This window comes from Homo sapiens, chromosome 5 (assembly GCF_000001405.40).
Source record: "Homo sapiens chromosome 5, GRCh38.p14 Primary Assembly".
NCBI lineage: Eukaryota > Metazoa > Chordata > Mammalia > Primates > Hominidae > Homo > Homo sapiens.
In genome coordinates, this window is record NC_000005.10 from 6,431,876 (window position 1) to 7,006,937 (window position 575,062).

General features: G+C 44.4%; 4 protein-coding genes, 9 long non-coding RNA genes, 1 other non-coding gene and 1 pseudogene across 30 annotated transcripts, besides 35 other annotated features; 10 read left to right on the forward strand and 5 right to left on the reverse strand.

Moving 5' to 3' along the window:
• Window positions 16,947-17,016: a silencer, noted in NCBI's record as "silent region_15896". NCBI's record gives its function as "represses an Ori minimal core promoter by ATAC-STARR-seq in GM12878 lymphoblastoid cells {active_cell/tissue: GM12878}" and the evidence as "EXISTENCE:reporter gene assay evidence [ECO:0000049][PMID:35858748]".
• Window positions 16,984-64,848, forward strand: UBE2QL1 (ubiquitin conjugating enzyme E2 QL1). Its single transcript, NM_001145161.3, has 2 exons — window positions 16,984-17,372; window positions 59,343-64,848. Exons 1-2 carry the CDS (start codon window positions 17,019-17,021, stop codon window positions 59,472-59,474), a joined length of 486 nt encoding a protein of 161 aa, NP_001138633.1. The 5' UTR covers window positions 16,984-17,018; the 3' UTR covers window positions 59,475-64,848.
• On the forward strand, window positions 17,462-40,021 carry LOC105374639 (uncharacterized). Its single transcript, XR_007058679.1, has 2 exons — window positions 17,462-25,690; window positions 25,802-40,021. It is a non-coding gene; the product is annotated as an uncharacterized LOC105374639 (long non-coding RNA).
• Window positions 48,805-48,854: an enhancer, noted in NCBI's record as "active region_22331". NCBI's record gives its function as "activates an Ori minimal core promoter by ATAC-STARR-seq in GM12878 lymphoblastoid cells {active_cell/tissue: GM12878}" and the evidence as "EXISTENCE:reporter gene assay evidence [ECO:0000049][PMID:35858748]".
• Window positions 52,009-52,328: an enhancer, noted in NCBI's record as "active region_22332". NCBI's record gives its function as "activates an Ori minimal core promoter by ATAC-STARR-seq in GM12878 lymphoblastoid cells {active_cell/tissue: GM12878}" and the evidence as "EXISTENCE:reporter gene assay evidence [ECO:0000049][PMID:35858748]".
• Window positions 52,349-52,438: an enhancer, noted in NCBI's record as "active region_22333". NCBI's record gives its function as "activates an Ori minimal core promoter by ATAC-STARR-seq in GM12878 lymphoblastoid cells {active_cell/tissue: GM12878}" and the evidence as "EXISTENCE:reporter gene assay evidence [ECO:0000049][PMID:35858748]".
• Window positions 61,138-61,237: a silencer, noted in NCBI's record as "silent region_15897". NCBI's record gives its function as "represses an Ori minimal core promoter by ATAC-STARR-seq in GM12878 lymphoblastoid cells {active_cell/tissue: GM12878}" and the evidence as "EXISTENCE:reporter gene assay evidence [ECO:0000049][PMID:35858748]".
• Window positions 75,008-75,217: an enhancer, noted in NCBI's record as "active region_22334". NCBI's record gives its function as "activates an Ori minimal core promoter by ATAC-STARR-seq in GM12878 lymphoblastoid cells {active_cell/tissue: GM12878}" and the evidence as "EXISTENCE:reporter gene assay evidence [ECO:0000049][PMID:35858748]".
• Window positions 150,261-156,625, forward strand: LINC01018 (long intergenic non-protein coding RNA 1018). 2 transcript variants are annotated; one of them, NR_024423.2, is made up of 5 exons: window positions 150,261-150,391; window positions 150,545-150,726; window positions 151,728-151,926; window positions 153,899-154,152; window positions 154,353-156,625. It is a non-coding gene; the product is annotated as a long intergenic non-protein coding RNA 1018 (long non-coding RNA). The 2 variants fall into 2 exon arrangements; NR_024424.2 differs by lacking the exons at window positions 150,261-150,391; window positions 150,545-150,726 and having other exon boundaries at window positions 151,401-151,926.
• Window positions 151,343-151,392: a silencer, noted in NCBI's record as "silent region_15898". NCBI's record gives its function as "represses an Ori minimal core promoter by ATAC-STARR-seq in GM12878 lymphoblastoid cells {active_cell/tissue: GM12878}" and the evidence as "EXISTENCE:reporter gene assay evidence [ECO:0000049][PMID:35858748]".
• Window positions 151,440-151,601: a silencer, noted in NCBI's record as "fragment chr5:6583428-6583589 (GRCh37/hg19 assembly coordinates)". NCBI's record gives its function as "represses an EF-1alpha promoter that drives an FKBP-Casp9 reporter gene in an ReSE screen in K562 erythroleukemia cells {active_cell/tissue: K562}" and the evidence as "EXISTENCE:reporter gene assay evidence [ECO:0000049][PMID:32094911]".
• On the reverse strand, window positions 167,364-201,169 carry NSUN2 (NOP2/Sun RNA methyltransferase 2). Of its 3 annotated transcripts, NM_017755.6 has the most exons (19): window positions 201,009-201,169; window positions 200,724-200,881; window positions 199,998-200,102; window positions 193,689-193,794; window positions 191,339-191,410; window positions 190,141-190,225; window positions 188,231-188,423; window positions 186,075-186,149; window positions 184,852-184,982; window positions 179,850-179,923; window positions 179,080-179,210; window positions 177,951-178,047; window positions 175,325-175,509; window positions 174,945-175,037; window positions 173,398-173,533; window positions 172,730-172,810; window positions 172,263-172,401; window positions 170,586-170,625; window positions 167,364-168,357 (listed from the first exon to the last, which is right to left on the reverse strand). In NM_017755.6, exons 1-19 carry the CDS (start codon window positions 201,102-201,104, stop codon window positions 168,051-168,053), a joined length of 2,304 nt encoding a protein of 767 aa, NP_060225.4. In that variant the 5' UTR covers window positions 201,105-201,169; the 3' UTR covers window positions 167,364-168,050. The 3 variants fall into 3 exon arrangements, 2 of the variants coding, with proteins under 2 accessions (NP_060225.4, NP_001180384.1); NR_037947.2 differs by lacking the exon at window positions 190,141-190,225; NM_001193455.2 differs by lacking the exon at window positions 199,998-200,102.
• Window positions 201,265-201,776: an enhancer, noted in NCBI's record as "H3K27ac hESC enhancer chr5:6633253-6633764 (GRCh37/hg19 assembly coordinates)". NCBI's record gives its function as "activates a minimal SCP1, AML or CMV promoter by ChIP-STARR-seq in naive and primed H9 embryonic stem cells {active_cell/tissue: H9 hESC(naive and primed)}" and the evidence as "EXISTENCE:reporter gene assay evidence [ECO:0000049][PMID:30033119]".
• Window positions 201,265-201,801: a biological region, named in NCBI's record as "H3K27ac hESC enhancer GRCh37_chr5:6633253-6633764".
• Window positions 201,412-201,801: a silencer, noted in NCBI's record as "silent region_15899". NCBI's record gives its function as "represses an Ori minimal core promoter by ATAC-STARR-seq in GM12878 lymphoblastoid cells {active_cell/tissue: GM12878}" and the evidence as "EXISTENCE:reporter gene assay evidence [ECO:0000049][PMID:35858748]".
• SRD5A1 (steroid 5 alpha-reductase 1) lies at window positions 201,565-242,511 on the forward strand. 4 transcript variants are annotated; one of them, NR_136739.2, is made up of 6 exons: window positions 201,565-201,994; window positions 219,967-220,133; window positions 221,572-221,761; window positions 224,203-224,304; window positions 230,941-231,091; window positions 236,327-242,511. NR_136739.2 is itself a non-coding variant. In NM_001324323.2 (6 exons), the coding sequence occupies exons 2-6, from the start codon at window positions 213,361-213,363 to the stop codon at window positions 236,391-236,393; spliced, it is 561 nt and encodes a 186-aa protein (NP_001311252.1). In that variant the 5' UTR covers window positions 201,565-201,994; window positions 212,933-213,360; the 3' UTR covers window positions 236,394-242,511. The 4 variants fall into 4 exon arrangements, 3 of the variants coding, with proteins under 3 accessions (NP_001311252.1, NP_001038.1, NP_001311251.1); NM_001324323.2 differs by lacking the exon at window positions 221,572-221,761 and adding an exon at window positions 212,933-213,434; NM_001047.4 differs by lacking the exon at window positions 221,572-221,761.
• Window positions 201,777-202,288: an enhancer, noted in NCBI's record as "H3K27ac hESC enhancer chr5:6633765-6634276 (GRCh37/hg19 assembly coordinates)". NCBI's record gives its function as "activates a minimal SCP1, AML or CMV promoter by ChIP-STARR-seq in naive and primed H9 embryonic stem cells {active_cell/tissue: H9 hESC(naive and primed)}" and the evidence as "EXISTENCE:reporter gene assay evidence [ECO:0000049][PMID:30033119]".
• Window positions 216,963-217,656: an enhancer, noted in NCBI's record as "H3K27ac-H3K4me1 hESC enhancer chr5:6648951-6649644 (GRCh37/hg19 assembly coordinates)". NCBI's record gives its function as "activates a minimal SCP1, AML or CMV promoter by ChIP-STARR-seq in naive H9 embryonic stem cells {active_cell/tissue: H9 hESC(naive)}" and the evidence as "EXISTENCE:reporter gene assay evidence [ECO:0000049][PMID:30033119]".
• Window positions 217,657-218,348: an enhancer, noted in NCBI's record as "H3K27ac-H3K4me1 hESC enhancer chr5:6649645-6650336 (GRCh37/hg19 assembly coordinates)". NCBI's record gives its function as "activates a minimal SCP1, AML or CMV promoter by ChIP-STARR-seq in naive H9 embryonic stem cells {active_cell/tissue: H9 hESC(naive)}" and the evidence as "EXISTENCE:reporter gene assay evidence [ECO:0000049][PMID:30033119]".
• Window positions 228,524-228,753: an enhancer, noted in NCBI's record as "active region_22335". NCBI's record gives its function as "activates an Ori minimal core promoter by ATAC-STARR-seq in GM12878 lymphoblastoid cells {active_cell/tissue: GM12878}" and the evidence as "EXISTENCE:reporter gene assay evidence [ECO:0000049][PMID:35858748]".
• Window positions 242,512-250,940: 8,429 nt separating the features above from the next.
• Window positions 250,941-252,578, reverse strand: LOC124900934 (uncharacterized). Its single transcript, XR_007058680.1, has 2 exons — window positions 252,266-252,578; window positions 250,941-251,792 (listed from the first exon to the last, which is right to left on the reverse strand). It is a non-coding gene; the product is annotated as an uncharacterized LOC124900934 (long non-coding RNA).
• Window positions 252,579-254,449: 1,871 nt separating this feature from the next.
• On the reverse strand, window positions 254,450-275,836 carry LINC02102 (long intergenic non-protein coding RNA 2102). The gene is made up of 3 exons (NR_103771.1): window positions 273,233-275,836; window positions 270,683-270,834; window positions 254,450-255,057 (listed from the first exon to the last, which is right to left on the reverse strand). It is a non-coding gene; the product is annotated as a long intergenic non-protein coding RNA 2102 (long non-coding RNA).
• Window positions 280,646-280,705: an enhancer, noted in NCBI's record as "active region_22336". NCBI's record gives its function as "activates an Ori minimal core promoter by ATAC-STARR-seq in GM12878 lymphoblastoid cells {active_cell/tissue: GM12878}" and the evidence as "EXISTENCE:reporter gene assay evidence [ECO:0000049][PMID:35858748]".
• Window positions 280,876-281,315: a silencer, noted in NCBI's record as "silent region_15900". NCBI's record gives its function as "represses an Ori minimal core promoter by ATAC-STARR-seq in GM12878 lymphoblastoid cells {active_cell/tissue: GM12878}" and the evidence as "EXISTENCE:reporter gene assay evidence [ECO:0000049][PMID:35858748]".
• Window positions 281,426-281,795: a silencer, noted in NCBI's record as "silent region_15901". NCBI's record gives its function as "represses an Ori minimal core promoter by ATAC-STARR-seq in GM12878 lymphoblastoid cells {active_cell/tissue: GM12878}" and the evidence as "EXISTENCE:reporter gene assay evidence [ECO:0000049][PMID:35858748]".
• Window positions 281,557-325,169, forward strand: TENT4A (terminal nucleotidyltransferase 4A). 8 transcript variants are annotated; one of them, XM_047416667.1, is made up of 14 exons: window positions 282,874-283,244; window positions 305,510-305,564; window positions 305,688-305,758; window positions 306,808-306,854; window positions 307,857-307,977; window positions 310,615-310,722; window positions 311,837-311,965; window positions 314,339-314,552; window positions 316,589-316,715; window positions 317,682-317,782; window positions 318,456-318,628; window positions 319,164-319,322; window positions 320,998-321,162; window positions 322,876-325,169. In XM_047416667.1, exons 3-14 carry the CDS (start codon window positions 305,696-305,698, stop codon window positions 323,068-323,070), a joined length of 1,602 nt encoding a protein of 533 aa, XP_047272623.1. In that variant the 5' UTR covers window positions 282,874-283,244; window positions 305,510-305,564; window positions 305,688-305,695; the 3' UTR covers window positions 323,071-325,169. The 8 variants fall into 8 exon arrangements, with proteins under 8 accessions (NP_008930.2, NP_001165276.2, XP_047272623.1 ...); NM_006999.6 differs by lacking the exons at window positions 282,874-283,244; window positions 305,510-305,564 and adding an exon at window positions 281,557-282,824 and having other exon boundaries at window positions 305,635-305,758; NM_001171805.3 differs by lacking the exons at window positions 282,874-283,244; window positions 305,510-305,564 and adding an exon at window positions 281,557-282,824 and having other exon boundaries at window positions 305,635-305,758; window positions 322,879-325,169.
• Window positions 282,096-282,165: a silencer, noted in NCBI's record as "silent region_15902". NCBI's record gives its function as "represses an Ori minimal core promoter by ATAC-STARR-seq in GM12878 lymphoblastoid cells {active_cell/tissue: GM12878}" and the evidence as "EXISTENCE:reporter gene assay evidence [ECO:0000049][PMID:35858748]".
• Window positions 282,536-282,925: a silencer, noted in NCBI's record as "silent region_15903". NCBI's record gives its function as "represses an Ori minimal core promoter by ATAC-STARR-seq in GM12878 lymphoblastoid cells {active_cell/tissue: GM12878}" and the evidence as "EXISTENCE:reporter gene assay evidence [ECO:0000049][PMID:35858748]".
• Window positions 283,923-283,972: an enhancer, noted in NCBI's record as "active region_22337". NCBI's record gives its function as "activates an Ori minimal core promoter by ATAC-STARR-seq in GM12878 lymphoblastoid cells {active_cell/tissue: GM12878}" and the evidence as "EXISTENCE:reporter gene assay evidence [ECO:0000049][PMID:35858748]".
• Window positions 284,273-284,332: an enhancer, noted in NCBI's record as "active region_22338". NCBI's record gives its function as "activates an Ori minimal core promoter by ATAC-STARR-seq in GM12878 lymphoblastoid cells {active_cell/tissue: GM12878}" and the evidence as "EXISTENCE:reporter gene assay evidence [ECO:0000049][PMID:35858748]".
• Window positions 289,805-289,854: an enhancer, noted in NCBI's record as "active region_22339". NCBI's record gives its function as "activates an Ori minimal core promoter by ATAC-STARR-seq in GM12878 lymphoblastoid cells {active_cell/tissue: GM12878}" and the evidence as "EXISTENCE:reporter gene assay evidence [ECO:0000049][PMID:35858748]".
• Window positions 294,237-295,039: an enhancer, noted in NCBI's record as "H3K27ac-H3K4me1 hESC enhancer chr5:6726225-6727027 (GRCh37/hg19 assembly coordinates)". NCBI's record gives its function as "activates a minimal SCP1, AML or CMV promoter by ChIP-STARR-seq in primed H9 embryonic stem cells {active_cell/tissue: H9 hESC(primed)}" and the evidence as "EXISTENCE:reporter gene assay evidence [ECO:0000049][PMID:30033119]".
• Window positions 304,881-305,050: an enhancer, noted in NCBI's record as "active region_22340". NCBI's record gives its function as "activates an Ori minimal core promoter by ATAC-STARR-seq in GM12878 lymphoblastoid cells {active_cell/tissue: GM12878}" and the evidence as "EXISTENCE:reporter gene assay evidence [ECO:0000049][PMID:35858748]".
• Window positions 305,231-305,370: an enhancer, noted in NCBI's record as "active region_22341". NCBI's record gives its function as "activates an Ori minimal core promoter by ATAC-STARR-seq in GM12878 lymphoblastoid cells {active_cell/tissue: GM12878}" and the evidence as "EXISTENCE:reporter gene assay evidence [ECO:0000049][PMID:35858748]".
• Window positions 305,411-305,750: an enhancer, noted in NCBI's record as "active region_22342". NCBI's record gives its function as "activates an Ori minimal core promoter by ATAC-STARR-seq in GM12878 lymphoblastoid cells {active_cell/tissue: GM12878}" and the evidence as "EXISTENCE:reporter gene assay evidence [ECO:0000049][PMID:35858748]".
• Window positions 325,170-326,059: 890 nt separating the features above from the next.
• On the forward strand, window positions 326,060-333,186 carry LOC107986401 (uncharacterized). The gene is made up of 2 exons (XR_007058681.1): window positions 326,060-327,184; window positions 329,345-333,186. It is a non-coding gene; the product is annotated as an uncharacterized LOC107986401 (long non-coding RNA).
• Window positions 333,841-334,135: an enhancer, noted in NCBI's record as "tiled region #14782; HepG2 Activating non-DNase unmatched - State 12:CtcfO". NCBI's record gives its function as "activates a minimal TATA promoter and a strong SV40 promoter by Sharpr-MPRA in HepG2 cells {active_cell/tissue: HepG2}" and the evidence as "EXISTENCE:reporter gene assay evidence [ECO:0000049][PMID:27701403]".
• LOC102724943 (splicing factor 3A subunit 2) lies at window positions 334,437-347,322 on the forward strand. The gene is made up of 5 exons (XR_007059141.1): window positions 334,437-334,488; window positions 336,812-336,948; window positions 341,584-344,154; window positions 345,175-345,283; window positions 345,459-347,322. It is a non-coding gene; the product is annotated as a splicing factor 3A subunit 2 (long non-coding RNA).
• Window positions 338,451-338,950: an enhancer, noted in NCBI's record as "H3K4me1 hESC enhancer chr5:6770439-6770938 (GRCh37/hg19 assembly coordinates)". NCBI's record gives its function as "activates a minimal SCP1, AML or CMV promoter by ChIP-STARR-seq in naive H9 embryonic stem cells {active_cell/tissue: H9 hESC(naive)}" and the evidence as "EXISTENCE:reporter gene assay evidence [ECO:0000049][PMID:30033119]".
• Window positions 340,415-341,614: an enhancer, noted in NCBI's record as "MED14-independent group 3 enhancer chr5:6772403-6773602 (GRCh37/hg19 assembly coordinates)". NCBI's record gives its function as "activates an origin of replication core promoter dependent on BRD2, BRD4, P300/CBP and CDK7 cofactors, and independent of MED14, by STARR-seq in HCT116 cells {active_cell/tissue: HCT116}" and the evidence as "EXISTENCE:reporter gene assay evidence [ECO:0000049][PMID:35650434]".
• A 16,682-nt stretch (window positions 347,323-364,004) lies between the features above and the next one.
• On the forward strand, window positions 364,005-394,853 carry LINC02236 (long intergenic non-protein coding RNA 2236). Its single transcript, NR_146281.1, has 2 exons — window positions 364,005-364,470; window positions 394,768-394,853. It is a non-coding gene; the product is annotated as a long intergenic non-protein coding RNA 2236 (long non-coding RNA).
• Window positions 371,892-372,392: an enhancer, noted in NCBI's record as "H3K27ac hESC enhancer chr5:6803880-6804380 (GRCh37/hg19 assembly coordinates)". NCBI's record gives its function as "activates a minimal SCP1, AML or CMV promoter by ChIP-STARR-seq in naive H9 embryonic stem cells {active_cell/tissue: H9 hESC(naive)}" and the evidence as "EXISTENCE:reporter gene assay evidence [ECO:0000049][PMID:30033119]".
• Window positions 391,257-391,841: an enhancer, noted in NCBI's record as "H3K4me1 hESC enhancer chr5:6823245-6823829 (GRCh37/hg19 assembly coordinates)". NCBI's record gives its function as "activates a minimal SCP1, AML or CMV promoter by ChIP-STARR-seq in naive H9 embryonic stem cells {active_cell/tissue: H9 hESC(naive)}" and the evidence as "EXISTENCE:reporter gene assay evidence [ECO:0000049][PMID:30033119]".
• Window positions 394,854-395,977: 1,124 nt separating the features above from the next.
• Window positions 395,978-396,046, reverse strand: MIR4278 (microRNA 4278). The gene has a single exon (NR_036242.1). It is a non-coding gene; the product is annotated as a microRNA 4278 (primary transcript).
• Window positions 396,106-396,255: an enhancer, noted in NCBI's record as "active region_22343". NCBI's record gives its function as "activates an Ori minimal core promoter by ATAC-STARR-seq in GM12878 lymphoblastoid cells {active_cell/tissue: GM12878}" and the evidence as "EXISTENCE:reporter gene assay evidence [ECO:0000049][PMID:35858748]".
• LOC105374641 (uncharacterized) lies at window positions 397,888-403,859 on the forward strand. Its single transcript, XR_925740.3, has 3 exons — window positions 397,888-397,935; window positions 400,347-400,423; window positions 401,116-403,859. It is a non-coding gene; the product is annotated as an uncharacterized LOC105374641 (long non-coding RNA).
• Window positions 398,453-398,954: an enhancer, noted in NCBI's record as "H3K4me1 hESC enhancer chr5:6830441-6830942 (GRCh37/hg19 assembly coordinates)". NCBI's record gives its function as "activates a minimal SCP1, AML or CMV promoter by ChIP-STARR-seq in naive H9 embryonic stem cells {active_cell/tissue: H9 hESC(naive)}" and the evidence as "EXISTENCE:reporter gene assay evidence [ECO:0000049][PMID:30033119]".
• Window positions 403,860-414,845: 10,986 nt separating the features above from the next.
• Window positions 414,846-456,245, forward strand: LOC105374642 (uncharacterized). Of its 4 annotated transcripts, NR_188253.1 has the most exons (4): window positions 436,672-436,758; window positions 438,583-438,746; window positions 438,868-438,983; window positions 454,551-456,245. It is a non-coding gene; the product is annotated as an uncharacterized LOC105374642 (long non-coding RNA). The 4 variants fall into 4 exon arrangements; NR_188250.1 differs by lacking the exons at window positions 436,672-436,758; window positions 438,583-438,746 and adding an exon at window positions 414,846-415,129; NR_188252.1 differs by lacking the exon at window positions 438,583-438,746.
• RN7SKP79 (RN7SK pseudogene 79) lies at window positions 416,349-416,587 on the reverse strand (annotated as a pseudogene).
• Window positions 533,980-535,179: an enhancer, noted in NCBI's record as "BRD4-independent group 4 enhancer chr5:6965968-6967167 (GRCh37/hg19 assembly coordinates)". NCBI's record gives its function as "activates an origin of replication core promoter dependent on BRD2, P300/CBP, MED14 and CDK7 cofactors, and independent of BRD4, by STARR-seq in HCT116 cells {active_cell/tissue: HCT116}" and the evidence as "EXISTENCE:reporter gene assay evidence [ECO:0000049][PMID:35650434]".

The following is a 575,062-nucleotide window of genomic DNA, read 5'->3' on the forward strand; positions in this document are numbered from 1 at the left end:
TGAAAGTCCAAGTCAAGACATTGGCAGGGTTGGCTTTTTCTGAGGCCTCTCTCCTTAGTGTCCTCCTATGTCCTCCTAATTACCTCTTATGATAAGGACACCAGTCACACTGGGTTAGAGTCCACCCCAATGACCTTGTTTAACCTCAATTACTTCTTTAAAGGCCCTATCTCCAAGTGCAGTCACCTTCTGAAGCACTGGAGGTTAGGGCGTCAATATATGAATTTAGAGGAGGCACAATTTAGCCCTGAACAGGGGACATTCTGTGTGTGTGTCTTGGGGGGACACAGCATTTTCATTACCCCCAGCCCACGCTCATTTAAACCCAGTTGAATGATCCAAATAATCCCACACTCCTGGGAGACCACAGATAACTGAGGAAGGGGAGGCAAGGGCGTCTCAGGGACAAGAGAGGCTCTTGACTGGTGGCACGAGAGTGACCATGTCCCAGATCAGAGCACATAAGTGGTCCGGGGACAAGCAAAACCAAATGTGGGGAGCCCTGCAGGAGGGAGGGACACTGGGGAGCACAGAGCAGCCTTGCCAGTGGGTCCCACCCTCATCTCATGCAGCCAGGAGCTGGCTTCGGGGTTAGGAGTCAACAGCTAGTTCAGCACGCACCCTTGACGAGAGTGACATGAGTGATATCGATCAAAAAGGACCTGACTCTCAGCTTACTCGAGTAGCTCCTCCACCTCTCGAAACCCTTTAGAAAATATATATATCTTTGCAAATGCTCTGCCCTGCAAGAAAACCTTCTATATTCTAAATTCCTCTAGCTGAAAACCAAAGGGCTGTTTACATAATGAGTTCGAAAATAAAAGGAAAATATTAGAAGGCATTCCTCATGAATTCTGATAAGGATATTATCCTGTTCAGAGGCATCCTAATTATAAAACTACACAATAAACCTCAATTCTAACAGAGTTATTCTTCTCTATCGGGCAGATGGTAATTGCTTTTAAAATATATATATGTACAACTTGTGTCTTATCTGTTTTGAGAAAGTAATATCTATCTTTTTAAATTGCCTAATTTTTTATTCTGCAGAGGCTAACTCTGAATAAATCTCTCTTCAAAAAAATTGCCAGCCTAGGCAAAAAAGCAGCACTTAAAAAATAGAATATTTTCTCAGAAAAGATGAGATTGCAAAGTGATAAGACTCAGAGAGAAGTATTATAAGCTTTTCTGTAGCTACTTGTGAATGCAAGGCGCAAAATAAAGTTTTCTGCCTGTTCTGCCCACACATGCCCACAGGGTGGGTTAGGACTGGGTGAGCTCCAGGCTGGCTCACACCCCAGTGGGCAAGGAGCGGGCAGGCTCCGAACGGTTTAGGAATAACTGAGGGTGATGACTCCTGAAGTTGTACTAGGTCCACTCCCTTTCTTTAAAAGATGGCTTCATCTCGAGTGTTCCAGTCATAGCCCAGAATACCGCTTTCCTGCCTAGCAAAGCTTTCGATGAAACAAATATTTTGTGGTGTGTGGAGGGAGAGAAGGTTCTATTTTATCAGTAGAAGATGATATACAGTAGAATTTTAACACTGCAAATCAAAGCCTATTCGAAAGAAGTGAAATCAATTTAGCTTTTTTTTTTTTTTCAGATGGAGTCTAGCTCTGTCGCCCAGGCTGGAGTGCAGTGGTACCATCTTGGCTCACTGCAACCTCTGCCTCCAGGGTTCAAGCAATTCTCCTGCCTCAGCCTCCTGAGTAGCTGGGATTACAGGCATGCGCCATGATGCCTGGCTAATTTTTGTATTTTTAGTAGAGTTGGGGTTTCACCATGTTGGCCAGGCTGGTCACAAACTCCTGACCTCAAGTGATCCACCTGCCTTGGCCTCCCAAAATGATGGGATTACAGGCATGAGCCACTGTGCCCGGCCCAATTTAGCATTTTCTAAAAAATGAAATACTAGAATACCCTAGACTGGATTAGATAGGAGAAATGAGAAAATATCCCAGTGCTATGCACATAGGAAGGGTAAATAACGTGTAAAACTTGAACTCTTTCAGGGTCAAAGAGCAGTTACTCTGTCGTTCACTCACCCATCACCCACCCTCTTGACAGAAAGGGTTAATGCTGCCCTGGTGGTATTTTATGCTAAGAGAGAACACACAGGGAAGATCTGGAGTGTGACTCACATGAGCAAGTGTGACATCCCAGGGAGGACCGGGAAGCTCTATGGGATGGGAGGACCATGATCAGATGGTAAAACCACAGTATCTCTCCTTGGGTACCCAGAGAGCAACAAACAGGCCAATCTAGTTGCTTGTTGTCTCATGAGCTGATTTCAATAAAGATGCAACCAGAGACAAAGAGGAAAGGAACGTCACAGTATCAGCGTGCACTGAAGCAGACCACCTTTTCCAATGTGAAAATGGGACGTTTTAGACATTTTCAAAAACAGTTGATTTACTTCTAGTAAAGTACTATAGATTTTTCTCGTGATTGTGCCTGTGTGTGTGAAAGCCCACCCACATATCTCATGCGTCCAAAACACATACACTTTTTGCAGAAATAGTTATAATTAAAATGTACGTTTTAAACGAAAGACAAAGTGAAACACAAATACGGGTATAGAGGTATAAGGACAACTCAGACCAAAAATATCACTGACCCTAAAATAAATATCTAGAGTCCCTAATCAGCAGTGCCTACCATCCCCTATATCTAGCTTTCTTTCAGCTAAATTAATACTCTTGCAACTCGGAATGGTATCAGATCCTAAAGCCATGATGGGATGGGAAGAGCACACTCCTTAGTTATTACTCTGCATTCCATTGAAATCGCTATCATGTTTGAAACATTCAGTTTTTCCTATCTTTTTTTTCCTAGTAAGTAACCTAAATTAAGCTAAAATATCATTTATTCTTTTCTAACTGCAGCCTGTTCCTTGCATTTGAAAGAAGTCTGTGCCAGGGCTCTCCTGTGGATGAATGTATCTCACACGCTAATGATGAAACCCTTCCCTGAGCCCCGCATCAGGGATTCTGAGCTCAGGGCAGATGCGTCGTCGTCACGGTCTTTGCTGCAGTCACGACTCCTTCCACCTTGGGGACCAATCAGTGGTGGTTTCTCTTCCACGTATTGCCTCACTGTCTGTGCAGTCACATCTCTCAAAGCAACGTGGGACTTTGCCAGAGCCAGCTGCCTGAAATGTTCTTCCTCCTTATCTGTAGCACCTGGATCCGCACGAGAAAAGCTGCACAAATACGTTTCTGGAAAGGCGGTATCACCAACGGAGATTGCTTTGATTAGGGCACAAGCTTTTCCATCTAAATATCTATCCATTTCTGGACTAATTTATTTATGCACATATTCTATCATTCAGTAAGAATGAATTCAGAAATCTATGCACTGAGAGAGACTACATTTATCTCATATCTCTCTTGAAGACATTCATTATATATTTCTCTCTCTCTCTCTCTCTCTCTCTCTCTCTTTCATTCTTTTAACTTTGTTTCCTCGGGTGTTAATTCTTTGCTTAAGTTTGCTTTTCGTCAAACGTTTGATTGAGAATGAGGTACACACTTCCAGAAGGAAGGAATTCGTACTTGTCATCAAGGTGACCAGCTCCCAGCTCATCCTGTGGGGTCCCTGGCTGCATCCAGCTTTTGTCCTGAGCCTGGGTGCTTCTCCCAATGCTGCCTCCTGCTGGCACAGCCAGGTTCACCGTCATGAGGATCTGCGGTCCGTGCTCTGCTCTTCATTCCTGCTTCCTCTGCAACAGCTCCAAGCTCTGTGGCAGGACACACCTGCTGTGGATATTCTGGGCTACCCTGTCTGCCCATCTGCTTCTATCTACCATCGTCTTTCAGGGATTTCTCCCAATTCCAGGTCCACTGGTGGTTCTTCTCATTTTCTAAGTTTTACAGGCGGGAGTGTAAAATGGTAAAGCCAGCTTAGAAAAGAGTTGGGGAGTTTCTTATAGATTTAAACATATACTTAGCCTTTGATGCAATAAGTCCACTCCTTGGCATTTACCCAAAGCAGATGAAAATAAGGGTCTACAAAGACTTGCACACAAGTGTTCATTGTTCATCTGCACAATGGTCAGAACCAAAGCAACCCAAATGCTTTCCAAAAGGAGGATGGATAAACAGATGGTGGAATATCCATACAATAAATACTACTGGCCAATAAAAACAAACTACTGACCTATGCAACAGCATGGGCCAATCTCACCATGAGATTATATGTGGATTAATGGAGGCCAGATATAAGAGTACGTACTTTATCATTCCATTCATGCAAAGTTCAGAGATAAGCAAAACTAGTTTTTGATGAGACAAATCAAAACAGAGGGTGCCTCTGGTGGAGGGGTGGGGTGAGCATGACCAGAAAGGAACATGGGGGAACTTTCTAGAGTGATGGAAATATCCCATGTCTTAATTGGGGTAAGTTACATGGGTAAGAACCATTTTTTAAAACCCACTGAGTTGTACAACTAAGATGTGTGCACTTCACTGTATGTAAATTAATTCTCTATTTAAATAGTTTTTAAAATCAGATACTATCTTTTTTTCTTTTTGAGATGGAGTCTCACTCTGTTGCCCATGCTGGAGTGCCCAGTGGTGCAATCTCAATTCACTGCAACCTCCACCTACCGTGTTCAAGCAATTCTCTTGCCTCAGCCTCCCAAGTAACTGAGACTACAGGTGCACGCCAACATGCCTTGTTAATTTTTTGTATTTTTAGTAGAGATGGGGTTTCATCATGTTGTCCAGGCTGGTCTCGAACTCCTGGCCTCAAGTGATCTGCCTGCCTTGGCCTCCCAAAGTGCTGGGATTGCAGGCGTGAGCCACTGCACCCAGCCTAATTATATTTTTCTAGGTTGACATGGGAGCAAGAAGGCATTTACTGTCATAAACTGCTGGCAAAAAGATTCAAAAGATTTCATTACATTCTAATGCTTTAAAAATGCTTACTATAAATATAATACATGTTCTCAATTTCGACTAATTATACTATTTCACTCACCACCCCACAGCCATGTCAGGAAACAGAATTGACTTTTTCTTTCTCAGAATACTATATTTGGACCTATATTTAGACCTAATATTTAAGGTAGCATTGAATACAGACGCTACCTTGACATGCAATATCAGCTGTCATTTTACACTTCCACACAACCAGAAAGTAACTGCCTTTGCCTCAAGCAAAGATGAAAGGGACAGGAAAAATTAGATTATTATCTCTGGAAATCTCTTTAGGACCAAGCAGTTTCTTCTTCAGAAAGGAATGCATGACTCATTTCATCACTCAAGAATTCCTTCAACTGCCAGAGAAAATCTATACTCCATAATTACAAAAGCCATCTCAGGTTCCTTCTCTGCTGCAAAAGCTAAGTACAGTATAGGCCAAGAGGAATCGTTCAGAGATTTTCACAAAGACGGTTCCAGGCAGTCTACAAACCCACTGTGTTGGATTTGAACACTGGACATTTGGAGGTCAAAATTCACAAACGAGTTATGATGTTACGCCAGCTTCTGGCAGTTGCTGCCATGACCATGGAGGTGAAGCCACTGTGGATTTGAGCAGTCCATGTTGACAACACCTCTGCAGCCATGCTAATATCAAAGCAGCACAGCTCCAGGGGTAAGCTCATGCTCCGAAGCCTTAGGCTAATGCCCCATTTCTTCTTCTGTTCCTTAAACATTTCCTCATCTTTATAACCAATTATCTGAATTAAATGTTTTCTATTAGCTGAGCATGGTGGCTTGAGGCTGTAGTTCCAGCTATTCAGGAGGCTGAGACAGGAGGATTGCTTGAGCCCAGGCTGTAGTGAGCTATGATGGTGCCACTGCACTCCAGTCTGGGCAAGAAAGCAAGACCCTGTCTCTCTCTCTCTCTTTTTTTTTTTTTTTAATTTTCAAATTAAAAAGAGTGAGAACAGGTGAAACTCACTCTGTTGCCCAGGATGGAGTGCAATGGCATGATCTTGGCTCACTGCAACTTCTGCCTCCCAGGTTCAAGCAATTCTCCTGCCTCAGCCTCCCGAGTAGCTGAGATTACAGGCATGTGCCACCACGCCCGGCTAATTTTTGTACTTTTTTTAAGTAGAGATGGGGTTTCACCATGTTGGCCATGCTGGTCTCAAACTCCTGACCTCACATGATCCACCCGCCTCAGCCTCCCAAAGTGCTGGGATTATAGGCATGAGCCACTGTGCCCAGCCGACCCTGTCTCTTAAAAACAACAACAACAACCACAAAAACAACCCTTCCGTTGAAACACTTAGCATATTAACTTAGGGCTCTGTGCCAGAAGTGGGTTTAAAGATTGAGTTATTAATCGACTTTGACCCTGAACTCAGTAATGGTGTTGGAGTCAGTGGAAAATGGGAAAAACAGTAGTGAGTGTAAAGTCATAGCATGATAATTCCACAATTATCACCAGCTGTGGTTGCCTGAGGCAAAGCACATAGGGAAAGGAAAGCTCTAGGGGAGCAAGTTGCTACTGAACTTGACCATTATGGAAGCAAGGATGATAAGAAGGGGAAAGCGGGGATTGGGCTGCTTCTGAGTGCCATGGAAAGGACAAGCTCCAAGGTTGAAAACCTCACCAAGAGTCAGAGAAACAATTTTTGTTTGCCAATTTTAAAAAAATTATATATTTTTAAAAGGCACAAGGGAAGAACAGCTGTAATTGTTGATGTATGGAAGTCATCTTGCAACCATAAGAGAGCCAATAAATAATTAGAAAGAGTCAGAACAGGTGAAAAACACCATGAAAGCCCTAAAAGATTACCAAAGCTCTTCTAGCTGAAGGACTGATACTGCTGAAAATCAGTCCAAAAATTTGGCTGTTGAGGTTGCAGAATTACAAAATGCATTGAATTCGCAGTCATGCCAACCCTCCAATGTGAGAGTCAGAACACAGACTGGAAATAAATCAGACCCTGAAAACTGAAATGAGTCCATTTGGGTTGACTCAGAAACCTTTGAGAACCTACACCCCTCACACCCTTTGCCTCCCTCACCCATAGAAGTCATTTCTCTTGGCCTGGCTGGGAGACTGGACTCCCTTTGCCTGAAGCCCTCATACTGCTCTCACCTAGAAGCTGCCTTGCAAGGGAACACTGGTTCTCCTCAACACTCACCCAATACCTCTCATGCCCAGCAAACCAGAGCCCAGCACACCCTAAGGGGACAAAGGCCATGTCTAACCCAAGAGAAAATAGCTTATACCCCCAAAGAATTGCAAGATGGTGTTAATTTATACGGGCAGGAACCTGTGTGCCAGTCAGAAGGGCAGAGTGGAAGATTACCCAGGTTCAGGCTAGAGGAAAAGCCTAATAAAGATCACATACATCCATGCAGAATCTGAAATCCTTGATTTTATAGTTTCACTCTCCAGAATTGAGCTGTTGTGATCCACTTAGGAAAGTGCATGTAGTAAAGACTCCTAACTGGTCCCCAGTGTCCATATGTCCCTGTTTGTTTCTAGTGGTTCTAATCTGGACGCACACTATCTAGCTGAAGACTACATTTCCTGGGCCCCTTGGAACTACTGTGCAATGGGATATGAGTAAAGGTGGTGTGTGTAACTTCCAGGTCATTCAGTTACAGTCACTTCCAGATTCTGGAAAAGGCAGCAGCTGGAGCCACCATGGAAGCCATGAGTTAACTGCATGTCATATACCATAGAAGAGAAGCTTCTGACTTGATCCTCCGGATGGCTTTCTGTTAAAGGACCAGTGTTCTAACTAATACAAGGTGTATTATTTTAAAATATAAATGCTCCTAGGGAACTACATGTTAAATTTTTATGTGAATTAGTTTCACCAAATTACTTTGCCCCAGACTCCTTGAAGTTAAGTCAAAGACAGCAAGGTATTTGAAATGCCAAACCCCGCCCCCTGCACTTAGAGCAGACATTCTTCATCGATGACCACACTCTCCTCTAAGCCAACACCAATCCTTAACACAGTGCTTCTCTACTGGCAGCTTCCACTAATTGACCCAATTTGGTGAAGAGATAAAATCTACTTACCATCCTGAGTTAGGTCTGTATGGAAAACAGCAAAATGGGATGGTCACTGAAGTGAAGACTTTGAGACAATAAGAGGAGCAGGAGGGTCCATGAGTTAGGGAACACTGAACAGTAAATAACAACAACAAAAATGTCTGGAGTGTGCACTCTGTGTCAGCCACTATTCTTAGCAAGGGCAGTCTAAACTGGCTTACAGGTGTGTAAGTCAGAGTCCTTGCTTACCAACAACAGAGTTCAACCCAGCTCAACCAAAAGGAATGTAGAGATGTCTCCTGAAGAATCTCTAGGAGGGTCAGGAATTTAACTAGGAAGCTACACAGCCTAGAATGACACTCACATAATCTGAGTGGTATAATTAAGATTATACCACTGAACCACCCCAGGGAAGACACCACCTTTAGCCAGGTACAAGCACTCTAGACAGAACCAGCAACCCTGGCTCGAAAGTCCCATGGGGACCTTAGCTGCTGCTGTCTCTGGAAGCTGGCTGGCTCCCCACCTACTCACAAGAAGGATCTCTCCTTGGGCTTCCCTCTTCCAGACTACACATCTGTTCTGGGGTGTCTGATGGGCTGAGACCAGGTCACACGCCTGTGCCTAGCTGCAAGGGAGTCTGAGAAAGCAAGTTTCTGGCTTCAAGGAAGCAAGGATTACGATAAGCTGTGTTGGTTACCTATTGCTGTATTGCAAATTACCCCAAAATATAATGGCCTAAATCAGCAGTATATTTTTTAAATTTTTTTAACTTTTATTTTAGGTTCAGAGGAACATGTTCAGGTTTGTTATCTAGGTAAACTTGTGTCACAGGGATTTGTTGTACGGATTATTTCATCATCCAGGTACTAAGCTGTATCAGTCCATTTACATGCTGCTGATAAAGACATACCCAAGACTGGGGAGAAAAAGAGGTTTAATTGGACTTATGGCTGGGGACCTCCCACATGGCTGGGGAGGTCTCAGAATCATTGTGGGAGGTGAAAGGCACTTCTTATGTGGTGCCAGCAAGAGAAAAATTAGGAAGAAGCAAAAGCAGAAACCCCTGATAAACCCATCAGATCTTGTGAGACTTAATCACTATCACAAGAACAGCACAGAAAAGACTGACCCCCATGATTCAATTATCTCCCCCTGGGTTCCTCCCACAACATGTGGGAATTCTGAGAGGTACAATTCAAGTTGAGATTTGGCTGGGGAAACAGCCAAACCATATCATAAGCCTAGCACCCCATAGCTATTTTTTCTGTTCCTCTCCCTCCTCCCACCCTCCACCCTCCAATAGACCCCGGTGTCTGTTGTTCCCTTCTTTGTGTCCATCTGTTCTCACCATTTAGCTCCCACCCAAAAGTGAGAACATGCGGTATTTGGTTTTCTGTTCCTGTGTTAGTTTGCTCAGGATAATGGCCTCCAGCTCCATCCATGTTCCTGCAAAGGACATGACCTCATTCTTTGTTATGGCTTCATAGTATTCCTTGGTGTATATGTACATTTTCTTTATGCAATCTGTCATAGATGGGCATCTTAGGTTGATTCTATGTCTTTGCTATTGTGAATAGTGCTGCAATGAACATTTGCATGCATGTGTCTTTATGGTAGAATTATTTATATTCCTCTGGATATATACCCAGTAATGGGATTGCTGGGTTGAATGGTAGTTCTGTTTTTAGCTCTCTGAGGAATCACCATACTGCTTTCCACAATGGTTGAACTAATTTACACTCCCACCAATAGTGTATGTGTTCCTTTTTCTTCACAACCTAGCCAACATGTTATTTTTTTGACTTTTTAATAATAGCCATTCTGATTGGTGTGAGATGTTGTCTGATTGTGGTTTTGATTTGCAGTTCACTAATGATCAGTGACGTTGAGCTTCTCATATGGCTGTTGGCTGCATCTATATCTCTTTTGAAAAGTGTTTGTTCATGTCCTTTGCCCACTTTTTAATGGGGTTGTTTTTCTCTTGTAGATTTGTTTAAGTTCCTTATAGATGCTGAATATTAGACCTTTGTCAGATACATAGTTTGCATATATTTTCTCCCATTCTGTAGGTTGTCTATTTACTCTGTTGATAGTTCCTTTGTTCTGCAGAAGTTCTTAATTTTCCTATGACCAGAATGGCATTGCCTAGGTTATGTTCCAAGGTTTTTATAGTTTTTGGGTTTTACATTTAAGTCTTTAAGACATCTTGAGTTAACTTTCATATATGCTGTAAGAAAAGTGTTCAGTTTCAATCTTCTGCACGTGGCTAGCCTGTTATCCCAGCACCATTTATTAAATAGGGAGTCATTTCCCCATTGCTTGTTTTTGTCAGCTTTGTTGAAGATCCTATGGCCATAGGTGTACAGCCTTATGTCTGGACTCTTTGTTCTGTTCCATTGGTCTATGTATCAGTTTTTTGTACCAGTACCATACTCTAGCCCTGTAGTATAGTTTGAAGTCAGGTAATGTGATACTACTACTGTTGTTCATTTTGCTTAGGATTGCCTTGGCTATTCAGGCTCTTTTTTGGTTCCGTATGAATTTTAAAATAATTTTTTTTAGTTCTGTAAAGAATGTCATTGGTAGTTTGATAGGAATAGCATTGAATCTGTAAATTGCTTTGAGCAGTACGACCATTTTAATGATACTGGTTCTTCCTATCCATGAACATGGGATGTTTCTTCATTTGTGTTATCTCTGGTTTCTCTGAGCAGCATTTTGTAATTCTAATTGTAGAGATCTTTCACTTCCTGGTTAGCTGTATTCCTAGGCATTTCATTCTTTTTGTGGTAATTGTGAATGGGATTGCATTCCTGATTTGGCTCTTGGCTTGATGGTGGTTGGTGTATAGGAATATTAGTGATTTTTGTACATTGATTTTGTATCCTGAAACTTTGCTGAAGTTGTTTAATCAGCTGAAGGAGTTTTGGGCCAAGACTATGGGGTTTTCTAGATATAGAATCATGTCATCTGCAAACAGGGATAGTTTGACTTCCTCTCTTCCTATTTGTGTGCTCTTTATTTCTTTCTCTTGCCTGATCTAAATCTGCAATATTCTCTTTGATCTCTCACAGTATCTCTGACAGTATCTGTAGGTGAGGAATTCAGTCAGGGCACAGTGAGAATGAATTGCTTCTGCTCTATAATGACTGGAACCTCAGCTGTACGACTCAAAGACTGGGGTCCAGAATCATCTGAAGACCCACTTACTCACGTGTCTGGCAGGTGCTGCTGGCTGTCTGCAAAGACCTCAACTGGGCTGATGGCTGGAAAACCCACACATGCAGCCACTCCATGTGGCTTGGGCTTCCTCTCACCATGGCGTCTGGGTCTCCCTGGAAACATCCTGAGAGAAAGCTGAGGAAAGCAGTGTCCTACAATGACCTAGTCTTGGAAGTCACATGGCTTTCATGTGTCCCCACACTGTCAAAGCAGTCTGAGCCACTGCTCAGATTCAATGCCACAGAACATAGAGCCCAGCCTTCCATGAGAGGAGTGCAATCAAAGTCAGCTTGGCCATCTTTGGAAAATACAATCTGTCTTAGGAGAGAAATTCTGCAAGCACAGGAAGGGTGTGCCAACGGTGCCAGAGGACGACAAGCATGACAGAAGTCCTCGCCACCCATGTCAGGTAGCAGCACTTGCCTGACCTCCTGCCCTGCCACCCCTTCCCCTTTTCGAGCCCTCTTCACCTTCCTCTCTTCCTTCCCTTCTGCCCTTCCCCCTACAGAGGCCCAGCAGCCTGTGCACTGTGGCACCATGAGAATAGCCTTGGACAAGGTATCAGGACCAGGGACCCAGCTTCCTCTCTCACAGCCTCCTATGTGACTCTGGGCAAGACTCACTGCTGGGACCTCAGACGTCTGTGCTGTGAAATAAATATTGGGTTGGGTTTTCAATTCAACAACAAAAATGTGTGTGCGCCCATTGTGTGTCTTGAGCAAATGCAGAGGTGAGCCTGAGGCATTCCTTGACATCCCCAAGCTCTTTCCTTCAGCATCTGGAGCCATTTGCTGTAGAGTGATTAGAGAATGAGAAAGGTGTCCTCCTAGCGCCCCAGCTGCAGGAGGCTAGGATCTCTTCATTGCTGTCTCTACAGCAAACTGCATGCAGTGAGTGCTCTTGAGCAGTGGCTACAAGCTCTGTCTGGAGCCAAAGCTGGGTCTGAATTCGGGCTCCACTGACTGTTCACTGCATTATTTTGAGCCAGTTGCTTAACTTCTCCCTGCTTCAGTTTACTTATCTATAAAGTAAGGATAAGCACGGTACCTACTTAATAGGGCTGTCACAAAGATTTAATGGTTGCATACATTTGTAGTGCTTGGGATGGCGCTCAAGATATGTAAGTGCCATTTAAGTGCCAGCTTGGTGATGGGAAGTGAATGGCAAAAAAGGACACATGACCTGTAACATCACATACCCACGCTATGCTCCCTTGCAGTGAATTATTTTAGCAGAAAGTGTTTTTTTAATTTTGGCAGTGATCTTAACACCTTAGTTCAGGAGAGTAAACAACCTGTACACATTTAGGGTGGGTATTTTGAGGCAATGTCTTGGTGACTTTAGGAGACTGGGGCTCATGAGGAAATAGGACCAACTGAAAAACTGGGAGGCAGTTTTTGAGATAGGTAATAAATGGGCAAACCACAGCTCTTCATGTCTTCATAGAAGCTGCAGCTGGAGACAGCGGCACCTGGGACCACTGGGTGAATGTTCATGGAGGAGTCATTGGCAGATAGGACTTATTCTCAGATGATGGGCCTCTTGTGATGACCAGCATCCCTCTCTCCCTTCCTTTCTTCCCTTCATGCTAGACTGGTGCAGGCTGTCTGCAGATTCCCTAACCACTCCCCTTCCCCACCCCTCAGTGGCTTGGGCTTCCTCTCAACATGGTGTCTGGCTGTCTGCAGATTCCCTAACCACTCCCCTTCCCCACCCCTCAGTACTCAACAACATAGCAGGAGCTACATACCCACAGTTGTCCTTAGAAATTATTTTATGTAACTATGATAAATGCCCTTAATTCAACTGTCTCAATATTATAAGTCTAATCTTCAATAAAATGACAACATTCGGTAATAATTTTTTTTTCATTTTTACTGGTACACATTCCATTTTAGAATATTTGAAAATCAAAATGGAATAACTAAAACACAATGTAACCTCTACACACTGCTGGGCTGGGTAAATATCTGTTCATGCCAGGGGTAAAGCAGAACTTTCTAGAATCTTCTGAGATGGAAGAAGGAGGGGGGTTTACAAACCACACAGCCCCTTCTGCCCACCCCTGACCTGACCATCCTGTCACTGAAGGAAATGTTTGGATCCATGGGCTGGAGAACTGAGGAAGGACGAAATTGAGATGTTCTACCTGTACTAACATGATAATAGTGATAACATCATTCAAAATTTCTCCTTCTAGTCTTTTTTCCTGTGCATAGTTATATGTAGTTGTAGCTGCCATGTGGATATAATTTTGCACTCTACTTTCTCACTTAAAATTATTATGTAGATCATGAATATTTCCATTTTGCGATATAATCTTGATAACTGTAACATTCTTGCTGCAAAATATATTCTAAGTGGATTCAGTGTGATTTACTTAACACTTTCCCTCCTATTGTAAATTTAGGTTGTTTCCAATCTTTAACTAACCTTTAGCTCCAGCCTTTTTAAGAGTTGATCCAAGGTGCTCTAAGTGTGAGGGACAGGAACAAGAGAGGTGATGACCATCTCCATGCCAGCCTGTTCTGGCTTGGCCTCTTGTCTCAGCAAAAGTTTCTTTTCTTTTCTTTTCTTTTCTTTTCTTTTCTTTTCTTTTTTTTTTTTTTTTTTTGAGACAGGATCTTGCTCTGTCACCCAGGCTGGAGTGCAGTGGCCCAATCTCAGCTCGATGCAGCCTCCACCTCCTGGGTTCAGAATCCTCCTGGCAGGATTCTCCTGCCTCAGCCTCCCAAGTAGCTGGGATTACAGGTGTGTACCACCACACTTGGGTAATTTTTGTATTTCTAGTAGAGATGGGGTTTCACCATGTTGGCCAGGCTGGTCTCAAACTCCTGACCTCAAGTGATCTGCCCACCTTGGCCTCCCGAAGTGCTAGGATTACAGGCGTGAGCCCAGACCCAGCATCAGTATTAATTGTGATCCTTCCACTTACAAAAAAAAAATCTACAACCAGACAGTAAGGTATTTGATCTCCCTAGCAATAACTCCATTCAGAAACAGAGGCCTCACAGAAAGCTGCATGCAATTTCAGCTAAACCACTCCCAAACCACATCTGATGACGTGTGTCCTTCAAGTGGGATCAGTTGCTGTCACTGCTACAAAGAGTTTCTGAAGCCTCGGCCCAGGTCAGTGGGTTCTGAAATCCGGACAATCACGCCCAGGAGACGTTTTCTCACCTCCCAGGGCAGGACAGAGACCGCAACTGAGTCTGAGACCCAGCAATGCAGCCGGCGTGGGGCATCAGGTAGAGAAGCACGGAGCTGGCACAGGGGGTCCCCGCTGGGTGTGGACCCCAGCTGGGCCTCCCAGCACGTGGTTGAGCTGGGGAAGCTGCTGGGCCTCCCTGAGACTCCGTTTCTACACCAGTGAAAGGGGTCAGATGAAATCTGAGAGGGCCTCTGTGGAAGTTAAATCAAACATGTAGAGCCTGCCGACCTGCCCGGTCCCTCATGTTAGATGAGCTCCCAGGACTTTACAGACAGACACTGTCATCCTTCTCGCCTTATCTTAAAAATACATACATACATATAAAAACAAACAAAAAACACAAACAAACAAACAGACAAAACAGCTGGATAGAGCAAGGTCTCAAAACAAAACAAAATCAACCATGAAACCAGGGCAAATAGGCCCTCCCGTCGCAGCTGAGATTCCCACTGCCAGGGCACCCACCTGAGAGCACAGGCCCCCAGCCCTCTGCAGACGCACTCGTCTGCCGGTCGCCTCTCGGGGACCCAGGCGTGCAGGCACCCCTACTCTTTTAGCTCACGCTGTCAACTGGCTCTCCCGCAGACAACCCCAAATCACCCGACCCCAAACCTTTCAGGCCTGAAACTGTTTCCACAGTGGCCAGAAGAGTTATTTTTCAGTGAAAATTTCTAATAACTTAGAAAAGGTAAAAATGGTAAAAGAAGTTAAAAACAAGAAGTCACCATGACGGCACCCAGAGTGAAAGGCTTTCCTGGAGAACTCGGACGCTCCTCAAGTTCAAAGCCAAACCACCAGCAGCAGCGGCAGCAAGGTTTACAATCCTAAACCATGCAGGCTTCCGGCGTAATCTCTCCTGTACTTCGCCACCACTACAGCCTCACCGCTGGACAGCTCGGCCGCACACACACACCACACACACCACACACATCACACACTCACAGACACACCACACACTCACACACTCACACACACACCACACATCACACACTCACAGACACACCACACACTCACACACTCACCACACACCGCACACACACACACACACACACCACACACCGTACACACACCACACACCACACACACACTCACACACTCACACACACCACACACCGCACACACACACCACACACCACACACACTCACACACCACACACCACACACACTCACACACCACACACCACACACACTCACACACCACACACCACACACACTCACACACCACACACATCACACACAGACACACCACACACACACTGCACACACACACCACACACCACACACATCACACACACACCACAAACATTACACTCATACCACACACATCACACACACATCACACACACCGCACACACGCACACACTACACACATTCCCACACACTCATACACCACACACACCCTCACACACACACCACAAACACACCACACACACACCACATCAGTCACACACCACACACACACAAACACCACACACACGCACACACTACACACACACCACACACTCATACACCACGCTCACACACCCCCACACACACCACACATATCATGCATTCACACACCACACACAAGCACACACATGCACACACACTACACACACACCACACACTCATACACCACACACACGACACATACCACACACACCACACATTCACACACTACACACTCATACACTATGCTCACATACACCATGCAAACACCACACACACCACACACCACACTCAGACACCACACATTCACACAAAGCACACACACCACGCTCACACACAACACACCACACACACCACACACTACACACAATTACACACACTACTCACACACACCACACACACACCACACACACACACCACACACATCACCCTCACACCACACACAAAACACCCTCACACACTCACACATCACTCTCACACACACCATACACACATTACATACACAGCACACACACACCACACCCTCACACCACATCCCAGTCACACACCACACACTCACACACTAACACCACATACACGCACACACATATCACACACTCATACACCACGCTCACACACCCCACACACACACCACACATATCACACATTCACACATCACACAAGCACACACATGCACACACACCACACACTCATACACCATACTCACACCCCACACACACCACACACACATCACACATTCACACACGACACACTCATACACTATGCTCACACACACCATGCAAACACCACACACTACACACACTACACTCACACACACACCACACCACACTCACACCATACATACATACACACCACACACCACACTCACACATCACATGCACACACACCACGCTCGCACACACACACCACACAGTGGCAGCAGCAGCAGCACCCCGGGGGCGCGGGCGACGCCAGCCCGGGACCCGGCAAGGGAAAGGGCAAGCGCGCGGCGGAGCTGGCCCCGCGCGACAAGGCGCCGGCGGCTGCGGCGGCGGCGGCGGCGGCTGCGGCGGGGGCCGGGGGCCCCCGCGAGAGGGCAGCGGGCGCCAGGGCGGGGCCGGGCCCGGCGGTGGCGGCGGCGGCGGGCGGCAGCCTGGTCCCCGCGGCGCGCCAGCAACACTGCACGCAGGTGCGCAGCCGGCGGCTCATGAAGGAGCTGCAGGACATCGCGCGCCTTAGCGACCGCTTCATCTCCGTGGAGCTGGTGGACGAGAGCCTGTTCGACTGGAACGTGAAGCTGCACCAGGTGGACAAGGACTCGGTGCTGTGGCAGGACATGAAGGAGACCAACACCGAGTTCATCCTGCTCAACCTCACCTTCCCCGACAACTTCCCCTTCTCGCCGCCCTTCATGCGGGTGCTCAGCCCGCGCCTGGAGAACGGCTACGTGCTGGACGGCGGCGCCATCTGCATGGAGCTGCTCACGCCGCGCGGCTGGTCCAGCGCCTACACCGTGGAGGCCGTCATGCGCCAGTTCGCAGCCAGCCTGGTCAAGGGCCAGGTAAGGCGAGCGCGCCGGGGCTGGGGGCGCGGGGCCGAGATCGGGTCTGCAGCGCCGCCGGGCGCCCGGGCCCCGTGGTGAGGGCCAGCGCCGGCCCCTCCGGCCATCTCGCTCCCTGCTCTGACTACACCAGCGCCCCACGGGGATGCTCCGAGCGCCTCCACCTCTTTTCCCTGAGCGTTTTCTTCCTGCCCCTGCTTTCCGTCCCGTCTCTCCCGTCCCCGTCTGGTCTCAGTCTCTGCCCGTCTCTCTGGTATCGGTCTCTGCCGTCTCTCTGGTCTCTCTAGCTTGCTCATTCTCTCCTCATCCCTTCATAGTTCTCTTCCATCCCTCTTCCTTAGCCTCCCTCTCCCATACCCTCCTCTCCCTTTCCTCCTGGACTCTTTCTCCTCTCACCCCTTTCTCTGTCCCCCCATCTATTCCCACCCCCGTTCCTTTTTCATTTTTTCCTTCTCCACCCTCCCTGGCTCCCCTACTCTTCTTTCCCCTCCGTCTCACCTTTTCTCGCCCCTCTCTTGTCTGCTCCTCAATCTCCTGTCCCTATAATCTCTATGAAGGTGAGAACTTTTTCTGGACCTCAGGATTTAAGTGTCCAACCTAGCTGATCTCCCACCTCCCCAACCCCCCCCACACACACACACACAAGGCTCCTCCGCAGGGGACTCGGGTGGGAGATCTGCAGGTGGGTGCCGTGGGGAGGGACAGCTGCCTGCTTGTAAATCCGCCCCCTGCCTTCTTCTGGGCTGCCTCTCCTGGAAAGGTGGAAATTTTGCTCTTGGGAACTCACTCTAGAGAGGCGGCGGTGTGGTTTGGGCATTCCCTTAAGAGACAAGACCAGACCCCCCCCCCCCACGGCAATGCCTGTTTTCCCCTCAGAGCACCCCCTTCCTTCCCCGAACCCCTTAGGACCACCACCTCTGGGGTAGACGTTCCAGGTCTTGGTCTCTTTCAGACCTGCTTCTTTTTCTTCATCCCCTTACCTCACTGCCCCAAGCAGTTAAATCCTTTATCAGGGCTAAAGATTTTAACGAAATACGAAACGAAGGGCCAAACAGTTCTCCTGAGCCTTCTCACCTATTGCATCAGATGGCAGCTTTACGCAAAGAAACCCCAAAGTACTTGAGAGCAGGGTGAGTGCGTGATGGTGTTATCTGCTCGAATTATATGCTGTCGACTGCGGTTGAGTTCTCTGGTGTTTTCCTGAATCAATATTAAGCATTACTTAAGAAAATTACATTGCTGTGTGGGCATCTTTTAGATTTATGAAAAAATCATCGTTTTCTTTAAAAGACCCCAAATGACCTCGGCTTGATCTTTCTACAGGCGGCCTATCAGAAGCCATCACTTCTTCCCTGCCTGGCACTTTCACTGCAGGCTCTTTCACACTAATCAAATAATGCTTGTTCTGCCAATTTCACTAAAGCTGGAACCCCTGGGATTCCAAACAAATAGCATCCTAACTCCAGCAGAGAAGGTCAGGTAATTCCTGACCCATCCTGCCAGTCCTTCTTTTCTAAGGTTTAGGTTCCACACATTTCCCGAGTTAGAAATAGCATAGGTGTAACAACTCTAGAAAAACATCTTCAGCTGAGGGAGGCTTAGTGCTTTAATATCAGAGGTTTATTTTCCATCCTGCAGTTACATGTTGAGTCTGATGAAAGGTTCATGTGATAGAATGCAAGCATGGGGGGTAGGGGATCTCAGTTTTATTTTTCAAACAGGATTTATACAAATGAAGTGGAAGAATTCTTTGCAGAAATGCCTTGGTTATTTGCTTCTTGAATCATTGCTAATCAGAATTCTTTGGAACAGTCTGTTATTGTTTTTCATTCTTCGCAATGAAGATGACATTGGGGATCAGGGGAAGAGGAATGTGTATTCCCTTCTGGGATCACAGAGTCCTAACATTTTAGACTTGGAAGAGATCTTAGAGATGAACTGGACCACTGCCTATATTTTGAAAGATGCGAGAAAACAAAGGTTTGAAATGAGAAATGGGGATTTTTTTTTTTAAGAGAGAGAGGGACCTCAGGAAATTAAATGTTTCCTATTTCTACATTAATGCTGTGTATAATAATAATTCCTTTGGTGCCCATATGCCAAGCGGCAATATAGCAATGGGCAATATATAAAATACACGGGTCCTTGTAAGTATATTTTCTTTTCTCTGTATTTAAAATTGAGATTCTAACATACAGTTTGCAAGTGAGAGATTTCTTTATTGAAAGTAATTATCAACTTTTTCATTTCTTACTTTGATAAAATCCTAACTGAACCCATTGCCCTCCACCTAGCATGTCATGTTATGTTGTCTATTCCACATCTAAATAGAGGCAAAATCTCAGCACTTTTTAAAGTGCAAGTTCAATTTCTTTGCATTTTTTCATGCTGCTTCCAACATACAGCTGTCTAAGAGAGGGTAATGTGTGGCATACATAAAATATTCAAAATGCAATGAAAGAAAGGAAGAAATGAATAGTCATTAATGTTTTAGGATTCTGTGCACAAAAGGATTCTGATGGTGTTTCAGGTAACCTGAGGTTGATTGTCTCTTTATGTACTTTTGCAAATTCACTACCTACTGGTTGTTCAGAGCACATATGGTAGTTACCAAATTATTTCCTCAGTTAGAGGTAATATGCTTTGGGAAAGCAATCAAAATACCTGATTAGGTATTCAAGGAGAACTGGGACAGCTACCAAACCGATAATTACTTTAAAAGGGAGAGTCGTTATATTCTAGTTATGTTCTGATACTTCTCGGGATTTCTTTTTTAGGATGCATTTTCATAAGCTGCAGAGTTAGAAAAGGCTGGTTTGCTTCTTTTATAGAGGAAAACATTCACTGCTCAGCTGAACTTTGTGAATTGAGGATACGCTGTTTCTATACTTCTAGAGAAATTGTAAAACAATTTTAAGAGTTTTGTGTGTAACATAAAAATATCTGCTTAACAGTTTTGTGTACAATAAAAAGCTTAGGTTTATCACATCATATGATAAATTCAGTCATTTCGTGAGGCTTTTAAGAGACTCTCTGGCCTGTGTTACCAAAATCTCTTGCATGTTGCTGTCTGAATTCTGGTTGTCTTAAATTAAATTAATATATAAATTTCCTCTATGATATATTCTATGTAGAAATAATGATATACATATCTTCCCCCTTTGTCTATTACTAAACCCTCTTTTGACTAGAGGCATTTTTAGGTAACTCTTAGTTTTTTATAATTGGATTTTAAAACTCTGTACTTTTAGAATGAACTGGTGAAAATGTTAAAAGTATACTTTTAGATAATTATTTGCATCCTTTATTAGTTACTGAACCAAAAGAATACAACCCACAGCTCCAGTGTAAGATTTTTGCCTTTCAAAAGCTGGAAGATGTTGGTTTTGAAATGAAAGTAGCCTGTAATCCCAGCACAGTGCTTGCACCTAGTAGGTAGCTTAACCTACAAAAACTGCATTTTCGGACTCTGTAAACCTAGACAAAGTAGCATCAGCATTGGGGAATGCTGGCCATGAAGAGTGCCAGAGTTTACTGGCTTCCACTCCAGGCTTGGAGCGTGGGACGATGGCGTGACTGGCCAGGGACCTTGTTCTGTCAGTTGTGTGTGCAGCAGCAGGGTCCCCAAAAGCTGCTTGATGGTGCACTGACTCAGAGCCCTGCTTTCACTGTGGCTCACCTCCTGAGTGTCCCCTTTTTAGTTAATTAGGCATCGCCAGGGGCAGGGAACCAAATGGCAATTGAGTGACAATTCCTCACTCCTCTCCTGGCCCCTCAGAGCCAACCATACAATTCGGCATGCACACAGTGTTGGTAATAATAACTGCAGCAGCAGCAGCAGCAGGAAGCATTTCCTACTTGCTTGTGCCAAACTCTGGGCCAGCAGAGAACATAGGATGTTTGAGGATGTTTGAATCTCCCTGGTTCTGCTCTTTTGATGGTCGTTGTACAGGTGAGGAAACTGTAGTTTCACAGAGTCAGGTGGAGTTTATACAGCCACATGCTCTCATAACAGCTCATGAGTGGCAAGGCTCTGAAATTTCATCAGCATGAGTAAAAGCTGTTGGAAATGGCAGTCGGGCCAGGTGCCATCCAAGCACCTTGCTGTTTCCAGGCAGTCGTTTATTAACTGTGACCATTGTGATAATCCTTTCTATCCACAGAGAAGAGCTGCTCAGCCAGCCATCCGCAAAAGATTCACAGAACATCAGGACTAAAGCATCCTTGAGTCTTAACTGTTTGAATTTAAAATTGGAAAGCAATTTCAGGACAAGTTCTGTTTGCCTGACAGTTTCTGGATGTTTTTTAATAAAGGAAACTTGTCTAAGTGTAAGGAAACAGTAAAGGGCTCTGCAGCTCAGCTTTGTGAAATGATATGCAGTGATGTCACTAAAATCCACCTTAGGTCTGAGAGGGGGCCACACCATGGTGTCACTGGGAAGCACAAGTGCACACACATGTGCACACACACACACACACACACACAGAGACATACATAAAGCCCATCTTCCAAAATACTAGGCCTAGAAATAGCACTTTACTTATGACTGTAAAACCAGCAGTCTCATCAGAAAGAGTGACAAAGATGAACAGCCTGTTGGGCTCCTAAAATCTGTGGGCTTCTAACCGGCTATAACACAGAGATTTTTTTTGAGACAGGGTCCCCTCTATCACCCAGGCTGGAGTGCAGTGGCATGATCATTGTTCACTGTAATCTTTAATTCCTGGGCTCAAGCAATCCTCCCATCTCAGCCTCCCAAGTAGTTGGGACTACAGGTGCACACCACTTTGCCCAGCTAATTTTGTTTATTTTTTGTAGAGATAGGGGTCTCACTATGTTGCCCAGCTGGTCTCAAATTCCTGGGCTCAAGCAGTCCTCCCACCTCGGCCTCCCAGAGTATTGGGATTACAGGTGTGAGCCACCTCACCCAGCCATACAACACACAAAATGTTTAAAGGCCCTGTATTAGGTTGCTGGGGCTGCCATAACAGAGGACCTGGAAGTCCAAGATCAAGGTGTCAGCAGGGCTCATTTCTCCTGAGTCCTGCCTGCTTGGCTTGTAGATGCTGTGTCCTCCCTGTGTCCTCACATGACCTTCCTTCTGTGTGTGTCTGTGTCCTAATCTCCTCTTCGTGTAAGAACACAGTCAGATTGGATTAGGGCCCATCCTCCTGACCTGACTTTAACTTAATTACCTCTTAAAAACCCTGTCTCCAAATAAGGTCACCCTCTGAGGTGCTGTGGGTTAGGGGTTCACCATGTACCTTGGTGAAGGGAGGAGAAACAATTCAGCCCATAACACAACCAAACAGGCATTTCTTAACCAGTTGCTCATCTTGTTTCTGCAACTGCTGTGCTAGTTTGAAAAGCAGTAGATGAAGCCACACGGAGGGAGGCACTGGATGGAGAATGTTGCCCGCAGCTTTGAGCAGAGAGATGGCTGCACACCCGGAGGGAAGCTAGAACAACCTAGAGCAAAAATAGTGACTGGCAGGGGTGGGTAACGCCATCTGATTCGTCCAGGGAGACGTGGATTTTTGGTAGCGTGCTTATGAGTCACTGTGTTGTGTCCTGCACTGTGTACAGGGCACGGAGATTATTGCCACCACCGATGACTGTGCAGCTTGAGGTATCGATACACTGGACTGTTCAGAGGAAAAAATAGCTACTTGTTCTTCTATCAAGTAGGGCAGGCAGGAGGACACAGGCAGGACTGCATCCTAAAAATAGCCCCACACCCGCTTGGAGAGCTCCAGCAGCTCAGCCCGGGGTGCATGGGGCAGCTCCTGGTAGAAGCTACTTTTACTTCACCATGAGACTTTGAGAATCTGAACTTGCAGGAAGAGGGTTGTAGTGTATTTTTGTATACTTTTCTGATTTCCCTTAAGCGATGGGGGAGATTGGGTTTTCTCTGTAAGGACAGTGTAGGTTCATGGCTGTTTCTTAGTGGAATGTGCCCATGTGGACACTAAGCTGAAGTCTGAATGAAGGCCTGACACCCACAACCTGGTCAGTGTCTCCCTTCTCATCGTCAGGAAGAGACTCGTCCACACCCAGGTTTAGAAGGAAGGCAGCCTCACTAGTACCATGTCAGAGGCAGATAAGACACCAGCAGAAATGGCTTTTATAGTTCAGGAAACAAAACAGACACTTGTGGCAGGGATTTTGAGCCCCACTTTGGAGCTCCTAGAATCAGAGGTTGTTGCTGCCCTAGATGTGTTGATGTAGTCGGGAGGGGAGAGGACGGCTGGCCACAAGTGTTAGTCCTTTCTTCTCTGCCAGTGGTTCCCAACCCTGGCAGCACATTAGATGCCCTGAGGAGTGTGCAGATTATTTCAGTACCAGGGCTGTCCCCTCAAAGACTCAGACTTTGTGGTCTAGGATCAGGCCCTGACAGAGGCTGGTCCAAAGAGCTCCTCATGATTCTAATGGGCAGCCCGGGTTGGAAAAGCTGCCTGACGCTGGCCATGGTCCACCTCCTCCCTCCCCACCCATCTGGCAGACACAGCCTCACCCACCAGTAACCACAGCCCAGAGCTTCAGAAGTGGTGATAATTAATCCCCCCAACCTCCCCACCCCACCTGGCTCACACTCCCTGTCCTAGGTCAACCCTGACTCAGCGCCTTCAAAGCCCGACTTCTGTAGAGATGCCATCCTAAAGCCAGCCTTCCTCCCTGGACTGCTTATGTAGACTACGAGGGAGTGTAAACCCTGAAAAAGAAAATGTAGGGATGATTCCCTCCACCCTCGATGAGACGCAGCTGCGGAGGGTGGTGTGAGCAGACCCTCCAGAGCCGTGGCTGACAAATTAATACAGCACGGGAATCGAGTGCCTCCCGTCATGCAGGAACTTCCTAGGCATCATTGGGGGATCAGATACACATCAAGTGCCTGCCACAGGGAACGTACCCTCTAATGGGGAGAAGACAAAACCCTTCACATTTGCTTTTGACCTGCCAAGTGGCTTCACAAGTATCTTTTTGTTAATATTTAGGAAATATCCATGGATCTGACAATAGACAGTGGCCTGGGTATATAGTGGGGACATGGGCACAGTGGGGTCCTGGGATCAGCAGGGTCTTCAGAAATTCCAAGTGATGTTCTTAGAGGAAACACTCTACTTAAGGGTGATTGAGACTCGACATTAACATGGGGCATTAGTCACTCAGTGTTTTTTGGAATACGGTTTCATTGCTGATAAATGGAAAGGCCAGGCATGCCCCCACACTGACCAAGAAGTTGTAGTAATGGCAGAAATGTTTCCAGTAATGTCTACACTTTCCTACTCAGTAAGTCGGCAAGCTAAGCTAAGGTTTAATTGTTCAGTTATTTTCTCATTGTTACACACATCATTCATTCATTCACTGAGCACTGTAGTGACGTTGCCCTTGGCATTCCCATGACGACCCTTCCCCATTCTGCGTAACGTCTGCGACCCTCCCCTGGTCCTCTCCCTGGCCTGCTAATCCCACAAGGCTGGGAGGAAACCAGCTGAGTGGGAGGACCAAGGACACCGGACTGGGAGAGCAGATTTGGGACCAATCAGGTGGCAGAGGATTGTGAGATGAGGGCAGGTGTGTCTGCAGAAGCCAGAAGAAGCTGCCCGACCTTGCCCCTTACCTGGCCAGCAGGGCTGGGCATGGTCAGGGAGCCACACTCACCGAGCCTCTTCTATTCCTATTCTTCAGTGCTAGGCTCTCCTCTCCCGCTCTCTTCCTCTCCAGCCCTGTGCTCCTGCCTCGTGGGTGCCTGTCCTCTGCTTGGATTCCTGCAGTGCCCCCATCCAGTCTCTCTGTCCCTGTCCATCCTCCCTGATGCCACCTGCATGGCTCCTCTAAAATGCAGACCTAGCTTTATCACATCTGGTTATGAACCTTATGAAATAGAGCTCAAGTTTCCCAGCACTGTACAGCCATGATGGCATTCCTGCATCCGCCACAGCCCCCACTGAGGCTCCTCTTCCACCAGCCCCTTCTGCCTGGAAGCCCCTCTTGCCCATCTTCACCAGGTGAGTCCCTGGCCATCCTTAAAAACCCTGCCCAGATGCCCCAACTTCTCTGCAAACAGCTCCTCAACCACTCCTTCAATAAAAGCGATGACTTCCTCCTCTGAACTGCAGAGGAGGAAGCTCGGCATTGTTTAGAAAAAGTTCATTTCTGTGCTTATCCTGCCAGTTTACATAATTACAACTGTATTGCCCCTTCTCTTTGCTAAATGTCCAACACTTTGTTTGTGCCAAATAGATGTTTGCCACAAGATCTGTTTCCCTGAGCAGACTCCCCATCCTCTTCATTTTGCCCCTTCTTGCGATGCAACGTAAGTGCTTACTGTGGGTCAGCTGCTGTGCAGAATGCTTAATGTGAATGATTTGATTAAATCCTTGTAGCAGCCTAAGAGGTAGGTGCTGTTGTTATTCCCATTTTACAGAGGAAGAAACTGAGGCTTGCTGAGGTTGAATCATGCACAGAGCTGAGCTGCCACCAGGCAACCAGTCCAGTGCCAGAGCCACCTGGTCCTGAGGAGGTGTCTAGTTGGCAAGTACCACGTGTAGCATTATTGTTCCTCATGGCACATATGGATGTTAGGAATGCCTCTGCAGTTCCATGGTGCATGGTTTTCCTACAATACTCAGAATCAATCCACGAGAGGACGGATGGTGCATCCATCAAGTCTGACACATGGTACGGAATTATCAGCAACGTTGGACAAATATATTGGCCCAGATTCATCATAAGCTCCTTGTATTGATTGAGCAAAATCGATGAATGTGTTAATTGCTTCAAACCGTAGGAGAAAGATAATTATTACAGCTTTATTTATTTTGTATATGAAAGGGAAAGGCATTTTAGAGATTCTGAAAATAACTCAAGAAAGAAGTGCTTTTTGAACATAATTGTTACATTGGTAAAATCACTCAGATTGAAGGAATGTCTACCTTAAAATAATTTCTCTAAAATAAATACTAATTCTTCATCACAGTATTTGGCAGGCATTCTCGAGGTGTTTGACTGAGTTCTTTGATGAAGGAGCTAAGGAAATACTGTCTGGTAAAGGATCAGTTACACGTAAAGTTGAATTGTCCTCAGCTCACTTGGAAATTGAAGGGAAAATTTCCAGAAAAATATTTGAAGGGTAATTCTCATTTTTTGATCTTGAAGATCAGACATTTGCAAATATCAGAATATGGAGTTACAGAACTTATTACATTTTGGTTCTAATAAAAAGCTGTGATTAATATTTTATGAATTTGGACATTTTGTGCACAAAATTATTAAACCAATTATTTTTGCCTTACGGATCAATATGTATGTATTAGGGTGATTACTTAGTGTCAGATTGGGTGCCCATATTGCTTCCCGTAAGATGTCTGTCAGGAATTGGATATAACTATACCAAGTAAAGATCAATTGCTGCTAGGATTAATTTGTGCTGGAGTCCCTCATGATTAGTGACATATGCTACTCAACTCTGCTTCTCAGCCAAGGAAAAATAAAAATACCATAGTGGAAACTTCACCAGAATTGAGTGAGTTACAAGCTTAAATTAACTGTAACTAGTTGAGTATTAGAAGCCTTTAAAATGTAACTTTTTAAGAGTCATCAAAATACTAAATGAATCATAATGTATTTAACCTGGCTTTGTGCAAGGAGGCTGTTCTTTATCAGAGCCCTCTCCTGCAGCGCACATGTGCCTGCGTCTGACAGCACCTCTCGGGTGGGAGCCTTCCTCCTCCAGGTTGGGTGGGAGAGAAGAGCACAGCAAAGCCAGGGGCCTTGTCCACAGTAGCGGGTTAGGATCCTCCAGGGGAAGTGCCTTCATCCAATGTGAACAATGCCTAAAACTAATGCAGGAGAGCTGCAGAGACTGGTGGCTGTGACCCCACCCCTCCAGAGCCCTGCTGACTTCCTTTGATCTCTTTCATAATGTACCCTATGAAACATCATTATCTTAGAGAACTCATACAAGACTGCTACTCTAACTATAAAGATAAAAATTTCACAACACTTAAAGGACATTACCGTAAGTCACAAATAAAACTGATCTAATAAAAAGTGAGTTGGAACTGAATTGAATTAAAGTGCTTATTTTATTAGTAATTTCATTTAAGAGGGTATCCTGGCATCTGCCTTTTCATAAGAGAGATAGAGGGCTCTTGGTTATTCTTGATGATCGGTCAAAGAGAAACAGGTGACCAACCACAGGAGTCCCTTCCTGCTGCCCCAAACCCCTCGAAGCCACCTGGAGGACTGCATGGCCTCGAGGTGTCTGGGGACACCTGCAGACTCCTCCCCAGAATAACGTCTTTCGTTGCACAAAACAAAATGCATAGGATTTCAAAGGAAGCCAATTATATTTAAATACAGTTATCAGAACATGTTTTTAAAACATGATGAACTAAAATAAATTAAAAAGCACTTTATTAACACATTAAATATTAAGATCTAGAGGCAGGTCTAACACTCTCCTAATCTGACAATAATGAATATCAATGACATTTCAAAATATCTACAACAATATCACAACTGTAATGCGATTTTAAAACATTTGCCTATTGGTGACAAAGCCAAGGCATTGCTAATACTGCTGTGGTTTCTTTCAATCCTAATTATAGGAAGTGCTGAATTGCAGTTCAAAGTTAGTGAAAATGGAGACATTTTTCCCATCCAAATATATATACCCGGAGGAGTGCATGGGCCCCAGGTTAAGAACTCGAGGTAGTGTGTGGCTCTAGGTGGTGATGGCTGTCTTGCGAAAGATCCTAAACCTTATTCTGCAGCTCAGGGCCAGAGCAACTGGGATCAAGATTTAGGAGCCCAACAGGTGTCTCAGTTCTCTGGTGTTATTGGTGGGTGGGGCTGGGATAAAGCTGGAGATCTGCAGGCAGAGGCAAGGCTCCAGCGCCTTACCCCTTCTGAGTGTGGCTCACTCCTGGGCAGGCACCCACCTCCCTGAGCATCAGATGCCTCCCCTAAAGGCAAGGAGCATAAACCCAACTGCTCACATGAATCATGAGGATCAAAGGAAATGATGACACGTGTTCCTTGCATAGGTAAGGTGATCAATAGATGTTCCTGCTTCTAAAGAAGAAGGAGATTTATTGAATTAAATGCACAGAAATGTATGGCCAAGACACAGCAGCCTCCAATGCACACAGATATCTGCTTTCATAATGATGAGTGTTTCATGGCAATATTCACCTCCAGGTGCCTCGGGTGTTTCCGTCCATGACTGTGTTTTTACAGAGATTCACAGGAAACTCAGAAGAGCCTCCTTTTTGCCCTCATAAATCTACTGCTGTGGACGCTTGCTGTTGCCTTTGCTGACATGCCATCATCAAATGATTTTGCACCATCAGGGGCTGATTTATGGGATTATGTTATTGTTCCAGCACAGATTGATATCTGGGTTTTTTCACCTCTTTAACTTTGGTATCATAAGAATTCCATTACATTGGTAGCATCTTTAAATTAGCTTGATTTCTTTTGCTGGCGTTCAGTTAGAAAATTATGTAGAAGAATATTCTTATTTAAAACATTTACCTCTGTGCTCCCTAAATGCACATCAAAAGTCCTTGTTAGCCATTAAATGTTGTTGATATTCATTCTTTGTTACAGAATGCAATGCCCACTTGAAAACTTCTTGGCTACCATTTTGTTTCAAGGTGAAAAACCGGTTCATAAATCAAATTTTAAAATTTGTAAAAAGCTGTGGACCCCAGCAATTATCACAAGTCACACAGAATGAACATCAACTGTTTCAGTACAACTGAAAGAGAATTTCCCTGTAGTCAATTACATGGATCCTTTCTAATATTAATACTTTTACGAAAGATCCTTTCTTTAGTAGAATTTAAGAGAAACCTAGCTGAAATATTCGACCTGCAGGACTAGCCAAGTTTCTCAGAAACACCTGTGATATGACATATGGTCTTACTGCAATTGGAGGCTATTCAACAGTGGAATACCAATGCCTGCTTCACATTCTCTTAACTGGTCAGTCAACTGAGGCCTTGAGCATTGACCCAAAATCTAGGGTGAGGCTTTCTGCATTTGGGAAGAGACTGACCAGCTATCTCTAGGGTTCTCCCCCAATCTGAAGACTTAAGTGGGTAGACTCTGCATTCTCATGGGACAGAGTGTGGGATACAGCTAACTGATCCTCCAGGATTTCTACGCTGTTTTTATTGTATTCCCAGTGATTTTCCCATAGTTTAGAAATATTGAAATGTCCTCATCTGAGATGATTATAGGCAGAAAGCATCCTCCTATCCCCAGTGTTTTTCAGCACCCACCACCCCCCCCCGCCGGCATATCATTCTAGGAAGGAATATTATCCTTTATGTGGAAATGGAGCCTGCAATGATATCTAAATCAGTTCCTGGGCCTGGGTGGTGTTGCCATAACTACTGATCTAGGTTTGTAATATCAGCAAATAGAAACAGACCTGCCCTACAGTGCTCAGACCATTTGTTCATATTTATTTATGTCTCCTTTTTGCTCCTGTTAAACACATTATTTAGCTGTCACGTAATCTTTTAGTGAGATGATTCCGATCACCCTATCCTGAGAAAAATCTTAAAGGCCCTCCATCCCCACCTTGGCTCCAGTCACACACCGTTTAGAGGTCTCAGGTTCCCACTGGTTTCCCAGCTCCACCGAATGTCCCATTTGGATAAGCCGCAGGCTCTCAGCCCTCGGCGTCCCCAGCTTTGTTGGAAAGGTGAACACAGCAGGCTTTGCAGCAGCTGTTGGTCAGCACTTGACCTTATTGGCCATGATGAAGGCCAGTAGGCTGGACAAGCCCAAGCGAGGGTGATGGTCGTTTAACCTCTACAGGCCTTTCAGACCACCCCATGCTGTCTCTGTGGCCAGAAGATGCTCCGAGACTTCAGAACTGGGTCTTGGTCAGGACTCGACCAGAAAAGACAATCTCAACCTAGGACTCAAGACCCAGATGTGGGAGGAGGCGTATGAAAAAAGCAGCCAATGGGCTACCCTGAGAGTCAGGGACCTGGTATCAAGAAAGGAGGGGGATCTGCCGGCAGCTGCAGGGCCACCATTGAGGGTAAGGGCAAGAGCAAGGCAAGGCCCCCACCCCAGATTTGCATTCAGCTTTCCAGTGGACGGGGCATGCAAGCTTTCCCAGAAGCCCAGGCAACAGAGGGATCCTGGACTGAGGAGTGAGGCCAGTTCCTGTGTTCTCATGCTCCCGAGGGTGGCATGGCTGAAGCAGACCAGTGCTCCTCAAGGAGCTGCCAGGGCCCAGCTCCTCCTGCTCCTGCTTAGTGAGAATTGCCCGGGGGCATCTTCCCTGTGCTGCCTCATGTGGAAGCATCATCAAGGAGGAGTTGTCAAGTGCCAGGTATGAGAGGCCACTAACTGCCGGGCTTGACAGAACGACCTATTGGAGGGCTCAAGGAAGAAAAAGGCCACCCTCACTCAGCGTGCACTTAGGGCAGAATAAGCCTCACCCAAAATCCCTGTGGGACTTTCCCCATAGAATTCTATGGAAACTTCCATACATCACCATTAGATTAAGTTGCCCAGGGAGATTGAGGGAAATATAAGATTTCTGCTGCAGGAAAAGGAATCTGACATTTCCGGCTTCTGAACCAAGCGTGAAAGGCTGATTTGTAATTTGTTTGGTCTTAACAAAAATAATAGTGTGCAATTAACTAAGGCGTCAAGCACAGTTGGAGTGAACGATAAACGGAAGGCAGCATTTTCCATAAGTAAAAGCTTTCAGAGTGTGCATCTCTAAATCATCCACTTCTTCGCTACTGACTCTTTTCCTTTCTTTTGATGTTGTTATTTTCTTGACATAATTACAGCAAAGATTGGTACATTGCACCCAATCTTAATTGTATCTCCCTTCAGTCTCATTTATTTCATTGTTACCTGCTATTCCTTTAAATTAGTAAGTCATGATGTTTACAGATTGGTAGTATTCTTAAAAATATTTCAAATTGTGCTAGAAGGTTTCACCCTGAAATGGGGTGAGTACATTCTTTTATTTATTCTAGAGCTTGCAAACATATTTTAAGTGTATAATACAGTGATCCTAAAGAAAGGCTGGGGAAAGAATTTGAGTTTGGAGGATAGCAGTGAAAAGAGGGTCACATGAACAGGTGAAGAGGAGGCTGGCGTGTCCTTGGTGCAGGGCCTTGGGTAAGGAAGGTGCTAAGTAAGGAACAGGGTGGTGGCCTCACTTTTCTGCGTGGTGCAGACTGCAAACGCCCTTGATTTTTTGATCACCACCCCCTCCCCACATTCTGTGAGCAGCAGGACCGGGAGCGAGACCGTGGTCCGAAGTTCTCCCGAAACCCAGGTAGGCTTTGTATTTGTGCTGTTATTATTATTATTATTATTATTATTATTATTATTATTATTATTTTTGATGCGGAGTCTTGCTCTGTCGCCCAGGCTGGAGTGCAGTGGCGCGATCTCGGCTCACTGCAAGCTCCGCCTCCCGGGTTCACGCCGTTCTCCTGCCTCAGCCTCCCGAGTAGCTGGGACTACAGGCGCCCGCCACCATGCCTGGCTAATTTTTTGTATTTTTAGTAGAGACGGGGTTTCACCATGTTAGCCAAGATGATGTCGATCTCCTGACCTCATGATCCACCCGCCTCGGCCTCCCAGAGTGCTGGGATTACAGGCATGAGCCACCGCGCCCAGCCTGTGCTGTTATTTTGCACCAAATTTTTGTTTCAGATTATTCTAAGAGATTTTTTTTTTAATTTGAGACAGAGTTTCACTCTTTTTGCCCAGGCTGGAGTGCAATGGCGTGATCTCAGCTCACTGCATCCTCTGCCTCCCGGGTTCAAGTGATTCTCCTGTCTTCTAAGGGCTTTTTTAAAAACACAAACACAAATATTGAGAATTACGTAATTAAGTAGAATTGGGAAACAGGCCTAGCAAACAAGGTCAGTTGTAAACCAAGACCTCAGTGATGCTTTTGAGCTGTTGAGTGATGTTTTGAGCTACATTTGGCACCTGCTAACCACTCAGAGAAAATTATCTTCCCAATACATGAGTGTTTTAGGTCCTGCAGTAGGAACAATGAAACTACAAAAGATTTACAATCCCATATCAAAAAACAATTCCAAATTCAAGATGACAAGATGTCTCACAAGTCGAAAAGGAACGGGAAATAGCTCCCAGTGCATTCCCATAGAATCATAGCACATACCTTGTGGTTTTGTTTGTTCCTGTGTCTGATTAGGTTCTGAAGGTCTTTATCAGAAGTAGCTGATTTCCCTGCCTTGTAGTTGAGGGTTCTTGGCCCCTGCTAGCTGCACTTCTTAATTAGAGGAACTTGAACAGTTTCTGGAGGTTGGAAAGAAAAAACAAGGAGATGACTTACGGCGCTCAGAGCCAGTAACATGCTGGCAGCCAGCAGGCCTGAAAGGGGCAGCAGGGAGGGCCGTGTCTGCCTTCTCTGGGCTTCAATGGTGGGTGACACCGGGTGCCTCAGGTCACCCTCAGTAGAATTTTAAATGCCTTAATGACGTTTCAAAAATAGAGATTCATTTGGACTTAGAGTGCAGCTAATTTCTGCTCCGGGTATTTTAACCTCTTGCAGTCAACAGCATTCGTAGCTCTGCAGGGCCATCTGTGCTGGTCCCTTGATAAGAAGCTACAATTCAATGGATTACCAATAGCACCCTCATGTATGACTACAGAGGCACTGTCGCCAGGCTCAGGCACTTTTTAACTATAACTAGCATTTTAGTTTTTATTCTTTTTTTTTTTTTTTGAGACTGAGTCTCACTCTGCCAACCAGACTGGAGTGCAGTGCACAATCTCGGCTCATTGCAACCTCTGCCTCCTGGCTTTAAGCAATTTTCAAGCCTCAGCCTCCCGAGTATCTGGGACCACAGGTGTGCGCCACCATGCATGGCTAATTTTTGTATTTTTAGTAGAGATGGGGTTTCACCACATTGGCCAGGCTGGTCTCAAACTTTTGACCTCAGGTGATCTACCATCCTTAGCCTCCCAAAGTGCTGGGATAACAAGCATGAGCCACCACGCACAGTCAGCATTTTAGTTTTCTTAGACCTTTAAAAGCAACAACAAATATTTAGAATTACATAATTAAGCAGAGTTAGGAAACAGAGCTGGAAAACATTTAGTTTTCTTAAACTTTGTCTTAATGGATTGCAGAGCCAAGTGAAGTGGCAGACAGTAATGAGGCTGAGTCTAAATAGAAGTGAATATTTTAATTTCATAACAGAAAACTGGGAGATGAGCAAAAAGTAATTTTCTCCAAGACCCAATCTCAGGATCCAGTGGTTCTCAACCTCGGTTTCCACTCCCCAGTGCCTGGGGGTGGAGGGCGCTTTGCACCTCGTTTCAACAGGGACTCTTGGGGGGGCTCTGGGATGCTTCGGGTGCCCCTCTCCGCCCCCAGCAATTCAGACACAGCTGCTCTGTGTCCTGGAAAGGAAAGAGCCCTCCGGGATGACCCCTCGCTCACTTCCTGCGTGGGAATCGCTGCTGGAAATGGACCCTGATGGTCTAGGCTTCCGGAGGCCAGCTCCAGGGCGCAGCAGAAGAGCTGCTGCCTCACCTTAAACCTGCCTCCGTGAGGACGGAACCTGGACTCCTCGCCATTTCTGCATTTCCACGTTTGCTTTTTACCCCGCGCAAAGCGTTTCCACTTTCTCCTCTCAGTGTATTTGCTCCCTTCCTTCCCCCGACACCAGCCTGTCTCCCTCTGCTGCCCAGGGGCCCCAGGCGACCTCCCTCCCCTCACACTCCCCTTGCACCCTCTATCCTCCCTTCCTGCCCCTCCCTCTTCCTTCCCTCTGCCCCTGCCACCCTCCCAGGGCCCTGAGCAGTGCGGGGAGGCATGGAGAGGCTGAGGCCTCCCCACTGACTCGGCAGCCACGGCGATGCAGCGCCCAGCGTCTTCACGGTGGAACTAGCCACTTCTTCCCCTCCCTGTTTCCTCTTCCAAAAACTGGAACCAGGGTCACCTCCAGTCCTTGTCAGCACCAGGCAGCCATCATGGGGAGCGAACTGCTCAGCACTCAGGAAGTGTGAGCTGCTCACGAGCCCCTCACACCCCAAGGCCAGGTGTCCTGTTGGAGTCCCCCCAACCCATCTGCCTCCTCCCACAGCCTCTCCCCTTCCCCACCTGAGAGCAGGCCACCTGCAGCTGGCTGTGGCCCGTGGGCCTCCTGGGGGGCTGTGTCCTGTCTCCCAATCTGGGGCTGGACGCTCCCCCAGGTGGGGCTGGGCAGTGTGGCCCCTGGCGGGCAGCAACATGGGGCCTGCCGGACCAGCCCAGCCCTGCGCCTAGTAAGCGCTCAGCACCTATCGGAGAATGAGGTTGAGTTGATGTCCTTCAGGCACTGCTAGATCATGAACCATCAGAGAAAGACGAAGGGTGTGGAGTGCACCTTAACTGCAGTGTCAGGAAAGTGGACATTTTTAGCCACAAAGCCAGGGCCGTCAAAAGGCTTTCTGGTGATGCTGACTGCCAAAGGCATGTCACTCCGGCCCTACATACATCATGTGAATTATCTTTCTCTAAACACTGAATTTATTGGTCAGAGTGTTTTAGTACGTGAGAATAAGCTTTATGGGGTTTTGTTTGTAATCACGTGCCCTTGAAATGTCATCATACCATTCGCCAGAAAACACACCAGCAGGACGTTTGAGAGAGGTTTGTATTTTGAGTCAAGAGGCACTAAATGGAGGAGGCTGCTCACTGTTCTGGGCCTGGGACTGTCACCCGGCACATGAGGCTTTGCTGTTTATTTTGTTAAGTAACTTAATGTTAGGGGTGTCATTTAAATAACTTCTCTGTAAACATCTTTTCTTTTATTTCATTGTAGTCCTTCCCTGATTGAAGATTTCTATGCTACTGTGTAAATTCATTCTCTTCCCACAATCTCTCTGTCTCTCTCTGCCTCCCTCCCTCCCTGCTCTCTCTCCCTCCCTCTCCTCCCCTTTCCTCCTTCCATTCAGCTGTGACTTTTATTCTTGGAGCCTGCATTATCCTACATTATTTGAGAGCTGCTAAAACAAAGTCCCCACAGGCTGGGGGCTTCAACGACAGAAATGCATTCTCTCGCAGACTTCCTGGAGAGGGGAAGTCTGAGATCCAGGTGTGGGCAGGGCTGGATCCCGAGGCTGCTGCTTGGCTTGTAGACATCATCTTCTCCCTGGGTCCTCACAGGATCTGTCTCCTCTACGTGTGTCTGAATTTCCTCTTCCTAGAGGGACACCAGTCCTATTGGATTAGGCCCCAACCTGATTACCTCATTTTAAGGTAATTATCTCTATAAAGATTTCTATTTCCAAATACAGTCTCGTTCTGAGGTGCTGAGGGCTGGGACTTCAGCATAGGAATTTGAGAGGACACAGCTCAGCCCACAGGAGAGCCTTGCTTTCCAAGCACGTATGAGTTTGTTCATTTGTCTTCTTTCCTGCAGCTTTTGCCTCTCAGATGTCCTCCTGTTTGTCTTTGCCGGGGGTCTCTGCCCTGCGGGCCCCACCGCCCCAGCCTCTCCACCCGCGCCCCCCAGACTGTGTTCCTTCCCATCCCCCTTTGTTCCTGCAGCATCGACACATTCCTCCTCACAAACTTTAGGTTTTGCAGGTTTATCTGTTTTTCTTAGCTGTCCCAGAATTTTTTCTTTCTTCCTTTTTCAGATCACTGTATCGCCTTTATCTCTTACGCCTGACTTTTCCCTCCGCCTTCAGGATTCTTCCTGCCTTGTCTGCTGGGCCTCTCTCCTTGCTCTCATCCAGATCAATGAACAGGGACTCGATCCATCTTCTTTGGCACTTTTCCCATTTCCCTGTGATCCCTGGATGACACTATTTTTTGTCTCACTTTACCTTTCACCGTCTCTATAAACCTCCCCCGTCCCTGTTCTCATGCTGCTCCTCTGCATGTGTCCAAGGTTAACAGTGTTCCTTTCTCTCCTTCCTTTCCAGCCACTGCTGTCTTGAAAATGCCTTGTCCTGGTTGAGCGAGCCCCCTGCCCTGTTCCCTCGCTCTGGTTTGGAGCATCGCCTCACCACTGCTAACTGCTCAGGGAAGCCGGTCATCCTCCCTGGAGCTGGAGCAGGGGCGCGGGGTGGGTGAAGGGATGCTCCTGCTGTGTGCACTGGCCTGAGGACAGAGAAAGAGGGCAACCGGCAAAGTGAGAGTGTGGAGGGGTGGAGTCAGGCAGGCAGTGCAGACACTCAGGCGGGACAACAGACACGGGCTGACTGGTGGATCCTTATTTCAAACAGCCGCCTGGAGCATCAGTGAAACTTGAAGGTGGCTCTCCAGTGAGGAGCTGAGGCTGAAATGATCATGGGGAATCTTTTCATTCCATTGGATTTGATGCTGATGTACCAAGTTGATGCTTTTTCTTAATCACCATTTTCATCATTTTAAATGTTTTACCAAATTTAGATGGAAGATGCTTTCTGAAAGCCTTCAATTCTACTTCTTAGGAGAATTTTACTCAGTTAACTTATAGTTACTTCCGGAAATGATTATTAGTTGTTAATTTTATTGATCAAATTGTTTGAAACAAGCACCTACCAGAGTGCTTGTTTGGGGGATACACCAGACCAGTCACAAGGCGCATCAGAGAACAGTTATGTTCCATCATGTGCACTTTACGTGCATTCTTGTTTTACTCAGAAGTAGACAAATTCATTAAAATATCCTCAATTATCACCACCGGTCTGCCACAAGACTTGAGAAGAGGGTAGAATGGCCTTCTTCATGATTCCTGCAGAGGCTGACAGACTTGTGCGTGCAACCAGCCCGCCGCCTCTGCATCTCTTCACGTTCTTCTTGTTTGGTCAGCCTCCTGTCTCTTGCCTCCTTGGAATCTTGAACTCTGCAAGAGCAGGGCCGACTTGGTTTCCTCCACCAGCATTGATGGAGGGCAGCAAATCTGCCTGAGCTTTGGCTGCGTCTTCTCCAGATCAATTGTTATCTTCATGTGTCCAGATGCACAGCTGGGCAGGTAACACAAAGCATCATTTCCATGCTCAGGCACCCAGGCCAATCCATTCCAGATGCTTCATGAGTTGAGGGATTTTCCATAAACTTCAGAGATGTCAGAGTCCACCAAAATATTATAAGGCTGGGTTCTTTATATATATGTATATGAACATAATCTATATTTTATATATTTATATCTAAATATTCTAATCTATACATATTTATATAATCTAAGGCTTATATATATAAGCTATGGTGTTGAGCTACAGTGTTCATATTATATATATATTTTTTATATATATGTAATTATGTATATCTATATCCTTAGATTATACATATATATAATCTAAGTGTGTGTGTGTGTGTGTATATATATACACACACACACTAAGGCTCTTTGTAAAATGAAAATGTATGTTTAAAGTAGTTATATAAATTTTTTTATTCAAACAGTATACACTTATATGTTTACATTTCAATTTCAGGATGACACCCCTGACTTTCACAATGTCATAATTTAAATGATCTATAGGGACTTTTTTCTTCCTCTAAGTGCTCTTAACCCAAAAAAGCCAATTAAATGGAGAACAATATAAATAGATTTTCTCTGTTGCTGCCAACTTTGATCTGCCCTCATGACGATAACAATTTATTAGAGAAGGAGATGGCTCTAATTTGGTTCAGTTTAACAAATGTTACTCCGTTGGAATCAGACACCCCTCTGTGATGAGAGTGAACACAGAGGACATTCGGTGATGGTGCCGGGCGGGACCCTGCAATGGTCTGTGGCGATTATAAGACAACAGCGATGCCGGGGCCGCAGTGTTCAGAGCCCAGTGGCGGCTCTGTTGTGTGGACCAACACTGAACGCAGAGCTCCTCTAAAGGCTCATGGTTATTTAGAGAGCAGAACATGGTGTGATGACTTTGACCTCTAAATGAAGGATGGACCCCTGGAAGCCTGGTGCTCCCCAGAGGGCTTGTGCCTTTGTGCACCTCCAGGTGATCCATGTGTGTCCAGGCCTGCAACTAGCCAATTATATAATGCTATGATTGCTCTTACTATTACTATTATCATTTTACAGTGCTTTGGTATTTCATGAAGAGGCCAGGAAAAGCGTGGATTACGTGACTGTGTGCAGAATTATAATGGTATATGTTATGTTGTCTAACCTGTAAAACTCTTAAGAATTTTTTTCTGATTATAGAAAATAGTACATGCTAAGGTAGAGAATGAAAAGTTTCATGATTCCACCTGTTAGAGATACTGGCTGTTTTTCTGCACCCGTGAACACACACACATGCACACACACGTGTGCACACACACACTTCCACAGGCATACATGATTTTTTCAGCAGTGGGCCCATGCTGTTCAGGATAGTCTGAGGTGTGCACATCTTTTCTCATAAGGTCCCTGGACATATTCCTGGTCAACTAAGTCTTCAAAAGGCTGCTGAGCCCCCAAGGGTGCAGGCTGATGTGGACGTCTGAGCCAGCCCTGTCGGGTGACAGTTAGGAGGCCTCCAGTTCTTCCCTCCCTAAACAACCCACGGGGACTGTCCTGTGTATCATGTTTGCTCCTTGTACCCTAATTACCATAGGGAAACTCCCAGAAGTGGGGTACTGGATCAAAGGGTGGGAACACCCTCCATATTGATTGGATACAGTGCTGCCAAATTGCCCTTCAGAAAGGTTACCCCAGGTTACAGTCCCATCAGCAGCAGGAGGCTGGAAACCTCCCAGGCCTCTCCAACCCTGATGATTTCACTACTTCCCGATCTCACTGGCATAGCATATCTCATCTTTTTTGGCTTACATATTTTCTATTTTATTCAGGTGTAGCATCTTTCATACAGTTGGGTTTTTGTATTTTGGTAGGGATGGATTTAGGGAATGGGTTTTGGCCACTTGACTTTCTCATTTTGCCCTTGGTCCATTTTTCGTTTGATTGTTATTTATCTTATTATCTTTAGGAATTTTTTGTCAAGTGGATTCCCAGCCCTCAGCATTGGTTATCTCCTGCAGCATAGCCCATTATCCTAAAACTCAGTGTCTTGAAGACACCAACATGTCTTCTCTCCTAGTTTCTGTAGTTGAGGAATCTGAGTGCTGCATGCCTGGGTGCCTCTGGCTCTGGGTCTGTCATAGAGCTGCAGGGGAACTGCAGGCCAGGGCTGCTGTCTCATCTGGAGGTCTGACTGGGGAGGATTGGTTCCCATGAGCACTCATGTGCTGGCAGCAGGATGCAGTCCCTGGGTGGTGTTGGCTGAAGGCCTCAGTTCCTTGCCTATGGGCCTCTCCATGGGGCAGCTCACAGCATGGCAGCTGGCCTCCCTCATAGGGAGCTAGGGAGAGAGAGAGAGGTTACCCAGGATCAAAGCTGCAGTCTTTTGTGGCTTACTCTCAGAAGTGACTTTCCATCACTCCGCCATCCTCTGTGCAATAGAAGCAAGCTCAGGTCCCTCGCACTCAGGGGTAGGAGGTCAAACAGGGAGTGAACGCCAGGAATCGGAAATCCTTTTGGGACAGCTTAAGGGCTGCCTGATACAGGAGCATAATATTAGCTGATTCCGTAGGTAGGATCTTGTTTTCATTGTATGTTCAAATCAGTTATGGATGTATATATAAACTATCACATTTTTACACATGCATAATAAATTCTGGCATACACGTTCATGTAAACCACATTTGTATTGTGACTTTCACTTTTTGTCTCAGGTGTAGGGAGAGGTTAATGATATCCCACCAGTCCATCCATGCAAGGCCCATGGGAGCCCATTCTGTTTCTAGCAGATATTATTAGATACACTTCATCCTGTCAGGTGTGTCATGTCATTCCGTGCATATGTGTGTTTCATCAGCCCAACCAGTGCTGTCCTCTGTGCCTTGCTCTGAATCTTAGTTATTTCACCCAGAACTTGGGCTGGTGGGCCGGCTGTGTCACTGTGTGTGTGTCTGGCCCATTGCTTTTCACACCTGCATATTTTTCCAAGATGTGAATTGATCACATTTTGCTCATCCACTCCCCTGGGGATGCCAGCAATCTCCCACCTCCCTGTGGTCACAGGAATATGGCTACTCACCTGCAAGTGGATCTTCTGGGCTTGATACCCAGCTGTGAGCTCACAAGAGCACGAGCCTCGGTATGTGGATTGTCTCGAGGTATTGCCAGAAACTTCCAGAATGCCTTTGACATTCTGGAAGCGGCCGATCGACACACTTCCCCGCAAACACCTGGCATCGTCCTCCCCTCTGTTTTGCCCCTTGACAGGACCCTAGAGGCATCTAACTGCTGCTTTCCTTGTGCTTTCCTGATGACTGGGATCTGGACATCACGCTGCATACTTGTCAGCCATTCAGGTCTCTTCTTTAGACATCTGCTGATCTTCTTTCCCTTCCCTGCATTGTGTCCGGGTTGTCTAGCTTTTTCTTCTCAATTTTCAGAAAATTTTTCTTTTTCCAGGTATTAATTTTTTGTGCAAGTGTTAGACATCACAAATATTTTCTCCCCAAATTTTCTTTATCTTCTTCTCTTTCTCATCTTTTATTGAGGAAAAAAAGCCCTCCCTAATTTTGAACAAGTTACATTATGATCGAGGCTGTTTGGGAAGACCATTTCCTCACCGTCCCATCACGAGGCATCCTCCTGAGCCTCCTCCCACTGGCTTTAGAGCTTTTCCTTTCACATTTTGGATTTCATCCATCTTGAGCCCTTCTCCATGTGAGCTGCCAGGTAGACACCCAGCTTCCTTTCTCTGCAGTAAACACTTTTCTTGGCCCCATTGTCTGAACCACCTGGTCTTTTCCCACGGCTTTCTGCTGCCATTGTTATCCCATGACAGTCCCATGTAAATACAATTCTCTCTTCTGCTCAGTTCCCCAATTTTCCTGCTCCTGTACAAATATTACACTGCCTTTAGGAATGCGGCCTCCTAGTCCAACAGCCAACAGACTACAACCCCCTCTGCTCTTCCTTTTCAAAATCATCTTAGCTTTTTGTGGACCTTGTAATTTTTCAATTATTTGTCAAGAAATTTACTCTGATCAGTGAACTCTCATTTCCACACAAGAGCGTACCCTGAAATCTCAGCAGTTTAATACAGGAAACATATATTCTGGCACAGAGTCTAATACAGGCCAGTGTCTGCTCTCTATCTGGAGCACACAGCCTCCAAATTCACAGCAGCAGTGGGTGACAGCAGGGTGAGGGGAGCATGTCAGCATCAGCGCCCGACTGTCTCCACCCGGAACACACACGCCTCCTTCTGCTCACCACCCACTGGCCAGAACTGGCCACATGGCCCCATCTGACTGCAAGGGAGGCAGAAATGTAAGGACCCACATGGCTATTTGTGGAGCATTAACGCTCTCTAACAAATTCAGTTCCTCAAAAATAGCTGAGCCTTTAGGATTTTCTATGTAGGCAATTCTAGCATCTACAAATAATGAGGTCAACAGAAAGTCACATCCCAGTGACGCAGAAAACCTCAGTACCGTAAGAGCCAGGCAAACAAAGCCAGCACAAAACTTATTTTTGCTGCTTCAAATATGGAGATTGAAGAAGCTTGATTTTTTGTTACCTTTGAATCTTACCACAAGCCAATGTAAATATCACAATAACAAAGCCAGGAAAATTAATCTGTAAAATTGTTCTTATGCCATTTAAAATGTCACCAAATATACCTGGGATTAACTTTTCCATTACTAGGAAAAGGGCAGTTTTGATGACTTACTTCTTAGCTCCCTTTAACATCTGATTTAGTGCCTTCCACAGTAGGCCCTCAAAAAATTATTGGCTGCAAACATAACATATTGCATACGGTCTTTTCAGTAAAATTGAAAGATTTTACTTTGAAAGTCCAGTTTCCTGAAAACATTTACCTTCTAAAAGATACTTATTGGGAAGCTGAGATCAGAATTTGAGTGCTGGCAGAAGCTTTAAGCCTGTAGGGCTAAAATGATGTTGCCTGTGCACGTGGTGTGTAGTGTACAGCCTGAGGGCTGGTACACCACGGTCTATGCCTGCATGTGGATCTTCCAGCATGGAGCACCCGTGCTTAGGAGGTTAACAACCAGGAGTACGTGCATGGCATTGGAGTGGGGCATGCTATAGCCGGAGAAGGTTGGGAAGTCCTGGCTTAGGAGACGTTATTGAAAAATTCCCAGAGCCAGCAGGGTGCTGATATTTCTTGCCAATGCTCAGACATCACAGGGCTCCAACTCCAGTGCCGGGATGAGGCTTGGGTTGGTGAGGCACTGCCTCTTCCTGCCTCTACTTCCACAGAGAAGTTACTTGCTCCTTCATTCTTCATCAATCATTTGAAAAATCCCAAGTGCATCTCCCTCCTGGGTGAGAATTAGATGACATAATGTGTAAAATACTGCGTGGGACACATTTTGGAAAATGGTAACATGCATACCATCCTTTCTTTGGAATTCTAACTGTGGCATGCGGGGGCCTTCAGACTCATAGTGATAACCCCACAGGCTTCGTCGTTCATTCCTCAGTAAATAAGCTTGAGCACCTGAGAGGGGCAGTGAGCACTTTAGTACTGGAATAATGCGTGGTGGGGCATCACCTGGAGGTTCCATCCTCACACGTGGTGAGAAGGGGCTTTGAGCACAGTCTCCAGAACCCAACTGGAGTCCCACCAGGTCACATCCCACCTCCAGCACCTGACAGCTGCATGGCATTGTGCAGTTTACATCTGTGCTTCCGTTTCTCCGTCTTGAGGAGAGGCTGGAGCAGTCTTTCCCCGATGATGACTGAGCATGTGTGTGCATGTGAAGTCCTTGTGGCAGTGACTGGCGCAGCTTTCCCTATATTCTATCATAAGATAAACAGTGAAGATTTCAAGTGACGCTTGTAAAAATCACCGATTGAATTATTTTCTTTAGCTATTATGATTCTTAATCAAAAAGCCGAGATTGTATTGCAATGCCCTTATACAAATAAAAGAATTAAAATCAGAACATCTCCCAAAGTAATGACCTAAAAGTAATAATAGCCATCCTAGTTGCTTATAGAAAATCTCTTGTTAATTTTATTAGGTCAATCAAAAGCAGTCCTTTAGTTTTCTAAGCTTTTCAACCAGAGACTAGGAATTTGAACTTAGAATCAACTTCCTCTCTTGATTACATTCTTAAGACTCTTTTACGATAATAGAACACGGCATTTTCCACAGAGATCCCGAATTTGCTTTGTCTACACTGACTAAGCTATCTTATGCCGTATCTTTGTCCCCTATTTCCTTGCAAACATAAAGTGTGTGCTGGGTTTCATTTACATCACCTGTATAACACCAGCCAGTCTGGAAAGGTGGAATGATACTGTATGGCCCTGAAATGGCTTCGGTCCATTCCTTTTATCCAGTATTTGTAGCACACTGCTGGGTGGAGTCTCACTGAGAGCTCTTAATTTAACAAGAAACCAGTGTGAGCCAAGGGAAGGGGTAGGAAGGCAGGGCCCGGGGGAAGTGTGAGCATGGGGGGTGGGGTGGGTGGTGCTGGAGGAGGCAGGGTCATTGTAAAGGGAGCATTAGACTTCAGCCTTGAAGCCGAAGCTCTGCCAGGTGCTGGAAGGGAACTGGCCCTCCAGCCTGCAGCTGGAGAGGACCCCGCCCACAAGAGACAAGCCCTGCCCCTGTGGAGCAAGCTGGAGAACCAGCTAGAGCAATGATGTGCTGGGCAGAAACGCACAGGCTCTCCAGGGCCTGGCCCCTGCTGATAGGTGCTGGATTTAACCCCAAGACCTGTCGGAAAGAATGCTTTATGAAATACACTTATTTTTTAAAGTATATTAGGATAACTTGTGATAAGTTCATCACACCCACTGAAATGGCTCAGAACACTTTCAGGACTTCAAAATCAGGGTGGGGTATGCCTGCTTAGTCATGGATGAGTATCTGGAAAGCTCAGGGAGCTTTCCAGTGGCACTGGGGCTCCCTTATTCCTAGGAGGCGGGGCCTGAGCAGGGAGGGGGTGGGGTCCCGATGTTTGTGCAGAGGAGACACCTCTGCTGCCTCTGCAGAGCCTGCACCTCAGCAGCACCTCAGGAGCAGCCAAGGCATAAAGCAGTCAACGCGGTGCCCTCAGGGCAAATGCACCAAGCATGGTTCCAGCTTATTTTGAGGTGTTTGGTTGTTAAAAGTTTTTCAGCACTTAAAGGTCTAATTTTCCCACGGGTGAAAACATCCCATTTTAAGAATGTGTTTGGAGTTTGCCCTCTGGGTCACGGGGCTGCTGGGTCAGGGTTGCTGCAGGAAGAAGCTTTGCCAGGGCTGTGCTGTCCTGACTCAATGAGACAATGACCTCAAAACGGAAACACCTGGGGGGCTCGGTTAAAGAGCCACATGCGGCACCCCTCAGGTGTACACTATTTTACCTGCTCCTAAGCTTACTATATAATATTTGTGAACTGCTGCAGAAAGCAAAGCACACTCTGCGAATGCATGGCAGGTTTGGGGCAGTACCTTTTGGTTCCTTTCATTGCCTGGAGTGACCTTTGGTCGTATCACATGAGAGATGCCCACTTGCTAATTAATGGGTTTCTTCACAGGAAAATGTAGTTGAGATTTGTAAAAACAAACGGCGTTGTCTTCACTGGACACTAGCTGCCACCAATAATGATTTGCCATTCACAAGGACAGGAGTGGCCCCCTCTTGGCATAGAGAGAGTGGAAACATCCCCTTCCCCTTGGAAACCAGACCCAAACTCCAGGGACCCCGAAATTCCCACCTTCACCCCATCCTCCCCAGGATGGCCCACATGGAAGCCCACAGACCACCAGCCCACACCAGTGCTGGAGGTCCACAGTCACATGAGGGTGCCCTGGGGAGGGACAGGGGCAGGAAGTAGGACCCTCTACACACCCCCATGCCTACACCAGCGCCCACACTCTCAGGGCCAGTGATCACCATGACACTGTCTCAAACAGCCCACCTTGTGTGCTTCTCCATCCTGACCTCCACGTGCCCCCCAGGCCTCACTGGGCCTCACAAACTGACCTTTGGCCTGGCCGTGACCTCCTCCCAGTCACCCTGCCACCATTGCAGACCAAGTCGCCATTTTAGTCATGCCAAAGATTCTTGGTGAATTGCACACGGAGCACAACTCCTTGCACTGAAGGTCAGCCTGCTGAGGACAGGTGTGCGTGGAGGTCAGCCTGCTGAGGACAGGTGTGCCCGGAGGTCAGCCTGCTGACAGGTGCGCCCGGAGATCAGCCTGCTGAGGATAGGTGTGCCCGGAGGCCCTACAACCACCACCCCCACCACCAAAACCCAAGGCTGGACCTGGTGACATTCCAGACTTTAAGGAAATGGTTGACTAGAAGTCAGTGGGGCTTTGTTCAAAATAAAGAGGTTAAAAGAGAGACCATTTAGGCAGAAAGTTGATGAGCTGGATCTTACAACATCCACATGGAGACAGCAGCTGCTGGCCTGGTGGAAGTGTCCAGCAGGACGCGGGTGTGTGGAACTGGCATTTGGGTGGCAGGGAGAGGCTGCAGGCGGGAATTTCAAGAGTTCCCCCATGTGGCACGTGTAAGCCAAAGACCAAGTGGGCTGTTGACCAAATCTGGGTGGTTCTTTGGAAACAAATTGCATATGCAAGGCTGTTCCAGGAGGTTTCATCCATATCCCATATCGCACAAGTTGCAGCTTCACTCAGTGCCTCAAGAAAGCAAGCCAGACAAAAGACAGACCTGGTGTCTCCCCAGAAACCACCCTCCTAGAATAAAGTCAAATACCTGCTTGGCAGGTATTGGGGATCTCTAGGGGCATAAATTAAATCTCACATCTTTATGAGCACAATTCCTTCTTTTAAAAATCAGAAAAGTAACAAAGTAGGTGAAGTAAATAATCCATGTAGAGTCTTATTATTGCTGTGCTTTATTGCAAAAACAGACTATTTGAGAAAGTAACCTATCTTTTATAGAGTTTGTGCCCAGATCATATTTTCACACGGAAATTTTACCTGAAAATATATCTGAAGACTTCCAGTGGTTCCAAAATCTCATTTACTTTATTTTTTGACATTGCTGAATTTCCTTCTGCATTGTGAAACTCTAGTGCTGAGCATGCTGTATGACATGAGCTTTCTCTGTCATTGTAAGTAACATGGCTTGGAAAGAGACCACAGCCGTGAACTGCCACCATCAAGCGCAAAGCCTCCCTGAAGCCACCTCAGCAGTGAAAGCACCAGGCGCCATTTACCTGGGTTGTCTGTGAAAATCACGCGTTCCTTCTTGATGCAATATTTCTAGAACAACTAAGTTTGGGCTTTTTGGTCAAAGTCGTGAAGCTCCTGCTAGCAGGGCAGACAGCGAATGGTGGCTGCCTCTGTTTTGACAAATTCATTCCCAGGCTCTGATTCCTGTCACATTTCCTAGTGACATTCTTGGTCTCTTTCGGTTTTTTTTTTTTTGGACTTTAACAGCATCGCCGTACCTACTATCTGTGCTGAGAGAACTGTTCCGCAGCAAGGCTGGGCCATAGCAGTTGTGAAATGAAGTGTCCTGATCACCCAATGGCACGGGTGATCAAAGCCACAGCAGACCACAGGCAAGGGCTTAGGGCTGCAGGTGGATGATCTCCTGCGCACGTGGGAGAGTGATCCTAGGACGTGCAGATGCATTCTGTCAGGAAACAGGCAAAAGGCAGGAGACATGGAGAGTGGGTGCCCATCGGTGCATCTGATCTCCCTGGCACCCCTCCACTCCCCTCTGCTTCCTTCCTGCTCAGGGGCTTCATCCTTCCTAGGAGTGAGGAAGGCCAGGCCTCATGACAGAGCTGCCTGCCCTGGGGGCGTCCCTTCTATCGTGTGCAGCATCAGGAGTCTGTTGGATCCCCAGTGCCTCATCCTGAAATCAGGGAGGCGTGGCAGGGTGGAGGCAGCCGTGGGCATCTAGGGACACACAGCACGGGAGGCCACAGAGCTGAGTGAGCAGAGTCCCACCTGCCGGAACAAGAGGGCGAAAGTGAGAATTAAGCCACCGAGAATGGGTGGGCTGAGATAGCGATGGGGCCCTGGATTCTCTTCCTGTTCAGTATGTGTTCCAAGAAGAAGGAAAAACATGGAACGCTGAGGAAGACCAACTGTGCAGGGAAAAGAGCTGGCCGGATTGTGATCTAAGAGGTCAAGTTGGGTAGGAGAACACCATTGTTTCTTGCAGGTCACTCACTGAGCGTAGGAGCAGACAGAGCTGACTTCAACTTAGGGGCGACTTCAGTAAGAAAGTGGGGGGTCTCTGGGGCTAGTCAGGGAAATGTGTGCCTTAATGGAGCCAAGTCCAAGGAGTAAAATGTTGAAGCAAATGAAGAGGTGCTGATGTCTGTATCCTCCGGTGAGTCTGTCCATCATAAAAAGGGCAGAGGCTGTGCTCATTAAGACTTTCCAGAATCCTCTGTGAAGACAGCTGGAATGATCTCACAAGGAGAAAACACAGACCGGGGGTCTCCTTTGTGCTGAGTAAGTGTTTCGGCCTTGAGAGTGGAGTGCAGCATCCTGGGTGCGGCCCAAGAAAAGCAGCTTCCTTTTGCATTCTGGTCCTGGCCAAAATGACAAACACAGACTGCCCCCATCATCTCGGGACAGAGACTCACCAGGGAGGTCACCCACCCTGTTCACCACGTCAGGCAGGTAGCGTGTGCCGAGGCCCCCACATGTGCTGCAAAGACCAGAATGTACGTAGTAAAGGTAGACTCAGGGCCCTGATCATCTCGGGGCTTACATAAACCATGTGGCAAATGACAGGATGGCTGGCCAGGAGCTCCCTGTTGAGATGACATTGAGAGAGACACAGGTAATTGGTGGCCAAGGAGCATCCAGTGCCAGGGGGCACAGCCAGGCGGGTCACTTTTTTCGTTTGTGTTTGTTTGTTTGTTTGAGTGAATGGTCAGTATCTTGTTTGCCTTCTCTTACATCTGTGACCCTTCCGCACGTTTCTGAGAGCTGGCCTGGCCTTGGGGTTCAGAGTGTGGCCTCCAAAGCCAGGAATTCCTGCACTGGGATCCTGGCCCTTGGCCACTTCCTAGCTGAGTGACTCCAAGCACCTTATTGATCTGTGTGTCTCCATTTTCTCGTCTGTAAAATAGACCTGATGACAGCAGACCCCACCTGCTGGAGTGTCTCAGTATGGTTCAGTGAGAGTGTTTGCCCCATCTTGAGAACAGGGCCTGGCTCAGACAGCCCTCGACACAGTCGACACAGCCACCACGATGTCACTAATGAGCGTATCTGTCACTTACCTGTCTTAAAGTGCACATTAATGAAACCCACTGGGATCCGGCTGCCTATGCAAAAGTATAAGTATTAGTGGGATCTCCAAAAAATAACCTTGAGAGGATTATCTCATATCATTACATTTTTAGCAAAAAGTTCCTTTTTCTGCGCTTGCTTCCTCCAAGAAAGTACCATCTGTTTCAAAACAGTTCAGTAATTGCTAGTACTTTCTTTAAAATGTAGAGGCAAGTGCTGCTTCTGTTTTGTAAGCGCCCATGAACTGTGCCTTTGGTGCTGCCAGAGCTGGAGGATTTTGTATAGTATTAAGTAGAGTGGCTTCGCTTTAATTCCTTATGAGTATCACCAAAGTATACACGAAACCGATGCTGGCTTTGTCATCCTGAGAGGTTTCACAGTTTTAAGAAAGAGTTTCTGAGTGCCGGCATTTCCTAATACCCTGCTTGACGTCTGTGGGGTGGCAAGCATTTCATAAACCTCTGGGGGTTACAGGTTGCTCTCTTTGGACTTGTTCATGGCTAAGCTACACTTTTTTAAAGAACCAGATTTTTCTTAATGTGTAAAGAGTGCTAAAAAATAAGGTCAATAGGAGTTTTTAAGGTTTTGATAGTATTATAAACCAAGTAACCATCACACATCTCAGATGACTGTTTTTCAAGAGTTGGCCCGGAGCGTGCTTCTCGGGCCATTTCACCTGTGCACGCTTCGTTGTGGCTGCACCTGCCCTAATTCCCCGTTTCTAGATTTCCTGCTTCTCCTCTTGACTGTCCCCAGCCAAACACACCCATCCTCCCAGGACCCCACAGCCTGCTCCTAAGACAGCGTCTCTCTCTGCAGGCCTGGCCCCGGGTCACTTGGCATGGTGGCCCACCACCTCCATCCCATCTCGCCTTGCACGCCAGGTGCTCATTATCCCCATGCAGGAGGTGAGGGCGGGTAGTGACATGGGTGCAGCGGCTAGGTGCAGGGAGGGTGACCTGCTCACGGGCCTATGGCTAGAGAGCAGAGAGGGGGCACGCTCCCCTCCCCGCACACCTCTCCCTGCAGAACCACATCATTTAGGTTCCCTGGTGTGAGCTCCCACCACTATACCCAGCAGCCTCCTGCCTGGATTTCTGTGCACACCTCAAAGCCAGCCAACCCAAACAGAACTCAGTATCTTATCCTAGAAACCTGTTCCTCCTGGGTCAGAAGCCTGGAGTGGCTCGGGCCTCCCACTGATCCTTCCCCCAGCCTTGCCCACATGACCTTAGTTGGACTCACTGAGTGGCCTCTGCCAGGCCCTCGCCATCTTCTCTGGACCATGACAATAACCTAACTGGACAACACCCCAAAACTGACCGCCATACCACCTCCCAAATGACCATCCACAAGGAAAACATGGCCCAATGTGCGCCCACCTGCAGAATGGGTGCAAGTGCTGAGGTACAGGTGAAAGGCCTCTCTGTCAGCTTTATGCCTGCCGTGGGCAGAGTTATGTCCTCCCCAAAATAGTTGAAGTCCTACCCCCTGTGGCTGTGAATGTGACCTTATTTGAAAATAGGGCCTTTGCAGAAGTCATTGAGTTGAGAGGAGGTCTTGCTGGGTTAGGGTGGTCCCTAATCCAATGACTGGTGTCACTGTAAGAAGAGGGAGATTTGGATACAGAGACAGATTCACAGAGAACACCGTATGGCAATGGAGGCAGAGATTAGAGCGCTGTGCCAACAGGCTGAGGCACACAAGGGTGCTGGCAGCCCCTGAGCGCTGGAACAGAGTCCTGGAGCAGACCCTCCCCTGGGCCCTCATCTCCATGTCAGACTTCTGGCCACCTGAACTGTGAGAGAGCATATTTCTGTTGTTTCAAGCCCCCAGTTGGAGTGCTGTGTTCCAGCAGGCCCAAGAAACTAAGGCACCTCCCATCCCTGCCTCGCCCACCTCCACCCCCCAGCAAGCTCTGACTCCCGGAAGCCTCAGGATGCTCACTGCCCACCCTCACGTGGCGTCTGCTCCTGCTGCCCCCTCTCCTGCTTTCTGGTTGGATCATTGCCACTTGTCTTTTGCGTTCAGCTCCTGAACCACCTTCCCCTGGAAGTTTCCTCCACTCGTCTGGGCCCCCAGCCCCTTTAGGTACCCCCTCCTGCACTCCCACAGTCCACTCTAGAGCACGGCTTCTCCACAGGGCTATTCAGCCCCCTAGGGAGTGCTTGGCAATAGGCAGAGACATTTTTGGTTGCCACCACTCGGGAGAGGGGTACTAATGGCATTCAGAGAATGGAGGCCAGGAGGCTGCTGAACAGCCTCAGTGCACACGGCTGGGAACGACCCAGGGAGGCTGCTCAACACTCTGCGGTGCACATGGTCAGGAATGACCCAGGGAAGCTGCTGAACACCCTTAGTGCACAGGAGCGCCCAAGCTGGGGATGATCCAGCTCCAGCGTCAGCAGGGCCCAAGCAGAGGCACTCTCATCTAGAGGACACCTGCTCCTGCAGAGATGCCAGATGTTTTCATCTTGTCTCCCAGCTCCAAGTGGGAAAACTGCACATCCGTGGTTGCGCACCACCCACCACGCCAGCAAGGCCTCCCTGCTGCGAGTCCAACACACTCTGATCAGACCAATGCTCTTGTCAGCACCCAAAGAAGAAAAGACATGCTTACTGTATTCTGTACACTCTCTTCCACGTCTTGATAGGCTCAAACACGCCTTTAAAAATGAGAGCCCTGGCCAGGTGCGGTGGCTCATGCCTGTAATCCCAGCACTTTGGGAGGCCGAGGCGGGTGGATCACTCAAGGTCAGGAGTTCAAGACTCACCTGGCCAACATGGTGAAACCCCGTCTCTACTGAAAATACAAAAAAAATTAACAGGGCGTGGTGGTGCAGGCCTGTAATCCCAGCTACTTGGGAGGCTGAAGCAGGAGAATCACTTGGACCTGGGAGGCGGAGGTTGCAGTGAGCCAAGATCGTGCCACTGCACTCCAGCCTGGGTGACAGAGTGAGACTCTGTCTAAAATAAGAAAAAAAAAAAAATGAGGAGCCCACAGATGTGATGCACGGCAGGTGTGTTTGGAGTGAAGGATCGTGTTCCCTGCATGTCAGCAGGGCGCAGCCAGCCTTCTTCCTGAGGACACCGCATCACCTGCTGGGACTCTGCTCGCCTCTCCTGGACACGCACAGCCCTTCCGTCCCAGTTCCAGGCCTGGAAACATTCTCGCTAGAGAGAGAAATTTTACTGTAATAAGAATGGGTTTCCCAGTGCATTTTTTCTGCAGAAACTACATATCTCTATCAAAGTGGGAGCAGGGCCATGGAGGAGAGTCGTCATTTCCACTAAAGCCACGCCAAGGGCTGGTTCCCTTGTGGCTGATCCCTGTGTGGCTGGTCCATGTAGCCATGTGGCCCCTCGTGCCCCACCACCCAATGCACTGTCCTCTATGCCCTCAGATCTGGTGGGATGTTCTAGTCATCTACTTTGTGAAGCCACTTCTCTGGTCGCCTGTATGTGTTTGGCTTGGGCGTGAGTCAACAGGTCTCTGGGGCAAACAGTGCATTCTGAAAGTGTAACCGAAAGATCAGGTTTATGGCTTCTGAGGTGACTATTTTGAGTTGGTACTTTCCAGAAACCATTCAACACATTTTTTAGCTACCAGATCTGGGAACTAAATCACAGCTAGTCATGGGGGATGCATATGAATGAGTCTGCTGTTGGTGTCTGAACGATGAAAGGAACCCCAAGCCATATTGGGCACAAACTTTGAGTGAAACCCAACAGGGAGCGCAGAAGCCTGAGTGGCCCATGTTGGCGTCGGAGGGGCAGCGAGCAGGGAGGGCTGGTCTGCATACTCCAAGTCCTGGTTTCCTGGAGGAAGTCGCCCAGCCTGTGTGGCTGCCTCCAGCCCTTTCCCTGAGGATTCTGGGCCCCTCCTCAGGCCCTGGCCCTGAGGCTGCCTGTCTTTGGTCTTGCCCCTCATGGCACCCTCAGGCCACACGCATGCTCTTCTGCGGTGCCTCTGCCTTCAGTCTCGGGAGTCCTTGATTCGAACCCAGCTCTTCTATAGCCCTTGGCAAGTCAGTTAATGGAAGCCCAGTTTCCTACTCGTTGCAAAGGTTGCCCAGGTCAACATTTAATGAGATGAGATGTGAAAACAGCCAGGCAGCAGTCGCACATCAGAGTCGAGCTGAGCACGGAGCAGTCACCGTGGCACTTGCGGACGGTGTGGGGACTCAGCAGTCTCCCGGGTTGCACTTCAGACAAAACCTCAACATGACCTCACTGGCGGCTCATCAGCTCCAACAGCATGTTCCCACCCTGTCTTTCTCCCCCTCCCCTGTTTCTGCTCTCCCAGCCCTCTCTGCTTGTTCCCTCCCTGCACTGGTTAGTGCTGGGTCGGGTTCTGACAGATTCGGAACCCACCAGGCTGAAGCTCTCCCTGTGCAAAGGGACCACCCATTAAACTGGCTCATGTGGCCTGGGGCTCCCTCCACTCAGCCAAGAGCCTTCCCTCAGGTTACTGTGGGCTCTAGTCAGCAGCCATTCCACAGCAGGGAGGCTCACATCGGTCCCTGCAGTTTGAATGTAACCACCATAGCCACCTGCATGTGCACACATGGACACACATGCTCACATGTGACACGATACATGTGTATAAGTACCCACAAACACACAAATGAACACACGTGCACACATACACAAATGCATATGTATGTACATGCATTACTCGTGCACATGCTCACATATGCACACACACACCCCCAGGCTCACAATAAGGGCTATATTCACCTTCTCTGGATCCTTCTGTTTCCTGTCTCATCCGACTAGATCCAGCTGAAGTCCCCTGCTTGTCAGTGGCTTCAGTGTCATTGATCTGATTTGGGAATGTGTTTCTTAGAAGAGTCTGATCTGTTGTAGAGTCTCATTTGTCCTTTAGAAACTTACAAGTTGATTTTTTTCTAGGATTTGCTTTGAACATTAAACCTTAAGAGAAAGGTGAAATCCCCAATGTCTTTCCAAAGCGGACCTCCTTTGAAAGATGCTTGTAAGCATTGGTTTTCCTCAAGCCAAGAGCCTAGTGAGCTTTAATTTTTGCCCCCAGATAGAAGTTTTAGGGGAAACCTAAAATGAGTCTTGCACACGTTTACAACCCATGTCAGGGAGCTTAAGGTTACGAGTGCTTTTAGACTGACAATTACTCCTTCAAAGACTTGAAAAACAAGTAGCAGCTCTGTAATTTTGGCTCAGGAAATGAGTGCAGGAAACTCAAAACTTTACGTAAGCAGTCTGAAAATTTTAACTATTTTTAGAGGGCAAAAGTCTGTAATTCATAGGCAAATGAAACACAAAAATACCAAGAAAGTATGTTTGCAAAGAAAAGGAATGAGAGAAAAAGCTAATCAAGTAAGTATAGAATTAATGTATTAATGTCAACCTGTTAAGACAGACATAATTCAAAAGGCTAAGAAATTAGCTATGTAAATGCAATATACTGAATTTGCCTGTGGACATTTTTGTGACTGAATACGTCATAAAATCTACATGAAAAGACAGAAATATGGTGTATTCTTTCAAGAGAACAGAATGAAACTATCTTTACCAAAGGAGAAGATCTTCCGTGATAGCTGAAAAAATAAGAAGCCCCATTTATTGTGTTCACCCTGTGCCTGGCATTGGGCAAAGCATCTTTTATGTTTTAACATATTAAATTCTTATAGAATCCAATGCCACATAATACTATTATAATGCTTATTTTACATATGAGAAAATCGACATTCAGAGAGGTTAAGTGATTCACCCAAGGTCACACAGCCAGGAAGTATTGGAGCTGGGATTTGAAGCCAGGTCTACTGAATTATGCAACTCCTTCCCCACCAAATACACACACAAGCACACACACACACAAGCACACACACACACAAACACACACACACACTTAAATTCCATGCCCAAGCCTCCCCCTCCCCCAAGCATAGTGAGCCATTTCACACCTTCAATTTGGGACCCCTTGTCCTCTCCCACCACAGCCTGGTAAACACCTGCCCACCTATGTCTCAAGGCTTAGCTTACGTTATTGTCAACAGAAATCTTTCTGAACACACAAATCACTGCCACCACCCCTCTTCTCTCTCCTTTCTTTCTCTCTTCCCCAGTGTAGAATCCGTCATACTGTCTGGGTTATAAGTTCCATAAGGAGCAGAATTATTTTCCTTAGAAAGCTCTGAAGTCCCGGTCACCAGCACAGTTCCTGACACAGGGAAGACCTGCAGCAATCGTCTGCTGAATGAATAAAGAATGAATTGACTCTTCCTGCCTCTGGCTCTTTTAGTTCTACACACCAGTTGTTCTCAATCAGGAGTGGTTTTGCTCCTGTGGGGACGTTTAACAATGTCTGGAAACAATTTCTGTCATTACTCATGGGGTGCCACTAGCATCTAGTGGGTAAAGGTCAAGGATGCTGCTAACTTCCTTCCATGCAGGTATAGCCCCTACAGCAAAGAATTACCTGGCCCAAGATGCCAACAATACCAAGAGTGAGAGACCCTGCCTGCTCCACACCCTCTGTCCCAACAGCTGCAACATGCCTGGTTATCCGCCCACAGTGGACTCTAAGCCCTAAAGGCAGAGACCTGGCATCACTTTGTCTTGTTTGACCCAGCACCTAACACATTGAATGAATGCATAAATGAATGAATGAGAAGCATTAGACAATTAAGGAAGATGCAGACGTGCCAGGCTGAAATTCAATTACATGGGGGCCGAACTGGGGAGTTAAGTTTGGGGCCACTTGTCATCTTATTAGCTGTGTTGAAATGTTTTCATGCTGCATCATTGCTATTGGCCCTCAAAAGGCCATAAGGGAAAAAAAGAATCAAATCAAAATACCACCTACTGGTTTTGTTTGACAGATGCAGCCCTGGAGAATTGTATTCTCATTAACACTGTTCGACTTCTGTATTACAATGAGACTTTTAAGGTGGTGATGGCAAAATCCTGTAGTTGTTCATAAATATACACTTAACCATGTGTGGCTCAGGAAAGAGAGGAAGTGTTGCTGTAAACTCTGAGTGATAACACAAAGCTGTTGTAGTGGATGAGTGAAGAGTCACATCTATGCCTTTTAACATTAAGAACAAGTAGAGATATTTTAGAAGAAATGAGAGTTATTCAAAGGAAATATCTCAGACTAGATTCTTTGATTATTAGTTAAATAGAAACAGACAAGGGAGAAAGGTAAATGTTATGAGAATAAGAAAAACGCTGTTAATTGTATGAAGTTCAAAGTCCTCAGTATTTTCAAATGCATTATCTTACTGGATGTTCGTCATGATGTGTGACATGGGTATCGTCTGCACTTGATTCCCAGAAGTTCACATTTCAAGAGACTGTATCCTGGAAGGATGAATGGCAATTCCCAAAGACCTGCAGCAAGCAGGGAACACGGGATGGAGGGGTCCCCCCTCTTCTTGGTGCAGTGGGCACAGCAAGGGCATGTCAGAAAAACGGCTCTGTGACCCTGGCAGAGCCAGGAAATAAAGGGGGAATGCAGGGAGTGGCTTCCAAGTCCAGCATTTCACTGTGTCGTATTTAAACAGCCAGTCAGAAGATGAACCTATGAAAAAAAAACTGTTAATTGTAAACGTGGGTGTAAGAGACAGGAGATGCGATGAGAGCTCCTTATCACAGTGTAGTGCAATAAATGCGCTGAGCCTCTGACTGGCTCATAACGGGCTCTGTCTCCCAGCTGTGGAATTGACTAAGCACTAGGGCTTTCTGTTCATAATTCTTCCAGGGAAGAAAAGGCAACAAAGAGTGGTCTGTTCCTCTGGGGTTTTGTTTGTTGTTTCTTGTAACAATTGAGACTTTCACAAAGAATAGGCAAAGTGTGGGTTCATGCCAAAAACCACAGAATAGTCCAGGATGACTGTGAGCCTCTATTGGTCTAGCTACCTTTAGTTCAGGATTTTCAAATAATACCATAGATTTTCAGTATTGTGGAGAAAAAGGATACAGATGGTTAAAATATGCATTTTCGCCAAAAAAAAAAAAAAATCAACCCTTGATATTTGCTGTCACTTGATGTAGAAATTGATGCTGGCCGGGCACACTGGCTAACGCCTATAATCCTAACACTGAGAAATCAAGGTAGGAGGATTGCTTGAGCCCAGGAGTTCGAGACCAGCCTGGGCAACAAAACGATACCCTGTCTCTATAAAAAAAATTTTTTTAACTGGCTGTATGTGGTGATGCATGCCTGTAGCACCAACTACCTGGGAGGCTGAGGCAGGAGGATCTCTTGAGCCCAGGAGATCAAGGTTGCACTGAGCTATAATTGTACCACTGCACTCCAGTCTGGATGGATGACAGAGTGAGACTCTGTCTCAAGAAAAAAAAAAAGAAGAAATTGATGCTAACATCCTCGCAAAGATGTGAAAGATGTGTTTTCATATGTTTAATAAGATAACTTTGGACTTTGATCTCAGCCCACAATTATGATGATTATGAATATATTAGCTCTGAGTGGTCTCTTTTTATCAAGCATAATTACATCGCATAAGCAAATATGCTTGAAGTTATAAAACTCAAAATAGGAGTCAATCCTAGTGAGGCATGGGGATGTTGCTAGCAGTCAATAAATGGCCATTTCCTGTCATCTTTTCCTCCGATCTTCCTTCATCCTTTTAGCAACTCTTCCTATGTGAGTTATACAGCGTTTTCAAAAAGGTGTGCATCGTGGCACATGCCTGTAATCCCAGCACTTTGGGAGGCTGAGGTGGAAGGATCACTTGAGACCAGGAGTCCAAGACCAGCCTGGGCAATATAGTGAGACCCCATCTCTATAAAAAATAAAAAATTAGATAAATGTGGTGGCTCACACCTGTAGTCCTAGGTACTCAGAAGGCTGAGGCAGGAGGATTGTTTGAGCCCAGGAGTTTGAGGTTGCTGTGAGCTACGATCGCGCCACTGCACTCCAGCCTGGATGACAGAGCAAGATCCTGTCTGTAAAAAAAAAAAAGAAAAAGAAAAATTTTTTAAAAAAGGAAAAGGTTCTGCTGCCCCCAGTGACAGATGCACAAGTGAAACCAGAGGGATATCCAGAGCAGGCAGAGTTTGGTAACCCTGGACTCCTGACTCCTCAACTATGGATTGGCCTGTGTGTCCACTGTTGAAAAGACAATTATTGAAAAGGAAGCCTAGGTAGGCTCCGAATACAAGCATATGAAATGGCCTCTTCCACTCCACGTTTCAGGTGGTTGGGCACCGTCTGCCCAGTAGATTTAGAGGCCATTGCAGCTGCCTTCCCACTGGAGTTGTCAGTGAGTTATCAGAGAGCCAGGATCAGGTGGATCGTGCTTGCTGGTGGCCACACAGACCCATATGGCTTCTGCCCTCTATGGCTGTCCAAGGCACCTGGCTGCTGTGTGTTGTAGGAGCTGCTGGTGGGGAGGCCTGGTCCCCATTCACATCCCAGTACGTGCCCACAGTTGTGCTGTAGCACCAGTGCCCCGAATTGGAAGTGCAGAGGGTCTGTTCAGAGAGAAATTCTGTTCGCGAAGGTTCCTGAACAGCAGGCGATGGTTGGTAATTATGCGCCTGCCAGTACATAAAGCTCAGCCAGTTCTTTCCAGGCATTTCTGCCCCATCTGCAAAACATGTACATGGGATGCCCAAGGAGAGGAGCAGATCTTCCAGGAGAGCCTGGGGGAGGTTAAGTGGAAGGAAATGTGCCTCAGAGGCTAAGGGAACGTTTCAGTTGATCCACCATTAAGAGGCTTAATGAAGAGTAATTGAGGCTGGAAGTGTGAGAGCTGCCACAGGTCCAACTGAGGCCAGCATCACCCCGACTCCTGGTTGTCTTCCATCTGCTCCTCCCCTCTGATGCCAGATATTCCACATTTGCCAGGGCTTCCCAAGATATTGTCACATGGGCAGTGTTGCCTGGTTTCTTCTTCTGCATAGTCCAGAGCCGTCTTGTGCCGTCATAAGATGGGTCAGTCCCTTTTGACCACTGCAGAGACAAGTGCTCTGTCCTTGGGAGCAGAACACGCCTGGTCACTGTGAGGGAGCGTGGCCCTCTTCACTGGCCCCACCCCCTCCCGGGATCGTGTGACAAAGCACCTGCCCTGACCTCTACCCTCTCTTGGACCTCGAGGATGGGTCTCTTCTTCCATGAAAATGTCCACCGTCACCTCACAAAATGGTGCTGAAGTGACATGAATTCCAATAAATTCACTAATGGCTCTGGAACTTGAATTTTAAAAAATAGAGTTTTAAATATTAGTAGAAATATACAAATATACACATCTCTCTATAAATATATTTATCTTCCCTGTTATCACAGAGGAATTTGAAGTGATAATTAAAGGCATTCTTTTGAGGGAGGGAAAGGAAGTTCGAACAGTATATTGCCTCAGGGAGAGAATGCTTGGCTGTGAATTGATGCCCTTTTGGTAAGGCCGTCCCCTCCTGCGTGTCTCAGGAACTGGGGCAGAGATTTCTCTGCAGCACTGTGGAATGAGCAAGTTCAGATTCAGCCAGTGCTGTGTGGGGGTTTGTAAAGACAGCACCCCCCTCCCCTAAAAGGCTGCCAGCCCCAGGCTGCCCTATCTGTTTGGTGCCAGAGCTGAATTGTTCTGCATCTGGGCAGTGAGGCTGCCCCCACCCTGCTGGTGGCCAGTGCATTGCATTGATTCAGACATCAGAAATCCCCACGACTCTGTGTGTTTTTAATAAAGATGGTAGGAAACAGAATTCCCAGTGACGTTCTAACCTGGTTTTTCTTCTCATCTCACGCAGGGACGGATCTGTAGAAAAGCTGGCAAATCAAAAAAGTCCTTCAGTCGCAAGGAAGCTGAAGCTACCTTTAAGAGTTTGGTGAAGACGCATGAAAAATATGGTTGGGTCACCCCGCCCGTGTCCGACGGCTGATGTCTGCCACGTGCAGTAGACGCTCGAGCGCCTGTCCACACACACACCAGTACCCTGACATCTCCTCAATGCTGTGCATCCTCCACCCGTTTTTACTCCAGCCAGAACTGCATCCTGAATGCCCAGGAGACGTTTAAGTTATTTATGAAAAGATGTGTGTACAGAGAGGAAGAGGGAGCAAATGCCGTTCGGATTATGTTTCGATTATAAATGAATGATCACCTCGAAGTCACTTTAGAACACATGTTGAGATGGTGACATTTCCCAGCCTGCCTGCCCCTCTGCCCACCCCGGTCACATTGCCCTGAGCTTCTTTCCATGACAGCAGCTCCGACGAGCCGGCAGGAAACTCAATGCCCCTGCTGGCTCCATTTCCATGTAAATGGCGCCGTTCATATTTCACAGGGACGCCGTGCATCTCCGCCGTGCGTCCCCGGCACGTGTTTGCTGTGCTCTGTATCTCTGTTTTTCTTCCTGGAAGGTCAACATAACTTGAAAATGTGTCTTTCTGTGGCCCATGGTCCGCTGTGATGACATTTAGACCTCATTTGTGCTATGACCTTTGGCTCATGAAAACACAAATTTAACATTGCCAGGTTCTAGTGATTTAAAACCACAACTGCCCACTTGGTGAAAACGTGCTCTCGATGCTGATTTGTGGTGTGCTGCTGTCCACAGATAAACCAGTGCCATTAGATGGAAGGCAGAGGATACTGCGACCACCCCTGGCAGACGGTGGCGTAGACACCAGGTGCGCCCTCTGGGGCTCAGAGCAACGGATGGTCAGCTGCGAACAGTCTCGTCCGATGTTAGGAAATGGTCCTACGGCCGCGCCTTTGTGTTCCTGTCTTCTCTCCACCACCAAAAGCAAAAGATGATTTCCCATTCACTGCAGTCATCTGACTCATTTTAATATCTGTGCTAGTGACAATGAATGTCAGAACTGCCAAAGGATACCAAGTGATCATACGATGATTTGCATGATCGGGTCTATTTCACCCAATAGTCACTTGTGTGTCCCCCGAAATTGGGATGGGTGAGCACCCTTGCTGTGGTGTAAACTTCCTGTTATTTAATCTCCCCCACGGTTTCATTTTTCTCTTCTGTTAATACTTAGAACTTTCTAAGAAACTCCATGAAATGAGGAAATACTGTTTCTAATAATATGAGGAAAGAAGTAAAAATGTTCATTCCAAGTGGCAAGTCTTATTGGACACATTTTAAATAAAATCATGCATACCTGATACACTGCCTCAAGGATCCAGTCATTGTGGGCTATCCTTCCATTTAAAATATTTCAGATATTCTTAAATTTTTTAAATATTGCAAATACTACAACATGTAATTCCAGAGCAGCGTTCTAAGTCAGGTACCAGAAATGAGTCTTAGGAACCCATAGTCTTTGCAAAAATTCAGTAGATTGAAATAGTCCCCAGAAGCAGCCAAGGAGCTGAAGGGATGATTCGATCAAGTTCAGATGTTGCCAATTGTATCTTACTGCTGTGAAGGAGGAAAAGTCTTCCGGGATAATGTATTCAATTCTTCAGGCAGTTTTGTCTACTTGGGGACCTGCCCATTGGTTCAAGGTTTTCAGAGATCCAAGAGGCCTTGCCTCAAAGAACAAGGATTGGCGCCTTTCAGCAGGGCTGCCCATTCACCAAACTTATTGTTACTTTTGTTTTTCTTTACCACTTTCTTATTTGCCCCCAAGTGCACACAGGCAGCTCTGCCAGACCAAAATGACAGTGTATTAAGAATGCAGGGCCTGCTCAGCTTCCCTGTGAGTCATAATAGTCGTGAAACTTGATGACAGTGAACTTACGATGTTCATTCATCCAACCCTCTATGGTGGCATTCTCCATCCTGGAAACCTGACATTTGGCTGACGGTCTTTGGACCCTGGAGCTAGTGGTCATCATGGAATTACACTGTGGAGATGAAAGACCTAGGACAGAAACATCTTGCTAGGGAAAGCACCTGAGTTTATTCCTTTCTAAATATTTTCCTCTTCTAATGAAAACTAAAAGCAGCTTTACTTTAGGGGGAAAAATATATCCAAAGGCAGGTCATTTCAGTAGTGTTTATTAGCTGATTGAAAAACAGGTTCACGGTGCTCTCTGAGAACTGCACCAAGGGGTGCAGCCAAGAGACTGGTCTGACCCCGGGTTGGGCTGGGTGGCAGCCGGCGACAGAGCAGAGAGACACTCAGCTCAGTGTCGCTCCTTCCATACACTCAGAGTTTGATTTTTCTTGCATGGCATTTCCATTAGGTTTGTTAGAAACTTATAGAAGAAATCAATTCTTTAGTGAACGAAATACCATTTTTCACTCAATTGGTAAGAATTTTTCATTTTAAAAGCAGTAGGAAGTGATGTAAAACTCTACCATTGCTTGGACTGTTAGGAGTGCGGACTCCCTTTCTGGTAGACTCCCTTCGTAGGCAAGCACGGTGGTGCCCAGCCATGGAGGCACCCTTAGGACACTGAGCACAGGCCTGGCTGCCTGTGCCTTGGCCACAGCCTCCTTCCACCCCACTGAAGTGGACACCTGCCTCTGGAGCCCAGGGTGAGAAGGAGAGGCCTGAAGCCTGGGGCCACGTTCCCACACAAGCCAAGGAACCTATTCCTCTTTGGACAGACAGCGAGGGAATAATCAGACAGTGGGTGCAAATGTTCATGTCCCGATAGCTCCACACACCCATGTATCTGTGGGAACTCAAACCAAGCCAGAGCCCACAGAGCCAAACAAACAGAAAATCACAAACCCATCTGTCCTCTTCTCAATGCAGAACTCCTTCCCGTCCAATAATTTTCCTGAACCAATCACCCTTGTTATTGGGTATCTTCTCCACTGCTGGGTAAGGCCTGCACATGGTCTGTCTGTAACTTTCTAGAAGACTGAGAACTGCTTATGCCTTAGGGAGTTCTATGTGAGCAGCAAGGTTATTCCCCCTAGTTACACACACACGCACATGTGCCAATACTCCTGCAAAGACTTGCTGTTTCTAAAATCCACTACTCAGAAAAACCAGGGTGTCGGCTTAAAGTTTTCAGCTCCATCTATCAAAATTTGACCTTTTTTTAAGAGAAAAATATGTAGATGAGTGAAAAAGACCTAGGATTGAAAGACAAAAAGCCATGTGTCCATGTAACCCTGGCCAGTCACTCCACCTGCCTGAGCCTTGGTTTCCTCAGCTGTGAGCTCCTACCAGGTCAGTGTGGGAATTGGCCAAAATGACGCAGCAGAAGTGCTTTGGAGACTAAAGATTGTCAACGAAATGTAAGTGTCATTTTCGTAGTATTAGGACGTTTACATTACAGCAGGCTTTAATTAGAACCCACTTAGATATCGACTCAGAATGATCAATTACAGTGGTTAAAATACACATACCTGGTAATCATATACTTGCTTTCTGTCCCCAGTTCTTACATTAAGTCAACCAACTGACCCAAAAATCAACCAATAACTAACTGGCCATCTCTCCACTCACTCAGCATTCTCCTCTTAAATGCAGGGCATGCAGAAGATTAAGGTACAGCCCCTTCCCTGGATAGGAACTCAAAAGATAGGAATAGCGCACAGGCACCAGCACCAAGCAAGGCAAGTGCCAAATTGCACTGCAGAAATTAAAGACATGTGCAAGTCCAGAGATTTTCTGACTGAAAACCAGAAAGATTTCATGGAGTAAATCAGGTTTGAGCCATGGCTGGGCAAAGGGAAGGAGAAGGGCAGGTGTAGCAGGTGTAGAAATGGGAGGGGCTGAGGGCACCTTGAAAGGGAGCGTGGACTCTGTCCTCACTGGCCCTGAACGGGAGAACTGGAGTCCCCTTGCCACCTCTCACCTGCAGAGTCCCTATTCATGGAGCTGATTTCAGGAAGCAGGACACGGTCCCACCTGACAGCCTAGCCTGGCGTGTGGAGCTTGCCCTGTGTGTAGCAATTATATTTCAGTGTACCCATCCAATAGCATGCGAAATTTTAATGGAATTTGCTTTCTAAAGGGGCAGAGCTTACTTCCTGACTGTAGTGAGGGTAGAGCCACTGAATCTGGAAGACCACTTAGCCTAATTTTACACCCTCTGCAGTGAAGGAGGCGAGCCCAGAGACTTTGAGGGGCTTGTCCACAGTAGGACAGGAGCCACAAGGCCACTGCCTTACTGTGGCTTTCTGATCCTTTATGTTGCTTCATGAGACTATTAGGCAATTCATGTGGCCCTCACCAAACACACACTCTTCACCCCATCATTGAATCAGTACAGTTGCAAGTCTTCCAAGCCAGCTGAGAAACACCCACAGGATCCATTCTGTGCCCAAAGCAAATTGGAGCAAAGGGCAGAAATTCCCTCCAACTGTTTTGGGAAGCTTCTGTAAGGGGCTTGGAGCTCAGCCTATGGGACTGTAGTCAGAACTTTGTAATTTTTTTCTCCAAAGACAGTGAAATCATGTACAGCTCTGTTCTTAGTTTTCTGCTAGGTTCTACTTATCCTTCTAATTTTTGCAGCCTCTAGTTCCCATAGTATTAAATATCATTTTTAAGCCCAGGGCCTGTCTGATCCACAGAATGTGGTCAATAATCTGGAAAGGCAAACAAACTCTGTTGACATTCGGGAAAGCAATAAGTAATGTTAGTTTGGTTCCAGAAGAAACACGGGAGCAAAGTGTGCTGGCCAAACAGCAACAATCAAAGCAGAGGGGAGCAAGATTTTCTTTCAAGGTCATGATAAGGCTAGACAAATAGAGTGCAATGAGGGGGTCAGGTGCGAGGCCGTCCTCCCAGGTCAGTAAGGCCGCATGGAGGGATAAAGAGATCCCTGCACTGCCCCCAACCGCCAATTCACCCTGTGTCTCTCGCAGAATTAAAGCCAGGAGGTGGCTTTCTCTTTCCTTCTACTGGTGGTAAATTAAGTGACTGTCCTACTTTGTAGACATGCAATCGTTTTGTACCTCTAGACCTTGGGCAGTCACTGGTGATGACACTAATTGAACTAACACAGAAACTGCTGTCACCTGATGTGCTTGGTTTCATTCCTGCCTGCCTTCTCTACAACGTGACTTCATTTCATGAATGTGGTTGCCATTATGACAGTGCTAGGATGCTGATCTGTACACCATGAGTGACTGCGAACTTTCAGACTCTCACCGCAATTCATGGGGAGACTTTGGTGTATCCTGTTTCCAGAGTTGTCCTCTTCTGTGATCCTCAAAAGAAGAGAAAAAAACGCATGTGGCATAAATCAACAGGAAAGAAATGTTTACCACTGGAAGATGGTGAGTGCATGAGTCAAATAATCTAGAGGCACTGCCCTAATGAGAAAAAAAAAACAATGATTCTAGAAAATAAAACTTTAAAACCAATAAACGTCTTTACACGGAATGCTTGCTGTGTCCTCGCATGGTCTGTGTTCAGTAATTCTCAGGATTTATCTGGGTCTCCACATGTGTTCTCCCCACGGGCCATGGTGAGTGACTTTCTGTCACTTGGCACCCTCTGATCTTGTGTCCCTTGACTCATTCGTGGTTTGCCAAATGAAAACCTTGAAGTATATCATGCGTATTCTCCACAAAAATCAATGAAATGTAACTGAACCAAATCTAATTAATCTAATCAGTGTGATTTAGATTTCTCCTTCAGCTGCCATTTGCATTATAAAGATGCTTAAACATTATTGACAAAGATTTCCATTAAAGTTTCTCAATATAAGTGAAATAGTGTGCTTAGCACAAAACTGTAGCCTAAACTACTACTGAACTATAGAGCTATTTCTTTGGAGAACTTACAGAGTAACAATTCTGGAAAATGACAATTTTCAAGTGCCCTAAGCACAATTTATCGAAGAGGTACTTCAGCTCACTTTTCATACTAACATGTATGTTGGTATTCAGTTTTTGTTTTAAGCTGTTTACCCGAGGAATTTCTCAGCCCTAGTCAATATTCAAGATCATTTTCTAATCAAGAGAGTATTTTTTAAAATCTCAAAATGTGGCTATTTTAGTACTGAACAGGGCTGGGCTGTTGATCAGATCAGAAAACCACGCCTCTTATCACATGTAGATAAGGCACTCAGCCTTACACCCAGACACTTGGCTTGCACCTTCCAAACTGAAATTCTGCAGTGCATGTCTACTGCTGAGGGCTGTAGTGACAAGACAGGAAATGTGTGGGAAGCAAGAGCCCAGGGCCTGATGTGTAACTAGAACTCAGTACATTATTGTACAAATAACAGTGAGATTGATTTGACACAGTCAAGTTGACCACTTGAGTTGGCTGTTGGGATCCACTTTCAGGCTGTTCATTTCATCCAGGTGAATTTGCATCCTTTCCTTTGGGTGAAAGCATGAAAGATACACCGTCAATAGGGCATTGACTCTGAACTTGTGGGGTGATGGAGATGGAAGTGTGCCAAATCACAAACTCTCCCCAGAGTGCATCCAGCCTCAGCTGTGTCAGAGAGTTATAGGCAGTGGTCTGGGTGATCTGTGTCCAGGGACGTATTTTTCTTAAGGCCAAAGTAAAAGGCCCAGCAGGATTGAACAGAGCCCTGGCCTTTCACGTTGACAATTCAAGGTGTGTTCTGTGTCAGTAGGATAGGTGCAGGGCAGAGCTATATAAAATTCATGCTCTCCAGCTCTTCTTTGCCACTTAGGTGTTTGTCTTAAGAGAGGTCTTGATATGGTTTGGCTCTGTGTCCCCACCTAAATCTCTCTTGAATTATAATAATCCCGACATGTCAAGGGCAGGACCTGGTGGAGATAATGGAATCATGGAGGCAGTTTCCCCCATGCTGTTCTCATGATAATGAGTGAGTTCTTATGAGATCTGATGGTTTTAAAAGGGGCTTCTCCCTTCATTTGGCACTCATTCTCTCTCCTGCCACCCTATGAAGAGATGCCTTCCACCATGATTGTAAGTTTCCTGAGGCCTCCCCAGACATGTGGAACTGTGAGTCAATTAATCCTCTTTTCTTTATAAATTACCCAATCTTGGGTATTTCCTCATAGCAGCATGAGAATGGACTATTGCAGGTCTATTTCCATGCCAGAATAAATGTTATTGGAAACAAGTTATTTTTATTTAAACAAGGGGAAATGATAGAGATATTAAAGTAGACATACATACAAACCGCTTGACAAAATGAAGTTGAAATAGTTCAAGTTTCGTTTGTTCAACCTTCGAGTGTCGGGATTATGTATAACTGTACAGCAGTGAGCCAGGATACCAGCAACAAGGTCAGGATACGGTGAGTTTTGAAAGTACAATTTTTTTTAAACCCATTACAGATTATTTTTTGAGTCATTAAAGGTTTTCATATAATAATTTTGAAGGTAAAATCCAATGGAATAATTATAAGCAGCATGAATAAACTTTCCCATAGGAAAACATCCTTTTTTTCTTTTCCTACATTTGCAAAGTTTTTAATTTCTCAAAGACCTTTTAGAACTATCTTCTCATTTCATCTCTAGGCAACACTGAGAAGCAGATTTAGTAGGCAATAGTGTGCAGCTTATAGATCAGAAGCAGGCATTAAGTATAATTGATTTTTCTAATCTGATTTTACTTAAATATGGTCAATTACTTTCCTGTGTCACTACAACATTACATTAAGTCAATACTAAAACAACTTTTAAGTCTCTAACTCCAAGGATGTTTCTAGCTACAACTTTGCAGTTGTATCATTTAAACCTCTTTTAAATGCTTCCCATAATTTTGCATTAGATCGTGTTCCTCGCCTTTACCAAATGCTGTGTATATTCCCACACATGTGCTTGGTTTCATTCCTGCCTGCCTTCTCTACAATGTGACTTCATTTCATGAATGTGGTTGCCATTACGACAATGCTAGGATGCTGATCTGTATACCTTGAGTCACTGCGAACTTTCAGACTCTCACTGCAATTCATGGGGAGTTTTAAACCCCCATTAATTACATAAACTTGATTTATGTAATCTTATTCTCATTGTTTCAAGGGTTTTCTTCTCACTTTACTCTAGTTTCTACATGTTATGGTGTTGCTTTTCCATAAAACATGCCAATTTCCAAAACAGCATACAGTTCCTTATAACACTGCCTCCTTTGTTCTCCTCCTTTTCTGTGCTCCTGATTCTCCTGGGGGGCCTCCTTTCTTGCCTGCCGGGGATCTTGTGTCCCTGTCTGATGTCCTCAGAGCCCTGGACCTCATGGCATCCAAGGTTCAGACCTTCTCATATTCAAATGGGAATAGAAGCTGCTTTTGGTAAGTGATATTTTGGAGCTTGTTAAAATTTACTCTAGAAAGATAGCATCAAAAATTAAAGCAAAGCATATGACTTATAATTTTCGTGCCAATTATTTACTTAATAAATAAATGGAAAGGGCCTCAGGGATTCTTAGGATCAACTCCGTGATTTAATTTGGTTCTGTCTGCCCTAGGCTCAGTCCTCAGCTCAGAGCCTGTTCAAACACACTTCCATGCCTTCACGTAGAGGGGTTTAAAACTAGCCTAGTCCAATGACTTCTTAGAGTGAAAGGATTCTTTATGAGAAGGGAAGTATAACCCAGAGACCCCATTTTCTGAAAGATTGTTTTAAGGCACAGGAAGTTAAATTCAGAGTCTGGGGGCTTCATCGTAGTGTATTACGATGCTGGGACCAGACACGGGGGCCTTGAGACTTCAGTCATGCTGCCTGAGAAATATAAAGTGTATCTGCCCACACATGCATAGGATGAATCCAGGAGTGCGGCACTGCCTTGGAACATGGAGAAAGAAAATAGAAGAAACCAACCCTGGCAGTGTCTTGATTAGGACTTCTGACCTCAAGAACCATGAGAATAAATTTCTGGGTTTGTTTTTTTGTTTGTTTGTTTTTTGTTTTTTAATTTGAGATGGAGTCTCACTCTGTTGCCTGGCTGGAGTGCAGTGGCGCGATCTCAGCTCACTGCAGGCTCCGCCTCCCAGGTTCAAGTGATTCTTCTGCCTCAGCCTCCCAAGTAGCTGGGACTACAGGCACATGCCACCACACCCCGCTAATTTTTTTGTATTTTTAGGAAAGATGGGGTTTCACCATGTTGGCCAGGATGGTGACTCAGCCTCCCAAAGTGCTGGGATTACAGGCATGAGCCACTGTGCCCGGCCAAATTTCTGTTGTTTTAAGCCACCAGATTTGTGTTAATTTGTTAATGCAGCCCTAGGAAAAGAATATAGGTAGAGATAGATGGATATAGATGTAGATATAGAAATAGATACATACATACCTCCCAAGTTTATACTCTTATGAATGATCCCCCCAAAAGAGAAAAGAATTTCTTCAATTGGGTAAGATTTACTCACTTCAGGCTATATTAGGGCACATAATTTTGTAATCTAACAATGGAGGACACATAGTTGTTTAAAATCTGATTTTGTTAATCAGCCACCCAAATTAGAACCACTAGCAACTATATACGGGTCACAGCAATAGTGTAGGTCATTGTCAGTGGGCCAGAGGATTCCTTACAAAATACAACACACCATTTCAAAAACACCACTGAAACCCACATCTTTTCAAATAATGTCAATTCCCACATAAGTTCTAAGCACTAACCTCCAGGGGTGCCAACGTCCCACCCCTCATAGTGAAGGAATACCAATAATGGTCAAGAGAAGAAGTGGATTATTTTGGGGCCAGGTTGCTATAGTGTGAAGCTTTGCAGGTAGGGGACAAATAGATTAAAAGCATGGGCTTCTGAATGAGAGTTTTCTGTTGACTCAGTTTCCTGGAAGTTTCCAGCTCATTTGGTTGTCACTTTGGATTTCTCCCTCTTTTTGAACTTACTTTAATTTAGTCTTCTCCCATAGGGCTGGTGAAGTGCAAAGGACTTGGGTGGAAAATGTCAGACAGAAACCAAGTGGAATGCAGAGGATGGACGGATGAGTGATTGGGTGGATGGGTTGGATGAACTGATGAATGAATGGATAGATGGATGGATGGACTGGGTGACTGGATGGATGGATGGATGGATGGATGGATGGATGGATGGATGGATGGATATACAGATGATCAGATAAATGGATGGATAGATAAATGGATGGATGGATGGATGGATGGATGGGTGGATGGATGGATGGGTGGATGGATGGATGGATGGATATACAGATGATCAGATAAATGGATGGATAGATAAATGGATGGATGGATGGATGGATGGATGGATGGATGGATGGATGGATGGATGGAAAAATGGTTGGATGTAATGAATGGATAGATGTTGGATGGATGGATAGATAAATGAATAAATAGATTAGATAGTGGATGGTGAATGATTCAGGCCTGCCCTATGGCCCTTACATGGAAATATTTTCTCCCTTGACATTTTTTCTAGGCAAGGTTGTTTCTCCCATAGGGGCTTAGGTTAGACTATGGGGACCCAGGAAAGGAGCCTAAAGAAGCAGTTCATTCTGCTTCTTAGCACCAAAGGCCAGAGGCACACAAAGAGTTCTCCTTCTTTACAGAAGACACAGTTCCCCGCAATCCACCACCAGCGCTCAGCGTTCCTCTGAGCCCAGTGGGGCAAAGCTCAGGCCAGGAACACAGCTTTTACCTGCCAGAGTGTCCACCAGGCAGATATCGCCCTCAGGTGTCCAGGTGGTCTAGATCAGAATTTAGGCTCGAGTCCCATCCACCACATGTTAATCACGCAGGACCTCACAGATAAGAGTGTAAGTAAGAAATCCTCAGGCATATGGAAAGTTTGCTCCTCGTTTCCTGCCATGTCAAAATAACAAATGCAAAGCAGAAATTGCTAGATAATATACTTCTATGCCCATTAATTCACTATGTTTTATTTATATTTATTCTTGTTCTTTTGGTAAGACCTTCAATGCATCCTTAGTGTCTATTATAACAGAGTTTGGAATTTTTATTTTTTATGCTGCTTCTACTGCCTTTCAGACATAATTCACGAGCACAGAGAATAATATCCTGTACTATGTCCCAGGGAATTGCTCCCTAAGTCCCTAAGATCCTGGACAGAAGGCAGCAAGTTAAAACTCGATGTTTTTCCTGGCTTTTTCCAAACTATCCGCCTTCAGAGAAGCCTTTCAGAGGCCTTTGGCACTTGGCAGTCTGAAGTGGTCCTGTCCCTGTAGGATGCTCTGGACTGTATGTGCAAGTGTGTGGGAGGTTGTGGGCTGGATTCATTACCTTTATTCCCAATCCTCATCAGGCCAGGGCTAAATGAAACACAGAGTCATGCATGTTTCATGGGAAATGGGTGGCGTCTGGCCTCTGTTGCCCTCTGTATCAAAGCATCCTGCAGGGAAAGGACCACTTCAGACAGGGCTGCAGGTCATGGAGCGGCCGGGCATTGGGATTGGGAGCCCCTGCCAGACACTAGACTCAGAGCTGGACACCCATGGTCCCATTTACATTCATCTGATGTCATGTTAGTGTCAGCATTTGAGGGAATGTTAGTGTTCACAGTTCAGGGAAAAGAGACACCAAAGAGCTGAAGCGACCCCCCCACAGCCACACTCTGATGAGCAGAATCGAGTATAGAATAAATTCCGCAGGATTCCTCCTTCGTAGGTGGCAGATTATTGGATTCACTGAAAGCCATCCCTTTGAGTTTCTATCTTTCTGAAAATTCAAGTGCCAAGGCCTTAGTGCTGTCAATACTTTGTCCCACTGGGAGGAAAGAGCAAAGGTCCCAGCAGTGCATGGGTGCTGGGCTTCAGGTGAGGAAGGAAAGGAGCTAGGAAGAAATCAGAAGCTTGCAAAGAAGAGCAAGGAAAAAAGTCCCTGCAGGTAAGCCAGTCACACTTGGAGGTGACCTCCCCAATGAGTCACAACCACATCATCCCCTGCCCTGAAGTGGGGAAACCAATAGAATACGGCAAAGGGAATGGGATATCACCCCATGATTATGTTACATTATATGGCAAAGATGAAGAGGTTTTTGAAGATGTAATTAAGGGCCCTAATCAGTTGAGTTCCAGTTATTGAAAGGGAGATTAACTTGGGTGGATCTGACCTAATCAGCTGAGCCCTTAAATGCGAGCCTAGGCTATCTCTGAAAAGAAAGATCCTCCTGAAGGCCTTGAAATAAGATGCCAAATTGTGAGGGGGCTACAGGGGAGGGCACTGTACGTGCCTCTTGGAGCTAAAAGTGGCCCCTGCTGACAGCCCACAGTAGACAGGGACCTCGGTCCTTCTGCTGCAAGGGTCTAAATTCTGCTAACAACCTCCTAAGCCTGGAAGACCCCCAACACCCAGAAAGAGACATAGCCCAGCCAACTCCTCGACTGCAAATTTGTGAGGCCTTGCATAAGGGACCAAGCTAGGCCATGTGCCTGGACTCTCAACCTATGCAAATTGGGAGATAATAAATAGATGGGTTTTTTAAAACAATTGGGTGGTTTTTTGTTTGAATATTATTATTATTTCAATGGTTTTTGGGGAGCAGGTGGCGCTTGGTTACAAGGATAAGTTCTTTAGTGGTGATTTCTGAGATTTTGGTGCACCCATCACCCGAGCAGTGTACACTGTACCCAATGTGTAGTCTTTTATCCCTCACCCCCTCCCCCACACTTTCCCCCAAGTCCCCAGAGTCCATTATGTCATTCTTATGCCTTTAGGTCCTTACAGCTTAGCTTCCACTTAAAAGTGAGAACATAGAATATTTGGCTTTCCATTCCTGAGTTACTTCACTCAGAATAATGGTCTCCAACTCCACCCAGGTTGATAATGAATAGACGTTTTTTTCAATTGCTAAATTCATAGTAATTTATTATGCAGCCACTAATGTACCTGGCAAAGCTCACATTTTTGCCCTGGTCTGCCCCTACCCTGAGACATTAAGCTCAGCAATGAAAAGGTGGCTCTGGTAGAGTTCAGAGGGCTTGTCCTTGTCCAGCTATTTAGACGTGGTTACCAGTGTGCCCTTGGGCATTTTATTTATGTCCTGGGCTATCATAACAGATGGTCACAAACTGGGTCAATGAAAACAACAGAAATTTATTCTTTCTCAGTTCCAGAGGCCAGAAGTCCAAGATCACAGTGTTGGCTGGGCCATGCTCCCTCCAAAAGCTCTAGGTGAAGACCCTCCCTTGCCTCCTCCAGTGTCTGGTGGCCCCGGGCGCTCCCTGGCTTGTGGCTGCCTCACTCTAGTCTCTACCTCCATCTTCACGTGGCCTTCTCCTCTCCTAGCCTCTTCTGTCTGTGTCAAATCTCCCTCTGCCTTCCTCTTATAAGGGCACTTGTCATGGGATTCAATGGCAGCTGAATTGAATTCAGGGCCCCCCCAGATAGACCAGGATGATCTCATCTCAAGATCTTTTATTAAATTACACCTACAAAAACCCATTTCCCAAATAGGAGAAAAGGTTTCAGGGTTTAGGACGTGGACATATCTTTTTGAGGGCAACTTCTCAACCCACTCCAGCATCATTGTCAACATGGAAATCGGCACGAACACCTGCATCCCTGGTCCACCTGCAGCTGGCTTCAGAGGAAGCCCCTCCCTCCTCTGTGAGCTGCAGAGCCCCACCACTCACACTGCTCCACGATCATGGCACTGCCACACCAGAGCCCACTCAGCTCCATCTTTCCTGTGCTGGGTGGGGGCAGGGCCTGGCCCAATTGAGCAGGTCAGTGCACCCGAGGCCAAGGCCAGTGACAGGAGGGACACATGGTCTTGGTCCTTCTGCTTCTCCAGTGGAGACGTTGTCTAGGGAGAAAAGAGGAGGCAAGGCACTTGTGGTTCTCTTTGGTCTTAGGGTCCACAAAGGACATCATCAGAACAGCTCATTTCATTAGGAAACCCCAAGCTGGCTCCTTCAGGAGAGTGAATCACCAGCTGCCAAAGTGTACCTTTTTGCTTTAATTGGATTTTCCTCTATTGACTCTGCTTTAAGTAATGAAAACCTGCAGTTAAATGTTTGCTGAGTCACCAGCTGACCACCCCAGTCCTGCCATTTGGTTCTGCAGATGTTCCCTGCAGTCCTGACTCATCAGCCCTCGTTGCCTGTGCCCCTCCTGGCTGGGAACAGACGTCTTCAGGGGCAATTCAAGCATGAGGAGAAAGAACAGAAAAAAAGATCAATCTTTCTAGGAAAGGAAGGGGCCAGTCATTATAATTTCATCACCAATAACCACGAGAAACATTGCTGCTTTCTGAAAAACAAACTTCCCTCATTGCCCCCTTCAACACACATATGGGGCCTGCATCAACGCTAAATAGCACCTGCTTGTTCCCAGCCGCCTGCCAGAGTTCAGCCCAGTGCATAGCCCTGGTAGAGCTGTCTTGTGCAGAATGGATTCTGTAAGACTTGGTGCAGGGTTAAACAGAAACAGGGAACATTTTAACAAGAGAGAAATTAGAAATAGGGACCAAGAGAAGAGGGCAACAGAGGCCAGACATTGCCCCTTTCCCATGGCCAGCAGCCTCTGGACCGCATGTGCAACTGCATGGGAGGTTCTGGGCCAGGTTCATTACCTTTCTCTCCAAAGCTCATCAGGCCAGGACTAAATGAAACACAGAGTCATGTGTGAAATAATCAGACTGCTGCGTTGGATCAGATTGTCTCTCCGGGATAGCCGGGGCCAGCAATTTCTGTTGGAATGGATGGTCCTAGAGACAGCCCTTCGCAGGAATCCAGGGCAGGGGTGAAAGCTTCTGGTGCTGCCCTTGGGTGCAGAGGGTTCATGCCCAGGCAGACCTGCTGGCAAGACCTGCCTGCGGGAAGACATGTGCCTTCCCATCCCAAGCCACCAACAGAAGACTGTCATTTCCCAACCACAAACAGAACACAAGCCTGCCACATGAGCAAGACCTGAGCAAAAATATCAGTCCAGAGTGTGCCCTATAATTTACTTTCCCTCTCATTTTCTTCTTTCTTTCTAAAGCTCCCTTTTGCTTCCCCCATCATTCTGAACATGGGGTGGAAGTGCGGGACACATCCATAAAAGGTTCCCGTCCTGCTTGGGGTCGCCTGGTCTGAGGCTGCACTGATTCCACTGAGGCCTGCCAGGGAGGGGCCCTTGGAACAAAGATTCCTTGGGAGGAAGCAGGGCTGCGTGGGCCGGCAAGTGACAGAATTCACACAGAATGGCCCAAATTGCCCACTTGAGCTTCCTCGAATTCTATTTCTGTGGATTCTTTTTTTTCCCCATTTTAGTAGGGAAAAACACTTTATATTTCCTGTACATTTTTACTTAAAAGGAATCAAAGGTAAAGGGAGCAGTGAGAAAGCAGAAATGAAAAGGAAATCTGTGGTCAGGAGGCTCCAAGAGACTGTGTGAGTTGAAGGGGGCCATCTAAGATATTTAAGGGGCTGCCGCAATGTCAGGCGGACCATAGAGCGGGAGGGATGGGGGATCACCTGACTCTACCCCGGGGCTGGCATGGGTGAGAGGAGGGGGCAAGAGAAGAAAGGAGGCGGGTTGTTCTGAGCTCATCAGCCGCCTCTGCGGCGGCCCCGTGTGTGCACCCTGCAGCACGTGGGCCTCGAAGGACGTGCAAGTTAACCCAGTTAGGTCTCCTGAAAGTCCCTTAGCACTGACTCGGGGCCAGCCTGGGGACCACAGGTCACGCACCCCTTTCATCAGACAGGAGTTTTCAGGCCAGGTGCCCTTCTCCGGTGACCAAAGAGCAGAATTCTCAGTGGTGAGGACGCATCTGCACAGCCCAGCCCAGCCCAGGCCAGCAGACCATAAAAGGCCCAAGACCTGCCACAGGTGAGACCAGCAGGGGTGAGAAAAACATAGGCCTGGCCCGGTGCGACTGGCAGACTCATGGCCTCTGAGGACATCCTAGCAGACGTCTTCCCCAGGACCTGTGCCTATGTCACCTCCAGTGGCAAAGCGGACTTTGCAGGGGTGATGAAGTGAAGGCTTTGCAGGGGTTGCCCTGCATTGTCCAGGTGGGCCCAGTGTCAGCCCAAGGGTCCTATCAGAGCAGAGAAAGAGGGTCAGAGTCAGAGGAGACGTCACGACAGAAGGCAGGAGTTGGAGTGATGTGAGGAAGAAGCCAGGAGTCATGGTACACAGTAGCCTTTAGAAGAACCAGATTCTCCCCTGGAGCCCCCACACGGAGCCGGCCCTGCTGACAGCTTGACTTTGGGATTTCTGACTTCCTACATGGTAAGACAACAAGTGTGTGTGCTTTCAGCCACTATGTTTGTGGTGTTTTGTGATGGTAGTGACAGGAAACCAACACACCTGAGCCTCGAGGTGAGCTACCTGAGCTGCAGGTCTGATGTAGTTTGGATGCCCCCTCCAACTCTCATATTGAATTGTAACCTCCAGTGTTGAAGGAGGGGCCTGGTGGGAGGGGTTTGGGTCATGGCGGGCAGATCCCTGGTGGCTTGGTGCCGTCCTGATGACAGTGAGTGAGTTCTCAAGAGAGCCAGCTGTTGGGAAGGGTGGCACCAACTCTCCCTTGCTCCCACTCTGTCATGTAACGTGCAAGCTTCCCCTTCTGCCATGATCGGAAGCTTCCTGAGGCCTCCCCAGAGGCAGATGCCAGCACTATGCTTCCTGTACAGCCTGCAGAATCGTGAGCCAATTAAACCTCTTTTCTTATAAATTATCCAGTCTCCAGTATTTCTTATAGCAATGTGAGAGCAGCCTGACCCAAGGTCCCTGCAGGTGACCTTGGGGCCTCGACACTCACAGGACATTGAAAATCCCAGGGCCGGGCTGTTCCCATGCTTATCACATCGGACTGTCATCCAGCCAGGGCCACAGGGAGTGGGGCTCTGAAGGTGAGAATGATTCCGGGGGTTTAACGAAGAAACTTTGACAAGGGTGGCTGGGGGCGTAGGGTCCCCAGGGGACAGTACGGTCACCTGAGTCTAGAAGCACCTGACCTGTGAGCACCCCAGGCCTAAAGAATAAGGGGAGAGCATGCCCCCCAACCCCGGAAGGGTAGAGAGAGCTACCTTGGGGGTCAGTGACCTCTGTTCGAGGTGCCCCAGCACCTGATGAACTCTGGGGACAAAATAAACGAAGCCCCCATGTTCCCTGGTAGAAGTTGCAGCTCCTGGGAGAGAGAAGTCCCAGTGAAGGAAAGAGACGCACAGACAAGGGCAGATTCGCATGAGCTCTGTGAGCCGGGGAGCAGCTCGGGGGCCTCGGCTCCTGTAGAAGCAAGTGCGGTTGGGGAGCAGCTTCTGACCTTTGGGTTGCCATGGCCAGGTCAGGGAGTATCCCAGGCAGCAGAGCAGCTTCAGCAAAGGTGACAGAGGCAAGAAATGGCAGGAATGGTTGGAGGAACAGAGGGGTGCACAGCCAGCGATGGGCACGTTAAGCCAGACAAGCACAGGGAAGGCTGAGCTGCATTTCTAGAGCAACGAGAGGCCATAGCACAGGAATGGCCATCTTTGATTGTCCCCAGTGCCCAAAGCAGAAAGGCCCAAGACAGGGAGGCCATTCATTACAGACATCCAGTAGAGAGAGGCCAGCCATACATCTGGGCAGCAATGGCCATGGGTGTGGGGGAGGGGAGATACTGAGACTTGTGGCAGCACCTGGTGACAGCGTGCTCCTCGGGGGTGGTGAGCGGCATGAGGAGTCCAGGCTGATTGCTGGGGCTTCACTCTGAGACATGTACATGGCAACACTCCCAAATCATGTTCAGCCACGTCTCCCATCACAGCATCTGGTCCTTGTGTCCGCCCCCAGCACCTCAGGCTCAACGGTCCCCAAGGGACTCGCCATCCACCTGAACATGTGTGCGCTCATTTTGCCTTCCTCTGTGAAGGTCACCACAACCCACTCTCCACCCATGCTGGAGTCCTCGTCGCTCCCATACACACAGCCGACACCCACTCAGTCTCGGCCTTTGATCCTGGACCAGGACCCAAGGCTGGGCACCGCCTTCTCCACCACCTCCCTGGTTGGATTGCTGCCTGGACCTGGCTGGCCTTCGTGGCCCTGCTCTGCCCTGGAATGCCTGTTCTCCCTGTGAGAACCAGAAAGGCCTGTGAAGAGCCACTTTGGTCTGGTCTAGAAATCACTGACCATCCCTAACACCCACAGAATACTCTCAGCTCTGGAGACAAAGTGGCCCGTTCCAACCCAGGGCGGTCATGCCAGGCCTCTCTAGAACACCCTTGAGTGTCCCCCTTCACTAACTGCAAAGCCACAGCCTCCGGGTGACCCCCAAGTACAGGCTTCCCGTTCTCCGTTTCTACTGGGACCCCTCTCCTGCTCCTCCCCGGTCCTTGGAGTGTACCAGCCATTGCTCTCTGCCTCGGGGATTTTGCCTTCTCCTGCCTGAGGTGCTCCTTCCTCAATACTTGCTAGCTGGCCTTTGCCTGAAAGCCTTGGATTGACACTTGCCTTCACCGTGGGGCCCATTCCCAGCTACTCTGTCTGTGATGGTGACCTCCTCCACCCCATCCCAGCTCCCGGACCCCCTTGCCCTGCCCTGAATTTTGCTGGGCCTTACCTGCCATGTTTCAACATTTAAAAAAAAAAATAGAGAAAGAGATGAATCTCTGGATTAAAGGTTTTATTTGGAATAATATGCAAGAAGTAGGATTGCACTCTGGGGCATACATGCAGAGCAGAATGGCCTCCAGCATGTTCAAAGAATACAGGGAAAGGTTAGGGTGTCCTGGAGAAACAGGAGGTTATGCAAGTTTTTTTGTTTTTTTGTTTTTTTTTTTTGAGACGGAGTCTCGCTCTGTCGCCCAGGCTGGAGTGCAGTGGCGCGATCGCGGCTCACTGCAAGCTCCGCCTCCCGGGTTCACGCCATTCTCCTGCCTCAGCCTCCGGAGTAGCTGGGACTACAGGAACCCGCCACCACGCCCGGCTAATTTTTTGTTTAGTAGAGGTGGGGTTTCACCGTGTTAGCCAGGATAGTCTCGATCTCCTGACCTTATGCAAGTTATTTTAAAAGAAAGTTCAATGGCACTGGCAGCATTTTACAACAGCTGGTGAGTGTTCACTGGCAAATGTCAGTAGCTGCTAGATACAACTTCTAATCTTGGAATTAGAGTTAGGCACCTGTAGTTTTGCACTGGGTTTGTGAGACAGTGTATTGGGCAACTGTTTATGAGTAAGCAGCTAGCTGTGCTGTGTGACTTATCTAGTAAGCTGTGGTTTGGAAAAAGTTCTTGTGATAGTTCCTATTATCAGGCAAATAGTGCATGAGAGCCCCTCCTGTATTAGTCTGTCCTCACACTGCTATAAAGGAATACCTGAGACTGGGTGACTTACAAAGAAAAGAGGTTTAATTAAACCTCTTTGGCTCACATTTCTGCAGGCTGTACAGGAAGCATAGTGGCTTCTGTTTCTGGGGAGGCCTCAGGAAGCTTACAATCATGGTGGAAGGGACAGAGGAAGCAGGAACATCTTACACGGCTGGAGCAGGATCAAGAGAGAGTTGGGGGAGGTGCTACACACGTTTAAACAACCAGATCTCACAAGAACTCACTAGCTCAATGACAACATCTCAAGAAGGATGGTGTTAAACCATGAGAAACTGTCCCCATGATCCAATCACCTCCCATCAGGCCCTACCTCCAAAACCAGGGATTACAATCCAACATGAGATTTAGTGGGGACACAAATCCAAACCATATCACCCCCGTTCTTACCCTCCCCAGCTCCATTTGCCAGGGTTTGACACAAGTGATTCCATTTTGAGTCTTACAACTTTTACATTTCCCCGTTTTGATGAAGATCTTTCTCTGAAAGTATTGCAGATCAACTATTCTGTGGTTAGGTTTTGATTGTCCTGCTGTGCCAGGACAGACCTGTCCTTGGTTGCTGGTCTGGTCCTATGTCAGGGGAAGTGATTGGCAAAGAGGAGTTAGTGTCAAAATCCTCTTAGCCACATTTGAGCAACCAAGGAGGTCTGGAGAATGCGGCTGTCAGGCTAAGTCTACCTGGAGTCCACTGTTAAGTTTCATGTTGTCAGTTCCGTAAGTGTTAGTTATCATTTGAAGTGCTGGGCCAGCATTACTATTTTTGGAGTGTCATTCCTGCAGAGATTGGACAGACAACAGGTACAATGTTTAAAGGAAATAATTCAGAGTAAATTGAATTATGCGTAACTCAATTATGTTCCAGCATAATTATTATTTATTATGCAGGAGCATAAAAAATTGAGTTTATGGCCAGGTGCAGTGGCTCACACCTATAATCCCAGCACTTTGGGAGGCCAAGGCAGGCGGATCACCTGAGATCAGGAGTTCGAGACCAGCCTGGCCAATGTGGTGAAACCCCATCTCTACTAAAAATACAAAAATTAGCTGGGTGTGGTGGTGGGTGCCCATAATCCCAGCCTCTAGGCAGACTGAGGCCAGAGAATCGCTTGAACCCGAAAGGCAGAGGTTGCAGTGAACTGAGATCGCGCCACTGCACTCCAGCCTGGGTGACAAGAGTGAAAATCTGGCTGGGCACGGTGGCTCACACCTGTAATGCCAGCACTTTGGGAGGCCGAGGCGGGCAGATCACGAGGTCAGGAGATCGAGACCATCCTGGCTAACACAGTGAAACCCCATCTCTGCTAAAAATACAAAAAAAATTAGCGGGCGTGGTGGGTGCCTGTAGTCCCAGCTACTTGGGAGGCTGAGGCAGGAGAATGGTGTAAACCTGGGAGGCGGAGCTTGCAGTGAGCTGAGATCGCGCCACTGCACTCCTGCCTGGGCGACAGAGTGAGACTCCATCTCAAAAAAAAAAAAAAAAAGAGTGGAAATCTGTCTCAAAAAAAAAAAAAATCCAGTATATTCAATGGCTTTGGACCAAGAGCCCAAGCTCAAGCCTATGGGCAACAACTAAACTAATCAAAAGGCCAGGGGGGAACTGGGCAAGGCCTGTTGTAGCCTTTGAGTAGCATTCCATGACTTGGCTGAATTAAAGCAGAGTGCCAACTCTACAAAAGGGACCACTAGCACAATTTGAACAAAGAGCTGTGTTAAGGATGTTGTTAAAGTTACCCACTAGATGGACTAAAGGAATTTTTAGGTCAAGTTCTGTCAAGTTACCCATAGCAGTTACTAACTGTGAAATTTTACCTTCGGCATAATCCTGACAAGCAACAAAGGTAAGAGTGTAGGAGTCTCATTATAATATGGAGGCTTGCTCTGATGTCTTGGGAAAAGCTGTCTACAGCGTGAAGTTGGCAAATTGTTGTGCAAATGTCTCTGATTATGGCACTGGGCAGTTTGGTGAACTCTCTGTACGGTCCAAACATCAGGCACAAGATTTGTCCCTTGAAGTGCATTCAGTTTCAGCCTATAGGGCCTCAGGAAGACAACAGTTCTTGTTCTTTTTCTTAGTGGGAGGGTTGTAACCAGATATTGAGGAGAACTCGAATTCAGGATCTAGTACAGCCTACAGGTAGATAACAAGAACTCAAAAACAATTCACAGAGCTGCAGTCCAATGGCAGGTGATATTATAGTCATTCTGATATATTTGCCAAAGATAATTGGAGTAAGAATAATTTGCTTGTAAAATAAATTTAGTTTCATCAGATTTGGCCTGATTATTTACAAAAGTGTAGCAAGAATAGTGATTTAATCTTGGCTTGAACTTTTTTTCTTTTTTGAGGCTAGAGAGCCTCAAGGCAAACTTTGGATTTTATCTATAATGCCTATATGCAATTTTAAACATGACATGTTACTAAAATCTTGGTAATACAATTGACATTTCTAGATGCATCTTGTTATAAAGAAAACAGATTTGTATGAACTTATGCAAATAGCTATATCATCATAAATTAAAAATTCACAAATAGTTTTTGAATTTTGAAGGATCAAGTTGGAAGAAAAAAAAATGTTTTCACCTTCATTTATAATGCTAGACTTCACCAAATTGCTGTGAACTATGGGTAACTTAAAACAGAAAGTTGTATTTAGTCTGGAAAGCAAAACATTTAAGAATCAACAATGTTTCAAATAAAGAACCAACAACATTTCAAACAAATATCAAAAAAATCATAATTTTTATCAGTTATTCAATCTCACATAATTTTGTTCTGCTTAATCTTGATTAGAAGTTTCATGAATCCATCAGTTTTTCATTTGAGTTTTTAAAAGTTTTATAGTCCACTGATCTTAAAAGTTATTAGAAGCCTGTATTTAAGAGCACTCAGTAGAGTCTTTTTTTATTAACCTGATTGCAGATGCCTTTAGAGAAAAATCTACCTGTAGATGACAATAACTTACAATGATAATAATTAAAATTGGATAAAGTTCAGCAATCGACAAGGAAATTCAGTTATTTCTATTGCATTTTAAGATAACAACCAGAATCATAATTGACAGCATCACATCAGAACTATTAGACTTTTATAAATGTCATATAATGTTTAAATATTCACATCAATAACATATCCACTTAAATATAAGTTTTAAAAGATCTAGTATCACTTTATTATTTGGCAGTGCTTTTTACATAATCTAAAATATCAAATAAGCCTAACGAGAAATACATCCTTTGAGGCTTTTAAGGAAACCAACTGAAAAATCCCAAAGTCAATTTTAGGTTAAAAAGACTTTAATTATAATCTGATTTTGAGAAATTTGTCAAAGATGTTAAAAGGCTTAAAATATTTAATTAAAATAGAATCACTTGTCATTGAGAAATAATAGTCACTTATTTACCCAGAATGATATTTAAAAGATGTCAAAAGCAAATGCAAAAAGTTACATAGTTGAGAGGAAAAAATCTTAGACCTGAATTAGAGATGACTTCATTTTCCCAAGTAATCAAAAACCTAATAAAGATGGCACAAAGCACACGAAACTGCCTTACAACACACTATCTCTGTTTCTTAGGCTGTTTATCTAAAAGGTAGAAACAAAACAAAACACATCTCCTACAATATGACTGCTTCTTTTTATTGGAAGCCTGTTTGGATAACCTGGAAGTCAAACCTGATGAAAAAAGTACTTGAATTCAATCAGGTAATGGAATAGTAGGCATCTAAGGTTGTTCGTGTACACCAATATTATAGAAGAATCATATAATCAAGAGAACCAATACCTGAGCAGGGGAATGCATGGCTTCCAGAAAAACTAAAAGAATGTGAGACTGCCCGGTTACATACAGCAATTTAGGCACCACGAGAAAATCTAAGAGTACAGAATCAAGTTCTATAAAAGAAAACATTGTTCTCTTAGGCCTTAGCGAAGCACTCTCAGCATCAAACCGCAACAGCAGTCAGATCTGGAGTGGTAAAAGCTATAGCAAAAGAAGAAAAATTTGAGGGAGAAAGTCACCGCTTTAGTTAAGCAAAAAGATGTGCCTTTTTAAGGAGAGAAGGAAGAGGAGTGGAAGGCAATGATGCATGACCCACAGATTGCATGTAGTGACATGGGTAAGAAGCCAGACCCTTGAGATCCTGAATCAGAAACACTTTAAGAGGAAGACTCTACACTGAGAAATAAAATCATCATTTTAAATGAAGAAGACAGCACTTCCAACTTGAAATTAGATAGAAACTGTAAAACAGGAAAAAGCTGTAGTTCAGAAGATGGCTGGAAATTTAAAGAAACCAATTTCAAAATTGAAATCAAAACCCTTTACGATGCTTTGTTTTGTTTTTTCATAAGAGCAAATCAACATCTTAAGAAAACCCTGCTCCAAACATACAGGACAGACTCCAGGCCTTTATCAGTGTGCCCTGACATCAGTGCTCAATTCTCAGAAAACCTTGTAAACGATTCCCTTCTGATCCCAGCCAGCCTGGTCACACATGAAACTCCAGCTCCCTGTGCCAGGCCCATTCTTCACAAACTCTGCATGAGCTGCTCAACCCTTTCAGCATTCTCCTAAGCCCCCAGTCTTGGTCCTATGTTTCCCCCTTTTTATATATTGAAACATTCAGTTATTTTACCTTAGGACAAAAATTATCTTTATTCCCTTTGTCGCTGAGACCACACAACATTCTTTCCCATACAAAAATTATTTTGTGTATATTTTGCATACAGAATATACATCTATTACATATATTAATTTGAAGTTTTAATTTTTAGTAACCTTAAGTTTTAGTAAAAACCCAGAAAGTAACTTTGAACTATTATATCCTGTGGATATATTAACAGCTCATGACTATATGTTTTATAATCTCGGCTGGGCGCGGTGGCTCACACCTATAATCCCAGCACTTTGGGAGGCCAAGGCAGGCGGATCACCTGAGATCAGGAGTTCGAGACCAGCCTGGCCAATGTGGTGAAACCCCATCTCTACTAAAAATACAAAAATTAGCTGGGTGTGGTGGTGGGTGCCCATAATCCCAGCCTCTAGGCAGACTGAGGCCGGAGAATCGCTTGAACCCGAAAGGCAGAGGTTGCAGTGAACTGAGGTTGCGCCACTGCACTCCAGCCTGGGTGACAAGAGCGAGACTCTGTCTAAAAAAAAAAAAAAAAAAAAAAAATATATATATATATATATATATATATATATATATATATATAAAATCTATAAAAACATTTTTATAGAACAACTTCTGAATGTGGAGGAAGACACATTTATTTACTAATAGACCCAAATGTCTTTTGTCTTTTTATACAATTTAGGAAACCAAAAGTAAGTAAACTTGAATCTCTGTTTAACAATTCATGTTTCAGTATTTTATTTAGAAATGACCCAGCTATAGAACACATGGACACAGGGAGGGGAACAACACACACTGGGGCCTGAAGGGTGGAGGAGGTACGGCGGGAGGGAGAGCATCAGGATAAATAGCTAATGCATGCTGGGCTTAATACCTAGGTGACAGGTTGATAGATGCAGCAAACCACCATGGCACATGTTTACCTATGTAACAAATCTGCACAGCCTGCACACGTATCCAGGAACTTAAAAAAAAAGAAAAAAAGAAACGACTCAGTTATTTTATGAGTCTCTATTATTTAATTCAACGTAACATATCTAAGATTTCAAATTCCATGAAAAGTTTAACTATAAACATTTATTCCATTTATATTCACTTTATTTTTAACAATTGTACCTAGATTACTTATGCAAACTGAGATGTTAGACAGAGCTAGTTATTATTTCAAATTATTTTCCTGTCAAAGAAAAACCCTAAAAGTTAAAGTATTGTCTTTAATATACAGGAAACAATGGACATGGCATTGCACTCTTTTCTGTACTTTTGTTCTTAGGTCAAACACGTACTTTTATGATTTTAAATCATTTAACAGAGACAAATATAACCTTTGGCCAAGAAACCCAGGACCCCCCCCCCGCCAACAAAAACAATAATGTGTACTAACAATTCTGAAGGTATCTTCATTTTCATTTTGTCAACCAATTTAAAGTCAGCCTATTTATCAAAGATAATTAAGTCAGATGACCTAAAAGGAATTTAGGATAATTACTATATTTGTGATCAATTATTTTATGTAAGTGCTTGTTTTTTTCTTTAAGCCAATTGAGTTATTTTACACATTTTGGTAGAAAAATATCATATTAGCATATAAACATTTTTAAAATTATATAAACATATAGACAAAGATCTTACAGTTTTAATTTAAGAAATTTTGTCATGAATAAAACATAGTAATATAAAGTCATTAGTTTATAAAAAGAGAATTGAATTCTAAATATATGTCTGACAAAATGGAACAAGGCTAAACTCGGAGGTTTTTCATTTGCCCCGATAGCTAATCTTATGAAGGCTCTGAACCAAATTATGTGAGGAGGCTTAAAAGATAAAACTTACTCTAACAAGGTCTGTGCGGTATTTCCTTCGCTTTAATTCCTGGTCCTTGAAGATAAGAGTGTTGTTTTTCCTTCTAGTTCAGGGAGTTTGTCTTTTACATGGGAATTGCATCTTTTGCTTTTAAGAAACAGCATGAAGGTCAAATGATTCTTTTTTGTACCTGCTGTTTTTCAAGTGTTGTTACTTATATAGTCAGTATGCCAGAATAGCTGAGGAGTTTTGGAAAATAGATTTTAGCTTGAGGAGGAGGCGTGGGAAGGTGGGCAAGGCTCCCAAGGGGAGACAGCCCAGCTGGCTTTGAGACAGTGTTTTGCAGGAAGGCAGTCCTTGAGTCCTGGGTGCAGCTTGAAGCTTTGAGTTACCCACTGAGATGCCCATCCTATCTGGACTATCTGATTTTAAGTCAGAGTCTTTTCGTATAGTTCTAAGAAAAACAAACCGTTTGAATGACCTCCATAATGTTTGAACGTGTCACCAGCTAGAGTCCCAGAAGAAGGGAACTATCTTAGCCTGCCTTTGAACTTTAAGAGCCCATACTTTAAACCAATGTATCGAGGCAAGTCAGCACTAAGGCCAAGCACATAAAAGCAAAATATCAGGCGTGCAAAATGAAACCAAAGAATAAGGTATGTGCTCACTGGGAAGGACGACAAAGCCTTCTTTAACAGGAGGGAAAGTCCCTCATAAATCAGGAGAAGAAAAGGCCCTTGTATCAGTCCATTTTTATGCTGCTGAAAAAGACATACCTTAGACTGGGCGATTTACAAACGAAAGAGGTTTAATTGGACTCACAGTTCCACATGGCTGGGGAGGCCTCACAATCATGGCAGAAGGGAAGGAGGAGCAAATCGCATCTACATACATGGCAGAAGGCAAAAAAAAAGAAAGAAAGAGAGTTTGTGCAGGGGAACTCCTCTTTTTAAAACCATCAGATCTCATGAGACTTATTCACTATCAACAGAACAGCATGGGAAAGACTTGTTCCCATGATTCAATTGCCTCTCACCAGGTCCCTCCCACAACACGTGGGAATTCAAGATGAGATTTGGGTGGGGACACAGCCAAACCATATCACCCCTCTTAATAGGAGACCTCAGCAGCAGGAGGGGAAAAGACCCCTCACAAACAAAACCCAAATAAAACCAAAGAACTCAACTGAAACAAAAATGAGAGCTCAACTCAAGAAAGAGTCATGGTACCGGGGGAGGAAGCAACCCCTGGAAGCCAGGGGCAGGGACACTCAAGGAGCCCCAGAGTGGGCACCCCATGCAATCCTTCCAGGGGCGTTGATCTCTCCAAGGTGAGTCAGCTTCAAACCCCACTTCTGACAACAGGTTATGTCAACATAAAAAAAAAGAGAGCTGAATCTCTAAATAAGAAGGTTTAATTTGGAATAATATACAAGAAGTAGGATTACAATCTGGGACATCCATACAGACCAGGGTGACCTCTGGTGGGTACAGAGAACAAAGGAAAAGTTAGAGTTGATAGGGGAAAGAGGAGTTGCCCCATGTCGTTTTGAAAGAAAGTTCACTGGGGCTGGCAGTGACTTGCAAGAGCTGGTGCGTGCCAACGGGCAAATGTGAGCGGTTGCTGGGTGTGACTTGCAATCTTGGAGCTAGGGTTAGGTCCTTGTCATTTTGTATGGGGCTTGTGTGACAATGTGCCAGGCGAGTGTTCTTGTGTGAGCAGGGGGCTGTCCTGGTGCTGCTGGCTGCCCTGGTGCTGCTGGCTGCCCTCGTGTGACTCCTTAGTGAGCTCCAGTTTGGGAAAATTTCTTGTGAGAGCTCTCATTATCAGGCAAATGGTACGTGAGAACCCCCGCTGCTTCCCTGGCACTATTTGTCAGAGGTTGACACAAGTGACTCCATTTTGAATCTGACAACTTTCACAGTGTGCACTCCTTGTGTATTAAACTGGAATTTATGGCTCTCTATGTGTGGTGAAGATCTGTGCACAGGTGCACCCAACTGCCTAGGCACCACCTGGCATGGAGGAACCTCCCATCTCTCACTGCCTCCCCCCGTTTCACCTGTTCTCTGCCCACCAGAGTGGACTTCATTCTGTTCCTGGCCTGGGGCAAGGCTAGATCAGCCCCACACAGGCCACCATGACCCTTCCAGGTTGGGTTGATCCTGCCCATTCTATGCTTCTCCACACCTGCCCCTCCTCCTGGCACCCCGACTGGGTCATAGCCCTCACCACCCTGTTGTAAAGTCCAGTTTCCTGGTTGTAGGGTGCTCAATAAGCATCTGTTACAAGAACAAGTGGAGGAGAGTGAACAAATCCCCGGGGATTCTGATGAGGCCTCAGAGAGGGCTGGACCTGTGGAAGCCCAGAAAAAAAAAAGTCCTGAATGATTGAATCATGTCTCTGCAGGGTCACATTTCCTATCTCAGGCAGGTTGCCAAATTTAACAATTAAAAATACAGACTGCCCAGTCAAAGCTGAATTTCAGATAAACAGCGAGTGATTTTTTAGTGTAAGTATGTCCCAAATGTGGTATGGGACATTCTTACACTAAAATGTTGATTGTTTTTATCTGAAATTCAAACTTAACTGCACATCCTATGTCTATTTCAACTGTACACTAAAGCATCCTGTACCCCAGGGCATCCTGTACCCCAGGGCATCCTGTACGCTAGAGCATTCTATACCCCAGAACATCCTCTACCCGGAGCATCGTGTACCCCAGAGTATCCTGTACCCCGGGGCATCCTGTACCCTGGAGCATCCTGTACCCAAGGCATCCTGTATCCCAGAACATCCTGTACCCCGGAGCATCCTCTACCCAGAGCATCCTGTATCCCAGAACATCCTGTACCCCAGAGCATCCTCTACCCAGAGCATCCTGTACCCCAGAGCATCCTATACCCTGGAACATCCTGTACCCTGGAGCATCCTGGAGCATCCCAAGCAGAGGGAAGACTCCTTGGGAGGCACTGTGGCAGCATGAAATTTCCTGACTCAGAGGCTGAGCACAAGCCCCACTGTGGCAGGGAGGCCTGGCTCTCTCCCCAGCTGGTTTCTCTCCATATCCCGCTCAGCATGCACTGCCCATCAGACAGCAGAGGCTCAAGCTTCCCAGCCAGGGAGGAAACAAGGAGCTGCCTCCCCAGGGACAGGAGGTACAGGCATGATGAAGGGTGGCACGGGAAGGACCCCTGAAGGGTCATAGGTTGACCATAGGCAGGCAGTGAGCAGCTTCTCCCCCTGCCTCCAGACCTGGATCGAGCCCGCCCCTTTCCAGTCCAGTCCTGCTCAGCCCCTTAAGAACTTTGCAAGTCCCTGTCCTTCATTTAAAAATACCTCAGCTGATGCCAGCACCTCTTTGAGAAGGCGTGGTGAGGACTCAGCAAATGAGGTGCTCTCCCAAGTTGGAGCATCTGCGAGGCCTCCAGCCCCAGCCCTGGAAGTCAGCAGAGATGGACCATGGAGCCGTCTGCCATGTCTGGGGAGTAGAGCAAGGTGAACTGGCCACCAGAGACTGAGCTTCTTCCTGCTCAGGGCAAACATGAGCCCCATCTGTGTGGGCAGAGGCACCCACAGACCTGAGCCCCTTCCTATGCCCCAAATGGTCTGGCCCCAGCTCTGAGGGCCTCAGAGCAGGAACTGCATGTTGCAGTGGAGGAGAGCCAGAGGGTGTGGCTCCCAAGCAGCCCATACCCATTCCACAATCAGGAGGAATGGGAGAGGCCATCCCAGAAAATGACAGGTGAGCAAATACCGACTCAATTTCCAACATGGATAGTTCCAGAAACAGCAATTCTATGAAACCTAGATCTGTGACTGTTGATAATTACTTGCCAAAGTCCAGCATGGCTGTTCACTTACATGTTAGGGCAAAAGATCCTCTCCTCGGGGGTGTGAGTGTGTGGTGAGGGAGCTCCGGGGCAGATCATGGTGCATCTTGGTTCTGGGGCAAACTTGTGAAGCCCCTGCCTATGTCCCATGGGTAGGAAGATGGAATATGAGCTGGGCAATAGCATTGTCCAGTGGATTCAAAACCACTGGATGGCCATGCCTGTGAGTGTGGGTTACTGGTCTGAGGTCAACCTAGAGTCCTTCAGTGGCTCCAAATCCTATTCCATTCAAGATATTCATCCCTCCTGATGCCAGGGGGATACCTGGCTGCCTCCAGGGGTGGATGGAATGAATGATCTTAGAATAACCTCCATAAGTATTCCAATCAGACCTTGGCTGATAGCTTGGGTGAAGCTATGGATGGGCTTCTCATGAGGTTTGCAGACAATCTGTGTTTAGAGGGAGGCAAACACCACATATTGCAGAATGAAGGTTCAGAGACCAAATTTGCCAGGTGCAAATGTTGGGCCAAAACAAGCAAGGTGAAGTTTAAACAACATAAACATAAACTCCTGCATCCTGATTACACAAATAGAAGTTAAGCGGCCTTTTCTATAATTCAGGGAAGATGCAGCTCTGGGATCAGAGAGTGACAAGCTGCTGCCAAAGCTAACACAGACACCTGTCGTGTAGGTCAGGGTGGCGCAGCCGCAGGTACTGTTGCTGGCATTTGCTACTGGGACCACATGAAGTGAACTGATTTTAATTCCTGGTCCATGTTTCTCTGCTGTAATATCCAGGGAGTTATTCTGAAAACCCGCTGCTCCAGTGCACCTAGAAAGGCTGGAAACCCTCTTCTCCAAAGCCTGGAAAGGCTCCAAAGCATCTAGAAAGGCCTATTGTTTAAATGTGTGATTAGGCTCACAAAAAGATAAGGAAAAACCTCAAAAGAAGAAGAAGACTAGATCCCAAATCCAGAGAAGCATGGTGGCGCTGAGGCCCGAGGCTGACCCTGGGCTTGAGGTGGTTCCTGTACCCTGGCGTTGTCCATCTGTAGGGATCTGTGGGGACAGGAGACAAGTTCGTGGTGAGATGCCTCCCCTACAGCCCACACACCCCAAGGACTCACCTCCAGATACAGGGGAGTGAGGGAAACGGTTCAGATGGATGTAGGTGTGAGACATGCTGGGAACAGCAGGGACGTCTGTAAGGAGGGAAAGCAGAGTCCGCAGGGCAGAAACAGAGAGGCTGAGCCAGGCTCAGAGGACTCCCAGCAGAGGCAGTCACGCAGGCCAGCAGGGGTGGCTCTGGAACCCCCGAGCAAGTTGTGGCAGCAAAGAATTCGGGATCTGAGGGGTTTCAGTTGTAGGTCTGAGGTCTGTACTGACAAGGGGCAGGATGCCAGCTCAGCAGTAGTGGGGAGGTGAAGACCTCACAGGGGATAGGGGATAGGGATGGGACAAAAGAGGGAGGTCTCTCAGATACAAGACCCATTTACAGAGTCTCGGCTCATCCAAAGAATATGAGGGGAGGGGGCTTTGTGCTCACAGATGATTGGGTTAGGGGAAAGATGATTAATCACAGGCTGTGGACGCATTTTCGAGGCAGGAGCCAAGCCTTATGGCAAGATAACGAAGGGGACGGCAAGGGCTGCTCTGTGGGGGTGCACGGGCTGGGCCCGCAGCACACCACCTGTTCACTAGGTCTGGGCAGCAATTAGACCTGCACCCAGCAGGGCCCACAAGGTCAGAACAGGGACTGTGAAGATCAAACGGAAGCGCAGGAGGGTGTTCGAGCCTTCGGGCAGGGCTTGTGCTTCCCCCAAAATCAGTGCAGGTTTGCCGGTGGCTTTCAACCAGAAAGCACTAAGGAACGCTGTGTTCGTCTGCTGGGCTGCATGACAGAGTACCTCGGGCCGGGCAGCGCACCCAACAGACAGTTATTTTTCCAGAGATGGAGGCTGGAGGTCCCAGAACAAGGTGGCAGCAGGGGCGTGTCTGGTGAGGGCTCTTTCTGGCTTGCAGACAGCCTCCTTCTCCCTGTGTCCTCACATGGCAGAGAGGGAGACAGAGAGAGAGAGCTCTGATGTCTCTTCCATCTACAAGGACCCCAGCCCTACTGCACCTGGGACCCACCCTATTACCTCCCTATGAAGGCCAACTCTCTGCCTACAGTCACACTGGGGGTTGGGGCCTTAGTACATGAATTTGGGAGGATGCATGCAGTCCACACAGGCTGAGGCAGGGATGGGAGGTCGGGGTGAACTTGGGAGTGTTTGAAACTGAAGGAAATAAAGTATGGCCAGGGAACCGCCTTCCAGCATTCCAGCGGGTCCCTCTCAGGGCAGCACTTCCTGGCCCTCAGGCTGTGGGTGGCCCCAAGTTAGACGTTTGGCTCAGCCTGCTCTAGACAGCGCTGGTGGCTGCACCCACAAACCTGTGGGCAGGACTCTGACCCTCACGCTGGCCCGGGTGGGGGCGCCTCCCGTGCCCTTGGCTCAGCTGCTGCCCCATGGAAGCTGCTCCTGACACCCTTGCTACATGACCCTGTGGATTTGCCCTCGTCCCCTTCGCAGAAGGGGAACCAGAGAAAGCATTTCCACCAGGCTTTTGAAGTGAGATTCGGGTGGGGGGGTTTGAGTTTTCTTTTGCTTTTATTAGTGTCTGGTGCTTTTTTTACCCTCTTTTCTCCATTTCAAATTGTATTTTTATTCTAATAAAATATGTATAACATAAAATGTGCTATGGTAACCATTGCGAAGTATACAGCTCAGGGGGACCAAGCACAGTCACGCTGTTGCGTGGCCATCAGCTCCATCCAGCTCCAGAACATGTTTCATCTTCCCAGACTTCCCATTCCACTTCCTGTCTCTAAGATCGTGACTCCTCTGGGGACCTCACAGGAGTGGAATCACAGCCTTTGCCCTTTTGTGACTGGCTTATTTCACTTAGCACAATGTCTTCGAAGTTCACCCCCTGTACCATGTGTCTGTATTTTCTTCTTTTTTAAGAATGGATAATATTCTCATGTGAGGATGGACCACATCTTGTTTATCCATTCATCTGGCGATGAGCACTGTGATGGTTTTTCTCTCCTGAGCACATGAGGATGCCTGAGCCTGGCTGGTCCTCCTGCCCTTCTCAGGGAGACGGATGGCGTGTTCCATCTTTGCTCTCTGCTACATTGTGCATTTGGGCGCAGAGACAAATTCAGAAAGGCTTCTAATTATGCAAGGAATCGAGGTCTCATCTCCTCAGCACACTTGTTTACAGCACTGAGCCCTCCTCTCCCTCTCCCTCCGCCACACACTGGGGCTTTGTCCCCTCTGGAACAGACACTGGTCAACAGCCTGGTGTCATCCCACAGACCTCCTGTGTGTGGACCAAAGGTCCTCAACATTTAGGGATGGTCCCCTCACAGGGGGTCGGCCCTCTGTGTCTGAACGTGGCCAAGCCACGACCCCTGATGGAAAGTTACAAGGAGCGGTGGCTCACGCCTGTAGTCCCAGCACTTTGGGAGGCTGAGGTGGGTGGATCATGAGGTCAGGAGATCGAGACCATCCTGGCTAACAAGGTGAAACCCCGTCTCTACTAAAAATACAAAAAATTAGCCGGGCGCGGTGGCTGGCGCCTGTAGTCCCAGCTACTCGGGATGCTGAGGCAGGAGAATGGCGTGAACCTGGGAAGCGGAGCTTGCGGTGAGCCGAGATTGCGCCACTGCAGTCCGCAGTCCGGCCTGGGCGACAGAGCAAGACTCCGTCTCAAAAAAAAAAAAAAAAAAAAAAAAAGAAAGTTACAAGGAGGCCAGTGTGAGGAAGAATTTTCTACAGAACGGAGCTCTGGGAGAAGGAAGAAATCACCCTGCGGAAGAAGTGAGTTCCCCATCACAGTGGGTATCCAACGGCTGAACGCCCATGAGTGAGGAGTGTTGAAGAGGTCTCTGGATTTAAGGGTAGGAGGCATGACAGAGTCTATGTCCTTTCCAACTCCAGCATCCTCATGGCCTCGATACCCCAGACAGAGTGAAGACTATGAGGCCCCAAGTCCTCAAGAGGGAGAGGGGCTGCTGCCTGCAAGGGAGAAGGATAGAGCCAAGGAAGCAAGCCCAGGGGCCCCTGGGAGACACTGGGCGAGATTCCAGGGGGCAGGGTCTATTCCCAGAAACGAGATGGATTGGAACGGCCACAGGAGAAAGGCAATGGGATCGGTCACCTTTGCAGCATTTGTTGTTAATGGACAGAGGTGCTGCCCCTCCTGGCTCAGCCTTGTCTGCAAGACCAAGTGGGTGCAGGCGCTGGCCTGGTTGCTGGGAGGCACGGGGCAGGAGAAGCTGTGCCCCTCTCTCCACAGGGTTGGAGCTAGAGCTAATGAAGTCTAGCTCTGTGGCCTGCCATGCTTGGCCAGGTGTCCCTGCAGAGAAGGGAAGCTCTACTCAGTCCAGACAAGGCCACAGTGTCAACAAGGGGACGATGTGGATAAATCAGCACAATCTTGTGACTATGGCTATTGGTGGGAATAACTAACAAACTAACAATGATGATGACTGTTAACGGTCAAGTGGAGGCAGATGTAAATTTTAGTCTAACAAACAAGAAAGTAAGACCAAGTCATTTCTTTATTTTCTTTAAATCCATTCAATTCTAACTTCAGTCCCCCATCTGCCATCAGGCAGGAAACTGAATCTCAGCCAGGCATCAGGGAGGCCCCAGAGTCCTCCCTTAGTGACCTGCCCTGGTCACTGTGGGGACGCCGACTGTCCAGCCCAATGGACCCTTAAGGAGTTCAGCAACTCTGCTGCCCCCCGATGGGAACTCCAGAAGCCCTGCCTGGGGACTGGTCCTTCTGAGGGCTCAAAGTTCTTCCCTCTGCAGCCAGGCCATCCCCCCAGGGATCCCCAAGTCCCCTCCACACCTGGAACCTACCTCTGAACATCCAGCAAACTTCCACCCTTGGTTTCTAGTTTTCTCAAATACAGGGAGGGAAGTTTCTTACAAATGGCTTCCGCTTTTGACCATGTAATATAACTCACACTCACCTCACCCGAAGAAACAAGGAACATAAAAACCGGGTCACCCCATGAAATAGCGGGTGGGGGGAAACCAGAGAGAAGACACTAAATCACGTGCCTGAATAAGCGCATCTCTCACGAGCACCCCACAGCAGCTGGCCAGGGGCAGGTACTGTCGGAGCCTCACCACGCCCAGCCTTTACAGCAGCTCCTTGGGGAAGGAGCGATTACGATCCCATTTCAGAAATGAGGAAAGTAAGGTAAGGACATGCTAAGGGACTCGCCAGCAGGGAATGTGACATCAGAAACCCCATCCAAGCAGCAGAGGTCCAGGGAGAAAGGCTGCCCCCTTGTGATGGCTAATTTTATGTGTCCACCTGTCTGGATATGGCCCCAGTCATTTGGCCAGACACTAGTCTGGATGTTGCTACGAAGTCTTTTATTTCTTTTAAGATATGATTAACAATTACATCAGAAGACTTTGAATAAAGCCAATGACACTCCATAATTTGGGTGGGTCTTACCCAGTCAAAGGCCTTAAAAGCAAAGACCGAGATTTCCCGAAGAAGAAGGGATTCTGTTGAAGACAGCAACATGGACACCCTGACTCAGTTTCCAGATCACTGTGAGACTCAGACCCAAGACAACAACACCAACTCCTCCCTAATTTCCAGCCTGTTGATTCTGTTTCTTTGAAGAACTCCAACTATAATACATCCCCATCTCTATGTGGACAGTGTGGCGAGATTTCCCGAAGTAGAAGGGATTCTGTTGAAGACAGCAACATGGACACCCTGACTCAGTTTCCAGATCACTGTGAGACTCAGACCCAAGACAACAACACCAACTCCTCCCTAATTTCCAGCCTATTGATTCTGTTTCTTTGAAGAACTCCAACTATAATACATCCCCATCTCTATGTGGACAGTGTGGCGAGATTTCCCAGGGAACTCCAGACTTCTGGTCAGAGAATTCAGGACCCCATCTGGCACCAGCTACACCATCAGCCTCCGCCCCTTGCCACCTCTACTGCCACTTGCTTTCCCTGATAGCATTTATTTACTTGGGGTTCACGTGAACCTTGATCTCAAAACATCCCTCTTAGCAGAGAAGTTCCAATGATGCACGAGTATGTGTATGTTGATTTGAGTCCTATTTATTTTTCTTTCAAAATATTGAAAAGGTTTTTCTCTCTAAATGTCTGTCTACTGACAAGTTTTGATCTGTCTTCATTGTTCTGTAATTGCCGCTGAGATGTGGTATTCAGTGTGATGAAAATCCCCATTGCATTCCTCTAATTGAAGGTTTTAAGGAAAGAAACATGTTCAAGACAACGGGCATCCATACTCAAGATTAGGCGTCACCACCCAGGCCAGCGAGCCAGGTAGGGACAGTGTGCGGACATGGGTATGTCGGCTACAAACAAGCGTCCCCAATCAGTTGGGTCACTCTGTGCAGAAAGGCAGCCAAGCCATTTACCTGGACCCAAATAGTCAAAGAGAGGTTTTACATCACACACCGGGGCCTGTTGTGGGGTGGGGGGAGTGGGGAGGGATAGTATTAGGAGATATACCTAATGTTAAATGACGAGTTAATGGGTGCAGCACACCAACATGGCACATGTATATATATATGTAACTAACCTGCACATTGTGCACATGTACCCTAAAACTTAAAGTATAATAAAAAAAAAAAAGAAGAAAATAAAATAAAGTAGAGGCCATACCCTTCTGCTCTTAAAAAAAAAAAAAAAAAAATTACAACCCACCGAGTTAGCTGCAGGTAGTCATTACGCTAAGATAGAAAACTAAAAAACTAGAAAAAATTGTTTTTTACTTTACCAACAACAAAAGGACATAGCTGAAATCTTAGGGAGATGTACTTTCCCCAAAAGCTTCATTTTGACAAGAATCATGCATTCATGAGACCTCAGAACACTCTGGATCCCGATCCACTATTAGGATTTGCATTTTAGGGCAGATTTGTTTTTATAGACTTGAACATGTTGGATCTTTCGGGCCTTTTGAATTTTATAATCTTCTCTTATGCGGCGAGAGGAGTCAGTGTAGACAGGGGGTTAAGTAAGAAGGAATCTGGAATAGACTTGTGGTTAATCAGGTCACCAGGGGCAGAAAGGGCCAGTCAGGGCCAGGTGGCTGAGCCAGACAAGATCAGGTTCCTTGGACCCTTCAGGAAAGGACTCTCGGCCCAGTCACCTTGAACTGTGCTGGGTGAGCCATGGAAGGCGGGTTTGTTTATTACAGGAGCTCTGAGACCCTCTCATTAGGGACTGTGTACTAAGAATCCCCTGGCGAGCAGGAATGCTGGAGTAAATATTGTGGGAGGCATTTGCCAAACTCAAGCAACAACAGTGAGCGTCAGAGAAGGAGCCAGCATTTACCCTTGGGGAGCAGGTGCCAGCCAGCAGCTGTGGGTCTCCCTGCAGGCAGGATGGCTGAGCCAGCTGTGGTCTGGCCCTGATGCTCACTGGGTAGGGAAGGGATAGCAGCAGTCTCTGAATACGCAGAACCTCCGGGGCCTTCATGGAAATTGTCTGGGTGCTTTGAGTGGGAACCATGTCGCACCTTTTCTTGAAAGGTAAATTGAGTCAGGCCATCTGAATAAGTTTTCCCGCAAAAGTCAGCCCCTCTTTCTAGGGCTCCAGAGTCCCACAGACCTCCTTTTGCGTTCAGCACCTTCCAAGTTGGTATCACAAGCACATGAGCCACAACCAAGCTAAGCACAAGCCCCAGAGCACCGAGAAGATGCCTGCCTAGAACACGGATGCAGTGAGAGTGCCTGCTAATGGGCTCAAGGTCCCGGCATGAACAGCCAGAATCAGAGGGGCTATAAAGGAGTCGGCTGGGCATCCCCCACCCTGGGAAAGAGGGCCTCGGCATCCTTCCCTCCTCAGACAGCCCAGCGAGTCTCACCCTCAGCTTCCCGGGCCAGGGACCTGCTGCAGGCCATCACTGGCTCACCGAACACGCAGAGGAAGCACCGAGCACCCACATCTGTGCCCACCTCTAGGCTCTGAGCGCCCACCCCAAACACCACCCTTTATCTCCTCACTCCCCCTTCCTTCCCATGGACCATGGTCCCCATCCTCATGGCAATCTCTGCCCTGATCTTCACCCCTTCCAGGTACCCTCTCCCCAGGCCCCTTCAGGCGACACTCACTTCCCACCCACCTGGACTCAGGAACTGTCAGCTCTGCTCCTGGCAGCACCTCTAAGCCTTTGCCTCCTCCCTGCTGTGCCAGTGCCCATCACTTCCCTAAAACTTCCTTCCCATTTGGGATTTTTGCTAGAAAAATAAGTGTGGACACCTGGCCAGGGGCTGCCTGATGAACAGTAGCAGCTGGTGTTGCTGGCTGGCACCCACCCCGTCTCTCTGTCTGGGGAGGCTGCTCTGCTCTCTGTGTTCTCTCCCCTGTGCCTCCCACCACACCACCCACTCCCCTGCTCCTCCTGGTTCCCTTCTTGCCTGCTAGTTGTAACTGATTACCATCTTACGTTGCAACTTATACTCCTGGGTGATCTCACTCATTGTATGTCTCTACCTATTACTTCAGTGTAATCTCTACCCCAGGCCTATTCCTTAATTCCCAGGTCCCCATTTCCAATAGCCTGAGTGTTCTCTGACCCAAACCAAGCTCAGTACATTCCCTGATGTACTTCTCTCCCCACCTCCAGCTCTGTCAGTGCAGTACTCAAGCATAAAACTTGGGTGGCATCTGAACCTCTCTCTTTTCCTCACACCTCCTGCACCAACTACTCATCAATACTTGCATCTTGTGCCACCAGCATGGATCAACCAATAGTCTTAATCTCCCTTCCTTAAGTGTGTTAGGATTTGGTTCAGCTACCTATAACAAAAAACCTCCAAACCACAGAAATTAAAACATAAAAATACATTATGATCTCACATAAAGTCACCTCAGATGGTTAGGCTCTGGAAGAAGTCCTGACTTAGTCTCTGGCATTAAAAGTCGGGAGCCTCCACATCAGAGGTTTATTTGGGAGACAGGTATAGTGACCCCATGGATGCCAGGGCCCAGGATACTTCTATCTAGCTCCTTCCTGTTCCCAGTACATTGCCTTATCGTCCAAAGCAGCTGCTGAAGCTCCAGCCATTACATCTTCATTCCAGACAACAGGAAAGAGGATGGGAGGATGAAGGTTATGCCTCTGTCTTTTGAAGATAGTTCCTAGACACTTCACACAACATTTCAGCTTATGTCTTATTGGCCAAAAGCTGACTCCAAAAGAGGTAGAACCATTTTTCATTTATTTATGCCTCAAACAAAACTGGGGTCTGTTACTGTGAAAGAAGAGGAGAATAGACATAGGGAAGCAACCAGCCATTGTGGCCACACCACAGCATTTTCCCCAACTGAGCACCAAGATGAAGTACAGTCATCCCTCGGTATCCATGGGGAATTGGTTCCAGAACCACCCCCAACCCCTAAAGATACCAAAATCCAAGGATGCTCAAGTGTCATATAAAATGGCATAGGCTGAGTGCAGTGACTCACACCTGTAATCCCAGCACTTTGGGAAGCCGAGGTGGGAGGATCACTTGAGCTCAGGAGTATGAGACCATGAGCAAACATGGCAAAACCCCATCTCTACAAACAACACAAAAATCAGCCAGGCATGGTGGTGTATGTCTGTGGTCCCAGCTACTCAGGAGGCTGAGGTGGGAAGATAGCTTGAGCCCAGAGGCGGATGTTGCAGTGAGCCAAGATCATACCATTGCACTCCAGCCTAGGTGACAGAGCAAGACGCTGACTCAAAAATAAAATGGCATAGTATTTGATATAACCTATGCACATCCTCCCTCATGTTTTAAATCATCTCTAGATTATTTATAATATCTAATACAATGAAAATAGCTGTATTGGGTATTTTTTTCTTTTTTTCCTTTTTTTCCTTACATTAAATACATCAGTAAATCAGCAGTCACATTCTGTTACCACGATTGTTATGTTAGGAGAGGAAGAAATGTAAATGCTTTCTTAGAAACAAAACAAAAAGAAAAAAACCAGAACACTGTGCCCCTGCCTCCACTGCCTTAAAAAAACTGGCCAGAAGAGAAAAATGAGCTGGGAAATTTAAAAAAACTAACATCCCCAAGCCCAGCAGAGCTCAAAGGAAGGCAGAAGATCTGGTAGGAAGTAGAGGGAAGGTAGCCGATTGCCCAGAAGCTAAGGCTAGATCCTGTTCCTATAGGGGTGGGATGGGGGAGAAGCCTGGATAAGTGGTTTCCGAGCCCCAAGACAATGAAACACCTTCACTCCTGCTCCATGGGGCAAAGCTTGACAGAGAAAGAACTTCATTTCTAAGAGACTTTAGAAAGCCATCCCAGTTCTTCCACTTGTAAAAAGGATGCACTAAGTGCTCTGGGGGGGCTAGAGGCTTCTCGGAAAGGCAGGGAGAAATGTGTGTGTTTCAGGGCCATGGGAACTAAGGCTGCCACTGGAAAAGGAAGGGAACTGAGGCCTAAGTGGAAGAACCTAAGCTGGGCCCTTCAGAATCTCAGCTTCATAGATTTCTCAGCTGTTATGGAATAGAAGGCAGTCTGCAAGCCAAAAGGGCAGAAAGGTTCTAATCCTAGGTCACCGTGACTCTCCTTCTCCTTGTCCTTCTCCTCCTCCTCCTCCTTGTCTTTCTCCTTCTCCTTCTCCTTCTCCTCCTCCTCCTTCCTTCCTTCCTTCCTCTCTCTCTCTCTCTCTCTCTCTCTCTCTCTCTCTCTCTCTCTCTCTCTCTTTCTTTACCAAAACTCTGGGCTGGAACAAGGAACTTAAAGTTCTCTTTTGCCTTGATGGCCTCCCACAGACATCTTAAAACACGTGATAAGGGACATGAAGAAAGGCTAGAGATTTAGAAAGGACCAGTGTCCTCTGATAATGAGCCAGTTGTAAGGTACCTTCAGTGCCAGTCATTCCATGTCCACAGAAACAGGTGGTGTGATATGAAGGTGCCCCAAGGAGGCCTCTGTGGTACTTGCCCCTGGTGGTACATGGATTAAACCGTTGGTTGCATGGTGGGGAGGGGTAGGGATTAAGGATGGAGGGACTAAATTCAAGATATTAACAAAGGAGGAAAGAAGCAGGGCCTGATAGGAGAGAGAAGACAGAACAGACTATACAGTGGGAATAAACATCATACCTATTTACAGGGAAGTAGAAAAGTCATGGTAATGGATATCAAATTGGATGTGAAACCCGGGACAGGATAGAAAACTCCTCCCTTTTGCCCGACCTCCTTTTTAATCCCCAGCTTGGCCTATGCTATCCTGAGACACTCCCCAGTTACCCAGTTAAATCTCCAGGAAAGGCAAACCTATACTCCATAGCTAGGTTGGCAAGAATATCAGTTAAGAATTGGAGTTGGAGGACGCTAACAGTGGAGATTGGACTTGAGTAGCTGCCACTGGTGTTTTTATCTATAACGTCTCCAAAAACCTTATATTAACCTCAGATTCCACTGAATTAAAAAGAAGGTGGGAGGGCAGGTAAATCCATCAAAACTCCCGTAAAACAAGTACCCCAGCTGAACTACCATCAGTTAAAGTGCAAACTGCAGGGGCATATGGTAGCCGGGCCTGAGGCCATCTAAAGGCCAGAGGGGAAAAATGCATATGTATAAATCAGAGGATGAGTATCAGAAACTGGTCTCTCCCCCAGTTAGATCACAGCAGAGCCAACGATGCAGGCAACCGATTCTTTGGAGGACTCTGGGGTCCAATCCCCACAATAGGGGAAATGATATTTAAGAGGCTGAGTGAGGGGAAACTGGGCCTTGGAAGAGTTCCAGAGATGCAGATGACACTGCACCTCCACATCTGCCCAGTTAGCTAACAAGACACCTCCTGCCTGGTGCCTGGGAGTTTGCCTCCCCATTCTCACCTCTACCTAGGAACACCCTCCGCAAGGCCAACTCATGGATACTGCAGTGTTTTCAAACATAAGAAACTCCAACCAAATACAAACAAAAAGGAAACGTTTCCTTACTCCCTCCTGCTCTGAGCTTTATTCTCCCCCAGGGCCCTTAATGTAAACGAACTGGAAACCTCCTTCCTCAGCTCCTGGGTTCACCACCTTCTGCATCCTGGGGACAGGAGAAAACAGGATCGAGAACAGGGGTCGACCAAAAACCGATTGACCAAGAAGGGACAGGAGGCAGAAGTGTTTTCTGAAAACATGGGGAGGAACAGTAGGGAGGAGGAGAAAAGAGAAGTAAATCACTGTCTCGTACCTAGAATACAAAATGAAGAAAGTTGGTTTTGGAAGGTAAGTCCTGGGGAAGTTGACCCCCAAGCCCCAGAGTAGGGGCTAGGAGGCCAGTGGCAACAGCTGCCTGGTGTTTCTTGCTGAAGCGTCATGAAGTGCCATGGGCTGGGCGTGGTGGCTCACGCCTGTAATCCCAGCACTTTGGGAGGCCAAGGCAGGCAGATCACCTGAGGTCAGGAGTTCGAGACCAGCCTGACCAACATGGAGAAACCCCGTCTCTACTAAAAATACAAAATTAGCTGGGAGTGGTGGCTCATGACTGTAATCCCAGCTTCTGGGGAGGCTGAGGCAGGAGAATCACTTGAACCCAGGAGGTGGAGGTTGCTGTGAGCCGAGATTGCGCCATTGCACTCCAGCCTGGGCAACAAGAGTGAAATTCTATCTCAAAAAAAAAAAAAAGAAGAAGAAGTATCATGACAGAGGCATCAGGAGGCAGCCCGTGGGAGCCAGGGCTCAGTGTGCTGTTAAAACAGGTTGCAGTAAAGAAGATAGCCAAAACCCACCAAAACCAAGATGGCAATAAAAGTGACCTCTGTTCATCCTCACTGCTCATTATACACTAGTTATCATACATTAGCATGTTAAGAGACACTCCCACCAGTACCATGACAGCTTACAAATACCATGGCAATGCCCGGAAGTTTCTCTATATGGTCTAAAAAGGAGAGAAACCCTCATTTCCAGGAATTGCCCACACCTTCCCCAGGAAACTCTTGAATAATGCACCCCTTGTTTAGCATATAATCAAGAAGCAACTATAAGTATGATTAGTTGAGCAGCCTGCACCTCTGCTCTCCCTATGCAGTAGCCACTTTTATTCATTTACTTTCTTAATAAACTTCCTTTCACTTTACTCTTTACCCACCAAATTCTTTCTTGCAAGAGGTCCAAGAACCTTCTTGGGGTCGGGATTGGGAACCCTTTCCAGTAACAATTGTAGACCTTAATCACACCTACAGAATTCCTTTAGAGCAACACCTACATGAGGCTTGACTGAATAACTGGGGATTGGAGCCTCCCAGGTTGACAGAGAAGACTGCACCATCACAGGTGCCTACTCCATGTTCTACCCGTCTGCTTGGAGCCGACTCTCACCCGCGTAAAGAATGCTGCCATGAACACCTTCATGCAGGTCACCTTAAGAACGTCGGTGAGAGTCTCTTCAGGATTCATTTGTAGGAGCAGACCTGCTGTGGCATAGCTATGTGTATCCCTAATGTCACTAATTCTGACGGATTGCTCTAAAGAATGACTACACTAGTCTATACTTCCGTTCCCCACCCTTCACTCCCACCCCCACCCCCACCCTGGAGAAAGTTCTATCCCTAGATACAAGTGACATTATCCAACTTGAAAACGTTTTCAAGCCTAATGGTATAAAGTGAGAGTTTTAATGGGTGTAAAGTGACAGTGTCTTTCAATGTGCAAATTCTTTAATTACTAGTGGATTTAAACAACTCTCTCTTTTTGCAAGTCTTTGATGTTTCTTCTGCTGTAAATTGCCTCTTTGCATACTTTGCTCATTTCTCTAGTGGAGTTTTTGCCCTTTCCTTGTTAATTTCAATGTTTCCTTTTATGGTCTACTTATTTTTCACTCAATGGTTTTAGACATTACACATATCTTCTCCCAGGCAGCATTGAACAAAAATCTTTATCATGGTAATACTAAATTCGTCAATAGTTTTTTCAGTTATGGCATTTTGGGATTTACAGGTCTTTCTCCACCTCTGTATTACAAAGACATCACTTACATTATCTTCTATTACTTTAAGGAGGCACCACCTTTGTTGTATATTCTATTCCCGTGTGAGATTCTCAGGATCTCTCTTTCTGAGCTCTGTCCTATGTTACCTTGGCTGTTTTTTCTTTCAAAAATACCATATTGTTTCTATTACTACATCTTTACAGGCTGTCCTTATACCTAATAAGACAAGTCCCCTTTCCCACTCCTTTCTTAGTTTTGTTAGATTCAGACAAATTTTATAATAAGTTTATCAAGTTCCTCAAAAAAAATTCAATTATTGGATGTCTCACTTAATTTAAGAACTGTCTTCTTTAAAATATTGTCATCCCAGCTTGGAGAGGGATTATTTTCTATTTATTCATATCAACTTCTAGTATCTAACATATCTGTCACTAAAGTTTTAAATGTTCCCCATAGAAGTTTCATATACTCTTAAATGATTTCTAGATACTTTATATTTTGTTTTTCTAGCTGGTTATTTCTGTTGTACAAAAACACTGGATTCTTTTTAACTGATCAGGTATCCATCAGCATTGGTAAGTTTTCTCTTTACTGTAATCATTGGTTGATTCTATTGGTTTTTCTTGGAAGATGATTGAATAGCTTGCAAATATTGATCTTGTATTAAAATTATTCATGTATCTAACTCCTTGGAAAGACAGAATCCATGCTTGACCCATCTTTTAACACCATAGTAGCAAGCAAAGTGCAAAGAAGTTCAATCAATATTTATCGAATGCATAAGTGAATGATGGGCCATCAGAAGAATGTGTTCAACCTATCTGAGGTCACTAAGGAAGTGAAAAATTCTATCACATTGATTTTTGAAGTTAGGTTGAGCAAAAAACAAACACGGCTGTTGACTCTCTCATGAGTGGTTGGATCTGATACAGGGCCCCTTCCCTTGGGTACTTATTATCAAAGAGAAACCACAGTTGTATCAACAGACTTAAAGACAGTATGGACAAGGGATAAAGGACAAATGATAAAACACAAGAAATTCAATAGTGCAAGGTAGCTCAGCACTGAGCTGTCCAGTCCTCACCAGCCACGGCCAAGAGCCCTGTAAACAGTGCCTCAGCCCTCCACCTCCACATCCTGCCTCCATCCAAGGCCCCTGTCCTGGCTGTGGTTGAGGTTTTTGATGCCATCATTCCCCATTCCACAGCCCTGACCAGGGACTTTCTATTGGATATGCTTCTACTCAACAATCTGCCTGGTATTCTTATCTGTCCCTTCTACCCACAAACACCACCTTGCTAAATGCCTTTAGATCTCACGAGGTTCAGGTTCAGCCCTGCCTCTGGTTGTGGGTGACCCTAAGAGCCCCTTGGTCCTTTGAGGATCCTGTCAATAAGTCTTTGCCACGTAGGACCCATAGAGCTAAGAAGGCAACCAAGATGGTACTGGGTCAGGCCAATCCAAGGCAGGGCTAGGACCCTTGTCTTCTTTCGAGTCCACAGGCTGGGAGCAGAAATTTGTTCCATTCCTCCCTGGACCTGCTGTTTTCCCTGGTAATCAGAAGAAATGATTTCTCCTCCAAAGAATCTAGAGAGGGCTGGTCTGTGGGCTCCCTACAAATGCAGGCCTCAACAACCTCAGAAGCTGGCATGCCCTTGTGCCTTACTCCCCAAGAAGTCTCCTAATCCAGGCTGTGACCTAGCCTGTTGGCCTGCCACAGAGACCTCCAATGCAGCTGCTAATAGCTCAGATTGTCACTTGTTGCCCAGAGTCATCAACCCAGGGCCACAGAAGGGGCCCCTGCAGGGAACTCAGGACCCAGATTTCTTGTCTCCCATCTCCAATACCCCATACCTCTGTGTCAACATCACTCATGTTGAGGCTCAAGGATCCACTAAAGGTGGGATTCTCCTTTCTCTGGGCTATTCCAAACTTGGACTTTCACCACAAGCAGACATTTTACCAAGAGGCAAAAACCAGCTAAATGGTCTTCACTGGACCTTGTTCCTACAGAATACCATGTCTAGCAACACCTGATTATGACCTGCTCCACTCCTGCCCTTTGTGCAAGGGTGCAGACCCTCAGTCTTTAAATAGTCCAGGGCCTCTAAGTGTGGTCACTCAGTCTCTGGGGCAAAGAACTGTTCTCTTCCCTGTACAGGTTCCATGACCTGATCACCAGGTGACCATTCTGAGGCATTCTGCTGTATTTTACTGCTCTCCTCAGGAAAAAGATATAGGCCAGAGCTGACAGCCACTCTCAGCTCTCTAACCCCCCAATTTCGGCTTACTGAGGATGTACAGTCACCACCAGAGTCACCAAAGAACAATTTTTTCTGCTGTCCTTTCATAGAAAAAATAAAAAATTAGCAGACCTAATTTCAAGGCAGAGCAGATTCTCATTAGAAGTGTGCAGATATGAGATGTGAGGCCGGGCACAGTGGCTCATGCCTGTAATCCCAGCACTTTGGGAGGCCAAGGATCATTTGAGGTCAGGAGTTTGAGACCAGCCTGGCCAACATGGTGAAACCCTGTCTCAACTAAAAATACAAAAATTAGCTGGGCTGTAGTGGCACGGACCTGTAATCCCAGCTACTCAGGAAGCTGAGGCAGGAGAATCGCTTGAGCTTGGGAGGTGGAGGTTGCAGTGAGCCAAGATCACGCCATTGCACTCCAGTCTGGGTGACACAGTGAGACCCTGCCTCAAAAAAAAAAAAAAAAAAAAAAAAAGAAGTGTGCACATGTGAAATGTCCTCTTCCCTCTGCAATGTGTATCATTTATCATCTTCTAGTGATGGATTCGCAGGTTCTCAAAGAACTCTGCTCGGGAACAATAGAAAATAGCAATAACCTATACACACAAGATAAAAGTCACCAAAAGCTCTCCCTTCAACAACAAAAAAAGAAAATTGATTCCTCCCTCATCCCAGACACTCACAGCGTTACCCACCAGGAAGGGAAGGATGCTGTGTTTGGCTTTCAGGGTGACCATTTAGCTTTTCTACAGCACAGCTCCCAAACCACCCCCATCATACACAATGCCTCTCATATCCTATGACCTCTTCCTGCTGGACAGGTCTGCAGCTCCTTGTAGTGTGTGAGGGTTAATTTTATGTGTCAACTTTACTGGGCCACACAGTGCCCAGATATTTGGTCAAATTTTATTCTGGGTGTGCCTATGAGGGTGCTTTGAAATGAGATTGATATTTAAATCAATAAACTGAGTAAAGTGGATTGCCCTCCCTAATGTGGTGAGCTTCATCCAATCCACTGAAGGCCAGAATAGAATATAAGGGCTGATTCTTCCTCGAGTAGGAGAGAATTTTTCCTGCCTGATGATCTTCAAACTGGGGTGACAGTTTTTTCTTGCTTTTGGACTCTGAGCCCAGCTTGCTAACGGCAGATCGTTACATATATATAAGCTCTATGTGTATACACACACATATGCCCCTACATTTGACCCTTGAAAAACATGGGTTTGAACTGCATGGGTTCACTTATACTCAGATTTTCTTCTACTTCTGCCACCCCTGAGACAGTAAGACTAATCGTTCTCTTTCTCCTTCTTAGCCTACTCAATGTGAAGACAATGAGGATGAAGACCTTTATAATGATCCACTTCCACTTAATGAGTAGTAAATGTATCTTGTGTTCCTTATGATTTTCTTAGTAAAATTTTCTCTAGCTTACTTTATTGTAAGAATACAATATATAACACATATCTCATACAAAATATGTGTTAACTATGTTATCAGTAAGGCTTCAGGTCAAAAATATGTTACTAGTAGTTAAGTTTTTTGGGAGTCAAAAGTTTTGGAAGGTCAACAGTTATAAACAGATCTTCAACTTCTCAGAGTTTGACTCCCCTAACCCCCACATTGTACACACACACAGACATATACACATATGTATATATTTTTCATTGGTTCTGATTCTGTTTCTCTGGAGAACCCTAATAAAGAGCATTGGGAATCTCTTCATTACATGGCTTCAGAAAAGCTCAGTCTGGGTCATGGCCTGCAGAGTGCCAGTGAGCTCACAGCAGCCTCTGAGAATGCCAGGTGGGAAGCCAAAACATGTGTATTCTCATCCAGCTCTACCACCTACTCCCTCTTAATGGGTGATCACCTTTCTGGGCCTCACTGTGCCATCACTAATAGGAAAGAGTGAGAGAAATAATCCCTCATGTCCTTTCATTTCCAGCATTTTATCTAAGTGTCATGAAGGCTGAACCCTGATCTGTCATGTCCACTGCCTACTGTCTGGCTGGCACAATGTCTGGACACAGTAGGTGCCCAGCGAGAAGTTGTTAAATGAATGGAGGGAGGAATATTTGGATGGATGATTGGATAAAGAGATGGATTGATGGATAGATGGATGAAGGGATGGATGGTTGGATGGTTAGATAAAGGGATGGATGGATGGATGGATGGATGGATGGATGGATGAATGGATGGATGGATAGATGCTTGGTTGGATGGATGATGGATAGATGAATGGTTGGATGGATGTTTGGGTGGATGGATGATGCATGGATGGATGGATGGATGGATGGATGGATGGATAGATGGATGGATGGTTGGATGGATGATGGATGGATAGATGGATGGATGCTTGGGTGGGTGGGTGGATGGATGGATTGATGGGTGGGTGGATGGATGGATGAGTGGCTCAATGAAGCTGATTACTCTGTACCCTTGTTCTTTTATTTGTTCTCATTATACTCTAGTGTTTCAAATCAATGCACTGTGATCCCCAGTAGATCTAGTTGGTACCTGTCGATAAGAGTAGAGATTGTCAGGCACATGTGCTGCTATATACTTGTACAAGTGCCTGAGTTTATAGTATAGAGTGAGGATGGGGAAGTGGTGAACAGAGACTGGACATGGGCCATGTTCCATTCACAGTTCTAAGCAAGTGAGCACAGAATTTGAAACTTTTTGGTGTAGACCTTCTTCTGAGCCAGTCTAGCTAGGAACAGACTTCTCAGCAGCTGAGTTTTCCTAGGACTTCCCTGGTTCTCCTGCCTATCAGAAGTTAGTCCTGAGGGATCCCAGTCTTGGACTTCACCAGTAGCAGAAATACTGGTCAGGGCCAGCCTTAGATTTATCCTGGTCTACGAGCACATGAGCTCACTTATGGCAACCCTTTGTTCTCCAGCATTATTATAGGATGTGTTGATCCACAAAGGTGGTTTTCCAGTCCACAAAAATCTTATAAAGTTTGAACAAAACTTTAAGCGTTTTAGCCATTTTTGATAAAAGCACTGAAATATGGGTGCACATTACCATACTTCTGAGTAAAGAATTCTGCCTTAGTTATAAACACGATAGTAACTCAGTGTGAGCTTCGGGAGTGGGAGTTGTCCTAGCACTGCCCAGACCCCTCTCAGGTGATGTGCTGGTGCGCAGAGCAATTTCCTCAACATGCAGATGGCTATGAGCTTTTGAGTTCTTGGCCTACGTTAGATAATTCCAAGCTGCTGTCATCTCTTGTTGCAGCCCTAGGTCTTAAGCTACCAAGTCTGATCCATTCTGATTTTCTGCATCCAGCCTGTGGCAGCCTGGAAAAGCAGTTTGCAACATTTGTTGGAAATTTATCGAAAGTCACAGTCTTCAACAGGCTCTGAGTAAGAGTTGGAGAGACTCTTCTACATTAAAAATACCCACACAAAAAAGCATTAGCAGGTGGACACTGTGACCTCTAGTTTACTTGCTTGAGAATTTTTTTTGCACACAGCTTTGAGTTCAACACTATATTCCACAGGATCATAATCCCTGAGAGTTTAATGTTTCAGGGAGCCTGAGCTCATTCACAATATATAATCATTTGCTCATCCTACAAGTATGCACTGAGTGTTTATGTGGCAGACGCTATTCTAGGAGCTGAGAGCCCTGCAAAGACAAAGTTCCTGCATGATGGAACTTACATTTTAGCAGGAAGGACAAAAAAAAGAGTGAAACATACACAAATAAATATAACAAACAGTTTATATGACTAGGTAACAATAAGTGCTCTGAAAAACAAAACAGAGCAAGGGGGAAAAGAGAGAGGCTTGGACAGGGAAGACCTCTCTGAGAAGGCAGCATGTCAGCAGAGACTACACTAACCAAACTGATGGCAGCTCGTGCGAATGTTTGAAGGAACAGCTTTCAAGGCCAAGGGAAGAGCAAGAGCAAAGAATCCACCTTGGAAAACCCAGAGCGTGTTCTGGGACCATGAAGAAGGCCAGTGTGCTACAGCAGGATAAGTGAGGAGGACAGGGGAAGAGCATGCAGAAGGAAGGATAGCCTGGCCACGTAGGGTTTTTGGGGGTCACCTAGGGACTTGGGTCACCATTGTACAGCCACATGCAAACTGAAGGCATCAGTGTGGGTGGCTCAAGTATAAGGCCCTTGCTGGATCCAGACAAAAGATGATCGGAGCTTGGATACTGCAGCAAATGGAAGTGGAGGGAAAGTGGGATTGTGGACATACCTTGAAGAGAAAGTCAACAGGATTTGCCAGTGGAGACAAAGAAGATTCAAGGATATGAATTTCTACAAAAGTAACTTTCCTGACAAAGCAGTTTTGGGGTCCAATAAGTTAGAATCTTTACGTGGAAATGCCAGGACTGGTTTCTCAACCCTGGCCCTGCCACCATTTTGCACTGGGTAGTTCTTTGTTGTGTGAGACTCTCCTGTGCACAGGATGTTTAGCAGCTTCCCTGGCCTCTACCCATTTGCTGCTAGTAGCACATCTCCCCTCCAATTATGACAACCAAAAATGTCTCCAGACATACATTGGTGTTCATAGCAGCACTATTTGCAATAGCCAAGGGGCAGAAATAATCCAAATGCCCATCTGTGGAAAAGTGGGTAAACAAAAGCAGTCTATCCATACAATAGAATATTATTCATCCATAGAAAGGAATGAAACACCGATCCATGCTGTAATGGGGATGAAACTCGAAAATATAATGCTAAATGACAGAGGCCAGATACAGAAGTGTGGACAGTGTGTGATTCCATTTATATGAGCTATCCAAGGTGGGTAAATCATAGAGACAGAATGCACACTGGAGGTTGCCAGGAGCTAGACAGAGTGAAAATACAGAGTATCTGCTTGATGGGGATGGGTTTCCTTTTAGTCGAAAATGTTTTTGAACTAGATAAAAGTGGTGGTTGCACCAGGTGCAGTGGCTCACACCTGTAATCCCAGCACTTCGGGAGGCCGAGGCGGGCAGATCACCTGAGGTCAGGAATTCGAGACCAGCCTGGCCAACATGGTGAAACCCCGTCTTTACTAAAAGTACAAAAATTAGCCGGGCATGGTGGTAGGCACCTGTAATCCCAGCTACTCAGGAGGCTGAGGCAGGAGAATTGCTTGAACCCAAGAGGCAGAGGTTGCAGTGAGCTGAGATTGTGTCACTGCACTCCAGCCTGGACAAGAGCGAGACTCCGTCTAAAAAAAAAAGTGGTGATTGCACAGCACTGTGAATGTGCTCAACTGTGCTCAATGCCATTGAGTAGTTCACACTAAAATGGTTAATTTCGTGTTATGTGAATTAATTTCACTTCAATTAAAAATATATATATATATACCAAGCAAAATAAAAATATCTACAAAGATTGCCAAATGTTCCTGGGGAAGAAAAATTGCCCTTGGTTGGGAACCAATGGTTTAGACTCAACTATGTCCAGACAGATCCTAAACCAGAACCGTGGCCTGGAGGCCTCGGGGGGAGTCCCCTTGGGGCTGTGAGCCTCTGCGCCCCCCTTCAGAGAGAAGGGTGTGGGTCAGCTCACCCAGCCAGCTGCCCCTGTCAGGCCAGGTGATGGCGAAGCAGGGGTGATCCCAGTGGAAATGCAGGTGGCTAAAGGGGATGATGTCTTCCTGCTGAGACTCAGCAATGGTTGTTGTTCACCAAGGTAAGAAAAGATGGCCTTGGGGTTGTTAGTTTGTCTCAGCAGTCCTGACCTCACCCCTTCTCCAGCTGCATGGGGCCCCACCCCACAGAGCTCCTTCAGCCACACCTGCTCAGCACAGCAAGCTGCTCTCAGACACTCTGGGTTCCAACTGGCTCCTCTTCTGGAGGAGACACGAAGCCATTCAGAGCATTCTGGTGGTACCATCTGGCAGGCTCAGTTAAGGAAATAGGGAAGAAAAGTTTTTCCAGTTAGGGCCAAAAGAAAATGCGGCGTATGTCTTACAATTGCCCACTTTGGAAATTCCCCAGCCAGACTTGAGGGCCAGGTGCCCTGTGCAGCGGGTAAAGCAGGAATGTCCTTACCAAGAAATGCACCGTGCCCCCCAGACAGGACTACTGAAGACCCGAGATGCTGGCTGTGCCAAAGTCCTCCCTTGGTCCTTGGGCTGCTCCATGGTCCCCTCAGAGTGCATGGAGCACAGCATAGGGAGCCCCGGTTCCACAGAGGTCACAGTGGGAGGGTGTCACTGTATGCCCGGTGGCACAGGTGGGCACCCTGAGGTGGGAAGTGGGCAACCACTGAGCACCTCAGTAGGCCTGCTGATGGAGGAAGATGAGTTTGATGTAAGGAACTCGGCCGACACAACTCTGCCAAAAGGAGGATGTCATGAAGTGTGGCTCTGCCCCCACAGTCCTGGTGGGGCTCAGCAGGGAGGGTCTCCCAAGCTGAAGGTCACAAACCCAGCGCCAGCCCCCACACCATCTCACCTACTCACCCTTATTGGGGGTGATGTCAAAAGTGGCCTCTGGAAGGGCAGTCCCTCCTCACCAGCTCCCTGCACAGAGCCCCCCTCCTAGGGAGTAGGACCCTGAAATGGAAACACATCCCCAACGGCATCCTGGCTCAGGGACCTGCCCTCTGCCGTGGTTGGAAGTTGGATGCTTTCTGCTTATTCTACTTAGATCTTGTCAAAGTCACTGTGACATCTTCAAAAAGGGACAGAAGAGGGTCGGGATGAATGGGACTAAGTGTTTCCTTCAGTTTGGGCCCTGTGATGGATGGAATGTTTGTGTCTCTCCAAAGTTCACATGTGGAAGCCCTAAACACCAGCGTGATGGTACGTGGAGGTGGGCTCTTTGGGAGGTAATTAGGTTTAGATGAGGTCGTGAAGGTGGGGTCCTGATGGGGAGACCAGTGTCCTTATAAGAAAAAGCAAGAGAGCTCTTTTATCCCTCCTCTGTCTCTCTCTCTCTCCCCCACTCCATGTTTACACACACACACACGCACACACACACACACACACACACACAGAGAGCAAGGTCACATGAGGACACAGGCCATCTACAAGCCAGGAAGAGGGCCCTCACCAGAACTCGGCCATGCAAAAAAGTATTTTATCCACTCTGTAATGTATCCACTCCCTGCTCCTCAGAATGTAAAACGGTCATGGGCTCCTGGCATCCCTGGGGGTCTTGCATCCCAGAAACACCGAAAGAGCAAACGGTCCACCAGGATGGAGTTCACAGGCATCTTTAGCACCTGTTCATCCCCTTCCTGGGCCATGAAACTTCCCTCTGGTCTGGTCCCTGACCCCAACCCCAGCCCCAGCCCCGTTCCCTCCAGCGCCTTCCTGGCCTCCATTCCTGGCCCTGGTTGCCTTCATCTCATAGCCCTTCCAAATGGGCCCTCTGCCTGGGCTCTAAGTAACCAGTGGGAAATCTAAAGGGGGATGCGTTGAATTCAGGGGTGAATGACTCGTGGTTACTTCACATAACTCCCCTCTGTAGTGGGCAAATTGTGCCCCCGATAGATTTGCTGAAGCCCCAGCCCCTTTTACCAGTGGATGTGACCTATTTTAGGAAATAGGGTCTTTGTGGATGTCATCAAATTAAGGTGTCATACTGGACACGTAATCCAATGACTGGTGTCCTAGGAGGAGAGAGAGGTCTGCAGGCAGAGACAGGATGGGCAGTCACATGAAGATGGAGGTGGAGACCGGAGCCCTGCGGCCACAGCCAAGGAACACCATGGGCAGCCAGCACCCTCAGAAGCCAGAGGAAGAGGAAGGAACCCCCCCACCGTCCCCACCCTCAGAGGGAGTGCTGGCCTGCCAACACCGCCATCCCAGTTTTCTGGTGTCCAGAAATGTGAGAGAACAAATTTCTGTGGCTTCAAGTCACCCAATTTGTGGTAATTGGTTACAGCTGCCCCAGGAAACAAATCCACACTCTGTGACATCATTGGTGCGTTCATTAGAATTGTCAGTAACCGTCACCAAAGAACAAGTAACATGGGAATGGGGAAACGTTTTGGGGATGTAGAGCCTCTGGTGCCCCTGAGACCACAACCCTCATGCCACCCACACCACACCTGCACTGGCTATGTGCCGGCGTCTGGGGTCCTTTCACCCAGCCATCACCATCCCCACTGGGTCCCCTGCACAGGACTCTGTGATCCCATGAGGCCTGGTTCCTTCTCCACGAGATCAGTGCCAGCACCTTCCAGACACAACTCATCCAACTCCCTGACCTGGACTGCCTCCCTTAACTTGTCTCTACCCCTGCCCACCCCTGTCGCCAAAGGAGCTGGAATGGGTGTCCCAGCACCAGCATTGGTGCATCCTGCAGACAAGCTGGCTGGGGAGTCTACGGAGGCCAGTGTCGTGCCCCTACCCTGCTCCTGTGACCTCGGCAGCCTGCACTCTCCTGGTCCTCCTGTGGGCTCTTCAGTGCCCCTTCCCCTGAGCCTAGGACCTCCCAGGCCTCCAGCAGGACCTTTCGTCACCTCACCCTCTGCTCTGAAGCGTCATTCCCTCCTTTCTCCCATGAAAAGTTGACCATTCCCAGAAGGCATCACATTGCCCGGAGTCCTCCGTTCTCTCACACCCAGTTCCACCAGTGCGAGTGGAGTGGGCCGACTCCCCTGTACTCCTCACGGTGTAACTGAACCCAGGCTCAGCTGCTCACCACTCAAAAGCCAAAAGTCAAGAGATAAGAGTTGGCGGGAGGAAAAGCAGGTTTATTCGGAGAGCCAGAAAACCAAGATAGTGGCCGACTAGCGTCCTAAAGCACCATCGTAAGTCAGTTCAAATTTTAGGCCTTTGTAGGTTAAGGGCAGGTGGAAAAACGGGGATTGGGAACAAAAGGGAATGACAGCTGCAGACACCGGGGCACCAGGGAGAGTCAAAGCAGGTGGGGAAAGTATTTGTGCTTGATCAGGCAGCCGTGCTCCTATAAACCCTTAACAAAACATCGTTGTTTACATACTTTCCCTTTCATCCCAGAGTGAGTTTTTAGAACTCCTCGACTGCTGTTTCTGCATATGATCTCAGTGCTCTAAAATTATCCTAGCCTACATGCAGGAATGGGGGTAGAGATCCCTTAAACAAAAGTGGAGTTCGTTATGTCAGTTCTTTTGCAGTTTCACTGTGACAGCTGCCCCCGAAGACCGCTCCCCTGCCCAGGTCCTCGGAGCTCTGTGCTTTGCCCTCTTACCATTGCCATCCCCGCAGCCTGCTGTGTGAAGTGGGCTTCTGGGCCCAGCAGCAGCAGCCTTCCCTGAGAGCCTGTGGGAAATGCTGAGTCTCAGGCCCCGCCTCGGTCCGGAGAATCAGAACTTGAATTTATCACGGCCCCTGGCGGTCTCTGCACCTGCAGACCGTGCGCCACACACACTGCTTCTTCCTCCACAATTTCTGAGGACACCAGCACCCACGTCATCACCCACATCCATGCTCCTGGCAAATCCCCAAGCCAGTTAAATCCAATTTCCCCAACTCTGCTCCTACGTCTGGGTAGCTGAATATAGCTAGAAAAATAGCACTTACCACGCCAGCCTCATTCAACCTCACAGCCAGGGACATCCACTGGGCCCTGGCACTGCCCAGCACCCAACGTCATGCCTCTCCTTGCCTCAGGCTCCTGTCTCCACTGCGACTCTTCCCACTCCCAGCTGACCATCCTGCTTCTTGATTGAGAAAGAGAAAACTGACCCTGCCACAGAATTGACAACCTACTTGCATGTGTGCCCCTCCTCTGCCTTCAGTTCCCACGAAGGAGGCTGAATTCTCTGTGTGCCACTTGTGCATGGGATCCCACCTCCTCTTTTCCTCTTTTTTTTTTTTTTGGAGATGGAGTCTCATTCTGTCGCCCAGACTCCAGGCTGGAGTGTAGTGGCACAATCTCCGCTCACTGCAACCTCCGCCTCCCAGGTTCAAGCAATCCTCCCTGCTTCAGCTTCCCAAGTAGCTGGGATTACAGGCACCTGCCACCACGCCCAGCTAATTTTTGTATTTTTTAGTAAAGACCGGGTTTCACCATGTTGGCCAGGCTGGTCTTGAACTCCTGACCTCAGGTGATCCACCCACCTCGGCCTCCCAAAGTGCCACCTCCTCTTTTACACCCAGAGACTTCACCTCACAACTGAGCCTCAGCACTGGGCCATCTGAGACTCAGTGCAGGGGTGACTGAGCCCTGGGGCTGGGATGACTGAGTCCCAAACCTGCCCCTTCCCTTCCCTTTCCACTCCAGCTCCCTGCAGTGCAGACTTCACTGTATGCAGCAGCCACGAGCCCTTCTCTTCCCCACTCCAGGCCACCTGGGGCACATGGTCCTTCCAGCCCAGCTCAGCCATTTGGTCCCTGAGGAAGCTGAGCACTTTTTGGTTTGGGCCCAGGTACTTCAGAATCTGACCTCCAACTCCAATGCTTTCCCCCTAGGCACAGAGGACTCTGCTCCTTCCTCTCTTTTTTCACTTCGTGGAACCTAAATGGACTCCCCCAATACTTTCATCTCCAGCCATGAAGGCTGAGGACCATCTCTTCACTCTACAAACCTCCAGGTGGCTGCTACGTGCAGGCCCCGGTGCCTCAGTCCTTGGAGGTTGTCTTTCCTTATCTTCCCACCTGTCTACTGTAGCTACTCTGGTCTTTTCCTAAGAGCTCCTAAATTGCTTCACCCTCATTGTTTTCAGGTTCCCAACTCCAAGGCTCCCAAACTCCAGTCTGAACCACCACAGTTAGCACAGTGAGTGTTTGCACTCCCACCTCACAGATTGTGGTCTCCCTGGAGTCCTCGTTGTTGGGGGGCTTCAGGTCATTTACAAGCAACCTGGGAAGAAAAGGAAGAGGGAGGCAGGAGGAGGAAAGAAACGCCAGGCAGATCCGGTGTGAGGTACATTATGACACAGAAGCATCAGCTGAATGGCTCGGGTCAGTTTCATCTTTTCTGACCCCCGTTGACTCTAGAATCATCTGCAGCAATTTTGTTGGTTGGTAACCTGAAGTTTCATTTTTCTTCTCTAAGCTCCCTGCCCAGGCCAATGCATGTGAAGGAATTTTTGCATCTGGCTTCTCTCTTGGTTTTCACTGGTCACATTAAACATAGATGGAAGGCCGCCCACAGGCAGAGCCTAGGGCAGACACCTGCCAAATAACCACAGCTGCCGAGTCCCCACCCAAATCTCATCTTGAATTGTAGCTCCCATAATTCCCACGTGTTGTGGGAGGGACCCAGTGAGAGATAATTGAATCATGGGGGCGGTTTTCCCCATACTGTTCTCATAGTAGTGAATAAGTCTCACGAGATCTGATGGTTTTATAGGGGGTTTCCCCTTTCACTTGGCTCTCATTCTCTCTTGCCTGCTGCCATGTGAGATGTGTCTTCCTTTCCCTTTGCCATGATTGTAAGTTTCCTGAGGCCTTCCCAGCCACGTGGAACTGTGAGTCAATTAAACCTCTTTCCTTTATAAATTACCCAGTCTCAGATATGTCTTTATCATCAGTGTGAGAACAAACTAATATGCCAGCCTGGCCAGACCTCTGCTCCAAAGTGCATGAGAAGGAAACGAGAGACGAGTGAGAGCTTCTACTTTCCTGCCTCTCACAATATTTCTGTCTGTGGAAGGGGGCAGCGCCAATGAATATTGATTACTACTGAGCCTTTCCACCCCAGTAGCATCAAAGGGGATGTTAGAGAAATAAGAAGATTATATCGAAAGGAAGTTCTGTTTTCCCAGGAAGAAAAGATTTTCACTTCACTTACTGGGCTTTGTTCGTAGCTGCAGTAGGGAAGGAAAACTTGCAGTTTGGAAAATGTTGGGGGAAAATTCCCTGCATGTTCCTTTAAGAGCCTCGTTTTTAATAAAAGTATTCTCTCTTTTCTTCTGCAGCTATTCTGTAAAATGTATCATCAGAGAGGAACCTATATAACCTTCACATCACCATTTTATCAGCACTCAGCATTTTTCAAAGACCTGATGGATATAAATACTTCACAACAACTTTTTTATTGCATTCTAAGCACGAACAAGTTTCCAAAGAAATCTATGATGTCTGTGACCTCCAATGTAGCTAGAAGCGATGGGTGGAAGATGAAATGGCTTGTTCCAAGTCGTAAAGCAAGCAGCAACAAAGCTGGACTGGGGCTCCGTCCCTTCCAGGCCATTTAATCTACTGCCACTTTCAAGGTGTATTCCTGCCCAAATCTAGAAAACATCTCACACGAATGGGGAAGGCCTGAGATATGTACACTGAGCAATACTCACAGCGGAGGCGGAATGCCTTCTCCCCATCCAGCTTTCAAATGCTTGCACTCTCCCTTCAAAGCCTCGGTCTCACAATTACCTTTCAGCGGTAATTTCACAATTGTGTGTGTCCTGGCTAGGCTTGGTCTCTCTCCTCTCGCTCTGTACACCACGATTTACTTTGGAACCCATCTTAATGAAAAGGGAGGAGAATTGGAACAAGAACAGGGTGAATTCCTACAGGCAACATGCTACACCTATAGCCCAGTGGGCTTTCTCTTCCCTCTTTTTCATCTCCCAAATCAAGTCTGTCCAAAAATTTGGTGAATGCTTCCTTTGAAAGGACTGTTTAAAAACAGCCATACACTTCACCCACTTAAAGTGTACAATTCAATAGGTTTTAGTATACACAGATATGTGCAACCACAATCATTTTTAGAACATTTCATCACCTCAGGAAAGAAATTCTTTATCTTTAGCCATGCCCCCCGCCCCTCAGCCACCCCCAGACTCCTAAGCAACCACTAATCTACTTTTGGATCTATAGATTTTACTCTTCTGGACACGTCATATAAATGGAATCACACAATATTTGTCATTTTATGACTGGCTTCTTTCACTTAGCATAATGTTTTCCAGGTTTGTCCATATTGTAGCTCGTATCAGTATTTCATTTTTCAAGGCCAAATACTATGCCACTGTATAGGTAGACCACATTCTGTTTATACACTCATCAGGTGATAGACACTTGCATTCCTTCCACCCTTTAGCTATTATGAATAATGCTGCTGTAACTTGTCATATGTGCAAGTTTTTGTGCAAACATATATTTTCATTTCTCTTGGGCATATACCTAGGAGGGGAACTGCTGGGCCATATGGTAACTGTGTTGAATCCTTGAAGGAGCTACCAGATGGTTTTCTGAAATGGCTTCACCATCCTACATTCCTACCAGCAGTGTATGAAGTCCGATTTCTCCATGAAATGACTTTTTTTTTTTTTTTCGAGATGGAGTTTCACTGTTGTTGCCCAGGCTGGAGTACAGTGGCACCATCTCGGCTCACTGCAACCTTCACCTCCCAGGTTCAAGCGATTTTCCTGCCTCAGCCTCCCAAGTAACTGGGATTACAGGTGCCCACCACCACACCCGGATAATTTTTGTATTTTTAGTAGAGATGGGATTTCACCATGTTGGCCAGGCTGGTCTTGGACTCCCGATCCCAAGTCATCCACCCACCTTGGCCTCCCAAAGTGTGAAATGACTTTTAAGTATACCAAATACTCATTCCTGATGCCACTATCTAAGCCCAGGCCCTCCAACCTCATGACTGCTGTTCTGGATTTCCCCTGCAGTCCACACCAGCAGCAGAGCTGCTGTCCCACCAGCCCCACACCAACATTTGCACAACCCTTGAACAATATTCAGGGTAGAGCGACTGCTGCTACCCATGAGCCTCCATCATCCAGGCTAAGACTCAGCCACAGTCACAGCAAACATTCCCCTCCCAGCTCACCTCCTCCCAGCATGAGACTCTGCCTCTAGCCCATGCCTGAGGTCCCCATGTCATGCCCCAGGGCAAGAAATTCCCAGCCTCTCAGCAGCCTCTCATGTCTTCTCAACACCCACTCGCCAAAAGTGGCCACCATCCTTACTCTCCACGGAGCTGGGGTTTCTGGCCACTGCAGCGTGCGTTCTTTGGGCTGCTTCTTTGGCTTTTCTCTGGGCCCAGGCCCTAACTGGCTCCCTTCGATGAGTCTGCTCTCCTCACCTATCAAGGGCCGCTCCCCTCATCGTTCCAGTGCACACCATTCCACATCCATGAGGAGTCACAAAACTACTCCATCAATGACCCCTCCCCTCTAAGCTCCTACTGCACCGTTGGGCTTTTTATTACATGTCCTTAAATAGTATTGCACAAATAGGTCACAGTGCCAAGATAGTTTTTGTTCTCCTGAATATCATGGTAGCCCCCTGGGAGGTAATGATGGTGTCCTGTGGATACTTTTCCCATGTCAGGGTGACAGAAAGTGGATATAGTAATATAGTAACGTCTGCAGTGGACATTTATTGTGTTGCATTCCACTGCAATGAGCTACATGTTACAGTTGGAGCAGCTCAGCAGCTAGTGAGGCAAGCCGGTGATGATCTGGGAGACGTGCCTATATGGGAAGTATGGCGTATGGGTGTGGGAGGGGCCTGTGGTCCCAATTTCACCCTCGCATAGCATGGTGAGGACTGAGACCCAACATGACCACAGGCTTGGCCCAGGTTACACAGCAGGTGATTCATCCAAGGCTGAACAGCTGGTAGCCTCGGCTCACTGCCTATTCCCTGGCAGGATGCTCAGAACACTGTGCTGGTCTCCCCCGCCAGCCCAGGAAGTCTCCATGATCCAACCAGCTGGCACATCTTGCCCAAGCCCCACTGGCCTCCTCTGTACCAGCCAACTCACCTCCTTGTGAGTCCCCTAAATACACAAATTGTGTCCCTTCTCCACGCCTTTGCCCAGGCTGTGCCCTCTGCCTGGAGGGCCGTCCTTCCCGGCCTTGCGGATCTACTGTGCTTCTGGGCATCAGGGTCACCTCCTCCGAGAGGCTTCTGAACAGCCTGGCTGAAACGGCCGCTGTCTGGCTGACTCCCCGGGCTCTGCACGGTGTCTGGCATGATGTGATCTTTCTCTTGTGTGTTCACCTACTTCCCCCCGCCCCCGCCCCCATGCTGAAGGGAAGCCCCTCCACAGGAGCCCGGCCTCATCTGTGTCCCATAACCATCATATCCACAGCACCTCTCGCACCTGCATATAGCAGGTGTCAAATAAGTGATTCTATGAAGGAAGCCACTCGCACTCTGCCATCTGGAGACCTTCAGCACCGACAGCTGAAGGGATATGACTTCTTGGCAGGAATATTCCAGAAGTGAAGCAGAAAGAGCTTATGGGGAGCAGAGGAGTGGCTTGGGCCACGGCGCATGGTCACAAGGGCATGCCACAGTCCTACTGCTCATGACTTCACACAGATTAACTTATTCAACATGGGCAGTGACCCTCTGTAGTACTCACCTTAGTCTCCTTTTACAAATAAGGAAACTGAGGCACAGAGGGGATTGAAACGCGACTGAATCACACAGCAAGCAGGCAGTGTAGCCAGGTTCAAAGCCAGGTGGGACCCTTTGCCACGAGCCTCCTCTCTGCTGGTCTCTGCCATCTGCCTCCCTGTTTGCAAAATCAGTGAAAGCATGAAAAATAAAAAAGGCTCAGAAAGCCATCCCTGGCCTTTATTCTGATCCCAGCCAACATCATCCAATTGCACGTTCAGAACTCTGGGCCATCTTTCAGCTCTGGCCCCACAATGCGTTTTCATTTCATCGTTGGTTAAAAACAGGCATTCTGCAGTCAGCTAAAAGGAAGCCAAGGCTGAAGACACCTCTTTTGTCTGACACACTCACCTTGATGTCCGGGGAGAGTAGTGCACATGAGACTCCAGACCTGTGTCCAGGGCTGCACAGGGCAGAGTTGACCCTCTGGGATGCCAATGTGGAGCAGGTTTCTCTGGGTATCATCATTGGTCTTTGGGCATCAGCGGTTTTCATGACCTCTGATCAGTGTCACCACCCGGGGAACTTATGAGCATTCCCTGTCCCAGAGAACCCTGCTCCGTGGGCCTGGGCATCAGCATGTAAAGACTCCCTGGTGTGCAGTCAGGGTCAGAGGCCACAGGCTGGACGGGCTCTCGCGCTCCCCTAACTCCCCAGTTGCAATGTTTCTACATTTTCTATCCAGAAAAATGAACGCAATTCCCAAATAGCTGCTCTGGTCTGGCAAGGGAGAGAAGTCAATAAACGTATTCAATATTTAGCCGCCATCTCCTGTGCACAGAGCCCTGTGCCACCATGGCATGGGGACAGCGGGGAACTGGGCAGAGTGACACGGCCAGTCCCGAGCAGCCACGGGCCCTGAATACCCGCACAGCTCTCCACTGCTCCCCCGCCAGTAAATGACAGTTCGTAAATAAACATTAAGAAAAGTGTCATCCCAGAGGACTTGCCAAAAATGCAGAGAAGGCACTCATCTTCCCGAGACTCAAACCCTCCAGCACCTTTGGGCTGAGTGATGCTGTCATCCTGCGAGGGTCGAGGGTGGGAGACGGGGAGGGAAAAGAAAAGGATGAGAGCAGAAAGGAGATAAGAAGGGAGGCAGGAAGTCAGTAAGGGAGGGAATGAAGGAAACAGAGGGAGGGAGAGAGGGAGGGATCTTATGAATGTTGGTTGCACGTGGAGGCCGGTTGGCATTGGGGAGGGAGAAGGGGAGAGAAGCCAAGCTGAAAGGGAGATTTTTTGTTTTTTTTCGAGAAGGTCTCCCTCTGTCACTCAGCATGGAGTTCAGTGGCACAATCTCAGCTCGCTGCAACCTCTGCCTCCCAGATTCCAGTGATTCTCATGCCTCGGCCTCCCCAGTATGTTGGATTACAGGCATGCGCCACCACGCCTGGCTAATTGTTTGTATTTTTAGTGGAGATGAGGTTTTGCCATGTTGGTCAGGCTAGTCTTGAACTCCTGGCCTCCCAAAGTGTGAAAGGGAGATTTTGTGTACACACACACACACACACACACAGCAATAAGTATAATGTGATCACGTTTATAAATCAGTATAGAATCATACAAACCTGTGTGCACGTGTAAAAATAAGAATTCCAAGAAGGATTGAGAGAGGGAGGTAAGGAGATCAGGCCTGCTGGAAGGGTCCCCACAGGGACACGTGGCCTCACACAGCTCACGAGGAAGGACTGGGGTCTCTTTAAGGCTGAAGGAGGAGACGGCATGTCCGCCTCCCACACCAGTGAGCAGAGCAGAGTTGCACACTTAGATCTGCAGACACTCCTTGCAGCTGGGCAAGACCCACCCCGGCCCAGCCCAGCGCCTGTCCACCTCTCTGGCTGGGAAGCTCAGTGCTGTGAATGAATCAGACTATCCAGCTTCCCCAGGAGCGCTCCTCCGCTAGAAACTTGGGCGCCCACAAGTTCTGCTTCAGTTACAGATGCCCAACAGGTACCAGATGTGTTTCCCGCTTCCAGGGTGGGACCAGGGCCCCTCACCTGGCTCGTCCTAAGACACTTGGGGAGAGCTTGGCTCCTTTTCAGATCCAGGGGGTGGGAGAGGAACCCAGGAACGCCAGATCTCCTAGGGGCAGCCGGGCCACATTGCCCCACACAGAACATCAGACATGGAAAACATGAATATACAAATTTCCATGGAAGAGATTGGGCTGTACTGAAAAAAGCCCCACACAGCTTTCGGAATTGTCTTTCTCATTCTCCATTTCATTCATTTAAGTTTTATATTAATCTGGCCAGACGCGGTGGCTCACGCCTGTAATCCCAGCATTTTGGGAGGCCGAGGCGGTCGGATCATGAGGTCAGGAGATCCAGACCATCCTGGCTAACACGATGAAACCCCGTCTCTACTAAAAATACAAAAATTAGCCGGGCTTGGTGGCGGGCACCTGTAGTCCCAGCTACTCGGGAGGCTGAGGCAGGAGAATGGTGTGAACCCGTGAGGCGGAGCTTGCAGTGAGCCAAGATCGTGCTACTGCACTCTAGCCTGGGTGACGGAGCAAGACTCCGTCTCAAAAAAAAAAAAAGAAAAGTTTTGTATTAATCCTCTCTCTTTTAATTTCTTAAGGTTTGCATTGTTATTTTGCAAAATTTGTGAAAAGAATTCTAAGTATTCTTATTTTTCCTCTTTCTTCTTTAATCATGAAGGCATTAGAGATGACACATTTCCTGAAAGTGTTATTCTCTCTGACTCACTGATTTTAGCAAGAATTTTTCTCTTTTTATGGTTTCTACATAGTAATTTTCCTTTTAATTCTTTTTTGACCTAAGTGGTATCAAGAAATGTGTTTCTTATATCCAACTATCTTAAGTTATTTATCACTACCTATTTCCAGCTTCACCGGTTTATGATCAGAGACTGCAGCCTGTACGCTTTAATTTTTGGAATGTATTACAATCTTCTTTCTGGCAAAACACTGTTTTTATAAGTGTTCCTTCGACCTAGGGGGAGAAAATGTACATTGCCTTTCAGCAGATCTGTGGCTCTTTTTTACTTAATACATCAAGTTTACTAATTGCGTTCTTCAAATCCTTAGTATCCTGCTTATTTTTGGTATTAATTAGATGTAATTCTGAGAAAGGTAAATGGAAATTCCTCCCTCTCCATTGTATTTTTTCATCAGGTTCTTTCTGCATCTTTAAGCATGTTTGCTTTATGTATTTCTGCTCTACTGTTCAGTACATGCAAATACATTATTATATCATTTCATGAACTAAACCTTTTATCTTTATGTAACATTTAGTGTTTATCTTTGCATGTGTAGCACTTTTAACCTTAAATTTGATATTTTGGATTATCCATTGGTTATGAATGTTATCACTTCTGATTCCTTTCAGCTGGAATTCCCTAGTATCTTTTTGCTCATCTTTTTATCTCAAAACTTCCTCATTTTTTTTTTTTTGACAGGATCTCACTGTATCACCCATGTGGGAGTGTGGTGATGTGATCACAGCCCACCACAGCCTCAAACTCCTGGGCTCAAGCAATCCTACCACCTGGAATCACAGGTGCATGCCACCACAACCAGTTAATTTTTGTATTTTTTTGTAGAGAAGGGATTTTACCATGTTGCCCAAGCTGGCCTTAAACTCCTGAGCTCAAGCGATCCTCCTACCTTGGCATCCCAAAGTGCACAGCATGGGCCACCATGCCTGGTCAAAACTTTATCATTCTAAGTGCATTTCTTGGGTTTTGTTTTTTAACTCAATCACATAATCTGTCCTCTAATGGTACCTTTAATGGTAGAAACTGCTTCACTCTCATTAACTGTAAAGGCTAATGTTCTTGATTTCGTTACTTCAATCTTATTTTCTTAGTACTTACTTAGATTATTGTTTTCCCTGCCTGGGGAGTTTGGGGAGTGAGTCAGCACCTAGACCAGCTCCCTAAGCCTTCCAACCTGCATCTGCCATCTTCCTCTCATTCGCTGCAGGCTCTGGGTCTTGGCAAGCTGGCTGTCTAGACACTAGGGCTTTGGCCAAGATGAGCCCTTCAGAAACTGTTTTTCCAAAAGAGCTTGTGGCGTTCTTGGCAAAGATGAAAAAGAATGGCCTTTCTGCAGCACAGCTCAGAAATGCTCCGAAGAGCAATTGACATTGCAAACTCATTTCCAAGGGCTTCCCTCCAGAAGTCTTCAGAAGCTGGGTTTCCCTGGGAACCGTGCCTTGGCCTAGACAGTCCATGATGGCAACAAATTGAAGAGGTGAAACCTACCTGGCTGCCAAACTTCCTCCATGACTGGTGCTGCACAAATAGACAGGGATGTTCTCAGGGGGCATCAGCTGCATCACGGTCCTTGGGCTGAAGCTCCCAACCTACAATAGCTTGGGCAGGCATCTGGTGGCATTCATGGGGGAACATGGCAAGCCTTGTTGCTCCTCCAAGGGGCTGCTCACGATGGAGTCAGCACCTCTCCCTCCCAGCTGCAGGGGCACCGGAAACACTCACTTTTTCATAGGACACTGTGTTGCCTCCTATGAAGTTGGGTGTCCATTTGTAAGGAAGGTGAGTACATGCTGCACAGGCTTGTGGCAGTGTCTGCCCTGCCCATGAAGAGGCCCCCTCAGAAGGAGATGGGGACCCTTGATACTGCAATGGGGGCCAGGGGCACTGGGCTGCATGAGCTAAGGAGTGAATGTGGCCAGGAAGGGTGGGTGAAAAAGCAGGTGATGCTCTCATGTTGCCAGGAGAAGAAGAGCAAGAGCTCGAGGACAGGGAGAAGGATTTGTCTTCTTAGGATGGTGAGGAGTGGGCACTGTAACTTGGTGCGGGGAGGAAGCCGGGGGAAGATCCTTCAAAAGGGTTTGGGGAGGTGGAACATTGATGAGTAAAACCCTGAGGACAGTGAGGCTGTTAAGCCCACACCCCAGAAGACAGCGGGTGGCTGGGGAGGACCGAAGGTGTGGCCCACCTGCCTCCAGTTCCTGCCTGAGGAAGGGGTGAGTGCTGCAGAGTCACGTGGAGCTGGAGCCCCTTCCCGGTCTGTCCTATGCAACCTTGGCTTGGTGGGGCTTGTTCTGGGCCCTGAGGAGTCCAGCTTCAGGTCAAAACCCTACGTGTGCTCTTACAGGCCCAACCACAGGCAGTGACAAGGCTTCACCAGGAGCCTCCTGGGGGCAGCTGCCCTCTGCTTGTGGAGCTTGGTGCACAGTAAGTGCATTGCATTCTCCTGGGGTTCACTGCAACCAAGGATTCAAGCCCCCGGGGACAGATGCACTCACACACAGACCCAAATTCCAAATTCCTTGACCGAGCTCCTCCACCCAAAACCTCCTCCTAAGAGACCTCAGCTGAGGCACTTTCTCCAGGCTGACTCGGAACTTTTCCACTCCTACCCCTTCCCCTCCCTTCTTCGGATGCCAGGTCCATAAAGAGAGAGGAGTCCTTAGTGTGGGGTCCCTGGGCCGTGAGAAAATTTCCCCATCTGTGCTGGTCCCCCTGACCCTCACCTGGTGCATTTCTTGGGGGAAAAAAATGAACCCCAGGAGCCTGTGCCTGTCACAGTAAGTGCATAAAGGATTGGTGGTCACTTTCACTGTAGCTTATTGTCTTAACTGACCTCCTCAACACCCAATTGCATGACAGTCTCCTTGTTCCTACTGTCAACTAGGGGCCTCTGACCTCTCAGCAGGAGACAGGTGAAAGAGCTGGAGAGAAGGTGACTAGGAACCAGCCTCAAAAGGGGCAGGTGTGGCAGCTAACCGCCATGCCAGGCATTCAAGATGCTCAGCAGACAGAAGCAGAGGCCCCCTCACTGCCCACTTCAGAGCCACTTCCCACCTGAGACCTCATGGAAATGCTCATTCCCTGGAGTGCACTTATTTCCTTCCTTTTGTGTTCACTTCCTGTCAAGGGAGCCATGGCATGACCTCTAGGGCCAGTTTTTAAGCCCAGGCCTTAAAAAAAACAGGATTCCTTTTCCAGTACCTTGGGACCCAGCAGCCATGCTGTGAAAAAGCCCAGGCTACATGGAGAGGCCACACGGAAGTTCTCTGGACAACAGCCTCAGCTGAGGTCCTAACTAACAGCCAGCACCAGCCACCAGACGTGCAAGTGAGGAAGCCTTTGAGACGGTGCTTGCCCGTAATTATCATGTGATTGTAATCACGGAAGAGACCCCAAGCAGGGCCCAGCCAGCTGAGCTCAGTGAACTCCCTAAAGGAGGAGGAAGGGGAATAATATGAGTAAAAATAATGATAAAATTATTGTTTTGCTTTAAGTCACTAAGTTTGGAGTGATGAGATATTCAGCAATAAGAAGTGGTACAAATGGTAGACTAATAAGCATTGTTGAAACTGAAATAGAGTTCATCACTTGTCCCTCTTTGAATAAGACTACTCAGGCATTCCACTTTCATACAAATAGGTTGTACCTCTTCTTAGGAAAACCACTCTACTCTTTTATAAAAAATCACTTTGAATCTCTTTTGAGAGATACCACTAGGTATCACCAATATTGTGTGCTAGAGTGGAAAAAAGTTAGACCATTTAAAAAGTCTTTAAATTTTAAAATGTCCATTTGCAAATATGTCCTAAAGGCCACTCATAATAAATATCTAAGTGAGACTATTCACTTTGTTCATTAATACAGTATTTTCCATCAGATTCTTTCTTTGAGCAACATAAAACTGTTTGCTCAAGGACCGAATATTTGAGCATGAACAGGGTTGCTTTAATAATTAATCATTAAATAACTTCAATATAGAATGTAAGTCAGAGTGAAACATACACGAATACAAACGAACTAGGTTAATAGCATCACTGTGGAAAAGACCTCCTGATGCCGAGAAGGTTAATGTTTGCATGGCAAGAAGTCAGTCACCTCAAAAACCCTTAAAGAGGGTCAGAACGTGTCACCCAATGCCAGGGAACAGGCAAAGTGCAGCTTAATTTTATGGAAAGGAACTTCTTTGCATGTCAGCAGTCTCTTCCTCAAACGGTGAGCATTTACAGAGCAAGAGCACTGGGCCTCAACTATAACAAGTCCTTGATAATGCAATGTTCCTTCTTGTTGCCAGAAAGACAAAATTACAAGAGTTTCAAGGAAGTTGTTGACAGCTGCATGCTTTGTCTAGATTCTCTATCTAAACTTAGGAGTAGCATGGAACAAAAGATGTATTTGCTTGGGGTGGGGATCATCAAGATTGTTTAAAAGACTTACATAGCATTATATTGCAAGACCTTTAAAGCTTTTGTCATACACCCCATGAATCAAGAGTGGCTGTCAATCTTGGAAGATGTATTTTGAAAGTAAAGCCAGTTCACCAGATTAATAAACATTGCATCATTTACTGCTAAACTTCCTGACTGCTCTATTAAAATAAGGGGCTTTTTTTCTGTTTATTCTTCTTTTTTTTTTAATTGGACCTCAGATGCACAGAATTGGGTAGACATAATCCTTAATTCAGGTTATGATATCATCATTGGTTCATTATTATTCTCTTTGGTATGTGCATCTGTCTATCCGTATTATATAATGAACCCACCAGCCAACCTAAGAATGAGAACATTGCAGATATTCACACCCATTGTTCACTTAACCTCTTTACCCAGAGGCAACCACTATCTTGAATTTGGGGATTACTATTTCTTTTCTTTTTATTTAAAAAAAGCATTATGATATACATATATATGCTTAAGCATATTTTGTTTAGCTGTGCATTTTCAAAAACATATATCCTAGCCAGAGCATTTAGGCAAGAAAAGGAAATAAAAGGCATCTACATCGGAAAGAAAGAAGTAAAGTTATCTGTTTTTGCAAATGACACAATCTTATATGAAGAAAACCCTAATGACTGTGTGCACACACACACACACACACAAACTGCTAGTACTAATAAACAAATTTATTACAGAATACATAATCAACATACAAAAATCAGTTGAATGTCTATATATTTACCGTAAACTATCTGAAAAGGAAATTTAGAAAATTCCATTTACAATAGCACCAAAAAAGAATACAACACTTGAAATAAACATAACAAAGAAGGTAAAAGACTTGTACATTAGGCTGGGCACGGTGGCTCACGCCTGTAATCCCAGCAGTTTGGGAGGCCGAGACAGGCGGATCACGAGGTCAGGACATGGAGACCATCCTGGCTAACACGGTGAAAACCCATCTCTACTAAAAATACAAAAAATTAGCCAGGCGTGTTGGCGGGCACCTGTAGTCCCAGCTACTCGGGAGGCTGAGGCAGGACAATGGCATGAATCCAGGAGGCAGAGCTTGCAGTGAGCCGAGATTGCACCACTGCACTCCAGCCTGGGCAACAGAGCGAGACTCTGTCTCAAAAAAAAAAAAAAAAAAAAAACTTGCACATTGAAAACTATAAAACCCTGATGAAAGAAATTAAAGAAAAGACCAAATAAATGGGCAGGAATTTCATGTTCATGGGTTGAAAGGTTTAATATTGCTAAAACATGTATCCTACCCTAAACGATCTGCAAATTCAGTGCAACCCTGTGGACATACCAATGGTATTTTTTACAGAAATAGAAAAAAAAATTATAAATTCATTTGGAACAACAAAGGATCTTGAATAGCCAAAACAATCTTGAGAAAGAACAAAGTTGGCATCACACTTCCTAATTTCAAAATATATTACAAAGTTACAGTAGTTAAAACAGTATAGTACTGGCATAAAGACAGACATATAAATCAGTGGAACAGAGTAGAGAATCCCAAATAAACTCCACCTATACAGTCAACTGATCTTTGTCAAGAGTGTCCAAACTATACAATGGAGAAAGAATAGTCTCTTCAACAAATGTGCTGGGAAAACTGCATAACTCAATGAAGAAGAATGAAATTAAACCATTGTCTTACTCCATTAAAAAAATCAATTCAAAATGAACTTAAGACTTAAATGTAAGACATGGAATTATAAAACTCCTAGAAGAAAACAGAGGAAAATTAGCTGGGCATGGTGGCATGTGCCTGTAGTCCCAGCTACTCTAGAGGCTGAGGCAGGAGAATCGCTTGAACCTGGGAGGTGGAGGTTGCAGTGAGCTTAGATCTTGCCACTGCACTCCAGCCTGGCGACAGAATGCAGTGCTTAAAACTTTATTACATGTGTCTTGGCAATAATTTCATGGATATGACACCAAAAGCACAAGCAATGCAAGCAAAAGTAGACAAATGGGACTACATCAAACTAGAAGTTTCTGCACAGCTAAGGAAACAACAAAGTAAGAAGGCAGCCTATGGAATTGCAGAACGTATTTGTGAACAGTTATATATGATAAAGATTAACATCCAAAATATATAAGAAACTCCTTCAACTCAATAGCAAAAACACAAATAATCCAATTTAAAACTGGGCAAAGGACTTGAATAGACATTTCTCCAAAGAAGATATACAAATGGCCAAGAGGCATATGAAAAGATGCTTAATGTCATTAATCATCAGGAAAATACAAATCAAAACCAGAGTGAGATATCATCTCACACCTGTTTGAATGGCTGTTTTTTTTTTAAATGAAAGATTACAAGTGTTGATGAGAATGTGGAGAAATTTGAACCTTTTTGTACTGTTGATGGGAATGAAAAATGGTACAGCCACTATGGGAAACAGCATGGAGGTTTCTCAAAAAGTTAAAAACAGAAAAACAGAAATACCATATGAAATCCCTCAATTGAGTATGTATCCAGAAGAATTGAAATCAAGATCTCAGAGAGATATTTACATTTTCACGTTCACTGCAGCATTACTCACAATAGCCATGATGTAGAAGCAACCTAAATGTTTATCAAAAAGAAATTATATATATACACATACACACAATGGAATATTAGTCAGCCTTTTGAAAAACAAATCTTGTCATATGAGACAACATGAAAGAAACTTGATGTCTTTAAGCTAAGTGAAATAAGCCAGTCACAGAAGGACAAAAATTACATGATTCTATTTATTTGGGGTATCTAAAATAGTCAAACACATAGACGATTATAGTAGAATGGTGCTATGGTTTGAATATCCCCTCCAAAACTCATGCTGAAACTTAATATTGAGAGGTGGGGCCTTTAAAGGTAATTGGATCATGAGGGCTTGGCCCTCATGAAGGATTAACCCATTCATGAATGGATTAATGGGTTAATGAACTACCATGTGAGGGAAACTGGTAGCTTTAAAACAAGAGGAAGAAAGATCTGAGATAGCACACTCAGTCCCTCACCATGGGATTCCCTGTGCTGCCTCAGGACTCTGCAGAGCCCCCACCAGCAAGAAGCTCTTACCAGATATGATCCCTCGACCTTGGACTTCTCAGCCTCCATAACTCTGAGAAGTAAATTTTTTTCTTTATGAATTACCCAGTTTCAGGTATTCTGTTATAAGCAACAGAAAATGTTCTAAGATATATGGCAACCCCCAGGGGCTGGGGGAAGAGGGAAATGGGAAGTTGTTATTTGATGGTTATGAAGTTTGAGTTATACACGATGCCTAAATTCTAGAGATCTACAGTGTGGAATTGTGTCTATAGTTAACAACATTGTATTGTACATTTCAGAATCTGTTAAGAGGATAGATCTCATTTTAAGTGTTCTTATCGCAGTTTTTAAAACTATATAAAAGAATATCATATTATATGAGTCTTTTGAGACCTGCTTTCTCATGCAACATTATGTTACTATGATGCATCCATGTGTTGAATCTGGCTGTAGTTCATTCCTTTTCAATTCTGTATAATAGTTTATTATATGAATAGATTCAGATCTGTATGGGCCTTTGGGATGTTTCCAGGTTTTTGCTATTAAAATCAGAGCTGCTACAAGCATTCTTCTTCATAACTTACATGCATTTGCAAGCATTTGTCTTAGGTACATATACCTACAAATGGAATTGCCAGATTGCAGGGTATGCTAATATTCAAATTTACAAGATTAATTTGCAAAATGGTTGTACTAATTGAAGTTCCCACCAGTAAAGTATAAAATATACTCTTGATCCATTCTTCTCCAATACTTGGTAGTATCAGATTTCTTGGTTTTGCCAATCAAAATTTGGTATGCAATGCTATGTTAGTGTGTGACTAGAATGTCCCTGATTACTAGTGATATGTATCATCTCTTCATAGCTTATTGGCTCCCTGTATTTTTTCTTCTTTGAAATGCTTGTTCATGATTTTACCCAATTTTTTAAAATTAAATTGTCTTTTTTTAATTAATTTTTAGAAGTTTGTTTCATATAGTTTGTGTTGGTACTTTCTGCAGGAAATGTGTTTTCTTTAACTTGCAAAATTCATCAATGTTTCAGAGTTTAGGCTTTTTGTGCCTCTTTTAAGAAATATTTTCCTATCCCAGGGTCAGGAAAATAACCACCTATATTTTCCTCTAAAAATTTTGTTTTGCTTTTGATATTTCAAATTTTTATTGTATATGCTGTGAGGTAGAGATCCAGTTTACTTTTTTCTACATAAGCAATGGAAAACTAGCTTTTCCCACACCATCGACTACACAGTCTCCCCTTCAGCCAATGATCTTTCATCCCACTGATGTCATATATCAAGTAGTCCTACTCTGTGGTTCTGTTTCTGGTGTTCTATTCTGAGTCATTGCTCAGTTTCTTATCCTTGTACCAGCACCACACTGTCTTAACTACTGCAGCTTAATAAATAGGTCTTAACCTTGATAGGCAAATCCTCCTTCTCCGTATTTCATTTTTAGAAGATTGAAGGCTATTCTTATCCCTTTGATCTTCTCTACACATGTTAAAATCCAGGTTTATGAGAACCCTGTTGTGATTTTTATTGGCACTGCATTAAATCTAGAGATCTATTGGAAGAGAATTATCTTTACCATACATAAAGTTTCCCTACTCATAAGCACAGGATATATATCCATTTATTTGGTACTTCTTTAAAATATTTGTGTATACAGGTTTTCTGTGTGGGTCTTACAAATGATTTCTTAGATTTATTTCAAGACAATCTGCAGCATTTTATTCTATAATTTTTTCTATAACTTTTTTACTATTGACTTCTGTGTATTGATTTTATATCCAGCCACCTTCCTGAACATATTTTTTTTTTTTTTTTTGAGACGGAGTCTTGCTCTATCGCCCAGGTTGGAGTGCAGTGGAGCAATCTCGGCTCACTGCAAGCTCCACCTCCTGGGTTCACGCCATTCTCCTGCCTCGGCCTCCTGAGTAGCTAGGACTATAGGCGCCTGCCACCATGCCCGGCTTTTTTTGTATTTTTAGTAGAGATGGGATTTCACAGTATTAGCCAGGATAGTCTCGATTTCCTGACCTTGTTATCCGCCTGCCTCAGCCTCCCAAAGTGCTGGGATTACAGGTTTGAGCCACCGCGCCCAGCCTAAACATATTTTATTTATAATAATTTATAGAATTTTGGGTAATCTCTATAGATAATCATATCACCTGCAAATAATGACAAATTTCTCTCTTTTTCTATCATATGCTATTAATTCCTGTTCCTATATAATGTCAAAGAGAAGCATAGTAGTATAGGACATCCTTGTCTTGCTATTTTTAAACTAGGTGCTTCCAATATTTTATCATTATAATGATTCTTTTTGTATATCTTTAGATAATTCTTTATCAGGTCAGGAACATTTACTGTTAGTTACTCCTAGTTTTAAAAGAAGGTTTTTATTTCTCATTTCGAATGGGTAATTTTATCAAACGATTTTTCTATATCTACTGAGATGATTTCCTCTTTCAAAACAGTAATGATTTTTACATTTTCCAATATTAAATCATCTTTGAGTTCCTAGGCAATTTCTACATATTAATTTTCATTTTTCTACACTGTAGGGTGCAGCTTGCTATTTTGTTAGGATCCTTCCATCCATCTTCATAAGTGAGATGGGCTTACAATTTGGTTTTCTTGAACTGTCCTTGTTTAGTTTTGGTTTTAAGGTCAGACCTGGCTCATCAAATGAGGGAGGAAAATTCTCTCGAATAAACTAACTTTTCTAAATCAGCTTATTGGCCTCCTCAAACAAACCTGTTCATCCCAGTGAGCAAGATGGGAAAGAATTCAAAATGGGACAAGAGGGGCATTTTATAGTTATTAATATATACACAAGCAAGTGTTTTTTGGAGACTGAGTATGTCAGTGTTCCTCAGCTTGGACACAAATTAAAATCACTTGGGGATCTTTTATAAAAATGCTTATGAGGGACCCACCAGCTCAATTAAATTTGAATCTCAGGGGGATTGGGCCAAGCCATTGTAATTATGAAGAGCCCCCTTGAGTAAGTCTAATCTGCAGCTAGGGTTAGAAATGTTTTTCCATGTAGCAATCTCACATGCTGTCTGTCACCTTACAGTGAACCAGTCCATCAGTTTATCAACAAACAAGCATTTGCCAACTGCTGGCATATTTCCAGAAACACAACAGGCTTAATTGAATTGGTATAATACGGTTCTTTTCTCCACGTACAGGCCCACTGGGAAGAAAGAGTGACCACCTTGGTTTCAGTTAGAGAACAATCGATTAAAACAATCTTTGTGTTAACAATGATGCTGATCACAACATAAACACAGACAGTTGATAATATGCTATTGAATAAATTATGGCTCATTTATTCAATGAAACCTAGTCAACTACAAAAAGATGTTAGTAATCTAGCGTTCATGCAGATGACAAAACTGTAGGTGCTAACGTCACATTTTGTAACATATCTTGATATAGAAAAAAGTTAAATGAATAAAGAACAAATAACAGTATTAATTGCCATGTGTTAAAAAAGAAGAATTGTTCAAAGGGTACAAAGTTTTAGGCAGGAGGAATAAGTTTTAGTGATCTATTAATAATAATATATTTTATATTTCAAAATCGCTAAATGTTCTCACCACAAAAAAAAGGTAAGTATGTGAGGTGATGGATATGTTAATTAGCTTTATTTACTCCACAATCTATACATATATTTTAACATCACACTGAATCCCATAAATATATACAATTATTATTTGTCAATTTAAAATAAAATAAGAAAATACGAATTATTTCATTTTGCTTTCATTTTTTCCCAGCCTCTTTGCAATGCATTGGAATTTCTTATGCAAAAAAAATGCAAAATGTAACAAGAGAGAGTTACGTAGTGGTTTATTTTATTTAAGTCATTTTGATTATAAGAAAAATTTTGCTCCTTTTGGCTCTAGCGCAGAGGAGCAGAGGTTTTGAATGGAACTTTCACATTAAGAACTGAACAAAGTCCAGTTAGCCTAGAATTAGAACCCAGAAATTCAGGTGTAGCGCCTTCTCTGGGCTCCTCTCTTCAACAGCCTGCTCCTTCCTCAGTTTCCCTAGAAGTCTAGTTAGCTTGAGAGTGTAACTTGCCATGGAGTGGTACAGACTGTAGCCATGGCAACATGATCTTTTGAATACAGTGCCCATCCCTTTGGGCAAGTTGCTCCATCTTCCCAAGCCTTAGTTTGTCATGTGCAAATAAAGATATAATAGAACAACATCCAATATATGTTTGAGAATGATATTTCTAGCAAAGTCCCTGTTGCATCAAAAACTTTCCCCAAATGTTCACTATAAAATGTTTACGTCCTTTCTTGTTGAAGATGTGCAACCAAGCTTCAGCATGTCCATGTTATGAGGGCACAGGGAGCCCAGGATCAGGGCCCACCTGGGCATGAATGGTGCCTGTGGACTTGCAGAGTCATTCTGGGTAGAGGGCAGCATGCAATAGGATATTACCTAGCCGTAAAAAGAAAACAAATTCCAACACATGCGACAACATGAATGAACCTTGAGGACATTATGCTAAATGAAATAAGCCAATCCCACAAACAAAAAGCAAATATGGTGACTCCACTTATACAAGAGACCTAGAATAGGCAAATTCATGGAGACAGGAAGTAGAATAGCAGTGACCAGGGCTGGGCAGAGAGGGGAATGGGGAGTTATTGTTTAATAGCCTAGAGTTTCCGTTTAGGATGAGGAAAATATTTTGAAACGGTAATGATAGTGGCACAACATCATGAATGTACTTAACCCCACAGAATTGTACACTTAAAATGATTAAACAGCTCTGGGCATGGCGGCTCACGCCTGTAATCCAAGTACTTTGGGAGGCTGAGACAGGCAGGTAAGGAGGTCAGGAGGACCTGAGGTCAGGAGTTCAAGACCAGACTGGCCAACATGGCGAAACCCCATCTCTACTAAAAATACAAAAATTAGCCAGGCATGGTGGCACACGCCTGTAATCTCAGCTACTCAGGAGGCTGAGGCAGGAGAATCACGTGAACCTGGGAGGTGGAGGTTGCAGTGAGTCGAGATTGCGCCACTGCATTCCAGCCTATGGGACAGAGTGAGACTCGGTCTCAAAAAAAAAAAAAAAAAAAGATTAAACTGACAAATGTTTTATAATATATATATGTGTGTGTGTGTGTGTGTGTGTGTGTGTGTGTGTGTGTGTGTGTGTATATATATATATAACTACAATAATAAAACTAAAACAAACAAAAAATCCCACAAATTTATCATCTCATGTTGTCTGTGGAGCCTGGGACTCAGGGGCTCACCAGGCTGAAATGAAGGTTTCAGTAAACTGTTCTTGTCTGGAGGCTTCCCTGGGGAAAGATCCACCCCCCATCTTTTTGGGGTTATAGGGAATTTAGCAGGACTGAGGTCTCTGTTGTCTTTCTAGCTACCAGCCAGGGACCACTCTCAGCTTCTAAAGGCTACCCACAGGCCCCTGCCATATGGCATCTGGCAAGGGTCCCTCAGATGTGCCATCTCTTGCTCCAGGAAGGGATTGTCCCTTTTAAGGATTCACCTGATCAGGTCAGGCTTACCAGGGTAATCTTGCTTTTGATAACTCAAAGTCAACTGATTGGCAGCCTTCTCATGGGCATGATGTCCCATCACATTCTGAGGGGCTGCCTGCCACCCAGGGAAGGGGATTACCCAGGGCATACCCACCAGGGAACAGGAATCCTGAAGGCCATCTTAGAACTCTGCCCATCACACCTTCCCATGCCCATAAGATGTTTCACTGCATCTCATTTACCCGAAAGCACCCAGGTGATAACAGGTGCACACTGAGGTTCTCCACTTAGTTTGTGGAGCCTCGGGGGAAAAAAGGTTTTAGTCTGGGGTGTTGAAGGAATAAAGATGAGTCTTGACTTTTCCGAAGGGCCCTGCCTCTGTGTAACACCTGGGAAGCATCACTTGTAAGACACGCGCATTTGGAAGGGCCAGCACGAGCTGCTCCATCTCACTGGACAATGAGGTCCCTGGTGGTTTCCAATTAGGCTGAGCTCATTGGCTTAATAGTCCGGCCCCAGCTGTTGCCTGGGCTTGAAAGAAAGAAAACTGGGTCAAGCAAATGATTTCAGGCATTCAGAGCAGTTATTTCCACTAACCAGCCTGTCTGCCCTCTGGATACTGTCAGTGCTTTGAGAATGGGCTGGGTTATAGTTTCTCCACCATGGCTGCCCATCAAGACCACCCAGGGACCCACCCACCTAGACCTGTCATCTTAGGTTCTCTAAGGTGGGCCCAGGGTTTTCTCAAAGCCACTCGGGTGATTCTAATGGCCAGCCAGGGTGGAGAACCACTAGATTGGATAATCATTTGGGAAACCACTTCTCACAAGATGAAAATTAAAATACCAGTTGACTTTGTTGAAGGGGATTCAGTTTATTAGAGCAAGAAGTAGAGCCCTGCAGGGCGTGGAAATGCATTTTGGAAAGAAATGCAAATGGGGAGGAAATGGCTTGTTTCAGGACATCCAGATGCATTCTATGAGTGCGCATCGAGTACTCCCAAGTGCAGGGTGCTAAGACACAGACAGTTGTGCACAAGCTCAACAGGGGCCCTGCCTCCTGGAGCTGATAGTCCCCTGGAAATCAGACGGGAAGAAGGGGAAAGACGGGAAGGGGAAAGACGGGAGAGGGAGGGGATAATACAGTAGCAACACAATGTGTCCTTCAAGCTGCTAAGATCCTGAGCTTGTTTTTAAACTGGAGCACAGCAGAATTCAACTCTGCCTTTAGGTGAGAAAAATCACATCACATTTGTGTTAAGAGAAAACACATCCTGAAAATTTATGAATGAAATGATAGTGTCTCGTGTGTGTGTGTGTGTGTGCATCAGGGGACCAGTCTGCATAGATATAACTAGATTAGACAAAGGTTGTCACTTGTTGGAGCTGGGTGACAGCTGCATGAGGAAGGGTCATTGTGCCATTCTCCCCACTTTTGTATGATTGATATTTTCCATAAAAGAAACTTAACTAAATTAAATTAATAAATCAAGAGACAAAAGAATGACATATTCTGATGGTTAATACAGTGTCAACTTGATTGGACTGAAGGATGCAAAGTATTGATCCTGGGCGTGTCTGTGAGGGTGTTGCCAAAGGAGATTAACATTTGACTCAGTGGGCTGGGAAAGGTCGACCTACCCTTAATCTGGGTGGACACCATCTAATCAGCTGCCAGTATGGCTAGAACATAAAGCAGGCAGTAAAATATGAAAAGACTACACGGGCCTAGCCTCCCAGCCTACATCTTTCTCTCATGCCAGATGCTTCCTGCCCTCGAACATTGGACTCCAAGTTCTTCAGTTTTGGGACTCAGAATGGCTCTCCTTGCTCCTCAACTTGCAGAGGGCCTGTTGTGGGACCTTGTGATCATGTGGGTTAATACTTAATAAACTCCCCTTTATATGTGTGTGGGTGTATATATATATATATAAAGGAAACAGGGGATAGCCATGTTACAAATGCACTGAAGACCCCTGCTGATATATATATACACACACATATATATCCTATTATATATACACATATATATCCTATTATATATACACATATATATCCTATTATATATACACATATATATCCTATTATATATACACATATATATCCTATTATATATAATATATAATATATCCTATTAGTTCTGTCCCTCTAGAGAATCCTGACTAATACACATATCAATTAAAATTTTAAAGGTATATTTAAAAAAAAAAAGCTAAGAGTTCAAAGTGGAGCAGAGAACTGTTGTATGAAACCCTTAGCAATACTCAACTTTTCAAACTCTGCACATTACTACCTGGCACACGTATAAGTCTAGAAAGCAGACTTCTGCAAAACCCCATGTCGGGCTGCGAGCCCTGCCACAGCCTGTTGGCTGACGACATGGAGATTATCTGTTGTGGCGTGTGCCTCCCTTAGACACAGCACGAGTGGGGAGCAGCCTCAGGGTCCACAGGCCTGAACCCCCAGCACTGGGTACAGTGTGCAGCCCAGAGAGGGCCTGAAAAACCAATGGCTATTTACAGAGCAGAAATGAATCAACACAAGCACTCATTTTCTCCCCGTACCAAGTCCGGTCAAGCCCTTGTGGAAAACGTTTCCTGTTTGGGGATCCACATTTCCAAAGAACACATTGGACAGAGTCAAGAAGAAAGTCCTTAGCCAAGGCTAACAGCACAGGCTGGGGGAGGGGAACTGTACAGGGCCACGCTGCTTCTCCACAGCACACCCAATGGAGGACAAGTGGGTTTCTCTTCTGGAAACAGGGGATAAGCCACGTTAGGGATGCACTGAAGACCCCTGCTGAGTGACATCTTCACAGGCCCAGGCAGGTCCTGCCTGTTTTCTCACCAGCTGTCCTGAGCACACATCACAGTCCTAGGCTCACAAGGGTGAGTGGTGGAGGAAAGGAAGAGAGGGAGGAGGGAAGGAGGGAGGGAGGAGGGAAGGAGGGAGGAGAGAAGGAGGGAGGGAGGAAGGGAAAGAGGGAAGAGGGAAGGAGGGTGGGAAGGAGGGAGGGAGGAAGGGAGGAAGGAGAGAAGGAGGGAGGGAGGAAGGGAAAGAGGGAGGAGGGAAGGAGGGAGGGAGGAAGGGAAAGAGGGAGGAGGGAAGGAGGGAGGGAGGAAGGGAAAGAGGGAGGAGAGAAGGAGGGAGGGAGGAAGGGAAAGAGGGAGGAGGGAAGGAGGGAGGGAGGAAGGGAAAGAGGGAGGAGAGAAGGAGGGAGGGAGGAAGGGAGGAAGGAGAGAAGGAGGGAGGGAGGAAGGGAAAGAGGGAGGAGAGAAGGAGGGAGGGAGGAAGGGAGGAAGGAGAGAAGGAGGGAGGGAGGAAGGGAAAGAGGGAGGAGGGAAGGAGGGAGGGAGGAAGGGAAAGAGGGAGGAGGGAAGGAGGGAGGGAGGAAGGGAAAGAGGGAGGAGGGAAGGAGGGAGGGAGGAAGGGAAAGAGGGAGGAGAGAAGGAGGGAGGGAGGAAGGGAAAGAGGGAGGAGGGAAGGAGGGAGGGAGGAAGGGAAAGAGGGAGGAGAGAAGGGAGGGAAGGAGGGAGGGAGGAAGGGAAAGAGGGAGGAGGGAAGGAGGGAGGGAGGAAGGGAAAGAGGGAGGAGGGAAGGAGGGAGGGAGGAAGGGAAAGAGGGAGGAGGGAAGGAGGGTGGGAAGGAGGGAAGGAGGAAGGGAGGGAGGAGAGAAGGAAGGAAGGAAGGAAGGAAGGAAGGAGAGAGGGAGGAAAGAAGGGGAAAGACGGGAAGGAGGAAGAAAGGGAGGGAGGGAGGAAAAAGGCAGAGAAGCGGAAGGCAGAGAAGGGAGAGAGGAGAGGGAGGGAGAAAAAAAGGAAGTAGTCTGTCATTAAGGGAGGTTATGGCATATTCCATGGGAGAACTTTTATTCTTTTATTTTTGTACCTTTTTAATCTTTTTCTTTTTCTTTTTCTTTTTTTTTTTTTTTTTTAGAGACAGAGGCAGAGTCTCCCTATGTTGCTTATGCTGGTCTCGAACTCCTGAGCTCAAGAGATTATCACAGGAGACTTTTTAAAGAAAACACAAAGCTTTTTGGGATTTGGACCATTGAATTGCAATATTGAAAATGCAGTGCTCAGATCAGCGGGGAAGACCTGAGCCTTGCAGGAGGATGCCAAGACCCCAAGTTGGCAGTTCCAGGCTTCACGACTGGGTTATACACAGCGCCGGCTTCCTGGTCTCACAGGGAAACAGGTCTCGGCCTCCATCAGCCCCCATTGTGTGCAGGGCGATCCCGCACAGGAGAAGCCTGGGGTGATGGCTCTGCGGCGAGCAAGCTGGCTGGGCTGAACTACACTGCCCAAAATTCTGTCTCGTGTGGTCCTCGTGGAGCGGACAGCAAGGGATATGCTCTCCTGAGAGTTTTAGGGGAGGGAGTCAACCTCTTTGCAGCTTGTCTGCCTGGAGGGTCTGCTGCGTGAAACAGCAGCCGGATCTGCATCTGCTCCATCCTCGGCGCCCCTCCCCAGGGCCTTCGGCTCTCCCACACCCTCGGCAGGCTGTGTGAGCCCCGGGATGAAGGCGCAGCCTCTGCAGGACACCCTCTCACCGAGGTCAGGGGCAGTGAGGACGGATGCGGGTCCCAGTCCATCCTCAGGAGGTCCTGGCTTGCGGGGCCCCAGCTCATCCTGGCGGAGTCTCACCGCGTGTTTAGGGGGTTCCCTTCCTGACCGCCTCCCTGTGGGCTTTATCACCAGCCTCTCCATGGCGTAGGCTCAGTCCCTGCGGCAAATTCCTACTCATGGTCGGCTTCTCTGGTGGAAGTCTGACTGAGAGCCACTAAATCAGGGGATCCCTGGGCCTAAGCTGACGTCGGTGGCTGAGGTCCTGGGTCGCCGCACTCACCGGTCACTCCTGTGCCCCACCACGGTCTGCCAGACTCAGTTGAGTAAGTGTGGGCAGGGTCCCTGGCTCAGGGCAGGTGGCCGTCCCAGAGTCTTTTTATTTAGCGATGCTCATCGCAACCCTAGTTTGCCGCACACCGCCTCTGCTCGCAAGGGCTCCAAAGGCCTTGGAGAAGCAGCTTGGATGGCTGGTTAAGGGTGTCACGTTTCGAGACGGGCATGAAAGGAGCCGGGGTTCCCAATTCCTGACCTCCGAGCAGGTTCCTCACCCTGGGCACTGCTGCCACAGGTGCACCCTGCGCACTGGAGGACATTTAGAGGTATCCCTGGCCTTTGCCCCCCTGATACCAAGAGTACCCTCCCCCCACAAGTTGTAGCAACCAAAATGTCTCCAGACATACCCTATCCCAGGGGGCAAAATCGCCCCCGATGGAGAACCACCACCTTCGATGCGGACCAGATAAATAAAGACCGAGATACTTGAGGAGGAGGGCTGCACACTGTCCTTTTTGGGGGAAGGTCTGCCCTGCATTTCCAAGTTAAGTACTTCTTATTCTCTTGGTATTGAACGGCCCCTTCTCTCTTGAAGATCTTGATGATCCAGAAAAACTGTGTTTCACGATCCTTCTTGGCAATCACATTTTGGTCCCCACGATTGCCTTTGAGAACCGTGTGGGTCTATGGAATCTGAATGCCTGAGATAGCTGCACGTGTCTCCACCCTGGCTGGTGGGCTTCTCTGCTGGTGTCCCCAGCAGGCCCCACAGTGCCTCGTGTGGCACGTGCGATGCAGAGCGAGATGTGAGTCCACAGGATCCCTGGCGTGTCTGCTAAAACACAGGTGGTGGTGGCTGAGCCCTATCAACAGCGAGCTCTGCTTCAGTAGCCTGAGCTCCTCTCTTGTGGTTGGTCTTCATTTATTTCCATAACTCTGCACTCTGGACTGCTCTCCTCCAGCCTTGCACATGCCGGGGGCGGCCCTGGCAAGCACTGCTCTGTCCTGCCCTCCTTGCTGCTCCTCTGAAGGTCACACTATCCTTTGACCCTGTGCCCCACGTCCCCACCCTGGGGAATCCTCTCTAAGTGCTTCTGTACCTTTCTTTCCTCCCTGCTCCGTGGCTCTGCTCCCCTTTCTGCGCTTACTTGTTCTGCAGGTGGGGATGTCAGATAAGATACAGGCTGGGCATTACATTTGGATTTCAAATAATGAATACTTTTTTAGCAAAAGTGTACCCAGAATATTGCATGGGACATATTGTGCTTTAGAGCTATATTTGCACTGCCGATCTGTCAGTCACACGGAACTGGGGACCCTGTATTTGTATTTGCTAAATTTGGCAACCCCTGGCTTCCCCAGCTGAACGTTTGCCACATCCAGACTCCTCTTGTCGGCGTCTCTGGCCCAGCCTTCTCTGCGCTTCACTCACAGTTACTCCTCCCGGCGCTCCCCTGGTTTCCTCGTAGGTACGTTAAGAGCCACTGTTCACCCACAGGCCAGGGATGATGAAAGAATAGCTCCTGGCAGCAGGGCCACTATCCCCAAGATGTCAAAGGGTGAGCGGAGGGTCAGGGAGCTGCCGCAGTGCTCAGGGCTCACACGCACCATGGGCCGCCAAAGGAGGGGCTGCAAGGGAGAGCCAGCTCAAGAAGCTGGCAGGAAATGTGCACCACATCTGTGCTCTCCAAAAGCCACTGCAGCTGGAGACAGGTGTCCTGACCACTGCTTAAGGGTCCCACGGTCACATATGTCTCATGAATCAGATCCACATAGCAACATCATGTGCTTCCCTTTCCTCCTCATTCCAGATGGGGAAGCTGAGGACACACAGCCGGGCTGGACCCACGCTCTTGCCACATCATGTGGTTGGGTGCTGCCCTTGTATGGCAGACTGAGTAAATTACAGACAGCAAGTGACTCTCTCCCCTCTCCTGTCCCGAGGCATCAAGGGCTATGAGCTGAGAAGTCAGGGAGGGACCTGCTGAGAATGACTCCAAGCTGGAAAATGCTGAATGTTGTTCGGCACACCTGCCAAGGGTGTCTTTTGTGCTCAAGGAATGCTTTTGACTTGATCAGAGCCCACACTCTGTGATGACAGCTGTTAACTTGATAAAGTGCAAATACATTTGTCCAGGAGAAAAGATGACCCCAGAGGCCACACTCTTACTCTCGGTAGGCGATGGCCCAATTTTGCATGTCCGTGGCCAAGATATCCCAGCGTCTCTTTTCTGACGGACTGCATAAATCAAATGCCCATTAAACCAGCTCCACCATCCTGCTGCTCCCCTCATTGCTGAGTGAAATGAATCTTCAACGAATTGTTGGCCACACTTCACTATATTTTAAAATTATACTCAGGCCCCGTGATAGCATGCTTGTGTTTACCATGTTCTGCATACACTGCAAACCAAGCCATGTTTAAAAAAAATTATTCAGTAAAAGTCTGGCATTATGATTTATCTATAGACTAATATATGTCTTGTCCCCTAATACCAACATCGTGTCTTAAAAAAGTAGGCTGAGCGTGGTGGCTCATGCCTGTAATCCCAGCACTTTGGGAGGCCAAGGCAGGCAGATCATGAGGTCAGGAGTTCAAGATCAGCCTGGCCAGCATGGGGAAACCCTGTCTCTACTAAAAATACAAAATATTAGCCGGGCATGGTGGCAGGCGCCTGTAATCCCAGCTACTCGGGAGGCTGAGGCAGGAGAATTGCTTGAACCTGGGAGGCAAAGGTTGCAGTGAGCCGAGATTGCACCACTGTACTCCAGCCTGGGTGACAGAGCAAGATTCCATCTCAAAAAAAAGAAAAAGAAAAGAGGCTGGTCACAGTGGCTCACGCCTGTAATCTCAGCACTTTGGGAGGCCGAGGCGGGTGGATCATGAGGTCAGGAGATCGAGACCATCCTGGCTAACACGGTGAAACCCCGTCTCTACTAAAAATACAAAATAGCCGGGCGTGGTGGCGGGTGCCTGTAGTCCCAGCTACTTGGGAGGCTGAGGCAGAAGAATGGCATGAACCTGGGAGGCGGGGCTGGCAGTGAGCCGAGATCGCGCCACTGCACTCCAGCCTGGGTGACAGAGCGAGACTCCGTCTCAAAGAAAAAAAAAGAAAAAGAAAGGAAAAAAGCAAGGAAACAGCTTGTTGGAACAGGACTGAGGCAGCAGCCAGCTGGAACCCTGCCCTCTGGGAAGGCTGCCACCAGCTTTGGTGTCCTGAGCGACACCACCAGACTGACTGGGGGCATGTTTCACGTTTCAAGTCCAGTGACAGTGCCATTTCCATATCTGTAAAACCCAGAGGAGTCAGCGCTATTCTGGGGAGTAGCCATGGTGGCATGTCCTCTCAGGTAACCCTAATTTGGACGGGAAAGGAGGCATCCCACAGGAGTGTCTCCAGGGAGGACCCGATGTGAGGGGAAGCCAGGCAGTCATCTCAGGGAGAGTGCAGGGGACCTGGGCTCCGGCCTCACCTCAGCCCTCTCTCAACAGCAAAGCAGGTGGATAGGGGACCTGTAAGACCCAGCTGTGGGGGAGAGTCTTTTGCAAAATTCCTAGAAGCAAAGCCATGTTGTCCCTCAAAACCATTAGTCAAAGAGCCCAACAGTGTTCCAAGAAAGTCCTGGTTTCTCACAGATCTTAGCCACCTGACATTCAAGAGCAAAGTTTCTTCCCAAAGCCTCACCCAGTCACTCCATCCTTTCCACCCCGGCAACCTTCAAGGGCCAGCATGCCCTGCAATGTTTCTTTTTCTCTACAATCACTTCCTCCTTGAGCAAAGTTTCTTCTGATTCATGGCAACAAGAAAAGAAAAAACATTTGCCCTTCCTATATCTCTCTCCGCCTAAACGATGCCAAATGCTACACAAAGAAAAAAAAGAAAGAAAAGAAAAGAAATAAACAGGATGTGCCTTAAATTACAAGTGGATATTGAATGCTCATCAGTTTGAGAACACTCTGTGATCCAGGGTTGCAGTGGAGAAACACAGGACAGAACCCTTAAGACATGTGGCGAGAGAGAGACAGACAGAGAAACAGGGACAGGGAGGTTTGTTTAAAGGCATTGGTTTACTAGATTATCAGGGCTGGCAAGTTCAAATCCATAGGGCAGGCCATCCAGAATGCAGGCTGGAAACTCAGGCAGGAGCTGTTGCTGCCACCTTGAGGCAGAATTTCTTCTTTCTCTGGGAAACCTGTTTTGTTCATAAGGTCTTCCATTGACGAGATGAGACCCACCCACATTTTTGAGGGTAGCCTTCCTGACTTAAAACCAATTGATTGCAGATGTTAACTGCAGCTACAAAATACCTTCAAGGCAACTCCTGAATTAGTGTTTGATTAAATAAGTGGATACGAGAACTTAGCCAAGTTGACCCATGAAACTGATGATCACAAAATACAGAATTAAACTTCCAGCGTGGTGGTGCGCACCTGTAATCCCAGCTACTTGGGAGGCTGAGTGGGGAGGATTGCTTGCACTGAGGAAGTCAAGGCTGCAGTGAGCTGTGACTGCACCATGGCACTCCAGCCTGGGCAACAGAGTGAGATCCTGTCTCAAAAAATAGAAAAGGAAAAATTAACCTTCCAACTAGAGTGTGCATCATTCTCCCTGCCATTTTGGGCTGCCCAGGCAGGCGACACTGACTGGCATCTGAAGAGGCACAGGGCAATGGTGTCTGAATCATCCCCAGGCAGCAAGACACACACAGTGAGCTCTCAGCCCCTGCCCCATGGGCCCTCTGAATATGCATGGAAATAAAGGAGAACTCTGCCTTCCAAGACTCCCAAACAAAGTAAGAGACCACAGGTTTAGAGCTCAAGAGATGGTTTCACCTCTTCTCGCTCCCTGTCCAACCCCATGTATGGCTGGGAAACGGAGGCCTGAGCGGGAGTCCATGTGACTCTCCCAAGTAGCGGCGGATGCAGGACTGGCCGTCAGGCCCACATCATGTATTCTATTTGAAAATGCTGCTGTCCACATGACTACAAACCCCACGTGACTAGAGCCACTAGTTCCTCTTTACCCTGGTTCAGTTTGAAGTGACAAGGATTATTCAAATAATCCCCCAACTCCCTTCACCTCAAAAACTATCCATATCAAATCAAGAAAAATATCCATTGAACGTCTCTCATGTGTTATAGCAGGGTATTGATTTCAGAGAAGTTGGGATTTGCAGTCCTCAGGAACGATGTCTCTGTGCACAGGTGGGGTGTACAGGGGAGTGACACAAGAGCCCCCAGATCTGCTGCGCCCCACCCTTCACTGGGGAGCTGGGTACCATGAGCTGTGGAAGGTGACCCAAGTGCGGGCTGATGCCCTGCAGTCCCAGCTTTGTGACTCAGGGTGAATGCCCTTCCCCATCCATCCTCTAAAATGAACAGGGAGGGCTAATTGAGCCCTAAAATTCTGTGTGTTGGCAGATAATGACATTCTTCTGTGATTACAGAAATTTATAGTTGTTATATTTTTCTGTCCATGACATCTCTTTGGTTTTAGCCATGACTTATTTGCTGCCACATCCTCGGTATGACAGGAGATCCCCAATCACTTTATACCATCCATTACTTCCATTGTTCCTTTGGGAAAATGCTGCCTGCTTTCCAAAGCAGTTTCTAGAAATGCGTTGCACAATGCCTGTGGTGTCTGTGCCCTCATCCGTCCTTGTTGCCTGGTGAAAGAGCTTCTGTGACTGTCGGGAGGATCATCTGAGAGCTCTCTGCCACCCGTGGCTCCCCACAGCAATGGTCCTGAAGGTGCAGAGGTGTGGAAGGGCTGGAGAAAGAAAGGTCCCGAAGTTACACTGCCTCCGAGTCACCTCCATGTCACCACAGATGCCACGGTGGGGAGGTGGGGGTGACCAAAGGGAGCATTCCAAATATTTGCAAGCACACCTCATAAACCACTGCACTCACTTCCAAAGAAATCAATCCTCTTGGTAGTTCCTGCGTGTCTTGGAAGCTTTTGGAATGTTGGAACGTGTTCATTCTTCAGAGAAATGCAAATTCCAGCCAAACACAAATTTACCTCCCACCGTACGAAGGAAAGTCTCCTGAAAGTACCGGCACATGGCACAAGCAGAGATCTTGTGCAAGGGCAGGCAGCGACCATGGACAGGAGGATTGAGGGAATCACCTAAGTGGGCTGAAGCGGGGGCCATGCCTTTGGAATGCGCAGGTTCTAATGTCTCTCCAGTGGCCTCCATCCACATTTTTCTCTTCAGGACAGTGTGTTACCAGTCTACAGTCTCACTGGGCAGGCGCCACCTCCACTTTTTGTGGATGACACCTCCTGCCGGGGCTTTGCAGGGAACTCAGAGGAGCCCTGAGGCGTGTGGATAAATTTAGGCAGCTGTATTAGTCCATTTTCATGCTGCTGATAAAGATGTACCTGAAACTGGGCAATTTACAAAAGAAAGAGGTTTAATGGACTCACAGTTCCATGTGGCTGGGGAGGCCTCACAATCATGGCAGAAGGTGAAAGGCACATCTCACATGGTGGCAGACAAGAGAAGAGAATGAGAATCAAGCAAAACGGGTTTCCCCCCTATAAAACCATCAGGTCTCATGAGATTTATTCATTACCATGAGAAGAGTATGAGGGAAACCACCCCATGATTCAATTATCTCCCACTGGGTCCCTCCCACAACTCTTGGGAATTATGGGAACGACAGTTCAAGATGAGATTTGGGTGGGGACACAGCCAAACCATATGAGCAGCTCTGCTGCAAGCCAGGCCCAGGTGGCCAGAAGGTTGGTTCCTCAGGCGAGCTTGGTGAGACCCAGATGGCATTGTAGACACACAGGACATGAATTTGCCATGTACATTCAACATCCCTCTAAAAGACATGGGAACCAGTTCCACAGAGCAGGCAATTCCCTCTACCCTGGGACTCATGAGCAGAGCTCCATGGTGAGCATGGAATGGGCAGCCTCCGCTGCTGTGCACGGGCAGTCTCAGTTCCCAGCCAGAGTTTGAGGACGGGTTTCCTCACTACAAGCCACTCCTTCATCAGAGGCTGACGTGGAGAAGATCCACTCCAATTCCAGTGCAAAAGCCACCACACTTTCATTCTGACCACACAAATGTTCTCCCATAGGAGTTAACTTTACTCTTTTTAAGTGCCCTATTTATTTTTAACAAGTAATACACAGATGTGGAACAAAATTTAAAGGTATACAATGTGTTTCCCTCTAATTGCCATCCATGAGGCACTCAGTCTCCTCTCGAGAGATGAGCCCTGGATCAGGCTCCCTGCATGTCTTTCCAGAGAGATCCATGTAAAGTAGACAGACGCCAGAGATTCTGCCCATCCGCGCCTTGCTTTTCTGCATTCACCAAGATATATTAGAAACATGCATCAGCAAATACAGAGCTGCCTGACGCTTTCAGCAAGTGTGCGATGCCATTCCCTTTTGTGGATACATGGTAATTTATTCAATCAGTTCCCTATTAGCAGGTGGTTTCCCATCTTTCACTCTTGCGATGCTGTGTGATTAACTTTGCACATCTGCCTCGAACACTTACCAAAAGATATGTTGGATAAATTCCTGGAAGTACAATTCCTAAGTCAAAAGGTATGAGTGTTTTTAATTTGATAATTATTACCAGCCAGTAGGTTTAATCAATGCATACCCTCATCTGCAATATATGAAGGTACCTGGTCAATACAGCTATGGGAGAAAGCTCATGGTTCAACTTTGCACCCTCTAATGAAATGGGGCATATATCAACATGTTTATTGGCCATTAGTGTATATATATATATATAGATAGATAGATATTTTTACCTCTTTCTCTGTTGATCTTTTTCTGTTTGATTTGGAGGCACTCTTTGTTTATTAAAGAATAAATTAGTCCCTTGATTTGGGATGCCTTTCCTTTTGTTTGTTTGTTTGGTGTTTTTTTTTTTTTTTTGTCATGACTATTTTATGGGTCTTTTTTCATTCAGAAGATTTTTGTGTGGTTGATTTTATTGTTTTTTTAATGTATCTGGGTTTGGGTTCAAAATTTTAAAAGCCTTCCTCACTCCAAGACTGCAAGTCTGCTGACTTGAAATCCCCACACTTCCCCCTCTCACACACACAATGTATAAAATTTAACTCTATTGCAGTTAAACTGCTAAATACTGTCAGCCAAAATTAAGGCTATTGAGGCAGAAATAATTTGAGAAAGGTTTACTGGAAGCCAAATGTGAGGATTGTTCCAGGGTCAGAATAGTTCTATGAGAAAGTTTAGGAGCAGGGAGGGGAGGGCACTCCTTACATTGGAGTTGTCCTTTCCATTGGAGGGTACCAGGGTGTCCCAAAGAGGTTACAATCATTAGCTTCAGATTACAACACAAACACATGCTAAAGCATTCTATCTGCAAGACAACTGGCAAAACTTCATGATTCAGAGACAAATCAGGGCCTGGTGCACTGGTTCATGCTTGTAATCCCAGAGTTTTTCGAGGCTGAGGTGGGGGATCCCTTGAGGCCAGAAGTTTGAGGTTACAGTGAGCTATGATGGTGCCACTGCATTCCAACCTGGGCCACAGCTCAAAGCCCCATTTCCAAAAAATAAATAAGTAAAACAGAAATAAATCAGTGTCTTTTTTCACATTGATCTGTATGTTGACAGTTGGAGAAGGGTACGAGAAGATCTGAGGGATTCACGAGAAGACCCTTTACTCAGGGGACAGGATGCAAACCATGCATCATGAAACCTTCCCCAAGCAGGTAACTCGGAAGGCTGCCAAGTGGGACCTGTAGGCTCTCAGCACCTAGCCGTGGAATGACAGATCCAAGCTGGAAGGGATACGGACAATCCATAGGTCCCACCCGCCTCTTTCAGCAGTGAGAGAATTGAGACACCGTCGGGTGTCTCCTGAGGTCACCCAGCTAACTGGCCCCAAGAAGCACAGGCCCCAGGAAGCCCACCCTTTGTCTCCCCCAGATTCTGACCAACCCCCACATCATCTCCTTGCCTGGTTTCTCTGGGGAACCAGGAAAAGAGCTGAAGAGTAGCTTCTGCTTTATAATGTTCACATTCCATTTCTAGTTGAAATTCAGTTGATTTTTAAATAATGCATCGCCTTAGATTGTGGGTTTTGGCAGGAATTTCAAGATACAGATAAAATTCCAGAGAGTAAAAAAGAGAAACACGTTTACTGCCAATTCCTTTTGAGGGGAATAGAAAAACATATTTTTGAATAAGCTCATCCTGGGTTCAGCTTCCCCTGTGAGAAGGACACATATAACAATAAGAAATTAAGGGTTCGGGAAGGAGAGGGGCCACCCTGTGCTCACCCCCACACAGCCCTGCAGGAAAACCCAGTGAACGGTGCCCAGGTGCCTGGCTGACTCCTGGGCCGGGAGGGGACATGGAGGGACAGTGGCCATCAGGCTCTTTGTGGACACTGGGGATTAACTACTGCTCGTTCTCAGCTCACTGGTGTCCAGCCCATCAATAACCTCATCAATAACCTAACTTTGGTCAATTAGGTTGGAGTCCGAAGGTGACTGATTTGCGGCAAGGTTTTCTCTCTTCCTCTGTAAAGTGGAGTCCTTCATCATTCATCGCAAGTAGACAACTCGCTTCCTAATGCCTCTGCATTAAGGAGCCAGGCGCTGCAGCTCTTTGGTACGTGACCTCAAATAGATTCATGCGTCCTTCTGCTGACACGGTGAGTACCTCCTGGAGTCCAGGACTCAGAGCATGGACACACCCTAACTCCAGCTAGGGGAGGGCGAAGCCACCTGCACCTGGGAGGCTGGCGCTGCCTAAGCGGGTCAGGCAAGTCCTCGCCTTGGAGGGGAGAGTCCTTAGTGATTTTCCCTGGCTCTGCTCCCACCGACGAGACGGACTCAGGAGGGGCGAACGGTATGTGGGGCGGGGACGCTTTGTTCAGATGGCGTCATCAACCCCAGGTCCGTCTGGTCTTTTTTATTCACTGCATATTAAGGTGCGTGCGGCCTGTGGCTGGTCCCTGTCCTGCACACCTGTATGGCCTGGACTAGGCCTGAGCGCCTCAAGGGCCGAGCTGGGTCCTCCCCACCCGCCGGATTCCCCAGCGCCCAGGCTGTCTCCAAAGAATCCCCCCGAGAGCAGGTCCCCGCTTCTCGGGCGTCGGGGCTCGCCGCAGTCACGCTGCACACCCTCCCGGCCTAGGGCGGCGCCGGCCCGGGACTCGCGTGTCTCCCCGCGGCGCCGCGCAGGACCCGGGCCTCGGAGCCCGGCAGCATCCCCTGCTGGCCGCTGGGCTGAGGAGCCGCGGGAGGCGGGGAACGCGGGGCCGCGGGGGCTGGGCGGGCCGGAGTGCGCGGTAGAGGGGGCGGCGCGGCCGGGGTGCGCGGTAGAGGGGGCGGAGCGGCCGGGGTGCGCGGTAAAGATGGGGCGGCGCGGCCGGGGCTCGCCAGCACCAGCCCTGGAACCCCATGGGGGACCTCGACAACAGCGCCTTTGCGGCGTGGGCCCCTTTCTGCAGCTCCTCCACCCGCGCGCTGTCGGCTCCGGGACACTGGGGCTTTGAAGGGCGCCAGTTCCCAGCCGCACCTGCACGCCTAGGAGGGCGCAGGCCGCGTGTCCCTGTGGGAGGAAGGCCCCGGCAACCTGCAAAGACCTCACGTCACAGAAACTTGCGGCGTTTGCCCCCGATGCGCGCGTCAGGTGCTCCGTCCCTTCCAGGTGGCAGAGGAGAGGGAAGGGTCGCGCCTGGTGGGGGCCTGAGAGCCACCGGGCTGCGGTGCGCGAGTGTGGACACCGCCCCGCCTTCTGCGTCTACAGCCCTGGGTTCTGGGACCTTTGGAAACCGCTTTGGACGAAGCTGAGCATCTCTTTCCCCACGCTGACCTCCCCCATAGACTCCGGATGGGAGTAAATGAGGGTAAGGGTGCCGTCACCGCAGGAGGTGGATTTTCTATGCTCCACAAGGCAAAAAATCTGTTAATTTTCTGCAGTTTATGTTATTTTTTCTAAGTTTGTAGTTTCCTCTTCCAAACGTAGAATTTATATTCATAGAACTAGAATTTATATTCTTAATGCAGAATTTATACTCATAATGCTAAATACATATGCTTTTAAACTCTACCCCCTAATAAAAGCACGAGGCAGTCTCTCCCCTGAGGAATTCGACCCCGCCGCACAGCCCCCACTCCGAGGTCACATCGCAGCTGAAAATTTCAGCAGGGAGTGAGGGACTTGTCTTTCCATGATATCATTGGATGTTACCTAACACATATACATATACATCACATATGTCATATGTGATATAGTATGCCCATGATACATGACATATTGATTTGAGAATTAGTTTGACTACCCAGGGAGCCACTCCAGGGCAAGGCCTGTATTTAAGGATGTGGCCAGTATCCAGACTGTGTGTGCTGCAGGGGAGGGCTGTGGTAGACTAGAGGGAAGGACCGAGGGAGGGAAGAAGGGGAAAAGGAAGAGGCAGGGAGTTTTTCCACGAAGCTGTTTCCCTGCAGTTCCCCTTGGTTGGTGAGCCCTGGGGGGCCATGGCCGGTTCCCCGGAACATGCTCGGTCGGCTTCTTCTCTCCAGGCCCAGTCCTCTCTGTGTTCTCCCTGGAAGGGGAAGATGAGAAGATGAGCTGGGGCTTTAATTTTTTCCTAATTATCAAATCTTTAGTCCAAACCACTCTGCCCAGCCTTGGTGATGGGAAGGCCAAGGGTATGGCAACAGTGAGTGTCTCTGTTTCCAGGTTGCAGTGAGGACCTGGAAGGTCAAGAGACAAGGTAGCCCAGCACCTGGCCCTCATGGTATGCAATTTCTGCTTCGGGATGATGAAAAAAAAAAAAATCCCGGGCTCAGTTCCTTCTTGAGGTGCTGGGCTCATAGCTAACCTTGTCTTTTCCCCTCACTGCCGTCACCCAGCCTCCTGTGAACAAAGCATCACAACAGTCAGCATCACAAACCCCCATCAGCCCCGTGCAGTTGCAGTTGTGCTGGACCAGAGCCCATCAGCCTGGCCTTCGGGCTCTCCTCCACAGCGCCCCACCCAGCTGCTCAGGATGGCCATGACCATCTTCCATCTGACGCTGTGTGCTCCCTGCACCTGGCCCCAGGATGCGTGCAATGGGCTAAACTGTGTCCCTCTTGAAATGCATGTGCTGAAGTCCTAATCCTAAGTACCTCAGAATGGGAGCTTATGTGGAGGGAGGGTCTTTACCAAGTTAAATCGAGTTATCAGGGTGAGGCATCAGCCCATATGACTGGTGTCCCTACAGAAAAAGGGAAATGTGGCGACAGACACACACACACACACAAGGAGAACACAGTGTGACCATGAACATGGTCATGGACAAGCCAAGGAGAGAGGCCTGGAACCTGTCCTCCCCACACAGCCCTCAGAGATGACCAGCCCTGCCCACACCTTGACTTTGGACTTCCCACCTCCGGAACAGAGAAACAATCCATCTCGGTTGTTCAAGCCTCTAATTTGTGCTGCTTTGTGATGGCAGCCCCAGGAAACTGAAACAATTCGCTAGCAGGCAATGAAAAGGGCAGGCCCCCCAGCCCAGGCCAGCTTCAAAGTGAGTCATCTTCCCCTCTCCTTTCCTGAGAGGCAGCCACCTTCGCCTGCTGCCCCAGCACACACCAGACACCGTGCCCAAACACTGGCCAGTCCCCAAAGGGCATGAGAGAAAAGTCATCCATCCCTGAAATTCACAGGGAAGGCAACCACGTGGCACCCACTTCTCTTAGGAGCATCCTGAAAGAGGGTGCAATTAAGCCAGTTCAATTTGGAATTGCTTAAAAATGTGGATTTAAAGCAGAATGTAAAAAGGAATGATTTCCAACAGTGCTAGTGAGGTTTTATTTTTTTACTTTTTACAGCTCCTGGGAAATCCAGAAACTCTAGAGAAGCTTGTTTGCCAAACCTTGCTTTGGGCGGTGGAGACAGAATATCATGTCCCAGATCAGCGTGTGGTGACTGTGGAGGCATTTACACACAGCACACTCCAGCTCTGCCACTGGGCCGGCTGAGGTGGCTGCGGTACACGGCGCCCATCCTGAGCCCCAGGTTCCTCACATGTCAACAGCATGAAAAGTGCCTCTAAGACATCCACAGGTGTGCAGTGTTAAAGCAGGTGAGTGTCCTAGTGTAGACTTAGCGGAGTGGGGCTAGGGCTGCGGGTAGTGGGTGTTCCGCCCCCGGCTTGCTACCCAGTCCTCCCTGTCCCTCAGATCTGGCCCCAACCCTCAGGCAGACCCGTGTCTTCTCTTCCACCCCCTCCCTCCTCCTCCCTGGCACTCAGCCTTGCTCTTCTACTCTACCCTCCCTCCCCAGGCAGCGCCTCAGCTTGGTTAGCTCCCTTAAGGACTGCGGCTCCCTTAGGACAAGGCTCTGTCCCTCAGAGCACTGAGTGCGATCTCATGCTGGCATCTTAGAGACATTGTATTCACCAGGTAAGATGGATTCACATCTGCTGGGTGCACGAACACTTCCTCCTTCCTTGCCACCAGCCAGCATCACAACCAGCCTGGCCAGGCTCCCGTCCCAGCCCAGCCTAGCAGCTAACCCCAGCTCCATCCCCCAGCAAGCCCCTCTGCCTGCACCTCAGCTTCTTCATGGAAGACGAGTCAGGTCATGATGCCACCAGGGAGCGTGTTTCCATGTTGAACTGAGACACTAAGCCCTTGACAAATGTTGGCCAAGAAAAAAAAGGGGCTCCAAGAGGGGAGCTGTGGCTCAGGTAGAAGACGGTGAATGAGCATTGCCTGAATCAGAGTTAGCTACTCTGGTTACACAGGTGTCCCCGGCAGGTTGGTCAAAAGCCCTTCCCTGAGTCCCGTGATAAGTGTGGGGAGGGAGGCAAATCAAAGACCCCTACACACCTCCTGCATGGATGGCCAGAGCGCTGGTCCCACCTCCTTCCTTCCAAACTGCAACCCCGATCAGCACAGCAGAGAAGTCTCCTGTGGCAGGGACCAGTAATTCAGTGCTTCCCCTGGAGAGTCTGGGATTGCACAGAACACCAGAGGCTGGGGATTTATTTGTTCACCAACATTCATTCAACAAACACTTACTGAGGCCAACACTGGGAATGGAGACGAACTTCCCTGTCCTCATGGAGCTTGCTTTCAAAAGGGAAGGAGGCAGACAGTAAACAAAACAAGCAAGTCAATATACAGCATGATGCAGAAAAGGTGTGATGCCACCCTCTTGCCTGAGTTTATAACAAGCAGATGATGTTGTCCTAAGAATTAATTTCAGCCGGTGAAAGAGTACAGGCAAAAAACGTGGTCTCGGACTTTCCGGTGATGCTTAAGAACATAGTTGCAGTTTTTGTTCTGATTCTTTGTGCATCTCGCGCTAATGAAGGATTCTGCCATGATTGCCACCTCTGGAGACGTCACAGCCAGCACAGCCATGACCAGGGATGAACTTGGCCATTGTCCAGCAGCACCATGGGAGGACCAGCTGCTGTAAGTGAAGGTCATCATCCATCTGATTTGCTGGCTTTTTGCAACTACTGCGGTGGAAGTCTTAGAGTAGCCACCTTCTCTGTACTCAGACCTTCACTTCGCCAGATGTCAGCACAGCAGTGTCAGCAGCTTCGTCAAACACAAACACCACCACCTCTCTGGATCAGAAGCACATGGAAAGCCCACCTTGCAAGAAGACCCAGCTATTCCAAAAGTACCCATATCCCTGTAGCATCCTCTTAGCTGAATGTCTCTACTCCTTAAACTTGTACCACTTTGAAGAGTAAAAATTTAAATTCATTCATATTATCATTTTTTAGTTTTTAGTATAAGTGGAGCTGTTTATCGGCCATTTGTATGTCCTTTTCTTTTTTTTGCAAATTACTCCTTTGCCAAATTTTCTCTCAAATGACTCATCTTTTTCTTATTGATTTGCAGAAGCTATTTACATATTATGGATGTGGGGTGTCTAACATACACAGCAAATACTTTGTCCCAGTGTGTCACTTTTTAAAAAAATTCTTATAATGTCTTTCATCTTTAAAAAATTATTAAGCTATTGTGAGCTTTTATGCCTTTTCAGTTTATTTTCTTACATAGATAATTATATGAAGTGCAAATAGGGGCAGTGTTAGTCTCATCTTCCCAAGGCTGCACCTCAGATGTGGAATGTTGACAGCAACATCTGTTACCTTGTTTCTGTTTTTAGGATTTTAGCGTTAAGGCCAGGCATAATGGTTCATGCCTGTAATTCCAGCACTTTGGGAGGCCGAGGTGGGCAGATCACTTGAAGCCAGGAGTTCAAGACCAGCCTGGCCAACATGGAGAAACCCTCTCTATTTTTAAATACATTTAAAATGTTAACAATTAAAACAAAATATTTTACCGTTAGTATGATGCTTGATACAGGATTTCTGGTACATACGCCTTATCAAATTAAATAAGTTTCCTTTTACTCTTGTTTATTGTTATTTTTTAAAATAAGGAATGAATCTTGGATTTTAGTGTATCAATAATTATATTTTATTCTTTAACTTCATAATATTCCTTATAATTCCTTATGTCATATTAAAGATGTAAATTCATATATATTTTATCATACAAATGATTAATAAATGTATAAGCATGTCATTATATGAGAGTATACTTCCTTATGTTTCATGAATGCATCGTGACAGGCTCATTTTTTTAATCACTGCTCGATTTGTGCCACTGATGTTTTATGAGGCCTATTTATGTCGGCGATGGTAAGAGTGTTAGTGTTTCCTCTGTGGGTACCTTCATCTACCGTGAGTCTCCTGGATATGCTAGCATCACAGAATGGCAGGCGGAAATTTCCAGCTTTTTCTATAGAATGAGTTTAACACAGAAAATAGATCTTTCTTGAAAATGTGGTAACACTTACCTGGAAACCTCCCTGGCCTAGTGCCTCTTTTCTTGGGGCTAAAGGGTATGAAAATGGGTAGATCTCCAAATGCCTTTTCCATTTTTCTATGAATATTATTCCTACTCAGGCTTTTCTCTTCTTGGAACAATGCTGCTAACTTGTGCCTACTTGGCTATTTCTACTTCATGTATATTTTCAAATCCATTGGTGTGCAAGTGGACTTAGTATGTTCTTGCAAGCGTAAGAGTCTCCATTAGTGTAATGACCTTCTCTCTTTCTGTTTTCCTTGAGCAATTAACATATATTTGTCTTATTTTATTGGTCTTCTCAAAAGAATATGCTTTTGAGTTATTGATCACCTGTACCATGTGTTCTATCACACTATTCTGTGTTTACTCAAGCTCGTTAATTGATATTCAAATCCCTGTATTTTGTCAATTTCTGTTAGATGCTAGTATTAAAAATTTTTTATATAACCGTAGATTTGTCTATTTCTTATTATATTGGTAACAGTTTTTGCTTTACCCAATATTTTGTTCTAATGTGCTTTTTTAAGTTCTTTTTGAATTATTTAGTATTTTTTGTTTATTGTTGTAAGGTGCTTTTTTAAGTTCTTTTTGAATTATTTAGTATTTTTTGGTTATTGTTGTAAGGTGCTTGTTTAAGCTCTTTTTGAATTATTTTGTATTTGTGGTGATTGTTGTAAGGTGCTTGTTTAAGTTCTTTTTGAATTATTTTGCATTTTGGTTATTGTTGTAAGGTGCTTGTTTAAGTTCTTTTTGAATTATTTTGTATTTGTGGTGATTGTTATAAGGTGCTTAAATTCTTCTTGAATTATTTTTTATTTTTGATTATTTCTGTAAGGTGCTTTTTTAAGTTCTTTTTGAATTATTTTGTATTTTTTGGTTATTGTTGTAAGGTGCTTTTATATGTCCTTTTTGAATTATTTTGTATTTGTGGTGATTGTTGTAAGGTGCTTTTTTAAGTTCTTTTTGAATTATTTTGTATTTTTTGGTTATTGTTGTAAGGTGCTTTTATATGTCCTTTTTGAATTATTTTGTATCTGTGGTGATTGTTGTAAGGTGCTTGTTTAAGTTCTTTTTGAATTATTTGGTATTTGTGGTGGTTCTTGTAAGGTGCTTGTTTAAGTTCTTTTTGAATTATTTTGTATCTGTGGTGGTTCTTGTAAGGTGCTTGTTTAAGTTCTTTTTGAATTATTTTGTATTTGTGGTGATTGTTGTAAGGTGCTTAAGTTCTTTTTGAATTATTTTGTGTTTGTGGTGATTGTTGTATGGTGCTTGTTTAAGTTCTTTTTGAATTATTTGCTGTTTGTGGTGATTGTTGGAAGGTGCTTAAGTTCTTTTTGAATTATTTTGTGTTTGTGGTGATTGTCACAAGGTGCTTATTTAAGTTCTTTTTGAATTATTTTGTGTTTGTGGTGATTGTTGCAAGGTGCTTATTTCTTTTTGAATTATTTTGTGTTTGTGGTGATTGTTGTATGGTGCTTGTTTAAGTTCTTTCTGAATTATTTTGTATTTGTGGTGGTGGTTGTAAGGTGCTTAAGTTCTTTTTGAATTATTTTGTGTTTGTGGTGATTGTTGTAAGGTGCTTTAAGATTAAGTGCTGTCATGTGTTCTTGACAGGTTATTCCTTTTATAAATATCAAATGTAGAAAGTTTCCCTGTTCCCCTATTTTCTGTGTCTTGCCATGAACTGTGTTTTTTTGATATATTGACATACCTAATACCTATCATAATTTAAAACACACATACTCCTTGACCAATAAATACGACTCCTAGGAATTTATTCTAACGCACACACGTGTGCAATATTTGAAATGAAAGGTACAGCGTTATCATTGCAGGCTTTGTAGGTAATAACAAAGGATTGGAAGTAATCCACATATGTATTCACAGGGGTCTGGATAAACAAGGGACCCTCTGCCACTCTGGAAAGAATGACCTCCTTATGTACTGATAGGAAATGATCTGTCAGACCTGTGATTAAACAAAAACAAATCCTAGGAACAAAACATTCTGAATAGATGTCAATATTTGTGTAACACGGCTGGGCAAGGTGGCTCATGCCTATATCAGCACTTTGGGAGGCCAATGCAGGCAGATCATTTGAGGTCAGGAGTTTGAGAGCAGACTGGCCAACATGGTGAAACCCCATGTCTATGAAAAATACAAAAATTAGCTGGGTGTGGTGGTGCATACCTGTAATCCCAGTTACTGGGGAGGCTGAGGCAGGATAATCACTTGAACTTGGGAGGTGGAGGTTGCAGTGAGCCAAGATCATGCCACTGCACTCCAGCCTGGGTGACAGAGTGACAACCTGTCTCAAAAAAAAAAAATGTTTAACAGGGGAAAATCATATCTACCTATCTGCACAGAATATCTCGAGGGATGGACAGGAAACTGTTACTGCTGGCTGCCCACAGAGGATGGGGCTGGGCAAGGGGGTGGGAGGGAGCATTTCACAGAGCTGAATCTCTCAAATATTGAACTCAGTGTTTAACTATTCAAAACATAATTAAAATTAAGTATCCACACCTGCATCTTGCATTAGCATTTGCCTACGTATGTCAGTCTTATTTCCATTTTGTGAGCTGTTTTGCATTTTCTGGTTAGTATGTTTTCTTGCTATTTCTATCTTTTTTTTTTTTTTGAAACGGAGTCTCGGTCTGTCGCCCAGGCTGGAGTGTAGTGGTGCGATCTTGGCTCACTGCAAGCTCCGCCTCCTGGGTTCACGCCATTCTCCTGCCTCAGCCTCCCGAGTAGCTGGGACTACAGGCACCCGCCACCACGCCCAGCTAATGTTTTTTGTATTTTTAGTAGAGACGGGGTTTCACTGTGTTAGCCAGGATGGTCTCATCTCGATCTCCTGACCTCGTGATCCGCCTGCCTTGGCCTCCCAAAGTGCTGGGATTACAGGCGTTAGCCACCGCACCCAGCCTTCTATCCTTTTTTCTTCCTTTCTTCTCTTTCCTTAGACTGATGCAATTTTGTGACTTTTCTTTTCTAGTGATTTGGAGGTTATACTTCCTATTGCTGTCTTTCTAATCATTACTCAACCATGTGAACAGACGTATTGAAGTGGTGGAGCAGATAAGGAGGTCTTCAGGTCTGGAGCTGTCCAGGAGCTGAGACAGTCTCAGCTGGTAGCTGGGACACTCTTGGGGAGTTCCCCCAGCTGAAGAAAGTCTCCCTGCCGAAGTCATGATCTTTCCCAGGGCAGCCCACACCCCACATCTAACGGCTGGTTGATGTTGGAGGTGCGGTGTCAACTCTCACCCCAACTCTGCCACGTCATGCAGCTCCAGAGCACCCCGTGGGACCCGCTGGGGCCTGTCATGCCTGCGACACAGCCCCATGTCTCCTTCAGCCCCATCCACCCAACCCTGCTTCTTTCACTCAGCTGCAGGGAATGATCCAAACTTCCTGCACGCAAATCTCTAGCGCAGAGTGTTTCCCAGGGAAACTGGCTTCCAAAGATTGATTTGTCTAACAAGTTCTAACACACACCATAATATACAAATGGGCAGGGCCGATCGTGAAAGGTGATCAGTTTTATGAAGAGGCTTATCTGTGTGCTGGTTCTGGTAATATCCCATTAGTACATTCTCTGGACCCTTTATATTGTAGTTGTTTAAAATGGGTTGAAATTTCAGAGATCTTGATACTGGAAAATGTCATTTGTTGTAACCAAAATCCACCTGGAAAAGCATACCACAGATATTTCAATTTTAATTGTAAAGTGAAGTTGTTCTCTTGACACCAACAATTATCTTATAAATAACCTAATGACCTAATCAGAACACAAATTTGCATCAATTGCCGGGTGCTTGGATACTTGGAGTGCAGGGCCAATGTTTTCTAGTTTTTATTAGTTTTTCATAAGGTAGTTTAAAATAATCTTTGATGCTGAAGTTTGGCATTGAGGATGTGAGAGGTAGGTAGTAGAAATTCGTGTTTGACATTAAAAAGCAGTCAGTTATGCAATTCTGTGTTTCCCGCTGCAACCAGCTCCAGGGTGCCCTGACACTGACAGCTCAGCAGAAGGGCACGAGGTACCTCCTCCCCAGACCAATAAAAGGAAATTAGAACAAGAACACATGAACTATGTGATGCTCCTTGGTTCTCAGGGCTGTGATTCAGTGACTATGTTAGTTTCTGCTAGTATTGAAGATTTTGCAGCAGGCAAATATGTGAGCAAAGATGACATTTAAGTTCTATATGCTTCACCCACCTTATCTTTGGATCCCCCAGTCAAAAAGTTTTATTCACTAGCAAATAGATAAATAAATGATTATCAGTAAATGTGCTGTCTTAGCACCTCGCACCCCAACCAGCCCCCACCTTGAAACACTAGCTGTCAGGTGCCGTTCTCAGTGCACTGCACATATGTTGGGGTGATCAGACCCAACACCAGGTCGTGGGGGTGACGAAGTCTGGCAGAGTCAAAGGATTGAGAAAAAGTTTGAGAAGTAAAGTGGGGCCAGGGGACCATCGCGATCATGGAGGCTGCAAAGGCCCCGAGCTCTGGGAGCCCACGCTATTTATTGGTAATCCAACAGAGAAGGAGGTGGCCAGAATGTGGGGGTCAAAAGGGCGTGTTGCATCAAGCACATGATTTATAGCTGTGATGGTTTAGCATTTGCTCTACTTGAGATAATGGAGAGCAGGTTCTTTTAACTCAAGATACAATCGATCCTGGGAGAGCAAGGAGCAAGGAGCCAGCAAGCCTAGACACATTCCGGAGCCACAAGCCCTGGATTCTATCCAAGCCACGAGGGATTTTATGCCCTGGGCTTAGATTAGGTACGTCAGGGTAGCCTTCCACTCTTTAGCACAGAGCTTGGTGTGCCAAAGGGCACAAGGGGTTTTAGACCCTGGACCCCGGACATGTTCCAAGACTCTTTTACTTTATGTCAGACATGCAAGCCCTGCCTCGGCTTCTTCCCAACACTCAGCTTTTTCCCAACACACGTATTCACTAACTCAGGCCTCAGCACACCTTACTGGGTAGGTGCTACCATCTGCCCATTTTATAGATGAGGAAATAAAGGCCCAGAGATGATAAGAAACTTGCCCAGGGTCACATAGTCAAGAAGTAAGTGACTGTATCAGTCATCTATGGGTTTGTAACAAATTACCCCAGGATGTAGTGGCTTGAAACAATATTTAATATCTCACAACTTCTGTAGGTCACAAATGCTGGCAGGGCTTAACTGGGTCTTCTGCTTCCAAGTCTCTGTAAACTCAGATAAACTTCTAAGCCCCCTGCTGACTGAATGGACTCCTTGTGATCAAGAGGACCCCAGAAAAACCTTAAAACTAAACTCCCAGCCATAGTGGGATGTGAGGTCAGACACACCTCATTCTACCCCCTCCCTTTTGTGGTTTAGACACAACTGACCGACATTAATGTTAACACAGAGATCTTAAGACTGGCAAATAGACTCTCTGTAGCAGTAAGATACCAGATTGTAAACAGGACCCAAGGCCATGCCAGGCAAGGGTTACATCACACATCCCTAACCTTTCTTCTAACGGCCAAGGGTATTTTTCTCTAGCAACTAAACAAGCACTGGCCTCGAGATACGTTAAACAATTCCAGCTCATCCAGCTCAGAGACGTTAACCAACCGACCCCATTCCACCAGCCATAACTGCAGCTTTGACTTGAACTTACTGAAATCTCTTTGTATACTACAAAGAGCCTGTAGTACAAAGCGATTGATTCCAGTAACTTTCTCCTGACCATGAACTGGTCCTGGCTGGCTGTACACTTGGACACCTTCATGTCCTGAAAAGACCTTTTGACATATAGGGTCTAACTGTAGTACATTTAAATGTTAAGTCTCCATCCCAAAGTGAACATGGGTGGTATGTTACACGAACATTTGTCCCATACACATGTGCCAGGACCATCCTGAATATTCATAGCTCCTCCTGTCACCTGTTGAATATGCATGTTTAGCCAACCAGTTCGGCATAAAGCTCCTGTCCCAGCTTCTCTTCCTCCATGGTGTTTCTCTCTGGTCTTGGCTGGAGGCTGTGCTTCCCAGGCTGCAGGATGGCCACCTTGCAGGCTGAAACCTTTACAAGAAATAAAGTCTCCTCTGTTTTCTAAATGTATTAATTGTGGTTGATATGATACCTGATCTTGAATTGTAGCTCCCATCATTCCCATGTATTGTGGGCGGGACTTTGTGGGAGGTAATTGAATCATGGGGGTGGTGATTTCTCACACTGGTCTCATGGTAGTGAATAAGTCTTACAAGATCTGATGGTTTTATAAGTCGGAGTTCCCCTGAACAAGCTGTCTTGCCTGCCACCATGTAAGACGTGACTTTGCTCCCCATTCACCTTCCGTCATGATTGTGAGGCCTCTCCAGTCATGTGGAACTGTGGGTCAATTAAACCTCTTTCCTTTATAAATTAGCCAGTCTCAGGTATGTCTGTATTAGCAGCATGAGAACAGACTAATACAGTGCTTTTGTATTTTTAAAGTTAACATCTCTCAAGAAGTGGGTTGACTCAAGCCTCAACTAGGGCAGGATCTGTTTCCAAGCTCATGTATGGGGTTGTTGGCTGGATTAGGGTCCAAGGCAGTTGCTGGACTAAGGGCCTCAGTTCCTTGCTTTTCCAATGCTGCACTTAATTCATTGCAGTAAGGCAGGTGTGAGGACTTTACCCAGCAGGCCCAAGGCCACTCTCCCTAAAAAGGCCTGAATGCAAGACTGGCCCTTAGTTGGCCTCTGGGAACCTGGATTTTGGGAGTGTTCCCAACATCCCAACGGGTAAGAGTGGTTCAATGTGCCTAAACTGTTTATGCAAACAATACACTGAGTGCCTGCTTTCCCTGCGGGAGTCTGGAATGTTGGAGGTGCCAGACAGGTGCCCACATGACCCCTGTAAGCTCCCTGAGCACTGAGTCTTTAATGAGCTTCCCTGAAAGACAACACTTTGCATGTGTAATCACAACTCACTGGGTCAATCAAGTCTGTCCTGTTTGATTCCTCTGGGAGAGGACTCTCGGAAGCCTGCACCTGTTTTTTTCTAGATGTTACCCCATGTGCCTTTCCCTTTGCTGCAGTCACAAGCCTTTTGTGTAATACATCATAGCAGAGTAGGACTAGGTGCTGAGTCCTGGGAGTCTTCACCAAACCCACGGGTGGGTCTTGGGAACCCCGACACAGCACAAGAGTATCACCAACAAGATGGAAGTCAGAGTCTTCTGTATAATCTCATTGGAAGTTTTGCCCCATCGTCATTCTATACATCAGAAGCAAGTCACAAGGTGCAGCCCACACACACAGGAGAATGCACCAGGACATGAACCCCAGAGGCGGGGGTCAAAGGGGCTGTTGTGGAGGCACACAGGCCACCGCGGCAGAGCCAGGAGTCAAGCCCCTCACCCTCCACCCCAGGCTGTGCAGCATTCGTTGAAGTGAGCGAGAACAGAGACGTCCCAAACCCACTTCCTGAGAAGTGCTCTGGGAATGGAGTGCCATTTGCTAGGGTGAAGCGCGTGTATACACAATCCCAGACTTGCGGATGCCCATTAATAATTTTGTCCTCTGGGCTCACAGAGATACAGATATCTCTTTCGCAGCACTTATTCACTACTCACTTGTTAACTGAATAGAGCTAAGATTACCATGTTTTAATAGAGAGGGCCCCTGACTTACAATTCTCAACGCATGATTTTTTGGCTTTATGATGGTAGGAAAGCAACACATATTCAATAGAAACTGTACTTTGGATTTTGATCTCTACCTGGGCTGGTGATCTGTAGTCGATATCCTTGTGATGTGGGGCAATGGCCGAGTTGCTCCAACAGCCATACGATCACAAGGGTAAACAACCAACCCTCTGCAGGGGACTGTGTTGCCAGATGATTTTCCCAACTGTAGCATGGAAGTGTTCTGAGCATGCTGAAGGTAGTCTAGGTGTACTTAATGCACTTTGATGTAGGACATTTTCAACTAATGCTGGGCTTATCAAGACATAATCCCATCGTAAGCTGAAGAGCATCTGTATTTAAAATCTCCTTGTTAACACTGGCCAGCCCACATAGATGCCCTCCTCAGAGGCAACCAAAACTGTCAATTTCTTCTGTATCCTTCCAGTTACTTTACATAAATTCAAAAGCACATGTCTCCAAGCCTGTGTATTTTCCCCCTGTACACAATGGCAGCAGAATGCACATTCTTCTCTACACCTTGCGTTTCTTTCTTGGTGGTCACTGGACTCCAGGACACAGCGAGCTGCTTCAGCCCCTTTGCTGGCCAGTGTCCACGTGGGGGCTCTGCACCATTGGTGTCCCAGTGCCTCGTCATTGATGCTGAGGGCTTCCAGGTTTCTGCTATTAACAACATTGCATCAAATGACTCTGCAGACACATTTGACTCATCTGTGGGCCTGTGAAGTGGACTCGCTGGCTCAAAGTTGTCCTTCTTTTTAGGAAATTTATTTTATTCATCTACTCAACAGGTACGTCAAAGTTCAAAGGAAACAAAGAGTTTTCAGTAAAAAGTTTTTCTCCCATTTAAGCACCCCCACCAGAAGGCAACCACTACTCCCAACCTATGGGGCTGGCTACTTCAGAGAGGCCCTCATCAGAGACAACCCTGCTGGGTGGAAGCGAAAACTCCTTCAGCTGATGTCTTTTCTTCTGCCGTGCACTCTTCGGGAATCGGAAGACCCTTACCAAAATGCTGATTAAAGTTAGAGAAAGAAAATCCTCCATGTTAGGAGCAGTCTTCTCTTGAATGTTTCCTCAGGCTTATCCATACACCATAATAACTGTCCACCTTATTTATCAATTTTTAAGTTTTCTTCTCCCTGTGTGGTCTGTACTTGCTAGCTGCTATTCTGTTGTCTTTGACCCCTACATCCATCCAACACTGGAGGCTGCTCTGTGTCTGGTTACCCGGGGTTGCCTATTCTGACAAGGCAAGGTGCTCACAGGCAGTGCTGAGTGTGGGAGTGACTCCTCGCTTTGAGCGTCGCTACAGGGTGATAAGAGTGGGCTACTTCCCAGGAACCCTAAGGCCGCTATCTTTACGGCTTCTTTGAAGCTAGACAGTTTCCCCAGAGAAGCATCTTTCAACAATCCCCTTCTGTAGACCAAGATCTCACTGCCCTAAAAGTTCTGGGGGCTGAGGGAGGAGAAAGATGCTGAGAGCACTAAACCCATCCCCACACACCTGTGTGGCCCCCAGGTCCCCACCGTGCCCGGTGTCCCCAGTCCAGGGCCTGGACCAGCAAGTAGGATAAAGCACTGAAACTGACTGGAAACAGTTCCCACTGGCCAATGCCGGGACAATCTGAGAACCAAAATAAATGACAGTAATAATAAATAAATAACTGAATAAAACAGAATCCTTGAATCCGTACTGACAGAAAATGAATCAAGAAGCAAACAAAGGACAGAGGAGTGCTTATTCTATGTAATGAGAACTAATAATGTAGAAGTGATGAAAAATGGGGGAAAACAATTTGTAGCTGTCACAGTAAAAACTGGCTCAGGCAAATTATCAAGAAATACTAAAGCTGGCAGTTAAAAGTTTGATGAGAGAGAGGAATATAGTCTTGAAATGTCTCCTTGCACAATACTTACAAATTTTTCAGTGGAGAAACTTGGCAGACAGATACCATGTTACTAATAATAAAACAAACTTCACCACCACTATAAAGAGAAAACCCAACATCGTCAGCCTCCTGGCATGACGCAGCGAGAACACAGCACCACCTCTGTGGTCCTCCTGTCAAAAACGCACACATCACAGGGACACTTCAGACCAACCAAAACTGAAGCACATTCAGACTACCTGACCGGTACCCTGCAAGACTGTCTCAATCATAAAAGACAGACTGGGAACTGTTTCTGACGGTAGTGAACTCGAGACAAGACAGCCAAAGGCAACTGGTGTCACCCCAGACAAAATTGGACATTGTGACTGCAAAGGACATTACTGGGCCGCTGGAGCGAGCTTGCTGGTTTGAGGGTGACCTGCATCCACGTTTCTGACGCCTATGCTGCGAGCTGTAAAGAGGGCCTCTGTTTCCAGGAAACACCACAGGAGCAAGGGGGTAACGGAACACGTCTGTAACTTACTGTCAAAGGGTTCAGAAAACAATGAGTGACATGCAAGCACACCAGAGGATGCAAATGCAAATGTAGAGAAATGTTCAGTGGAGAATGTGGGCGAAAGAGAAATAGGAGCTCTTCACGCCACAGAGCTTGAAAGTATTCCACAGTGGAGACTCCAGAGACAAATCCACCAAAGGCAGTGTGTGGTCGGTGTTTGTACAGACCAACACACAAAATGAGGTAGACAGGAAGACAGCAGCCTTCACAGTAAAACCGCTTTCACTAGAGAAAATAAGGATGTATTCTAACACTGCCATTTAGCCAAAAGTAAGTTTGTTCTTTCTGCTTCCTAAGAGCAAAAACAGGAATCACACATGTATATATTTTATCAATTTTATTGAAATATTCCAAGGATCCCAACCCCATTTAAAAATAAAAATTGTAAAGCACTCCATTCAATAAAAGCACATAAGTCCCCCTCAATAATTAGTATGACAATTCACGATACAGCTCTTACTCTGGGAGAGTTTATTTTACCCTTTATTCCAAAAGGCACAAAGTCATCTGAGGCCTCAGATATTAACCCCACTGCATGTTAATGACACACCACTGAGGTGCAGCTCAATGTAATTATTAAAGCTTATAACACACTTCCCCAAGAATTTATAGATTCTTTCTATAAATAATAATTTAAAAAATACTGCACCTTAAGACCAATACAGGCTTAACAAAAGACCTGAAATTTCTGCAAGGGCAGTTTTGTTTCTTGATAGAAGTACAACTTTTGAAAGTCTATTCCCAGCAAAAGAAACACTAGACCCAGCTTGGCCAAAGAAACAAAATAAAACAAGTGATTTCTAACACGCTAAAAGAGTACATTTTCATCAGCTCCAAAGAAAGCAGTCCTGGTCATTCAGAAGGCTCCTATGATCCCACCAGTCTGCAGTCATTAGAAATATATGCTTTACAGGCCACAGGCTGCTCTGGATTTGGTTTCAGACACCAGTGACCAGAAGAAGCCAGTTTTGCGTGTGAGGGGTGTGGGCCCCCGCTGCCTTGGGCCTGCTCACCGGGGTGGATGGACCCCCGCCGGGTCACAGCCTGCTGTCACGTCTGGACTGTTGGCCTCTTCTGCATCTGGGCTGTTGGGCTCTCCTGCTCTCTGTCCCTCAGTCACGTCATTGTCTGGCTGTCCGGTGCTGGCTGCACTCTCATTTGTGAGGATAACCCCTTCCTTCTTCTTTTCTCCCAATACCTCCAGCCCCATCATCCTGAGATAATGAAGCCGTTCATTCTTGGGCACAAAAGTTCGAATGGAGGCCTTTCCCCGCCATCCGCATAAGACGATGGGACACTGCAGAGCGTCTGGATTCCTACAAGTGAAAGTGGCTTCATGTAGAACATTAAACATTCCCATAACTAAATCGAATGAGATGTAATATGCAACTGCTTAAAAAAGAAAACCACAGAAAACCCATACCCACAAAACCCCCAAAACTACTGGGAGGACATTTCATCTGGATCCGAGGGGTAGGTTTTCTCAAAGGACTTCCTTCTTCATGTCCTGAGTAAAATTCTCACCCTCGCTTTCGCCCTGCCTCTTTAAGTTCACAATGGAGTAGAGGCCCCAAATCTACAGATTTCACATACACTTTCTACATACTTCCTTCTCAAACTTAACTTACTGTCCCCGCCACCCCGTGTCACCTCACCCCACTAAATGAGAAGCGTTTCTCCACAGGCTCCCTGCAGCTCACCTCAAGTTTCCTAAGTGGACTGAAGCTCCTGAGAGGCTGGGAGACTCTGCCCTTAGCAGGGCGTCAGAGCAGGACCCAGGACCACCGGGAGACTCTGCCCTTAGCAGGGCTGCCAGAGCAGAACCCAGGACCACTCATCCTTTTGATACTCAGTGTTAGCGTGATTTCTTCTCCAGGGACCCCACATGGCAGTCTGAGCCCTGCTGGGCACACAGTGCTCATTTCCGTTCCCAGCATGCAGTGTTACCCACAGTCAAAAACATCCCTGCCTCTCTGAACATGCTCCGAGCCTCCCTACCTTCCAGGCTCCACCTGTCCAGCCAGGAGGCATCGACGCCCCAGCAGAGATGGACGCCACCATTTCCAACCTGCACACGCCCTCTCTCAACTTATCTGATTTCTTTCATACGGGACTCTGACCTAGATTTTAGGCTCCTAACGGCCGTGTTTAATCACCTTTCCATTTTTCCTAATGTAAAGCAGGGGCACAAAGGTGGTTTTAAGAAGTGAGAGGAAAATATAAGAAATTCCCAACTCCCATCTTCTTAAAAAAAAAAAACCATTATTCCTGAAGTTGACCTGTCACCTGTGTATTTCACCAAGTAGAAACAAGTGTTTAAATATGGAAAAGTGAATCCACACCTTAAAATATCCCAATATTTTCTATGTGGGCCACATGGGACTGTTATTTTAAAAACCATTTCTGAGTCTTTGTTCAAACTCTCGTTAAAAACACCCAGAAGCCATCAATCACTAGATGCTCCTGCCCGTTCACCATCCAGACACCATCCGCCTCCAGCAGGTCCCCAGGGTGCTCATGCGCTCGGCCTCGCTGACCTCTCCAGCCCATCCATCTGTTGTTCCCTCACCAAGTTCCTGCCCCTCCCACCTCAGCCCCCACCTGTCCTCTCTCCACATGGCAGCCGGACAGCCTGAACCCTGAGGACATGTGGCCCCTCGGCCTCCCTGCCAACCTCTTACCTATCCCTCCTCCTTCCCTACTTGGCTGGGCCCGCCCCGACCCCCAGCTTGCACCTGCCTCAGGATCTGCGCTTTGGTGGTTCCTTCAAGTTAGCACTGGATCCCTGGTCCAACACTAACTTCCCAAAGAAATCTGTACAGTGGTTCTACCTATTCACTCCCCCAAATCCCAGTCAGCCGTGGACCCCATTCTGTTTCCTCCTCTCAGAAATGGTGTTGCATGTCACCAAGACGGAGCTGTTGCAGGTGAGATCCGAATTCTGCCACTCGTGAGCTGAGGAGCTCTGGGCAAGCCACCTAACTTTCTGTCCCGGCTTCCTCCTCTGGCAAGTGCTGCCAAAACCAGCACCTGCTCCCCCAAGGCCCCCCACAAGGATGCAGCGTGAATACATGCAAGCAGCGTGGAGCAGTGGTCCCGTGGGGACCGTGAGTGCAAGCGTGAGCAAATCCCATGCTCCGGCCCTAGCACTCCTGATGCAGTAACATGTCAGCAACACACATGGCTGAACCAGCCATGAGGACAAAAGAACGGAACCTCACTCAACTGTCCAATCTTCACACTTACTCTGTACAAGACAGAAATTTTCATTGGTTTCTAATGCTTAAAAAATAAGTACTATGCATTTTATTCTCTGTAAGTAAAAATTCACTTAGCCTGAGCTGAGTGTTCTATGAAACAGCATCTTCATGATGACCTACAGGAATATTTTGGTTCTGAAGTTTTCACAAGGCTACTTCTGAGGAACAATCACAAAAGGCCTGAAGAAGGTTCCCACCTTCCCAAGTCACTTTCCTCACCAACGAGAACACTGTAGCTAATGACAAGGCGTGTGTGTCTAAGGGCAGGGCGTGTACTGACTTACGCAGAATCTGGTTCATACTTCAGCACGATGCTTCCCTTTGCTGGAAAAGAAACAGACACACATTTGCCAGGTTTTCCAGGTAGTGGATGCATGCGCTGAGCACATTTCTGCACCTAGTGATGTGTTAAGTATTCTGAAGAAAGAAAACAACAAATAATCTACATTCTTGGCTTCAAGGATCTAGATGGTGAAAAGAGGCCGTCTGGATACATGAACCAAGTCCAAATGACGCAGTAGGGACGATCTGGAAGAGGACCCAGGCAAAAGCCATTCAGGGACTTCAAGGGATGTCACCTGACAATCCACTCTGAGAAGCAAGGAGGCTGGGGATTAACTGCTGGTTAATTCTTCAAAATTCAAAATTAAATAAACTATAACACCAACTCCCAGAATGGCATGAAATACATAAAAATTGTCTAAAACAATACTGCAATCATCTAAGTGCAGGATTAAAAGAAAACCAGTATAAACAGGTCCTTTATCCTTTACAAGAATCTCTACTTTAAATTGTGGTTCTTGCCTGGAGACGGCAGTGGGAGACAGACTCCACAGAGCATGTTTTATATCCCAAAGGAACCACACGAGTAAGTTTTAAACGCAAGTAAGAAACGTAACTGCAAGAAGTGATTCACGTACTTTTGATCAAATTGAGCCAAAAATATTAAACAGCAAGTTATTTAAAAAAATAAACAAGAATGAAGACAACAGAAAGAAAATTAGAACAGCTTGGAGAAATGATTTTTATGCTTAGGGGAAAACGTCACTGGAGTGATCTGAAGTGGAAGTTGATGAAATATAAAAGCAGCAATATGACCAATAATCTACTCCAGCTGGCTAGCAGAAAAGTCAGAACTGCTGGCAAGACTCTTATTTTGCTCTAACACAGGTGATTAAAATCTGCATGTTAGCCAGTCTCGTGAGGCTGTGTACCTTAAAAAACAAATTTACTGGCTGGGCGCGGTGGCCCACGCCTGTAATCCCAGCACTTTGGGAGGCTGAGACAGGCAGATCACAAGGTCAGGAGATTGAGACCATCCTGGCTAACACGGTGAAACCCCGTCTCTACTAAAAATACAAAAAATTAGCTGGGCGTGGTGGCGGGTGCTTGTAGTCCCAGCTACTTGGGAGGCTGGGGCAGGAGAATGGCTGAACCTGGGAGGCGGAGCTTGCAGTGAGCCGAGATCGTGCCACTGTACTCCAGCCTGGGTGACAGAGCGAGACTCTGTCTCAAAACAAAAAAAGAAAAAAACAAATTTGCTCATGCACAGAGACCTGCTTCCACCCACCCCCGACCTGCTGACAGGCAAGTGGGTCAAGAGCTCTGGCTGGGAGGCTTGCCAGGGCTGCTCACAGGCTGACCCCTCCTCTCCCCGGACTCTCTGGCCCAGCAAGGTGAGCAAAGGCCAGCCCTGCACGCCACACAGACACACCACAGGCTGCTGGGCAGCAGCAGGGCACCACCAGAGCCTGGGGAAGTACACCAACCCCAAGATGCCTTTGACCCTTAGCATTCTGAACTGTCAATCAGGGATCTACAGAACCCTCTGGAAATTGATGTAGCCATAAATAAACTGAAAACTATGATTGATAAATATGCCCCAACGCACACCACCTGCATTTTTGCTGGCCTTATAAAGGGAATACAAGTTATGTCTCTATGCATTTCCAACTACTCACCCAGGTCCTTTGCTTGACTGTAGGTCTCACTGCTGAGTTTTCTAAAAAAGGGATTTTCCTGGGTCAACAGTATCTTAACATCTTCCATTGATACAGTAATAATTCTTGAGTTAATAAATGGATACAATGTATATATTCCCTGTGTGAATAAAGAGAATGAGAGAACAGATACCATGATGTCATTCATGAACGACAACAGCCTGCTCTCAGGGGCTATGCTCTTAGCGGCTATGGTGGTCGAGCCCTCACTATGGCCCCTCCCCTTGGACAGGTGTGGAACCCACCCCCCCCTAGGAGGGGAAACCAGCACTCTGGGAGAGCTCTATAACCTGTGAGGGTCAAGTGGCTGGTAGGTGCCAGCCAAGCCCTGAGCCACTCAGACCATCTGGCTGACCAGCAAGCCCATCTACTCCCGACTGCTTCAGTCATCTGTGGCTACTGCTGTTCAAATCCACTTCCAAAATTACCTCCTGTGCCAGCCGGAAAGCACAGTCAAACTCTTCACCGCTGTTATTTCTACACCAGACTTTGATCCCCGTGTTAATAACCTGTAAGTAAAAAAATAAGATGAAACACAGAGAGATGAAGACAGGACCATCTCCTGTAAGGATGCCGGGCCACATGGAGCAACCGTCACGGAATGGGAAAGGAGAGGAGAAGCAGAAACCCACCGAGAAACCCCGGTTAAGAACGAACTGATACTCACAACTTGTGATTACGTCGTTTGGAGGACAGTAAAGCAAATGAAAGAAGGGCCCCCAAATGGCCAAATTCTAAGGGAAGTACCTCAAAGGACAAATCCCAAGGGTCGGGGCAGCAGTACTCGCAGCCTCTACACCTTTAGTACCTTCTCTGCCCAGGAGGGCGAGCTGTGAGAACTACACCATGGCTCACCCCCCTGCGGGAATGGGGCACAGAAAAGACACAGGCCACCAGATTCAGGACTCTGGCAGGAACCATTCAGCCCTGTGTCAGTCAACAGCTCTGAAATCAAAGGGCAGGCTCAGGGACCCACAGCCAGCGCTACAGGTGGGGAGGGCAGATGTCACGGTCTGCTCCAAATGAAATCTAAGCCGCTGTGAAAAGCCACACGCATCCCGCATCACACAGCACTCAGCGTCTGTGCGGCTGGCACCTTCATCTTCTCACTGTTATTCAGCAGCACATTCCGCAACTCCTTAGAAACCATGTAGAGCTGCCTTTTCTTCCCTTCTGTAGTCCGAGTTAACAAATTCATCCTTGGGAATGAAGGATCCAAAGCATAAAATTTCCTGTACATAACAACATTGTTGTTTATCCACAATGAGTTCAAAATCTGGTAGACTGTTTCTAAACATCTTATTCTCCTCCTCCAGAATTCAATCCCCAAAACTGCAGTGTGGTTCAAGGGCACTGGGCTCTGCTCTGGACTCCAGCTTCTAAACTTCATCCACTTCCACCTGAAACCTCCACGTAACATTTATTTGGGGCACAACTCCATCAGAAACCTAAATTAACAAGTGCAGCTTCTCTCCCTCAGCCGCTACTCCAATGATAATGACCTGATAACACTACTTTTGAGACTTTTTTTTTTTTTTTGATATGGAGTCTTGCTCTGTCTTCCAAGCTGGAGTGCAGTGGCGCAGTCTCAGCTCACTGCAACCTCTGCCTCCCGGGTTGAAGCGGTTCTCCTGCCTCAGCCTGAGTAGCTGTGATTATAGGTGCACGCCACCACACCTAATTTTTTTTTGTATTTTTAGTAAAGACGGGGTTTCACCACATTGGTCAGACTGGTCTCAAACTCCTAACCTCATGATCTGCCTGCCTCAGCCTCCCCAAGTGCTGGGATGTGCCCGGCTGAGACTTATTTTTTAATAGACTTTTACAAATGTATGCAAAGGACCAGTTATTAAAAAAGACAGTAAGTGACCGCCCTGGTAAATAGATTCTAAAATTCAATGAATAAGAAACAGATGAATGTCAGACTTGTCCTAAACCCTTTTCCTCTATATTCTGTCTATGTCATCCCTAATTAGCCCTCACCCATGCTGCTCTTCATTTCTTCTACAGAAACTGAACTAGACAACCTTGGCTACTCGTCTATATACTCAATTGAGTAATTTAGGTTCAGGATCACAACTAATTTAGATTCATAATCACAGTCCAGTTTTCTTTTGTTTTTTTTGAGACGGAGTCTCGCTCTGTCGCCCAGGCTGGAGTGCAGCGGCGCGATCTCGGCTCACTGCAAGCTCCACCTCCCAGGTTCACGCCATTCTCCTGCCTCAGCCTCCAGAGTAGCTGGGACTACAGGTGCCCGCCACCACGCCCGGCTAATTTTTTTTGTATTTTTAGTAGAGACGGGGTTTCACCGTGTCAGCCAGGATGGTCTCAATCTCCTGACCTCGTGCTCCGCCCGTCTCGGCCTCCCAAAGTGCTGGGATTACAGCCGTGAGCCACCGCGCCCGGTCCAGTTTTTTTTTATCTATCATGTTCACAAAGTAAAAGTTTACTTTCTCCTTAAATTAAAAGATTGAGTAACCTCTAAAGTTTCATCCTGCTCTAATATGCAGTTAAAAAGGTTAAAAAAAAAAAAAAAGCTAGACAGAACTACATACAAAACAATGGTTACATGTGATCAGTTGTACATTTGATACTCTATAGTAAATTTCTTTAAATGAATAATTAAAAAGGCTGAATCCTTACTCAATAGGTGGAAATAATGGGTCATCTTCAGGAATAAATACAAATGGATCTTCTTTAAATCCAAATAACTTCATTTTCTTTGATGGAGGAGGACTAAAAAGGGAATCAGGATGAGACAAATCAATCTGTAATGTGTGGTAACCTTCAATACCAAAAGCACATTCTTCCTTTCTGTCAGTTCTGTGCAACATGGAACGGTTTGCGGCAGATGTTGAAACCTTCCGGCTTCCACAGAGTCCAGCCCTCACACTGCATGTGCCTGATACCACACATGTACTGCCCCCTCAAACCGACCAAGAAGTGGCTCTGGGATCCCATTTAATCCAAAAGGACTGTGAAGACACCAGCGTATTAGATCAAGACATAACCACTTTTCTTACCCACACACGCCATCTTTCTTACTGCCATTATTCTCTAAATCCTCAGTTGCATGAGCTATTTCTGTGTCACCAGTTCCTGTGAATGACGGACTTTCCAGCTTAGAGGGATCTGTGGGTTTCCCTTCTGTGAGATCTGCAGGGCTCAGCTGTGTGCTTTCTCTGGTCTCTGCAGATTTACCCTGAAGCTGTCATAAAGAACAATTTCATTGACACACAAAGAGGAGCATTCTTTGTGCTGCTACGAAAAGTTAAAAATACCACGTTCACAAAATCCATCAGTTATATTTTTCTACAGCATTATATGTAGAGAAAGACAACAGAATTTTTTTAAAGTGTCATTTTAAATCTACTTGCTATTATAAACAAAATTCATGGACAGTTTCTTTGGAGTTAAAGCTGATTCTACCTTAATCCCACAAAGAGCATATACAGCCTGTTCCTTAGCAGAGGCCTACACCACCAGCTTGTTCTCGTGTAAAAATGCTTATCGTGCATCTGCTCTGGGTAAGGCACACTGAAGGACACAAAGTGCACCAAGCACGATTTCTAAAATACCCGGCAGGGGCAAAAAGACAAGTATATAAATAACGAGAAAGGAGGGTATGAATTGTTCTTGGGCACCTGGACAAACTGCCACAGGAACTGGGAGAAAGAGAGAGTGCCCCAGGCACCAAGGAAACACCTGCCAAAGAATGAACTTCTGAATTAGGGCCATGGTATAATTTAAATTTGGCTTTGGGAATGAGCAAAATGTTTTACTTAAAGATCTTTAAAAAATACATGTCCTTTTTAACATTTTAACAGGTCACAAAATTGATAAAAGTCGTAATTCCTCAGTCCCTATGAAGTAAGTTTAAAAATTAGGATATTTCAACACAGGCAAGTTCATTTTACTCAGAGCCACAAAGCTACTGAGCAGAGAAGCCGGGAGCATCCCAGGGAACACCTTTTATTTCCATGTTAATATAATGTAAAAAAGCAAAAACCAAAACAGATGAACCCCAAGCCTGTGAGCAAGTCAGTGAGGGCACACGCCCTTCCTGTCCAACCTCAGCTTCCCCCAGAGGGGCCTTCTTGTTGAGTCCAGCTCCAAGGGCATGTTCTCCCATCTCTGTTCTACCTCAACAACCTCATTCTGGGACCTTCAAATACCAAGGTCAGTGTGAGCTTCCCTGGCCTAACTTCTAGCCAAGTGCTTACAGGCCTCAGCACCACAACAGAACACGGCATCCTGACCATGGAGACTCTACCTGCGTTCCCAGTAGGACCAACAGCAGCACAGGCCATGCTAGCACTAGATCTGTTGAACTAAGTGAATAAGAAACTGACATAGTAACAGAAAGAGAGAAGTATTCATATTATTTAAACGAGAAAATGACAATAAGTTGTTCTAAAAAGTAAGACTATACATAAGGGGCTAATTGAAAAAATGTCAAAACCTTTCTATGTAAGTATTAACACGTCAGAAACATCAATGTAAGCCCTAATGCAGGCCAACCTAAAGCACGCGTCTCTAAGACAGGCTCCTCTGTGACTGCACTGTGCTCTGCAGCTGGGCAGCCACAAGCCTGTGGTCACTGACCACTTAAAATGTGACAAGCGCAAAGTCTAAAACACAAGCTACTGAAACCTAGTATGAATGAATGCAAAGTATCTAATACTTTACAATATAATTTCTTATACTGATTCCATGAAAATAACATTCCATCAGCGTTAAGATACCTTGTGAGACTTTTAGCCTCAAAGTGAAATACTTTCTAACCTGACAGAAAAACCCTGGTGGCGGCAGAAGTGCAGTCGCCCCCTTTGCCCGTCTGAGGCTGTACGTTCCAACGTTAAACTGCACAAACCGTGCCCCAGAAAAAGGCTGGAGCTCTTTGCGGAACTGTTTCCTTTTTGTTCCTCCAAAGCTAAGCGTTTTTTGTCCTAATTTTCAAGCATGGATCTTAAAGAAATACAGACTTCCAGACTTTGATTCCAGGCCAGGTTCTTTCATCATGGAAGGCTGATTTATGAACTAATAAATAATGCTGGCGTGATACAGGTGAGACAGCACGCATTACAAAGGACTGCGTGTTAGGATGAGGGCAACACTCCTTCACCACTGTTTCCTGGCCTGCCTTGGAAAGGAACCAGCAGGCAGTTTAGATCCATAGCAAACAGGCCGGGCTGCATCTTTCTAGCCAGGTCTGGACAAGGCCGTCATCATTCCTTGCAGCCAAGGTGAACCCGGGCTGGCTTGGGGTCAGCAGAGCTCTGCTATCTGTAATTGGTGAAATGAACCACTCACAAGGAACTAGAGCACAGAAACCTGGGGCTTCCAATTGAGAGCCACAGAGCAATCTTTCATGTCTTTTCAATTTTTATTAAATAACTGGATTTACAGTGTGGCAGGAATACATTCCCCCAAACACTGACTTCTCCACTTACCTATCACCTATGAGAAATTTCTGCTTTTTGGAAAACTTGATATTTAAATGAAATTCCCCCTCATTCAGGGTCAGCTCTCCTGCTGCCCACAGCAAGAAGCTCCTCTTTCCTCTGTACTTCTACTAAACTCCGGTTAGTTTTTGTCTTAAATGTACAAGATCAAATGTTATGTCATTTTGGAAAAAGAAAAACTCACCTTTGGCTGACGTTTATTCCACGGCATTGAAGATTTTTTCACCAATACTGCCACAAAAAACCCTCCAGTATTCTGATGATGGGGTAATATCCTAAGGCTAAATATATATATATAATTCACACCTCTGAACTAATCAAAAATGCATTCTTTTACTATTAAGACAAATACCGCAAAGATGATACAAGAGAAAAATCATGTCTTCGACCCTCACTCATAGAATGGCCAATATGTAAACTTAAATTTTTTTTTTTTTTTTGAGTCAAGGTCTGGATCTGTTGCCTAGGCTGGAGTGCAGTGGTGTGATCTCAACCCACTGTAGCCTCCGCCTCCTGGGCTCAGGAGATCCTCCTGCCTCAGCCTCCCAAGGAGCTGGGACTACAGGCATGCAACACACTGCCTGGCCAGTTTTTGTATTTTTCTTTTTTTTTTTCTGTAGAGATGGGGTCTTGCCATGTCGTCCAGGCTGGTCTCAAACTTTTGAGCTCAAGTGATCCATCAGCCTTGGCCTCCCAAAGTGCTGGGGATTACAGGATTGGGCCACTGCACCTGGCCCACTTTGTAATCTTTAAAAAGTTCATGACGGCTGGGCACAGTGGCTCATGCCTGTAATCCCAGCACTTTGGGAGGCCGAGGTGGGCAGATAACCTGAGGTTGGGAGTTCAACACCAGCCTGGCCAACGTGGTGAAACCCTGTCTCTACTAATAAAAATACAAAAATTAGCCAGGCATGCACCTGTAATCCCAGCTACTTGGGAGGCTGAGGCACGAGAATTGCTTGAACCCAGGAGGCAGAGGTTGCAGTGAGCCGAGATCGAGCTACTACACTCCAGCCTGGATGACAGAGTGAGACTCTCTCTCAAAAAAAAAAAAAAAAAGTTCATGAAGTACCCTAAGCATTACCATTTAGATTCTAGCCAATTTCACTATTAATAAATGCTCAATGCCAGCAACAGGCACAAGAGCCATACTGGCTGGGAAGTTCACACACATGGGGTTGACCCTGGCATAACCCAAGCCTCACAGCAATGTCACCTGCTGCCTCCAACTCACCCCAACAAGACTCACCAGCTCACCAGGGATGGGGCTTAACCTTCCCCCCTCCCCACACCTGGAGGCCCCACCAGCTCACCATCGCTCCAGGTGCATGGCCTGCAGCTTTTCTGGGTCCTTCGGAGGGAACATGGTAGGTCGGATCTGGGTGTGTCTGCTGTGAGGAACAGCGTCCCAGTCTGTAAACCACTGCCCATCTTTCGTCATTACCTGCAGAACCACAGGGTACATTCCAGATTACTAGCACTATCCAATACCAACAAAAATCACAGGGCAGGAGTATCCATTCTCTCAAAGGTGACAAATGGTGATTCTCATTCACTCCAAAGATAGGAAGATTATTTGCCAAGACAAAACAAAACAATCTTTACAGAAAATCCCCAAATTATTAATACATAAATTCTGTTAAAAACAAAGATGAAATACATTTATTCTAAAAACCAGGACAAGCATTATAAAATAACATTTTCCATCTAGTTTTTTTCTTTTTAAACAAGCCTCAGGCTGTTTCTGGCCTAAAATTGTAATGAATTACTTCATATTGGAAACAAGGCTTGAATCCCGGCCCAATTTAAAAAAAAAAAAAAAAAGCAAAGCTACCCTTACAGGGATGAGAGTAAAAGAGTTTATTTCTGTACGTGGAGAAAAAAAAACTTTTCCACTGCCAGGAATAAACATGCCACTTGTCATGAAATGTGTCATGAAATAACACTCCGAAATTGATTCTAATTGGCATAACCAGATGTAGTATTTATTCAAGTTACTCACACGTGAATGCTTTGAAACTTGACTCTACTTCAGTGATGCTGCACCTACTCTTTAGAATGAAAGTTCTCGAGGAAAGGTTACCTTCCACTGTGTGATTCCAGGCATCCACTTCAGCCCTGGCAGTTCATTAGACACATCAGCAAGCTCCAAAGCACCTGTGCAGCAAAAGCATGGACGTCTTTTGTTTTTCAAAAAAGTATTAACACACTATGCTCAGTGAAAAAAACCAGACACAGATCACATATTATATGATTCCATGTACAGAAAATGTCCAGGGAAGGCAAACCCGTCGACAGAAAGTGGATGAGTGGCCGACGGGGTGGATGAGTGGCCGATGGGGCTCAGCTGGAATGGGGAGCAAGTGCTGTTGGGCAGGAAAGGTCTGCTAGGGTGACGGGAACGGCCTAAAGCTGGACTGTGGTAAGGCGCTGCCAACTGAGTAAACTTACTAAAAATCACTGAACCGTACACTTAAAATGAGCAAACATTAACAATATGTAAACGACAGCTCAATAAAGTTGTTCCAATGACAGGGCATTGAGGAGTCCTGCCACAGACGCGAGACTAACTCCGCAAGAAGACAACCAGAAGGCTGGGCTGCAGGACGCCTGCTCCGTCTCCCCATTCCAATGCACACCAGGGCGATGCTGCAGGTCTTCACGCAGGCATGTCTAACAAACATCCCAGAGCAATGCTGAAAATGAACTATGGGAATTTTTAAACCTCAAGTTCGTGGTCCCAGGAAGTTTCCTAAAATTGCCCATCGGGACACAGTCAGCCCAGTTTTAAAAACAATGCGATAAGAGCTGTGAAAACACACTGGCCTTAAGTGTCCATACCAGTGACACAATAAGAAGCTATAAGGTGAGGCCATTACAGGAAACCAGTGAGACCAGCTACTAGCACAGATACTGATGTGACAGCCTCTCAGCAGAGGAAAATTCAACAAATCTCCCAGAAAACATGAAAATGGGACAATTACAAAAACAAAGGAAAAGAATCTCCAAGGTGGAGGAATGGCAGTAAGAAACCTTTGAAGCAAGCATCGTACTGACTTCTGCCATCATTTCTGAATCCTCTTCCTTTTAAAAGCTAACAGTAAATGACAGTGCAGGCAAACATGCGGGCTTCTCCATCAAACACTGTCCAGGGGCTTCACAGATGAGCAGGGCAGGCAGCAGGTGTTATCTCCACACCCCAGCACCTGGGTTGGAAGCTGCCAATGCTACCCCATGTTGCCCCTTCTCCAGTAAAGTTGTTGAGCACTTTCAGGTGGGGAACGCACACCCCCTCCAGTCAAAATCACCAGCAACCACCCACTCTAAGGCTCAGCCAAGGTCTGCTCCTTCCTGCATAAAGCCATATCCATGCACACCGCCTCTGACAGAGAAAAGGGAGGAAGCATCTACAATACGGTCTGAAGCCACCCACATGCAAAAAGTTGGCTGTGACATCATACTGTACACAGGTCCATGCTGGAAACCCACCTGTCCAGTAAGAAAATGACTACAGAATAGGAGACTCACTGAATGAAGTAATTCATTTTTGACACTTGCTAACAGGAAAAACTACTATGACATATTGGAATGTTAGGTGAAAAAGCAGGGTATTTAAGATATACACAACACAATCAAAACTATTCAACACAGTGAAGACTAGAGGAAAAGTTGCAAAAAGCAATGCAGTTACTTGAAGGAAAAGAATCCATGTACTTTTTTTCTAAATATGAATGCCCTTATACTTAAAACCCACTGGCCAAACGGTGCTGGCTGTTCTTTGAAATCTCCTATGTGGAGGCAGAAGCCAGCCCCTGACCAAGAACTCCCTCCACCCCCAAGGTATCTCCCCTGGCATCTCAGAAAGCTAAAATGATTCCAAAATTTGAATAAAGAACCTGAGCATACTGTCTCCTTTCTTGTCTTGCAGTGAAGCTTGCCCTTAGAACAAAGCTCAACTGCATGCCATAGTCTAACACCTTCTGTGACCTGTGACAATGAGGAGATAAGCCTCATTTTAAAGGTAAGTATCTGAAAGCATATCATCTGCTCTATTGGTAATAAAGGTGCGATTTTGGCCTTGGTCTGCCTTGCTCCATTACCTTGTCAATTGGTTCAGAAGCTGGACAGGGAAAGAGGGTGTTATTTACTGGGCTTTCAAAAGAAAGCCTGCCAGGCCAGGCATGGTGGCTCACACCTGTAATCCCAGCACTTTGGGAGGCCGAGGTGGGAAGACTGCCTGAAGTCAGGAGTTTGAGACCAGCCTGGCCAACATGGTGAAACCCCGTCTCTACTAAAAATACAAAAATTGGCTGGGCGTGGTGGCACATGCCTGTAGTCCCAGCTACTCGGGAGGCTGAGGCAGGAGAATCACTTAACCCGGGAGATGGAGGTTGCAGTGAGCCGAGATGGCGCCACTGCACTCCAGCCTGGGCAACAGAGCGAGACTGTCTCGGAAAAAAAAAAAAAAAAAAAAAAAAAAACCCACAACACACACATATAGACAGACATAAAGCCAACTAGAGCCACAAATTTGGTGAAGTCTGAAAAGATCTGCAAGCGTTCACTCAGAAAACCAGCAGTAACATTCTAAATACAAGAAAAAGAACCAGCCAGCCAGTCTGAAAATCAGAAAGACCAATGAAAATCCACAATCAAGAAAGGTTTCAGACCGGATGAAGACGAACCCATCAGTACCCCAGGACAATCCCACATCTGCTCATCCCTCCTCACAATCCTGATCACCAGCATTCCCGTTTTCTTTTTCACCCTGCAGCTCTTCCTCACTCCCCCGTGCCTGGGTCACGCTTGCTCATTCTTAACTTTCGAACATGGTGCACTGTGTGTGAGGTTCTGTCCACTCTTCCCTTAGAGATCAGTGGGTTTTCAGGAGAATGATGGTTCCCCACTGCTGCTGGAAAGAGAGACCCATGGGAATGAGAACTAGAACTTGGATTCAACCTGCTTTCAGATGACAACCCCTCACGAAGCCACTCCTTCAAACGTTGGCACGTTCAGGAAATGGGTGAGGGTGGCAGAAGCATCCAGAGCTCCAGGCAAGTAACCCGGTCTGACAGCACAGCCAGCCCACAGAGCACACAGCATGTTCTCTGAGCGGGGACAATTTTGCGGTAATGAGACAGGCAAACAGCAAGTATCTCCAATGTGAGGAAAGAAAGCCCGGTGGACTCAGGCCAGCAAGTCCTGCCTGCAAAGAGTGACTCCAGCCACGAGTGAGGACAGGCTTGTGTGGACAAGAGCCTCTCTCACCTAAGAACTCAGGAGACCTGGCTTTTGGTCCCAGCCAAAAGCTTACAAGAGAAAAAGGAGCAAAATTAAACACCTAGAGTACTTAACTAGCCAACACAGACTTAGGAGAGTAGCAAATGCTTAAAGAATCTACAAACATTTGAAGCTAAGCAGCACAAGATGGGGCTGTGACCACTCACCCCAAGTCAAGAAAGCTGCTCACCGAGAAACCGGGGGAAGCTGTCTTTACAAAAGACAAAGAGCACCAGCCAAGAATGCAGTGAGTGCGCCCAGGAACTGGGGCCCACCCTCAAGTCTGAGTCGTAAATGGCAACTAGGCATGCAAATTAATAAATGCAGTCCATTTTCTTTCTCAGGGATCTGAAAGCAGACTGTGGCAAGGGAAACAGGAGGTGTCTGTGCTGCTCAAGCTGCCTGGAATCATGGTTTCCTAAATTCCTAGCTAATGAACACAAAAATCTGAGCAGGATTCAACAGTCCTAACAACTGACCCCAAATCACACTTGAAGGTGTAATTTCATTACAACTAAACTATTATGTGCCCCATACTCCCCCTCACACACCTTTTGGAATAAAGTATCACCAACACCATGGCAATTATGACCATGCAAGAAAACATCACCCAGAAATGACATCTTTACAGAGGTCTACATGAGCACAGGAAAATAAACACAACATTACATTCCAGCTTAAAGGACCGTGAAGGCCATCAACAACCGCAGGGCTGAGGGCACAACCCAGACCAGCCAGCCGCCAAGGGGAGCCTCACTGGAAGGACAGCAGCAGGTGGGCACTGCCCAGGAAAGGCCTCTCTCACTGACTATGCACCAACTGACTTCACACACGTGGGTGCAGGAAACATGCTAAGTTTGAAATTTCTCATTATTGGCTCTAAGGAAAATATGATGGGAAAAGTTAACATTCTGGCAAAACATAAAAGGAGAAATATTTTATATCAATACACTGTAGAAATACACTACTGTTTCAGAATATTCTGTACTATCTGTCAGTTCCTCAGTATAAAACTGTATGAGGTGACCTCACACCCATTAGGATGGCTACTAACAACAAAGAGCCCCAGATAATAAGTGTCCCTGAATGTGTAGAGAAATTGGAACCCTTGTGCACTGGGGGTAGAAATACAAAATGACGCAGCCACTGTGAAAAAAAGCATGGTGGGGTCCCCCCAAAATTAAACACAGAATTACTATATGATCATATGATCCAGCCATTCAACTTCTGAGTGTATATCCAAAGAATCGTAACCAGGATCTTGGAGAGGTATTTGTATACCATGCTCACAGCAGCATGGCTCACAACAGCCAAAAAGTGGAAGAAACCCAGATGTCCATCAACAGATGGATGGGTAAACAAAATGCGGTTTATATAAACAACAGAATAGTGTTCAGCCTTAATAAGCAATGCAATTTTGACACAGACAACAACACAAGTGAGCCTCAAGGACGCTGCAGTAAGTTAAATAAGCCAGTCACGAAAAGACAAATACAGTATGATTCCGCTTCTGTGAGGTCTAGAGTAGTCAAAGTCATACAGACAAAAAATAGAACGGTGGTGTGAGGGGCAGGGAAGAGAGAGATGGGAGCTACTGTTTAAAGGAGTTCAGAGTTTCAGTTTTGCAAGGTGAAGATTTCTGGAGATGGATGGTGGTGGTGATTAACAATGGGAATATACCTAACGGGACTGAACTGCAGGCTCAAAAATGATTAAGATGGTAAACCTCACGTTATGTGTATTGTACCATACACATATGAAAAGCCCCCTATGCTGTTAATAAAAGATCCATCAAGCGTGCTTACCTTCACTTTTTTCCAGTAAAGATGCTATGACTGCTTCATCCTCAATAGGGTTTAGTGAACACGTGGAATACACCATCCTTCCACCTTCAGCCAGCTGTTCAGCCCCGCGTGTTGCAATCCGCAGCTGTAAGCTAAGGGGAGATATCAGATGACTGCAAGGCCAAATGTATCCATGAAGTGCACATATTAGAAGCACCTCCTTATGTCACATATTCATTACAAGCTTTTATAACACAATTATACTTAAAAAAAACCTTCCAGGGATCTAAATGAAGTTAGAGTAAACTTATATAAAGTGTTTCATGTTAATAAAAAAAATGTATTATATAAATATTCTTACTGCTCTGTTAACCTTTCCCAATATGTCAACCAGCAGAGTATAAAGTTCAGTAACAACAGAATTCAATGTATTAGATGAAATTTCACTATTTAAAAAACCTCCATACTTCCTAAATATGTGGTTTTTCTATGAAAAATTGGTATCATACATTCCAGTCCTAACTCTTGTCTCTGTGTCACAAAACAGTAGACAGTATTTTATGGAGACGAGGCCTCCTGCTATAGTTGGTTGTGGTGGATGCTAATTAGTATTCTGTGGCTCAGGCACAGTACAGTCCTGCATGCAAGACCATGGCATTTGTCATGTCAAATGAAAAAAAGAATACACTGCTCTACAGACAGCATGATCAAAAGTATTTGGAAAAAGTACTTAAAAAATCCCTGTAAACAGAAAAACAATACAACACACCAAACATTAACAGACGTGATCATCGTGTTATGAGATTTCTCTTTAAGAATTTTCCAATTGTTCTTTAATGAATAGTTCCCCATCATAAAAAGCCAACCGAAAAATATTTCTAAGAGATCAAAATGTCTCTTAGCAAAACGATGATACAAAAGAACAAAAACAGAGAGAAAAGATTAGTAATGCATACATCAAGAGGTAAACGGTCATTTCATGGAAAAATACATATCTGAAGTGTTGCAAGAAATTTTTATAGAAGGCATTTTTAATAAACGTGTTATCTGAAATGTATACAATTTGCAGTTATTGCTCTTGAAAGGTTTTCAAATAACTTCTGATAAAACAGTTGAAGGTGGCCATTGACCATCCTCTGATGCTTACAGCTCTCTAATTAAAGATCGGATGCTCACTTGCATAACAATAAATCTCTGCTGATCTACTTGTCACACAGTGTTAGCAGTGATGAAGTTTTACTTACCCATGTAGCTGCAAGCTATTTAAGGTGGTCCACTTTTTCCAAACATCAATGTTTTTTCTCATAGTGCCGTCTCCACTGGAAAAAAGATATTTATGAGTGCAAAGCTCCCTACAGGTGGATGACTGCACTTTAACAGATATGTCACATACAAGCTAAGTTACAAAACAAGTGTTACAAATATCAGTTAGGAAACAATCTCCATTTTCACCAACTGCAATCTGCTTTCAGCTTTTGTTTTAGGGATTTTCTAATGTATTATAGTTTTAAATTATACTTCAATTTTCAAGCAGAAAATAATGGATTTGAACAGTAAACTCCATTCACTAAGGAGATATTAATGTGCTTCCATTTGGAAAAAACACTAGCAAGACTAATTTGCAGACCTAGGACACAGAACCTAAAATACTATTGAAAATCTCAGTTAATCAACAATGACACTTTAATCAGAATTACATGAATAATGACTAATAAGAAATTTTCCACAGTTAAGCTAATATATTAGCTAAATTTTTCCTACAATCACAGGTAAACATTTCTGACTTTCTACTTTTATTTAATGGAAGTTATTTTCATGTTTTTCAGAACCTAAAATACTATTGAAAAACTCAGTTAATCAACAATGGCATTTTAATCAGAATTATATGAATAATGACTAATAAATTTTCCATAGTAATTTCAATTAAGCTAATATAATAGCTAAATTTTTCTTACTAATAGCTAAATTTTTCTTACAATCACCGTTAAATTTCTGACTTTCTACTTTTATTTAATGGAAGTTATTTTCATGTTTTTGTTAATGGAAGCTCTTTCCATGTATATTTTATAGTAAAGACTGGATTTGTTACTTTCTGTGTCTAATTTTATCTGCCCTGTTTTCCCAGAAGGTAACGCCTGTTTTTGTTGGCTTTCTCTGTAAATGCTGATTTTCCTTGATGGTCTAGCCGCGTGTACACGAGGGACTAGGTCTGCAGGATGGAATTATCCCATGAGATGTAATCCCCACTTTGCAATGGCATTCCTGGCTGTACACTAGTTGTTTGCATGGTAGAAATCCCACCACAATTTCAGAAATTTCCCCAGCTTGCAACCTCTTGCTCATAAGGTCACTGCGTTCTCAGATCTCAGAATATGATACAAGGAACGAGTTATCTTTCTGATCAAAAAACAGGGGTAGGAAAACATGAGACCCCAAGGAATACTGAAAAATTGCAACCTAGAGGAAAAAAAAACTTTAGTTCATGATGTATTTTAAATTTTACTTTAAAGAGGGCTTTTTCCAGATTATTTTAACACTCAGCTATATTCAGAGCCACCAGCTGCAAGTTTCATACTGAGTTTTGCCATGAGCAGTAACTCTGCCACTTACTGAAACAAAATGGCATTCTTCCATAATGTGGTATCGTATCTAAAGCTTGCATTCTGTGCTAACAAGTTTTGTGGCAGCTTTTGAATTCTGGTCTTGACAAACTTATGTCATTCAGAAGTCATTATCACCTGGGATCATCATCCGTGCACCTCCTATGGGAACGGAACAGATGATGTCTTTAGTTTTGTTTCTTTCCTTTTAAAAAAACTTGTTACTCAGTTATACCATGAGTATTATTTTATATCTAAACTCTAAATATCTAAAATGTTGATGTATTATCTCAAGAAAGGTATAAAAACACAAGCAAAATGAATTTCTTAAGGGCTTGAACTCCGAAATTTCTTTCATTCAACTAAATAACATAAAATCCAATGTGATTACGTATTATTTTATGACAAAGTTTTTTATATACTGTACTCACTGGAAGAACTAATACAAAATAGTTGGGGTGCACAAATTGTTCCAAGCAATAACATCCTAAAACACACCACAATAAGAGTCTACGATTCTATTTTCCTCTTACGTATTTTCTCTGTTTTGTTTTGTTTTCTCTTTATCTTTCTGCAGGCTATTGCAACCACCCCTTTCTGTTCTTTATCCAGCATCTGCTGTGCTGCTTCTCATTAAGACGTATCTACGTGTCCATCTTTTGGTTTAGGCTCACGCTATCTTTCTCCGCACCCCAAGACTTATGTACAATTGTGTCATATTCATGCACAACTTCATTTTAGTCTCTATTTGACTTGATTTCTTTAGTGGATTTGGGCTTTTTGGCCAATAAGATAAATACCTGCAAGGGACATCACATAAAATTCGATCATAGAAGAGGATCTCTTTCCTGCCGTCCACATCTATCTGGAGCCTGGGTATGCTGGAGGCATCATGGTTGACCACCATGATGCAGGGGCTGCTCAGCCTCTTGGCTTGATGGACGAGCAGGTAGCAGCGCTTGTTGTCCACATCATTCGCAATAACAAATCCCTCTGAAGGCACAGAATTGCAGTGTCAGGTGAAATGGAGCCTAAGTGGAATCACATCCTGAAATATGCGACCTCCAAAGGTCAGCCAGTGAGAAGCAGCAATCCACCAAACTTAAGACCCACAGTCAAGGTTTTCCAGAATTACGTTAAGTGGTTCAAAAAAAGGAACCAGGTGGCTCTGGATGGATTTTATGGACACTCGAATTTTGAAAGCCTCAAAAGTCATCTATTCAACAATTATTCACTTTGTGCCAATTACCATGCCAAAAATGTCTTTTCTGTTATTAGTAACGATTAACTACAAAAAAAAAAGATGAGGAGAAAGGTGTAGAAACAACAAAATCACCTTACAAATGTTTCAAAATCCTGAACACAAGCCGGGACCCTGCTCTGACTGTGAGTCAGGCTCCTAGGGTGGGGCCCCAAGCACCTGAACACGGAAGCTCTTCCCGGGAGGCTCTGCAGGCTGGGAAGTCTACTGGGTGTACCTCTGCTCATCTCTGGTTCTTCTCACACCCCCAGCAAAAAGGCAAATATACCAACAACATGTATGATCAAAGCCACTCTTCACAACAGTATGAAATGCAAAACATCCACAATACAAAAAGGAGAACCTGCTGCTACTGGGACGCCAAGGCTCTTTACTGCCAATGTGGAGAAAACAACTAAAAACAGGGAAAAGTGAAGCAGGCTTTTTAGCCAAGGCATTATCTTTAAACAATGTAAAAAAGAGGATTTCAAAAAACAGACCTAACAAATATGCCTATTAAAACAGAACTAGAGAAGTTTGCCTGAACAAAGATAGGACGAGATGAAAGCTGACTCTAAAACATCACGATGGGTATTTGTTTCCACTTAAGAGAAAGGGGCGTGGTGTCACTATAACAGCTAACATTTCCTGAGCACCTCGCAAGCTACATACTGATTCGTCCCATTTCACATGGGATGTCTAACACTGTAAGTAACTTGCCGATTAGGATTTGAACCCAGGGAGTCTGATGGTAGCTTTTAACTACACACTACTACCCTTCATGTAAGGCAGTAAGTAATAATAATAATAATAATAGTAATAATAATGAACAAAGGTGGGGGAAAGGGGAAATTGTTACTAAAAATTCAAACAGTGAAATCTATCTTCTGTAAGTAGGCTTGATAAAGAAACACCATCTGCAGCCGGGCGTGGTGGCTCACACCTGTAATCCCAGCACTTTGGGAGGCCAAGGCGGGCGGATCACGAGGTCAGGAGATCGAGACCATCCTGGCTAACATGGTGAAACCCCGTCTCTACTAAAAATACAAAAAATTACCCGGGCATGGTGGCGGGCACCTGTAGTCCCAGCTACTCGAGAGGCTGAGGCAGGAGAATGGCGTGAACCCAGGAGGTGGAACTTGCAGTGAGCCAACATCACGCCACTGCACTCCAGCCTGGGCAACAGAGTGAGACTCCATCTCAAAAAAAAAAAAAAGAAATGCCATTCGTTTTTATAGAAAACACACATAATTCTAAAATAAAGCTCCCCCATGGTATGAGTGTGTTTGTTTGAGTACTACTGACGGTGGTAGGCAAGATGTCCAGTTCTACTTCCGGTAGACGGAAAACCCAACTGCTTGTCATAGGAGACTTTAGAGCCAAATTAGCAGGCAAAGTTAGAGTCTTTTCCTTGTCTACAATCTGCCAAAGTGGCATTCCTACCATTTTGAACACAAGTCCAATGCATACCTGGAAAGGGGACATTCATGTCGGCATGTAGCATTTCAATTAACTGTGTGGTCTTTGAGCCAGGTGCTGCACACATATCTAAGATCTATTAACAAAGCAAGAAACTGTTTCATGTTTTTAAAAAACCAAATATTCTACATTTAATTTAAAGCAATTCTAGTTTTTCAATTTCTAGTCCAAGATCTAAATATACTTCTTTACAGAGTCTATAGCATGACATAATTTACTTTTAGGGATTCTACACTGCCCCAAAATCACAGAATGATATAGGTACAGTCTCCAAAGAGGATGGGAGGAGAATGAAACTGTAAGCCAGAGAGACTAAATATAGAGATGAACAAGTAAGAATCATGAAAACATAATGCTAAGGAACAGAGCTACCTAGACTCAAATCTCAGCTCAGCCAGTTAACAGCTCCGTAACCTCAGTTCAAGTACTTCTCCTTGCTTCCTTTTCCTCATCTGGAAAAATGGAGATGGTGACAGTATCTGCCCTTAGAGGGTTGTGTGAATGATAAAGCCAACTAATTCACCTAAAAAACACAGAGCAAGGCCAGGCACAGTGGCTCACACCTGTAATCCCAGCACTTTGGAAGGCCAAGGCAGGCGGATCGCCTGAGGTCGGGAGTTCGAGACCAGCCTGACCAACATGGAGAAACCCCGTCTCTACTAAAAATACAAAATTAGCAGGGTGTGGTGGTGCGCACCTGTAATCCCGGCTACTTGGGAGACTGAGGCAGGAGAATTGCCTGAACTCAGGAGGCGGAGGTTGCAGTGAGCCAAGATCGCGCCACTGCACTCCAGCCTGGACAACAAGAGTGAAACTCCATCTCAAAAAAAAAAAAAAGAAAAGAAAAAAGAGCACAGAGTAATGCTTGCCATACAATGAGCTCTCAATACATGTTCACTATCATTTTCAACCTAATTTAGCCAATCACCATCACTGAAGACAATCCATATGGTAAACAAATCAGTAAAACTAAAGGGGAGAAAATTTTCTAAACCATAAAAATTAAGTAGGACAAAAAAGAAAAAAAAAAAAAAAAGAAACTAAGATACGTACATATCACTCTCTATCCAAAGTGAAAAGAAGAAAAAAAGGACTAATTATATTAAGAAAAAATGGTTTCATCAAAACAAACAGGCATGACACTGGTAACAAGCTGCCCGCCCCCACGTTTCTAGTTGCTATATGCTACCTTATGATGAGGCCGCACGTTGAGGAGCAGTGGTGGGATCATGCTAACAGCTTCTTGACGACTAATATTTCCCTTGAGGAAAAAAAAAAAATCAGCAACAATTAGGAAAAAAAAAAAAACCGCAGACAATTTCAATCTTTGGCATTGTTTCAAAGGCAACAGGAAAACAGCACATAATCTTATACAGAATGAGAGAACTCATACTATCACACAGAACACTAAATGAGATGGATCTGTACACTAGCGGACAAATGGTTGCTATACCATTCAAATATTAGAAATTCAGGTATAATACCAACTTCCATGAAAGAAAAGGGACTTGAAGCTTACAGAGCCCCAACTCCCCATAGCAGTAGAGCACAGAAGCTAGAGGGGCAGCTCTCAAAGACAGAAATGCTATTAAATATTTAAACAAATACCTTCAACAGACAGCATCAACTTAGGACAGAAAGTGACTGTCAAATGGTTTTTCCTTCTTGCCTAAAATTCTATTTCTTAGTCCTCCACTATTTTCAGACATAGCCCATGCCCACTTTCTATTTCTCATAACTACCTTTCAAAGAGATGAAGACATCAACCACTGCTTCCATCTTTCCATCTTTAGACCTTCAATATCTAAAATTCCTCACCACACTCCCTGCCCTCTGTCTTCTCTAGTCGGCCAGGACATCTGTTACAAGGCAGAACTATTCAGGTGCAGACAAAATCCTCCTGCCCTGCCCAGCACTAGCCTCAACCACACCTCTACTTTAATCGCCTTGAAGCTGAGGCTTCTGCTCCAACACAACCCTACAAAAGCTGGGACTTCTGGAAATGAACAGCCACCCAGGCATCCATCACTCACCTTAAACTCAGGCATGTGACTGTCAAGAGCCTTAAATACAGGCTTTTACACTGATGGCTGCTAATTTTCACCTCATGGGTTTCTGGCCAGCATGAGTCTGTGGTGATTCACTCACTAGGCACACTGATTCCAAGCTTTTGAGTTATACGTGTGATCCTGATATGCCTGCCTTCTGTATCCATCCAAGGTTTTGATTAAAGCATTAAGTAAGATGGGGACATCCCGGCAGACAGTAACCAGATTCATGACCACCCTGTGTAGATGTTTTGTGGCCAGCTTTCCATAACCCAGAGGTTATTGCCATTCATCTCAAGAGCTCTCATCACGCTGACTCCTAATCAAAAACCTATACTAGTTCCCTACAACATTTGCTACCCACCCTAAACTCCCATCTCCTCCATCTTCCAAACATGCCAAAACCTGGCTCTTCCAACCTATCCATGTGTATCACACCCCACAAACCCCACGCTCTCTTCCAAGTGCAAACCTGAGCTGTTCTCTAGCAGCTTACTGATCTCTATTTGGCCTTCCATCTAGATTGAAAGTTGAGCAAGAGAATCCTTTCGTGCACTGGTCTCAAGTACGAAATGGGGTTATGTGGCAGCACTTAGTTCCTGGTTCTTGTTACTATTCAGGAAGGAAAAGCCAGGCAGACACAAGCCCAGTTTAGTCGGTTACTTAGATGACAGAAGGCCAAAGTGAAAAAGAACCATAATCTGGTGACACACAGATTTACTAGAAGGTAGTAGTTTAGAAAATAGGAAGGACGAAACCTCTGATTTTAAATGTGAGACTAAGAATTCCAAAAAAAATACCCAAACTTTATGGGCATTCATTGAATTATTTAGTACATAAGCAAATAGCTGTTTTGCTGGGGATGCTCTGATGCTAAAGGTAAAAAGCTCAGCACCTTAACTGCACTCAAGGAATGTGGGTGGCTACGGAGAATGTGAAGACAGATGCCGTCCTGTGAGGACCAAAGCTGTGCTTAGGGGTTTTGTGGTGCTTAGGTGTTTTGTGGTTACCAAGAGCAATGTGTGGTAAGAAAAAAAAAAAACACAGTAAAAAGTAAAATCAAAAGCTTCATTTTTAGTAAAATAAATCAATTTTAAAAAACAGAACCAAAAACCTATTCCCTACCAAGATGGCCTTAAAAACATACTACTTTTTATGTACAACAGGCATCTGAAATGTGTACCTAAGAAGGAAATGAGAGTGCAGTGCTCACCCCAACCCTATAGCCATCCAAATACACAAGCAAGAGGAAACAAGAAATTAACTAGCTGGCATCGATATCCTTACTAAATTTCATGACTAGATAAACCAAACAAGGCAACGGATATACAAATAATCAGAAATCACAGGTGGTGCACACACTGCAGTTGTCTTTACTGTGTGTGATGTCCACCTACTGCTTCTAGTGACAAGAACCTAAAAACAGAACTACACTACATCTATGCATTTACAGCTTTAAGGAAACTAGCAAGTCTAAAGAAATCAACTTACAGATTCTGTTTCACTAACTAGAAACTGATGAAACTTTTCCAAGTGTGGCGATTTTCTCAAGATTTTTCGACTTAAATTTGTGTGCCAGGCAAGTTCTTCAGGATACCTGACCAAAAAGAAAGCAAAACATTTATGGATTATAAATACTAAAGTCGTCTGTTGACAACTTTGTGCTTCTATCAGTCGCATGCCAAATGAGACTTCGAATGTTGTTCTCCCTGCTCCTATTCACAATCCTCTACGGACAGTCAGCAACACTCAGAGATGTCGCTGTAGGCTTAAGGAACATGGCTCTAGCTACACCGTGGCCCAATCAGAAACAGGAGAGCCATGGGGGTTACAAGATTATGCATATTACTGTAAAATTATAATGATGAAACGCTCGAGATCAGATGAAAAAGCGGACACTCCTCTGCTCTTCACCATTATAAGGTAACAATGGTAAGGTCATCAGAAAAAAAAGATACAAGATGACTTACTTAATGTGCAGATCACACAGAATCAAAATAATGCAGTGTCAGAGTGTCCCACAAATACCTGATTAGTTTTTTAAAAAATATATTTTTCATTATTTCTAACACCAGTTCAATAATGCACTAAAATATTTTACATACCAAAAAAATCCTACCTTGGAAACCACTAATGCATTAACTTGAGCTCCTAGGCTGTTACCTATATATAACTAAGAATAAAGCATTTCCTGCCATCATATCTGTGAATATATTTGAACTTTCTATAAATGATGACATCAATGTTATTTTTATTTTTTTTATTTTTTTTAATTAGGGGAGAAATGGGGGATACTAAAAACACTGCCTTTTTTTTTTTGAGACAGTCTCACTGTCACCTAGGCTGGAGTGTAGTGGTGTAATCTCAGCTCACTGTGACTTCTGCCTCCTGGATTCAAGTAATTCTCATGCCTCAGTCAGCCACCTGAGTAGCTGGGATTACAGACGTGTATTTTCAGTAGAGATGTGGTTTTGCCGTGTTGGCCAGCTTGGTCTCGAACTCCTGGCCTCGAGTGATCCGGCCGCATCAGTCTCCCAAAGTGTTGGGATTACAGGCATGAGCCACTGTACCCCACCCAGGATGTGCTTTGAAACTTGGCCTGCACCTATACAGGCATCTGCACCGTACAAATGAGCACACTGATGTCATGCAGCACCATGCTCAATCCAATGCCAAACCAAGTGTACCACGTCACACGGCCATAAATCTTAGTGTAGTTTCAGCAATTCTCACTAAACCTGAGATGCAGTAATACACTCAATTTAACAATGCAGGCTCACAATGTTTCCATGCGTCAAATTGTAGCTAGAGTGAAAACCATGAAAATAAAACTGGAATGTCTGGAAAACACAAACACATTTGACTGCTTTTAAACTCTGATTTTTTGATGGAAACAAACTCAGGACTTAAAAGCCCGACACTGCTCAAGTCAAAATATTACAAAATATACCTGAAAAGCATTTTCTACCAAATAATGAAGACGAAACTGGCTGAATCTGTCCACGGCCACCCTCCAAAGGTCCCCAGCGCTTTGATTCTATCTCATATAGCCCAGTTCCCTCCTCGACATTTAATGTGTTCAAAAATATAAAGCCAAAAGAAAATCATATTCATAAGGCAATTTTAAAAAGAATTGTTTTAAATAATCTTTTGGACTCATTAGAGGCGAAATAGTAGGTTACATGCAAATTTGGCATTTGCTATAGTATTGGGCAAATATCTGCTGTGCCACTGTAACCTCTACTTGCAAACAGCCAAATGCCAGCTCATATAGTATCTGGTCTTCCTGAACTTGTCTGTCTCAAAGCTAGTACGATCATGTAAGTTATTGCCTTACCAAATCACTAAGACATCAATATGAACACCACATGCCATTTAGACTTATTGTAAAGAGCTGAATTTTCATTTTCAAATATAGATAAGCAGTCTAGATATACTTTGAACAAATATAGCCTTATATGTCTTTTTCGTCAAATTTCTGATAGTCAAAATGTAAACGTACTATTACAAGATTAAAATTCTACAGTATTTATAATTGTGAAGGCTGTTGATCTCATGTAAAGAAACATTTAGGAACTCTGAAATATTTAAATACAAACAGAAACTAACAGATAAATGTTTATTTCCTCTGGGTACAGAGAACAGCCTGGGCAACAAAGCGAGGCCCTGTTTCTACAAGAAATGTTTTTAAATTATGTTTCTTATACAGCTTTAGGAACAGCATCATCTTTTTATGAACCAAAAAATGTTTATTAAATCTTTGTAGATTTTAACATCAAACAAAATGAGAGGTATATTTAATTTTTAGTTACTTACTTCAAATTTAGCTTGTGTCTTTTAAGAAAAAATCCTATTTGGGCTTTTTAGAGGATAAGTTAAAAGGACCACTGTCATCTTTGCATATTAAAAATTCTCAAGTGGTAAGGACTCTGTAAATATATACAACATCTATGACAAACCATCCTCAATCTAGACATTAAAAAGCACGTAACAGGCGAGGTGCAGTGGCTCATGCCTGTAACACCAGCACTTTGGGAGACCAAGGTGGGCGGATCACTTGAGGTCAGGAGTTCAAGACTAGCCTGTCCAACATGGCAAAACCCCAACTGTACAAAAAATAGAAAAAATAGCTGGGTATGGTGATGGGGGCATGTAATCCCAGCTACCTGGGACGCTGAGGTGGGAGGATCACCTGAGCCCAGGAGGTGGAGGTTGCAGTGAGCTGAGATCATGCCACTGCACTCCAACCTGGGCAACAGAGACCTTGTCTCAAAAAAAAATATAAGTAAACAGCACATAAATAGAATGATAATAAGGTGCACTCTGAACAATTGGTTGTCAAAACAATGCTTCTATAAGAATGCTTTAGGATAATTTCTCATTGTTCTGAGTCTATGGAAAGTAAGAAAAAAATGAAACTGGCCCAAGCTATGGTCCTATACATAACTTTCCTTCTAGAAAATGTAATTTCAAAAAACGTTTTCCTAAATTATATTTCACTATGTACCAGAGGATTGGGAAGAATATTACATGATCTATTCCTGCATCTTGAGCAATACAGAAAATTACCAGAAGTCCTGGAAAGCTTCTGCTTTACTTGCTTGCTGAGAGATTTAGTACCCTAAAACTGACAGATGAATTTGAATAAATAAATGTTTAGAGAATACAGCTGCCAAGAAACTGGCATTGGCCAGGAATGGTGGCTCATGTCTGTAATCCCAGCACTTTGGGAAACCAAGGCAGGAAGATTGCTTGAGCCCTGGAATGCAAGACCAGCCTGGGCAACAAGGTGAAACTCCATCTCTACAAAAAAATAAAAAAAATTAGCCAGGCGTGGTGGCATGCACCTGTAGTCCGAGCTACTCAGGAGGCTGAGGTGGGAGGATCACTTGAGCCTAGGAGGTCAAGGCTGCAGTGAACCGTCATGACATCACTGCACTCCAGCCTGGGTGACAGAGTGAGACCCTGTCTCAAAATAAAATATAGAGAAACCATCATTGATAATGGAAAAAGCCAAATATTAGAAACCCAGATCTACAATGTTTTGTTCATACCCTTCAGCTGTGTGTTCAGAAAATTAAAGCAAACAAAAACATAGCTGGCTGTTGGCAGAGAGCAATTCACCTTCATTCTTCAACTACAGACAACCTGCAGATTCTAAGAGTTTGGTAATTACCTTGTCATATACCCAGACACATTGTTAAACAAGGTGGAAAAGCAGCTATGAAATGTTAAAAGGGCTGATCAAATCCAAGTGTAACTGTAGTTTGCAGAGAATAATAAAAAACTAGCAAGCCTTATTGACATCGTATGGTTTCTCCTAGTTTGTTGGAGCCTGCAGAAGAAAATGCCCACATGGAGGTGCCTTAAGAGCACACCTCTTCCCTATAGACACATGCTGAAACGTTCCTCCTGGACAGGAACTTCTTCATCTTAAAAGCATTTCTTATCCCGTCTCTGCGCTTCTAAACACAAGGTTTTAGAAACAAATGTTTCCAGGTGATTGTGTGAAGCAGCACATACATGCATCACTGCTAAAAATACAAACATGCCCGAGGAGAATCGTAATCCTGTCTTCTTAAAATATTTTAGATGGTTTGGCTCTGTGTTCCCACCCCAATTTCACCTTGAATTGTAATATTCCCCACGTGTCAAGGGCAGGACGAGGTGGAGATAATTAAATCCCCGGGCCGTTTCCCTCATGTTGTTCTCACAACAGTGAGTTCGTTCTCAGGGGGAGATCTGATGGTTTATTAGGGGCTTCTTCCTTTGCTCAGCACTCATTCTCTCTCCTGCCACCCTGTGCAGAGAGATCTTCCGCCATGATTTTAAGCTTCCTGAGGCCTCCCCGGCGATGTGGAAATGTGAGTCAATTAAGCCTATTTCCTTTATCTATACATTACTCAGGTATGTCCTTATAACAGTGTGAAAATGGACTACTACAGTATCAGACCTCTACTTCAAGTACAACACAATCAGTGTCGTCAATCAAATCTTCAAACCAAACGACTTGAGCAAAGTCTACAACCTAGTTACCAGGAGGAAGAAAAGCTTGATCTCGTGAAGGTTACCTCATCTCAGCAATGCCATAACTAGAGGCTGAAAAACATCTACCTTTTCCACTGATCTCACTACAGTGGACAATTAGTGACCACTAACAGCAACGTAGCACCCGTATCATTTTCCTATACTGTACCCTTCAAGCTTTTAAAAATCTAAGATGTGGCATATCTATTCTTTTTTCCCTTTTTGAGACATGGTCTCGCTCTGTGGCCCAGGCTGGAGTGCAGTGGCATGATCTTGGCTTACTGCAACCTCCACCTCCTGGGTTCAAGCGATTCTCATGCCTCAGCCTCCCTAGTGTCTGGGATTACAGGCGTGTGCCACCATGCCTGTCTAATTTTTGTATTTTTAGTAGAGATAGGGTTTCACGATGTTGGTCATATTTATTCCTATATCCCAGCAACACATTCCATGATGGTGATATTCGGTCTTGATACTGGTTGAATACTGACTTAATGTTTGGCCAGTCAGCATTCATTGTGAATGTATATGCTTATCTGTGATAGGGACAATGAAAATCCAAATAGCCAATGAAAGAAAAACAAGCAAATCTGTACCCCATGATTAATGAAAATCTGACCTTGATTTGCGAACACTAAAGGTTATCCAAAAAGGAAAGATAACACTACGTACTGGAATAGTCAAAACCTCAAAAGTTGATGCAAAACGCTTAATTTGGCAGGGCGCAGTGGCTCACGCCTGTAATCCCAGCACTTTGGGAGGCCGAGGTGGGCGGATCATGAGGTCAGGAGATGAGACCATCCTGGCTAGCAAGGTAAAAACCCGTCTCCACTAAAAATACAAAAAAATTGGCCGGGCGTGGTGGCGGGCACCTGTAGTCCCAGCTACTCGGGAGGCTGAGACAAGAGAATGGCGTGAACCAGGGAGGTGGAGCTTGCAGTGAGCCAAGATGGTGCCACTGCTCTCCAGCCTGGGCGACAGAGTGAGACTCCGTCTCCAAACAAACAAACAGACAAACAAAAAACGGCTTAATTCACCTTTTCGTGCATTACTTTTCTGAGAACTCAATACCTCAAAGTTAATAATAACGACTTTCCCACTTATGTAAGTTAACTGAAGGACTGGCGCCTCCGGAGTTCTCCAAGCATCTTTACAAGATGCTATCAGCACAAGGGATCACCTTCATACAACTGAGACTAGAACCGAGCCATGAGGAATAGGTAACCCAGAAGGCACCTCCAGGACAGGTCAAGAAAGAGGTAGCTCCCAGAGTAGTAGCACGCTTGGGTGCTGAGACTCGGAAATGCTACATTGGCTGGTGCAGTCTGTACTGCGAAGTACCAGGAGACAACCTGACAGCAGACAGTGGTAACCTGTCTGTAATGGAAAACACTAAGAGACTACCTACCAGGAGACTGTTGTCAAGCTAAGTCTGTCCTTTTTCTGAAGGCAAAGCAGCCACTCTGCAACAGTTTTGATGTGAGAAAACAAGGGCTGTAAAAGGGAGCTGGCGGAAGTGGTGACATAAAGGAAGAGGCTGGATGTACTAGGAAGAGCTGGCTGAAATCAGTGACTCATAAAGCTGCAAATCGCAAATCGCATGAAAACTTGCGTAGCAATATAATGTTGATAAAAGCACCAGGTACTAGAACATTAGGATGTTTGCAAAGTATACCCAAGCTCTTTAACAGCAAATGCAGTACCAAGAAATATAATTCAAGTGATAGAGATTAATATCCCAAATAAATATTCGGCATGAAGCACTGTGGTACCTACCAACTCAGTGGCTGTGGAACTTCAACTTTCTGACCGTCCACCTCCAGGTCCTCCAATTCCTTAAAATATTTGTTCTTTAAGCAATGGAGAATCTCTTTTGCGTGGCTATTGAAAAATAAGGAAGTTTCAAACTGATCTAAAAAACTAAGTTAATACATTGTATCTTCTTAAATTTAAGACTGCAAGTGTTTTAAAACTAAAACCAACTTTTGCATGGAGAGTAAACATTCTTTAGTCACTACTTTTACACTGTATGCCTTCAAAATTTAAGCAATCCACACTGTTTGAGCCCTAAGAGCAACACTGCATTCCTTCTCTCCTAAGCATATCCTACCGTTAAGTTTTACTTGCGACTCATTTAGAAAGATGTAACTACAAAGATGGAGGGGGGGCGCGGAGGAGGGGAGAACCAAGGGGTTTTATGCATTCTCTATAAATTCTCTTACGTTCCAAAAGGTAAGACCCTCAGCTTCCCTCCTGGAAGATTCCCCAGGAGCCGAATCTTCCTCAGATCTCATTTTCATTTCGTCTTCTAACCTTGCGCCTGCAATACCTCCGTGACCATTTCATTGGACCCTGTGCTCCCCACCTCAATGCTTCCTGAATCCAAACCGCTGAAACGCCACGGTTCTCTGGCACTGTAACACTTGTCGAAGAAAACACCGTCGCCTTTAACCTCCAGCATCCTGGCCCCAACTCCCAAAAAATCAGGCACTGCCTCCCTACCTTTTGTAACCAGTAATTCTTAAAGTGGCCGGGAGCGGCTCCCTGAGAGCGTCCATGAACTGGCCCCACTCGCCCTCGGGCACGATCTTGAGCTCCTGGTAGTAGTGCTCGAACAGCTTGTTCTCCTTGACGATCTCGGGGTAGCCTCCTTCCCAGCCCTGAGGAAGGAAAGAGACGTCTACCCCGAGGCCCAAGGAGCCGCCCCCTCGCCGCCGCCTCGCAGGCCTCGGGGTCCGGGAAGCCCAGGAGGAGCCCCTGGCCCGCCCGCCGGGTCCCGGCTCCTACCGCCTCGCCGCGCTTTCCACCACCCTCGGCGCCATCCTCCGCGTCCTCCGGCCGCTGCTGTTGCTGGAGCCGCCGACCCCGCGACCGCCGCCCCATAGCCCACGCGGCCGCGCACGCAGCACGCAGAAACCGGCCCGCCACGGCCAGAACTCTAGCCCTACACCTCCCGGGACTTCCGGCCGGAAACCAAGGCCCCACGTGTCCGGGCCTGGTCCTTTCGGGGACCTTTGGGGACCGTCCAGGAATAAGCCCAAAGCGCACAACCCGTCTTTCAGAAAAGCGGCGTGACAGGGAAAACAGCGAACAGCTCTAAGGGGAAAAAAATGCTCCAGGAAGCAGCCACAAAGGCGTCTCCGCGCGAAGCGCCCAGGTTTCCCACGCGGGCTCAAGGAGCTCCGCGGACAGCCTGAAGCCGCGCGTGCGCAGAGCGGCGCGGGGTTACTGCGGCCCCGGCGTGGGTGGGGCGCTTGCAGGTCCCTCCCCGCGCAAGTGCTCGCCCCGCCCCCGGGGCCGCACCCACAGCCCCGGCTACCCCGGAGAAGCCTGACTTGAGAACCCTTTCTGCAGAGTCCCGGCAGTGCGGGACTCCGGTAGCCGCCCCTCCGGTAGCCGCCCCTCCTGCCCCCGCGCCGCCGCCCTATATGTTGCCCGCCGCGGCCTCTGGGGCATGGAGCACGCTGCCCAGCCCTGGCGATGGCAACGGCGACGGGGGTGGCGGAGGAGCGCCTGCTGGCCGCGCTCGCCTACCTGCAGTGCGCCGTGGGCTGCGCGGTCTTCGCGCGCAATCGTCAGACGAACTCAGTGTACGGCCGCCACGCGCTGCCCAGCCACAGGCTCCGAGTGCCGGCGCGGGCCGCCTGGGTGGTGCAGGAGCTGCCCTCGCTGGCCCTGCCGCTCTACCAGTACGCCAGCGAGTCCGCCCCGCGTCTCCGCAGCGCGCCCAACTGCATCCTCCTGGCCATGTTCCTCGTCCACTACGGGCATCGGTAACGTCCCCGGCCCCCGGCCCCCTACCCTACTCCCGGCCCGGCGTCCTCTCCGACCCTCCCCTCACTGCCCGGTGCCCTCTCCCCGAAGCCTCCCCCACCCAGATGCCCTCTCCCTGCCAGATCCCCCGGGGCGTCCCCCATCTGCACGGGTGCCCTTCCCCGAGTCCCCCGGCCCCGGGAGTTTGGAAACCAGAAGGGATTCGTCTGGAAAGGGCGGGAAACAAAGGACTGGAAGGGAGTGATGGAAAAAAACATGATGAAACTGATCTGGAAAGAGCCACTCAGTGGTCCTAGGTTTGGTTTCCTTAGCCGGGCGCGGTGGCGCCTGTCTGTGATCCCAGTTACTCGGGAGTCTGAGATGGAAGAATCGCTTGAACCCGAGAGGCGGAGGTTACAGTGAGCCGAGATCTCGCCACTGCCCTCCAGCCTGGGTGACAGAGCGAGACTCTGTCTCAAAATTAAATATATAAAAATAAAGAGTTAAAAAGTAAAAATGTAAAATAAAAATGAAGACTAGATTTTGTTCCCTTAGATCACGACTGTGGGGGCGGGGGGGAGGGGGTTGGCCTAGAGTCTAATGCTGATGGTCGGTCTTGAGGGCCACTGGTTTCTACTCCTTTCTGCCGGTTCCCCTTTTGGTATCTTTGGTGATGGTGGAGCTGTTTTCTCCCAGCCAAGTGATCAGCTGCAACTGGAAACCTGCTGTCCTAAAACTGCCTAGCAGTTTCTCCTTATAGGCTTGATCACTTTCAGAGACTTTCATGTCCACCTTATGCAAGGGACCCCAGGATTGTGGGGGTGGAAAGCCAGCAACCTTAAACCTTAAACAAACGAAGTCTTAAAGATGACTTCTAAATCTTTCAAGGTTTTTGTTTTTTTGAATATTTGAAAACTGGCTGTGTCTGAAATCTTCAAGCCTTCTAATAAGTTGGGGTTCTCTCCAGGTCGTATCTTTTGGCTTTTACACAGCCAAAGCAAACGACAGGTCGAAAGTTCAAAATTAAATTTTAAACGTTTTCATTCAGGCTCTGGAAAGCTTCACAGTTAAAAAGGATGTCTCTACACCCAAGGAAGTTGAACTCACTGGCTGTGTGACTATGGGCAGTTTACCCAACCTTTCTGATTTGGGGTCCCACCTTAAAACACTCACTTCCCAGAGAGACAGGAAGAACTCAGTGTGTGTTTATAAGCCTCTCTTCTTTCTCCTGGTGTCATGCATTCCAGCGAAGAGAAAGTACACAGCTCCACTACTTGGAACCAGTGTTGTACCCAGCACAGTTTTTGGTACCTGAGTTCCCTGAAAACCAGCACCTTACCCTGTAACTGGTGCAGTCTGTGTCCTCAGTGTGCTTTGATGACTTGCACTTTAAACAAGGGCAAGTCAACATTCATCAGAGGCTTAGTGAGTACTGTGTGCCTGAAACTCTTTACCATTGCTTTATTTTTTTTTTGGAATGGGATCAACCATTGCTACAATTTGAATATTAGTCAGACTTTGCTGTTTGTATATACTTTTCCATAAATATACCAGAAGCTGTATGTCTGTTTCTTTATGGCTAAAAGCAATCTCAGGTCAGAGTATTCGGTGCTATCCTAGTCCCATCAGTCATGACCCTGGATGAGTTACTAAGCTGCCCCGCAGCAAGGTTTCCCCACCTGTAGAATGGGCATGGTGATGGAACCCCCCTGTGGGATCACATGAATTTAGAGCAAAGGCAACTCCCTAAAATGCTTGCATGGTGCTGGCGCATCTGCGTGCTCAGTACACAATACCTAGCACTATTTTGCATTGCTGTGAATGCACATCCAGACATGTACTCTGTGTGTCATTCATGTGCACTGCTGCCAGCCTCATGTGCCAGCAAAACTGTGGTGTTGGAAATCAAGGGAACACTTGACAAAGTTTTGCCTGACATCCCAAGTGGAAGCTTTTTAACTTGAGACATCATGTTTCATTGTACCTACATTCACTCAAGCAGAAAAATGAATGCAGCCTCCCAAAGGGCCAGAGTCACCTTGAATGATAGAACTTGAACAGCTCATTCATACAGAGTAGAACACGGAGGCACAGCATGCTGCTGTCTTCCCTGAGGCTGTTGGATAAGGAGCTGCTGGGATGAAAGCCCACTTCCTATACTAATAGTTTAAAAGCTGCTCCAAGAGGATTGGCTGGGTCAGGTATAGTTTTTTTTTTAAATTGCTAGGCTATTTTTTTTTTGAGTTGTACATGTTATTGTGTACATAGTCTATGTGGTTTGGGGACATTTACATTTTCCAAATAGAAAAGATAAACATTTTCCATTCTACCCAAGCAACTAATTTATTAAACAGTCACTTGATCTAAGTCATGAGCACTTGGAAGAGAACCAGAGTGGAAACAGCATTTAGCACTGAACACAAACCATCCCAGCAGCCCCTGGAAGCGTCCTGGAGCCCTTTATTTGCACAGGGCCCTGCAGAGAACGGAGAACACCACACCCGGTGAGAGGAGGCTGTGGGTACAAGGATGACTCTTATGAAAGGCAGGAGAAAAGTGAGCCTGAGGAGGCGCTGGCCAGGCAGAGCCAGTACCACCTTACACAACCTGACAGGTGTGCACACAGGCCCTGTGCTGACCTGTGAGGTTTCGCTGGAGTGAGGTTGGGCCCTGCCTTGGGGAACTAGAGCCTCTTTTGGGAGTGGCAAGGACCAGAGCCAGGTCCAGGGACTTTCCACAGTCCATGAGGCCTGAAGGCAGCAGCAGAGCTACAGCTCTTCCCAGAGCAACTGACTGTTCTGGGAACAATGAGTACAGGACAGTCAGGTCAAGGAGGGAGGAAAGGTGAAGGAAGGGATAGAGGGAATGGTGCGCTTTCATGTATTTATTCAGCAAACACTTAAGGAAGACTTACGTGCCAGTGAGGATTTCTGGACCTGGCGTTGTGCTGGGGATATAGTGACAAGACATTCCCTTTGAGTTGAGGAGTAAAAGACAGGTTATGGAGAATCTATGGGGTCTTTTGGACACAAACACCAGGGAGGGAAGGACAGGCTGCCTGGAAGGGGACAGGGCTGGGGTGGGGGGATAGCCATGACGCAGGACGAGCTGTGGTCCTGACCAGTTCCCCCAGGAGGGCAAAGGACATTTTCAGGAACATCTTTAGGGCTCACGGTAGCGACAAGGATTGCCTGCCTCCTATCTGTGCTGAAGCCTCCTTCTGATCCCAGGGCGCTTGGGTTCTTGGGTGCAGGGGCGGCAGCGTCTCACTGGGGCCCTAGTCATGTAGAGCATGGAGTGGCGTCTGGCATGGTGGCAGCCCCTGGAGGCAGGTGCCTTCCCCAGCCTCCTGGCAGGCCTCCCTAGGGCCTTCCGAAGCCTGTGCCTACTCCTATCACCTTTGCCCTCTGCTCTGTGATTACAGTGACGCCCCGCTGCATTTACCCTGTTCCCTGGCCCTCTATTTTGTCTCCCTGGGCTGGTGCTGTAACCCAGGTCCTCATCATCTGTGTTGGTTCTTGCTGGGCTTCTTCACTCTTCCCCACTGGTCTTTCTCTACCCTCGTTTGTAAATCCTGCTTTGCTAGACACAGCAAAAGTCTCCCGGAGTCAAGGGCATTAGCTCTGAACTGTGTCGGAGTCGCTGGGGGGCTTTGCAGACTGTGCCTGACCTCATGCTCTTTCTCTCCACCCACGCAGCTTTGTTCAGTATTCCCTGAACCCAGGCTGCTTTGCTCATGGATTTTCCTTCCCCACTATCAGCAGTGAATTAGTCAGGGGATTGTCTCTGCATTGCACATTCATTTAACAAATAACTCCGAGGAGCCTGAGCAGGAGGTGCCGCTTGCCACGGGAGTCCTCAGTGACTGCCTTTGTTAGGACTGGTGGCCAAATGGTGCCCAGAGTGCACAGTCAGATGCCCAGAGGCCTCCTCTTTCTGACACCTGTCCCAGGTTTGTACTCAGCCAGGTCCATGACCTTGTGGGACTTTGCTTCTGTCTTTATCTCTGACGATGGTGCCTCAAAACATTGCACCTACTTTGATTCCTTGTATCTCTCGTGTAATCCTATTAATGGGCTCCTGTGGGGAGCCTAGCCCAGCTTCACTTTTAAATGTGCGGTGGGTAATGTTAAAACACAGCAGGGAACTTTGAGGGTGAAGTGTGTTAAAAGATAAACTCAGGTGCATTAAAATTGTAGTTTTTTTAGGCTGGGCGCAGTGGCTCATGCCTGTAATCCCAGCACGCTGGGAGGCCGAGGAAGGTGGATCACACGAGGTCAGGAGATCAAGACCGTCCTGACCAACATGCTGAAACCCTGTCTCTACTAAAAATACAAAATTTAGCTGGGTGTGGTGGCGCATGCCTGTAATCCCAGCTACTTGGGAGGCTGAGGCAGGAGAATCGCTTGAACCCAGAGGTGGAGGTGCAGTCCAGCCTGGGCAACAAGCACTAAACTCCATCTTAAAAAGAAGTCATAGCGTTTTTTGGAGCAGACCAATTCATGAATCAGCACCAAACCACAAGCAGTATGAGCTCCACCTAGAAGGTGTGTGGGAAAGCCATTTTGTAAGACGTGTTTGCACAAGCAAGACAAAGGAAGCATTTGATTGGTCAGAGTGGAAAGTTCCGGAGGTTAGTGGGTGGTTTCTCCTTGGAACAATCTCTCATTAGAAGTCAATTGGCAGTTTCTGATTGCTTTAAGTTTCCTTCCACTGTTGGGTTTCCATGTGCTTATGTAAGACACAAGACACCATCTCAGCCTGATGGCCTTCTAATTAATTTGTTTTAATAAGGGCATACTGAATCCTTGGCCCTTGCCTCATAGATTGGAATAATCTGAGAAAAGAAAAACTTCTATTCAAAAGTGTAGGATGATGAAAAGTGAAATAATGATAGCCAAGCACTTATTTTAAGCATGCTTTGTTGGCAGCTGTGCAATTTGGCCATCATTTCAAAAGTCTTTTACAGAAGGAAAGGCTAGGTGAAAGGAACAGACCCAAATCTAGGAAGTGCCATAGATTTCAATGGTCTCACGTTGTTAGGGGAAAAAAGCAATAAAGTCGATCATTAAAATTAACCACTCTCAGTTTTAAACATTTAAAAATTATTAAATCCACCATGACCTAAATTACTCCCATATAACCAAATTCTCTATTTCATTGTTCCCAAACTTGGGGGTACAACATTATAGGTTGTCCTGAAAGATGACGTCCAGACGCTTTGAGAGTCAAATCATTTGCTGAATAAATGCCTTGTTGTTATAAGTAAACCAAGGGATTATTATTCCAGTTTGTTGGGAAAATATTTCAAGACATACTTCTTTAGTTCCCTGTGTGAATTAAACAGGCATAGAACTTGCTTGCAAGACGACAAAACCCAAACATCTTACTTTAAACGCTTTAAAGAATAGTCATTCCAAGTAGTTGCTTGCATTTTCATCCTCTGGAATGCATACTGTGCTATATTTTGAGTCTTTCCCCTTTGGAGCAGGTCCCATCGAGCATATGAGTATGAACAGTTATTTACCAGTTACTTGGGTTTATACTGTATGGGTAATTCTGCCCGTTTGAATAGCTGGAGAAATCACTCAAGTGCTGCTTAGGAGCAGACGTTTGAGAAGCTCAGAGTTCTCAGTGCCCTTGTGTGGGTGCCACCCCACAGCCCTCGCGGACAGTAAGAATGGACATGGAGGCAGCCCCGATGATTTTGTTCTTTTCAATAATCCATTTTTCTTCCTGGGTGCTTATAGGGCACTTTCTTTTTCCTTAGATGGATAATCTGTGTTTGCTTGTTTATTAATTTCGCCTGATTTTCTCCAAGCCTTTTTAGGAAATTGAATTTAGCCCAGGAAATTGAATTTCTCCGTGTCTCTCATTCTGTCTGTTCTGAATGTTAGGTGCCAGGACTTAAGATACTTGTCAATATTGTATGTGAACAAACTTACAGGTGAAATACATGCTTGTTGTAGAAAACTTAGAAAATAATTCAAGGAAAGAAAGAAAAGTTGCCTATAATTTCATCTTAGAGATAAAACTGACGATATTGTGGTATTATCTTTTTCCCATATCTTTCATTGCTTTTAATAAGTTTTTTTCTAAGCAGTAGAGATACACACATACACATACAACATCTTGTAACCTACTTTTAGCAGTTGGTAAGTATTTCTTCTGACTTAATAGAAACACTTAATGAAAATGACTGACAGTGAGGATTTCATATGCTTGGGCCAGACATTCCCATGTCTCAACGGGTCCTCATGGTGTGGTGGCTGGAGCACCTGGGAAAAGGGACATTGCCAGCCAGCCCTGCCTCTGTGATGTTCTCTGGCCATGTCACCATATTCCTGTGAGCTTCCACGTTCTGATCTGTAAAATAGGGATAATAGTCACAGTTTTGCAGTGTAAAAAAAGGGCATTTAGTATAGGATTAGGAATTATTAGAAACACTTTGATAAGGAACTATAAGATGCACTTTTATATTATATCTAAGCTTGTAAACTTAACCAAAAGGCAACTGCAAATCGTCCTGGCCATTAAAGCACCAAATAAATTCTGGCACATTAATACTCTCAGTTCAGCTCCATCATCAAACATGTCTCCCATTCCTGGTGGCCTCACAGACACCAAGGTTTGCAGTTTTCATGGGTTATAAAAACAACTTGATGAAAAGCAAGTCTTATTCTTTTTTTTTTTTTCAATTGAGATGGGGTCTCCCAGTGTTGCCTGGGCTGGTCTCGGAACTCCTGGGCTCAAACAGTCCTCCTTCCTTGGCCTCCCAAAGTGGTGGGATTACCACCACACCAGGCCAAAGCCTTGTTCTTTGCCTGGAAAGAAATAAGATAAAATAGGAAAATTATAACATGACAGAGAACAAAGTGTCAGATTTAATCTTACATTTACTCTGATTAATCAGCAAACAGAATCTCTGTGTAGCTTCCCAGACCTGACTGTTTTGTATTCGTTAGCTTGTAATCAGAACAGAAAACAGATATATGACACATTACTCAACATCCTTTTTAATCCAAGTGCTTCATAGTTTCTCTTAAAAATGGTTTCCATCTTAAGGGACTGTCACCTTCTTGTTCAATCCTTTATTTTCTCAAAGAGAGGGAATAGTTGTTTCCCATTGTTCCTCTATGGAAGGGTGATTTTGGGTGCGAATGGGATGGTGTAGGAGAAGGGGCTGTGAGTGCCCATGCCTGTCCTAACTGGGGTAGTCTGGGCCGCAGACTGATGTGCTGTGAGTTCCATGAGTAATTTATGTCCAGGCAGGTGCACCCACCTTCCTTGCTATCTGAAATTGGCCCCATGGCCCTAAGTAGGACCCTGTCATTTATGCCTGGGGTCCGCTGCACTCTCTCAAGTGCTGTCGTCCCTCTAGAGTCTAAACAAAGACTCAGGTAAAAGCCATGCCCAGACACCTTCTTCCCGACCCCACCCCACGCGAGTTCCAAATTGGCCACAGTCAAAGGAAAATCTTCACCGACAACAATGGATTTCCAAGGAAGTAAACTGAGTAAAGCTAAAGGGAATGGCCCGCAAGAAGAAAAGCCTTCCAGGAGATGCTGAGAGGGGCAGAGCGCTTCCTTGGAGCGGAGTGCTAGGTCCAAGTCAGAGCTCTCTAGAGGGAGGGAAGTCAGGAAGAAGATCTCACCTTCTCCTAGCAACTGGAGGCAGAGGCAGCACTCCCCTCCTCTCCCCTGTCCACCACTCTGTTGACTTCAGCGGTTTTATGACAGGCCTATAGGCATCAGGGTTACTGGTGTCCCCTTCCAGGGCAGGAATCAGAGAACACCAGAAGAGACTGGTGTCGATCTTTGTAAGGCTCGGTTTCCAGTCCTTGCAGTTCTCAGACATTCACATGAGACAAAAAAGAGGGACAAATCTTATCCTGAGGTTCTTTGTGAATGTCTTATCCAGGGCATGTGCTAGAGCAGAAGTCATTCAAAAATGCAGCTACGCAGAAGCACGTCCTCACTCCCAGAGCACAGCCAAACCTAGACCGCAGCAGCTGCAGCCATGTAGCACCAGTGCCCTGAGCAAGTTGATGTCAAGTTGATGTCTCCAAAATATAACACACTTGTGCTAATTCAGACTAATTGTCAGCAGGCTTTTCTGGAAAGAGCCAGGTAGTGCATATCTTAGGCTTTGTGGGCCAAGATACTGGGTAGGTATTTACGATGAGAGAAAACACATTTTCACAAAAGTTTCAGTGGTAAATTCAAAATATATTATCTTAGTGCATTTTTTGTAATATATGTCTAATGAGAAGAATAGAATTCTTTTCTTGGTGAGGGATAACATTTCACTTATTGGGATTCAAAGTTAGTGTTTCCTATTATCAACATCTATTGTAAATGTTCCTCTCAGTGTTGATCTGTCATGAGATTTTACGTATTTTATCTCTATAAATGGAAGCGTTGACATCAGTCCACATGTATATGATTTTAATTGAGCATGATCATCACTTGGAAGGCACTCATGGAATCCTGTTAGATTCTTCTCTTGATCTTTGCCTTTCCATATGGTATTACATTACAGATTCATATCTTCCTATGGAAGATTAGATGGCAACTCTTCCACTGCACAGCTAAATGGATTTTGAAATATGGAAATCCAGGTTCACACACTGTATTTAAACTTAGAATTTATATCCACTGCAAACTCATGTGAGCATGGAGAGCTCACTTCTTTTAATTTTAATAGCATGGAAAGTACAGAACGCAGTTTGATATGACTTGTGATTGGAACAATGGCAGTTGTCATCAAAATGACTTTAACACAGTATGAGTTTTGCACAAGTGCTGTTTTGCCTTGCAGCTTTAGGTTGAATTTATTATCAAGTCTGCAGTAAAAGCTACTTAAGCCCTTCAGAACTCAATAATGGTGGTGAGGGCAGTTCTTGCTCAGAAAAGTTTCAGTCTCAGCTCTGAGCTCAAAATAATGTGATGAAACTTTATTAAGCCATCAAACTGGTGTATTTATGTGGGACAAATCGGCATAGTCAGCTTATTTGTGACAAAAAGTTAGAGAACTGATGATAGTTGAGTCCATGAGAGGGATTGTCATTCACTGTTGACACTATGGGCTTAATCACACACAACAGATTTTCTGCAAAAGACCTGCTGATACAAGGAATAGCATGAAACACCTTACATTTTTACAAGTTTGTAAGTTTGTAATTTGTTTTTTTTTTGTCCCATACATTTTTATCACCATCATTTGCAACAGCTTAGCAGATTCCACTTTGGATTCTACTAAATTCGTGTTTTCTCAACATCTTTGAAAATATTCTCACCGGTAGTTGTTCTGCACAGACTATCTAAAGAGCCTAACCCTTCATTCACTTCAGCCTTGATGTGAACTCCTCAAATAAACAACTGAGCCATATCAGTAACATCCATAGACTCACCCAGAGCCGACAAAGACTGCTCATCATCTGCCTTGCTTTTTCTTTTTTAATTATTATTTTGAGACAGGATCTCACTCTGTCACCCAAGCTGGAGTGCAGTGGCATGATCCTCAGCTTATTGCAGCCTCCACCTCCCAGGCTCTGATGATCCTCCCACCTCAGTCTCCCAAGTAGCTGGGACTACAGGCATGTACCACCACACCCAGCTAATTTTCATATTTTTTGTAGAGAGGGGGTTTCGCCATGTTGCCCAGGCTAGTCACAGCCATCTACCTGCCTTGGCCTCCCGAAGTGCTGGGATTACAGGCATGAGCCACTGCATCTGGTCCTGCCTTGCTTAAATAGACTGTTGAGGGTGCTCCCAGTGTCCTTAACTCCTCTAGCAAGTGTTCTCCCCAAAAGGCTAATTGTGAGAAACAAGTGTGTATTCTCTGGACACGCCTCTTTGGTTGCTGCTGTTGATTAACTCACCGTTGATGCACAGCTTTCCTTGCTTCACTAACCAATGAGCCGCCCGATAACCTACTTTGGTTGCAGCCTCATTTTCCTTTGTTTTGTGAAGAAATCCTGCTGCCTTGGCCTCTGTGCCTTAAATGTTCTAGTTTTTCTGACCAGTGCTTTTCTGTGAGTTGGGAATAGGCTGGTGAGTGCAGAGTCTGATAATATTATCCTCTATTATATTCTTTTGACACAGTTCTAGTGTCATTGCCAGCTGACGTTTTTCAGGTCAGAATTCAACCCACAACTTAGAAGAAAATTGGGAGAAATGGATCAAGGTTCGCTGGATGTGATTCTGATATGCCAGAGGGAACGTCCACCACATACGCAGAATGTTTCCTGGGAGTTGCTTCTCTCACACTGCATTTGTCCATTGTTTAAATGGGTGACATCCAATGCAGAAGTGTCTTAAGCCATTTTCAATTCTGTGTATTTCAACCTTGCTAATATTTTCCCTTCCTCTTTTTCACCTTGCCTTCCTGTTATCCAGTATTGAATTTAGGATGGATTTTTTTCAGGTCCAGAGGCCCGACCTCTTATGAACTGAGTCCTTTCTATTTTAATAGACATCTTGCTAAACCAAATCCAGGCCTTACATTCCCCTTTTATGTCTTGCTCTTTTTTTCTGTATTTCCTCAAACTTAGAATTTGAACACTTTCTCACCTCTATCCTGCAGTTTGCCTAGTGGGAAATAACTTGAGGCCGTAACTCTCAGGGAAGTTTTCTCTCAACTTTCTCATACCGGTGTCCCTTTTGCTCTTTGCCGCATTGAGAATCTCCTAAGCTGACTTCAGAAGTGGGCTGCTTGCTCTTGGTACTTCTCAGCTTGGTACACTGAGGGGTAGAGTGAGAGCCACTCTGTCTTCTGCCATTAATTCTGTCCATCCGGGTCTAACACAAGGCCTCCTGTTCTGGTTGACAAATGGGCCGAGGCAGGAAGGATGTCTGATCACAAGACAAGATTGCCTCCTGTTTTTAAGGGAGCCTATGACAGTCCAAGAAGCCCACACGTACCTCTGTCAAAACCAAATTCTGCTTGTTCCACAGGAAATGTTGGTATGCAAGCACTTGCAGTGTGCCTACATCCCAAATGCCAGCCCATGGTACCCATTGTCTGCCCGGATCTGAATCATGATTCCAAGACGCAGAGAGAAATTGCTGGGATTCGTTGTTCTTATTCATTGCTTGGCAACACTGCAGCTTCCAGGAGAATACCCACCTCACTGATGACACAACATCTGAATGCACACTTACTGGCCAACACGTGCTTTGCTGTAAATCAGTATGAAGTCTTCCTAGGGGTCCTGGCCTGAATGAGATGAGAACCTTGGAGGCTGCTTTTGACTCATGTGAATGTCTTCCCCAGGAGTTAAGTGGGAGTGCTGGGGAGAGAGTGGCTTGAGGATGCACAGCCAGCATGACACTACTATTATGTGATTACTGTCGACGTTCATAACCATAACTAATGACTAATTATGACTTTACCCTGGCGCACATGGTCAGAATGGAAACAAATAACAAGCTTTACAGTTTTTCCTGCTCTATTAAGGTATAATTTACAAATAATAAAATTCACCCATTTTAAGTCTGTAATTTGGGCTGGTCGCGGTGGCTCAGGCCTGTAATCCCAACACTTTGGGAGGTAGAGGCAGGTGGATCACCTGAGGTCGGGAGTTCGAGAACAGCCTGACCAACATGGAGAAACCCCGTCTCTACTAAAAATACAAAATTAGCCGGGTGTGGTAACACATGCCTGTAATCCCAGCTACTCGGGAGGCTGAGGCAGGAGAATCGCTTCAACCCGGGAGGCGGAGGTTGCGGTGAGCCGAGATCACGCCACTGCACTCCAGCCTGGACCACAAGAGCGAAACTCCATCTCAAAAAAAAAAAAAAAAGTCTGTAGCTTGATGAATTTTGGTGATTGCATATAGTTGTGTAATCATCACCGCAAATCAAGAGGTAGAACAGCTGTATTCCTCTAAAAAACTCCCTTTGTGTCATTGTGGCCAGTCTCCACCCTGACTCTATTTTTGCCTTGTCTGGATTTCGTAAGTCTAAATTCAGTTTCACAATCTATTTTTTTTTATTTTCTTTATTATTATACTTGAAGTTCTAGGGTATATGTGCAGAACGTGCAGGTTTGTTACATAGGTATACACATGCCATGGTGGTTTGCTGCACCCATTAACCCGTGATCTGCATTAGGTATTTCTCCTAATGCTATCCTTCCCCCGATCCCCCACCCCACAACAGGCCCCAGTGTGTGATGTTCCCCTCCCTGCGTCCATGTGTTCTCATTGTTCAACTCCCACTTATGAGTGAAGACATGCAGTATTTTGTTTTCTGTTCTTGTGATAGTTTGCTGAGAATGACAGTTTCTAGCATCATCCATGTCCCTGCAAAGGATATGAACTCATCCTTTTTTATGGATGCATAGTATTCCATGGTGTATATGTGCCACATTTTCTTTATCCAGACTATCATTGATGGGCATTTGTGTTGGTTCCAAGGCTTTGCTATTGTGAACAGTACCACAATAAACATACGTGTACATGTGTCTTTATGGTAGAATGATTTATAATCCTTTGGGTATATACCCAGTAACGGGATTGCTGGGGCAAATGGTATTTCTAGTTCTAGATCCTTGAGGAATTTGGTTGGTAGGCTATTAATTACTGCCTCAATTTCAGAATTTGTTATTGGTGTATTCAGGGATTCGACTTCTTCCTGGTTTAATCTTGGGAGGGCGTATGTGTCCAGGAATTTATTTATTTATTCTAGATTTTTCTAGTTTATTTGCATAGAGGTGTTTATAGTATTCTCTGATGGTAGTTTGTATTTCTGTGGGACCGGTGGTGATATCCTCTTTATCATTTTTTATTGCATCTATTTGATTCTTCTCTCTTTTCTTCTTTATTAGTCTGGCTAGCAGTCTATCTATTTTGTTGATCTTTTCAAAAAACCAGCTCCTAGATTCATTGATTTTTTTGAAGGGTTTTTCATGTCTGTCTCTCCTTCAGTTCTGCTCTGATCTTAGTTATTTCTTATCTTCTGTTAGCTTTTGAATTTGTTTGTTCTTGCTTCTCTAGTTCTTTTAATTGTGGGTTAGGGTGTCGATTTTAGATCTTTCCTGCTTTCTCTTGCGGGCATTTAGTGCTATAAATTTCCCTCTACACACTGCTTTAAATGTGTCCCAAAGATTCTGGTATGTTGTATCTTTGTTCTTATTGGTTTTAAAGAACATCTTTATTTCTGCTTTCATTTTGTTATTTATCCAGTAGTCATTCAGGAGCAGGTTGTTCAGTTTCCATGTAGTTGTGTGGTTTTGAGTGAGTTTCTTAATCTTGAGTTCTAATTTGATTGCACTGTGATATAAGAGACTGTTTGTTATGATTTCCATTCTTTTGCATTTGTTGAGGAGTGTTTTACTTCCAACCATGTGGTCAATTTTAGAATAAGTGTGATGTGGTGCTGAGAAGAGTGTATATTCTGTTGATTTGGGGTGGAGAGTTCTGTAGATGTCTACTAGGTCCACTTGATCCAGAGCTGAGTTCAAGTCCTGGATATCCTTGTTAATTTTCTGTCTCATTGATCTGTCTAATATTGACAGTGGGGTGTTAAAGTCTCCCACTATTATTGTGTGGGAGTCTAAGTCTCTTTGTAGGTCTTTAAGAACTTGCTTTATGAATCTGGGTGCTCCTGTATTGGGTGCATATATATCTAGGATAGTTACCTCTGCTTGTTGCATTGATCTCTTTACCATTATGCCCTTCTTCGTCTCTTTTGACCTTTTTGGTTTAAAATCTGTTTTCTCAGAGACTAGGATTGCAACCCCTGCTTTTTGCTTTCCATTTGCTTGGTAAATATTCCTCTATCCCTTTATTTTGAGCCTATGTGTGTCTTTGCACGTGAGATGGGTCTCCTGAATACAGCACACCGATGGGTCTTGTCTCTTTATCCAGTTTGCCAGTCTGTGTCTTTTAATTGGGGCATTTAGCCTGTTTACATTTAAGGTTAGTATTGTTATCTGTGAATCTGATCCTTTCATTATGATGCTAGCTGGTTATTTTGCCTGTTAGTTTATGCAGTTTCTTCATAGTGTCAATGATCTTTACAATTTGGTATATTTTTGCAGTGGCTGGTACCGGTTGTTCCTTTCCATGTTTAGTGCTTCCTTCAGGAGCTCTTGTAAGGCAGTCCTGATGGTGACAAAATCTCTCAGCATTTGCTTGTCTGTAAAGGATTTTATTTCTCCTTCACTTATGAAGCTTAGTTTGGCTGGATATGAAATTCCAGATATGAAAGAAAAGAAAATTCTTTTCTTTCAGAATGTTGAATATTGGCCCCCACTCTCTTCTGGCTTGTAGGGTTTCTGCCAAGAGATCTGCTGTTAGTCTGATGGGCTTCCCTTTATGGGTAACCAGCCCTTTCTCTCTGGCTGCCCTTAACATTTTTTCCTTCATTTCAACCTTGGTGAATCTGACAATTATGTGTCTTGGGGTTGCTCTCCTCGAGGAGTATCTTTGTGGTGTTCTCTGTATTTCCTGAATTTGAATGTTGGCCTGCCTTGCTAGGTTGGGGAAGTTCTCCTGGATAATATCCTGAAGAGTGTTTTCCAACTTGGTTCCATTCTCCCCGTCACTTTCAGGTACAAGAGTCAAACGTAGATTTGGTCTTTTCACATAGTACCATATTTCTTGGAGGCTTTGTTTCTTTTCACTCTAAGTCTTCTCGCTTTATTTCATTGAGTTGATCTTCAATGACTGATATCCTTTTGCCACTTGATTGATTTGGCTATTGATACTTGTGTATGCTTCACGAAGTTCTTGTGCTGTGTTTTTCAGCTGCATCATGTCTTCACCTGTTCTTCTCTAAGCAGGTTATTCTAGTTAGCAATTCCTCTAACCTTTTTTCCAGGTTCTTATCTTCCTTGCATTGGGTTAGAACATGCTCCTTTGGCTCAGAGGAGTTTGTTATTACCCGCCTTCTGAAGCCTACTTCTGTCAATTTGTCAAACTAATTCTCTATCCAGTTTTGTTCCCTTGCTGGCAAGGAGTTGTGATCCTTTGGAGGAGAAGAGGCATTCTGGCTTTTTGAATTTTCAGCCTTTTTGCACTGGTTTTTCCCCATCTTTGTGGATTTATCTGCCTTTGGTCTTTGATGTTGGCGATATCGATACTATTTTTTTTCGGTTTGTTAGTTTTCCTTCTAACAGGCCCCTCTGCTGCAGGTCTGCCTGAGTTTGCTGGAGGTCCGCTCCAGACCCTGTTTGCCTGGGTATCACCAGTGGAGGCTGCAGAACAACAAACATTGCTGCCTGTTCCTACCTCTGGAAGCTTCATCCCAGAGGGGCACCCGCCAGATGCCAGCCAGAGCTCTCCAGTATGAGGTGTCTGTCGGCCCCTACTGGGAGGAGTCTTCCAGTGTGGATACACAGGGGGTCAGGGACCCACTTGAGGAGGTTGTCCCTTATCAGAGCTCGAACTGTGTGCTGGGAGAACCGCTGCTCTCTTCAGAGCTGTCAGGCAGAGACGTTTAAGTCTGCTGAAGCTGCGCCCAGAGCCGCCCCCTCCCCCAGGTGCTCTGTCCCAGGGAGCTGCGGTTGGCTCTGCCCAGTTCGAACTTCCTGGGGCTTTGTTTACACTATGAGGGTAAAACCGTCTACTTAAGCCTCAGCAGTGGTGGATGCCCCTCCCCCCACCAAGCTCTAGCATCCCAGGTCAACCTCAAACTGCTCTGGAGCAGCGAGAATTTCAAGCCAGTGGATCTTAGCTTTCTGGGCTCCATCGGCATGGGACCCACTGAGCCAGGCACTGGAGAGAATGGTCTGCTGGTTGCGAAGACTATGAGAAAAGCGCAGTGTCTGGGCCAGAATGCACCGTTCCTCCTGGTACAGTCTCTCATGGCTTCCCTTGGCTAGGAAAGGGAAATCCCTTGACCCCTTGCACTTCCTGGGTGAGGCGATGCCCCACCCTGCTTCGGCTCGCCCTCCGTGGGCTGCACCCACTGTCCAACCAGTCCCAGTGAGATAAGCCAGTTACCTCAGTTGGAAATGCAGGAATCACCCACCTTCTGTGTCGATCTCGCTGGGAGCTGCAAGACCGGAGCTGTTCCTATTCAGCCATCTTGCCCGCCCACCCTTCACAATCTATTAATATATAGAGAGCAGTAATATTGCCCAAAAAGGGAAAGTTAATCTTTGTGGTTAATCCTCTCCCCTGAGTCTCATTTTGCCTTTTCTAGAATTTCATAAGTCTAAATTGGATTTATTTCATTGGTAACAGTGCTATTCATGTTGTCTTTCTTTCTTCTCGGGTCAGTTTTGGTCATCTGTGTCTTTCAAGGACTTTGTCTATTTCATCAAGTTGTTAAATTTATTGGTATAAGGTTGTTCATAATAGTTCCTTATTATCTGAGTGGATCACGTGAGCCCAGGAGTTCAAGACCAGACTAGAGATCAGACATAGAGAGACCCTGTCTCTACAAAAAAAAGTTTTTAAATTAACCAGGTGTGGTGGTGTGTGCCTGAGGTCCCAGCTACTCAGGAAGCTGAGGCAGGAGGATCACTTGAGCCTAGGATGTTGAGGCTGCAGTGAGCCATGATTGCCCCACTGCACTCTAGCCTGAGTGACAGAGCAAGACCCTGTCTTGAAAAAAAAAAAAAAAGAGTTCCTTATTATCCTCTTAAGGTCTGTAGGATATGTAGTGATGTCCCCTCTTTCAATGTGTTATACACTTATATTAAAAAGAAAATTCAAACAGAGAATAACATTTTGCATTCTCTTTATAATTTTCTAATTTCTTGTCCTTTTATTTTAACTCCTTAAACCTTTAGTAAAATGCACCTAAGCCAGTGTGGTACAACAGAACGTGATCTTTCTTTTTTTTTTTTTAATTATACTTTAAGTTTTAGGGTACATGTGCACATTGTGCAGGTTAGTTACATATGTATACATGTGCCATGCTGGTGTGCTGCACCCACTAACTCGTCATCTAGCATTAGGTATATCTCCCAATGCTATCCCTCCCCCCTCCCCCCCACCCCACAACAGTCCCCAGAGTGTGATGTTCCCCTTCCTGTGTCCATGTGATCTCATTGTTCAATTCCCACCTATGAGTGAGAATATGCGGTGTTTGGTTTTTTGTTCTTGTGATAGTTTACTGAGAATGAACATGATCTTTCAATTGCCCCGATTTACATTTAAGCTCAGCCACTCACTAGCTTGTGGCCTTGAGCAACTTACTTTACCACTCTGAGTCTTAATTTTATCCTCTATCAAATGTGGATAAGAGTGCCTCTGCCTGGTTAGCTGAGCTGGGGGCAAGGAGTTGCTGGGGGAATTGGGGGTGGGGCTAGCAGGTGAAAGTGCTCAGTGAATGGAAGCCATTGCAATGGTGATGGATGATGTGATGATGTGTTCCAAATCTTATTACTTAGACTAGGACTAGTTAATGGTTTTAGGATAGTGGAAATCTTGAGAGCCTCTTGAAGCCCCTAGTTTTCTCAAATTCAGTGTATTCTGTTTTATATTGCATGTAAGTAGAATCTGGAGTTTGTACACTGTGGTAAACATGATTGAAACGTGGTAATGCTTTATTGAAAAATCTGCTTTTTGGCTGGATACAGTGGCTCACGCCTATAATCCCAACATTTTGGGACAACAAGGCAGGAAGATCACTTGAGGTCGAAGTTTGAGACCAGCCTGAGCAACAGATTGAGACTTGGTCTCTACAAAATAATAATAATAATAATAATAAGTGTGGTGGCACATGCTTGTAGTCCCAGCTACTCGAGAGGCTGGGACAGGAAGATCGCTTAAGCCCTGGAGCTCAAGGCCGCAGTGAGCCATGATCAAGCCACTGTACTGCAGCCTGGGCAACACAGCAAGAACCTGTCTCAAAAAATAAAATTAAAATCAAAATCCACTTTTAGCTTAGATATAATAAATTAGTATAAATGTTACTGAGGATGACATTTGTACAAGAAAGTAAGATTTAAAACCCAAATCATTTAAGATAGGATTACAGAAATGATTATCTTTAATTTTTTAAAAAATTGTGCCTGTTTCTTGTTTCCTAAGGTGCTTAATTTACCCATTTCTGATGCGAGGAGGAAAGCCTATGCCACTGTTGGCGTGTACAATGGCGATTATGTTCTGTACCTGTAACGGCTATTTGCAAAGCAGATACTTGAGCCATTGTGCAGTGTATGCTGATGACTGGGTAACAGATCCCCGTTTTCTAATAGGTGAGTGTCCACAGCAGTGAACTCCGCCTTGTTCACATCATTGCTTTTATATTGATGTCCCAGTGGTTTCTAATGAGAAAGTCCAAGCTTCCTGTGAGAACAAAGACAACAGAGAAAGCAGCAGCACCCCGGAGTCCCATGGGAGAGCCCAGCTGTCTCAGCACAGCTGGGGGCAGAGAGGTGACGCAGGTGCTGGGCACCTTCCCCCGCACGGGCAGGCACTGAAGCACAGGTGCCTGGTCAGGCCAAGAACCCAAAAATAGCAGTGGGCTGTAGCAGAATGAGCAGGGACTAAAGATTGAGACCCTTTGGCCACTCATTGACCACATAATCTCCTGCGGTTCCTTCCATGACATGAGGAAAACCCAGACTGGGTTAGCTTCCTACAGTGCAGCTTCTGTGATTCTATGAACTTGAATCAACTTTTAGGTCTATGAAGTTGTTGAATTTTTTTATTTGTATCAGTTAATGTGAATTAATGTACATTTTCAACCTCTAATTATAACTTTTTAAGTTCTAAGCAAAAATGAAAATAAAACAGCCATCAAAAATATTTGCAAGAGCATTAAAAATTAACACTCTGGCTGGGTGCAGTGGCTCACACTGTAATCCTAGCACTTTGGGAGGCTGAGGTGGGCAGATGACTTGAATCCAGGAGTTCAAGACCAGCCTGGGCAACATGGCGAAACTCCAGCTCTACAAAAAATACAAAAACGTAGCTGGGCATGGTGACACGCACCATGGTCCCAGCTTACTCAGAGGCACTGAGGTGGGAGGATCACCTGAGGCCAGGAGATCAAGGCTGCAGTAAGCCATGATTGTGCCACTGCGTTCCAGCCTGGGTGACAGAGTGAGACTCTGTCTCAAAAAAAAAAAAAAAAAAAACTCAGGGATCTTATATATAAGAAAGGTTCTTCTATATATTTGTTTAGTCTATCCTAGCATTTAGATATTAAACCATACTGAGGTGTTGCTTACAATGGTAGCATGCTAAAAGTCTGAAGTCAGTCTGTCAGATTTGCAAACTACCCTGCAGTGCTTCACCTTAAGCTACATAAAGTGACCTTACATTGCATTGTGCTTTTTCTCCATGTGTATTAATTTATAATCATAGAAATAAACTAACACTTGGATAGTACTTTGTTGCTGAGAGATCCCTTTCACATTTCTCAGCCATGTTTTTTGTTGGTGAATTAGAATTTTATTCCAAGGTTTCATCATACCTGAGGATCGTTACAGTGAGACACCTGTCCCTCCTCTACAAAAGGAGGGTTGGCTGAGAAGGCGTTTCAAGATCCTTTTCTAGCTCCAGAGTCTGTGCCTCCATGAAATGCTAGACTAAATTCTTTGGTACTAAACTGTTGTACACTACCCCCAAATATCTTCTTGGTTTACCTGCTTTTTGACTACTTTATTTTCTTCTGCCCTACCTGTCAAGAGGAAGAACAGGCTTTTGAGTTCCTGTGCAGATCACACGATTTATGCCTCCCCATGTTCTCTGAGGCAGAAAGGATGTCCCTAAGATGTGAAAGGTCAGAAGAGTTACACAGCTGGCCCAAGACATCTAGACGCAGTGAATGGCAGAGCGGTGATTTCCACCACCTCACCAAGCTGAGCTTCCGCAAGTGGTAACAAGGAATAAGAGGAAGGGGAATTTCTTTCTTTTTTTCTTTTTAACTAAAGATACAGATTTTAAATGTTTGCCAGAGAGTCTCATGGGACTCACCTCTATGGTGAACAACAACAGAAGAACCCTCCTGTTTAAAGTAGCTCCGCAGATGGTTCGCATCACGTAGAGGTGACTGTGAAGCTGGTCAGAGATTCCAAACACCAATCAATTGTAGACAGACCTCTTGACTTCTCTACAATTAAACAGAAGGATTTGAAAAGGAAAAAATATGCCAAGTGGAAGACAATCTAGGTTACCTTTTGTGTGTTATATTTATTGCCTAGAGTTTATTGTTTTTGTGAGGAAACAGACGTGAAATTACATAAATAAGTAATTATGCCTACTGTAGTTACCATGAAGTAATAAGCAAATAATAATAATATATTTTTTTTTTTGAGATGGAGTTTCTCTATCGCCCAGGCTGGAGTGCAGAGGTGCAATCTCGGCTCACTGCAACCTCTGCCTCCTGAGTTCAAGAGATTCTCCTGCCTCAGCCTCCCGAGTAGCTGGGACTATAGGTGCATGCCACTATGCCCAACTAATTTTTTTTATTTTTTTTAGTAAAGACAGGGTTTCATCATGTTGGCCAGACTGGTCTTGGACTCCTGACCTCAGGTGATTCACCCGCCTCAGCCTCCCAAAGTGGTGGGATTACAGGTGTGAGCCACCATGCCCAGCAAATTTCTAACAAAAGGTTTTTCAAAACAGCAAAAGTGGTTAATCTAAAATATTTTATAGAAAGATTTTAAGTTTTTTTTTTGTTTGTTTGTTTGTTTTTTCTTGAGGCAGCCTGTCATCCAGGCTGGAGTGCAGTGGCGTGATCTTGGCTCATGGCAACGTGTGCCTCCCAGGCTCAAGCAATTCTTGTGCCTCAACCTCAGAGTAGCTGGGATTACAGGCTTGCGCCATCTTACCTGGTTAATTTTTGTATTTTCAGTAGAGATGGGGTTTCACCATGTTGGCCAGGCTGGTCTTGAACCCCTGGCCTGAAGTGATCCACCCACCTTGGCCTCCCAAAGTGCTGGGATTATAGGTGTGAGCCACTATGCCCAGCCAGATTTTAAGATCTTATAAATGGAATTAAATATTTAGCTTAGATGAACACAAGTACTAGTTTTCTTCCAATCTAAGCAATAAAGGGAGCTTGTCTCCTGGAAGAAACATAAAGTAACCATGTTATTTAGACAACATGATTCCTTTCTAGAATCTCATATTGGAAGCCAAATTACCTAGGGGTGAAATACTAAAATCCCAAAAAGGTAGCAAATCAACTATAAATGTATGGATCCAATAAATGACTTACAAAACGTATTATAAAACTTGGTATGAACTGCTTTGCTTAGGAAAAAAAAATAAAAGCTGATTACAGTGGCAAAATCAGAAGGAAGAAATCTTGAAACCCTTGCTATAGACCAGAAGGTTTTCCATGTCCTTTTTCTAACTGTGAAAAAGTATTCAATGTCACTGGTGATGACTCAGATAATAATGATGCCCCACGTGTACATTGATTTAATATTGAACTGAATGCCAGCACTAAGCAGCATCTGTCTTTCCCATTTTAAAAAAGTATATCAGAACCATCAAGTTAACCTCTTTTTATCAATATTTCTTTTATAAAACACTGTTTTGGCCTTTTGCCTTTTCTTGATGGAATTAATTGATGTGATACTAACAACTCTCCTTTAAGTGATGAAAAATCCCTGCGGATTCGTAAGAATAGGAGAGAAAACTGGGGATACCGTGGGATTCTGGGGAGAACCATGCAGGCGGCCACGGGAGACTCTTGTCAAGAACCGAGGAGGAAGGACTGACCGAGCAATGCTGATTGATGAGCCTGCAGGAATTCTGCTGTGGGGGAAACATAGATGCGCATTAATTTGTTTAAATGAGGTTGTAAATAAGAGAAGACCAGAGATCTACTCCTAGGAACTGCCACCCTTCAAGGGGTGACGTACAGCCAGTGGTGACAGAGCAGCACAGGAGCATCACCCCTCCTGGTTCATGTGGTGGAGATGGCAGCATTGCCTCATGCAGATTTTGTGAGAAATAAGTGGGATGCGTCTGTCTGGTGGGCTGACTCCCTGATGCTCCCTGGAAAGGAGCCGTGTGCCCAAGTCAGATTTCTGTCCATACTTGTCATCCTGAAGATGTAGATTGTGATGAACAGGTCAAAGTATTTTGAGTACATTAGATGATGTATTTGTATTATTAGGAAAACAAAGCCCTGCTTGGCATACCTGACAACAGTCCTTAATGGTTTTTACTACCAGTTATGGCTAATATGTTACACTAACAATGGTAATCTGAAGGGTTGCAATAATACTGTTCAGTCAGGCTGGGGCTCGTAGTGAAATTTTACGGTTTATTAGCCATAATCATCTTGCAATTTTTTTCCTTTAGGTTTTGGCTTGTGGTTAACGGGCATGTTGATAAACATCCATTCAGATCATATCCTAAGGAATCTCAGAAAACCAGGAGATACTGGATACAAAATACCAAGGGGTACGTACAGAAAGTGAAGAATTTCTGTGAAAGTTGCTTGCCATGGTTCCTGGCTATTTTAGTGTTGCCAGCTCTAAGAAGTAGTAGCGTAGTAGTTATTAGCTACAAGTTTTCAGTGTAAGTCATCATTATTAATAACAAGTGCTATTGTTATTGTCTTATTAGAATAACAAAAGACCCAAATCTAGCTAACTGAACAGTTATTAAACAAAGCAGAAACTCCAGTTATATCTGTGCTTGGGAAGAGAGGATGAGGAAGAATTTATGATTGACGAGGAGTGTCTGACACTTTTGTTTCTAGCAGTATAATGGAATAGATACTTTGACCCTCCTCTGAAAACAGTTTAAAACATTGGAATATTTTGAAAATCTTCTTAAACGCATCAGTATACTATCAAGAAAGGAACTAATCATCAGAGGACAAGATCTAGGTGAATGTTGGAATCTGGAGCGTGTCTTTTGAGAATTTGTGATGAGGCGCCGACCACCATGCTGGTTTATAACCCAGATTCGCACTACTTGTATAGTATGAAAAATCTCAAGCCATAAATTAATTTCCGTGGCCTGGGGTAGTGGTGGACTCTCCTGGCCAGCAAAAGCCCAGATCCCCAAGGGGATGTGCATTCAACCTGAGTCTCAAAGAACCCAATGTGCCACGTTCCACAGAGTAAGAGGCACGGTCACAAGGTACAGAACCCACAAGGAAGTACAGCACCATGAGGGAGAGCGTAATTCAACATGAAAGATTTCAGATGTTAGAATTAATGGAAACATTATAAAGTGAGTACTTGAAATGCTTTTTAAAAGGAGTAGATTACAATTAGGAGTAAGAAGCAATGTACCATAAAAGGACTAGAAACCAATAGAGCTTCAGAAAAAATTTTTTAAAGTACATAAATCTAAAACTTTAATGGAGAAAGGGCGTGACATCACTTAGTTTGAAATTCTTCCACTTATGTTCCTAGAAACCATATGAGAATAGCAACAAAAACAAACAATGCTACAAACCTCAAATTACTTAAACTGTGACCCTGAGAACCTGGAATCAGCAAAGCCAGCTCCAGACGTGATGGTAGTGTGATAGAAGTGGCAGAGAAGAGAAAACATGACAGAGTCCTAGACAGGCTGCTGATCACCTATTCAGCCCCTGGGTGGATTGGGGAAGAATCCTCTCTTTGGTGTTGGGCTTATGAGCAAACTGCACCCTCATGGGGTCATCCCAAGGAGCCGCTTCCTCTGGCAGGTACAGTGGCTGGGAGAGCACAGTGTAAGCTGGATGGTGGCCCCCTCGCTTCCTGCCCAGCACCCTTGCATGGGGAACAGCATGATTCCAAATTAATCGGCAAGTGTTCATCCCCTGAAGGAGAGGGCCCTGTCCTGAGGAGGAGCTGCCATGAGCCAGACTAAGAAGGGACAGGGCACAGTCCTGGGGAAGGCAGAATGAAAAGGTGCAGAAGATACCAGAAGCCACAGACTGGCAGATTTGAGAAACACCACTTCCAAAAGAAAGGGCATCCCCAGAGACGGCAGGATCCCATGGGAGGGCCCTCCTGGGCCAGGCTGGTTACGGAAAGGCCTGCGGTGCCTTATACAGAGGGTCCTGTCCACTGTTCCACAGTAGTTGAGATGCCACAAAAACTTTTCAGCCCCTGTCCCTCCATTTCCTGCTCTCAGTGTCTGATCCTTGTTCTAATCCAACATATTCAAACCTGAACAACAAAAAAGGTACAATCCCCAAATCTGTGCAGTCATAACATTAGGACAGCAAAAAAGCAGCAAAACTTACCTGAGCAGAAACGTGTTTCACAAAGCAGGGGAAAATTGTAATCAAAATTCCAACATGAATTTTAAAATGTGAATGGAGGCCAAGCGTGGTGGCTGACGCCTGTAATCCCAGCATGTTGAGAGGCCGAGGTGGGCAGATCACATGAGGTCCAGAGTTCGAGACCAACCTGGCCAACATGGTAAAACCCCATCCCTACTAAAAACACAAAAATTAGCTGGGCGTGGTGGCACGTGCCTGTAATCCCAGCTACTTGGGAGGCTGAGACACGAGAATCACTTGAGTCTGGGAGGCAGAGGGTGCAGTTAGCTGAGATCATGCCACTGTATTCCAGCCTGGACGACAGAGTGAGACTCTGTCTAAAAAAAATAAAAAAAATAAAATGTGAATGGAGCAGTTGCAGAGTCTATACCCATCAGCTAAAGAACACCTGCGACGAACCCGCAATCTACAAACTTATTACCTGTCGCAGTAAAGGGAGACCTCTCCCTGTGATGTTTCCCCACAGCATGTAGCCGCCTTCCTGAAGCTAGTAATCAACCCAGCTTCCTGACGGCCTGTGGCCATCAATGGCATCTCTGTGAACAGACAGGCCAAAGGAAATGCAGAAGCTTGGCTGTAACTCTCAGGCAGCAGGAGGTGACACCAGACATCGGTGCAGATGACATGGGACACATGAGACTTAGGGAAGAAAATGCTTCTAAAATTCTTAATTTCTCCTCTCCAAGTACTAACCAGGCTCAGCCTTGCTTAGCTTCCAAGATCAGACAAGATCAAAATTCTTTATTTCTAATCATTTAAAAAAAAAAACAAACCACAGAAGCATGTTAGAAGATAGAAATGGAAAAGCAAAGAATATGAAACCTAGACTGGGTGCAGTGGCTCACACCTGTAATCCCAGCACTTTGGGAGGCTGAGGCAGGAGGATCACTTGAGGCCAGGAGTTCGAGACCAGCCTAGGCAACATAGCCAGACTCCCATCTCCACAAAAAAATTGAAAGAAAATTAGCCAGGCATGGTGGTGCACACCTGTAGTCCCAGCCACTCAGGAAGCTGAGGTGGGAGGATCACTTGAACCCAGGAGTTTGTGGCTGCAGTGAGCCTCGATCATACCACTGCACTCCAGAGGGAGACCCTGTCTCAAAAAAAAAAATCTTTTTTTTTTTTTTGAGACGGGGTCTCGCTCTGTCACCCAGGCTGGAGTGCAGTGGCGCGATCTCGGCTCACTGCAAGCTCTGCCTCTCGGGTTCACGCCATTCTCTTGCCTCAGCCCCCCGAGTAGCTGGGACTACAGGCGCCCGCCACCACGCCTGGCTAATTTTTTGTATTTTTACTAGAGATGGGGTTTCACCGTGTTAGCCAGGATGGTCTCGATCTCCTGACCTCGTGATCCGCCCACCTTGGCCTCCCAAAGTGCTGGGATTACAGGCGTGAGCCACCGTGCCCGGCCAAAAAAGATCATTCTTATTGTGAATGATGTTTTGGTGATAGCTGGAGAAGGTAGGGAAAATATATCCATCCTAGGCACATTGAAGTCCATGAAGAAGAAATCCAAAGCATTGGAACAGAATATATTTTAAAAACTAATTCAAGAAAGCTTTTGTGAAGTAAAACAAGACACAAGAGCGTCTGCCGTTTGCAGGTACGCACCCTATACCGGAGGAAGTGGACAGGAAACAGTGACGATCATCTGCACGTGCCATGAGTGGCTTGTAAGGGAAAGTTCGTTAGATTCTTCAGGGCAGCGTTCCGTGCCAGGGTCTTAGAGGCAGCAACACGAGAGGCCCAAGGAACGTGGAAGCCAAAATATTATCCTAGCTTTGGAGTCCCTCATGTAAAATCTGTCAGGTTTTGAAGACTCAGGTGTAGGGAGTCTGAGTGCTGTGCCCCATGAAGACTCCACCATGGTCGGCTTTGTGACCAGCTCCCTTCGCTGCAGACTCTTAATTTTGCAGGGCGTTTTCATGTGACACATTGATGGTTTCTAATACACAGGTGTGCCGTCTACATCCAGTGACTCCGTGAGGTCTTTCAGAAACGCTTCGCAGGACTCTGTTAATCATGGTGCCATAACTGGTTAGGGTCAAAGGAGCAAGTGACAAAATGAACAAATAAAGAGATAAAGAGAGGTGCACAGGTGTGACGTCCATAGTCAGTACATACAGGCTGAACTAGGGCTTAGGACAAGTGCTGTGGGCTGTGTGTGACAACCAGTTTGTGGTTTTGTAATGTGGCATCTGTAAGCAGCCTGTGTCTCAAGAGGACATTTTTTAGCAGATTGGCATCTGCAGGTTTTCCAGTCTAATTCCATGCTTACCAGTCCACCCATACGGTTCCACCACACCGTGTGTCCCACACCAGACACTTAAGAGAGAAGGTTCACTGAGCAGGCGGCATGCAGGAAGGCATCGTGGCCCCAGCCCTGCCCACAGGCTGTCTGCCCTTTGGGTGACTGGCATCTGCAGGGTATGGTACAAAGGTCCTTCCACGTCTGGGATTCACCTGCCCAGGGCTCTGATGAAATACAGATCATGATTAACGTAATCTTGTAGAAAGTTGAAGCAGTTACAGAAATGGGTGAATAAGAAAGTGAAAGTGACTAAGCTCCATGGCCCAGAAGGAACAGCGCTGTGAATGCTTTGGGTCCATTCTTGCAGGTGCTTCTGCAGGTGCACATGCCCACACATGGCGAATGACATTCTATTTATTGGGCATTAAGTTTGATATTTTTATGTTTTATATTGTCATTAAAAAGTTCACTTGTCAATGAATATTGATATTTGTATTAGTCTGTTTTCACTCTGCTATAAAGAACTACCTGAGACTGGGTAATTTATGAAGAGAAAATGTTTAATTGACTCACAGTTCCGCATGGCTGGGGAGGACTCAGGAAACTTACAATCATGGCAGAAGGCAAAGGGGAAGTAAAGACCTTCACATGGTGGCAGGAGAGAGAGCGAGTGAAGGGGGATCTGCCTCACTCTTTCAAACCATTACATGTCATGAGAATTCACTATCACAAGAAACCGCCTGCATGATCCAGTCACCTCCCACTGGGTCCCTTCCTTGTCCTGTGGGGATCACACTTCAAGATGAGATTGGGTGGGGACACAGAATCAAACCATATCAGTATTATTTTACAATTCTGAATTATTTCAAGCTTACAGAAAAGTAGTAGAGAGTTCATTATTGCAAACGTCTACATACCCCACCTTCCTTAAGAAAAAGAAAAGCACTGTGCTGTCTCGGGCTCAGCAAAACCATTTTCTTTCTTTTTAAAAAAATAGACCATCTCAGGCTGGGTGTCATGGCTCACACCTGTAATCCCAGCACTTTGGGAGGCCAAGAGAGGTGGGTCACCTGAGGTCAGGAATTCCACACCAGCCTAGCCAGCATAGTGAAACCCCATCCCTACTAAAAATACAAAACTCCAAAAAAAAAAAAAAAAGGTAGCCAAAAGCCCTCATGCATGCATGTAAGTTGCAGTGTGCTCAGAGATGTAGTCTCTACCCTATGCTGCAGTATTTGCTGAAATTGGTCTTATGACTTAGGGCGTAATAGGTTTGTCTTTTTTTTTTTTTTTTTTTTGAGACAGAGTCTAGGTCTGTCACCCAGGCTGGAGTGCAATGGCACGATCTCGGCTCATTGCAACCTCTGCCTCCTGGGTTCAAGCGATTCTCATGCGTCAGCCTCCCGAGTAGCTGGGACTACAGGTGTGTGCCATCACACCTGGCTGATTTTTGTATTTTCAGTATAGACAAGGTTTCACCATGTTGGCCAGGCTGGTCTCCAACTCCTGACCTCACATGATCCACCTGCCTCAGCCTCCCAAAGTTCTGGGATTAGAGGCGTGAGCCACTGCGCCCAGCCTAATTTTTTTTTAAAAAAAGCTCTGTCCTTACATGCCTTCAGAATTTTCTCAGCTCTGCAGACATAGTGTCCAGTTGGAACCTGGGGCAGATCACACCAGGCCTCTCTAAACACACTTGAGTAACCACAAAGCTACAGCCTGAGGGTGAGTCCCAAGTCCAAGGAGGGGCCTTCTGCCCTCCCTCTCTGCTGGGACCCTTCTCCCCACCCCTCATCTGGTCTTTGGAGTGTGCCAGCCATTGCTGTCTGCCTCAGGGCCTTTGCTGCATCTCTTCTCCTGCCTGGAGCACTCCTGAGAGCACCTCCAGCACCTGCCAGGCTGGCCCTCACCTGCAAGCCTTGAATCGACCCTCACCTTCCCTGTGGCCTGTTGCCAGCCACTCTGTGATAGTGACCTCCTCCACCCCATCCCAGCTCCGGGGCCCCCTCACTCTGCCCTGCCCCTCGCTACTCCTCCCCCTCCATGAGCTGTGTGCTCTCCTTGTTCATGACACTGGAGTTCATGGTTCTAGATGTGGGGAGGGTGTCTGTCCAAGTGCCTGGGCAGGGCATGGCCCATAATACGGACTCAGTGCATTTGTGAAGATGTGACGAATGAATGAATCTGTGCTTGAAAATGAATATCTTTGTCCCTCATTGCTCTAGGGTTCTATCTAGGTCCATTTTACATGGTTTACTCTGTATTCTCTGCTTGCATGATCCATCAGCAGGTGCACTGGTTTATTGGTGTCTTCCACTGTAACTGTATGTGTGTGTATTCACATAGACAGGTATTGATATACATATGTAGTTGATGATCAGAAGTTGTGATATGAATTAGTAAACCATGTAACGCTGGATATGTCTTACTGATTAACATTCTGTAAGGATAATATTTTTCCGTTCTTGAATTTATGTTCTCCAGGTAAGTATTCACTAGCATCTCTGAAGTCCGTATTTCATTTTGTAGTAAATGCACTACTTTGGTCTGTGTTTTCTTCTAGGAGGCTTATTTGAATACGTAACTGCAGCCAACTATTTTGGAGAAATCATGGAGTGGTGTGGCTATGCCCTGGCCAGCTGGTCTGTCCAAGGCGCGGCTTTTGCTTTCTTCACGTTTTGTTTTTTATCTGGTAGAGCAAAAGAGCATCATGAGTAAGTTTTAAAACACTTTTACCATTTGTAATTTGTTCTTTGACTATATTATTACCATTTTTCAGGCTAGATTTTTGAAGTGTTAATTTAAATCGCTGAATTCCAGTTTATTCTGTGCTTTGGCCAAACAAGTACAAAACCAAATAGCTGTAGAATCACCCAGCTCTAGGGAATAATCAGGTCCACATCAGCACAGTTGTTCTCTATACCACGTCCTTAGCCTCTCTGAATTGACAGTGCTGAATTCAGTGGTCAAGTTAGACACCAAGCAGGGGATTCAGGGCTCTGAATGGGAAATACTGATTAAAACAGATCCCTGACTGAGCAATAGCCAATGGCCAGCTTGCGAATGCTGCAGGTTGAGGAAGTCCTGAAGAGGTAGGTGAATCTCAGAGCCCAGCGACACTGGCAGAACTCATACACACAAGAGCTCTCCAGCTATGTGGTGGCTTAGGCCATGGCTCTGAACCTGGGGTCCTTAATGGGCTACAGAAGCTCTGCATGCCCCCTAAAATGACATCATTTTCCAGAGACCGGGTCCTTGGCTTTTATCTGATCCCCCAAAAGGCTTGCGAGCCATTTGACCAACACACTCATAAAGAAATCAAAGGGACTGGGCGCGGTGGCTCATGCCTGTAATCCCAGCACTTTGGGAGGCCAAGGCCGGTGGATCACTTGAGGTCAGGAGTTCAAGACTCACCTGGCCAACATGGTGAAATCCCGTCTCTACTAAAAATACAAAAATTAGTCAGGCGTGGTGGCGGGCGCCTGTAATCCCAGCTACTCGGGAGGCTGAGGTACGAGAATCCCTTGAACCTGGGAGGTGGAGGCTGCAGTGAGCCGATATCGCACCACTGCACTCCAGCCTGGTTGAGAGAGTGAGACTCAGTCTCAAAAAAAAAAGAAAAAAGGAAAAGAAATTGAAGGATGTCAAGGCTGAAGTGAATTTAGAGAACATCTTTCTAATCCAATGGATGAGGAAACTGAGGTTCAGGGAGCAGAGTCTGAGGCCAGCCAGGAGCCCCATCTCATTGACGGGAAGAGATCTCAGGAGCAACGTGGGATCTTTACCTGCCCTGACATTGGCGCGTGTCCCTGACAATAAATGATGGAGACTGGGCTTAGCAAGCGGCCAGCCTGGTATGCACATTTACTATGTCCCCTGAGCCACCCACTTCATCCACTCAAAACATCTAATCGAAATCTCCAATGCTGCTGATGCTACGAGGTGCAAAAATGTATAACTCTGTCCTACTTCATGGAGTTTATCATCTTTTTTGGGACTAAGGACAGAGAGAAAAAGCTAAAAGAAGAATAGATTGATATGGTATAGTGGGAAGAGTACCTAGGTGTACTTCCCAGCCTCACCACGAGTTTGCAGATGCAAAGGATGATTATTGGAGATAAGAAGAAGAAAGGTCATATCTGAAGTATCTCTTTGTCTAATTTTTTTTTTAAGACAGCATCTCACTCTGTCACCCAGGCTGGAGTGCAGTGGCACAATCTCAGCTCACTGCCACCTCTGCCTCCCAGGCTCAGGTGATCTTCCCACCTCAGCCTTCCAAGTAGCTGGGATTACAGGCATGCACCACCAGGCCTGGCTAATTTTTTATATTTTTTGTAGAGTTGTGGTCTCACTATATTGCCCAAGCTGGTCTTAAACTCCTGGACTCAAGTAATCCTCACACCTCAGCCTCCTGAAGTGCTAGGATTCGAGGCGTGAGCCAACGTGGCTGGCCTCTTTGTCTAATACTTGAAGAAGTGATAGCATAAATGTGAGCTCTAAGAGCAGCGCCCCGCATTCTTCGAGACACTCCATCGTGCCAGTGGCCTGGTATTTTCACGCATAGACAGTGAGGAGAGAGCGAGATCAGAGAGCCACGACCTACCTAAATCCCAGAGCTGCTGAGAAAAACAGAGGGGTCTGCGGAAAGTTGAGTGAGTGCCGAAGGCAGAGAGGGTTTGAGAAGGAGGCTCAATGCCAGGCATGGCAGAAAACACTGTGGGCCAGGAATGGGCCTTCTGTGCTGAGAACTGTGTCTGCCAGAAGGTCATATGAGAGTCCTAAGCCCTGGCACCTGTGAAAGCGACCTTACTGGAGAACGTTATCAGTTGAGATGAGAAGGGGAAACGTGGATAGACGTACACCAGGTGATCACACAGAGTGGGAAGGCCATGCGAAGATGGACACAGAGGCGGGGGCGATGCAGCCATGAACCCAGGAACACGTGGTGCCACCAGAGCTGGGGGAAATGGGACTGGAACCTTCCCTGAACCTTCAGAGGGAGCGTAGCCCTGCTGCCACCTTGATTTCCAACTCCTGGCATCCAGAACTGGGAGAGAATCAGTGGCCGTTATTATAAGCCACCCAGTGTGTGGTTAACTTTGTTCTAGCAGCCACAGGGAACTGATACGCCAGCCTTCCAGCCATTTAAAATTGACTGGGAAAGTAAGGGCAGGAGTATGATTGGTGAACCCCTCTGTTTTCTCCTCCGCCAGATGACTTTGTTGTCACCGGTTTGGTTGAAATACAACGTTATCTCTCTAAATATACATTCTACAATCTGACTTCCTCCCCTCTGCGCCCGCTGCTCCCAGCACTGCACCTGGCCTGGGCCTCACTTCCCGGTGAAGATGCCATCCTTTTATATTCCTAATATTTGATGTGAAGAAGTGAGTAATGGCTCATTTCTCATTAAAAGAAACAAATGAGATAACACTGACGTTTAAAAAAACACGGATCAGAGTAAGATTGAACATGGGCACACCAAGTCAGTGGCAAAGATGTTTTCTCAAATGAAATCAGGAAACAGGAAAGCCCCTCTCAGTATTTGAATATGAAACATATAGAAATGGAAAATAAATAATTCAGTTATCTAAATGAAAGTCTTTGCTAATGAAAACCCAAAGATAGTCTTTGCAGAAGAGTTCATGAGTTGAAAGAGCTCTTTGTCATTCATTTGCTGTTTAAATTGGTGTCAGTGTGAAACCAGTTTTAAGCCCTGAAGAATTAATCAATTCAGTTTTGCAGAAGTATGTTCAGAAATGTAGGACTTACAAGCTGAGAATAAAATAAAAACTCCTTTTTAAAAAATATTTTCATAAACCCAACTAATTAAGCCATCAAATAAAAGTATTCCAAAAGAAAACATGCCAAGGATCTATTCCTTGCACTCCATTTATAATGTTCTTTTTTTTTTTGAGACAGTCTCGCTCTGTCGCCCAGGCTGGAGTGCAGTGGCGCGATCTCGGCTCACTGCAAGCTCTGCCTCCCAGGTTCACGCCATTCTCCTGCCTCAGCCTCCTGAGTAGCTGGGACTACAGGTGCCCGCCACCATGCCCGGCTAATTTTTTTGTATTTTTAGTAGAGACGGGGTTTCACCGTGTCAGCCAGGATGGTCTTGATCTCCTGACCTCGTGATTTGCCCGCCTCAGCCTCCCAAAGCACTGGAATTACAGGCGTCAGCCACCGCGCCTGACTGGATTATAACGTTCTAAAAACAAAATTGTATTCAATGAAATCTTTCTATAATAATCAGTATTTAAATTCATAAATGATTGCATTGATAGTTAATGCATTGATTTCTAGGTCAGAAACAGTCAACTGTGCTGGGTTGCTAACAAATATTCTCTTAAAGGGCAAAATTTAAAGGTATTCTAAGGAGTAAGAAAAATTTAATCATTTAAAAATAAATATTTTATTTCTATATAATGGTTTCTGTGAAATACACTTAACCTCTTCAGCCAACATCCCTTCATTGTGTGAGAACACCCTGACCTCACACATGTTCTTTCTGATGTCACGGAGCCCAGCCTTGCTGCCCAGCCTGGTGGGGGGGCGCGTTTTCTCGGCATCCTGCGGCAGTCCTGTGTTTCCCATCTCCCACCTGCCCTCTCGTGTTTGCCCATTTCAGGCTCTCCTGCTGTCATGTACTCTGCCCTTGCCTTTTCGGGCCAGGGTGCCCATCTTCCCACGGGCAGTTTCTGGGAGAGAGGCGCTCACCTGCTATGTCACTGTGCGGCGGCCAGTGCCGCTGGCCCATGGGGAAGCTCTTCAGCACTTGCAAGTGCTGGATGGCCTGGATCCCAGCAGGCCTGTGAACACCTTCAGCCTCTAACCAGCGAACATGTTTGCAATGCACTTTCGCAGGTTTGACACCAGCTGTTAGGCTTGGCCACGTTGTGTGTTGGGCACTCGTGGGTCCATGCGCCACCACTGAGCCACGTAGCTGGAAAGGCTGCAGTCTCGAGGCCTCATGCCAGGGGAAGTGACGCTTGATCCGGAAGTCCTGACCGACTTCTTAGAATTGTTCTTATTACATGCCTTTTTGGGGACACAGAACATACAAAAGTAAACGTGGCCGCCCAGTATGTTCGAATTCTCTATTTGTGGATTCCGGTGTTAAACTTAACTAAGACCAGCAGGGTTTTGCCAACTCCCTCTCAGTTTCTCGTCCTCATATGTTTCTACCACATTAACAATGAGCTAATTGCTTTCTATCATGATTTTTAGTCTGTTGTTTAATCTTTCTGTGTGTGTTTATAGAAACTCCCTTTCTCCATCTTGTCAAATTATTTCTAATTTTTACTCCATGCACTTAGTTGCCACCTTTCCCAACTGGCTATTATCCCCAAAACAAATGAGCACGCCTGCATTGATACAATTTATATCAAAACGGAAAATAATGTTTGTTTCGAGCACAAGGCTGAATGGTGGACAATGCCATATTGCATTTCCCCAGATTTCACCGAATCCTTACTAAGAGCGTTCATGAGCCTCCTGGTATGCAGCTGGGTGCCCACTCTACACACCCTGGGCTAGGCCAGTAGTTCCCAACTGCAGGCTGGAGAAAACTGCTGGAGTCACCAGCAGGTATTCAGGAAGCACCTACTTGGTCCTGCCCCTCCTCCAGCCTGCATGCTTTCCCCGGGGGCTGAAAAGACAGCTCCGCAATGTGCTGATCAGTATTTTCATCAAATGTCAGTAATTTTCCTTCCAGATAGAAAGGTGAATTCTATGGGCTACTTCTTCTGAATCACACTTTATGATTAGATATATTTAATTCTTCATGATAATAGGCAAAATTAAACTATAAGTATGAAATGCCAAAGTTTTTGTTACTACATTTAAAAAACTGAGTACTCTTTTGTAATGAAAAATATTGTCACTTTTGTTAGCATTGGTTAAATGTCTAAGCGACAGAATTATTTCCTTTTTTAATTTTTTTTTCTTAGGTGGTACCTCCGGAAATTTGAAGAGTATCCAAAGTTCAGAAAAATTATAATTCCATTTTTGTTTTAAGTGCGTTTTTCATGAAATTATCTTCAACTTGAAGCTTTCCAATGGCGCTTCTCTATGGACTTTGTAAATAAGTTATATCTTTGTAATTTTCCTGCTACTTTATCATTTTCAAGATGTCCTCTAGGAATTTTTTTTCTAGTAATTTTGCAATCTACCTAATAAGTACCTAAATACGCTGAAATGGAGGTTGAATATCCTACTGTGTAACAGGTCAGAATTTCAAGCTCTGGGTAATAACTGCTGATATTTTTTCTAATTTCAAATTTACCTCTTTTGGCTATGTCTTGCCAAGTGTGTATGAGACTAGACTTTACAACTGTCTTTGATGGCATTTTCAGAACAATAAATGTCACAATCCCTTCTATAGCCCCCTACAGTGATCTCTTCAAGGTCAACTGCAGTGTTGCTTCCCTCCCCCTATAGGGCTGGAATCTGTCTAGGAGCCCTCTCTCGGAGGCCACAGAGGCTGGGGGTAGCCATTGTGCAGTCATGGCCCGGGGGAAACTTGCCAACCTTCGTGTCAGGTGCTGTGTGTAAGTGGAGAACTTGGGGATAGAGGAGGAAGCTCCTCGTGGCCCTTCCAAGGTGAGGCAAAGGCATCTGGACTTGTTCCAGCCCAGCCCACCGGGTGACATCACCGGGCAGGGAGGGGTGCTGGTGGTGGTTCATACGGAGTAAGCTGCTCTGCCTGTGTGAGTGGCTCCTGGGCCCTAAACAGGCACCTTTAGGCCATGGGTCACTCACCGTGAGCCATCAATGTGCTCTGGTCTGACATGGTTTCTCTCTGTCTTCTAGTCTAGACCTAGTTTTTTTGTTCTGTTCCCCACGTATGGATATAGTAGAGATTGTTGTCTGTGAAATTTCTCTTTTGTAGATTTTGAGTTTTCCCTTGTAGTGTAAAGAATGATCACTTTCTGTAACAATAACAAGACCACTTTTTAAGATTTATCCTGTTTGTTCTTTGTTGATTGAAACATAATAATTGTTAAAATTCTCTACAGCCTTCTTTTTCTTCCATAGCTAATCTTCCTTCTAATAGTTTTTGCTTTCTGTTTTGCTGTTGTTGCTTTGCAAAGCTTTCCCCTCATAGCCTGTACCTGTTATCAATATAAAATAATCTTCCTGTTGAATGCTTCATGACTTGAATTCTACTTTGATAAAAACATTGCCATACTGCTTTTTATCTTGATGAATTCATCTGGCATTGCTTTGCCTTATCATCTCATCTGGAGTTTTTAAATGCCATTTGTTTCAGTTGTCTTTAACAACATAATAAATAGACTTTGCCATTTAACAAGGTAGCTCAAATTCTTTTACTAATTGTTACATCGAAACATTCTTTCATCATATTTCCTGTTTTTATTTGGTTTTTTCAACTTCTTCTGTTTACTATCTACAGTGATTTGGAAAGGAGATTTCCTTTAAAACAAACAAGCTTATTGGGAATGGCTTTTATGATTTTTAAAGTAGCCTTGAGAGCTTCCAGTTAAATCTGATGAGCTGAACATACACCTTTCCTTCTCCCCTCTCTATTCTGACCCCAGTTGAAATCACCTCAAAGGAATTTAGGTGGGGGAGTGGCCCCATAAAGAGAGTGAGAGAGAGTCACCACTGCAGATGGACCACAGCACGGGTGGAGATGGGCCTGATGTGGCAGAGCAGAGAGGCCATGACAGTGCACACCCTGCGGAGACCCTGGGTCCTCACATCTGGGCTGACAGAAGGCAGAGGGAAATGAGCATCTCAAAGTGAGACCAACTAAACATGGCGCCTGCAGCAGAAAGCAGTGTCCTCTGCACCCCCACTCTCCAGGGAGAGCACAGAGAGCCCAGAAATGAGCCATGTGCCCATTGCCGGGGAAGAGAAGGTAGGCTGAGGAGGTGGCCTTTCCTAACACAAAAATTAACTAAGTGGGGAAAACCAGAGAACTAGGTGTTGGCATCCCAGGAAAAAAATAAAGTCTCCACATTTTGGCCTATAGGGATCCTGCCCCATAATGGCTGGTTACCTCCTGCCTCAAGCTGCAGGGAAGCCAGGGGGTGGCATGGCCATGGCTTCTCCCTCAGAGAGGCCTCTGTGCACGACTTCAGTCACCCAACACTGACAGAACTTGGAACCCAAAAGCCCATTTCTCTCCTTCCGTCCAGACCCTGTCTGCTGTTATCTGTAGGAAGACCACAGCCAACTGCTATCATGACCAAAGCTAAAATCCAATGAGGCAGAGAACAATAGTTGTACCCATCTCCTCCTTAGTCTCCAAGGCCAGCGGTGCATGCATTTGTGCATTCAACAACATTTGCCAAGCACTTACTGTATATCAAGCACAGCAGTGGGTGCTGAGGACGGATGGGTAGAAAAAACAGTCCTGGCCCAGGTGGAGTGACAGGTAAGAAACAAGTAAGTAGCTAAAATAATGTTAGGTAGAAAAAAATAACAAGAATAAAAGCAAGGAAAAGGGAAGGGACCCTCACTTGTGTCTGATACAGCCATAATCTTCTCTATCGGCCATTGCTGTAACCAAAGCTTAACCACCTTTCTTAAGATATTGATCAACCAGATCATTGCAAATACTGCTAATTGATTCCTTTTTATGGCTGAGTAGTATTCCATTGTATATATATATATACCACTTGTTGACTGATGGGCATTTGGGTTGGTTCCACGATTTTGCAGTTGTGAATTGTGCTGCTATAAACATGTGCGTGCAAGTATCTTTTTTTGAATAATGACTTCTTTTCCTCTGGGTAGATACCCAGTAATGGGATTGCTGGATCAAATGGTAGTTCTACTTTTAGTTCTAAGGAATTTCCACACTGTTTTCCATGGTGGCTCTAATAGTTTACATTCCCACCAGCAGTGTGGAAGTGTTCCATGATTGCCGCATGCATGCCAACATCTACTGTTTTTTGATTTTTTTGGTTATGGCCGTTCTTGCAGGAGTAAGGGGGTATCGCACTGTAGTTTTTATTTGCATTTCCCTGATCATTAGTGATGTTGAGCATTTTTTCATACTTTGTTGGCCATTTGTATATCTTCTTTTGAGAATTGTCTATTCATGTCCTTAACCCACTTTTTGATGGGATTGTTTGTTTTTTTCTTACTGATTTGTTTGAGTTTGTTGTAGATTCTGGATATTAGTCCTTTGTCTGATGTATAGATTGTGAAGATTTTCTCCCACTCTGTGCGTTGTCTGTTTACTCTGCTGACTGTTGCTTTTACCATGCAAAAGCTCTTTAGTTTAATTAAGTCCCATCTATTTATCTTTGTTTTTATTGTTGGAAACTATTATTCTAAGTTAAGTAACTCAGGAATGGAAAACCAAACAACCTATGTTCTCATTGATATGTGGGAGCTAAGCTATGAGGACACAAAGGCATAAGAATGGTACAATGGACTTTGGGGACTTGGGGGGAAGGGTAAGGGGGGGTGAGGAATAAAAGACAACATATATGGTATAGTATATACTACTCAGGAGATGGGTGCACCAGGATCTCACAAATCACCACTAAAGAATTTACTCATGTAACCAAATACCACCTGTACCCCCAATAACTTATGGGAAAAAAAGATATTCATCGACCTATTCCAGGTCCTCTCTCCACCACTGAGCCTCGTGGGGACATAAAGAGCTGCCTGCCCTCCCCTGTTCCCCTTGCCTTTTTGCAGCAGGATTCCTGAAAATGTTGACTTACAGATACGTTTTTGAGATATGAACGTTTGTTATTTCCTGGTGCTTAGGGAAGAAAATAATTGATGTTGTGAGTTGGGCGGGACTTTAGGGACTATGCTGAACAATCCACTGACCACTGCAGGCTCCCATTTATGATCTTGGGCCAACAGCCACCAGCCTCTGTTCATGCAGTCTCACTGAGGGCAGTTACTTCTTTGGAGTGGCATGCCTCTGAGCAGATAATTCCAATAATCAATGTCAAACTAGATATTGAAACAGCCCAAGTGTCCTGGTAAAGCTAGCTGTTGATACTCCTGACTGTTGCATTATTTTGTTTTTTGTTTTGTTTTGTTTTGAGACGGAGTCTTGCTCTGTCACCCAGGCTGGAGTGCAATGGTGCGATCTTGGCTCACTGCAAGCTGTGCCTCCCGGGTTCAAACAATTCTTCTGCCTCAGCCTCCCGAGTAGCTGGGATTACAGGTGCATGCCACCATGCCCAGCTAATTTTGTATTTTTAGTAGAGACAGGGTTTCACCATGTTGTCCAGGCTGGTCTTGAACTCCTGACCTCAAGTGATCCACCCACCTTGGCCTCCCAAGGTGCTGGGATTACAGGCACAAGCCACAGCTCCCGGCCCAACTGTTGCATTATTATTTGCAAATGTTGGCTATCCCTGCTGTTGTCTATATATCAATTTTGTCTACCCAACACAGCTGTAAACTTCTCAAGGTGAGGAGTGAGCCATCACTCTTTGCACCTCTTGCTGTGATTGACATGGTATACCTTAAGATATATGTTAATTCCTATGTCTTAATAAATATTGGCTTATGGAGAATTTGTTGGAGCAAGTACAGACCCTATGTTTAACTTCTTTTATTCAACAGAATTAAAAAACTAGCTAGTTCTCTCAATAAAATAATACTTTCTTTTCTTTCTTAAAATCTAGCTGATCTGGTCTAAAATACACATGTGGGAGGCGGGATTGTAGAAATATCTCAAATTAATTAGCGTCTAGCTCTTTGTAAGGTAATTGACAGTCTGAGTTAGTTGCTTCCCCCACTGCAAAGCAGCAAAATCTGCTCTCAAAGGCTTCACGTAGCCGGGAAAACTCCGTTCCCAATTCAGATCCTCTGGGGAGGGCATCAATTATTTCCTATTGTTTTTAGCACCGATTGTTCTGTCTAATTTGAAAGGATCCAAAAAAGGAAATGATACTTGGCATTAGTATCATTCTCCATCACTCTTGAAAGATATATGAAGGGAATGTTGGCGCAATCAGTCTAGAAACATATTTCTCCCATAACAATAAGCCAGTTCTTTTTGCTTTGAATCAGAAATAGCTCCATCAGGCCCATGAAGGAAAGGGAAACAAAACTGAGTGCCAAGCATATGATAACATGCTCAGCATCATATGACATTAGGGGATTGCAAATTGAAACAACAGTACCACCACACACCTATCAGAATGGCCAAAATCCAGAAGACTGACATCACCAATGCTAGTGAGAATGTGGAGCAACAGGAACTCTCATTCACGGCTGGTGGGGATGCAAAGTGGTGGAGCCACTTGGGAAGACAGTCTGGCAGATTCCTAAAAAGGTAAACATACTCTTACTAAACAATCTAGTAGATTTGCTCCTAGGTGTTTACCCAAAGGAGTTGAAAACATGTCCACACAGAAAACCTGCACATGAATGTTTATAGCAGCTTTACTCAAAATTGCCAAAAATTGGAAGCAACCAAGATGTCCTTCAATAGGTGGGCGGATAAAGAAATTGTATCCAATTCTATTTCTATGAGGAAAATCTATTCATACAATAGAATACTAGTGTCAGAGATTTTTTTTTAACAAAGAGCTATCAAGCCATGAAAAGATAAGGAAGAACTTTAATGCATATTGGTAAGTGAAAAAAGCCAGTTTGCAAAGGCTAGATACTATATGATCCCAACTGTATAACATTCTGAAAAAGGCACAACTATGGAGACAATAAAAAGAACAGAGTTTTGGATGAAGGGAGGGATGAACAGGCAGAATACAAACAAATTTTAGGGCAGTGAAACTATTATTATGATACTTTATGGATATAGAATATTATGCATTTTTCAAAACACATAGAATATACAACATGAAGAATGAATGCTAATGTAAACTCTGGATTTTTATTAATAATATTATTTAATTAAAATGATTTATTTTACTTATTTTCATTATTATCTAAAATGTTATTTAATTATTAAATTTAGATGCTACTTAATTTTTGCTTTATTATTATTATGTTAATATCATCAACTGTAACTAGTGTACAACACTAATGCAAGATGTTAATAGGGGAAATCGTGTTGGAGAGAGAGATATGTGAGAACTCTGTACTTTCTTTTCAATGTTTCTGTAAACATAAAGCTGCTCTAAAAAATTAAATCTATTAAAAAAAAAACTGAGTGGAAAAAGAGCGTTTTGCTCATTGGATGGACTTTTTGTCCTCCATGTGATGGAGTCAGCTGGCTGGGCGTAAACTTGCAGAAGGTGGGAGAAGGCTCTGCCAGCCTCGCCCCTGAGGTTTCCATCCTCCCGTGCTCTGATTCCTGGGGTTATGCTCTGTTGCCTCTGGTGAGAGGTGGTCAGTAACTCCATGAGCTGCTTCTGGTGCCTTTGTGCTAGACAGATTTTGCAAAGGCAGGTGTGTCAACCACAACCAGAGGCCAATTTCCCTGGAGTCAGATTTCAGACCACATGCTCCTCTCCTCCTCACAATGTAGTCTCCTCCCCAGGCTGAGCCCTGCCAGAGGGGAGAGTTAGGACTGGTGGGAAGGGCTTGCCCCCTTGGCTGCAGGAAGCTCAGGTGGCACCTTGGGGACAATCCTAAAAAGATGCTCTTCTTCCAGATGCCTCACATCTACCTGTCAGAAAATTGTCACACTGTTCTGATGTTTCAGAAAACTCACTTTCATCTGCTAGAAAACTGTCTAGATAAATATAAGCCTGTGATGTCTGTACCTCTGATGACGTCCCGTAGACATGGTGTCCTCCTCCACCTATTGTCGGAAGGTGGCCCATCTGACCTCGTGGTGGCCAGTTCCCTCCATCCACTAGGACAGGCAGGCCGCTGGGAAGCGTCCTTCTCCACACCCACAGGCCCTGTCCTTGGGAGCCAGGAGACATCTCAGATGACGTACAGAATCCCTTCGTGCGGGCTCATCACGAGCCCTTTGTTCCTTAGAGTAATAGCAAACAAATGTGCTGTTGTTCCTCATTTCCATGTATTTCCATCAGTTAATTGGAAATGGTTCTGCCTGAATAGGAAATTTTTCTATCTTGGGCTTCTTGAATAGAGAAGCTCTGGGGCACAATCCTAAATCTTCAGAGGACAGAGAGCCCACATGCCACCATTCCAGTACTGAATAGCAGCTTGGGTCCTGAGAATTTCCGGTACCCACATTTTAGAGACTTTTTGTCTACCAAAAGTAACAGTTTCATTCAGGACAAGAGGTTATTCAAAAATACATAATTAATGGCCTCTACTGAGGTCTTACATTGTGTAGAGAATAATGCATTGGGAAATGCTAAACTACCTAGTGAACAGCAAGTATGGGGGCAGGGAGGAGGAACAGGCTTCCCTCTTGATTAAATGAAAAATAAAATAATGATGCTTTCATTTTTATTAGACAATATGTCATATACAAAACCCCAATTTTTCTCTTACTAATAGAGAAACCCCATCTTGCTCTTGGAGAGGACTGACTCTCTAGGTCCACTCTAAGCCTGTCCTCCTTCCTATCTCAGCATTTGCTCCACCAGCTCTCATTCAGCACAGAGTCTGGGGCACTGGTGCCATGAAGATGAATACGAGAGAGATCTTAGCCTTAAGGGGCTCATGGCCTGATAAGTGCATAAACAAAAAAATAATTTTTAATACAACACGGTAGGTGCTATGATACAAATTAGGTACAATACACATGTAAGCAGAGAGGGAAATGTCTGATTCTACATGGGGGTTCCAAAGAAATCAGGTGACACTTGAGATGGTCATGGTAGAGTAGGTAATTAGGCAGATATGAGCAGGGCAGCATAGGGCCCCAAAGAACATCAGGTGACTGTCAGGTTACTGTTGGGTGATTGTTGACAGCCAGGGAGCTGGCAATAGGGAGGGGAAATTTTCCTAACAAACAGGAGACATCTTGAGCTTGTGGGCAACAACTTCCCAAGAAAAACTTAAAATGGTGAAGTTTGATCTTCCTCTGGGACATGTCTAAGCATGCACAGTAAGGGGCAAAATGGCAGCATTTGACCCGTATATGACCTTCCTCTGGGGGTGCTAGACCAGTAAGGGAAAATTGTCCTAAGACAGCATGCACATAGCTTCAACCACCAAATGACACACGTGGTCCCTCATACACTAGCAAGTCACTGTGCACTTGGCAATTAGCCAACAGCCCACCCAAAGGGAAAGATGAGGGGAGAAGATTGGGAGAAACTGGGAAATTATAAATAAGAGCCCTGAGCCAACAATCAGGCAAAGCATTCAAATGTTTTGTTGTCCGCTTCGTCCCTTCCAAGTGTACTTCACTTTGCTTCAATAAACTGTCATGTCTGCTTTACATCTACCTCTGTCTCTCGGCTGAATTCTTTCTCCCAAGACAAGGATCAAGGACGAGGGGAGCCCATCCTGACTTGCCACCAGTTAACAGTCATGGCAGAAATAATCCAGAAATAGCTCTAATTATTGCTGATCATTTAATTCTCTTCCTGGACACTCAGGAGGATCACATTTACCCTTATACCCGAGTAGAGCCATGAAACTAATTCTCACCAAGGTGGATATGTGGGCAAATGTGATGTGTGACACTTCCAAGATATCCCATGAAATGTCTCTTACATGCAGTTCTTTCTCCTCCTGTGGCAAATGTGAAGCTACATGTTGGGGACTGCAGTATCCCAAGATGCAAAGAGCCTGGATCTCTGAGTCACTCCACTGCCTGGAGAAGGATGACTCAACTGGAACATCCTCATTAGACAACAGGTGGGTGAGAAATAAACTTTTGTTAAGTCACTAAAATTTGGAGGTCGTTTGCAACAACTGGCATGATTTATTTAATACTATGGAAATTGGTGTTCTGAAGTGGGTTGCTGCAGTAACAAAAATATCTGGCCATTTTCTTAGCAGTTGAACAAGAGGTGGGGTGGAAACAGCATGCTGGGTGACTGGACATCTATGTTACATAGTGACAAGACATCTGGCAAATGGTCATGTGCAGAAACTTGGAAGGCTGACTCCATCACTATAGGCTCATGGCAGTTATTGGATAATGGAATGTTAGAAATGTGTACAAATTGGAATTTATTCTCTTTGGAAAGGCAAGAAATACAAGAAAGAGATGAGCACAGATGTAATTGGCTATTTTGAAAACAGAAAACCAAAGGTAACAAGAGGCCAGAAATTTAGGGCCTTATAGGGTTGTAAGAGGTAACTGCTTTTGGTCCCGACAGTGAAACATGAAAATAAAAAATTATTTGAGCTGACAAAGATCTAGTGAACTTTCTAAGCTAATTAAAGTAACTCAGGGCAAATATGTGAGTAAGGGTATAGACTTCCCACTCAAGCCCAGTGACATGAAAGAAGCTGCCATTCCACTGAGTGGGAGGAACACCGTGGAGAAGAGGTGGGAACCAAAGGAGATTAGAGAACAATGTCCAGGAAAGGTCTTTAAATGTGGTTACTGATGTATGAAATTGACTGGAAGCAAATAGATCAGAAGTCACTAAGATTTTGAGACAACTGCACTGCCAAAAAATACCATAACCCTGGACCAAAAAGTTCTTTGACTATTGGAGACTTAAAAAACAATCTTTGAGTACCCAGTCTTTCCTGAACAGAAAGTGACTTCCAAAAGCTGCACTGCCCCAAGCCAAACACATTGGCCAACATCTATTCTTAGGTGACTGTGGATAATAATGTGGAAAGAAGAGCCCCCAGAGGGTGAATTCTGAAGACACAAGAACAGGATCTAATCAGAATTTTCCCAGCATTAAGAACAGGGAAACATCACCATGCAACATCTACAGGACTCAAGTACAACTGTGGGCTAGAGATGGACATGAGATTTCCATTCCAAAGGGAAGAATTACACACAGTTCTGTTCTTGAACCATCACTGTCTATCGGAAAGCAGGGTGGCAGATAGCACATCACTCAGATCATAGGCGCTCAGACCAACAGGAGCAGGAGCAGTTCAGTTTCTGGTGGAGAGTCCTGAATGGCTCAGGTATCCTGGGCTCCAACTACATACCATGACTGGGTGGGCACCTCTGCTCTCTCCCTTGGGCAGAGGGGGAGCAAGTTTTATCATATGGGAAGAGAAGCAAAACAATTGGTGACCAGAATGGTGGATAACTCTGCCTTCATTAAACTGTTCATTTTCCTCCCAGGCTCCAGAAGACCACATTCCCCAATCCTGTTGCATATGGATGAAGCCATGTGATTGACTTTGAGCAATGTCATATGGGTATTACAGCTGCTGGCGCCTTGCTAGGGCAAACAGGCAGGAAGATTGGTCCTCTTTGCTTTCTCTCTTTCTTCTGGAAAGAGACACTTTTCTCCTCTGGCCTTTGGACATCAGACTCCAGGTTCTCCAGCTTTTGGACTCTGAACCTGGCACCAGCAGCCTGCTGGGAGCTCTTAGGGCTCAATGGGGACTGCACTGTCAGCCTCCCTGGTTCTGAGTCTTTGGACTTGGACTGAGCCACTGGCTTCTCTGGTTTTTCAGCTTGTAGTTGGACTATCATGGGACTTTGACTCTGTGATTATGTGAGCCAGTTCCCCCTAAAAAAAATCCCTTTTCATATATCCTGCTGGCTCTATCTCTCTGGGGGAACCCTGACTAAAATAGCCACTGAGACTTGGGAGTTATTATAGCTTCTAACATTACTTGCATGAATAGCATAGTATTGAATAATGATTGTGAGTTCACAAAGTAGACAAGGGGGAAGGAAGAAAAGTATTTCAGGTAAGAAAGGACAACAATGCTCAAACATATTTATTAGAGGGGGTTCAGGATAGTTTCTGGATGGCTGCAGGACTTGGTGATTCCAAAGGCCATGTGCAAAAGAGGAGGAAAGGACAGCAGGACCACATAATAAGGAGTCCTTATGTCCCGATGGCAAGTTGAAGATGTTATTCTGCAAGTGATATGGAAGCATGGATGTTAGGCCAGAAATACTATGACATAATGTTGTATTTAAAAATACTTCCCAGAACCCAAATGAAGAGGCATTCTAAAATACCTAACCAGTGTTCTTCAACTATGTCAAGGTCATGAAAGACAAGAAAAGAATGAGGAACTATCACAGCCTGGAGAGGACTAGGGAGACAAGACAGCTAAACAAAATGTGGGATCCTGTATCATACCCTGGGGTAGAAAAATGACATTAATGGAAAAGCTGTCAAAACTTCAATAAGATCTGCAATTTAGTTAAAAGGGCAGTACCCTTGTCGATTTCCTGATTTGATAATTGCCCTAGGGATTTATGGGAACTCTGTACTATTTTGAAACTTTTCTCTGATCATCTAAAACTATTACAAAATAAAAATAAAACAATAAAAAAATAAAATGCAAAGCATGGGATCCAACTGAAAATCTAAATAGCTATCAGGGAACTCCACCAAAAGACCCCCGGCAAGAGATGAGGAGAAGGACCTGGTAAGACGAATAGGGAGATGAAGGTGACCAAGAGGATCCTAGCCATCAAGGGACCACACAGGTTGTTAGGGCAAAGCCTCCAACTCCAGGGCACCCAGATGTCCACGCACACATAGAGGGCATGAGTCAGACTCAAGCAAGTGGCAGGGGTGACTTGACACTCAGGCTCAGAGATTGGGCTGGTGCTTCTCCCATCCTTTATGTGTTCAGTCCAGAATCATCCTTGGAGCTGAGCCATGGCTAAATCCAGAGATGGAGAGGTAAGTACTTACAGTGAGGTAAGTAGGAAAAAAGAGGCTGTCTCTGCCCACAAAAAGATTGAGATGGTCAACACTCAGAATTCTGAACACCTGGAACCTGGTTCTATGAAGCTGTCATGCGCTGGGGAGCCTGAGGGAGACAGATGCACAAGCTTGAGTACAGGACACTTTATGAGCAGCTGGAGTTTTGATCCCAAACCTGTGTGCATAGGGCCCAGCATCGTGTCGCTTTCTTTCCCTCAGCTCATCCCTGCTTCATTCATTCAGAAATTATTCACAAGCCCCCTCTGTGTCTGGGTCTGTGCTAGGTTCTGAGAATCTCAGAGTGAGCTGAGCAGACATACCTCTGTGTTGACGGATCTTGGAGTCCAAGGGGGAAGACAGTACTGTTACTGAACTACTAGGTATACAACTAAAGACCCTGCAATGCTGCCACGTATTTATTCTGTCAGTCTTTCTCCAAGCACTCTCCAAAGGACCAGTGTCCATTCAGTAGGACAAATGTGCAGTGGAGAAAAGGAAATTCTCAGAATTTGGAGAATTGCTAGATGATGGCTCTGAATTGATGCTAATTTGTGGGAATAATGATAACAGTGAGCTTCACTAGTGAAAGGGAAGGCTTATGTTGTTTAAATGATAAATGGAGTTTTTGCCTAAGCTCCACAGTGGGTCCAGTTGGCCATGGGTCCACTTTGCTGTTATTTTCCAGTGCCTGCCAAGATTAGGTGGAATACATGCCATCAGAAATGGAAAGACTACACACGTTGCTTCTCTGATGCTTGGAATAAGAGCTAGTATGGGAGGAAACAGCAGGTAGAATTCCTGGAACTTTTCCTTCCTTCTAGGACAATAAACCCAAAGTAATACCATATTCCTGAGTAGACTGCAGAGATTGGCATGACCCTCAAAGATATAAGAATGGTGGCACTGGCAGTATTTCTGCAGTAAACTTTGACCAGGTTACTCTCTTTGAGTAACTTGAAAGACTATTACGTCCCCATTTAGCTTACCTATTCAGCTTTTTCAGAAGGTATGGGCTGTGGATTACCATAAATTTAATTAGGCAGTGAATCCAAAAGCAGCTGCTCTTCCACGTTTATTGGAAAATATTATCACAGCTCCTGGTATTTGATAGGCAGCTATTGATCTGACAAATGCTTTCAATTTCTTTTCCAATTTGCAAGTACTGTATGCAAAGGGGTTTGCGCTTACCCAGCAGGGCCAACAATACACCTTCACAGTCCCGCCTCAGAGTCGTGTTCACCTTTTTTCACTCTGCCATAACCTAGGCTGTGGGGAACTTGATTACTCTGACATCCTGGAAAATGTTATACCAACCCTCTATATGGCTGGAATTATGCAGGTTGAATTCGATGATCAGGAAGGAACTTTCGATACTATATTAGCTCAGGCTGCAATAACAAAATCACACACTGGGTAGCTGACACAACTGAAATGTATTTTCTCACAGTTCTGGAGGCTGGGGGTCCAAGATCAAGGTTCCAGCAGGGTTGGTTTCTGGTGAGGTCTCTCTTCCTGGCCTGTGTATGGCACCTTCTCACTGCATCCTCACCATAGCCTTTCCTCTGTGTGCTCAGAGAAAGAGTGGGGTCTGGTGTCTTCTCCTCTTCCTGAAGGACACCAGTCCTATTAGATGAGGGCCCCACCTTCATGGCCTTGTTTAACCCTGAGGGCCTCCTTAATGCTTCCATCTGTAAATACAGTTACACTGGGTGCAGGGCTTCAATATAGGAACTTGGGCACACAGTTCCATCCATAACAGAGTTGGTGTGTGTGGTGGTGTGTGACTATATCTGTGGTGTATGTGTTTGTGTGTCACTATATGTGTGTGTATATGTGTGGTTTGTGTATGTATGTGTGTACATGTGCTGTGTATCTGTGTACCTGTGCAGTGTGTGCATCTGTATGTGTGGTGTGTATGTGGTATGTGTGTGTGGTGTGTGTGTGTGTGTGTGTATGTGTGTGTATGTGGTATGTATGTCTGTGTGGTGTATCTGTGTGGGGTGTGTGTGTATCTGTGCGTGGTGTGTGTGTATGTGCAGTGTGTATCGTGTGTGTGTGTGGGGGGTGTGTGTGTGTGTAGTCAACAAAAGCTGGCTACTACCACAGTGGGGAAATAAGCTTGTTTAACTTTCAACATGAAAAGTCCAAAATCAAGTAGCAAGTGGGTGGGAGCTACTGAAAGCCTAGAAGCCAAATTCAAGGGGTTGCTCAAATCCCTCACAGGAGCAGGGCAGCCTCAGAGGAGCAGGGGCCAAGCAGTGGAGCTACAGGGGTGCAGCTAGAGGAGTAGGGCAAGAAGGGTCAGGTTAGGGGTGGGGGTACAGGGATGGGGCTAGAGGAGTGGTGCTAGATGAGTGGGCTAGAGGATGGGGCCAGAGTGGCTGGAGCTAGAGGGGTGGGTTTGGGGTGGGGTTAGACAAGTGAGGCTAGAAGTGTGGGGTTAGAGCAGTGGGACTACAGAGGTGGAGCTAGAGCGGTGGGGCCAGAGGGGCGGGGCTAGAGGGGCGGGGCTAGAGAGGTGGAGATAGAAGGGCGGGACTAGAGGAATTGGGCTAGAGGGTCGGGGCTAGAGGGGTGACGCTAGGGCTCAGACTCCAGGACAGACAGAAGTGACGGGGATCGACAGGCTCTGGGAAGTCTCGTGCCTCGTCTGCCTCCCATGGCTGGCTCTGCTGCGCTGCTGGTGATTTGTGAAAGTGAAGATTTTACTTTGAAGTGCAAAAGCTGTTCCATTTGTTGGTCATAAAGACATTTTTAGGCAAGTAAGTAAATAATTAATGAAATGTTTTGTTTTAATTTTTTAAGAGAATGATTCTATGCCTTACATTTGTATAAAGCAGTGAAAAACAACACCCTATCCCCCCCTTAAGAACCAATTCAAATAAAATACAAATGTTTATGCAGTTCACATTTTTATTCATAATGAAAATGCTTTATTAAGTCACATGGGAATAAAACGTAGATTCTTACAGATTAGATGACTTATTCAATGAATACAAGAGCATCATTGTCAAAATAAGCCGTGCAATGTTCCTTGTCTAGGGCAAATGAAAAGTTACTGCAGAAAAGCAGGTTTCCAATTTTTTGCCCTGTTGTGTTGCACAGCGTGTCATACACTATCCAGTGTGTGCTGTGTTCAGAAGTCGACACCCAGCACTGTCTTGAATGTTATGAGTCTATATTTCAACAAATAAAACTTACTAGAAATTAAGACAAATAAATTTTATACTCTAGTCAAAACTTAGTAATTTATTCTGTAATGTACATAGTAATATAGCTTTTCTGTAACTGGCACAGAATAGCTTCACATTTCATACTTGATGTTGGTAATAAGTAATTATTTTATTTGAGATAAGTTGGTACACTGTGTTCTTTCCTTTCCTTCTACCTTTTGGACACAGAGCAGATGTCACTGGAGCTTTTGGCTTGGACTGTGGCTAGCTCCAGGCTGCCCACCTTGGGTTTGTCATTAACCCTGCACAGCGGTAAGCTTGCCTTGAGGCCTCAGTTCAGTGCACTCGATAAATGGTTATTTGCACCATATGCTGGGCACGTGTGGCCTAAGCACAGAAAGGCTCTGTGCGCTTGCGGAGAGCGGCCAGGCAGGCAGGCAGGTCCTGTGGCTCCTCATAGGTGGAGGTAGATGTGTGGGATGTGAGGTACCCACTCACAGCGGGTCTCACTTGCTTCTCTTGATTCTGCCTCGATTCACTCTCACAGAGGAGATTTATCCCCAGGTATTAGATCCCCTCTACAATAACAACAGCAGGATATTAATTTTCCCTGCAAAATGACACTATTCTGTAAAACAAGTAGTAATCAGATGTTTCATATGCATAGACAATGTAAAGTTAAATGTGATATATTAATACTGTTGTATATCAATAAGTTTCTATAAATAATCAAATCATAACATGTAGCTAAGTAACATTAATTACACATTAGTGATTTGATTTCATCTCAGATTCTTGAGACATAAGAAAAACAAAAATGACAGAAATTTCCCAATTGACTTCATTCAATTGATTGATACAGAAAGTCAACCAGATACCTCTATCAAAAAGCTTATACTTTATATGGGTGTGTTCATCTATTCCTAATGCAGGTGTTTTGATACCTGTATTATATTTTAAATATGTACATGTATCAGTCAGAGTTTTCCAGAGAGATAGAACCGATAGAATGGATAGATGGATAGATAAATATATTTATTTTAAGCATTACCTCACTGAGCTGTGGGGGCTGGCAAGTCTGGAATCTACAGGCCAGCAGGCTAGAAACCCAGGCGGGAGATGGTGCTGCCATCCTGAGGCAGAATTTCTTCTCTGGGAAACTTCAGTTTTTGCTCCTGTGACCTTCAACTGATTGGATGAGGCCCACCACATTATCCGGGGTAATCTCCTTTACTGACATCTACAGAATACCTTCACAGCAACACCTACATTAGTGTTTGACCAAACAAAGAGGCACTGTGTCCTAGCCAAGTTGACACCTAAAATTTACCATCACAGTAACCTTTACAAGTTAGCGTCCTACCCTTTTCAGAAGACTTGGAACTGGAAAATATCACGACATACACAAAAAATTACTAATTTCAATGGAGAGTAATTCATAGAAAGGGTTTAAGACCCTCCTGGTTTGAGGCCAGCCTGGCCAACATGGTGAAATGCCGTCTCTACTAAAAATACAATAATTAGCCGGGCGTGGTGGCTCGCGCTTGTAATACCAGCTACTCAGGAGGCTGAGGCAGGAGAATCACTTGAACCGGGGAGGCGGAGGTTGCAGTGAGCCGAGATTGTGCCACTGCACTCCAGCCTGGGCGACAGAGCAAGACTCCATCTCAAAAAGACCCTCTGGGGCAGGCAGAGACATAGACACTGTGCAGAGGCTGTTGCAGGTGGTCCTGGGGAAGCAGATGTGCTTCTTCCCGCAGAGCAGACAGTGTGGGATGCACAGCCGGTGCCTGCTCCACTGTGTTCAGAGCATGACTCCAGGGCCAGGTGAACCCCCAGGGCCAGGTGAACCCCACGGGTTCTTGGGTTTCCACCTGTGCCATGTGTTGGGGTGGGATAGGAGAGAAGCTAGAAGCTGACAGTTCAGATGCTCATGTTCCTGTCTCCAGGCCCCTGTGCCTGTGCTGCCCCTCCTTTCAAGGTGGATTCACTCCATCTTTGTGCATGCCACTCCTGCTGTGGGCCCTGGAGATGCGAGGATGAGGAAACTGTGGGTTCTACTCCAACAGAGCCCACAGTCTGAAGGGGGTGGCTGCCAGGAAAACCTTGACTGAGGGTGGAGGGGTGATTGTGGAGATACATTAGCCTGGAGGGAGGGCATTGGCAGCTCTGAGGTTGGCTTTCGGGGAGGAAGGAATGACCTTCCCACACTCCAGGAAAGTCAGGGAAGGCTTCTGGGAGGAGGTGACCCTTGGGCAATTTTGAGAATCCTTCAACAACTCCATAAATAAAGATCAAACCACACATGTCTCAAGGCTATTTGTGACAGTTTTGAACTGTTGCAAGTAGTCTCAGGAAAGACAAGTACTGATCCTGAAGACTTTTTCTATAGCATAGATTATAAAAACATGAATTTCTAACCCTGGCTGCTCACCCTTCTCCCCATTCTTGTGTTTCTGACGGGGTCATCAGAAATTATCTCCTGGGGTACCATAAAAACCTCTCCAAAACAAACACATTTAATATGTAGTGTGATAAAGCAGCTTAAAGTTGAGCATGTTAGAGGAAAGTCACTAAAACTCAAACAGGTAACAATGGCATTTCCCATTTCCTAAAGGGATGAAATTCCCATCGCAAGTGTGAAGCAGGTCAGATGGCTGCCATGTGTGCCTTTGAAAAATCAGTCAAGATGTGTTCAGGAACCAGAAAACTGACTAACCCAACAGGAGTATTTTTGAGTGTACATTTACTGTCTGAGCCCTTATATCTGAAGGAAATTAACTGCCTCACCACCACGCTACAGTTATTTATGGAACCACTTGCTGGGTAGGCAGTGGAAGCCCCTATTGATGGGCAACTCCTAGATGAGAAAGCCAATGAGCCAGTACCCACAAAAACAAATGTGCAATTAGAATCCAATTCATGCACGTGTGAACCTCATGGGGCACAGTGCTGGGAGGGACGGGGGGCCAAAGAAGGCCTCTCCAAGAAGGTGACATCATAGCAAAGGTGAGGCAGGGCAGGTGAGAAAGGTGGGAAGGAGCCAATCCCTCCAGGGCTTCCAGACAGGAAATAATAGCCTGGTGCTCCAGGCAGGAGGAGCCTGGCCTTCTGGAGGCATTGACAGTGCTCCAAAGTTGAGGGTGGGAGAGGAAGCCACACCAGATCAGCGGGACCACTGTAAGGGGTCTGGGTCAAGCTAGATGGAAATGAAGGGAGGACTCGGTACAGTTTTAACCCATAAGTTTTTCTTACTTTCCTGGTACATATTTGCTATTATGTTTGGCAGAGTTGGGCACCTGGAATGTTCTCTTGGTCAAGTAATTTTGATGAGAGTTCCTTTCTGTCCTCAAGGTCAGCCAGATATGCTCCCTCTTCCCATTATCCCCAACAGGTCTGCTGAACAAGTGCACTCAACTGCCTGGGTGCAAGTTTTCCCATGACATCAAATGTCTAGCTTGTGAGGGCTGCACTGTCTTGCAGGTGCTTCTATTTCTTGCTCTCAGCAGTACTGTAGCGGGGCCTGTATCTTGATAGAGGCAAGGAAACCTGCGTCCTGGGGCTCAGTGGTTCTTGACACTGGCTTTCCGGTAGGATCACCATGGACACTAGAATGTTTCTGTAAAGGCCGGGGCCCCCACTCAAACCTGCCTTTCTGGGCTGTCCTGGCCCCAACTGCCTTGTTCAGGTTTTCAGGCATCCAAAGAGAAGAGTCAAGGTCAACCAACATTTATGCCGGCAGATGATCAGATTTCTCTTAGGAGAGTAGACATTTTCTTTTCTTTCCTGTAAGTCCCGAATTATAAGCTGAAAGTTGTTCCCTGCTGCTCACACACAGCCCCTCTGAAAAGCAGAAAAACTTTCTGAGGTTTGAGCGAGGTGTTTTAACACCATGGACAGCGCCCCTGGTTCTTCGACCCGGATGCGCTTCCTAATAAAACGGCATTCCAGGTTCTAGAAAGCATTTCGGTAAAACAGGCTCAGAAACACCAGATTCAAGAGAATAACCATTATATGTGAATACATTTAAAAATAGATCACACACTCTAACAACTGAAATGTACAGAAAAGATGAAAGTGCATCCGTTAACGTTTAAATGCCCATTTCTACTGATGGCATTCATCTGCACGCTCGCACAGCGGAGCAGCTAACCTTTAGGACAGCGCCCGGGGCAGAGCCAGCTCGGAGCCAGCGCTGCACAGCTGTGAGGGGCCGGCTTTAGGCTCACACCGCCTGTATCTGAAACGCTGGGACGGGTATTTAACCCCCTGAACCTCGTTCCTCTTGCCTGTGAAATGTGGATGCTCCAGCGGGAGTTTCTGAAGATTGGCAGCTTGGCATGTAAAGGCCTTAGCAGAAAGCTGCCCTTGGTTTTAGGACCACTTAAATACCCAATCAGGTTTCCCTTCACCACTTTCATTAAAGCTTTTTAAAAAATATGATGCTTCTTCAATGGAGCTATTTCCTCCTTCTCCCCACACCCAAAATACAAACAAAAACACACCCACCCGCACACATTCGCACATGCACTCACACATTCACAAGCATTCACACACACTCATATCTATGCTCAATATCACTCACACTCAGTCACACCCACCTGCACACTCTCATACTCCCGACGCACATATTCATGCATACGTGTACACACACATTCACTCACGCACCCTCACACACGCACAGCAGGCTCAGATGAATAGGAGATGTCCCTCCAGCTCTCCCACATCTCAGGGATTACGCTCAGAGCTCCTGGCACTGACGTTTGGAAAATCTGAGAGACCTCTGCCTCTAGACCACATTATTATATTATTCATTTTATATTTCTTCTATATTTTTGAGTTTTATGTTTTTTATTAGAAAAAAACATTTTATTAGCTGGGGGAGGGGGGAGAGAGAGAGAGAGAGAGATTTAAATACTTCTCCTGACTTCAAATCTCTCACCTCTGAGATAGCTGCTGGTTTGTTTATGTAGTTATTCCCAACTGTGGTCAACTGAAAAATAGCCCCAAATATGTCATTGTCCTAATCTCTGGCACCTGTGATTGTGACCTTACATGGCAAAAGAAATTTTGCAGCTATGATTAAATTAAGGACCTCGAGATTGGGGATTACTTTGGATTTTCCAGGAGGACCCGGTGTCGTCTCAAGGGTCCTTTAAGAGGGAGGCAGGCAGGTTGGAGAGGAGAAGGCCACGTGATGCTGGACGCAGAGGACTAAGTGATGTGCTGTGAAGAGGGAGGAACAGGCCACAAGCCAAGGAATACAGGCCACACTGGAAGCTAAAAAAGGCAAGGAAAGGGACCCTCTCTTTAGAACCTTCAGAAGAAAGCAGCCCTACCAACACCTTCACTTTAGCCCAGTGAAACTCATTCTGGACTTCTGACCTCCAGAACTATAATGTAATAAATTTATGTGGTTTTAAGTCACTAAGTTTGAGGTAATTTTTTACAGCAGCAATAGAAAATTAATACACCAAATGTTCTCTATACTCTGTGTGTGTGTGTGTGTGTGTGTGTGTGTGTGTGTGTGTGTGTACTTCACTTTTTTGGCCAAATGAAATTATATAAAGTATGTATTTTTAAAAACTTGATCAGGAGGCTGAGGCAGGAGAATGGCATGAACCCGGGAGGCGGTGCTTGCAGTGAGCCAAGATCGCGCAACTGCACTCCAGCCTGGGCGACGGAGCAAGACTCCATGTAAAAAAAAAAGATTGATATCAATAATTCCTATAACATTATCTTTTTTAAAAGTTTTATGGTAATCCTTTGTATGGGTGAACATATTGTATTTAGTCTATTATCAACATATGCATACTTATTATCTTTGCATTTCCACTACTAGAAATGATCAATGAATACTCATATCCATGTCGCTTTGGCCACATATGGCTGTGTTTCTGTAGGATAGACCCTCAGCGGTAGAAGGATGTCTAGGTTTCATAGACACTGTCGAATGCACTTCACACACAAGATGCTACCCACATCTTAGCAACAATAGATAACATCAACCTTTGCCCACTTTTTTCTACTGGAAATGTTCATTTTTTTCTTATTGATTTGATATAGATCTTTATATATTAAATATATTGCTTATATGTTGGATAAGTTGCAAATATTTTCTCTCTTTGTGTTTGTCTTTTAACTTTTTCCTTTCAGCAAGAAAATGTGCTCAGTTTTTATGTCTTAGAAGTAGGAAAGGCTTTTTTAAACCCAAAAGTCTATCAGAAAAAGATTGCCTAATAAATACCCTCTTATAATTACATCTAAACTTTGTAGTTTCACTTTAAAATATCTAATCTTTAATACATCTGAAATTTGGGTGTGCATTGGGAAATAGATATACAACTTTATTTTTTTTTTCTTAAAGAAAAGCCAATCATTTGTATTTTCCTCAGGTATTTGAAATACTACCTCTTTTCATCTACTAGGATCCACAGCTATCTGGGTCTGTTTTAGTGTTCTCTGTGTGCTTATTAATTTACTATATATGAAGCCAGGCACGGTGGCTCACGACTTGGTAGGCTGAGGCAGGTGGCTCACCTAAGGTCAGGAGTTCGAGACCAGACTGTCCAACACGGTGAAACCCCATCTCTACTAAAAATACAAATTAGCTGGGCATGGTGGCACATGCCTGTAATCCCAGCTACTCAGGAGGCTAGGGTGGAGAATCGCTTGAACCTGGGAGGTGGAGGTTGCAGTGAGCTGAGATTGTGCCATTGCACTCCAGCCTGGGCGATAAGAGAAAAACTCCATCTCAATATAATCATGATGACAATAATAATAATTTACTAGATATAAGATCCTGGGAATACAACATTCTTACAGTATTTTTGGATCTCTAGAAGGTAAACTCTTCCCTAATTATTTTTTTTTATTTTTAAAACTTTTTGACTCTTTTAATACACTTATTCTATTATTTTATGTTTTTAGTTTATTTCACTTTAATTTTTAGTCAATGGAAGCAGCCAAAACAACCCATAACAGACTCTGCCAATGTGTACTGAATACTCAAGTTTTCAGCAGAATGAGTTACATGAAAATGTGCTCCTACTGGCTGAGACAAAGCAAAAGCCAGCACTGAGAAAGACAAAGTTGTAGACAAGGCTGGGAGCGAGCACAAGACTGTTAGAATACAAAGAACAAAATTATTCTCAAAAGAGAAGATTTGGAATGTAAAATAAAATAACAGTGCAATTAAATAACTGCATATGAGATGCCAGATTCTGTTAAACATGTGGAGAAGTGGCAAAGAGAAGACAATTAAAATCATTGTGGAGTATGTGTGTGTGCGTGCAGGTATACAACGGGCAATTGGGTGGATTGGGGCACTAGGTGGTAAATTTTTAAAAGCATTTAAATGTTAACTCTGAAAATTAAGGAAGACACTTATATTTAAAAATCACCAATATAACCATTTCTAGAATTAAAAGCCAAGATGTATAACTTCAAAGTAGTAGAGAATATAAAGTGCCTCCTCAACACGCAAAATAATTAATTACAAGACAAAGGTTGAAACAATAAGGAAGTGGAAGATAAATCCAAAGAACAAGATAATAGAAGCAAGCAAAAATGTATCAATAAGATTTTTAAAAAATAGATGGTACAAATATCCATGTAAGAAAGAAAACTTTCAGAAAGTTCCCTAAGACAAAGCACAAGCAAGTGGCTGGGAGCAGTGGCTCATGCCTGTAATCCCAGCATTTTGGGAGGCTGAGGCAGGAGGATTGCTTGAGTCCAGGAGTTTGAGACTGGTCTGGGTAACATGGCAAGACCCATCTCTACAAAAGCAAACAAACAAAGAAACACCACACACACACACACACACACACACACACACACACACACAGGCAAGTGCCATTTATGAGTCATGCCTACAAAAAACTGATACTAACAGGCTGGAAGTTGAAGGGACAGAGGTCTACAATTTTGTTCTTTTAATTCACGATTCTCTTGGCTAATCTTAGCATTTTGCATTTCTATATGCATTTTAGAATCAGCTTGCTAATTTCCACAATAATAATGTGGGAATTTTACTTAGGACTGCATTTAACCCATAGATCAATTTGAGGGAATTGTGGCGCCTGTAATCCCAGGTACTCAGGAGGCTGAGGCAGGAGAATCACTTGAACTCAGGAGGCAGAGGTTGCAGTGACCCGAGATCATGTCACTGAACTCCAGCCTGGGCAACAGATTGCAATATTGGGTTTTCCAATCCATGGAGATGACATATTCCTCCATTTATGTAAATATTATTTAATTTCTCTAAAGAGTTTTGCAGTTTTCAGTGTAAAAGTCCTATACATCTTTTCATAATCTATTTGTAGGTATTTTATTTTATGATATTGTAAATAATATATTTTTAAAAATCCATTTTCTACTTATTTATTGTTAGTATGCAGAAATACAATTGATTGTTTTGTGTACTGACTTTGTATTCTGTACCCTTGCTAAATTTGCTTATTGATTTGAATACTGTGTAGACTTCTTTGGATTATCTATGTACACAATTATGTTATCAGCAAATAATGAGTTTTATTTATTTCTTTATAATTCTTTTGCCTTTATTTATTCATTTTTCTTGGCTTATCCCACTGGATAGGACCTCCAATACAAGGGTGAATAGAAGTGTGATAATTGATATCTGTGTCTCATTTCCAATTTCATGAGAAAAAGTTTTCATATTTTATCATTAACAGGTTTACTTTGGTTTTTTTGCTAATTTTTAAATTAAATTACAGACGTACCATGCTATTTCTGATTTCCATTAGTTTTTTGTGTTTTCTTTTTAATCACAAATAGGTGTTAAATCTTATTTTTAAAACTTTTCTGTATCTACATAGATGATCATATATTTTTCTCCTTTTTATGTTAATGTAGAAATTACATAGATTGACTTTCAAATATTAAACCCACCTTATATTGTCATAAATTCACATTAGACCTGATGTATCATCATTTTTATATATCGCTAGATTTAGCTTATATTTTATTTAGGATTTTTGCATCGATAGTCCTAAAAGAGATTGGCCCATAATTTTCCTTTCTTGTAACATACTTGACAGATTTTGGTTCAAGGTTACACTGGCTTCAAATGTGACTTGGAAGCTGCCTCTTCTTCTTCATTCTCTGAAAGAGTTTGTGTAAGATTGATGGCTGTAGGATGTACAGTAATTTCCCTTTCTCTATTCCTGATGTTGGTTATATATAGTCTTCCTTTTTTCTTTTTCTTGATCAATTTTATTGTATGTGTGTATTCATTTTCAAAGAATGAGCATTTTTTGCTTTATTGATTATCTGTATTGTACATTTGCCTTCTATTTCATTGATTGCTGCCCTTGTTTTTTATTGCATTCTTTCTTCTATTTTTATTTATTTATTTTATATTTTTTGAGACAGAGTCTTGCACTGTCGCCTGGGCTGGAGTGCAGTGGCTTGATCTGGGCTCACTGCAATCTCCGCCCCCCAGTTTCAAGCAATTCTCGTGCCTCAGCCTCCCGAGCAGCTGGGATTACAGGCGCCCACCACCATGCCTAAGTAATTTTTTTTGTATTTTTAGTAGAGACGGGGTTTCACCATGTTGGCCAGGCTGGTCTCCAACTCCTAACCTTGTGATTCGCCCGCCTTGGACTCCCAAAGTGCTGAGATTACAGGCATGTGCCATCACGCCCAGCCTCTTCTATTTTTAAAAATTTGTTATTCTTTTTCCAGTTTCTTGAGGTTATGATAAAAACTAAGATTGACTTTTGGTCATTTTTTTTTTCATTGTAATATATGAATTTCAGGTTGTGCATTTTTATTTTAAGAATGGCTGTTTTAGTCCATTCTCACACTGCTATGAAGAAATATTTGAGACTGAGTAATTTATAAAGAAAAAAAGTTTAATTGACTCACAGTTCTGCATGGCTGGGGAGGCCTCAGGAAACTTACAATCATGGCAGAAAGCCCCTCTTCATAGGGCAGCAGGAGAGAGAAATGAGTACCAGCAGGGGAAATACCAGAAGCTTATAAAACCATCAGATCTCATGAGACTCCCTCACTATCATGAGAACAGTACGGGGGAAACCACCCCCATGATTCAATTACCTCTCACTAGGTGCTTCCCACAACACATGAGGATTGTGGGAACTACAACTCAAGAGGAGATTTGGGTGGGGACACAACCAAACCTTATCAATGGCTTAAAATCTTTGCCAGGTTTTCATATGTCATATTGTCTTTATCACTCAGTTCCAAATATTCTCTAATATTCTTTCTGATATCTTCTTTCACCCATAGGTTATTAGAACTGTATAGCTTAATTTTCAAACTAGTAGGGATTTTCCAGTTTCTTTTTTCCCAAGCTAACTTTCTGAGAAAATTATCTTCATTATTTAAATTTTTTGAAATTTTGGGAGCTTGATTTACTGACCAGCTATAATCAATTCTGGTAAATGTTTCACATGCAATTAAAAAGAATGTGTATACTATGGATTTAGAGTGCAGTATTCTATAAATGATAATTAGGCCAACCTTGCTAATTGTGTTATTCAAATTATCTGCTTTGAAATAAATGTGTTAAAATCTACCATTATGGTTGTGAATTTATTCACTTGTTCTTCATATTTTGTTAGTTTTGCTCTACATATATTTTGAAGTTCTGTTATTAGATTGATGCAGATTAAAATTTATGATATCTTCCTAGTGAACTGACCCCATTATCATTTTCAAATGTTTATCTTTAGTAACACTTCTTGCCTTAAAGTCAACTCTGTCTGATATTAGTATAAATATACTAGCTTTCTATGCCTGTAATCCCAGCACTTTGGGAGGCCAAGGTGGGTAGATCACTTGATTCCAGGAGTTCTACACCAGGATGGACAACATGGCAAAACCCCTTTTCTACGAAAAATACAAAAAATTAGTGGAGTGTAGTGGTGCATGCCTGTGGTCCAGCTACTTGAGAGGCTGAGGGTGGAGGATTGCATGAGCCTGGGAGGCAGAGGTTGTAGTGACCTGAGATTGCACCACTGCACTCCAGCCTGGATGACACAGTGAGAACTTGTCTCAAAAAAAAAAAAAAAAAAAAAAAAAAAATATATATATATATATATATATATATATATATATGTACATTTATACTAGCTTTGGTTTGGTTTTCCTGGCTTACCTTTTCTCATCATTTTACATTCAATCTTTTTGTGTCCTGATATTTAAATTATTATCTCTTGGAAGCAGCATATAGCTGGTTTTAATAGCCTCAACTGACGATCTTAAATCTTTTTCTTGGAGCATTTAGACCATTTATGTTTAACATAATTACTGATATAGTTATGTTTATATCTACCATGTTACTATTTTCTTTCTGTTTGATTCACCTGCTTTGTGTTCCTTTTTCATCCTTTCATGACTTCTTTTACATTAATCAAATATTTGTATCATTTTATTTTCCCTAAGGTAACATGCCAGCTGCTATATAAACTTGAAATCGCTGATGAAATAGACATTTTGTTGTAAAGGTGCAAATAATTCAAATGGATTTTTTAAGAACTAGAACACCAGAAAGGGCTCTTGAAAATTTAAAATTTATCAAAAATCTGTCTTCAATGTTGGGATGGCCAGATAATTCTTACAAATAATCATGATGATACCTTTAAAAACAAATGCCATGATTTAAACTACAGGAGTATCACAGAAGTGAAACTTTTAATATTACTGTATATTGTCTAGCAGTATAGTCTAGTAATAATATAGCATGCCTAAACAGATTTTATTGCTTGAATGTGAATGTGATTTAACATAAATGAACCCTCTCTATAATTCGTGAATGAATAAAAAGGTCAGGAGAGAAAGGCTAGGATATTTTGATAAATATAAAAAAGGTACTTGAGAGTATTTCTTTCTGAATTTTAAAAAGCTTCTAGAACTAGGGATAGAATATCATTTTCTTAATAACATAGTAACCCACTGGAACCAGCAACTAAAGAATATTTAATAATTAAAGAATATAATTATTTTCATTAAAATCAAGAACAACAGAAAATGCCTACTATTACTCATATGGTTCATCATTGATTTGCATTTGCATTGTCTAATGATTTTAGATAATGCAATAAGATAAGAAAAATATGAAGCTGCATACTGCAAAGTAGGAAATGATACTATCTGTCTTTACAGATGATTTGATTGTCTATCTGAAAAATCCAAGGGAATCAATTGATTAACACTACTTTAATTGATAACAAACTCTAATTGGATGGTTGGTTAGCAATCCAAGACACAGAAATCAATATTTTTCCAACATAGCAGCAATAACTTGAAAAGCTAAAAAAACTACATATTTTCATTTAAAAATATGTAAATACTAGCAATAAACTTAAAAAATGCGCAGAGTCACTGCAAAGTAATTAACGCTTTACTTCAAGACATAAAATTTTTGAATAAGACAGCATTCTTCTGGATTGGAGACGTGTATTCTTTTTTTTGAATTATAGAACCACAAAATTTACGTAATAAAATATGATTTGAAGCCTCTCTCATGCTCACGCTCATCGGCAACTTCACATACTTTTAGTTGTACATTTACATCTAAACACAAACATATAGCTTTCATAAAAATAGAATCATACTGAATATGCTATTCCCCAGGTTGCTTTCCATTCAAGAACACATTTAGGAGTTCTTTTTACGGTAGTATAGTTATATCTCATTTTTAACTCCTACATAGGATTTCATAGTATGGATATGCATGATTTATTTACATATTTCCTTTCTAATGGATTGTTTATAATCTTTTAATTTATTAAAGCTATTTACATATTATAGATATCAAACCTATGTCTATTTATTTTTTGAATTTATTTTGTGTTTTAACTTTAAATTTTTAATTTCAACAGCTTTAAGAATCCAAGTGGTTTGGGGTTACATGGATGAATTGTATAGTGGTGAAGTCTGAGATTTTATTGTACCCATCACCCAAGTAGTGTATGTTGTACCTTATAGGTAGTTTTCTATCCCTCACGCTTACCCACCCTCCCCACTTCTGAGTCTTCAACATCCACTATACCACTCTGTATGCCTTTGCATACCCATAGCTCAGCTTCCACTTATAAGTGAGAACATGTGATATTTGGTTTTCCATTCCATTCCTGAGTTACTTCACATTGGATAATGGCCTGTAGTTCAATCCAAGTTGTTGAAAAAGACATTATTTCATTTTTTTACAGCTAAGTAGTATTTCATGAGATATATATATATGGTTATATATATGATATATATGGTTATATATATGATATATATATCGTGTATATATATGGTGTATATATACATATATTTTCTATATCCATTCATTGTATGATGGGCACTTAGGTTGATTCCACATCTTTGCAATTGTGAATTGTGCTTTGATAAACATACATGTCCAGTTGTCTTTTTGATTTAATGACTTCTTTTCCTTCGGGTAGATACACAATAGAGGGATTGCTGGGTTGAATGGTAGATTTACTTTTAGTTCTTTGAGAAATCTCCAAACTGTTTTCCATAGAGAATGTGTTAATTTACATCCCCACTAGCAATGTATGAATGTTCACTTTTCATCACATCCATTCCAACATCTATTGTTTTTTGACTTTTTAATAATGGCCATTCTGGTTGGGGTAAGGTGGTATCTCACTCTAGTTTGAATTTGTATTTCCCTGATGATTAGTGATGTTGAGCATTTTTTCATATATTTGTTGGCTGCATGAATGTCTTCTTTTGAGAATTGTCTACTCATGGCACTTGTTCACTTCTTAATAAGATTATATTTTTTCTTGCTGATTTGTTTGAGTTCTTGTAGATTCTGGATATTAGTTCTTTGTCAGAGCCATACGTTGCAAATATTTTCTCCCATTGTGTAGGTTGTCTGTTTGCTTTGTTATTTCTTTTGTTGTGGAGAAGCTTTTTAGTTTAATTACATCCCATTTATTTATTTTTGTTTTTGTTGCATTTGCTTTTGGGATCTTAGTCTTAAATTCTTTGCCCAGGCCAATGTCCAGAAGAATTTTTTCTAGGTTTTCTTCTAGAATTTTTTTATGGTTTCAGGTCTTAGATTTAAGTCTTCAATCCTTTTAGAGTTAATTTTTGTATATGGTGAGAGACAGAGATCCAGCTTCATTCTTCTACATGTGGCTATCCGATTTTCCCGGCATCATTTATTGAATAGGGTGTCCTTTCACCGGTTTATGTTTTTGTGTGCTTTGTCAAAGATCAATTGATTGTAAGTATCTGGCTTTATTTATGGTTCTTTATTCTGTTCCATGGGTCTATGTATCTACTTTTATACCAATAACATGCTGTTTTGGTTACTACAGCCCTTGTTGTATAATTTGAACTCAGGTAATATGACGCCTCCAAATTTGCTCTTTTCATTTAGCATTGTTTTGGATATTCAGGCTCTTTTTTAGTTTCATGTGAATTTTAGGATTGTTTTTCTAATTCTATGAAAAATGATGTTGGTATATTAATAGGAATTGCATGGAATCTGTAGATTGCTTTGGGCGGTATGGCCATTTTCACAATATTGATTTTTCTAATCTATAAGCATGCGATGTACTTCTATTTATTTGTACCATCTATTATTTCTTTTAGCAGTATTTTGTAGTTCTCCTTGTAGACATATTTCACCTTTGTGGTTAAGTATATTCCTAGCTTTTTTGTGGTTATTGTAAAAGGAATTGAGTTCTTAATTTCATTCTCAGCTTGGTCATTGTTGTTGTATAGCATTGCTATGGATTTCCCTACACTGATTTTATAACCTGAGAGTTTACTGAGTTTATTTATGAGATCTAGGAGTCTTTAGGGTTTTCTAGGTATATAATTATATCACCAACAAACAGATAGTTTTGATTTCCTCTTTTCCAATCGGAATGTCTTTTTGTTTCTTTCTTTTGCCTGATTGCTCTGGCTAGGACTTCCTGTATTAATTCTTCTATGTATTTAGCACAAGTTGATAAATTCCATTTATAGAATCTAAAAATGTAATATAATACATTTAAATTTATAGAACTCCGTTGGGGTTTTGTTCTTGAACTTACCAAAATTGTCCTGATTTATCTAGAACAATACATTTGCTTGAATATACAAGATTTTTTCAGTAAAATAACATTTAATTTTGGAGGAGAAGTATCCTCTTACTAGATAGTAAACATCAATTTACAGTCTAATAAGCAAAACAATATTTTTTTCGTCAACAAATAAATAGACCAATCACTGGAACTCAATAGAAACTTTAGAAATGTACTCAAGTTTCTGTAAGAATTTATGATATCATAATCTCAATAACTGGAGAAATAGTATATTGGAATGCATTATCATTTAGAAAAAAATAAATTTCCTATCTTATGTCTTACACAAAATAAATTCAAAATGCATTAAAGTTTTGTTTTGCTTTTTTTCCTCTAGAGACAAGGTCTCGCTCTATTGCCCAGGCTGGAGTACAGCAGTGTGATCATAGTTCACTGCAGTCTCAAACTCCTCAAGCAATCTCCCACTTCAGCCTCTGGAACAGCTGGAACTACAAGTGCATGCCACCACATCTGGCTAATTTTTTAATTTTTATTTTGTAAAGACGCAGTCTCGCTATGTTGCCCAGGCTGGTCTTGAACTCCTGGACTCAAGTGATCCTCCTGCCTCAGCCTCCCAAAGTGCTGAGATTACAGGCATGAGCCACTGCACCTAGCCTGAATTAACGCTTTAAATGTGAAATGTAAAGGCAGATGGTGAATATATGTATTTGATTGGGTAAGGAAATTCTAAGCATGACTCACAGTCAGAAAAAGTACTCTATGAATATTTTTCCCCTTCACAGTGGTTGGTCATTATTCCTAAAATATTATACTAACCCACTGAACCACTGCTTTATGTCTCATGATCCACTAGTTGGAAATTTTTTTGTCTTCACATCTTTCTTGCATAAAAAACTTACATATTTAGAAGATTTATCCAGTAATGGGCTTTACATTTACCATAAATATCATTTTTTTCTCCCATGAAATTATAGGTCACATTTTAGACATCAGGAGACTTTCAGTCCTAAGAAGTTACAATTTGAAATTAAACTTATCTAGTTTTTAAAAACTTCTAAGCTAGCAGGATATAAATAATGTGCTAGTGTTGGCAATAACTGTTCATAGCTGTTTCAAAAATTTGAATTCTGGAAATGAATTCCCTCAGCAGCATGTTTTGTTTGCTTCAGGCATTTTGCAAATACAATACTTTCAGAACACAGCTTTCTATCTCCCCCATGAAGTAATTTGAGAACCACCTTTATGGTTTGTCATTTTATTGTTTAGACTTGAAATGGATTCATCTGTCTTACTAGTTAAGCCTTTAACTAATAATATAATTACAGCATTTATGCATGTATTTCTTATGACACTCCAATCTTCACAAACTCCTCCTTAGGAATTAGTGTAAAAGAAAGAGGTGAAATTTCTCCCATCTCCCTCCAATAGCTGTGTGCCTTCTGGCAAACACATGCTATGATCTGTGTCTCTAAAATATGCTGAGTGCTTTGTCCTGAAAAGAGTCCGCTTCTCTGGAAAAAAAAGTTAGCCAAGATCCCTCTCTAACTTTATGATGAAAAGTATCATTCCAGTTGAGAAGCACAAGTCCCATTCAAAAGGAATGGAAGTGAATTTTACAAAGATTATGTGATTGACCTGAAGAGGAAGACAAAGCAAATTGAATATATCTTCTTGTACCATACGTGACAATTTCTTTGAAGGTTTTAGGGCCATGAATATGACTTTCCTAATAAAGCAACCCTTTTCAATTTTTTTTTTTTCCTTTTGAGATAAGGTCTCACTCTGTCACCCAGGCTGGAGTGCAGTGGTGCAAACGCAGCTCACTGCAGCCTTCATCTCCCAGGCTCAGGCCATCCTCCCCAGTAGCTGGGATTACAGGTGCACACTACCGTGCCTGGCTAATTTTTAAAAATGTTTTGTAGAGACAGGGTTTTGCTATATTGCCCAGGCTGTCTCAACTTCCTGGCCTCAAGTGATCCTCCCGCTTCGGCCTCTCAAAGTGCTGGAATGAGCCACCACACCTAGCCAATCATCTTTTAATTTTTACTTAGTAACTGCTTACATTTTCAAGCAAATGTGAAAACCTAAGTCTTTTGTGCTCTACGTTGATCTCTTCCTGAATGTGGTTTGGCTCAGAGCTCAGCATGCTTGGCATTGACTCGGTTACTCCTTAAATATTTACCAGTCGTCAATACTTTTCTTGTCCTCCGCCTTACTCTTTTGCTGTTTGAAGCACTTGGAAGTGAATAATGTCTCTCTCAGTTTAGTTTGAGACTTTTGTGGAGCATTTCTGCCCTGTGATGCTGGGGATGCCTGTTGCAATGCCTGTTGCATTGCCCCTCCTGGGAAGCACAAAGGAGTGGAGAGGCAGGGGGGTGAATTCACACCACGCCAGCATGTGTTCACTGGGGGCTTCCTGTCTGCAGGCCACGGAGCTGGGTCCAGTGAAGGGCTCAGATTCCGGGGGGGTGGCAACGCTTCTGCTGGGACAAAGCCTCTAGTCCACCGGGGATGCTGAGCAAAAGGGTGAAAATTAAAAAGTGGAAGAGCTAACGTAATTCAAGGCAATAAGAAAAGCCCTATTATTCATTTTCACAATCACCACAGTAATTTTCACAATTGTTACAAATTTCTCTCTCCTACGTTCATTACTTTAAGGTTGATGCGGCCAGGAAAGCTTTACAGAGGTCTTGGTTGGATCTGGGTCTGGAAGGCTGGCACTGCGCCGGGAGAGGCAAAGGTGATGTTAGGGGAGTGTCCAGGAAACACTGCACCCTGAGGCACAGGTCAGAGACAAGGTAGCCCGAGGCTTGCACAGGGGCTATGGGCAAACCAGCTCTGGTAGCTTCCAGGCTTCAGCAAGTGGGTGAGTGGCTAAAAATCAGGCTGGTATGAAGATGAGGGTCTAGGATTAGGGAGGGTCAGCGGCTTTGTTTTTATTCAGTCAACAACTATGCATTGGACACAGCTGTCTGCCAGGCCCTTTGCTGAGCTTTTCCATACAAGAGTGGACAGAGTTGGCATCGTCACTGTCCCCAGGTACAGGCAGCTAACACAGGGACATAAGTGAGTAAACCTGCAATGAACTGACCATGTGTCAAAGGACCAGAGACACAAGAGAGGGCCTCCTCGAGGACAGCTGAGCCAGATTCCAGGGTTGACGGAAAGTTGGGGGCGGGGGGCTTGAGCGGCTCACGGACAGCTTTCCCAGACAGAGAGGGCAGTGCTCAGGCTCTGCAGCGTGGAAGCAGGCTGCAGCCGAGGGTCTGAAGGGGTTTGGGGTGGCCGGGGTAAGAGTGCCAGCAAGGTGGTGACAACACTAGAACCTAGAGGAGTAGAGAGTGGAATCATGACAAAAGGAACCCAATGGAGGTGTCCAGGCGGGGGCTGGGCCACTGACGGTAAGGTAGAGGCTGTGGAAAATGCCCCTGAATGAGAAACTGTTTGTGCAATGCACATGACAATTTGTGTCAATGGTGCATCTTTTCCGCTGTTTCCAGTCTCTAGAAACTCTTTTATTACAGAACAATTGAGAAGAACACAAAGGCAGCCTCCCTCCGAGGTGACTCACATTCTACCCGCTGCTCACTCTGTCAGTAACACTGACGTTTTTTTACACAGAATATTGAACACTTGCCCTGAAAATCTTGCCTTTGTGCCTGCTTTCAGGTACAGGAGTAACGCTGGGGCCGTGAGGGAGTCTGACCGTCAGTCCTGATTCTGGGCCCGTGACAGGAAGCGCCACGGGTCTGGGTTCCTGCCATCCATCGCTGGCCATGCACCCTGCACCCACCACACGGGAAGAACCACAGGTAGAGTCATTGAATAACTGAATATTCAACGCACAAGGAGATGTGTGTTGAAGAACCAAGAGGGAGCTGGCCACAAAGACAGGGCAAAATTTTTGACAGTGTTGAAATGTTTTTTTTCCTCTTGATTCTGGACATCCTGAAGTCACAATATCCAATGCTCTTTCAGCATTTTTATGATAAAAAGCAATCACCTTATTAGTGGCTGTGTTTAAAGCTAGCCAGACTGAGGCGGTAAACAGCACTGCATTTATTCGTGTAGGCGCTACGAACCTGAGCACCAACTGGGACCTCCATGCGTGGACTGGGCCATAGTGAGAGAGAGGCATGGGGCATAGTGCATGGGAGAGGTGTCCTTGGTCCAAGGATGAGTGAGATGGTATTAGAACCTCCCATTCCTGCTGCATCAAGACATCAAAAAAAGAAGAAAAATAGAGCCTCCCATTTATTCTCAAGTGTTCTGTCTGTCCTCTTAGTCAGAGGCTCACACATCCCACCCTCACCACGTGGCTTGCAGGGCTCCCTGGCATTGCGTTGGCCAATGGTATGGAATTTGGCATGACATTGCTATACCCAGCAGAATCTTGAGGGCAAATGTGTAGTTTCGCCATGTCTCACCTTCCTTTGCCATTGACTGAGATGGGTTGCTACTCCAGCCTGGGTGCCCAAACACGGAAGACAAGATGTGGGGTACTGCCTGGGAGGACAGCCACCACCAATGTGTGCCATGTCGTTCCTATGAAACGCTGAGGTCCTGGGGATGTCTGTTACTGCAGCATAAATGAGCAAGAGCTAACTAATAAAGAGATTAACATTTAAACATTAAAAAAACATGGAGTGGGCCAAACAAAGCACGCCCTGGGCCAGCATGCTCTTTGACACATGATGATTACTTCCCAGCTTCCAGAGAGGCGCATGGGATCTTCCGCAATGCTAGGCAGGCTGCCCCTTTCCTTTTCTTTTTCCTTTCCTTTTTCCTTTCCTTTCCTTTCCTTCCCCTCCTCCTCCCTCCCTCTCCCCTTCCCCTCTCACTCCCCTTCCCCTTCCCCCCCTCCTTCCTCCCCTCCCCGTCCCCTCTCTTTTTCCAGACAGGGCCTTATTCTGTTGCCCAGGCTGGAGTGCAGTGGCGCCATCATAACTCACCGCAGCCTTGACCTCCTGGGCCCAAATGATTCTCCCACTGCAGCCTCCTGAGCCTGGGATCATAGGCGTGCACCATCACACCTGACAATTTTTTTTTTCTTTTTTTAATAGAGACGGGGTCTTCCTATGTTGTCCAGGCTGGTCTCCAACTCCTGGGAAACATAGGAAGACCCCATCTCTATTAAAAAAAAAAAAAAAAAAAAGAAAGAAGAGGCCGGGCGCAGTGGCTCACGCCTGTAATCCCAGCACTTTGGGAGGCTGAGGTGGGCAGATTACCTGGGGTCAGGAGTTTTGAGACCAGCCTGGCCAGCATGGTGAAACCCCGTCTCTACTAAAAATACAAAAAAAATTAGTCAGGAGTGGTGGTATGCACCTGTAATCCCAGCTACTCAGGAGGCTGAGGCAGGAAAATCACTTGAACCCGGGAGGCAGGGTTGCAGTGAGCTGAGATTGCGCCACTGCACTCCAGCCTGGGTGACAGAGTGCGACTCTGTCTCAAAACAAACAAACAAACAAAAAAAATAAAAAAAGAAAAAAGTGACCCCCCATCTCAGCCTCTGTGCCTGGCCTAAGACAGGTTGCCAAGATCACTACCAGTATGCGCTGTCCTTTCTCAAGGTGTCTTCAAGGAGAAGTAAGTACACTGTGGACAGCCCCCTGGCAGTAACACATCTCCTGCAAGCCTCTTTGTGTAGGAGGATTTGTTCTCCTGGCCCCTCCTTCCAATACCAACATCTTGAACTACAATTGTAAACCAGAGTCCGGACCCAGGGTTGAGGTCCTCAAATACTCCTATGGAAGAGACCACGTTTTCCCAGCTGCATGGAGGCATTTCACAGCTAAAACCACTCTTCCAATTCAAAGAAGTAAATGAATAGACAACAGCTGTGAATAATGTCTTCTGTGTTTTTCCCTAAACATTGGTTTTGTGGTCATGTCTTCGCTGGTGTTGAAACACTTTTTCACAACCAATGATTATGTATGTGATTAAAACCTCGGAAATGGATTGCCTCGGTCATTCACTCGTTTTCAAGGATGCCACCACCATGTTTAGAATGTGGCTGTCCCATGCTTCTCCCCACCCTTGCCCCTGGCCTTTGTGCTTCTGTGCCCTTTGTGATTTTAGCCATCATCCGTGTAATGGCTAAAATTCAGAAGAAAACGGCTAAAATTCAGAAGGAAAGTAAAATTACAAGCAGCATTTTTCTCAACAAACAGCCCACTGGTGACCTCGTGAGGGCACCAGCCATCGCCTATGCCTGTCCTTCTGGTGGCACAGAATTCACTGGAAAGGTCTCGGCCAGCCAGGCTCTGTGTCCAGCCTCTGTCTGTGTCTCTAAGGGGGGCCTGCACCTCCCGGGCTGCCTGGCAGGGCCTGTGAGGCCTCACTGTCATGAGAAAAGAATCCACAGGTCTGTAAACTTGCTATTTTTAGGCCTCAGTGGACTTGCGCCAGTTTCCTGAGTGTAGTAATTACCCAGATATTTTATTGAATAGGGCCTTGAAAACTTACAACACACACCTCAAACCTACTCAGAAATTTAAAGAGGTTTAAAATGCCATGCAGCGAATTCTCAAAGACAAATGACAAGCCCACGTCTCCATCCACCTCCCCCCACACCCTCAGGCTGCTCTTACCCTGCTTCTCTGCGCTTTCCACACCCGTCCCCGCCCGGGTGAGCTCACCCCATGCAGCTCTGCTACATGCCAGCCAGGCAGGGCTTGCTCCGTGACGGCCCTTTCCAGACTGGCTTCTCTTCTAAATGCAAGCCTCTGTGTCCAACTGTCTCCTGGGGATGTACGAGGGACATCTCCAACCTAGCATTTCCTAAAGAGGGATGCTTCCTGCTCCACCCAGTGTCCCCCATCTCAGGAAATAAGACTTTCATCCATGGCTGAGGCCACCGACCCGAACGGATGCTTTGTTCACTCTTTGCCTCCCTCCCCACTAGCTCCCCATGGCTGGCTCTACTTCAAAATCCATGCTGCATCCAAATCAACGCTGCTCCCCATTCAACCCCTTACCTCCAGAATCTCCTGCGGGACTGCCATAGCCTCCTGAGCCCCTGTCCCAGTGGGTCCACTGCCCAGTACTGTTCCACACGGCATGTAATCTTCTAGAGTATGTCAATTTGACCTTGATTGCCTGACTCACCAATCTCCAAGTCTTCACCTTCTTACCATGGGGGAAGGAGAGCCTGGCCTGCGAAGAAGGCGCACAAGTCTGTGGGTGGTTTCCTTTCCGAGGCCCACGAGGTTGCACTTCCCTCTGGTTGTTAAGTGTGATGTATAGAAGATAATGACTCAAGTGCCTGGATTAGCAATTGTGGGGACTAGCAATGCCCCCAGCCTACCCTCAAAGTCCAGGCTTGAACAATAGAACAAAACAGACACCCAGAGGGTTTGGCAGGGAATAGAGAATGATTAGAGAGATAGAAAAATTAATTAGTTCATTACAGCTGGGAGCAGGAGAGCCATTCTCTTCCATTAATGGGAAAGTTGGAGCCTGAACCAAGAGCAGAAAGCATGGAGCAGAAGCCATGGACTGATTCTTCCTTCAGTTAGAGGAAGCAACAGGAGAAGCAGAAGACTGAAAGAAAACTCCAGCTTCTTCAAGAAACACGGAGAAGGAACAGTGGACGGGTAGGATGCACAGAATAGGTACACGGCGCTGGTCCCTCTTGTAAGCATCTCATGGACATGCCTGCTTTTCATCTTCACGTAATTCCAGGCATGAGTTACAGAAATTTTCCCCATTCTGAGGCCAGTAAGTTTAATCAGTTTGCCTGAGGCCACATAGCTAGGAAATGGCAGAATGATGGCAAAGTCAGGCAAATTCGTTCCACAGTCCCTGTTCTTAACAAAAACAGAAATCTAAATTTGAGAATGGGCTGTATGCCCTGTTGAAAGACTCTTAAAAGAGAGAGAAAATCCAGCAAACTTACCCTGAGATGGATGGTCTGGGTTTCTTCCCATTTCCTAGAACTGCTTACCCGTGTGGAGCCATGCTTACTAACCCGCTGCCCTTGATGCCAGTGAGGCTTGGTGCTGGGCTGCCAATGACCTCAGTTATGGGGCACGGCAAACTTGGTGACTTTAGCTGCAGGCAGAGTCTGGGGTGGCGGTGCCTGCAGTCTGGTGTGCTGTAATGTAAACACCCAGGAAGGCTTCTGGTTGTTGCTTTAGGCCTAAGGCAGGGAGCCGGGAGAAATAGAGAAGGGAAGGGGTCTTCATTAGATGAGAAAGGAATATTGAAAAGTGAGGATTTTTCTGTTTCACTTTCATTTTATTTGACCTTTTACATTGTAAATTATATTCATTTAAAAAATAAAGAAAAAGAAACATTTCTCCAATAAATGGAATGCAGGACACATGTTAATACGGGCAGTGAATGTTAAGCTACACAGCGATTTTAAAATGAATGCACCATCTTCCTTGCTCAGGCAGTGGCTCCTGCGGTCACCATCTAAGGCAACCTGTTCCGACCTCCCTGGTGGAAACCTGGAAGCTCTCTGAACTTTCCTCTCTCCTTCTTCCACGTTGAATCAATTACTGAGCCCCCAAAGATTTTACCTCCGAAACATGTTGTGGCAAAGTCAGTGTGCTGTGTTTGCCAGACCCAGTTCCTTTTTGTTCTGGGCTCTCAGCTGGACTATATAGTCCAGCCTCCCTCAAGTTAGATGGGGCCACATGTCTGAGTTCTGGCCACCAAAATATGCATGTGAGTGATGTGCTGGCCACCCCCCAGACCTGGACCCTAAACCTCCTGCAGGATGCTCCATCCTATTTCTTCCCCTCACCCCTTTGCTGGCCCTCTGCAGAGAACTAGCTGAAAACTCCAGGGCCCAAGGGAATGGCAGAACTTCTGCCTGAAAGAGCCAGGATTCCTGAATGACTGTGTGGAGCAGAGTTCTCCTTCCCCATACCCCAGGCCCCATGCAGGCCCACAGTGGACTGGGAAGTGAATAAGAAATAAACTCTTAACATGTGATGCCACTCTGATTTGAGATCGCTTCTTATAGCAACTACAATAACTGACCCTAATTTATTTTCTCCTAAATAATCCTTTGCATACCTAATACTGTGCCCATTACTGATTTTCTATTTCTCTCAAAAGGCCATCCCCCCAACCTTTACCTCCATCTTCAATCTTGGCCTCTCATAATTCCATCTGTTAAGACAAAGTGAACTTTTCTTAAAACGCATGTTAGACCATACCCCTCTTTGGGGTACATCTTTTAATGGTACCCCCAAAAGTGCTGACCATGGCACACCCTTCCTGTGCCTGGCTTTGGCCAACAGCCTCACATTGGATTTCTGCTGCCATGCTTGGCCCCTGGCCACTGAGAGCCCTGGGGAATTTCTGTCCTCAGGGCTGTGTCTCCAGACATTTCTCATCCTGGAATGTCCTTCCTCTGTTAGGCTAATACTCTGCATCTTCTAGGATCAGTCCAGCAACACCTCTAGGTTCCCTTGCCCTGTCTCCCACTAGTACCCTGCACATGTGTGTACATCACACACATCTCCGTTTATTGAGCTGAGAGCTTCTTTGGGCCCTCACTCAGAGACGGAATTTGTCACCTGTATGTGCTTGACGCTGGGGCCCAGCAACTACCCCTAGTCGTGACAATCCAAAGCGTCTCCAGACGTGGCCACATGTGCCCTGGGAGACACAGTCAGCTCTGGTTGACAATCCTGCTCTAGAGTGGTTGGAAAGAAGAGGCATTTCTTGTGGGTTGTATTCTCTTGGTGGGGCTACTCTATTCAAGGTCAAAAACTAGATTTCGTCAGAACATTCAAGCCTCTGTAGCAGGCCAAAAAGTGTCCTCCCAAAATTCACGTTCACCCAGAATCTCAGAACAAGACCTTGTTTGGAAACAGGGTCTTTGCAGGCTCTCAGAAACAGACTCGTATGGACTGAATTCAGAAGAGATTGCAGGTGGCAGACACTGGCAGGACATGAGACCCACTTCCTGCTTCTTTACTAACAGACCCAGTTTTTTTCAACATGGTCATAAGTCAAGCACAAACAATGGCTCACGATTGGTTTAGGTCATTCATGATCATTCTGTGTCTCATCATGTGTCTTAATTTCTCAGACTCTCTCGCAGTTGGGGTGGCCTTATAACTAGCTCTAATCAACAAGATTTGAGGACAAATCTAACGTGAGGTTTCTTGGAAAAAGTTTGCTTTTCTGATACAAAGGGTCACAGACAGCAGACACTGTCCTTCTTCCCCCACCTCCTTCCTGTGGACATGAGGGATGGACCCAGAGCAGCCTTTAGGTGAAGGCCAGGGGAATGTCAGACAGGTCAGCTCGGACATCCTGGGACACTGGGCCACCATGCCAATGGCCCTTTCTTGCTGGATTTCTTATTACGGGAGCAAAATAACTTTCTTGTTTTATTTAAGCCTCTGTAGTAGGTTGCAAAGTGGTCTTCCCAAAATTCTGGGTGAATTTTGGGAGGAGACTATGCAACCTCCTAGTGTCCACCCAGAATGTCAGAACAAGACCTTATTTGGAAATAGGGTCTTTGGAGGTATAATCAGTTAAGAATCTTCAGATGAAATCATCCTGGATTTAGAGTGGGCCCCAAATCCAATGACTGATGTCCTTACAAGAAGAGAAGGCATAGAGAGATACACAGGGGAGGATGTCATGTGATAACAGAAGTAGAGGTTAGCATAATTCATCCCCCATTCTCCCCCTTCCAGTGCCCCACACCGCTTGCAATATGATGCAGCTCCTTCCATCAAGAGGTGGAGGCTTCTTTCCCACTCCTTGACTTGTCAAGGCCTTGCCACTTGCTTTGTCTCACAGAATGGTAAGGAAGTGATGGCATGCCGGTTCTGAGCCTCATGCATGTCTGCTTGCACTCCTGAAACTCTGTTCAGCCACCTGAGAACAAGCCTGAGTCAGCCTGTTGGATAACAAGAGACTGATGGTCCTTGTCAACTCTGTCAACTCCAGTGCCCCAGCTGCCAGCCAGGCTACTCTAGCCCAGCCAGCCTTCAGCTGATTGGCCAGCTGAGTGGAGCAAGATCAGCTGTGTTTGACCCAGAGCAGCAAAACCACCTAGTTGATTTGTAGACTTGTGAGCAATACCAAACACTTATTTTAAGCCACTAAGCTTGGGGTGGCTTCTTACCCAGCAGTAGCTAATACCTACACACTTTCAGTTATTTGGCACCTGTGAGCAATTGAATTTGGGAACCCTGTTTTAGGTAGAGGTTTTCAGAGTTCACTGTGTTTTAGAATTACTCAGAAAATTTACTTAAAATAGAGATTCCTGGGCTTGCTCCTAGAGAGTTTCAGTAAATTGGGTGAGCTCTAGGTATCTGCATTTTGACCAGCATTGCTAATTCTGGCATGGGTAGTCCATGGAATACACTTTGTAAACCATTTTTTTCATGGGAACAAATCACTAAAATCATGGTGTAATCTCTAATATTATTCCTCCTCCAATATCCGAAGAGAGAGAGGAGAGGGTTTCAGCCCAAAACGGGAATGGGCTGCACTTATCTGTAGAAATTGATAAAGAGAAAGATCTCCCTTGCCCAGCGTCTCAAAAACTGCATTTTACATTCAGTATTGTTTCTTGATTGCATTAAGAAATACACTGCAGCCGGGCACGGTGGCTCATGCCTGTAATCCCAGCACTTTGGGAGGCTGAGGTGGGTGGATCACTGGAGGTCAGGGGTTCAAGGCTAGCCTGGCCAACACAGTGAAACCCCATCTCTACTAAAAATACAAACATTAGCCGGATGCGGTGGCACACACCTGTAACCCCAGCTACTCAGGAGGCTGAGGCATGAGAATCACTTAAACTCTGGAGGCGGAAGTTGCAGTGAGCCAGGATTGCGTTACTGCACTCTAGCCCGGGTGACAGAGTGAGACTCTCTCTCTCTTTCTCTCTCTACACATATACATATATATACACATATGTATATATATGTATATGTGTATATATACATATATATACACTGCTTTTAATTTACATAAAAATATTTATGATCATATATAAATAACAAAACCTTGGTTTTAATTACAAAATGTTGTTTGGTGGCTGGTGGATCAAATCAACGAGGATTAGCTAGAGGCAAACTGCAAAGACAGAGTATGAGGCAATCAAGAAAAACTTAAAATACCTAAACAATGACAACCTGTGTAACAGATCCTGGAAGCTGGACAAGGGCAACTGCCCGTGTCCATTCCCGCTGGGCCAATCAATCAGCTGCCAGTCATTCTGCCAATGTTCACCAAGGACTGATGTGTCAGACAATCCTTGAGCTGATACACAGCAGGGACAAGCCATTCCTATCCTCTCTTCACGGAGCATGCATTCTAATGGGGCGGGGGACACAAATGATAAATGAGATAAAATACATATGACGTGGTATAGTGTCCCCCAAAAAGATATGATCAAGTCCCAACCCTGGGTGCCTGCGAATATGACCTTATTTGGAAACTCTTTGCAGATGTAATCAGGTTAGGAGGAAGACACTAGGGTGCCCTAATCCAATGCCACTGGTGTCTTTCTGAGAAGAGACATGGACACAGGGAAAATGCCATGCGATGATGATGACAGAGAGTGGAGCGCTGCATCCACAAATCAAGGACACAGGGAAACGTCATGCGATGACGTGTCAGAGAGTGGGGTGATGCACCAACAAGCCAAGGAATGCCACGGTTTGCCAGCAACACCAGAAGCTGAGAGGAGAGCATGGGGCACACTCCCTTACAGCCTTCAGAGGATACACGGCCTTGCTGACAACTTGATTTTGGACGTTCAGCCTCTAGGACTGTGAGAGCATGCGTTTGTTGTTTTAAGCCACCCAGTTTGTGACATTTTGTTACTCAGCTCCAGGAAACTAAGGGAGAAAAAGCAAATGGGGAAGGGAAACGGGATGCTGAGGGTTATGTTTGCAGTTTAGACTAAAGAGCCACTTGGACGTCCTCACTAAGATGGGGAGGAGGGAACGCATGTCAGGCAGATGGAACAGCAAGTGCAAAGGCCCTGAGGCAGGAGTGTGCCAGGGGTGCTTCTGGCTGGTATTGTTTGGGCTAGGGAAAGCGCTGGGAGGTGAGGGCAGGGGAAGAGGGGAAGGACCAGGGGATAAGGGACTTGCAGGTCATAGCAAGGTTGTTCCATTTTGCTGAATGAGAAAGCCACTGGAGGGTTTTGAGCAGAGGAGTGGCATGGACTGAATTTTTTAAAATGTCAACTTTAAATTCTGGGATACACGTGCAAGACGTGCAGGTTTGTTACATAGGTAAATGTGTGCCATGGTGGTTTGCTGCACTTGTGAACCCATCACCTAGGCATTAAGCCCTGCATGCATTAGCTATTTATCCTGATGCTCTCCCTTCCCCTAACCCCCAACAGGTCCCGGTGTGTGTTGTTCCCCTCCCTGTGTCGATGCATTCTCATTGCTCAGCTCCCCCTTATTACTGAGAACATGCGGTGTTTGGTTTTCTGTTCCTGTGTTAGTTTGCTGAGGATAGTGGCTTCCACCTCCATTCATGTCCCCACAAAGGTCATGATCTCATTCCTTTTTACGGCTGCATAGTATTCTAAGAGTGGCATGAGATGATTTTTAAAATAGTAACATCTTTTTTGTTTTTTAAAAAGGATCACACGAGCAGCTGTGCAGAATGTGGGAAACCAGCTAGAAGGCACTGCTTTAAAATGGACGGGTGGCGGGGAAAGAGGGGTGGAGGGAGGAGGAGGGGTAGCAGTTGGGTTCTGGTTGTTTCGGGCAGTGGAGCCAAGAGGATGTGTTCATTGTGGACAGAGAGAGGAGCCAGGCATGACCAAGGATTTTGGACTGAGCCATTGGAAGCAAACAGCTCCAGAATAACGGCCGTTTGACTTGTGTGTGATTTTCTGTAGTTTACTGAATGCACGTTCTAATCCTTGGTCATGATTTCCACGTGTACAATATGAAGGTATTTGAAAACGTCTGAAACATTCATTTTCATTACTAACCACCACCACTTGCCCCAAAGCCTTTGTATGCAACACACGGACCTTTCCTGTTGGGGCGATGTTTGAAGGGTCAAGTGCTTAGTAATGTCTACTCATCTGTGCTGGAGACGAGGGGGTAGCATTTACAACACGCCTGTACGAAGGCCAGGTCCCGTTCTACTTAAAAGGCTTGGAGCCCGGGCGCCACTGGGCTAAGGCAGCTTCAGGGCCCTGGCCCGGGAGTGCATTTGCGGGGACTCCGCCTGAAGACAGGGCGGCAGCCGCGGGGCCTCACGTCGCCCAGGCTCGCGGGGCACCGCGATGATCAACGACACTGGCGTTTGCTTTGGACCTCACAGGATGTGTGGTTGGCGCTGTATTCCAAACAGTGCCACTGTCAACCCGGCTTCCATCGCGCTCGGGACACCGGGATGGCAAACGGCAGGCTGTGGATGGCGGGCGGTTTCCCACTGACTCCTGCCCGCTCGGTGCAGCTGGAAAAACCGAAGCCGGGGGCCGGACGCGCCGCCCACCAGCCGTTCCTCGGCTAGCACTGCCCATTTTGCCCAGGGAATTAACTTGGAAGTTTTCACTTCACTTTTCGCATAGAAAATCATTTTAAAAAGCAAACCAAACGCCTGTAAGCAGACCCGCTAGGGAGCAGGACTCTGCCGCGTGTCCTTCCCGGCTCCGGAGCGGCGGAGCCAGCCACCCGGCACGGCACGCTGGCCGCTCACCCCGCGAGGTGCAGGGAGCACGTGGGCCGACGCGCGGACCCCAGAGAGCGCAGCGTGACCTGCTGCACGGACCCTCGGATGAGAGACCTGGGGCGGGATCTGCGACCGGGGCCCGCCCTTACGTCAGGAGGGAGGGCCGGCCGGCGGGGGAAGCGCCTGCGGTGGCGTCCGCTGCCCCCGCCCGGCTGCTCGGAAACTTCCACCGGCGGCGGTGACGGCCACGCTGCCCTGCGCACGCGCAGCGCGGCTCAGGCGGCAGCCCGGTGACACCGGCCCTAGCGCGCATGTCTGCACGCCGGGGTCTGCGCGCCGCGGCGGGCCGAGGGCGGCGTGCGGGCCTTCCAGCCGCTGCCTATTCCACCCAACGCCGGCCTAGTCAGTAATGGCTCAACGCCACCGCCTCTCCCTCCAGCCCCTCCCAGTCGCGTAGCTTCTGACGCCGTCCTCACCCCGCCCGCGGCCGACGGGGCCCCAACGCGCAGGCGCGGTAACCACGGCGGCAGTGTCTAGTGAGGATTTGAAATCGGTCGCGCGTGCGCACCGGCGACACGGCCCGGCGACCGAGGCCGCGCTTCCTCCTGCCGCCCCCGTCCCCGCCCCCTCCCCCGCCCCTCATTGGAGCGGACGCGGCGGCGGCCCCCTCCTTCCCCCGCGCTGTCGCCGCCGAGAGTGTCTTTTCACCGCCGCCGCCGCCGCCGCCGCAGGAGCGCCGAGCCAGCGGCGCGAGCGTGACTGAGGGCTAGCCGCACGGGCGGCGGCGCCTCCCGCGGGTCCTTCAGCCGCTCGGCGCCTGGGCCCGCCCCCTCGGCCCCGCCGCCCGCCCTTCTCCGATGGCCTCTCCCCGCGGCCCGAGTGGAACGCCGCCGCCGCCGCGGCCCCCGCGCCCGCCCCGCGCCGCGTGAAGCGGGAGCCCGGAGACCGCAGCCGCCCGCTGGGACGCGCCAAGCGCCGGAGCCGCCCGCCGCGGCCTGCCGGGGCCCATCACCGCCGCCGCCGCCCCACGCCGGAGCCCGACGGGAGCGCGGCTAGAGCAGGAGGCCGGGGCTCGGCCCGCCCGCCGCCGCCGCCGCCGCCGCCGCCACCGGCCCAGGCCCGTCCGTCCGTCCGTGCGCGCGCGGCCGGGCCTCGGGGCGCGGCGGGGGCGGGGCCGCGTCGGGGCGGGCGGGCGCGCGGGCCCCGCGGGGGCGGCGCGTGGATGGATCCGCGCGTGGCCTGGATCCAGCCCGAGCAGAAGGGGCCGGCCAATGCCCTGTGGATGCAGATCTGGGAGACCTCGCAGGGCGTGGGCCGCGGCGGCTCGGGCTTCGCGTCCTATTTCTGCCTCAACTCGCCGGCGCTGGACACGGCGGCCGCGGCGGGGGCGGCCGGGCGGGGCAGTGGCGGCCTGGGCCCCGCGCTGCCCGCCGCGTCGCCCCCGCCGCCCGGCCCCACCGCGCCCGCCGCGCTGCCCCCCGCGCTGCTGACGGCGCTGGGGCCCGCGGCCGAGGGCGCGCGGCGCTTGCACAAGTCGCCGTCGCTGTCGTCCTCGTCGTCGTCCTCCTCGTCCAACGCGGAGTCGGGCACCGAGAGCCCCGGCTGCTCGTCGTCGTCCTCCAGCAGCGCCTCGCTGGGCCGGCCGGGCGGCGGCCGCGGCGGCGCCTTCTTCAACTTCGCCGACGGCGCGCCCAGCGCCCCTGGCACAGCCAACGGGCACCCCGGGCCGCGCGGCCCCGCGCCCGCCGGCTCCCCGTCGCAGCACCAGTTCCACCCGGGTCGCCGGAAACGCGAGAACAAGGCCAGCACCTACGGCCTCAACTACCTGCTGTCCGGCAGCCGCGCGGCCGCTCTCAGCGGAGGGGGCGGCCCCGGGGCCCAGGCGCCGCGGCCCGGCACCCCGTGGAAGAGCCGCGCGTACAGCCCGGGCATCCAGGGGTGAGTGCGCGGGGAGGCCGCGGGGGCGGGGGCGGGGCCCATGGTCCTGGCCGGCGCCCGCGGTGCAGACACCCGTCCCAGGCGCCCGGGCTTTTGGAGGATGGATGTTGAAGGCTAAGGCCAAGGCCCGACTCTGCACTGAAAGTTTTTTTTTTAAACATCAGACTCATTTATCGTGGAGTGACTTGCCCAGATCCTACAAGTAACAGTCCAAGAAAAGGGGCTGCTGGGTAGGACCTGCAGGTATTTGTCTTTTTTACTCTTGAGATTGGAACGGGAAATCGACTCTCTACCCCTCCACCCCGCCTCCGGGCAAGTGAGGAACCCCTTGTCAAAGTGGGGCGTAGATAAGTGTGGAGTTTCACGTAAGTTAAGTTGCAGAATAATTTAGCATTGCCAGGAACTCGAATCACGTCGAAGGTAAATATTAACCTTTTTAATTTCATTTTTTAAAAAAATTTAACTGTCAACTTAGAGGTGATTCATTTTTTGGGGGGTGTTGTGTCCTTTAATTTTGTGCTGCAATTACCATAAGCATCGCCTATGGTTTATAAACATTGGCTTAATTCAAAGAAAAAACCAGATTTGTCATATATGTCTATTCTTTGGAAGGTGCCATTTTTATTTTAAATATTTCTACATCCGCCTAGAGGGAATTAGAGGCTCTACTTAAATTTAGTGCACTTACAGACGGCAAGGAATGAAACGAAAGGTGGTGTGTGTTTCGGGGTTGGAATTGTCCCAGGTGAGGCTGTTCAGGTGTGATGCTGTTGACGCAGCCCCTTTGCCATTTTGGGCTTTTCTGAGCGTCTGGAAGCAATTTATGTGTAGGTTGTATGTCAGTATTTTAAGACTTAAATGATAATTTTTCCTTGCACAATTTTTCCCCCCAATTTAAAAAACAATTAAGGATTTGCTGGGGTATGAGGGTTGTTGCATGCAGTAGAGTCCTACAAATAACCACAATTGCTAGGTGTTGGGAGTTCTTATAGTAAACTTTTGCTTGTAACTCTTTTTCTCATTTGAAGTATGTTGGGAAACACGAGTTGATACTTCTTTAAAGCGTGTGATACACTGTAATAGCTGCATGTTCTGTAACTTATTTCACCTGGCTTGGGCTACAAGCGATACCTTCTAAATTTCCCGAAGTGTAAACATGCAGTGCAGACGCCGGCAGGAGCGCAGACTCCTCTTCTCTCCCTCCAGTTCTTACCTGTAGAACTTTCTGAGAGCAGGTGGTTGGGAGCAGTTTCTTCTTGATGAATAGCAATATATACCTAAGGGCTCGCTTGGGGAGGACCTTTAGGTTTCCAGCCTGTTATGTAACTGGAATGGACTCCGTTTCTCTTAGCACTAGAAAAAACAGGAAGACACGTGGTCTCTGCCAGTCTTGGGTTGTACCTCTGCTCTTAGAAAGTGGTAGCGCATCAGGTCCCATGCACCTCACTTGGGCTCCCCGAGCTGTTTCCTCCAGGTAACTCTAGTCAGGCTCAGTAGGTGGTGTTGCTTTTGTTAGTGAATGAGCCCACTAGGATCAGGTGCTGTGCTAGGATCTGGGGATCTGGGGCAGGGACGGCATGGGAGACACAGTCTCATGATCTTGACCCACCCTGAAACCTGCCTGCAAGTGCCCCCTGCCTAGAGCACAAGAGTACCCTGCTCAGTTGTGCAGGTCCCCTCTCACGCTCTTCGTCACCCACGTCCAGTCTCTCATCACATGCTGTTCGTTTGGCCCTTTTAATCTCTCCACACCTCATCCTCCCTCATGCAGGCTCTTGTTACTTCTGTGGAGATTGCTCAAGCAGCCGGAGGTGCCTTTGATGCACTCTGGTCCTGCTTGAGTCCTTTCCCATCACAGGTAATGGGGCAATCTTCTCTGCCAGCAGGTCTGGTCAGATTCCCCTTCACCCTGTGATGTCACCTCCCCCATCTCCAATCCCCCACATTAAAGACTAAAGCCTAAAACTCAGCAACACCTCCAGGGCTCTGCTGCTCAGATGCCCCTAGGTCCTGGCTCCTGGCCCCACCCCTTGCCAACCCGTTAGAACCTAGCTGTAAGGCAGTATGGTGTAGGGCATGAGAGGGCTCTGAAGCCCACCAGGAGGTCTGGTTTGATACTGCAGTCATGCTCTTGGAACTTTCCTTTTCCCCTTTGCTGGAGACCTCTCCTTGCCTGTCTCTGGGTGGTGTGTACCATGCCTCCAGTATGGCCTTGGGTGCATCCGCTTCCTGCCGTCTCTGCCCAAAGGGGCCTGTGAGGACCACCTGCTCTGTGCCCAGAAGGGCACGGTGACCTCTGCTTGGGCTGCTATTCCAGCTACTCTTTCAGAAGCAAACCTAAGCTGTGGTAGAGTTGGGCCTGTGGCTAGAGGAGGTAAGGTCCCCCCTGTGATCATTTCCACATGGCCTGTTGGTCCTATATAAACTAACCTTTTTGTATCAATAAATAGTTCTGTCTAGAACTTGCTTCTGGCCATCAGCTTACCCAGAGTGTTGAGAAAGGCCACCAAAAAGTCTTTCGGTTGTGGCTTAGCTAAGGAAATAACTGAGTTTTAAAGGCTCACCTGGGCTGGCCAATAGTAAAGGACCTTGTTGCTGAGAAGCTGCTTGGGGTTGTGATATAGTCCCAGGACATGCACTTCTGAAAATGCAGTGTGTATTCCTCATGGGAGGATGAGCCTGCTGTGGAGCATTGGCTGAACCCAGTTGGGTCTTTGCCTGGTAGCCCATGTGGCAACCCTCACTGTTTGTCCTTTTCTGGGGAGGAGTTTTCTGCCCTTGGACACTTTGCCTGGTGGCTTGGCCTTGTGAGACTGCCAGTCTGCCTTCTGCTTCAAGTAGGATGAAGAAAAAGCAGGTGAAAGAGGACAGGGATTGGTGCAAGAACCTTCAGAGGAGAGGAGGTGAAATGCTTCTTTTGGCTCTGGTTCTTGAATCATTGTTTGATTGAAATCTCAAGCCTTTGTTTTGGGAGTGGTGTGCTTAGCGTGAGCTGTGCTATCTACCTGGGCTTCTGACCTAGAGATGTTGGGCAGGTGTTTGGACAGGCCCTGGGCCCTTTGCATCCCAGCCTCTGGCTGCTGTCACTTGCAAGTGCTCTCATCCCCTGACCCAGCAGGGCTTTGGGCTGTTGTTACTTTGTCATGGTCGTTCTAGCAGCTTTGGAAACCTCTTCAGGTTAAGAGTCTTGCATAAGTGAGAGTGGGAGCATGGCCCTCAGATATTTGGCCACATCCTTACTGGTGTGTTACAGAGACCCAGGAAGAATGTAGTTGAACGAGGACACATGCAGGTGTCCCGGGCCCTGAACAGCTTCTATTCAGAGTTTGGCCTTTCGAAGGCTGTGCCATCTCAGGTGTGCCTGCAGTGTGCAGCAGGTGTATGCAGCTTCCTCTTTGCAGGTTTCTTGGTATTTAATCTCATCCTTTAATATCTTCTATTAACTCAAAGGAAATTCTGTTCTTAGTTTGAAGTCTGAGAGAGACCGACGACTGTCGGCATAGGACATGGTCAGCCATGCCCCGCAAGGCGTCTGGTGAGAGTCGTTTCCAACTTGGTGCATGTTTTTCTCAATTCTTTCTTGCGAAGGAGTCACAGCTTGGAGGCGCAACCAGGATCCCCCCTCTCCCTCTAGCCTGACCTCACTGACATAAAGTAGAGCAGGTGTGACCTGTCCGGAACATCCTTGTGATGCTCAGCAGGGCCTGCTGCAGAGCACGGGAGGCATCACTCTAGGGGCCTTTCCCTCCCATACTTTCCTGTGAGTGTCCAGGATGCATGAGAGAGGTTGTTGTGAGACCTGCCTTAAAGGGTGGCGGTGGCACGTGTGGACCTTGCTTTCTGAGTTTCACTCTCCGAGTCCCAGAGGTATAAGCTTGTGAAGAGAAGCGTGTATGTATGATCACACTAAGCAGATACTTGCTCCTGCACTGTTGGAGGAGGAAGAGGAGTTAATTTCATCAATTAACTCTTCCAACACTCCTTCCATTTAGTAATAGCATCACTTGTTCCTGTCTTTTGTTCCATGGCCAAGCTCCACAAGGTGAAATTGAAAATCGAGTGCAAGACACTGGCTGTGCTGGAGTTGAGGAAAGTTTTGCTGGAGACCTGCTTGCACCATATGTCTGGTCACTGATAGATGAGGACTGGCCAGGTCAGGACAGCTGACACTTGGAGAAGGGGCTGCCCAGGAGGGCATGACAGACTCTGGAAAAGGAGGGTCGGAGTATTAAACTGGCTGGGAATGAGAGGCCTCCAATCTTTTCGCAGGAAAAAAAAAAAAAGGCTTAATGCTCGTGCTGTGGAAGTCAGAATGGAGCAAAGTGGGTTCTGTCTGTCTTGCTGCTGTGAGCGTGTGATGGAACAACAGTGTCATTTGCTTTTTCTCAGAAATATTTAATGCATGTTTGTGACATAATTTTTCAAAGTAATTTTAAGTAAATATTTTAAAGTAAAAAGTTCTAAGATTTGTGTCTCAAGGTAAAGTCTCAAACGTTCTTTGGTCACTATTTAATATGAGATTTTGTCCTCATTTTAAATGGATTCATGTAAGCGTCCTGTGGAAGAAGAGTTAATAGTTATCCTTGGAAAATAAGAACTTTTTATGCCTCAGTTAGGTCATATGGTTTAGGATCTGATTTTGTAGTTGTGGAGTAAAGGTTAAGAAAAAAAAACAGCAAACCTTGATATTCAAATTCAGAAACTTGATTTTTGAGGATGCAACCAGAATTTGGACTAAAGGTACAGAGGGGTGGCAGAGTCAGACCACCCAGACTTGCAGAAGATTGAAGAAGCCGCAGTGCTGCCATGAAGAGGCCCTTTCTAGGAGGTGTGGCTGGCTTGTCAGTGCTTTGTCTTCTCTGCAGTGAATTGGATGGCAAGCCTCGCCCTCTTCGAAAGCTGCCACTCTGAACCTGCCTTGAGAAGCACCTCAGGGAGGGCAGGCAGGTGGTCTCAGTCAGCGCTGACAGGTGTCCAAGTTACCTGACCTGTTGGGAACATGTGCCTGAGTGAGGTGGCCAGGATGCCTTTTCTCCCAACACTGGGGATGCACACTCGTCAGCATCCTATTTTTGAGATTTCTATGTTGTGGTAGTTCTCTGTTGCTGTGTAGCAAATTAACATAAACTCAGAGGCTTAGAAGAACACTCACTTATGGTCTTAAGGATTTTGTGTGTCAGATCAGGGATGGCGGGGCTGGGTTCTCTGCTTAGGCTTTTGCAAGGCTGAAGTCAAGGTGTTGGCCAGCTGTGTTCTCAGCTGGCACTCAGGGTCCTCTTACCAGCACATTCCTGTTATTGTCAGAATTCAGTTCCTTGCAGGATGGAAGTCCTTGATTGCTTGCTAGCTGCCAGCAGGGGAATTGGGTAGGGCGCTGTCAGCTTCTTAAGGCCACCTGCATTCCATCTGCAAAGCAAGGTACTTTGAATTTCTCTGATGTTTTCCGCCAGCTGGAGGAAGCCCCCTGTTTCTATGGGCTTGTGTTATTGAGTCAGGCTCCTGCAGATAACCTGCCTACCTGAAGGTCATGTAGTAGTACAACATGATCATGGTGTGATAACCTCATCAGAGCCACAGGTTCCAAGGAGTAGGGTGTAGGACCTTGAGGGGAGGAGGTTCTTCTGTGGGTAGACTTCCCCTGGCATAGAATCCGTTGATGAGCAGGTTGTGGTTCTTCTTGTCCAACACTTTTCCCCTGACTGGACTCCAGCCCATCGCAATGACTCTTGCAGATTGCCAGTTCCGTCCTCTGGCTTGGTGGTTACTACTGAACTCAGGCAGCCACTATAACCAGGAGAACCTTTCTGTGCTGCACTCAGATGAACATTCTTTAAAATATGTCATTTAAGAAAAGTTTGCAGGACTACTCGGGAGGCAGAGGCAGGAGAATCCTTTGAACTGGAGAGTTGGAGGTTGCAGTGAGCCGAGATCGCACCACAGCACTCTAGCCTGGTGACAGAGCGAGACTCTGTCTCAAAATAAATAAATAAATAAATAAATAAATAAATAAATAAATAAATAAAAGTTTGCAGGAAAGCCGTGTGAATATATGAAAATACAGTGATTGAAAAGTCCTGTTCACGAGGTGTCCTGCATTGGCTAGTTTAGGAAAGGGGTCTTTCCTATGCAGGTGGGGGTTGATGACTTACCCAAGAGTCACCTCTGGAACCCAGTTCTCTTAAGTTGATAGCAGTCTATCTTTGCTTTGCAGAAGATGTGGGGAACACTTGTCCTGCAAGCCCAGGTTCGTAGCAATGTTGGCTTCCCCAGAACCTTGGCTTCAGAGCACTGTGCCTCCTTTAGGAGGCACAAGAAAACTCCCACACGGTTCTTCCCTCTGTCCCTTCCTGAGCCCCCTGAGTGTTTGGCTCTTGTGGAGTTGCTGCTATTACTAAGTTGATCCCACTGCCCTCCTGAGTCTCCTCAGGGAAGGAGGGGCTGTATTGTAGCCCGCATTCTTAGTGCCAAGCACACGGTAGCCACTAAGTAAGTATCTCCCAAGAAAGAAGAGCAGGAGGAGGATCTGCCAACTCAGGAGAGCAGGTGGGGGATGGCAAGTCTTCGGAGTATTCATAAACCAAATGCTAAGGGAAACTTTTGTTGTTTGTCTTAGAATTTTAAAAAATAAAGTCTGTTGCAGTTTATCTGCTTTCCTTCCTGGAGAGTGGCTAAACTAGTGTTCTGTTTTACAATGTAGAATGCAAAAGCAGAAAACATTCAAGAAAATTCTATACTGTATTTGAAAAACATCACCATTTAGTTTTAACTGCTCTTTGTTTCTTATTATAAAAATTAATACCTAACTATGAAAAGTTAGAAAGCCTGGAGAAGTATGGAGGTGAGTTGTCCACCATTGGGCCACTAGAGAGTGCCCTATGAGCCTGTCCCTGGTGTCCTGGACTCTGGTGGTGTGCACTGCATTTGCTGGCAGTGAGCCAGGGGGTGGGCCACATCTGGGCCCGGGCGGGGTGGATCTCTGCAGAAGTTTATCCATCTCTTGGCTGACAGGGTGGGCGAGATGGGAGCAGCTCTGAGGGTCCCTGTTGGCAGAGAATGTCTTTGATTATCAACAACATGCCTTTTTGTTGTGGGCTTGTGATCCTTTTCTTTCCTAAATCAGCTGCCGTGCATAACCAGTTAGGCTCTCCTGTGGCTTCAGATTGGAGTTAGTTTCCCAAGTGCTAGGATGTGGGTGTTAGGTGATTTCTGTCTTTCCGTTTGAAAGAGATTTCAGATCATTGTAACATTTCTGGAATCCTGTCGATCTGAAGGAATGGCTAGGATGTAGTAGTTTAAGGGAAATGAAAAGTCGAATGTATTTTGATGTTTCTGCATCAGACCTGCTCGGTGGAGTCCATTTCTCAGCTTCGGGAGCCACGTGCTTGGCTCTTGAGAGCCTAGCTCCATCAGCCCATGTCACACACTCACAGGTCTGGCTTTAGCTGGTTTCGCCATGGTTTCTAACTTGAGCCTCAGTTTCCCCCCCTGTGAAGCAGAGCCTGTGGCACCCACCTCAGAGAGTACATGAAAGACTTGGAAGCACTCTGTGAGTTGTCATGCGAGAGATTAAAAAGGCCACCGCTGCCCTTTTCTCCTCTCTTTAAGGAAATTGAAACCAAAAATTAAGTCCTTCTTGCCAGCTGGACAGGAAAAGCCTTTTTCTTGGTTTTTGAAAATACAACTTCCACTTTCAGACCAAAGTGAAAACTGCTAAAGACTGAATATTCTGAGTCTTGGGAGTGGGGGGCTAGAGGGGTGTTGTGAATTGAAAGATACCTTTCTATTTTTAAAACATTTTAACAATGCCTTAATGATGAATAATGTCTGTTCTAGTTTTGCATTTGTTAGTTTTTTTTTTTTTTTTTTTTTAACTGTTCTGAAGGTACATCAGCACTGTTCTACAGCTTTAAATAAGAATCTCATCTCCCCAGAGGCAAGGGTACTCTTGATGTATTTGCTCAGGGCTGTATGTGCTGCTCCGTGTAACTCATTTAAAGTTGGTTAAGGTTTTTTTATTTCTTGCACATAGTAGAAGGAGTGGATGAAGTGTTTTCTGAACTCTTTGCAGCTTCTAACATAGTGTTCTGTGTATAGTGAAGGAAAACAAAATTAAGGGCCAGGGAACATTAAGTAGGCAACTAGAACAGCACTGTCCAGTAGAACTTCCTGTGGAGATGGAATAATTCTATTTTTGCACTAATACAGTAGCCACTGGCCATATGTGACTTTTGAGCACTTGAAATGTGACAAATGCAACTGAGGAGCTGAATTTTAATTTTATTTACTTTTAATTAAAATTTAAATGGCCATGTATTTAGACAGCTCTGAACTGCAGTAACTTTAGGCTCTATTTGAAACAGTGTTTGATTCAGTAACTGTTGCTGAAATAAATTGAAACTCATACAACAGTAAAAGCTGTGTTACTCAGCAAGTTATCACTGTGAAAGCTCTAGAAATTGTTTGAGTTTCCAATGCAAATCCTTTTCAAAAAGCCGCTGTTTTAATAGCACATGAAGCATAAAATAGGTTCATAGCAGAGCGCAGCACAGAGCAACATGGAGCAACTGTTATGACCTGGAGTGTCTCCAGTCCAGCATGCAGGTGATAGGTCTCAGCATTTTTGCACGCAGGTTAATGATGGTGCAGACGGTCACTTCCTTCTCTCAACAGTCTTCCTGGTCACGAGCACCATTGTGGCTCGTGTGTGGGGCTCTTTTGGCTTAGCTCTCTGCACGAGTTTGCTCCTTTAGTTCCCAGAGCTGACCCTTGAAATGAGTGATATTACTCCTGTTTTGTAGACAGAAAACTGAAGCCTTGACAGTCTGACGTGACCTGGCAAGAGGTGCTGCAGTTGGAAATGTGAATTCACGGCTGACATCTGGGCACTTTACTCCTAACAGTGTTCAGTGAACAAGACGTCGCTAACATGCGGGGGATGGAACCTAGCAACTCATTCTACAAACATGGTTCAAATATGTTGGTGCAGGGCCTTTTGCTTTGTTTTCCTAAAGAGATTAGATTCAGATGTGGTGGGGTGCTTTGACAGCCACCGCAGGACAAAGTTGATAGCTGTGGGGTTGCGGAGTGTTGAGGATTTCATAGGGAAGCCAGTCCTGCGCAGTAGTACGCTCAGGTTCGTGCTTTCTTGAGGTGTTCCAGAACTGGCCTGGAGGGAGGCTGCAGTGTGGAAGCGGGATTTCTGTCACCTGGAGTATTCTTAGAAGTTGCATTCTATGAAGAGTGGAGCATCTGATGAGCTGTTTACTCGCTGTTTCATCTGACGGCAGTTGAAAGACAAGGCAGGACTGGCAGCGCAGCTGCCTCAGTCAGCACTGCTGCACTGGGGGCTTGACCTGCAGTCTCGCAATCCTGGACTATAACTCATTTTGAAGAGAGAAAAATTAAGCATTAAGTGATTCAAGCGTCTTGCCCAAGGCGCTACTAGAAAATAAAGGCACTGGTGCCCAGATGCAGGTCTGCATGGTATGCAAGCCTGGGCTTCTTCCCACCTCCCCCACAGAGAGGGCACTGGTATGTTGGAGTGAAGAGCCACGCAAGACCTCTGTGAATGGGCAGAGATGGGCCAGTGACGCAACACAGTAAAGTGTATTTTGGTTATAGGCATCGTCTCTAAACTTATGTAAAACATTATTAAAAAATGGAAGGACAACGATGAAATGATGGCCAAAAATATAGAAAAGGATACCTTGCATGTCCTGTGAAATGCAAAGGAATTCTAAAGTGTCATTATGAGTTACCTCATGGAAGAAAGCAAAAGGTGAATCTATCTAGAGTTTGTGGTTCTGACTCACAAGAGACTGATGTTCATGCTGAAGGACGAGTGTGACAGGTGGAAGGATAGAGCACCGAGACCACACTCTAAAGGGTAGGAATCTATGGGAACTATTCAGGGAGATGAAAGCATGGAATGAACTGAAGCTTGCAGACTCGTTGAGTAAAAAGCGCGTTTTAGGATTGGTTTTAGAATAAAATAACAAGGCCTGTGGTTGGGGAAGATGACTTGCTGTTCACAGAGCCTCCCTTAATAGGTGGGGACCTCAGCTTTTCCTCTGCTGCCATCAGGTGAGTGGTGTACAGTCCTAGCCACAGTAGTAATCACCACTGGCCTGACTGAGCCCTCACCCTTTATACAGTGTCTCCTGCCACCCTCCTGGGAGAGGCTGTTCTCGGCACAGCTGGCCTGGGGTCACACAGCTGGTAGGTGTAAAGCAGGCATTGGAGTCCAGGTAGTCTCACTCCGTAGCCTGTCTCTTTAGCCACTGGAAATGTAGAGCAAAGCGAGAATTGTCCAAAGAGATAAGCTAATAAAGAGGAAAACAGGCTGGGTGCAATGGCTCACGCCTGTAATCCCAGCACTTTGGGAGGCCAAGGAGGGCGGATCACAAGTTCAGGAGATCGAGACCATCCTGGCTAACACAGTAAAACCCCATCTCTACTAAAAATACAAAAAATTATCCGGGCGTGATGGCACGCACCTGTAGTCCCAGCTACTTGGGAGGCTGAGGCAGGAGAATCTCTTGAATCCAGGAGGCGGAGGTTGCAGTGAGCCGAGATCACACTACTGCACTCCAGCCTGCGTGACAGAGCGAGACTCCGTCTCAAAAAAAGAAAAAAAAAAGAAAACAATTATGCTGAGTTCCAGAGAAGTGATGTCTGTCTTCTCAGGAGAGATGCCGATGCTGTCTGAGGGCCTGCCCAGTCTCCACATGATTCAGAGACTCCAGAGATGGACAGCTAGTGCCCTGATTTTCCCAAGAGGATTCTGAGGGTGACTTCTGTCAACCAAACAGGAGGACCTGGTGCTGTCATCACCAGTTGTAGAGAGGCTGCGGACCACCTGCTGTGTGTGCCATCTTACACTGCCATTTGCTGATTGCTTCAAAGCTAGAGGTTGTTTCTAAGAGTGCTTCGTGCTAACTAACTAAAACATAATGACATTGTTTTTGTAAAACTGATCCGTGGTTTGTTTTTTAAAGCAGAAAGCTCTAAAGTCACTCAGTCCCACCACCCAGAAGCACAAGCAGGTGGCTGCCACTGTAGGACCTCTCTCTCTAGGCTCGTGTAGATGGACACATGGATTGGTCAGTAGAAATACTTTTATTAAAAGTCTTATCTTTACATAAATTTGCCAAATTATTAATTTTGCTTGAAAGGGAAAGGTGTCCAACTTCAGTTGGAAATACTAGTTTCTAAGAGATACTGCTGAGACTAAGAGCATAAAACATGATGAAAACCTTAAGTGGCTAAGTGCAGCAACGTCAGAGTAAAAGCTTTGATGAAGTCTTGGTTTGCTTGGGCTGTGTAGGTTGGAGGCTCAGCCTTTGTTTCTCCCTCCTCTGGTGCCCAGTGGTGGTGTTTGTGTCCGTGAATTTTCAACCTCTGTAGTTTGTTTGTAGTTATGACCACTGTTGCACCGAACCCTTACCGAGGGCCAGGCCCTGTGCTAAGCACTTGCCAGTGTGGATTTATTAAGTCTTCATGACAGCACCATGTAGGGGGAGCTGCGTCCCTGTGTTGTACTTGGGACGCGATCTGACCTCAGGCACTTCAGGCTCCTGAAGGGTCTGCAGTCTCGTCTCTGCCTGGGAAACCACGATTTGCAGCATATTCCACAGACCTCATGCTCATCATCAGGAGGCTTCCCGGGACTGCTGCCTGAGATTTCTAAGTTCCTAATGTGGTTCATGCTTCTGGTGAGTTTCTTTGAGGCGACGCCCCCTGCGTTGCCTCTGGTCAGCTCAGTCCTGTGGTCCTGCAGGGCATCCTACAGTGTCCTCTGTCTGTGACTTGTGCCGTGCCACCTTGACCTGGCATCCACTGTCCTCTACCGCGTTTGCAGATAGGAGCCACTGTTGGTGCCTTTTTGTCGTGTGTGTTGAATGGTCAGGGTCCCAAATAGCTGATTGGGAGCACTCTCCTTGAATCTGCCATGTGCCTGGGTCTCAGGTGACTGGGCCCCTCCTTGCTTCAGAACCCACGTGCGTTGCCTGTCCTCTCTGGCTTGGAGGGTTGTGTGGAATCAGAGGTGAGACCCAGTCCCCAGGGATGGGCAGTTGCCTTTGATTGCCCAGCTGTCCTCAGCGCCCTCCCTCCTGCGCCCAACTGCTGTCTCAGTTGCTTGCTTGAGGATCCGGATATAGACTGAGGTCGGCCTTAGCGTGGCGGGGGGTTTTCTCTTGAGTCTTGGATACTTTGTTACCGGTCCCATCTTCCTGTGGGTGGGAGTGTCTGTCTTGCTTGGCCCAGCCTCCCAGAGACCTTAGCTCTCTTAGTACATGGGCTCTGCCTACCTTGATCCCCAGCTCACCACCCTAGTGCAGTTGCTTCTTCGCTCTTGTTCCACTCCTTGTCGCCATCCACCCTGTGCTTTCTCGATGTGTCCTTACTCGGTGTTTCTGTGGAGCAGGGCATCCTGGGCTTCCTTTCTGATCCCTGGCTCCTGTGATCTTCCGTGCTGGGCTCCCTCTTCCCTTCCCTTTTCCACTGTGTTGCCCTCACACAGCTGGCATGCCATGGATGTCGCTCACCCAAGCCCTTCCTAATGTTGCTCACCAAAACCCCTCCCACCTTGCCCCTGGGACCTTCTCCCCTTCCAGGCTGCATGCAGGCCGAGGGCCTGGCGTCTCAGCAGGAGGCAGTGGGGCCTTTGCTGGCACCTGGGCTCTGCATCCTGACCTTCTGAGGGCTTGGTCCTTTAGGTCCATCTTGAATCTCCTCCAGGCTTCGGACTCTCTGCTCTGTAGCTGGCCCATGGAGACGGGTACACTCAGGCCTGGTCTTAGACTCCGCTGCTTGGGCTGTGCTGGTGCCTTTGGTGCCCTCTTAGTCCATCCCACCTGGGGGCCCTGTCCTGCTGTCCATTGTGCCAGAGTGCTGTCCCCTTGTCTTTCCGTAACTGGCTGCTCGTTACCTTTCCCATCTCAGCCTCAGTACCAGCCACTTGGTATCAGGGAGGCTCTCCCTGACCAACCTAAAGTTCACAGCCGTGGTTGCCAGTTTAAATTTCTGCATAGCAACTTTTTGGTTTATTTTGGCTACTTATCTTCCCCATCATGCCCCCTGTCCCTCCCATATAAACTCAGTGAGAGTAGGGGCCACATCTCATCATCCTGCCCACAGCTCTGCTGTCTGTATCAGCCAGGGTATGCTGTGCAGAGGCTCACGGTAAATAGCTGCAGACCACGAATCCCATCTGCTTGCTGTGCTTTAATATTGGCTTACATCTTTGGATCCAGTGAGTTCTTTTCTCTGTCTCCCTCTCTCTCACTCGCTCATACTTACTTTGTGTAATTGGTGATTTCCAGCCTTTTGTATAGTCCTTTCTCGAATAGTTGTTTTCTGTCATCTTGGCGGGGGCCTCAAGGGGTTGACTGTACGGAGGGCAGGGGCTGCAGAGCTGCAGCTGCTGCCTGGGGTCTCACGGCGCCCGTGAGGTGTAGGCAGGTGCTTTGCCTCTGAGCTGTCTGTAGAATGGGGTGACGGCGGTTTCATCAGACTCAGTGAAGCATGTCATACAGTGAGTGTCTGGTCACAGCAGGAAGATGGTGAATGTCAGCTAATGAGTATTCATCACCAATGAATAGTAACAGTTTTTTTTACTAAGGCTATGTAATGTAGCCTCAGAATTCCACTCAGCACAGCCCCCTGGCAGCGGTGCCTCTGAGAGCTGGCATGATGGAGAGAGCCTGGTTGGCCTTACTGGTGTGGTTGGGGCACTTGGGAGAACGCCTTCCTCACAAAGCTCATCTGGAGGGTTTTCGGACTTGTAGGATAGCTTTTTCAGGGGCCTTGCCTTTGGCAGGGCAGGGACGTGTACTGCTGCAGTCTAGGGTATGGGATAACTTTCTAAACCAGACCCAGAACTTCATGGCCGCAGGGGCCTTTTAGCCATGCGGGGCTAGGAGCTGACACAGCGTCAGCAGCATGAGGGCCTGTGGTGCTGGGCGGCAGAGCCCAGAGGGAGCCCCTGCTGGTGTGACTTTAGTGTAAAGGCTGGGGGATACCAGATTCTTACAGAAGACTTAAGACGGGCACAGTGATGTCTGCTCTTTGACCCTTGCAGTATGAATTAGTAAAACTGAAATTATTACATTTCCTTTATTAGGATTATAAAAGCAATGATGACTTATTGAAGAAAATTTGGAAAATACAGAAACTACCTATAATTTTTCCATTGTTAACATTTGAGCATATTTCTTGTCACTTTTAATGGTGCTTTAAATATGTAGCAAATGTATCATTTCGTATTTTAAAAAAATGCTAGGTAAGCATTTCCTCCTGTCCTTAAAAAGCTCTTTTAAACAACTTTAAAATATTGTATAGATAGATGTACACAATTTTCTGAATAATTGGAGTTATATTTACATCTTTTCACTCTTTAGGAAAGGACTGGCCTGTTTCTGTGTTGGGTTCCTTCCTGAGTGTGGCTTCCAGCTCAGTGGCTCAGACTTCAAGATGAAGACTTCAGTCCTGGTTGTGTATGGTCTTGGGCCAGTTACCATATGTCTAATGAATACTTAGTTTTGTCATCTACAAAATGAAAATAGTAATATTTGCCTCAAAGACTATTATTTGGGAGGATCTAGTGCAAATGTTAGTAATGTGGATATTGTGTAGTGTCCCAGGATATTAATGTTTTTAGCCTCTTGGCTTTTATTCTGTATTGTTGCCCCAAAAGATGATGCTCACTTATCTTTCATCCAGTGTAAGGATATCTGGAAAGACAACAGAAAGTATAGCTGTTTTCATTTCAAAAGTGATCAGCTGCTTGAGCTAGCAAGCAAGGCTTGCACTAGCTTCCAGGCGCAGTCACGCAGTTTCACAGCAGGCGCGGTTCCCTCGGAGCACCCAGAGCTGCCCTGCGGTAGTCAGCAGTTGTGCTGTGGCTGCACTGCCAGGCTGGGTGGCAGGTGGATCGGAGCCAGCAGATGTGGCTCAGGAAGTGCCTTCTTGGCCTCTCCTTAATCTCTTTCAGAGTCTGTGGGCCCTTGATTGCACTGTGGGTTGTTTCAGACTCCAGTATTAGGAGACTGAACCCCTTGGTGGTTTTTTTGTGTGTGTGTGCTGAGCTGGGTTGAGGACATGTTAAGCAGGTGGGGTGCCTCCCCTGGGTTTGCTCCGGGTGGTACCTGTGGTGTGGGGTGGTTCTGAGTAGTTCTGGCCCCACTGCTGGAGTATCTGCCCACTCAGTTTGTGAGATGGCAGGGCTTCATCCTGGTCTGGTGCCTCATTTTCTTCTTTAGCAGTGGGCTTAGAACCAATGCAGATTCCCAAGTTAAGTATTTTTTCTGTAGCTTAATTATTACAGGCTTCTGGTACCTAAGCCCTTTCTTACTTTCTGTTCTGAGGGGAAGAGAAGATAATGTTGTTTCTCCGCCCCCCCCCGGAGTGGCCCCAGGACCTTGCATGGCATTTGCAGCATTTGCAGCGTGCTTGGGTTTGCTTTACTAGGGTGAAAGTGTTGCACCCCCCAGCACCCACAAAGGCACCTCTGCTCACACTCCGGTGAGGTTCTGACTGGCCCTGGGACATCACCTGCTCCAGGATCCTATGTGGCTCATCCCAGGAGAGATGTGGGAGGGAAGGGGAAAAAAGGCTTACATTTGCTGAGTGGAATTCATGTAGATCTGAGTTCCGCATTGATTCCTAAGCTGCAGAGCCCTTATGCCTTGGCTGTTTTGTGAATGTTAGTCGGTCTTAACCTTTTTCACCGAGTTAGCATTGGCTGTCTCAGGAGGCTCACAGCTCCTGCTCCTCCTCCAGGGGAGTGCGCCCTCCTCCTCTGTCGGTAGCTGTCAGGTGCCCCTTTCCTCTGCAGCAGACTGTCCTGGGTCCTTGCCTGGCCTTCCCCTTACACGTGAGCCTGCAGCTTCATTCACAGCCCCTGTGTAGAAAGATAGGCACATCGATAGGTCCCTCCCTGCCCAGAGTGGGCGGAACTGAGGCAGGCACTAAAAGCAGCTGACTGGCAGCCCTAGAAACATGAAGGGTTTCATTTATAGTTTCAGTCCTTTTCCTTCTTTCGAGCCTTAATTTAAAAAAAAAAAAAAAAAAAGCCTTGAAGTCCTGCTTCTGAGTTTTCTAATTTGTGCAGGTATTAGTTGCCTTGTAACATAATCAAAAATAAATAAAAATGATTTATAATTAGCTTATTAACTGTATCAGTAAATGGATACTTTAAAGAGGATCATTGATCCCTCAAAATAGAAGCAATGCAGTCATTCCCTCATTATGCTTTACTTGTGATTTGCTTACAACCCACTCTTCCTAGTTAAAGTTAAATATTAATCCAGACCCTATCAGTGCGATGTAGTAGTGTCTGAATCAGTTGTTGTTTTGGTGTAATCGTATCAAAGCATGTTATAAAATCTACAAAATTGCAGGGTTAACTCCAAATATTTTCACTAAGGTATTGTTTTTTTGGGCAAAAATGCATAGTGAACATTGTGGAGCTGAAGTGAGGGAACTTCGATTTCTGAGAAACCACTAGTTTTAAGGGTTTTGAAGGAAGAGTTGGAGGAGGAGAGGAAGAGAATAAATTCACAGTTAATGAGTTTCCAGTATTTTCTGTCGCATTTTACGTTGTAATGGAAAAGACTGGGAACTGAACTCACATGCAGTTTGTCAAATCACTTTTTCCCTAGAATTCAGGATTGATGAGATTAACGGGGTGTTAAAGGTAAACTGAGGCACATAATTAACATGGACAGAACTGTAGACCTGAGTGTTGAGAGTTGGGAAATTTCAGTGAGTTGGGAAGACTGGAAGCACCTGTTCTTCAGAGTGCAGGTCCTCATATTCAGTGGGTTTAAGGTGCTGAAACTTTTTTTTTTTTTTTGAGATGGGGTCTTGCACTGTTGCCCAGACTAGAGTGCAGTGGTGTAATCACCACTCACTGTAGCTTCGAATCCTGGGCTGTCAGCCTATCCTCCCACATCAGCCTCCTGACTAGCTGGACTGCAGGCCTGGGCCAAAACTCCTGGCTTGAAACTTCTTGTAACCAGATTGGAGGAGGAGGGCATGTTCATTTTCGTGACGTTTCCTTTCCCTTAAACATCCAGTGAAATCTGACCTTTGACCATCACTTTGCTTAAAAGAAGCTACTGGATTTAAAGTCTAGGAGAATGTCCTAGACAAGCCCATAGTATGTTCCTGTATGTTCCCCACCCAGAGACCTGCGTTATGAAGTGTTTGGTGTGCTTCTTCCAGCCCCACTGTTCTTTCTAAAGTGTTTTATTTTACATACGCTGTCCTGGCTTCTGGGCTATGACCTTTGCCTTTTTTGCCCTTTAGTTCCTTTGCCCTTTACCTACTGCAGTGCAGCTGCCTGTCCTTGGGTTGACTACAAAGAAGTCACCTTTGAACAACTTAGAAATTGTGACTTTTGGGGAAGGCAGGGCAGAGCCTTGGGGCTGAGATGGGGGAGGAGCCAGCTCTGCCCTGGGAGAGATACAAAGCGCCTGCCTGGGTGAGGCAGTGCACGGGTGGGCTTGCTTCACCTCTTTGGCCCCAGCTTCAAAACCAGCCAGTCCTCCCTGGCTTTGGCTTTAATTCACATTTACAAGCTTGAAAACCAGTTAATCCCATTAGCTCAGCTTCTAAAGCTGAAAATCGTCCCCTAAATGGGTCACCTGTTGTCATCAATAGCTTTATTAGCTATGGAATAATATAGTTTTGTTCTCTAACTGTAGGATCCTTCTTTTGCTCTTAAAATAGCTCAGTAAGTTGGGTCTCATAAATACATACAGCAAGCATATACCAGATACTAAAATACAAAAACATTGCTGATCTTGCTTTTCAGTACTAAAAGCAGAAAATCGGGAATTTACTAAATTGAGAAGTCAGTCATTACCTTTCGATGGGTTTGGACTCTTGCAAGGCAGTGATTGTAAACGAGAGTGATCTTTTGTTGTTTTTCAATGAACTTTATTCTCTAATTTTTAGTAAAGCACACTAGGAAATAATGCTTCAGAATTCTGTTTTCGAGTAGTTTCCTGACTAAAATAAAAATTCACTAAAAAAAACCTCTGCTGTCACCATTTCCTTTTTTCTTAAGATAACTAGGAAATGAATCATTAAGAGTTTGCTCCGTGGCAATGGATCGGGAAGCTGACCCTGCTCTCTGTGGGGCTGGAGCCTTGCTAATGTCCCAGGATTTCACTTCACAGAGACAAGCATCAGAGGCTTGCTTCATTTATAGATCCTACTTCTTTTCTACACCACAGCCAACTCAAAATGGTGACAGAATCTAAGACGAGGCTAGAAGTCACCACGGAGCAGTTGGAAGCTCTGCTTCCGGTTCTGGGGGCAGTGTTCCTGGCGTTGTGTCCTTTGGCCCCACCTCAGTTTGTCCGTTTAGCTCCTCAGCTGAGAATGAGATGTGTATCATATAGGAGTTTCCTGGGCCACTCACAGCCCCAAGCTGGAGAGTGCCAGCCTAATGTGTCAGGAGTAGGGGGTGAGGCCAGAGGGCTGTGTGCCAACTCCTCCCTAAGAAGCCTCCTGGGAAAGCCCTCCCAGGCACTTCCCAGGTCTCACTGGCCGCCTGAGGCTGCAGGGGAGGATGGTCAGGCCGCCTCTTGGCTGGCACTGCTTCCCGGCGTGCCGCCAGCCTTTCTCATGGGGAGGGGAATGATGGCATGCCTGGGGGGCAGCAGGGCCCCAGGGCTGCCTAGGGCTCTCACTGTGTCCTCCTGGTTCTGAGATGCCACCTTTGTGATCCACTGTAGAGGGATTTATTCTATTATGATCAATGCATAGAAATTTCTTCGATTTGGAGACTGAACACTAGTGAGCAGAACTGAAATTGAGCTTTAAAAGATATTGATGACGGGTCTGTGGATAGGAGACTTTAGTGTGGTTTTTATGCAGACGTCCTGCCAGCTGTAAATTCCCTGGAGGTTTGGTATGTGAGAACATAAGACTAAACTTATTTCTATTTTGTTGAGGAGAAATGATTAAAACTTTTCATTGATGTACTTCTGTGGCAGACTTTTTGGAGAATTGAACCAGCGGGCATATTCAGTATTTGAAGTCATAGATGAGTAAAGGAGGTATGTTGTAGTTTGCGCTGGCGGCGTGGCCTGTGGTCGGCAGGGCTTATCTGTGAAGGTATGTGCACAGCTTCCTAAGGCAGTGAAAAGTCCTGGCAGTGTTAGTATTGAATGAGATAATCCAAAAAATGTAAAAATGTTTACATTTTTAAAGGGATAGTTGGCGATTTAAATGGTTTCTGCTAACAAATCAAATTATTCATTGCAGAGGTAAAATATTTTCAGAATGTTAATTTTAGATGTCGTAGAGAGTGTACATCAGCAATGACAAGGTCAGCAAAATATCTTAGCAAAACTTGATTGATTGATTCCATGCACAGGCAAGCGCTGTTCTGGGCACCGGAGACGGAGCAGTGCGCTGTTGCGTCCATCCACAGATGGCCTCCAGAGTCATGCGGTTGCAGGGAGGCCGAAGGGCCAGGGAGGCCGCTGGGTGGGCACGGCTGGGCGGTGCCCTCACGTGGGTTTTGTTGGGCTACTCTTACTGTGCACTTTTTCTCAGTTTGGTCAGTGTTCCGCCTTGCTGCCTGGCCCCCAACCCTCGCCCTCTGAGGGCCTCACAAAGAGCCAAGCAGAAGGCAGGCTGGGGGCTTTTCAGGCCAGCCCAGAGGATGTAATGATGATGGTTGGCACTGTCCCACGGCCGCCACCAGTCTCACACTGCCTCGTGGGCAGTCCTGGAGTCGTGCGGCACCTTGCTGGTCCCTGCTCTCCTTGAAGAAGGGCCAGTGGGGCACTTCGCCAGAGCCTTCTTGTCTGACTCCGTCATCCAAGAGGCATGGATGGCCGGGCCCCCGGCAGTTTCCATTCTATTCTGAGAAGGCAAAACAAAATTATTCCTGTCTCTTATTATCTAATATTTGTTACAGCAGTTGCTCACTTTTAGGTGCATTTTATTACAGATTTCAGACAGGTGTGGTTATTAGTGCAGCTTACTGTTTGGACACAATGCCAAGGTCAGGAGGACAGTGTTCCCCTGAGCACCACTTCTGCTAGGAGCATGGGCAGGCCATGCCTCGCCATTAATCTCTCCTGATTTAGGGGAGGAATACCAGGCCACCCCCTCTTCTCCCTGTGCAAGGGAACAGACATTTGACAAAAACGGATGCCATGTTACGCTGATTTTGTGTGTCTAAGGCAGACTGCAGCAGGTGTTATCTCCGTGCTCTTCCTTTCCTGGAGTGTTGAGCATCTCTTGATAGTAGGGGATGCCCCTGAGGGTGGTGAATGTGGCTGCACAGGTCCTGAAAGCTATTTGATGTTGCCGTTACTTCAGGTAGAACTTAAAGTTGACAGTACATTCTACTCTGCAGGTGGAAATGTGGAGTGCCATTTTGACAAATTGGAATGCCCTGTTTACAATATGCTTTAATGAGTTAAATCTGGGGGATGTGGATAGAATTTTAGTATCCTAGCTTTGGCATTCTTCCATGACTTTGGGCCAATTATTTAATAATTCCAAGCCTGCATCTTTGTTAGAATCTCTAAATTTCTCTACTCCTGTTATTATCCTCAGAACAGGACTGTGAGGTGCAGTAGGCCACATGGTGTAGTGGTTTAGGTGGACAGACTTGCCAGTGCTGTTCTCATGGATAGCCTAGGACTGTCCCTAGCTCTCTGCAGTGACAGTGATAGTGACTGGTGAAGGTGAAGGGATCCACCCAGACGTTCTTCCTGATGGAGAGAGGCTGGCCTGTGGCTCTTCCCTGGGGTGGATGTTAACCTGCTAACGTGACATATCTAGTCCTGCTTACATTACTAAGTGGTAGGAAATTTTAGGTAACACCTCAGACTTTAAAGTGGCCTACTGAGCTGGTAGAAAAGTGTGTAGTTGGTGCTCAGTAATTGTTGAAAAGATAGAAGCTTTACTTCAAAGCTCTTGTAGTTTGATCAGTTTGGAAAAAATATTTTAATGTTGGGCTCTGTTAACAGCTGGACTGGTGGCTGTCTGAATTGGGACCATGCTTGGGGTGAGGTTTTTTCTTACTTTTTTTTTTTTTTTTGGTGAGACAGAGTCTTGCTCTGTCGCCCAGGCTGGAGTACAGTGGTGCAATCTCGGCCCACTGCAGCCTCTGCCTCCTGGGTTCAAGCGATTCTCCTGCCTCAGTTTTCTGAGTAGCTGGGACTACAAGCATGTGCCACCACGCCTGGCTAATTTTTTTCTATTTTTAGCAGAGATGGGGTTTCACCATTTTAGTCAGGATGGTCTTGATCTCCTGAACTTGTGATCCATCCACCTCAGCCTCCCAAAGTGCTGGGATTACAGGCGTGAGCCACCGCATCTGGCCACATATTTTTTTAAATTAAATGTGATACATAAAATTAGGCTGCAGGCATGGCCTGATTTGCAGGTGCTTCATGAGCAAGCGTGCACAGCATTTATTTGCTGCTCCTGGAGTCTCTCGTGTGTGCTTGTAGCCTAGCCTTAAGCCCTCTGTGGACGGCTTGGAATGCGTACTCCAAATGACTCTTTTGGCGGGGTGGGAAGTGGCAATACTTTAGGTGACTGACAGTTGAAATTAACCTTACACAAGAGCCAAACTGTAGGCTGATGCAGGGCCACTCACCTTTGTACTCACCCCTGGCAGGTCCTGTAAGAGGTGCTACTTGCTTCCACTTTGCCAGCTGTTCGTTGGCCCTGTTTTGTCTTCTGCTGTTTGCCTTATTTATGAAACAGAATGGAAACAGGCGAGTTTGATTTGTTATAATTCCTAGGAGTCATAGAATGGAAGCAGGTGAGTTTGATTTGTTATAATTCCTAGGATTGGATAATTTGCCTTCCCCTCTCTCCATCTTTAATTAATCCCTTAAAGGAAAAGAGGACGACAGCACTTTTCCTGCAGTCATCTGTGTAGGCCTCAGCCTTAACTCATGACATAGGCTGGTGCCACTGGCCACAGGGCTGACCTCAGCTCTTGGAGCCCATGGGGTGACAGGAGATCAGCACCTTTGAGGTGGCGGCGTGAGGCGTCTTCCAGGCCTTGCTCATGGTGCTTGAAAACACTGCTTTAGAGCTTTGTTAAGAGAGAGAGGCCCTACTTACTCCTGTCCCACAGGCATTTGGGTGTTGACCTCCTTGTTGGCCTCTTAAGGAGAGAATACTTGAGTATTGAATTCGATCAGCTTTTCTGCCTCCAGGGACCCTGTTTCTCTCTGCTGAGACTGTGGCGGATGAAACCAGGATTTAGTGGATGGTCACCAGGTAGCTTGGGCAGACCTGGGCCGCGGGGCCCCTGAGGACTCATACGTCTTTTTCCTGTTCACATGTTCCTTCCCCACACCTTGGCCCATTCTCAGTCCCTCCCATGCTCCTTAGCGTGAGGCACTCAGGGAGGTGCCCATGGGGCCTTGGGGCCTGTGCTGGAGCTGGTTCCCAGCCTCAGAAGTGTGCCTAACTGTGCCACATTCATTGGAAAGCTGCTTTCACACTTCCTGGATGGAATTCTCTCATTTTTTCAATATAAAGTCACTGAGATGATTTTTTTGGAGAAGTCTTTAAAGGCCAGTTATACATTTATTGATACTTGGTATTGACAAAGTTCAGTTGTTTAGTGTTGCTAAGTCATACTGTGTAAGTTTGTTGAGCACAGAGTTTTCATTTTATACTTTCAGAGGAGAAATGAAACTGAATTTCGTGGCCAGAAATATGTTTGAGCGTCATCCTGATGTAAGAACAGAACAGAAAATGTGGTGACATTTCATTGTAACTCTAGTATGTTTTCTTTTTTGTCCATTAGACTACATGAGGAAATAATTGACTTTTATAACTTCATGTCCCCTTGTCCTGAAGAAGCAGCTATGAGAAGAGAGGTGGTGAAACGGATCGAAACTGTGGTGAAAGACCTTTGGCCGACGGCTGATGTGAGTATGTTCTTTGGAGTTCTGTGTCGCACGTCACGTGCGAGTAAATTTAAATACCCTGTGATGATGATGTGTCGGCTAGATCCACACAGACCTTTTCTCGTTGGCCCGAGGCAGCAGTTCTCCAAGTGTGCTTTGAGAAGGCCTCCGTTGCCTGGAATGCATGGCCCCCGGCGCACCTGCACCTGCTGTCTTAGACACCTGCGGTGGCCGCACATCTTCGTGATGCTGGCGCGCACTCAAGTGCGAAGACCATCGGCTGAGGGATTTGTTGGGTTTTTTTTTTTTTTTTTTGGAAGGGGGAGAATGGTGTGATTGTTTCTCTTAAGTTCACCTTAAAATTTAGAAATTTCACCCTGTCACCCACCCCTGCTTCCCCACCACCACACATAGTAGCATATAATGTGCTCATTTTTGTAAAACTTGGAAGTGTTCCCTCATCACACACCACTCTTGCAGTGAAGGAACAAGTGTTTTTTGACATGTGGAGTGGGGCCTTCTGGAATGCTTGGTGCAGGTGGCGTGAAGCCTGCCCCTGGCCGGCTCTATTCAGCAGCCTTCCCTACTGCTGACTGGGCTCAGTGGACCAGCAGGGCTGGCCGTGCCCCAGCTGTGAGGGGCATGTGTGCTCTTGGTGGGCAAGGGCAACCCAGTTTTCTGCGCCTCTTTTAAAATGATACAGATTTTTGGCTTTAAACTTCAGAGTCCTAGGACAAAGCCCTGCCCCAGTGCCTTAGCTGTGGGTTTAAGAAGAGGTTGAAGGGTTTGAAGCTAGCTCTGAAAAGTCCTCAGCTTTGAAGGGTTATAGGGTGAGGACAAAACTTGTTTCACCTCTTAATTTTGAGTTTTTAAACATTCCTTTTTTGGGCATGTCTTTAACTTAAAGGGAATTTTCTGGTTGATTGTTATACGGTCCCCTCCATCAGTTTCCAAGGTAGTTTTATTTTTTACCCAAGGGTATAGTGAGGGCTTTCTTTTAGTAAGAAATAATGGTAGTGTGACTGCTTGGTTTGTGGTATACATTTTAAGGCAACCACTCTTTCTTTCAGGTACAGATATTTGGCAGCTTTAGTACAGGTCTTTATCTTCCAACTAGGTGAGTACCAGACTGCATGGCATGGGCTAGTGGGGGGCTGGGATGGTGTCTATGCAATATTAAGGGCTACAAATAGATTCTTTGTAATTGAGTCTAAGGCGAGAAATGCCAGCTAAAGGAAAAGACTGTGGTTACAGAGGGAAATTGGCAGAAAGATTTAATTTAGTGTTATGATGAATTCATTGCTTTGCATTTTTCCTCTCACACTTAATTTGTTGGGGTGCAAAAATGCTTCATGCTGGAAATATGAAGAAGACAGGTGGGAGGACTGTGGGAAGTAAACGCAATAGAAGACATTCTGCTGATATTTTAGGACATGTGTTTGAAAAATTGATCTTATGTTTTGATGAAGATTCAAGCAAAATTCTCTTTAAATAGTATTTTCTAAGTATTTTTACCTGATAGGAAAATGTCAAACAAGTTTGCATTCTAAAATACAAACTAGTATTTTCTCATTAAGGATTCTTGATAGCCAAATAAATTTCCTGTGCACTGTCTCATTAAAAGCTTACCTTCTATTAACCCACTGCTAGTTAGCATTTGGAGGCCGAAGAGGCTATAATCTCAGGATTTGGGGGTTGACATTAGCAGGGCCAGTGGGTAATTGAACAGGTTTGGGTATCCAGGAATCTCTGGGTCCGCAGGAGTGATCCAGCGTAGGCAGTGCCGGAGTAGGTGCTGGGAGAGCGGGGCCTCAGCCTGGTTTGGGGGCAGGCATTTTCATTTGAATCCCCTCACATACCTAGTGCTGTTGGGAGAATGATTTAACCTTCTTGCTTTCCATCTTATGCTACAAATATGGAAGTCTTCCCTTAAGTTCAGCGAGGACTTGCTGTAGTTCATGAACTGCACTTCACCTCCTTAGGGGCCATAGGCTAGTGGGATTGTGTCTTGGCCTTTGTGGGAGACACAGGCACATGTGCCTTGGTGCTTATCCTCCCCACACGAGTGTGTAGGCTGTGGCGAGGGGAGCAGTGGCTGACGTGCGTTTTCTTCTGTCAGCGACATAGACCTGGTGGTCTTCGGGAAATGGGAGCGTCCTCCTTTACAGCTGCTGGAGCAAGCCCTGCGGAAGCACAACGTGGCTGAGCCGTGTTCCATCAAAGTCCTTGACAAGGCTACGGTGAGTGCCTGGCTTTGGCCCCTCTGACCGGGCAGGAGCCTTGTCACATCCCAGGTGGTCACAGGATACGCCTGCGTCACGAGCTTGTGGTATTTTACACAGTTATTGGCTACAGTTTTGAAGATTAATCTGCTTCTGGTATAGACATGTGTTTTATGTTTTTGTTTCATAGTCGTGATCACCAACTGAGAACATGTTTAGTGACAGTCTGAACTTTTGGGACTTGTGAGCCCATTAAACTGTTCTTGGAATGAAAATATATGATTGTGTCTACTTGTGTTAGGATGAATAGGAAAGGAGAGTCATCTGAAACCGGACACTGACATTCAGGTGCTGCCCATTATGGAGAGTGTGGCTCAATGATTAAACCATGGTTTTTATGATTACCATTTGCTATGTTATGTTAAAGAGGAACAACTTAGCTGTTCCTTTCGTGGTTCCAAAAAATATACATATATGAAAAGCCTTTTATCTTTGGGGGAAGTTTGAAGATGAGACTGTTTCTGGTGTGTACTTGCTAAGGTTTATGTCAGTTCAAGATTATAAGCCCCCCAGGGACTATGAGGTACTTGCCTGTTGTATGACAGTTCTTAGCTCACCTGTGCGACCGGCTAGCATTTCATTTTTAAATTTGTGTGTCAACTTGTGTGTGATTCACATCCTTATAGTGTTTAGCAGAATGTAAGTTAAGGCAGGAGCTTCCTCCTGCCTGTGTGGTGATAGGGGAGGGGGCATTCACATGTTTCTCATTGTCAGGTGCTTTTGATTGAGGCTGGGGGCAAGTTTTAAAACATGATATATGCACTGAAAAGTGCACATGTACCAGGTGCACCTCTTGGTGAGAGTTAACGAAGTGCACATGCTCATGTCACTGTCATGTGGACCAGAGCGAGCAGGCAGCACCAGAGGTTCCCTCCAGGCCCAGGTTCCAGAAGGGGCTGTTGGCTCTTCTCATTAGCACGAGACAAGCCCTGGCCGGCCACTTTCTCAAATGCTTACGGGCCTTATTGCACTTAGCTCTCCCAGCCACTCTCATCAGCAGATGCTGTTGCTGTTCACATTTTACAGGTGAGGAAACTGAGATGCGGAGAGGTGAGGTCATTAGCCCAAGGTGGGTCAGCGGCATAGTCCAGGCCGCTGTTGTCTGCTGCTCCTCTGTGTGTGCCAAGGGGCAGCGGGGAGGTGGGTGGGAATCCTGACCAGGCGACCACCTTTGGAGTAGAGGAACTAAGGCGCGGCTGTCCTGAGGCCACACAGTAGGTTGAGCAGTTACAGTAACTGCTTAGTCCCAGTGACCTCGTTACTGTCGCATATTGGCTACTAAGTATCTTTTCCTCTGTTACCTGAGGGCCAGTGTAGACTGTAGGGAGAGCCTGGAGCCTGCCACTGCTCATTTCTGGGGAGCACTGTGCAGCCGGCCAGTCATGGGCACAAGAGACCCAGGGCGAGGGCTGAGTTTAAGGTGAAATCTTGTCTATTTGGAACAACAACCCAAAACTGTGTTACAGTGTTAACTCCTCACCTCCAGGATTTGGGGTTCCTGCCGTGAGTGAGTGTGTGCAAGAGTAGGGCAGGAGAGTGCCAGGAGTGATTGTGGGAAGGAGTCTATGAGATGGAAAGGAAGCTGCTTCCTAAACTGTGGGTGTCAGGGAGGCATAGCCATTGAGTGTTGGCTTCTTCCAAAGCAGTTTCTGATGAGTTCTTTGGGAAAGTATTTCTTTCTCTGCCTTCTTAAGAACATACTGGCCTCAGGGCTTACCCTGCCTGGTGGTCGCAGTGGTGTCCAGGTGACTCTGGCCCCACTGGCATGTCCTCACACGCTGAGTCCTTGGTTGGTTGCCCTCAAGTGTAGACATTAAAGCCCAGAATAGGTGTGTACTGAATGCACTGTCCCTACGTTGCCTATCACTGGCATTTGAACTTTTCGTTAGACACTGATTGTTTTGGTTAAAGGAATTCCTTTTTTTAATCCTTCAAGGCTGAAGGAAACAAAACATTGCCTTTTCTTCTGGAAGAATTCAGTTTTACTGGTGGGGTGGAGGGTGGGGCATGAGTGTGGTCTGGACAGTTGCTCAGGCAGATTTTGAATGCCATTCGGTGACAGTTCTTGTTGGTGAGAATATTTCTAAAATAGCCTTTTATTTGCTGAATTTTTTAGGGGAAAAATTTTTTTAGTAAAGTTGTCTTAAAGAGTGAAAACCCAAAGTAGAGAAACAATATCAGTATAACATACAATTTAAAAAATGGCTTCGAAGTTACATTAAATGATTTCAAAAATTCTGCCAAATAAAAGTCTGGGGCCAAGCACCTCTCTCCATCCCAGCACATAGGGTGGGCGTGGCAGAGACTAACTCCTGTTCCCTGTTGGCTCCCTCCCCTCACGTCTCTTTGATGCTTGGTCACCTCTGGTGCTGATCCAGGGCTACAGGGGCTGGGCAGAATGTGGGTCCTGCTGTGAGGGGCTGGGGCCTGGGAGTCGTCCTGGGTTCAGGGACTACTGATGCTGACAGTGTTCTCTGACCCCCTTTCATTACTAAGAAAAAACACCAAACCTCTGTACAGCTTTGGCAGCATTTTGATGCCTGGCTGTGGAGAGTCCTGCATGTTAAAGCAGTTTTTAAAATGAAATCTTTACAGGTACCAATAATAAAGCTCACAGATCAGGAGACTGAAGTGAAAGTTGACATCAGCTTTAACATGGAGACGGGCGTCCGGGCAGCGGAGTTCATCAAGAATTACATGAAGGTACTGTGCTTGGTGACCCAGCGCGGCGAGAGTGCAGGACTGGAGTGCTTGTGCTTGGTGGCATCCTACGATGTTTACAGCTGTCAGCTGCACACACAAGTCTTTCGTAACACAGACTACACTTACATTATTTCTCCTACAATATTATTTCTAGAGATACTTTGAAATTACATAGCTGTTTTTAAAATTTGCTTTTCCTGAGTAACCATTTTATAAAGTTGACAATTATTTTAGAGAGCTTTGTTAAAATGTTCTTTCTAGTTATTACAGACTTTGCTTCTAGCTCAGTGTGCCTCATTCGCAGGTTTTACCCAGGTGGAAGTTGATAAATCATGAGGTGCCTTAAATATACTCACTTTGGGAGGTCTCAGTGCCTGAGGATGGGCAGAGAGACTTGGTTGAGCTGACATGTTTGGGACTCTGACCATGTGCCTGGTCTTAAACGGGTGGTCATGACCTCCTGTTACAGTAGAGGCCGTGCAGTCCTTAGCAGGGGCAGACGCACCTCCGGGTGGTCGTGACCTCCTGTTGCAGTAGAGGCTGTTGCAATCCTTAGCAGGGGCAAATCCACCCCTGCAATCTGGTCCCATCTTGTTCCATTTTCAAGGGCCTTGCTCTTCAGGTTCCCCCTTCCCCCTTGTCATCTGGTCTGAGGGAGCATGTCCACCCCAAGCGCAACACGAACAGCAGCAGCCAGGCTTTCCCTCCCTCCTGCCATCTCCTGCCGCTCTGCCTTCCTTGCCAGCCTCACTCTGCTCTCCTGCTCCGGAGGCCCCCACTGTCCTCATGGCCTGTGTAGCAAGCACATAAACACTCCAGTGAACGCGCTGGTCTCTTCCTGAGTTCCTTTGTGCCTGTGGACTCGTCATGGTAGGGGTGCACCCCTGCTGAGTCGTAACCCAGGGAGAGCTCCACAGTCTCGATTTTCACAAGCCCCTCAGGAAATTAATTCTTAGCGTCCCCCAACCAAAGTTTGAGACTTAATGACTGAGAGCCTTCAGATGGGCAAGAGGATCGAGGAAACTTTCCTTTCTGTCTTGTGTGATTTGCTATGTGAAATCTCTTTGAAAGTATGGTAATTACTCAGTAAATCTTTTTCTTTTGGAATTTACAGAAATATTCATTGCTGCCTTACTTGATTTTAGTATTGAAACAGTTCCTTCTGCAGAGGGACCTGAATGAAGTTTTTACAGGTGGAATTAGCTCATACAGCCTAATTTTAATGGCCATTAGCTTTCTACAGGTATGTATGCTTTCTTGAGACTGTTTCTGTTGAGACATGTGTAAGAGTAGACTCTTCCAACCAGTTGCCTAGTGGGTTCCAGCAGCCTTTGCTCTCCTTTTACTGTATTGTTTCAATTTGGTAGAGGCTGATTTCTGATTCTTACAATCAAACCCTCTTGATTAATGCACCTTTCTGGATGCTCATTTTGTACTGGGTGTAACTGTTGGTGCAGGGGTGCCCGTCTGGTTCTGTGAGTCCAGTGCACATCAGTCCAAGCTCAGGGAATTCTCTGTATTCAGAAATGTCCATTTCATGGTAAACAATAAACATTTCTTGGTGCTTGTCTGTGATTTATATTGAAAAAAATTTGTCTCAGAATAAAGTTGAGTACCACATATGAGAAAAGGATTTACAAGAGAGCTTTCTCAGACTGATGAAACATCATTATTTTGTCTTAAATTATATGTGGTCCTTATTTTGCTGAGTAACATGGAAAATCTATCAATAGAAAACCTACGTGTTTTAAAAAGTATTGTTAAATGCTGTGATGTATTGATAAACTGTAATTATACTTTTTAAACATATAAAATCATCTCTAATTGGAACAGTAATTATTCCGTTTATATTTTCTTGAGTGAAGAATTCTGTCCTTTACAAAATCTTGCCTATATAATTTAGCCGCACGGCTGTATTTCTCCAGTGTTTACCATTAATTTGGTCTTTGTGATTGTGCTGAGATTACCGAATCTGTCCATGATTTGGTAATGTTCTCACTGTCATGAATGCTATGATAGTAGAATCACTGGGTAACTACCTGTGATGATCGCAGCTTCCTTGGTCTGTCTCTGCCAAGATGCTTTAAAAGTAGTGAAAATGGAATTCCATGTCTGTTTTCTTACAGTTCTAGTCACACTGTCCTGTCTTCACTTTCCCCTCTGAGATGTGGCCCTTATATATAGCCTTTCTTCCATAGTTTTTGGACATTATTTTGAATTAAACATGGGCCTCTGTTCTTTACTGATATACTCCTGACTTGCACTATTTTCATGGCCTTGTAGTAACAACAGCTACTTAATACTTTGATCATGCATGTGCCATGTGCCAGGCCTGGGTCCAGGGCCTCCTCCACCCCCTCAGGGGGTCCTTTCAGTGATCCTGTGACCCCACAGGAGGCCACCACAGCATGAGTGGGATTCCTGTGTTCACTGCCACATCCCTGTGCCTTGTCCAGTGCCCAGAGCTTGTCCTGCCTCAGCGGTGTGACTGTGGCAGCATCTGAGTTTCTTGACTAAGTGAGGGGAGGAGGCCCACCCTGGCACCGGCCAGGCTCTTGGATATGTGATTTTGGCTAAAAGACAAGGAATAAGGAAGGGAATAAAGGTCAGGCCAGAATCGGAATCCTCCTCTTGTGTGGTGGAAATATGCAGAGAACTCCGGAATTCTTCTGAACCCTAAAAACATTTGTATGCTTTCTAGCTGCAGCTCCTCCTGGCACTCTGTGTTATAAATAGTTTCAAGCACCGTGCTTCTCTGAGGGCTTTCTCTCATGTGCCCTCGTCCATCCCTTTCGAGTTGGCACTGTCCGATAGAATTCTGTGATGGTGATGGCCACTTCTGCATGGTCCGGCAAGGGGCAGGGCGCCACATGTGGCTACTGAGTATTGCAGTGTGGCTGGTGAGAGCAACAAGCTGGATTTTTAATTAATTTGTTTTAATTCATTTAAATAGACATGTGGGCAATGCAGGTCTGGACAGCTGAGAATTATGACCCTCAGGAGGTGTGGTGGACAGTGGTTTACTTCCGAACAAGCCCAGTGCCTGCTTTTGAAGACGATATGGCACTGAACTGAGAGTGGTGCTCATCTGTGTGACAAGCAGGATGGAAGCTTGCTATAAATATTGTGATATAATGCTAATGACCTTTACACAGCTAAAATCAATCCTTTCACTTTTCCGGTTTTATGTGATACTGCCATACTAGTCAGTCTAACACTGACCCCTGTTGGTTGTGCTTCAGCATAACGAAATTAGGATGACGAGAATCTGAAATTACATCTACCATCCAGGTGACTAAGTTATGCAGAATATAGTCCAACTTATTTGCCCATATTTGGTTAATCAGATATCTGTGTTTGCAGGAAGTTTGCTGTATGGATTACCAATTTCAAAAATCAAACTACACTAAAATTCAGATGAGTCCGTTGTGTTCCTTTTGAACACTCCTCGTTGAAGAGGCTGCTGTTCAGGCTTCCTCGTGGTGCTGGTGAGTGAGCGAGTGCCACTCACTGGTATTGCCTTGAAGAGGCTGCTGGACAGCAGACTTCGTCGCGTGCTATTTTCTTTAGAACATGCCATGAATCCATACAAATTGTGGGTGCATTGCTTTTACAGTTGCATCCAAGAATTGATGCCCGGAGAGCTGATGAAAACCTTGGAATGCTTCTTGTAGAATTTTTTGAACTCTATGGGAGAAATTTTAATTACTTGAAAACCGGTATTAGAATCAAAGAAGGAGGTGCCTATATCGCCAAAGAGGAGATCATGAAAGCCATGACCAGCGGGTACAGACCGTCGATGCTGTGCATTGAGGACCCCCTGCTGCCAGGTAAGGGCGCCCTGATCTCCACTGCTGAGAGCTGGGCCAGCCTCGGGGACGTGCTGGTGACAGGGCCTGTGTTGGGGCTCTGAGAGCCCCGGGCAGTTCATTTGCTCTTGATGCAGGTTTCTCTTATACTAACCAGTTAATAATCACACTTTGAGAAATCCTTATTTAATGCTTCTAATTAACTTTTGTCTTTCTAACTGTTTACATTCTATAATAAAGAAGAATTAAGGAAAATCTTTTCTTTTTCTGATTATTGAAGTATAACATATCCACCCTAAACCATTTGTTTCTCTGAAGTATGTAATATAGAAAAACCATGGATGCCATAATCCCCTTTTATTTGGACATGTATTTCTCCACTTTTTCCCTATATGGATATTAATGTTTATTATTGTTATCTTGTTGAACACATCCCACAACGCAAACACGTTTGTCACTTGGCTTTTGACTTAACGCTTACCCTTGACCCTTTCCTATGTGTGTAGGTTGTGTTTTGTCGTGAGGATTGCCGCATTGAAGAGTCTAAGGCTGGGCTAGAGGTTTCCCGGTTTTATTCCCATTGGCGTATTCAGGGGTATTTATGTCCTCATTCCTTTGGTGACAGTCTTTTAAAATCTTTGCCAATCTGATAAAACCATGTGTTAACGCTTTTAAATTTATATTTCTTTAATGATTAGTGGGGTTAAACACATTGCTATTTATGAATTCCACAAATTTTGATTGAGCGTCTGTTAGGTGAGATACCATTCTTACTGTTGGTGATAAAATCGTTGGCGGACGGGTGACAGAACAGGTGGTGGAGAGCCCAGCTCCAGGCGCGTGTCCCTGGGCCTTCTCCTCTGTGTGGCTCTGTGTGCTGTCCGCCCGGTTGCTGGCTGCCCTCCTCTGCTGTGTGCAAGGCCTGTGTGTGTCGGGGAAGCCTTTCTTGTCACACATGTCATACTTTTTCCAATTTGTTTTTTGCATTTGTATTTTTTTATTCAGCTCCTATACATTTAAAAAAACACCTCAGATTTAATGGTTGTTTTTGTTTTATGGCTTCTGGGATGTGAGCTTTATTTATTTCCTAAAGATCGTCTCAAGGAAAACACATTGGCTGATGTGTTTTGTTGTTGTTTATAGATGGCATGATTTGTGCAGGCTCTTGAGTGGTTTTCTTGGTAGCACGGTATGGCAGTGTATCATCCATTTTTGTCCGTTGGATGAGTCACATTGGAGACATTGGCATTGTCTTCAAGTGTCTGCTGAAATGTACTCAAAAAACAAAGACCCACATAATCGTTGAGTTATAATATAAATCTAGAAAAGATAAAACTCCAGTACTTAGAACATATATCCTTTAAAAGAAATCCACACTTAACCTGATTGTGAAGAATGAGTTGTTTGTAGATTAAAATTAGAAACAGTGCTTTTCTTATGAAAATTAAGCTTCTCCTGACTGGCTTCCTTGGTGACTGCTGTGACAGATTCCTTTGATTTGCTGTCCCAGTTTTCCACACGTGAGAATTCACATTCCATTCTAAAGGATTTACTTCCTGTAGGTTCCATTAGCGTTGACTGAGTTGTGATGCACTTGGGGTGAGCTGCCCTTCTACCTGCCCTGTTGGGGCACTGTGAGGCCTCCTGATTGTCAGATCAGCGATCACAGTGGGTCGGTGCTGCTGGTCTGCACAATGGTAGTCTTTGGCTTCCTCATGTTTCTGCCACCTGGAGAGGTGGCTTTTTGTGGGCTGTCACTCCGTCTGTGAATGGCAGCCGCCTCCGTGAGGTGGGCCATGAGCACAGGGGCACTGATGATGCAGACCAGTCCTCTCGGCACTCACAGACTGTGCCCTGTGCATGGTGATTGACAGGGCCTTTGCCAGTGCCAAGTGCCACCCGTGCCCATTGTGTTCGCCTGTCTGGGCTTTGCTGGTAGGGTCTGGAAGAGTTTCAGTGGTGAGGGCCTGCTTCAGAGTCACTTGTATGAGAAGATCCAAAACATGTGGACGATGGTGTGCATGTGGGGAGGGTCTGACATAGCCTTTTTGCTGCAGGGAATGACGTTGGCCGGAGCTCCTATGGCGCCATGCAGGTGAAGCAGGTCTTCGATTATGCCTACATAGTGCTCAGCCATGCTGTGTCACCGCTGGCCAGGTCCTATCCAAACAGAGACGCCGAAAGGTAATGGGTTGTGTGTCTGCGTCTGGGCTCAGCGTGCCTGTGGGATGGTACTTATCCCTTTCCTGTGTCATTTACCTCCATGAAATTTATGAAGGGATGTTCTGCCGTATTTCAGTAGAATCTAGATATGTTGGTGAAGGAAGGCCTTCTAGGAATATGGGATGGCTGTGTGGGATTCATCCATGGTTGAGAGTTGAAAATTTCTTTCTTGGAGATTTGACATTTTCTTCAGGGTCTTTTGTTTTGGGGAGGTGATTTCTGGCTTTTAAAATTCAGTCCCTACCATCTTCTCTTATGTACACTCGTCCCTTGTTCTACATTTTGGGGCATTTTTACAGTCCCAAAATGTAGTCAGAAGTATTTACTTCTCACCCAGATCATTCTGTGGTAGTGGAAAGGGTGGTATTTGAAGGGGTGGGAGATGAGATAGGAATGGGAAGGAAGAGTAACGTGGTCGTCAAGAGTGGAATTCGAAACAGTTTGATAGATCTGTTCTGTGGTGGATGATGGAATAAACAGGTTTCGAGGCCTGGCTCAGCAGCCGCTGCAGGTGCTGGTGGTGCTGGAGCTCTGTGTGTTCCTGAGCCGCTGTCTGCTCGGTGTTTTCAGGCGGAGCTCTGGGCCCCATGTAGGGCACTCGTCTCGGTACCGTCTCCATTCTCGTCCGTGCAGTGGGAAGTGAAATGTCAGCACTGTATGATCATCGTGGGTGGGAAGGCCCCGCTCCCCTACTTGGAGCTGCATTTCACAGTGGTCTTCTGTAGGTAGATGTACTGCGATCCCAGGGTATGCTTGAGCTGAATCATTAAAAGTCAGAGATATTTGTCAACGTATTTTAGCTCCTTTCCTACTGTCCTTCACCTAGCGAGATGATCTGTTAGGGGTATAAGGTAGCTGTTCGAGAGGGGTTCTCAGCTCCCTGACACCTGTTGTACTCTGTTGATCTCCAACAATGTCCCTTTGCAGTACTTTAGGAAGAATCATCAAAGTAACTCAGGAGGTGATTGACTACCGGAGGTGGATCAAAGAGAAGTGGGGCAGCAAAGCCCACCCGTCGCCAGGCATGGGTGAGAGATTAATTCATTTGTGTTCATCCTAACCACTGGCTGGCATGTTCATGCAGAAGTGTCTCTATTCCTTTGTGGTAAATTGGTCAAATTAAGAAAATAGCTAGTTTTTCTGATGAGCATTAATTAAGAAGACAATAAGATCTAGAGCAGCACTGTCCAGTAGAAGCAATATAATGCATGCCACACATAGAATTTCAAAGTTTCTAGGCTGTGTCAAATGTGAAAAGAAACAGGTGAAATAATTTTGATAGATTTTATTCCACTCAAGTCAAAATATTAACATTTCAACATGTAATCAACATAAAAATAATTAAGATATTTTATAGCTGTTTCTTGTACTGTCTGAAATCCGGTGTGTATTTATTCGTACTTATAGTACATCCTAATTAGGATGCTAAATTTTCGTAAAAAATACTTGATCTATATTTAGATTTTAGAAAGTTCACAGTTGAAGATGATTTGCATACCCAAGTTATTACAAACATGTTTAATGTTTTCCAACAACTAATTGAATGTAATTTTTAAAATTAAATTAGGCAAAACCTAATGTTGGGTTTGTTAGTCACATTAGCAGCGTTCCCGGCTCAGCAGAGCCCGTGACTGATGCTGCCGGGGCGGCTCCACGCCGCAGTTCTCAGGAGTTATTAACCAAGGCTTTTTCCCTCCACAGACAGCAGGATCAAGATCAAAGAGCGAATAGCCACATGCAATGGGGAGCAGACGCAGAACCGAGAGCCCGAGTCTCCCTATGGCCAGCGCTTGACTTTGTCGCTGTCCAGCCCCCAGCTCCTGTCTTCAGGCTCCTCGGCCTCTTCTGTGTCTTCACTTTCTGGGAGTGACGTTGTAAGTGCCCTCCCCTCCTCCGTGTGTCTGTTGGACAGTTTGTGTCTCTGGTAAATGTCCATAGCCGCGAGCTTAAAATCTCCCCCTTGGTTTTGCTCAGGTTTTGTTTCCTTGTATGTGTGTGGAGGTGGGTGGGGGGCAGCCCCGTGATGTGGGCACCAGGCTTCCTTTCCCCTGCCGTGAACCTTCAGAACCTGTCTGTGCGACTCATGCGGCTGTCGAGGGCAGTAATCCTCTAAATGGTTGAACTACAGTGGACTTCCTTGAGTAGTTTTTAAAAATTTATTTGAAGATTAAAAAAAAAATTAAATCCAAGTATCTCTTCTGTATTTCCTTTAACATTCTTTTTCAGTTGTGATGAAATTACTTGAAGGAAGCCTGGGTAGGTTTGGGCTGCCTGTTCAGAAGTTAGACTTAATTTGAATAACCTTTCATAGCCAGCCTGGATGCAGGCGTTTCTTTTCATAGCTTTAAGGAAGTAGTAGTGCACCTTTGTGGTACAGCTGTCCTTTTTGTTTTTTGTACCGGGTTCAAGGATTCAGACACACCGCCCTGCACAACGCCCAGTGTTTACCAGTTCAGTCTGCAAGCGCCAGCTCCTCTCATGGCCGGCTTACCCACCGCCTTGCCAATGCCCAGTGGCAAACCTCAGCCCACCACTTCCAGAACACTGATCATGACAACCAACAATCAGGTACGTGGCCCTCTGGCACCCTTCCCGCTGGTGGCCCCTGGGAACAGCATCCGAGCTGTGATATGCACTAGAGGAGATTGATGGTCCTTTGAATTAGAAGAGTAACTTTTTGAGTATTTGGCCATTGGTGTGTTGTTCTAGGAAATCCTCTCTTTTTTGTGGTGTTGAGGTCCCCCATGTATAGTTTCAGCAGCGAGGACACTGTGGTTCTTGAGTGCTGCCGTGGCTTTTCACGGGGGCCAGGTTGACTGCCTTCCTGCAAGTTTCCTCACTGCCCCAGCATGAGACTGCTGTCGAGGGTCATCTTGAGAGAGCGACTCAGTCACGACCCACTTAGCTGGGCGCCAAGCCGTGCCAGACACTTGTCCCTACTTCCTCTCAGAATCTCAATGAAAGTTTTAATGTGAACTTATTAGACTTTTTTCATGTTTGAAATTAGGCATAATTTCTAAGGCTTTTTCTGTTGGAATATACTGTTTTTAAAATTTAGATAAAATTAGAAATCTAAAGGATAATTTTATAAATACTAAATTTTGTATCTACTTGCGATTATACATCACTTGAATATGTGTGGGTATAAAACCCAACATGTTAATTGACTTAAAACCATTTTCTGAAATGTGGGGTATAATTTGAGCATAAAGCTATGTAGGTACATGCAAAAGTGTTTTGACTCATTTCTTGGAGTTTTGCACTCTGCTCTGGGGAAGACATTCTCACAGGATCCACCGTGATTCTGGCGGAGCTTCTGGGATGCTGGCTCTGTAATGACCCACAGAGCTGATGAGCAGAGCCATGGCCCAGCCGGACACCGTAACGTGTCTAATTGCAGCATAAGTGTAAAATTCAGGGGCAATTATTTACACTCTTAAAATGAATTATACCACAGATAAACTTGGTCGCCTTTTTATGGTCATCACAGTGGCCCTGACGTCCTGGCCATGTGTCACAAAGGTGTTTGTTTTAACCACCCACAAGCCTTGGGGCCCTTGAGAGCCCAGTGCGGCTGCTGAGCTACAGAGCCACACTCTGCGGCTGCTTGTGTGGTTCGAGTGTGAAGTCCAGGGACGCTGAGGGTTTATAGGTTTTTATCTAAGAAGACTCTTGGCCACAGTCAATCTCCAGAGGTTGTTGGGGTAAATGCACGGGATGCCAAGATGCAACCAGGTCAGTATTGCAAGTCTGAGAAAAGGGGTTCTCGTTAGCGCACTTCTGCTGCTGACAGTAACGGGTGATGCTGACATAGAAGCAGCCTGGGACCTGGACAGCAGGCAAGGAAGGAACTGCCAGCCGTCCCACGGCCTCTCAGGCCACCAGTTGGGCCAGCCTTGGGCTGTGACCCCTGAGTTCAGCGTGTGAGTAGGGGGTTCACCACGGGGGTGACGGTTGTTCTTCTGATGACTCTAATGTCTTGATCGTTTGATCTTCAATGAGTTTCAAACTTTATGACTTGGATTACTGGGCATACTTTATATGCCAGTTGCTGTTTTAGAATACGAAGTATTTCCAATTCAAAGCACAATATTGTTAGGTAATAGTAAAACAGACTGCTCTATGGAGCCCACATGCAACTGTGCCATTTATCAGCTGCCCTTTGGTGGTGCTGAGCTTAGAAGCCGGATGGTTTTCCTCTGATTGCTTTGGTACCCATGGCCGTCTCTCATTTTGTTCCTAGACCAGGTTTACTATACCTCCACCGACCCTAGGGGTTGCTCCTGTTCCTTGCAGACAAGCTGGTGTAGAAGGAACTGCGTCTTTGAAAGCCGTCCACCACATGTCTTCCCCGGCCATTCCCTCAGCGTCCCCCAACCCGCTCTCGAGCCCTCATCTGTATCATAAGGTATAGCTCTGTCCTGGTGCATTCACCTACCTGTTCAAGCTGCCATGTGAGAGGCGGTGCTAAATGTTTTCTCCTCCAGAGAGAATTCCAGAGAGATCATTTGAAAACGGAATTTGCTTTGTTGTCATTCAGCCTGTTTGCTTGTCTTTCCAAACAAAACTTAAAAAAGTTAAATTATTTTAAGATGTAATATATAGTTTAATTGGTTGCCACAAACATCTCTTAATTCCTCTGTTGAACTGATTAGCATAAAACTGAAGTTTGAAATAAGGCTCAAAATGAAGACTTTTCCCATTTACATAATTCATTTATATGCTAAATACCTTGGTTTTCAAGAAGCAAATGATAAAACCAAGAGCAGATCTTGCCATGATGTCCCGTGTATGCTGCTGTCATTCCCACGTTGCCTGATCCCCGCCTGGGGCAGGAGCAAGCGTCAGGGCTGGCAGAGCTGTGTGCTGGGCCTCAGCAGGGCCCTGGCATGCGTGCCCTTGTGGCTCCTCTCAAGTCCAGCTGTGTGCATGGAGGAAACAGGTCACGTTAAGTCTCTATATTCTTGAAGTACCTGAATGATTGGGAGAGCCATGGCGAGGATCTTCCAGGTCAGCCCCCGTCGTGTGTGATGTTCCTTGGGCTCTGCGGATGCTCGGTGCTTTCATCGGTGTCCACACCTCTTTATTCCGCTCCTCCTTTGCTTGTCTAATCCTATTTTGCCAGTAAGTTTTTTATTCTTGAGGCTTTGTTGGCCCTGTGTTGTATGATGATTGTTTTTAGGAGTTAAGTAATAGAACATTTCCTCTTGGATTTATCCATCCCCGATAGACACATTCAGGGTGAAAGAACAACTTCGCACACCGGCCTCTTCTTTGCATTTTGGCTTTGCTTTCCCAGTCTCCTCCTGCTGTTTTTCTTGCTCTGAGACTTTCCTGAAGCCGGCGTGTGTTCCCTCTCAGTCTGCTTGGCCGCGACTTTGCAGTGCAGGGAATGTGCTTTGGGTGTAGCCCAAGCACAGGCTGCTGCATGCTGGGATCGACAGGCTGCTGAGGGCGAGAGCGCCAGGTCCTGGCACGTGTGACTTGCTTGGTTCTTTCTAGAAGGTCACAGCTGGGGGAAGAACATGACAGGGACCTTCTTACTTCTGTTTTTTTGGAGACAGAATCTCACTCCATCACCCAGGCTGGAGTGCAGTGGTGTGATCTCAGCTCACTGCAACCTCCGCCTCCCGGGTTCAAGCAATTCTTGTGCCTCAGCTTCTTGAGTAGCTGGAATTACAGGTGTGTGCCACCACACCCAGCCAATTTTTGTATTTTTAGTAGAGACGGGGTTTCACCATGTTGGTCAGGCTGGTCTCAAGCTCCTGACCTCAAGTGACATGCCTGCCTCGGCCTCCCAAAGTGGTGGAATTACAGGTGCAAGCCATTGGCACCTGGCTAGGGACCTTCTTATTTCTATGGATAAGTGGAACAAGTTAGAAGTGAGGTTCTGCTGAATTTGTGTGGTTTGATCCTGGTACATGGTTCTTGCCTTTAGTCATTCACGGAATGGGAAGAATGCTTTTCTCTCAGATGGAGGAGTTGGGAAGTCCCAGAGGGCAGGTGTCCATCCCTGCTCTCTATGTAACATCACGTCGGTGCTTAGTGTGGTCACTGCCCGAGGACGTGGGCATTGTGCCTGCTGTCTGGCTCCAACACTGCTGTCTCTCTCTTTCTCCAGCAGCACAACGGCATGAAACTGTCCATGAAGGGCTCTCACGGCCACACCCAAGGCGGCGGCTACAGCTCTGTGGGTAGCGGAGGTGTGCGGCCCCCTGTGGGCAACAGGGGACACCACCAGTATAACCGCACCGGCTGGAGGAGGAAAAAACACACACACACACGGGACAGTCTGCCCGTGAGCCTCAGCAGATAATGGCTCCTGGCTGCGTCAGCCTCCCCCACCCCTCTGCAGACTGCCCCGCGGCCTCGGCCACCGGCAGGGGAACCGAGACCAGCACCCCGCACGTCAGCCGGGCTCGCGGCACGCCCGCCGCTGATCACTCTGCATGTTTCTTCGTGTGGTGGTCGCGTCCATCTTCAAGAACAGCTCGTTGTGCTCATCTGTGAAGCCTTATTAAACGTGGACGTTGTTTTCTGCCTTCCCAGGATTCTTCCTTCAGTGCTGAGGCAGGTCGGGCTCAGGAACTGCAGGGACGTGAACATGCGCTTGCGGTTTGAGGTAGCCGTGTCTGTTCCTTCGCGGTTTGCTATTTTCATTTCCTGTTCGTCAAAGCAGCAGAGGAGATCAAACCCCGTTCGTGTGTCTTTCCTCCACGGATAAGCTTGGGAGGTCATTGTTTTACTGCCCTCACATTTTGTTTGAAATTTCAGAACTGTTTTTCTATGTAAATATTGAAAACTTATGATTTGTGCAATAACTCAGATATTTTTTATTTAATTTCCTATTTTCACATAAGTTATATTTAAGGGAGGAGGGAATTTTTTTTAAACAAGCTTAGGTCCTTTCCCGAGCTGCATTTTCTAAGTTGGGTCATCGTGTCGGCTGGTTGTCTGACGAGCATCGTTACAAACACCATGATGAGGGGTTTGGGGTTTTATTTTGATGTCTTTTCTTTTGGTCGGAAGTGAGTGAAGGAGCCAGGTCGCCCTGAAGGTTTTCCAAAGGGCTTGGCTCCAGAGCCACCTGGCAGACTGCCCGTGGCCCTGCTGTCGGGCCCCAGGCCGTTGTCCTGCTCTGACCACAGAGTTTTAATGTTTTGGTTTTCACTTCTTTTAAACTGGACAACAAATCCAGCATTTCAAGTGCCAGAAGTATAACTTTCTAAGGAGAGAAGGGTTGTCACATTATAAAATCTTTAGGAAAATGTGAACTGGAAAACGCTTCGGTCAGTTTTAGTGACATAGCCTGTGATGATGGGTCTGGTGACTATTATTGCGGACCGTGGTACCCAGTTTTAGGAATGTGGAGAAAGGAATTCTGTTGATTCCGTTGAGGAATCTGTAGCGTATGCATTCGTTCTGTTAAGAGCAAATCTAGGAGAAGTGCTTCAGCTGCCCAGTGCGCCGTGGGGAGTGTTTTAACGGATCGTGTCGCAGGAGAGCACAGCCCAGCGTTGGGGCCGGGACCGCTGGCGCCCGACGTCGGAAGCATACAGGTATACTATGCAAGTGTATTCTGCCACAACAACCACTGTCTTTGTTACCTTTTTTTGAACAAGAATATATCCATCCTGCCTAACCCTGAGTTTTTGGAGCACCACAGTTGTCCTGGGAGTTGGTTGCATCTTGTAGGCCATCTGACTTCCTGTTTTTAAAACGGGGGTCTGGTCTTGCTAAACACTACAGGTAGGTTGGTCTTTGAAGTCCACTAGTGGAGAATGTCAAGACAAGATACTTATTACCATGACATCTGATGCATGTGCAGCAGTGGGGAGTTCTAGATTGATCTCTGAATGTGATCGACGCCCAGCAAGGACAAGCTTTAAAATGTCTGCGGTCTGCCCTTTTGAAGCAGGACTGGCTCACTCTGTCATTGGGAGCTGTCAGCTGCGACTGCAGGTTCTCTAGGAGGCATTCCAGAATAGAGTAGCACACTGTGTCTGCAGTTCTCGATGACCGAAAGTTATCAAAAATATTTAAAATATTTAAATTGTGAACCTATTGATAAAGAATATTTATAAAAACTGATCTGTAGGCCTGTACTAATCTCTACGCATTAGCAATATTGACTGTAAACCCACATTAAGGAAACCACTACGGGTCTGGCAGTGCGTGTCCCGTGGGGTGTGCATTTTAAAACTCGATTCATAGACACAGGTACCATGTTCCATTTCCGTCATGGTGAAGCAAATGAATTGGCCTGGCTACCACTGTGGTCGCGTGCTACAGGTTTGACAAAAAGATATCATGTTTCGATTTTTTTGTGTGTGGACAACAATATGGAAGCTAAAATTGACATATTTTTATGTAAAGTTTTTCTATTCTTTGATTTTTAATAAACTTTGGAAACCAGTTTTGTGTTTGTGTCCAAGTGTATGCTTTCAAGGGCAAGAGTGGCTTCTACATTTTCCGTATTGAATTTCTAAATTAGGGCAGTGCTTTAGCCATTTATTCTAAATAAGATTCAAGAGAAGGCAGATGATTCCAGTCCTATAAAGCAAGTTGCAGCAGGGAGATTATGTTGTCACTGGTCCATTGAAGTAGGAGGAGGTAAAAATACAAAAATTAGCCGGGTGTGGTGGCTCACACCTATAATCCTAGCTATTCGGGAGGGTGAGGCGTGAGAATTGCTCAAACCCGGGAGGCAGAGGTTGCAGTGAGCTGAGACCGTGCTACTGCACTCCAGCCTGAGCAACAGAGCAAGACCCTGTCTCAAAAACAAACAAAAAAAAGTGGGTGGAGGTTCTAGACTTTGCATAAGGCCTATGTAACAGTAACAGAAACCTGTCCTCTGTCCTCACATTCTGATGCTAACAGGAATTCAGTAAAACTGTTTAAATGATTCTTATATGAAGTTTCTGGTAAGCTGCTATGTGATACTATGTACTTAGACCGCCCAGGGGCAACATTTTAGTTTCTTCATTTCTTTTAGGTCAGCATTGCGTCACTTGCAAACAAGACATTACAAACCAAACAATCATAATGTGGCTTAAAATTTAACTGACGTTTGGGATTTATTTATTTATTTATTTTGAGACAGAGTCTTGCTCTGTTGCCCAGGCTGGAGTATAGTGGCACAATCTTGTCTCACTGCAGGCTCTGCCTCCCAGGTTCAAGCGATTCTCCTGCCTCAGCCTGCCGAGTAGCTGGGATTAGAGGTACCCACCCCATGCCCGGCTGATTTTTGTATTTTTAGTAGAGGTGGGGTGTCACCATGTCGGCCAGGCTGGTCTCGAACTCCTGACTTCAGGTGATCTGCCCACCTTTGCCTCCCAAAGTGCTGGAATTACAGGCGTGAGCCACCGTGCCCTGCCGACGTTTGGAATTTATGAGGAAAGGTACAAGAATTCTTCTAGGCCAGTAAGTGACAGAACTGCATGTCCCAGCCTGTGCAGCCCCTTGAGTGCATGTTCTAGAGCCATCAGCTCTAGAGTCCTTCCGGTTGTCAAGGTGGGTGTTGTGGGTAAAACACACATTCCTTCCACCTGGAGAACAGAGCAGCCCTATCCTCATGGCACCTGGTTCCTAAGAGTGTGCAGAAGCCGCTGACAGCACCATATGGTGGTGCTGGGGGGAAGACGACAGGCAGCTGGGTGGGACTCCAAAGCCTCTCCAGGGGCAGAGCCCTGTGCAGCTTCTGCATGAGCTGCGGTGGGCAGGGTGGGGCTGGCAGGAGTTGAGCAGGGCCTCCGAGGGAACTGGAGGGCTTACAGCTAGGGGCATCTGGAGGAGGAACCCAGGACAGTGCTGAGGTGCAGGGCACTGGAGGCAGGAGACGTGGCTGAGTTAGCCTCTGTGTTGGAGGCAGGACTGATGGGTATCCGGGGGGAGGCACTCTTGACCTGCCCTGGATTTCCCTGTGAGTTGTGATGCTTCCTACTCAGCTACTGATACCTGCAGGAGAGCTGCCTTTAGGAGGCTTCCAGGAGCAGCCTCTGGAGCAGCTGTGTTACCAGGGAGCCTGAGGCCCCACAGAGGCACCTGAGGTGTCAAATGGGTCCCGCTCTCCTCGGAAGCTGGGAGTACTGGAAGGTAAGGGCTTTCTGAGGGCACAGTGAACCTGTCCAGGCCACTACGTGAACATCAGCAAGCCCACCATGTAGTCTCGGGACCCCATGCGCTGGATCTCGTGGTAACAGGTAACCCCCTCGTGACCAGCTTCCGTGTGTTCCTTTTGATTTGCCCAGGGTCTCGAGTGCCACCTCTCTACCCTGTGAGATACGCAGAGGACCCTGTAAATGCCGTGCCCCGCATGCCTCGGCCTGGGCGTGAGCCGTACGCGGGGGAGGTGGTGACGTTTGTAATCCAGACGTCGTTTCGTTGCGACTGGGTCACCTGTGATGCCCTAAGCCCTGAGAACTTTTCAGGTGTGTGTCATTATCCTCCTGCTGTTGATAACTTTTGAGGTTCTTGCCAATCCTTAGGTGACTTTGACTACCTTTGGTCAAAGGTAACTGCCTAGAATGGACAGTGGCTCCCGTTCAACAGACACACATCCCAGACACCACGCTGGGGGCTACGCCTGTTGTTTAAGAATGGCCGGAAAATATGTTGCCTGCATTGTGTCTCCAGGACCCGTGTGGGAGGGTTAACTTGGGAGGGGCGGGGTCCCACTAGCCCTAGATTGCAAGGGTAAACTGCCTGGTGTCCTTCATGGTGAGTCTTACTCCATGACTTGATCCTAGAGAAGGACCAGCTAAGGACTTCAGAGGTCTTGGAGTGAGTTCCAGGCAAGGGCAAGAAACCAAGGCTTTTCATGGGGTTCTTAGGTAAAGGACGGGGGTATGGACCAGTCACACTGGGAGGTTGAGTCCTGTCTCCTGGGAAGCCACGTGGCTGTGGGGTGAGCTTGCCCAGGGTTCCTTCCCGCCAGTGTGGATATGGCGCCCTCTGCCCAGGCCTCTGAGACGGAACGCTTGGAGCTCGGCCAATGCTTAGGTCATCATAGGTGCCGTGGGGTCAGTCACACTTGGTTGAGAGGTATGTGACTCGAGGCAGATTCCTGTCATTCCTGCTTGTATTTCATCAAGTCCTGAGTGAGGTTTGTGGGAATGGGTGCAGGTGGCTATGGCCAAATCCAGGTCTCAACAGACAGCAAACCTCCACACATCCTGCCATGTCACTGTTGGAATTTTCAAGCTGGGTGGAATCTTAAGGACCAGCTAGAGCAGCTCAGCCCCGAAAATGAGAAAGTGAAGTCCTGTGACGTGACGGGCTTCTAAAGGTCACGTGGCACATCCGCCAGGCCCCCGAGAGGGCGCTGGGTCTCGCTCCCACACCACTGCTCTTTGTAAAGTCCTGTGGCCCCTTTTTGTTGTCTGACAACATCTAGAGAAATTGCTGTGAGTTTAGGTGGAACACTGGTGCTTACATTATGATTGAGCCCCACCAGGTTCTGAAGATGTGTCTTGTGCCTGTGGCTCACGTCATGGGGAGCCTTTCAGGGACACAGTGGCATCACCAGCCAGGCCCTGTGTGTTGAAATGGTTATGGTGGAACTACGTGGGCTCATGAAACGTGAGAGGCTTCCTGTTGGACTTTTTGTGGCCAGTGTTTATAGGATCCTGCCAGCAGAGAGCCTGGGCCTAGGGCCCAAAGGCTGGAGTTAGGAGCTGGGGTGCGCAGAGCCCTGGAAGGGTTTGGCAGGCCAGGGGAGAAGGGAGTAACAGTCTCGCTCTGTGCTTCAGGCTTTTCCTTGCTGGTTCAAGTGTCCGCTAAAAGCAGCTAACGTAATCAGTACAGCTCCTCTATTTTGGGAAATCAAACCCCAAATCTTTAATTTGATTTACAAAGCTTTCCAGGATATTGCCTTTGCCTCCCTTTCCAATCGTGCCACTCGGGAGTTATTTCTGTTAGAAAATAGATATTTCCCTCTCAGTGTCCCCAAATGTGAAAGAAAAGTCATTGTCATCAGTAGTCTTGGGTAGAAGAGAGGGCAGCCGTCACTGGAAGGGGACCAGTGAGCAGGCTGTTCACAGAGCAAAAGGGAGGGTGGATCTCCATGGACAGTCACCGGCTTCAAGTCTTGCTTCTGCTGCTTCCTGGCTGTGTGTCCTTGGGCACGTCACTTGACTCCTGTGCTCCAGTTTCCTCATCTTCCCAATGGGCCGTTGTACAGACTAAACGAGTAAATGAACATGAAGCACCTGGAGCCATGCCAGGCCCGATGTGAGCACTTGGGCCGCATGGACTCATGTTATTAGACCTGGTAGGCCCGGCGCAGGGAACCAAGCCTGTCAATTTAAAGGGGAGTGGCGGGAGGAACTCATTTTTAATGACAGGCAAAAAGGGAAAATATTGTAATACATGGCTTCCTATTTTCCTTTCCCCTTTTTCTTGCCTTTGAATTTATAATGTTGCTTATTTGGTATTTAAGATTCTTGCTCTGGAGCTTTGAACATTTTGAAAGAAAAAGTGTCGTTTAATAAATGCTGTCATTTGACATTCTGGTTACTATTTTAGGGCAGCATGGTAGGTAGACACTGCTAGTTACTTACCCAATATCTATTTTCCTTTTTTTCTTCCAGGATTGCCAGATTTAGAAAATGAAAACGCAAAACTCCAAGTTAAATTTGAATTTAAGTAGACAATGAATACTTTTTTGGTATGTGTTCCAAATATTGCATGGGCAATTTAACTGGGTGTCCTGTATTTTATCTGGCTCAACTTTGTTTAGACAGCAGGGTGCACAGCTGAAAAGATAACTTTTATAACATCTTTGCAGCTAGGGGTGGTCACAACAGAGTGCTTTCCTTTGGAATGAAACTTTTCTAGGAGCAAGTACTTTGCTTCCCTCCTTGGATTCTGGCTGGAATTCAAATGCAATGCCTGGTGACACAGCAGCCATGTTGTAACCATGAAGTGGCTAGCTGTGTAGTAAGGCTGACAGAGCAGGAAGCCAGAAAGGACCCAGAGTCCTGAGGCTTTGGTCCTTCTTTCTATGTTCATATATAACATTTGCATGAAGAAGACACCCACATCTGTTTATGCCACTGATATTCAGGGCTCTCAGCTGAATACAGTTTTAACTGATATATACAGGAAACACATACTTCAAACAAAATCTCATGTGAAACTCCATATGGGTTGAAGTTCTGGTTAAAGCAGTCTGGTAGGGAGGAAAAAGGGGACATAGCTTCATTGCTTGAATGTCTGTTCCACTCCTTCTCCCTTCTCCCGGATTTTGGGGGATGCCCTGTGGAGCCCCTCACTTTCCATGGAACACATCTTTAAGCCAGGAAACCACCAACTCTTCCCCACTCTTAGTTGCATTTTTCTCAACTCTTTAGGACAGGGGTTGAGGAGGGTGTCCTGCGGATTGCACAAATGCCTGCTGGACTGATCAGAGCCCTGGATCCTATACCTGGAGTTGGGAGCTTCCCCCAGGGCCCTGCAGCTCCCACCCTGGTTGCTGTGCACCGCGGAATGGGCCCGTCAGGAAACAGGAAGGCAGCCTGCTCCACTCAGGTCATTTGTCTGCCTCCTAATCCAGCTAAGGCACAGGCTGGAGACCTCAGTTAGGGAAGTCCCTTCCCTGCCCCCTTGGGAACACTGGCCCCACCTGGGTGCTGGTTTCACCACTTTGTTACCAAAGTCTGTCACAGACAGGCATTGGGTGAACTTACAGCTCAGCCTGCAGACGTAGCCCCAGGGCAGCATGGCTGGACTGAGCTGTGCACAGACGCCTGCTGCGTGCTGTGCCTCCCCTGCGGGTGGAAGTCTTGGCCCCTGGACCCGGCATTCGAGGCCTTCCGAGACATTCTGCCCTTGGAATGCTTGCCTCTCAATTGATCTGTCCTGAGTGGCTTGTTATTATTTTTTAATATTCAATCGGTCATGTATCAGTAGTTATGCAAAATGTGGCAAAAATGAATGACTGAAGAAAAATGAAATGGAAAAAGAAAAAATCTGAAAATACACAAAAGCGCACACTGTTTTGCCATTGGATTCAACAGACCTGAAACTATCCTTGCAGGAGCCCCTCGGTGCCCACCTGTAGGCCACGCTCACCAGCTGCACCAGAGCTGTGCTTCCAGCACCCAAAAGCTCCCTCCCTGAGCTGCACCCAGGCCTGCTCCCCACTCTCCTCACCAGCTGCACCCGTATCTCCCACGGCCCACCCAGGGTACTATCGATCCTTTAGTCCTCTTCTGCCAGTGTACCCCATGGCCCGGGACAACCCCTAGTATGCAATGGCTCTTTCTTGTGGGCAATGCATGGAGGCACACATCAGGGCCCTGCTTTTAAGAAGGAAGTACTGAGACCTGGGTGCCGCCTCTTCTAGGAGCCATGGATGCCGGGGCTTACCCCCAGAGACTGTGAATTGAATGGTTAGGAGGGAGCCTGCACACACCGGAGAGCTCTGAGCACCAGGCGAGTCTCCCATGTGGCCAGGTTGGGAGCCATCGCTGTTCATGTGGCCAGGGCTGCCTTGCCAGAGGAACTCATCTTACTTTGCCACCATGAAAATGTAACTGTTTATCATGTCATGACCTCCCTTGCTACAGTCGCTCTCGTCTTTTGTGTTCTATTTAATTTTTTAAAATGCTGGTGGCCCAGTCACTAAATTTTTTTTTTTTTTTTACCACCACTCATGGGCAGGACCTGTTACGTGAGACATGCACCAAAGCACGGAGAGGGACAGCCACGATCCTGCCCGGAACGGGTCTTCAGAACTGGGCAGAGCATGGCTCCTTTTGATGGGGGCCCCAGAACTCCTTTTCAAAGGCAATGGCAGGACGGGATCCACAGTGGGTGGCCCTTTGATAAGGAGGCATCCTCCAGCCAGAGTTGACACCACGTGGACAAGGTCTCAATGCTGCTTAACACTGTTTTGGGTGCAGAACAAAGAGCGGTTGGAACATTTCTCGTCTAGTCTCCCCCTCTGTACGTGTCCTGTGTTTCTAGCTTGTTCAAAGTGGTCAAAGACCCAAGGCTGGTCTGGCACAGAAGGGGTCGTGCCTACATGTAGGGAGGCGCTGACCCTTCTGTCTCCCCTTGTATGTCCCCAGGGACAGGACAGCCCCCTGCCTGTTGTCCCCAGTGTCCTCTGTGAATGGGGACCAGCTGTCTTTCAGGTAACTCCCTCCTCCTCCACCTCTGTCCACTCGCTCCGGTAGCCACCCCTTCCACGTGCAGTACGGCTCTGCATCCCTGAGAGCCTCGATGACTCCTCTCCTCTGCCTCTTCTCTAGTGTTGGGTCCTATATCTGTCAGTTAATTACGTATTCATTATAAGAACATATTTCTCTTGGGTCAATATTTAACTTTTCAAATTTATCTTCTTTACTCAATAAATTGTGACCATGGGTGTCTGTTCCTCGTGGGCTCAACACTGCCAGGCATGTAGAAATTGCTTGATGCAGTTTCACTGGCTTGTGGACAGGCAGTTATGCTTCTCTGTGCTTCTGTGATTCCATGCTAAAGAAAGTCAGTAGCAAGCAAATAGCAGAGCTTTAGTGGGTAAGGACAGTATTTTACCTTGAAAAAGGCAGCAGGAAAGAGAGTTAAGACTCAAGTTTCCTTTATTAAGGAAAATTGAAATCTAGGTACCTACAGATGCTCTTTGACTTATATGATATGGTTAGGTCTCGATAAACCCACTGTAAGTCAAAAATGCTTTTAATACACCTAACCTACCGAATGTCTATGTTACATATGCGTAGAGCACTTATATTTGCATCCAGTTGGGCAAAATCATCTAACACAAGCTGATTTTATTAATATTAAAATTGATGTAATATATGTACATATTTTAGTACATGTGATAGTTTAATATGTTCATATAATTTGTATAGGTCAAATCAGAGTAATCAGGAGATCTATCACCTTAAATATTTCTTTATGCTAAAAACATTGGAATTATTCTATCTATTTTGAAACATACAATAGATTGTTATAAACTTTAGTGTCCCTACTGATCTAGAACTACCATGTGATCCAGAAATCTCACTATTGGGCATATATCCAAAAGAAAAAATTATTGAAGAGACATCTGCACTCCATGTTTTTTGCAGCACTATTGACAAGAGCCAAGATGTGGAATCAATCTAAGTGCCCATCAGTGGATGAATGGATAAAGAAAATGTGGTGTAAATACACAGTGGAACACTCTTCAGCCATTTGAAACACAGATAGAACTGGAGGCCATTATGTTAAGTGAAACAAGCCAAACAGAAAGGTAAATACTGCATGTTCTCGGATGTGGGAGCTGAAGTGGATCTTCTGAAGATAGAGAATGGACTGGTGTTACCAGGGGCTGGGAAGGATTGGGAGTAGGGGGATGAAGAGAGGTTGATTAATGGGTACACAATCTCACATAATGTATTGTATGCTTTACTGAAATAAAAACAGAATGGTTGTATGGGTACTCTAAGTATGGTTTCTCCTAAACACATACGGCTTCCACACCATCATAAAATTGAAAAATCATTAAGTCAAGCACTGTCTAATATAACTTAATACAATGCTAAGGTCCTTCATTTAATTGTAACATAAGTCACTCAAGTGTTGCCATCCTGGATGATTTTCTTGGATTTTTTTTTTTTTTTTTTTTTTTTAAGACAAGGTCTTCTTGCTCTGGAGTGCAGTGGTGTGATCACAGCTCATGGCAGCCTCATACTCGTAGGCTCAAGCAATCTTCTCATCTCAGCCTCCAGAGTAGCTGGGACTACTGGCATGTTCCACCATGCCCAGTTAATTATTATTATTGTTTTTTGTAGAGACGGGGTTTTGCCATGTTGTCCAGGGTAGTCTCGAACTCTTGGGCTCAAGCGATCCTCCCTCCTCAGCCTCCCAAAGTGCCGTGTGCCACCATACCCAGCCCCTCTTTGGTTTTTTAAAAGTGCCTGCTAGCTCATCAGCACAGGAGCAAGGCGACTTGGAGCCACAATGAGACAGATGATTGCCAGTGTTGTTTCATTTCAGTTCTTAAGTTCCTGCATGGGGTGCTTACTGATGAGTCTGTCTCTCCTCTCAGGTAAGCCAGGCCTCCATCCACTCCTGCACAGCAGGGAACGCTGCACGGTGGCCCAGGGTTCGTGGTGGGCACGCCGTACCCCTCACCCCCTCCACGTGGAGTCTGGCTGAGGGCTCCCTCCCGCATGCCAGGCCTGGCATGTCGGTGCAGGCCCTTGCATTTCTGGCTGTGCTGCGCAGTCTCACCCTTGAGAAGAAGGGGGCGCTGTTGCCTCAGCCTTGCAGAGTTTCTCTGTGGTCAAACCACCCTGCCAGCCTCCCTGCTGCAGCCGGCAGCACGTCACTCCATGCGGGAGGGGAGCCCCACCTAAGGTAGGCTGTGAATTAATATTTTTTAAAGCCCCAGGTATTCAGGTTTAAAAAAGGCCCAGGGACATGAGGCTGCAATTTTTTGCTCTATTGAAGAAAAGAAAAATCTGTAGAATTTTAACAGTGACAATGAGGTTGAAGCTACTACAGATGCTGCACCTTGGGGGTCTTGGGGTCCCTCCTGCTCCCCAGGGGAGTCCATCAGTTCCCACAGAGGGTCTGCTAGAATTGCTGAAATCAGACTCGCAGCCACCCAGCAAACCTGCACCAAGTTCTGGGGCCAATTCTGGTGTGGGCAGGGGATTGGTGGCCGCTTTGTCGTTAGGGTCCCCGATGTCGGACATGAGCTTGATGAGTGGAGGAGCCGGGCCCCATGAGGATGCTGGTCTGTTCTTCCCCAGAATCTGCCTATGGCTCAGCCTCAGAACCTCAGGAATGGAAACAGGAGCAGAGAGCTGTCTATGCGGGGAGGTCCTGGGTCCAGTTTCCATCTCACTCCCCGATGGGCTTGTGAACTGAGGCGGTGGCATTCTCTGCCTGGCCCTTTTGTCTGGTTGGAGAATGAGACCTACTGCCTGGAGCGGTGGGGCCTGGATGCAGGCCTTGGCGCAGGGCGCTTTGCAAACTGCCTGGTGCTTTGCAGATGCCTCTCACCGCAACCTTCCCCTCCAAGCCTGCAGCCTTTAGGACTTCCTGCTCCTCTGCTGCTCCCTCCCTCCCTCTCCCCTCGCTGGCACTCTCTGTCTGGCTGCCCAGGGCACTGACTCACTGGAGTGCCCCTGGCTCACCGCCAGCAGACATTTCCCTGTCACCGCCAAGGGCTGAGGAGGTGGCTGAGGCTCTGGCCCCGGAGCCTGGAGGCCAGGGCAGCTGCAGAGGAGCAGCTGGGTGCCATGCGGGCCTCTGGGAAATGTCCCAGACACCTGCCTTGGAAGCCCCAGGGGCAAAACAGCCACTGAACTCTACAGGAGCCCCACCCTGAGGCCACTTCTCCCTCAGGGAACCAGTGCGCTGTGTGGGGTGGAGCGAGTGAGGTCGGGAAGCTGGGGCCATGTCCGGTGACAAGGAGGATCCCTCCCGGACATGGGCGAGGCTGGGAGTGGGCAGCCAACTAGCCAGCCATGGGTCCTGGGAGCTGGCTTATTTTGGTTGTTAGGTTTATGGCCATATTAAGAGAACAGCAGTTTTGGCAAATGCCCTACAAGTAGACACTCAAAACCTACATTGGTAGAGAATAAATATTTCTTATTTTATCAGTGCAAAAGAACACAAAACTGTCTTTTCTCTCTCTCCACTCTTTTTTTTTTTTTTTTTTTTTTGAGACGAAGTCTTGCCCTGTCGCCCAGGCTGGATTGCAGTTTGCAATGGCACGATCTCGGCTCACTGCATCCTCTGCCTCCCGGGTTCAATCGATTCTCCTGCCTCAGCCTCCCGAGTAGCTGGGATTACAGACGTGCACCACCACTTCTGGTTAATTTTTTGTATCTTTAGACAAAGTTTCACCATGTCAGCCAGACTGATCTCGAACTCCTGACCTCATGATCTGCCCACCTTGGCCTCCCAAAGTGCTGGGATTACAGGCGTGATCCACCACTCCGGGCCCTCTCTCTCCACTCTTTAAAATAATCCTTGTCTCCTTTTTGCTGTGATTTCACGTCCTGCAGGTGGGAGGTACCAGCAGGTCTGGACAGGCGGGACTTGCCTTGTGTCTTCCAGTCTGGACTGGCTCCATGGCTACCCTTCCCACAAGGCCTCCGCATTGGTGCTGGGGAACGAGGCAGCAACTTGATCCTCAAGTTGCTCTGATTTGTCCTTACACAGTAGCCCTCTTCTCTAGCAGGCATGTCAGGGTGGTCAGGAGACAGGAGGCGGGGGCTGGGGAGGGGTTAGGCCTCAGCCCGCATGGGGGGTGTCCTCTGCAGGGAGGTGAGCAGCTTAGCATCTGCCAGCACCAATCATTCTGTGGGCTTCAGGCTGTAGCGGGGCTCTAGTTGCCTGCTTCCTGGCCCTGGAATGACTTGGGTACGGGGAGTGTTGGCTGGATGTGCAAGAGTCAGATAATGGAGGTGGGTGGGAGATAGGGCTGAGATGTTTTGTCCCCTCCACATATGTTGAAATGTGGCCACCAATGCTGGAGGTGGGCCTGCTGGGAGGTGTTTGGCTCATGAGGGCTGATGCCTCCTCAGTGGTTGCTGCTGTCCTCGTGGTAATGAGTTCTCACTACGAGTTCACGCAAGTTCTGGTTGTTTAAAGAGCCTGGCACCTCCTCCCTCTCTCGGGCTCCTTCTCTCGCCAGGTGAGGCACCTGCTCCCCCTTTGCCTCCTGCCATGAGTGGAAGCTTCCCAAGTCCTCACCAGATGCAAATGTTGGTGCCATGCTTCCTGTACAGCCTGCAGAACTGTGAGCCAAAGAAACCGCTTTTCTTTATAAATTACCCAGTTTCAGGTATTTCCTTGCAGCAACATGAAAGACTAATACAGTGGGGCCCACCAAGCTGCCTCGTAGCCGGAGGGAATCTCTTTGGCCAACAGTTGGCCTTGAGAATGTCAAACAGACATGCAGAATCTAAGAAAACACAGAACGGGCAGACAGAGAGTGGGCTTTTCCTTCATGTTGGGTATTAGAAAAGGGGAGATTCCCATTCCTGAGGCTGTGTCAGGGTGTGGGGGGTGTGGCCTGCCCTGGCCTGAGGTGTGCTCCTTTTAAGACTTCCCACCCATTGGTCAAAGCGTCCACCCTGAATGGACCAGGTTGCTGGTGGACACTGATCCCTGTGGCCAGGGCCTCCGAGCATTTGGTGTTCAGCTCATCGGGGACTCTGTGGACACCAGAGGGCAGAATGGGGTCTGTCTGCCCAAAAGCCCCGTGGGGAGTGAGCGTGAATTACCCCAGAGTCTGTGTAGGGAAGCCTCCTGGAGCCTGGTGCTTTCTCCTTTACAGTGGCTTTCAGTTTGTGGATTTTTCTGAAGTTATTGGCCTTGGAGCTTGCGTCAAGTTTCCCGAAGACCACTCCCAGTGTTGGTGATTTTCTCAGGAGGACTCACAGCCCTCATCACGTGGTGCTATCCTCACAGCATGGTTCATTACTACGAAAGGACACAGAGCAAGCCAGCAGGGGAAAGTCACGTGGGGCAGAGTCCGGGGATCTGGGCGCAAGTTCCCAAGAGCCTGTCCTGGTGCAGCTACACAGGACAAGGTTATTTTCTCCAGTGTCAGGTTATGACAACACTTGTGAACTGTCAGCTACAGGATACTCTTAGGGACTCAGCGCCCAGGGTTTTTACTAGGGCGTAGCATGTACCCAAATTCTAGGCTCCCTGAGGGAAAGCAGGTGTTCAGTGGAAAGCACACTTGTTAAAAGTGGCTGAGGCACAGGGAGCCACCCTTACCATCTGGGGACGCTGGGGATCCTGCAGCCCACTGTGCAGGGATGGGGGTGCCGTGCTGCATCCCAGGGCTGAGGAGGATTGTTTGGCTGGGGGGCTCTGTCAGTAGAATGCAGAGGGGAGGGTCCCTCCTGATGTTCCCAGGAGTGAAGGCAGCTCTTCATAGTGAGTCTAGTGTTGGGCCCTGCACTAACACAAGCAGGTGCCCGGCAGGCGTTTGCCGAGGGAGGGGAAGAATGAAGCAATGTATGGTGGGGTTTCTAGAACCCTCCCTGGGGATGGCTTCTCCGTGGAGGGTAGTGAATCCCACAGCCCCACAAGGCCCTCAGCTGGGGTGAGTTTCAGGCCACAGCGGCTCACTGGCCCTGTGACCTGATGTGAGGGCCACCAGGGCAGGGCTTTTAGATGCTTCCCCTGTGCTGTGTTCTCGGAGGCCTGAACACAGAGGCTCACTAAATACTTGCTTGTTGAGAAAGGCCAATCCCTAAACAAACCACTGTGATGGGGGCTTAGCAGATGCCAGTTGACTTAGCTTGTCCCCACTGTCCTTGGAGCCTGAGGCAAAAGGAGCTTCCCCTCATGCACCAGAGACCCTTCCCTTCTGTGGGAAGAGGAAAGGGTTACCTGGGAGACTCTGTCCTGTTCTGGCACAGGAAGGGGGAAAGGACATGGCTAGCAAGCTTGGCGGGGGCCACTGCATGTGGCTTGGGCTGCTGCCCATAGGCAGGATGTCCTCTGTGGCCAGGGGCTGGCTGATTTCCGCCTTGTGTTTTTGCCTCTTTGCTCTTCTGGGAGGAGGAAGCTGGATCTGGGAGTGGGGCAAGGGGAGGCTGGCGGCTGCAGGAGGGATGCCTGAAACCCAGCCTTCCTTGGTCCGTGGCCTGAGGTGAGGCCACACAGGGTGGTGATGGCCTGCCCTTGCTGGAGCACGTGCAGCTTCTGCGTCATGAGCTTGGAGACCAGGGCCACGCTCTGTGTTGTCATCTGTGCTGCTTCCCTGTCCCCAGGGCTACTTAGCCCCTTCGGGAACTGCCCCTTCCTGCAGGGGTGACAGGGATCCCTCCCTGAGGCAGAACTCCACCCCCGAAGCCCATGTGGCCCTTCCCTGGCATGTGCTCCCTTGCCAAGGGAGCTACCATGGAAGGTGTCTCATGGGTTCCTGGGGGCTGCCTCTGAGCTGTGCCGGCTGTTCTCCACATGAGGGCCCTGGCAGACGGACCACTGGGCTGGAATCCATGCTCTGCACCCTGGGCTGGGCTGTTCTGTCCAGAGGAAGGGGCTCCCCCTCCCACTTCTCACAAAGGGACCCTGTGGACGAGCAGGGGCAGGGGAGCCTGGCACAGCCCAGGCGGGGCAGGCTCTTCTCCCTGTAGTGCCCAGATTATGACGAGTGACCCGGTTCCTGGGCTGCTGTTACGTGTGCGGGGCTCTGAGCTGCTTCTGCAGGTTCTGCTGCAACCACAGTATTAGGGTGCAAGGAACATGGGGTGAGGGCCTTGGAGCTGCCGGGGCTCTTGGAGCTTTGTCCTTAGCGCTTGCCAGCTTTGGAGAACTTGCCTGCAGTTCCCAGTGTGGCTGAGAGTACAGACTTGAAGGACACACAGAGAAAGGGCAAGGTCGAGCTTGGCCTTTGCATCTGGATGGTGGCCAGGCTGTTGGCCACACCCTGGGGGTAGTTTATGTGACAGCTGTTGCCTCCACTGGTTGGGGCAGGACTGCTGGGTGGTAGTACTGTGGAGAGCTCACGTTGGCTTCACTGCAAGGCCCGCAGTTGCCCCTCATGTCTGTTTCTCTACTTGTCCATCTGGAAACTCTACCCAAGCTCCAAGACTCAGCCCAAAGTCTCCTCCTCTGTGAAACCACCCTGCCCGTAGCCTGACTCTCCAGGGAGAATTAATTACTTTTAGAAGAAACACACACTCATTCCACCTTCCGAGGACAGCATCTTGCTCTAGTGACTCAGTCTGGGAAAGACAAAAACTGTGATTTGATGGAGTGATTGTTGGTGCTCTTGGCAGTGTGTGTGTGTGTGTGTGTGCACGTGGAGGTTGTGTGTATACATGTGTATGTATGCATGTGTGTACCAGCACACACACAGGAAAGTGCATGGGTAGGCTTAGTAATCTAGAACCTCTTAAGCATCACCCAGGGCTTGTGATGGGGCCTGTTGATTTATCGTCTTATCATGATGTTTTTACCTGAAACTATTTTCAGCTCGATTTCTGTTTGACAGGGTACCGAGTGAGACCCAGCTGACCTGGAAAATGACAGGGACACTTTTTATCCTTCCAACTTAACCTTTCCGTCCTGACTTAACCTTTCCCTCTTTGACACAAATGAAGAAATTAGGGCTCTTGACTGCTACTGATTTAAGGGGATTACAGAGGCACTGCCAGCGAGCATGAGCACAAGAGTTTAGCGCCTCTCGGCAGCTGAGAGAGGATGCTGCATACTTGGGGCCTGGGACCTCCGAGAAGACCTTCTTCAGCCGAAAGCACACCTTATTCTTGTCCCAGTTGAAGGCTTCCCAACGGTCTTCATGTGGCACTTGCTGTGTGCCAGGCCCCACTCTGGGCACTTGGTTTATTTAATTCTAACCATGGTCCTAGGTGATGGGCGCTGGTATGACTGTGGGAAAGGGACAAGGTGGGAGATGTGAACGAACTTCCGGAGCCCTCCCTCGGGCAGCCTAGCTCCCCGCCTCCTCCAACACCTTCTGTTGCTTTTCCAGCACAGCCAGTACTGGGCTCTTGGGTTCGAGCACGGGGCGGGGTGAAGGGTGCTGGGAGGTCACATTCTTGCTTCCCAGCACTGAAGACTGGAAGAATGAATGGCACAGATGAACAAGGCCGTCCTGCATCCGCCGCTCACTAGAGGCTTCACAGCTGCGTAGGGACACAGGACATCTGTACAATAAATACCAATGGTATTAGTGCCCTAGGGCTGCAGGAACAAAGCACCACAGACTGGGGGTGCTGGAACAGCAGAAACTCAGGCTCTCCCATTTCTGGATGCCGGAAGTCCAAAATCTAGTGTCGGCAGGGCTGTGTCCTCTCTGAGGTTTCCAGGGGAGGAGGCTTCCTTGCTTCTCTGGCTTCTGGTGGTGGCTGGCAATGCTCGGCATTCCTTGGCTTATGGACGCAGCACTGAAATTGCAGCCCTTATCTTCATGTGGCCTTCCTTGTGGCGCTCTGTGTCCAAATGTCCCTCTCCTCTAAGGACACCAGTCATCGGATTAGGCCAGCTCTAATCCGGTGTGCCTCATCTTGATTTAACTAACTACATCTGCAAAGACACTATTTCCAGATTACGTCACGTTCCGAGGTTCCTGGTGGACGTGAATTTTTGGAAGACGCTGTCCAACCTGGGACACCAGCCAGCCCCTCTCTGGCTCCCTCAGTCCCTCCACCCTTCGGAAGTGGTAAATGGTGGCTTGCTAACAGCGCCTGTAGCAGCCACCTCCTGGTGATGGCAAAGGAAGGGCCCTCTCAGTCATAGGGGCCAATGGCGAGGAGGACCTGGGACGTGGTGCACTGAGCATTTTCCCTTCTCAGCAGCTCACTCCTTTGTGTGTCTGTGATGCGAAGGCTGTGACATCAGTCAGCCTCATGGAGAACTGGAACAACGGGCTCTGTGTCTTTGGAGAACGCGTCAAGACCAGGGCCTCTTCCCCTGCTCCCATGGTTCCCAGCGTTCTTGTCTCCTGAGAGAGGATGTAGTGGGTGTCATGTTCAGCATCGCAACTGGCCTCCGTGGAAACCAGGGTGGAGCTCAGACGGGTGTGGGGGGAGCATGTGACTGAGCTCCTTCCCACTCTCTCTCCGGCACACACGGAGTCAGTGTAGGGAGGTGATGGGTAAGGGCTTGAGTTTTGGGGTTGCACAGCTTGTGGGGACCCCACCTCATTTCCTAGCTAGGCAGACCTGGCCCAGTGTCTGACCTTTCCCATCTGTAAATTAGGGGTGCAAATAGCATCCACCTCCGGGGTGTGGTGAAGGTGGAGCCAGTACCCAGCCAGTCCAGCTCTTTTTTGTTAGGATTGCCCCACTGCGGCCACACCCTTCCATCTGCCCGCTCCTGTTCCCGCAGGTAGACTCAGCCTGTGGGATTCTGGCCTGGCTTCCCGGCAGCAAGCAGGAGCTTCAGATGCTCATTCCCGCCGCGGTCGGCTGTGGCGGCGACTCATACCCGTTTCCGCTCGAATGATGCCAGCTGTCCTGCTGCGCCACCTTCCTCTGTCCTCGCATCCGCTGATGGGATTTCCGGTCGCTTCCACTTTGTGGCTCTTTTGAAGAATGCCGCTAGGAACATTCACACGCAGGTTTTTGGTGTGGACGTATGTTTGTATTTCTCCTGGGCACACCCGGGATGGAGCTGCTGGGTGGCATGGAATTCCACCTGTGACTTACTGAAGAGCTGCCAGGCAGTTTCCCAGAGGGGCTTCATCGCTCTGCCTCCCCCCGCCGCTCCTCACCCCGCCGCTCCTCACCCCCCGCCGCTCCCCCACACACCCCCCGCCGCTCCACACACCCCCCGCCGCTCCCTCACACCCCCCGCCGCTCCCTCACACCCCCCGCCGCTCCCACACACACACCCCGCCGCTCCCTCACAGCCCCCGCCGCTCCCTCACACCCCCCGCCGCTCCCTCACAGCCCCCGCCGCTCCCACACACACACCCCGCCGCTCCCTCACAGCCCCCGCCGCTCCCCCCCACACCCCCCGCCGCTCCCTCACATCCCCCGCCGCTCCCTCACACCCCCCGCCGCTCCCTCACACCCCCCGCCGCTCCCACACACACCCCCCGCCGCTCCCACACACACCCCCCGCCGCTCCCACACACACCCCCCGCCGCTCCCACACACACCCCCCGCCGCTCCCACACACACCCCCCGCCGCTCCCACACACACCCCCCGCCGCTCCCACACACACCCCCGCCGCTCCCACACACCCCCCGCCGCTCCCTCACACCCCCCGCCGCTCCCCCACACACCCCCCGCCGCTCCCCCACACACCCCGCCGCTCCCACACACACCCCCCGCCGCTCCCACACACACCCCCCGCCGCTCCCCCACACACCCCCCGCCGCTGGTCACGGGTCCACCCTTCAACTGCAGCCATCCCAGGGGGTGTGAAGTGGATCTCACTGTGGTTTTTATTTTCATTTCCCTGATACAGAATCCACAGAGACATAAACAGACGAGTGGTTCTGAGGGGTGGGTGGGGTGGGGCGTGAGGCAGGGAGAAGAGGGAGAAGGTTCTGGAATTAGATGGTGGTGATGGTCACACAAGGTGGTGAATTGAACATACTAAAAACCACTGACTTGTACCTTTTAAACTGGTGAATTTTATCCCAATGAAAAAAAAACACCTTGTTCCTCCTTTGAGACCCAGCTCTCGCGCCCACTCCTCCAAGAGCCCGGGGTGTCTCTGCACCTCATTCATATCACTGGTGTGACTTTTGTATCTTGTGCTGTGATGTGGACAGCAGACCCTTCTCCCTTGTATGTTTAACACGCGTGTTGTGGTGTGGTGTGGTGTTGGCTGCTCAGGACACACCCTGTCGTCCACCGCACTCGGGGAGTTTCCTGCGTGACACTGGGGTCAGCAGCGTGGTTGGAATCTGGTGATGGAGCTGGTCCCTGCCCACAGCCCCCGCCACATCAGTGGCTTTTCCCGCAGCTCCCCACAAAAGGATGTGCCGCCTAGCAGAGATGAGAATCAGGTTTTCTTGTAAGAAAGAGTTGCTGAAGGAAAGCCGGTCACGTGCAGTGATGTTGTGAAAGAAAGTGATGACAAGCTAAAAAAAGAAGGACACTGAGAAAACATTATTATCAGCAGAGTTTATCTGGGCCAGATTTGGGGACCCCAACCCCAGGATGCTACCTCAGGAGTGTTCTGAGTTGCAGCGATTACAAGCAGATTTTTTAAGGACAAAATGAGGAGATGTGGCAAGGTGGTCCCAGCCCCTTCACCTAGAGGGGCCCTTGTTGACAGAGGTGAGCTGATGAATGATCAGTTGAAGACTCCCGTGCTTCTGGGAATAGTCATTGTGAGCATGTGGTCAGCCCGGTTGCTAGAATTCTTCCCATGAGCAGGTGGGGTCCAGGAACTTCAGGGGCTGACTGTGGCCTCATGCCCAGTACCTTTAGCCATTTTAATTTACCAAACCTCATTGTCCCATTCTCTTTTCAGGTTCTTGGCCATAAAATATGGCTTTTGGAAAAATAAAGCTGAGACTTGGAGTTCACGGTGGGGGCTCCCCCATCTGTGAACAGAAGCAGAAGTTTGGAACTGCCTTCTTTACTGCTCGAGAGGGAAAACTTGAGTGAAAACCAGGATGCTGGCGAATGTTGAGTAGCTAAGCTGCACAGGAAATACCACTTGATGACCTGCGATCTGGGGAAGCCGCGCCAGGGCTCTGCGAAGCTGCGGACGAGGGAGGCGTCAGTGTGGGGGCTGCAGCTCAGCTCCGGGGGGGACGCGCCTTTCTCCACGGGACCTGGGGCTCAGGTGCTCACGAGGCTGGGGCGCTGCAGGCCACCCGCAGGGGAAACTGAGGCCCTCCATTTTGTGGGGCTGGAAGACCTTTCCTTCCAAAAGCAGGTGTAGGCGGGAGCACCTGTGCAGTCCCTCTGTTCAGATCCTCACCCACTTTTAAATCAGGTAATTGCTTTTCTTGTTATTGCATTGAGTTCCTTATGTATTTTAGATATTACCCCCAAGAACATTTATTTTAAACACTAGCTAAAGCTCTCGTAAGAACTGATGTCTTATAAGGTAAAATACTGGTTTAAGAAAGAAGTTGATAAAGGGACAGCACCAGACAAAGAGTGGCAGCACCAACAACCAGTGCGAGGGCTCCGTTCAGAAGGATCTGGATGGTCGCCTGGACGTGCTGCCGTGTCATGTCTTAGGTGGTTAGTCAATCCACATGATGGTTTTAAGTCAAATTCCCAGCTTTGGGACCAACCCTATCCCCCACGGCAATCCAAGAAACCCGATCCAGGACTCTTTCCACTGGGAGTTGTCAGAACTGTGTCTTCATCCAAGACAATTGGTTTCCCATACTCATACTTAGAGGGAACCCTGGCCCCTTTAAGGTGGGGCTCCCTCAACTTGGGACTCGTTACTCCTCAGTTCAGCTCCCCTGCCATTGCTGGCCTCCTTGACAGAGTTCAGAGGATGCGGCTCCATCCTTCTCCCTCTGTCCCAGCTTCTTGTATGTGAAAACAAACCAGGGAGGCTGGAGGCCCTGAGTACATTTTTTTGAATTCTGGGCAGCAGCGTCGGTGGCCTCGGTGGTGCACTGTGTTCAGGTGGTTAGCGGTCATGCTGATCTGTGGTGATAGTGCTTGTTGGCACCACAGTGAGAGTTCATGCTCTCGCGTGTTTCAGAGATGGTGGGAGGTGCCCACAGGCAGGTGAGGAAACATCCTCCCTGGAGAAAAAGGCAGCAGGAGAGCATCAGGAAGCTGGCAGAGCTGTCTGCTTCCACTAATCTTTACTATTGAGAGGCCCTGGCTCATTATACAAATTGGGCACACGGCAACAGTGCTGGGATCAAAGGCAGTTGTATTCTGTCATCCCATGGCATCGCCGGGTACCCTTCATTTTACTCCTGAGGCTGTAACTTGGACAAAGCGCTTTCTGCTGCTTTGGATGAAAAATTCTTTTCCTCCACAGGAAACAGCAGATGAAATGCACAGTGTGAAGGACAAGGATTCTGCTGAGAGAATTGCTCCGAGGGTTGCTCAAGTGATCATGGGAAATAATGCATCAAACCATTCTTTAGGTATTTTTTTAAATTAGGAGGTAAAAAATCTGTGCTGTTTGCCAAAATGATTCTTACACAGACAAGCTAGGAAAATTGCTCTGAAACATGACACAGACTCCTGATTTGGCCCAACTAGGGTGTGAAGGATGAAATCCATCCTGAGCCCTTCATCCCTCTGCTTTCTCTGGTGCAGATGCAGCTCAGGTGTGCCTTTTCTTCGCCTGTGCCCATCCACCTGAGATGGACCATAACCATAAAAGTCAGAAGGCACTGACCCTTCAGGACGTGACAGGGTTAAAAGATGCTGGAGGGAAAGTCTGTCATTGACTTTTATTCACTTCCTTTCTCCATTCTGCCATTTGGAAGAAGGTAAGCAACTTAACACTATTTTAGACCATATGTTGTAAACTAGCAGGAAAATGCCTTTGAGCTGATGATGGTGGCCCGAACACAGTGAACCTGTCTTAAATCCCTGCTTTAAACCCTTAAGGGTGTCACTTACAAGAGATACTATTTGAAGTCTTCCCATGCATGTGTAGGGTGGGGGGAGTACCAACAGCTCATCGAATGGGCTCCATTTGAAAGATCTGGATGGTTGCCTTTATTTGTAACTAGTTTCTTTTCTTTTTTTTTTTTTCCTTGAGATGGAGTCTTGCTCTATCACTGGGCTGGAGTGCAGTGGCGCAATCTCAGCTCACTGCAACCTCTGCCTCCCAGGTTCAAGCGATTCTCCTGCCTCAGCTTCCCGAGTAGCTGGGACTACAGGCATGTGCCACCACACCCAGCTAATTTATGTTTTATTTTTTAGTAGAGACAGGGTTTCACCATGTTGGCCAGGATGGTCACGATCTCCTGACCTCATGATCTGCCTGCCTCGGCCTCCCAAAGTGCTGGGATTACAGGCGTGAGCCACCGCGCCCGGCCGTAACTAGTTTCTTAGATGACAGCTCAGTCCACAGGATTGAGTTAAGTCAGCTTCCCAACTTTGGGGCTGATCCTGTCCTCATGGCAACCTAAGAAAGTCCACCAAGGATGTTGTCCATTGGAAGTTGTCAAGACTTTGTCCTCATCCAAGACAATTAGCTTCCCATACTTATATAGAGGGACCCCGTCCCTATCCCCAAAGTGGCTTCACACTCCTTAACTCAGCTGCCTGCCTGGAACAGAAGGAGAGTTGCTGGCCTCACTGACAGAGCATGGGGCTGGTTGACAATTCTAAAAGCCTGGCCTGTTCCTCTGATTGGCTACTCAGATAGGAGAACCAGAGCAGTAGCCCAGGCTGATAATCAGGAACCTGGGGCCCTGGAGTTACCTGCTGCTCCTGGTGTCTGCTAGAGCTCCCTAGACATCTTTTTAGATGGAGGTCTGTGGCTCAGTGTGCCATCACGCTGTCCTGTTGGCTGCAGTCTCAAGCTGGGACAGAATGATCAGACTGAATGCTTGTGTCTTCCCCAAACTTGTATGTTGAAACCTAATCCCCAATATCAGTGTGTTTGGAAGTGGAGCCTTTGGGAGGTGGTTAGCTCATGAGGGTGGAGCCCTTATGAATGGGATTAGTGTTTTTGTTGTTGTTGTTGTTTTTGAGATGGAGTATCACTCTGTCACCAGGCTGGAGTGCAATGGCGCGATCTCGGCTCACTGCAACTTCCGCCTCCCAGGTTCAAGTGAATCTCCTGCCTCAGCCTTCCGAGTAGCTGGGACTACAGGCACGTGCCACCATGCCCAGCTAATTTTTGTATTTTTAGTAGAGATGGGGTTTCACCATGTTGGCCAGGATGGTCTTGATCTCTTGACCTCATGATCTGCCCGCCTCAGCCTCCTAGAGTGCTGAGATTACAGGCGTGAGCCCCCGTGCCTGGCCTTGAATGGGATTAGTGTTTTAAAGAGGCCTGAGAGAGACTCCTGGCCACTTTTGCCTTATGAGGACACAGTGGAAAGGTCCCATCCCTGAACCAGGAAATGGGCACTTACCAGACACTGAATCTGCCTGCAGCTTGACCTTGAACTTCCCAGCCTCCAGAACTCTGAGGAATAAATTTCTGTTATGTGATAAGCCATTCAGTCTGTGGTATTTTGTTATACCAGCCCAAACGGACTAAGACACAGAACATAGCCTGTGCCTCTTCCAGTTTCTTCAGGATCCTTCTGGGCTCAGAGAATGGAGCTAAGAGGAAGATTCTACCATTAGGGCTGGTCTTCACCTGTCTCTTAAGACTGATGGGCTCCCCATTTGAATGACATTGATCAACCCGACATTAACCCATTGGGTATGGCTGGGGCAGCTCCTCTTATCTGTGAGGTGGGAACCAGGTTGGTAATGTTGCATCCTGTTAGCCAGGTTCCTAGTTCAGTTTAGCTGTTGTGCAGGTCAAGGACTCTTAAGGATTGAATTGCATCCCTTCAAAAGATATTGAAGTCCTAACCCCCAGAATCGGTGACTGTGACCTTATTTGGAAATGGGTCTTTGCAGACACAATCAAGTTAAGATGAGGTCATATTGGATTAAAGTGGTGTGTAATTCAATAGATGATCTCTTTAATGAAAAGGGAAATTTGTACTGAGAAACACAGAGGGAAATGCTATGTGAAGATGGAGGCAGAGATTGGAGTGATTTGGAGCAATGTGTATGTCTGCAAGCCAAGGAACACCAAGTATTGCCAGCCATCACCAGAGCTGGAGGAGGGGCCTGGAACAGATTCCCACTAGAGCCCCCAAAAGGATCCAACCCTGCTGACACTTTGACTTTGGAGTTGTGGCCTTCAGAACTGTGAGAGAATTAATTTGTGTTGTTTTGAGCCACTCAGAGTGTGGTATTTTGTTATAGAAGTCCTTGGATACTAATAAAGACATTAATAGCCAGATCGGAGGCACCCCCTCCAAGGCCTGAGAGAAGGTTGTTTTATGGAACCCTGGTTTAGTAGCTGGGACCACAGATGCGTGCCACCATGCCTGGCTATTTTTTTAAATTTTTTGTACAGATGGCATCTTGCTGTGTTGCCCAGGATTCTGGCTAGGGACTGTGGTTGCAGGTGCTGGGGCTAATGAAAATGGGCAAGAGCAGAATAGCACAGTAACATCTATTCTCTAAATCGACAATCTTTTCCAGACTACGGTTTAAGAATCTGTGCCCGATGAAGCTGAAGGGGGCCTCAGAACTGGTCTCGTGGTCCTCCTCTCAGCTCTGAGGTACTTGTGGCTTGTGGCAGAGCCGCTATGGACGTCGCTGACCTAGTGGTCAGTGCATACATCTGCAGAAAGGTCACTCTACATTCAAGTGAACCAATAGAGTGTCTAGAAATCTCAATTCATGGTGTGTGGGGGCAAGATGCCCATTCTGACCCTTTAAGGGGGCATCAACATTTCAGAGGGTGGTAGGAGTGGTGATGAGTCCTCCTTAGGGTGAAAGTTCACCCCTTTGGGCTACTAGAGGGCAGTCATTGGTATAATTTCTCTATTTTAAGCATTCTGATGTTTGATTACAACTTACCCATGGAAGGCTGAGTTTGTAGTTACTGAACCTTTCCAAGGCTGGGTAGCGTGCCTTCTCTCCCGAATGCTATGGAGTTCTACAGTGTGCCAGCATCTGTTTCTGTAGCTCCTTCTTTCATCACTGATGGACGTTTAGATTGTTTCCAGTTTCTACTACCACAAACAGTGCTTCAGTGACCATCCTTAGCTGTGGCTTCTTGTGTATGTGTGAGGATTTCTTCAGAATCAGGTCTCCACCTTGGACACTGTCCATATATTGGGCCAGATAATTATTTAGTGTTGGGGGTGCTGTCCTGTGCACTGTAGAACGCTTAGCAGCACTTAGCAGCATCCCTGGCCTCCACCCACTAGGTGTCAGTAGTGTGCACTACTTATCACCACCAAAAATGTCCCCACATGGTGTCAAATATCCACTGGGGGAAACATTGGCCTTCCCGCCTGTTCAGAACCATTGGGATAGATGAAAAATGTGAGGCGGTGTTTTTTTTGTTGTTGTTTTTTGTTTTGTTTCGTTTTGTTTTAAGACAGGGTCTCGTTCTGTCATCTAGACTGGATCACAGTGGCATGATCACAGCTCACTGCAGCCTCAACCTCCTGGGCTCAAGTGATCTGCCCACTTCAGCCTCCCCAGTAGCTGGGACCACAGGCGTATGCCACCATGCCCGGCTATTCTTTTTTTATTTTTTATAGAATGGCATCTTTGCTATGTTGCCCAGGCTGGTCTCAAACTCCTGGCCTCAAACAATCCTCCTGCCTCAGCCTCCCAAAGTGCTGCGATTACAGGCATGAGCCACTGTGCCTGGCCAAGAGTGAGATTTATGAATCAAAAGGTGCTATGATTTGAATATTCATCCTCTCCCAAATTCCTGTTGAAATTTAGTTTCCACAATGGCAGTATTAAGAGGTGGGACCTTTAAGAGATGATTGGAATAATTCATTCATGGATTAATGGATTAATGAACTAATAGATTATCATGGAGTTATAAGAAGAAGAGAACTTGAGCTTGTACTCCCAGCCCCTCGCCATGTGGTCTCCTGGGCCAACTCAGGACTCTGCAGAGAGTTCTCCATCAGCAAGAAAGCTCCTCACCAGATGTGGCCCCTTGACCTTGAATTCTTCAGCCTTCATAACTGCAAGAAATAAATTTATTTTCTTATAAATAGCCCAGTTTCAGGTATTCTGTCATAAGTAACAGAAAAGGGACTAAGACAAAGGGAATGCATGTTGAGTGTAATACACATGCTGAACAGTCATACAGGGGCTGGGCACATTCCACACTCCTGGAGGCAATGTCTAATAGACATTCGACACCATCACCATACTTACAAGCCATGCTGATGGCTGAGACAGGGCGAATCATTTAGTTTTGGGTTTGATTTTCTTAATTATTACCTAAACGTCTTCTCATGTTTATTAGTCATTAGAATTTCATTTATTATGAGTTACCTATTCAGTGTCTTTGTCTGTTTGTCTATTCTTCTTCTTATTGATGTTCAGAGAAAATATCCAAAATATTTGACAACCATGAGGGCACTGGATCTTCAAATGTCCAAACACCTGCCCCCATAGGATGGACACCAGCTGTTTACACCAACACAGGAGTCCTGGGTGCGGTGAAAGAACATCTGCCATGTGGATTTGTTGCTGTTCTTAATTTACTATGGAAATTAGCCTCTTGCCTGTGATAGAAATCACACGTATTATCTCTGAGTAGTCCCATGTCTTAAAGCTTTGTTTGTTATTTAAATTTCAAAGTAGACAAATTGAGATGTCTTCTCTTCCTTTATACATTTTATTTTATTTTATTTTTATTTATTTTATTTTATTTTCAGATGGAGTTTCGCTCTTGTTGCCCAGGCTGGAGTGCCATGGCAAGATCTAGGCTCACTGCAACCTCTGCCTCCCGAGTTCAACCAATTCTCCTGCCTCAGCCTCCCAAGTAGCTGAGATTACAGGCATGCACCACCACGCCTGGCTAATTTTTTTCGTATTTTTAATAGAGACAGGGTTTCACCATGTTGGTCAGGCTGGTCTCGAACTCCTGACCTCAAGTGATCCACCTACCTTGGCCTCCAAAGTACTGGGATTACAGGCGTGAGCCACCACACCCAGCCTATACCATATTTAGAATGTCTTTTCTACCTTAACATTCTCTTTTATGTTTTTTCCCTTATTGGCATTTTTTTTTTTTTTTGTATTTAGGACTTTAATTGAGGTGAAACATATTTTCTGATGAATGCTGTACTGGTAGGGATTTAACTTGCCAATGCCAAACTTCCAATGCCAAAACCATAGTAGCGGGTCAATTTAACAATCGTTATTTATTCTTGAATGAACAAATAAATGAGTTTCTAGGCTTTATCTCTCCACGGATGGTGTCGCCCCTTCCTGAATTGGCACGTCCCTGTACCTTTTAGGAAGTCTGGTAGGGTGCACAACCATCCCTCTTCATTCTTTTCCTTTAAAGGTTCTGACTATTGTTACATAGTTCCTCTTCCATATTACTCTGAGACTCAGCTTGTCTAGTTCCATTAAAATCTTTGCACTGCTGAATCTTTTCATTTTTGAATACAATAAATCCCACAACATAGTCAGGTCTTTTAAATGAGTTTGTCAGTAAGGTTTTATAGTTTTCTCTGTAATCTTGAACATTTCTTGTTAAGTTTCTTTCTCGGTTTATTATAGTTTTTTTATTATATATGAGATTTTTCTATGCATTTCTAATTGGTTCTTTCGGATGCATAGGAAAGTTAATGGTTTTAAAGATATTGATCTTGGCTGGGTGCTGTGGCTCACACCTGTAATCCCAGTGCTTTGGGAGGTCGAGGCGGGTGGATTGTCTGAGGTCAGGAGTTCGAGACCAGCCTGACCAACATGGTGAAACCCTGTCTCTACTAAAAATACAAAATTAGCCGGGCATGGTGGCAGGTGCCTGTAATCCCAGCTACTTGGGAGGCAGGAGAATTGCTTGAACCCAGGAGGCAGAGGTTGCAGTGAGCCGAGATCACGCCATTGCACTCCAGCCTGGGCAACAGAGTGAGACTGTCTTAAAAAAACAAAAAACAAAAAACAGAAATATGTATATATCTTGTCTAGCACACTGTTCATAGCCAGTGTTTAAAATATGACACCTTGTTTAAGTGCTATTTTCTAAAGACAGTTGTGTAGATTTTTAAGAGGCAGTCGCAGTGGTTCATTTTATATGTTAACCTGACTGGGGCAACGAATGCCCAGATAGCTGGTAAGACAGTATTCTGGATGTGTCTGCAAGGGTATTTCTGGAAGAGATTAGCATTGCAATCTGTAGCCAAATGAAGATTCCCTTCCCCCATGTGGGCAGGCATTGTGCAATTCACAGAGGGCCCAAGTAGAAAAAAAGGCTGAGAAAGGGGGAGTTCATTCTCTGCTGGAGCTGGAACATCCATCTTCTCCTGCCCTCTGGTATCAGACCTCCTGGCTCCCTCCCTTTCCCCTACCTCACTTCTCAGGCCTTTGGACTCAGAGACTGAATCACATCACCAGCTTTCCTGGTTCCCTGGCTTGTAGATGGCAGACAGTCTGACTTCTGGGCCCCCAGAATCACATGAGCCAATTCCCATAAAAAATTTTTCTCTCTCTCAAACTCTCTTCCTCCTATGTATGTAATATATCCTATTGATTCTGTTTCTCTGGAGAATCCTGATTAATACACGGTCTGAACTCAGAACATCACGCGTGTCCATACAGTGAAGAGTGTTGCACAAAGTGGCAGAGTGAATGGCACAAGCAGCCAGAAATTGCTTGTCCCTGGGAAAGAGCTGGAATGAAATGCTCCCCCAGGCTGGCCAACTGTGCTGTGGCTACCTGGGCCTCAGGGGAGGAGGGAGCAGTGGAGAGAACCAGGGCCCTGTGAGCAGGGAGGTCCAGGTTTCCTCCAAAAGAGGAATGTGGAGGCAGAATGGAGATCACATTGGGGCTGTTGCTTCCAGCTCTTCTGGAATCTGGAAGCACTCAAGTTGGTGGCTGTGTCTGGCTAAGGTTTCAGATGAGCTAAGAAGCGGAAGACAGTCCACTGTTGCCAGTCCCTTTAGAGAAGGAGGGAGCCAGGCTGAGAGGGCAAATCTACTGACCCAGGACAGCTGGAAGCTAGGGAGGGACGAGCTCCCGTGCATCGCAATAGATGCAATGGACGTGACGTGCAATCATCGGAGTCAGGGTTTAAGGCTGGGCTGCTCCACCTCTTCTGAGTGCTAAGAATCCCCTGGAATGTTTTCTAAAAACGTGGTTTCACTCGTTTGATCCTAAAGATTATGATGCTGGAGTCTGGGGGCAAAGCTCAGAGCTCTTTATTTTTAACAAGCATCCCAGGTAACTCAAAAGTAGCAAATACTGGTTTAATGTGCATTATCTTTGACCATTTGCAAGTGGGTTCTTAAGTTAACATAGTAAATTGAAAGATGAGACAGGTGCGACACATTATTCAGGGAAACCCTTCTGTTTCAAAGAATGACTGCTTGGCCCATCTGACTTGTGGTGGTAAAGGCAGGAAGATGAAATAAAGCACCCAGTGTGTGCAGTGTTTAGCATGAATGAAGTTAGAAGGAATGAAATCTACGTACAATTTGCCTACATAGCAGCTGCATGAAAGTGAGCTGGCTTGTGATACGGCAGCTTAGAAATAGGGCAGCTTAGAAAACCAGATTGGTGGGGGCAAGCAGGTGAAGGGAGGCCGGGGGTCCCCCATGACCTATACTTCCTTTTCCCTTTGCAAGCCCTAACCTGCTGCTCCTCCAACCCTTGACCAAGGGAGAGGATGGGCTCCCTGGGGAGGGCTGAATGAGGGTGGAGCATGATGTGTGTGTGTGTGTGTGTGTGTTGGGTGGATGTGTATATGTGAGGTATGTTGTGTGCGTGGTGTGTATTGTGTTTGTAGTGTGTTTATGTGTGCTGTGTGCTCTATATTGTGTGCATGAGCATGTGTGCATGTGTGTAGTATGGTGTGTATTGTGTATATGTGTGTGTTACGTATGGTTTGTATTGTGTATGTAGTTGTTTATGTGTGGTGCGTGCTATGTATTGTGTGTATCAGCATATGTGCATGTGTGTAGTATGGTGTGTATGTATGTGTGTGGTGTGTATTGTATATGCAGGGTGTGAATGTGTGTGTGGCATATTGTGTGTGTATGTATGTAATGTGTGTGTGTGTTGTGTGTGTATGTGTAGTGTCTGGTGTGTATTGTGTGTATAATGTGCGTGTAGTGGGCTGTGTGTGTGTGTGTTGTGTATGTAGTGTGTAAGGTGTATGTGAGTGTGCTTGTGGCATGTATTGTGAGTGTGTGTCTCTAATGTGAGGTTTGAAGGGCCTCACAGTTATGCCCACAAAGGTCACTTGGTCTTTCCTGGAGACGCCTCATGGGAGTTTTCACTGTGGCTTCCTGCCACTTGCTGTGGTCTTAAAAAAAGTAAAGAGAGTTACAAATCATTCCTTGTTTGCAGCATAAATTGCAGATGATAATTCAAATTCCTGCATCAGGTGGAAAGTAGCAGATTTAAAACACTGCAAAGAAGGGGCTGAGCAGTGAGACGGATGCTTTGGAACAATCGAGAAAGTAAGAGCCAGCTGTAAGGTTGCCTGCAGCCATGGAGCAATGAAGTGTCAAGGTCAAAGATCCCCCCAGGTCACGCAGTCCTGCCACTCTCCCTCCCTCTATGGCCCTGCGCACTTCCAGTGGCATAGCTAGGGTGGATGAAGGGGACACCTCTGACCACATCTCTCTGCCCTCTGACTCAAGTCCTTCCTGCTATAATGAAATCCCCCATGCTCCCTGAGTTTGGCATCTACTTAATCAAAGAATGTGGAGACTTAGTTCTCAGGAGGGCCGCTACTGAGTGGGTATGCCACTGGTCAAGAGGGTAACAGGAGACAGAAGACCCAGGAGGAGACTTTGGCCTAAATGGATCAGCAACACCACAGAGCATCCACTCCCCCAGAGCATCACCCGGAAGGACCATCCGTTCGGAGACATCCTGGGAGAACAAGAGGTTTCTTGTCTGACTCTAAAATTTATTTTATCAGTGTATCTAGGATTGGGCTGAGTTTAAACAGAAAACCTTTAAATAAGCACTATATGCCTGCTAGACATATTAATGCAATAAAAGAACCCTGTGTCTTGCTAAACTAAATTCTCAAAAGTTAACATTAAAAAATGATTCACGGCCAGGTGTGGTGGCTTACGCCTGTAACCCCAGCACTCTGGGAGGCCGAGGTGGGCGGATCACTTGATCCCAGGAGTTTCAGACCAGCCTGGGTAACATGACAAAACCCTGTCTCTACTAAAACTACAAAAATTAGCTGGACATGGTGGCACATGCCTGTGGTTCCAGCTACTTGGAAGGCTGGGGTGGGAGGATCACGTGAGCCTGGGAGGTCAAGGCTGCAGTGAGCTGTGATTGCGCCATTGCACTCCAGCCTGGGCAACAGAACAAGACTCTATCTCAACAAAACAAAACAACAGAACAAAACAAAACAAAAAAACCAAAACACACACACACACACACACACAGAAAGCGATTCACTTATTTTTTTCAATATAGACCACTTTTTAAACTTTTTACTTTGAAAAAAATAATGAATTCACAGGAAGTTGTGGAAAAGCACCCTGTGCCGTTTACTCAGTTTTCGTGATGATTACATTTTACATAACTACACTGCAATGTCAAAACCAGGAAACTAACATTGATACAGTGTGTGTATGGTTTTATGCCATTTTTTTTCTTAAAATTGTTTTTTCTTTTTAATTATCATGGATATACAAAGAAATGACATGCCATTTCATCACATGTAAATTTGTGGACGTTTTAACTTAGAGCAGGGGTCCACAGACTGTTGCCTGAGTGCCATATCCAGCTGGCCTCTGGCTTTTGAGAATAAAGATAAAGTCTCGGAACACAGCCACGCTCATTCATTTGCATATTGTTCGTGGCTGCTTTTCACTCCGGTGGTGGAGCTGAGTAGTTGTGTTGCTCGCAAAGCCTCAGATATTTCCCTTTTGACCCTTTATAGGAAAAGCTTGCTGATCCATGATTTAGAGAATCATTGGAATTTTTTTAATCTAAAAAAATCCTTGGGGTCCCTATAGTCTAGCCCTTTTATTTGATAGAGGAGGAAGCTAAGCTCAGGGCAGACAGAGGACATGTCCCAGGTCACACGCCAGTCAGCACCAAGTAAATCTATGGCCAGGGTCTCCTGACCTCCCTGCTGTTCTGGTCTCAGCAGGGCACTCAACTGGCCACTGGACCATTAAGCTGGATTTTATATTTTGAGCATGTTTGGGAGTTGGGCAGTTGGGTAAAGTAGTCCTCAACACAAATATTTCTTCTAAATTTCTTTTGTAGCTTGAATTCCACTGGGCAATCTGTTTGCTTATTTTCTTATTTGACTAAAAGAAAACGTGTGTCACAACATTAAAAATGGTGAAATGAGGCCATAGACCAGGGCTGCAACCTCAGTGTCCTCAGGCAGCCGATGTAAATGAGCGAAGCAGGAGAGGAACCTGCCCAGGGGCTGCAGGGCAGGGTGGGGACTGTGGCAAAGGGCATGCCCGAGGTGACCCAGCTCCAGTTCATTGTTCCTACATGTGAATGCAAGGCAAGAGTGGCCAGATTGGATTTTCAAGTGACCTTTTCTAATATTTAAATGTTAGCAACTACTTAAAAAATCCACAGACCCTGAGCAGTTCAACCTTGGCCCCAGGTTTCCCATTTACCACAGTTTACTCTTGGTTTGGCCTCAGGGATCTTATGAATTTGAGCCATCAGAATCAAGGGGTTGACTGAGAGGACAGGGATGGTGAAGATCCCCATCGCCACTCCAGTTCAATCTCTGGTGGAGGAAGGGTCATCTTCACAGGTGCGCCATGGCCCAGCGTTTCTACACGTGCTCACCTACCACTAGGTGAGCTCCCAAGGAAGCCGATGGCTCAGGCTGTACTGACCTCTCCCAGGGAAACAGTTGCTTCCCTGAGACCTTCTTACTAAATACACTTCCTACATACAAGAGCTGTCATACCCTCAGGTATGTAGGCGTGACCAACACTTAGTGTTCTCAGTAGGGGAACACTTGGTAGTACCAAAGACATTTTTGGTTGTCACAACTGGGGGCCTGCTGCCGGCATCCAGGGTGGAACCTGGGAATGCTGCTAAACACCCTACAATGTACAGCACAGCCCCCACCCCCAACAAAATACAATTTTTCTCTGGCCCCCAAACTCAATGGTGCCCAAGTTGAGAGACCTTGATCTAGAGCAATGAACCCGACATTTGTAGTTATCCAAGATGAGGTGCTCCAAAAAATCACGGGCCAGTGTTCAGTGAACATCGAACGTGGTTGGTGGGCTCTAGATATTCAGCCGAATTCAGGATTTCCTAACCTCCTGCTGCGGGTGATGCGTTCAGAGCCCATCAGGAAAGGTTGGTAGAGCGGAGAAACCTGGCCCAGAGGGATTCCGCACTGATACGGGCGCACAGGAGGCCGCACGGAGGAGGGAGTGGCGCCCCTAGAGGGAGCCTCAGGATGTAGCTCCTGAACCCCTTTAGAATTTTAATTCTCTAAATGAAAATGCCTATTATTTTTGAAAGGATTTGCTTAAACTTCTTATCTGAAAACAGTTACATTGCAGGGATCAATTTGTTGAAAGTGAAAGCAAAAAATCCAACACAAAGAGTAAACTGCCTCTTATCTATGTGTGAGCAGAATGCTGGAGGGGGGATTTGACTCTCCTGGCCTCAGTAGCGGCCCTTCTGAGAACTGTATGCCCAGTTCTGCCTGTCTGCAGGATTTCATCACACTGTGTGCAAGAAACCAAAGTGGGAGGAGAAGAGACATTTCGGTTCAGCCCATTTTTCCATTCTCACTAAGTTTGTAGTGTAAGAAATAATTGTAAATTTTTCTTTGACTTATATACTGCCAGTGAGACAAGGAAGTCATTTGAGGAAAATGTAATGGAAAAAGGAATTTCATCCATTTCCTCAAGAAAATCACTGTGTGTGTGCGTACATGCAGGTGCCTGCACTGATTACAGAAAATGTGTGAAAGAAAAAAAATCTTTCCATTGGAGCTTCAAATAAGCCAAATATTAACTGTTCACTTACTGGCTACTAACAACAGTTTTGGGGTTTTTCAAGGACGGCTGTCTGTTTGGAGGAGTAACTTTAATCAGTACAGCTGACCACGATATCAGCCATTAATTTCCAACATTAGCTTAAATCCTGTTTCTGATTATAAATATAATGTACATGTTCATTATAGCACACTTGGAACATACAGAACAATTATAAAGCAGAGTATCAAAACTACCTGGAATCCTGACATTGACAGATAAACCACTGTTAAGCATTGGTATATTTTAGGGCATGGCTTAGTAAACTATGGCCTGTTGGCCAAATCTGACCTGTTGCCTGTTTTTATAAAGTGTTCCTGGAACTCAGCTGTGTTCATTACTTTTTGTATGCTGTTTTCAAGATACAATGTCAGAGAGACCATGTGGTTGCAAAGCTTAACATATGTACTATCTGGCCTTTTATAGAAAAACGTTTGCCAGTCTCTGCTTAGGGAAGTCTTTATCATGTGTGCGTGTGTGTGCGCGTGTGTGTTTGCATGTGTGTGTGTGGGGGGCACATATGATAGACCCATTAAGTTGATAGGTTCGGTAATCATAGTGAGGAATCTCTAGGAAGAACAAGTTTCAAGTTTTCTGGGGACATAATGAATGGTTTTGGTTATGCTGAGTGTGGGAGAGCTGGGTGTGTGTTCCCAGGGGAAGCAGGAGCATGGTCTGAGCTGGGGCAGAGGTCCAGGGCTACAGCCTCGCTTGGTAATAGTGGAAGCTGTGGACACAGGGGGACAAATGTTCAGGGAGAAAGAAAAAGATCAAAGTTGGCTATGGGGAATATGGTGTGGTGAGCTGTTCGTATGCAGGAGAGGGACGATGAGAGAGGGAGAAGGCAAGGAGCCTCGCATCCCTTGTGGAGGATGGCGCCCAGCAGTGACAAAGGCTTCAAAGAGGAGGACTGAGCTAGTGGGTGTGAAAGGGCCCCTGGACTTGAAAATCATCAGGTAGTTATAACTCCTGCGCTCACGCACAACAGAAACACAGAAACGTTCACCAGAGTGGGGTGGGGAGGGAGTACAGGGGAGCCAGTGTGTTTTGGAAGGTAATGGGTATTTCATGGGATTAAAAGATGGGCTAACAATTTTGTACTCATTTGTTATGCAGCCCTAGGGAACTAACGAAGTCTCCAAAGTAGGCATTTTTCATTTTAGACTTTGTTAGTTATTTGTGTATTTCTGTGATTGCATTTCAACACTGGCATTCTTCACCCGTGAGGACCATCTTCAGGCAGGCCTTCCTTGTTGCTGGCCCCTCGTCAGTCCACTCACTCTTATTCTCAGCAATGGCTATTTCCAGCCTTCTCCCTGGACCTCTGCAACCACAACCCCATCTCCTCTCCCTGCTCTGATAACTCTGCTGCAAAGAGAGGAGCAGCAATCAAAATAAAATCCCTGCAGCTCCAGGGCCAAACGCACCAGCCGCCGGGTGTGGTGCCTCATCCCTCCCCTCCCTTAGGGGAAGTGCTGGTCTCACCTGCAGCTGCTTCTCGCGTCCCCACAGCCTCATTCATCCCCTCCTCTGGATCCTTCCCGGGAGCACACACACGTGCTGTCATGTCTTTTATTGCAAAACCAACAACCCTCCCTGGCCCCTGCACCCCTGTCTAGATTGTGCCTATGTTTCCTGCCGCTCTCACAGCAGCGAGGTGTTCACGCCTCACTGCCCCACTTCTCTCCTTCTCTCTGCAGCCCTGGCCACGCTTTCCCATCACCTCCTCCAGGTGGGTGCAGCAGCAGAAGGAAAGGCTGCTTGAAGTTGGTTCAAAAGAAAAGAGGAGGGGAGGAATGAATTTCTGGCGTTGAGACCTAGTAACTGTTTTCAAGGACATAGGATGGTTGCTGGAGGGGAGAAGGAGTATCAACAGAAGTCTATTTGGAATTTCTTTTTTTTGTGTGGGAAGATGCACGTAAAATAAAATTTTCCATTTTAATTATTTTTTAGGTGTACAAATTTATTAGCAATAACGACCTTCATAATATTGTGTACCCATCATTAGTATTTCCAAAACTTTTTAATCATCCCAAATGGAAATTCTGAACTCATTAAATAATCCCTTTCAGCTGCCTCTCCCCAGTCCCTGGAAACCTCTAATCTACTTTCAATCTCGGAATTCGCCTATTCTAGATATCTCAGGGACATGGAACTGCAGGAAACGTGCATGGATCAGGTGCAACCTGCTCCATCTGCTTGTTCTTCTATGAGGTAAGGGTCGTCCACCTACATAAAACAGAGAGAGGCTCTCTGAAAGCAAAGATGATTATCTGGGAAGAGAGCATTGCAATGGGAATATGCACATTTTAGTAAACTATGCCTGTATTCAGGGAGAGAAAGGAAGGCAAAGGTTTTTTGAGGGAAAAAAATGAAGAGGATTACTTCTTTTGATATAATTATGCTTGGCTACAAAGATCAACAGCAAGGGTGATAGCAGTCTGAGGTTGGACAGGCAGCTGCTGGACAGATGTCCTTGCAGAAGTGTTTTTTTTGTTTGTTTGTTTGTTTTTGCATAAGGTTGCAATGGTCTTTGAGCAAGGTTGTGATTTTTTGGGGGTTTTTGTTTTTTTGTTTGTTTGTTATCAGGCATATGGTTTTAGAACCCGCTGTTCATGGCTTCCCTGGCTCTATTTGTGAGAGTTTTCTTAACATCAGTGACTCTGTTTGGATTCTGAGAACTTTCACAGGACAGATGCTTTCCCAGTGGATGGGCTTGCAGATTTGGGGGTCAGTTGTTTCCGAGAAGGGGATGAGCTGCCCCTTTGCTCCCTTGCCTGAGCCGTCTTCTCTCACTCTGCATTTCCAGTACCGTGGCTGGGATCTTCCATCTTTATCCATCTGACTCCAGCAGCTTTTTCTCAGTTCCAAACTGGCCGGGGGTAAAAGTGAGTGTGATGAGCTCTCACAAACCCCAACAATTTAGTGCTTCACACCTGGCGGGTCCTCACTGAAAGATGGCTGAAAAAAGGAAAGGGTGAATGAGCAAAACACAGCTGTATTTTATTTAGTTTTCCATCTTTTATGATTTTAATGAAAGACTATCTAGAAAGCAGCAGAGTAGTTAATAACACACGTGGTCTCTGGAATCCGAAACACCTGTATCCAAACCCAGATGCTCTCTCTAACCTGTGAGATTGCTCAATGGGGCCGAGCCTTTAGTCTCTAGATGGTAAAATATTAGCAAATGGCTTGCACGTGTGATGTGCAAGGACTAAACAAGGCGTGCCTGTAAAGTGCTGAGTGTTCTGTAACTGGTAGGCACTTACTTTGTGTCACCTGCCCGCCTCCAAGGAATCTCATTTCCTAACTTGACAGCTGCCTCCCGGATCCTGCTTGGACAGATCCCACTAGGGAGGTCCACACCTGTGAGAGCGGCAAATGCATTGTTGTCGAGCTCTTCCTATAGGTAGAGGAAACCGAAGATGGGGCATAATGACTTCCTGGGAGTGGCGGGAAAGGCCCAGACGCTACCTGACATTATTTGTGGCTGCAGTTGAAGATCTGGGTGTGCACCTCCAGCCTGTGCATCGGGACTCATGGCGCAGCTGAGTCAAAGCCGTGCCTCTGCTGCCAGAACGGAGATCTTGACTAAATTTATCCTGAATTTCTTGCTGTGCCAGATCCATTCTGACTTTGAACTTTAAGAAAACAGCTCCTTGGGTTATGCAACTGGCACCACTGAATGTGAGCTGGGAGGAAGTGACAGGAAATCTTGTAAAGAGAACGGAAGAGCATTTCTCCCCAGCTCCGAGGCAGGTGGTGTTGGCAACTGCAGGCAAGGTGGGGGGAGTGGGTGGTGCGGCCCCCTCACCCTCACTGAGCCTCTCTTTGGGCTTCTCCTCCTCCCACATCCCCTCTGTGCTGAACAAAACTCACCACTCCTGGGCCCATTGCTTCAGGCTTTGCAAGGGGTCTGGCGGAGTAATCTGAAACAAATTTAAGCAAGATATGGGTGCTGTAATGATTTGATGCAGTCATTAGACTCACCTGGGGAGCTGGTAGAACTATTGATGTGGAGCCTCATTTCCAGAGATTATAAATTAATTAGGCTGGGGGTGAGCCTGGGTATCAATATGTTTTAAAGCTCTCCAGGAGGTTTTGCCGTGCAGCCAGGGCTGAGCTCCATTGATTGGAGGCATTGTCTTCCAGACGATATTTGCAACAGCGGAAGCTTGGGAGCCTCATTTCCAGATCTGTAAACTGAGGGGCTTGGCGTATATGATTTCCAAGATCTTCTAGTCCCAAAAAGGGTCATGATTCTGGTATTCCAGTGCCTTGAGCCAAGTGTCTTCCCATTGCCTGTGGGTTTCCTAATGGTGTTTGAGGCCACAAAAGCTTCCCCAAAATGGCATTATAATTTTGGCTGTGTTACATTAGCATCCTCCTACAGGGAGATTTATAAATTCCTATTGAGCTCATTTACTGATTGTTTTCCATGGGCCTATTTATCAAATGTACAGCCCCATGAATTTTCACATGCTAAATGCATCCATGTAACTAACCACCAGCTAGAGCAAGACACAGGATATTGCCAGACCTCAGAACACCTCTTTGGAGTTCTTTTCAGTCACTATCCCCTGCCCCTCAGAATAATGTTTACCCTGACCCCTCTGATATGGTTTGGTTGTGTCCCCACCCAAATCTCATCTTATATTTCCTATAATCCTCACATGTCATGGGAGGGACCTGGTGGGAGGTAATTGAATTATGGGGGCAGTTCCCCCATGCTATTCTTGTGATAATGAGTAAGTTCTCACAAGATCTGATGATTTTCTTTTTTTGAGATGGAGTCTCTCTCTGTCACCCAGGCTGGAGTGCAGTGGCAAGATCTCGGCTTACTGTAACCTCTGCCTCCCAGGTTCAAGCGATTCTTGTGCCTCAGCCTCCCGAGTAGCTGGGACTACAGGCGTGCACCATGACACCCGGCTAATTTTTGTACTTTTAGTAGAGGTGGAGCTTCACCACGTTGGCCAGGCTGGTCTCGAACTCTTGACCTCAAGTGATCGGCCCACCTCGACCTCCCAAAGTGCTGGGATTATAGGCATGAGCCACTGCACCCGGTTGATCTGATAGTTTTGTAAGAAGCTTTTCCTGCTTTTGCTTGGCACTTCTCCTTGCTGTCGCCCTGTGAAGAAGGATGTGTTTGTTTCTCCTTCCACCATGATTGTGAATTTCCTGAGGCCTCCTCAGCCCTGTAGAACTGTGAGTCAATTAAACCTCTTTGCTTTATAAATTACCCAGTCTTGGGTATGTCCTTATAGCAGCCTGAGAGTGGACTAATATACCCTGTCACTATAGATTGGCTTTGCTTGGTTTTGAACTTGACATACATGGCATCACACAGCATCTGCTCTTTTTTTTTTTTTTTTTTTTGAGATGGAGTCTCACTCTGTTGTCCAGGCTGGAGTGCAGTGGTGCGATCTCGGCTCACTGCAAGCTCTGCCTCCTGGGTTCACACCATTCTCCTGCCTCAGCCTCCTGAGTAGCTGGGACCACAGGCGCCCACCACCACGCCCAGCTAATTTTTTTTTTGTATTTTTAGTAGAGACAGGGTTTCACCGTGTTAGCCAGGATGGTCTCGATCTCCTGACCTCGTGATCTGCCTGCCTCGGCCTCCCAAAGTGCTGGGATTACAGGTGTGAGCCACCGCGCCCGGCCAGCATCTGCTCTTTTCTGTGTGGCTTCCTTCACTTAGCTATGCCGCTGAAACTAATTCATGTTGTTGCAGCCATCAGGAGTTCATTCTTTTTCGTTGCTGTGTGCTATGGACTGAATATTTGTGTTCCTCTCTAATTCATGTCTTGAAGCCTAAATCCTCATGTGATAGTATCAGGAGGTCATGAGAACAGAGCCTTTATGAATGGGATTAGTGCACTTACAAGGGGATGAAGAGACCAGAGCTCTCTCTCTCTTTGCCATGTGAGGATACAAGAAGATGGCCACCTCCAAACCAGGTGAGAAGCCCTCCTCAGACATGAATCTGCTGGCACCTTGATCTTGGACTTCCCAGCCTCCAGAACTGAGAAATAAATATTTGTTATATAATCTGTCCAGCCTATGATATTCTGCTATAGCAGCCTGAACTGACGTAGATACTGTGTCATACTCCATTGCACGGGAGATGTATCCTTTCTCTTGTTGATACACATTTGGATTGTTTCCAGTTTGGGGGTATTTTAAAGCTGCTAGGAAATTCTTGTTCTCATTTCTAATTTTTAGCAAGTAATATTAACTTGAATTTGTTTCATCAGACCTTTAAAATGCAGGTTTGAACATTTAGGAATATTGTACAGGGAATGGATCCACGAGACATCTGCTTGTTTTTGATGCAGTGTGAAGAATGCATGATCATTGCATTCACATTGAGTTGAGCTGGATGGTTGTAAAGATATGCTTGGCCACTACTGAATTACCTAAAAATTAATTCGTACCAGGCAGGAGCAACTGTGGCATTGCCAAGTCTCATTCCCAGCCCTCATGTCCTAGAAGATGAATGGGATGGAGCCAGAAGTGATGTGTAACATGGGATGGAAGCAGAAGATAGATTCCACTGCTAAAAACTGCATGGATTATGGGTGTGTATTCCATAATACACAAAGGTGACTCCACAGACTCTCAATTGTGCTTGTTGCTCAGGCCAAATCCTGCCTTTTGAAAAAATAGCATGCGTGTTTACAGATAAATTTTGAAAGCCCGTAGTTAAAGCTAATGACTGTATTATTTTCTAGATTTCTCCGGGCTTGTGGCTGTGTTGGGAAAAGTGGATGGGCCTTGACTCCATAAGCTAAGCTGAGTTACTTGTTTAACACAGGAAATGTGTGGAACATTGTTAGAAGCAAGAGCAGAGCTAAATTTTCTTCTGCTCCCCACACTTCTCATTGCTTCCATTACCACCCATTGAATGGGCAATGCTGTACCCCATGGTGTTGGCTTCTGATGATCTCGATCTACGACCCTTCCTCTTCGCTTAGATTTTAATTCTGAGATTGCCTGTATCTTGATCTGAGTAATAGCTCTCCAGTTCAAGGAGAGGGTATTGGAGTGGATTCCCTCAGCGTTGAGTTCATTGGGAACCATCCAAGGAGCAGCCACCAATAATCTCACTGTGCCTCCCAAGAGCATGGTTCTGTTGAGCACCTGCCAGGGATGGCATGGGGATGGCTAGGGCTGGGCATGGTCTAGCACACTCTTTATTCTTCTTTCTAACCCTTTCGCAGTTGAGAGCATCTTGAGGTTATCTGGCCCAACCCCGATAGCTCTGCATTTCATCTCTACTTGCACACCCACTGTGACAGAAAATTCTCCACTCAGCAAGGAGTAAATTGCATTTTTTTAGATGTCTAATTGCATTTCAAATAACAAGCTTCCGTTCTGCCTTCTGTATCCACACAGAGAGCCTTGTCCCTTTTCATGAGTTCCTTTTTGGACATTTTCAGCCAATTAAAAAAAATCTCACTTTCATTTTCTAAATTGTCTCCTATTCAAGTTTATCTTTCCCTGCTCTTTCTATTCCTTCATGGTAGGATTTCTAGACTCAACCTTCTGGGTAGCCCTTTCCTGGATGGATTACGAGTTTTTCAAAATAACTCTGTTAATGAATGTATAGTCTTCTAACCATATCACGCACACAATACACACACAAACACCTTTCACTTACTGCACAGTGCACATATAACACACATACAGTGCAACACAGACATATACCACATATACACCAAAGAATACACACACTACACACACCACGTAATACACTACAATACAATGAAACACAATGCCACATGTGCCACACAATACACACACACCACACATACATACACAACACACAGATATACACAAATATGCACAGACATCCCTCACACACACCAAATGCATATTACACACACTCACATACATAATAACACAGATCACCTAGAAATAAACACAATCACGTTATACATACACACCCCAAATACACTCCACACACCTTCCTTCCCTCAGTCCTTCTTTGTTTGCATCTCTTCAAATAATTGCAAACTCTCCTATCAAAAAATTGCAAGGCCCGTGAGAACATTAAAGATAATATATAACTGCATTGTGATGGGTAAAATAAATTTATGATGTTGGAATCCTATTTGTTCAGCATTCTAGCCATGAAATTGAAGGATGTCACACATTTTTCCCTTACTAAACCTGTAAATGAATCATCTAAAGATAATAAGTCATTTTTATGGAGTAAGACTGCATAGTGTTGCTTCACTTAAATTTAAAGATGATGTGAGACATAATGAATTTCCAGTTGTGAACACAGGTGCAGACACTCATCACAGTTTGAAAAAAATAAGTTCTTAATGGGATTCATGATATTCAGGTTATCTTACTAACTTCTCCAACTTCTTCCCTTTTTATTTACATTTTATTGTAAAATAAATCATAGACACAGAAAAATCCCACTCATAATAAATGTATAGCTTAGCGAATTATTTCAAGATGGAAGCCCTTGCAATGATAACTCATATCAAGAAATAGATCTTTGCCATTTTCCCCAAAGAATCTCCATATATATTGTCCATATTGCTAGTTTGAGTTTTTATAAAAAATCATGAATGAGTGTTGAATTCTGTCTAATGTTTTGCATTAACATGAAAGCATGATTTTTCCCCAGTTTTTTTCCTGATGATGTCATGAATTAGACTGATTGCCTTTAAAAGCAAAACTGTTCTTCCAGTCCTGAAATAAACCCTATTTCTTCATAATATGGTATCTTTTGTATATATCACTGAACTTACTATGCTAATATTTTAAAATAATTTTTGAGTATATGTTCTGAGAGAGATTCATCCATAAAAGTTGGGAAATATTTCCTCTCCTTATAGTCTTTTAATAGTCTAATATATTACTTGTTATTTGTTCCTGTGAAATGAAAAATCCACCTGTGCCTGGGTTTTTTTGTGTGGAAATATTAATAATAAATTCAATAATAATCTACTGAAAAAACTGAATAATAAATTAATTATTGTAAATTATATAATAATTTCTTTAATATATATCAGACTATTCACATTTTCTATTCTTCTGTTAGAATTGGTAAATTGTATTTGAGGAATTTATTGATGTAATCCAGATAGCCACATCTTCTGGAGTAAATTTGTTCATAATATTCTTCTATCTTGTTAATGTTTGTAGGATCTGTAGTTATAGTTCATTTTTTCTTTCTTATTAGGTAGTTAGTGTTTTATTCTTGTTCAATTTTCCTAAAGATTTATCATTTCAAAGCATAACTTTTGACCTTGTTGATTTTTAAAGATTTTTAAAAAAATTTACTGAAATTCTGCTCTGTTCTTTGTTTGTAATTTTCTTCCTTTTGCTTTAATAAAGCATATAAGGTTACAAATTTCCCATCTTCTGTTTCCATGATTTCCCCTCCTACTCCCCATCCCCTTCCTTCTCCTTTTTTTGATGGAGTCTTGCTCTTTCGCCCAGGCTGGAATGCACTGATGCGATCACGGTTCACTGCAGCCTCCGCCTCCAAGGTTCAAGCAACTCTTCTGCCTCAGCCTCCTGAGTAGCTGGGATTACAGGCATCTGCCACCATGCCCGGCTAATTTTTGTATTTTTAGTAGAGACGGGGTTTTGGTGTTTCACTATGTTGGCCAGGCTGGTCTTGAACTCCTGACCTCAAGTGATCTGCCCGTCTTGCCCTCCCAAAGTGCTGGGATTACAGGCATGAGCCACCATGCCTGGCTTGTTATCTGCTTCTAAGATTTCTTTTGAGAAGTCAGCTATTAATTTTTTTCTTTTTTTTCTCATTCCAAAGAAATGTGTTGTTTGTTTGGCTGATTTTAATATTTTCTTCTTGTCCTTGATTTTTAGAAAGCTGACATCGATGATGTATCTAGGTGTGATTTTCTTTATATTTATCTTGCTTGAAGTTTGCTGAATTTCTTGAATGTGTGGGTTGATGTCTTTCATCAGTTTGGAATGTTTTTAGTCATTATCTCTTTGAATATTGCTTCTCATTCTCTCTCCTCCCTGGTAATGCAATTATATATTGTTTAGACATTTTGAATATATCCCTTATTTCTCTTAATTTCTTAAAATCATTTTTTTCTTTTTAGTTTCTTTCCTTCAGTTTGGGTATTTTTCTATTGCATTGCTTTCCAGTTCACCAGTTTTATGTCCAATCTACTGTTAAAACTATTCATTGCATTCTTAATTTTGGATATTATGATTTTAGTTCTATAGTTTATTTAAAAAATAATTCTAATTCTTAATTGCAAATTGCCATTATTCTATTTATATTGCCTCTCATTTCCTCTATTTTCTTGAATATATTAATCATAATTATTTTAAAATAATTGTCTATTGTATCTAGAATTTGGGTCACTTGTGAACCTAATTCTGTTGTTTGCTTTTAAAAACATTAAAGCACATTGAGCCTATGGTCTTATCTTTTCACAGATCTAATAATTTCTTGTAAGCTGAATATTTTGTATAAAAGACTGTAGAGGTTCCAATGATGTTCTTTTCCACATGAAAGTGTTTTGTGTCTCCTCTCTAAGGCAGAGGAGGTTGATTCCCAAGGGCCAACCATTAGGGATTGGTGTAGTTTTGATCAGACTCAACCTACCTCTGTTCTCAGGGCTTTATCTGAGAGCTTGGAAAGTCTTTGCATCCTGAGTTCTGAATGATTGTGGGTGATTCAGCTTGGCCTTAGAGAAATTTAAGCTCAGCACTCACACTCCTGACCTCGTCACCTTCAGAATTTGGCAAAGGTCTTGATGGAGAGAATGCTTGGGTTGGATGCCCTACCCGCTAATTTTGTCCTTGACAAACACTAAAGTCTTTGCTTTGTTTTCTGTCTCCAGCAGCAGCAGCCTCTTGCCAGGGGCTGAGCCTTGATACCCACATTTGTCTGGTGCCCCCAAAAGAGTGGCTGCAGATCCTGGTGTCAATTCACAGGCTTTCATCTTGTGCTGGATTTCTTTTCAGGTTCCTTCCCTGGGAAGTTTTTTGTTTCCTAGTCACAAATATTGACAGAAATTTTACTTTGCCTTTCAGGAACTTTTAGCCTAGCTCTTTAGGCCTCCACTCCCCTGACTACTCAGCTAAAAAAAAAAAAAAAATCAAATGTCTTGTGGGTAAAATCAGCTATGCATTGCAGGGCCCTCACCTGAGATATGATTTGTCACCCTAGCCCTATGGCACCACTGAAAGCTTTTCTGGTTTTCCTTCCTCTAGCGGCGTCTTCTACCTGACCTAAATCTGATCACTGGGCTTCTATTTAACAGTACAGGAAGATGTTTCCAGGGAAAAACAGATGCCAACCATCATCTCCCTCTTACTGGCTTTTCTCTCTGAAAGTTTAGTTTATTTATTCTTTGTTGATTCCACATCTCTCCAATGCTTCGAAAATGATTTTTTATTCTTTTGTTTCTTAGTTCCTGAGATCAGGGGCATTGGCTGTTACCTACTACTTAGAAGTGGAAGTTTGGGGCACATGTTTTGACTTTCTTTTTCATAGTTTGTTGACTTGATTTGACATCAGTACACTCTGTACCCTATGGCAGGGAACCCCAAACCCCAGGCCAAGGACCAGTCTGGTATGGTCAGTGGTCTGTTAGGACCTGGGCCACACAGCAGGAGGTGAGAGGCAGGTGAGTAAGCGAAGCTTCGTCTGTCTTTATGGCCACTCCCCATTGGTCACATTCCCGCCTGAGCTCCTCCTGTCTGATCAGCAGCAGCATTGGATTCTCACAGGAGCTCGAACCCTATTGTGAACTGTGCATGCCGGGGATCTAGGCTGTGGACTCCTTATGAAAATCTAATGCCTGATGATCTGTCACTGCCTCCTATCACCCCCAGATGGGACCATCTAGTTGCAGAAAAACAAGCTCAGGGTTCCCACTGAATTCTACATTATGGTGAGTTGTCTAATTATTTCATTATATATTAAATGTAATAATAATATAAATAAAGTGCACAATAAATGTAATGTACTTGAATCATCCCGAAACCATCACCCCTGACCACAGTCCATGGAAAATTATCTTCCACGAAACTGGTCCCTGGTGCCAAAAAGGCTGGTGACTGCTGCCCTATGGAATCACTCGGGATTTAAAACTTTTACTTGTAAATGTTAAACGTTTTGCATCAGAGGCATCTTCAGTGGCCACAGGCTGGAACGTTTCCTCCTTAAGCTGAGTAGTCCTTAAAACAATGGAACCTGTGTAACTAACTTCATTGCAATTATAATGGAATTCTCAAACTTTGGGACACTTATAGCACAAATTTGGGGCATGATTTCTTAAAGATTCTCCATGCCATTGTAAAGTAATGGTGTGGCTAAAGTATCCCATCAGGGTCATGTCCTCATGTCCTTTGATTACTACAACTCCTGGCATTTAGGAGTTTTTTTTTTTCTTTTTTTTTTTTTAAGGCATGAAGGTGAAGGAGGGCTTCAACTGGGAGTTTTGAGCTTTTGGTGTGTGTAACTTACTAAGATTGGTGAGGGATTAAGTATTAGGCTAGGGAAGGAAGAGAGGGAGTCAGATGCAAGTCTTCCCAAGCTTTCTATGTTGATCCAATCAGTTTTCTTTTCCTTTAAGTTTTTTTCTCTCTTCAGGTGGATCATTGAGGCACCAGCATATGCCACTTTTGATTCTGGGTTCCACTGATAGACTGGATAAAGAAAATGTGGTACATATACACCATGGAATACTATGCAACCATAAAAAAGAATGAGATCATGTCCTTTGTAAGGACATGGTTGGAGCTGGAGGCCATTATCCTTAGCAAACTAACGCAGGAACAGAAAACCAAATACTGCATCTTCTCACTTATAAGTGGGAGCTAAATGATGAGAACACATGGACACATGGCAGGAACAACACACACTGGGGTCTAGCAGAGGAGGGCAGAGGGTGGGAGGAGGGAGAGGATCAGGACAAATAACTAATGGGAACTAGGCTTAATACCTAGGTAAGGAAATAATCTGTACAACAAACCCCCATGACATAAGTTTACCTACGTAACAAACCTGCACTTGTACCCCTGAACTTAACAGTTAAAAAAATTTAAAAAGGGTTTTTCTGTTTCAATTATACGTCAAGAAGAGCTGCTCTCATTACCTGTGTCACAGGCAAATGAAAGCTTTGTTTGATTACTTAAGTAATCCAGGAGAACATGTAACTCATCATTTTCAGGAAGGTGGTCAGTGAAGAGAAGAGGAAGAGAGTAGAAGCTTCTTTTAGGATGGAGGAGAAGAAGACAGTTGGAGTGGGACAAGTCCCATTTGATGGTGTGTGGTCGCTACAGCAGGTACAGTGAAGTGGCTCCTGTTTTGGAAATGAGGGAAGCTCCGATTCCCCTGAGAGAGTAGAAAAAGGTCAGGATGGGTGCTAATGGGATGCACTAGGTGGAGGGCAGCTGGGAAGCTACCTCTGTGCTTGCACAGTCTCCTCAGATGGGAATTATTTCTCTACTTCTGTCATATTTGTCTTGGTGTAACTGAACCCGCATCTTAAAATTCCCTGATTACCTCAGTTGGAAGTGAGTTCTCCTACATTTGCGCTCCTGAAACACGTGAGAATATTAGTTGTTCTGAATGAGCTGTTACTGTACTCACGGGTGGTACAGTTTAGAGAGGGTGACGTGTTTGTTATGAGTATGGGCTCTGGACCTAGCCTCCCTAGGCCCAAATCTCCGTTATCTGCTTTCACTCACTGGACCTAGGGCAAGTTAACTTTTCTCATCTGCAAAATGGACTAGATCTTGAAAGCAATGTCAGTGCATTTTGTGAGGATAAAACAAGTCACTGCATTTATTTGATTAATGTGTACAAAGCACTTTGAGTACACTGAGTACTCACTAATGCTAGCTGCTACATTTCCTACTAGTGTAATTGAACGAATACACACACTTAGAGTATATTACACTTTAAATAAACGTTATCGTATGTACTTGATTGTCACTATTTGGTGATAGAGACCCTGTCTTCCTTGCAGTGAAGGGCACCATAGTGGCTAAACTTAGAGTTACTTTAGAAAAACCAGGTGTTAGGGTGCCCCCAAGAGCATTGCCAGTGTGAGGGAACAGTATCAAAGAGGACTTCACAGATGACAGTTAAGGTTTCAGGTCCACATAGGTCTTAACTATAAATTGTGACAGCGTAAGGGCTGAAGGTCTGAGAGTGTGTGTGCTCACTAAGAGGCTAGGGGTTTCAAGTTTCCTGAAATAACTGCAAGAACTGCGCAACACAGAGAGAACCTACAGGGAAAGAAAGGAAGGGGCCGGGAGCTTGGACTCACAGTAAGGTCCTGGGATGGGGATTGAAAACCAAAAGCAACTGTGATGACACTCTGCTGCAGCTGGTGGGCAAAGCTGGGAAGAGCCGGAACCCTGGCTTCCTGTTCCACCTCCATAGGACCCATCCCTGCTGCTCCATGCCCTCTCTGAGGATCCACCAGTGCAAATGGTCATCTCAGCCTCCTAAGAGTCAGCCCTCTTGTGAATCCTCCTGCAGATACAAACAAGGCTGGGATGTTGCTTGCCCTTCAGTTGGGGGTTGTCTCAGGCAGAGGCCCTAAGGGATGGTGGTGACACCAGGCCAGACGGGAGAGCCTGGCTGTTTGCCTGAGAGTTCCAGCTTTGCCCCCAACAGCCATGAGACAGCTGTTCTCATGCCAAGAAAATGAATTTATACAGTGAAGTAAATCAAATTGTAAAGAACAATGTGATTAGAGAAAAAAAATCGTTTGTTATCTTGCAGTCCCCGGACATGATATATTCGTGGCCCAGGACCTTTTAAACAAAGAAATAATAAGAAACCATTTAGAAAAACAAATAAACTGGCAAATGTTTGTGAAATATTTATAAGATGCAGAGCCATTTTACATGCAAGAATTTATTAGCTAATTTTTTTTGTCTTGTGAAGGACTATTTTTGGAGACAATGAAATTGTTCTGGAAAAATACTTAAATTGGTAAGGATTAAAAACACACAAGAAAGCCAAGACTTTAATTACTATTATGATTTAGTTATATTTTTTGGGGAAAAATTATGCAAATCTATTTGTACTTTTAATCTTTTGTCAACATTTTCCCTATATTCATAAGTTATCCAACTTATCAAACAGAAAAAAGTCAGATGTATGAGGGGAAGAGATCTGGCTCAGCTAAAATTACTTGGTCTCTAACTCTGTGATGATGTGAGACCTTAGGAATCTCAGACTTGCTGTATTAGTGAGTAAGTAAAAATCCTGGGTTTTAGAACATTTAAAGGAAATGGTGTTTATTCTCCCTTATTCGTCTCACTTGGCAGTGGAATTATTGCAATTTCAGGGCAATGTACTTGAACAGTGATGTTGGCAAAAGGGAGTAAGAGTAGACAGGATAGTGAATGATTAGAAACCATTTTGCAGAGGGAGCAGTTGAAGGAATGGGGTTCTTTACACAGAGAGCAGAATACTGAGTGGGAAGCCATAGGCCAGCCCTCCAATGTATGATGGTTTCAATGTCCTCCTTCTTTCTCTGTCCTCTTCCCAGGAGGGGCGCTTGACCAGATGGGTGAGAGAGTGCAGAGCTTTGTGCATAGCAGTGCAGACAAGTCGTGCAATAGGGTGTGGTCAAAACGACCAAGAAACAGGATTGCGTGTCATGTGGGTGCTTCAGCTTGAGGAATCTGGAAATCCTAAAACATCCTTCAATTTTCCAGAGGACTTGAGATGTCTGTCCTTTTTGAGATGGACAGGTTCCCCTGAGAGCTGTCTCACGGTGGTCTACAAAGGGGGCACAGCAAGATGGACTTGGGAGTTTCTGTAGCTCTGCCGGCCAAACTCCAGCCAGGGGGAAGCCCATGGAAACTTGCTGGCAGTCCCAGCCTCTTAGAGTGATCCCCTGGGAGCCTCCCAGACTTTTTAAAGGGCGAGTTTGAGGAGAAGAAAGACATGTCGCTCCAAATTAGGCCACCAGTTTCTCTGCTAGTTCACTGCAACACTTTGTACATTTCCAGGTCATCTCTTACATACGCTGGAGATGTGTGATGGAGCTTGATGCTAATTAGCAGGCTAGATCTGTGATGTTTTTATTAAGTTGGGTCACAAAGTGTTCAATGCCTCTCTCTCTAGAATGATGATGCACTCATCAACCTGTCCTAAGTTCTGCGGCTTTAGCCAAAATTCTTAAAGAATAGGAAAAGTCCCACTTCACACCGTGTTCCATCAGGCTTTAACTGGTCACTGTACTGCTTGGTACAACACTCTGTTCATTTGTGTGAGTAAATAGAAGTAAGAGTCATTGAACTCAAGGAGATATAGCACTCTATTGAGGCTTGAGTCTTAGCAGGTGGTACCTTGGCAGAGAAGTGATTTCATTCTTAGAACTTTTAAAGGAAGTTTCTGGGAGAGTCACCTCTTGGGTGGAGGTTGGGTTTGATCTCAAGGACTTTGTGTTTGAGTTTATAGGACTCTGCCTAAGCAAACATAGAGCTGTCTAGCCTAAGTGGTGTTCTTTGATGCACACTGGGACTTTCTTGATCGGTTATTAAATGTAATTCATTGTTATAAATGTGCCCTTGACAAAAATGGATGTTCTTTAACTTTTGAATATAGAACTCTGTATCCATCCATTAGGGAAAGCTTGTCAATTGTATTGTTCAACTATTCTTGCTGAATTTTTTGTCTGATTGATGTATCAATAATTGTCATAGTAATCCAATATGATGGTGAATTTATCAAACTTCTTTCTGCAGTTTTAACACTTTTTGCTACATCTTGTGAGTGTTTTCTTAGGTCCGTACATTTGACAAAATTTCTTTTTGTCATTTCAATAAACTGAGTCTTTTCAAATTAATGTAATGATAATCTCTATCCCTAACTCTTCATTTTGTCTTAGTATCTCTTTTGTCTAGTATTGATGCAGCTGTATTAGCTTTCTTTCTGTTGGTAGCCATTTATGTCTTTTATTTCTTGAAACATTGAACCATATAAAATTGGCAATATCCATCCTTTTTTGTCCCACAAAAATGGCAATTTCGTATGGCTGAACCAATGCTGTCAAACTGCTTTTGCATGCCCCTATGCTTTAAGTGGGTCTCTTGTATACAATATGTAAACCCTTCTTTTGATCTTTGTCTTTTAACTATGACTTTAGCCCATTTACATTTACTGTAACTACTGGTATAATGGGATCCATTCTACCATACTAATTTATTATTTTTGTTTGCTTACCTTTCTACATTTTAAAAAATTGCTATTTTTTATTTATTCGATAATAAGATAGAACTTTTGTGTGCCCTCATATTCACTGGTGTCATCTTCCCTACAAACATTGCCATCCTATTAATATTTTCTATCTTAGGGATGGTGGCTTATGGAACTTTCTGTGATGATGGAAATGTTCTATAGCTATGCTGGTCAATATAGTAGCCACGAAGGGCTATTAAACCCTTGAAATGTGGCTAGTGTGACAAAGGAACACATTTTATAATTTTATTTAATTTTAATTAACTCAAATTTAAATTTAAATAGCCACATGAGGCTAGTAACTACCATATTGGATAGTGAAGATCTATCTTATTAATTCTGTATATTTTGGGCATATTTATCTCTTCCTTGTCCTAACGACTAAAGATAACAAACTTTGCCAATATATTTGATTACATTTATTTCACATCATTATTGTCGCTTGCAACATCTCAGATTTGCTTCTTCAATTTAAGCACTTCATCTACAAACTTTTGTCAATGTGGGCCTCTGGGTGACAATATTTGTAAGGTCTTATAAGTCTGGTGATCATCTTATTTAATGATGTTTTGGCCAGATCTAACAATCTAGGCTATTTAATATTTTGCAAACACCAATCCAGTTTTTATTTTTGCATCCATTCTTCCTATTGAAAAGTCTGGTTTTACCCAAACTTGACCTATTGTATATAATGTTCTTCACTTCTGGCCTCTAAAATTTTTCCTTTTGTATTTTCGATTTTAAAATTTTATTAAAATGTGTTTAACTTATCACTCCTCTCTGGTACTGTATGAGATTTTTAAATATAAAATTCTAGAACATTTATATCTTATGTCTTCAAATAGTTATGAGTCCCTTTTAATTTTCCTCTTTTCCTCCTGCAACTCCTTTTATTTGGATTTAGTGCGTGTATTTCATTCCTCCATGTTGTTTTCATTTTTTTTGTATTTACCAATTACAAAAGTTTTAATTTTTTTCTTCTTCCTGGGATTGACATTTTTCCAATGCTCTGGTCTTCCAGTTTGCTATTTTGCTCCTCAGCTGCTTCCATTTGATATTTATCCTATTCATTTCATTTTTTAGTCAACTATAACCTTTTTTATACCAAATGTTTGACTGCTTTCTATGGCTTTCTTTTTGATTCATATTGCTAATATATCCCCTTATCTGTTTTCAAATGTTTATTAGTCTAATTATGAATTCTTGGTTGAATATTTCTGCTTCTGATGGAGGCTGTAATCTAGTAGGTTTTTCTTTTTAAAGTGTTATGCCCATCAACAATCTTTCTTTTTTCTTTCTTTTTTTTATTTTATTTTTTGTCCTGAGAGTGCCTTCCCTTCTGGGATATTGGCTACTCTGTCAGCCATGCACATTGAGGAAGGCCTGACTCCACCACCTCAGCCCCAGTGAGCTCAAAGGATGGGGTGGATGAACTTTGTAGCAGAGACTTGGCACCAGAAAACACAGTCATGGTTAGTCCCCACCCTACAAAACCACTCCTCAGCTTGGAGCTTCACCCACTACCCTGCTGGGAACAGCAGCATTAGGGAGAAACACAGTTAGATTGGAATTCACCAGCCCCGGGGAAGATGCACGAGCTACCGCCTGAAGTGATCACTCTCCACTTAACTCTTTTCAGCTCCTCATAAGCACACAAAATCTGGACCTCTCTGATGTGCCTTCTGTGGCCGTCTGGACCAGGGGCCACAGTTGCCACGGTTTTGGGTGCAGACATGATCTGAGTGAAGAAAATGACTGAAAATTGCAAGTTGAGCTCCGGCTGCTCTTGCCCCAGGCCGAATCCACCTCTCCATGAGTTTAAAATAGCATTGCCCCCTACCTCCATTTCAGGGGGCTTTACCTCCAGAGTTCACCAGCTTAATTTTGGCCAAGGAAGCTGGGCATCATGCTCGTTCAGCATTTGTTGGAATCAGAATCCTCTATTCTATACAAATAATATATTTAAAAATTATCTAATGAGAGATTCACTTGTTTGCCTATAAATAAGTACTACAAAGCCTTTATTCTCAAACAGGTAAACATATTGAACATCAGTCTAAATCTAGGCTTAATTCAAAATTTATAATAACTTGGATGGAGTTGGAGATGTTTTACCATGTGTCGTTTCTTTTCAACAAAATTGTTCAACAAAATGAAAAAATATTTCATTTCAACAAAATGAAAAAATGTTTTCAACAAAAATGTTTATTTTCAACAAAACTAAAATGGCATATTGGCTGTGGTCCTTCCCAAGGTGATTTAGATGAGATAGTATGAAACGTTTTCCTTTCAGATAAAATTAATGGGAAAATGACTCCCCCTAGGACTCTGACAATAAGGACCTAGAAGTCATTTTGAAATGCAATTAGACAGTTTGGATGTGGTTTTAGCTCCCGGCTGCCATTAGTGAGAGCTTAATTTTGGTCTCATGCAAATAATGCTGTGTCTATGAGAGAATCGCCAAACATGAACTTTGCAGGGCAAGAAGCAGGGATGTATTTCTATTTCTAAATTTAAGCCTTGAGACAGTTAACTCAAGGAAATGATGAAGCGTGTATAAAAGACGACTTCAGAGACTTGTGAAGAGATCGCCATTAAGAGAATTTATCACTTACTGAAGATTATCGTTTTTAAATTTTGAAAGATTTAAAAACACAAAGAAGAATCCCAGAAACATACATATTCATGATTTAACAAATGTTAACATTTGGGCACTTTTCCTTTATGTTATTTTTTTAAATATATTTTTCTGTACTTAATGCTTTTTAAAAAATAGACACATAGAAAATTACAAAAGTAATCATGATCATGCATTTGGTGAATATTCTTTAGCACTGCTAAAAGGGATGAAATAATGGAAGCACACGGAGGCCTAGAAATCTGTCCTTCATTTGTGATGGATGTGTGTCCATCTGCTCATATCGAGACTGGGTCCATCTCAGTGGCCACCTAAGAACAGAAAATGCACAACCTGGAAAGATTTTAACATAGAATCATATAATCCTAGTTTTGGAAGGGCTTTTAGGCCACCTAGTCTGATACCGTGATTTACAGATGAGGAGCCTGAAACTGAGAGATGAAATAACGCTAACAAGGGCTTATCGTTCAAGTAACACATATTTGTTCCCTGGATGTCATCCACTGAATAAATGGAAAATTATAGCTATGGGTCAGGAAAAAGCTCTGAGAAATGAGGACTGCCTGAGCATTTGTATCATAAATGGGTACTTGGAGCTAATTTATTTCCTAAATAACAACAATGAAACTGCTCTGCTGCAGGCCTGCAAATGCACGCGCCAGAGTCTGGAATGATTGTTGGCTGATGCCTCTCAACATTCTCTGCATGGAAATTTCGTGGAGTCAGACACAGATTATGAACAGTTGACAACTTCGCGTCCAGCACAAAGGAAGCGGCATGGGATAGTTGATTTGTTAGGGCACACACTTGGTTACAAAAAGTTTTGTTTTGTTTTAAACTGTGGGACTCTCAGATTCTTAAATGTGCCATATGCAATGTTTCTCAAACTCAATTAGGGCACCCTTTCTCAGAATATGTTACAGAACAATGTCCCATAGAACACAGGGTAGGAAACTCTTGCCTAAAGGTAAGAAAATGTCAGGATGGGAACAGTGCAGGTTAAAAGAAAATTCTTACATCTCTGCTGCAAAACAGACCCCGTTTTAGAATGTTTTATGTGCACTCTATGGAGCATTGACTGTTCTGCAGAATGTTGTAAGGTAGATTCTGTTGTGGCCTCCAGTTACGGGTGAAGAAGCTGGACATGGAGGTAGTAAGGAACTCGTCAGTGGTGGCTGCTGCTAAGTGGCAGGTCAGGCTCAGTCTTGGAGCCCAAGCTGCTGCGTGCTGCCCTCTGTGTGTGGCCATTGTTTCCCAGCCCTGGCTCTCTGTTTCCATCTGTTCCTGCACCTTCACTCTGAGCTCTGGATTCTTGGCCTCATTTTCATCCCTCCAATGACCTGTGCAGCCTCCACCTCTGGGTCTTTGCACATGCTGTTCCCTCTTCCCTTCTTTTCCAGTTAATACCTACTCACCCTGAGACGTCAGCTCAATGTCACATTCTCAGAACCCTTTTCTGGACCTGTCACACTATGCTTCTCTGTTGCCCAGGATCACGTCCCTTCCCACAGGCCTTGGCATAGGCAGATGAGGATGCCCCTCCTCTCCAGCAAAGGCAGGGCCAGACCGGGCTTGCTGTTGATGTCTGTGTATGGTGCCCAGCAGAAGGCGGGGGCTCAACTCATACAGCAAAGATGAGGGTCCCTTCCCACTGGCTAGCCACTCATATTCACAAGAGTGGAAAAGACTGGACCACTCCCTAGTTGGCTGATGATGTGCTTGCTCTGTATCTTAGAAGAGTTAAAGCATAGTTAGTATTGACTATGGTTTGTGGTCTCAAAGTCCGTCTCTCCGAAATGGAAAATACCCACAAATTTCAAATGTCTCTGCTTTTAAATAACAAAAGTCATGTCTCAAAGTACTAGTGAAAGCATTACCTCTTTTGGACCCTTACTGTCAGTGGTATTTTTGTATGTGTATTTTGATTATCTGGCTCTTATATACTAAGAAGGAAAACAAACACCACACCTCTCTTATTAATGCAGCTGACACATTTACCTCCCTCTATTAACAACTTTTAAAAGTGGCATTCTGAACAGAATGAAAGGGTCGTCATTAATCTCAGGCTCTAGTTACCATTAGGTTATCTTTCTCTAGGGATCCAGTTACTGACCCAGCACCTCTCTGAGCTTAGGACATAATTATTGCTGACTCCCTACCTGCAGTGCTTGTGAGCAGCAATAAGAAAAGATGATGGGAAAGCAGTTTGCAAATGCCAGATATTACATGAATGCTAAATTATTAATTGCTACTGCTCACCTCGCCCCTTGTGAACTCTCTCTGACAATGGTAATTTTAAGATGGGAGTTTTTCTTACTATGCTTTATGAAAATCTCAAACTCAAACTCAAAATCCAACTTACAGATATCTTTTGCATTTGAAAAGTGTTTTTATAGGATAGGGCTAGGTTTTTATTTTTTGCTCCCATGTCTTAGCTGGAACAACAGGGTTCTCAAGTTTCCACGTTCTGTGTCAGCTGTCAAACCTTTTGTTTGTCATTTCTGCAAAGACTCTCTCTGTCTCTCATTGCTAGTCACTGACCAATCCTCAAAGCTGAACAGAAAGTACATTCATGATTTGTGCCGGTCTGATGTCTGCACCTACCACCATGTGCACAGATCCAGGACTCCAAGCTGGGGCCTGCCAAGAGGAGCCTGGACCTGGGGAAGTGGAGGTACCATCTTGTGAAACAGCACCTCTGGTGGAGGAGGGGGCTCCACGTCCAGCCTTGCTGATGTTCTCCGTGTCTTGGAGATGAGAAGCCTCAGTTAGATGAGGACCTGGGTCAGTAACTGGATCCCTAGATAAAGGTAGCCCAATAGTAACTACAGCCGGAGATAAATGATGACCCTTTCATTCTGTTCAGAATGCCACTTTTAAAAGTTGTTAATAGAGGGGTTGGGCATGGTGGCTCACGCCTGTAATCCCAGCACTTTGGGAGGCTGAGGTGGGAGGATCACCTGAGGTCAGGAGTTTGAGACCAGCCTGGCCAACATGGAGAAACCCTGTCTCTACTAAAAAGAGAAAAATCAGCCAGGCATGGTGATGCACACCTGTAATCCCAGCTACTCGGGAGGCTGAGGCACGAGAATAGCTTGAACCCCACGAAGCGGAGGTTGCAGTGAGCTGAGATTGCGCCACTGCACTCCAGCCTGGGTGACAGAGTGAGACTCTACCTCAAAAAAAAAAATTGTTGCTAGAGGGAGGTAAATGTTTCGGTGTTAATGAGAGAGGGACAGTGTTTGTTTTCCTTCTTACTATATAAGCATCCACAGGTGTCGTGGGGCAGGAATCACTGGCTCAGGGTATCAGCGAGAACTCATGTTAATCCCAGCCTGTTTACTCCTGCTCTTGGCTTCAGCCAAGCCCTGGACTCAGGTGTTTCTGTTCAAGATGAGACGTGGTCTTCTCCTGCCATCTTTAGATGGTTCCTCCTGAGGACCTGGATCCTAGCACCACCCTTGGAAAAATGGTGACTTTCTGGCAGCAAGGCCAGCTGGTGCATTGTGAGTGAGGGAAGCCCATTCACACCAGAATTTCTGTCTAGCAATGAGATCAAGCCAAAGAGCCTTGAAACTGCAAGAAGCTTTGGCTCTAGGCCACAAGACTTTTGCAATCAGTGTTGAGCCTATTCAGGCTTCAGTCTGCAAAAGGCAAGGAAGCAGAATAGCTCAATGTCAGATAAGGCTGCTGTTTGGTTAAGGTCCCGGGTTTTTGGCTGTAAGTGAAGTTGATAAGTATTTTATAAGGCGTGGGAGGGCCTGCTTGAAATGAGGTGTGCAAGGCATTGAGATGTGCCCCAAACAGGAAATGTGCTCCACAGATTATGGTTATTTCCAGGGGACTTCTGTTTGATCTCTTTTGGCCAGGTTTTGTGCCTGATGATTATATACCTGGAATCTTGGCAGCTACCTGCCTGGCTCCTGGCCAAGCATGAGGACTTTGCCTGCACACAAATTATCCATGGAGTGAGACAGTTATGAGCAAGAATCCTGATTTTCCCATTAGCAGCTGGGCGACCTCAGGCGTGCTACTTAACCTCTCTGAACACTCATATCTCTAAAATGGAATTCACATGTCCAGCAGGTTTTGTCAAGGTTAATAATAAAGCTTTGGAAAAGCCTGGTGTGGTGTATGCCTCACAATTGGGAGCTACTGCTGGTATGCTAAACATACGTCGGCAGAAATTGGCTGCAGGTCCTCAGAACCTGTGCTCTGGCCTGATCTGTTGCAATCATGGTGGGTTGGGGCCTGTGTTAGTCCTTAGACTAGCATCCAGATATTGGAGGGTTTTCACCTTCTCTGAGGTTTAGGCCATGAAATAAAATCAGATTTTCATGTTTGTCTGAGCAAAGTGGTTGGCTGGTGTCTGCCCAGCTGCTCTGCAGGTGGACGCAGTGATGGAAGCAGGACTCAGAGGTCTATTTGGGCTTCAATGCTTAGCCTCGGTCTCTCATTCGGCTTTACTGATGACAATGCTGCAATTTTCAGCCCCTTCTGAGTCTTGGGTGAATTTCTCAATTAGGTTCGAAGCTGTGAGATCAAGGTATGGTTAATTAGCATTTTCCAGTAATTTCAGGGAAATCATAGGAGGATTCATATTATTGGAGAGGAATCTATTTTCTGTTATTTAAGGATCACGATGAGCCATTTTCTTGTAACTAACTAGAAGATTATAGACTCTAGCATGTGTGTAAGTGTATGGATAGACTCTAACATATGTATATGTATATATGTGGGGTGGTATGTCTATATATATATGCTGTGTGTGTATATGTATGTGTGTATATATAATACATATCTATGCAAATGGTCCTACTGAAAATTTGCCAATGGTACAACCAAATTCAGAAAAACAATATGAATAGTAATTAACAGCTTGTTAAATTTGAAATGCTTTTAAATTTATCTCACCTGTTCAAGTAATAAAGTGACATGGTTCTACTCTGACATTTTCAGTCTTGATTAAACATTGTATGTGCCTAATGTCATGTATGTCATTGTCACGTATGTGCCTCATGTCCTCCTGCTCCTCCTCTGTCCCCAGGCACAGGTGTGCTGGAGCCAGCTGTGACCTCTGTTCCTAACTTCACGCTCGCGAACATTAAGTCAGTCACTTAAAATCGGCCATGGGGAGAGCCTTCACACCATGGCAATCGGCAAAAGCAGCAAAATAGATCCCTCTTATCCCCAGGGGAGTCTACTGTGAAAACTCACCTGCCCACCCCTGTTTCTAGCTTCCAGTATCTGGAAAGCCCAATTTCCATATGAAGGCTGCCACATTAATGTGTAAAACCTTGAAATCTCTTCGAGAAAAGTGGTTGTGATCAGCAAGTGTCATTAGGTGTACCTGGGAGCCTTGGCTGAGCGCCAGGGGAAGCTTCTCTGTTTCCTGCGCCAGCACTGGCATGCCATGCCTGGCGATACCGGGAACCCAGACATAGGTCTAATCTTGTGTTTCACAGCTGGTCTTCAGCCCAAATGGCAATGCAAAGAAAACATACTTTAATGCCTCATGAGAAGAGTTTTGCAAATAAGACTGACATAGCCTTAGATAGAGGGTCAGGCACAGGATCTGTCCAAGCACCTTCCCGTCTCATTAGGTGGTGGATCTGCAGGTGTAGACACAAGCTGTCTGCTAAGTATACTACAAATGGAGCCTCCTCTAAGGGGGCTGATCTGGGATGCAGGGACATTGTGGGAAGTGAATTTACACAGATACAGACACTTCTGCCTTTCTTTGACACCGGAATGTGGTAGTAAAATGCATTACTTTGTTTAGGAAAGAATCCCCTAATGAGTCTATAACACCTTTTATGATGCCCCATTGACTACATTACCGTTGCTTGCAGGGTTTTTTCTTCTTCTTTTTTATGGGTTTATTGAGTTATAATGTTCATACCATACAATTCATTCACTTTAAATGTACAGTGATATTTAGTAATAGAAACTTGTTCAACCATCACCACCATCAAGTTTCAGAACATTTTCATCATGCCAAAAAGTTCCTTCTCACTCATTTGCAGCCAGTCCTGCTCCCGCGGGCCACTGTAGCTACAGACAACGACTCATCTTTCTGTCTATAAGTTTTAATCTTTTCTAGAAATTTTGATATAAATAGGGTCATGCAATTTTACTATTTGGTGGCTGGCTTCTTCCACTTAGCATAATGCAGTGAGGTTCAAATGTGTTGCTGCCTGTATTTGCAGTTTGCCTCTTTTATGCTGCGTAGTACTCCATGGCACAAATATACTACATTTTGCTAATTTTCCTGTTGATAGAGATTTGGATGCTTTCCCGCTTGGGGCTGTCATGGATGTTGTTGTTATGAACATTTTTATAAAAGTCTTTTTGTAGACATATGTTTTCTTTCTCTAGGGTAGCTAGGAGTGGAATGGCTGGGTTGTGTGGTAAGTATATGTTTAACCTTTTAAGAAACTGCCAAATTGTTTTTCAAAGTGTCTGCCCCATTTTACATCCCCTCAGGCATGAGAAAAAGGGATCTAAGTTCTCCTTATCCTGAACTTGGTATTCTTTTTTTTTTTTTTTTTTTTGAGATGGAGTCTCTTTCTGTCATCTAGCCCGGAGTGTAGGCTGGAGTGCAGTGGTGCTATCTTGGTTCACAGCAATCTCTGCCTCCCAAGTTCAAGTGATTCTCCTGCTTCAGTCCCCTGAGTAGCTGGGACTACAGGCACATGCCACCATGTACTACTGATTTTTGCATTTATAGTAGAGATGGGGTTTTACCATGTTGGCCAGGCTGGTCTTGAACCCCTGACCTCAAGTCATCCACCTGCCTCGGCCTCCCAAAGTGCTGGGATTACAGGCATGAGCCACCGCGCCCGGCCTTTTTAGTCTTTTTGAGTATAGTCTTTCTAGTGGGTATGGTGAACCCCAAATATCTGAGACAGTTCAAGTTATTTCCAGTTTCCCCTGTAATTTTTTTCTTTGGCCTATAGGATAATATACTAATATATCTTGTCTTAAAATCTATTTTGCTTGATATTACTATAGCCTCTCCAGCTTTCTTATGGCCACTGTTCTCACAATATACATGTTTTTTTTTTAAATCCTTTTACTTTCAACCTATTTGCACCTTTAAATGTAACTTGAATCTCTCATAGACAGTATTTCAATTAGGTCTTACTTGTCTTTCTGACAATCTCTGTATTTTATTTGGTGCATTTAACCCATTGACGTAGTTGCACTTTTGTCTACCATTTTGCTATTTTTTTTTTTTCTGTACGTCTTGTTTTTGGTCCTTTACTGCCTTCTTTTATGTTAAGCAAATAGGTTTACTGAACCATTTTAATTTCTTTCTTAAATTTTTCCTTGTTGCTGCTATTGAGCTCCAGGTATTCCAGCCATGTCTAGTCCATTGCTTGGCCTCTTCTGGCTTCCATTGGGTTAAATTGAGATGCTTTTCAAAGTTTTCTCCCCTAAAGGGTTTTCTCTCCCCTTCTCCCTCTTGTACATCTACAAAGTTTGACCATGTCTGTTGCCACGGGGCCAAGCTGAGAGAGGGTGTCAGCTCACAAGATGGCCTGAGCTCCAAGGGTGACAGAGCACACATCTCTGCGGGGCTCTTTTTCAGTCTTAAACAACCTCGCACCTTTCTTGGCTCCAGCAATACCAGGGAATAGTCCTGTTTTTTAGGGGTCCAGGTGGCTTCTCACAGCCCCCTTGCATGGATGATCCCCAGTGGATGCAGTAGCTTCTTGAGCTGAAAGCTCCTTCTGAGAATGGGGAGTCTCAACTCGCTTTGCTGCCTCTGGGTGGCTGGGATCCTAGCTCGTTTTCTAGCTCTCTGTGGTGCCCTCTGATGACACATCGGGACAGGTTTCTTGCTGTGCCAGATTTGGCTTCACTGGTGTCTGTGCCCTCCCATCCAGTTACGCCTCTTCTCACCTCCGTGCTGTCCTCAGCTCGCCTGGGCATTGCTGAGTATGTTTGTAGGGTCTACCACTCACGGACCTCCAGACATAGGTGAGAATCAGTTCTTTTTCTTAATTTTTTTAAATTTTATTATTAAATTTTTTTTTATTATACTTTAAGTTCTAAGGTGCATGTAACGTGCAGGTTTGTTACATATGTATACATGTGCCATGTTGGTGTGCTGCATCCATTAACTCATCATTTACATTAGGTGTATCTCCTAATGCTATCCCTCCTCCCTCCCTCCACCCCAGGACAGGCCTCAATGTGTGATGTTCCCCTTCCTGTGTCCAGGTGTTCTCATTGTTCAGTTCCTACCTATGAGAGAGAGCATGCGGTGTTTGGTTTTCTGTCCTTGTGATAGTTTGCTCAGAATGATGGTTTCCAGCTTCATCTATGTCCCTACAAAGGACATGAACTCATCCTTTTTTATGGCTGCATAGTATTCCATGGTGTGTCTATGTGCCACATTTTCTTAATCCAGTCTGTCATTGATGGACATTTGGGTTGGTTCCAAGTCTTTGCAATTGTGAATAGTGCCGCAATAAACATACGTGCGCATGTGTCTTTATAGCAGCATGATTTATCATCCTTTGGGTATATACCCAGTAATGGGATGGCTGGGTCAAATGGTATTTCTAGTTCTAGATCCTTGAGGAATTGCCACACTGTCTTCTGAGAATCAGTTCTTTATTTCCAAATCCATGTCTATCCTCCTGAGCTATTTGTGTGTATGTGTGTGCATTATTTGTGTGTTTGTACATCATGCAAAGTAATGAGATGTTTAGAGGCAATGGCAAAAAGGAACAAACTGTCTTGCTTATTTTATTCCCCCCAAGTCTCTTCTTCCCCCTTCCAGCCTGTTTTTATGTATAATCTTCTGGTGGGGTTGGGAAGTGTGGACAGTGAAGGGAAAGCACCTTGCAAATTCTTGTCAATTTTCTCTAACTAGGAGGGTCTCATGCTTGTGTCAGTGCCACAAGCTGAAGGCCACCAAGAGGATATCTAAAGGTTAACAAGCTGGGTTTATTACTCATTTTGACAAGAAAGAACACACATGGTGAAGAACAATAAGGCGTCTCAGTAGGAGAAGGAGGTATAGGATTTGGGCTTTGGTTGGGTGATTGGGAGAGGGTGTAAGGCAGCAGGTGTTTGCTGTGGATTGGTTGCTGTCAGAAAGCAGGGAAGATCCTATGATTGCGTCTCCCCCATGTGTCTTAGTCTCATCTGTAGGGAGGGCAAGCTGCGGTGAAGATAAGCCTGCAGGGGATAAGAAGCAGCTGTCACTCACTCTAATCAGGAGGTGGTACAGCGACCTTGTTTTTGTCTGTGCTTAGACAAAATTATAAAGCTCCTTGGTTTGTCTCACTTACTCCTGCTCTGAGTAAGCTCACCGGGGGAGCTGTTCTGTGAGAATGTTTATGTCCAAGAGAAAAATAACCTGACCCCCCTGTGAGCGTCAGGGTCTGCTTTGATTTCTTCCTTCCTCACCTGGCGACCTCCTTACTGAACCCAGTGGTTTCTCATATGTTTGTCCTTGACTCTGTGTGTGCACATGTGATTGTGTGCATACATGTGTGTCTATGGGGCAGAAAGGGGAAAGGAAAGTAGAACTCATTTCAGGCCTCATGTAAACAACCAGAAGGTAAAACTTCGCATCTCACCCCGCTCCACTTGTATTTGATCGCTGTTTAATGGCAGGCGGCTCTGGACAGAGCTAATTTTCCTCTGAGTCAACCTCACAAATCTTGTTTTCTTTATTCTCTCATCACCTCCCTCCCTCTTCTGCCTGATGTTGCCGGCCCCCTTGTGGAATAATCTCAACAGCATGGGCTATTTTGCTGTTTTGCTGCGTCTCTATTTAGGGGCACTGATTTGTTCCAAAGTTACTTGAAGAATCATCTGTGATGGGTGGTCCCATAAGGGCGTGGCTCATCAGTTTTTCTGGAAGCAATTGAAAGCCCAGAAATGTATTAGGGCTCAAGCATTGCAATAAAGCCCAGAACTGAAATTCCTGTGTGGGAACTGCAGGATTATATGAGAAATAAAACAAAACAAACCAACAAAAAACCCAAAGACAAAACAAACAAACAAAAGAATGGGGAAAAAAAGGTGATATGAGGAAGGATCACTGGGAGGTGCTGTTTCTCCACTGAGGCTAACGGGGTTGAGCAGTGGGCTCTGAGCTTTGTTTAACTTCTCTCCTCTGTATTCCGAAGTGTGCTGCGTGGCTTGCGGTCTGTGAAGAATTGTCGCAGCTCTTGCCTGGCAGCTTATCACTGTCGGTTATGCTTCTTTCCAGTCACACCTTGCTCCAAATGACTTAGCTGATGTCTTCCTCTCAGAAGTGTACCTGACTAATCCTTTTCTTCTATGATTTAATTTGGAAGGGAGCTGCTTTTTTCCCCTTCCTTTTTGCATTTATTCAGGTACTATGACAGCTTACAGTTGACGAAGATTGCATTTTCTGATGGAGAGTGGTATAAGCGAGCTTGAAATTTTGGGTTAGACCTATTCCTCCCTTAAGAATGTCAAACTTAAAATATTTTTCAAATATACTGTGTGACAGAAACATTTATTGCTCAGTGAAAATCCATGTGACACCCACATTTCCCAGAGCCTTGGGGTTAGGCAGGGCCATGTAGCAAGCTCTGGAGAGTGGTCCTCAGCATGACCGTTGGGCTTCTAAAGCATTTAAGAGAAGAGGCATGGCCCTTCAGTTCTCCCTTCACTGATGCAGTGCCCTGGAAACCATGCAATCCAAATGGTGCAGCCATAAGGAGCAATTCACCTGGGCCTCCAAGTCGCTGCTTGAAGCTGAGAGTCCTTAGATAGTGGCTGAAACCACAGAAGACTTGTGGGGTGAGTGGGTGGGGGGTCAAATGGAGCTTTATGCAAAGCCACTGAGATCTGAGGGTTGGTTTGTTACTGCAGCATAACACATTCTGATTAATACAAAAATATTTAAATGCTAGAAACTACTGCATCTGCAATAACTAAGAAATAAACTAATGCATTACTAACAGAGATAATTAACAATTTAATAGCATTTAAAAAGTTGGAATCTTGATGCTTAGGAAATAGAATTTGTGGAGTTTCTGTGAAGGGGCTTTTTGAGAGAATGAAGGGCTAGCAGTCAGTGACATTGTTTGACTTCACATCAAATGTCTTCCTTTTCGTTACCTTCATACAGGCTCTGAGCATAATTGGAGTCATTTAAACATTTTTACTCATAAATAGAAAAATTTTTATTTTTTGGAAAGAATGGCAAAAAGGAAAAGGGAGGCATTTGCCATGAAAGTGTGAGAAAATGATTGCGTTAGGTGGAAGTACCTGGGCTGTGAGCAGCGATGCATGAAAGAGAAAGGAAAAGCTCTGTGTATTCACGATTCTAAGAGCCTAGAGGAAAAGCTCTGTTGCTGATTCTTCCAAGAGCCTAGAGAGGTTGAACTTTAAATCAGACAGTTCCTAAGTGTGGCCTCTAGAGGTCGCCACCATCCCACGACAGCTTGGTGGTTGAGCGGTGGGTGATAAACGAGGAAGACTGTAGGGGCGCCTGTTCGCGTGTAAAGACTATAAGAAACTTCATTTGTTTTTGCATTCTGGAAATAATGTTCATATGCAGCAGTTTTAAAAATCGATGTTAGAGAATGCAGTTAAAATTCTCTCCTAAATTTAGTTATTTCTTAATAAAATCCAAATGTTTGCAGAAGTACATGTTAAACAAAACAGGAGGTGACTGTGTGATTTAAAAAATAATTCCCGTTAGGATTTCTTTAAATGTTAACCATTCTACTTCATTTCATCAATTTAGAATAATTTATTTATGGCAACATTTTAGAAGTAGACTTAATAAAGAAAAGTGTACCAGGATAGTTTAATCTGATTTAACTCAATATTAAGTTTCCTGAACTCTATAGACTATACACAGTCATATATAACCAGAACTATTCCTTGGGTGACTTCCCAGAGGCACATTTTGTTAATAGTCTTTTGGGCGATTTTCTTGCTCATCATGAAACCATAGTAGGTGCTAAAGTACTTCCTCGTTAATTTTTTGTTTTTCAAAATTTTCTGTAAAAATCATGGAGTTAAATAGAATATGCATACACACATTATTTATTTTAAAAGTATTTTGCTTTTTCCAAACAGTGGGAAACATTCAAAGTGTGTTTCTGGGGTAATAGCAGCTTTTTAGAAAGTTTTTAAGAACCTGAGAACTAAAGAGATGATGTTTTAGCATTTATTCACTTTGTCCCTCAAAGCACGGCAGAATTATTTAGAGCTGCTTGTTTGCCTCTTTTTAGACATCTCGTTAGGATTCAGACTGTTTCTTGCACAGGGGAGATCTCAGCCTGAGGAAAACATGATGTAGAATGCATTGGGAAGATTCCAGTAAGATCAAGGGGAGGGGGCTTGGAGATGGAAAATGGGCCAGGACTTTCCGCTGTGCCCCACTTCTGCCTTGCAACCCTGTCGTCAACACGGGGATGGTGACCACTATAAGCACAGCTGCATTTGCTTCAAGACATAAAATGCAGACTTCCCTGCTTGGTGTGAAGGTGCCACAGGCAAGCAGACTGACACAGGCTCTGGAGGGAAATCGTGCATCCTGTCTGTTGCACGCGAGGATGCGATGGCCACAGTGATGCTCCAACCCACGTCTGTTAAGTGGGAGCAGAGCCAGGAGCTGGGCGATGGAACCCATGGTTTCTGAAACAGGAGAGTTGCTGCTTCACAGCGTGGAGGTGCACAGTCCAGCCTCTCACAGTTGCCTTGGCTAGCAGCAGAGCAAGGGAGGATCAGGTGGATAGTGTGGTGATTACAAATGCAGCTCGATGCTTTCAGTTGTGGCACCAAATACATTCTAATATTTAAAAGGACCTGTGAATTGTAAGAGCTGGAAAACTAATCGAAGATGGACAGTGCACCCTGGTGACAGACTCATTCCCCTAGTCTGGTGTTGAGGACATACTATGCTGTTAGTGCTTACCATGTAGGAGGTCAACACACTGAAGGAAACTCAGCCACTTTCTCATTCATAACTGCACAATAATGGCCTCCATTATGCTTTTTGGAGGACCCCTTTTTTGGACCACAGCTAATCGGGCTTCCATCTGTCACCCAGGTGTCCCTTGGCCAGAGTCATTGCCCTCGAGGTTTCCCTCAGTGTGGCTGGCTCAGCTGGCTGCCTGCGTGGGCAGCTCCTATCACCTCTGCCAATTCTCCAGCTTGCTTTCTTCTGACTTTCTCAGTCACTGCTGAAAGTGGGTTTGCAAAGCAGTTTCTTCTTCCCCCACAGCGCCCTGTCCCACCAGGCTGGTATGAAACCCCGGCTGCCTTCCCTAGAAATCCCAGCAAACCAAACCAAACCTCTGTGAGGATCCCTGACGAGGCCCCGGTGAGGGAGGACCCGAGGCAGGACACACTCCACCGCCCGGCCGCTCCTCCTGTGCAGGCCCCTCACCCTCTACGCGCTGCTCCGAGTCCAAGGCTCCCAGTCAGCCGCCTCTGGGTGCCTTAGACCACCGAGGGTCCAGAGTGGGGGACCTGGGAACCTTTCCCCCGACTCTGCTCTGCCGATGTTTTCCGCCCACACGGCGGCAGCACCACTGTGTCCCCTGGGGAGACCTGCTGTTGTTCCGGCTTCCCCTCCCACAGGGCTGACCCGTGCACCTCTTCCATTTGCCTCTCCAGCCAGGGGTGGCTGTCGCTTTCTGCTGTTGCTCACCCTCCCTGTTTGCTGCTCGGCCCCCTCCGTCACGGGTGACCAATCCCCTGCACGGAGTTCTCTCTGTTGTTCAAGTGGCCCAGTTGTTTCCCTGGCCAGATCCTCAAGGACACAGTTGTCTCCTTCCTCCGCTGACTCTTTCATTTTCTTCTATTCCATTTTGTCCACGAATATTCCTCTGTCTTCCAGAAGTAGGTGATTCTGACACCTAAGCCTCGTGGCTGTTCCCATTCCTCTGAGGAATGCAGTCCTGACAGCATCCTTATCCCCCCGGGGATCAGTGCTTCCTGAGTCGTAGAGAACTGTTTCTGTACCTTGTTGTGAATAACTAGACAACATTTTGTCTTACCTAATCAAAATGTCCCCCAAAATCCTTAGGTTCTTTTAAAATGAATACATTTTTACACTTTGGGTTACAATCTGAAGATTAACACCAGTGCAATATATGATTAGTTTAGAAGCCTCCCTTTCTAGTACATGAAAAAAAAAAAAGCAATGAGTTTTATGATCAAAGTTAAAGAATTAGCCTCTATATACCTTGAGAGGTGTCAGTCAAGCACATTTGATCTGCATTGATTCTGGTTTTGTTTTCAGGCATTCTAGAGTTTCCATTTATTGGACATCCTATGTCTATTTTTTGTTTATCTTATACATCTAAATCTTTTTCTTCTGATAGGAAATGTTTCCTGCATTCTGGGTGATTTTATGCAGCTTGTCTGAGGAAGTGCTAATTCTGTTAACTCCCCAGTGTTGATTCTCCGTTTTATTCTGTGCACTGTGGGCTTACCTCCTGGGTGGTATCACTCTGTGCTGCGACTTCTCGGCATAAACAGAGCTCTTTTTCTTGCTCTGATCCCGCCCCGGCTCTTCTTTGATCTTCTGTTTCATGGAGCTCACCTGAACGTCTCCAGCCTCAGCAGCTTCCGATGGCCCTGCAAGTTGATGTTCCTGAGCTCCTATACAATTCCGGGTATATTTCTGTGTTTTTAAGGACTTTAAAATAAACATATACGCCACCTACTGTATGATTCCAACTACATGACATTCCGGAAAAGGCAAAACTATGGAGATGGAAAAAAGACATCAGTGGTTGCCAGGACCTGGGGGGAGGGAGGGATGAACGGGCAGAGCCCTGAAGAATTTCAGGACAGTGAAAATGTATGATACTGTAATCATGTGTATCCATGTCATTCTGCACTTGTCCAAACCACAGCATGCACAATTCCAATCGTGAATCCTGGTGTAAACTATGGATCTAGGTGATTAGGATGCATCAGTACAGGTCCACCAGCTGTCATGACTGAACCGCTCTGGTGCAGGGTGCTGATAGTGGGGGAGGCCGGATGGGTGTGGGGTACGAGTATATAACTCTCTGTACCTTCTGCCCAATTGTGCTGTGAACCTAGAACTGTTCTAAAAAATAAAATCTATTAAAATATGTACATATGCATGCAACAATTCTCTATGCAATTAAAAATAATATAGGGACTTTAGAATAAACCATAAATGCCATTTACTCCTTTAAGTGACCCCTGACAGTTTCCTCCCTAGAAGGAGCCACTATTAACAATCATGCCTGTATCTCTCTAGATCCTTTTCTGTGCCTTCACATGTACTTACACGCACACTCACACGCACTTACTAATGCCCTCACACACACAGACACATGAACACATCCATACACACTCACACACACAACTGTAAAATGTAAACAGGATTCTACTTTACATGTTCCCTTCATGATTTTTCTAACAATCTTCAAAACCTTAACATGTCAGAACATACTATCAGAATTCATTCTTTTTCACTGGTTCATCATGTTACTCGTTTCCCTCTTGGGTTGTTTTCATCTTCTTGAGTAGTTGGCGATTCTTAAACATATACCCTGAATATCAATCTTTAGCCTATGGTATATGTTGCAAATATTTTCTCTTATTTTTCTAATTTTCCCTTTTTTTATGGTGTTCTTTGGTCACAGGCATGTTTTAAATGTTCATGTAGTGTTTCCTTTGACTTCTGAATTTTGTGAGCTAGAATTTACAAAATTCTATATTTACAAAATATTCTATATTTACAAAATTCTAGCTCAGAGAATCCTTCCCCATTATAAGATTATGAAGCTATTTTGATATTTTCTTCCATTCTTTCAAAATCATTTAGAATTTACTTTTGGCCATGGTATATCTAATTTTATATTTCTCCTTAATGGATGGCCAGTTACTTGAAAACCATTGAATACATGGAGGAAAGCATTTTTCCACACTGATTAAAAAATGCCACCTTAGTGATATGTCTAGATTTTCTGTTTAGTTCTATTGATTTGTCCTTTCCTCCATAAACACATTATGTAAATTTCTATAACAAGACAATATGTTTTGATATCTGGCCTATTTCCCTTAATTGTGTGTTTTAAATCAGAATTTATTAGTTTTTTTTTTTTTGCATTTATTTACTCTGCCAGATGAATGTGGGAATCAGTGTGTCAGGTTCTAAAAACATACTGTTGTAATTTTGGTCAGGATTGCATCGAATATGCAGATCAAGTTTGGGAACCTTGGGAACCTCCACAGGTGTTTGGATACAGATCTTGCACATTTCTTGTCAGCTGCATGTCTAGGCTTTCTGTTCCTCTCGTTACTGTGACTGGGATCTTTTTTCCCCTATTGCACTTTCTACTTGCTGTGACTAGTACATATATAGAAAATTGAGTCAGTGTAATTCATGTGAGTGGCGTAACAGTCTTAAAGTTTCAGTGCTTTAACACCTGTATTTCTTGCTGATGGACAAGTTGCTGTAAGCTGGGCCACTTTCATCTCAGTAATGCCTTAGCATGCCGGTTCTTTCCACTGCAACCGTGCCGAGTGGAGAATTTCTGGACTCTCTTCCTTAACATTGCTGACTGCACTCTGGCCCTCCCTTTCTGAATGCATCTCTTTCTTGTGATGGTTTTCCAAGTGGAGCTTTCACAGCGCATGCTACTAACCTCTGCTCTTCTCCAGAATGACAAAAGCCTCTGGCGTGTGACCTATGCTCCAAGAAATAAAAGGCAAAAGTTTCACTAAATATTTTGCTGCAAGAAAGTGTTGATCCAATTTTCCAGTCTTAAATATCATTTGTCTTACCTCCTGACACCCAGCTGCTAGAATAATACTATGTAGTTTAGGTTTTATTATTTTTTAAAAAATCAAATACCTTGTTTCCAGTCACTAAGTTCTTATTAGGGTAACTAACACAGGCTGATGTCACAAACAACCCACAGATCTCATCATTGAAGTGATTTCTTTCTCACATCATAGGCCTCTAATGGACTTGCTCTGATTTTGAAGGTGTTTTCTCTTTGTCTTTTCTAGGAAGTTGGGGATGAGAGAGGGGAAGGAGTAGCATCTTGTTCCGTCGGCCTCCTTGATCTAAGCCTTTGTTGTGAATTCGTTTTTACCACATTTAAAGTGTGATGCCCAGAATGGAACTCGGGGCTGCTGGCACCCCCATCCATCTTTGGAGGCCCTGGACATAATCGATGGGGCAGGCAGAAGACCTGCAGCTCCAAGCCTGCTAGTCGGTGAGCCTGGAATTGCTATGCTCTTAGGATCATGTGTTCCCACTGTGAATGCTTTTGGCGGCTTTTCCCACTGGCCACTTGGTCATATCCATACCCAGACTGAACCAGCTCTGACCCCAGGCCCTCCCCACCATGCCCATCCTACCAGGGTGCCCCCGGCTGAGGCTGCCTCTTGAGGCCACACCCTCCACCTGTATAACCCCAGCTTTGGAGCCTGCGGATCCTGCCTGAGCTGCTCTCACCCTTTGGAAACCAAGGATTGAGCATTGTTCCCTGAGTGTATTTCTGGTTATGACTTTCTCTTTTCTCCACAGAAAGGCATCTCTCTGCAGGTATTGGGTTTTCTCTGAGCTCAGCTGCTGCTCTTGGCCTTCTTTCTCCAGTTTCTGTCCTCCTCTACCAGCCTTGAGACTGCAGTGTGGAGATATGTCGCCTCTGTTTTGTCTGGGCTGCTTCTGTCTGGGATGATGGAATCCTCACTAAATGGGAAATGTTTATGGAGGAGGAGGGAGATGGGGAAGTCATTCCCTCCTGTTAACATTTCGGCTTAAGTTAGCTTATTCATATGAATGACACAAAGTCGTAATTGCTCCTAATCAAATCTGTGCACACAGTAAAGCCTCTTTTATGCAATGAGTGTTTACTTAATTGAATGTTACATATAAATGAAGGTTACTCCTTCAAGTGACAAACGTGAGGGATTTCAATGGAAAATTCTGAAAATGAGCCCCTGAAGGAGGGAAGATGGGAGATGAAAGATGCTGGAAGAGAACAGAATGGGGCCAAGACGCTCCAGGAGAGCACCGGGGGAATCCCAGTTGCTCTTGGGTTTCACTTCCAAGGGCAAAACGATGATGACAAATTGCTTTCTGAGAATCCATCCCTCTTGCAGGGACTTTCAGCCAGAGACTTGTCCATAATGGGCTCTGCATCATGTCAGAGCCCTAAACCATAATTAAACACCATTGCATTTATTAGAGTCCTCATGATGTTACCTTAGATTCTTCCCCACAAGGGCAAACCCCCTAGTGTTGATGTCAATGTTCTATGGGATTCTCCTGGTGTTAGATGATTACAGTATCACGGAAACGTGAGGCTGCATCTGCTAAGTAACGTTTCACTCCTGTGTATCACAGAGGTTCTTCTCTAAGCCCCACCCACAGGAGAGCCAGACCTCTGCATCACAGATCACATGGAGAAACTGAAACAAATGCTGACTCTCGGGAGGTGATGATAGGACTCGTTTCCTTATCATTTTTTCAGAGCCCCAGAAGTTTACAATGATAAAAACAAGAGCATTTCATGAAACAGCATGCAAAAGCCCATGCATGCTGTCTATTTTTATATAAATCAGCAGAAGATAAAGAGCTTGTCTTGATTCATGCTGTTCCTCCAGGGAATGTTTTGCAAAAAGGCAAAAAAAAAAAAAAATCAGGGAGAAGAGCGAAGCCTATAAATACAATTGGAAAGGAAAATAAAAACAACTCACTAAACGTTGAGTTTGACGAAAACATAACAAAACCAAGGAACATTTTTATGTTTTTTTCCTTTCAGTTTTACTTTTGATCATGTTTCTTCCTGAGGTTTTATGAATATATACATCAAGTGGGAGAGATAAAAACCCCAAATAACTGTAGAATGATGAGAATGTAGGAAAGAGAATGTAGGCCCTTTTATTCCATGTTATTTTTCTCAGAAAAATGACAGTTCAACCTTTCCCCTTCTGATTGTCACTGGAAAGCAGTTTTCATCTGAAATGAAATGAGTGAGGATCATGAGTTTGCCTGTATGTCTTATATGAAGCCAGCGCTGTAGTGTCCTCACTTACAAACCCGTGTTTCAAGTTTACCCCTCAATTCCTGAAAGTCTGAAATTTTAGAGGGACAAAGGAAAATTAAGAATTAAGCTAAAAAGAGTTAAATTGTGGTTAACAAACATTTCTGTAAAAGGGGCGGAAAGTAAATATTTTCTGCACCGTGGGCCACAATTCAACCCAGCTCTGCCATCGTAGCCCAAAAGCAGCAAGAGACGAGATGCAAGCAGAGGGGGCAGCTGTGTTCTAATACACTTCATGCATATGCACATGTCAATTTCACATAATTTTCACATGTCACAAAATGTTAACATTCTTTTGATTTTTTTTTTCAACCATTTAACAGTGTAAGAATGATTCTTAGCTCATGGGTTCTATAAAAACAGGTGACAGCTGGATTTGACCCATGGGCCATACTTTACTGACCTTTGTACTAAATCATGCTCTCGACCCAATTTACCTTTAAAGTTGTTCTGATGAACATATTTCAACATTCAAAAATGGTATGTGGATTCATCTGTTTTACTGAATACTTTTACTTTTGATTACTGATCTCTGTCTTGGTTAAAGATGCCAAAAACTTAGGCATGACTCATCAGGTGTTCTACCGTGACCTTGGCTCCCAGGCCAGGGAGGATGGCATAAATAGGGTCAGATGGCATGTTGTCGTGGAAACCATAATGATAGCAGCTACTAATGAAGCAGAACTGACTGTGTGTCTGGAACTGTTTGAAGGGCTTTAGAACACTAGCCCAGCTAGTCAACACGATGAACCTAGGAGAAAGGTGCTAACATTCTCATTGTGGACATAGAGAAACTGAGGCACAGGAGGCTGACTGACCTACTCAAGATGATGTACAGTCCAAGTGAGAGCATCTGCTCCCACACTCGGTTGGGCCAATCCAGGCACCACACTGACTCATTCCACTACAGAAAGGAGAGTTCTCCCCTGCCAACGACTCATCCTGAGAGAGCAGAGCAATGAAGTGAAACTGGGATGAAAATCATGAGCAATGAAATGAAATGAAACTTGTAGAGCTGCTTAATTTAAGAGTAAACAAATTCTGCCTTAAATGCCAAGGCTCCTGGCAAGTGACAGAAACCCAACATTGACTAACTGAAGCTCGCCTAAGTGGGACGACCAAGGTGAGTGTCCCAAGAGCTGAGCCCAGAGACTAAAGCACTGTCCTCAGGATGCCCCCTCCATCCCTTGCCACCTCATGTCTCTGCCATCTCCATTCTGCTTTTCAGGTCAGTCTCATTGTTCCTCACTACAATGAAACAATGTTCAGGTGGTAAAAGTTGCTTCTGACAGCCCTACCCTAGAAGCTGGTAGGTCAAATCATGAGAGTAAGCTCGCCTTCCCATCCAACTCCAGGGAAAAGTCCAGGGAGCTGCTCCAGTGACCTCCCAGTGGTGGTCAAATGCCCTCCGAGAGTGAGTGCTATGGGTGCTCTGGTGCTATTTCCTCAGCCTGTTATGAACTCAACACAATACCAGGGAGAGGTAACTGCCAGTCCCACGGACAAATGGATTAGGAAGAGAATTCCCCAAAGAAGGGACCCAGGCACGCTAGAGCCAGAGAGGATGGGCTCCTCAGTTGGTGTGACTGAACTCCAGGGAGCCCAGAGTAAGAAAGGACCCTTGGCACCCTCCAGGAGACCCCAGATAAGCCCATAACAAAACTTCATTATATTTCAGCTCATTAAACTGGCTCAAAGAGAACCAAAATGACAGCAAATGGGTTTTTCCCTAGCATTAGAATCATTGTATGAAGTGGTTCTGGCTAAGCTCTAGCGCACAGGTTTTCAGGTAGACTTTCCATAATCAGATACATGTACACACGGACACTCGCATGTGCACACGGGCATGCACACACATGCATGCACCATGCACACACACACATGCACGCACACACAGACACACATGCATGCACCATGCACGCATGCATGCACACACAGACACACACCTGCATGCACCATGCACACATGCATGCACACACACACATGCATGCACCATGCACACACATGCACGCACAGACACACACATGCACGCATCATGCACACACAAGCACGCACACACACACTCACACATGCACGCACCATGCACACACGCATGCACACATACACACGTGCACGCACCATGCACACACATGCACACACACACACAGACACTCATGTACGCACCATGTGCACACACACGCATGCACATGCAGGCACACTCACACATGCATGCACCATGCATGCACACATGCACACGCACACACAGACACATTCTTACACATGCATGCACCATGCAAACACACATGCACGCACACACAGGCACACTCTCACACGTGCACGCACCATGCACACACACATGCACGCACATACAGGCACACTCTCACACGTGCACACACCATGCACACACAGGCACACTCTCACACTTGCATGCACCATGCACACACACATGCATGCACATACAGGAACACTCTCACATGCACCACCATGCACACACACATGCATGCACACACAGGCACATTCATGCACACACAGCTTGCACAGTGTCTGAGTCATAACAAAATAGGCTATGTCTTGAAATCTCAGTGGCTTAATACAGCAACAATTGCTTCCTCACTTGCATAGACAGAAGACTCTGGGAGCTTCCATCTTGTGACTCCATACACTCAACACATAATTCCTTGATCTCCAAGGCAAGAAAATTATGCCCACTGTCTTTGAACTTCCATTTGCCAGCAAGGGCAGGTTTACACACCTCCCCCCAACCCCATAACATGACAAAATGGTAAAATGATATGCACACACCTCAGACGATGAAACACCCTTTGCCATCATTTTGTTCTCTTTGAGCCAGTTTTCAATGAGCTGAAATGCAATTAAATATTGTTGCAGGCTCATTCTGGGTCTCCTGGAGGATGCCAAGGTCCCTGGCCCTCTCAGATCTCCTGGAGGTCAGTCACACCCTCGAACTCCCCATCATAATCACCCTTATTTCTAACTAAGTATGTGATGGTTAATTTCATGTGTCAACTTAGTTGGGTCCCAGTGCCCAGATATTTGGTCAAACATGGCTGTGGATGTTTCTGTGTTTGGTGTTTTTTGAATGAGGTAAACATTTAAACAGGTGCACTCTGAGTAAATCAGATTCCCTCCCTAATGTGGGTGAGCCTCATCCCACCAGCTGAAGGCTGGAATAGGACAAAGACGGAGGTCCCCCAAGCACGAAGGAATTCTGCCAGCAGGTGGCCTTTGGACTCCAGCTGCAACTCTTTCTGGAGTACCTCCAGCCTGGCAGTCTACTCTACCAGATTTTGGACTCATCAAATCTCCAACAAATTCCTTACAATCTCTCTGTCTCCCTATATATAAATATATGTGCACGTGTGTGTGTGTGTGTGTGTGTGTGTGTCTGTGTGTAAGAAGAGAGACAAGAAAGAAAGCCTTTATTGTCAGAGGAGAAGTAAGAGCAGGTGGACTCAAAGATCTCAAGCTGTGGTTAGTAACTTCCTAGTATTCAAGACCATGAAAATGAACAACATTTCTTTTCTTCTCGTACAGCCATCTCACCTTCACAAGTTGAATGCCCTCATGGACCACTGAGTGAATCCAGCGTATCACCCTAGTCTACACTTTGGGTACCATTTTTATCTTTGTTTTTTGATGGGTTGTTTGTTTGTTGGTTGGTTGGTTGGTTTTTGCCATTTCACACTAAACAACACTGTCTATTGTTTTACCCTGGGCTTTAAAAAAAGGCTTGACACAAAATGCCTTTCCTTTCCCTTTAGTCTCTCCCTACACCACATTTCTCTGTTTGCCTTCCCATAAAAATGACTTTTATTGATTTAGTATATGCACCTGCAAGGCACTAAGAAAGGAAAGGTCCACTCTATTGTAAGAATTGGCACAAAAATCAACCCCAAACTAACCTTGGTCTTATCTAGGAAGTGAAATAGCCAAGAATCCTCTAAAATTAAGGCGATTCCAGACTATAAGGGTGAACGCAGAAGCAAATGCTGTCAAGAAATGCAGCGTTTCTTACCTCAGTCATTAATGACCCACTAGCATAGCATGGTGGACAGGTATTGATTGCAACCTTCCACACAGTTTTGATTCCTATCCTGTCTCACCATGACTCAGTTTTCCTATCTATGACATAAAAATAAAAAGAGAGAAATTATCTCAAAGTTTCTGCAAAGATTAGTGTGAGCAATGACAAACACTCAATCTCTGGAAAATGCCTTAAATCACTAATAGAAAATTCATGAACAAACGTTACCTCTAAGAGAATGAGTATCACAGCTAAAGAGAACCTTCCTTTTCCTTGCAGCCATTCTCTTCAAAATAAGGAGCCTGATGTTTCACAAAACCATCTGTTGCCCTCTTCTGTTATTACAGCTGAATGCTTCAGAAATCATTCTGCACCACTAAAAATAAAATCCACGTAGAACCTGAAAGAACCAATGCCAATTACTGGAGCCAAATTCAGGTTGTATTTTTAAAAGTGTCTATGAAACCATCTATAAATAGAAAGCCTTTCCTGTTATTTTTAATTACTTCATTTTAATGGAAACAGACTCCAGTTGGTGAGGATGTGGTTAGGATGCCATGGCACAGGGCCTGCCCTTCCGGACAGAAGGCTGACTCCAGCCAAAGGAAGCCAGGGGGTGGCTCAAAGCAGTCAAAGCATCTTCAGTGCTTACTCTTGGTTGTTGATCCCAAAGCCTCCTTAGAAACCTCCTAGCGTGTCTCAAACCCTTTCAAACATGTGTATATTTCTATAAGTCCAATGACAAGTTGATTTTCTTATATTTAAGGTAAATGTGGACCACAGAGAGTTTCTCTGTGAGCTGGAAGAGGAAACATTCCTGAGTCAAATGCTAGGGCAGTGCCACAGCTCCAGGGTCTGCTGGCAGAGGGGTGTGTCTCAGACAGGCATCTCTGAGAGGCAGTGTGCCAGTCCAGTCCCCCAGAGCCAGGGAGCCTCCCACCCCATGCCGCCTCACAGGGCAGGAAGAGGGCACATTACTGCCTCACACTGGCTTAGGGAGGACAGGGAACAAGGAGACAGCCCAGGGGACTCTGGCAGTGGCCCTCATCCCCAGACCTGGATGGGAACCTAAGAGTCTGGGCAAGTCCTAGCTGGTGGCTCTGGTCTGCCTGTGTGCCACCATGTGCCACCATGAGCCACAGGAAATAAGCAGCACATCAGATGGGAAGAGTGAGGCCCTAAGAAATCTATTCTGCTTCTTGTGGCAAAAGCTGAGCCTTCATGCCCCCGGCCTCAAACAGCTCCATCTCCTGCTGCAAAAGTGTGCCCCGGAGCTACAGCCTGACTGGCCAGGCAGATATTAGAGTTCCTTGTCTCAGATTTCCTGTCTGGGTCACTAACCTGAAGGCCATGACAGACCAGGTAATACTCATCCACCAGTATGAGGGTGTCACTCTGCCAGTTACCTACTGTATGGCCTTGGGTGTGTTCCTTAGCCCCTTTGTGCCCCTCGCTTTCCTCAGCCATAAGAGAGGGGAGATAACTGCAGCTGTTCATAGGGCAGTTGTGAGGATTGAGTAAGTTAAGTCAGTAAGGACCCTGGGGTCATTCCTGGCACATAGTAAGCCCTATAGAAGTTTTTGGCAATTAGATCATTACATGTACAAGTTAACGTAATTGTGAATATCATGGATCCATAGGATGGACTGATTGTGTGTTAACAGGAATTTCTTCTAATCAATTATGTTCTGTCTCTGACAACAGCGGTGAAATGTGAAATGTGAAAGTGTAGGTGTGTGTACTCCTGCTCATGAAGGACAAGTTAGATAACTTGCAAGTATTATGATGCACCTTATTTGTTCCCAGGATGATGATTTTGTCATGTTCCTGTCTCTGTCTCATGGGAAGCAGGTAACGGGGCCATCCATTTGCATGTGTAAAATAAAACAAACCTATAAAAGCAAAACGTGGCGACAAACCACAAGTGCTTCTATCCTCATGGTTTCCACGGTGCCTGTCAATGAGCACTCATCATGGCCCTCTCCTGGCCTTCCCACTGAGTGAGAGCTCATTTGACAGGCAAGACAGCATCTCCAGGCCCTCTCCTGCCACTTGAAGGAGGCCTCTCAATCTCTCTGGCCACTAGCACCCCAACTCACAATGAGGATTTTAACAAGATGAACCCTATATCCCCACCTTGACTTCTAAATTGTATATTGCAGAGAGAGTGCTGGAAAAAAAAAAGAAATGAAATGAAGTGAAAAAAATGAAAGAAAAGAGAAAGGATTTGCTAACCCATGACATTTATGTCTAGAGGACTCACAAATGAAAATTTGAGAAAAAGACATGGTTATTTCTCAGCAAGTAGAGTTTCTTAAACATCATGTGCCAACCCCTCCTTCGAGGGTTGCTTGTATCTTCTTGGGTGTCGGTGATTCTGGTGCCCACGTTTCATGATGCTGACACAATTCATTTTATTATCAGTAGGAGAAGAGCAGTTACTCAGGACAGCCATGCTAGCCTGGACTAATTTGGATAAATTGTCCCACGCCAGAAATAAACAGGCCATCAACCCCAAATGTCAAGCATGACACAAGGAAGTTGGAAGGACCCACCAAACTCAAGGATTCTCCTAGCACACAAACTGAGGAAGAACAATACATAGGACTCCAAGACTGGAGATGTTCCTTCAGTATGCTATCTTTTGTATTCATGCTGGGGTGCAGACGGGGAATTAGAAGCAAAGCACTGTAGAGTCCCTTTTGGAATATTGACCAATAATTTTATAAAATGTACAATTTTATTCAAAATTAATCATAGGTCATTGGAGTGGATCTCATATGAGTGGCTTGGTGCTGTCCTCCCAGTAATGAATGAGTTCTCATTCTTAATTCATTCAAGAGCTGGTTGTTTAAAAGAGCCTGGTATTTCTCTTGCTCCCTCTCTTGCCATGTGACACGCCAGCTTCCCCTTTGCCTTCTGCCCTGAGTAAAAGCTTCCACACCAGAAGACGAACAGATGTTTGTGCCCGGCTTGTACAGCCTGCAGAACCGTGAGCCAAATAAACCTCTTTTCTCTATAAATTACCCAGTCTCAGGTATTCCTTTATAGCAATGCAAAATGGACTAACGCACCTGTCTACACCACTTAGTTCAATTTATTAATTATATTTTGGGGGTTGTTTAATCAGCATATGTTGGCCTTTGCATGTCAGCAATTGAATGAAGGTGATATTTAGTTGGTTTTGAGTCTTTGCAAGCGAAGACCTGGCATAAGTCACTTAAGACATCTTATTTCTATTTAGATCAGATTTCCCAAATCTGTGACACATATATAGATTATATATAATATATGATATATAATATTATATAATATATATTTTATTTATATATTATATATAATATATAATATATATTTTATTTATATATATTATATATAATATTTTATAAATAAATATTATATATAATATATATAAATTGAAAATAGCCTTCTGAGGCTTGCTGTATTCTGCCTGGACTATTTCAAGATTCCTCAAGAGGGAGATGAAGGTGGTTCCATGTCCCTGTGTGATGCGGATGCTGCAGGATGTGGCCCCTCATTCTGGGAGCTCCTGGAACTCTCTGAACTTCTTACCCAGGCTGTTCTGGTGCTAGAAAATTTTTCTTTAAAGATAAGTTGAAAAATCTTGTTTGCAAACTGTCAAAGCCCCAGAGGCACCACTTTCTCTGAACATCCTCATCTGTAGCTAACATTTCTCTTGTGACAATACACCAGGTCTAAAATTCAATTTCCTGGTATTCTGACGTAAGAGCATGATGACGCAGGTACCATTAGACAAGGCCTAGGAAGTTTTGGCCAGGAGCAATTCTTTGTGTGATGGGTTGAAAAGAAAAGCCTCATGTAGATGATATTTAAGTATATGGAGCTATTGAGTTATCCTTTCCAAAAAGTGATACTGTTGAGAATACTTTTATTGAAGAATTAAAAAATTCCATGGCTATGACTTCCTTAAATTTTTAATCACTTATATAGCTATATTTGTGTTGTAATTTGAAGGAGATTGGGCCATGACCACTGGACAATGTCCAGGATACCCCTTGGCCATCTTGACCTGACCCTGGTCTTTAAATACTGAAAACCTTGGCATACTGCCATGCTTCCCAGCTCTTTGCCCTACTTGCCTACCAAGGGAAGCCTCTAGATACAGAAAACATGGACTGAAGAAGGACTCAGCGTTTCTCAGAGGCAGCAGTGCAGAGAAGAAAGGATGTGAAGCAAAAGGCAAATGACTCTAGAGAGGGGGTGAGTGTGTGTGTGGTGTTTGGACAAAGTTGAGGACAACGTGGCCCATGGCAATGAGTGGCTGGTGTGTCTCTGCCTTGTGCTGGGTGGGTCTGGCTGTGTGGCACTTGGTGTGGCAGGTGACTGAGGACTTTTGCACCCACCTTCGCAGCGTGGCCTGAGGAGTGTGCCTGGAGCTGGCTGGAGTCAGGGAGGCTGGGGATTGCTTATGGAAACCCAGGGGGCCTGGGCCCTAAGGCAGCAGTGCTCACTCACCTCCATCTCCCCCAGATTGGCAGCTGCTATGGGGGCTGGGGTGCTGCAAACACAGCTGGACCCAAAGTCTGAGTGTAAAAGACAACAGTGCACTTTCATGGCTGTGGCCAGACAGAGCAACTGCTCCTGGTAAACCATCAGAGAAATATAGATATATTCTGACAAAAATAAGAATCATCCTCTTCTCTCAGTTCCACACCCAGTGCTAACCAATATTAATGGTTATATTTATATTTGTATAACTGTTATTTTTTGGGGGTGACCTTTTCTTTTCAGTGTGGACAGTAATTATATGCTGCATTTCTACAGTTCTGGGAAGTGTGCCATGTTCGCTTTATCTGATTTACCTGCCTTAGGTCACCATCTCTGGAATGAGCCACGGAGGGTGAAGATGGGATGGGATGGATAAATGGGCTGGAGATCAGCAGGCCAAGAAGGGTCTGTAGCCCATCAAAATTGAGAGGGAAATCTGGCTCCCGCAGTGTCCTCCAGCGCCCTCTGCTGACAAAACTCAGCACCGCACCAGCGGGTGAAGGAGGAACGTTTGCAGGACCCAGAGCCAGGATCACAAACAGGCATTGAAGGGTGAATTTGTGGCTATAAGACAATATTTTAGTCAACACCACAGAGTGTAAGAGTGAGCATTCAGTAAGCAGTAAAGAAGACCAAAATCCTTGCCCCCCAAGGGCTTGCATTCTTGCCAGAGGAGACATGTCAACTCAACAAATAAGTGCAATGCACAGATGTGGGTGGTGATGACTGCTAAGGTGGGAAATGAAACAAAGGAAGTGGTTGGGAGTGCATGGAAAGTTTCAGTGTAGACTCCGTGGGGGCAGGGAAAGACTCCTGGACATATAGGCCTGACAGCAGTGAGGGAGAAGCACGTACCAAGGCCCTGTGGTGGGAGCATTCCTGGTGTTACAAAGGTAAGCAAGAGAGCCAGAGTGACTGGGGTGTAGTGAACATGGGAGAGATGAGGTCACAGAGGTAGCAGGCCTGAAGAGTGTGTGCATGTGTGTGTGAATATGTGCATGTATGTGCATGTATGACAATGTGTGTATGCATGTGTGCACATTTACGTAAATGCATGTAAATGTGTGTACAAGCAGTTGTGCAGGTGTGTGAGTGGAGGCATGTGTATGCATATGTGCACCTGTGTGAGTGTATGCGTGTGTGTGCACATGTGAACATGGCTACGTGCACATGGATGTGAACACAAGCATTTATGCATTATAAATATAGTTTATAATGCATAGCTTATACTGCAGCATGGCAAGCATAGTTGTATTATAAACAATGCAACTATGAGAACATGTGCACGTGTGTGCAGTGTGTCCATAGGCATATTTCTGCATGCATATGTATATGTTTGCGTTGTCAACAGGACTTAAGAATCCTTGTAGACCATTAGAGGAACACTAACTTTTACTGTGAGGAAAACAGAAGCCACTGGAAGTTTTTCAGCAGAGGAGTGGTAGAATTATCTCCATATTTTAACAGGATCTCTGCAGCTGCTGTGGTGGGAGACTTGGCTGTCATGGGTCAGGGCTGGGAGCAGGGGCTCCTGGAAGGAGGTGGGGGACAATAGTGGCTTGGCCCATGGTGGAAGCAGTGGAGATGCTGAGAAGCAGGCAGGCTCTGGATGTGTATTAAAGATAACACCAGCTGGATTTGCTGAGGATATGAATGGAGATAGTGATTGGTCTGAAAGTTTCTAACTGCGGGATTGTTTGAGCTGGTTATTTTTTAAAGGGGCAGGAAAGCGGCTCTTCCAGCAACTGCAGGATAAGATAAGAAAGAGGTAGTGAAATCACTTTTAGGAATCGCTCAGCTCATCTGTTATCTTCTGGAAGAGGGCAAGGCACCACCAGGGCCACTAACTGGTGAGGGAGGGCTCCCCCGGGCGATTGTGCTCATCCCGGCTGCTCCCTCTTGAACTTGGCCATGTGACCTAAGGATTCCAGATGAACATTGACATTTGATTTCATGTGCACCATCTTACAGTAGAATTTCTTACTGGCAGGCTAAACTGATCCCTGCACAAGAGAGATTATGTGTCTCCCTATCAACTTGAAAAATAAACTCAGGAAATTCAAGAACTCTGAATTGTCAGAAAATAGCTCTGCCCTTCCACCAGACCCACGAGGAACATGCTGAAGACCACATGAGTGATGTCGACAGAAGCATTTGTCCTTTTCCTGACTCTTTCAAATCATTTGGTGAGAGGTGTTTCGTTTCTGTTCAGACGCAAGCTTCTTCCCGGAGTGGAGGCTTAGAGGCAGGCTCTGTGGCATGCACTCCCCGACTCTACATGGTGCATTTTGACTGAAGTGAATACCCTGAGAAGGTTTTGCAGAAAAATCAAGGAGATAAATGAAAGGTTTCCCTCAGTGGTGAATGTGCAGAGGCTCCCTAAAATGCAGGTATGTGAGCCATAAACCTCTTTGCCCTATGTAAATACCCAGCCATCTTCTTTCCTGTTCTGTTGTGAGCCCTCTGAATCAATATGTGAGCATTCAGAACTATGATGTCGCTTGAAGGCCAGGGTTTCAGAAGTTGTCCAGCGTAGGAGAAAATGCAATTCACTTTCAGGATGCTGTGTGAGGGCAGGAAGGATCCTCAAGCTCTTCGCCCTTTGCTCAGCGCTGTTAAACACTCTCAGAATTAGGACTTGCTCTTAACCACATGTAAATGTAAATTACTTTCCAGACCAAATACAAACCACCCTTTATCATCTTCAGTTTTGAATTCTTTGTGCCTCTCTACACAAGCATTAGCAGAGATAATTGAAAATTTGCAGCATTTAAATCTATGTTTTAAAAAATGATTCAGGAAGCTTTTCGACATCTTTAGACTATTACAGTGTCATTTATTCCTGCCAAGAGGTCTACCAAGCAGTTTTGACCCAAATGTAGTATCTCTAAGTATCTGCTTCCTCTGGCCTCCCAGTAGACACAAGTGACTTCACTCTTGTCGCGGATGTGTCTGGCAGTGGCTTGGGTCCCCTTGATGATAATAAGAAGCGTCCCTTGTGTGAGGGCCCCTGGGACTTTTCTGGAGAAGCAGCAGCTTTAGCTCAGCCCCACAAATTATGGCTGTCACCAGCGGCTGTGCCCAGAGGATGAAATACATTTAGGCAATGGAGGAGCCCCTCCTGAATGTGCTGAATCTCTCTGTCTTCGGCACAGTTCACCTTGAGAGAGAGTCAGGCTGGCTTTGGGAATGGATTTAGAGAGGAGTACTTTGACTCTCCTGCCTAATGAAGATTTGCTGTGTTAAGGCTCTAAATCATTGAAGCCAAGAACTACTAATAATTAGAGCTGATAAAAGCATTAAGGAAACCTTTAATCCCCTGGTCCTGGGAGCTGGAGGTTTGCACAGCCTGTCATTTATGCACTGAAACGACTAGTCTTAATGGGGTTAGCATGTCTGAGATTGGTAATTATTACAGGCACTGCTTGCTGAGCCTCCATGAGGCATGCTTCAGCCCTGAAAGATCTTCTGGGGTGTTGTTTTATGACTTTCCCCGACTGCTTTTGGCTGGCTGAAAATGAATCCAAACACTGCTGCAAAATTGCTCTTCAGGAAGACTTTTCTGAAAATTTGCCCACAAGTGTTTATTTCTTTTAGGCATAAGGAATCAGAATTAGTGGTAAATATCGGAGTATAATTCTTAGATACTGTCACTGTTAAATCTATTCTTTATTTGTAGATTTTTATTTTCCTCCCTTTCAAATAATTGCATTGATTATATTACACAATAATATCAGCCTTTGAAAAATATTTTTCATTACCAAAAATTTGCCTGACCTGGATTGTGAAGTCATTTTTTTTCATAAAGAAGGTTTGATGAACATGTTCATTAATCTACACTATGTTTATTGGGCAAATTTATAGTTAAACCTGTATCTTCAATGCTCGAATAATGTCTTAGTCCTTTTGTGTTGCAATAAAGTGATACATGAGGCTGGGATATATATATATATAGATATATATCTATCTATCTCCATATATATATATAGATATATATATGGAGATATATTTGGATATATATATATATATATGGTTTATTTGGCTCATGATTCTGCTGACTGGAAAACTGAGTCTCTGGTGAGGCCTCAGGCTGCTACCACTCATGGTTAAAGGCAAAGGGGAGATGGCGTATACAGAGATCACATGGCAAGAAAGGGAGCAAGAGGGAGAGAGTGGAGGTGCCAGGCTCTTTTTAACAACCACTCTTTTGGGAACTAATAGAGCAAGAAGTCACTCATTACTGCGAGAACAGCACCAACACATTCAGGAGAAATCTGCCCCCGATCCAAATACCTCTCATTAGGCTCTGCCTCCAACACTGGGAATCAAATTTCAACATGAGGGTTAGAGGGGGCAACATTCAAACCACAGCTACTAAGCACTTGTTTGGCTTGCATTTGTTGTGTATTCTTAAAGACAGGAAAAATAAAAGGGCTGGTCACTGGCAGAGGAATTCAGAACATGTTAATATCTACAGGACTTGGGCAAAAGCAGTGAGTAGAAGTGGCAATACACTTTAATAAATGTGCCTTCGAGAATCGCTTGAACCCAGGAAGTGGAGGTTGCAGGGAGCCGAGATCACGCCACTGCACTCCAGTCTGGGCAACAGTGTGAGACTCCATCTCAAAAAAATAAAAAAATAGTGCCTGGAAGGATGTTCTTCATTAACATTGGCTGTGACTTTAGCATGGGGATCATTGACATGGTGACATTTTTCTATAGTTCCAAGGATGCCACCTTCAAGCGTGATTGGACTAAGATTATGAGAACCCCCTCACTGGGGTCTCTGACCTCCACCCCTTTCCATTACTCTAGCATCTCACAACTGAGGGCTTCAGTCAGAGAAACTCTTCCCCACTCTTTTTCCATGTTATTTACAGCCTTGTTCACCAAGATTGCCCTATAAAAATTGGTCCTGCTGGTCGTTGGTGTTTTTACATGGAAATTCAAGTGTTATAATTCTAATGGAATTATTGTAAACGATGGTTCTTATGTTTTATTTAGGCACTTCACCAAATGACCTCAGCAGAGTGGGAAAGTCTCACGTAGGTGACTTGCTATGCCCAGTAGCCTGCGTGTCTCTCCACAGATACTGACTTCCCTGTAACTTTACTATTTTGGGGTTACTTATGTTTAACAACCAAAACATCCTGTCAAGTTTTAGTAAATCGGGTGAGATATCTAAATTATGTTAATAATTTTTTAACACTTTTCATTTTGAAATAGTTTAAGTCTTAAAAGAAGTTGCAAAAATGATACAGAAAGTTCCTACATGTCATTTCCCCATCTTTTCCCTATAATCTTCCTTAGCCATAGTACACTGTCAAAACTAGGCCATTGATATTGGCACAACCCTATTAGCTCAGTTGAAGACCTAAATCAGATTTCACCATAAGTCTGTGTTTTTAAATGGTATTATTGGCTGAGTTTGTCTCTTACTTGCAGCCTAAAGCATTCATAACTGAAATATCATGCAACTGTAGGTATATAAGCACACAGACACATCATTTTTTATTTTCTGATTGGATTTTCAGTAGACAGACACTTGGGAATGTTAACTTTAAAAGTATTTAATAGACATTTCTCTCCTACCACTAGAGCTCACAAATGACTTGTTTTGAGAAAGTATATGTTATTATCACAGAACAGGATGATTTCTTTTAGAAATCTCTCCCATGGGTTAGGGGTTCATCTTCACTCCCATCTTCTTTTTTCAATGTAAGTGATTGTCTCTGAATAATCATGTTTGAGTTTCTGTCCTTGCCAAGCCTGAGGCTCACTAGATTCTGTACCCCTTCAGGGTATGAATCTCACTAAATTCATCTTTCTAGTCTCTGTATGTAGTAGGGTCTGTTATACTCTAGGTGCTCAATAAGCTCAATACATGTGTGTTAAGTGAGCAAGTGAATAAATGACCAGATGCAGATGGAATGTGGCATGTTGTTCAGCCTGTGATGTGGATAAATGGGTGGGTTAAAAAAATGGTAATTTTGTTGATGCCACTCTACTAAAACTCACTTTTAGATTTCAGAATGTCTGTTCTGGTAAGGCATTCATTATTTTAGTGAATACGGCTGCACTGGGACAGAGTTGGCCAGTCGTACCCCTGGCTGGTGTTGGACATGGGCCATCTATTCAGTTGTCCCTGGGGTGATTCTTAGAGGCAATGGGGGAGGTTTCTTACCTTGACCCATTTCTTCCACCTAACTGTGCCTCAAGACACACCAGAGAGGGTCATGCCCTAAGTCAGACACCTATGAGAGGATGAGACACCTATGAGAGTATGTTTCCAGACTGACTCACTTTTAGGTCCTTTCAAGCAGCAGCAGCAGGAGACTGAAAGCTGCTCTTCTCAAGACCTGGCCTTCACATGTACCTTGTGGGGATGGGGCGGTCTCTGTGTATAGGAAGGTCTAGAGCTATTGTGAACCTGGACCAGGGCTAGCAGGGCTAGCTGTGGGCAGCTCAAGGGCTGCAAGGGGGCTTGAGAACAGTCAGTGTGGAGAGAGGCTAAAAAGGAAGAGGACGGACGGGGTGATGGTCTGTCTGGCCAGGCCAGCTGGAATGGCACTGAGCAACTTGCTCCACATGTTGGTCCTTTCCTTGCAGCATTCCACTTTTGGCATCAAGCACTGTACCAGTTAGGGATTAGCTTCAGCTGCTGAAAACAGAAAACTCGAAATGACAGTGCTTGAACAAGATTTCTATTTCATGTGTAAGTCCTGGCCAGCACTGGCTCTTCATCACAGCAGGGATCTTGTCGAGCTGCCAAGCACGGCCCTCATCTTCCCAGCCCCGGTGTACCCTCGGCCATCCTGTCCATGCTGCTAGCGGACGGATGGAGCAAGAGGTTGAGGAAGGCACAAATGTGCATGCCAACTTTCCTACAGAATGCCCTGAGAAGCCGTCTCTGCACACTTCTCTGACATCCCATGGGCTGGAACTTAGTCACATAGAGCACACCTATCTACAAGGGGAACTGGAAAATGCAGTTTCTATTCTGGAGAATAGAAACTCCTATCAAAATGCCCAGTTCCATTCTGATAGGAAAAAGAAGAAAACAGATATTAAGGAGATATTCGTAGTCTCTGCCTAAAGGTTAACCCTGAAGTATCATTTACATACCTGAGAGCACATTGTTCAAAATTGTCAGTCATTGTTATCTAAATTCAGTGGCAAGAACTGTCCATGGTCCAAGATCTTGTCCTTCTTGTAAGCTAAAATGTTAGCTTGTCAGAGTTTCATGGATGCTAGTGGAAGACATGAAACTCCTGGGTCAGAAGAAAAGGACAGTTCATTGCTCATGGCAATGGCAATGGTCAGAGTATCAGCATCTGATTCCCACAAGATGATCCTAAGGAGGGCACAGTGACACTTTCACATGCAGCAGGTTTTGTTACAGGAGACCAACCCTGAACACAGGGAAGCCAAATCTTCTAACAATGCCTGTCTTTGCTGAGGAGGGAGACATGACCTCAGTTCTCCAAGGCTGATCACTGTCCTTGACAATGACCCAGAGGAATGGCAGACACTGCCTTGCAGACACACCAGGGCCCATGGAAAGCTGTTCCACATTCCGTAATTACGTTCCTCCAATCACATTGTTCCCTAGTGTCTCTGTTTTCATTATAGATCTGTCAGATCACATATCATGCGACATCCAGGTAGCTAAAATACTGTAAGTGAGGGACTTAGCAAGGGAGTCAGGCTGAAAAAGGTTTTCCTTTCCCCCTAGTCTCTTAATTCCTTTTGGTTCTTGGTTTTTCCCTCATTACAAGGCAGATGCTGAATGGCCAGGACTCAAAGCTTCTTCCTCATAGGAGAGAGGCCTCAGTCAGCTGAAAGGAGGAAGCCAGACACTTATCTGATGCTGTAAAATACATGCTTATGGTGCTCTTTGGACAACTGTGGGTTTGCCTTTGGGAAACAACAGTTTCTATTATTTGCAACTCTGTCAATGTCACCTCTTTATATTTTATTAAACTCATTGAAAAATTCATATGTCAGATCATTCGGTTAAAACATTTAAAGGCCTAGTATCTCATCATATGGGGGTTTGGCACCAATTAATCTTACAGGAAATTTGGTTTCCCATCCGTCCTTGTCCTCCCACTTCAGGGTCCACCTGCTGGTGGCCTGGGTTTCTCCAGAGGCAGGTCCTCCCAGCATCCACATTCCCTCTTCTGGAACACTGGGGACAAAGGCTGGAGAGCCCACCAATAGCACTACCATGACCTCCTGGCATAAGGAGACAGATGACTGCGGCTTATGCCTTCAACACTGGCTCTTTCTGAGTACGTTTTACACTTGCTGGTGGGGGCCACACTAGGAAAAAATTTCCCTTTGCATTTTCCTTCCATTCACAAAGAGTCAGCCCCCAGCATCAAGACGGAGCAGCTGTCCAAAATTAGATGCTACTGCTCTCATTTGTTGGTTAAAAATAGCTGTTCTGCACCTTTTATGCCATCACCAGGGGCTGTTTTCAGCCAATGTTTATGACAGAGAAAGACATTTGCTAATTCGCTGCTTATTCAAGGAGAATAGAACTTATTTGTTGTTCCCCTGCAAATAGACAACTGGGGATGTTAGCAGCAATTTACTTGCATTTTCTTAGGATTTGCAGGGTGGTTTTGTGATAGGAAAATGGCTAGTGAGGAGAGAGGAAAGAAGGGCACACATTGAACCTAATATTTTAAAAGAAGCAATGAAACTGGGCCCAGCCAGCGAGGCAGCCTACGGTGCTGGACACATCTGATAAAAGGGGAATCACCAAACTTGCCATTTCAATGGAGTGAAGCCCAAAGGAGCCGGAGCGCCTCGAAGGTTTGCAGTCCTCCCTCCCCTCTAACCCCCGAGGCCTTGGGTTCGTCCGGAGCGCCTGGAAGGTTTGCAGTCCCCCCTCCCCGCCACCCCCGAGGCCTTGGGTTCGTCCGGAGCTTCTAGAAGGTTTGCAGTCCCCCCTCCCCCCAAGCCCCGAGGCCTTGGGTTCGTCCGGAGCGTCTAGAAGGGTCCCCCCTCCCCTCCACCCCCGAAGCCTTGGGTCCCCAGAGCGCGCCCAGGGCTTTTTTTTTTTTTTTTTGAGACGGAGTCTCGCTCTGTCGCCCAGGCTTGAGTGCCCTGGCGCAACCCCGGCTCACTGCAAGCTCCGCCTTCCGTGTTCACTCCATTCTCTGTGGCCCAGGCTGGAGTGCAGTGGCGCAATCTCGGCTCACTGCAAGCTCCGCCTTCCGTGTTCACTCCATTCTCTGTCGCCCAGGCTGGAGTGCAGTGGCGCAACCTCGGCTCACTGCAAGCTCCGCCTTCCGGGTTCCCGCCATTCTCCTGCCTCAGCCTCCAGAGTAGCTGGGACTACAGGCGCCCGCCACCACGCCCGGCTAATTTTTTGTATTTTTAGTAGAGACGGGGTTTCACCGTGGTCTCGATCTCGTGACCTCTTGATCCGCCCGCCTCGGCCTCCCAAAGTGCTGGGATTACAGGCGTGAGCCACCGCGCCCGGCGCAGGGCGTGCCCAGGGCTTCTGATGCCAGAGCCCAGGAATGAGCTTTTGCCTTTTGGATTCAGGGCTTCCCTGTACTCTCACAGAGTCAGAATGGCCGTATGTTTACATGTGAAGCCCTGGGGCTCCCTGGCCCCTTCCTGGGCCGTTCTCCACCTTTTCTCTTCTCACCCTTTGCTGTTCCCTGAGTCATGCAATCCATAGTGAAGAGGCCAGAGGCCCGGATGGGGAAGTGCCGGGGGCAGCCGTGGCAGCTTCATCACAGAGGTGCGATCTTTTTATCTCTGGTAATAGTGGCATGAAACTATTTTAGGGGCAGTGCCAGTCTCCGGGAATTTTAAAGTTCAATTTTCTGGGAACAGAGTCTGAAGGCATTTATCTCCAAGGCAGCGTTAACACTGAACTTTAAAAGGCCAAGCATGGAGGAAAGCCTTTTTAACACATGGCTTTTGGATCTCAGGGTGGGCCGCAAAGGCAGCCAGCCAGAGACCAAGATTGCACCTGTCCCAAGACTGGGTATAAAAACAGAACGGTGGACACAACTCCAAGAGAAGGTTTTGGCCAAATGTCTTGAATCATAGAAGATTTGACTGTAAACCTACTCCACAGTTTCTATTCAGTGGATGGTTTTGCTGAACTGAGCTAAGATAGAATTGGATATTGAAGAGCTAAAGTGTTTTGATTTTTAAAATTTTTTATAATTTCAACTTTTATTTTAGATTCAGGGGATACATGTGCAGGTTTGTTACGTGGGTGTATTGCGTGATGCTGAGGTTTGGTGTATGAAGGATCCTATCATCCAGGTACTGAGTATAAGTACCCAAGATTTAGTTTTCCAACCTTTGCTCCTTCCAATAGTCCACAGTGTCTACTGTCCCCCTCTTTATGTCCATGGGTACTCAATGTTTAGCTCCCACTTGTAAGTGAGGACATGTGGTATGTGATTTTCTATTTCTATGTTAATTCACTTAGGATAATGGCCTCCAGCTGTATCCATGTTTCTGCAAAGGATATGATTTCATTCCTTTTTATGGCTGTGTATAATGCCATGCTGTGTATGTACCACATTTTCTTTATCCAGTCCATTGCTGATGGACACCTGGGTTGATTCCATGTCTTTGCTACTGGGAGTAGTGCTGCGATGAACACAGAAGTGCCTGTGTCTTTTTGGAAGAACGATTTATTTTCTTTGGGTATATACCCAGCAATGGGATTGCTGGGTTGAATGATAGTTCTGTTCTTAGCTCTTTGAGAAATCTCCACACTGCTTTCCACAATGGTTGAACTAATTTGCATTCCCACCAACAGAGTATAAGCGTTTCCTTTCTCCGCAGCCTTGCCAGCATCTGTTGTTTTTTGACTTCTTAATAATAGCCATGCTGACAGGTGAGAGATGGTATCTCATTGTGGTTTTGATTTGCATTTCTCTGATGATTTGTGATGTTGAGCTCTTTCTCACATTTGTTGGCTGTTTGTAGGTCTTCTTTTGAGAGCTTCTTTGGAGGTTCTAGCAGGGGAGCGCAGCTACTCGTATACCCTTGACTGAAGACCAGTCCTCCTCTATCGGGTATGGTCGTCCTCTTCGACCGAGCACACAGCTTCAGGAGGGACGCACATGGAGCAGTGAGGGAGGAAGGGGACACCCGCCTAGCCAGCCAGATCAGCCGAACCAACCCTGGCAATCAATGGGGTGACAGATGTCGCAGCCAGATCGCCCTCACATCCAGGTCTCCTTTTGAGAAGTGCTTGTTCATGTCTAAAGTGTGTTTCAAAGTTCAATGAGACATAGACCCAGTAATGCGGACATGAACATATTTGTCCTGCTTGAGAATGTGTCTCAGGACATGGGGATCTTCTCTTTGAGGAGCTGTTCTGCCGATTCTGGGCCCCCTCATTTTGGCTGGAAGGGAAGGAAGGGCCCTGTGCCCGCTGATGAACTGCACTTCTGTCTTCATCTCTTGCCAAGACTTGCTCAGCAAAAACGTGCAGTGGGGGAAGAGCAGGAGTCTAGGTGCGTAGGCACAGCCAAGGGTCTCCTGGATCAAGGGCGGGCTGGGTTCCTGCAGTGTGACCTGTGCAGTCACTTAGGGCTCCTGTTCAAAGGGCCCAAGCCACATTTAGTCTTTGCTAACTTGAAATTCTTCATAATTTTTGAATAAGAGGCTCCAATTTTCATTTTGCATGGAGACCCGAAAGTTATGTGGCTTGTCCTGGTTACAAGAATAATGAGGAGAAAAGCCAAGGGGAGGGGGAATAGGGGCAAATAGGAGTGGAGTTGAAAAAACGGAATGTTTAAGACAGAAGATCATATATTTTAGGATACTTTGCAGACAGCAAGAGAGGAGAGTGAGAGAGAAATGACGATGGTTCTTCATCATAAAGAAAAAATAAAAGACTAATTGTGTCATGTGGCCTCCAAGATACTTGGAGTAAAAGATGTGTTGGTTCCAGGTAAATCTTAGCTCCAGGTGCTGCATGGACAGCTTCAGTGTTTGCATTGTCTGGAGTTAAAATAAACATGAGTTTGCCTGCATGGTCATCTCCATTTTCAGCAGAAGTCAATTAGGAAATGATTTTCTTCAAACCATATTGACTTTTTTTTTTCAGAAAGATTTGATTCCTAAATGACAGGGTGACTAAAGATCAAATCATTTTTCCATTACATTTAATGCGGGAGGTTTCCATTTTTTAGGCCTCCCTGCAAAAGAGTTTCAATTGCATTTCCGTTTGTTCTCCAAAGGCAGTTTTACAGTTCTCTGATTTACGCTAAGGTCAAGAGAAGGTTTGCAAGCTGCCACAGAACATAAATTACAGAACCTCCTGACAAAATGGTGGGTCAGAAAAGTAACGTGGAATACATTAGTGAAGGGTAGATTAACATGCCTTTAAGTGCTAATTTATTTCTCAAATGTGCAGCTTGAAGTCTTTCTCTCCTATCACTAGGCTCAAGGCTGAGTGTCTTCCATATTGATCAGGAGCCTCTGCAGCAGGCACACGCAGGACGCTGTGCTGTGCTGTGCATGGTGAGAAGTGTGACTCACTGCTGGTGAGAATTATTCAGCAGACAAAATGAACTGGGAGGAAGTGAGTGATCTTTACCTCTTAGGCGAAAGGATGCAATTATCAAGGAAACCAATGCACAGAGCACAAAGCACCAATCATGTATTTGGCTCTCCTTGGTGTGTTTCGTGGTGCATGGTGAGGGGTGCACAGATCTCCAGGGTTTGCAGTCCTGCTGGGAGAGGAGAGTCACAGACATAAGTCATTCAGTGGCAACCCATGGCTGATGGCTTGCAGGAGGAAGCCAAGCCACTGCTTGAGGGAGAAAGGCATTGTGTGTGAGATTCTTCTAGAAGGTGGGTCTTCAGTAGACCTTGAGGGAAGAGGCTCGTGGGGGTGTTTGGCAAGGATGGGGGAGGCCTGTGGGGGAGGGGCGCCTAGAGCAAAGGACAGATGATGGTGTGAGTCACTCTGGGGAGTGGCGTAAGTAAGGCAAGTAACCCCGAGAACTGTGTTTCCTACGAAGGCAGTGGGCACAGGGTTGGGAGTCAGAGTGGGGACAGACTGTGGGTGGGGTCAGGGTCTCCTTCTTTCTACACTGCTCAAAGTGATCCCCCACCGGGAGGGGGGTTGCAGTGCTGAATCCCCACAGCCATTGCTGACCATGATTTCAGGAACAAAGAAGCAATGTGCATCCCCCTTAGCAGCCCTCATCTGAGCTTCCTGGGTCCAAGGCATGAAGCCCAGGATTAGATATGGAGAGAGGACTAAAACTCCACTGAACTCATGAAACTGGTGATCCGGTTAGAAAGAGAATCACATGCAGAGTGTTAAGGCTAAATATCAAAAAACTGCAGAGGAAGGAGGCATCACTGTGACCTGGAGTTAAGTCAGAACAGATGTGGTGGAAGGGTCAAGGTCCAGAGGAGTCTCAAGCAGGCACACGCCTCGGCTCCTTCATTCATTTACTCAGCAAAGAATGTGGCCACCACGGACCCTGCTGGGTGCTGGGTGGACAGCAATGATGGACAAAGATGTGGAGCCAAGACAGACCACAAATATATAAAAAACAAATCATTAAAGTAATTTCAGATGCCAATAAAGAAAATAGACCAGCGCGGCAGGATAAGAAGGATGAGGTATGGGGAGGAGAGTCTGATTGGATCATCCTGGGAGGTATCTCTGAGAAGCAGCGTTTTCAAGGATACTTGGATGATGGAGATGGGGTCAGGGTGGGAAGAGAGTTCTCCCAGGAGAGAAGGGTGTGTGGACAGAAACACACATGGCATGTGTAGGAGGTGAGGAGGTTTGCTGAGCTCCCAGCACTGTTCTAAGAGTTTCACCTGCATCAATTCATAATCACCCTAAGAGAGAGCAGGGATGTGTTTCAGATTAGGAATGCGAGGCTTGGAGAGACTTCACCGCTGCTCCAAGGTCACAGTTGGAAGGGAACGGGGCTGGACCTGGAACAGCAGTCCCTCTGACTCCAGGGCTGACTTGCTATGTGTTTTCTCAACATAATCCTCCAAACAGCCTCATTGATCAGCCAAGTGGGGCTGGGGAAGTGGAGCTCTGTGCCCAAGCTGGGCCCCAAGTGCCAAGAGCAAATAGAAGAGCTGGGAAAAGAAGCAACATGTCAGCTGTATTTCTGCGGTACGCCATTCAGCTGTGGGGCTTTGCAGAGCAGCCTCCTGCACTCATACTGGATGAGGAAGACCAGGAAAGATGATGCACCCTAGGCTGGAAAATGCCAAGCCCCTTAGGGAGTAACACAGCAAACACTCTTAGTGTATTTTTTCTCAGTGGTTTAATGGAAATACCAGTTTTAGGAAACTAATGAATAAAGAGGATCTGAATTTTACTTATAATGAAAATGCAAGGCAAGATTATCTTTTAATGAGAAACTCACTTATTTGGGATTTCCCACTGAAGAGCACCAAGACAGGATATTTCTAATTTTTTCAATTATGCAAACTTTAGAAATTAAAATCCAGAATCCGTGAAACAGATCTCTGGATATTTGTTAAAACATTTTTGAGCTTTGTTTGAAGTAGTCCATGAGACCCATGAGATCCATATTCTTAATTCTGGTTCAATGTCATATGTCCATTTTGGGTCTGTACATAATTGATTCTCTAGGCTGTGCATATCTTTGTACCATCCTTGATGCTACAGACTTCAGGGAGCACTGCAGAGTTTCAGTGTGAGTTCTCACATACAGAGGCTTCCTTTCTCCTCTCTGTATTCTTTCCTCTTGCCTCTAGTAAAGACAAGGTTAGAAGAAGGGTAGAGGTCTCTTTAGAAGCTTGGCTGCTGTCTGTGGCCTGGGGCCTCAGCAGGAAAAGCAGAGAAATCAAGAAGGGACTGTCTATTCTACTTTAAGTGACGTCCACAGTGCATTTAGAATTTTAGGAGTGTAATTTCTTATTCCTGCATGCTCCTTCTTAGTAGCTGGGGCCTATTTTAAAGTTAAGAGAATGAGGAACACAGAGGGCTCCTCCTCATTTGTCGTCATCTGAATTCAGACACTGAGAACATACAGGGGGCAGTGAAGTGTTTCTTCTGTTGTTGGTTTGCCTTAAATTAAGAGATAGCCCCAAATAAGCAGGCCATACCTTCTGCAGAGCTATGGAAGGCCTCGTGTCCATCCCTCCATGCTACTTTCCCTCCTCAACCCCCACCAAAAAAAGATGTGTTCCTGTGGAGCCTGTGAATGTGACTTTATTTAGAAAAGGACTCTTTGAAGATACAATTAAGAACCTAGAGAAGAGGGGATCAGCCTGGATTATCTGGGCAAGTGTTCTCATCCTGGGTTGTTACTTCTTTTCCTGTGTAGAAGTAAAATACCGATTTGCACAAGGTGTATGTTTGAGGGGCACAGAGGTGGAAGTGGGTTCAGAGTCAGGCCCAGGTGAGTGTAGGTGGAAGTCCTGGGGGCTTTGCTTCTTTGCCAAGGTTGATCCTCTGCAATCCTTTCTCATTGGCCCACTCATTAATTCAGCAGATCATTAGTCCAAAGCCAGTGCCATCCAATTATAGCCAGCTCCCCAGGTGAGCTAAGTTCTTCTGCTCTCCAAAGCTTGAGAATGGCTGGCTGCTGTTTGTCCCAATCTTAAAATGGCTTCTACTGGCCACTTTGAGCTGGTTGTGGACACAGGCTGTGCAGAAGGTGCTGGGGATGCTACCGCCACCTGCTCCCCAGCCCTCTTTTAGTGCGAAGTGGGAATGCTAAACCTGTGTTTCCCTAAATCCCTTGCATTTAGGGTCTGGATATAACTTAGGTTTCGCCCTGTGAATCCTTGAGCTTAGACTCAGTCCCGATGGGGAGGGGTGGGCATGCTCTCTGTTTTTTCATTGCAGAGGTGGTGTGGAGCTGGCAGCTGCTGTGGGAGCTTCTGGAGTCAATGGGTGGCTGCTGCACCCTGCAGCTCCCTCACCATTGCAGGATGGAGCTCTCTTGGTGACCTGGTTTCCCTATGGCTTTGAGCGTTTTTCTTGTGTGTTCATCCTGGAATTTGTTTCTTTACTGATATGGTTTGGCTGTGTCCCCACCTAAATCTCATCTTGAATTCCCATGTGTTGTGGAAGGGACCCAGTGGGAGGTAATTGAATCATGAGGGCAGGTCTTTCTCATGCTGTTCTTGTGCTAGTGAATAAGTCTCACGAGATCTGATGGTTTTATTTTATTTTATTTTATTTTTATTTTTGAGATGAAGTCTCACTCTGTCGCCCAGGCTGGAGTGCAGTGGTACGGTCTCATCTCACTGCAACCTCCACCTCCTGGGTTCAAGCCATTCTCCTGCCTCAGCCTCCCGAGTACTTGGACTAAAGGTGTGCACCACCACGCCCAGCTAATTTTTGTATTTTTAGTAGAGATGGGGTTTCACCATGTTGGCCAGGATGGTCTTCACCTCTTGACTTCGTGATTCTCCCTCCTCAGACTCCCAAAGTACTGGGATTACAGGGGTGAGCCACTGTGCCCAGCTGATCTGATGGTTTTATAAGGGAGAGTTTCCCTGCACAGTTTTTTTGCCTGCTGCCATCCATGTAAGATGTGACTTGCTTCTTCTTGCCTTCTGCCATGATGGTGAGGCCTCCCCAGCCACATGGAACTGTAAGTCCATTAAACCTCTTTCTTTTGTAAATTGCCTGGTCTCGGGTATGTCTTTCTCAGCAGCATGAAAACAGACTAACACATTTACCCTTCCCAAGTGATTCTGTGAGCACTGAATAATTTATAAAAATTCCCTTTTGCTTAACAAGGCTATAGTGGGTTGAATGCTACTTTCCCTCCTCAACCCCCACCAAAAAAAGATGTGTTCATGTGGAGCCTGTGAATGTGACTTTATTTAGAAAAGGAGTCTTTGAAGATGTAATTAAGAACCTAGAGAAGAGGAGATCAGCTTGGATTATCTGGGTGGGCCCTAAATTCAGTGACAATGTCCTTATAGGAAGAGGAGAAGGCTGGGCGCGGTGGCTCACGCTTCTAATCCCAGCACTTTGGGAGGCCGAGGTGGGCGGATCATGAGGTCAGGAGATCGAGACCATCCTGGCCAGCATGGTGAAACCCTGTCTCTACTAAAAATACATAAATTAACCTGGGATGGTGGTGGGCGCCTGTAATCCCAGCTACTTGGGAGGTTGAGGCAGGAGAATTGCTTGAACCCAGGGGGTGGAGGTTGCAGTGAGCCAAGAGGGTGCCACTGCACTCCAGCCTGGTGACACAGTGAGACTCCATCTCAAAGAAAAAAAAAAGGAGAAGACCACGTGAATGAAGGCAGAGATTAGAGTGATGCGGCCACAAGCCAAGGAGCTTGTGAAGGCCAGGAGCCGCTAGAAGCTGGGAGAGCCAGGAAGCATCCTCCCCTAGAGCCTTTGGAGGGAATGTGGCCCTGTGAACACCTTGCCTTTGGACTTCTGGGCTCTAGAGCTGTGAGATAACAGTTTCTGTTGTTTTAGACACACAGTGTGTGGTTATTTGTAGAGAAGCCTCAGGAAGCAAACACATCTAGCTAGAGAGGATTCTGTTCTCTGCAGTGGAGGCTTGACTTACTCACTCAAGTTTTCTCTCACAGTTGCAACTAGCACAAGGCTGGAGCATTCATAAACTCAACTGAAGGCTTGGAGAGGACATAAAACTATAACACTGTGAAACCTTAGCTCTGGCTTCTCAATATCACTGGCCCTGGGAGCCATTGGCCAAACTCATCGCAGGGTCATCACCAATGATCCATCTCTTCATCTGCTTCCACCATTGGCTATTGCAGAAACCAACTGACCTCAGATGGAAGTGCCCGGACACAGCACTCTTCCTCTTTTTTTTCTTTTTTCAGACGGAGTCTCGTTCTGTCACCCAGGCTGGAGTGCAGTGGCGCAATCCCAGCTCACTGCAAGCTCCGCCTCCCAGGTTCACGCCATTCTCCTGCTTAGCCTCCCGAGTAGCTGGGACTACAGGCACCCACCATCACGCCCGGCTAACTTTTTTGTATTTTTAGTAGAGATGGGGTTTCACTGTGTTAGTCAGGATGGTCTCGATCTCCTGACCTCGTGATCCGCCCGCCTCGGCCTCCCAAAGTGCTGGGATTACAGGTGTGAGCCACCATGCCCGGCCAGCACCCTTCCTCTTACAGACAGCATGCTTTCTTCCTCTGCCAGCCAAAGGCAGCAAACAGAACTCAAATATTTAACATCAAACAATGTCTGCAGAAATGTCCTAGTCCATTTTTATATAGGGTGACTTATTGACTATGCCTCTTCCTTCCAGAACAAGCTCTGGCATTGGCCACTACAATGGTATTCCATTCTGGCTGCTATAACAGAATTCCATAAACTGGGTGGCTTAAAGAACAAACATTTATTTCCCACAATTCTGAAGGCTAGGAACACCAAAATCAAGGCCTGGGAGATCCAATGTTTAATGGAGGCCCAATTCCTTGTTTGCACGTGAGCATCTCATTGTGTCTTCACATTACAGAGAGCAGAGAGGGAGAAAGCAAGCTCTCTCATGTCTTTTTGTAAGGGCACTAATCCCATTCATGAGGGCTCCAACACTCATGACCTAATCATCTGCCAGATGCTCCACCTCCTACCATCCCCTTGGGGACTGGGCTTCAACATACATATTTTTTTGGTGGAGGGTGAGTGGGACACAAACATTTAGCTAATAGCAATGATTTAAGCAAAAAGGCCCACTGGGGTTTTCCTGGACTAAGAAATAAACAACAACCTCCCCCACCCCCAGCCTACCCCCAAACAAAGAGCTCAGTATTTCCTCCCAAGATAAATACTGTTGCTTCCCTAAAAGGATAGGCAGTTTAAAAGAATGTTTTCCACACTCCAAGTGCATCATTGCTGCTTGGGTTCTTCAAGGTTGCAGGAAGATAAGACCCTGCTGGGCGCCGTGGCTCATGCCTGTAATCCAAGCACTTTGGGAGGCTGACATGGGTGGATCACCTGAGGTCAGGAGTTTGAGAGCAGCCTGACCAACATGGTGAAACCCCATCTCTACTAAAAATACAAAAAAAAAATTAGTCGGGCAGTGGTGGCAGGTGCCTGTAACCCCAGCCACTCGGGAGACTGGGGCAGGAGAATTGCTTGAACCCAGGAGGCAGAGGTTGCAGTGAGCCATGGCCTGGGTGACAAGAGTGAGACTCCATCTCAAAAAAAAAAAAAAAAAGATAAGACCCCGATGATGTTTCTTCTCCTTGTGTTCCCCGACGCAGTCTCTAGCCCACACCCTGGTTTGAGCTCTCAGCAGATCCTCCCACAGTCTCTGCTTCCATTTCTTTGTCCATGTTCTTCAAGTCTTTTGTCTGAAGTCCCTTTGTGCAGCAAGAGAATAAATGGTCCTAATATTGCTAATCTTTGAACAAAGAAATTTCCAAAAAGATCCTCATAGGATGCATTGCTCAGACCCATGGGAGTATAGGCCATCAAGTCCTTAGTCTTTTCTCAGCTATTCATCCTTCACAGCAGATGTGTGGTCTTACGTGGTTCCTCTCTTTTTTGAGCCAAGTATATGCACAGCCCAAACAGGCTACATCAGCTTAAATGCACTGGAGGAAGTTCCAGCTCTTCCCACTGATATGATCTGCTTTATCAGTTTGTCAATATGCCAGCTGGTGGAATTGCTGCTGATGGCAGCATAAAACATCTCGAGGCAGACACCAGCTGTTGGCAGGACAGCAGCAATGGCCGAGAGGATACCAGGCTCCTGCCGGGCTCCAGCACTCTGTCTTGCTTGACTTACATTTTGTTTGCGTTAGTAACTGATATAAACCCCAGCTGATCAGGGCTCAAAGGGCTTCAGGGGATGTAGTTGTGTATGGAGACAGAACTGCTTAGCAGAGGTGAGCCGATCACTTTATTGGCAGTGGCAACCCAAGAAAGCAATGGTAATTCCAATTGGCATTTCAGGCATGGAGATGCTGGGGGCTGAGTGTAGAAATGATTAATGAAGGTGGCAGGGGGTGGGGGGGCGGGTGTCCTTGCTTTCTTTAGACTTAATCCTTCTGCTGTGGTCAAGCCCATTCTGGCCACCAAAATAAGATTCTCAAATAAAAAAATAATTAAAAGTTATATAGGAATTCCGGGAATGGCAGAATTTAAGTTCTTGTTGTGGTGAACTATGGCTGTGAGACCAAACGAACTGCATCTGCATATAGCGATAATGTGGCGTGAGATGGAGGAAGGATCCCAATGCCTGCAGGTGTCAGGATGTGGATGTGCACAGCCCATCCTCAGAGCCTACCTAGATGGAGCCTCCTACCCTAATAGTATCAATGCAGCAGGTGTTTATTGTAAGAGCCAAACTGTGTACTAAACATTCTGGGCATTTTATGTTTTAATCCACTTGGTGCTCGGTCATTATGAGCGGTATCTACATTTAGCACTGTATTTTGTAGATTCCACACCTGAGACGTGGAGAGGTTGCTTACTTGTCCGGTGGTGCAGGGCAAGGAGCAGAGCTGACATTCAATCAGTTGGTCTGACTGCAGAGTCCACGTCTCAACCGTGAAGATCGTGGCTCAGAATTGCTGTGGACAGTTCCAAGCTGTGTTGGGGACATTTGTTCAAGTTCAGCCTGAAGCGTCGTTCAGAAGCTGAACTCACCTGTCATGCTTCCAAACCCACTGGTTGTTTAATTGATCTTAAAGTTTTCAAGGTCTGAGACAAAACAAATTCTCTGGTCCCTGGTTAATGGCAAGAGGAGAGAAACGTGATCAGAACGCCTTTGTCTCAGGTGGAAATGGGGGCCCACCATGAGGCATGCACTTCTTTTTCCCACGGAAAGCTAAGATGATACAAATGTTCCATCAGCGAAAAGTTCAACAAACAAAGAGACAGCATAGCAGGGTGGGGCAATGGGCTTTGCAGCCGGAATGGGACCACACGGGCTGGCTCTTGCGATGGTTGTTAAACAAGTTGATATTTGTAACACCCATAAGAGACAGGTCCATAGTTAGTGCTATAGTAAATCATGATATACATGAAAATGGTTACACAGTCCTGTTAGTGGACTTGAGATTGAGTTCTGACTTTCCTCTCCAATGATAAAATTTGTTTTTGTTAGAAATTTATCCAGTCAAACAATATTAACCATCGAGTTACTCATAGAGCCGGGAAGATTTAAAAATGCATAGATGAGCGAGACCTGCCAGAATCACATTGCATTTTGGATCTGGGACTACGTAGCCAACTTCTCAAATTCCCCTGGCCTCCCAGTGTCCTGGGCCCTGGTCGTTGCTCATGGAACAGCCTGATCTTGGCCACCACGACAGCTGCCACTGCTCTTCTGTAGGCCCTGCCCCTTCCTTGGCCTCCGCCAGGGTGGGCGTGTGCATCACCTTCCTGTCCTGGGGCAGTGCTGGCTCCAACTGCCACTTCCTGACCCTGAGGAAGTCCTGGACACAGGACCTGATACTTGCAGCAGCTGCCAGGAGGGGACCAGTAGCACAGCTTAGCATGTGGAAGCTATGGTCCATGGGACATACTCTACCAGTGTGAGACAGGAGAGGGGGAGTGCACACCACACTTCCTCTCTCCTCCTGGCTCCAGGGGACTGTCCCGAGGCACCGGCTCTGTCCCTCCGTGTGGCAAAGTGCAGCGAGGTCCTGTGCCCTGTTCTCTGTGAAACAGCGGCAGCACAGCCCTGCACCATCTTGGACTGGCTTTCCCTCTCTCCCTGCCTCTCCTCCCTTCTCCTTCTTCTCTCCACCCTGGAATCGCAGCTCCTCAGATCCAGTAGCCCTTTAGTTTGGCCTCAGGTTCTGTTTTCTGGGAAACCTGGCCTGAGACCTGTCTTGAACTGCAATATTCTCCTTTCCGTTTTTGACGGATGCGTTCGATCCGTCCAAACCCTTCAGTCCCCTGTGGACAGGTCCTCCCTCTTCATCGTCCAGCCTGGTCCAGACGGTCAGCTTTATTTTTAGGGGCTCCGGTATCCACGCCTGCTGCCACTGCCTGACTCAAGTTTCCTCCCATCTGTCATAGGCGTCTGCCCGGACCTCCTGCCTTTACCAGCTTACTCATTGTTGTAATGTCTTCCCACTAGCCTGATGCATTTTTCATCCCCTTACAATTCCTTAATCCAAGCCTTGCAGAATGAGCTCAGGGAATGTCATTGGGATCTGGCATGACCTGGCCTTGACCTGTCTCTTCCCAGTTGCCACCCATTTGCTTCTACACGTTGCAGTCATTTATTCAACATCTCCTGAGCATCTTCTAGGTGCAGGCCCTGTGGGAGACACTTACAACATCAAGGTCAGCATAAAAGGCAGTCTCTCAGTTTCCTGTGCTGCCATAACTAATTAGCATGATCTTGGTGGCTTAAAACAATAGAAACTTGTTCTTTCACAGCTCTGGAGTCTAGAAGTTGGTTCCTTCCAGAAGTTCTGAGTGAGAATCTGTCCCAGGCCCCTCTCTCAACTCCTGGTGGCTGCCGGCCGTCCTCCACAGTCCCTGGTTTTTGGCTGCGTCCCTCCAATTTCTGCCTCTGTGTTCATGTGGGCTTTCCCCTGTGTCTCTGTGTTGAATCTCCTCTTCTTTTTCTTATAAGGACACAGGTCATTTAGGGTGAACCCTAAATCCAGGATGATCTCATCCCAATATCCTTAATTTAATTACATCTGCAAAGACCCTATATCTAAATAAGGTCATATCGTTAGATATGGGGTTTAGGACTTGGAACTATCTTTTCTGGGGGTGCCATTCAACTCGTTACAGGCAGAAGATGATTTTTCATTCTCATGCAACTTCCTGGGGTTGGCATTTAGGAGCGTTAGAGGTTAGCTGTGCTGCCTTCGTTCATCCTGCATGCTCCTCCCTCCCAGAAGAGTATTTCCTTCTCCGTCTCCTCCTCCTTCCAGGCACAAGTTAAAGGCTGAGTTTCCACGGAGGCTGACTGGGCGGCCTCCTTCCAAGCTGCTTCTACCCCTCACCTTGTGTACCCTGAGTGTGCGCTGGAGTCATCTGTCTAGAGTTTCCCTCCCTTTCTGGGTTGTGACCTGCTGGAGGACCAGGGATGTCTGTGGTACAGCGTCATTTGGGTGATGTTTACTCTGAAGAAAATGGAGACTCCTTCCTGGAAGATGACTCTTTTTGGAGTTCTTTCATTACAGATTTTTTTTTTAGCCTAATAACGTAGTTTAGACATTGGTTGAAAACAGTTGCATGAATGACACTTATTATGTGTCTTAACCCTTGAAGATTTCCATGAAAGATAAAGACATAATAGTCACTGTTACTAAGTAATGTATCATGCTTCCTTTTTAGAGTTAATATCTTTGCTCTTAAATACTGTTTACTCAATTTTGTAGACCAAAAAGCCTTGAATGTAATGCATTTTAAATGTTTCTTTATCTTATTTGGCTTAACAATGTTGATGAAGAAAGCCCCCAAAGGGAATATAGATGAAAGTAAATTCTGGTTCGTGCTTCTCACTGCCCCATTTCTATTTATTTAAAGTAACCATCAGCAGGTGAAATGACCCACAAGTTATCATGCTGTGAAAACATAAGCAGCAGATTACCCCATTTTTTATACTGAAAGCAGTCTTGTGAGCTACACCTATTGCTACAACTTTTACTAAAGCATTTATTGCTTATTTCATGGATTGCTAACTCCTTGGCATTGGTTGGGATGGCTGTGAGGATTTATGGATAAGTCTTCATGGGTCTCTCTCTGGAGAAAAAACCAAATGTCTCTCTCCCTCAGTTGAACACAGGACGTTGGGCACTGTGCTCAGTCTGTCACCAAGGCAGGCAGGAGGGAAGCATGGACCCATGACCACTCTTTCTAGAAGAAATTAAAGAGGAAATATATCTGGCATATTATCTTTTCTTAAATGGATATTTTCCTTCAGTGGTAACTAAATGCACATAATACAACATTCTAAAAATATAAATTGGTCAATATACTGAAAAATGTCTTCTTCCCTTCCTGTCTGCCAGCTGCTGAGTTCATATCCCCAGAGGCAATCTGTTATTCGCTTTTGTCTGTTACATCCTTCTGGAGACATTCCACCTCTTATAGCTAAATCGGTGACACAGCATACACACTGTTCTGAACCTTGCTTCCTTCCCTGACAATATGTTTTGGAGCTTATTCTATATAAGTTCTATTTCAGTATAGAACTGCAACATTCTCTTTTACAGTGGCATACGTTTCTTACCAGTAATGTTCTGATATTTATTTAACAATTATATTACTGAAGATCATTTGATATTTGAATCTTTTGCTCATACAAACAAGTGCTGCCCTGAATATTCTTATAGATACACTGCTGTACATATGTATGAGTATGTCTGTAGGATATGTTCTTAGAAACTGATTTGCTAGGTCAATGTTTATGTGCACTTAAAATTTTGAATTCCACTGTCCAATCATTCTTTGAATAATTTTCCCCAGTTAATATTCTCGCCAGAAAAATGTGGCAATGCCTGTCTCCCCACATGCTCACCAGCACAATGCATTACCCACGTGTGCAAGTTTTGTGATCTGATAGGTAAAAAATTTTATGTCACTGGAGTTTTAATTTGCAGCTGTTTTATGTGTGCAGTTTCTTCATTCATTCGTGTATTCATTCTGCTGTAATTAGTTGAGCACTGACTGTGCTCTGGGCTCCGCTCCAGGTGCTAGTGATGCAATCCTGAACAGAGCAAACCCCAAATCTCCTATTCTCATCCAGCTTACACTCAGAGGAGATAGGGAAAGGAAAAGCAAATAGGTGAAATAGACAGCCTATATGATGGTGATAAGTTCTCCTAAGAAAAATAAACCAGGGAAGGGGGTTAAAGAGTGCAGGTGGAGGGTTGTATTTTCCATGGGGGAGAAGGAGGCCTCCTGGAGTAGTTGATGTTTGCACAGAGTGAAGAAGACCAGGGTGAAGAAGAGACCACAAAGGAATCTAGGGAGGAGATCCACAAAGACAGAGCAGCAAGCGCACAGGCAGTGAAGAGTCATATTCTAAGGGACTTGCTCAGCATTCATGCTGCTCATCAATAGTGCATAACAAACAACCTGAAACTGAGAGGTTAAGCAGCAATTATTTTCATATGCTTGTGGATTCTGTGGGCCAGGAATTTGGATAGGCCTTAGTGGGGATGCTCTTCTAGCATCTTGATGTTTGGGGCCTCAGCTGAGAAGACTTGAATCTTGGAATCTGGGAATCCGGGTGACTTGAAGGCAGGCACTGGAATCATCCAGAGGCTTTGTTGATCACATGCTGGCACCCGGGCTGGGATGATTCGAAGGCTGGGCTCAGCTGGGACGGTTAAGCAGGGCACCTACCTGTGGTCTCTCCATGACACTGGATCACTCCTTGCAGGCTGGCTAGCTTCTGACAAAAAACATTCTGATGGAAAATGTTCCTAGATTGACACAGGAACATGCCCAGGGGTGTGGCATAGACTCTACCTCTTTTATCAGGGAAATGACAAGGTCATATTATTGGGAGATGCGTTAGGGTTTACCTGAAAAACGGAACCTATTGTATACACACACACACACACACACACACACAAAACTGTTAAACTTATATATATGTATATATGAGATAGGAATTTACTTATTTATTTTAAGGAATTGACCAACAGGATTGTGGGGGCTGGCAAGTTCAAAACCTGCAAGGCAGGCTGGAGCCCCAGGGAAGAGTTGATGCTGCAATTCCAATCTGAAGCAGTCTGGAGGCAGAATTCCTTCTCCATTAGGTGACCTCAGTCTTTGCTCTTAAGGCTTTTAACTGATGGAATGAGGCTCCCTCACATTATGGAAAGCAGTCTGCTAATCCAAAGTTTGTTGATTTCAATGTTGATGTCTAAAAAATACTTTCATGGCAACATTTAGACTGGCACTTGACCAAATATTTGGGTGCTGTGGCCTAACCAAGTGAACACTTAAAACGAACCATCACAGGGGAGTATTGTTGCTGTCATCTTTGGGAAATGTCATCCTCCACATTATGTTTGAAAGAGAACAAGGGAACTGGGAATGTTGGAGTAGGGGAGTGAGGAGGAGCAGGAGGAGGTCAGAGAGGCCACAGGGCGCTGATGTGTTGGGGCCTTTATGCCACTGGGCTCTGGCTTTGATTCTGCAAAAGGAAACCAATGTAAGGTTACGTTCTTAGAAGGGTCACTCAGGGTGCCCTGTAAAGGACCGTAGAAGGGAACAGCATGGAAGCAGGGAGCTCAGTTAGGAATTGCAGTAATCCAAACAAGAGGTTGATATGGTCCTTTTAGAAGATGAAGCTGAGAAGGTCTTGGACATGTTAGGGAGGAGAAAGTAAGGGAGGAGTCCAGAATGATTCCATGTTTTGAGTGAGAAATGGAAAAATGGATTTGAGAATATTTTTATATGTTTCATTTGTATTTCTTGTTCCATAAACTCTCTTGTATCTGTTCCCCATTTTTTTCTATTGCATTTTTGACCCTTTCCTTAAAGATTTGTTAGAGCTCATCATGTGTTGAGAAGATAAGCTCTTGTGAAATAAATTGCAAAGGTTTTTTTCTAGCTACTTGTTCTATAATTTGGATTTTTTTTTGTCACTTAGAATTTATATTTTTGCTTCCTGCAGTCTAATTTGTTTGTCTGTTATATCTCCTGGGATCAAGCTTTCTTATTTTTTGATGGGAATGAACAAAGTGTGAGGCCGACTTCTTTGCATAAAAATATTTTCTTCTTCCAGTAGGCTTGGAAAACAACATTTGTGTAAGCCAGGATTTAGGAGTGATAAAGGTTTGCAATTAACACATTTATAAACACAGTTTAAACCGCTGTCTTCACTGTTTGTTTTCCCAAAGCCCCATTTACAGGACAGTTGTATCTTAAAGGACCTTAATTGAATTTTGATTCTTTGCTTTCCTCTTTACTACCACGTCTGATAGTGATTTTGGCAGAGAAATGAAGTAGGCAAAAGAGAGGTTGAATAACAGAGAAGAGAATCTAGAAATGCTTAGTTAGTTATTGAATAATTGAGTTGAAATAGTTTTTCTCTTTTCATATTATGAATTTTAGTGCTCTAACCTTTCACTGGCATAATAATTTGGTTGAACTGTAGTCAATTATACTTAACATAAACCTCCCAATAATAAGTATTTATGAAATCAGTTTTATAAAACAAACACATTATTCTTGGTAGTACATGCTTTCCAGGAACACGTCTTGCACAAAATCCTTTACCTTCACAGAACCAAATATTATTTACATATTGATTGTCTCTCTCTGTGTGTTTGAATATAATAAAAACAGATTGTACTTTATCAGTTTAATAAGAAACTCAACTTTTTATTCTCAATATGTTAAGTTTGGAATTCTCGTTAACAACGTTTAAGGCACATGATCACAAATCTTTGAAATTGGGTAATGCTTCTTGCATCTCATGAAGAGTGTTCTAATGAGATAATCCAGCTTGGGTTTTGATGAATAACAGATACGGCACGTATGCATATCATATTCTTTGTACTTGTAGTTCTTAACACTAGACTCACACTCTATCTTGGTCATACTCCAGGGTAAGTGGACCCTTCCTATTTTTTCCACTTTAGGGCCAGCAGTGCAGCTGCTCAGAATCTGTTCCTATTCCTTTCTAGACTGAACTCCTCCCACACGATTCCCGGTTTCTTTCTTTTTGAAATGGGCCGTTGTTCATTCATTTAATAAGGGTGTATTAACCAATTACTGGTACTCAGTTAGTACCATGAGTCATACAAGTAAACGTAAAATATGAATTTCTCTCTTTTTGAGGAGATTTGAGGCTATTCAAACAAAACCACTATCAACAATGCATGACCAATGGCAACTTCTCTTTTGCGGAAGAGTGTATAGAAGAGAGAGATGAATATGGCTTGGAATCTGGGAAAACGTTGGAGGAAAATGGAACTTAGTTGTGGCCTTGCAACTTCTATAAGACCTGGAAGAAGCAGGGAGTTTGGGGAAGGACCATGTTAAGGCAGATGATCATCAGTTCACTATTCTAGAACTTTATGGCGCTACCACACTTTGACTACTATCTGTGAATTTTGCTAAATTTGTAATTATGCCTGGATATGAAAGCAACATACAAAGAACTCTGAACCCAGAAGACAGATTGTTGATGTCTACTATTCAGCAACTTAGGTTTTTGGAAACAGAAATTGTGTCTTTTTCCATAAAGAATGGAATGTGTTGAGGGAAGCTTCTGTAAACCCAATCCCTCCTTCTCTCCTCAATCCACCCCATTTGTGGTAGTGTCTTAGAAGCACTGGGGGGCCTCGTCTTCTTATCTCCAGTTAATGGGTGTGTTTGTGGCATGTAGGTGTCAGCAGATGCAGATGAAGGGTGCTGGTGTAAGAGAATCACATCCTGGCTGGGTCAAGCTGGCCCAGGTCCCAATGCATAGAAATAAAGACCCAGTCCCATCACTGAGCAAGGCTTTAGCCCCTAAATTTTGACTGACTTAGCTCCAAGACCAGACAGGAAGGAAACTTCAAGGTCCCTTGAACTCTTTTATCTGAGAGCATAGTTCTCCTGAGTTGGCTGCCTTCCTCATTTTCTGGGTAATGCCCTAACCCCCTAAACTATACATTCATAGTTGTGCCAAGAATAAGGCATCTGTATCTCCCCAAGTCACACCACTCCAAATGCTTCTCCAAATAGGACGAAGGGCTAAAGAGAAGAAACAGATGTTTACACTTCTTTACTCCATGCCTGTTGCAGATCGAGTTGTGTTCCCCAAAAGTATATGTTAAAGTCCTAACCCTCAGAACCTGTGAGCGTGGCCTATTTGGAAATGGGGTCTTTGCAGATGTAACCAAGTGAAGGTGAGGCCATACTACATAGGAGTGAGCCCTAATGCCATGACTGGTGTCTTATAAAAAGAGGGAAATTTGGACACAGAGACACAGGGGAGAAGGCTGTATGAAGATGCAAGTAGATCCTGCAGTGATGCAGCCACAAGCCCTGGAACACTGGGGATTGCCAGCTATGCCAGGACCCAAGGAAGAGGTGAGGAAGGACCTTCCTAGACCCTTCAGAGGCAGCACTGCCCTGCTGACACTGCCATTTTGGACTTCTGGCCTCCAGATTGCAGGAGAATGAAATTCTATTTTTAAAAGCACCTAGATTGTTGAACTCTGAGTTTGTTCTGGCAGCCCTGGGCAACGAAGACTGGGTGTGATGGTTAAGTTCAGGTGTGAGTTTGACTGGGTTAAAGGATACCCAGATAGCGGGTAGGGTGTTATTCCTGGGTGTGTCTGTGGGGTGCTTCTGGAAGAGGCTGGCATTTGAATCAGTGGACTGAGGAAGGAAGATCTGCCCTCACCCTGTGTGGGCGGGCACCATCCAACCGACTGAGGGCCTGGATAGACCAGGAGTGGGTAGCCATAGAGGAAAACTGCCCTGCATATGCTTTTTTTTTTTTTTTTACTATTTGGATTGGTGCAGAGAACTGGAGAGCAAGAAGCAATGGGGAAGAAACCCATTTCTGAAGCCCTTGTGCCCTGAGAGCAGGCAATTAACAGGCAGCTTTGGTGTGAGGAGCACTGCAGAAGCACAGCCCGGGTGCCAGGATGGCACGAGAGACACCACCCATGTCTCGAATGTGACACGTCCCAGAGGAGGGAACAGCGAGCCTGGGCTGCAGGTTGCACTGGCAGGAGTCCTGCAATGGAAGAAAGCATGTACTGGATACTGGGTGATAAGAGAGTATTCATTATTTATTGCTGTATAACCAACTACTGCAAAACTTAGCAATTTAAGGCCACAGATATTTCTTATCTCACAGTTTCTATGGGTCAGGAACCCAGGGGTTACTCTTGATTGTAGAACACAACTTAGCTAAGCAGTTGAGCTCAGGGTGTCCCACAGGTTCCAAGCAAGGTGTCAGCAGGGGTTGCTGGCATCTCAAGGCCCCCCAGGGGATGACTCTTCCGAGCTCATTGGTGTGGTGGTTGGCAAGATTTATTTCCTTGTGGGCATTAGTCAGAAGCCATCCTCAGGTTCTTGCCACCTGGGCCTCTTTGAAGAGCAGCTTACCATGTGGCAGCAGGATTCATGGAAGTGAGCTGCAGGATTCATGGAAGCGAGCTGAAGGAAGGGTCAGAGCGAGCTGAGCCTTGGAGGGGCGTCTCACCATGACTGCCTATTCTGTATTTCAAAGGCAAGTCTCTAGGTCCAGCCTTGAGACCCTCACAGGGAGGGGCTTACACCAGGGCATGAATACAGGAGCAGGGGTCATCAAGGCCTTCTCAGAAGCCCCCAGCCCCCGGGCGTGATCCAGGCACAGGCCTGAAGAGAAAACATGGGACGTTCATGGAATCGTAGCCAGGAGTGCAGGGGAGAGGCAGGGGCCTGCAGAGAAGGGAGCCGGGGACCCCGGGCAGTGAGCCGGGCAGAATCACCGGGAACGACTGGGATGGAAGCTCACTTTGGGTTCACTTTTGTCTAGAACCACAAAGACACCAGCAGGCCTTCCCTCCCGCTTCTCCTGATGGCCTGGCACTTAGGAAGGACTGGCGTGTGTGTGTGTCTGTGTGCATGTGTGTAAGAATGTAAGTACATGTATATATGGGTACTTGTGTGAGTAGTATGTGAATTTGTGTAAGCATGTATGTGTGCATGTGTATGAGTGTGAGTGTACATGCATGTGTGAGTGTCTACGTGTGTGAGCGTGTGCATGTGAGTGATGTATATGCATGCGTGTGTGCACATGTATGAATGTGTGTGTGCACGTGTATGGATGTGCGTGTGTGCACATGTATGGGTGTGTATGGGTGTGTGTGCACATGTATGAATGTGTGTGTGTGTGTGTGTGTGTGTGGCTGCTCTCTGGCTCTGCTTGGATTGAAAAGTGCTGATAAGTTCATCATCCTTTCAGTGCTCAAGTAGCTTAAACAGAATCTAGCACAAAGGGCTGTGTGTTTTTTTTTTTTTTAAAGCTTTATTTTGTTGTACAGAAAAATTGGAAACCAAATTGTGGATGCACTGCAGGCAGCAGTGGTGTCGGGAGAACATCTTGGCTCCAGAAGGCTGCGTGCTGGAAACGTACCTCTCTACACCCATGCTTGATCTCTGCTGCTGCCTGGGCCAGCAGCTAATCCCGCCTGGCCAGCAGCCGCCTCTTCTGCCCAGCCCCTCTGACCTTGGCTGGACAGCTGAGGTGGCCACCTGGGGGCCTGCTCCACTTTGAGGCTCTGCTCTTTGTCTGGCAGTGAGGCTGGCACTGCGTTTTCGCATGAGCTGAGCTGACCCAGTTCTGCTGACGGATCACCAGCCAATCCTGGGCTGTTTATTTCCCCTCCTGCATCAACCAGGCAGCCCGCTGTCCTCTTATTTTTGTCTGGCAGTGCAAGAGAGGCTGCCATGAGTGTGCTAAGTTTCTGATTTCTGTGATCATAGCAAGATTGTCCTAAATTAGACACAAGGTATGTGTGCCCACACACTTTGTTGCTATTGTTGCTGTATTTATGTTGTCGATTACGAGCCTGCCAGTTGCCTGCTCATAGCCCGTGGGTGCAGGGGTCAGATGGCTCTCTGCCCCGCCCCGGAGCTTCTTAGAACAAATGGGATAAACCCACTGTTTCTTAGAGAACTCACAGTCTCTATTGACCTGGGCACTATTTTACTTCCCTTGACTCTAGCTAAGTGGCTCAAATAAGAAGAAAATAACTTAAAATGGAAGATTGGACTCTTGTGCTCATGAAGGGTTGAACTGCTCATTGTCAAGAAGAGGTTCGTCTTTGAGCCTTCAACTCAGTGTGGGCGGCCCCCAGGTCCAGGCTCAGCATCACAGGGGAGGGCACAGTGCGGTGATGCCCTCATCACAGTGGAGGTGTCTTGGGGACACTTTGTCCCCCAGGCTGCCGGCCTTCACCACTGGACTGCAGCTAGGTGATCTGGGTGGACAAATGGGTTAGACCTTCTGTTGATACGGCAGAAACTAAAGCTTTTGAGAGACAGAAATTACGATGGTATATAAGGCAGAAATGAAATTTACTTTTAAAATATACAAATTGCACAAAAGTTTCAAAACGAGGAGGAAAAATGTTTACAAAGACCCTACTGAGCTTTTGTTTGTTCTTTTCTCAGTGAGTGTGTGAATATGTGTGACTGTGCATGTGTGTGAATGTATGTGTGAGTGTATGAGTGCACGTGAGTGCATGAAAGTGTGTGTGCATGAGTGCATGAAAGTGTGTGTGCATGTGTGCATGTGTGTACATGTTTATTCATGTGTAACTGTGAGTGCATGTGAGTGTGTGAGAGCATGGGTGTGAGAGTGTGTGCATGTGTGTACATGTTTATTATGTGACTGTGGGTGAGTGTATGAAAGTATGTGTGTGCATGCATGAGTGTGTGTACATGTTTATTCATGTATGACTGCGAGTGGAAGAGCATATGTGTGAGACAGCATGGGTGTGAGTGTGTGCACATGTGTGTACATGCTTAGTATGTGACTGTGTGTGAGTGTGAGTGCTTGAGAGAGTGTGTGAATGGGTGTGAGTGTGTGCACGTGTGAGTATCCAAGTGTGGGTAGCTGTGTATATGAGAGAGGGGTGAGTGTGTGTATTCGTGTATGTGCATATGTGTTTGAGTGTGTATGAGTACGTGAATGTGGCTAAGTGTGTATGTGAGAGTTGTGTGAGTGTGCAAGAGGGTGTGTGTGCATGTGTGTTTATGTGTAACTGTGTGTGAGTCCATGTAAGAGTGCGTGTGTGGGTGGGTGTGTATGAGTATGAAAGTGTGTATGAGTGCACAAATCCAGGAACATTAAATTTGAGTTTTATATTTTATATCGGTGGTCCCATCCCTAACCCTTTTGGTACCAGGGACTGGTTTTGTGGAAGACGATTTTTCCATAGACCGAGTGGGCTGGGGGATGGTTTTGGGATGATTCAAGCGTATTACATTTATTATGGACTTTATTTCTATTATGATTACATTGTAATATATAATGAAATAATTATACCACTCACCATCATGAAGAATCAGTGGGAGCCTTGAGCTTGTTTTCCTGCAACTAGATGGTCCCATCTGGGGGTGATGGAGACAGTGACCCTGAAGTGTGTTGCTTTATGTCCACTCAACTCTAATCTCATTTTGGTTGCTGTCACTGCAGACAACCCTGCTTCACAAAGATAGGACCTTGAAAATGGAAGCAGGCTTTTCAGTGCTTTTGTGGCAATCTCAGGATATTCTTTAACAATCCAGAATGTATGGAGATTTGAAGTTGTCTCAAACATACTTCCAAGGCCACATCATTTGCAATCTCAAGCAAAATGATGGTGATCCTCTTCCAGCACGGACAAAGTCAGTTCACCTGGCTGATTCATAAACGCGTCGCAGATCCATTCCTTCTCAGTTCGGGGGTATTTGGTGATTGGGAAGTAACGCTCAAGCTCTACTGAAAGCTGAGGTAGGTGATCATGCACCAGCTGGGGGAAAGAAGGCCCTGGCTCTGTCTCTTTCACAATCTCTGCTAATGTTTGAAACATGTCAGTAATGCCGGTGTTCACTTGTCGCCCCCATAATTCCAGTTTGGCTTTGAATGCAGCTGCTTAATCTACTGACTATCTGCCGACTTGAACACAGTTGCCGTTCTCCCCTGAAGTGACAGATTAAGTTTGTGGAGCAGGTTGAATGTGTCACACAAGTAAGCAACGTTTGCAGCCCATGCTGTGTCACTGAAATGTGCTGCCAGTGGTGACTGCTGTTTTAAAAGAAATCTCTGGAGGGGCTCTCATAACTCAAAAACTCTGGCCAGTGATCTACCTTTAGAAAGTCACCTCACTTCTGTGTATCAGAGAAGCCATCTCATCCTATCACACGCATGTCATTCTAAGCACACGTGTATCAGAGAAGACGTGTGTGCCCTGCATCCATCTCCTCACAGAGCTGCACGAACAGACATGATTTAAGGGCATGTACTTTAATGCGGTTGGTAACTTTACTTTAATTATATGCTGCAAAACTTTGTTAAGTGCAGGTGACATATTTTGACTATGCAGAATTTCTCTATGGATGACACTGCAGAGACTCACATTGAGAAGTGACCTCTTTGACCCAAGTAGTGAAACCAGAAAGCCATTCAGTCATGGCAGCCACTCTGTCTGTGCATACACTGACACAAAATGGCCAGTTCAGTTTCCTGATACATAATCATTTGAAGATTTGAGTCGTTCTGTAGCTGTGGTGTTTGTTGACAGCAAAAGTACACCTAACATGTCTTCATGCACATCCTCCTGAAGATATATCTCACAAAAACAAGCATTGTTGCCTTGCTGTCAACATTGGTAGACTTGTTAACCTGAATTGTGTACCAAAGTGACTCATTAATCTCCTCTGACAATTGTGCCTCAGTATCCCCTGATATTTCATCAATTACTCTGGTTACGGTGCTAGCCGAAAGAGGAACATGTGCCACCTTTCAAACTGCCACCTCTTCTAAAAGTTCACGACAGTTGTCCTTAGCAGCAGGCAGGATGAACTCTTCACCAATAGTAAAGGGCTTCTTAGCTTTAGTAATGCGGTTAGCCACCAAGAATGATGTTCTCAGTGCAGACACATTTGATGAAGGGGTGGCCTTCACTAATTGCTTCTGTTCTTCATGTTCATGTTTTTTCCTTTGAAAAACTCCAAAGGCATATCTTTTAATGCAGAGTGCTTGGTATCCATGTGGTGAAGCAATTTTAAAGGTTTCACGGCTTCATTGGAGAGTCACCACATAGTATACAGAGTGGGCTTGGAAAATGCGAATCACCTGTTGGAGTGAACCTGTAATTTAAATAGGACTCTTGGTCTTTTCTTCTAAATGCAGCTTGCTTTATGTTGTCAGTCTTAGGGTCTTCTGCTGTCTCATGATTGGGTCTTTCCCCCTTTTCAAATAAGCTTTCCAGTGACATTTGTTTTTTACTGATTTTGGCTAGGGTTAGCTTGTGGGCTTACCGAAACTGTTACTGAGACAATTGTACAGTACAGGAAAGAGGCGTGGACAGAAGTGGTAAATAAAATAATGGTAGGCCATGTGTGGATTAAAATAAATGTCAGATTCTGACTTAAAGCCTGCCATCGGATGCAACTGTACGATTGAAGTACATCAACTCACTGGCCACCAGAAAGCCTTCCACCAGATGCAGCTTAATTGTCGCTTGCCACTCTCTGATAGGGTTTTGATATGAGTCTGCAAGCAATTGATTTGTTAGGGTCTTTGTGCAATCAAACCTCTTGCTACTGTTAATCTGTATTTTCAGCCACTGCCCACACTAGCATTACTGTCTCAGCTCCACCTCAGAAGATCATCAGGCATAAGATTCTCATAAGGAGCATGCAACCTAGATCCCTTGCATGACCAGTTCACAAGAGGATTCACGCTTCTATGAGAATCTAATGTCACCACTGACCTGACAGGAGGCGGAGCTCAGGTGGTCGTGCAAGCGATAGGAAGCAGCTGTGAATACAGGTGAAGCTTCGCTGGCTCACCCGCTGCTCGCCTCCTTCTGTGTGGCCAAGTTCCTAACGGGCTATGAATCAGTACCGGTCTGTGGCCTTGGGGTTGAGGACCCCTGTTTCATATAACATTATTCATTTATTTTAAGTTTTTAATTAGCTATAATTTTTACCATGTAAACAATGGGAACATGAAACACAAAGAGGTAATTTAGTAGTCTTCTGGTTTCAAAATCCCAAGTGTTTACATTACTAGGCAATTGATTTTGTGTGTGTGTTTGTATTTGTATGCATGTCTATTAGTAGTATCGTTTTCTGCTGCATTTTAGAAAAGTGGTTGAAAGTTAATGATTACAAGGATGACCCATAGACTTGACATCATGTTTGTAGTCTAGCTTTCTTTTTCTTTTCCATAGTGAGTATATCAATGGTTTGGTAACTATTTTTCAATTTTTCGAATTCGGAATTAAACAAGTACTACCTTCATTGAAGTACAATGCTTTTTATTACGTGTTAGGTACAGCGTTGGCTGGTAGTTTTCTCTCTTTTCTTTGCAAATCAGATTTTAGAAAAATAAATTGATTTCTTAGAATCACTGGTTGTGGTGCATGCTAGTGGGGGGACCACTGCTAATGGAATATTGAGCACATTAGATAAAAGGTCATGTCCTTTCAGGAACATGGACAGAGCTAGAGGCCACTATAGAGGCAAAGTAATGTGAGGACAAAACACCAAGTGCCACATGTTCTCACTTACAAGTGGGAGCCAAATGATGAGAACACATGGACACAAGAGAGGAACAGCAGACACTGGGGCCAACCAGAGAGTGGAGGGTCGGAGGAGCGAGAGAAGCAGAAAAAAATAACTATTGGGTACTAGGCTTAGTATCTGGGTGATGAAATAATCTGTACATTGAACCCACGTGACACAAGTTTACCTGTATAACAAACCTGCACATGTACCCTGAACCTAAAATAAAAGTTAAACAAACAACTAAAGCATGTGTGATCACAGAGGTTTCAGTAAGCCCTGGATAATTTTAGAAAGTTCACAGCCAAATCCAACAAGTTCATTGCTCACCACCTTTTATAATATTTCTTCATTGTAGGACATTTGTAATTCCGTCTTGGTTTGGCTTCTTTCAGAAGGCTGGATCAGGGGAGCTGGGTCCTTTCTTTAATTTCTGCTGTTATTTGAGTATTTCTTTCTCTTTGGCCTTGACTATCTTTGACCCTTGGCCATTATGATAGTCTCTAGTCTCACTCATTTCTTTTTTAGATAAGCATTTTGTATTTTTAGCTGAGGTTGGAATGGGACTTTTTTCTAGTATATTTTGTAACAAGCTATTGGTAACACAAAGTTGTAGCATTTTATATTCATATTGAATTTGACGAACTTACTGTGCTTCTAGATTAGTTCCAATGGCTTTTAAAAATAAGTTCATTTTTTACCCCCTAGGAGTCCCCCTGTACTTCTAGGGGGAAAAAAAGATACTTTCACCTATTTTCCAGGTTTTCTTCTTCTTTCTGCTTTGTACCTTATAATATCTATGTTTAACTTCCAGAAACATGGTAAACATTAGAGAACTTATCAGTCATAATGCTCTGATTCTTGATTTCAGTGGGAAGGTTGCTTGAGTTTTAGATAAGATTTTTCTTATTGATTTAAGATAGCTGTCCTTTATCATTTGAGTATTTAAAAAAATCTGTTTTGCTAACAATTTTAATCTGTAATTGTTGTTGAATTATACCAAAGGCCTTTTAAGTGTCCATTAAAATATTTGTTTTCTGATTTGATCTTTTGAGGTGACAGGTTAATATTGTAGTAATAGATATCTTAATGTTAAATTGCATATTATATTTTGTTGAAATGTTCTTTAAATGCATTAATTCAATTTGTTGATAGTTTAGGATTTTTATATCTCTATTTACATGTATGCAACCTCTGTCAAATGACGGTATCAGATTGTGTTAGCTACTTAAAATGAATCAAAAAACTTCTTATATTCTCCTGCACATTCTATCAGTGTCATTAATGATCATTTCCTTGACTCTGTAAAAGAATTACCCGAAGACTTATAAACATATTTGTGGCTTTAAAATGTATATAATTTATATGTTTATATACAATATATATTTTACACATAAATAAATATTTTCTATGTTTATATTATATATTTATGACATATTTGAATACATATAAATATGCATTTATAATATATTTATATATTTATGATTTACATTAATATATTATAGTAATATGTTTATATAAATATATACTTAATATGTAAATGAATATCATAAATATATAAACATAAACATAAAAATATAAAATAGAATATTATATATAATACATAATATGTAAATAATATATAATTATATATTATATATAAGTATAAAAAATAAATAATACATATTCTGGAGTAGTTCTAGATTCAGAAATCTCAAAGATAAGATAGAGTGTGTTTACATACCCACACCCAATTCCTCCTGTGAACATCTTACATTAGAATGGTACATTTGTTACAACTAATAAACCAATGCTGGTACATTTCTATTAGCCAAACTCCATTCTTGATTCAGAGTTCCTCGGTATTTTCCTAACGTCGTTTTCTGTCCTAGGATCTGATCAGGAAGCTACATTGCTTTTGGGCACTGGGTCTCCTTAGAGTCCTCTTGGCTGTGGCAGTTACTCAGATTTCCCTTGTTTTTGTGACGTTGGCAGTTTTGAGGGACACTGGACAGGTGTTTCACTGAATGTCCCTCTACTGGGATTTGCCTGGAGTTTTTCTCATGCTTAGACTGGAGTCCTGTGTTTTGGGAAGGAGGACCACAGAGGTGAGGTGCAGTTTTCATTGCATCATATCAGAGGCATGTGAGTACCAGCATCATGATTCATCACTGCTGATGCTGGCCTCGTTCACCTGGCTGAGGTCCTGTTTGTCAGGTTTCTGCCGCACCTGCCCTTCCATTCTGTCCCCTTTACGAGGAAGTTGCTATGTGCAGCCCACGCTTAAGGCATGGCGAGATATGCTCCATCTCTTTGAGGACAGAGTATCTGCATAATTTATTTGGAATTCTTCTGCACGCATGGGATATTTGTCTCTTCTTCCCCATTTATTTATTTATTCAATTATTTATTTATTGCAGAATGTCTTCATGGATATCAATCTTATACTTTTGGCTATTATTCAAGACTAGTTTGTTTATTTTGTTGCTCAGTTTGTTCCAGTTCTAGCCACTGAGAGTGTCTTCGGTTGGCTCTTGTGTCCTTTTGACATTGTGAGATTAGCTTCTTTTTTTTTTCTTTTTCTTAGCATTTTCTTACTTTCTGGCATTATGAGATGCTCCAGGCTCATCACAGAATTAGCCATTTCTCTAAGGAGCCCTGGTTTCTTTTATTGCAGAATGGTATTAGAAATTAAGATCTGGGCTGACTTCTGGGTACCTAGGGGTTAACCCTGCTCCACGAGGAGCAGCTAAAAGATAAAAATAAAAAATAAATAAAAGAAATTAAGATCTGGCTGCTAGGTTTGTGGTCTTTTATGGAGGTAATTTTTTTTTTTTTTTTTTTTTGAGACAGCGTCTCACTCTGACACCTAGGCTGGAGTGCAGTGGTGCCATCTTGGCTAGCTGCAGCCTGCGCCTTCCAGGTTCAAGCTATTCTCATGCCTCAGCCTCCAGAGTAGCTGGGACTACAGGTGTGTGCCGCCTGGCCCAGTTAATTTTTATATTTTTTGGTAGAGACGGGATTCTCTATGTTGGCCAGGCTGGTCTTGAACTCCTGACCTCAAGTGATCTGCCCGTCTCAGCCTCCCAAAGTTCTGGGATTACAGGCGTGAGCCACTGCGCCCGGTCTATGGAGGTAATTTTTGATGACAAGTATTTTGAATCTTTTCTCAAGTTTGACAATTGAGATTTTTCTGGGAAATCAACTTTTCTGAGATTTTAAGTTTAATTGGCATATACTTGTACAAAGTATGTTTTATTATTTAAAAAATGTTATTTCTATATGATTTTAAGCAATTTTTGGATTATTTTAGCAATTCTATTTGATATCTTCTTTTAACTTATTAACATTCATTTTGATCTTTACTGTTACTTTCTTGGGGACCACATTTTTTCCACTTTTTATGTACATAATTTTTTTTTTTTTTTTTTGCGTAGATGCTTAGTTTTTATCCATGGTTTCTCTTTTAATAGTGAAATCCTTTAAAGAAATGAAATTTGCTTTTAAATAGAACTTTGGCCACATACCCTGGGATTTGACAGACTTCAGCCCTAATTAAAATGGCAGACTCTTTAGTTGCTTGTGAGGATGTTTTAAAAGATCTGGATAGAAGTGTTTTCATTGAAGCTGTTACCAATGCCTATTTTTTTCTGCTACCTTATAATAAATAATATATTTATTACTTATAAATAAAGTCATTTTAAAGCAATTCTGTATCTGTGGTGTCTGCAGGAGTAGAGTACATCCATGAATACATCTTTATGTGCTTTACGTTGTCCACAGCCTTGGTGTCAGTAATCTGTAATACTGAGAGTTTTAAGTCCTGCTCCATTTTCGTTTTTAATCAAATGTTCTTGTTATTTCAATCTCCTTTTCTGTGCAGATTTTGAGGAGACACTATTTGACTCTTGAAAATTTCATGATTATTTTCCTTGTCTTACAAATTATCCCTTAACTTGATGTAAATGGTCTTCATTGTCACATTTAATTCATTTTGTCTTGAATTCTACTTGGTCTGCTGTTAACAGTTCTCTGATTTCTTTTTTGTCATCTTCATCTTTTTGTTTTTAACTTGTGTACGTTGTTATTTTAGTCTGTCTTCTGTAAGCAGCTCATTGATTGACATTGCTTGTTAGCCCAGTTTGAGTGTCTCTGTCCTTTCTGTTAGGTAGAGGTTTGCCTGATTAAATATATTACTGCTGGGCTGGGCGCGGTGGCTCACGCCTGTAATCCCAGCACTTTGGGAGGCCTAGCAGGGGTGGATCACCTGAGGTCAGGAGTTTGAGACCAGCCTGGCCAACACAGTGAAACCCCGTCTCTAATAAAAATGCAAAAAATTATCTGGGCGTGGTGGCAGGAGCCTGTAATCCCAGCTACTCGGGAGGCTGAGGCAGGAGAATCACTTGAACCTGGGAGGCGGAGCTTGCAGCGAGCCAAGATCTCGAGCCATTGTACTCCAGCCTGAAGAACAAGAGCGAAACTCCGTTAAAAAAAAAAACATATATATTTTGCTGCTAAGGGCATGTTTAAACTGTCCTCAGATCTTCTTCCTCCTCCTCTTCCTCCCCCTCTTCCTTCTTCTTCTGTAGGGAGGTCCTCCCTCAAAGCAATATCCTGGATAGCGGCCATATTTTCAGTTCGAGCTCTCCAAGGAGAAGCCAAAAAATCACGTTCCCAGCCACCCTCAGGCAGGGATGCAGGCACGGAGCCAGCTCTGCCCATCATATGCACCCATGCTCTTTGGATCTTGAAGAGCACAGGGTGAGTGCCTGGTGGGCAGAGGGGACCTTATGAAGTCCATTCTCTGGGGTGAGGAGCAGCAGCTCTCTTGTTAGGCAGCAGGGGTGATGGAGGGTCTGGGTCGGAGGTGCAGGTACTCATCATCATGGGGCCCGTGTGTGATGGCACAGCATAGAGATCTTCATAGGGCACGACCCCTCGTGAAGACTGCAACATCCTTCCTGGCTGCCCAGTGCCCACACTGGACTCTTTTGCTGGATACCTATTATCTTCAGCAATTTCTTCCAACTTAAACTGGTCACTGTGGGGTCTCTCCTTACCCCAGCTGGCCAGCGTGGGGCGTCTTCTTAGGGCATGGGGTCTTTTCAATAAAACCCTGAATGATACCAGGAACAAGGAGCTAAGCTCTCAAAACCTGTAATGTCATAACATGTAGACTGTGCAGGGAAGGACAGGTCTCCCGTGCCAGGGATCTCACCAGATGCAACAGCACCAGCAGCACCAGGAACAATTGTGTGCATGCCACAGGGTGCCCAAGAGGTGGAGTCTAAGGGCCTTCCTTTCCTGGGTTTCCTGGGTTGCATCCTCGACTGCCTTTCTCAGTTAGTTCACAGAGGCTGTCTACTGATAACCCACCAGTCCCTGAACAACATTATACAAAAAGCCATGCAGTGAACCGAATGTCCACATCCCATCAAATTCCTAAGTTGAAATCCTCACCAGCAAGGGTATTGGGCAGGAGGGTTTTTGAAAGGTGGTTAGGTCATGAGGATAGCATCCTCATGAATGGAATTAGTGCCCTTATAGGAAGATACATGAGCACTCTGGAACTCTCTCCACCCTGTGAAGATACAAGAAGTAGGTAGACTGCAACCTGAAGAGGGCCCTCCGCAGAACCCACTGTGATCTCAGACTTTCAGCCTCCAGAACTGTGAACAATGAATTCCTGATGTTTATAAAACATTGAGACTATGGCCCTTTGTTATAACAGTCTGCAGTAAGACAGCTGGTGACACATTTACATCTCAAATTGAATATTCAAATCAGGTTATACTGCTCATTTAGGGTCTTCAGGCTTCAATGAGTTTATGATTTAGCCTGGTGAGCAAGGGGTCTCTCTACAAAGTGTCACAGCTGGCAGACTCCAGAGAGCATTTTCCTGGGACCATCACTGGGTGTGGTAGAGTAGGGGAGGCAGCTGTCTATTTCTGGTAGGTGCAAATGCCCTCATTTCCAGAACAAAATTCTTGGTCGTCTCTTTGGAACTGTCTATCTTGTTCTGGTACGGAGAGTGGAACATGTGGTATGTTTTTTGAGAGTATGATTTACAATCTGTTTCCATATTTGCTATAGGTAGAGGGAATTTTTCCCAGATGGAAAAATGTGGTTTGTGATGCTTTTGCAAGTTTTGCTTTCTTTGTTTTTCTCATCCCCAGCCTCTCACAAAGTCCCAGGCACCACTGTGTGAAGCTCGGTGGCCGCAACACATGCCCCACACTTAGTGCTTTAAACCCACACAAATGTATTATCTTACAGTTTTGTAGGTCAGCTGTCTGATATGGATCTCACTGGACTAAAATCCAGGTGTTGTCAGGGCTGTGTTCTTTTCTGGAAAAACCATTTCCTTGCCTTTTCCATCCACAGTTTTCCACCCACATCGCTCCACCTTCAAGGCCAGTAATGTTGGACTGAGTCCTTTTGAGCCACCATCTTCTGGGTCTCTCTCCAATTTTCTCATCCACTTTGACCCTTGAGATTACACTGACCCTTCCCAGATAATCCAGGATAATCTCCCCATCTCAAGGTCAACTGATTAGTAACCTTAATTTCATCTGCCTTTGCCAGGTAATCTAATGTGGTCACAAGTTCACATGTGGACATCTTTGAGGGTCAGTATTCTACCCAGCACATACTTAGTGGTTTATGCAGTTGTGGAACATAGTGGTTGTGCTGAATTTGGGAGGAGGTGTGTCAGTCACGGCTAGTGTATTACTTTGTTTTCATGCTGCTGATAAAGACATACCCGAGATTGGGCAATTTACAAAAGAAAGAGGTTTAATGGACTTACAGTTCCACATGGCGGTTGGGGGGCCTCATAATCATGGCAGAAGACAAGGAGGAGCAAGTCATGTCTTACGTGGATGGCGGCAGGCAAAGAGAGAGAGCTTGTGCAGAGAAACTCGTGATCACACGGTCCCGCAATAGGCTATCTGCAAGCTGAGGAGCAAGGAGAGCCAGTCCAAGTCTCAAAACTGAAGAGCCTGGAGTCTGATGTTTGAAGGCAGGAAGCATCTAGCATAGGAGAAAAATGTAGGCTGGGAGGCTAGGCTCATCTCTCCTTTTCATGTTTTTCTGCCTGCTTTATATTCACTGGAAGCTGATTAGATTGTGCCCACCAGGTTAAGGGTGGGTCTGCCTCTTTTGGCAGCACCCACACAGACACACCAGGATTAATACTTTGTATCCCTCAATCCAATCAAGTTGACACTCAGTATTAACCATCACAGTTAGCATGTCACCATACAAATGTAGAATTTCCTAATTCGACTTTCAAGTGGGACAAACAATTATTTGGTACTATGGAGTGCCAGTAACTGCAGTGCACTAAGCTGCTGCACAGAGGCTCCTAGCTATGGTGATTTTTGCTTGGGATTGAAATATGTGTAACAAGCTTCATCATGGACCTGAGTGAGATGGTTTCAGTATGGAAAGGTCAGAGGCTCCTGCACTTCTCTAGGACATGTGGACTTCACAGCTATCTCTTAAAATTTTTAAAATAATTTTAAACGTACAGAAAAGTTGCAAGATAATACAGAGAGTTCTTTTCTACCTGTCACCTAACTTTCCCTCTTGCATAACCATAAATAAGTATCAAAACTAAGAAGTTAACATTGGTACATTACTGTTAGCTAGCTGCAGGCTCTAATTGGAGACCACTGGTTTTCTACAAATGTCCTATCCTGTTCCAGGATTGCATCTGGTATCCACTTGGTACGTGGCTGCAATGTCTCCTCTCTCAGTCTGTGATAGACCCTTAGGTTTTCTTGTTTTTTATGTTCTTGACACTTTTGAAGTGTACTAGTCAGGTATTTTGCAAAATGTCCTTCAATTTGGGGTCATCTGATATTTTCCTATGATTAGATTTAGGTTATGCATTTTGGGAAATAATACCACATCCAATTTGTAATCTGGATTTTGTGAATAGGTAGACATTTAGTTCACTTTCATCCTGACTTCCCACAGGTAACATGCCTCCTTGTATTATCTCCCAGTCCTTTGCCCCTCTCAGGAACTAAGTGTTAGAAATCTTCCCAACTCTGATGACCCTTTCCTCCAATGCATTTCATCAACACATACACATGGCTTGGCTGTCACTTGAAACTGCTTCATGTATAAGACCATAGTCTCTGGATCTACTTTTCTTCAATAAATCCTGTTACTCTTATACTTCTGTGCTTTCACTTATTCTGAACTTGATGCGGTTTCCTCATTCTGATCTCTAGTTTTACACCTTTCCATTTTCTTCCTCCTGCATCCTTCCAAAGGTTGTTTTGAAGATAACATGAGATGATGAAGGGACAGCATGGCCTGGAGTCCAGGTGTGAGGCAGCACTGGGATACAAACCACTTTCTAGCTTTGCTCATCTCTTCTTCAGTCAGTCCCTTATTCATCTTTCATCCATGCTGTCATTGGCAAGGAATTGACCTTCTGTTGCCATTCTCATTTTCCCTTGGTGAATTCAGTCAATCCTTTTGCTCTCTGTTCGTATTATGCAAATATAAAAATAAAAATAATCCTGATAATGTGTCCTGCTGAAAGAAGAAAAAAACTATCTGATCTCACTGGGATCCAATGCAGTATGACTCTCCCTTATCCATTTTTAAACAAGTTCTAATTCTGAACACTTTCCCCTTGCTAAAGTCCCTAAACAGATCTCTTTGCTACACATCCCACCAGAATGTCAAATAGCATCTGTCCAGCTTGCTTGCAAAGTCCTCCTCTCCAGCTCCCAGTATACCAGGGTCTGTGCATAGTCTTCTTTCCTTTCTCCTCACTGTCTTAGAGGCAAGGTCTGTTCTTTTCTCTGAGGCTAACCCCTTTGCCACCTTTCTCTGGGCCTCCCTGTGGCAGCAATCAGTCTTTCTCTGTCCTTTGCAAGTCCTTTCTCTTAACAACAAGATACTAGTATCTTCTTTATTACAAAGAAATTCTGTAGTCTGCTATACTTACCTCCCTTCTTACTCACGTTCTCCAAAGCTTGAAATCATGCTCTGCCTCCAGGTCCTCACTTCTTATACTAAAATCTGGCTTTGTTTCCTCCACACTATTGGAATTCTTCAACTTAATTGAAACACATAATGAGTCTAACTCTGCTTGGGCTGCCCGTGACATCTGCCGTAACTAAGACATATCAAAGCCCACTCCTCTAGGCTTCCATGACAATCGGAGTAATGTCCCAACTCTCACTGTCATCCCTCCATCTCCTTTGTGAGTGCAGGTTGCATGGTGCATTAGTCTGTTCTCACACTGCTATAAAGAAATGCCTGAGAATGGGTAATATGTAAAGACCAGAGGTTTAATAGGCTAATGATTCTGCAGGCTGTACAGGAAGCATGATGCTGGCATCTGCTTGGCTTCTTGAGGCTATGGTCTGGAACTGACACCTACTCACTTCTAACCACCTTCCACTTGGTAAAGAAAGTCTACATTGTGAAGTCTAACATAAAGGAGGCAGGAGCATGTACTCTGCCCATGCTGAGAGACATGCAAAGATACAGGGAATGGGAAAGGATGTAAAACTCAAGCACATGGAGTGCATGAAGCACTGCAAATGACAACTCCACTAGCACAGGTGACATAGCATAAATCTCTGTCCCACCTGTCTTCCCGTCCAGATCCATCTCTCTCTGTTCTCAAGTTTCTTTTTCCATGCTAGATCCTACTTCACCAAACTACTGTCTGCATCCTGGACACCTGTGCTCTTCTCTCTGCACTTTACACATATGCTTTCCTGTGCCTAGAAAGACTTTCCCTCCACCCTGGACTTGGAAAGCTCTACTGGCCTTTCTAGATCCAGCATTGATATCTCTGCTTCCAAGACATCCTCACTTTCCAGGGTGGATTAGGCTCATTACTCCTGTTCCTACTACACCACTCTCACTGCTCTCTGCTCCATTTTTGGAATAAATTATTTATTATTCCTATTCAGACTTTTCCAGAAGATTACAAGCTACTTGACTTCAGGGTCTTCATTGTTGCTTCTTGCATAGAATCAAGTCAATTCTGTATGCTCAATAAATATTTGTTGAATATATAAGTGGATGTGTGTATGGGTGACTGTTTCTGAGCAGTCATTTCATTATCTAGTTCATGTACTAAAATGTTTGAACATTACATAATTATGTTAAAAACAGATTTAAAAATTTCACACACATTCAAAACCATTTAGAACAACAATTTTTCTCTGTCCAACTTTTGTGATCATCTTTGCTTCTTTTAATAGTTAAGCTAATTTAGACTTGAATATTGTTTTCCCTCATATTTTGGATCAATTAGATTTCTTTTCTTTCAACAACATATATTTTTTGGTGACAACTGCATAGCAGCTTTTTTTGTTTTTTATTTTGCCTCAGGCATAAAGCAACCATATTTCTCCCATAAAAGGTGAGCTCAAAATAGACCCCTTATTACCATCCCCAAATTAATTCAAATACCACCCAACTTTTACTTATTGTACTTCAGAACCTGTGTATGGATTATTCTAATGTTCTGAAAAATGAAGTGAATAAACTTTCTTAATATAAGCTCAGCTAGCAATAATTGAGTCACATAAAATGTGACCTGTCAAACTCTGAAATTTGTTTATGTCCAAATGAAGGACTTTAGGAATAGAAAATTCAAATATAGACCAAATACTTGGACTTTGAATTTGTCCAAAAATCTGAGCAACACTAGAAATCTGTTAATTCATGTTAAACTAGAAACTGAAATTTTTATTTGTCAAATACAAAAGAACTACATTATTACATTCTAGTTGTTGTTTGGCCTTAAATTTTATTTATTCAATACACATTTTGGTAGGATCAACTTCCTGTAAGGCACAAAGACCAAAATGATATCCTTTCTTGAATCCTCTTACTAGGACCCTTGGTTTCCCATACTGTGCATTCCCCCTCACCGCACTGAGTAATAAACAAAACTTGTTCAGCCACAGGTGTGTTCCTGGTGCCCCTTGACTGGAGGATATTGACAGCACTTAACAGAAGATCACAAATAATATTGACTGAAACCATAAGGTTTTATTGTCTCACTAAAATGTTGGGTGGTGGGCAGTCCAGACTGGTGTGACAGCACCTGGATGTCCTCAGAGACCAGTCTTCTGCTTGGCTGCTCTCAGCACGTGGCTTCCATCACCAAGTACAACTCATGGTCCAAGAGGCTGCGAGAGCTCCAGCCATCACACCTGCATCTTATGCAGCAGAAATGGGAATATAGAGAAGGTGAAAAAAAGGATGTCCCTCCCACTTGTATCAAACCCTTTTAAGAAGACTTCCCAGAAATTTCTGACAAATTTCACTTATATTTTATTGACTACAACTTAGTCACATGGCCACACCTTGTCAGAGGGCAGATGGGAAATGCAGTCTTTTGGCTGGGCACATTGCTGCCCCAAAGACAGTCAGGATTCTGTTACCAAGAGACAAAGAGAAAAGTGACAAGAGGTAGACAACGTCATCTCTGCTATAAAGTGCTTCTGCTTCTTTACAGGTCAAATAAAAATCATGTTTGATTAAAACTATACCTTGCTCCCATGGATCGAATGTCCACGGTTCCTAAAAGATTCTGGGAGCTGCGTGGTTTGCGTCTGCCCTCTGCAACTCTGGCCTTGGGTCAAAGTACTCCTGTTAGGCTGGTCTTTCTTGCCTCAGGACTTGGACACTCTGTTACCTGTGATGGAGGAAATCCCACTACATTTTTTCATCTCCATATATTCTATTCATCCTTCAGGGACCCGTCAAATCCTCTGGCTGTAAAATCCAACTGTTCATTAAGCAAATGAGCCTCTTTGGGGCTGGCACTGTTCTGGGCACTGGGGACAAAACATCCTTCTGACCATGGCACTTCTATGCTGGGAGGAAAGAGACATCCAATACATACATGAATACATTGTTCTGTAATGGGCCAAGTAGGATAAGTCCTGGAGGAAAAGTGAGGTTAGAGCTGCCAAGAATCTTTGGGATCTGAATGGAAAAAAAACGTATTCAGGACCCCTGGTGAGAGTGGACGGGCCTTGTGATTGGGGTTGAATTGCAATATAGTCCGGATTCCTCTTCAGCTCTGGACCCCACATCCTCCTCTCCCCTATCCTTTCTTATTTTTCCTGAATAGGAAAAGGGGTTAGAAGGCAATGGGATGGAGGTGAAATTTTAGATGGAATGTCCATGGAAAGTCTACAGAGAAAGTAACATTTGAGTGGGAGCCTCAAGGCGGGGAGAGAATGAGCCTTGCTGGTGGCTGGAAGAGCATTTTGGTGAATAGCTGTGCAAAGGCCCTGATGGGGGCACTTGATTGACTTATTCAGGAAACAGGAAGGAGGCCAGTGTGGCTGAAACAGAGAGTTTGAGAGGCAGGAGGTAGGAGATTAGTTCTGGGAGGTGATGGGGATCAAATCACACAGGGCCTTGGGGGCTGGTATGAGGCCTTCAAGTGAGATGTCCTTTGGGGAAGGTGTGTGTGACATTATCTGATCATATCGTATCTTTTGCTTTGTCTTTCTGTTTAGCATAGTTCTTGCCAGATGGAAATATTTGATACAGTCTGAATGAAACTTTGAGATTGATTTGCATTTTCTTAATTAGCGATGAAGAATTGATTTGATTATTCTAGAATAGAATATTTAAATCTTTTTTAATTTAAATTTTTTATTTCAATAGCTTCAGGGATGCAAGTGGTTTTTGGCTTCATGGATGAACTGTAAAGCAGTGAAGTCTGGGAGTTTAATGCACATGTCACCCAAGTAGTGTACATTGTACCCAATAGGTAGTTTTTTATCCCCCACTCCCCCAACCCCCTGAGTCTCCATTTTCTACTATACAACTCTGTACGCCCTTGTGTACTCATAGCTTAGCTCCCTCTTATAAGTGAGAACATGCAGTATTTGGTTTTCCATTCTTGAGTTACTCCACTTAGAATACTGGCCTCTAGTTCCATTCAAGTTGCTGGAAAAGACATGATTTTGTTCTTTTTTATGGCTGAGTAGTAAGAATACTTTTTAAATAAAAGATTTACTTTTTCTTTACTCAGACTTTGAATGTTTGAGACTACCTTGGCCACCAGATTGTGTTACCTGGAAGTTTGGTCCCAAGCAAGAAGCCACAGGGAGAGACAGCGAGGCAACTCTATGCACATGCAATGAACACTGAGACTGATATCACTGAGACTTTCAGAGGACAATGGACTCATTATGGATCTCACATCTTTCCTAGACTCTGTTCTTTGCTCTTGGGTCTTCTCTACTCAGACTACCTGCCCCCAAATGCTCCATCCTCACCAAAATATAAAGATTGAGAAGAAAGTGGGACAAAGGGTGTGGAATAAAAAATGTAAGATTGGCTATCACCCCAAGGTGATCAAATCTAATGTTGGCTTTGCTCCAGCGGATCTGTGACCAATTTTGTATCAGTCCCAGAGCACAGCGAGCCTGTTCAGGCTCTTGTAAGTGAGGACCTGTGGTTGAAGAGTAAAATTTTTGTGACTTTAATCCTTCTTTTCTCCAGACTGGAGGGTCATGATGGTACAGTGGGAATACCTTGGGCCTGGCTGCCAGGCCGACCTGCACAAAGATGGTTGTCCCTGTGGGAGGGGCACAGACATTGTGCAGGTTGCACACAAAAACAGAACTAGGGTCTCTGGCAGCGGAAATGAGTCATACAGAGAGCCGTTTAGAGGTTTCTCAATACAGTTCTTGGGCTTATTAAGGTTGAGTAATGGCAATTAGTGTGGAGGCAAATTGGAACAACAGTGACAGTGTTGATTATGAAGCAAATGAAGAAGCTCAAAAGGAAGGCATTTTCTTGGAGTGCCTCAAAGAATTCTGCCCTTTAATTATCTGCCCTCTCAGTGTAGAGAGAGTGAGATATCACTGGAAAACACTGGAGGGCCATTTGTGGTGACACAGAAGCCTCTCATACAGACAGGAAGCAAATGAATGGCAGGGGATGTGAGTTTGGATGGAAGGGCTGTCATGGGGATTCAGATTGGATTCTAGAGTCAGGTGCATTGTGGTCCTTGCCTGATGCAGGAGGTTTGGACTCAGATTTTTCTGAAGACAACATAAGCAGAGAAACAAGGTGTGAAGACAAGCTTGTTTGAGGATGTTGGCACCATGACAAAGTTATTTACTGTACCCCATCCCAGTGCCCAGATGAACAATATGAACATGATAGGGATGCAGTTCACATGTGTTCCATTTTAGAGTTTGCTTTAAAAATTTATATCCATGTCATAACCTTCTGATTAGGATTTGAGAGAACTGATTGTCAAAGTGAACTATATTTTTAGGAAAGTGTTATTTTATATTATTCTGATGCTATAAAAGCCAAGATTGCTAAACTGAAGGACTCTGTAACGTGAGAAGCATATCATATTCTAAGTATCCCTAAGGTGTCTCTCTTGACCTCAGCACTAACAGCTGGTAATGGCAGGGATTGCTGTTATTTCACATGTGACCCACGATGGTGAGACATACTCACCCACCCAGGGCGAGGGGGAAGAGGGGAGATTGCCACATATTTCCAGCTGGCATAGCAATTGTAGTATTAAGAAGGTGAAAGATTCATATCTAATCAAATAACCTCAGATAAGTGTGTCCTGGGCTGTTGTCCCTGTGGCTTTAACAAGTCACTTGGTGATGCACAAACTGAATGCAGCTGAACTCTGCCCAGGGCTGTGATGACTGCTTTTCATAGCTTTGAATTCTATTAAAAACCAGAATGAAAATGCTTCTTGTAAAATGCTTGTCTTTTAAAAACGTAAACAAGATGATATAATTTATCCAGAGTTGAGGAAATATATCCAGTTTAAATTTTATATACATTTAAAGGCAGCCTACATATAACATAGAAATGAGCTATCTATCTATCTATCTATCATCATCATCGTCATTGTCATCGTCATCATCATCATCATCACCTATTGTATTTGTTTTTGCTCTGTAAGTTACCACACACTTAGTGGTTTAAATCATCGCCTAATTATTCTCTCACAGTTCCCTAATTCAGAAGCCTGTGGAGGCTCAGCTGGGCTCTCTGCTCAGTGTCTCACAAGGCTGAAATCAAGGAGTCGGCCCAATAAGGCTCTTCCCTGGAGGCTTGGAGGATGAATCCCTTTCAAGTTTCTTCAGGTGGTTGACAAAACCCAGTTTCTCACAATTGTAAGACTAAAGCACCTGCGTCCTTGTTGTATGTTGGCCAGGGGTTGTTCTCAGCTGCTGGAGTTTCCCTCAGCTCCTGAAAGCTTCTGTCTTATCCCTGAATGTGGCCCTGTTCTAAAATACGGTGTATTAATAGAAAATTTGAGACTCAGTAAAGCCAACAGATTGTGAGATAATTGCCATTAAAAAATACAGTTTGTTGGTCACAGTCCCCAGAGGAGCAAGTTACACCACATCACAGGTGGCCACCAGGTGGGTCAGGAGGGAGAGGGAGCAGGAGAAATGTGGGCAAGAGCCTTGACTGTGGTTTTCATCAGGAGGGAACAGGTGAGGCAGGGCAGCATGCTCCAGATTGGTGAGTTTGAATAATTTCAGCAGGCTCTGAAGCGTAGGGGCTGTCTCTAGTTGTGGGACCAGTGCAATTTTCCCATAGAACTGAAGCTTTAGAAACTTACATTTGTTTTATCTGAGTTCCTTTCTCAGGAAACTAATAGGCCATCCAGATAGTACAATATCAGGAAACTGAAATTTCCCAGATCACTGTATCTGGACAGTAAGATGCACCTGCTGCCTGCTAAAAAAAACTCCTCTTTCTTATGCCTCCTTAATTCCCTGCTATGTAAACCCTTTAATCAGTTAGAGATTAATTTGAGATTGATGTTCTGTTTCTGGCTGACGTCACCAGCATTAAAGTCTTTCTTTCCTGGCAACACTTGTTGTCTCAGTGATTGGCTTTCTGTGTGGTGAGCAACTGGACCTAAGCTGAACCCCTAGTGTTTTGGCAGCAGTTGTCTGATACCTGGCCTTGGGATGATTAGGGCAGGGGTGCATAGTGGTCTTCTGTGAAAAAAGGGGGTGATTGAGGGTATGTGCTCTGGATCGGTTGATTTGCATTTAAAAGGCATATTTCAGGTGAGCTGTTTGCTATGTTTAGAACTGGTTAACCCTGGGAAGGGCAGTCTCTCCAGAGTCAGCAAGGCCCCAGATGTTAAAGCATTAGAATACAGAAAATAAAAGACATGATTAATACAGTCACCTCCATTTTCAAAGCCAGCAACCGTGCATGGAATTCTTCTCATGCCTTGATTCTCTCTGACTTCTCATTCTGCCCCCATCCAGAGAAAACTCTGTTGTTCAGGGCTCATGTGTTTAGACTAGACCCACCTGGATAACCTCCCTTCCAAGTAACTCAGAGTCAACCATTAAATAACCTTAATTACATCTGTAAATTTTCTTTTGCCATGTGCATGCTGTAGTCATGGGATGATATCCCATTGTATTCACAGTCCTGGAGATTAGGGTAGATTAAATTAAGGCATTGGCAGGCCATGTTGGGATTCCATATATATATATATATATATATATATATATATATATATATATATGGAAGATATGAAAGAATTATATATATAGGAAAATATGGAAAAATTATATATATATAAAAATATATATATAGTGTTTGATCATTGAAGAACATTTGAGGCTAGGCATGGCCCAGTGCTTTGGGATGCCAAGGTGGGCAGATAAAATCACTTGAGGCCAGGAGTTGGAGACCAGCCTGGCCAACATGGCAAAATCCCATCTCTACCAAAAATATAAAAATTGGCCAGCATGATGGCACACACCTGTAATCCCAGCTACTGAGGTGGCTGAGGTACGAGAATTGCTTGAACTGAGGAGGGGGATGGAGGTTACAGTGAGCTGAGATTGCACCACTGCACTCCAGCCTGGGTGACAGAGCAAGACCCTGCCCTGTCTCAAAAAAAATAAAAAATAAAAAAGAATATTTGAAAAAATATGAAAAACTACACAGAGGAAAATAAAAACCACTTATCATTTTGTCACTATTAATATGTTTCCTTTGAGTTTTTATCATCCATATTATTTTCACAGCTAGAATAAAAATGTATTCACAGTTATGTGCCCTTTTGAATTTCAAAAAATTTTCCATGTCATTGTACACTCCTTGTAATAATAATTGTCAGCATCTGTAAACATTTACAAATGAATAACTTAATATCGGGTATTTAAGTGATCTCAAAGCTTTGTTAATATTTATGATTATTCTGAAAGGAGGTTCCTAGAAATAGTATTACTAGCTAGGAAGCTGTAAACATTTATGTCTCTTGATTTATGCTCTCAAAACAGCAGAATCTGGTATCTTTCTCTTTGTCTTCTTGTTTCCTTCCTGTCTCCCTCTCTTCACTTTTTTTAGTATTTAAGTTTTCAAAAATAGAATATAAAGATAGAAAAGATATCCCAAATTCATCACTTTTTTTTCCTATGAACAAAGAAAAACTCATTCTTCATCATCTACTTCATTGTCTACACAAAGCCACTTGAGTGTGAAACCCATTCTACACCTGCTTGACTATTAATAAGCAACTGCCTTTTAGTATAGAATAATCAGAGATGGGACTCACTTAAATGATATGATTTCTGAAATCCCCACTAGTAGTCCAAGGAAAGATAGAAGCTGCTTTTCTTTCTAACATGCTTTTCCCTGGTTCCCAGGATCATGTGCCAACCCGGTACTTATAGGGAGGTTCCTTATGGAATCCCACAGGAGTCCAATCCTTGAGCACTTTTCTCGCTTTGGTTTCTGTGAACCCCTACCTGTCCATGGTATATTCTCTCATCTGTCTGCTTGTAATTTTCCCAGGGGACCATTGGGTGAATTAAGTAGCTATTATCCACATAGGTTAGTGGGTTTGTTTTAAATAGGTTTATTGTTTTGTTTGTCACATTCTACAGCATTGAATTGTAATGTAATCTTGTCCTACAGGCAGAGGCTCACCTAACATGAAAGGTTTTAATTTTTGCCATTTAAGCACTACTGTGGACTGGATTTCAGTAGATGGGCTCCTTAAATCAGATGATGCTAATTAGTCCACAGACTCCTAGGGTTAGAGAAGGTGGTAAAGGGGTCTCCTGAAAAATTTGATGGATATTTCCAATGAGTAACAGCCAAGTATAAAGAGGTCCCCAGAGAACCTCTGCCTGGACTGCATACTGGGACGAGTGTGCACTGGGGTCGAGTCTGGGGAAGTTCAGGTTGTTTGTCGGGCCGGGGAGGAGCCTGGCCTCTCCTGATCCTGGGTGGTAACCTGGGATTCAGTCTGGGAGGCAGGAGGCCCGCTGGCAGGACTCTTGCCTTGCTGAGAGTCCTTGTTTCCCCCTTTTTTCCTTTTCACCCAATAAATTCTGCCCTTCTTACCCTTAAAAGTGTCAAATCTTTCATGGTCGTGTGACAAGAACCCAGCTTTTAGTTGAACTGAGGAGAAAGTCCTAAAACATTACCACTTCAATTATTAACTGTATCCATGTGCCTGTTTCAGAAGCTTCCATGGTTCATTGCTGCTATTGGTCATCTCTACAAAAGGGAATGTCTGAATGGCAGACATACTTGGTAAATTCAAGACATTGCCTTTTCTCCCTAGCAGGAATTCAGCCTTGTTAATATTTAAGATTTATCAACAGTTCTCTTTAAGGTCCAAACCCTTACTTATGCTAAAATTGATCATTGTGCTAACATGAAAGGATTAATCAGCTGCAAATTTAATTAATCTAATGTGATTTTCTATAGCTTAGCCTGTTTCACATTGTTCACAGCCTAACATGGAAGCCGACTTTACCAAGGATCTTTGAGGTGGGTGCTGCACACTGGTTCAAGCACATGAGTATAGAAGGGTACCTCTCACTTACCCCTTGATGGATCTCAAAGTTTCAACTCAGTATTTGCTTCTCACCGTACAAAATTTTTATACTACTCTAAATTATGCTATAGTAAATTATGTTAGTTTGAAGTCTTATGGGATAAGAAATTAATACTTTGACAATAAGTGTTAGGTAGCTGGGGATGAAACTTGATTACTGCTAGCCTTTTTATTTTTATTTTTTGTAAAATGCAATTAGGCCTATAAGCAGATAGGCTTGCTTCTACACCCCTAAATTCTACTTATCTGCTCACCTAGTCACTGAGTTAGTCCTCCCCTAGAAGAAAGCCCCTCACAGCATGATCGAGAACAGAGTAGCTTGCGTGTTCTGTGCAGGTAGGTAGAATGTGCGGGGGAGAAGAAGGGACTGCTCAGGCATGCCCACTTTCTTCTCCCAAACCCACCAATGGGTGAAGCCATTTCAACTGCCCTGACTGGGATGAGTAAGGGATAGGACAAAGGGCTGGGAGTGACATTCCTATGTAGCTCCTTCTCTGCGCAAGACAATGAAAAGGACAAAAATGATCTTTCTGACGGCCTTCAGGACAGGATGAGTGAACCAGCCAGTTATTGTGCATTTTCCAGAAGGCAGATTTGGAAGCTTTTGTTTATAAACACAGCTTTCACTAAATGCTTAGTCTAGTCTGTGGATTCCCTAAGATCTCTGCATTTTCTCTTTCTCTCTCTGTTTCTCCTTTAGGCCTCACAGATATATTTTGTTCTGTACCGAGTCTACCAACACACGGTAGAGTGTATGAGTCAGGCTTTTCTGTGATAATGCTGTGTATCAAACAAGCCCAAATATCAGGGGCTTACAAGAGCAGGTCATTTTTTCTAGCTCCAAGTTTTGCACCTTGGCAGGGCTTGGCTGCATCAGGCTCCAGACTGTGTTGGGTTAAGGTTTCCTCTGTGTGTTTTCCCACTGTGGGACCGTGGGTACGTGGGACCTTTCTCATGGCAGAAGACAGAATCACAAGAGCTGAGTAAAGTCATTAGGTGGCATCTGAAGCTTCTGCTTGCATCATGCCTGCTTGTATTCAACCAGCCAGTGCAACACATGTGTTCGGGCCCAACATCATGGGGAGGGCAGGGTGATATTTGCTAAACAGCAATACAATCTACCAGACAAAAGATAAAGTGGGGCAGGCAAACATGGGAGTGGCCAGGACTGCATGTAGTGACCCATTTCTTTGGTTTGGTATCTTCTTTCTTGCTCTGGAGTCAGATAGAACTGGGTTTGAATCCTGACCACAGACCCATGAGTTGCACTAGGTGATTTGTGACTGAGAGAGGCAGGTTGAATAGCCAGATGAATTCCTGGGGCAAGAGTATTCCACAGGAAGAGAATGGTAGAGACCAAGGCAGCAGTGTATTTTGGATAATGGTGACCCAGCAGTTCAAGGAAGGAGCGACGTCTGAAGAAGTTGCCATGGAGGAGGGATGGTGTATTTACATATTTAGGTAGATAAGAGAAAATAAAGCTAGTTTATTGGCTCATGTGAAAGATTCCAGAAGAGAAGGAGAGGCTGAAGTTCAGAAGAGAGAAAGACCACAGGCAGATCTGAGGTACCGGCAGAGATGCCGTCATGAGCACAGATGGGCTTGTCTCCAAATCCCTTGGATGACCAGGGTGAAGATATTGGTTGGTGGGGAAACAAAAGAAATTGAATCACTCTTGTGGATGAACAAGAAGGGAAATTATCCAAGCATGGCGTAGTAGGGGCTGCATGTGTGTTCTGAAGAGAGGAAAAGACTGATGTGTCACAGCAGTCATGAAGAGAGAGCAGGTTAGGGGTAGAAGGAGGGTAGTGCCATTGAGATGAGAAAGATGACTTTGCTGTGACCTCAGTTCCCATATATCTGCATTTTCCCCATCAGCACTGAGCTTCTGTGGGCTAGAAGCTGGGGAAATAGGCGGAAGGCCCAGCAGGTGCCTGAGCAGAGGGCTAATGTGCTGGTTTAGACCAGTCCTGGCAATTAAGCCTCTGATCCCAGCGTCGGGGAAGGGATTAAGCCCAGATGTGGTTCATTCTAGTGTCCAGGAGGACAGCAGGAGATGCAGTGGGAAGGAAACTTTCAGAAGCAAACCCTGACTCTATTACCAACCCCCAGTGTGGAATAGCGCGGAAAACCATCTACAACCCACCACCCCCCAGCTTTTATCTTCTCTTGACTCACTCTTCATCAGGATGGGCTGCATAATTTTCAAGGCCTGGTGCAAAAATTAAAAGGCAGGGACCCTTGCTCACAAATGATGAATTTCAAGATGGTGACAGCAGAGTATTAAGCCAAGCCTGGGGCCTTCTAAGTGCAGGGCGGCCCTGTGGGACTACGGGAGTCATATGCCAGGAAGCCAGTTCTTAGCCCTTGGCTCTCAGCCCACATGCCTCCTGTGCGTTTTCTCCCCTCTCCATTTTTGAATACGCCACCTCCTCTCTCCTCATTGTTCCTGCTCACCTTCTACTGTAGAATCAAAATCCATTTCTAAGTCAGCTCTTCATGCTTCCCCAGGACTCTTTCAGTGTCCATCAGCGCACTTATCTTTCCATGCTTAGCATATATTCTACATAAGGTTGTTGAGTGAATGAGTGAACAAATAAATAAATGGTGAACTTTGAAGAGTCACGTCCAATGGAATAAACCAGAAGGAACTCTGTCCCCAGTACCCCTGTACGGGAATGAGAGTCTCCAGATTCCTCTCACACTGAAGAAAGTGTTATAAGAGTTCTGATGTGCTGCAATCACTTAATTCATGAACTTGTTAAGGCTCTGCCCCATAACAAAAGAGATCGGAAAATGCATGGTGTGAAAATTATGATTTACTCCTAAACCTTAAAAATGTACATGACTTAATATTTGCTTTAAAATTGGTCTTTGCTTTTTTCCCCAAAACTATTTGAGCCTGTTGATAAGAAAAGAAACATGAGCTGAGTCATTCGGATGGACACAAAACCTCAACATTATTAACAGGCAGGGGAAGGCAAGGACACTGCACACAGGTACACGGTAATATAGTTCTTATGTTTGAACATTGGACTTGACAAAGAACTTCTTTTTTTTGAGATAGGGTCTTGTTCTGTTGCCCAGGCTGGAGTGCAGTGGCGCCATCTGCCTCCTGGGTTCAAGAGATTCTACTGCCTCTGCCACCTGAGTAGCTGGGATTACAGGCATGTACCACAGGGCCTGGTGAATTTTTGTATTTATAGTAGAGATGGGGTTTTACCATGTTGCCCAGGCTGGTCTCGAACTCCGGAGCTCAAGTGATCCACTTGCTTTGGCCTCTCAAAGTGCTGAGATTACAGGCTTAAGCTACTGTGCCTGGCCAAATTAGGTGCAGAACTTCTTGAAGCTATAGCAGAGACAGGGGAGACACGGTTCTATAGGATTCTGGTGGTCGGATCATGTTCTGAGTGGTGCAGAAGACGGCACTGTAGATGTGTCATGGATGGACCCGGCATCCCAACCTGTCTAGAGAAGCCGCATCTCTCCACAAGGATCCTGGGGTCCCCAGCACAGGGGCTGACAAAGGGATCATTTTTCACCTGATGCTTCAGCCCCAGCTACTAACTGGAATTCATGAGAACGAGTCTGTCAAGGTAGGGGCTTCCTCCACTGAGGCCAGGTGGGTGCCACAGTCCAGGACCACCCAAAGAGTGCAGGGCCAAGTAAGGAGCCCAGGACCACCCAGGCCATGTTCACCAGGCACCCTGAACCCCAGGCTCCTGGCTTCCACTTGGAAAGACAGGGCCAGCCTTGGGGAGTTAGAGCAGGAGGGATTTGCCCTGAGCCTTGAGTAGAGCAGGTCTGCATCACCCTAGGGGGTCTTTCCCAGCTGGTGCTCTGGAAGCTCACCCAGGCCAATCTTTTCTCACTCATTCCAGGGAAGCCCATGTAGAAAGAGAAGGAACGGGGCTCGGCACAGGGAGGCACTGTTTAGTTTTACTTAAAAGCTGAGAGTATATTACCAACCTGTGGTCTAGTGAGGGCTTACGTTTGGGGAGATGAGCTCATGTCATCAGGAGTGCTGCTTCCTGACCTCCTAGCTCAGTGGGAAAACAGCTTAGAAAACCTTGTGGGATCAGGAGGAGCATGTCCTGGTGCATCCTTCTGTCTTTCTCACATTGGCTGTTGACAGTCACAATGGGCCTTTGACAGGAGCTGGGCAGTAGCTAATTAGGAGCTCAGAGGGGAGATGTTCTGTGTTGTGAATTGAAGGGTGTCCTAGGGCTGGAATTTTAGAAGTGTCAGTAATGGTGTTTTCATTGTTATGTAAATTAAACAGGCACACTCCCACCCTCCCAACAGAGGATCAGCCCACCTGACACACTTGACAGAGGTGAAGAAGTTGGGGAGAAAGGAGGTTCATAGGGTTGTGCATAGGCAAAAGGCAGAAGTGGCATTTCTGTGTGAGACACCCAGAAAAGGTAAAAATATTTTAATGTTATACATCCCAAGGACAGTTAAGTGATTTTCCTTCAAATACAGAGAATGATCTAAAACAAAGCTAAGCAAAATTGTACACAATTTGGAAGAGACACAAGCTTAATAATCCAATCTTTATGACTAAGGCAAAATAGAATAAACAATGAAAAATAGCAGGAACTTTTGAAATAGCAAGTTTATGGAAACTTTCTTTGATCATGTTGAAACACAACTGAAACTAAATATAAATTATATTTGTATATAATATATACATTATATTTTGATATGGTTTGGCTGTGTCCCCACTCAAAGCTCATCTCAAATTGTAATCCCCATAATCCCCACCTGTTGAGGGAGGGACCTGGTGGGAGGTGACTGGATCATGGGGGTGGTTTCCTCATGCTGTTCTTATAATAGTGAGTGAGTTCTCTCAAGCTCTGATGATTTTATAAATGTTTGACAGTTTCTCCTTCACATGCGCTCTCTCTCACCTGCCACCATGTAAAACATGCCTGCTTCCCCTTCCACCATGATTGTAAGTGTCCTGAGGCCTCCCAAGGACATTATTCACAGAACTAGAAAAAACTATTTTAAAATTCATATGGAACAAAAATGAGCCTGAATAGCTAAGGCAATCCTAGGCAAAAAAAAAAAACCAACCAAGGCTGGAGGCATCATGCTACCTGACTTCAAACTATACTACAGGGCTACAGTAACTGAAACAGCATGGTACTGGTACAAAAACAGACACATCAACCAATAGAACAGAATAGAGAGCCCAGAAAGAAGACTGCATGCCTATAACCAGCTGATCTTTGACAATGCTGACAAAAACAAACAATGGGGAAAGTACTCCCTATTTGATAAATGATGCTGGGATAACCATATGCAGAAGATTGAAAGCGGACTCCTTCTTTACATCGTATACACAGATCAACTCAAGATGGATTAAAGACTTAAATGTAAAATCTGAAACTATAAAAACCCTGAAGACAACCTAGGCAGTACCATTCAGGACATAGTCATGGGCAAAGCTTTCATAAGGAAGACTCTAAAAGCTATCATGACAAAAGCAAAAATTGACAAGTGGGATCTAATTATACTAAACAGCTTCTGCACAGTAAAATAAACTATCAACAGAGTAAACAGATAACCTACAGAATAGGAGAAAATATTAATATTTGCAAACTGTGCATCTGGCAAAGGTCTAATATCCAGCATCTATAAGGAACTTAGATACTTTTACAAGAAAAAATGAAACAACTCCATTAAAAAGTGGGCAAAGGACATGAACAAACACTTTTCAAAAGACATATATGCAGCCAACAAGCATATGAGAAAAAGCTCAATATTACTGATCATTAGAGAAATGCAAATCAAAACCACAATGAGACACCATCTTACACCAGTCAGAAAGGGTATTACTAAAAAGTCAAAAAATAACAGATGTTGGTGAGGTTGCAGAGAAAAGGGAACACTTATACACTGTTGGTGGGAGTGTAAATTAGTTCAACCATTGTGGAACGCAGTGTGGCGATTCTTCAGAGCTAAAAACAACTACCATTCGACCCAGCAATTCCATTACTGGATATATACTCCCCAAAATGTAAATCATTCTACCATAAAGACACATGGATGCGTATGTTCATCGCAGCACTATTCACAATAGCAAAGACATGGAATCAACCTGAATGCCCATTAATGGTAGACTGGATAAAGAAAATGTTGTACCTATACACCAGGGAATACTATGCAGCCATAAAAAAGAACAAGATCATGTCCTTTGCAGGAACATGGAGCTGGAGGCCACCATCTTTAGCAGTAACACAGGGACAGAAAACCAAATACTGAATGTTCTCACTTGTAAGTGGGAGCTAAATGATAAGAACTTATAAACACAAGGCTGGGTGTGGTGGCTCTCTTCTGTAATTCCAGAACTTTGGAAGGCTGAGCTGGGGGATCTCTTGAGGCTAGGAGTTCGAGGCCAGCCTGGCCAACATGGTGAACCCCCCAGCTTTACTAAAAATACAAAAATTAGCCGGGCATGGTGGCACATACCTGTGATACCAGCTATTCATGAGGCTGAGGCACGAGAATCACTTGAACCCTGGAGGCGGAGGTTGCAGTGAACCAGGATAGTGCCACTGCACTCCAGCATGGGTGAGGAAGCGAGACTTTATAAAAAAAAAAAAACTATGAACACAAAGAAGGAAACAGCAGACACTGGGGTCTAGTTGAGGGTGGAGGGTAGAAGGAGAAAGAGGATCAGAAAAAATAACCATTGAGTACTAGGCTTAGTACCCAGGTAATGAAACAATATGTACAACAAACCTCTGTGACACGAGTTTACCTATATAACAAACCTGCACATGGGCCACTGAGCCTAAAATAAAAGAAAGATACAAAAATACGTATTAATGTAGTATATTATATGTGTAATATATATTTTATTATAATATTAGATATTGTAATACTGTATTATGATGTGCAATACAATAAAAATAAATACCTTTAGGAAGTAAATGCCCCTGTAGATCTGAAGGACGCTTAGAAAGTCATGGGAGGTTCTAGACCTGCACGTGATCAGAGCATGCCAAGATAAACATCCTCGCAAAGTTTTTCTTTCCCTAAGACAAGCAGCACAGAGAACACTGAGGTCCACATTCCCGGCTTCCTGGTCGGCCTCCTACACTTACTGGCCTGATGACCTTCTGGCTCATTTTGTTGTGGGTGAAGTGGAGATTATAATGTTGCCAACCTAACAGGACTGGTATGAGGATCCAGTGAGTTAACACACACACGAGGCCTGCAGAGCCGTGCTTGGCATTCAGTCAGCTCTCGTGACTGTCAGCCTCAAGGCTACGTAAGCCAGTTCTGGGGATGCTGGCCACATGCTTAGAGACAAGGCTGTCCAAAGAAGCCACTTATTGAAATCCACCTCCGGTTTATAACCTTCTGGCTGGAAATACATTATTGCACTTGGATTTTGTGATATAACTTGAAATAAGCATTGACTGACTTCTTGTAACTGACCTGGATATGTTGTTGGCTAACATATTATGGAGAACTATTGTATGTGCTTTAGGAAGAAAAGCACTAGTTCATTTCAGTGAAATCAGGTTAAAAATAATTTAGGAAATAAAATATAGAGTATTGACCCGATTGCTTTTGGAATGTGAGGACTCAAGGCAGCAAGCTCTAGTTGCAATCAAGCCCAATTACAGGCTGTTTCTTTCCGATGCAGAGGCTTACGTCACTATTTTGAGGTTAGAGAATAAAATATCGATTGAACTGGAAATAGAATTCAAAGCAATTTAATAAGCTCAAATCCTGCTGCTGTTGTTTTCTTCATTTTATTCAAAAAATACTATATGCAGCTGGCCTTATAGCCGTCTGTTTGGGGCAGTTTGTCTGTGGAACAGCTAATTAAGGGGAAGAAGATTTGTCATCTTAAAGAATGCTGACAACTCTAACGACTCTCAGGGAAACAAAATCTTGTTAGAAAACTGTCTCTTTTGTTTTCATTGCTGCTTATTTGGTGTGTCTTTTTGATGGGCAAGGAGGATATTTGGCTATTCTCTGAAAGGGTGCACACCTTCCTCAGAAGGGAGCAACTCATTTCTAAGCATTTTAATTTGTCAATTTTTATTTTTCTTGCTCAGTACGCCATTCTATCTCTGTGGTCTAATAAAAATGCTTTTAATCGTGGTTGCAAATACACATATATGTATATATGTAACATAAAATTTGCCATGGTAATCATTTTTGGGTATAGAATTCAGTGGCATTAATTGCATTCACCATGTTCTACAACCATCACCATGATCTATTTGCAAAACCTTTTAATCACTCCAACTGTGGCCTATTTTTGTATTAGGAAGACTTGAGCATGATTCTGTGTATCGGGGACTCCTCTGGGTGTTTCTGGTGGAGGCGACCCCTGAGGAGAAGAGGCTGCCCTTGTCCCTGCGATGGCTGCAGGGCTGGAGTGCGGAGGGCCATTGCTGCTGGGCAGATGTCCTTGGATTTGAGCTCCATCGGTCAGGGGGTTTGGGATGAGCATGGGATAAGTAGTCATTTTTCTGCGATGTAAGGCCCTCATGGAACAGTGCCTTCCCTTTATCAATTTTTCAGAGAATCAAATCAACTTTGTAACCAGCGATAGCCTTTTCTCCATCACATGGCTCCTCCCTCCTCCCAACAATCAAACACAGAAAACAAAGCATGGCTCCTGCTTGTTGGTTTTGGCAGCCGGAGTGAGGGAGCTGAGTAACGAAGCCCCCTCTCTGTTTTATCGCTTACAGCTTCCGCAATCCTTTTAAGAGATCACATGGGAAACTCCGGCTTTTGAATTTCGTGTGTTCACAGTGGGTGACAAAGGGGAGGCTGAAAGAACAGACCTTGCTCTTTAAGGCCGATTATTTGCTTTTCATCCAAACGTGGTTAAATTATAACCTGGCCCATTCTTCATGGAGCTCTATGAAGTTTCTAACAGAAATTATAGGAGACCATCTGTTTTTTATTTCTTCAGTAAACAAACCTATTAAAAGTGCACTTCTCCCTCACAAGCCTGCAGAATTTGAAATGAACACTGAATAATTTAATGATTTAAAAATAATTTAACCTATTTGGTCCATTTGAATTTATTTAAAAACAAAAACAAGGCTTTAGTGACTTACTGGACAGAAATGATATTCAACTTTGAAAAGCTCATTAGGTGCTAATAAGAATTGAGTTATCATGTCTTCGTAGAAATCTTTTCCTCCTAGAATCAGCTAACGATTTAGAAATTTATAATATTAATATTTATTTATATTATTGATATAATATACTAATAATATATCACTTATAATAGTATAGGTAATATACTTAAGTAATAGTATACTTAATATAGTAATATACTTAAGGGTAATATGTACTTAAGTAATAGTATACTTAATATAATATAGGTTATATATTATAATTGATATATTAATATAATGCCATATATTAAGTATTCATTTATAAATATTAATATTTAGTGCTATTTGCTTAACTCAATCTTGGAAATTTTATTAAAATAGATTTTGTAAAAAAAAAAAAACACAAAAACCTAAGAAAGATGTTCTTCTCCTCTCAAGGAACTTATGTTTTAGGCTATACCCATCAATATGGGCAATATCTGCAACATCACACCAGGAAGAAACTTGTCGAACATGTACATGAGGCTACAGAAGGCCATATTCATAAGCTCTTATTGCTGTGGCACTCAATTTGAATAATGTGAAATGTCATGTGAACTTCAGAATTATGAACTATACACAGAGAAGAGATAGACATGAAGTTTCTGAGTTGTTTTGGCTTTTGTTGTTATTTTTGTGCCTTCCTATACCACTTGGAAAGGCTGAAAAGGGGCAGGGGTGTACAAAAGCTTACTCTAGGCTCAGGGATGTAGAGAAGGTCTTGAGAACACAGCAAGAGAAGAAGAGCAAAGAGGGCACGGTGCATGGGACTGGGTTGGCCTGGATGGGAAAGGAGAAGAGTGGGGCTACAGGTGGACACAGATTGTCACCTGGGCTGGTCCCCAGGGTGTGTCAGCCCCATGGTCCCCAGGTGTCTCCACACCACCCTGTGAACAGTGGCCACCTGGCTGGGCCCTTCTTGTGGCCGATCCTTCATCCTGACCTGTCTTGCCCATCACCTGGCTTAGGTGATGAAGAAATGGGAAGGGCTCAGGTAAGCGTAGGCCTCAGGCCCCAGGAGAGCAGAGACACCACAACTAGAAGCAGAAATTCTTCAAAGAATACAATTCTAGGAATTTTAAAAAATCAATGAGATTTTTATTATAGAAAAAACCAATTTTGGGTTTTCTTTAGCTCCCAGCTTAGTATTATTTTTATCACTCCAAATGTTAGTCAAAATAGAAATAATGCTGAATGGTGAGCTAAAGGACATGCCCATGATCGCCATCATAACATCAGCACTCAAGGCTCTGCAGGTGGTCATTGGCTGTGCAGGCCAATCTGCAGACTTAGTCAAATGCAGTGTTGTGGATGAAACGCAGCAACTGCTCCATCTGCTAACACAGCCAGCTGGCTGGCCCTGAGCACTTCTCCCTGCCTGTCTGTCGTAGGCAGCGATGGGGATGTTGCCAAGCTCATTGTCTAGGGCTTTTTATACCTCGGAGGAGCAGAGCTGGTGCCCTAGTGCATCCTGGTCCCCATGTCAGGGAGCTTGGTGGGATAAGCTGGTTCACACTGTCACTCAGCACACATCAATGGTGCAAAGTCACATACACACACACACACACACAGAGGCCTTGGATGGAGGCCTTTCTAGTTCCTCTAGAAGCAGGAGAGAATGTCAGCATGGGGTGCTGGAAAGTCTATTTGCATGGACCTCATTGGGCCTTTGGGGGAGCACACTAAAAGGCACATTGGAGATGAAGGTGACTTCCCAGGCTGAGATCCCAATCACAAGGACAGATAATGGTTGTTCTTTGACTTCCAGATGTGTCAGGGGTCAGTTGGGAAACCAGAGAGCTTGCAAGCATTATGGGAATAAATGTTGGGGGCTATAAGAAAGGGAAGATCTGGAAAGGGGCAGTCAGGCGTCTTAATTGAAGAAAACCACTGCAGCCTGCAGCCCTTGAACTAGAGTCCAAGCTTGTGGGAAAGTCCAAATCCATTTCTGGGGTGTGAGAAGAGAGGCCATGGAGACACAAGGACATCTCCAGCCACCCTACAGGCTGGATCTCAGTGCCTAGTGGGGGCTTGGGCCATTGTAGGCCAATGGTGATCAGGAAGACAAGCTGGCTGTGGAGCAGATGGCAACAGGGACCACTGGGATGGACGCGTACCTCTGAGTTATCTGTCACCCTTCCCCTGTCCTCACTGTCCAGAGGGATGGCCACTGCCTCACCTGGGCCCTTCAGCTGTTACGTGAGTGCCTCTTGTTAGCAAGCTTGAACCTGGAGCCATGCAGGGAAGGGGATTCAGGGAAACGCAGTCACCTCCTTAGATGGGGACAAAGGGGCTGAGGACAGCAGACAAGGAAGCACACAGGCACGATCAGGGACCTGGAGCACTGCTTCAGGTGGTCAAGTATAGGAAGCACTCCTTACATATGTGGAATATTCTTTCAGAACTGGGTTTGTATTTGAAGGAAGAGAGAGGTAGAGCGAGTCATGACAATGGGGTGGTGGAGAGACCAGTGGGCCTGAAGTCGCACTGTTTTGTGGCCTAACAAAGTCTAAGAGGGTCTTTTCCTGCTCCAATGTAGCCTCTGTGGCCAAAGATTGATCAGGTCTACCTTGGAAAGTAAAGGAGAGACCCGGCTTCTATCTGTGACACTTGGAGGTGATGTCACGGGGAAGAGCCATCTCTGAAGCCAAGAGAGGCCTGGCCACAGCATCAGGAGCCAGTATGGGGCAGTCAGCTGGGGACATGGGGTCTGGATGGAGTGCCATGGCTTGTGGCCTTTTGAAGACAAGACTGGAAGCTGGAGGTACAAGAGAACTGAACTTGGGCAGTGTTGGGCAGGATGAGAACAGCTGCCAACCAGACAGGAGATCACCTGGGCTTTCTAGAGCACAGGAGAGACTGGGAACTGGGGCTCCAACAGTTAGCCTAGTGGGCAGCGGTTTTGTGATTGGCCCCATTGTGCACTGATCACATCCCAGCTGGCATGGCCTGAGCGCCTCTGTCTTGTAGGAAAGGGCAGCGCGTGGCTGGGGTTCTCTGGGTCTCATCATGGTTTGCGGTATTGTGGGTTTTTAAAATATGAGATCGTTTAGAGATACACACTTAATCCTTCAAAGCACCAAAGTAAGAAACACTCAATGACTTTATTGATACCATTAGCATTCTCAGATTCCTTGCGTATGGCACATATTGTACCTGAGATGGAATTTTTTAGCCAGGTAGTCATAACACAGCATGTTTTTTTGGTTGGTTGTTTTCTTGTTTTTTTTTGAGACAAAGTCTTGCTCTGTCACCCGAACTGGAGTATAGTGATGTGATCTCAGCTCACTGCAAACTCCAAGCTATTCTCCTGCCTCGGCCTCCCAAGTAAATGGGATTACAGGCACGCACCGCCACACTCAGCTCATTTTTGTATTTTATTTAATAGAGACGGGGTTTCACCATGTTGGCCAGGCTGGTCTCGAACTCCTGACCTCAAGTGATCTACCCACCTTGGCCTCCCAAAGTGCTAGGATTACAGGCATGAGCTGCTGTGCCCAGCCAGCATTTTTGTTAACAAAAACTCTCAGAATTAACAAGACAGCCTCTTTCAGTTGCTACAGAAGACCACAATATTTGACTATAGAAGTCAAGTTGAAGTGAGCTGATTTGATGATGAACGTTTGAGCTTGCTTTTGCTTCTGGTGCATGTGTGTGGATTAAGGAGGGAATAGTTCTAGGGGGTGAGAATGTTTTAGAGGAGTTAATAATTAACAAGACATTATTCTCACAAACCTGAACACTTAATACTTTTGGGTAGAGTTACTAAGCCAAGGCTTGTCCGAAGTCTTTAAGAAAGAACATGGGGTAAAAATTAACAGGCAAGAATAGTTTCCTTTCTCCTAAAGGCTTATCAATTGCCAAAGAAAATATTTCAACGAAAAGACATTTCATAAATATAAAGCTAAAATTTCATAACTGAGAGTGATGATGTAATTGGTTTTGTTTCTCCAAACACAGACACTTTAATTCAATGGGAATTTAATAGTTTAGGGATTTAAAAACCATGAGATGGTTTCCAAACCCAATAGATTTATCTACCCTAATCCTCCCATTCTCCACCTGTCTCCAGTGGAATGTGGTCAAGACAGGCATCACAGGCTTGTGGGAACTGGGTCACCAGAGAGCCCTGAGGGATATGTTTTACCAGATGCTAAGCTGTGTTGGCTCGACTTCGGTTTAATTTCTTTGCCTAAGCCTTGCCTTCTGGCCAGGCGGGTGTCTCAATGGTACATCCTGGAAACTTGGTGGGTGGCGTGGCAACACTCTCAGTGGTTCACTGAGGGTGCAGGGGATGGTTTTGTCCCATCAGCACTGCACGGTGGCCCGTCACTGACTCTCAAGCAGGACACGTGTCCAGGTCCAAAGAACTTATCAGCAACGTTAGTTCTTTTCTGGAATGAGCCAAGAAACAAGTCCTAACTGTGATGCACTTTTTTTTTTTTTTTTTTTGGTCTGGACTGGATTTTGCACAGCATTTACCCTTGATCTCTGGGAAGGACAACCTTCTCCTCATGATACGCAAGAGACACAACCCAAGAATCACAGCCAAGGAAACTGGTTTCTTTAATGTCTCAAGGCAGCTGGGCAGGAGGGGCTCTTGGAGGAGGAATTGCAGCATCATGTCATCAGAATTCCATCAAGCCCTGTCCCGGAGGATGCTTCCTGTTGCAGCATTTCATAATAATCTGAAATCTAAATGGGAAGTTCAGCAACAGTAGTGACAGAGGGAGGAGAGAATCCCGTCATTAAAGGGAATTCCAAGCTTGCTGGCTGAGGCCGCAGTGCCCTCCGTCTTCTTGCTTCTTGCCCTCTGGGTGACAGGCAGACCTCATGTGGGAGTTGAGTAGTCATTACTCACTGGGGCCAGTCTCTTCTTGAACCCTACGTTCTCACGTCGGAACATGCTCCTGTTATTTTACAGTCTCACACTATCCACAGTGTAAACACTGTTTTGGGGGACGCATGTTCAGGTTCCATAGGTATCCCAGCCTAGGGGCCCACCATGGTGAGAGGAACACAGGGAGGAATATATTACTGTCCATTTTGAAATAACAACAATGACAACAGCAGCCACTACTGTAATAATAGCTGACGTCTGCTGAGGATTCCCACGAGCTGAGCACTTCACAAACATTGCCCCCATCCATCCTGATGACCACCCCATGAGGCCGGCACTTTTAGTGACCCTGTTGTAAGATGAGAAAACTGGAGGCAGAGAGCCAGGGGAATGCCTCCAGGCGCACACTGCCAGCAAGGTGTAGGGCGGGGTGTGGCTGCCAGGATTCAGTCAGTCCTCTGACACTCAAGCGGTTTCCATTTTTCTCTTTCTCATCAGGCACTTTGGAGGCTGGGGAACAGGCAGTAGATATGGAAAGGGAGGCCAGCTGCGGTGGCTCACGCCTGTAATCCCAGCACTTTGGGAGGCTGAGGCGAGCAGATCACTTGAGTTCAGGAGTTCGAGACCAGCCTCGCCAAATTGGTGAAACACCGTTTCTATTAAAAATTTTAAAAATTAGCCGGGTGTGGTGGTGCACAGCTGTAATCCTAGCTATTTGGGAGGCTGAGGCACGGGAATCACTTGAACCTGGGAGATGGGGATTGCAGTGAGCTGAGATGGTGTCACTGCACTCCAACCTAGGTGATGGAGTGAGACTCTGTCTCAAAAAAAAAAAAAAAAGATATGCTAAGGGACTTCACTGTAGAGCTTGCCATGCTTTGTTCTTATGGAGAATTTTTATTTCTTCCAGACCATTTCCATATTGTCCATATTTTTCTCTCCCCAGTTCAGTTAGGAGCCTTGTCTGCAACACAGGAGTTCCTTTAAAACTGGATGTCCCATACTCAGGAACAAACATTTTCCATTTGCACCAAATTTATCGCCTCTACTCTGCTGGTTCCCTTTCTTGTAGGAATTTACATGATTTTCACACCATATCACAAATACTTATTTTGAGGTCTGTCTGTCCTACTACTCCAATGGATGGGTGGGTTTGTGGCTGTGTCCCAGTGGGTGCGCACTGCATGTCCCTAAGTGAGTATTGAATTGAGCAGAGTCACCAGCTCGTTAGAGCCTCCCTGCTGTGTCAGGTCGTGTGTCCTCTGCCATGCGGAGAAAAAGACTTGAAGTATCTCTCGGCATAATCCAGATGTTTATGTAGTTGAGGTTTTACTATATTTGCACTCTTTTGTTCTGAAAATGTCAAAACGGAAGCAGTTTTGAATTATCTGTGAATCAAATTGAGTATCTGTGAATGTGAAAACTCTTAGCTCAGTTCTGGTAGTACGATCATCCCAGGAGCTGAGTCACTCTGTGTTTGGTTGGGAGGTTTGGAGGGTTGAAGAAGTTTGAAGAGGATCAAGTACATGCTTAACTGAGTTCTAGATGCTTAGACAGCTCCCAGTGATGCCATCCGTCTACCTGTTAGGTTAGGCAGAAGAATATTCTTTTAACAGCATCATGGGAGGCTAACCAGTGATATAAAGTGACTTTTCTTGAAAAGGCTGTAAGATCATCAGTTGTGGAGCCTGGGACAAGATGCAAAGACAGAGTGGATGAAAGTGAAGCAGCTGGCTTTCCCCACACAGCCACATCACGGTGGGGAGTTCAGGGGTCGGCTGGCAGAGCCATGGGGGAGGTGCTGCCTCACACCCACCTGCCAAGCCCTGGGCTCATATGCAATCGTCTGGTTTTCTCCAAGAGCAAAGTAATGGCCCATCTGATACAACGCTGGGCACTGCCAACCTCCTACTTGTTCCATGCTGGTCCGACAGACTCTTGGGGCCACAGAGACAAGAGTGTGGGTAGGAGACCACACTTCACAAGTTCTCTGCTAGATTATTCTGCACAGTTTCCATGGAGAAGCAGTTTCTGATTTCTGGGCTCACTTAAGCATGCGCTGGATCCTCTTAGTCTTCTTTTAGCCTCTAAACTTCCCAACAAAACACAGGAAAGCCATCATGCTGGGGACTCCCGAGGCACCTTTCTGTTTTGTAACTCAGGTTCCATTCACTCTTACACACTGCAGAGGCTCTCAGAGTGTGGTTGGGAAAAGCCTGGGTTTGGAGAAGCTCCAGGGGCCCGATGAGCTGAATATTGGATGTGTCAGCGTCTCTGCCTTGGTCCTTGTTAGAAACTTACCACCTGAGATCTTTCTGTCTTTTCCAGACAGAATTTAAAATTTTGTTAGCTTTCCCTTTCTTTTCTTTACTTTTGTTTCTTTCTTCTTTCTTAAATGACAAGCAGGAGGAAGTGATTTTGGAGGCTTGTGAAAAATGATTTTCAATCAAATTTGCCCCAAAACAGAAAAATGTTTGAAATGCATGGTGTTATAGAAAGTTTATATAAAAATAAAGAAAACACACTACTCATGGAACCAGGCACTGTCACTGATTAAAACTCGGTCTTAAGCAGAGAGTCTGGGTAGAGCAGAGAGAAAAGTCAAGCACATAGCCGTGCTCTCTGGGTGTGCCCATTTACCTGCAGTATTGTTGTAAATTGAAAATAAAATACTAGGCCAGCCATGGTGGCTCACGTCTGTAATCCCAGCACTCTGGGAGGCTGAGGAAGGAGGATCACTTGGGGTCAGGAGTTTGAGACCAGCCTGGCCAACATGGCGAAACTCTGTTTCTACTAAAAATACAAAACTTAGCTGGGCGTGCTGGTGGGTGCCTTTAATCCCAGCTACTCAGGAGGCTGAGGCATGAGAATCACTTGAACTCAGGAAGTAGAGGCTGCAGTGAGCCGAGATCACGCCACTGTGCTCCATGCTGGGAGACAGAGCAAGATCCTGTCTCAAAAACAAACAAACAAAATAAAATACTAACCCACATCCCTCCAATTGAATGGACCCTCTTGGCCAACGGGGGTCCCCGAAAAACTTGAAAACCTGAATTCCTGACCACGATGGGAAGGGAGGTCTGCCACATCTCATTACATGCCCTCCCTTTTGTAGTTTAGGCACAGAAGCCAACCAGCACTAATGTTAACATAGAGATGGTAAGACGGACGAACAGACTCTGTGGCAATCAGATGCCAAATTATAAACAAGCCTAAGTTTAGGCACAACAGCCAACCAGCACTAAGGTTAACATAGAGATGGTAAGAGGGACAGAACAGACTCTGTGCCAATCAGATACCAAATTATAAACAAGCCTAAGGCCATGCAAAGCCAGGGTTAAATCAAGCTGGCAGGCCATCAGTCTCACTACAGGGCATCCTTAGCTTAACTTAAAACATTCTTTTCCGCTGACTCTAAGTTTCTGATAGAGCCTGATTCCTTTAATCAATTGCAAATTAAAGAATCTCTGAATCTGCCTGTAACCTGTAAGCCCCTACTTCAAGATACCCCATCTTTTCAGGCTGAACCAATGTATACCTTCCATGTCATGGTTTATGCCTTTGTAACTCCTGCCTCCCTAAAAAGTGTAAAACCAAACTGTTACCCCACCACGTCAGGTGCACTTTTTCAGGACTCCTTGAGACTGTTTCTCCAGGCCATGGTCACTCATATTGGCTCAGAATGGACCTCTTTAAAAATTGTATAGAGTTTGGTTGTTCTGCTAACATTGTTTTCTGAATGATTAAGATGCAGAGATGCACCATGCCTTGCTGTGGGTTGAGACCAGGAAATCTGGATTAGTGTTGCTGGTTCCGTGCTGCCAGATGGAAGAGCCCTCTCCTGGCTCCATCCTCCGCAGCCTGCAGACTTTATCCCCGGCTCAACTCTCAGAAAGACTGTCAGTGGCCTCCTCCTCCCTAAAGGGTCCTGCTTGCTGCTTTGCCTGCTGTGCCTAAATCAGTTTAATATTTTAAAATTTATCTTGATCGACATTGCATTTAGAGCAGCAATTCTGAAATTTTTTTGGATCATGGGATATTTGGAAATCCCATGAAACCTATTATCTTTTCCCTGGGAGAAATGCACAGACTCATAAATCTGTGCTCATAAACGCTGATTGAGATGAGGACCCCTTCTCTGCTTCGGTGTCGTTTCTGAGACAGTACAGTAATGTGAAGATGCTACGGAAAGTCAGCATGAGACCAAGGTCGGAAGCTGGCTCCTCAAAGGCATTGAGCCTTGGGTCTTGGGTCTGGGCACCGGGCTAAGCTCACTGTTGCTCAGGGTTGATTCATTGCAGGGGCTTGCTGTGTTTCCTCCTAGTTGTCCTTGTTTGGAACTTGTCTGGTTTACCAGGCTTGTTAATATCAAACTTAGGGGAGCAGAGGTTGGGGTATCAGTTTCCTCCTTAGAGCCCTAAAGAGCCCCAGATTTTAAAATACAAATTCATTGACCAGTTCCTAGATAAATAACTCTGCCTACCGCAGGAGAAGATAATTTAATGCGAATGGGGAATGAAGAGAGTTGGAATTTGTGTAAACTATCTTCAGGAGAACTGGTTCCTCCTCACAGTGTATTTGTGTAACTAAGGCTATTACTTAAAGACTCTATGTAAGAGGCCAACAGGATGAAGATCTGCTTCTCTTCAATAACAGTGAAAATATCCTTGCTTTCCCAAAAGTGATGTAGGGGCACTTTTGTCAAATTACCAAGGTTAGTCAAGATGGGCTTGTTTGAAAATTATTACAATATTGCAGAAAACTCACCCAGCAAAGCAATCTCTGTGTAGTATGATTTCCTGGATTCTGGCAAGGCTGTGGCGTGTAGTATTCCGTTCACTGCTGCACCTCTGTCTGTATTGCATTCACATTCTTTCTGAATTGAGTAAAGAAAGATGAGCACATTCCTGGGGGAAGATTACCCTCTTTGAGTCTGGCATGTGGCATTTTTAGTTGGCTGTTTTGATGCAGCCGTTTTGTTCCAGAAACATTATGACTCAGATTAGAAAGTATCTCATTAAACTTCTACAGTCCTTAAACTATAAAGTGATATGTGAGCCCTAGAATCATCTTTCTGGAGAACTAGATTATTAACTTGATGTATGCTGGGAATGATATGGCCCTTGGTGTGGGTTGGGATGAGGAATGGGATAGGCTGTCTCTTATAGATCAACTGCATAAAACCAAAATTAAAATTTCCACCCTGGCTTGTCCTAGGCACAGCCATTGATCATCCTAAGTAATCTTTAAGAATTCGAAGCATGTTGGATGAGCAGTGTCTCTCATATTCAGATTTTGCCTGCAAAGTTACAATGGTCATAATTGTAACTTTCCTATCCTAAAAAAGCACATATTGTCTATATAATCTTTGTGATGGACAACTTTGCTACTATCTCTCCAGTGCCCTGGTTCTTCCTGGAACTGTTATGAAATTGAACAGCTTGTTAACTGTGTAAAATCCCTGATTCCAAGGAAGTGTATCATACTAGATCTCCTATCTTCCAGAAAGTGTTTTCTTCCATCCAAATATCTGTTACTCTCAGAACAACAGACACCGCCCAGGGCTCAGAAAGCTTGTTTCTAAAGATTTTGTGTTAAAAAGGGAAGAACGCAGGCATGATCAAATATGTGGCAAACTTTGTGGTGTCCCCAGATGGAATGTTGACGTTAAGGGGTAGAGCATCAGGAAAAAGCCACATTCATGTTTGGTATTGTTTCAAGCCAGATGCCCTTGGTTTAATTTATTTGTTAGACTCATCGAGCATCTGCTACCTGCCACATGTAATGCCAAGGTCTAGAGTTAAATAAGACACAGACTGTGCTTTTGAGAAATTTACCGACATGTGAAGGCATTGACAGGTTTGAAGACCATCATAATACCAAGAAGAACATGGAAAATGTCATGAGAGAGGAAGGGAGAGATGGGGAAATTTGCAGCAGTGGAGCACGTTCTGAATGGGGATGTGAGACCATGTCTCCCTAAAGGGTCACTTGAAGACAGACAGCTGGGACAGCGTAGGGTTTTCATAGACCGACTGTGGAGAGATGTTGCAGCCAGAAAGAACATTCTAGGGCCAACTCTGAGGGAAGGGAGTGTGGAGGTTCAGGAGGTAGTGGATGGCCTGTATTGGTTTCAGGCAAAGCCCTCTCCTCGGAGACCCTGGGAGAGAACCTAGAAGGATAAGCTGACAACGTGGTGACCATATGTCTTGTTTTCCCAAGATAGCCCTATTTACACCTGATCTCCCAACACTTCTATTATCACCATTGCTAATTCTTTCTCTCAAAAATATCTTGGTTCAGAGAGACAATGAATGATATAGATGGGCTGGTATTCTTTGTTAGTATTGTTAATACAGCAAATTTCTTCCATTCTAAAAGAACTATTTTCATTGTAACTACTAATTTAGTAGGATATGCATTTTTCTTGACTTTTTTATGTTAATGGAGCAGAGTAGGAAATTGTATGTGATATGGTTTGAAATGTCTAAAGAAGGACCAATATCCAAAAATCTCTCCTGCAGAAATGCCTGAAATTCAAGAATATAGTCGTACTAATAATGATAACCAGCATGGGTAGGTAATGAGATTTATACCAGGCACTATACAGTTTTTGCTAGTTTATTTAAATTATTTAATCTTGGCAACAACCCCAGAAGAAGTAGGGATGGTTTGTTATGTCCGTCTGTTAGGAGGAAAAACAGAGGCTCACAGGGCTAACTCAGGTCCTGAAGGGGTGGAGCTAGGGAGTAACAGGCGGAATGTGAACCCAGGCAGTCTTCTTAGCTAAAAGCCGTGCTTCAGCCCGGTGAGGAAAATCACACAATTTCTGGGAGTTTGGCTCTTAGGATATGTTAACCATGAAGGTTATGAAAATGATGGAGTCTTTCAATTTACAAAGCACTTTTATTTGTTTTCTTATTTACTCCAAACAGCAATGTATAGCAAATAGTTCCCCTACAGATACTCACAGATATTAAACACCTAATGAAGCTTCATAAATACCTAAGCTGCTGTTGAACTGGGTCCCAGTTCAGATCATTAGATTTCAAGCTTCTTTTCACACATAGTTCTACCTCAGTCTTTGCATTCTATGAGTAAATATGTTTAATGGATACTTACATGAGAGATGACCCCCGGCTCCTGGGGAAGTGGGTCAGGACTGGAAGGGGATGAGTCTGAGGAAGGAGGGCCAAGGGTCAAGGGAAGGTCAAGTGCAGAGGACTAGAGGTCTTCACTTCACTTACACTTCCCAGGGTTGTCCAGGATTGATCATGTGGGAGTCAATTCCGTGGGAGGCTTCTAATCCCTAGGCAGATGATTGGGATGGTGAAATATGCTAAGATCTCACTGTTAGGGAGGAAATCCAGGTGGTTCTCGTGTCTATATTACCATGATTTTAAAAGTGCAACAAAGCAAAACATAATAGTTCTACCTTTTACATCTTGCATTCCTAACGTTTTGGGGATAAGTTGAGTTTTAGAGACATTCACATGCACCATTGTGTTTTCTACTTAAAAGTTATACAATATTAAAATAATAACCGTCACGATCTCTTTATAATGAATGCCACGACTCTCCCTGTGATTCATCTGTTTTGTGGATGTTGGAGCGTCTCTCGGCTAAGGGAGTAATTTTTTCTTTCTATGTGGCAATTTCATGATCATCTCCCAGTCAAATGCATTTGGTTTTAAATCATCCCCTATTCTAGAATTATAAAGGTTCACAAAATTTTTAAAAGCAGTTTGATGTTAATATTACAAGAGACATGGGCTCCTTGGCTTCTTGGAGGTAAAAGGCACTGTAGAAGGACATGACCATCCACTCGGCGTGGCATCTATGAAGGCCGGGTGACAGAGGCTGTGGAGGGACAACAACACCCACTTGGCATGGTGTTTATGAAGGCCAGGTGACAGAGGCTGTGGAGGGACATTGACACCCACTGGGTGTGGCATCTACAAAGGCTGGGTGACAGAATTTTAAAGCTAAAATTCTCTGAGGAAAGGCAAAATAACTAAAATAAAATAAAATAAAATAAAATAAGAAGTCTCTGTTTTGAATTCTAACTTAGGTCAAGAAGGCAATTCAACTTCTGAACTGGGTCCATATTTTTGGAACAAGGTGCACTGATTTGACCTATTTGGGTCAACTTCTACGGAAACATCCGTAGAGGCTCAAGTAGAGACAATTCTGTTAGAATCTCTTTCTGCTTCTGACTCAGGCTGGAGTAATTATTTCCATACTTGGGAAGCAGTTGCCAGACCATTTTGCCCATAGTAATTTGTGAAAATTAAAATTAACTGATGACTAGTTCCAGTGAAATGCTAGTGCACCTACTCCCCATTCATTGCCACAGGCAGTGTAAATGGGTTAGGTCTTATGGAAGGAAACTGGGTGGTGTAACCAAAATCTGCCTGCAGATCCTCAGGGATTAATTAAAAAAATAGAGAAAAATAATTGTAAAAAGTGATATTTGAAATGCTGTTAAAATTGTGAAGGCAAAAATGTGGGAGTAGAAAATAAAATATAATAAATACATTTGGTAAGATATTAAACAATATGGAAAAGATAATTATGAAGTCTAAATAGTAGCATGTGGGAATACGTTTGATGATACAAGAGTAAATTATAAAAGGATACACAACTTTACTTCTGCTCTATTCATAGCTATAGGAAATTGAAAAGCAATTGATTGCAATTGCAGAATTACTCCATTAATGTCGTTACAATGATGTTTATGCCAATGACAACAGCAGTAGAGTAGGAAGTGATTCACGTGCACCTGAGATTAAGCCAAGGAAAGCCCAAAAGCCCACCCAGGAATCAGGCATAATCCCTAGAGAGCACACAGGGAAGGAAACCTCCAGGCATGGCCCTTTGCAAGGTTTTGATTTTTCAGTGCTTTGGTCTCTTGTAAATTTTTTCCTCTCATTTTAAAAGAAGAGTTGAAGAGAGAAATAAAGCTGTTGTTGATAGGAATATGCCAATTAGATATTCAGAAACTTGATAGAATGAAGCACACTTTTTATGTTCTTACTCTTTGGGTGACAAAACCTGGTCTATACAGACGCCCTGATGCAAACGCAGAGGCAGTCATCCACAGAGATGCCATCATGAATGCCCACTGCACAAAGATTACTAGGTGGATGTGTTTATGCTTACACAAATCAAATCAGTAGCCCTACATCTTAAATATATCGGTGTCACATCATCAACACTACTTTTATTTTTTGGCCATGAAAATCAATACTTACCTAATTTTCCAGGGGAGTTTTATTTATGTTAATTGTGGAAAAAGACTAGGTAATGATGCATGGGCATGGGCTTCTCAGATACCCATCTCAGGAGCCACAGCAAGAGAGAGGAAGAGATTGACAGAAAAGAAAGCCCAGCTGAAAACATAAAACAAAATCTATGAGAAACCTGAGAAGGCTGGTATCTGTGCTCCTCTTTAAGGAAGAAATAATGGTGGGGAGCAGAAGATTGCCAGGGAACCCACACGTGGAGGATGATCCCTTTTTACTCTTTTCCACGTGACTCTGAGTGAGAGTGTGAGGTTGGAGTTGCAATCTAGGCAGGCCAATCTGGTCTGGCTGGTAGATGCCCCCACCTTCAACTTGCAAGTTTAGGAGATACCCATGGCTAGGTGGGCAAAGCCCTGCCAATGAGGCAATCAGTCTGTTTTCCCAAGGAGCTGCGTGAGTTTCCATCTACTTCCAGGAAGGCAGATTTCCCACTATGATGGTGGGTTTGGGAAACAATCATGCCAGTTAAAGAGAAGGGTAATGTTCAAGGAATGATCTGGGAGGGGTAGAGAGAAAAATGCAATGAGAGGAAGTGGCAGGAGGGCTGCCCTTCTGTGTCTTGCATTCCAACTTTGCCTTGTGAAACATTGAGAAATGACAAGAGGGAATGGCTTGGACATGAATCCTGTCTGAGTGGAGGATGTTGGGACTGGAAGGTGCTTTGTGGGCTAGGTGCACCTTATACCTCAGTGGGGTCAGAAGTATGAGTGGTTCTCTGCCTTGAGAGCTGCTCCTGCTACCCTCAAGGTCTTGGTCCTTCTCCCGGTCAGTAGCTCTAGCTGAGACAGTGGACCATCCTGTGGCAGCAAAGAGGAGCTCACAGGGAAACATGATGAGCCACATGACAGGCAACCAATGAAGCAGCCTTTAGGAGGTCAGAAAAAACCATCCCAAACCTAAGAACATAAATTTAAAATAAATGTTATAATTATCTGCAAAAAGATAAGGGAGAATATTGGCAATACGAATTATGAACAAGTGTTCATAAGGAAGAATCAAGTGGATACATTGAATAATCAAAGCATAAGCATTAAAATAATAAGAAAAACTTCAATGGACTGATTCAGTGATCAAAGGGAGTCACTGCAGAACCAATAATGAGCTGGATGACTGGGAAACTGGGAAGGAGCCTTCAAAGTGATGAGAGCAACAAAAACAGAAGAGTACATCTGTCTACTAGGTGTCTTGGAAGAAAATAAAACAAAACATGGATGGGAGATCATATTGGAAGCACTAATAACCCAGTATTCCCAGATGCAAAGAAAAATACATCAGTATAGAACAGGGAAAAGTTGAAAGCATTCCACTTGAGAACTGGAAGAACACAAGGACACCCACTTTCACCACTTATATTCAACATAGTACTGGAAGTCCTAGCCAGAGCAATCAAGAAAGAGAAAGAAATAAAGGGCATCCAAATCTGTAAAGAGGAAGTCAAACTGTCACTGTGCACTGATGATATGATTGCATACCTAGAAAACCCTAGAGACTCATTCACAAAGCTCCTGGAATTAGCAAATGAATTCAGCAAAGTTTCAGAATACAAAATTAATATACACAAATCAGTAGCTCTGCAATACACCAACAGCAACCAGGCAGAGAATCAAAATCAAGAACTTAACCCTTTTCACAATATCTGAAAAAACAAACAAACAAACAAAAAACCCCAAAAACACCTTAGGACTATACCTAACCAAGGACATGAAAGACCTCTACAAGGAAAACCACAAAACAGTGCTGAAAGAAATCTCAAACAACACAAACAAATGGAAACACATCCCATGCTCATGGATGGGTAGAATAAATATTGTGAAAATGACCATACTGCCAAAAGTAATCTATAAATTCAATGCAGTTTCCAGCAAAATACCACCATTGTTCTTCACAGAATGATGTGATGTCTTTTTTAAGAAAAACAATCCTAAAATTCATATGGAACCAAAAAAGAGCCCACATAGGCAAAGCAAAAGTAAGCAAGAAGAACAAATCTAGAGGCATCACATTACCTGACTTTAAACTATATTATAAGGCCATAGTCACCAAAACAGCATGGTACTGGTGTAAACATAGGCGCATAGACCAATGAAACAGAACAGAGAACCCAGAAATAAAGTCAAATACTTACAGCCGACTTATCTTCGACAACACAAACAAAAACATAAAGTGGGGAAAGGATACTCTATTCAACAAATAAATGGTGCTGGGATAACTGGCAAGCCACATGTAGAAGAATGAAACTGGATCCTCATCTCTCACCTTATACAAAAATCAACTCAAGATGGATCAAAGACTTAAATCTAAGACCTGAAACCATAAAGATTCTAGGAAATAACATCTGAAAAACCCTTCTAGACGTTGGCTTAGGCAAAGACTTTATGACCGAGAACCCCAAAGCAAATGCAACAAAAGGGAAAGATGAATCGATGGGACTTAATTAAACTAAAAATCTTCTGCACAGCAAAAGAAATAATCAGCAGAGTTAACAGGCAACCCACAGAGTGGGAGAAAATCTTCACAATCTATACATCTGAAAAAAGAATAATATTCAGAGTCTACAAAGAACTCAAACAAATCAGCAAAAAAAAAAAAAAAAAAAAAAATCCCATCAAAAAGTGGGCCAAGGACACAAATAGACAATTCTCAGAGATGACCAACAAGCATATGGAAAAATTCTCAACATTACTAATTATCGGGGAAATGTAAATCAAAACCACAATGCGATACCACCTCACTCCTGCAAGAATGGCCATAACAAAAAAAAAAAAAAAAAAGATGTTGATGGGGATGGGGTGAAAAAGGAACACTTTTACTCTGCTGGTGGGAATGTAAACTCACATAACCACTATGCAAAACAGTGTGGAAATTCCTTAAAGAACTAAAAGTAGCTCTGTCATTTGATCCAGCAATCCCACTTCTAGGTACTTACCCGGAGGAAAAGAAGTCGTTATACGGAAAAGATACTTGCAAAGGCATGTTTATGGCAACACAATTTGCAATTGCAAAAATATGAAACCACCCTAAATTTCCATCAATCAACGAGTGTGTAAAGAAAATGTGGTATATAAATACCATGGAATACCACTCAGCCATAAAAAGGAATGAAATAATGGCATTTGCAGCAACTTGGGTGGAATTGGAAACTATCATTCTAAGTGAAGTAACTCAGGAATGGAAAAACGAGTATATGTTCTCACTCATAGATGGGAGCTAAGCTGTGAGGACGCAAAGGCATAAGAGTGATACATTGAACTTTGGGGACTTGGGGGAAAAAGTTGGGGGTGGGAAGGGATAAAAGACTACCCATTGGGTACAGTGTACACTGGGTGATGGGTGAACCGAAATCTCAGAAATCATCACTAAGTAACTTACTTATTCATGTAACCAAACACCACCTGTTTCCCCAAAACCTATTGAAGTAAAATATACAAAATTAAAAAAAGAAAAGTATATATCAGCATAAAAACTCATAGAGTAGCCAGTGACAAAGATAAATTAAAAACTCCAAAATAAAGTAACTGCAACGAAATACAACTTGCGCACAACCTTAGGCATATTAATGTAAAATTGTAATAAAAACAAAGGGATGATTATAAAATTTTTCAGAGAGAAAAAAATCAGATCATCTAGGAATAAATAAAAACCAGATCTAAAAATCTCATTAGCATCACTGAACGCAAGAAGAAAATGAATAAAGATCTTCAAGTGTTAAAGAAAAAGCTGTCATTTAAATTAATGATAGTAATATAAAAATTTTGCTGGACATATGAAGACTCATGCATTTTATTCCGTATAGATCCTATCTGTAAAACTTTTTAGAAGATCTATTCTAGCAGAAGGATAAATCTAGAAGAAAACAATGAAAAATAGAGGATACAGACAAGTAAAGTAACAGGTAAACGTTACTGTTGTGTAAATAAGCAATGGATGCAAGAATAAATAAATACCCTCTTGCCATTTGGAGCAAAATTCGAATAATACCAATATGTTAGTCGGGTAGGTGGGATGCGACATCTGGTGGGAGATGAGTGACTCTTTGGATCCATTTGTTTGTATAAGAAAAACCGTGGCTTTTGATGAGCTGCAGACATTTGTGTAGAGAAATAACGGAAAGTATGGCCTCAATTGTTTCACGATGAGCACCAGAAAAATAGAAAAGGGGTCTGTAACTTTCAAACCAGCAGAAGATAACTTTATTTAAAAAAAGCAAGGTTAGAAAGGAGAGGACAAGAAACAAAACAAGCATGGTAGGTGGAAAACACAAAATAAGATGGCTAAAATATGTCCTGATATAACAATAAGAACAAGACATTTAAGTGGGTTAAATACTTACGGTATTTAAGGTGCGTAGATTGAATTTTGAAAAAAATTTCAGTTTGTATTATAAGAAATCACAGTTTATTTTCAGATAGAGACAGAAGAGAAGAGAACAACAACAAAAAATATAGAAAGGTTCAGTAAAGGGATGCAAAGAATATACGTTAGAACTAAAAGCCAATGCAGCAACTTCAATATCAGACAGAGGCAAAATTTTAAGGTGAAACACCTTCGTGAAGAAAAGATAGAGATTTTGCATCTAGAGCTAAGAAACTACTCAAAACTGGTATTTGTTTCTGCTTGATGTAAATAATGAAGACAAAAAAATCATGAAGCTATGAAACCTCATAATGTGGTCTCAAAATATTTAAGAGCTGGCAGGGTTATATGGAGGAATAGAGAAATATACAATTGTCATTAGAACTAGCCCTTATTTTAACTTGGTAGATCAATATGATTTAGTAAGCTATACTAGAATCCCTCATCACCAAATTAAAAAAAAAAAAGAAAACAGCACAAGAAAAAAAGATTGGACTAGTAAAATTAAAACCTGAAAAGATTTAACATAGACAAAGCTCTGGCAAAATGAGCTTATTACTTGATGAAGTGATAAGAAAATGTACAAATAAAAAATGTGCTGATTGACTAAGGAGAAGTAATTTCCAATAATGCTGGTGGGCTATGGCAAAATTGGTAGTAAGGTTCTCCTGCACACCTGCTAGAAGTAAACACTGGCACAGCCACTTTGGAAAGCAATCTGGCAGTGCTTAGTGAAGCTGGGTATATAGATATACACAAAGTAACTCTTCTCCTTTTATAGTTACCAAGAAATCTGCTCAGACATCCAAGAAGACATGGACTCTGTAGCCAAGAATTGGAGGAGTCTTGGTGCTCAAAAGTAGGGGAATGGATAAACAGGGTGGAGTGTGTGTAGAGAATGTGATTACATGCAGAGATGTATTGCATAATCACCATGTAAATAAGTTAAAACCCAACAACACTACTATATATATAAATGAACATATAAGGATACATCTGTGGGAGGTAGCTTGGGAAAATATTTAATAAACAGCTATTATGTGTAGTACTGCAATAAACACGGGCATGTAAATACTATTTAGCCATACAAAAGAGTGAAGTTCTGTTATTTGCAGCGACATGGATGAGCTTGGAGGACGTTATGTTAAGTGAAATAAGCCAGGCACAGAAACGTAAACACTGCAGGTTCTCACTCATTTATGGAAACTTAAAAAGTTTATCTCATAGAAATAAAAAGCAGGATAGTGGTTTCCAGAGGCGGGGCTGCATATTGGGGAGTGGGGAAAGACAAAGATTAATTAATGGGTACGAAAGTCCAGCTAGACAGGAGGCATAAGTTCTATGGCATTATAGGTTGACTACAATTAAAAACAATTTATTGTATATTTTCAAATAGCTAGAAGAGCATATTTAATAAAATTTATTTATTTTACTTTTAAGTTCTGCGATACATGTGCAGAATGTGCAGGTTTGTTACATAGGTATACATGTGCCATGGTGGTTTGCTGCACTTATCAACCTGTCATCTAGAATTTAAGCCCCGCATGCATTAGGTATTTGTCCTAATACTCTCCCTTACTTGCCCCCGACCCCTGACAGGCCTCAGTATGTGATGTTCCCCTCTCTGTGTCCATGTGTTCTCATTGTTCAATTCCCACTTACGAGTGAGAAGATGAGGTGTTTGGGTTTCTGTTCCTGTGTTAGTTTGCTGAGAATGATGGCTGCCAGCTTCATCCATGTCCGTGTAAAGGACATGAACTCATTCTGTTTTATGGCTGTATAGTAGTCCATGGTGTATATGTGCCACCGTTTTTTTAAATCCAGTCTATCATTGATGGGCATTTGGGTTGGTTCCAAGTCCTTGCTCTTGTAAATAGTGCTGCAATAAACATATGTGTGGGTGTGTCTTTATAGTAGAATGATTTATAATCCTTTGGGTATATACTTAGTAATGGGATTGCTGGGTCAAATGGTATTTCTGGTTCTAGATCCTTGAGGAATCACCACACTGTCTTCCACAATGGTTGAACTAATTTACACTCCCACCAACAGTGTAAAAGAATTCCTATTTCCCCACAGCTTTGGCAGCATCTATTGTTTCCTCACTTTTTTATAATCGCCATTCCGACTGGCGTGAGATGATATCTCATTGTGGTTTTGATGTGTATTTCTCTAATGATCAGTGATGATGAGCTTTTTTCATGTTTTTTTTTGCCACATAAATGTCTTCTTTTGAGAAGTGTCTGTTCATATCCTTTGCCCACTTTTTGATGGGTTTGTTTTTTTTTTCTTGTAAACTTGTTTAAGTTCCTTTTAGATTCTGGATACAGACTTTTATCAGATGGGTAGCTTGCACAATTTTTCTCTGATTCTGTAGGTTGCTTGTTCATTCTGATGATAGTTTCTTTTTCTGTGCAGGAGCTCTTTAGTTTAATTGGATCCCATTTGAACTTTGGCTTTTGTTGCAATTGCTTTTGGTGTTTTAATCATGAAGTCTTTGCCCATGCCTATGTCCTGATGGCATAGACTAGGTTTTCTTCTGAGGTTTTATGGTTTTGGGTTTTATGTTTAAGTCTTTAATCCATCTTGAGTTAATTTTTGTATAAGGTGTAAGGAAGGGGTCCAGTTTCTGTTTTCTGCATATGGCTAGCCAGTTTTTCCAGCACCATTTATTAAATACGGAATCCTTTCCCCACTGCTTGTTTTTGTGAGTTTTACCGAAGATCAGATGGTTGTAGATGTGTGGTATTTTTTTCTGAGGTCTCTGTTCTGTTCAATTGGTCTATGTATCTGTTTTGGTACCAGTACCATGCTGTTTTGATTACTATAGCCTTGTAGTATTGTTTGAAGTCAGGTAGTGTGATGCCTCCAGCTTTGTTCTTTTTGCTTAGGATTGTTTTGGCTATATGGGCTCTTTTTTTGTTCCATATGAAATTTAAAGTAGTTTTTTTTCTAATGCTGTAAAGAAAGTCAAAGGTAGCTTGATGGGAATGGCATCAAATCTATAAATTACTTTGAGCAGTATGGCCATTTTCACGATACTGATTCTTCCTATCCATGAGTATGGCATGTTTTCCCATTTGTTTGTGTCGTCTCTTATTTCCTTGAGCAGTGATTTGTAGTTCTCCTTGAAGAGGTCCTTCACATCCCTTGTTAGGTGTATTCCTAGGTTTCTTAATCTCTTTGTAGCAATTGTGAATGGGAGTTCATTCATGATTTGGCTCTCTGCTTGTCTATTGTTTGTGTATAGGAATGTTTGCGATTTTTGCACATTGATTTTGTACCCTGAGACTTTGCTGCAGTTGCTTATCAGCTTAAGGAGTTTTTGTGCTGAGACAATGGGGTTTTCCAAATATCATGTCATCTGCAACAGAGACAGTTTGACTTCCTCAAACAGCATATTTTGAATGTTCCCAACACAAAGAAATGATAAATACTTGAAGTGCTGGAAATACAAATTACCCTGATTTGATCACCCTATACATTGTAAACATGTATCAGAATAATCACAATGTACTTATTACATGTGTGTAATTATCATGTGTCAATTAAAATAATAATAAAAGCAAAACAAAAAAAGATAAGAGGTCGAGCTCAGTTTCATTCTATGAATCCATGAATGTAACCTTGGAGATACTAAAATCTGCCTATTTCTTTGTCTTCCAGCCTGCAAACTTTTTCAGAGCACTTCAGTCTTCTATTGCTTCTATATCATTATTAGTTAATGTAACAACAGTAAGAATGGAAGACCCAAACACCTAGAAAAGAATCTTCAAATGGGATTGCAATCTTCTCTTACTTGAACAAGTTCTCTTCTCTTACTTTTAGCTCCTGGGGACTGATGCACACAGCTGTGGAAATGATAGTAAGGCTCTTTGTTAGAGCTCTTGTGGCTGCCTGGAGATGATGCTGCCTTGGCCATGGCCTGCTGTTATCCTCGGGGAGCTGGGACGTGGGCACAGGGGCATGCATTTCCCCCTCAGCACTAGCTCCAAGGGACAATGTGCAGCACTTGCTGGTATGTGACATGCTCCATTTCTTTTTCCCAGTTCTACTGAAAATTCTGCTTGAAAATGAGAATGAAACAAGTTTAGATGCCACACCCCACTTCTGCCCCAACTAAGTTTTTACATTTTGGGTGATTTTTAGCACAATGGCATATTCGTATGAAAATATGTTACGGATGCTTTCATGGAAGGCTAGCATTTCTGAAATAAATAGCTTTTCCTTTTTTTTAAAAAAACATAATGACAATATATAATCAGTAAACTTTAATTTATGCAAACCCAGAAGCAACTCATGTCATGACAGCCTATATTTTCCTGTCCAACCTGGAGGATATTGAATCTGTCTGTTGAAGCATGATTTTGCATTTCAGAGGAGGGTTTAATCCCAAAGGAATTCTGGTGCAACAAGGAGAATTTCTCAGACTTAAGTGAAAAGCCAGGCTCCTGTAAATGGCACCTCCTTTCAGATGATGGGGAGATCAGATGATGCTCACATTAACTCTTGGGCTCGAATCCTGGCTGGGCCACTTGTTGGCTGTGTGACATCAAGCAAGTTAATCACTGTTCTGTACTTGGATTTTCACATCTATAAAATGGAGATAATCATGGGACCTACTTCGTAGAGGTGTCGTGAGGATTGAATGAGTAGAAGTAAAGCATTTAGAACAATGCTTGGCATACAGTAAGCACTTAATTAGTATGACCTATTCTTTTTTAAAATTACTTTTATTATTATTTGCCAGGACATGTAGTCCATGTTTTGGTAGGCACAGGAGAACAGCACAATGATTTATGTGAAATGTGCTTTATTCCCATTTAGATGCGTTTATCAGGCGTTTGTTAATTTTGACTGCTTTCATTCTGAGTAGTTTTCCAATGTGTGAATGTTTATTATTCATCAATTGAAGGATATTTGAGTTGCTTTCAGTTTTGTCAATTATAAGTCAAGCCACTTTTATCAGGGTTCATACAGTGACTAACAGTGACCAAGAATGTCAATAAGTTTCTCTATGAAAAAAATCACCCCCAGGTGTTTGAATTTGGCCATGACATAAGCATTTCTTTGGTCGATTTTTCTGTGCTGATCACTGGCAGTAAAAACCCTCACCCACCCCCCAACCATGACCTTCAGCTCTGCCCTGACATCCATGCTGTATTCTCATCATCCAGTATTTTATGGGTCATTTAAGAAGTCATCCAGTTTGATGATCTTCTAGTTTATGTTAATCTAAATGTGAAATGAGGACAAAAAGGAAAGGAGTGAATTAAACTATATCATTACAATTCTGCAAGTTTCCAATTAATGGTGAATACTTTACTGTTATGATTTTTGTTCTCCTGCTTTACTTTCTGACCTTGCTAAAAATCAGTACCTGTGTGGGTTATAAAGTGACTTTCCCATTTTTATTTGTAATGGAGATTTTTAAAAATTCTTTAATATTCTTCACTTTTACAGAATACTGTTTTGTGAATATTTTAGTAAGAGGTTCCTTTTCAAACTTATTTTACAAAGAAATGCTTTAACTTTTTCATTAACATGAACAGACTTTCAGTGGCAAAAGCCAGCTATTGTGTATTAGAATTGCCAGTTTCTGTGTGTAGACTTAGAGATGTGAGCCTTGTTAAAAAGTGCAGTATCCAATGTTTCGGGTTTTTTTCTTACTTTTCACTGATGATCATTTTACTATACCTTATACATTGTTCTGTTTCTGTGGCCCAGTATTTGGGTCTTCTGTGCATTTGTGGTCTATATATTTTTAAAGACTTCATTTTTTAGAAAAGTTTTAGGTTCACAGCAAAATTGAGTGAAAGGTTCAGAGATTTCTCCCTGCCTCACACAGGCACAGCCTCCTCTGCTGGGGTCAACCCAATCCAGAATGGTATGTTTGTTACAATCGATCAACCTACACTGACCCAGTTATCTCAATTATCACCCTATACTAACTTAATTATCACCCAAAGTCCATAGTTTACATTAGGGTTTCCTTTCGTTTTTGCACATTCTATGGATTTGAACAAATGTATATGACATATATCCAGCATTATAATATCATACAGAATAGTTTCACTGCCATAAACATCCTCTGTGCTCTGCCTGTTTATCCCTCCCTCCCCTCAACCACTGGCAAGCACTGGTCTTTTTACTCTCTCCACTGTTTTGCCTTTTTCAGAAGGTCGTGTACTTGGAATCATACATTATGCCGCCTTTTTGGACTGGCTTCTTTTACTTAGCAGTATGCATTGAAGGCTCCTCCATATTCCTTCACGGCTTGATAGCTCATGCCTTTTTAGCCCTGAGTAACATTTTATTTTCTTGATGCACCACAGTTTACTTATCTACTCACCTACTGAAGGACAGCTTGGTGGCTTCTTCCAAGTTTTGTAAATTATGGATAAAGCTGCTATAAACATCTGTGTGCAGTTTTTGTGTGTGTGTGTGAACATAATGCCCTTGATATTTTTTAACATGTACTGAATGAACTTCTCAACTTATTCTAATCAGCAAAGAGGATGGGCCTGATAGGGTAGGGGAGAGCTGATGAAAGGGGCCCTCTGCTTTTTTTAACTCTCATCTTTTCACATGGTACAAACAAGCTTTGCTGGGATTCCTTTCACATTTGCTGAGATTCTCAGAGCAACCTAACTTCATTTGGAGGCATCCTTATATTTTACCCCAGAGGAGATATTGACCATCTGTACTCTTCCATTTTCTAAGAAATGTATGCAGTTCAAGCCAATTAAAAGGTTTATAGGAAGAATTTGGGCCACTGCCAGCATGCACAAGGCACATATATCCAAGGTGCACTGTGGATCTCAAGCTTATTTATCTTCTAAGAGGTGCAGTTTCTCCCTGGCATTGCTGGGAACAGAGAGACCGTGGGGCAGCCCTCCAAAAGATGCTGGTCTGTTCAGTGCACTCACTGAACTGGGCAGCCAAGGGGAACTGTTCTCTAACAAGTGGTATTCTCAGAGCTGGCTTTCCAGGGCTAGCTCAGACTCTGACAATATTTGTAGAATTTAATTTATTTAAGCTTGTTATTGAAAGAAACCAGCACAAATGCTTTGGAATCTCTTCTATTCACTGAGCAAACTTTATTTCTATTGTATTAGTCTGTTCTCACACTTCTAATAAAAACAAACCCAATACTGAGTAATTTATAAAGAAAAAGAGGTTTAGTGGACTCAAAATTCCACATGGGTGGGGAAGCCTCACAATTGTGGCTGAAGGCGAAGGAGAAGCACAGACATGTCTTACATGGCAGCAGGCAAGAGCATGTGCAGGGGAACTCCCCTTTATAAAGCCATCAGATCTTGTGAGACTTATTCACTAAGATGAGAACAGCAACAGGAAAACCCACTCCCATGATTCAATTACCTCTCACTGGGTCCCTCCCACAACAGGTGGGGATTATTACAATTCAAGATGAGATTCAGGTGAGGACACAGAGCCAAACCATATCACCTGTGTATCACTCGGGATTTTTTTTTTTTTTTTTTTTTTTTTTTTTCTGATAAAACACGGGGTATCCTAATGAGTCCATTTCATCTTTATACATTTCCTTTAGTGTGCCACTGAGGAAGAACCTCTGCCCTCGACCCTTCCCAAACGTTGTTTCTTAGGGTCTGCTTCTCTCAGCCTTTCAATGGAAATGAGCCTCTTAACCTGAAATTGCCTGCCTTAAAACTCTCTCCCAAGCCAGAAAAGCGTCCATTTCCTGGAAAGGTTGTCGTGCTACTTCAACTCCTTCACCAAACCCACCCCCCTGACAATCACTGGTATGTTTTCTTCCCCTATAGTTTTTTCTTTTATATCATATACATTGAGTGTCATATACATTGAGTTATGCAGTTAACAGTCTTTGGGATTTTGTTTCTTTCACTTATCAGAATGCATTTGAGATTCACCTCTGTGGTTGTATGTATCAGTGGTTCTTTCTTTTTTTAAAAAAAGAAGAGTGGTTCTCTTCTCTTTTAAAAGTTTCTGAGTAGCATTCCATTTTGTGAATGTACCAAAGTTTGTTTATCTGTTCACCAGCTGAAGGCCATTTGGGTAATTTCCAGTTCTGATGATTATGAATTAAGCCACTATAAAAAATCACATGCACGATTTGTTGTGAACATTAGTTTTCATTTTGCTTAGGTGAATACCTAGAAGTGGGATTGTTGAGTTATATGGTAAATGCATATTTAACTTTGTAACACATTGTCAAACGATTTTCTAAAGTAGTCACAAATTTTTGCATTTCCAACAGCTGTATATGAGAGCTCTAGTTGCTTCGTATGTCTCTAGTACTTTGCATGGTTAGTTTAAAATTTTTTTAAAAAAATCTTAGCTCTTCTAGGTGTAATGGTATCTCATGTGGTTTTAATTTGCTTTTCTCTAATGATAAATGATGTGAACATTTTTTCGTGTGCTTATTTTCCATCCACGTATCTTCTTTGGTAAAGTGTCTATACAAATCTTTTTCTGTTTTTTATTTGTATTGAGTTTTGAAAGTTTATGCCTTCTCTTTGCAAGTTCTTTATCAAATATGTTCTTAGAGAGTATTTTCTTCCCAGTTGCAGCTTGCTTTTAAACATTTTACTGAGTGTCCTTCAAAGAAAAGGAGATTTTACTTTCAATGCAGACCAATTGTTTGATTTGTTTCTTATATTGTTTATGTTTATGTGTTTGTCTAAGAAAGCTTTTTAAAATTTATTCTCGTTTTTAAAAATGTTTATTTTAGATTCTGGGGTACATGTGCAGGTTTGTTCTATAGGTAAATTTGTGTCATGGGGGTTTGTTGTACAGATTATTTCTTTATCCTGTTACTAAGCTTAGTACCTAATGATTATTTCTTCTGATCCTCTCCCTTTTCCCCAAGTAGGCCCCAATGTCTGTTTTCCCTTCTTTGTGTCCATGTGTTCTCATCATTTAGCTCCAACTTATAAGTGAGAACAAGTGGTATTTAGCTTTTTGTTCCTGCGTTAGTTTGCTAAGGAGAATGGCCTGCAGCTCCATCCATGTCCCTGCAAAGGGCATAATCTTATTGTTTTTTATGGCTGCATAGTATTCTATGGTGAATATGTACCACATTTTCTTTATCCAATCTGCCATTGATGGGCATTTTTGTTGATTCCATGTCATTGCTATTGTGAATAGTGCTGCAATGAACATATGCATGCATGTGTCTTTATGATGAAATAATTTATATTTCTTTGGGTGTATACCCAGTAATAGGATTGCTGGGTCAAATGGTAGTTCTGTGTTAGCTCTTTGAGGAATATTTCCTCAAAAGAAAACACTGCTTTCCACAATGGTTGAATTGATTTCCACCCATACCAACAGTGTATAAGTGTTCCCTTTTCTCTGCAACCTCACCACCATCTGTTATTTTTTGACTTTTTAAATATGGCCATTCTGGCTGGTGTGAGGTGGTATCTCACTGTGGTTTTGATTTGCATTTCTCTAAAGATTGGTGATATTGAGCTTTTTTCCTATGCTTGTTGGCTGCATGTATCTTTTCTTTTGAAAAGTGTCTGTTTATGTCCTTTGCCCACTTTCTAGTGTTTTTTTTTTTTTTGTAAATTTTAAATGTTTCTTATAGATGCTGGATATTAGACCTTTGTCAAGTGCATAGACTGCAAATATTTTCTTCTGTTTTGTGTGTTGTCTGTTTACTCTGTTGATAGTTTGTTTTGCTGTGCAGAAGTGCTTTAGGTTAATTAGATCCCATTTGTCAATTTTAGCTTTTGTTGAGATTACTTTTGGTGTCTTCATCGTGAAATCTTTGCCAGTTCCTTTGTCCAGAATAGTATTGCCTAGGTTGTCTTCCAGGGTTTTTATAGTTTTGGGTTTTATATTTAAGTCTTTAATCCACCTTGAGTTGATTTGTGTATACGGTGTAAGGAAGAGGTCCTGTTTCAATCTTTGGTATATGGCTAGCCAGTTATCCCAGCACCATTTATTGAATGGGCATCCTTTCCCCATTGCTTTGTTTTGTCAGGTTTGTTGAAGATCAGATAGTTGTAGGTGTATGGCCTTATTTCTGGCCTATCAATTTTATTCCATTGGTCTATGTGTCTGTTTTTGTACCAGTACCTTGCTTTTTTGGTTTCTATTGTTCTATAGTATAGTTTGAAGTGGGGTTGTGTGATGACTCTGGATTTGTTCTTTTTGCTTGGCATTGCCTTGGCTATTTGGGCTCTTTCTTGGCTTCATATACATTAGAAAACAGTTATTTCTAGTTCTTTGAAGTATGTCATGGGTAGTATGACCATTTTAATGATACTGATTCTTCGTATCCATGAGCATGGAATGCTTTTCCATTTGTGTCAACTCTGATCGCTTTGAGCAGTGTTTTGTAATTCTTATTGTGGAGAACTTTCATCTCCCTGGTTAGGTACATTCCTAGGTATTTTATTCTTTTTGTGGCTATTGTGAATGAGACTGTGTTCCTGATTTAGCTCTCAGCTTGACTGTTGTTGATGTATAGGAAGGCTAGTGATTTTTGTGCATTAATTTTGTATGTTGTTTATCAGCATAAGGAGCTTTTGGGCCAAGACTATGGGATTTCCTGGATATAGAATCATGTTATCTGCAAACAGGGATAGTTTGATTTCTCTCTTTCTATTTGGATGCCATTTATTTCTCCCTCTTGCCTGATTGCTCTGGTCAAGACTTCCAACACTGTGTTGAATAGGGGTGGTGAGGGAGGGCATTCTTTTTTTGTGCCGGTTGTCAAGGGGAATGCTTCCAGCTTTTGCCTATTCAGTATGATGTTGGCAGTGGGTTTGTCCTAAATAACTCTTGTTATTTTGAGATATGTTCCTTCAATGCCTAGTTTATTGACAGTTTTTTAACATGAAGGAATGCTGAATTTTATCAAAAGCCTTTTCTGCATCTCTTGAGATAATCATGTGGTTTTTGTCTTTAGTTCTGCTTATGTGATAAATCATATTTATTGATTTGTGTATGTTGAACCAACCTTGCATCCCAGGGATAAAGCCTACGTGGTCATGGTGGGTTAGCTTTTGGATGTGCTGCCAGATTTGGTTTGCAAGTATTTTGTTGAGAATTTTTGCATCAATGTTCATCAAGGATATTGGCCCAAAGTTTCTGTGTGTGTGTGTGTGTGTGTGTGTGTGTGTGTGTGTCTGCCAGGTTTTGGTATCAGGATGATGCTGGCTTCATAAACTGAGTTGGGGAGGAGTCCTGTGATGGTTAATACTGAGTGTCAACTTGATTGGATTGATCAACACAAAGTACTGATCCTGGATGTGTCTGTGAGGTTGTTGCCAAAGGAGATTAACATTTGAGTCAGTGGGCTGGGAAAGGCAGACCCACACTTAATCTGGGTGGGCACAATCTAATCAGCTGCCAGTGTGGCTAGAATATAAGCAGGCAGAAAAACGTGAAAAGAGAGAATGGCCTAGCCTTCCAGCCTACATCTTTCTCTCTTGCTGGATGCTTCCTGCCCTAGAACATCGGACTCCAAGTTCTTCAGTTTTGGAACTTGGACTGGCTCTCTTTTCTTCTCAGCCTGTAGACATCCTATTGTATGACCTGGCGATCATGTGAGTTAATATTTAATAAACCCCCCTTTGTATAAATATCTATTCCTTTAGTTCTGTCCTTTTAGAGAACCCTAATACAAATTTCTTCTCGAATTTTTGGAATAGTTTCTGTAGGAATGGTATTAGCTCTTCTTTATATATCTGGTGGAAGGTGGCTGTGAATCTACCTGGTTGTAGGTTTTTTCTTTGGTTGGTAGGCTATTTATTACTGATTCAATGTCAGAGTTCCTTATTGGTCTGTTCAGGGAATCCGTTTCTTCCTGCTTCAGTCTTGGGAGGGTGTATGTGTCCAGGAATTTATCCATTTCTCATAGATTTTCTACTTTGTTTGCATAGAGTTGTTTGTCATAGTCTCTGATGGTTATTTGTATTTCTTTGGGGTCAATGGTATCATCTACTTTGCCATTTCTAATTGTATTTATTTGAATCTTCTCTTCTTTATTAGTCTAGCTAGCAGCCAATTTATCTAACTTTTTGATGTGGGCATTTAGTGCTATTAATTTTCCTCTTAACACTGCCTTATTGTCTTAGGTGTGTCTCAAAGATTGTGGTATGTTGTATCTTTGTTCTCATTAGTTTCAAAGGACTTCTTGATTTCTACCTTAATTTCATTATTTACCTGAAAGTGATTCAGACGCAAGTTGTTTAATTTCTATGAATTGTATAAGAAATCTTTTCCTAAAGTCACAAATATTTTCTCTCCTGCATTTTCTTGTAAGAATTGTATAGTTTTAGGTTTAAATTTTGAGTTAGTGTTTATAAATGGAGCAACGCATAGGTCAGCTTTGTTTATTTATTTGCATATAGATGCCCAATTGTTCTAACACTGTTTGTTGCAGAGAGTATTCTTTCCTCATGAAATTATCCTTGCAACTTTGTTGAAAATCATTTGTTTATGTCTGTGTGGGCTCTGTCTTAGTACCCTCTATTCTTTTCCATTGATTTGTGTGTCTACCCTTTCATTAATACCACATTATCATGATCAAAGTAGCTTTATAGTAAGTCTTGAAATCAGGACATGGTGAGTTTTAAAAGTGGTTCTTCTTTATTTTTCAAAATTGTGTTTACCATTCTAGTTATTTTGTCTTTATGTATAAATTTTATAATCAACTTATGAATTTCAACAAAAATTCTGCTGCTGCATTTTTGATTGAGATTGCATTGAATCTAAAGATAAATTTGGGAAAGAACTGACAAGAAAATTGAACCTTCTAATCAATGAATATGGTGTATCTTTCCAGTTATTCAGGAACTTTTTCCTACTTTGGTGTTTTGTGGTTTTCAGCATAGAAATCTTGCAAATCTTCTGCTTATGTAAAACTCGTATTTCTTTTTTGGTGCTATGGGAAATGGTAGGTTTTTAGGTTTATCAATGTGTTTAATCTGTTTCTATGCCCATCATTGAATTCTTTTCCTTCATCCTAGGTTGACTTTACTACTTTAAATTTCCATCTTTGTCTCTCTGTAAATGTAATTAGAATCATATTGTGCACATTATTTCATAAACTTTCCCCTTATAATAAGCTTCATTTTCATAGCTGCCATCCCTTGAAAACATGCAACCATTTAGTTATGTAGAATTTTTAAGTTTTAACTATTAGTAAAGACAGTGAACATCTTTGTGTATATAATTCTTAAATAAAAGACTACTAATATCTTTTTAAAAAGTTTTCTGTTTCTTATTGAAAAACTTTTGATGGCAAATCACTTGAAGGGAAAATTTATTAGTAATATATTTAGTCATAAATTTGTAGTGTATGCAGAGTTCCAAAATGTTAAATGATATTAGAAGTCAGGTTGAAATATAAATTATCTATATACATGTTCAGTTCTACCATTTCTAAGTCCTGTTGACCAGATGAGATTGGCACAGTGTTTCTACTTGATTTTCCCAATTAATTTTTATACTCTGGGTATAGATGATGTGTATTGTCCATTATATGACTATCCTGCAATGCCTTTAGCTCTTCCCCTTTTGGTGGAGGTAATGATATTTGATTTGCTGCCATTACAGTCATTGCTCCAGCAAGCACCATTGTGCATATTCCTACATCCAGGTTTGAGGATTTTTCTCCAGTGTATTTTTTTTTTTTTTTGCCAGCCCCATCATTTGTAACTTCGTGTCATTTTGTTAGGAGTGTCTTGTGAACAGCATATGGCTATTTCTTTTAAATCAATCTGGCAGTCTGTCTTTCAGTAGGCAGCTTCAGTCCTGGTATGGGCTGTAGCAAGTACTGCTGCTGCTGTCCATCCCTTCTGCCCACGTGAGTTCTCCTGCATGCAGGTTCTGACATCTCTTTCTACAGTGGTGGAGTCAGCCCTCCTTTTTGCTTGGGGACATTCTCAGGTGCTGCAGAAACTTGCTGTGCCATGGACAAGTTTATTGTGAAATCAGGAGGTTTCATAGGGAGCCACACAGAGGCAACCATGGTGAGTCGGTGCATGAATGCCTCCCCAATCTGATGGGCGATGCTGCAGTTTGTTTCTCACGGTTTCAGAGGGACCCTCTGGGGACTGAGCCACAGGTGCCCCAAGTGCTAACCCGCTCATTGGTGCACCTTAATTAGGTTGATCACATTTCCCCTTTCTCACCATGCTTGTTGGAATCATCACTCAAATAAACTACCTGGGCCCAAGTTCTTGTCTCAGGTCTGCTTGGGAGTCCATACTAACATTGTTTGATTATAAGTATCAACTCTTTTTTGTGTTTTCTGTTAACCTTATTTTTAAAAAAATTCTTCCCGTTATTTCTGTCTTTTACTGGATCGATTTAGTTTTCTTTGGTTCATTCATTCTTCTGGCTTGGCAACTATAGATTACCTTTCTATTCCTTCAAAGGTTTCTTTAGCTTTTGAAGACATACACATCAATATAAAATTTCTAATACAGTCCAAATTTACTCTTATTTTATTTGTTTTATTAAGAAATACAATGACTTCAGTATGCTTTAACTTTCCCTCCTCTGATTTCTGAATTTTTCTTCCCTTCATATTCCTTTTAATTTTTGTCAATATTTTCTTATTATAATTTTTAAAATGCTTAAAGGTTAATTTGGTCAGTCAACTTATGTAATCAATTTCTATGCTTCTCATTGTTTCTTGAATACCATTAATTTGTCTTAGGTTTATTTTTATGCTTTTAAAATACATACTTTAATAGTTTTTAAATTATTATGTAGAAATAGCCAAGGCAGTGGTGGTAACCTTTCTTATTTTTGTAATTTGAAAATGTCTTCACTTTCCTTTCACTTTAGAATCATAGTTTCTTACCTGATATTACTTTTCACTGAGTTCTGTGAAGATATTATTTTTTTCTGGCATCTATTGTCATCTATTGTCATTGATGAAATATTAGCTTTCAAACTAATTGCTGGTTTCTTTGTAGTTAATCAGTATTTTCAGTCTGGTAACTTTCATTACTTTTAAAATACAAGTGATGTTTTATATTTGAATAATGGTGTTTGGAGGGATTCTGTATGCCTTTTTATTATTTTATACTTTTTGTGTCTGTGTCCTATATTATAAACACATTTCAAACACAGTTCCTAATTCTGTAATTTAAAAAATGTTGTCTGTTTATGCTTTTTACTGCATATTTTCTAATTAAAAAACTTTTTTTATGTCCAGAATTTTTAATTGACTTTTTCATAGCTATTATTCTTTTAGTTTCAGAATGTGTCTTTTTTTCATGAAATGCCATGTTTTGCTTTAATCTCTTGAGTATCAAAAATATCCTTATATTAAAGCCACTTTTTACATTTTAAAATTATTATTTTTGTCACTGGGGGTCTCTTAATTAGGGATTGTTCTCAGGGTCAGTGTTTCTCAGCTTTGATTTGTAGACTCACCTTGAGATTCATTCTCTCCCTTTCTCCAGGTTTTACCCGCTTCCTGCCCTCCTAACCTGCCCAGCTGTCTAGTCATGTTGTGGTAGCCTTCACCTTGTTTCCCCAGAACCCATTCCCAGGACCAGGTTTTATTCTGTTGCTTCCATGGTCATACTTGGGATATCTCCAATGTTGTCACAAAGCAGTCTGGAGTTGCCCAGGCTCAGATTCTACCTGCAAGCCTGGGTCAGCTTCCCCTTGCCTTCTTTGCTAAGTAGCTAATATCAGCCACAGCACACTTGTTCCTACTTTTACCTTTCCCTCATGGGAAGTGGGATCTGATTGAAATGAGTTCAAACTGGGAGCTTAGCTGTGATCCCTCCTAGCTGCTTCTATCTGCCTTCAGAGCCAGAACACAGCAGGTGCGAGGTCAGCCTCAGTTTCCCCTTTGTATTTCTTCCCTTTTCTGGCCACTGAAATGCTTATCTCACTTTTGCACTGTGATATCCCGCAAATTTTCTCAACTGCATTTTCTCTGTCATTCCTATGCATTTGGTGGTGATGGTGGCGATGAATGAGGGAGGGGATATTTGAAGTATGAACTCATCACACCATCCAGACTATAAGTTCATTCTTTCCCTTTCCAAAAGAGTTCTAATGTAAACTGAAACACTATTCTAAGGGTCTCAGATTTCAAGTGAGATAAATCAAAATTAATGAAAGAGTACAGCATCATCATGTAATCCTAAATTCCTGGTTTGAAAATGGTGTTTTGAAGGCAGTGGATTTTTTATGATCCCTAAAAGGATGAAGGGAAGTCTACAGGGAGAAATGTGGGTTCAGTATTCTAAGAAATTCATGGGTCTGGCTTACTTACCAAGGCACCAAATGGCTTCAGGGGAATTTATACTCTGATTAGTGTAAGACTTTAAAAGATAAATCTGTAACGGCTGCAGAGAAGCAGCAAAATTCATGGCTGGCCATCTGGCTTGGTTTTATTAACCTATTTGTTCCAACTGTGCTTATTGGCTTCTGCAGATAGGAAGGATGAAGATGAACTAGCTACAAGAAATTTTTAAAGGACTTCTGAGATTTATCTCCTTCTTTTCTTAAAATAATTTGTGAAAGACTGAACTGTTGTGTAAGGTGGTTATTCATTTAACAGGCATCATGTACCAGGTACTCTCTCGAACACCAAGCAGGGAACACCGAGGAAGGCTCGACTCTTGTGTCCAAGGGCCCTCTTGTTTTGATGCTAGTCATATCCCATGTTTTCTTGTTTTCAAATTCTTAACCATATGTTAGAAATTTTTAAGAGCTCAACGAAAATCTTGTACAGGCCATATATAGGGTTTTGTTTTTAATCTCTCCCTCCCTCCCTTCCTTCTTTCCTTTGTTAGATACAAGATGTATTCCTATTTATGGTTCCTTCTGTAATAAAAACATTTAGGAAAGAGGCTGCCTATCTGCAGGCAGGATTCTTAGGTCTAAGGGACCAGAAGGAGGGCATCATGGTCAATTTGGCATTTTCGTCCTGAGCTCTGAGTTAAGTAGGCTGGCAAGATGCTGCTTTGGAAGAAGAAATCAACTAGTTGTAGCAATAAGGAGAGAAAGAAGTGAAAGAAAGAAAGGAAGGAAAGGAGACCTTCCTGATAACTCCCACTGTTATCACATAACTTTAAAATTCTTCCCTTAATCAGTCCTTTGCGATCTGATATTTGACCTGAAAGAATACCGGTGAACACCTGTATCCCACTCTTAGCTGCAAGGGCAGGATTGGGTGTCCCGCAGGCAAAGAGCAGGGTGAATGAAAGGAGGTGGTCAGCATGGGTCTCACCAGTTTCACAAGGGATGTGAGGACAGGCACCAACAGCTGGGGATAGGGGAGCAGCCTGAAGGTATGGGGGCTGTGGAGCTGGAATGTGCTGGGGGAGCCAGGACATTGGGAGTTGGGACACTCATTCTCAAGGGATTTTCATTTCTTTAGGAAATGGGTGGTTTGGGATCTCAGTTTTAGCTGTCCTTCCTGCTTTCATTGTTAATCTCTTATTTACTGATGTGACCTAGAAGTACAGTGGCATCACCAGGCTTTATCTCTGGGACACTGAAAGCCAGGTTTGGGTTCCTTTTGGGATTTTTTTCAGCTGTTTTTTTTCTTCCCCCTAATGCTTTTCTTGAGAAGATGGACAAAGATAGAAAAAAAGGTCAGACAATGACAGAGAGAAGTCATTAATTCAACAAGCATTTAATTTGGCCTTAACCATCTGCTGGGGACATAATGGTGGAGAAGACATGAGATTCAAGGAAGGCAGAATGGGTAAACAAAGAAACCAGTACGTAAGGAAGGGAGTTGCAGATGGGGACGTGTGGTGTGCAGGATGTGGGAGACGAGTGTTTCCTTTGTCCCCACTGCCTCCAATGCTGTGCTGTGTTTATTTCCCAAGGTTATGAATTTGTGTAATAAAAATAGTGACTGCCGTCGATTTCACTGGTAATGTGTGCCCAGAACTGCACATGCATCTGCTCATTTACTCCTCACCATAATCTTATAAAGCAGGTGACATCATTTTCCCCACCAGGAAACTGAGATGTTAGCTAACCTGCTCAAGGTCATGTAGCTAATGAAGAACTGAGCAGGAATGCATATCCAAGCTTGTCTCTGTAGTCTGTGTTCCATGCAGAGATTAATTGCAAAAATGTGGCTCCCCCAAACAGGGCATGCAGGTCTTTTGGGGTGCTATAGTCTCAGTCAAGGTAGCTGTGTCTACATTTTAGGACTCTGAGGCACTGCTGGAAGGACCTGACAACCCCTGTCAGTTGCTGAGATCGAAGTGAATGGTATCAGTCTTCTTCCCTGTTCCCCACGCTTAACATTTTCTATGCACATGTGTATTATACAGTTGTTTTTGTCAGTCATTCTCTTGTTATGATGCTGGGCTAAGAGTAATTACAAGGAACAGCTCACAGTCCCTGAATCTTCAGAATGGCTGCTCCTTTGTGTGTGTGCCTGCTATGCTGGGCAGTAGTTTGCAGGAGCTCAGGGATCACCCACTTCTGCTCTGAATATGGACAGTTGAGGGGAGAGTATTGACTTTTATTTTTGGCATAGATCTCCACATGTATATACACTCTCTGGTGTGTGTATGTGTTTACTAAGTTTGAATCTGCTGCTGGCCTCAAATAACCCCCTTCTTGACTGTAATGAGGCCATATTTTGTTTTCTCTGTGAATAAATGAGATCCAAAATTAACCAACATCTGCAGAGCTTGAGCTGACACGATGCTGCCTCCTCCTCCCTTGTCTTTTCCAGAACAAAAAACAGTTTGCCATTTATTCTGTTCGTTCTACTTTTTGAAATATCCATAAAAATGCTTTTTCCTAGAGAGCGAATTTTATGCTTTGTGGTATCTTTTCCTCAAAAATTTTGATGATTTTCAGATGAGTGATTGAATTCAATCCAACTTAATGAGGACCCTGCTGGGTGCCAGACCTGGAGCATGGAGTCAGCACATGCTGTCCTGGGCACCTCCAGGCTGCAGGCTCCCAGGCCCTGCCTCTAACCTGGGCTTCCAGACCACGCAGTCCCCATGCTCCCATCTCTAGTCAAGCCAGTGACAAATCCCATAACCTCTCTGACATTCAGGTTTGCCCTCCATTGCCCAGCATTGCCCTGGCAAAAGCCAGGAGCAAATTGTTACTTTTTGCAGGAATGAGCTCATGAATTTTCTTTCCTAGGTATTTTGACTATTGGGTCAGAAAAATATAAATGATAGGTCAGCCAGTTTTGATGAGTTTACAGATAGCGTTATTTTACATAGATATACTTACATGTTGATTGTATTTAGGAGTTGAGTGCTTTATGATTATGTCAAATTAAGGTGTTAAGTTTCTTTATTATCTTAAAGAAGAAAGTCCCATTAATCTATCAGAAGGTACAGGCTTTGTCTTGGTACTAAATCTGAGGAAAAATTTGCATTATGATTGAAAATATTAAAAACTGTATTTAAAAAATTCAAGTGAGTTATGCTTTCAGAAACCTCAAGATATAAAGTAATATTAAATGGATATAAAAAGACATGAAAATCAGCATTTCCTCAAGATTTTAAATGAGCCTTTTCTGAAGTCTTTAAAGTGCACTTTAATTTTAAAGATCGTATCTATTAAGCTTCACAAGAAAGAAATGCATTCTGTGACAAAAGGTAGACTTTAAATTTTATAAATTTGTACTAAGTCAAGGTAGTCTTCTGCCATCTTTATTCTTTATACCAAATTAGTAAAGTGGTTTTTTTGTTTGTTTGTTTTTTTGAGACGGAGTCTTGCTCTGTCACCCAGGCTGGAGTGTAGTGGCGTGATCTCAGCTCACTGCAACCTCCGCCTCCTGGGTTCAAGCTGTTCTCTGCCTCAACTCCCGAGTAGCTGGGATTACAGGCACCCACCACCACACCCGGCTAATTGTTGTTTTTTTTGTAGAGACGGGGTTTCACCACCTTATCCGGGCTGGTCTTGAACTCCTGACCTCGTGATCGACTCGCCTCAGCCTCCCAAAGTGCTGGGATCACAGGCATGAGCCACTGTGCCTGGCTAGTAAAGTTTTATACACAGCATCACTGTTGCCCCACAAATCTCACAAAAGCAAGTTAGGGGTTTGTGATCTGAGTTATCCAGACTCTTTATTTCCTGTATGCATGAGTATATTGCATGCCTCACATACATCTTTTCAAGCTTGACTGATCATAAAGACAAACTGGAAGAACTCATCCCAGACCCACTGATTCAGAATCTGTGGGGGAGGACCCAGCAGGAGGCCCAGTGGATCTGATCTTCAAAAAAGTTCAGAAGCACAGTTTAAGGATGTTCTTGAGGAGCTGTAGATAGGCTATATCATGGCCATCTCACTACCTGGCTTAGTTCCAATTATAGATTAATCAATTTAACTAAAAGTTGATCAAAGGGATGGACAATAAAAACACTTAGGTCAATCGAGAGCAAACTGAATCCAGAAGTTTCAAATGACTCCTTCAAATGGTTCCTTCCAACCCTGACTTGAAACACCTGCCTGATACAATGGAAGATAAAATGTACAACAATGGCACAAGTTGTGGCATTAGTGTTGGATGCCATTAATGAGCATCTCTAAGCACTGCGGAAAACACATTACATATAGAATCTCTAATCCCCCCCACCCCCCGCCAAGAACTGTATATGTCTAATGAAATTGAAGCTATGATAGTTTGAATAACTTGTTACAATGATATACCCAGTATAAAGGGAAAGATGAGATAAGAACTTTTCTCGGGATAATTGCAACATCTACAATGCCTTGTCGTTTCTGACACAATAATAAAAATACCCCCAATAATGCCTGGCATTGATAGGTGCTTTATAATTTGCAGAGGAATTTTACAAACATCATCTCATTGAATATCTAGCCAGATGTGTCTTCGCCATTCTACAAAGACATCACAGCCATTCCAACACCCACTGACGCTTCACTAGCACTGTTATCCTCATCTGGAATCCTCCTCTCCTTTATTTATCCACATTGCCCTCATTCTCTCTAAGGTCTTGTCAAGTCCTGCGTCCTTCACTGAGCCTTCCTTACCCAGCTGCATCCCAGCATCATGGAGAAGTTACCTGCAGTTTAACACGCAATTTTACTGTGGTCTGTCCTGTGTATTTTGCTCTGATGGCTTTAATCCTATCATTTATTTCATATGATTGTGACCATCCCAGTGTCCCCAATGTTATTATGAGCTCTTTGAGGGTGGCTGTCATCCTCATGATGCGTCTGTGTCCATTGCAGCTGGCAAGGTTTGGTAGGTACGTACCTCTCATTTGGTCAGTGATTACCAATGGCAGTCTACAAAAATGGAGCTTCCCCACCTTCATGCTGGGAGGCACTCATAGATTCCCTCAGTCCCTGGATCTGCTGGATCCCAGGCCTGTTAGCTCTTGCTGTTAGCAGTCCCAACATGTATGTCAATGATCTGAACTGTATAATTTCCTCTGGCTACCATGAAATTTTAAAAAATGTTTAAAAGGCTTGGAAGCACTGTAGCAGCCAAATGACCAGATGTATTTTTGGCCTTTATTGAAATAAGCCATAGTTATATAGAGAAATTCAGAGGGTGCTTAGGATAATGATAAATGTATTTTAAAGAACTAGTCTCTTGTAAAAGTGCAAATTGTGCATGCCTGTTGAAGAGGTTGATATGAATAGCAAAACTAGAACATTCCATAATAAGTCAGACCAATCCTAGAAGTGCCTCATGGCTACATTTTCTATTAATGTAGCATTAGTTTCTAAGGAAACTTTGTAAATATGCTGTTATCTAAGCATGTTGTCAATATTGACCATGAATTTAGAAGGAATGTTTTATTTTATTAAAATCTTACTCAAATATCTAGAAAGGAAAACATGATGTACACACAAAGGAAGTGTTCAAAAGTGAGGAGTGTTGATCTTTGGCAGTTTTCACACTACATTTGGCCCTGGGAGCTGTATCCCAGGACTTAAGAGTCAACTTGGCTTAGAAGGCAGTGGTGCCAGGGGCAGGGCCAAAGTCAATGGCCGGGAGAACAGGCTGGCAGAGTCAACCTGCATGTGTGGTAGGCGCTAAGTGCTTTAATGTGTGAAATCTTTGTTCTTGCAATAACCCTGGCAGGCACATAGTAGCCTAATCCTGATTTTCTTAGCGGGAATGGTGTCAGGACTGAACAGATTCCAAAATCAAGTTCTGTAATCAAAGTGCAGAATAAGGAAAATCCAAATAACCTGCCCCAGACAAAGCATTCCTGTGTTTATGAACTCAGCTTTGAGCGTGGAAACTCATGGCTCTTGAGGTGGGAGGAAGGAGAACTAACAATTATGGCTCCATTTTTGTCAATGAATCTGGATGGCATCTTTTCAGTGGCCTCTTTCTCCTATCTGGACCAGGTTTGGATTTACCCAAAGTCCAGTATTTAAAGTATAAATATCTAGGAAAAATTCTCAACTGGTTTAATACCTAATATTTTATGCATCTCTAATTTCTCAAACTCCTTTTCCCAAATAAGATGGGCATCCTGGGGGATGAGGTGGAAGGATGGACAATGCTCTCTGAAACTCCTCTTAGAAGCTTCCCCTTGGAGACTCAGTGTAGGCTCAAGTAAGGGAATCTATCAAGCTGCCTGGTATTGAAAATGACAAGTATTTGTGGTACTCAGTGGGGATTGTAGAAGGGAGGGGCACCATCTTAGAAGGAATGGACTTGCCACAAGGAAGCTGGTGCTGTCTCTTCTGCATCAGTAGAGACTGTCTGGGATTGGTGGAAATTCATTTACATGGACAAAATTGGTGTCTTGCAGATTTTGAAGGATCCTGAATCTATTGTCATTTATGCAAAGTGGTTAACTTAGAGGTAGCCCTAGGTGGCCATAATTGGATGCTCTTCAGTAAGGATGGTATGGAGATTAGAGATGACCACACATTCTTTGCTACTCTTCCCTTTGAAAGATGGCATATATTGTTCCTCCTCTTGAATCTGGGCTGAACTCATGGCTTCCTTGACCAATGGAATGCAGTGGAAGTGATGTCTTGGGACAGCTAAAACCAGGTGACAAGAGACTATGTGGCCTCCATTTCCATTCTATGTGGCCATTCTATGTGGCCACCAATGATGGTGAACATTGGGGTGTTCACCAGCAACATCCTCCCTTTTGGGAGGCTCCCTCTTGGAATGTAGTCAGCATGCCTTGAGAAAGCTCAAGAAATCCAATGTGGAGGCTCAAATGGAATGGAACTGAGTTTCCTGTCTGATGGTCACCTGATGAGCACCTTGACATCCAGCACAGCTGAGCCCTTGGATAACTGCAGCTCAGCCAGCATCTTATTGCACTGCATGGGAGACTGCAAGTGAAGCCCCCCACAAGCTGAATGCTTTCTGGATTTCTCCCTTCCAGAGGCTGTAGTCCTGCCTCTGTTCCCAGAGGACCTTGGTCTTTCACTGCAGGCTGCCTTGAGCTGATGGTCTGCAGGCCTCTGTGTCCAGGTATTTCTCAGCGGCTTTCCCCATCACTGCAGCCTTCTGGCCACTCTTTCTGTCAGAATGGCCCCCTCTGCTGACAGTTTGTTTGGACTCTGAACTGCTGTTTCCTCTCACTGTGGAAATTATGCTTGGTTGACCAGGTAGCACCTTTCCTCACCATCTTTACACTCCCACTCAGCTCCACCCAGCTGAATGAGAGCCTCTCAGTCCTTTCTGCACTGGTAGGGCCTAGCTCCTGGGGGCTGCGGGTGAACCTCTGTTCTTAAATATCAGGCTGCAGTTTGTGCTGAATGCTGGCGGTAGGTCCCTGGCGATATCTAGCATTGAGTATTGTCACCTTGGTGACCCACATTACCTCATGGTTGCTAATCAATTCCATTACTCTTTCTGCCGTCCAAACAGAGGATGACCTTGTCAAAAGATCACTATTCTGTGCTTTAAGGCCACATTCTCAGAACTCATTTAATTGCCAGGAGGCACTTGTTGTCAGGGAGCCCTTGGAGCCATGTAATCCTGGCCCAGACAATTGAATAGCAGTATCCAGAGAACAGAGCGGGAATGCGTCTACACGATATTGTTTCACGACTTTTGCTCCAAGTCTCAGGACATCCTAGTGTGCTGAGTCATCACCCGCTGGACACAGCCCAGTGAATTTCAGAGACAGTTTCTACAATAATCGCTTATCCTGATAACTTTTGACTTTCTTGGGCCTCTCCAGTCACCCAATTGATGTCTCTTGTTTTTAGTGTTTCCTTTATTCCTTTTCCTCTGCCAAAAGGAAGAGGTCTCTCATATTGTGTCACCTCTTGGAAACTAATGAAATAACATTTGTGGAAGGTGCATGTGAAAACGTTTTCGCAAAATGTGAATGTCTTCACATTTAATTTGAGTTCTTTCATACCATATCAGCACGGAATCTCCCCAGTTCTCTGCATCAACAGTGACTGAGAAGAGCCAATATAGACACTGCCTGGACTGGTGAAGGCCAGAAATTTGAACTTACCAAATTCTTCTCCCACGTTTCCAGAGACAGAAGTGTCTCATGGCATTGCTACCCATGGAGGATAAGATGGCAGCTCTGGCCCATAAGCTCTCAGGGACCTGTGCTATTCAGCTCTCTCTTCCCCTCAGAAATGGGGACAATGGCTGCTTGATTCTGGCTTTAGGGCCAGGAGTAGAGGCTGTTTTTCATAGGCCCTCGCAGACTGATTTTTAATTTTTAATTATGGCTCTTGGAGCTTCCATATATATATATATATATTTTTTATTTTACTTTATTTTATTTTATTTATTTATTTTATTTATTTATTTATTTTATTATACTTTAAGTTCTAGGGTACATGTGCACAACGTGCAGGTTTGTTACATATGTATACATGTGCCACGTTGGCGTGCTGCACCCATTAACTTGTCATGTACATTAGGTATATCTCCTAATGCTATCCCTCCCCCCTCCCCCTACCCCACAACCTTTTTGATGAGGGTAGAGGGTGCGTTAAGATCCACCAGGACTGGCTGCTCCTGCCCTGGCCATCTGGGCATCCTCCAGGGAGCAGGTTGTCCCCTTTCTAGGTTACTAACGAGGCTACATGCTGATAAATTGCTGCTGACTTGCTGTATTGGACAGAGCATGATTTTGCACATTGGTTCATCCAGTTTTATAATGACAAGGAAGGGGAAACATAAGTACATTGACAATCCACTCAAATAATCACTCTCCCAGTGTGCCTGCCTGCTGCTGTCACAAAGAAGGAAGCTGACTTAGCTCCAAATTTTAAGCCAACAATGTTAATTCATTTCATATAAGATTTCAGACAAGAAAGAGGTTCCAGAGTAGTATTCCCTTCAGTTTTTCAGAATTCTCGTTTTTAGATTATAACTTACTTTAATGAGTTTAATCCAGTGTGCACATATGATATTCATGGATGTTCAGATTGTACCATAAGAAATCTATGATGATGTCCTTGTCTTTAGGCAGTTCCCAGGTTGTGGAGATAGGACATCAGGAGAATCTGTGAGAATGACAGGCAACCTTGTGAGGTAGTAAAGTGGTTCATCTGTATCGATTTGCTAAACTTTTTTCTCTTTGAGATCTATTTTCCCTCATGGAGCCCCCAATGAACAGGATCAAATATTCACAGGACTCATGGGTCTAGGTGAAGATTTTCCTCTAAGTGGGAAAATGTGAGATCCCTCTGATGTAGGGATCTAGGGATTGTAGGATAAGGGACTCAGAGGGCAAATTGCATGCAAGGACCCTCATCCAACAGCTCTTCTCCCCATGCCTCCTGCCCTCCCTCATCACTCTGGTATTTATCCACTCCAGGAGTTTAGGAGAAAGTGATATTTTGTGCTTATTTGAAAAATAAAGATAGTGTCCTTTCAAGAAATGCATCTTGTTTGAAATTAATTCCAGAAAGTAGCTGATTTGCATATTCCAAAGGCAGTGAGTAGATTAGACTATAAAATGTGTTTCTCTGGAAATTATTCTTTGGTTAGTGCAGTAGCTCCTATTTCTGGAGTTAACGCTTTTTAAACATTGAATTGTTTTATCTCAGGTTATCAGCTGGACAGTTTTGTCTTCAGTGTGGCAACTGAGTCATGCACCTCGGATCCCAGAGCTTACTCCAGTTTCCTACCTGGAGTACGTGCGTAACAGACCCGACTGTGGCTGGTGTTCAGGGAAACTATCCAAAGGTGCTATTTCTTTGTTTTAGAATATATTTATGATCAACATGATTGCATCTCCAGGGAGATGCAACTTAGCGATATTAAACTAATGTCTTGTAATCTATTAACTCAAGCAGAACACTGCAAAATGCCAGACCTCTGAATGGACTGTTTTTCTACTCTGCACAATTTATGAAGAATAATTATATTCTAAAGCCCTACATGAAGGTGGAATTTTTATTTTTCTCGCCTTAAAAGATGCATGTATGATTTTTTTGGGAGGCAGTCCCGGTGCAGCACAGCTCTGTTTGCAGGTGGCTTGTTCAGATATTTAAGGCTGGGTTAATCGTAAGGAATCTTATGATGTTAAAATGAATGGATATTTGAACTGAGAGGAAATCAGAATGAAAACTCTGAAATCAGGATGAAAGTGTTTTGAAATACTGAGAGGCAAAAAACTTAAAAATATCCTTAGCATTGAACAAGCAGTGTCAGCACTATAGGAAATAAGCAGTGTGTTATCAGCTCTTCTGCACATAGAAGATTAGAGCAAAGTTCATAACCCTATAAGTTCTTTGAAAAAAATTGCAGTATTTAGAGACCAAAATTACTGAATACCATGAAAAGCAATTTTTTGACACCTACTACGATTGAAATGAAGGTCAGCAAAACTCTCCAGATAATTGCTTAAGGTCACTGAAGTCTTAGCAAAAGCTGGGTCCCTGACTTAGCAGGGAGAAGAGCCTAGAGCTGGAGCTCATTTTCCCTGTAAAGACATTTGAACATGAAAATTAGTCATTAACAGAAAAAAGTTATTGCTTCAGATGGCCTAATCATGTTTCCACCTTCAGTGACCCAATGCATTTGGAGACTCAGGGAACAGGGGACTGCTATGTGAATGGGCTTTAATCAGATCTTCTTCCACCAGGGACCCACCCAGGCACATGCATATTGGCATGATGTCCCCACACAGTGCCTGGTTTGTCAGCAGAAATGGCAGATTATGCCCTGACTGTCTGGGTATTGGAGACAACAAAAATCCTCTGGATATATTGCCCCATCATCTTTCACCATTGAAATCCCCCAGGAAGAAGATGGCATGAAATCACTGTTAGGTTGAATTTTAAAAAACCACTCATCCTTATCTAAACAACCCAGCCTTAAATATCTGAACAACCCACCTGCAAACAGAGCTGTGCTGCACTGGGACTGCCTCCCCAAAAAATCATACATGCATCTTTTAAGGTGAGAAAAATAAAAACCCCACCTTCATGTAGGGCTTTAGAATATAATTTTTCTTCATAAATTGTGCAGAGTAGAAAAGCAGTCCTTTCAGAGGTCTGGCATTTTACAGTGTTCTGCTTGAGTTAATAGATTAAAAGACATTAGTTTAATATATATGACTTTTATTTAAAAAGATAAGACTACCTTTCAACTTTAATTTTAAACCTGGTGACAAATAATTCTTAGCTTACACTAAAAAAAGTAGAGGTCCCATGTACAGGTTGCAGTCATGGCCTGAGGAGCTGAAGGCGGTAGAGATTTGGGCCCCATCACAGCACTTGTGTTTCTGATGTCTTTGCTTACTTAGCGATTGAAATTTCTGCTACACTGATATGTCAGCTGATCTTGTTCCCAGGATTCACAGAACCTCTTTGCATTGGAAATAGTCTTTCTTGGCATTTCCTGGACAGTCAAGCATGATGTTACTTCTCTGAATGTCAATAACTCGTTGTTCCTATTGTCCTTCATCTTCTCATGCACCATGACCTTTGTCTCAGAATTTCTGGACCTGCTGGGTTGTTGGACCCTGTGCCATCCATTATGCTACTGACTCGGGTTTTAGCCAACCCCTCTGTTCTGGAAGCCACGTTAGTCCTTTGCTTGCTGGGTCAACACAGGCTTTGCCAATGTGGGGTGCCAGAGAGAGACTAGAGACAGAGGGGGAAGACGCAGCTCATTCTCTCTTTGGATTTCTTGCCTGTGATCTTTGACCCAGCACATTCCTTTGACCTCCCATAGAAAGAGTGGAATCTGGTTGGTGGTTTTCTTTTAATACCTGTCGAAGGAGCCTTATCACACCCTTCGCAGAGACAGCAGCGCCAGCCAGCAGGTGCCCTCTCTTGAGAAGTCCAGCCCCCAGGCCCATGGGGCCCCTCTGAGCTCACAGACACCCTCATGTGAGGTCTCAGGCTCAGCACCGTAGGTCCCTTCCTCTAAGCTTTCAAGTTTTTTTTAAATGCTTTAAGTTCTGGGTTACATGTGCAGAACGTGCAGGTTTGTTACACAGGTATACATGTGCCACGGTGGTTTGCTACACCCATCAACCTGTCACTACATTAGGTTTTTCTCCTAATGCTATCCCTCCCCTAGCCCCCCACCCCCCAACAGGCCCCGGTGTGTGATGTTCCCCTCCCTGTGACCATGTGTTCTCGTTGTTCAACTCCCACTTATGAGTGAGAACATGCACTGTTTGATTTTCTGTTCTTGTGTTAGTTTGCTGAGAATGATGGTTTCCAGCTTTCAAGTTTTAATGATTCCAGTGTTTTCCTGTTTTTCTCTCAGCCTTAGTGGTGACAGCTGTGATAATTTAGTGCTCCTATGGGACACCTTAGTGTTCTCTGTCTGTCTTTTTAGTTAACTAGTTAACAGTTCTTTCCACCTGGCTAATGGTTCTTTATACTAAATTTTTTGTTACATTAACTGGTATGATTCCTGGGCCCTGAGTAATATAGATGACATCACTAATGATGTTAAGCAAAAGTCCTCCATCAGCAATTTCATTGGCAACACGAATGTGATCTAAAGATTGTTTTAAAGGTGCCTAAAATTGTATTCCTAATCTCTTACAAAAGGACCAGAATATGGGTTTTAAACCACCAAAGTTATTCGTGACACATAGTTATGTCAGTCAAAACTCATGGTGGCAAGTGACACAAAATTTAGCTGAAGCAAAAAGGGGGGAATATTGGCTCATTGACTGAATGACATAGCAAAAACTGGGCCCTTGAGTTGTCATGGGAGGACAGCTTAGAGCTGGAGTTCATTGTCCTTGTAAAGACATTTGACTATGAAAATTAGTCATTGACAGAAAAAGCTATTGCTTCAGATGGTCTAATAATATTGCCAACTTTACTGACCTAATGTATTTGAGGGCCCAGAGGACAGGGGATAAGGCCTGCCTTCAAATAGAGCTGGGCCAAAGCACTGAATGTCCATCATAATATCTAAGCCTGGTTTTCTCCATTGCCTGCCTTGCTTTTCTCTCTTCTGGCTCCATTCTCAGGTAGGCTCTTCCTCGTGAGGTCAAGATTGCTCCCAATAGCTCCCAGCTTATTCTTATTTTCTCAGCAATCCCAGTGGAAAGATAGAATCTCTGCTTTCAACATCCACAGAAAAAGCCCTGGGGTGATTTCCGTGGCTCTGGGTGTGTGGTATCCATCCCTGGAGGTTGGAGCACACTACATTCTCATTGTCTGGGCTCATATGACCACATCTGCAGGGAAACAGAGAATCTGTTTCACCCAAAACAAAAGGACTAGAACATAGTTGCAATTTTCCCAAGGAAAATGTAAGTGCTGTGACCATGAGGCGGGGAAATGAATGCTGAGCTGCAAAACCCACAGATGCCCTCACCGTAGAGGCTCTGAACGAAGGAGAGAGAAGTGAGAAGGGTTGTCGTGGGGCCCTGCTCAGAGTACCCACTTCTGGAACGTGACTGGTTGAAAGTCTTCAGACACCATTCTTTGGACCCCTCTCCACTCATTTGGGCCACTCCCAGCCACTGACTAAGCGAGGCAGAATACTAGAATTGGGCCATTTCTGCCTGATGCAGGATTCCTCTGTTGGGCAATGTTAGTTCGGCCACATTGCCTGGGCAAGGCTCTTTCAGTACTGCCCCATAGTCTGAGGCTCTTTCTACCCAATCCTTCCTGCTCTCTCTTCTTTCACAGGTGTCAGGGCTGCATTGCAATCTGGAAGCTCTCTTCACTACTCCTGATCCCTCCCTGTTATCCTTCACGGCATCTCCCTGAATGATCCTTGCCTGTAGAATTATTTCCTGGTGTCTGCTTCTCAGAGGACCTGAACTGACACAGCATGCGTGAATCTTTTATAGCTCTGTCCTCCAAATGGCTGTAAATTGTGTGTGCTCTTTGATTTTGGCTGATGGTTTGGCGGAGGTATTTAATCTCTCTACTGATAATGATGTCTGATGAAAGAAGACAAAGACTGCTGCTCGAACCGTACATCTTGAGGAAAGAAGGTGGTCCTGAACAGTGCCCCAGCCACGTTCAGATGTTCAAGCTTCCCATCCATGGTGCAGGCCACAGACAGGCAGACACCTTCATTTTATTTTATGAACTGTAACAAGAGAAAGTGTTCACTGAATTGTCTTGGTCATTAACAGATTGGAGGCAGCCACAAACTTTATGAGAGTTCACTTGCTGAGTCACAGGGAGATATTAGTCAGCCTGAGCCTTTGATAGTGCCAGGCTCTATAGTGAAATGTTTAATGCTCTCCCATTTAATGGAAAATATACATTGTTGGTAACATCTGTGGGGCTGTTCAAGAAGCCAGAAACCGCAAGAGTTCCTGGCCTGACCCTCACTGGCAGGTGCAATGATTCTCAGATCTTTGTTATTTTCTGGTTATCGTTACCCGGTTAGCCAAAATATGTGTTTTTATGAAAAATCGTGATAAATACTGTATTCCTTACTGGTGGCATTTTTCTTCTCAAAAATACATTAATCAAGGCTTTAGGCAGCAAACTGGAATCTGATTGATAAAGTAAATCTTGAGGAGCTGTTCTGTGGGTCACAGTCCCCATTTTCCCCGTTGGTGAACTTTTAGCTTTCTGCTTAGGGGGATTTTGTCTTATTTAGCTCCATCCGATGAGGCTGAGTCCATTAGGAAACTCAGTGGAAGGAGCTGGAAAAATGAACTTCTAACCATTCTAATGGAAAAATCTACACTCTAAGCTGGAAAAAGGCTTTCCTAATGAACAAGGAGAATATTTTTCCTCGGTGGCCATGAGGTGGTGCTACTGGAAACCGCCAGGGCACTTGTAAGTGAAAAACAGAGCATCAGTAATTTGGCGAGAATTCAGAAAACAAAACTTTCTCTCTGTCCAAGACAATGACTGCATTTCTATTTATTTCTCTCCTGCTCAAAACTCCTAAGGATCACTCAGTGCTGCATTTCATTTTCACTGGACCCCAGTAGACGGTGGACAAAAGTATTTTGTAACAAATCTAGTATGACTTGTCATTTGTCTTTACAAGCATCGGCAAAATCCTATTAGAGTGTGCCAGTATTCTTTGTGTTTGTTTGTCTCTTAAGTCCAAGGCTCAAATTTACATAAAGGTGAAATGATTGACAACCAGCATATTTTAACTTGAAGCAGCTTTAATTTTGCTATGATTTCACATTGTTTCCTCATGTATGGAAAGCATAATCCTGGAAATTAGGTTTCCAGTGAAAACAAGGACATCTCTCTTATTGCTGTATTATAGTTGTCTTAAAAAATTCCTCATCTTCCCAGTGTGAGGAAGATAATTTGACACAATGTTCAATCCTGGATTCACTTAACTTTGTCTTTTTTTCCACCAATGTAACTTCCAGCTTTCTGATGAGCAAGAGTTTTATAATGTATGATGAGTATAACTAATCTAGAATTAATTTCATGTACAAAAATACTTGAGTCATATACGAATTGATGATTTTTACAGGTTTTTCAAGTATTTACTTGGCTATTATTCTCATAAATGCACTCAGATAATGGTTTCTGATTTTGTGATTAAAAAATTATGGTCTGGGGGGCTGGCTGGCAAGATGGCCAAATAGGAACAGCTCCAGTCTGTAGCTCCCAGCGAGACCAATGCAGAAGGCAGGTGATTTCTGCATTTCCAACTGAGGTACCCTGTTTGTCACATTGGGACTGGTTAGGCAGTGGGTGCAGCCCATGGAGGGCAAGCAGAAGCAGGGTGGGGCATCGTCTCACCTGGGAAGTGCAGGGAGCAGGGGCCCTCCCTTTCCCAGCCAAGGGAAGCCTTGAGGGACTGTGCTATCCAGCCCAGATATTCCTTACCTATGGTTTTTGTAACTGCAGACCAGGAGATTCCCTCATGAGCCTACACCACCAGGGCCCTGGGCCCTGTTTGGACGGTTGTTTGGGCAGGCACCGAGCTAGCTCCAGGAGTTCTTTTTTTTTCATACCCCAGTGGTGCCTGGAACCCCAGCAAGACAGAACCATTCACTCCTCTAGAAAGGGGGCTGAGCCAGAGAGAAAAGTGGTCTTGCTCAGTGGATCCCACTCCTACAGAGCCCAGCAAGCTAAGAACCACTGATAGAAATTTTTCCTGCCAGCACAGCAGTCTGAAGATGACCTGGGATGATTGAGCTTGGTGGGGGGAGGGGCGTCTGCCATCACTGAGGCTTGAGTAGGTGGGTTTCCCCGATAGTGCTAAAAAGGCCTGGAAGTTCAGACTGGGCAGAACTCAACACAGCATGGCAAAGCAGCTGTGGCCAGACTGCCTCTCTAGATTTCTCTTCACTGAGCAAGGCATGTCTGAAAGAAAGGCAGCGGTCTCAGTCAGGGGCTTACGGATAAAACTCCCATCTCGCTGGGACAGAGCACATTGGAGAAGGGGCGGCTGTGGGCGCAACTTCATCAGACTTAAACATTCCTGTCTGCTGGCTCTGAAGAGAGCAGCGGATCCTGACTAGGAGGGTTCTACCAGCACAGTGCTTGAGCTCTGCTAAGGGACAGACTACCTCCTCAAGTAGGTCCCTGACTCCCATGCTTCCTGACTGGGAGAGACCTCCCAACAGGGGTTGACAGACACCTCATACAGGAACGCTCTGGCTGGCGTCAAGGCAGTGCCCCTCTGGGATGGAGCTTCCAGAGGAAGGAGGAGGCAGCAATCTTTGCTGTTCTGCAGCCTCCGCTGGTGATACCCAGGCAAATAGGGTCTGGAGTGGACCTCCAGCAAACTGCAGCAGACCTGCAGAGAGGGGTCTGACTGTTAGACTAACAAACAGAAAACAATAACATTAACATCAACAAAAAGAACCCTCCCTCCCCAACAGAAACCCCATCCAAAGGTCTTCAGCCTCAAAAATTGAAGGTAGATAAATCCACGAAGAGGAGGAAAAACCAGTGCATAAAGGCCGAAAATTCCAAAAACCAGAATTATTCTTCTCCTCCAAATGATTGCAACTCCTCTCCAGCAAGGGCACAAAACTGGACAGAGAATGAGTTTGACGAATTGACAGAAGGAGGCTTCAGAAGGTGGGTAATAACAAACTCCTGTGAGCTAAAGGAGCATGTTCTAACTCTTTAGTGCAAGGAAGCTAAGAACCTTGACAAAAGGTTACAGGAACTGCTAACTAAAATAACCAGTTTAGAGAAGAACATAAATGACCTGATGGAGCTGAAAAACACAGCATGAGAGCTTCATGAAGCATACACAAGTAACAATAGCCAAATTGATCAAGCATAAGAAAGAATATCAGAGATTGAAGATCAACTTAATGAAATAAGGTGTGAAGACAAGATTAGAGAAAAAAAGATTGAAAAGGAATGAACAAAGCCTTCAAGAAATATGGGACAATGTGAAAAGACCAATCCTATGATTGATTGGGTTTCCTGAAAGTGACCAGGAGAATGGAACCAAGTTAGAAAACACTCTTCAGGATATTATCCAGGAGAACTTCCCCAACCTAGCAAGACAGGCCAACATTCAAATTCAGGAAATACAGAGAACACCACTAATATACTCCTCAAGAAGAGCAACTCCACGACACATAATCATCAGATTCTCCAAGGTTGAAACAAAGGACAAAATACTAAGGGCAGCCAGAGAGAAAGGTCAGGTTACCTACAAAGGGAAGTCCATCAAACTAACAGCAGATCTCTTTGCAGAAATGCTGCAAGCCAGAAGAGAGTGGAGGTCAATATTCAACATTTTTAAAGAAAAGAATTTTCAGCCCAGAATTTCATATCCAGCCAAACTAAGTTTCATAAGTGAAGCTGAAATAAAATCCTTTACAGACAAGCAAATGCTGAGGGATTTTGTCACCACCAGGCCTGCCTTAAAAGAGCTCCTGAAGGAAACACTAAATATGGAAAGGAAAAACCGGTACCAGCTACTACAAAAACACACCAAAATATAAAGACCAATGACACTATGAAAAATCTGCATCAACTAATGTGCAAAATAACCAGCTAGCATTATGATGACAGGATCAAATTCACACATAACAATATTAACCTTAAATGTAAATGGGCTAAATGCCCCAGTTAAAGACACAGGCTGGCATATTGGATAAAGAGTCAAAACCCATTGGTGTGCTGTATTCAGGAGACCCACCTCACATGCAAAGACACACACAGTCTCAAAATAAAGGGATGGAGGAATATTTACCAAGCAAATGGAAAGCAAAAAAAGCAGGCAGGGGTTGCAATCCTAGTCTCTGATAAAACAGATTTTAAACCAACAAAGATCAAAAAAAACAAAGAAGAGCATTACATAATGGTAAAGGGATCAACACAACAAGAAGAGCTAACTATCCTAAATATATATGCACCCAATACAGGAGCACCCAGATTCATAAAACAAGTTCTTAGAGACCTAAAAAGAGACGTAGACTCCCACAGAATAATAGGGGGAGACTTTAACACCCCACTGTCACCCACTGTCAATATTAGACTGATCAACAAGACAGAAGATTAACAAGGATATTCAGGACTTGAACTCAGCTCTGGACCAAGTAGATCTAATAGATATCTACAGAACTCTCCACCCCAAATCAACAGAATATACATTCTTCTCAGTACCACAGCACACTTATTCTAAAATTGACCACATAATTGGAAGTAAAACATTCCTCAGCAAATGAAAAAGAACAGAAAACATAACAAACAGCCTCTCAGACCACAGTGCAATCAAATTAGAACTCAGGATTAAGAAACTCACTCAAAACTGTACAACCACATGGAAATGGAACAACCTGCTCCTGAATGACTACTGGGTACATAATGAAATGAAGGCAGAAATAAATAAGTTATTTGAAACCAACGAGAACAAAGAGAAAACATACCAGAATCTCTGGATCACAGCTAAAGCAGTGTTTAGAGGGAAGTTTATAGCACTAAATGCCCACAAGAGAAATCAGGAAAGATCTAAAATCGACACCCTAACATCACAATTAAAAGAACTAGAGAAGCAAGAGCAAACAAATTTAAAAGCTAGCAGAAGACAAGAAAAAACTAAGATCAGAGCAAAACTGAAAGAGATAGAGGCACAAAAACCCTTCAAAAAATCAATGAATCCAGGAGCTGGTTTTTTGAAAATATTAACAAAATAGATAGACTGGTAGCCAGAATAATAAACAGGAAAAGAGAGAAGAATCAAATAGACACAATAAAAAATGATAAAGGGGATATCACCACTGATCCCACAAAAATACAAACTACCATCAGAGAATACTATAAACACCTCTATGCAAATAAACTAGAAAATCTAGAAGAAATCAGTAAATTCCTGGACACATACACCCTCCCAAGACTAAACCAAGAAGAAGTGGAATCCCTCAATAGACCAATAACAAGTTCTGAAATTAAGGCAGTAATTAATAGCCTACCAACCAAAAAAAGCCCAAGACCAGGTGGATTCACAGCTGAATTCTACCAGAGGTACAAAGAGGAGTTGATACCACTCCTTCTGAAACTGTTCCAAACAATAGAAAAAGAGGGACTCCCCACTAACTCATTTTTTGAGGCCAGCATCATCCTGATACCAAAACCAGGCAGAGACACAACAAAAAAAGAAAATTTCAGGCCAATATCCCTGATGAACATCGATGGGAAGATCCTCAATAAAATTCTGCAAACCGAATCCAGCAGCACATCAAAAAGCTTATCCACCATAATCAAGTTGGCTTCATCCCTGGGATGCAAGGCTGGTTCAACATATGCATATCAGTCAACATAATCTGTTACATAAACAGAACCAATGACAAAAAGCACATGATTATCTCAATAGATTCAGAAAAGGCCTTCAATAAAATTCAACACTGCTCCATACTAAAAACTCTCAATAAACTAGGTATTGATGGAACACATGTCAAAATAATAAGAACTATTTATTACAAACTCATAGCCAATATAATACTGAATGGGCAAAAGCTGAGGGCATTCATTTGAAAACTGGGATAAAGATACCATCTCTCCCCACTCCTATTCAACATAGTATTGGAAGTTCTAGTCGGAGCAATCAGGCAAGAGAAAGAAATAAAGGGTATTTAAATAGGAGGAGAGGAATTCAAATTGTCTCTGTTTGCAAATGACATGATTGTATATTTAGAAAACCCCATCATCTCAGCCCCAAAACTCCTTAAACTGATAAGCAACTTCAGCAAAGTCTCAGGACACAAAATCAATGTGCAAAAATTTCAAGCATTCCTATATACCAATAACAGACAAGCAGAGAGCCAAATCATGAGTGAACTCCCATTCACAATTGCTACAAAGTGAATAAAATACCTAAGAATACAACTTACAAGGGAAGTGAAAGACCTCTTCAAGGAGAACTACAAGCCACTGCTCAAGGAAATGAGAGAGGATGCAAACAAATGCATAAACATTCCATGGTCATGGATAGGAAGAATCAATATCATGAAAATGGCCATACTGCCTAAAGTAATTTACAGATTCAATGCTTTTCCCATCAAGGTGCTATTCACTTTCTTCATATAACTAGAAAAAACTACTTTACATTTCACATGGAACCAGAAAAGAGCCTGTATAGCCAAGACAATCCTAAGTCAAAAGAACAAAGCTGGAGGCATCATACTACCTGACTTCAAACTATGCTGCAAGGCTGCAGCAACCAAAACAGCATGGTACTGACACCAAAACCGATATTTAGACCAATGGAACAGAACAGAGGCCTCAGAAATAATACCACACATCTACAACCATCTGATCTTCACCAAACCTGACAACAATAAGCAATGGGGAAAGGATTACACATTTAATAAATGGTGCTGGGAACACTGGCTAGCCATATGCAGAAAACAGAACTGGAACCCTTCCTTACACCTTATAGAAAAATTAACCCAAGATGGATTAAAGACTTAAATGTAAAACCTAAAACTATAATAACCGTAGAATAAACCCTAGGCAATACCATTCATGACATAAGCATGGGCAAAGCCTTCATGACTAAAACACTAAAAACAATTGCAACAAAAGCCAAAATTGACAAATGGGATCTAATTCAACTAAAGAGCTTCTGCTCAGCAAAATAAACTACCATCAGAGTTAACAGGCAATCTAAAGAATGGGAGATAATTTTTGCAATCTATCCATCTGACAAAGGTCTAATGTCTAGTATCTACAAGGAAGTTAAAACAAATGTACAAGAAAAAAACAACCCCATCAAAAAGTGGGTGAAGCATTTGAACAGACACTTCTCAAAAGATGACATTTATGCAGCCAACAAACGTATGAAAAAAAGCTTATCACTGGTTATTAGAGAACTGCAAATCAAAACCACAATGAGATACCATCTCATGCCAGTTAGAATGATGATCATTAAAAAGTCTGGAAACAACAGATACTGGCAAGAATGCAGAGAAATAGGAATGCTTTTACATGGTTGGTAGGAGTGTAAATTAGTTCAACCATTGTGAAAGACAGTGTGGCAATTTCTCAAGGATCTTAGAACCAAAAATACCATTTGACCCAGCAATCCCCTTACTGGGTATATACCCAAAGGATTATAAGTCATTCTACTATAAAGACACATGCACACATGTTTATTGCAGCAGTATTTACCATAGCAAAGACTTGGAACCAACCCAAATGCCTATCAATTATAGACAGGATAAAGAAAATGTGGCACATATACACCATGGAATACTATGCAGTCATAAAAAAGGAATGAATTCACATCCTTTGCAGGGATATGGATGAAGCTAGCAAGCATCATCCTCAGCAAACTAACACAGGAGCAGAAAACCAAACACTGCATGTTGTCACTCATAAGTGGGAGTTGAACAATGAGAACACATGGACACAGGGAGGGGAACATCACACAGCAGGGTCTGTTGAGGGGTCGGGGGAAAGAGGAGGGAGAGCATTAGGACAAATACCTAATGCATGCAGGGCTTAAAACCTAGATGACGGGTTAATAGGTACAGCAAACCACCGTGGCACAAGTATACTTATGTAACAGACCTGCACATTCAGCACATGTATCCCAGAACCTAAAGTAAAATAAATAAATAAAATTAAAAAAAATTTTAAAAATAAAAAATTATGTTCTGGAGGGAGGGTGAAATGAATTGTTCTTGAAAGGCTATAAAGTTTGTTATGAGTAAAGAGTAGAGATCTGATTTACAAAATAGTACCTATAGCTAAGAATACAGTATTTTGCATTTTAAAATATGTTAAGAGGCTAGATCTCATGTTAAGTGATTTTACCAAACAACTTACCAACCAACCAACCAAACAATTAACCAACCAACCAGCCAACCAACCAACCAAACAGAAAATCAACAAAGAAGACAAGGACATTTTTGGAGGTGACGGATATGTCTAGTACTTTGGTTGTGGTGGTGGTATCACAGGTATATGCATTTGTTCAAATGATTCAAGATGTGTACATTAAGTCTTTGCTTTAGGGGTATATCAATTATACCTCAATAAAACTAAAAAATTATGGGCAATGCAACAATGGAAAATCCTTAGTACTGAGTAAAAGTATTAATATGTCTGAGAAGCATGCATTAGTCTTTGCACTTAAATATGTTGATTTTTTGTTTAATTTTTCTCTACAAACAATTTCATTCAGTTGGTTAAGGAGCACAGGCTGATTTTTTTATAATTGAAATTCAGAAAGGCAGAGTTTAATTGCCTTGATTGAATTTGCATTCATGCTGGTGTTTTTAGTTAGTAGGGTATGCTAAATAAAACAAGCAAACAATCTTCATTACCTTTGGAATTACCAATCAAGCTCCTTTTCTCATTTCTGTAGGTCTTTACTGCCAATTTACTGAGAGCATATTTTCAGTATCTGAATTTTATAGGCTGTGGCACAACTGATTAGGGCTAAAAGCTGACCACCAGGTGGTTGAGGAGTGGTTAATTGAAGGAATGGGCACCATAATTACAGATTAAGTGAGGCATATTGGAGTTAGGAATCAAAGAGTCTCATCTGATTAACTCAGTTTTGTATAGAATTTTAGTTTTTATCAAAGTCATACATATACAGAGTTTAAACAATTTACTGTTTTTTAAAAAAGCAAAACACAACAAAAACAAAATAGTGGGCTTCTACTCTGCTGTTCGCCATCTTTGAGTCTTCTCCCCTAGAGACAACCACTTTCGTTTCTTTAGGCTCTTTCCTCTGATACTGACTATATATTTCCATTGCTTGAATTTCCAATTATAAGAATTTATTTTGACTTCATATTACCAAAGGTGAGGATTTAAGACTCTCTTACCTACCCCCAACATATACTCACTTTTCTATCCTCCTAACATGGCTATATGTCAGTTTTGGGGCAAAACCGTATTTAGAGATTGCGTTATTATTTCTACATAAGCAATGTCCCACCGCTGAGCTGCAGAGTGTCCTAGGACTGTATTTATTTTATTTTACTTTTTCCCCTTGGTGTTAATTATGCCACGTATTTTATTTGCTTAGTTTTCTGTATGCCAGAGGCTTAATCACGCTAATCTCCCCTACAGAATTATAAATAAGATCTCTCTTATCTGGTCAAATACATCAGGGATTCTATTCATTTTATTTTATTGTTTTCCTCTGGAAACATCTCTCTTGAAACCACCTATTCTTCTTCTCCAACCTGGAGCTTTCTAGAGCCTGCAGAGCTGGGTTACTGAAGCCCCACTTCATCACTATCCTGGGAATTCTCATTGTCTCTGTCACTCCTGCATTGAATTCTGTTTGCTGGGCCCCATGTTTCCTCCTTTCTTGGTTGGATCTGTCATTTGGTGGAGCATGTCCTCTGGTAGCTTCCGGAGAGAGGATCCATGAAGTGACTCTTTTAGAGACATTGTATATCTGAAAATTTCTTTTCCAGGTATAGAGTTCTGGTTTGGACATGATTTTTCCTTCTGTATTTCGAACTTCTAGATTCCAGTCCTCCTATTGAGAAGCCCAATGCCATTGTGATTCCTGATCTTCTATTTCAACTTTTGGCATCTCTGATGTTCCGAGATTCCAGTTCTGTGCCTTGGTGTGGGTCATTTTTAAAATCCCTCGACTGGACATTGTGTGGGCCCCTTCAATGTGGGAAATCATGTTCTTCAATGTTATAAAATTATATTTATATGGTTTATGTGACAGTTCCTTTTTTTCTGCTTTCTCCTTTTAGAAATTATATTGTTTAGATGCTAAACTTACCAGATTCTTCTTGTCCAATATTGTCTTCTGTTTTCCATTTTTGGGGGAGGTCATGTTCATTCTATTTTCTGGGCCAGGGTGATTTCTTGGTCTTTTAAATTCAAGTTGTTCTTCTGGTCTCCTCTCAATTTCCTTAGTCCCGCACTCTACTGCCCCATTTTAAAAAAACTCTGTGTTAATTCTCTTATTCTTTGTAATTACTCCTTTGATAAAATATCATCCCTTTTTTATGGATGCAAAAGTATTCTGTAAACCTTTATTAAAGTCCCATAGATGCCTGTAGAGTCCTTTTAGGATTTGGGGTAAGTCAAGGTGGTAGAGCTTAGGTCCATGCCTGGATGTATGGAGAATATTTGTATTTTAAAGGAAATGCAAGAAAAAAAAGGGGAGTGTGAGTGAGGTCAAGAATTAGGGGGAGCAGGAACTTAAGGCCAAATGTCTCCATGAAATGTCAGTGCATGGCAACACACAGAAAGCCTGTGGAGGGTTCATGATAGAGACCTTGAGGCAGTCCCATTTTATTCTCAGTCTTGATAGTTTCAGTCTACACCTGGATTGCAACAATTTTGCTCTACATACATGCATATCTCATATTCTTGTGGCTGTATGGAACCCCATCCTCTCCATACCCCTTACCCCCGTCTACCAAAACACACACACCCAAACGCATGCACAAACACACATACAAATACACACACACAACCACACACAGTCACGAACATACAAACACACATACAGACACACACAAGTACACAAAAACACATACATATGAACACAAAAACACAAAGATTCACAAACACAGGCACACACACACACTCACAAACATACAAACACACATACAGACACAAACAAGCACAAACATACACAAACACATACAGGCGCATTTACACTCACAAACATACAAACACACATACAGACATACACAGCATGGCATGCACAAACACACACAATACAGTTACACACAAACACATACAAGAATACACACAGTCACAAATGTACAAACACAGACACAAGCACACACACAAGCACACACAAACACACACAAACACATACAGACACATACACACTCATAAACACACACACAGTCAAACACACAAACACATACATGTGTGGTACACAGATGTCTTAACTGTGTCAGGAGAAACCTTTTTTCTCTACTAGTCATTTTCTCACTGTGCTAATAGTGTCTTCATTGACTTGTGCCCTTCAGCCCTTCTCTGTATAGGGGACTTTGACTAATGGGACTCAGCTCAAACTGGGGAGAATTTTCCGATGCTCCCAGGCAGAATTTATCTTTCCCTCCTCCGTAGTCTTGTGGCAGTCCACACTTGGAACTTTACGTTTTAATTTTGTTTTCTATATATTTCCCCTCTCCAACTGCATCATCGCCCCTCCACAACCATAAAAAAATTTGCTGAGCACTTTTCTAAGAATATGTTACCAAATGGACCCGTTTAGTTATCATAACAACTGTATGAAGTAGCTATTATTACCAACCTCACTGCCTAGGTGAAGAAGCGGAGGTGCAGAGGAGATGCGTCCCCAGCCCATGGTCCTCAGCCAGGGAGAGTTTCAGAACATGAGCCAGGCAGTGGTTACACGTCCCATGCCTTTCTCTGCGGATCTACTGCCCAGCATAGTGTGGGTGCGTTCTCAGGAATGCTCATTCATCAGTGAATTCGTTCATAATACATTCTTAAAAAGATGGCAAACATTTTGTCTTGGTCACAAGTTGGAACTCATTTAAGGTAAATGTGTAAAATGTTCTGGAGAAAACGGTTGTTGTGCTTGTCATTTATTTGTTTTATCAAACACTGGGCACAGGCTCTAAAGCTCTGCTCAGTGAACTGATTTATGGAGGTAATTTGTTCATTGATTTATGTTTAATACCCCTGCCAATGCACTATTTTGCTTAATAGTCTCACTTTCCTGCTGGCAGCTAGACTTGGATGGGGTGACTAATCCACCACAGGGTGTCAGGTGGGCCTTCCCAGCCATGCTGAGAGTGGCTGTGCTGTCTCACTAATGAGTAAGTCTCCACACCGACTGTCACTCGCCAGGCAAAGCTGTCGTTGTGCAGATGCTGCTGAATACCCGAGCTCTTCCTTGCCAAATCCCCACCAACATTTTCTTTGTAATTACTCCTTTTATAAAATATCACTCCTTTTATACAAAATGAAGACATGGATGTGACCACTGGATTCTGAATTCTGGGGATCATTGGTGATTTCCCAAGATCAGTGTCACCAACATCAATTGTTCCAAGTATGATGTTGCCAAATGATGGGAAAACAAGACCTGTTGGAGTGGGTGGAGGGGGAATGAGATGTAAGCGTTAGGAGGCACTAATGATAAATTTCTTCTAGAAGAAATGTCTTGTGAAGAGGAATTGAGATTGCAAGTGATATGAGGGACAAGGGAGGATTTTGTTTTTTAACATGGGAAGATATTTATAAACCAGTGGACATAAAACAGTAGAGAAAAAGGAAACTGATGTGCTGTTAGAATTAATAATGCACATAAAACTATGAAACAAATACAAATGAAACAGAAGAGTGGAGGGAATTATTGTTTTAAAAAATGTACTATGTCTGATATGAAAGAATTTATGTCTAATCATAAAAGAATTTCCCTGAAAAGCAAAGAGAGGGGACTGAGTGCAGTGGCTTACTCCTGTAATCCCAACACTTTGAGACATTGAGAAAGGAGGATGACTTGAGGCCAGGAGTTCAAGACCAGCCTGGGCAACATAGCGAGACCCCTGTCTTGCCAAAAAATTAATATAAATTAAGTGGGTACGGTCATGCATGTCTGTCCCAGCTACTCAAGAGGCTGAGGTGAGAAGTACAGTTGAGCCCAGGAGTTGGAGGCTGCAGTGAGCCATGGATCTTGCCACTGCACTCCAGCCTGGGTGACAGAGTGAGACCCCATCTCAAAAAAAGAAAAAGAAAGAGTGAATATATCTACCAAAAGTGGGGGTATTTCTTTGACTCACTTCGGTTCTGGCACCTGGAACTTTTAATAATTCCTCTAATTACTTATTTGTTAGTTTTCAGTGTAGCTTTAATTGCCGAATAGGCACTATGAGATAAACTGACCAAGACTAGTCTTGCTGTGCACATTTGTATGGGGTCTGCAGTCATTTCTACATGAATGAGGCTTTTAAGAAATATTCCAATAAAATGACAAACCAAGTAACTCTTGCCAGTTATCTGATCTGTGAATTACACATCTGCAGTATTGTAAAATGATCTGAAGCTCAACTATGACTGTCTCAGCCCTCTCCAGACCATGACATGGATGGCAGCTGGATTGATATCAATGGAGGGAATTTTGTTTCCTCTTTCACTAGTCCAGGTATTGCTGCTTCCACTTCGAAGGAGATAATAAAATTTGTGTTTACCAGATTCCGAATGACTGGTGTATCTATTTTTTTTTCAGAAGATGATTTGGATAGTATGTGGATTTTTATTCCCCAAAGAAGTATTTCTTGGTTGTTTATGACTTTGTGAAGATGTCTACGCAGAAGTTCAAGACTCTGGGTTACCCCTCCTCTTTGCTAATCATTTGCTAGAGGTGCATAGAGAGAAGAAGATAGTCTTTAGTGTATCTATGTTCATATGTGCAAAAAGCCCCAAAATCTCTCACAGAGCTTGTCTTACTGCTGAAAGTAGAATGCTCTCCCTATCTCCTCAAAGATTTAGGATTTCTCTCCAGTCTCACTCAGGACAATACATCACAGCTAATACAAGCTGAGATATGTATTTAATTACAACTTCTGGTACAGTAAAAGGTAGTAGCTTGTATAAAGTCTAGAAAGAGAACAAAATAGTGAGAATATTATCGTATGCCTAAGAAATGGCTTACCAGACCAAAGATCAAAAAATACTGCCAATAAAATGTACCATGAATTCTGCATGATCTATTCAAAGTTGCTAAAGTGAGCAGGTAAAATTAACACCCAGTGATAAATATTGTCTCTTCCAACTGGAATTCTCTATGATTTAATTAAAAATGTATCCATCTTGCCAAATGATGGGATTACAAGGATGAGACATACTTATGTAAATTATATTCTTTGTCACTCAACTTGGACCTTGGCTACATCCCAGGGTGGACTATTTGCTAGATATTTCATTAATATTAATGCTGTCTCCCACCTGCCATTTTGACCAGTGTCAGCTTTCTAGATCCTCCTCATACCACCATTAATCTATAATGGGCATTTCAGAAATATGAATTCATTATAATATTTTTATGTTTAAAAGTAAATCCAACCAGTGAGTTATTTGTGGTCTGCTTGCGAGCTCACAGCAAGCTGGAGAAGACACATAAGAAAAGATAATAACTATACAACGAGCTACATAATACAATGGATGATAAAATAAAGGGTGTGTAAAGTCATAGAAGTCAAGAAAGAAAGTGGTTCAAGAAAAACGACCTGGTCAGCGGCAGCAAATACTGCTGCCAGGTGAAGTGAAATGAAGACATGGATGTGACCACTGGATTCTGAATTCTGGGGATCACTGGCGATTTCCCAAGGTCAATGTCACCAACATCAATTGATCCAAGTATGATATTGCCAAGAGATGGGAAAAGAAGACCTATGGGAACGGATGGAGCGGGAATGAGATGTAAGTGTTAGGAGGCACTAATGATAAACTTCTAGAAGAAATGTGTTGTGAAGGGGAACTGAGACTGGAGATGCTATGAGGGACAAGGGAGGATTTTATTTTTAATGTGGGAAGATAGTTATAAACTGATGGACATAAAACAGAGAAAAGGAAAACTGATTTGCTGTTAGAATTAAGTTAGTAATTCACATAAAACTATGAAATACAAATGAGACAGGAGAGTGGAGGTAATGATTATTATTGTTTTTAAAATGTACTATGTCTAATTATGAAAGAATTTCACAGTCACCAAATAAATCACTGAAAAATATGAAAGGGTAAAACCAAACTATCCATAAATTAATCATTCATAAATAACTTGTTTGGTTATTTTATTAGTTCTGCTCTGCTTTTTCATTCCAGTTTTATATTCAGTATTAATATGCAGTAGGAAAATTTCCTTCATTAATCCTACAGTGTATTTTTAATCATCTATCTTTGTTCATTTTTCCAAAGGAACTTCATGTCCATTCTGTGATGTTATAAAAATATACTATTGAGATTTTAATTTTGAAGAAATTTATAAATAACTTTACAGTAGTCAATCTTCTTATTATCACACTTCATATTTTTCCATTATTTTTATTTCTAGTTTTCTTCTTAAAGGCTCTACACATATCTTGTTAAGCTAGTCCCTGAGTATTTTGTTATTTTTATTATCATAGAATGTTTTTATTTTACCAGTTGTCACAACTGAGCAGTTGATCACTAATAGTAGCTCAGCGATTTTAAAGGGAGTTTTCCTTTGACAAGATGGATCTAGACCACTATAATGGAAAGAATGAAACAGCTTTAATTTGTGTAATTCTAATCTTTATCTAAAAATCAATGTCATTGTTCTGATTCTCGACTCAATGTATCATACTATATGCACTGAGACTGCATTTAGCCTTATACAATATGTTAGCTTCTTTTACATGGTTTCAGTGTCGTTTGCTTACTCACTTTTAGCCAAAAGTATGATTCAAGCATCTCCTTACATATTTCTCAAAGTTAATTATTCAAGCACATATTGTATAGGATTTGAACTTAATGGGGTTTGTACACCATGATCACTCACTCCTTTTGTTTAAGGAAACCTTACATACCTTGCTCTTTGCAAATACTCCTATTCACATTTATATTTCTGAGGAACATATTCTGATGTGCGATGAAAAATAAACAAGACCAGCGGAGGAGCCAAGATGGCCGAATAGGAACAGCTCCGATCTACAGCTCCCAGCGTGAGCGACGCAGAAGACGGGTGATTTCTGTATTTCCATCTGAGGTACCGGGTTCATCTCACTAGGGAGTGCCAGACAGTGGGCGCAGGCCAGTGGGTGTGCGCAACGTGCGCGAGCCGAAGCAGGGCGAGGCATTGCCTCACCTGGGAAGCGCAAGGGGTCAGGGAGTTCCCTTTCCGAGTCAAAGAAAGGGGTGACGGAGGCACCTGGAAAATCGGGTCACTCCCACCCAAATATTGCGCTTTTCAGACTGGCTTAAAAAACGGCGCACCACGAGACTATATCCCACACCTGGCTTGGAGGGTCCTACGCCCACGGAATCTCGCTGATTGCTAGCACAGCAGTCTGAGATCAAACTGCAAGGCGGCAGCGAGGCTGGGGGAGGGGCGCCCGCCATTGCCCAGGCTTGCTTAGGTAAACAAAGCAGCCAGGAAGCTCGAACTGGGTGGAGCCCACCACAGCTCAAGGAGGCCTGCCTGCCTCTGTAGGCTCCAGCTCTGGGGGCAGGGCACAGACAAACAAAAAGACAGCAGTAACCTCTGCAGACTTGAATGTCCCTGTCTGACAGCTTTGAAGAGAGCAGTGGTTCTCCCAGCACGCAGCTGGAGATCTGAGAACAGGCAGACTGCCTCCTCAAGTGGGTCTCTGACCCCTGACCCCCGAGCAGCCTAACTGGGAGGCACCCCCCAGCAGGGGCACACTGACACCTCACACTGCAGGGTATTCCAACAGACCTGCAGCTGAGGGTCCTGTCTGTTAGAAGGAAAACTAACAAACAGAAAGGACATCCACACTGAAAACCCATCTGTACATCACCATCATCAAAGACCAAAAGTAGATAAAACCACAAAGATGGGGAAAAAACAGAACAGAAAAACTGGAAACTCTAAAACGCAGAGCGCCTCTCCTCCTCCAAAGGTACGCAGTTCCTCACCAGCAACGGAACAAAGCTGGATGGAGAATGACTTTGACGAGCTGAGAGAAGAAACCTACAAGCCAGAAGAGAGTGGGGGCCAATATTCAACATTCTTAAAGAAAAGAATTTTCAACCCAGAATTTCATATCCAGCCAAACTAAGCTTCATAAGTGAAGGAGAAATAAAATACTTTACAGACAAGCAAATGCTGAGAGATTTTGTCACCACCAGGCCTGCCCTAAAAGAGCTCCTGAAGGAAGCGCTAAACATGGAAAGGAACAACTGGTACCAGCTGCTGCAAAATCATGCCAAAATGTAAAGACCATCGAGACTAGGAAGAAACTGCATCAACTAACGAGCAACATCACCAGCTAACGTCATAATGACAGGATCAAATTCACACATAACAATATTAACTTTAAATGTAAATGGACTAAATTCTCCAATTAAAAGACACAGACTGGCAAGTCGGATAAAGAGTCAAGACCCATCAGTGTGCTGTATTCAGGAAACCCATCTCATGTGCAGAGACACACATAGGCTCAAAATTAAAGGATGGAGGAAGATCTACCAAGCAAATGGAAAACAAAAAAAGGCAGGGGTTGCAATCCTAGTCTCTGATAAAACAGACTTGAAACCAACAAAGATCAAAAGAGACAAAGAAGGCCATTACATAATGGTAAAGGGATCAATTCAACAAGAGGAGCTAACTATCCTAAATATATATGCACCCAATACAGGAGCACCCAGATTCATAAAGCAAGTCCTGAGAGACCTACAAAGAGACTTAGACTCCCACACATTAATAATGGGAGACTTTAACACCCCACTGTCAACATTAGACAGATCAACGAGACAGAAAGTCAACAAGGATACCCAGGAATTGAACTCACCTCTGCACCAAGCGAACCTAATAGACATCTACAGAACTCTCCACCCCAAATCAACAGAATATACATTTTTTTCAGCACCACACCACACCTATTCCAAAATTGACCACATAGTTGGAAGTAAAGCTCTCCTCAGCAAATGTAAAAGAACAGAGATTATAACAAACTGTCTCTCAGACCACAGTGCAATCAAACTAGAACTCAGGATTAAGAATCTCACTCAAAGCCGCTCAACTACATGGAAACTGAACAACCTGCTCCTGAATGACTACTGGGTACATAACGAAATGAAGGCAGAAATAAAGATGTTCTTTGAAACCAACGAGAACAAAGACACAACATACCAGAATCTCTGGGACGCATTCAAAGCAGTGTGTAGAGGGAAATTTATAGCACTAAATGCCCACAAGAGAAAGCAGGAAAGATCCAAAATTGACACCCTAACATCACAATTAAAAGAACTAGAAAAGCAAGAGCAAACACATTCAAAAGCTAGCAGAAGGCAAGAAATAACTAAAATCAGAGCAGAACTGAAGGAAATAGAGACACAAAAAACCCTTCAAAAAATCAATGAATCCAGGAGCTGGTTTTTTGAAAGGATCAACAAAATTGATAGACCACTAGCAAGACTAATAAAGAAAAAAAGAGAGAAGAATCAAATAGACACAATAAAAAATGATAAAGGGGATATCACCACCGATCCCACAGACATACAAACTACCATCAGAGAATACTACAAACACCTCTACGCAAATAAACTAGAAAATCTAGAAGAAATGGATACATTCCTCGACACATACACTCTCCCAAGACTAAACCAGGAAGAAGTTGAATCTCTGAATAGACCAATAACAGGATCTGAAATTGTGGCAATAATCAGTAGTTTACCAACCAAAAAGAGTCCAGGACCAGATGGATTCACAGCCGAATTCTACCAGAGGTACAAGGAGGAACTGGTACCATTCCTTCTGAAACTATTCCAATCAATAGAAAAAGAGGGAATCCTCCCTAACTCATTTTATGAGGCCAGCATCATTCTGATACCAAAGCCGGGCAGAGACACAACCAAAAAAGAGAATTTTAGACCAATATCCTTGATGAACATTGATGCAAAAATCCTCAATAAAATACTGGCAAACCGAATCCAGCAGCACATCAAAAAGCTTATCCACCATGATCAAGTGGGCTTCATCCCTGGTATGCAAGGCTGGTTCAATATACGCAAATCAATAAATGTAATCCAGCATATAAACAGAGCCAAAGACAAAAACCACATGATTATCTCAATAGATGCAGAAAAAGCCTTTGACAAAATTCAACAACCCTTCATGCTAAAAACTCTCAATAAATTAGGTATTGATGGGACGTATTTCAAAATAATAAGAGCTATCTATGACAAACCCACAGCCAATATCATACTGAATGGGCAAAAACTGGAAGCATTCCCTTTGAAAACTGGCACAAGACAGGGATGCCCTCTCTCACCGCTCCTATTCAACATAGTGTTGGAAGTTCTGGCCAGGGCAATCAGGCAGGAGAAGGAAATAAAGGGTATTCAATTAGGAAAAGAGGAAGTCAAATTGTCCCTGTTTGCAGACGACATGATTGTTTATCTAGAAAACCCCATTGTCTCAGCCCAAAATCTCCTTAAGCTGATAAGCAACTTCAGCAAAGTCTGAGGATACAAAATCAATGTACAAAAATCACAAGCATTCTTATACACCAACAACAGACAAACAGAGAGCCAAATCCTGAGTGAACTCCCATTCACAATTGCTTCAAAGAGAATAAAATACCTAGGAATCCAACTTACAAGGGATGTGAAGGACCTCTTCAAGAAGAACTACAAATCACTGCTCAAGGAAATAAAAGAGGATACAAACAAATGGAAGAACATTCCATGCTCATGGGTAGGAAGAATCAATATCGTGAAAATGGCCATACTGCCCAAGGTAATTTACACATTCAATGCCATCCCCATCAAGCTACCAATGACTTTCTTCACAGAATTGGAAAAAACTACTTTAAAGTTCATATGGAACCAAAAAAGAGCCCACATCGCCAAGTCAATCCTAAGCCAAAAGAACAAAGCTGGAGGCATCACACTACCTGACTTCAAACTATACTACAAGGCTACAGTAACCAAAACAGCATGGTACTGGTACCAAAACAGAGATATAGATCAATGGAAGAGAACAGAGCCCTCAGAAATAACGCCGCATATCTACAACTATCTGATCTTTGACAAACCTGAGAAAAACAAGCAATGGGGAAAGGATTCCCTATTTAATAAATGGTGCTGGGAAAACTGGCTAGCCATATGTAGAAAGCTGAAACTGGATCCCTTCCTTACACCTTATACAAAAATCAGTTCAAGATGGATTAAAGATTTAAACGTTAGACCTAAAACCATAAAAACCCTAGAAGAAAACCTAGGCATTACCATTCAGGACATAGGCGTGGGCAAGGACTTCATGTCCAAAACACCAAAAGCAATGGCAACAAAAGCCAAAATTGACAAATGGGATCTAATTAAACTAAAGAGCTTCTGCACAGCAAAAGAAACTACCATCAGAGTGAACAGGCAACCTACAACATGGGAGAAAATTTTCGCAACCTACTCATCTGACAAAGGGCTAATATCCAGAATCTACAATGAACTCAAACAAATTTACAAGAAAAAAACAAACAACCCCATCAAAAAGTGGGCGAAGGACATGAACAGGCACTTCTCAAAAGAAGACATTTATGCAGCCAAAAAACACATGAAAAAATGCTCATCATCACTGGCCATCAGAGAAATACAAATCAAAACCACTATGAGATATCATCTCACACCAGTTAGAATGGCAATCATTAAAAAGTCAGGAAACAACAGGTGCTGGAGAGGATGTGGAGAAATAGGAACACTTTTACACTGTTGGTGGGACTGTAAACTAGTTCAACCATTGTGGAAGTCAGTGTGGCGATTCCTCAGGGATCTAGAACTAGAAATACCATTTGACCCAGCCATCCCATTACTGGTTATATACCCAAAGGACTATAAATCATGCTGCTATAAAGACACATGCACACGGATGTTTATTGCGGCATTATTCACAATAGCAAAGACTTGGAACCAACCCAAATGTCCAACAATGATAGACTGGATTAAGAAAATGTGGCACATATACACCATGGAATACTATGCAGCCATAAAAAATGATGAGTTCATGTCCTTTGTAGGGACATGGATGAAATTGGAAACCATCATTCTCAGTAAACTATCGCAAGAAAAAAAAAAACCAAACACCGCATATTCTCACTCATAGGTGGAAATTGAACAATGAGATCACATGGACACAGGAAGGGGAATATCACATTCTGGGGACTGTGGTGGAGTGGGGGGAGGGGGGAAGGATAGCACTGGGAGATATACCTAATGCTAGATGACGAGTTAGTGGGTGCAGCGCACCAGCATGGCACATGTATACATATGTAACTAACCTGCACAATGTGCACATGTACCCTAAAACTTAAAGTATAATAAAAAAAAAAAAAAAGAAAAAAGAAAAATAAACAAGACCAGATGTTTCTTTCTCTCTTTACTTTGAGACTAGGTATTTCAACATTGGAATGGTTCAAATATAGTAAGTAAAATACAACGCTTGTAATAATAGTTTGTAAATAAATCTCTAATTGGCTGTCATGTAATTGACAAAGACATCTGCTTCTTGGCTGTTGTTGGTAGCATCAGTCTCACCATCTCTGTCCTGGTGGGTCTGTGTTTTATAAAGGCAAGCAGTGGTGCTGGGGCAGTTACGTTTCTGTTACCCCGTGATAGCCTGAAAAGAATGGAGCCACTGATATACGTATTCTCAAAACACTAAGAATGACACATAAACATTTATTTTTAATATTTGCAACTGAATAAGGCAACTTATAATTCAAAGCACTGTCAAACATTAAAATATAAAATTAGAAAGAATTCAGAATTCTGCTGTGGTAGAATTGCAATAACATGTTGTGCTCATGCCTGCTTCTAATATTGTTATCAGAGTTCAAGCCCAGCTCATTGGGCGTTATTGTTTCTATTGGATTCTAGATGAAGTAGAGCAATGAAGGAGCACTGGGCTTGGAATCAGCAGAACGGACCCAGTAGTGTGGCTGTGAAAAAGCCATTTCTCTCTAGATCCTCAGCAGGGAGAAGAAGAGAGGAGAGAGTAGGCCGTATGGCAGGCATGGGGACTATGGACATTTGGGCCACTTCTTTTGAACCACAAGTAATTGTGCCTTCAGGGCCTGCTTAAGCCCCATCCTATATATTTCACTTCTGTAAAGTGCATGCCAGCTTTCTGGCCTACTGGGCCACACACCGCTATGAGAAAAAGCGTGTTGTTGAAGAATTGAGAAAGCCCCTTCTGACTACACTGTACTTTGAGGTTTCTCTCTTGATAATGAAATAGGAAAAGAAAATTTTTATAAAGCCAGATGGTTTTAAATATTGAGTTCTACATGTTAAATAAATGATTTTTTTTTGTCAAAGCATGAAGTGAAAAGCTTTTTATATCAATATTTTAACAGTTTAATATTTATATTGGATAATTAGAACAGCTTGATTATTAACTTTAAAAACAGTAAATAGGACCTTAGATAATCAGTTTTTCAAAATAGCAATGTAGGTACTATTGGAATCTGTTTTAAAGTATGATATACTGGTAAAATCTTAGCCCATTAATATGAATACAAACACTATAGAAATAGCCCTGGAGGTTAAAGGCTGGGTGTCTGAATATCATATTGATCATTCCTGAAATCACCAGCCCTAAGTTTACAGCAACACTTTTTAGTCCCTATTATCTTAGCAAAATTTACATTGATTGGGGAAGAAAGAAAATTCTGTCAGTCCCTTTGCCATGCTCTCTGAAGAAGGGTACTTTTCTAAAGGAGCAAGATTTTACTTTTCAAAGCATTTTCCTTTATGAGACTTTCTTATTCTGCAGGTTTTGTTCTTTATATCCAGCAGAATTGAACCACTTACTATGTAATAAGCCCTTACATGTGACATACCTGTCACGTCACTTACCATGTTTCCATGACTATCATTGTTGTCATTTTACACCAGTAGAAAGTGAAAATTGGTGAGGCTCAGAAATTAAGGCACAAAGAAAGTCAGTGGCAAAGGTGGGATTTGACTTCAGAGCCCAAGCCCCTCTCACTTGCTACCTCTCTCTCTCTTCTCCCCTCAACAGCCCTTAATGAAAAAGCAGAGTAGAATAGCAAAATATCAAAACAAGTTATTTATGAATTCATTACCAGACCAAAGATCAAAAATACTGCCAATAAAATGTACCATGAATTCTGCATGATGCATTCAAATTTGCTAAAGTGAGCAGGTAAGATTAACACCAGGTAATATATATTGTCTCTTCCAACTGGAATTCTCTATGATTCAATTAAAAACGCATGCATGTTGACAAGTGATGGGATTACAAGGATGAGACATACGAAGTAAATGCCAGATGTCTCCATTTCACAGACGAGAAAGCTAAGGCCTTGTGTGGATAGGTGACTTACCTAAGGCCATATAACTGGTTCAATAGTGAAAAACCCAGATCCCCGTCTATTTTTTGGCTCTGCCAGGCTGCTTGCTTCTTGCCATGGGTGCAGAAGCCCGTGTGTTTTGCCTTGGCAGGCTGGGAAGAATGCTGCGCTAATCCTTCTCACTGCTTCAGCGTTGGTGCTGCTTCTACCCTTGCTGTAATTTAAGACCTAAGTATTTTATTATTAGCTTAATTTTCATATCCTTTTGGATTTCATGTTTTGCAACGTGGCCTATATTCTGAAAGGCAAAAATGTTTTTAGGGATGCTCGGCTGATTAATATCTTTGTTCTGGTCCTTTGTTAAAATTCATCTTCCTTTCAAGTGACTAAAACATTTAACTCAAAGCAGGGACATAGCTGGACTTTCTGGGGTGACTGGGGACTGAAATGGTGGAGGTGAGAGGAAGTGTGGAGATACAGAGGTGGACTCAAGTCTGTGCTGTGACTCTTCTTTTCCTTACTGCTTCTGAGTTTTACCAGCACCTTTAAGTCAGGTGTTGCCCCAACTTACCAAAGAACCGAAGTTCAGAAAGCTTCTCAGATGATTTCATTTATTAGTTTATTTACTCACTTGATTTTATCCATCAATCTATCCATCCTCCAATAAGCATCTACTTAGCAGTTACTATGTGTTAAGCTGGTGTCCAGTCCTTATTTTTCCTCGATAATGAGAAATACCTGGGACCCACGCTACAATCCCCGTGCTTTGACTATTCTAAGTATGGTCCCTGCAACAGTACGGATGCCACTTGGGAGTTTATTAGGGATGAAGACTCGCAGGCTGCCCCCTGGACCTACCAAAGAAGAACCTATGTTTTAACAAAACCCCTCTTCCACCTAGGGATTTGAATTACATCAGCATTGACAAAGCACAGTCCTGGAGATCCTCGTCATCAGAGAAGCTTGGGACATGCTTTTGGGCATTGTGTTGGAGGGTTTTGATGCCCAGAGAAGTGTAAAGTATTTTCTTTGCCCACAAGATGCTCACCTTAAAGTCTCAAGGACTTTGCTTCTCAAAGTGACCTCCAAGGACTGTTAGTTGAAGACCACATAAGTTTAAATTCAAGAGTGCCCCAACTCTGTCATTAAGCCCCTGACTCTGAATTCAGGCATTCACCCTTCTTTCAGCCTCATCAAACTCTGCTTTTGTTTCATGTTGTCCACCTCTCATGGGGCCTTTTGTGACAACATGTTCAGTGCATTAGTCCATTTTCGCATTGCTATAAAGAAATGCCTGAGATGGGGTAATTTATAAAAAGAGAAATGTAATTGGCTCACAATTCCGCAGGCTGTACAGGAAGGATGATGAGGCTGGCATCTGCTCAGCTTCTGGGGAGGCTTCAGGAATCAAACAATCAAGGTGGAAGGCAAAGGGGGAGCCAGACGTCTCACATGGCTGGAGTAGGAGAAAGAGAGGGAGGGAGGAGGTGCCACACACTTTTAAACAACCAGATCTCCTGAGAATTCACTATCATGACAACAGTTCCAAGGGAATGGTGTTTCTCAAGGGAACCATGAGAAACTGCCCGCATGATCCAATCACCTCCCACCAAGCCCCACCTCCAATATTGGTGACTATAATTCAACATAAGATTTGGGTGGGGAGACAGATCCAAACCATATCATTCTAACCCTGTCCCCTCCCAAATCTAATGTCCTTCTCACATTGAAAAATACAAAGATCCCCTCTCAACAGTTGCCCAAAGTCTTAAATCATTCCAGCATTAACTCAAAAACCCAAAGTCCAAAGTCTTATCTGAGATAAGGCAAGGTCCTTCCACATATAAGCGTGTAAAATCACTTGTTTTTGATTTCGCATGCTCATAGGTGGAAGTATCTTGTTACTTCCAAGATACAGTGGGAGTATAGGCATTGGGTGAATACTCCCATTCCAAAAGGGAGAAATCAGCCAATATAAAGGGGCCACAGGCTCCATACAAGTCTGAAACCCAGTGGGGCAGTCATTACATCTTAAAGCTCCAAAGTAATCCAGATCCCAGAATGGTAGCTCCGCTGGCAGCTTGCACCATGCACCTGGAAGAGCTGCAGGTACCCAACACCAGCTCATGAGGGCAGCTGGGGGGGCTGAACCCCACCAAGTCACAGGGGTGGAGCTGTCCAAGGCTTTGAGAGCCCGCCCCTTGTACCAGCGTGCCCTGGATGTGGGACATGGAGACAAAGGAGATTATTTTGGAGCTTTAAGGTTTAATGACTTCCCTTAGTCTAGGTTTCAGACTTATGTGGGGCCTGTAGCCCCTTTCTTTTGGCTGATTTCTCCCTTTTGGAATGGGAGTGTTTACCCAATGCCTCCACTGTATCTTGGAAGTAACTAACTTGTTTTTGATTTTACAGGCTCTTGGTGGAAGGGACTTACGTTGTCTTAGATGAGGCTTTGGACTTTCGAGTTAGTGCTGGAGTGAGTTAAGACTTTGGGCGACTGTTGAGAAGGACTGACTGTATTTTTCAATGTGAGAAGGACATGAGATTTGGAAGGGGCTGGGGTGGAATGGTATGGTTTGGATCTGTGTCCCCACCCAAATCTCATGTTGACTTTAATCCCCAGTGTTGGAGGTGGAACTTGGTGGGAAGTGATTGGATCAAGGGGGTGGTTTCTCAGGGTTTAGCACCATCCCCTTGGAACTGTCATTGTGATAGTGAGTTCTCATGAGATCTGGTTGTTTAAAAGTGTATAGCAGCTCCCTGCTCTCTCTCTTCCTCCTGCTCCAGCCGTGTGAGACATTTCGCTCCCCCTTTGCCTTCTACCATAATTGTTCATTTTCTGAGGCCTCTCCAGAAGCTGAAAAGATGCCAGCATCATGCTTCCTGTGCAGCCTGCAGAGCTGTGAGGCAACTAAACCTATTTTCTTTATGAATTAACCCATCTCAGGTATTTCTTTATGGCAATGCAAGAATGGACTAATACATTAAGAATATCATAGAGGATATTGAATTAAGTGACAAATGCAGTTTTTGCAACAGCTATTTCTTCCAAAGTTTGGCAGTACATTATCGTAGTCTTTAGGGAATACCAACAGGAGAAAATGAATAATGTATATGTAAATTACTGTCTATCTCTCTATTTATGAATCTATGTATGTTAGTTGAGGAGATCCCTGAACTCTACAACAGGCTAAATCAGTAACATAAATAACATTTTGTAAGGTATACTCTGGATGTGAATTTGTGTGTGTGTGTGTTGGGAGAAAAAGGTAATATTTATTTAAATAATTTTGGAAAGAGGCTTTCTGCTAATTTTATACAAAACACCAAAACACCAATGGTACTTCTCTGTGAAACTTCACATAAGCAAGAAAATGAAATGCAAATATTGACAAATGTCTTTTGGAGAAGGCAGTAACTACACTGAATTAAATATAACCTGTTAAATTAAACAAGTGACTCTGACATACTTTTCTTTGGATAGCTAAGTCTTGATTAATATTCATAGATCCATACTGCTAGGGTACACACATATGTTTTCCAGACTCTGGCCTTTCTTCAACGACTAACACCTTCATTTTTATGACTTTTTTTTTTAGTCTAAAGCACAATGCGTCATATATCTGAGAGGAAACCAAAGCCCAGACAGGATAGGTGGCTCAGCTAAGGTCACAGACCTAGCATGTATCAGAGCTGGGATTTCCATTCAGAGCTTCTGTGACTTATCTAAATATTTATCTTTATTGATCATGTTGGAGATGCTGGCAATGAATTTGAGTTCCAAAATGCCACTTAGTCATGCTTTCTGTTTTTAGAATATGGAGGTTGTTTTACTCACCTTGAGACACATATTACCAAAAGTGAACCCTGTGCAGAAATCAATTAGAAAAGCATTCTATTGATTGCAAGGTACTGAAACAAAAAGGCTGTGTCTCAGTGTGGGCTCTCTCCCCAGCCTCTGCATCTCCACCTCTGTGGCTTCCTTAGATGTTAGAATTGGGTTATGCAGAAGTCATTCAGTTTTGCTCAAATGAAACCCTGGGAATTCTTGAAAATGAGCTCATATGAATGAAAGAATTATTCCTATTTGACATACCCTAATGAACCACATCTGTGATGTTCCAGAAATGAAAATAATCACTCATTATCTGCTTGTTCTAAATAAATGTTTGTTTGAAGTGGCTCTAAATTGGGAAGTTTTCATTGTCAGATACCCACTTCATGAGGCAGTGTGTGAAACCCAGCCCCCCTCAGGGCTATGCATGGAATGGGGGACAGTTGGCCTGCAGGGAATGTTCCCCCTCACCACACAGGTGGCAGCTGGTGGACTCTGGCAGTTGAGTTCCCGAGCGAATGCACTTCATTTTCAAAGTAAACTCCCAATGTCAGCTGCAGTTTCTTAGCCCTTTGGGGTGAGATAATTTGTCTTGAATCTCCTGACCCACTCCATTATTATGCCCGAGCAACTGTACAGTCTGTGGGAGGCCAAGCTGCCTAAGAAATTTCCATGCATTTCCAGGGAACTTGGCAGGATTGACGTCTTTTTGACCTCACAAAGTTGTCTTCTTCATGCACACCATCTGTTCGTAGTGGTCTCAGCCCTTCAATAGGGAATTTCTCCGCCTTCTTTACCTTCTAATAACTCTTGAGTTGTTCTCTTCCTTGGTTTATAATTTCCCCAGCTCTGCAATTGTTGCTCTAATGTTCCCTTTCCCCCCGGCATCATGTCTTCCTGGATGCAGCGTCTTCCCTTTTCTTTTTGAGACTATTAGGGTGTGTGGTTTTTTTTGGTTATAGACATTGAGTCATGTCAGTTCCTTTAGAGTTCCTATTGTTGTTGTTGTTCTTGTTGTTGTTGTTTTTTCTCTCAAATTTTCTTTGTCATGGTCTTGTCCTTACACGTTAGAGAGTTTCTCCAGGTAACCAGTGATGCTTGGCTGGTCTGCTTTTATGTGAAAGGGAGTTAGTGGGTAGACATCTGAGAAGCACTATGCCTGGGAATGCCTTTCTGACCGGGGGCTGCCTGCAGTTGGTCTCAATGGGGACTTCACTGTTTTGTTGGAGAATCCACAGTATCTGTCTCTGGGTCTTTTGTCTTGAGCTGGTCTGTTGTCCCAGGAGAAATTTGCCATCTTCTCCTGCCTGGGGTATAAACTGGCTGCTACAGGCTCTGGGTCAGAACTGGGTGCAGAGACATCAACTTGCAGTCTCTAGACCTGTGCTGTCCAACACAGCAGCCCCTGACCATATGTAGCTATTTACAATGGAATTCATTAAAATAATTAAAATAAAAATTAATTCCTCAGTTGTGTTAGCCATATTTTAAGAGCCACAGGCCAGAGTTAGCTCTTGAATAATTAGCCAGGTCAGATATAGAACATTTTCATAACCTTCGAAGGTTCATTTGAGGAGTGCTGTTTCAGACTTTTGCTTTACATTCAGGAAGGCAACCTGCCCTTGGCTGGGCCTAGTGCCTTGAGATTAGAATCTCTCCCATTCAGCCACTCCAGAAAGAAAACTGCATTTTTAGGTTGGAGTGGAGGTGGAGGCTCTGTGTCTCCCACCTATGCTATCAGATGCTTCTCTGTAGGTGATGACTGTGTTGCTGGATCTGCCTCACTGTGTGACATGACACCACTGTCCCCTGCTCTCCCCTCAGTATGCACTTAATTTACACTTTCTCCATTGTGCTAAATCAGTTACCTCCTGCCCACCTGCTCTCCAGCTCTCAACATTTTGTTGACATCTTTCACTCATGGCTTTCTTCCCTTTTGTTTGTTTTGTCTTTGTGGTTTTATAAGGGTTTCTTCTTTTCTTTTTTTCTTTTTATCCCTTTAGTCTGCTATAGCAGGGCTTAGAAGGAACTAGAGCTTGTAGTGTATGTTCTACCCACTATGTTTGAACTGGAAGGATTGTCACTTCTTATTATCTGTATCAGAGGCCTTAGGCAAGGAAATAAACTCTAAGGAATCTTTTGCCTCCAGCAAAAGAGGGCATAATTATCACGACTTGCAGCTGAATCTGGTGTTGGCCAGAGACGTGCAATAAGTACCACAACTGGTGAGCAGAGCCGAATGAGCCTAAGGCCCTCATTCCTGCCTCCTAGTTTAGGTGGCAACTGCTTCATACAGTCATGTGGTTGAACCTGGTTCCAAATGCTCAGATGGAAGGAAGGTTCCCATGGTTGTATGACATCTTAGTCTTGCTAAACTTTCTCCTTTTATTAAAGATGTACTTCTTTAAGACACAAGCAGTTACTGAGAGTCAAATCCTGGTTCTAGTAGCATATCACAAGAACTAACACTACCCTAGTACTCATCCATCCATCTGTCCATCCATCCAACTGTGCATCCATCCATCCATCCAGCCAGCCAGCCAGCCAGCCAGCCCCAGCCAGCTATCCATTCATCTATCTATCCATCCACCCATTCGTCTATCCATCCATCCATCCATGCATCCATTCTTCTATTCAATAAACATTTATTTAGCAGGGTAGGTGCCTGACCTTGGTTCACAAAATAACAAAAGCACTGATAATAGTATGTTTATTTTTAAATGACTAATAATTTACAAATAAAAATAGTTTATTTTCTCATATATTTTCACCAATTCTCTGTATTTTTTAATGAAATTAATGAATACCATCAAGATAGGGCTTAGACATAAAAATTAGATTAACCAAAATTCTGAAATCATGGGCAACTGGATGAATGTCCTTTTTTTCGGTACTTTTCTGCTGTTTGTGACCCTCGCTCTCTCTATCTGTTCCTTCCTCCCACTGCTGACTGCATTCATTGTCTAGCCTTCTGTTCTTCCCAGGCTTATTCTCTCGCTGTCTTTCCGTGAAGTGTCTGGAAGGTGGTAGGTAACTCTTTCTTTGACCTGCACAGATTGAATAGTGGCTCCAGAGGACTCACTCTACTAGTGTGTCCAGCTTTATGTGGAAGAGCCCTGAGTCTGTAGACAGGTTATATTCTGACAGGTATCAGAGGTAAACGGTCCACTCCTTCCATTAACCCTCAATGCTAGGAACCACCTAATTCTCCAGGCTCTTCACTATATTAGCTCATCCCCCTCTACTTTTAATTGCCTTTTTTAGGCCTTGTATCTCCTCTGGTTGCATCACAAGTCTTGCCTTCTTTTCACGATCTACCTCATAGCATGACCACATTATCTATTCTCCACTTCTTTCCCCCGCAAGCCTGCCCTTGCCCCCTCAACCTACTAATCCTGCATGCTTCAGCAGCTACCACCGAGTCTGATGGCCTTCCCAGAGCCTGCTTTCTGACCCCTCACCAGTCTTCAACCTGACTGACCATTCTTTCTTTGGTGCTCACGTCCCCTTTATATTCTATAATTCTAGCTTCTTTCCTTAACTTTCTCTTGCTGCTCCTTTCCAAGGACTGCCTCTGTCTAAGATTCAGATTTATCCCTGTTTTTCTTTCCATAGTCTTTACCTGGAGGACTCAACACTACACAGGTGACTCCCAAATCAATTTCCAGTCCTTACTTCCATCCCCACTCTAGTCCATCCAGGGCATTTGCAGTGATTCGCCTATTATCTCAACATCAATGCCTTCGAGTTTGAGTTCAGGTTCTTTTCAGATGCTTCTCATTCCGATTTCCCGAATCCCCTTATTGTTACCATTTTCTCCGCCTCTCCAGTGAACGCTGTTATTTTTGACTTTCTCAGCTCACACAGTGTGTCCCATCATGAAGCCCTATTACCTTCTTCCATTTTCTCTTTCCTTCCAACTTTCTCTCAGTGCAGGTCATTATAACCTCACACTGGTACAATGGCTGTCAAATTAAAAGCTTTTTACCCCACCCTGTGACATATGCTGACATAGCCTAACCTTCCTAAAGTGATGCTTTATTAGGTCATTATTCAGCTTTACAGTGTTTAAGATTTCCCTACTGTCTTTTCAGATCAAGGTCAAGTTCCTGTGCTTGGTGCTCAAGGCTTTCCATCACCCAGTGTGGCCTGTCTTTATAGTCCCACATTTCTCTAGAAGGTCCTTGCCTCTGCTACGCCACCTTCTAAAGTTGTTCTGTGTTGTCCTAAGCCTCTGACTTTACTAATCCTCTTCACCCTTCCTAATGAGAATTTCCCCTCCAAATCTTATTCCATATGAACCCCACCTCTCCACAGCCAGCCCATTTCTGAAAGCTCAATTCAGACAAAACGGGGTGTGTTCAGGGTGGTATGGCTGTAGACCTCAAGACTCAATTCAGTTCACAGCCAGCCCATTTCTCAAGGCTCAATTCAGACAAGACCGGGTGTGTTCAGGATGGTATGGCTGCAGACCTCAAGGCTCAATTCAGTTCTCCCCGGGTGTGTTCAGGGTGGTATGACTGCAGACCTCAAGACTCAATTCAATTCACAGCCAGCCCATTTCTCAAGGCTCAATTCAGACAAGACCGGGTGTGTTCAGGATGGTATGGCTGCAGACCTCAAGGCTCAATTCAATTCTCCCTGGGCGTGTTCAGGGTGGTATGGCTGCAGACCTCCAGACTCAATTCAATTCTCCTTAAACCTGAAATTCTTCCCAGTGTTCTCCAGCCCACTATAGCCACTTCCTCCCCTAAATTCAGAATGCACATTTCTTCATCCTCCTCTGTATTACTTTTGTCCCTCTTCGTTTCTCCTCTGCTCTCTTTGTTGGTATGCACTCTTTGATTCTGAATTTCTATTTGCCAAGGGAACATGTTCTAGATTTGAAATCCTAGGACTAGAAAGAAAAAGAAAAATTTATATATCTGTGCTTGTCCTCAGACAGGTATTTATTGGCAGCTTTGGGCAGCACCAAATGAATCAAGTATACCAAGCAATCAAACAACCAATAACTTTTTCACTTTATCTAAAATACAGCTAGAAAAACCTTAGTGGGAACAAATGGTGAAGGTTCAGGGCTGCTATCTTTTAAATTTTACTATTCTCTTTGGTATGTGACTAAATATAAAAACGATGGCAAGATTAAATCAAGTTGAAGACCAATAAAGTAAACATGAATCTTGCAGGTTGGCCCAAATCTAACAACTGATTTGGCATTTTAATAAAATTTATCAAATTGAATTGCTTTCCCTAAGAAACCAATGTCTAAATATTTGTTTTGTCTGAATTTTTTTTATACTGATTATGAACAAATGTTGTGGCTAAATGACTAATGGCCTTTTTTGTTATTCTGTTTGAAGTGCTTTGTTCTTTATAGGTACCAGCAAAATAGGTGCCTATGGAATTTGATATTAACTTCCGTTTTTAACCTTGTTAGGCTTTCCTGGTTTGGGTAGGAAATTAATCATTAGTAGTATTTGCATAAGCAATGCTAAAAACTTCTTTGGCTTCTCAGAAAACTGAAATATTTAGTTCTTTGGAATTCACAGGCTCTTTCCTGCTGGGGAGTTACCCTGGGCCACCTGTTCCCCTCCTTCGCGCAATTTTCGTGTTTCTCTAATTTGATGCATTTCACTGGCAACTCCTGTGGACTGAAGAATGAAGGACATTCTGTTAAAAATCTTATGATTTTTTTTCCTCAAGACTTAAGTGTGAAAGGGGAAAAAAATAACTAAAAGAGGACTTAGGTGTATTTACAGCTTTTCAAGGACTTCCTTCCTTGCCTACAACCAACTGGCTCTTGGATGCATGATAAAAAAAGACATGACAAGTCAGCGATTTTTAAGTTGGTCAAGATAAAGTTCCCTGAAAAGAAAACTGGAAGTGAGTTAGTACAAAGAGACAAAATGAAAACATGCTGGACTTCATGTAAAGACCAGAAGACCCAGTGCAGCATAGCTGCCCTTGTCTCCTATTGATAACCCTGTGACATTATGCTGCGCTGGGCCACGTCTCTGTCCAGCCCCTTAGCCAAGAATTGGTTTTAGCAAAATGAAGCCCATCAGATTCAGCCTTGAATTGCATATTCCTTTTTGTGAGCATCTATATGGGGCTGTGTTTTGCCACATTTCTTTTGCCTAAAGTTGCCATGCTCTGTCTTGCAAAAAGGACTCTTATGGATTTTAGCTTACTTTCGGGTAGTGTTGAGTGGTCATAATAAAAATAACGTTTGACAACAGGCAGGTTACATAACTCCACTTTTTTTCCTGCCACAATTAATAGCTCTAATACTGCCAGAGAGTGCTGTTCAAAATGAATATTCAAGTTGGAGTCCTTTACTTGCTTTGACTACCAGGATTCCTTGTGTTTGTGCACAGAGTAAAAAAAATCATTGCGAAGAGTCCTAGAGGGAGCTTGAATGAGAAGAGGGTGTATTTAGTCTGCTAAATGAACAGGAAGCAGGTGGAGCAGGCACTGAACTTTCTAAGACTTCACGTGAGTGCCGTGGGTGGGGTCAGGTTCTTCACTTAGCATGCAGTCAGTTTTGTGAAGGCCTTTTTCCGTTCTTCCTTATCAACTTGAACCTGCTCCTGTTGGCCCATGCCAACAAGGCACTGGGAGCCAAGCTGGTTCATGATCAACTCTTGGCTCTGCAGTCAGAGGGCTACTCCACACTAGGGTGCAATCATTATCTTGATGGATAGGCTGTTGGCATAATGAAGCATTTGTTTTTCAAATTGCACCCAATCTAGAAGTATTTTTCTTTTTCTTGGTCAGAGGAAGCAGGAGGCATCTGGTGGGGACCCACAGATGAGAATCGAAGGATCCTGCAACTTTGTGCAAAGAGAAGGGTTCAGCCAGGATAGGCATCTGACAACGTTATGAAGAGCAAACGTGATTTTATGGAGCAGTGCAGTTGGGCTGAATCTATTTTAAGAGAACTTTGGGCAAGTCTGGATTTTTGTGAAAATGGCAATAAGATTCCAGATGGGAGGACATGACATTGGTATAGACCAGAGTGGGACAAGAGCTGTGCAAGATACGAAAGAGAATCAGTGGAACCAGACAATATATGAAGTGGGTTGGGCCAGAAAGAGATAACTAGGGATTTACACTAACTCCATAATAAAGAGAAATTGGAAGTCAATGCACCATTGCTTATAGCATGCCGTGTTTGAAGATAGTCAAGATAATTAGGGTAAACTGCAGACTTTACTTATTTTAGGATGTAGATTGTCATTCACCAAGAAGCCTCTTTTGGTCACCAGTTGAAGAACTTGTACAGATAGCTACTGGCATACGTAGACTTTTCCCCCGACAGCTTTGATCCTGATTTTATAGAGAAGCAATCATAAGAGAACTTCATAATCATCTTCTGCCAAACATGTTGATGGTCTGGGTCCATATGCATAAACTTTATCACCTTTCCAAGGGAAATGACTTTTCCTTGTCCTAACAAAGTCCGGCCCCCGCTACCCAACATGCCTTGGTGTGCCGGATTTCCTTCTTTCTCTACTATTCTGGAAATTTGTGACTAAAATTACTTCCTTTAGCTGTTATATAATCAAATTTTAATTTTTAGTGGGTCATTTACATCAGCATATAAAATTCCATATTTTCTTCCTTTAAAATATCCTTCCCATGACAGAATTATCCCTCCAGCTACTACCCCATTTCACTGCTGTCTTTAGAACAAAATTCCTAAAAAGAGTTGCCTCTTTCTGTCTTTACTTTAGCACTTCTCATTCTGATTTGAATGTATTTCAAGCAAGGCTTTGACCCAGGAATCCTGCTGAAATCATTATTGTCAAGGTCACCAACTTCCTCCATGTCCCCAAGTATGACGGTCTATCCCATTCCTCAGCAGCATTTGGTAGAGTGCTCAGACCTCACTCTTAACACCCTTGTTTCATGTGGCTTTGCTGGACTTTCTCATTCTCAGTCTCCTTCTTTTATTCCTCTAAAGATCAGCATGGATTTTGAGCTGATCACTGACCTTCTAGCTATGTTTACCTGGCAGGTGATTTTACACATATGCAGGGCTTTAAGTTCCAACTACACAGAAAGCTCTCTCCATACCTTTGCTCTGTTTCATGCACTTCTCACTACCTGACATGCATGTGTTCAGACTTTATTTGTTTATTTATTCCCACTAAAATATAACCTCCAGATGTGCAAGGAACACTGCCAGTTTGGTTATTATGATATCTTCGGTGCTTAAAATAATGACCAGTCCATAAGAGGAGCTCAACATACATATGTTGAACAAGAAAATAAAGGTATCAATAAATTAACAAATCGTGACTAAGGGTTCCTGACTTCTTGAGTCATGATTCATATAACTAAAGTGGACAGAACAGGTAAGAACTACCCTTTAGAAACATTGCCTTCACTAAATTTACTTATTTAGTTAGTTGCTGTTATTGAAATAACATTTTACAGTTACAAACATAACACAAGACAATTTGAAGGTATTTGATATGTACCCACCAGGCAGATTAAAAAAAAAATAACTTTGGGCCGGGCTCAGTGGCTCACCCCTGTAATCCCAGCACTTTGGGAGGCTGAGGCGGGTGGATCACGAGGTCAGGAGATCGAGACCATCCTGGGTAACACAGTGAAAAACAGTCTCTACTAAAAATACAAAAAATTAGCCAGGCGTGGTGGCGGGCGCCTATAGTCCCAGCTACTCAGGAGGCTGAGGCAGGAGAATGGCGTGAACCCGGGAGGCGGAGCTTGCAGTGAGCCGAGATCGCACCACTGCACTCCAGCCTGGGTGAAAGTGAGAGACTCTGTCTCAAAAAAAAAAAAATTTGTACCTCTAATTCCATGATCCCGGCTGTGGACTGAATTGTGTCCCTTAAAAATTTATTTGATGAAGCCATAACAGCTCCCAATATGCAATATGACTGTGTTTGGAGAGAGAGCGTTCATGGAAGTCATTAAGATTAAATAAGGTCATAAAGGCAGGACCCTGATCAAATAGGGTGAAAGTTCTTCTAAGAAGAGAGACTGGATAACTCATTCTGTCTTTTCTCTTTGACATTGAGAAGTCAGCCACCTGCAAACCAGGAGGAGCGCCCTCAGCAGAACCTGACCGTGCTGACAGCTTGATCTGACTTTCAGATTTCCAGCCTGCAGAACTGTAAAAAAAAAAACTCTAATTTCTGATATTAAGCCACATGGTTGATGAAATTTTGCTATGGGAACCCAAGCTGACTAATACAGCTCCCCATGTTTCTTTCTTTGTTGCTTGTTTTATTTCTTTGTGTCTCTATTCATGAAAATCTTCTCATTGTGAATCTTCAATAAAAGTGTATGTATTTCTAAACTCTGTGTATGTACTAATGTGCTAATATGTACTGTATGTATTATATATTTGTATTATATGTATTATATGTAATGTATTATATGTTTCACACAACATATCCCCCAAAAGAGATAAAACATCTTACGATAAAGAGAAAGTGAACATAATTTAAACATCTACTGTTAATTGCCCGTGTCAAACTATCACTTGCTAATAGCTCAATGCACAGTATCATTGTTAGTATGGATGAATATAAATCTGTACAGCTAATAGTTTTCTGATAATTTCGAATGTTTTGGGCTGACTTTTTACCAGACCTGATTAGACCATCATTCTTTTTAAAAAACTTTTATTTTAGGTTCAGGGGTACATGTGCAGGCTTGTTATATAGGTAAACGTGTGTCACGGGGGCTTGTACAAATTATTTCATCACCCAGATAATAAGTCTAGTACCCAATAGTGATTTTTCTGGAATCTCTCCCTCCTCCAACCATTTAGCCTCAGGTAGGCCTCAGTGTCTGTTGTTCCCTTCCTTATGTCCATGTGTTCTCATCATTTAGCTCCCCACTTACACACGAGAAGGTAGATCATCATTCTTTGCCTCCTGTGGCGGTTAATGGAGACTTTTCAGAATGCCTGCCCTTCCTCTGTTAGTCACTTGTGATTGCACTGTAAGTTTTGTGCTCACTAAGTACTTTCTTTACTGGAATCTTTTAATGCCTGCTGTCCATTTTGTGGGGATTGGCTTAGACTTGACTATATCCATAATTCTGTTTACTATGATATGTAAGTTGGCCGCCTACATGACTGCAATGGCAGCATTTACTGAGGGTGAGTGAAGGAGCGAGGATCACTTGTTAACCCATCCAGCTGGGAGTCCCATTCTGTTTGCACAATGTCCTATGTCTGTCCACATGCGACCTGTGATCAGCTGATATTGGGCTGAAAGGGGTACCAGTGGAATACACATATTACATATCATTCAGGCCAAAATTCTCTTTTTTAAAATACAACTCTATAATATAGAAATAAAAATTTCATGGTTTCTTCTTAGAAGAAACCACAGTCCCATTTCACAAACCCTCTGGGCTGTGCAGCTGCTTTTTAGACCACTTCTGAACAGAAAGGTCTGTGGGTATACATGTCCTTGAGCTCTACCCTGAGAATCCCCAGGGCCTAGAAACTGGACTTTTAAATGTTCCCTAGGCAAGTCAGATATACAGCCAAGATTGAAAAATTAGTATTTTCCCAAATGTTGCCTTTAATAGGTTGTCTTTTCCTTGTTCTCTCTCTCTTTTTATAATAATGTCCTGTCGTGGTTACGCTTTATTTGGCAGTTTGGTGAGGCAATGACACTCAGTTGTTGGGTTTGGTCAAACACGAATCTAGATGTTGCTAGGAAGGTATTTTGTAGGCATGATGAACAATTACAATAAGTTGACTTTAAGTAAAGGAGATTACCCTCGGTAATGTGGGTGGGCTTCATCCAAACCATTGAAAGCCTTAAGAGCAAATACTGAGGTTTCTTGGAGAAGAAGGAATTCTGCCTCAAGACTGACATAGAAATCCCACCTGAGCTTTCATCCCATTGGCCTGCCCTACAGATTTTGGACTTGCTAGCCCCATGATTGCATGAGTCAATTCCTTAAAAAAGAAACACACACACACACACACACACGTGTGTGTGTGTGTGTGTGTGTGTGTGTGTATTAGTTTCTTTGGACCTACCACTTATTTTAAGAATAACACAAGCCTGGTGCAATGGCTTATGCCTGTAATCCCAGCACTTTAGGAGGCCGACTTGAGTGAATGGCTTGAGCCCAGGAATTTGAGACCAGCCTGAGCACCATGGTGAAACCCCATCTCGACACAAAATACAAAAATTAACCAGGTGTGGTAGTGCATGCCTGTGGTCCCAGCTACTTGGGAGGCTGATGTGGGAGGATTGTGTGGACCTGGGAGGTGGAGGTTGCAGACTGCATCACTACAATCCAGCCTGGGCAAGAGGGCAAGACTCTTTCTTAAAAAAACTCAATTAATAAACTTTAAATATAAATAAGTACAAAGTGTAAGCTAAAACTCAACTGTAATTGAAGAAAGAAAGAGAAGAAGAAAGAAAGAAAAAGAAAAGGAAAAAGAAAGAGAAAGAAAGAAGAAAGAGAAAAGAAAGAAAGAAAGGAAAGAAAGGCTGTTTCAAAGCTGTATTATTTATATGTTCAGGGTCCTTTTCTAACAGAAAGATCATTAACATAATAAAAAGCCCTGAAACACAGAGTGCAATTATTGACATATTTGTCTCCTTTGCTGAACCACGAGCTTCCTGAGAATAAGCACTCCATGTTATGTATTTTTTTATGCTATTGTCCAATACAGTATACTATCGAGCACATTGTAGATTCTTAATAAACACTTTTGAATAAATGGCTGAGTAAACGGGAGAATAGGTGGAAGAAAAAGTTTTAAAAACATTAATTGTGAATAGATATATGAACTGATGAATGTGGAGAAGACTCAAGCTTATGAGTCAGCAAAGGAAATGGTGGAGGTAGTTGTCCCCGGGAAGCAGAGGGACTGATCTGACACAACGTGTTGGAGGAAGCGTGATGAATTTGTATCAGCACCGGTATATAGGACTCTGCCACTTTTTTCAGCAAGAATCAGCTCCATGTGCAGGGGAGGACAGCTGGATTGGTCCAGCTGCAGCATTTGTTAGGCAGATTCAGCAAAAGGCAAGAAAGAATGAGCTGAGGGCATTCACCCAGTGAGGTCCTGGTGAGACCTTTAATTAGTGACAGCAAATTAAATAATTAGCTATCGTAAAATTAAAATACATATATGGTGGGAAAAAGAGAGAGGACAAGAGGAAGAAGTTGTATTTACTATGATAACTTGAGGTTCTTTTTTTGCATGTGAAGAATTTCCAGGTGATAAAAAGATCCAGGATGTGACCAAGAGAATGAATCCCTGAAATAAAATGGAAAAGAAGGTCGTAGAAACCAAACAAGTGGAAAAACTTTGAGGCAAGCATCTTGGATGGGCTTCCCATATGGGCAGTGAAGTTCCTCAGGAAGAGAATTGGACTTACAGAGAAACAAATGACTATGAGCTAAACCCTCACGGAATCCTCACAGTGAGTCAGAAAGACAGAGAGGTGATTGGGAAGGCGTGATCGTGAGTAATGGAGACTGATGATGTCCAGGACGTTTTCAATATAGTTAAGGAGAAACAATCATGAGAATGAGGTCTCCTGGTCCCAAGAAATTTTAGGTGAGGAGCCTCAAGCACTGTACAGAGAGTGAGATTCTTTATGTAGAATTGCTTTAATATAAAGTAGTTTGATGATTTGTTGGAATTTACTCGTGTTATTAAATGCTATGCTGAAAGATTGGATGATTAGGAATTTAAGAGTTTTGTTTTGTGCTACCTTTTGAATGGGTCAAAGGATTTAGATTTTATGTGGACAAGGCCAGCCTAGACAAGCAGGCATCACATTGACTAAAAGGATGGAAATTAGATAACAGTATTAACAGTATAGGGTTTTGGGCATTCAGGAGAATGTGCTAAAACTTAGAATAAAGGAACCAAGGAGAATGAAGGGAAATTGAAAAGAATCATTACCTCTTTTTCTATTGCCTGGGGTTAGCAGGGCTAAACAGGTGGGATTTATCATTGGGTATAAAATGCTACATTATTAATCTACATTTTCAGTTTTTCCTGGGCACTTACAGGGAATAAATGCTGTGATAACTTTGGTCAAGCAATCAACGAAGTATTCTTCAAACAAAGAGGCTAATTTTATCATTTGTAAAATCTTTCTTTTCCAAAATATTTTATATTGAAATGAATGACTCATAGCTCCATTTAGGAAAGGGATTTGCAATTTTATTTTTTATTTCAGTAACTTTTAAAACACCAATTTTTAAGTATATATATTTTTAAAAGAGAATAAGACTTCTTGTTTTCAGCCAACTACTTTGTTGTATACTTGATGTTTTTGACAGTAATTTTCTGGGATTATAACTTTGCGAATTATAAAATGTTCCAATTGGAAATCTCTAAATTGGGTGTTGGGTTTACTGCTTAGCTCACCAGGGTTGGGACTGAGCACTAGGAAAAAATAATTCTCATCTTAATTGCTTATTAGAGTACACTGAGTTATCTGTATCAGTATTTATGAAGCTATGGATTAATTTGGAAAATATATTGGGTTCATTGGATTCACAAGTTGTTTTAAAAGTGGCTCAATTTATTCATTCTACAATGTGTACATATTTTAAGACATCACGTTGTATACGATAAATATATATAATTTTCTCAATTAAAAGTAATTATATTAATTTTAAAAAGGCAATTCTTGTTTTTTACCGATTTTGAATGCTTTTGGGGACAACTGTTTAAATAACCTATAAGTTGCAACGCTGTGTGTTAATGATACTTTCTTACCCTTCTAGCCTACAAGAGTTGATCTTTTCTTAAGAGTTCAGTGTCTTTCTATAAATAATGTGTTAGAAAGTAAAAGAGCAGCAGATTTTAGTCTCCCATTTGAGACTGTAGGGAAAGTTGACATTCAAGGAACTTAAATGTCAGTCTGAAGCTCAGGTGTCCTGGTTCTGCTTCCATGCTTTAGCTATGAATCCAGATGGTCTCTCTGAAGCAAAACCTTACAGATGATCATGGAATTTTATACTCATAAGAGTTTAAGGCGAGGAACTCACTTGGGGAGATCACTCAGTTCAGTCTTCAGTTATTCAGTTTCTCTCTCTCTCTCTCTCTCTCTCTCTGTCTGTCTGTGTGTGTGTGTGTGTGTGTGTGACTTATGATTATCTTGTAGAGCTAGTTTATTCTTTCTTTTAATATGCTCAATAAAGGAAAAATTTATATGCAATGTTTTCAGTAATTTATCACCATTAAGGTGCTTGTATTAAAAATGCAATACCTTAAAAAGCCAGAAGGCAAAGACAGAGCATAGCATTAGATAATTGCACATAGGGCAGTAACCATGAATCTGAAGTAAATAAAATAAGCCATTCTCTGGAACATGCAAAAAGCTTCTCTTACTTTGCTCACTAGGCACAATGATGAGAACATTATTTGAAAAAGAACATGGGAGAACTTTAACAACTATATTAAAGTTAGCCTACATGTGTGGAATATATGTTCATTGATTTTACAACTTTTTAAATAATGCTAGGATCACAGATTTTAGTTATATATATATAACTATTATATATGTGTGTATTATATATACTAAATGTATATAACCATATACACTATATAAATATTTACTGTCTGGTCGTTTTTAATAAAAGTTTGCCAATCTCTGCTTTATACTATTACTTTAATTTAAATCATATATATGTATTTAGTGTATATAGCATATATACACTAAATATATATAACTATATATATGTTATGATCATCTTGTAGAGATAGTTTGTTCTTTCAAGATGCTCAATTAAGGAAAGCATTTATATGCAATGTTTTCAGTAATTTATCACAATTAAAGTGCTTATGTTAAAAAATGTAATACCCTTGCGTATATATATATATACGTATGTGTGTGCATAAATGTATATATATGTGTGTATGTATGTGTAATTTTTCGTGTTGTTTAAATCTTTCTGGGGTGTGTGCATGTATATATACACACACATATATACATACACACAGCTCAGAAAGATTTAAACAACGCAAGACATTATTTTCATTGTTTATAGCAGGGTTGGTAGACAGTAATTCTTGAGTGAAATCCTGACTTGACGTTTCCTGCTTCAATCCTGACTTTACCTTTCCTGCTTTACATTTTCCTGCTTCATGTTTTTGTAAATGAAGCCTTATTAGAACACAGCCATGCCTAACATGTAGTATCTCTGGCTGCTTTTGTGCTGCAGTGGCAAAGCTGAATCGTTATGACACAGAGTATGTGGCCCATATGCCTAAAATATTTACTACATGGCCCACACTTTTGCATCTTCCATTGCTCTTTTTCCCTTCTTGTTTTTCTGTGCATATGACTATGATCGTTTTCCTTGTGAAAAAACTCTCTTGGTAAAAAAGTGTCTCATTTTCTTGCTTCTGAAAGCATCAATTTGCCTTCATTTTAAAAGGATGTTTTTGCTAGGTATAGAATCCTAGTTTGGCAAGCATTTTTTGGCACTTTAAAAGTGTCATTCCATTATCCTCTGCCTTCCGTTGTGTTTACTTAGAAGTCATTTATTGTTGCCAATTTGAAGATAATGTGTCTCTCTCCCCCATTCCAGCCATGCTGCTTTAAGAGTATTCTCTTGGTCTTCTCCCGTCTCCCCCTTCCCCTTCCCCTTGCCCTCCTCCTCCTCCCCCGACCTTCCCCACTTCTCCCCAACTTCCTCACCCCCATCCCCTCCTCCCCGTCTTCTCTCCTTCCCCCTTCCTCCCTCCCCCGCTCCTTTCTTCTTCTTCTTTGTCGCTTGCAGTGGCACAATCTTGGCTCACTGCAACCTCTGCCTCCTGGGTTCAAGTGATTCTCTTGCCTCAGCCTCGGAGTAGCTGGGACTACAGGTATGCGCCACCATGCCCGGCTAATTTTTTTTGTGTTTTTAGTAGAGATGGGGTCTCACCATATTGGTCAGGCTGGTCTTCTTTTAAAAAAAAAAATAGGGACTTTGCTGTGATTTGTCAAGGTGTGGCTTTATTTGTATTTATTCTGCTTGATGTACACAGAGCTCTTTGAATCTGTCTTTGGGTTGGCATTTTTTAATACGTTTTGAAAAAAATCTTCAACCATTTCTTTCTAGATCTTTCTTCTGCCTCATTCTCTCTCCCTTCTGTTTCTGGTACTACAATTGCTCTTGTGTTAGATATTTTTAATGTGTTTCACATGTTTCTTGTACTTTTTTTTTTTTTTTTGCATTTCCCTCCCCTTCCTTCTCTGTTTCAGTCTAACTAGTATATATTATTGACTTACTGTTTTCTAATTCACAAATCTTCTTTTCTGTTGTGTCTAGTCTGCTATTTGTTCTATCCTTCTAGTCCTTAATTTTAGTTATTTTATTTTCAGTTCTAAAATATAAATTTGATTCTTCTTATAAAAGTCAATTATTTTGGTAAGTTGTTTTTTATATTTTTTTTCCTTTTTCCATCATTATAATTATGGCTATTTTATTTTATTTACTTTTTAAAATTGTAATAGCTTGAGGGGTACAAGTGGTATTTGGATACATGGATGAATTGTATAATGGTGAATTCTGGGCTTTTAGTGAGCCATCACCTGAATAGTGTACATTGTATCCAATAGATACTTTTTTATCCATTACCACCTCTTCCACTTTGCCCCCTTCTAAGTCTCCAGTGACTGCTATTTCCTTTGATTCTGGGTGTCACCCTCCAGCAGTCCCATTTGAGAGCCTGGGGTGTTCAGTGAGGTTCTGCCCCCTAGCTGGTTCTGGACTCTGCTGTATATCTCCTTAACACCACAAGACTTTCAAATGCTGCTCTATTTGAATTCTTGGCCTCACTCTCAAAGCAATTTAAGATATCTGAAAAGGTCTTGAGGGTGAAACCAGTGTAGGATCGGACTCAGTTTCCTGCCCCTCCCTGCCCACAGCCACCCTGTCCTTTCTTGTTTCTACTCTCCATCTCTCCAGTCTCATGAGATGATGAAAATCTCTGCTGCCTTGCTGTCTTTCAGTGGTGCCTTCTGCACAGATCCTAGGACTGCATCTTCTACCACTCGTCCTGTGTCCAGGGTTGGCAAGCATTCCGGGAAAAGCGTGGTCTGAACTTTCTGTGTGGTTTTCCTATTGTCTGTTGCTTCGTTAGCTCGCAGATGCCTTCCAAGAGATGTACTTTTAATTTTACCTAGGCTTTTAGCAGTGCTTGTCTGGAATGCTGGTCTCCCATAAGCTTCTTTGTCATCTTTGCAAGTGGAAGCTCGATTGTTCCTTGAAATACATATGGGTTTAGTACTTGAAATATATTTGAGGGCTTTTTCTTCTCGATAAATGTTAAGCATGACCAACTATTTTAATTGATTTCAAAACCTTTTTTTTTTTTTCCAAGTGGTGACACATTGGCTTCATTGATGTCTCTACCATAAGTGGTTTCAAACCATTTTATTTCTTCATATTATAGTAACTGTGCAAGAACATTCAGAAAAAAATCACACTATACTTGATCAATGCATATTACATTATTTTGCTTAATGTATAAAATGCACATTGTAAAGTATTTATTCTGTAAGGAAAAAAGGTAGATAATGAGAAGAACCTGAAATATTCTAGGTAACTTGGTGATTTACATTTTTAACAGTCATTTTTAGGTCCAGACAAGTGGAAATTAATGGCCTGATTAAATTTTAGAATGGCTTAAACTAGGAAACTCTGTTTATAAATTATGAGTGAGATATCCTTTTTTTCTCTAGAATTAACTGAAGCTTCAATTATTACCATTCATGTGTGTCAACCTTTCCTGTCAGCCTGAATGTGGTTGTGAAGGTCGCTGAGGAGGGAAGGGCAAATGGCTTGATGGGGTGATTGGCAGCTCAGAGGCAACACTAGCTGAGTTTCCTCTGCATGCAGCATTGCCCGAAATGTCCTCCTAATGTGACTCATCCATCACCACCTCCTTTGAGCATATTTTGCTTCTATCTGTCTGTGGTCAAGAGTGAGTCTCTGATTTAAAATCTTACACCCTTGCTCATCCTTATCCCTTTAAAAATAAAGAGTATACACTCTTGCTAAGTTTCCTAAAGCACATTTGGCTTCCAAGCATCTTATTTTTAAATAAATTTTAATATCTATTTTAATAGATTTTTAAAAATCTTAATTTTAATCATTTTGTTTTTTAAGGTCAAAGTGAATATATGTAGCAAATTTGCACTAATTAAGAACAACTCATGTCGAATTTTGCACACTTGTAGAAAAGTTTATATTGATGCTTATGCTGTTAAGAATGAGAAAGTTAACTAAATAACACAACAGTTTAAAGAGTACTTCAGAAGGCATATTTAATCTATTTAATTGAATGAAATGTTCTCAAGCTCTGGAGAGGGATTCATTTACACACCCTAAATCAGAGCCGCAAATCTTCAAAACAAAAATAAAAATTGATTCAGATAGTTTTTCCATCCTCTTTGGAAACTAAATAAATCTCTCAGGTTAATCCAAAAAGGAAATGTCATCCACAGCATCCACTACCACTTTCCTGGTAGTCTGGTTCTACTTTAAGTCATTAAATCAAATACAGAAAGGCTGTAATCTTTTAAAAATAACTCTGTTTCAAAGGGCTGGCAGAAACCTGAGAATTTGAAAATACATTATCCTAAGCTAAACTTTCAAAAAGATTAGAATGTGAGGAAACTGTTTTAAATTTGGGAACCCCAGTATGGCTTCTTAGCATGCAGTTAGGAGAAATACCTTAATAGTCTTACATCTATTTTTAATCTGATTTTACTATTACACTGTTATACTGAGAGAAAAGTCATGATCAAAATAAGATTGTTTTCTAATAATAATTAGTATTTTCTTACCAGTAGTTAGCTATAAAGACTGTGTTCTAATTTTCCTTGCTATTTTTTTGTTTGTTTAATTAAGTTTTTTATATTTTTTATTTCCATAGGTTATTGGGGAACAGGTGGTGTTTGGTTGGTGGTGATTTGTGAGATTTTGGTGCATCCATTACCTGCGCAGTATATGCTGCACTCAATTTGTGGTCTTCTATCACTCACCCCCTTCCTACCATTTCCCCCTGAGTCCCCAAAGTCTTTCTTATGCCTTTGCATCCTCATAGCTTAGCTCCCACATATGAGTGAGAACATATGATGTTTGGCTTTCCATTCCTGAGTTACTTCACTTAGAATAATAGTCTCCAGTCTCATCCAGGTTGCTGCAAATGTTATTAACTCATTCCTTTTTATGGTTGAGGAGCATTCCATTATATGTATATTACAGTTTCTTTATCCACTCATTAATTGATGGGCATTTGGGTTAGTTCCAGGTTTTGCAATTGCAAATTGTGCTGCTATAAACATGTGTGTGCAAGTATCTTTTCCAGGTAGTAATGACTTCTTTTCCTCTGGGTAGATACTCAGTAATGAAATTGCTGGATCAAATGGTAGTTCTACTTTTAGTACTTTAAGGAATCACCACACTGTTTTCCATAGTGGTTGTACTAGTTTGCATTCCCACCAGCAGTGTAGAAGTGTTCACTGTTCACTGCATCCATGCCAACATTTATTATTTTTTGATTTTTTTGATTATGACCATTCTTGCAGGAGTAAGGTGGTATTGCATTGTGGTTTTGATTTGCATTTCCCTGATAATTAGTGATGTTGAGCATTTTTTCATATGTTTGTGGCCCTTTGTTTGTATATCCTCTTTTGGGGAAAATTGTTTATTCATGTCCTTAGCCCACATTTTGATGGGAGTATTTGGTTTTATCTTGCTAATTTGTTTGAGTTCGTTGTAGATTTTTGATATTAGTCCTTTGTCAAATGTATAGATTGTGAAGATTTTCTTCCACTCTGTGGGTTGTCTGTTTACTCTGCTGACTGTTCATTTTGCTGTGCAAAAGCTCTTTAGTTTAATTGAGTCTCATCTATTTATCTTTGTTTTTGTTGCATTTGCTTTGGAGTTCTTGGTCATGAAATCCTTGCCTAAGCCAATGTCTAGAAGGGTTTTTCTGATGTTATCTTCTAGAATTTTTATAGTTTCAGATCTTAGATTTAAGTCCTTGATCCATCGTGAGCTGATTTTTGTGTAAGGTGAGCGATGAGGATCCAGTTTCATTCTCCTACATGTGGCTTGCCAATAATCCCAGCACCATTTATTGAATAGGGTGTCCTTTCCCCACTTTATGTTTTTATTTGCTTTGTCAGTGATCAGTTGGCTGCATTTAGCTTTATTTCTGGGTTCTCTATTCTATTCCATTGGTCTATGTGCCTATTTTTATTCCAGTACTATGCTGTTTTAGTGACAATGGCCTTTAGTGACTATGAAGTTGGATAATGTGATGCCTCCAGGTTTGTTCTTTTTGCTTAGTCTTGCTTTGGCTATGTGGGCTCTTTTTTGGTTCCATATGAATTTTAGGATTGTTTTTCCTAAATCTGTGAATAATGATGGTGGTATTTTGATGAGAATTGTGTTGAATTTGTAGATTGCTTTTGGCAGTATGGTTATTTTCACAATATTGATTCTACCTACCTGTGAGCATGGCATGCGTTTCCATTTGTTGTGTCATCTATAATTTCTTTCAGCAGTGTTTTGTAGTGTTCCTTTTAGAGGTCTTTCACGTCCTTGGTTAGGTGTATTCCTAAGTATTTTATTTTTTTGCAGCTATCGTAAAAGGGGTTGAGTTCTTGATTTGATTCTCAGCTTGGTCACTGTTGGTGTATAGAAGAGCTACTCAATTGTGTACATTGATTTTGAATCTAGAAACTGCTGAATTCATTTATCAGGTCTAGGAGCTTTCTGGAGGAGTCTTTAGGGTTTTCTAGGTAAAAGTTATATTATCAGCAAACAATGACAGTTTGGCTTCCTCTTGACCAATTGGGATGCCCTTTATTTCTTTTTCTTGTCTGATTGCTCTTGCTAGGACTTCTAGTACTGAGAGGTGAAGCCAGCTGGGCTTCTGGGTCAGGTGGGGACTTGGAGAACTTTTATGTCTAGCTAGAGGATTGTAAACACACCAATCAGTGCTCTGTGTCTAGCTAAAAGTTTGTAAACACACCAATCAGCACTCTGTAAAAACACACCAATCAGCGCTCTGTGTCTAGCTAAAGGTTTGTAAATGCACCATTCAGCTCTCCGTAAAAATGCACCAATCAGTGCTCTGTGTCTAGCTAAAGGTTTGCAAACGTATCAATCAGCGCTCTGTAAAAATGCACCAATCAGCACTCTGTGTCTAGCTAAAGGTTTGTAAATGCACCAATCAGCACTCTGTAAAAATGGACCAATCAGCAGGCCAAATAAGGGAATAAAAGCTGGCCACCCGAGCCAGCAGAGGCAACCCGCTGGGGTCCCCTACTATGCCGTGGGAGGTTTGTTCTTTCGCTCTTTGCAATAAATCTTGCTGCTGCTCACTCTTTGGGTTGGCACTACCTTTATGAGCTGTAACATTCACTGTCAGGGTCTGCAGCTTCATTCCTGAAGTCAGCGAGATCACGAACCCACCAGAAGGAAGAAACAACTGTGGATGCCAGCTTTAAGATCTGAAATACTCACTGCGAGGGTCTGCGGCTTCATTCCTGAAGTCAGCAAGACCGTGAACCCACCAGAAGGAAGAAACTCCAGACACATTTGAACATCTGAAGGAACAAACTACGGACTCACCATCGTTAAGAACTCCGGACTCACCATTGTTAAGAACCCACCACAAGGTCCATGGCTTCATTCTTGAAGTCAGTGAGACCAAGAACCCACTGGAAGGAATAAATTCCGGACACAGTCCTACTATGTTGAAGAGGAGTTGTGAGAGTGGGCATTCTTGTCTTGTTCCAGTTCTCAGAGGGAATGCTTTCAACTTTTCCCTATTCAGTATAATGTTGGCTGTGGGTTTGTTATAGATGGCTCTTATTACATTGAGGTATGTCCCTTGTATGCTGATTTTGCTGAGAGTTTTAATCATAAAGCAATGCTGGATTTTGTCAAATGCTTTTTCTGCATCTATTGAGATGATCATGTGATTTTTGTTTTTGATTCTGTTTATGTGGTGTATCACATTTATTGACTTGTCTATGTTAATCCCTGCATCCCTGGTATGAAACCCACTTGATCACGGTGGATTATCTTTTTGATATGTTGTTAGATTTGGCTAGCTAGTATTTTGTTAAGGATTTTAGCATCTATGTTCATCAGGGATATTGGTCTGTAGTTTTCTTTTTTGGTTATGTCCTTTTCTGGTTTTGGTATTAGGGTGATACTGCCTTCATAGAATAATTTAGGGAGGGTTCCTTCTTTCTCTGTCTTGTAGAATAGTGTCAATAAGGGGAAACAATCTTTGTGATCACCTGGTTCATAAGGCTAGAGTTTCCAGATAAAAAGTAAATTTGAGAGAAAACATGTTTTGAATTATGAGTATTTCTTAAGTTTAGCCAAACAGTCATGGTATGTGAAGAATGTGAGTCTTCAGTCCTGTGTACAGCCACCATATTCTGTTTCTTAATTTTTGGTGTTTCTATTGAGATTAATATCATCACAATTTTCTCCTTTTGTTATTCACACGGGATGTTTTCGCCCACTATATTTCCAAACCCTGAACTCATTTGCTAGAGGTGCTTATGATATTCTGTCATTCGAGGTCTATGGAGAGCAGCAGATACAGATGAAGAACTTCCAGTCTCAAGGAGAGGCCCCTCCAGTGGCTAAGAAAGCAGACGAGAATGAATTAGGAGCTCTTTCAGACGGATATCTTTAAAAAGACAGGAAGCAGTCGGGAAATAATGAAAGGCTTCCAAAAAGAACATCTGGTAATGATGCTTTATGACTTTCTCTCCCTAAGAGTACTACTTGTAAGCTACAGACAATATAAGAAACCTGAATTTATGTTAATTTCCCAAAGCTTGCCTTGAGCTCCTGATAAGTAATACATTCGTGAATAGCAGAATACAGTAAATGATAATTCTCATTTTCCAAGAGCATAATCAGCTTTTTCCTGTTCTAAAGTGCATATACAACTCGTTTCCATCTCTCCTGGTGTTTCATTGTTGAGTAATGATGTACTACATACCATACACAATACCTTATATGGGGTTACACAGAAACAGGAAATGACAATAACAGTACTTCAGAGATGACAGGTAACTCCCCAGAGAAGACAGGTACAGTGGGTGTGGGATGAATATGTATAGAAATTGGAGTGTATTTGCTGCACGTAAGAGAAGAAAAACAATAGTTAACGTGGGAAGAAAAGGCTAAAGCAAGAATAAAGAAATGCAGGCTGACTCATAATGAGAGTGCATGGGATGAAAGCAGGCAGGAGTTTAGAAAAGATTTTGTAGGGGAATAGGACTGCCTGTTTAAATGGTCTTCAAAATTCTCTCTCTCAGGACTACCACAGATTCCAAAAAAATCTCATGTGTACCTAGTCTTACGTGTTTCTGTTCTCATCAAATCTTGAAGAACCTTTACTCGCTTTGTAACCATTTAGGACTTCATATTTTCAATGTTTACTTTTGCCTTTCCTAAAACATATTTATGAGCCCAAAGAGTAAAAACCTATACCCTACATTTTTTACAGTCATCTGGGGCTTGTTCCTTCCTCTTGCTTCCAGAAGGTAATTCCTCTGACAGGTTGCTGAGACATGGTAGTAGCATTGAATGTTATCTTTGTCTTCTTTTGTGCTTGACTCTTAGACAGGTGTGGACCAATGATGTGCATGGTCAGCAACACCAGGAGGTGTGAGCTGCCAGGGAGTTTATGGGATGCTACCCTGATGGCCAAGGCATTTGTTAGGCTCTGTATTAAGTCTAATTTGCACATTCATTGAAACCGTCTCATGTGGTTAAAACTACCAGACAGAGTGCCTCCCAGGTCTGTATCATTTCCCAGTTATCTAAGCTGAATCCATGATGTGCAAATTTATTTCTTAGTCTCATTGTAGAACAAAGAGAGAACACTATGCCAGCCACTCTTTCACTTTGGAAATTGTTATTGATTTGCTTTCTCAGGCTTCTGTTCTCCCGTCAAGGCTGTCATCAATCACTGTTGACTGCCCACTGGGCACTGACTGCTGAACTGGGCATCAGAGGGGAATGCAGGGAGAAGAGTCGTAGGCGCCCAAATAACAGACACTGGACACCAGTCAGTGCTAGGAATGATAATGAACAACACAGTGGTTTTGTGCAAGATGAATGCATAAATATCAGCACAGAATGGAGGAGCTGCTAGAGTCTGACTGGAGACTTCAATTTTAGAGCTATGGAGGCCAGGTCTGCTTTGTCCTAGAGAAGCGAAAAGCAGTAACATTTCTTCCGTGAAATCTCCCTGTCTAGTGGGTGGGGAGATGAGAACATCTACAAATGCTTACAATACTGTGAGATGAGGGCTGAGTTAAAAGCACCCCAAGGAGCCTGTGTTAGTTTGCTCAGGCTGCCATGACAAAGTGCCACAAGCTGGGTGGCTTGGCAAAGAAAAAATTACTACCTCACAATTCTGGAGTTTGGAAGTCCAAGAGCAATGGCTCTGTGAGCAGAATTGGTTCTTCCTGAGGCCTTTTCCTTTGGCTTATAGATGGCTGTCTTCTCCCTGGGTCTTCATACTGCTTTTCTCTGTATTTGTCTGTATCCTAATCTCCTTTTCGTTAAGGACAGCAGCCTATCTGGTAAGACTATCTGGTAGGTTAAAAGACTATCTGGTAGTTTACTCAAACAATAAACTACTTGTACTAATACCATTTATCAAATAATTCTTTTTAAATTGCTCTTAAAAAACTCCTTTATTGGCCGGGCACAGTGGCTCATGCCTGTAATCCCAGCGTTGTGGGAGGCCGAGGCGGTTGAATCATGAGGCCAGGAGTTGAAGACCAGCTGGCCAAGATGGTGAAACCCCGTCTCTACTAAAAATACAAAAATTAGCCGGGTGTGGTGGCAGGCGCCTGTAATTCCAGGTACTTGGGAGGCTAAGGCAGAGAATTGCTTGAACCTCGGAGGTGGAGGTTGCAGTGAGCCAAGATCACGCTACTGTACTCCTGCCTGGGTGACAGAGCGAGACTCGTCTCAAAAAACAAACAAACAAACAAAAAACCCAAAACTCCTTTACCATGAACTGAATTTTCATGCATTCTGGGTCAACTCTGTACTTGGTTTATTTGTAATGATTTGAATACATTTTATCCTTCAGCGTCAAATTATTTTTTATTATTTTAGTTCAAACAAGGGCCTCTGGCTCAGGGAAAGTCTATGTGCTTGTGGGGAGAAGGGCATGGAGAATCTGAGATGAGTTGCTGAGACGAATAGAATCTGGTCAAAATTAGATAAAATGCAAAATGAAATACAAACTTTGCAGTTTTAGACTTCCAAAGATTCTCAGGAAAGATGTATTTGTAAATATTCTTATAAAACTTTGCTTCTGGGTGGAGGAGGTTACATCCTAACAGGCACAAACACACACACACAAAGAATGAGACATACACACAATTTGCTGTTACTTTAGCAAAAATGAACCATGTGCGTAGTAGCAGGGGAAACTTGAAATTACAGCATGTGTATTGGGGAAATCATTCATGTATTTGCTTTCCATGAAATTTATAGACAGTTTTCTATAATGTCACGTTGAGAGGTGAGGTTAAGCTCAGCAGTGTTCCCTAGGTGTCACTTGACAATAAACTGTGACACAGAGAGCCAAAAGAAGGTCAGGGAAGTCCTACTTCATGCCTTTCTCTTGGCACACAGGAAGACTGCATTTCCCAGCTTCTCTTGCAGCTTGGTCCCACCACTGGGCTGAGGATGGTAGTGATGTAGACCACTTGCAAGCCCAGACTTGAAGCTGCCCACATAACTCTCCATGAATTCTCTTCCCCTCGGGCTCATGTTTTAAAAACGATTTTTTAGAGATGGGATCTTGCTGTGTTGCCCATGCTAGTCTTGATAGGGTTCATGTTGAAGGTGATAACATCACAAGACAGAAAGAACATGGGCTGTTGAGCTCATTCCTAAGAGATAGTCTCCCAAATGTCATTGGACTGTGCACGTGGGAGAGAAATAAACATGTGATTGTTCTCATCTCCTGATCTGGAGGAAGTTAGTTTTAGTATTCAGCATCAACCACCCTGACTAATACAACCCAATGGTATCTTTGAAATAGGCATAATTTAAAATAGACAACCAGGGCAGGGGGATAGCCTCAAAATTCATGCATAAGCTACGATAACTGAGTCGTATGAAACTGCCCATAGTCATGTATCATAGTTTACTACAATTTCAGGTATGTAGTGGAAATTCATGATTTGGGGCTGACACTGTCTGAGGTGAAGATTTGGACTAGGAATCAAAGACAAAGAGAATGTCAGCATGTCATTACATTAGAAACAGGAATTATTAGGCCAGATGTCGTGGCTTATGCCTGTAATCTCAGCACTTTGGGAGGCCATGGCGAATGAATCACTTGAGCCCAGGAGTTCAAGACCAGCCTGGGTAACATAGTGAGACCTCATCTCTATAAAAATTACAAAAATTTGGCTGGGTGTGGTGGTGCATGTCTTTAGTCCCAGGTACACTTGGGAGACTGAAAGGGAGGATTGCTTGTGCATGGGAGGTTGCAGAGCTGAGACTGTGCCACTACACTCAAACCTGGGCAACAGAGTGAGACCCTATCTCAAAAAAAAAGAAAAGAAAGAAAAAGAAAGAAGGAAGGAAGGAAGAAGGAAAGAGAAAGAAAGAAAAAAGAAAGAAAAAGAAAGAAAGAAATTATTTAAAGTCAGAATACATTCTGACACATGTCTCTTCTCTCCTCACCTTCTCCAGGCTTCTGTACAAAAAATGATACTAATTTTCAGCCATGTTTATACCTTCCACTCAATTTTGAATCTGTCTACATGCATTAAGCATTTCTATCCAGTATTTGAAAATGTTATTGAATGCATCTGAACGTGTGCGTGTGTGTGTGTGTACATGTGTATGTAAGGGATTTGGGAGTGGTGCTGGCAGGGTGTGAGGATTGCACTTAAAATGATTTGGAGAAGGCTCCTTCTGTTTTAAGTGGGAAGGTGAGGTTTTTGTATATACACTGATGATGTGTCCTGGAAGGGGAGTGTTCATGGTATCTCCTTTTCAAGAACGAGAGATGAAACAGAGAAAAGGAAGACAGAGGCAATAGCCTATTGACCAGGGGAATTCAAGACATAAAATCATGGAACTTACCTATTTAAATCTATGAAACAAAAATTTAGTAGCAAAAAAAAAAGGAGTTATGTAGCCATATTCTAGGGGTATAGTAGAGGCAAATCAATTATCAACTGGCCAGTAATGTAGTAGAAGAAAATTCTCCTAACCCTGGATAAGTGGAAAAATCCCTCTGTAACACAGAGCTGTGTAATTCAAACTAAAAATAATAAAGAATTTGTCACCTTCTAAAGTGGATGCTTGCTATGGTCTGAGTGTTTGTGTCTCCTCAAATTCATATGTTGACACCTTGTCCCCAATATAATAGTATTAAGAGGTAGGGCCCTTGGGAGATAATTCAGTCTAATAATAAATGGAATTAGTACCCTTACAAAAGAGGCTTGAGGGAGTTTGTTCACCCCTCCTGCCTTGTGATGACAAAAGGCAAAGACACAGTCTGTGGAGAATGAGACTCATCAGATACCCAATCTGCTGGCACATTGATTTGGAACTTCCCAGGCCCCAGAACTGGGAGTAATAAGTTTATGTTGTTTATAAACTACCCAGTCTAAGGTATTTTGTTACAGCAACTCATATGGACTAAGACGACACTCAAATACAAAATTCACATTCAAAATAAATCTCATTAAGAAATATCCTAGGAATAAACCAAGTGACTATAAGGACATGATATCATGATCAGTTTCAGAAAAAGAGTATAGAAAAATGAATTCTGATTTTATATTCCCTCTTAGTTATTCAACAGTTTTGAACATTCTTACCAAAATATCTGCTTAATCAGATTCAAGGAGACATTGAATAATTATTTACTATTGAATTGGTTTTAATTGTCTGTAATACACATTGTACTTTAATGTCATATTGTATGATATTGAAAGTTCAAAGAATAACCCAGATCAAACAGAATAGAATATGTTATTTATTATTTTTAAAAGTTGGTAGCCAACTCGAAATGTACTCGACTCTCCTCTTCCATGCTTTCTTTTACAGTGTAGAAGGGAGAAGGAGAACAGCTGAACTTTAGAGGTCACAACAATGTTTCTGAAATTGTACATGCTGCTTTCTTTTTACCTCATTTTGTCCTCTCTCCTCTCTAACTTTCAGCCTTGAGAACTAACATTGCCATTCTTCAGCGGTGACATGGAAGTCCAGGTGGAAAATGTTCAACACCTGTGTTCTGTTGCATAAATTTGCATCATGAAATATCATTATTTTTATCATGAGACTTAGAATATGTTCCCTTCCCAAAAGCCACAGGGCATAGATTAATACAACTCTCTAATTAAAATATGCACAAGAGACAGGTGTACCTTTCAGCTGTTCAAGGAGCAGAGAAGTGTCTCCCTTACTGTGCATTGTAATGAGATTGATTTGTCAGTAGTGGCCACATTCAGAGAAGGTCAGGCTCTTTGGGGTCATTTCATACCAAAGAAATGAAAGAAATACAGATTTTAATTTGGTGTGTGAAGTTTGCAAATGATGCAATGGAATCATATTGTCAGCACATATGGAAATGTTTTGAGAGAGCACCATTTTTAATTGTGATTTATTATTTGAAGTTCAAAGGACATTAGAAGGAGTTATTTTGGTAACTCGAATGTTGCTTCTCTTACTAGAGAGTCAGAGAGATTTCAATAAGGAAGGATGCTCAGTGTGGATATTTATAAGGTAAAGATGGAGGGGGCAGTGGAGCCCAGGTGAGGAGGGGCAAGTGGATGAAGAATTTCACCCACTCTTGCTTTATTGGCAGACAATCATTGAGACAGTCTTTTCTCCTAGTCTTTTCTCATTTCACAGTTCCTTCTGGAGAGACCCCAGAGTGGGAACTGCTTAACTACCATCCTTGTTTGTAGTAGACGAAACAGGATTTGAATAACTTACTGTGCCTATTACTATGTGTAGAAATTAATTGTTATTGTTTCATTTGTTGTCCAGTGTCTTTCAAACGTTCATGTGAATATGACCACATCATATGTGAAAATCCACATGCTAATGCAGAAAGTCTGGGGTGGAGCCTGAAATTCTGCATCACTAACAAGCTCTTAGGTGATGCTGCTGATCTGAAGACCAGACTTTGAGTAGTAAGGCTGCAGATCACAAATTCTTAGACTGGTAGCTTTTCCTCAGGTGAATTATAACCTCCCCAACCTCTCAAACCATATGTAATTTGTAGACATACATGTATGTACATGTGTAGGAGAAGTATCTATTGGCTTTCATCATATTCTCTAAGATGGTCCACTACCAAAAAAGGTCAAGAATTCCTATTATAGAAGGAACTTAGGAGAGGGAAGAATGAGCTATTGAACTGAAAAAACTGG

Coding starts and splice junctions, on each gene's coding strand:
- UBE2QL1 (NM_001145161.3), top strand. CDS start 17,019: ATGAAGGAGCTGCAGGACATCGCGCGCCTTAGCGACCGCTTCATCTCC. Junction 17,373..59,342: donor CCAGCCTGGTCAAGGGCCAG/GTAAGGCGAGCG, acceptor CATCTCACGCAG/GGACGGATCTGTAGAAAAGC.
- NSUN2 (NM_017755.6), bottom strand. CDS start 201,104: ATGGGGCGGCGGTCGCGGGGTCGGCGGCTCCAGCAACAGCAGCGGCCG. Junction 200,882..201,008: donor GTGGAAAGCGCGGCGAGGCG/GTAGGAGCCGGG, acceptor TTCCTTCCTCAG/GGCTGGGAAGGAGGCTACCC. Junction 186,150..188,230: donor TTATGTGATGTCCCTTGCAG/GTATTTATCTTA, acceptor TCTTTTTTCCAG/TGGAGACGGCACTATGAGAA.
- SRD5A1 (NM_001047.4), top strand. CDS start 201,702: ATGGCAACGGCGACGGGGGTGGCGGAGGAGCGCCTGCTGGCCGCGCTC. Junction 201,995..219,966: donor CTCGTCCACTACGGGCATCG/GTAACGTCCCCG, acceptor TTGTTTCCTAAG/GTGCTTAATTTACCCATTTC. Junction 231,092..236,326: donor AGAGCAAAAGAGCATCATGA/GTAAGTTTTAAA, acceptor TTTTTTTCTTAG/GTGGTACCTCCGGAAATTTG.
- TENT4A (NM_006999.6), top strand. CDS start 282,109: ATGGATCCGCGCGTGGCCTGGATCCAGCCCGAGCAGAAGGGGCCGGCC. Junction 311,966..314,338: donor TGGCCATTAGCTTTCTACAG/GTATGTATGCTT, acceptor TTGCTTTTACAG/TTGCATCCAAGAATTGATGC. Junction 316,716..317,681: donor CCAAACAGAGACGCCGAAAG/GTAATGGGTTGT, acceptor GTCCCTTTGCAG/TACTTTAGGAAGAATCATCA.